Here is a 512,633-nt window from a genome sequence, read left to right as displayed (position 1 = left end):
CACATTCGCGAACCGTAAGAACACGACGTTGATTTGGATGGATAACAGTCTGCCAATCATTCATCAGTTAGTTACAGCACAAGCAATATTAAATGTAGTTGGAGACTCACCCCCTGTTTGCCCATTGGCGACATTTCCGTCAACGTCGTTTGGAATTGTCCATTGAAATCCAGTCTACCATACAAGCCCTTCCAACCATTATGACGTGCTGCTGCTGAATCGTTATGTGAAAGACACCATGGCTTGAGCTTTTCAGGTAATGCTAGAGATAAGCGCAAAAACTGTTACGAAAGAATGAGCAGCAGCATAAAACTACCATTACTTACAAGAATGATCAGCCCCGGCTTCCATTCTAATGTTGTAGATACGTTCGACATTGATAGCATTGAAGGCTCTTGTAAAATGATTGTGTAGTTGATCAGAATTCTTTCGAACCCAGTTTTGGAAATCGGTCAAGGGAGGTCGATTGTACATCTGAACAATAGGGCCCACGATGCCTTGATTGCAAGCTTTCAGCTGTTTCACGGTGGACGGTGGTTCTGAGTCATCCTTGGGGTAAACGGAATTTGTATTCTCGTATTCGAACGCTGGTAGTTCAGAAATGCAATCGCCCACAGTAACTGTGGGCAGCGGTGCCTGACCATTGGTTCTACGGATGTAGTTGAAACTGGTACCGTCAGGCAAGCTGACTGCCAGAGTCGAGTTTTTCGGGAAGCAGGTAATGGGTTTAGGGAAATCAGGCAAAGTATGGCCAATCTTCGCACCCCAGATAAACAATCGACGACGACTTTGAGCCACACCATAATGACCTGCTTGCTGAATACTGAATCGTGTTTGATAACCCATACTTGTCAAGGTTCGCAAGATGTATTTTACTACACCCATTTGGATACCTCCTTGAATTTTGTTTTCGCCAATTTGTTCACCGCCAAGTTTGAAGTTGATCAAGCCGCGCACATTTTCCAAGAGGAAATAGGTCGGCTTATAAAAATCAACATAACTAAGGGCTGTGCATACCAGGGTATTTTTGATATCATCGGCCTTCTTAAATCGGTTGATACCACTGAAACCTTGGCATGGCGGTCCGCAATAGATGAAATCAATCTCGCCCGGAGCAGGCATATCTTTCAAAGGACGTCCCAAGTGATCCAACATGGGTTCCAACGTTTCATTTTGTGCGTGGAGGGCAATGGCTCGTTGTAATAGAATATTGGCACATTGGTTATATGCAACGGCACCGGGGAAGTTCTTCTCGAAACTCAACGAAGCGCTCGGCGAAAATTCAATCGCATACTTGGTTTCCACTACGCCCGTCATGTCCATACCACAAGTTAAACCGCCACAGCCGGAAAAGATATCGAGACTAATGAGGCGACGCTTCGTATTGTCGAAAGATGCTTCCTTCTCTAGTCTTGCCTTGCGGCCAGCCTTGCATACCTCACAACAGGTGACGCTATTGGCGTCAAGCGTCGTGACTCCATCGTCAGTCATTTTTGAGCGTATGTAGAACGAATCCGCGCCATCCTTGTAAGCTTGCAAATCGTCTATACGATCGATATGTTGCACCCAGCATGTACCTTCGAAGCATAGTACATCCACCGTCTGCAATTCGTTCGTAGCCAATAGCTCATGAGCATCCTTGGTCGGTACATCAGGATTACTCGATACGTCATAATGATTCAGAGTTGAGATAAGGGCCTGTCGTTGGAAAAGTCGAACTTTTGCCTGAATCGGTGAAATTGATTCTTTCACAACGTTGTTATTTTTGCGGCCACGTCTATTTCGAGGCACAGGACTAGATGCGGGAGACTGCTTTGCCGACTGTTTTTGTAGACCGACGATCTGACCAATTTGGTACGGTTCGTTAGGCTTGCCCGTGGTCATATAAACGAAATCATGCAAATGATATTCTTGCTTCATATATGCAAAACCACGGTCAATATTTTTCTCGTCGATCAGTTGAACGGTTTCGGATTCGGATTTTCGGCATCGTCGTTCACACGAAAGACATGGGATTCGGTGATGGTTGGCATTCTGGGTTTCCTCGTGGCGTCTCGCATCTTCGAATACAGCGCGGTTTGTATCGTACCAATATCTAAAGAATAAAAGGCATGAATACTTGCTGTGCTATTGAGTGTTTGAACCGTTGCTGCCATATAAAGACCTGTAAAACCACCAGTTCTTCTTTGCGACGTCCATGGGTTCTTTCTCATCCGTATTCAGATGAACAAGGTTGCATTTTCCCATGATACAATTGAGGTTGTTATTACTGCAATCGTCCAAAAGGAACAACTCTTTTTTCCCGGCAAATTCCTGAAGCACCGTTTCTTTACCATGGGAAAAATAACGGGCGTGGAACATGAGTTCCCGGGTTTTCTTGTCTTCGTACATGTACATAATTTGTGCAAACCACGGTTCGTCCGAATCGTTTCGCATGTACACATGATCGCCGACTTTGATTTTCTCGCCGTCAATGACCGCCTCTTCATAATAGGCACGATCGTCTTCCTTGACCACGATTTTACCGGACCACTTCACCTCTGATGTGTACGACTTGTAGAATAACTTTTCTTGCTCATGTTCGTCTATATCTCGAGACGAGGACGTCACCGCTTCAGTTACCGCTTCGGTGGCCGCTTCGCTAATAGAAACGAGACGTCGTGCAAACATATCTTTTGCGATCGTCGCAATATGTGTAGTCACACAGGTAGGGTTGGGATTTTGCAGCACCGAGAGGTTGATATTACGTACAGTGCGACGATTGTCAGTATCCTCGGCAAGCTCATCCGAGACTGCTCTCTTTCGTTTGGATTTTTGCCGTTGCTTTTGGAGCTCCACCAGCTTTTTCATGAGCGGACTAAAGTGAATCGCTGGTTCATCGTTTTCGTCTGCCCAGATAGTCAACTCTTCCACGATGAAACGCAAATGTTGGTGCACTCCTTCCTCCGTCAAAGGTATATAGTATCTTCGTTCGTTGGACGACGAGGAGCTGCCATCGCTTTCTCTAAGCTTTTTAATGAAACCACTATATGTAGCTTTCTTGTTCGCATGGAGCACCGTTTCGGCAATGTTGGCGATCGAGACTCGAGTGAAAATTGGATCATAGTAGGATGCATATTCAGGAGCCGGACACAACAATTTATACCAGCCATACTGTGTTTGCAACCAGATTTCGCCGCAACCGTCAGCATTCATATACACTTGCCAAAAGAAAATACACGTCAAATGAACTGGGGTGGTGACTGGACTGCTACCAAGAGGTTCGCCATCATCGTCTTCGTCGTCTATCTCTTCATCATCGGCTTCTTCATAAATGGCGGCGACGTCTCCAAAGGCACGGATGTCCATATTATGACGTCCAATATCGTCCAGGGTTCTCAAACGCTGACCATCGTTAACGTCGTAAAGAACAAAGTTATCAAGAGTGCGCATTGGCAGCGTATGATCGTCGGCTGATTCCTCTTCGGTCTGTTCGCCCATCACTTCGAGATTTTCACTTTCGACGACTGTATCCGGAGGTGACTCAAAATATTGCGCTTCTTTTTTATGAACGGGTTCATCATCAGATACGACGGATCTTGTATTTGGACTATAGAATTTTTATTTTTACCTGCTTTTAGTTTCTTTGCTGCGGTCGATGGACTGGCAGCCGTCGAATTTCTTTTTCCCCGTTTCGGACGTTGCTTCTCTTCGTTTGTATCCATCACCACATCACGGTCGGAACCCACTTGATTGCTTTGATCTTGCAAGACTATTTTTGCTACTGCTATTATTTAGCTATTCCGCTAATCTCTGCTTTTTGGGATTCACTTACTACGGTCCACTGTACCTTGTTCCATCTCCTCATCTTGGTTGACGGGAGTTGACCGAGTGGATCTTCGCGTTTGCTCCTTATATTTGCCTTTTCTTCTCGCATTCAGTTCAGTTTTCTTCAGTTCCGAAGTTGCATTTTTAATATCAAAGTTGTTTTGTTCCAAGACATGATAGACGCTGCTTGGAGATAAATCTACAGAAACACGCGACAGTAATAGTTACTAAACTGGTTTCAAATACACGAATTCAACAGACATACAAGAATCTTTGGACAGGAATCGATTGTATATAGTTGGATATTCTTTTCTCACAAGCTCATTGTAATCTGGGTTTGTCATGCGGCCGAATAACGCGACAAAGTACCACGCGACAAGAATAAGCGATGTGCGCGTTTCGCTCTCTGCTGCACCATCATGCGGAGGACATTGATTTTTTGGGTGGCTTGCGCACCTTCATCGGACATCTGCGTTTCAATCTACCGCCTGTTGTTCCAGGACAATATAAAACCGACATCCAGGGCAGGAACATTGTGTCATGTTCCAATGAGGACACTGCAGTCCACTCATATTTGGGGAAGTCAATAAATTGAAATTTCAATGGCATAAAGCCCATTTTGTTGCGCTATTTTCGATCGTCTAAAACACAGTCTACGATGGCGTGGATGGATGAAAGAGAATTCTACGACTGTGCATGCCTTGCTGATAAATGAAAATCTTCCAAAGTAATCAGCTCAAAACAAAATCTTTAAAAGTGTGTGCATAATGCAAGAGGCGTTAATGAATGGTGCTAACGCTCTCATGATAAAGACGAAGCAATCCTTTATACATGATTAACCATTGCTTCCTTTCGAACGTGCTGTCGTGACTGTCTGACCTTTTTTTTTTTCAGTCATGGAACCAGATTCCAACTTGCAAGTTATGATTGGCTGTTCGAAACAACTGGATTTGTAGTTGAGTTTTAACTGCATATTACAGAGACACCAATCGATGATTAGAAGAAGTGTCCAATTTGAAGTTCCGCATGTTTTTGATGATTTTTTTTTTCTGCATCGATCGTAAACTTCTTTACCTTTCTTTGCCCCTTTTATCCTTTCATTGATCCGCTCCTTCTTTTCCAGCTCAATGACGAAGTACGAATTGCCATATCAAATGCTCGATGGGATTCAGCTACATGCTACAGAAGCTGTGATCCTAAAGAAGACGGGCCGGGACGATGCGGGACGACACTTGGATATGGTCCTGAATCTAATGGAACAATTAGTTCAGTGGTCATATGATCGATATACCAACATTGAATTGGTCGACGGGGAAGAGGAGGAAAAGGAAGAAGACACATATCGAGTGCATCCTCATGATATTATGCGAGCCAATCAATTAGCTGGTCCTTTATTGCTGAAAATTGTCTCTGGCGAGATGCTACTGGAGGACGATCTGGACGATGAAAGGAGTAACAGAGCCGCTAGGTTGTTAGCGCATTTATCTGGTCGAGGAGGTAACTAGGGACTATTGCCAAGCCTGTTATTGTCTGGCCGGGAAAAAGACTGACACAAGGCTCTTAACAGCTGCTGGCGCCATCACTCGCACGTGGCATATCCCATATTTGAACGCTGATGGCAACCGTGATGAATTCAAGTTGAAGCTTCACGAACCAAGCTATATTGGAAACGATATAGGTTTTAAGACGTGGGGTGCGGCACCCTTATTAGCCAAGTAAGCACCTACCTATTTTTTCCTATCGATCAGTTGAACTGTGATGCTGACACAATCTTCAAGAAAATTATTACAACAGAATATCATTCCTGATATTGCGTCAAGAGATATTTTGGAGTTGGGAACTGGTACCGGCATGGTTGGCTTGGTATGCGACAAAATGGGAGCCCAAAGCGTTCAAGTGACGGATTACCATCCCAGTGTTCTCGAAAATGTTGCCGTGAACGTTGCTTTAAATGAAGCCAAAGCCACGGTATCCAAGCTTGATTTTGTGGAAGTAGCCAACAGTCAAGCCCCTGAATGGATTGCAAAGCGGTTCGATATTGTTATTGCAAGCGATTTGCTATACGAAATGGAGCATGCCGAGAATTTGCCAGTTGCCGTTGACATGCTGATGGAAAACGAATTTTATTTTATGATCCCTTTGCGAGATACCCATTGGCCAGAAGTTCATCGATTTGAAGAAAAAATGGAGCAGCTGGGTTTGCAGCAACGATTATGCATAGACTCAGAGAGACAGGAGGAGGAAGGCATTGTGCGTTATCGATATTACGAATATACACGGCTACCGTAAAGGAAACGATCGAACACTCATACCGAGCACTACTACATGTTATTACTTATAGATACACTACATTTTTTTTTGTCATCATTATGCACATAGAATTCATAAATATCCCACTAGCATTTTTTCTCGATAAGCTACCATTAATAAGCCTTTCGTCCTGTTTGTCCCCATTAAAAATAGAGATGACCGATACCTGGAAAAATATAAAGCACACTCCCATAGAATCAACAGTGCCATGTAGTGGGTCACTCTAAATTTGTGACACAGCACGCATCTTAAAGACAAGATAGACAAAGGTGCCATGCCGTCGTGGATACAGCATGCATACAGTAATCTGCTGCAGTTTGGCGATCGCAACATCGACATCTTGACCAATGCTTATGATATACTCTGAAACATATATTTACTCAATCGTTGCATTGATGAAGCCGGTTTGTTCGACAAGACTGGAACTTACTTGCGGGCGATATCCCGGAAAGCAAAAAACTACGGCCCATTACGGACGAGAATTGGTCAGCTAAAATACACCGTGTAACCATCAAGTTACTGGCAAGATGTCTTTGTCAGTATGATTTAGCTCGAAGATCACGCCATCACAAGAAGCATTATATGGACGACAAGTGCTGACTAATTTTAAAAACTATCTTAGGAACCTGTAGGTGCTGCCGTTTCAAGCCCTGTCTCTTCATTATATCACCTTGATTTTGAATTTCTCATTTTTGGCTAGAGTAACCGACTATTGTTAATAGTCAAAAAGCAAAGTTTGTCCATTCGTGATATGAAGAAAGCCCCGAAACTAATAATATGTGGGTTATCACTTATGAAAAAAGCGATCAATCTCTTTGACATCCTACATTTGAGTGGATGTGAGTTTCCCGATTCGATTGGTGCGTTTCACATGAAGTAGTCACATCTCCGACTTTTCCCCACATGTTCTTGACAAAGGCAAAAATTACAACTTTTACCTACATTACCCAGTTTCTTCCCTCATGTCGTTTCTGAACCAAGCAGGAGCAGCGGAATGCGGCCCTGTTAACCCAATGTCCGGGTTACTCAAACAGTTTCAGCGGGACAGGTCATTGCAACAGGTAACCACCTTCTTCGACCAAATCAACACCATGAGTATCACGAATACGAATAAAACCTAACATTTTGGGCTTCATAATCAACTAGGACCGTTTTATGGGTGCACAACAAGGCGAGAGTTCAAAGGTAAAAAAAAGTCTTCAAAGAAGTAGAAGGCAACGGTTGTGGAAAACACTGTCAGAATATTAAACATTCCCATTATAGGCAGGATTTCGGTCCCGGCCCATGCAAACTTCGTTTAACGATAGACAGGTATGGAAGGTATAGAACCTGTGTAAAAAAAAAAAAAAACAAAGTATCTCATACGCTCTTTATAGTTGAGCGAAGAATTTCTGCAAGAGAATGTGGCTATGGAGCGGCCTGCTGGCGTTTTTGATTTCCATGGCCTGAGCGGAGAACTGAAAAGGATTGAAGGCGATCCGCAGCTACAACACGGTGGAATGACAGGAGGTGACTGGGCAGCGGATTTCATGCAACAACAACCGATGCTTCAAGGTCCCCCACCCGAGCAATTTGAAGAATTCGAGAAAATATATCAGCAAAATCATCATGCTCAAGGTACCGTGAATTTTTCGGAATGAAACGAAAAGATCAAAGGAGGAGGAGGTGGCTAATGGATATTTATTTTGCGTCTATAGCACATAATTGGCATGAAGATTTCGCGGCATTTCAAGCCAATCACCCGGAGCAGATCGCAATGTCTGATAATGAAAAGGCTGCATTTGAACGAGCATTTGACGAAGCAAAGCAAGGCGCACAGGTTGATTGGGAATCCGAATTTGCCGCACAGGAAATGTCGTGGGCCGACGAGTTTGCGCAACAAGAAGGTATTACTGACAACGACGCCAATCAGGATGCGTTAGCCCGAACCGCCGCTATGCTCTTGGAATCGGTGGATGTGGAATCCAATCCAAAGTTCAAGAATTCTCAGTTCATGAACCTTATGAGGAAGTTGCGAGATAGCGAAGTGTCTATCCAAGGGGACAAAATGGTGGAAACCAAAGGAAAACAATCGGGCTGGGCAACGGAATTTGAACAACAGCAAGGGAACAAAACCGATTCGCAATCATGGACCAATGACTTCTTACAACATGCTGGCAATGTAACGAGTGGAAATATGTGGTCGAATGAATTCGCGCAAAAGGCAGAGCGTGGCTGGGCGGATGAATTCCAAACCACAGCTGGTCCTTCTTCAGCCGTGCAGAACGATTGGGCCGCCGAATTTAGTAAGCAAAGCAATATGAGTCAAACCGAGATGCATAAGCTATACGGTCGAGGCACCGACACCGACGACTGGGTTCAGCAATACCAACGCAACATTGCTCATCTTAAAACAGCTCAAGATGCAGAATGGGATTCCATGCAAAAAGATTGGGATCGTTATCGGCCAGAACAAGGACTCGGATACCGAGCCGATAAACCCCAATATCACAACTATACCTTTGTCACCAACAACCCCTACCTAATGAATCCCGCTGCCATCGACAACGTTGAGCATGCCAGTTTAGCCGACTCCATTTTGGCACTGGAAGCAAAGGCGCAGCTCCAGGTGTCAAATGCCGACGCATGGAAAGAACTCGGTCTGAAGCAGCAAGAGAACGAACGTGACGTTGCCGCCATTGCCGCTTTGCGAAGAGCCGTTAGCATGAGCCCCTCTTCCCTCGACGCTTGGCTCGCCCTTGCTGTCAGTTTCACCAACGAAAACTGTAGAGCTGACGCGTATGATGCCTTGGAACAATGGATGGTCAACAATGAAAAATACCAGCACTTGGTGCGACAAGATGCCAAACGATTGGATCCCGCCGTTAGACACAGCTACATAACCAACATGTTCCTAGAAGCAGCGAGAACAGCGCCCGGGGAAGAAATGGACGCCAACGTACAAGTTGGTTTGGGCATCCTCTTTAATGTATCTGAGGAATATGATAAGGCCATTGATTGCTTCAAAGCTGCGCTCGCAAGTCGACCTCAGGTACGGATACTGCTGCTTTGTCTCCTGATACACTGCCCTTACGCCGATCATTTAGGATTATGTGTTATGGAACAAACTGGGTGCCACATTAGCCAACTCCCGGGATACCGCTGGTGCTATTGACGCCTATTTCCACGCACTCGAAATTAGTCCTTCATACGTCCGTGCGCGATATAATCTCGCCATCAGTTGTATCAATCTTGGGCAACGACGTGAAGCAGCTGAGCATTTGCTTACTGCTCTTGCGCTTCAGCAGGCTGGAGACGCTGCTTCCGGTATGTCCGCCATGGTCGATGAACACGGTCAAACTGTCCAAGTTCCAGGAGGCATGAGCGACAATGTTTGGGATAGTCTGCGAATGTTGATGTTCATGTAAGTTTTCCCACTGTTGTCTTCCTATCTTATCTTTTCTTGCCGTTTTTGAGGATACAGACTAATCGATATGTTATTTAGGATGAACCGTGAGGACTTGGTGACAGCCTGTGACCGACGAAATATTGATGCATTTCGCCACGAATTCGATTTTTAGATATCATGTTCTTGATTGCACAAGCGATAAGAGTAATCCTCATTCCCAATTTTCTTGTCGAAGATCATCAACAGCACCTTGGTGCGTTTTTCCCCGCAACGAATTGATTTAATATACAAATTGTCATGATAAAGAGAAAATTATGCAATACTGGGATTCCTATGCAATGACTCTGTTGGGGTCATCGGATGTAAAAATATCGTAAATCTTCTTGGACATGGCCTTATTCACTTTATGATGACGCTGTGATAGTGAGTTTCGTTCGACCTACAGCCACCAAGAAGAAGAATGAGAAAAATGACATTGCGCATGAACCATCTGAAGATGACTTACCGAAAGATCTGCCAGCAGATCTTCTCTTTGTGCTACGTTTTCCAAGTTCTCATAATGGTGGAACAAGTGATAAACAGAAGGATACCGTTCGATGATGGCTTTCGCAACCGCTGGTGTGCAAAGCTGGACTTCCTGCAACATCTTGAACCAAACATCTTCTGGATCTGTACCCGATTGCATGCTATTGAAATGCTTGTATTTACGATTCATGGACTTCTTCCTGTAAAGGTAGTTAGCATGGTACAAAAAATGCAGAACAAGTAATAATATCTACCAATACAATGCATTGCCGATATCGGTTGAGATGCAGAGGATCCAATCCACAGAGTCCTGTGCATCTGATGTCGGTACAAGCATCACATTTTGCATGATCTGCAGTGTGGTCAGTGACCCTTCGATCTCGTCCTTGTCGGGTCCAGACAAAATATCGGCGGCCGTGCGCGATCGCCTGTTGTTTGCCCTGCTTGAGCCTTCCGAAGCCAATCTTAGACTCTCTTGACTAGATACAGGCTCCTCCTGTTGAATACTTTCCAAAACTGCGTTCTCGAACTGTCTGCGTTTCATCAAATTATGCTTCTTGTAATAAGAGTCCAGTCCTTCAATCATGAGTAAAATTTGCTTTTGTCCAACCGCGAGTTGCACTTCTTCCATTCGGGATTCCAGTTGCTGGCGTTTCACCAAGTGACAGATCTTATCCGCATCCAAGAGCACTAATACGAACGGTTCTTCTTCAATGGTCATTTCTTCGCGTGGGGTGAACTGTTGTGAATCGGTATCCCAATCTGCGACACACTTGCGACTCCATGTGATATCATAGGAATTATTTGGCTCTGTGAGCTCTACTTGCACTTCCTTTGCTGCCAAGACCGCCATTAACAAATGCCCTCGTTTTGTTTCCGCGAAATTGCGGTCAATATGCAGAATGATTTCTTTCAACGATTCATTACGATTCGAACGCAATCGGTTGACTTGCTGGAGCGTTTTCCGACGTAATTTTTCAGCTTCCTTTTGCTCCTATACAGCACGATTTTAAAATGCTGCATGTATGTATTGCTGAAAACCTTATTTTCAACGTACCTTGAGACGTTGTCTTTCTCTGCGTTTTTCCTCAGCTTGCAATTTTCGTTGCTGCGCGCGTCGCTCCTTACTTGGGAGATCGCTTGATCCTTTCGTGGTATCTTCCTTTTAGTATGCAAAGTGAGTGAAATGTTTCTTTTCGTAGAGTCTGATCCTGCTCATAAAATTTACCACGGCTGAAAGCTGGGAACCTGTTTCGGGTATAGAGGACTGCGAGCTGGCCAAATCGTCTTCCCACTCCTTTAGGAAATCCCAAGTATTGGAAGGCATAGCAAACTCAAAATTATCCAAATCAGTCAGGTCAGTCACTGGATTCTTATCGGAAGACAACGATCGAGATTTGTGAGAGAGGTCGGTTGCTTGACTGTCAACGAAGGCCACCGCATTGTTTGGTCCTTCACTTCTTTTCCGTTTACGACGATCTATAGTGATGCTACTGAAAAGCTCATCGGCAGAAGGTAGTGCATCGCCGTCCAGATCAAAGCTGGAAGTGAATCGATTCGCTGGGGACAATATGGGTGATGTGGCATTATTGCTATCCACTTCCGCAGTACGCGTGTCGGCATAAGCGGTTCGAACATGCACATCTTCATGTAGAGTAAGAATCTCAGTATCAGGCACTTGGTCTTCATCGTCCGACACAACGACAATAGGTATCTGAGAATCGGTCTTTCGGGTTGGTTTTTCTAGAAGCTGCACAATATTGTTAAGCCGAGGATCGCCGGCAAGTACATGTAGTCTTTGTGCCTGTTACCTGTCCGTCCCATATTCGATTGAGCGTAACTTCTACGCTTTTTGTCTTTTGCAGGTCCAACCGAATATCGTCATCTGTACATGAATCACACAGTTGACGCACTTGTTGCACCATGGCCGTCAGATCGACATCGTCACCGTTCATGAAATCTTGATCAAACGGACAAAAAGAGGGAAAAGAAACCAGCTTTGCGGAGTTTCTCGTACCCTCTCTTTTATTTTCAAAGCGCCAAACCTCAATTCAGTGGATCCGTAACTGTCCATCGTATCAGAAAACTATAAAGAATTATCTTTAACCATGTATCAAATCGGATGCAAGCCAGTTTATGTTGTTGAATGATGTTTATCTACATTTAAAAATTATAACTCTAATCTCTTTCCAGCAGTTCTAGTGAATGATGACAGTTGCCACTCAACATCAGCATCTGTCAGATCAACCGTGCCCAATCGAATTTCGTAAGCTGTAAAAAAAAGTAGCAATTTGTCAGTATATCATGCAATAAAGGGATATCTTCCCCATAACACGCCCACTGAACTTACGTCGCATTTCGAATCTCGGTCCCACTTCTGCTAATTCTACCTCTTTGCCCGTCTTTACAAAAACATGATGTCTATGGTACAAAGAATATGTAAGAAAAGAACTCCATGGAAAAAAAAGCACTGGTTGATCATATTTTTTCGTACCTGAATGAAATATAATCGTTTTCGTTGGAAAACGTCATGACACGTTTGCTGTCTTCTTTGGGAACAGGGAATAAGTACTTCAGAATGTTAGTTATCTACAAAAAAAACGGATGAGAACCGAAATGAGAATCAATCGACATACAGGACTTATGTGATACGTACCCTATGACTTAATTTTGTATTGAAGTTATGGAATATTAAATGTGGGAATGCTTCGGAAACCGTGCCTTGGTCTTTAATATCGTGTCGAAGAACAACGTTGTGAAGGGAGAAATAGGCGGTTGGACCATAAGGAAAGTGACATACGACCATACCATCTAAAGTATCATTGTTAATTATGTGCCTCTCTTTGAGCTCTTTATGTTATTCTCTGAAAAACATACCAGGCTGACCACGATGTTCATGCAAAATGATAAGATCTGTGACTTCGTTGCTTCTGCAAGCCTCCACAATCTCTTTCATAACATGGTTACCACGATTAATACGTTGAGAATTAGGGAAAACAAGTCGCATTTCCTAAATATGTGCATTAGCATAGCCCTTTTTTTTGCCTCCACTCACGGTTTATAATAGTACCTTTGAAAACTGCTGTAATCGACTGCTAGGATCTCGGGAAGTGGTAATCAGAATTTTGGGATCAAAGACACCAGCCCTCGCATATTCGTCATCTTCGTGTGTAGTGAGATCTATAAAGACGCACAGAGTGAGTAAGTCGATGCGAGGCATTACAGCTTGAGCAGTTGACATGTTTACCTTCTTGTGCTTGATCAAAGGGAAGATCAGCTCTCAAATCTTCTCCCACATTGCGCAATTCAGTGGGAATAGGCTTGCCCTCTATACATATGATATGAGACCAAAGCAATCGGGTATGAATAGCGACAGTTGTCCTTACGTTCAATGGCCTTTTTGATCGCTTGCTTGCGTTCAAAAATGGTGCGTTCTTTCGCTTCGAGCGATTTTCTGTAGAGATATTCTCGGCGCAATCGAGTATTTCTTCGAATCTACCACACATAATTTTAGGAACGGTACAAAAAAGCCAAACGTGCATCCGCGGTAATTACCATGGTGTTCTGAAGCTGACTGAATAACAAGTGTTCAATCGATCGGGGAAAAGCCCGCAGTAAAAGGAAAAAGAAGTCCTCCAAAAAAATTCTGTGACTGTTGATATTCTTATCGACTCTTGGGGCCTCTTTTTTTTTCTTTCCCAAAAATTGCCGAATGTCCCACATTGTGTTTCGCAGTCTTTGCTGGAGGCAGCACAGGGCACAATGCCTTGCAGTTGGAAGTAAATTTTTGCGACCTTATAATGTATTCATGGATTGTACATTGCACACGTTTAGCGGAAGACTCCCTTTCTGTAGCGTAAGCTGGAGTTGTATTCACGTTTTTGGATGAAAATCTGAGACTCGCAGGAATTGGGGCTTTTAACTGTCATCCAAAGTAAGGAAATATCACCAGGAAACAAAAAAAGATGTAGCTGTTGGCTTCAATAGCAGTTAATGATCATGAAAAATCTGAGAAGGTGAACTCTTTGCGACCGCAGACTGGCGAGTATAGTATGAGACCACACCAACTAACGCAATAAGCTTATTTTAGAGACGAGCCGCAGTGATAAAAAAAAAAAAAAAACTGGCAGAATCCCAACCATTGCAGAGAAAGTGGCACATGATGTCCAGTTTGCGCCGCAGTAGCTTTGCAGACGCTTTGTCTCTTTTTATCAATGATGCGGCGTTTTGGATTTGAAACTCAGTAGCGTGGTTTTTGTGGGCTCCATGTTACGAAAAGCGCACTAAGCCACTATCTGACGGGCACTGCTACAGTGCAAAAAATTTAAAGCGGGCCCAGTGGAGCGAATACTTTTGCTCGTTTCTTTTTTTCGCTACATTGCATCAGCGTCATGCCCAAGAATAAGGGAAAAGTAAGTCGTCAAGTTATTCCTCTCTCTTCTTTATGCCAGGGTAAGCTCATCATAATCTGTATGATTTTAGGGAGGTAAAAACAGAAGAAGAGGAAAGAACGAGAACGAAGGCGACAAACGCGAACTCGTCTTCAAAGATGAAGGACAAGGTAAGATTAGGATTCTGGGTAGTTGGAATGACTGAAAAAAATTTACATTTTGTTTTTTTTTGTTGCTTTGAAGAGTATGCGCAGGTGTTGAAGATGCTTGGCAACGGACGTTTGGAAGCGCAATGTTTTGATGGCACCAAGCGACTGGGGCTCATTCGTGGCAAAATGCGCAAGAAAGTGTGGATCAACCAGGGTGATATCATCTTGTTGTCGTTGCGTGAATACCAAGACGATAAGGCTGACGTGATTGGAAAATACTCTCCTGAAGAAGCACGACAGTTGAAGAACTACGGTGAATTGCCAGATACTACCAAAATCAACGAGGCCGAAACCTTCGGTGGAACAGAAGAGGACGAAATTGAGTTTGATTTCGATATTGATGAGATCTAAAGGGTATCTCTTTGGATTTTTGTCTTTTTCTCAGTTCTTGTTCATCTTGTCCTTTTTTCTTGAAACTCCTGATTCCATGTTTCTGACTCACCTGTATACACAAATTGCAGCCAACTATTTAGTTTAATGCGGACTTCCCTTTGTACATGTTCTTCGTATGTTTTTGTTTTTCTTTTTTTGGGGATTTCTCCTTTTTGTTTTTATTCTTATGCCCATACATCCTGGACGTGTGAAAAAAAAAAAAACAAAAAAACCAAAAGAAAAGAATAAAGACACACCAATAGAAGCATCACATTTATGTGTCTCTACTAATTTACTTTTTTAGACGTTTCGTTCAATGACTGTGAGATTCTCTTGATACTTTGACTAAGCAGCACGATAGGAATCTACCAGCACGTTTAAATAATGGATGCCCGACAGTTGTCAATTCAATTCCAAAAACGTACCACTAGCCATGGAGCATTGAAGGCTACGAAATAAATCCAGAAATAAACAGGGTGAGGATCACAGTTCTTGAATCCTTCAGGTATATCCATCACAAAATACAATGACGTGCTAAATAAATGGGCGATTGATGCGATCAGTTGGTACAGGTATTGCAGAGGTAGACTCTGCCATATACAGTATGCTGTTATGATGCATAATGGTCCCCAGATAAACTGTTGGGGGGAAGGTTTAGCACGATACACGTAAAGGATAACACGCTGATATGCCTTACCACGGTGAGGGTTTCTATAGCAATCAAAAGAGGATCAGCTGTCACGTATCGGGAATCACCGTGGGCATATTCTTTCCAAACTTCTGCTAGAAAATCCGAACGAGCAGGCACACGGTGACGATGGGTTATCCAGTAAGCTTCCAGGCCACAGTGCAAACAAGCGCACAGAACGAACCAAGTGAAGCGTAACGCTTCAGATGAGCTGAGGATGCGTTTATTCTTCTTGGCAAGAGAAAAGGCAGATGCCACAATGGAGCCGATTACTAGCAGAACAGAGGCTACTAACTGAAATCGAGGTGTCTCATTAGCCACGTAGTGGGGTATGTCAAGTGTGAGGGGGTAATAAGGGTGGTGCATCTAAGTGATGGTGTAAGAAAACTTGCTGGCGGCCAAAAAAAAATCACATTTTTTTTTTATTTTATATTTCCAAAACAGATTTGCCTGGCTTCAATACGATGTTTTTTGTACTGCTTAACACGCCAATGGCCTTTTCCAACACGGTGTCCTTGATAAACACATAGTCTGTATCGTAAGTGCTAACAACGAAAACTGGGATTTGGTTATCTCGTAGCGGGTCAATGATGCTGGCCAGAATGCCGACCAAACCGAATTCCATTTGGGCGTCCACTTGTAATCCGCGCCAGCCTCCTTCAGACTTGGCTGACTGAAGCGCGTTATGGGTATCAACGCCGGAAGGGAGCACCAGCGAGATCTCAGAGGCCGTTTTAGAAATAGTGTACCATGGCAAATCCAAAAGTTGGTGCGGGAGTTTACTATCCTTTGGTAGCTGGTAGAGAGAAAACTCGTCAGGTAAAATACGCAAAGCGATGTGCATGGTCAGAAATAAGAGCCAGGTCAAGGGGAAAGCAGTATGGGATCGAAAGATTAATCTTACCAACTACCATATTTGTGCATATGACACAGTTCAGGATGCTCCGACACGCTGTCAGGTGGGAAAAGCGATGCATTGGCTTCCCATTGTATTTTTAAGGCTGAGTTTGCAAATAAAAAAAAGAAGTTGCTTGATTGATCCAAAATTTTTTCAGTATGTGGTATGCAAAAACGTACTCGCCTGTGCAAGTCGGTTCCATCGATGGAACCGACACGGTACCTCACGATCATGCCGTTGAGAGAGCTTTGACTGCACACTGTAAGGAAGTTACAACACGTTGAAACCGCGTCATTATTCAACTTCTCCATCGCCAATGTCAGATACTGCTCCAAAGCATTTAACCACTGATCCAAGAAAGACTTTATTTGTTGCTCGCCTCAACCTCTCTACCACTGAAGGTATGACGTGGTTGTCACTATGTATCAGATGAACGGTGCCAAGTGTTACAACTATATTTTTTTATATTGTAACAGAATCCTTGCAAAAGCTCTTTGGTCGCTTTGGTGAACTCGATCAGGTTATACTCATTCGTAATCAAGGTAAAACGACGGTGTCCTAATCTTGACTCACCGAAGCGTTTAAATATAGTCATTGTAGTGACGGGAACGTCCCAAGGTTATGGCTTTGTCACCTTTCGTCGATCTGCTGCAGCCTCAGAAGCTTATAAACGCGCTCATCACGCTGTACTTGACGAACACGTAATCTTGGTAGACTATGAACGAAGTCGTATCATGAAAGGATGGGTTCCACGTCGCTTAGGAGGTGGTTTTGGTGGCCAAAAAGAAAGTGGCCAGCTGAGATTCGGTGCCAGGGAACGGGGCTTCCGCGAACCAATGTAAGAATGCATATTTGTAATTTGGTGCGCAATATCTGACGAAAAGCCCTTATATCTAGTAATCTGCGAAGGAGTGACAGACGAGAACCAATTACTATTTTGCCAGATCAACGGTACGACGATAACTGGCGAGACAGTGACGGATATTCGACCTCCAAATCAGCATCTCGTTACGCATCGTCTTCCCACAGGCATCGATCTTCCGCACCGGATAGGCACCATCATACGGAACGCTCCCACAAAAGACAGCGAAGTCGATCACCAGATGATTCGTACAAAAGACGATCAGCGCACAGATCTCGTTCATCTCACAGCAATCGACATCGGTCCCGTGATAGTCATCGTCGATGAAATATTGCAAACATTTTCTCAACGTTTTCAGTTGCCACCGTCCCTGCCTTTCTAGACTGATACGTGCACGACCGTTGCATTCTTTAGCTATTGCGCAGTCGACAAAGCTGCCATGCTTTGAATAATTCAATTGATTTGAGCCCGAGATATTCTTGGACGAGCTGGGCTTTTTCCGCCCTGAGTGAGCCGAATTTGGGGGCTGGAAAGACAAATGGGGCGCTCAGTGCCATGTTGGCAAGTAAATCGTTGGATAGAATCACCGATTGATGTATGTAACTATCTTGACGTTAAATGATTATCTTTCAAAAGACCATTAAAAACCAACCAAGGTCTCCCTTTCTCACGCGTGATTGAAAAATTTTGCTTCTCCCTTTACCTTTTTCTTCCCCCTTTTTTTTGCCTTGGTGGCCAATTATAATTGAATTATTCTTCACGGACAAAGTGGTCGATTATCGACGACCCGTTGCTTATTAATGTCCGGTGAAACTCACGAAGCATTTCGTTTGTTACCGATGCACCGTTGAAATATAGGCAGTAACACAAGAAGCATCCAAAGGCACCAGCTAAGGAAAACAAGATGGTAGAGAAAAGAAACTCCGTTTTAGGTGGAGATGATTGCACAGTCCTGCAAATCAAATCCATGCGAAAATACAACACCACTCACCACAGGAAACCAACTCAAACTTCACCCGGAGGTGTTGATAAGCCTTTTTCTAGTTATTGTTATTGATATGTCTACGGGAGCACTGGTGGCGCAGCCGAGAAAAACCTTCTTGAGTATGTTCTAGAGAGGTAACGCATAATTCGAATTCTTGATATGCTGCTCTCGAATATCTTTGGCCCAATAGCTGTAAGATGTCTTCGGTGCAGGCACTTGGGCGGTAAAGTTCTTGAACTATTTTTAATCGGTTTTAACTCTGTGAAGAATCCAATCCAAAGGGAATCAGATATCAAAACCGGTATGAATGATCTCTGAGGAAATAAATCCCGGTTTTTCCTGAATGGCCAAGGACCAAGCGGTACATAACTTCTCCCCATGATCAATAGGGCCAATATATTTACTGTATAAATTACTTGTCCCTAAAGACATCTGGACTGATCTAAACACATTCTTGACGTTACGATTATCTGGACTCCTTTCTCCACTTTATTACCTCATTGAACAGTTCCCTGAGAGCATGCTCGGTTTCTGCAAGGCAAATAGTAATTTAATGGTGAAGGGGCCGAGTTAAAGAAACTGCAAAGCACGAGGTTACTAAATAATATTGAGACAAGCATTTCCAATCTTCGTTTCCACGAACTGAATTCGCTTGGTATCCGATCAAGTTTTGTTTAGCAATCCAATTGAAGAACGATCGCAATAATTTCGAGATACGATATTTGGGAAAAATTCCTGCAATAAGGCTTGGAATAATCAAGACCTTCATACTTAATTTAATATTGACTTGCTCTGTGGTTGATCGATAACAATAGCCGATGTAAAATAAAAACTGGCAATTCAGCTGGTTGAATGATTTCACAAATATCTAACGACGGTGAAGCGTCTTTACAATTGCAGTTAGAGATCCAGTTCCTAAGCAACACAGGGTCGGCTTGCCCATGAGCAAATGTGATTGCCAGAAAATGCAGCGCTATAAAAGCCAGAGGTCATATCGGAAAAACAACACTTATCTCAAGCAGTTGCTTAATGTCTAAACAACCAAAACGTCCTTACTGAGGAAAGAACAATTGAAAATCAGAAAAACGTATGTTTGCGCCTAACGAACCGTCATACATGGTTTTAGATCCAAGCATCAGAGAACAAGAGGCTGATTGCTAATAGCCACTAGCTTAATATGAAGATAAAGGTATGATATGAGATCACGAATCTATCAATCGTTTGCTCCAAAAAATAGACCTACATATTTCAATAGATCGATTCCACATCCTTTCGATAATTTAAGACCTACTTGATGCGTGTCCATACAGAGATACAATATAGTATCATTGGTATTTTAGACCGGAAGACAGCATGTAAAAGTTCTACCGTAGGGCAGAAAGCCCTCGAATTTCATGAAGAGAACCCAAGTAGTAAAGGCGATTCAGATGATTGGTGGCGTCGTTTTGCCAAGCCGCAACAAGCAGGCGAGACTTTTTGCATAGTTCATTAGTTGCAATGGTGACAAAATGCCAGGTTTTTTTTTTCTTTTTTCGTCTTTGAACTGTATGAGGATCAGTTGCTGCAACTTGCAGGATCGTGTTCTTTGGTCTTTTTGCTCAGTAACCTAGGGTGACTGACTGCGAGAATGCATAAAAATAAAAGATATCGATTATTGCTTGATTTTATATCATAAGTAGCGTGGAAGCAAAAACCTATTCCCTTTTCGAATATATAGATACATTGAAGAAATGACAATGTTTGTACATAAAAGCAGGGAAAGTTCCCGAGAATGAAATGGCGCCCTGGAGGTGAAATAATGTGTCGCCGTTGTGTGACGACGGGAAATGAACAAGACACGCGGACCAAGCTCTGACATACTGCGACGATGACTGAACCACGGCGGTTCAGGAACCAAAGTATATGTCCATGATATGGTACTGGAGAGGGGATAGGCCATGAAAGGTATGTATCAAGGGTAAAGGGGAAAAGGAGAGCTTGCAAAGACAACGGATGACAGAAGAGTGGACATCGTTGGTGATAGCCAAAAGAAGAAAAAGCTGCGTGCAACATTCAATTTAGACTTTCCACCGACAAAAAAAGCAAAATGACTTTTTCTCTGTTTATTCTTGGGAAAGATATACTTTGTCCTTCTACTCATCCATGGCCACCAAATCGGGCAATGAGGACACTGGTACGCCATCCGTGAATCCTAAACGGAAATCTATTTTATCCGACCTCGGCATCAAACCCGGAGCCGCGCCGCGATCCTCTTCGGCTGCAGGGACGACCAAGCCCGCAACAACGACGGTCAAGCGCGCTAATACAGTCACTGGTGCAGGGCGAGCGTCGGTCACACCCAAAACAACTGCTCGACCGAGGCCTAGTTCCATCGTCGGCGATGCGAAACTGTCAGGGAAAGAAAGTCCGGAATTCAAAACTGTACCTTCATCACCGGCGGTGCAGCGATCGACCAGTGTCCGAAGTCGAACAAGCAACTCGTCATCCGGAAGTTCGGCTGGACGCAAGACACCTTCTTCCATTACTGTGGATCGCTCTCATCGTAGCTCCGCCCCACTCGGTTCTCCTACGACCCCGACACCTACAGCTAACAAACGCCGGTCCATCGTTCCCACCACGTCCTCTCAGCGACCGCCTCCTCCGCGTTCCCCTTTGACGCGAAGAGCATCAACCGTTAGCACTGCCACCACACCAAGCAACAGTACCAAACGGTTATCCTCTACTGCGGGATTGGACCTCACTCCGGAACTGAAAACGCTCAAGGAAAAGGTGTGTGATCATGCGATCCCAGAATCAAATAACCATCGGCAGCTAAAGCATAGTTTCACTTCATTTCATAGCTGGCAGAAAAAGAGGAGTTACTGGCTCAAAAGGAATCACTGTTGCAAAAGTTGCAAGAGCGTGTTGATCACCTTGAAAAAGAACGCGGTGAAGTTTTGGAATCAGAAATGCCGATGCTTTCCTCTTCGTCTGTATTGATTCCATGTGATCGTCCCGTGGAGTTACCTGCTTCTAATAATGGTCAGCTGACTGACAGCAAGGTACCAAATCACCAAGCAGTTACGGAGATTAATTCTGGCAGCGACACTTCAAAGACGAAAAGCGGATCAGACGGCGTTGCTGCAGAGCACATTAAGGTAAGTGAAAAGGCAACGGATGGATTGATGACAGAGGAAAGAATGATGTCAAATTGACTGGATGGATTGGGAACTGAGCAGGCTGCCATTCGACGTGAAGTAAAACAAGAACTGGAGAATGCTCATAAAGCAGCTATGGATAAGCTCCTAGAAGAGCAAGAAGCAAGATTACGTACCGAACTGGGTATACAGCGGGCTGAGCATGAAGAGGCGTTGAAACAGATGCTCGCCGACCATCAGCGGCGTATTTCAGAACTTCAACGGGAATACGAGGTATATACAATGGAGCGTACAATGTGGGAAGCAAAAAACTGACAAAGGCGGGTGGGAATTCTTGGTTCAGGCAAAAGCGGAAGCTGCGTCGCAGATCAAGCGTGAAGAACTCGAAAATGCCTTGGCTCAAGCACAACAAGGCCATGACAACGAGACCTCCAAATTGCAGGAAAAAATCCGCGCTATGGAAACCCAGTTGGATGAATCGCGAAGTGTGGCGCATTTACGAAAGGTAGAACAACAACTCGCGGATACCCAAGCTACCTTCGAACAACACAAGCGTCAATCCCAGCAAACAATAGAGAACTTGGAAAAGCGGTTCCGTGACCAAATGCAGCAGGTGCAGAACGGTAGCGACGATGCGGCACAAGCATGGTTGGAGAAACATCGTGGAGCTCAGCAGGAAGTGAATCGGCTTCACGATGCGTTGCAACGGCTGGAGCAAGACCATCTTTTGGATCTTGAACAATTGAAAGAAACGCATCAACAGGAACTGGAATCATGGCAAGAGAAATGTGAAGCAAAGGAACAATTGATGAATGGACTTTCTGAACAAATCGAATTGTTGCAGTCCAAGGTCGAAACCTTGCAAACATCGTTGGAAGAAGCCACCATTCGTCTAGAACAGCATACGTCGTCCTCCACACGGACCAGTCGTGAAGGTTCACCGAAAGGATCCGTCGCGACCGCGAATGACGATGCTAAGCTGCATCAACAGTGCGAAGCACGCTTGCGAGCACGACAGCAAGAAATAGATGAACTGCAAGCTAGAATTGTAGTGTTGAAAGAATCCCATGAGCAGCAACTCAATCGGTTGGTCCAGGAAAAAGCTCGCGAACTGCAAGAATTACAAAAAGAATTTAGTGTGTTGACAGAAACACAACAAAAAGATACCACACAATACGAGGTAAAAAAAAAAAAAAAAAAAAAGGGTCCGAAATTTATTGCGAGAGAATGAAGAAAGCATGTGTAGTGACTCGGTTGATAGGAAAGATTGCTTTCTATTGTGCAACAACACAGCAAAGAGATCACCGTGCTGCATGAACAATACCAAATATTGATCGATAAGAAAGACCGTGAATTGGAAGACTACGCATACCGAGTCAAGGCACTTGCAGCGCAACGACAAAAGGAGATGGATAAATTGCGTACAGAGACAACAGAGAAAGTTGTTTCTTTAGAACGCCAGATTGAAGGCTATGAGGTGAGTTGGTTGTTTTATTTCTTTTCTCTTTCTCTGTTTATGGCTTTTTTTGCCTTTCTATTTCATGGAAACCTGGTTTTTAAGTCTTTCGATCTTGATGTCTTTTATGCGAGAGGAGGGGGTGGGGGGGGGAGGAGGGAAGGGATCGTTGTTACATACGAATGGTCAATATATCCTTGGATGCATACACCGATGTGTAGATTATTGAGGTTATTGTGATACCTTGTGGGGGATGAATTTATATTTTAATGCTCATTGGCACCGTTTTTTTGATATGCTCTCTTAATCTTTGTCTCTTATTCTTGGGTTGGGCTTGGGGATGTATAGTATTATACCTTGATGATTTAAACATTCTGTTGCTTTCTTGCCTCTTCACCTTTTTTCTTTGTACATTTACTTTTTTTTCATTTTGTTTACACTTGTTCTTATTTCTTTGTGTCTATCGACTGTATCCAACTTTTTGCTCTGTTTATCCCTTTTTTCCCTTTCCTATATTACTGCTATTCATATGGTTATTCATGTGGTTTTTCATTTCGTTTATTTATTGTTACCTTATATCCTGTATCCACTGCCATTTTCCCATATTATAGGATAAATTGCGCGTTCTGGAAAATCACACCGGTGAACTGCAATCTTTGGTGCAACAACTACAAGCACAAGCCAACACAGACAAAGCAACTATCGACCATCTCGAGCGCGAAACTGCCAAGCATCAAGATGGAAATAACCAGTTGGTCCGGTAAGTTGTAGAATATGTACTACTTTTTTTATGGTTGTTCTAACTCTTTTTCGTCCTTGGGAATTTGCAGTTTGGTGGAGCAGCTGCAAGGCGAGGTGCAGCGAGGACGGTCCATTTAATACAGCTATGGATACGTGATAGCATAAAAACAAATAGTAATAAAAAAATACACCCGTTCCCTTCTGTCTCTTGAAAAATTACGTTGGAGATAGAACTTTACAAAGAATCAGCAGAATGCCGAACAGAGAGAGATATCCAGATCTCTATGATACCATTAGTAAGTGTATGATGCACGGTCCGTGTGGAACAATGCATCCGAGGGCTCCATGTATGGAAAACGGTTCCTGTAAGAAGCGTTATCCGCGTTCCTTCAACGAAGCGATTATCGAAGATCACAGGGGTTACCCTTTTTACCGTCGCCGCGACAATGGTGATTTCGTGGTCAAGAACCATGTCGAACTGGATAATAGATGGATTGTTCCCCACAATCGATACCTCTGTGCAAGGTATAACGCTCACATCAACGTCGAAATCTGCACTTCTCTGGAAAGCGGCAAATACCTGTACAAGTACGTGTACAAGGGTCACGATCGTGCAGCAGCAGCAATGCATCGTGCTGATAACGACTGAAATGCTCAAGAGAAAGTGGACGACATCACACGTTTTATCGATGCACGTTATGTTTCAGCTGCCGAGGCCGTCCATAGATTGCTTTCATTTTCGATGCACCGTGAATACCAAGCCACGCAACGCCTAGCCGTTCATTTTGAAAACGAGCAGACTGTGCAGTTCCGAGAGGATGAAAACCCTCAAGTCGTTGCCGATCGTCAGCGCGAAACAACGTGACTGCATGGTTTGCATGAAATCGAATGGATCCTCAGGCACGACTTCTCCTGTATCCCGACTTTCCCGCTCAGTACGTTTACCATCGAGATCCCGTAGGTGGGAACCCCGACAGCGTGGATTTGGTGATACGATCCGGCGCGTGTATGCGGTTTCACCTCGCCAAGTAGAGAAATACTATCTTCGGATGTTGCTCTATAGTGTCTCGGGAGCTCAAAGCTTCGGACACCTCCGAACAGTGAATGGTGTCGTTATGGCAACTTATCAATCAGCTGCACGACGGTTAGGACTTCTCGGAGGGAATGAATAGTGGCACAACTGTCTTCAGAAAACGGTCGCCTACCAGATGCCGTACGCTCTTCGGTTTTTGTTTGCCGTTGTTGTCAGTGAATGTCAGGCACCCAATCCTTTTGAGCTATGGATGCAGTTCCGTCAGCAATTGGCAGAGGACTACATTCATTTCTGGAGAACCCAAAATCCGGGCGACGTCGATCAAGTGGAGGCATCCAAACCGTGTACGATCGCGCGTTGCTTGACATTGAAGATCATCTCAATCGTCAGTCAAGTTCTTTGCTCAATGATGGTTTTGTTCTCCCTGCTCGCCAAGAAATTGACAGAATGGGACACCATTCTCAGCTTCGACTCATAAGAGAACAATACGATCTTATCGCAGATGCCGCCAACGCACCTGGAAGTCATGAACGCTTGAACGAAAACCAACGTGCCGTATACGATGCAATCATCCACAGTGTCTCACATGGAAGCAATGCATCAGCCCGATTGTTCTTCGTTGACGATCCTGGTTGCACAGGCAAGAGCTTCCTCTTCGACAGTATCCTTACTTCAGTACGTCAACAAGGCAGAATAGCTCTTGCTGTGGCTTCAAGTGGCACTGCTGCATTATTGTTGCGTGGCGGATGAACGGCTCACTCACAGTTCGGCATTTCGTTGAAAGTAGACCAGCATTCAATGTGCCATATCCCGCAACAATCCTAAGAAGCAGAGTTGATTATCTGGGATGAAGCTATAATGATGAGCCGATACGTTTTCGAAGCCGTCAGCCGTACATTGCAAGACTTGATGGCAACCAGAGATCCCGCTCTGCAGCATGTTCCATTCGGAGGAAAGACTGTCGTTTTTGGTGGTGGTTTTCGTCAGGTTCTTCCGGTCATTCCAAGGGCAACGCGTCCACAAACTGTCGAGCAGTGCTTGAACAAAGCTTCTTTTTGGTCTTCGGTCGAAATCCTACGCTGAAACGTCAACATGCGCGTTCAACAGGCACGCTTGGTCAATAACGAGGACAGAGATTCTAGAGAATTTTGTCACATACCTTCTACGCATTGGCAACGGACTGGAATCGAGCCATGGAAACAGGGGCATCCAAATCTAACAGAATGCTATTGCCATCCTCCGATTCGAGCGACCTCATCAGTCAGTATACGGGGCCAGCATTCCAAAGGCTCCGGCAGCCGAATTCTTAATTGAACGAGCTATCTTGACACCAAAGCATTCAGACGCAGCTTTTCTGAGCGAAAAAGTTATCGAGAGGTTTCCAGGAGAACTGTGTATCTATCGAAGTGCTGATGGCATGGACTCTGAAGAAGAGCGATTATTCCACCAAGTGGAAAATCTGAACTCCATGAGTCCGGCGAGCCTACCACCCCATCGATTGATCCTCAAAGTCAGTTGTCCTATCATGTTGCTACGCAATATCAATGCCACAAAAGGACTCTGTCGTTCATTCCAATCCCATCTCATCGAAGCAGAAATCGCAACTGGCGTGAATGTTGGAAAGCGCGTGTTCATCCTTCGAGTCACTTTGACCAACGAAGCAGACGAAAATGGCATTCATTTCAAGCGGCGCCAATTTCCCATCCGCGTCGCATTTGCAATGACAATAATAAGGCGCAAGGACAAATGTTCGAGGCGATCGGACCATTCCTACCGGTTCTGGTGTTACCCATGGGCAGCTATATGTTGCTATGTCGCGCGTGCGTAGACCATCAGCGATAAAAGCCTTGATCGTTCGGGATGCAAATGATCGATCGACAGAAGTATGCACCAGGAACATTGTCTACCGCGAAGTGTTTAAGAGCCAGCAGCTGGATCGTTAAGTCCATGAATCATGCACTGCGCTATGGTCCTATTTTGTATCCTCATTTATGTATTTTATGTTTTTTTATGCCTTTACTCTTATGTTGTGTTTTTCATTATTTCATTATGTTTTATTGCATACTTTTTTTGCCTCATGTTCCTTTACTTCTATCCTTATGTCTATGTCTTTTCAAGTTACCATTTACCCTTATGTTGTGTTTCTATCGTTCTTTTATGTTTTACTGTATGCTTTTTGTCCTTATGTTCTTTTTGATTTTATCCTTATGCTATGTTTTTCCCAAGTAATGATTTTCTCTGTTATCTATTTTTGTCTCTTCCATGTAATATAATACGATGTCTGACTATTTCCGTCCCTAACTTTGTATTCATATTGTTGTCCCTCTGTCGCGGATGAAGAAAATGATCGTTATGTGGCTGTAGCAAGATGCGTTTGCGCCAGTTGTGGTTAAACAGAGTATCGTCGTCTTTCGAATAAAAATGTGAGTAGAGCTCTTTTTGAAGAAAAGTGGTTGATGATACGACTGGCGTTCTTCTGTAGCATCATTCAATTTGTTTCTTTTGTCAGTTATACGTATATGTCCTTTCATTCTCTTTCAACTTTCAATGAATCGAATAATACATAAGCAGACGTGCTTCGATCTATGAATTCATGCATCAGTGGGGTGACTATTGTTTCATCCATGGAGAATCATATATTGTCTTCAATCTTATCTTTTTTCTTTTGGTTTTCTCTCTCTCTTTCTGTTTGCTTGATAAACCCTCACTATCATTGTATCAAGATCCCATCCGCATCCATCATCCAGACCATTCTTATCCCGTGTATCTAACCTGGTTAAATCGACTACCATCTTCAAAAAGGTAAGCGTCGAGTGGTCTACCATCGATTTTGCTCCGGCAAAACAGAGTTACCTCTCTTTTTTTTCCATCCTTCTTCCAGCTTCCGGTTTTCTCCGTTTTCTTTTCGCCTGACAAGTGCTGGATACTACAAGTTGACTTTCTCTCGCTATCCATCCATCCATCCATTTGGCGAAACCAGATGACGTCAAAGGCCATCGTCGGTGGTACTGTCTCTTTTTCGGAAAACGCTTACGCGTCCTCTTCATGTTCCTCTCCTTTGGATTGCTTCTCATGATATCGTATTCGAAATGTCTTCCCAATTATTGTAGTTTCTAGTTTATAGTTTGTATCTTATATTTCATGTACATACCCTTTTCGCAGTCTTTTCCTTTCTTTTCCCACAGGGCTTTTTAGGAGGTTTTTACTGACGCGACCATTGTTTTTTTTTATCATCATGTACTTTTTTTTGTTTTTCTTCTTTTTATTCGGGAAACTCTCGATATCTGGAATCCAGCTTAAATTACCGTCACTTCTGGCCACGTCAATATTTTTTGCCTGCTCAAGCTGACACCACCGATCTATCGCTTAACCGTCCCTGGAAGCAATTCTATTGTCCGCATCGAAGAAGAAGCTTATCTGTGATCCGTATTCATTTTTTTTTCCGGTACACCATTTGGTTCAAAGGCAAGTCCAATTTCTTTTCCTTTGCTATGATGTAATGAACATATACTAATTCAAAAATTTTCAATGTCATATAATCCAAGTCATGTCAAGCGATCAATGGCTATTGAAAACTCAAATAACAAAGGTAAAATATAACGAAAATTGTATCAATCAAAGAGCTTACTAACTCATTACTTTTTCAATACCCAACATACCCACACATCTTTCTAGATCTATCATAGCCTGGGCGGGATGGAACTGAGGGAGTCAATCAGTGCTGCCCTGCGCGTGTTCAGAAACAAATCACGTTGCAACGTATGCCATAAAACTGTCATTAATATACCAAAGTCCGTCAAAGTTCTCGCGCAGGTTATGCCGTGTATGCGTTAGGCTTTTTGTCTGTTGCTCAATGTAAGGGGCGACCTCCGGTGGCAGGCGGCATTCATTTCACAGCGGGTGTACGGCTTGTTATCTTTGCTCCAAGGCGCGATTGCGTTCCTGTTGCCGACTCGAGATTTTTCCCGCCAATGAAATTGAAAGACAGCACTTTAGACTTTTATTTCCTTTTTTCGTGCAAGAACAGCGGCTGAAAATTTTGCCCACGGTTTATCATGAAGTTTACTCGTGTGAATATTGAAGATTTTGACGATCAAGTCAAGCAGGCCTTGGACAACTATAAAAAGGTGTTCGTGTTGTTCTTTGGTAGCGAGGAACCTGACACTCACGAATCATGGTGTCCCGATTGTGTTATTGCTGATCCTCTTATTCGTAAATCTGCTTTGCCCGTTGCTGATGCTATTCTTCTCGAGGCTCCTGTCGGCCATCGCGGCGACTGGAAAGGTAATGCTTCGCATCCTTACCGTGTTCGCTTCCAAGTTCCTGCTATTCCCACTTTGTACAAGTGGTCTACTGTAAGTAAATCATAATATCGACCTAATGAATGGGACCAAATATCAACTGACACTGCGGTCACTTTATCTCGACTATTGTTCTTTTTTTTTTTTTAGAACGGTCCCGGAGAAAGCCTTGTTGAAGAAGCCTGTGCTGATCCTGCCAAACTCGAAAGCTTTTTCAATAACTAAAAATAAAGTGCATTGCGTTTTTCAACCCTAATTGGCATGTATTTGCAGTTCGGGATCATGGGTATGTCTCAGCCAATATAAAATAACCTGACCCCGTCGGGTTTCGGCACCCCGACGCGCTGGCACCCTAATTGCCTTTTTCGACCACCTGGTCATGGCGGTCTTTTTTTCGTTGTCATCTCTTTCTCACATTTGGACGATGATCTCGTTGACTTTGGGTAGTATACCGTCATCTATGGTTTTTGGCTTGAGTAGAACTTGGCATTGACGTGTCTGCACGGTATTGTTACAGTCTTTTTCTGGATTGGTTTCCTTTCCGTGGTGCCCTACCTTGCTCTTTGCTTTTATGGCGCGTTTGTTTGCAAGGAACAGAACCTGAAAAAGAAGTATAACGCGCAATGGTAAACGATAAAAAGGCATCTGACTTTCAAGCACCGAGTATTGACCTGATTATTTTTACTACTCGATAAAGGGCTCTTGTCACAGGTGGTTCTTCGGGTATTGGAGCAGCCATTGTACGCAAATTGGCTTCCCAAGGATTGAATGTGGTGGTGGTGGCACTGGATGATGCTTTGATGGCGAAATTTAAGGACACCATTGCTGAAGAATTCCCTAATAACCAATTCCGTTTTGTTGGCTGTGATCTTTCCGATGCTGAAGGCCAATCTTACTTGGACGCCGTGAAGCAGCAAACTGACGATATTGACATTCAAATTCTGTGCAACAATGCTGGCTTTATTTCTACGGGTGCCTTTGCCGACATTACCTTTAAGCGCAACATGGCCAATTATCACACCAATGTTACGGCTGGATTGACGCTCACACACTACTTTTTGAACAAGATGCTCGATAAAGGATTGAAAGGCTTGGTTACATTCACCTCTAGCAGTGCCGGATTTATTCCTAATCCCATGAGCGCCTTGTATTGTAAGTGCAGACATTTTTGGATTAACTAGGGAGTTGTAACCAAGCGCTAACGTGATCTAAAAAAGCTTCCACGAAAATCTTTTTAACCACGTTTGCTGCATCCTTGGCTGCAGAGTATACGGAAGATGGTATTGACGTGCTTGTCGTGGTAAGTGATTGCTCATATAAACCCTGCAAAGCGAACACTGTTTTCTTACATTATCATATATACAGCATCCTTCGCCTATCAATTCCAACTTTTACAGCAATGCTGGAAAGATGTCAGCACTGTTGTCCGCGCAAAAGTTATCGTCTCCTCCCAGTGTGATTGCCGATACCATTTGCCGCAATGCCGGTAAGGTGGTTGTCTCTGACCAGGGTCCAATTACCGTTGTTATGAAAGTGTTGCTTGTCAAATTACTGGACTGGAACGTATTTACTGAAATCATGAAGATTGCCTTGCCCTTCAACGGTGATTACAAGGCCATGAAATTGAGACGCCAAGCCAAACAGGATTAGATCGATAGCGGTTGTTTTCTTTTTTTTTATACAGCTGTTTTATTATTGATTTTTTGAAGCAAAGTCATCGACAGTTAATTCATCAAGAACTCTGTTCAACCATTTTCTTTTTTTGTTTATCCTATACTGAAAGATTGGTTTGTTTTTTCTTTGACAAATTTAGGAACAAGTATATCATAAAGTTTTCAAGGGAATAGTTTTTTTCTTTTTTTAAAAAAAAAAAAAAAAAAAAAAAACCGCAGAAATTGGTTGTGGCCAACATTAGCAAAGAATCCGTTGTCCCTTCTCTCATCCAAATCCATTTTCCTTCCCATCTTAGCGAGAATTCATAAAATACCATACTGCAACGGCGGTCAAGGCAATCAGCAAGACCACAATATGCGGAGGATATCCATTTGTCTTCTCAATGACTTGCGTTCGGATCATGGGCTCGCTTCCTTCTTCATATCTTGCTCTCTTGCTTTCATCTTCAACGGTGCGCTTGCGAAGAGCGGCTATTTCTTGCTGATATTCCGCTAGCTTCTTTTTCATTCTTGCTACTTCAGAGTCTTCTTGCGACGATGCTTCTTGACGAGCCTTGTTCTTGATTTCAGCTTGCTGACTTGCTACTGCCGTGCCCACTTGGGATGTCTATTCCATCAAAGTTACAAAAGAGAGTCACACATTATCACTGACCCCATATTGTAAGACCCTCTTTCCCATGACGCGCGTCGAGGTGTGGATGAAGCTCAGACAGAAAAGACCCACTTTCCAAAGGCATTTTCAAGTTACCTTGTTCACTAGGTGCGTGTTGCTCATATAGGCGCATTTGAGTTTGTTTTGTCGAATTTCATTCTTCAGGTTGGCTTCTACATGAGTCCACTGATTCGTTGATGAGTAACACACAAACCGTTTTGCCCATTTTACTCATGTCACTTACTAAATCAGACAAGTCCATCTTGGTTAAATTGCCAATCACTGGAATGCTTTGGACGAGGAATTTGTCTTTGCAGGTAGCGTTATCGGCTGGCTCCGTTTTCAAAGGTTGCAAAGTGACTTACACAGACGATATTAATGACAAGATTAATGAGACTACTGCGGCTCATGGATTACCTTCAATGCTTAAAGAGTCACCTGGACCAATAAGGCCAGCATTAGGACGAACGCAGTAATGTCGAGGAGCAGTAGTCTTGACTTTGAAGGCCAACAATTCGTCGCCGGTATTATGGACTTTCATGAGAACGCTGGGACCATCGGCTAAAGGACCTAAAGATGGCCAAAAAAAATTGTCGAGTCAATATGACCACACTTGGTACGTTAAGCAAGGAGAGGGAAACAATGAGATGAATACATACGAGGAAAAAGAAGCAAATCGGAAGGCTCAAGTTCAAGAGACATGTTGCAATGTGTTTATTGAGCTAAAGAAGAACCACAGCGGAAAAGAAAAAAAAATATAATCTTTTTTTTTAAACACGAAAGGGAAATTTGTGTCTTCCCGGCTTTTATTTCATTCTAGATTACGCGAAAGTTCAGTCACACTATTTCAGAGAGCCCATTCTTTGCCCATCAGACTACAGTCGGAACGATGGCCAAAAAAGTGCGAAATACGACAAAGCACAGCATTGGTTTCTCCTGGCATCATGGCATAGGCTAAAGTCCAATAAAGAGCACAGCGATAAGCGATTTTCGCTGTCACGCCAAGCATACGTTTTGGGCAAGCACACGCAAAAGGTAAGAGGAACAGAATAAGGCCTTGCAGGAAAAGGAAGCTAATCATACGGCTCTAGTGTTAGAAAATTCATCTCTCCACTTTCTTTTGCATCACACTACGTTACCCGTGACGATATGTGTCAAACTTGTTTGTATTAGCCCACATCAAAAGCGCCGATGTAACAAACGCTGCAGAGGCCAAGTTGTATTTGGTTAGTGTACCGAAGGCTGTCAGACAAAGTAGACCACATACCTGGGAACAGCTGACGAAGCTGCTGGTGAGCGCGCTCGAAACGAATGGTGTGCTTTGTAGCTTGAGTATGCTCGTCCACGTCGACTTCTACTTCGGCTGTTTTTGTTCGAGCGCCGGTCGATGAGCGACGCGTCACGGGAGTGGTGGAAGTCGTGGTTGTCTTCTTGACTGTGCAGTAGGCAATGTTGGGTTTGGTGTGGAAAAATTCGACAAGGATACCCATGATGAAATACGTGTAGAGCGTCATGAATCCGATACACACGATGAGTTCGTCACGACCTACGAGATCAAGACGAACAAAGTGACTAAGGCGCGGTAAGAACTGGTTCCGGAAACAAGGACATTGAGCGATCACAGGAATAGCCACCAGCAAGATGGCATATGTAATGAAGAGACAATACGTTGGCATCATTTTGGAGGACAAAAAATAGGCTTTAGATTGTTTTAAACGATGGGAAAAAAGAAAAAGAAGAAGATGAGATGACTGAAAGGAGAATTTTTATGAAGCGGATGCATGCCAAATTATTTGCCTCGGTCAATTAGGGTTATGTGAGATTTCGTTGTTTCGGTGCATTTACAGAGTGAATATGATTCATTGTGATCTGCAAGGGAATGACCAGAATAAATTGTGGGTTGGGATAGCCTTTAGTAATATAGACGTTAATTTCACTTACTGTCGCGTTGTTGACATTCTCTCGTAAGCTGGCCAAAGCAGCCTCTCGGAATAAATTATCGATTTCTGCTCCTGCATATTAGGGAAGAAAAAAAGAAAGAGTGAGACGATGTATTTCACCCTGGTAAACTGGTTTTTGTTGCTACCTGACCAATGATATGTCTCATGCACTAATTGTGCTATATCCTCATCATTCATCACAACCGGCATCTTTGCACATAAACCACGAATGATGGCGGCACGGGTCTATGGAGTAGCAAACCCATTTTTTTTTGTTGATGAGGAGAAAAATCGCACATTTAATCAACTTGGAGCGTACTAACCTCAGCATTTGGTATAGGGACATGGATATGTTCATCAAAGCGTCCGTGTCGCAGAACAGCTGGATCCATCACTTCGATACGGTTGGTTGCTGTAACAAATCAGCAGAAATTAATTGTTTGTTTTAACGTGCAAGACACATCGCACCGCCATTACCTGCAATAACGAGAACGTCAATATGCACTTGATCATCGCGATTTGATTTTGTCAATAACCCATCCATTTCTTTGTCAAAAAGAACAGCAAGGTGAGACAAAGAACAGGGTTGTGGCGATATTCAATCTCATACACAAATGGATTGCTTACCTGTAAGGAAACTGGTGACGATGCGGTCACTTGTATTTTCCGAAGTGCGGCTTGATCCACGCTTAGGTAACAGCATGTCAATCTACAGCATGCATGAGATGACGGGTTCTGGGAACAATCTCCAAGAGCTGGTCACTTACCTGATCAATGAATAATATGCATGGCGCATTGGCTCGTGCACTGGCAAATAATTTGGCAATATTTTTCTCCGACTCACCCACCACTTTCGAACGAATGTGGGAACTCTACGTGATTGCTCCTCAGTATCCCGATCATGCTGAAAAATATGAGTGTTTTACCTCGACAAACATAAAGTTGATGCCGGCTTCAGAGGCTAACGCAGAGCAAAGCATTGTCTTTCCCACCCCTGGTGGACCATACAGGATGATGCCACGAGGTGGATGAATACCCATCAATTGATATTCCTCGGGATGATGGAAAGGATAGATAACGGAAGCCTATAAAGAATAATTAGCACCGATTAGTTTACATGTCTCTTTCTTTTGCTGGGAGGAGGGGTATTATTATTATTATAATTCGTACCTGGATGGTTTCCACAATGTCATCAATTCCGTAGATGTCTGAGAATCTTACATCTGGCACCTAAATGGGGAGGGTATCGCTTTTGTTTAGCAGGACAGTCTCGCGCTTATCCACATCAACTTGTATCATACCTTGGATGCATATTCATTTAAATTGGAAGGACGCACAATACCGAGAACTGCTTCCACATGGTGCCAATGGATGTGATGGGTTTCAATAGAATCGTTTTGATGCTGCTCTTTAACAAGAATCAAGATCATCTGTGCACACAGGCTCTGCAGATCACTGGGCACAAATCCGTGAGTGACACTGGCCATGCGATCCAGCACTTGATTACGTTCCACAGTTGAAACAAAGGGTAACCCTGTGATTGGTATACATAACTGTTAGGATGGCGTTGCCCGTCAGTTATGGCTGTCTTACGTACGCCGAGTAAGAATGGTCAATATATCTCGTCGTTGGCTTGGAGAAGTGATTTTGATTTCTTCAAGATTATCCAAACGACCGGAGCGTAAAAAGCAAGGATCAACGGCGTGAAGTCGATTGGTAAGGCCTACACATCAACAGCGATTACGGTGAACGTGTGTTTTGTAGAGAGGATACTCCAACGACTGTATGCGTACCCATAATAAAGACAAAGTGGTCATCTTCTGTCTGATTGACACGATCAATCATTGACAATAAAGTGGAGGCTATTCGCATATCTAAGGCTCCTTTTTGAGCTTTCAGATTCCCTGCAATCATATCCAGTTCATCGATAATAATAATGGAGAACTTGTGCTCCAAAGCTTTCATAAACACTTTTTTGACTTGAATTTCGCTGGCACCTTCCTCTACACATTGAACACTTGATCAGAAAACCAACAACTTTACTGTCGTGCCTGCCGAGAGCCGACCAAGCGAAGCGTAGCAAAGGTACCTGTTTGAAACACATCTGGACCATTAATCAAATAATAAGGTAATTGCGAGTGCTCTTTGGAAGTTTTCAGAGATGATCGAAAGAGACAGCAGTGGCAGATGGGAGGGGAAAAAAAGAGGGTCTCATTAATTTCATGATCCATTGCAGTAGGCAGTCCCCGCCCTGAATTCCTGTATCCATGCAGATCCATTCCGGTATACAAACAACATTGGATATCAAATACATACTCGCGATAGCTACTGAAAGCGCGGTTTTGCCGGTGCCTGGCTTTCCGTACAGCACCGTTCCTTTGCAACGAGGTAACGGTGACAGAGCTTGACGATGCATAGCATAAGATCTGATACCGTGTATCTTGTTCACTAGTCGTGTCACCAGTGTACGACAGCCGCCAATGTCGTTGTTCACATTGTCAATCCATGCTTCGATCGACGTCATTTCAATACATTCACGCAAGACAATGGACGGATCGATCAAGACAATTTTTTTTTTCAAGCGGATATTCAGACATTGTAACAGGGTCTGGCTGCAGTCACGCGGCTTTTTTTTTTTTAATGCACAGCGTACAAAAACAGAAAGATTTCTTGTCGTGTTTCCCTTTTAAGTTGGTTTAGGTTGCTCTAAGCCTACTCTCTCTCTGACTCTCATTTTTTCATCGCCACCACGCCTAGAACCCATTGTTTTATCACCATGGGAGCTACTCACGATGATACAAAGAATGAGAGCTCGTCAGACACCGTGAACGACCAACGCGAATGCGCAGTGCCGTATCGGAAGAAAGTGGAGTCTACCCAAGAAAGCAAGCCAGCCCCCGTCTTGTCTAATAGAAACGCCACGGTCAGCAACATTGGAAGCGCTTCCTCCAAGAATGATGCCAAATCTGGTAAAGGGGTGCAAGGCCGTTTGACTCCATCGTTAGGCTATTGCAAGCCAACGTCAAGCACCACCGTCACCAAAAAAGTGGAAGCTTCTGTCCGTCGTCAGTCGTTGAAACGTTCTTATTCGGCACAATGCACTTTGGATCCGTTCGCAAAGAACTGGCTTACCAACGCAAAGAAACGCCCCAAGACGGCAGCCACGGTACTGTTTATTCGTTTCTCCGCAAACCCCTTTTCTTTATTTATTTATTTCTTTCTTTCTCTCTTTCTTTCTTCCGTCATTATAGTTTACCCATCCTATTGTTCCTTCAACATGCATGTTATACTCATATGACTCGTTCTTTTTTCTTTTTCTTTTTTGGGCTGGTCACTATGCCTTTAGAATGATCGATTTATTCCTGCGCGAGATCAAAAAACCATCGAATCGGCGCAATATCGTTTCATGGAAAAAAAGCAAACATTGTCCCTGGACGAAAGTGATCAAACATATAGGCAAATTGTCGCGAATGCGTGTGGCGTGCAGACCGGTCGACTCCTTTCCTCCAAGCAAGAAAAGGCTGAACCTGAAGTCCCCGATATGACCAAGAACAGTGCTGATTACACCTTACGTACCACGGCTCCTGCAACTGTACGTCGTATCCTCACGGCACCCGTAAAAATCCTGGATGCACCATACCTTGCCGACGATTATTACTTGAATTTGCTCGATTGGTCCAAACTCAATGTTGTCGCTGTTGCCTTGGATCGCTCCGTGTATCTGTGGAACGCGGACAATGGCTCCATTCGTCCCTTAAATTACCAAGGACAAGATGCCATTACTTCCGTTCGATGGTCAACCGATGGCGCCTATCTTGCAGTCGGTACAGCCAACGGCGACACCCAAGTCTGGGATGCCGAAGCCAATACCAAACTACGTTCTATGGTTGGACAACAACACCGTATTGGCGTCCTGTCCTGGGATAAACATCTGGTCTCTTCTGGCGCTCAAGATGGAAGTATCTGGCACCATGACGTGCGTATTTCGCAACACAAGGTGATGGAACTCAACGGCCATAGCGATGAAGTGTGTGGTCTTCAATGGCGATGGGATGGTACCATGTTAGCCAGTGGTGGCAACGACAATGTCGTCCAAGTATGGGACGTCCGATCCAATAAACCACGTCTCACAAAACGACATGAAGGTGCTGTCAAGGTAAATATTCATTTTTCTTCTTCATTTTTTACTTTTTCTTTCACCTGTCAATGGATTAATTTGATGTTCGTTTCCAGGCATTAGCATGGTGTCCTTGGAACCGTCACACTCTGGCGACGGGTGGCGGCCGAAACGATCGCAGTATTCAGGTGTGGAATACATCAACAAGTTTGCGAATCCACAAAATCGATACCGAATCTCAAATTACCTCCCTGCATTGGTCGAAACATTACAAAGAAATTGTGTCCTCGCATGGATACCCCAATAATCAACTTACGGTTTGGGAATACCCTTCCTTCAATCGAATTATCGATATTCCCGGTCATGATTCCAGAATCCTGCATACCGCCATGAGCCCCGATGGTCAAATGGTCGCCACAGCCGCAGCTGACGAGAACTTGAAATTCTGGCGTATCTTCGAACACGACGGCCGAAGTAAATATGATACAAAATCCATACTCAACAATCGTCCCGCATTGGTTCGTAGTAAGAGCATCCGTTAGCGCTCTTAAAAAAAAACAAAAAGCTTCCTTTTAAACTCGACGTCATTAAAAAAGCCAAACTCCCATATTTGGGATCTATGTCGCTAAAACATTGTATTTTTTCATTGGATTCCGCCATCGTATTGATCACTCTTTTCTTAAAAGAATCTATGTTCTTATATAAGCGGCGCTTCCATTTCTGAATAAAGCGACCGTAATGCGTTGGTCGGATCCATGTCTGCATCTTGAATTTATCTCGACTCGTTCTTTGAAAGACCACATTAGACATCGTGTTCTTAAAACTTTGTCACATTCGCCGTTGGGTAGGACATTCTCGCGATGGTTCCACTGACCAGGTGTCCTGTTATTAGGCCAAGTCGCCATCGGTCAGCACCACAGTACCAAGTGTTGTTTATCTTTTTCTCTATCTATAATTGTTGTTGTTTAAGCTTCTTAAACACCAGGCGTCCATCACACAATGTTTGTTGCTTAAGCTGCGCATCCATTTGGCTCATCGTAGCTATCCCATGACACAAAATACTTCATGTTGTGAATTCCATTGCAACAGATGTTGCTCAGGCAACAACAACAACAACAAGAAGCACATCCTCTTCCAGTTGCAATCAGTAGGATATGGCTGTAAAATACACGCTGATTGCCCTTGAAACATCAATCAGCTGCCCAACTCGCGATAGCACAACACAAACAGCCGATAAAAAAGAAGCATGTCCGTTGGGTCAAGTTTGTTGGTGGCTAGAAGAAAGACCCGTCTGATGGCATCACAAACGACTATGAAACATTTCTTCCGCTTGGAATGTAACCTCTTCGAGCCATGGTTACATCCATCTGACTTTATTTCATTCTTCCCATCAAAACGACCGCAATGAAAACGATAATTTAATTTGAACAATGGTAGACTGCCTGACTTTCACAGCCCTGGATATCCTTCACTCAAAAGATGTCGCCTCTCACTGGCAGATGAAGGCACACAATTGCATTGGCAAGCACGCTTTTTCCTACTATTTATGACTCAGTTGCATTACATAATTAAATACAGGAGCAATTCTATTTCACTGTTCATGTTATTAGCGCAGGGTGACTACTTCTCCATAGAAGCCGACGTTGGAAGACGGCTGCGCTGATCCCCGATGTCGAATACATTTAAACCCAGACGATCGATGAACAAATTTTTTTGGTTTAACAATTGCAGGAATGCTTCATCATGACGTGCATTTTTGATTTTATTCCATTCAAGACATCATGTCTATCCGCTCCAGTTTCTCAGTATGACGTGGCTTCTGAGGGATTGCATCGTACTCTGTGAAAGTGGAAATAGGCCATCAAAGTATCGAATGCCGCCTTCCGAATACAGAAAGTAGATGGCAACTGCTCCTCTACTATTAAACTACGTTACATAGTTGCATACAGAAGGGAGCAAGGATGGGAAGGTCGGAGTTCGAAGGTATGAGAGAACATATTCAAATGATATCAGTGAATGCAAGAATGGGAAGAAGACGAATCAGGATGCGTAGCGGGCTTCGAGGGGTATGGAGGGGAAGGTGGAAAGAAGGTGTGTGGATAATTTTTGGTAGAAGATAACACCTGGTGGGTAGCGAAGGAGGACGGATCGGTGGAGAAGGATGAGAGTGAAGGCAGTCTCGGAGGTATGGTTGGCTGCCTTGGCATAGGTGGAGATGCTGCGGCATACCTGTAATAAGCGGAACCATGTGAACCTGCAATGGACGGGGAGGACACTTGTGATGTTGCTTCTAAAGATAACGCATTGAACTGGTGGCAAGGCACTTGCTGCCGGTGCCTGACCAACGTCGTTCGACGAGTGAACGATTTACCGCATTCACAAGTGTACGGGCGGTGGCCGGTATGCGTGCGTCGATGGCGTGCTAGGGAGGAAGAATCGCCAAATGACTTGCCGCAGTTTGGATATTCACAAAGATGAGGTCGTTCACCCGTGTGCGTGCGCATGTGAACTGTCAAAGCCGAGCGTTGAATAAAGTGCTTACTGCAATCGGGCCATGAACATTTGTAAGGCTTCTCTCCTGTATGGATGCACAAGTGACGCACGAGATCGGACCGACGAGTGAATGGTTTGTGACACCCATCCCAAGTGCAGTAAAACGGAGATGATCTTGCCGAAGAGGGTCGCTGGTCGTTGTGGTGATTCAACAAATTACAAATATCCATCACTGTAAAGAAGGAAACAGGACGATTGTGATAAAGGATGGGACGCCGCAAAGGAAGAAAATGAAATTGAGCGCTCCAATAAAAGAAAAATGAAAGGAAAGGAAAGGAAAAGAAAAAAGAGTAAAATGATGGCAAAATTAAAAAAAAGTATGCTTTTTTATGAAGCACTGCTTTGATCTGAGATGATAACTTTTTGACAGTGGATTGACGTTGTGTGATTCCCAAAGAATCGGGTCGAGCGGACATTTCCTCCTCTGAAAAGCATCGAATGGCCATCCACACCATTCAGCCGATCCTTTTTTGGTCCTTTACCATTTCCCCACCGCACTGAAACTTCACCAATGGCATACATTCATCCGTCCCTTCCACAACAGGTTTCGCTTCCATCCCATCCCCGTCGTTCTGTATCGTGATGATTCTATCCAGAGGCAATCCAATCGCCTACTTTTTTCACCTTGTTTTCCCAGACTTGAAAATTTTACCAGACTTTGTAATGTACGTAAATGATAGAAGAATTGATTTTCCATCTTCTTTCTTTTTTTTCGATGTGTTTTTTCTTTGGACTGATGCGAGGAGACAAAGAGATATGGTTATTTACTTCTGGAGCTCTTGAATACTATACAATCTTGCAAGACTCGGTCCTGCGAATTGGTTGAGTTGTTTCGTGAAGTTGTGCATCTGTGCACTGAGGATCATGGAGTCCAAACGGCTAGGTTCAGCAGGGAGCTTGAACAAAGTATTGACTTCGTTAAGAGGCAACGGAGGCTTTCCTTGAGTGGCACGTTGCGCGTTCTCTTGTCGCTAATCAAACCCATCCATTTCCATGTCAATAACCCCAATTTCAACAGTCAACCTCCAATGTTCATGTTCACTTACTCTCTTGGTGAGCCATGCTTGCATCTTGGCTTGTTCACGGGCCACGCTTCGTTGCCAATATTGATAGTTATTCTGTTCCTGTTGCTGAACGTCAGAACACTCCAAAAGGTATTCCAGATTCTTTTGCATGAAAGGATCTAATTCCAAATCCAACACGTCAAAGTTGGGCGAAAGTGGTTTTGCGTCTTCCAATTCGAACTGTGTCTTTTGCATCGAAGCAAAGGTGGAGAGTGAGCGAAGACGATCAGCCTCCAATCGGGGCATTTCGATATTGTGAAGCATCAAGGTCACCAAGTGAGAGTTGTGCACCTGGACAGGTAATTCCTCGAAAATGTTGGAGAACGACAACTTGGCCTGAGCGAGACTTTTTTTTTTGAAGAAACGGATAAAGTTAGCAATTTGATCCGTTTTCGCTGATCCCAGCAGTGCACTATTGCACCGACGACTCGAATGGGTTTCATACCTTTCGGTTGTAAACTTCTTGGTTTCGTACACCTTCATGAAAGCTTCTTGCAAGCGGAAAGCTCTCAAGTTCAGGTTACCCTGAGCGGCACTCTTAGAGACGTCGTGAATGATCACCACCGATTGAGCGCTCAATGTGCGTTGGTAATTGTACTGAGTATCGATCAAGCTGAGATCAACAAAGTTACCCAAGTGGGTCGACCGGTACCAGCCCACAGTGTTATTGTCGACATTGACCGCACGAAGGCAACGCATCATGTCCAACTGGTATTGTGCTAAGAAAGACATGCAAAAGTTCACGCGTGAATAACCCATTCATAATACGATCACCAAAGAATGTTCACTCACCGTTAGCGTCATCGTCATCTTCCGAAGGGAAAGGGAAGCAATTGGTCACTTCAAGAACACCTTGCTCGTCCAGACCAAGCAATTGGCCTGTCACATCGCTGGGATACGATTCACGGCAATGTTTAATGATTTTAAGGACCACCTATCAGAATGAAAAAATCGTATCAGAAGATCATGGTCAAATCAAAGACGCTTCATAAGAGTCAATTACCAATCCATCAAGCTGGACGGCTTTAAGGGGTTCACTAGAAGGAAGATGAACGGCCATGACTTGTCGTTTGGAGACGGAAAGGGAAAAGAAAAAATCACTGCAAACACGTAAACAGAAATTTTCTTCGATGTGACTATGTGCGGAGTCTTAAATCACCCGCAAAAGCCCAAGTGAGCCTCCCTTATGAAAGTGTCTGGCGCCGCCTCTTTTACAAAAGCGCCCTGCTTCACGGAAGCACTAAAGGCCCAAAACGCCACTACTGTCTGAATAAATCTTGGCTACAGTCATGATTTGTCAAACACCGTCATTCCAGCCAGAAGTCTTAGTCACAAAGCTTTAGCGGAGACTGTCACCCAAATAGCATTTTACCAAATATGTACCTGCTGAACCCATCTCATTGGCTGTAGCTTACAAATGCATCGGGAAACAAGGCGCTTGATGGGAGTTTTCAGCTGCTCTCTGGTCTATAAAAGGGCCATTCTTTAAGACCAACGGATTCTTTTTTCTTTTCTCGCACTACGTCGTTTTATACTTCTGTGAATACTGCCCATTGTCCCCATTTTATTTTATCAATCTATCTTTTTCTGATCACGGATATCACTATGGCATCTCAAAAACTCGCTCAGTTTGGCAAGAAGCATATCGCCAAGGGCATTGGCCGTAGTACTGATTTGGTGATCGAGAGAGGCCAGGGCACATTTGTTTACACTGTCGAAGGAAAGAAGTACCTTGATCTTACCACAGGCATTGGTGTCACCAACACAGGTATGTAGTCAAAAACCCGGCCACCGTCATTGGTAACGCGGATCCATGGAAAGCTAAAACGTGGGAAAAAATTTTGAAAGGTCACTGTCATCCCAAGGTTGTGAAGGCAGTGCAAGAGCAAGCCGCTACCTTGTCACATGGTCAAGTCAATATCTTTTTCCAAAAGCCTATGTTGGATTTGATCGAAGCCTTGAAGCCTCGCATGCCAGCTCCAGAACTTGATACCTTTTTCTTCTGGAATTCAGGCTCGGAAGCCGTCGAAGCCGCTATTAAGGTGGCCCGCCACGCTACCAAGCGACAGAACATCATCGTGTTTCAAGGCTCGTATCACGGTCGCACCTTTGGTACCATGGCATTGACCACGTCCAAGACCATCTACAGTGCTGGTTACGCCCCCCTCATGCCTGGTGTCCATGTGGCTCCTTTCCCCTACTATCAGCAGTGGGCTGCCCATAAAGCTGATCCTAACCGCTTCACAGCTGAATGGTGTGGTGAGGAAGCACTCCACCAGGTCGAACTTTTGCTCAAGCAACGCACCGCTCCTCAGGATACCGCCGCTATTCTCGTTGAACCCGTGCAAGGTGAAGGCGGTTACGTCGTCCCTCCTCAGAGTAAGTTTGACCACTGGGAATGGATCATTTTTGGATAAAGTGCTGATGGGTGTCGGTTAGACTTTATGGACGGTTTGCGTCGTATTTGCGATCAACACGGCATTCTCCTTATCTGTGATGAAGTCCAGTCCGGTTTTGGACGCACAGGAAAGATGTTTGCTGTGGAACATTTCGGTGTGACACCTGATATCTTGGTCATGGCCAAAGGCATTGCTTCCGGTTATCCCTTATCAGCTATTGTTTCGCGTCAGGACATCATGGATAAGCAACCTCCAGGATCCATGGGTGGTACCTATGCCGGTAATGCCATTGCCTGTGCTGCCGCCAAAGCCACACTTCAAATCTTTGAGGAAGAAAAGATTTTGGAATCATGCAACGAAAGGTAACCGACGGACAAACACACACAAAAAAAGAGCAATCCCTGATCCCACTGATTTTTTTGCTCGTTACAGATCGAAACAATTCTTTGACGGATTGCGATCACGCATTCCTACCGTGGTCCCCGAAAATGTAAAAGTGGATATCCGTGGTTTAGGTTTGATGATTGGTATCGAGTTCATGGGTGTGCCCACCGGTTTTGCAGGCTCGGTGGCTCAAGAGGCACTTAAGCGGGATACCCTCGTCCTTACCACTTCCATCTACGAAACACTGCGTTTGATTCCTCCGTTGAATATTTCCAAGGAAGAGACCGACTTGGCACTGAATAATGTGATTGCCAGCATTGAAGCCGCCGCCAAGCAACTTGCCTAATCTGGCCATATAATATAAATATAGCATTCACTTTTTTTTTCTGTACATCTGCCAAGCGAAATTCATTGCAATAAAAAACTCAATCCAATCATTATGTGCTTATGCAATGTACCCAATACGAACCTAGCGACATGCTCGACCCTCACTTACACGATAATACTTGAAAAGTTCCAAATCCACCAAGGTTAACCCTAAACCCCAGGTTGTGTATACTGCAAGTCATCCAACAGCAGATTAAACTTTGGACTCCGCGGAGTAAAATGGTTGAAAGAGGACAAGCGACGATCATCGAATACTGGAAAATAAAATAAAATAAAAAAATCGAAAGAAAAAGCGAAAAAAGCTCTGCATTGGATTTGAGTCCCCGCGCCAACGATGAAGCAAGGTGGGGAAGGGAAAATTTTTCGGCACACTTCACCGAGGGCTTATTAATCAATCGCAGAAAAAAAAATCACCCCCTATTCTCACCTATCTCTGGCAACAAATGACGCAAATAGTTTTTGAGGCGCAGAACTTCTTGTGAAAGTTTCCCAAACAAGAAGCCGAATCTTTATATGAAATAGCTGAAAAAGGCAATTGGCCAACCGGTACACCAAGCACCGTGGGCTTGGCTGAGGAGGTCATCTCCTGGGAAAAGGGCCTTCGTTGCCATGGAAACCTTTCTGCTGTGTGACTCACTTTGCGGAGAATGAACTGAAAGTTGCTGCGGCGTCTGAGAAAGAAAAACAGCAACTTTGTATAAATGATCGAATTTCGGGTTCAGGCCACCTACTTCTTTCTGTCTACTTCTTTCTCCTCTTTTTTTGCCTCTTCTTTTATTTAATTTTTTTTTCTTTTTTTTTCCTCGTTTATTCCTTTTGGACACTATATACCCCTCTCATCTTTTGCATTTGGCTTCATCCACTTTAACTTATTGCATGCCCACTTCATCCAATCAAGCTATTTTGAATATCAACGACTTGAACAAACTCCTTCTTGAACCTACTTCATCATCTACTCCCGCACGTCACATTATGAACTCTCAGTTTGGTTACGATAATCTCTCTTTCTGGGACTTTGATGGTGAGTATGCCGAAAGCGATTTCGTAGCGGCTTGTGATCTCATTGTTGTTTTACATTGTGCCGCACTAGCTGCTGCCCTTTCCCTTGGTGAAACAGGCAAACAACAACCATTGCCCAATGACGACTCCCTATTCGCCGCATTAATGGGTGATATCACACCCGCTGCTGCTTCGGCTGTTGTCGGTGAATCGCCCATGATGAATACCCCTGCTCTTGATTCCAGTTACAATACTCCTTTTACTCCATTCACACCCGCCACTAACTTTGGTGATTACCAAAACTCGCCTTTCTATTCACCTTTCATTGACGTTGTGAATGATGCTGGAGTCAACGATAATGACTTATTTGGCGAACCCAATTTTTTGATGCCTTCAGCCGAGCAGTTGGTACAGAGCAGCCCTATACCTCAGTTCACCGGGGATCCTTCGCAACTTGTTCTTCAGAACAATGGCGCAACGATCTCCAATGTGAACGAGGATGCTTCACTTCCCTTTTTCGAATCTTTTGACGACATTGCACAAGATAAAGCTATCGTCGATGTATTGCCCACCATGGAAAACGAAGACTCTGCAGCCACCGATGTAGCCGATCTTTTTGGCCACTGTTTCCCTGAATCCTTTGACGATATCGATTCCGCCTTGCAACCATCGCAGCAGCAACAACAACAACAGCAGCAGCAGCAATCATGGGAACCTTCCACATTGCAGGCTGAAACCCTGTTACCCATTGCCGGCGTCAAGCGCAGTGCGACTGACGATTCCCAGGTTGTGGAAACCATTGGTACCAAACGAATTAAGCGTTCCAACAAGGCCCTTGTTGACAACGAAAACAAACGATTTCAATGCCCTGTCTGTCTGAACCGATTCAGCCGTCGATATAACCTCGGCACGCACATCAAAACACACGACAGAAATCGAATGAAGCAATACGCTTGTCATATTTGCAGCAAGTCCTTTGACCGCAAACATGATTGCGAACGACATATTTCCACCGTGCACCATGGCGAGCGATTGTTTGCTTGTGAAGAATGTACCTCGAGCTTCAGCCGCAAAGACGCTCTTACCCGCCACATGATCCAACGGCACCATTACACGGAAGATAATGTATGACAGTTTATGCCCACGTGCAAGTGATTCATCGACGACGAACTTTTATCATCTTCAAACCCAAAAAAAAGGTTTTCATACCTCCTTTACTGGCTGCCGGCACCTTTTCCGTAACTTTTCTCTGACGGGGTCCTCCCGTGTCAGAACCTGAATAGGTTTTGTTTTTCTTGTCTTTTTGTTTTCCTTTTGCTTTTCGAAAAAGATTAATTTTTTTTTGTTATTTTCACACCTGTTGTGTTATCCTTCCCCTTTCCTTTAATCATCCACAAGATAATCATCTTATTGACGCAAAAAAAAACCAAAAAAGAAAGCACCTGTTTCCCCCCACCCCTTTTCTTTTTTTCTTCACATATTGATTCCTATGCTTATTAAATCTTTAAATAAATTTTTTCATCTATGCTCGTTTTATGAACGCAAAAAAAAACCGGCCTATCTGATCGTGAGTCACACTCTTACTTGTAACATGTGAATACTTGATGTGCAACATGGCTATTCCATCGCCGATAATGTTTCTAGTCACGTTGAAGGTGACTGGCGATCCTACAGTACTGCTCCACAATCTCAAGGAAAAATTTGAGCTTAATCTAAAATTTTTGTAGTTTTTTTTATCGAGTTTGTCTTCAATAAAGTTACTCAACAAGATAATGAACTCGAGAGATGTTCCGGGCGGATAGACGTAAATCTTGCTGTACCGGTAGAGGTCCACTAAGATGGCCATCATATTCTCCAAGAAAGGCAGGCGTACCGAACTGGATTCGGTGGCCTGAGTTTTCTTCGTCCTCAACGGCTTCATCGTCGGCATCACTATTGCGGCTTCTACATTCTCCGTTACGCTTGCTTCCGAACCAGATTAGTTCACATCAAAACAGGAGAACGCATGGGAGATAGCAGCTTGAGAAGTCCTGCTTGCGGTGGACATGGGTGAAGACAGAGAGTGCGCCAATTCTTCCTACGATTTGTTCAGAGCTTCGTTACCCATAATGGCCACTCGAGTGATAGAAGGAAGGACAAAGATCCAGTATGTCGGCTAAGACCGTTTTCGTGTTACCAGTTGAGCTCTGGTATACTTTGTGTATCAGAGACTTGTCCAGTGTAGCTTTATCACCATTTTCAATACACTTTCAGCAATGACGATGAATGTTTTCCCTTGAGGAGTCCTTCCCTGGTCAACGTCCGCAAGGTGAAAACCGTGTAAGGGTGCCATTTGTGGGCTGGGGTGAATGGGCCAGAGGAACGGCAAAGAAAGTATCATAGGTGGAGGGCAGATGATACTTCGATTGAAGTTGACGAGCTTGGATGATCCGGTTTGAAGCGACACCGAGGTTCCGCCATGGCGTTTGATCATATCCGTCGTCCCTATGCCAATGCTAGCGCCTTGTTGACACATTCTTGTTCCACGTAGACGCACGTGGCAAGGGAATCTTCCAGCGTTGATGATTTGAAATTCGTAGTTATCGCACCGACACTTGGTTTGACACTATTGATCGAGACGAATTGATGAGGTCACTAACGCATTGAAAGAAAGAGTTCCGACCACTAACTACGGCCCATCGTTGCTATCCAGAGTCATTGGCCATACGTTTTCATGCCTAGTTGCGACAGGCGGAGGAAACGATGTTGGAATGGCGTTTAGTTCTTCATACCGAGTGGTTCTCGATGTGTATCGACGCTTTTTTTTTTTGGCCATAAATTTCCACAGTATTAAGCTTGACAGCATGCCCGTTGAGGTTATTTCTGATGATCGATCCAGCAAGTAATTGGGCTGCGGCCTGTTTTACATGAGGAATGATGGTGAAATCGTGGTTTAATAGTTGGCAGAGCTCATCATTTGACAAGGGAATAGGATGGTGGGTCTGCAAAAGCTCGGTATACGACGACAAACATGGTCATGGGAAGGGACCTATAAAAAAATACAGAAAAAAGAAACATGAGGATAATGCATTCCATCTTGATAACCCATGACTTACGACATAAAATTCAGAAAGGGCTTGCGCGACATCAGCGCAAGCCCAGTATAGTCGACCACGACCAGCCGAATAGGCCGCACGGCTGTCTTCGCATAGGACATTAGGCCTTGTCCTCAACAGCTTCATCGTCGGCATCACCTTACGGGTCCTCCATTCTCCGTAACGCTTGCGTGCGAACCAGGGTACGCAGTCGTGAACTTTGGAGTGCAACCCCACTGCCATGAAACTCACAGGGAACATTTGTGTGTGGGGCTTTGAATGGTGATGGCAATGAGGTCGGTAGAATCCAGGCGTTTTTTTTGTCGAATACTTCGCGATGAACATCGACTGTTTTGGTCTATCCATACAGTTCAACTGTGTTGGCCATCACCGCATGTCCATTCCGAGTGTTTCCAATAAACGCATTTTCTTCTTCATTGGGTTAAACTCCGGTGTTGACACTAGATCTAGTGTGTACTTTGGACTATTATATCTTCTCATTTAGATAGTAAATCTCGAAAACAAAAATCGTAAATGGATACTAGAAACATCTAAAAAATTACATTCCAACTTTCTTGCATGTACCTTTGGAACTTGTTGTTCGATACGTCTTTTTGTAAAAGTTACTTTTCTTTTTTTAAAGAATCCACGACCCTAGATCTAGTGTCTATTGAATGCTTTCTTTCGGCAAAATAAAGAATTCAGCCTTCTTAAACCAAAGGTTGCATTCACGTCTCATAAAGCTATGAAAGTGACATTGGTTGTTGGAAGCACTGTAATCCCCAAACTGAAAAACACGCACAAAAAATTCCCTCACTCCATTTGAAAATGTCGTTTTTTTCATGCTGTAGTTGGAAAATGTCCCCAGCGGGGGGACATGAAAATTACCTCGTCACAAATTTTTCGACTTTTTTCTTTTTTCCTCTCTGGTCTTGTCCATTCTCGAATCCTGATCAAGTCTATCCATTCGACGATCGCGCCATCATGAAGTGTTTTACTGGCGATGAAAGCGGTTTGGTGAAATGTAGGTTTGCACTATAGCAACGGTATAGTTCCTCGCACAACTAATGCAACGGTACCTTTAGCCATTATTATTCTTCCCAAAGTTGAAAAGCCAAAGAAGCGAGCAAAGCGTCAAGATCAGGAACAGGTCGATAAAGAGAAAAAGGAAGTAGCACCGGAATTCATTGTAAATGTATTTGGCAAAGTCAACAAGGAAGAAGCGGTTCAAAAATTGGCATGGGCAGTCATTGATGGCCAGAAACAAGTAAGTACCGGCGCGCAACATGCTGATCTCGTTCGCATGGCTGATATTCACTCACTCTCAATCCTTTTTTATTTCTCAGTTGGTGGTAGCGAGAAAAAGCGGCAAAGTACAATTTATGTGTCCCGACACTGGCAAGATCTTGAAGGAATTTCACGACCCTCGTGTGGGCACCGGTGACGAGAAACAGCAGAGCAACTTTGTCGGTGTTCACGTCGCTGACAAGTAAGTGGACCACATAAGCTCAACTTCAAATGTGTATATGGAAAAAAGAAGCTAAACATGGTTGTTCACATAGCCATCTTGCTACATGCTCCTCCACCGGCGATTTCTCTTACACCCCTCTTTCCTCCTCCTCGACTACAACGACCCACGTTGCCAAGCTAGGCTCCAATCTCAGCATCATGCGATTCCACCCCACCAAACCATATTTATTTGCTGTGGGGGGCAAGGATCACGACCTGTGCGTGTACGATGTCCTAGTGTTGACCGGCAAAAAAGCCCCTGAACCTGATGCGGCTACTGAGAAGACAATCAATACGGCGAAATATAAACGTGAAAAGCCCAAAGCAAAAGGACTCGTATTCCAAGCTAAAAACGTAAGTTACCTTGTTACCACCTGAAAAAGGACTCGATGCTTATCTTGCAACTTAGGTTAAAAATGACCACCTTGATCTTCAAGTGCCAGTGTGGATCCGTGATCTGCAGTTTGTAAATGAAGAAGGAACCGAAGTAGCTGTTGCCACTCAGTATCATCAGGTAAAATACTCAAAAGACAGATACAATCGAGGCCGATCTTAGTTTCTCATGTAAACCGATGCAAAATCCAGATTCGATTATATCACAGCGAGAAAGGCCGAAGACCGGTACTAAATAAGGAAATCGGCAAAGTTCCGATCATCTCTCTCAACATTGGCAAAGACTATCGTCATGTTATTTTTACCGATACAACAAGTACAATGGGTGCTTTAGATCTTGACAAAGGCGAGGTCGTTGGACGCTTCAAAGGTAAAAAAAAAAAAAAAAAAAAAAAAAAAAAAAAAAAAAAAGTTCATGGGCAATTTTTTATTTTTGGACCTTTGTTTCTCTTTTTGTTTCGTTCTCCATGACTTCGGTCCCAAATCTTTGTTTCTGATCAAAATGTATTCATATGTTTCATTCAGGTCTTAGTGGTGCCGTTACCGATACGCAAGTTACCCCGCATCCTTCGCTGGATCGTCCCTCCTCTGCTACTACTACTACTGCGCCCTTGCTCGCTAGTGTTTCTTTGGATCGTTTCCTCCGCGTTCACGAAATGACCACTGTCCATCGACAGTTGCAACATAAAGTGTACTTGAAACAAAGACTCACCGCCGTCATCATCGATGATGATTATCAACTCCCGGTTCCAGAAGCGCAGGCCGAAGAAGACAAGGAAGACGACTCAATGTGGGAAGCCATGGAGAAAGTCGACGATAAAGGCGCCAAGAGAAAGCGAGCATAAAAGGTGGATGGTAGAAACAGAAAGATCCAAAAAAAAAGACCCATTTCATTCATTGTGCAACAAATTCATCCAAATATTTCGACAAGCATTTCAAGAACGACAACAACAACGACAATAATAATAAAAAAAATGTCAAAAATCATGCCACTTTTTTTGGGGGGAATAAAAAAAAAGAGGCCACATGGAGGGGCCCTGCTACAATGTGCACCCGAAAAACCCAGTCACAATAGCGGTTGACAAAAAACGTTTATCCCTCTCATCGAAAAATTGCATTATGAGATTCAAAAAACGAAACTCAGCGCCTTTTTTCCTTTATTTATCTTTTTCAATCTTTCTTCCGCACGCAAGAATAACTCTTTCATTTATTTATTTCCAACACAAACCAATACAATGCCTACCAAGCACCTTACACCACAACAAGCTGAAGAAAGTGAACGTCTCGGTATGATAGCCGGCCTCAAAGGTGCCGCCGTGGGTCTTGGTTTGGGTGCCGCTGCCACTCTCTTTGCGTTTCGTCGTTCGCCCGATTTCCGTGCATTGAGCCGGCCTATCCAATCCTTACTGACTGTATCTGGTAAAGTATCACTGCAAGAGACATCCATGAACGAAATCAACGGGTGAGTGAAATTTTTTGCTTATTGATCAATGATTTTTTGTCGTATTTCAGGTGGTACGGCTGGTTATTTGTTTGCGGCTGATCGCGCTACGACCGAATTTGAGAACAGAGAACTTGGGTATGCCGATGAAGAAATGCTGAGTGCTATTGAACGAAGCCGATCCATTCCGGACGAGAACCTTTCCAAGACGGATAAGGCACTGCGATATCTCAATGACAACCGATGGAGTGTTATTGGTGGGTAGAAAGGAGCGAGAGAGATATAATCATGAGTGATTTCAACGTCATACTGATCAATGGATGATGTGGTCAAATTTGCAGGTGGTTCTTGGGCGTTGTCGATGGTGGGCGCATTGGGATACAGTTTCTCCAACAAGTATCTGAGCAAGCAGCAAAAGCTCGTCCAAGCTCGTATGTATGCTCAAGCTGTCACCATTGCTGTGTTGATGGCTTCGGCTGGTTTATCCATGTACGTCGGAGACGACGAGAAGAAGACCCGAGAATTGCCAGATGCCCAATTGCGTGCGGTCTTGGAAATGCCGGACACCCCGCAAAATCATTTACACCAGCAAGAACCCAAAAAGGTGCATCAATAGATCATAGATACTTGTCACAATCCTTTGCAATCAGTTTAATTCACTCCCTCCTGTTTAAACCTATTCTTTTTCTTCTCGTTCGTATAAAAAAAACCCCTGTTAGTTCGGACCGACAGTTCTGACTGACACCCTTTGCTGTTTGGGACTTCGGAGTGCCAAATAACAGAATCGCTGTCACGTTGTGACGTATCCGAGTCGATTTTGTTTTGTGACCTTTCGCGTCTTTGCACTATCTGCTGTGTAGTTTCTGCTTTTCATCTGTTTGCAAGTTCATCATGTTCTGTGCAAGTAAAGTATCTTTTGCTCTGTTCTTTGTTTTGAAAATAGAACGTTGCAGTTGGTTGTTTGTACTGAATGCATGCTTTCCATTTTAGTCTCTGGAGAGGCACCTGAAGAGCCTGTTGTCTCGCTCAAGTCTGGCAATGTTTTTGAAAAGAGACTAATCCACAAGTACATTGCCGATCATGGCAAAGATCCTATTACAAACGAGGAAATGACAACCGAAGATTTGATTGAAGTCAAAACCAGTATGTTCTCAATTTTCTTTTTTTTGTCATAGTCTTGATTGAAACGGGAAAAGGGAAAAAAAGGTCAACTAACTATCATGTTTTTTCTTAGGCCCTGCCACCGTTAAACCTCGTCCACCCAAATTATCGTCGGTTCCATCGCTTTTGTCGACTTTGCAAAATGAATGGGATAGTGTGATGCTCGAATCGTTCACCTTGAAGCAGGAATATCAACAAGTCCGACAAGAACTTTCGCATGCCCTTTACCAAAACGATGCCGCCGCTCGAGTTATTGCGCGTCTCAAGAAGGAGCGTGACACGGCACGAGAGTATGTTTTTCTATTTTTTCTTGGCATGTCTCCACTTTGTTCGATCTCGATAATGGCGTCATTGCATGCTCACTTGTTGACGTTTTTATAGTGCTCTCGCTAATGTTCAAGCTCATTTGGGCACAGCGGCACCTGCTGCTGCCGCACCTGCTGAAACTGAACAAACCATGGAAGTCGACGCCGGTGGCTTACCTGAAGAGGTACTTGCCAAAATTACAGAAACAGGCGAAGCGTAAGTGATCAGACTTTTTTGGGGGGAGTGCGCATGGAACATGCAGAGGAGTTAATACATATGTCAAACAGACTTTCGCAAGGTCGTCGCAAGAGAAAACCACCGGCGGAGCACACATCGGCCGATACTGTCAAGACATTTGTTCAGACAAGCACCATTCCTTCCATGCATTCATCTCGTACACCTGGTATCACGGCCGTCGATGTTGACAAGACAGGCAAGCTGATCTTGACGGGTGGTAACGATAAGCATGTGCAAGTGTATGACAAGGAAGAAGACAAGGTGGTGGCCAACCTGACGGGACATACCAAGAAGATTACCTCTGTTAAATTCAGAGGCCAGGACACAGAAAACGACATCATTCTCAGTGCCAGTGCTGATAAGCATGTCCGTGTCTGGGCGGCGGGCGGTGCCAAGGGTTACCATATGGCCCACAATATCACATCACACAAGGGTGAAGTCACCGGTCTTGCCGTTCATCCTAGCAAGGATTACTTTGTCAGTGCTAGTTTGGAAACCAAATGGGCTTTGCATGACTTTGAAACTGGCAAATCCATTGTTGAAGCTTACGACCCCGACTCACAAAGCGGTATGTATTATCATCTTATCACTGTTGGATTCGGCAATGTCAGCAAATGAGGCTGACCCTGTTGCTAGGTTATACTACGGTTGAATTCCATCCTGACGGTAATATTTTGGGTACCGGTACGGGTGATTCCGTGATTCGTATTTGGGATGTCAAATCGCAGCGTGTGGCTGCCAGCTTTGGTGATCATACCGGCAAAATCAATGCACTGACTTTCTCCGAGAATGGGTGAGTTTCATCATAAGATTGCACTGTTTCCTTTTCTGTTTCAAGTTTGACTAACGTCCACTTTTTTTTTTAGTTACATTCTTGCTACGGCTTCGGAAGACAACTTGATCAAGATTTGGGATCTTCGTAAACTCAGCAACACAAAGACATTCACTCTTGATGAAGGTTATAAGGTCCATTCGCTCGCATTTGATGAGTACGGACAGTACCTTGCCATTGGTGGTACCGATGTTACAATCTTGAAAGCCAAGGATGGTTCCCCCTTGGCTTCGTTCTCGGATAATGCCGCTGAAATCACCGGATTGAAATGGGGTCCTCTCGCAAACAATCTGTTGGCCGCTGGTATGGACCGAACAGTACGATACTACGGAGCACCGTAAACACGGAAAAAGAAAAAGAAAATCCAAGGCACAAGTGTCGCGCCCATTTTGAAATATGTATCCTCATAAACTAGCTGTCAGAGATGGGTTGTCTCTCATCCGGGGTGAAAAAAAAAAAAAATTCGATTAAATGATCGCAAAAAAGAAAGAGATCAATTTGGCATTCTGTAATAAATCACAAAAAAAAAAAAAACCAATCCTCAAATGTAATCCTGTTGGCACGCGAATGTCGTGCCGCTTTTACACACTTGTCGACTAGTTGTCTACGTTACTTCATTTGTTAAACCAGGATCTTTCTCTGTTTTTGGATTTATTTTTCTTGACATTGCTGTCAAATTAGAATATTTTTTTTGTCGCATGGAAATTATTACACTAGCTAGCTTAAGTTATATCCATGATAGTGTTTTTCTTTTTTTTTCTCCCTTGAATTTTTAATTTCTTTGGATGGAAAACGGAAAGCATACGATGCAAAAGGAGGAGAAAAGAAAAACAAAGGGGTAGAACACAGGATAATGTTAAGCTTTTTTGAGAGAAGAAAAGAAAAGCAAAACATACGGTAGGCCACAAAGAGTGTTTAGGAAGATCGTTCACTGCTAGTCGACGCTTGAGCTTCCCGTGCAACAGAAGGACCACCACCACGACCACGAGAGGACCAATAACCGCGACCGGATCCACGATGATAACCGTTGCCTCGAGGACGATATTGACCATTCATAACGTGACCCCGGGGTGGGTTGGAATAGGCGGCAGGATGTGCGTGCCAAACCGGTCTTGGCATGGATTCAAAAGAGGGAGGAGAATGGGATGTACCCGGTGTATATTTGGTATCCGTGTTGGATGGCGTATATTGCCAAGGCCGCGGTGCATGGTAAGGACGTCTAGACTGAGGTCGCGGAGGGACCATGGTGGGAGACACGGCGTGAGGTCGCTGCGGGCCAGGCGCGGCATTCCATTGGAATCGCGGAACATACACCGGTTGGAATCGCATATTACCAGTGCCAGTTTGTGGGAAAGTGGGTAAATATTGACCGTTGGACATGTACTGTTGAGGCGGTGGCATGAGATAGATATCCAATGGAGGTTGCGATGCCCCCTGCTGCTTGTTCACAGGCGACATGAACGGATCTGCTATTGACAATGGTTTTTAATCACACGTTTTAAGCGGATCCATCATTATTTAAACTACACGTGTATTTAATGCTTACCTTGTTGTTCGGATCGTCCAGTAAAAGCTTGCATTCTCGAAGGACTGCCTGCGCCCTCACTGGCGGGGAACTGGTATACCAAGAATGGGTAATTTGGATTACTGGCCATCATATTAGGATCCGCATAACCGGGTGCCATTCCTTCCATCTTTCGACCACGTCCACGAGCTGACTGCTGTGCTACCGATGGGGCAGTAGCAGGATTCGAGACATTCAAAGAGCTAGCACCAAAAGAGGAGACCGTGGATGGGGTTGTCGAATTATTGGTGGGATCACTGACGATGGCTTCCGTCAAAGAAGTCGATTCCGTGCCAAGTTCGGCCGACGCCACTTTCTCCTGCTCCTGCTGCAGCGGAATACTGACAGCTACCACTTCCTCTTCGACTACCGTATCGGCTGCGACTGTGTGACTTTGAGGTTCTAGAAGTGCCTAGAGTTAACATTAGGAAAGAAAATACAGAAAAAAAATGTATAAGAAAAGACAATATAAGAAAATTATAATTCGATCTGTTAAAAGTCATCACAAAGGCCTGTACTCTTTGGTCAATTGCCAATTTGCCATGACTTTTTTGGATCTAAATCATGAACAAATGCTTACTGAAGCTTCTTCTTCGGTCTCAGAATCTGTGTCCACTGTGAATTTCAACAAAGCCGGTCTGTTGGCGGCAATACGTTCGACGGCTTCGGGAAAAATGGGAGCGGAGGCACGGTGCAACAAGCTTTTCTCCTTGGACCACATGGAGCGTTTGACACGACGCGACGGTCCCGATTTTGTAGTAGTCGTTGAGGGTTTGGATTGAATGGCGGATGGATGCTTCTCTGCTGGTGCTGTGGTGGATGCTGTCACCATGGGTTCCTCTGTTTCCGTGATTACATCACTCGACGGTTTTTTAAGGGTATCTGAAGAGGGTTGAACGGAGGAAGATGGCTGGGTCAATTCCGGTGACACGGCAGTTTCGTCTGATGGACTAGAAATCCCAACACCCTGGAGCGATGGTTCTTCTTTCTTTGGAGCTGATGCACGACGCCAGGTATCGCTGGTTTCGCCACGTCCTTTGGAAACGCGCGGTGAAGGTGTCGTAGCACCGAGATCCGTACTGTCACGCGAACGTCCGTTGCCGCTACGACGATTATCCCATGTTTTTCCTCTACCACGATCCTGATCCTGAGAAACACTTTGTTCACGATCTTCTCCATGAGCACCGCGACCGCGACCTCGTGGTGCCGGTGTGGTTCGCTGTTGCACTGGGGTCTCATTCGACTCTTTGCTTTCTTCAGCCACGGAAGCGCCTGTCACCTGTTGTCGACGTTGTCTGGTGGATTGCTGTAAACGCGAGGCAAAAGAGTTCCATTCACTGACTCCGGTCTTGATGGGAGCATTGGCATCGTTGCTGGATGATTTCACCGTCTTTACGTAATTTTCCCAAGCAATATCATCCTCGGTCCAATCCTTTGGCATGGGTTTGGGCGGTTCCGAAGCAGTATCGACGGTTGAAGGTTTGTCTTGTTCCTTTTCCGTGGCCGCCGGTGATTTGGTAAACGATGGCGATTCTCTCTTTTTGGGGTCCACGATCTGAACCCATGACAATTCGCGTTTGACAGCGTCTTTATCGGATGGAGAAGACTTGGTCGTCGCATTGGCCGGCGAGGGTGTGCGTTCAGAGGACATCGATGGCTTGGCTTTCTCGCTTGCGGGTGACGTAGAAGATGGATTCGACGATGCCTGTTTTGGCTTGGCATCCTTCGATTCGTCTTTTGCCTCTTTCGCCTCTTTAGTCTCCTTGGGCTCCTTCGTCGCACTGTCACGGGCTAAAGCCAAGGCTTTCTGACGCGCTCGTTCACGTGCTGCTTCAAATTCGGCTTCTTCCTCATCACGTCGTTTCTTGGCTCGTTCCGCCGCGGTCAGCATGACTTCTCTCTGAGCAGCTGCCACTTCCGGTGGCCGATCGGCAAACGGTTCCTTGGGCGGTGACGTACGAAGAGCCTCGGATCCAGCAGGTGAATTGGCATCGGGGGCATGGAACGATCCACGTTCATCATGCGAATGCTCGGAACGCGCGCTATGCTCGGATGGACGTCGCGGACGTTGTAAAAGGGTAGGATGGAAGCCGGATTTATGTTCCTGGCTCGGTCTTCGATCAGGTCGTCCACGTCCCCACGGATTGCGTTCCGAATCGATGGATTGTGCACTGTCGCGTCGATGGCCATCGCCGCTGATGGGAGGACGACCCCACGGGCCACGTTCGCCCGTTGACATGTTAGAGGATCGTCGCTCTGCACCATAGGGATGCAATCGCGCTTCGGGTTTGTCGGTGGGAGTCCATCGATGATAAGGAGATCCATGCTTGTCGTTCTGATCGTGACGGTAAGATCGGAAATGACCTTGGCCTCCTTGACGATGACTTTCATCCGATAAAGGATGCATCTGTTCGTCACGGATTGAACGTAACTGAGGAGGGTAGCTTCGATCGTAATCTTCGGTAAAGCGTTCCGCTGGCGAAACAAATTCCGCGGTGCCTGAAATGTCTTCGGGTTCCTCTTCGGTGGGATCCAACGCTACTTTGGTGCCATCATCGAATTCGACCACGGAAACGGAGTAGTCCAAATCTTCGCTCACCATCTAAACCGCCATCGGTGAGATCACCAGTATTACCTTTATTTTACCATTGCCTTTGCTTGTTCCCCCAAGACTTACCTCGTCCCACATGGCATGCTTTGTTCCCGGCGATGGATCTGAGCTAGGCAGTTTAGCTTCTTCTGGTTTCTTTTCATGGGTAACAGGCTTTGAACACAAACCAAACCAATTAATTATCACGTGTCTCGTCGTTCAATCAGCATGAAAATATCCGTCGAAAAAAATGAGCTTACCTGGTTTTCCTTGTGTTCTTTGTCGGTGACAATGAAAAAAATATCAAACAATGAAATGGATCCCAGATCAGCATGCATGAACAACAACATCTCTCATCACGAAAAAAAAAATTTCATGAACCAACTTACTGTGACCTGCCGCTGCTTCGGCCGCAGTTGGGAAATCAGAAGTATCCGAAGAACTGAAAGAAGGCTTTTTGGGAACCGTCGAAGGAACGGCCCATGCTCTGGTGGCGACGGGTGGCGAGGTAGCTGAAATGGATGGTGTGGATTGCTTTGGGGAAGACGATAGAGCGGTCGCAGTGGAGAGACTTGGGGAACTGGAAGTGATGGGGGCTTTACTGAGGGTGGGAGACACGCTGAATGGTTCGGAAGGAGAGAGTTGAGTTGACGATTTAACGTCAGCCTGTTTACTTTGCGGTGATGCGAAAGGGGATCCGGAAGGTGAACCCCAGCCAGTGTTGATGGACGATTGCGAAGCGGGTGTTTCTGATCCGGCGTTTTCTCGCCGTAAGCTAGGCAGGTTAATGGGACGAGGAGCTGTGATTTTGCTGGTCAATAGACGTGCACGCGCATTAGCATTGCGATTGCCTAATGATTTCCACCATCAGAGAAAATCAAACACAAGTCAAGGAGTTAGAGAAAAACTTGTACGCATCAGTGAATATTCCCCATAATGACCGTGCGTTTTCCTGAACAAGGTTTCGTTTGGTCGCAAATCTCGGGAGTTCAAGTTTAACTCACCTGCCATGTTACTGTTCGCTGCTGAACTTTTGGGTGACCCAGGATATTTCTTATTAATGGGTGTGAAGCGGCCACCCGTTAATGAAGGTGAGTCTCCTGACATAATAGATATAGAGAAATTATATCTATACTGTATGTACAATTATATGAACAGAAAGTGTCGCCTGGTAACTAGAAAGTGCAATGTAGTTAGTGACGCGTTGAAAACGAGTAAGCAGTGGTTCATCAGTTCAAGGCCCATTTGAAAGATTTATGCCAATCGATGAATTTGGGGCTCATTGAGAGAACGGTACCTATGAAAATAGCAGAAGGAGGATAACAAAGAATTAACATTAAGAAGCAAAGAATGAACCGAGGATGGTACGTACCTTTTATAAAAGAAAACACAGACAGGAGCTGTAAAGAGGAAAATAGAATAAAGGGCCACTTGTAGCGGTTTGACCTGGAAAAAGCAACCTCTTTTTTTTGGCTGACCCTGAACAGAGCGAACGGCGGCAAACTTTTTTTTTTTTTGTTCAATCGGACTTTTTTTTTCTGGAGAACACTTCCACCTTGCCCACCCACCCAAAAATTACGTCATCAGCGAATCAAATGAAAGGTGAGCTTTTTTGATCTGATCACTATTCTGCATTATGCGGCAAGTTTTAGTTCACAACATAACATAAAAGAACTTCTTTGCCGTTTTTCTCAAAGATGAAGAAAGCGTTCAAACGTTGATAGAGTGGTTGTTATATAAACATCTCCTCTGCATCCTATTTATCATCTTTTTACCGTGGGTGTACACAGCCAATATTTGGCGTCCGATCCGTGCGTACTACACGGTTATATGATGGAAACTGACCCAAATGTTTTATACGGTACGCTATTTACGAAACCCATCTACTATTATTATGTTAAAGCCAGAAATTGATCCTATGTGTGTCACCACCTTATTATGTGTAAACCAAAAGCAACAATCATGTTCTTTTTAGCAGACTAAAAGTCAAGATTTCTTGGGCAGAAATTGAGTAGAACAGCTTATAATTGATATCATTCATGCCTAAGACTTTGTCATATTCGGTTCGGCAAATGCTGGCTTTCATGGCATCAACACTGAATCAAACTGCCTTTTCTAGAAACCCAAGAATTTCCCTTTTAATGATGAGATACCACTGTGCATCATCTCTTCATTAGATGGTCCCATAATTTATGTTCCAGTATTCAATATATTATTTTGTCACCATTAACGTTTGATTTTTACGTGATTTGTGCTAGGTAAATCATTTGCATGACGGTGCTTCTCTGTAGGCTTGGTGTATTGGTGTCATCCATTGGGAAATATGAGATCGACCTTGGTAGACTTTGGTAAGGGTAAGCCAAGTATGATAACCAAATGCACATGCTTTGCTGGCATTTAAGGCAGTTTTCTCCGTAATACAGTAGTATGTTTTATCTGTGAGTTGAAGGTTTCCCTTGTCGACGCAATACTCTTCTTTAATAATCGTTGTATGATAGGACGATCTTCGCCATTCGCCTTGTTTAATTAACTGTTTACAAATCTTATTTTTCAAGAGCTGATGACCGGCGCACCGATTCTACAGATAACAAGTCCTGAACGCTTGAAAGACTTCAGGCTCGCGTTGTAGATTACTAGACTTAAACATCAACCAGTCCATCCATTACTTTCCACACTTGAATTCATGTAGAAGTAACAACAGCCGCTTTTTCAATAGACACCATCATTGGGCTATTGGCAAACTTCTCTGATCGCAGTTGCGTTGAAAGCCCTTCATGTCATAGTTTTAACTTCAAAAGTGCCCACGATTGAAATCAACCAAGGTATAATACCCTACGAGACGATCGTATAATAGACTAACTTTGATCGAGTCATTGATGATTCGTAAACATTTTGGTCGGTGGAAAGTCTAAAAATAATCTTGAATTTTTATATGAATGTAATTTGACAATGTATTGATATATAAGGATAAACAAGACTAGTAAAATATATAAAATCGAATATTCTAATGCTGTTTTCGGCCTCCCAAGGCCACGAAGCTTGGGATTCGATAACTCTGGAAGTAGCCGACCAAAGAGAGAATGGCCATCATGTAGTACACCAAGTGACGATCAATGGGAAACGGATTGCCAGTACGCAGAGAGAATGACCACAACGTACCACCCACCGTAGGCGCTAGATTACAAACCATTGTTAGTGTGAGTAAGCAATGCCTTTAGATGTCATCATGCACATTCAAACTTACCAAACGCACGGACAAGGGAAAGACAAGATTGGCAGAGACTAGACGCACAGCAGTGAAGGATGGTCAGACGATCGATAATAAAAAAAAAACAATCATCCCCCCGATAATGACCCCATCCTGTGGTACTTACCCATTCACGGTACCCAAGACTTCCGGGGCGGCCGACTCACTGACCATGATGATCAGACTGGTTAGTGCCATACAGTTGAGTGAGTAACGAATGAACAGCAATGTCATGTAAGCAAATCGGAAAGTCCACTGTCGCGCAAACGCGTCCGTCATATGGGCGAACAACCATTCTTGCAGAGTGGACAATTCAGGCATCAAAGCATACACAGGGACGAGAGTGATCAAGGAAAAGCGACTGAGAATCAACGTATTCCACACTCGATTGAGAGGAGGAAATAGTACGAATTGGAAAAACAACTGTTGAAGTCCCGTGATAGACAATGCTTTCGCCAGTTCGCGTGAGTTGGACCCTAATCCACCTGCATAGCGAGGTGCAGAGAAGTACAGTGGCAGAATCTCATCAAACACCATACAATGAAATGCGTAGGCTCTACGTCATACAGAAGACCATCAATTACTTTTGCACTGTCCTTGAAAAAAGTCGGCTGTGTGCCACCAAACTGTACAACAACAACAGTCACTCCCCCCAAAATCACCACTTACGAGTAAGCAACAATACACGCCATGGAAGCGGGTGTGATTTTTCGCAGTGATGTAAAAATGCCATCAGTCTGTTCTTCCTGTTCTTCAGCTTGCTTTTGAGGGCAAGGATGGGAGTGACAATGATTGTGACCTTCCAACAAGGCCGTGTGTTCTTCGGCTGAACCACCATACTTTTTCGTCTTGTGAGCTCGTTGGCGGGCAAGAACCGCAGGATTCGATTCCTTGAGATAAAAGTATCCAACAAAAAATCCGAAAAGCGAACCGAGAGACGATACAAGGCAGGGTAAGAAGTAGGGATATTCAATGAAAAATTGCCAGTCGCCAAATACGTTGGGAAATTGTTGCGCAGGTTGACACAGGTAACCACCTAGGATCCACAAAAGGAAAAAAAAAAAACGAAACCCCACAATGAATTGAAGGAACGACGGCATTTTTTCAAGCATGTCTGTTTAATAGTTGCCTAATCTTACTTACCAATGGCAGGGCCTAGATTCAGGCATGAGGAAGAAAATGATGAATGTAGCATTAGTAAAACCGACTTCCCTTGCAGTTGGATGAAAATGGGACATGGAAAATAATTTTACCAGCTGCATACAAGGGCCCAAAAAAAAAGGGAAAAAATGTTAAAATGAAATTTGGTTGAAAGACCAATCGCAGAGAGATTCGGGTACATTACCAATCATGCCAATACCCCAACAAAAACCGAACATGGAAAAAGCTTTGGCTCGGTTAGATGTATCTGTAATCTCGCTCACCATACTGCGAGCCACGCCATTATTGCCTAGAAAATAAATATATGCAGGGATTGCCCAATGAATGAACCTTGTCGGAATAAATATATATCCGTCTCTCCACGACTTACCGTTCACAATACCGCAAAAGGCACGGGTGCAAACCGCCCACCAAAGACTTTTGCTTACGCCAAACAAACACGATGAAACGGAATTGCCAATTAGACCGATGAGTAACACAGGGCGTCGACCATAACGGTCAGATATTTTGCCCCAACCAATCGCCGTACAGAATTGAGCCACAAAAAAAATCGACGCTAAATACAAAAAATTCATTGACAATGAATGACACAGTCGAGGGAAATCAGTAAAATAAAATTCAAATCATCAGACTCAGATCTGATAGGGTCGCTACTTACTGATCCATCCAGCATAAGCGCCAATTTCTTTTTCATCATCCGATAAATGGAAATCCTTCAACTGTTTTTAAAAGTCATGGCAGCCAAAAGGTTAGCTAAATTCAGTAAATGAGCATGCGTTACGTTACCATGAAATAGATGAATGGGAACAAGACCGTCGATGTTAACGGTTCACTAAATAGTAGAGTGCAGATAACGAACATTTGTAATTTTGGTAACGGGGTGGGTTTGGACGAATGCGGGATGGAAGAAGAGGATGGATCAGGATCCTGGCTAGCTTTCTTTGATGGTGGAGACGGAGGACTGGATGCCGAGGCTTGCGAATCATTTTTGGCCGTTATCTCTCGATTAGCTCCTGGGTCGTACCGTTCTCCCATAGCTAATCGAGAGGGTTGCTCGGCATGGGTCATGGTAGCATAATAGTTGGGAGGGACTTGTTCGGAGCGAGTATTCTGTGAGTAGACAGAGGCATTGGTAAACGAGTTGCGACGTCCTTCATTAAGACTTTCTTCGTCCAATGCAGCATTCAGCAAACTGTGAATGCTATCGGTGTAGCTTGTGGACAACACTTCTTGGTTGTTCATCAAAGCAAAAATGACAAGATAAAAAGGTAAAGAATAATGTGAAAAAGAGTTTGAAAGAAAAGGAAAAGCGAAAAGAGAGCGAAAAAAAAATTGATACTTTTAGGGGATGTCAAGCAAGTTTTATCCCTTTTTTTTTATTCCAGTGTTTCCTTCTAAGGAGCGTCACGCGGACCTAGTTGTATTAAACAAAAAGAGGAACGCCATTCATCTTTTTTGGAAAAAGCATAAAAAGGAAATACATCATGTATTGAATGAAAATGTTCATCCAATGGGAAGGCGACTCTGCATCTGTTGTATGATGAATAGAGTCTCCTGCAGTATAACGTAGCATGAGAACTTGTGGAAGTGAGAATAGTGGGCATTGCGTAATTGGCAAATAGAAACGTAATCATTTAATCTATTATCGTCCTAGTTTCGGTAGTCCTATCACAAGTGCCAGTCGCTTTTTTCGGCAAACCGTCCGCCCTAATCACAGGATTTTCCACTCATGGATGAGACAAGCAAACAGTGGACGAGTGATGCCGCGGGATGTAGCTTCAATTAAGAAAAAAAAAAAGGAAATACAGTACCGAATTTCGCTCGTAAACAACTTGGTAGAAAAAAGCATAAGCGCGGTATACTTGGAACCTTTTTATCTTTTTTTTTTAGTTTTTTATAAACATTGATGATTCGATCAAACATCTCATGTGGGTCCTTGTTACCAAATACCTGGTGTTTTGCCTCATCTTAAAAAGATTTCACTGAAGTGGAAGATGGCGAATATCCAAACTTGTTAGTAACCTAACAAATGAAAATGAAGATTCAAAAGATTTCTTTCAATAGACAAAAGAAGGTTTCCAATGGCCAGCGCGCCTAAACTGCCAAGGTTAACGACTGGACTCCGACACGGAAAGTTGCGTCTTTTTGAACCCAATTGCTTTTGCAAGGCAGAAATGGTCCTAATTCAAGGGGAAGCAAAATGTTACACATGGCGTAAACCAATGTTTGTTTAAAGCTTAAAAAAGGCGGTTGACGAACAGTACTTTCTAAAATTCTCGCAAGGAAGAAAATGCAGCAGGTGCTCGTTATCGAACCATCGATCCCAGACGGATCAAGTTATCTCACCAGGAAAACATAAAAAGGCGTCATAACAGTTGCTCTACCGGAAATGTCGAGGTAGTACTGTGAAACTTGGCCATCATCTGTCAAATTCAGTACGCATGTGGCAGGCGGATATACCCGGGCATCATGTAGCAAGATGGAGATTTATGAGAAAAAGGCATGCCCGACACAAATTGGAGTGTTTGAGCGGTTTTTTCTTTTTTACACAGCCAAGAAAGTGCACACTACAATTTCTGTGGTGCAGTGCATTATCAATGATTCTGGAAATATAGAGTGCGGTATTGTGCTTTGTCAGTGAACTCTATCAAGGTATTTCCAATGATAATACAGCTTGTTTATTCTTGTACTGATTGTTATCTGTCAGTACATTGAATGACGCGCCGGTGGCGAACTGTAGAGCCCATTTAAACTTTTGTACTCGGGCGGGAAACAAACAGAAAATAAACAAAGGTTGTCGAATAACCAAATTGATGCTTATCACCGAACGCCCAAAATTAAAATTTGGAGGCGCGCACTCCCACAACGGGAAATGAATTTGTTTCCTTTTTACTCTTTGAGTAACATCCTTTTGTGTTACTTTCTCAGATCGAAAGGGAGGGTCGGATCTGAGATATAGTATACAAAATGATCATAGGATGGGAATCGTAGAACAGAAATGCATCAGTGCGCTAGCATTTGTAATTATCTTCATCATGCCAGCGTCATTGTCCTTTTCGATTCATGCAGATGCATGCGCGATAGTCGAACTCAAGATATACCTCCCCCCCCCCCTTTTATCGATCGATGCAACACATCTTTGATCTTTGTCATCGTGATTGGTCATTGCATAATTCATAAGCTTGGATTATACCCAGTGCTTCATTCAATTTCTCTTCTTTGCCATGTTCAAGCCTACTGAAATTCGTGTAACCTCGGACTGCAGATGAGGAAAAGAAAGGTTCCAGTGGCACAGATCATCCCATATGGTCTCCGGTTTTTTATGAAATACGTTTCAGATACGATTATCTGAATCGTTGAGCGCATCAAGTGGGCCGGCGTAATTTTTTCCCCTTTAATTTCCCCAAAAAAATGGCAGACAATTCATTACGCTACGCTGAATAGTAAGCCGTGCCAAGTCGCACATAATATATCTATCATAGCATTTCTGTTTTTGAGTTTCCCAATGAGATGAATCACTTAGTTAATCAATTTGAATTGCACAAGATATTGTCAACCGATCGTTGCCATGTGGATACAAAAACTTTCTTTCCATCACAGCTTTGGATGGATTCAACGGATCTTTGCTATCCTATAAAAATATAGCAACAAATTTTTTGCCCATGGCAGAATCAGCTGGTGCTGTTAGATAATGGTTCAACAGATGAGGATTTTGTAAAAGATGTGAGCCATTCTCCCTTTCCCTTGTCATTGTAAAATCAAGTCAAATCTCTTTAATGGAGATAAGAGAACATCAACAGCATTTTTAACAGGCTAGAGGCTTTTTTGTTTAGTTTGATTATTGTATTTAAAGAGTAAATTTTATATATTCAGTGTCTAGAACTATTTACTTTCTTCTGTTCACCATGGAATGAATATACGTGAAATTATCCTTTACGAAGAAAAAAGGAGTTGAAAAAATAGGCTTGAGGTGATGAAAATTATTATTCCGTTGGATACGTCTTCCCATTACACATACAATCATGGTCCAACGAAGAGAATTTTTCTTTTTAAAACTGGATGGCAAGCACCATGGCCATCACCACTACCGCGACTCCTTGAGCCGCGATGGAGCGAGAAGCCGCCGAGTGTTGATTGCCATCGCCGTTACCGTTGCGGGAGCTAGTGGTACCAGCTGCACCACCGCTGATGGTCTGAGGAGCGCCAGCGTTTTGACCAATGGTAGGACTCATTTGATTTTCTTGGAGACTGGAAGCGCAACTCCAGGTGTTGCCCTTGACAACGTTGTCATTCTTGAGTTTCTTCTCGAGGTCGGAGCAGCCAAACTGGGAGCTGGTGGTCTGAAGACGCATGCCACCACGAATATCGGCCAAGACGGGTAACTTGTAGTTATCAAAGGAACCGGCCATATCTACGGTACCGTCCACTTCTTGTAACTTGGGGAACCCGTCAATGTTGTGCAGCTGAGTGTTGTTACCAATGGACAAGGCACCGCCTACTTTGCTCAGGGCCTTGAAAGAGGTTTCGGCAAGTCGGTCATTGTTGGCAATGGTCAGTGTACCGCCAATCAATTCAATGTTGTCCATGTTCAAAGCATTAAACTGGTTTTCGTGGAACGACATGTCTCCCGTGACGCTGGTCAAGGCTGGCAGGTCCAGTTGACCGAGGTTTCGGAAAGTCGCCATCTTTAATCGAGCCAAGTTGGGTGCCTATGAATTATTCGTTCATAATAGTCATTTTACAGTGAGTCACGAGTAAAATGCAACAACGTAGGATGATGGGTCAAGGCGTCCCTGGGGTTGATTTGCTTACCTTGAAGTTCATCGAGTTACCGTTGGCAAGGACAACAATGTTGGTCTTGATTTCTTTGGTGGATGCAAGGTCAAATTCTTTCATGTATTTGTTATTGGTGAGTTGGAATGTATTGTAAGTTTCAGCATTGAGACCGCTGATACTGGGGGATCGGGTGTCTTCAATACGTAAATCGTCGACCTTGGAAAGACCAGCAGGGAAGCGGATTTGTTCCAGAGCAGGCAACACGGCCAAGGTCAATCCTTTGGCTTCTGTCAAAGACGTCAAGTCCACTTTATCGAGAATGGTATGATTGATGATGCGAACTTCGCCCTTGACCTTCTTGAGTTGGGGGGCAGAGAAGGATTGGAGATCCGAGTTGCCTTGCAAAATCAGGTCACCGTTCATCTCCTCCACACCCTTCAGTTCCAACTTGGACAGCTTGGTGCTGTCGACCGTAATGGTGCCCGTGAACGTTTTGCAGTTGCTAATACCATCCAAATCACGTTGTTCATTCACTTTGATATCTTTGGAACATTCAGGTGAAGCTGGAAAAAGAAAAATCAAAGAAGCAAAAATGCCCGTGTGAATATGCTGTTCAGTCCCAGTTGACCCGTCGTTCATGGCGTGTCACTTTACCCTTTTGAGCGAATACGGCGGCGGTGGAAACCACCAACAAGATTGCAGTCAACGAGAACCGTGTCATGGAAAATCCAAGGCAAGAAATAGATGCTTCACCTTTCCTAAAATTGCAACCATCGGATATTTTATATATTCTCGGTTAGTATAACGATCTCATCAAGCAAGCTGCTGTTGATTAATTAAAAAAAAAGAGGATTGAAAACGCGTCCATCGTGCGTCTAAAGAATGATATGCTGTGGAATTGGATTCAAAGCCGATGGGGCCCTAATTCTCACGCTTGACTTTTTTGGTACTGTACCTTTTTTTGTTTTGTTTTGTTTTGTTTACTTTATGCATGTGATCCTGGCTCTCTCTTTTTTCCACTTTTTTTTTTTTTTTTTTTTTTAACATCGGATCCGTGATTCTAAAGGATGCGACGGACCGGCTTTCTCTTTTGATTCCTTCTTTTCTTTTTTCTTCTTTTTTATTTTCACAATCCGTTGTCATGACGGTTTCAACATCTGGTATCCCTTTTCTAACTTTGACGTGTCCCTTTGGCGGGAACGAGCAAGTCTTTCAACCGGTTGCATCAACGCATGATGCGGGAGAACAATTCTTGTACGGTTCAGCAGAAACCGGGGCCCCGAGAGGTTATATGATGCATTCATTTTTGGCCCTTACGCCACCTGGGCTTGATCATGACACGGACTATCCTGTCCACGATGCTACGAATGTATCCACCCATGAACCCTATCAACCCCTGTAAAAAAAATATCAAAAGAATTTTGTGTGGTATTCTCCTTTCCGTCACGGCTTTATCCCTACATGATTTCTACGCTAACAAAATGTACAAGCGGACCAATATGTGATTTTGTTCTTGATACCAAAAAAACCAATCCATGATTACAAAGAAAAAAGAAAACATTTACCAGCATCCCCTTTTTGGCTGTAAAATCAATATTGAATTTTCAAATAATGTTATTTAACGCCGTGATCAAAAATGGCACCATGGAGGGAAAAAAATAAGGTGATTTACAACGCACTGTCATCCACACGTGCCGTTCTCACCCTCTCTTACGGTATGCTTGTCCAGTGTCGTGCGGTTGTATGACCCATGCCCTAGATTATAATAGTTCAAACATATCGTTCATACATCAGGATCTTGCATTGTCACGCATTTTGCAAGATTTATCTTGGCTGCATATTAGCTTGGTCATCGTCATGCTAGAAAGCAGTAGAGATACGCTGCAGGCACTTTGTTATTTTGTCTGACTGTACCGCATTAGAAATAACGTCATGAACGTCCGACTAACAGAGACACGCAATTTCTAATTAAGAACAACCTGTTCTGAATGGTTGACATGCCCCCACGTCGTTAACACGCCTCATTTCGTTGACACGAAATTGGTGTACCTTCCAGCCCATCCAACGCGTCTCATCATGTATCGCAGAAAGTGGGTGAGCAGTGGGGTCGCGTCAGCCAATGAAATTCGCTGTGGATTTGGGTGTGACGGTGAATTTCCGCGATCGGATTTCCAGTTTTTGGGTGCCTTGAAATCCCTTCCTATTTGCAAAAAAAAAGAGGAAAGAAGAAAAGCAGGGCAAGAAAAGAGTAAGCAAGCAAGACATTGGAATCAAGCTTGGATAGAAAAACATTATACTCTTTGCGGTTCGCGTCATGACTTGCTACAAATATGTGGTAACAGCACAAAAGCCTACATCTACCGAGTTTTGCGTCAAGGGACCATTCACGTCTCCCCATGAAACGAACCTGGTGTTAGGGTATAACAGACCGTCCCCCATACTCGCTTTCGAACCTACGCATCCATTGCTAACCATACGTACAGCAAAGGTACACGCATCGAAATTTACACAGTGACCCCCGAAGGTCTTAAACCCACCCTTGAATTCAATATCCATGGCGTCATTGCTCACTTGTCACTCTACGCACCACCGGTACGTTCAATGATCCTCTCTTCCCATCCCCCCCAAACTACTCAATCGACTCCGCTCAACTAATTATGCACGCGATTGGCGGTTTATTAGACCCGTGACAAAGCGTCATTATTTATTTTGACGGCTCGTCACAGGTACTGTATCCTCACGTATTCTGAAAAGACTCAGCAAATTATTACGGAAATGAGCGGGGAAGTGGGCATGCCCGTTCAACCGCGAGCTCAGCGAGACACATGTCTTGGCGTGATAGATCCATCCCATCGATATTACGCTACGGCATTGTATGAATCCATGGTAACATTGATTATTCCTGAACTCGGTCAAAAATCCAAAGAAGGGGCTTCTTATACTCGAAGAACATCTCTTCGAAACCGCGAAGGTCGCAGGCGACAGCAAACCCCTCCTGACTATATGAATTTGAGGTAAATTCGTCTCATTTTCCCGCGAGCTTTTCCAACTGCTCTTCCATGTCCCATGCTCGGTTGACAATGATGCTTATTCTGGAAGAATGGTTTTCATCATAGTCTTATGGATAAAACCATCGTATCAATGGCATTTTTGCAGGATACAACCGAGCCCACCTTGCTTATTTTGTACGATGATTCAATGTTTCGCCGGTACCTTCAGACGTTCACTATAGACCTGCGCAATCGAGAACTGAAACCGGGCGATATTGTCATGGATCATTTCGAGCCGGATGCCAATCTTTTAATCGCGCTTCCTGCTCCCGTAGGTGGTGTGATCCTTGTAGCCGGGAAATTCATTCGCTATCTCAAACCCAACCAAGCGCCAAAAGCCATTGGCATCAAACCATGTACCATCAATAGGTTAGGAAGACAAAACAAAGAAGAGAAGAGGATGGAGCGTGACAGTGGGGCTGCTGATGTTTAACCGATCCGTGATCCTAGCTATACCATCATGAATGCAAGCGGATCGCGAATTCTTCTTGGCGATGCCAATGGATCCCTTTACCTTCTCAATCTCACGCTGAATAACAATGTCGTAGAGGCGCTGTGCTTTATCAGCCTCGGCACGGTATGTCCTATATTTTTCTCATATGTGCGATTCACCGATATAATGGTCAACTGATGAAGTGACAACGGGCGACAGATTTCATCACCTTCCTGTCTGGCCTACCTAGGCAACGATGTTGTTTTTGTGGGTTCAACCGAGGGCGATTCCCAGGTGGTGCACGTGCAAAGAAAGAGCAGCATTGCCGATGAGGATGATGACATTTTGGAGATCATTGAAGAATTTCCCAATCTCGGTCCCATCACGGATTTTTGCGTGGTAGATTTGGATAAACAGGTACAATGGTTAGAACCACGCGACATGGGCAGATCAACTTTGGGCTGAACGCGCACCTCTATTTTTTTGTTTGATTCTGCTAGGGTCAAGTGCAACTGATTACATGTTCCGGTGCCGCCAAAGATAGTTCGCTGCGCATTATCCGTAACGGTGTGGGATTGAACGAATTGGCAGCCATCGAGATCAGTGGCGTCAAGGGGGTGTGGGCCCTTCGTCCTACCTTTGATGATAAGTAAGTTCTATCACGGGGATAGGTAGATGGATTAGATGAAAAAATTAGGCTCACAAGGCGCATGCTGGTTTTTTCTCCGTTAGGCATGATAATATGCTGTTGGTGTCATTTGTGAATCAAACACGGTTATTACAGTTGCGCGACAACGAAATGAAGCAGCTTTTATCGCATTCAGGCTTGGCTCTTGATCAAAGAACGTTGGCTGCGAGGAATATCCTTGGAGACCTGATCATTCAAGTTACCGAACACAGCGTACGACTCTTGGAATCTGCCTCGCATGGTTCTTTGGTGGACGAATGGTTTCCATCGAATGAAGCTTGCATTACGGTGGCGAGTTTGAATCCAACCCAATGTGTCTTGTCGGTGGGTTACGGACGGTTGGTAGTATTGCAAATTGATGGACGGCGTTTGGTGGAAACTGGGTAAGCGGGATAGGGTCACGACATCTTTTGCGAACGAAAAACTCGGTCGCAGTTCTATTCTGATGCGATTCTCACAGTTGTGTTTTTATGCCGAACCTACAGAGCTACGCAACTACAGCAAGAAATTTCATGTCTTGATATTACCCCAACGGATGATGCGACACCTTATGCGTCATCGGTCGTCGCTGTGGGTGTATGGCAGCAAGTGGGAGTCAAGATCCTCTCTATCCCGGATCTACAAGTGATTGCGGAAGAATCCATGGCTGGCTCAGTGATGCCGCGATCCATCCTCATGGCCACCTTTGAAAACATATGCTACCTTCTTGTCGCATTTGGTAATTAGACTCGTTCGTCGCCTCGAAACAAAAAAAATCTGGAATACTCAGTTCATTTATTCCTTTCTTTTTAGGTGATGGCCAATTTTATAATTTCAAATTGGATAGCCGTCAAGGCACGTTATCGGATAAGAAGCGATCATTTCTCGGAAAACTGCCCATTGCGTTGGGCACGTTTACCTCCAATGGCACCATCCACGTATTTGCTGCTTCTGATAAACCCAGTGTTATCCACAGTCGAAATCAGAAACTGGTGTACTCCAATGTGAACCTCAAAGTAAGAGGCTGTTGATTCAATTACTTTTTGCTGGGTGATATTCAAGTATGTACGCACCATCTTTTTTGTAGGATGTTCGGGGTGTGACATCGTTCAACAGTGTTGGGTTTCCAGACGCCGTTGCACTGACGACCAAGGATGCCCTAGTGATTGGTCAAATGGAGGAAATCCAGAAACTTCACATCACCAAGATATCGACCATTGATACACCACGGCGAATCACCTATCAAGAGTCGTCAAAATCGTTTGGTGTGGTCACGGAACGGATCAGTAATACACCTTACACAGCCGCGTCGGTAACCGGTGGTTTCGAGATTCTGGATGATCAAAGCTTCACAGGTAAACTTTGGATGCACTTGGAAAACAAGACCGTGGGCAGAGGAAAATTGATTGCGTTTCCTTTTTCGGTTGGCAGTGCTGGATCGAATTTATTTCAAGCAGTTTGAGCGACCTTTATCGGCCGTGTCCATGGCGTTTGAAAATGGTCCTGGCGATTGCTACATTCTCGGCACAGGCAAAGATACTGATGAGTTTGAGACTGGCAGTTCAGGACGCATTCTAGTATTGCAAATTTCAGCCTCACGTGGTCTACGAGTGGTCTCGCAAAAAATCATGAATGGCATGGTTGAATGCCTGCGTCCTTTTAACGGGAAGTTGCTGGCCAGTGTACGAGGAGAGGTAAATGTTCTAGGCTCGATGGATGAATGCATTTTATTGGGGAGCGATAGTCCTGACACTTCTACTGTGGATAGCTTCATTTATTGCAATTGCATCCGGATATGCGTGGTGGAGGAGAACTGGAATCGGTGTGTCACTACAAGTTACCCTCGATTACAGAATCGCTCATTACATACAACAACCTGATCGTGGCGGGTGATATGGCGGTTTCGGTGGTCGTTTTAAGTTACGATGAACGAGGGCGTACGTTCCGAGAGCTCGCGGCGGAGGAACAACCCAAGGAAATTACAGCGTTGGAAGTCCTGGACGAGCATTCATCCATTGCAGCCGAAAAAGAGGGTCATTTATTCATTATGCAGCGGCGCGATCCGGAAAAATTGGAAGACGAACATGACGAACCATTGTTACACACAGCGAGTCAGTGGCATTTGGGCGATCTGGTACATCGTTTTCGTTTTGGTATGTTGTTTCCTTTTTATGTTCACGGGGATTGCTTCTGGTATGTTAAGAGATGGTCGGTTGCTAGGCTCACTGAGGATGAATGTATCGGATCCTGACAGTTCGCCCATCACGCCATCTCTGATTTTTGCTACGGCCAGTGGCGCGATTGGGGTGATTGCCGACCTATCGGAAGAGCGGTTCAAATTGCTTTGGCAAATGCAGAATAACATGAACAAAATTGTGCGCAGTATTGGTGATCTGAGTCACTCAGAGTAAGTCCAAACAAGCGGTATATCTGAAATTGCAGAGAATTGACTGACGGGAAAATGTTATTTCTTTTTTTTTTTTAGTTGGCGAAGTATATCGATGATGGACCGTAAAGAGAAATGCAGCAACTTTATTGATGGTGATCTGATTGAGAGTTTTCTGGATCTGACTCCCCAACAGATGCAAGGAGTGGTTGATGGACATAACGGCGGTCGAAAACTGGATCTCACCGTGGAAGATCTTTGCAAAGTTGTCGAAGAACTCATGAGCGTTCATTCTTAAACTTTCAAAGAAGAAGAAACGAAACATCAATTCTTTCAACGAGCCAGGTTTAGCAATTTAAAAACTTTCTGTAAATATTTTTCATCCCTCTATCTGATACTTCATGTCGTATACACACGTTTTATTGCTCTATAAACTACAGTAATGTCAGCAATTCCATTATTTTTCTCATTTGTTGGTGTTTTCTTTTTTTTCAAAGTAAATCGCATTATCAAGACTGCAAATTGACGGCCCCGGTTGGCTGGTATTCACTGGAATGGGGCCATCTGTTTTCTACAGCATTGCCATCTTGCGGATCATCTCGGATGACCTAGCTCCGCTCACAGCAGTGCCTTTGTATCAAATGTGAAATACAGTCTCTGTGTCGCGTGAATTTATTACAATAAATCACGCTTAAGGCGACCCTGCTATGGAAAAAGGGCGTTGGCCAACATGGCAAGGGAATTTCAGAATGACGTATGTTACCATGGTGATCAAGGGGAAATTTTGTATAGGAGAAACTTTGAGGCTCTAAGACGGGGAAATGAAAAAAAAAAAGAGGCGAGGGGAAGCAGTCCGAACCCCGCCTTCTTCATGTCTTCCTGGTCCTCTCTACCTCGAGAATCGTCAGGAGTGGCCGATTCTCCCATTTCACCCTTGTCGTCACCTTCATCGCCCAGTTTTACGGATGCTCTGTTTGAACAGCACAGCTCAGTGTACGATATTATCCATTCAACCGACAATCCAGCCGAGTTTTACGGCGGTAAACATGCTTTGCAAACGGCCGGATGCAGCCATCTAGCCAGATTCAAACAACAAACCAAGAACGATGGCATGAACATCGTGGAAAACTACCGACTCTTAGTACGATACTCTTTAGCATGGCATCATCGCCAAAAGTCCAATATCCCTGACAAAAAACGCAAACGCCACCCTAAAGACGTAAGTGATACGACCCAAAAAAAAAATCGACCCTGTAAATCATCCAATGATCCATGAAATTAAAAAAGCAAAATGCAATGCAATTATTTCTTTTATATTGGAAAAGAAGCTTCCTTTCCCACAATGTTCAGTATGTCACGATTCGTTATCACGGCTGCACGTCTGCCTTCACTGCGTGTTCATGGGTTGTTGGCGAAAAGGACATATACGCGAACACATGAAAGCGCACAATCACACCTTTGCCATGGACTTTACTCACCGAACGGTTTACTGCAAAGAATGCAACGATTACGTCTACGATACCGAATTAGAAGATCGAATTCTACGATACGAAGTTTTGCGCAGCGAATCAAGTAAACATCGTTTCTTTTTGTTGCTCACGACAACGCGACGTTGTTAAAACCCGCATTGATCTGTTGCCGGTTTTTTTGTCTTAGATTCCCCCAGGAAACGAGCACGATTGGCGAGTGTGGCATGGGAACCTTCCAGTCAAGAAAGTGCATTGATAGTTCACAATTCCTCTTTGGCTTCTTGCCAGGGTATACGAGGGTTGTGTAATATGGGCAACACATGTTTTATGAACGTCATCCTTCAAAGCTTCATCCACAATCCCTTGCTGAAAGCCTACTTTTTGAGCGATATGCATAATCCCAATCTCTGTGAAAATAAGTTTTGCCTGTGTTGCGAAATGGATAATTTATTCGCCCAGGTAAGCCTTGTATTCGTGATCTGCAAGGGTTGTCGTTGGTCTTCGGGCCTTTTGGAAGATTAACAAGTGAATGCATTATTAGATCTATTCGGGACAGAAAGAACCTTATGGACCTTGCAGTTTCCTGCAATCCATGTGGATGAGCCTGAAGGAATTGGCTGGGTATGCTCAACAAGACGCGCATGAATTCTTTATCAGTGCGTTGAACCACATCCACGCTGGTTGCGAAGGACAATCGATGGTGGACTGCACATGCATCGTGCACAAGACGTTTGCCGGATTACTGCAATCCAATGTCACCTGTTTGCGATGCGGCAATGTGACCACCACTTATGATCCCATGCTCGATATTAGTCTGGGATTGCGACCGGTGGAAAAGAAAAAGAAAAATGGAGTCAGCGGCACCTCTTCCGGTTCGTCCAAACCCAGCGCGACGACCGAGGTCGACAAAGAAAGCCAAGCTTCCACTGTCAATGGTGACACATCGCCCGCGTCACCAGCGTCACCACGACGGTCAAGGCAAGGCAACACCCTTGTAGATTGTTTAGAAAGGTAACACATGTCATTTTTTCTATGGTGAAGACGACAGTATTCGCTTTAACTGAAAAATAATTTTGTGCTTAGATATACGCATCCCGAAAAATTGGGACCTAATGAATACAGCTGTAGTAAATGTGATAATACGTTTCAGGTAAAAATGGATCGTTCAATTAACTGGATGGAATAATATGATTTATTGACCCATTCAAAAGGAAGCGACCAAGCAATTATCCGTCAAGCGATTACCACCCGTGCTGAGCTTCCAGCTCAAAGTAAGTCAGCCTTGTGCAACATGAATAGAATAATGCATTGATTAAAAATGTTGATGCAACCTTTTTTTCTAGCGATTTGAGCATGGAGGCTCAGCGAGTAAAATAGAAACCAAAATCAAATTTCCTGTAGAACTGGACATGACACCTTACACAACGCACGGACGGAAAAAGGCTAGAACTAGGTAAACATCAATTGCAATCATTTTTTTTTAAAATAATAGAGTCCTAATGGGATCGGTTGACAGTACTCCATCGAAAGAAAATGTATATACGCTTTTTGCAGTTGTAAATCATCAAGGTCGAATGGACACTGGGCATTACACCATGTTTGCCAAACATCGCGGCGAGGTAAGCATATGAACCCCTTATTAAAAAACGCGGTCCTTTCGGAGGATGAATTTATCGCTTACAGAAACAAAAAAATTTGTGCAGTGGTTTAAATTCGATGATCACAGTGTAACCATGGCATATCAAAAAGACGTCCTTGACAGCAAAGCGTAAGTGCATTCGCATGAATTCATTCCTTTGCCCGCTCTTTTTTTTAACGAAACGAACCAATAATCTCTATTTTGTCCCTTTAGATACATGTGTTTTTATATAAAAAAAATACTCGATTATTCCAACTAATACTGCTTGCACTAAAAATAAACAACGAAACAAAAAAAATTAAAAAATTTAGCGGATCCCAGGTCACAAGAGAAAAATCGAACCATTCCAAGGAAAAAAAAAAAAAAAAACCAGTTTTGTCTGCCAGCTTCACCGGTAGTGACACATAATCAAGATTCGAAAACATATATGGCGTGACTTAAAAGTTTCGGGGATCTGGGACTCGATCTCCTTTATTCAGTGCATTGATACGCTGAGGTTGGATTTATTGCTGCTTTTCTTCTGCTTATTGATCGAAAACCATGGCTATCGTCTCTCTCGGTCTACAGCAGCTGTCCATGGCGACGGTCGTGTGGAAAATTTTCCTAGCAATTGCCTTATTTATTGTTGTCCACATTTTATCCCAATTGGTAAGTTCAGTGAGTGGGTGCATTTCCGTCTTTCCGATTTTTCCTTGTTTTTTTTTTGCTTATCAAGTACAACGTGGGTAGCTTTTGCCGCGAGACAGAAAACGACCTCCCGTAGTATTTTCATGGATTCCTGTCCTTGGTAATGCCATTGAATTCGGCACGTAAGTCAACTATCGGTTTCTCGACGATAAACATATGTTACACACAAAAGATTGACAATGGACTTTTGCCAGCAACCCTATCAAGTTTTTGCAAGAATGTCAGAAAAAGTACGGTGATGTGTTCACCTTCTATCTTGTGGGAAAACGAGTGACGGTTTGCCTTGGTCCAGACGGAAATCAATTCGTTTTTAATGCCAAGCAAAACCTGGCTTCGGCGGCCGCGGCTTACAATGACATGACAAAGCATGTCTTTGGTAGAGATATTGTATTTGATGCGCCTCACAGTGTGTTCATGGAGCAAAAGAGGTAAAGCTAAAGTTTAACCCCTGGCTCTGAAATGAGATGAGAATGGGTGCTGACTGAGCGAGTCAATACTAGATTCATCAAAGCTGGTTTGAACATTGAGACGTTCCGTCGCCATGTGCCTAAAATCGTGGACGAGACCAACCGATTCTTTGACCAATACGAGAAACCGACGGGCATCATGGATACCTATACTGCGTTTGGCAAATTGATCATCTACACCGCTTCAGCCACCCTTCTTGGCCGCGAAATTCGAGAGAACCTCGATGACAGTGTGGCTCAACTGTACTATGACCTTGACCAAGGATTCCAGCCCATGAATTTCATGTTTCCGAATCTGCCTTTGCCCTCCTACAAGCGCCGTGATGTCGCCCGTGAAAAGATTAGTGAAATCTACTCCAAAATTATTGCCCGTCGTAGAGAGGAAAATGATACGGTAGGTCAACCTCTTCATAACGGTCTTGGGCGTATCGAGATTGCTAACGTATGGTTTGTTCTTGCAGAGCAATGTGGATATTTTGCAAGTGTTGATGGACTCTACGTACAAGGATGGAAACGATGTCCCCGATCATCATATTGCCGGTATTTTAACCGCAGCCCTGTTTGGTGGACAGCATACATCAGCCACCACTTCATCGTGGGCAGTGCTGGAACTGGCGGCCCGTCCCGATGTGGTGAAAGCCATTCGCGAGGAACAGATTGAAAAGCTGGGCTCGTTGAAAGTTGAGTTGACGTATGATAACTTGGAACAGTTGACGTTTTTAGAAGACGTGATTCGTGAAACGCTGCGACTTCACCCGCCCATTTTCCAGATGATGCGTAAAGTGGTGGCGGATAAAATGGTGTTTGAAAAGTATGGCCTGGAAATCCCAAAGAACGATTATCTGTGTGCGGTGCCGGGTGTGACTCAAATCGATCCCGCCTGTTTCCACAACCCGCTGAAATGGGATCCCTTCCGATGGAGCAAGAAAACTGACCCGGTCCACTCGATGGAACAAGGCGACGATGCGAATATGGATTACGGTTTTGGTGCTGTGGGTATTTCGTCGCGCAACCCCTTCTTACCATTTGGTGCGGGTCGTCATCGTTGCATTGGTGAACGCTTTGGTTACCTGCAACTCAAAGCGGTGGTGGCCACGTTTGTTCGCAAGTTTGATTTCGAACTTGTCGACTCTTCCGTACCGAAACCCGATTACACTTCCATGGTGGTGGTTCCCCAATCAAGCAAAATTCGCTACACGTGGCGAGAGTAACGTCATCTATCCATTTCATTATTTTGTTTCCTACATGATATATTTATATTACAATCAACTAATAAACATAACCCCATGTATCTGCTCCATAACATGCCATAATGATAAATTTTATGCATGGTCAATTTTCAAGCTACTTTCAATTAACACTGCCAGGTGTGTGGATTTGACGTGTTTGACCGGCAAGTGTCATCCATCAATGCAATTTTTGGCAAAACGAACGAGAATGTCATAGACGCCATAATCAAGGTATCGGTATTCAAGAGGGCGAAAAAAGGATCACTTTATTTGTTATTGATGATAACTATATAGAAACAATGATAGACTTAGTGGGATGAGGGTTGTAGTGTCCAGTAGGACGGAGGAAAAGGTTGGCTTTGTTCTTTTTAGACTTTTCTTTTCTTAATATTGCTGTAGAAACTTGGCTCTTGATCGGAATTGGGGAGAAGGTATATTTGGGCGAGATAGACGACAGTTGCTAGGGCACCGACAATGAAGCTGAATCGAAGAAATCCCAGGAAAAAGCGGTACATACTTCGAAACATGGAAAGGAGAACACAGTATATCACATAGGTGACGAACAGCATAACGAGCATGCCAATAAAGTTGGCTTGAATGGGAATGGCCGCCGCGGCCGCGTACACTTGACGTAAGACGGCCGGGGAATGGTTCAATATGTACTGGGCAGTTTGCGAGACCACAGCAAACACACGCTCGGGAGGAGGAAGCACAATGTTCGATCGACGCAAGTGATCGTAGCAGTAAATGTACGCATTGGACACAGTTTGAAGAGCATACATTGTCACATTGAATGTACTGGGACCCTCCATGTTGATCGAACAAAAGTGAGAGAGAGCGAAAAAGTGAGTAAGACAGAAAGCCGACCGTGAATCAAAAAAAAAGTGCTAAATACCGAACAGGGAAAAACCCAGTTCATCATTCTGTCGTCTCGGCGTCTTCCACGATAGCACTTGTTTGAAATTCCGCTTGACTGCGGCGCAGCGAACCCCACTCATTTTATCAAGCCATGGTGTACCGATATCACGTCCGAGTTGACGGTCATAATTGTGATGTGAAGAAAAACGATTCACACAGAGCCGTTGGTATTTCTCTGAAACGCTACTGAAGACAATTGCCCAAAATCGGCAATTCTGATAATTCAAACCATCATTTGTAGTCAATTGCATTATATTCGGATCTAGTAAAAACGTAGCATATGATAGAAAAAGTGTTTATTCCTACAAGAACTCTCAGACAGACTGTATTCTGTCATCCAAAGTAGATGTGCGATTGTGTCAATTTGAAGAGTTTTGGAGCCAATGAGAACTGGTTGAGAGACCATCTTGGTCAAAGCTGAGTCCAATTGACTCTCTATTGCCAGCTATCAACTCAGTCCCTTCAATAAAGCCTACAGCCACTTGATGGAATAGTGCCCAGAACGTTATATACGGTAGCCTTCGATTCAATGCCATGGGTCACTGACTTGCGATATCACCATATTGTTAATGTGAAAGAATCCAGACAATAGACTCAATGACAGTTTTTCAAAATATTCAGTAAGGGAAACCTAGGTTCATTGGTGCTACCATAGTATGATCCCCCCAAAAAAAACCAATCTGTACTGTGCATGTGATATATCTACATTTTATTTAGACCTTTCCTTGCTGTTGTTGTTGTTCATAGATCTTTTGTTCGCATTGTTCGATGGTCGCCAAATTGGATCCCATCTTATTCATGGTTTCTTGATATTCATCTTCTTCCACCGAATCAAATACGATACCACCTCCAGCTGAAAAGAAAAAAAAAGACATTCATCAGTATCGTTGCCCACTTGTTCATATCGAATTCTGTTTTCCTTACCTTGCAAATATGCAACACCTTCCTTAAATAGCATAGTACGGATAGCGATGCAGGTATCCAAATCACCGGAATAGTCGAAATGACCGACCGAACTAGACAAAAAGAAAATGGGCATCAGAGACAATGGATCATCAAAGGCCTAATCATTAGCTTCCACCTACCCAGCGTAGACACCACGTTTCTCCTTTTCGAGGCCTCGAATAAGTTCAATGGCTTTAATCTTTGGTGCACCAGACACCGTACCGGCCGGGAAGATCGCACGGAAGGCGTCAAATGGGGTCTTATCGTCCCGTAATTCACCCGACACATTGGAAACAATGTGCATGACATGGGAATAGTACTCGATCTGCATCAGTTTGTCGACCTTGACGGTCTCGGGTTTGCATACTCGGTTGACATCGTTACGACCCAGATCCACCAACATCACGTGTTCAGCGCGTTCCTTTGGATCGCTTAGTAAATCATCGGCCAAAGCTTGATCTTCCTGCGGTGTCTTTCCGCGCTTACGCGTACCGGCAATGGGATGCGTGTATGCGATACGGTCCTGAATTTTCGTCAGCATTTCAGGTGAAGCACCCACGATCTGGAAATCTTTGAGGTTGACGTAAAACATGTAAGGAGAAGGATTCAAGGATCGGAGGTGACGGTAGACGTTGAATGGATGAAGAGAGGTAGGTCGTGCCAGACGTTGGGATGGTACTGCCTGGAAAATATCGCCTTCCTTGATGTGATGTTTGAGCGTCTTGACAAAGTTCATGTAACCCTCCTTGCCGACGTTGGATTTCGCTTCATGGCCAAGTTGAATTGGACCTTGAGGCACTTTGGGAATATGTTCTTCGTTCAACAAGGTCAATGTAGTTTCGATTTCTTCGGCGGCTTTCATGTATTCTCGTTTCACGGCTTCCGGATCTTTGACGTCACTGCGATAGTGCGATACCACATTCACAATGTGACGTACACGATCAAACACCACCAATGTGTCGCACAGCATAAAGATGGCATCGGGAATACCAATAGGATCAGCTAATTCGCCCTTGATGCTCGGTTCGAAATATTGAAAGCAATCGAATCCAATATATCCCACCGCACCACCTGTCAAAAAAAAAAAAAGTCATGATGAATGATGATGTTCCTGTGAACACTGAACACTGACTCGACTCCAACCGGGGTTTTTACCTGTAAAGCTTGGGAGACCAGGCACTTTGACGTATCGAACAGGAGCCAATTCCTTTTCAATGGCTGTTAAGGGATCACCTTCCACATCCAATCCTTTGCCGACCTGAATTAATTTGTAAGGTTCTAGCGACAAAAAAGGAATAAAAAACGACCACAAGTTAGTGTACCAAGTGATTAAAACAGCTACCATGTTGACAAGGCGACTGCCATGAGGTGTCGTCAAGTCGCGAATGGTGGTTGCTTACCTGCACCAATGAAGGAGTAACGGCCAATGGTTTCACCGCCGGCAACCGATTCCAACAAGAATGAATAATCGCAGCGATCCGCCACTTTGAGATAAGCCGAAACCGGTGTCAAAAAGTCGGCTTCGAGTTCAGCGTAAATGGGAATGGTGTTGCCTTGGTCGGCGGCGACCATAGCTTGGACTTCTTCCAGAGACGGCTTCAGGTTAAATACCATGCTATACGTTTTTTTCAATAGTAAAACAGAAATAAAAAAGAAATAAAAGATAAGAAAGCGGGAGAGGGCGAAAAAAAAAAGGACAGTAGACTTTTTTGGATTCGGCATTCTACTGCTTAAGGCATCGTGAGTCATTCCACGTGACCCATCGACAAAGACCAAATTGGATCTCTTTTCCATTCCACCCTCACATTTTGCATGAGAAAAAGAAACCCAGATGCCCGACTGCAACATTGCACAAAGTTTAGTTCAATTAAGACAGGTACACGTTGACTATTCGCTACAGCAAAGGACGTGCCATGATCAAATGTCAAAAAAAAGGCGATCGGCTTTCAGGAGTTAAGAACATCCACATCTGAGTTTTTCTTGGATTGAAAAAAATCGTTCCAGCATGTATAAAAAGCGATCGGAGCAAAAAAGAATCCCTCTTTTTTCTAAAATATTATCCAACACCATCTGCCACCCTATGCGCGGAAGGGGTCTGGGGTTTTCTGGGTGCGCCAACAAATAAAGTTTGCACTACCATGCAGCTCTCACCCACTCATCATGATGGTGTGCCGATATGCGCGCGACAGATTATGATTTAAAACAATGTGACTGCCACATTAATCATTCAAACGGTGTCATCTCACCGATCTTTATGTTACATTTTCACCGTCGCCTTGAACCACTTTCCAGTCTCTGTGATAGTTTTTCACTTGGTCGAATGCCGGAAACAAAAGAAGTCGGAGTAAACCAGTAATTCTTTTCAACAGAAAAAAATCGGCAAACCTAAAGACTGACCCGATCAGAGGGTGCCTTCGTAAGTAAAATTCGAGCTATATTGCATTAAAATAAAATGATATGCAAGGGCTGCTTCAATGATATAGAAGCGAGAAAAAATCACATAAAGCGGCAGCAGCAAAAAGATAAATAAAACCAGTAGATCTGAAGATAACACTTTGTAGAAAAATAGTCAAGCCGTTAAATTAATCGACGTTGATGGGCGTTTTTACTGATGATGATGTACATTTGATAAGAAAAAAAAAGACCAGGGCGAATGAAAAAGAAGCATGATGAGAGAATCATTGGAATGGTTTGATTTCGATTGTTACTATTCCTAGTAGATGAAGATGATTTACGCTGTAACAGAAGGGGGACGAGGGGATTCGGGCGGCGGATGGGAGGGTTGTTGCTTGATTTGGAATAATTTGACATGGGTGCCCTTCCAGGGACTGTAATTGGAAATGGAGACAACGTAGGCTTGGCCCCATAGCATGGATCGGAACCAGATGACCAGCGCTTCACCCCATTGGAATTTGCGGATCACGATCGGTTGAGGCGGAGGTAAAACGCCGACCAATGTCACCCCGCGCAAGAATTCGAGTACTTGCGGTTCCGAAGCAGCACTGTCCTCGGCACACAAGGCTTCAACTTGAGGGCGCAGATAGTCAAGCAAAGCAAGAATCGTCTCCAAAGGAAGCTGGGAATGCCAGCCTTCCATCTACAGATCATATGTTCAATACGGAGCGTTCCTCCAACAACATCGAAAATTCAACATACCCATTCTTCAGTCGGTGTGAAGCCGTGTTTGGCCCCCGGTAACAAGCTACCTGCAGATAAGGTGGAAGAAACGCTTGATTGTCGGGGCGGCATACCAGTGTGACTCCGTACACTGGCCGTACTTGATGTCCGCGATAAGGGAGGCGACACGCCTTCCGGTAACTTGCCGCGCGCTTTTTCTGACAGACCTTCTGCTTCACCCGGTTCACTGTATATCCTGGCCTCCGCACCAGGCGTAGTAGGAGCGTCCTGATCCTCGGTTGCAGGCCCCTTTCCATGCTTGACCGCCGCCGCTGCCTGTTGCTGCTGTTGCAGAGCTAGCAATTTTTCTTGCTTCAACTGGCGTACACGTTCAATTTCATCCACTGCATCCTTCAAAGTTAAACTGGCCAATTTTTCAAATTTGCTGTGGTTGCGAACAATAGCATAGATTAGATTCACATTATCTAGCAAAAGAAAGAATAAGAACTTCGCCGTCGGTTGTCTGCTCATGCTTTTTTTTCTTACCTGAGGACTGATATTGGATAATACAATTCAAGGCTTCTAATAAATATTTCACTAATCGATGATTGACTTCATCGGCCAATAAAAACCCAGGAGCCGAAATGGATCCAAACAAAGACATCAGCTTTGTAGCCGTGGTGACCGAAAGACCCTTGAGATAGGGCGATACATTCGACACTGTTAATACAAGGGCTGGATACAAGGTGGATAATGAACCACGGGAGCTCGCTATCAGAGTGAATATAGACTATCATAAAGGGAAAAAGGAATAAGTGCCTTCACCGGTAGGTCACACGAGGTGTTGCTGCACTTACGATGATAAAAAAATCTGCATATGTCCCCCTAAAATTGGGAATGCGAATACTAGCAGGTAAAGACGAATGGTTCTCAAAGGGGCGGTTTAGTTTGACGGCAAAGGTTCGGTCAGCGGACAAGCTCTGCAAAAGAAAGGCGCACATGCGTACCAAGCCTACTTGTGCTAAAAATGGATTCCGGATGAGTCCAGCGTATTCATATGCGGCATGCTCCAGAATCACAGCACATACCGGCATTCATTTTGCTTTCCATTGCGTGGAATATTAGCACTACCATCAAATCCAACACACGCTCAGTTTCCACTAGGTAAGTTCGAAATCGCTATAAAAATGAAAATCGCAATGTAAGCATCCTCGCAAAAACATCATTCGCTCGACAGCAATTTTTTTCATACGTTGTTTGTTTCCAACAATTTCCAAAATAACATCATCATTTCTACGTGGCAGCGAACACGTTTGGTGGATCCCGGTAGATAACTGGCATTGGCCTGCGAGAAAATCCCCCAAAAAAACACACAATAAGTAGGGCGGCAAATATGGACAATCAGTCAAATCACTTACCTGCATTGGGTTGCTGAGAATGCGATAGATGCCGTCGCTCAAAAATTGAAAGTCTTGAGCGCGATGCAGTTTTGAAAGATAGTGCTTAAAGATGTTATCGTTGGGATTGTTGATATCGCGTGATAGCTCTTCGGCGGATGGACTGTGTGTACTTGAATTGGCGACCGAGGAGGCGGAAGATGAGTGCAGTTCGCTGACCTGCTGTGACTCGTCAAGCGATAAGACTTCGATTCCGGAAACGATTTCCAGGCAGGAGGTATCACCTTGTCTTTGATCCAAGGCTCGCATGGAAATGGCCGCACGAGACGAGTGGTAGTCCAGAATGACCAGTAATACACGCAAAGACACGGCCACCAGCTGTTCTCGCGTATCGGTGAACATGACATGATTATAAGGCACTCCCCAACCGAGAGGATTGTATTTACAAGCGGTATTCAACAGACTGCATAACAAGGCAAGCACGATCTTTCGTTCGGTTTTGGTCACGATAAAATGCAACCATCGATCCTCGGTTGACAGTATGTGGGTGGGTGAAATATACATAGATCTCGATAGTAGCACGACCAGCAAACGCAGTACTTCGGTGCGATGTATGTCGTTATCTCTAAAGGACCCAATCGGGGTAGAAGAGCCGACACCAGTTTCCCAAATCACATAATTGACGTGAGAATCGGCGGTGCCCATATTGTGTGGCAAAGTGAATCCTGCCAAGAAGAGACATCGCAACGTCACTATGGGATGGTGTATTGCTCAGCAACCCGTGTAACACAATCCAACTCTGTCTCTGTCGATCCATATTTTCCCCAACTTACACGCTATCAAAATCTCAGCTCGTGGTGGCAAAATATCATATTGCTCCTTTTGATCATTCGCTGTTCCTTCCTAAAAAAAAACCAATCATTCACTCCATCAACAAAAAGGTATTCAATTGGCCCGCTTAAGTGGGGACTGAAAAAAGGCTCAGCATGAAAGAAAAGAAAACGATGTACCCGTACCTGGGATTCTCCTGTTACCGTCGACGGTGCCCGTTTTACCGATCGCGGTACCCAAAAGAACTTTTCCTCCCACTCGGTGCATTCGGTCGATTCAAAAATGTAAGGCACGATACGTGTGAGAACACGACAACAATTCAAAAGCGAGGTGACGGAGTGTTGGGCGGATGGGAAATCGGGAGCATGAACTAATGTGTCCATGTGTTCCATTATCTGGGTGTTTGCAACAGAGCCAACAGAATAACGTCAAAGGTCATTTTGGAAAAGAAAAACGAGGCGGCTGTTGTCGTCAATTTACCTTGTCAATAAGGGTTTCTAGATTTTCTCTTGCTGAATCTCGTGCACGACGAATATCGTTGGCACCTATTAAAGAGAATACATCGTCGGCTGTTTCGGGTAATGTCCAGAACTAGTCATGATGAGCGCTATGGCGAGAGGGAAAGAAGAAGATAAAAGCTAATAATATGTAGAAAAAGAGATACTCACGAGGGACCAGTACTCGAGCGCATTGACGGGAACGTTCTGTATGCGTTATCAGCAAAACAAGAAAGGGGAAACCAGATTGTTTATTTCGATGGATTTCACAACAGTTTGATTTTGGCTCTTTTTTTTTTACAACGAGTGCTCGATACATACTCTTTCTTCGAAAAGTCGAAAGACACCTTTTCGAAAGGCCAGCTTACTGTCCGTGGCACCCATAATGTCAAAGTTCCGAAAGAAGGAGGTCATCGGGGAATCCCAAGCTGCTTTTTTATTCAAACGCGAATCACGTCACGTGATACGCGAACCTTACCAAATAAAGTCAAGGCTCTCCCAAACCGTCAATCCTTGTCCCACCTAATGAGATCAGTGCAAATGATATCATATTTTGTTTTTTATTGTTGGAAAAAAAGAACACGAAAGAAGGAAGTGCTGAAAAAGGCATCATTCGATTGCGGGGAAATAAGCTGACATAAATGGTCCTTGGTTTTAGCTTTGTTAGGTGCCGTGCACTCTTGCCTGTCCAACTGGTCGCTCTGTGAATGCCGCGTTTACCAATGTACGTGTATCATAAATAACAACTTATTATCTTTCAATCGCTAAGATCCTGCCAGGGAGTAATCTATCATTTGTCAACATGTCTCTTGCAAAGTTCAGAGACCTGTTCTTTTTACCTGGTTATCGACGGTACAAGATTAAATCCCATTCAACACTAGTAGGACTTTTAAATTTACTTGCCTTGCGTCACGGACAACTGAGAAATCACATTGTGCCTGAAAGTCGCCCGTCGGCGACTTGATCATGGTCGCCAATACGATAACAACTGCCAAGTGGGATGTGCAATTCGTTGTTCGATTGGCTGCAAGTTCGTATTTGCTCGCTAATGCAAGTAACCGCTGGTATTTCCGAATGGCGTGGCTCGGATATCCGATATTATTCCCGTACTTTCTAAGTTGGTCACCTACAAAAGAGTACCACTGATCCATGAAAATTGACTTTGAGAGGGGAAATGGTGACGGATGTTACCTACCCTTGAAACCACTTGGTCATTTAGTCGCAAACAACGATGAATGGATTATCCAAACGACAGTCAAGACAACAACACGTACAGACTGTGTATTTTGACAATTCTATACTATCCGGGCTGAGCTGAATGGTCTAGGGCTTGAAGGATTGGCGCCAAAAGCAAAGCAAGCTTTGACGCCATATTGTACGGCTACGGAACGCCAACCGGTCACTAATGTCATGCAATAAAGTTTATTCGACGATGATCCAATAATTAAGAGTTCGCGCTTGTACAAATATATCTACTTTGCCTTACACATCCTTCACCGACAACGAGACATATGGTGTGAAATTGTCATTTCAATGGCATTACTCCGGCCGCTTTCAGGACCAAGTTTTTTTTTTTTTCGGACGACATGAATCATCATAAAAGGGCATTGACGCAGCTGATAATCTATCGCTACCGGGACAAAATGAGAGGAAATAATAAACAGGGGAGACAGAGAGAACAGAGAGAGTGAGTTGATGACAAAAACAGATGTCGAGAAGGAGTCAGGTTATAAATTTTTGTGGAGGCGTACTGTATGTTGTTTGTTTATCGTGTGGCAGAGAGAAGAATGGCCATATTTGGGAGCTTCCTGCATTGAAAATGACAGGCAGCGAGATGAGTGGGATGGAACACATGACCCACAATTTACAGCCAATGGACATGAAGTTGACGTAGATGGAAACGGGGATTCAAAAAACGGCACTCATTTTAAGAGCATTTTATTGTAGATGCAGTGGGATTATTTAGTACACTTGTATCTCTACAGCATGTTCGAGAAGGACTGGTGCCTCCTTCATTTATTGATGGCTTGGATAGAAATCATTTATTTCTGTTCAGGTCTTGGTTGGAGCATGGACATCTCTATTTTTTGAATGCAAATGAAAAATTACTTATTCCGACTCTTCCGTATATTCCGTTTATGGAACAATGAAGAATAAAAGGAGAAGCGACAAAAAGAGAAACCAAAAGATATGGTTGAAATAAAAAACCTGTGTCAGTCAAGCATAATGCGATTTTTATCGATGTGATTTTTTGGTTCCTTTATTTTTTTTTTGATTTGCAGTGGTATAAAAAGATAAAGGGCGATGAATCCAAGTAAATTTGTCTTCCTTTTCCTGCTTTGATCTCATCCAGCGAATGCGTCGTCAAGAAACCCCACTTGAAAATTCCCCTCATAAACGAATAAAGACGAATTCTTCAGCCCACGACTCAATGCTCTATCATGCCACACAAAGACATCCAGCCGAACAGGATCCATTGATGCAAACCGATCCTTTCCGTAAAGAAGACCCCCAGTCCATGCATCCTCCTTATCGTCCCTTGACCGTAGCATCTCAACCGTCTTCTGTCACTTTACCGGCGTCCTTTTCTACTGCATCCGCTTCTTCCTCGGCTCAAATACCCACCTTTCATGCTCATGCTACTGCTCAGCGCCTTCCGCCCCTTTCCAGCATACTGCCACCCCCTTCCTCATCCACTCTGACTGCGGCGCCTTCCTCCCGTCTCAGACCCACCTATCATTCGCTCCCTTCCGTCGGTGTGGTCAGACGCCCTTCCACCGCTTACATTCCTCTGATCCCCTTCTTTTACCATCATCCGCAATTCGGAATCGAATCATGTATGTTGCAATGGACTCAACAACGCGAGTTTTAAAAAAGAAAAAAAAAATTGTCAAGCAACATTGGTGTATCACCAGGAAATAATCCCGAAAAGAAAATCCCACCGTCTCCCTCCCCCATCGGTTATGCATCCATCATCTCCATTTCCTCCATCCCCATAGGCAAACACTAGGCAAACCATATTATTTCACTTGGCATATCATTCTCCCAATCATATGATGGATATTTAATGTAAAAAATAAAAATAAAGCGCATTTTCAAAAGGAAAAAAAAAAAAAGGCGCGCTGCGGCAACTCGTTCCCGGTTCACCCATTCCAATCACTTGTTTCCCCTCGGATCAAGGCTTTGACCGAAAAAAGAATGGATCCATCATATGATGGTCTTCCTTGTCATATCGACCCTTCTTGGGTTCGATAGATTCTACGCGATGGCGATTTCCTATTGCAATAAACTATGTGGATAGACTTGATGTATTCACCTTGCCTAAACCGGTCCATATAAAACCATGGAGCAATAGATCTCATTTACGTCATTTTCTTACTTTATGAAGAGGTTTTATTTTGATGGCTGCTTTGTTGGTTATCATACAAACAATCGTCACACTAAATAGGAAATCCACCATTGACAACATTTCCCGGTTTCTGAGAAAAACACGATAAGGGTCTCTCTTCATGGGAATCATGAAACGTGAATAAGATGAATGTATCCAATCCATTGATGCGTTTTCGTTCGATCCAAATCCCTTCCCCTTTCAAATGAATGATTCTTAATTGGTGACAACAGTACTCTACTACCTTGGTGATCCGTACAGTAACGAATGCCTCTCCAAGGCTTCTACAGTCTGTCACTTCCAGGCCCGTTTTTTGTATCGCAACAGAAGGTCTATAAATTTCTTACAGTAAAGACCTATTTTTTCTCGATTCACAAACTTGTTTCTGGCGGATCATCTTTCGTACAACTCTTCTTCCCTCCCAGTTCGCCCATCATATCATAAGATGATACTCTCAATGTCCGATCCCTATGGACAGCCAGCCTCTTTATACATTCAACTGGTATCTATACTATCCATGGCCAATATCGGGGGCAGCGCCCTCTTTTTTCTTTAGCTGTGCTTACAATTCATTGTGTTATTATCAAGCCCAGGTGGCGGGCCATTTCAGTGAGACGAAATCCAAATAAGAACGATACAACAGGCAAAAGTTTTGCCTCATCAGAAACGTCACGTTAAAATTCATGACTGATTTCACATTATTTATGTTTCGGTGCTCAAGATGAACCCCGTTTCAGGTCTTATTACGCGTCTGTGAATCTGTTATCATATATGGGACGATTCATGGCTTGGCCATCCTGCTGTGTCTTCCAAAAAAAAAGAAAACCACAAGTTGATGCCGTGACTGAACATGATTGGCGCATGGGGGTTCACGGTGACTATGGAAACATGTGTGACCATTTTTATTGGGGGAGAGCGGAAAGTTAAAAAAAAAAAGAAAAAAATTTTCGTCTCGAAAAAGGTATAAAAGAGTGAATTCATTGGGGAATCGTGCAAACTTTTGAAGAAATTTAACGATTGACTTAAAAAGCGTTCGTGTGAGATGGTTACTTCGGTGGCTATCGAAGAAACATTGAAATCGTCTATCAATTGAAGAATATTCCACTGACAGATTGGGTGCAGTGTCTGTTTAGGCTCGAGCTTCGTCTCGACCGATGACAGAGGGTGCAATTCTGTCCGTGACATGACCTTAAATATCTACCGTAAAGAAAGTAAAAATGAAAAAAATAAATAATCAAGGAAACCGCTTAGGTTGGTCTTGTCCGATGATAGCAAAGTGTAATTCTGTTCGTCACCATGCCTTCGGTATCAATGAAAAGGAAATAATAGAAAAAAGTTCAATGAGGAAACCGCCTGTTCCTCGTAGCAAACAAGAAACTCGTAGGGGTAGTTACAGATGCAGTGCGATGAAACGAATAAAAAAAAAAACGAACTGTATGTACAAAATAGATGAAGGAGGAAAGAGAGGAAAGAGAGGAAAAAGAGGTAAAAGCCACCCGACATTACTGCAAGTCATCGAGAATATGGTCATTAGTCTCAACATCAGCAACTGTCTCCTTCTCGTTTCGGACTGATGAAGTTGTTTGCGTTTTCTTGGTTAATTCCACTCGTTGAAACTTGATAACTTTGTTCACGGCATGCTGCAAGGTGGTTGTGAAGCGTGTGGTTTTCGTCGTCTCGGTATTCTCCGACCGCATGGAACTAAGCAAAGGCAAAAAACCTACCACAGTGACAGTTGGTTATTAGCCATAATTGGACTTGGTTTTGTTTTTTCTTCAACAAAAACAAGCTCATTAAACGCGTACCTGTCGCATCCCGTTGCTTTTCTGTTATTTCGAACAGGAGGTGGGTCCCGACCGTCTCGTCAAAGTCGCCCGCGAATATATACGGTCCAAGCTGAAAATATGGAGTGTCGCTATCAATGCCCTATATTGACGCGTAAGAACAATGGCTGTCACCCGTTTTCTCAACATGCCCACCCTCAACTACAACATACAATGAGTGCACATGGCTCGCCACTTTGTACCGCGGCTTCAACGGTTTCAGCGCTGATACTGCTGCCTAGATCGAGTTCTAAATAAACAGTCTAATCCAACCATCGGTAAGTATTTGGTTTTCACGATCATAAAATATAGGTGAGTGAATACAAACTTCTTCTTCATACTCATCTTCGGTGATCATATTTTTTGCGCAGTTGGGTTAGATCGTTCAAGGGGGGATCACCACTTTGCAAAGCAGGACAGACAGTTGCCGGAAAACTCGCCGTCACAGCGACAAAAATCAGTGGCCAGATGAACGAACACGCAGCTAATGCAAGCCAATAGAATTCGAGGTACAAGAATCTCCGACTGTAAGTGAGACCATGTGAAGGCAGAGTCTGATCGCTCGCTCTGAAATCGCCCCACAAACTGGGCTCAAGGACAGCTGTCGTCCTTCTGATTTCCCCATCACAAAATAGCCCACCGAAAAAATCGGTGCTTTCTTCCTTGTTTTAACTTGATATTTACTTGAAATCGATTTTCCTTCCTTTTGATTTTTTTTATGAGGCGATGGCGAATGGAAAGAATCGATTCTACTTTTGTGTTTCCTTTTGCGTCTCTTCCATACCAGCTGTGTTTGCCGTTTATGCTGTCGGAAGAGAACACATCCTTTTGAGCACTCTCCTTTTTGCCCTGTCCCTCATATTTATGGGCCTTTCCACCTTTCTCTTTGTCAGTTACAAAACCCTAAAGCACGGCGCCCCGTTTATCCTTCGATGTCTGGGACGTATCAGTCGTATCCTGAGCCCTATCGCTACGTACCTGTCAAAGACCCGAATCATCGGTCCTTTACTCTCGGCTGTCATCCGATGCGGTTTCTTTCTCGGATTCGTTGTCCTGCTCATGAGCGATCACCTGGTGAGGGCCGTGCTACGACGCTTTGCAGGACAGCATCCCACCAAGCGAGATTACTGTAAGTAACCAATGACGTCGTGATTCGCTCGGACCGACTCTTCGTTGCTAACGCAAAAAAAACACAGCCATCATAGGTGCCATGGATCCCGTCATTAACATGTTTGACGATAGCATTCCGCCTACCAAGAGTTTGGAGAGCGGTGATCAGTTCAAGATGCGAAAACGCTTGTGCGAGCAACAAGGCGATGACGTTAACGCCGTGATGGATCTCATTAAGCGACCTCGATATTCTCTGTCCTTGGCCTATACCGTGGCTGTAGCCAGTAAACTGGTTTATGAAGACATTGCTGTCATCAAATATGAGCTAGAAAAAGCTGGATTCGATGTGGAGAATACGTTCAAACCCATTGCTTACAAGGTATGAATTTTTCCCCTTTTACCCCCTCTTTCCCACCCCGCCCCCCTTACTTCCCTACCCAGAAGAAAGATGATCGTGTGGACTGAATTTTTGGCAACGTAGAATATCTGCGCATTTATTGTGGAAAAGAACGACGATATTCTATTGGTGTTCCGAGGGTAAGATCCGGGATCAGATTGGATTCACGTGTTTATTTGTTGCTATGTAAACCCTGCTTATTTTGGACCCTGTGATATACAGCACCAACCCATTGAACATGCAAAATTATGTCACGAATATCAATGCACGCATGGGAGAAATCAAAGCGCCTTGGGGTCCCATGGGGAAGGTTCATAAGGGTTTCTGGGATGCCATGGGCGACCCGATTCCTCGGCGAAAAGAGTCCAGGTCCCATCCCGAACCCGAGGAACCACCGTCTACTTTACGCATTGAATTAAACAGTGCCTCTCTTTATCGCACCATCGCTTCCACTGTTCAGGCCGCCATCAAAATCATCAAATTCCTTACCCTGAACCTCTTCCACCATGTAGCCGAGCCCGTCGACAGTAGCTGGATTGGACCGGATATTGATATTCGGACACGCAGCATGTACGCCATGGCGGAAAAATATATTCTGGAACTGATTGCCAAAGATGGAGGTCACATGGCCGACGCGGAGGTACCCACCACCAAGGAAATGCGTCGACGATCCGATCAGAGTAACAGCAGTGGAGAACAAAAAATCCGGAAAAAACGGTTATTTATTACCGGCCATTCCCTGGGAGGCGCTTTAGGCACAAGTAAGTCACCATCGCCATGAAACGCTGGAATTATAACTCATTTTCTTTCAAGTTTTCTTGGCCAAGATGCTTCAATCCAAAAGCCCTCTGCTGGAACACTTTGCTGGACTCTACACGTTTGGTCAACCAAAGATCGGTGATGCTGGTTTTTCAAAGATCTTCGATCCCAAATTATCAAGCAAGATTTTCCATCACGCTTACAATAACGGTAAGTGGTTTTATCTGTTACTTCAGGACATTATCATGGCGCGGGTGGCTCATGAAATTGATTATTTCTCTGTAGATATCGTACCACGAGTACCGACATGGTCTAAATACGAGTAAGTAGATGAGAAGAAAATTAGAGTAAAGGCAAAGAAGCTCATTTTGAATGAATGAATCTTGTGTAGAACGCCTCCTGGTACACTTGTGTTTATCGATTCTGCTTACAACATTACCATTTATCCGCCGAATCCGTATACCAACGAACCAGTTCCTGTTCGTCCGATTTCTTTTCTTCATCTTTCCGGTTTACTGAATCGTTATGTGATCCGCCGACTTCCACGAGAAACGTTTGTGCGTCTCATCTTTCGCGTGCTTTGCCCCTTTTTCATGAATGATCATTTTCCTTCGGATTACTGTGCCAGTTTGAGACAAGGCACGGTTAAATGGGTCATCATGGGCACAGGCGGATTCCACGGTGGCGAAGATAAGGAACGATCCGCCGAAGCCAGAGCGCATCGACGATTCAGTATCGTCAATGTAGAAAATCATTCACCCAAGCACTAAACCGCATTGGTCTATCTTTTTCCTCTCTCTCTCCCTCTCCCCATCACACTTCATTTCATATTGTATACATCTAAACTTATTTCATATATTCTTGAATAGATATTTTCATTATACCGCCTTCTTGACAACCCCATCGTACTTGAATAAATCATTTTTGATCCTTTTCCGAATGGCCATGACAGCGATTTCTCGATGCATTATACATTATTGCACAAAGGGTATATTTTCTTTGCAGGACACCAGTTTGTGACAAAACATTCGTCTTGTTGAGATGGAAAATAGGAGAGAAAAGGTTTATTGTTTAGCAGGCTTCGCAGGTAGGCTATTGAGAATGTTGGTGGCAATTTGTCGGTAGTGGGCGGCAAAAGGACTATCAGGTTGGGAGATAACGATCGGTTGACCAGCATCCGACAGTTTGCAAATATCAGCATGCAATGGCACTTCGCCGAGAAAAGGGATATCCATTTTTTCTGCCATTCGGTGGGCGCCATCATGTCCGAAAATATGACTCTCATGATGACAGTTGGGACAGATATACAAGGACATATTTTGTACCAATCCAAGAATCTAGTCATCCTGAATCAGTTTGTGTGATCCTTCTTTATTCTTTATTCTTTTTTCTTTTATCGCCATACTTACCGGTACATTGACCTTTTTGAACATGTTGGTACCCTTGACAGCATCGATCAGGGCTATATCTTGTGGTGTGGAGATGATCACCGATCCTAACATCCATCCTGTAAGTCAACTGGGTCCGTCACAACCTGACTTCTGCATCTGCGTGCGCTTACCATCCAGTTCTACTTGTTGACTGATGGTCAGTTGAACATCGCCGGTGCCTGGCGGCATATCGATGACAAGTAAATCCAAATGACCCCAATCCACTTGATGTAGTAGTTGTTGCAACGCCTTCATTACCATCAGCCCTCTCCATACAATAGGCGCCTCCTTATCCACCATAAAACCCATCGACATGCATTTTACGCCATAGTTGGTGAGTGGAATCAGCTGGTCACCTAATACGGGACGATCAATATTTGAATTTCGGCTGTCAAATGGAATCGATCAGCAAGTGTGTGTTACCTTTATCCGATAACTCGGGCTCGCCTTCAAGGTTCATTAATGACGGAATCGAAGGTCCAAAGATATCGGCGTCAAGGATTCCCACCTTTTTTTTCAAGCTTGCTGCAGCGAGCGCAATGTTGACTAGACATGGTCTACTGTCAGTTTTTTTGTTTTTTTGTTTTTTTTTTCGTTGTTTTGCTTTGGACTCAAAGGGCGCTACAAAAACGTTACCTGCAGTAGTGGATTTTCCAACCCCTCCTTTTCCCGAGGCGACAGCAATTACGTTATCGACGCCTCGAATGGGCATCTTTTTCGGCAAACCACGCTGAGCACGGGGAATCGTGGGTGGTGGTGCTCGTCGGTTAGGAAGACCCTAAATGAAAAAGAGATAATGAGGATGTCTTGTTCAATACTAGTATCATGAGCTATTAGGATTAGCCCGGCTAGGATAATGTACCAAAGGATTCTCATGTGCCAAAGCACGGAAGGTGGAAAACAGTCGACGAGCCATGATGCAAAGAAAAAACAAGTCAACTGGCTCGTGGCTCGCTTTTGGTAATGCCAGGGAAAAAAAAGCCAGCTTAAAGCCGGTCACATATTGAAGCATAAATTATACGCTTTCACAAAACGATATCCACCTTTTGCTTTTCGTATTTTTACCAAGGCCAAAAGAAACTTTTCCTAGTATAGTTTTATGTGTACTTTAACAAGCCGTACACCCGCTGTGCAATGGATGCCGCCTGCCACCGGAGGCCGCCCTCTTACATTGAGCGACTTTCGTCAGACAAAAAGCCTAACGCATACACGGCATAACCTGGGCGAGAACTCTTGACGAAACTTCGGTATATTAATGACAACCTTATGGCATACGTTGCAACGTGATTTGTTTCTGAACACGCGCAGGGCAGCACTGATTGACCCCCTCACTTCCATCCCGCCCAGGCTATGATAGATCTAGAAAGATGTGTGGGTATGTTGAGTATTTAAAAAAATGAGTTAGTAAGCTCTTTGATTGATTTAAATTTTCGTCAAGATATTTTACCTTTGTTATTGAGTTTGCAAGAGCCATTGATCGCTTGACATGACTTGGATTATATGACATTGAAAAAATTTGAATTAGTATACGTTCACTACATCATAGCAAAGGAAAAGAAATTGGACTTGCCTTTGAACCAAATGGTGTACCGGAAAAAAAAAAGATGCTACGGACCGCCAGGTAAGCTTCTTCTTCGATGCGATAAATAAAATTGCTTCCAGGGACAGTTAAGCGATGGATCGGTGGTGTCAGCTTGAGCAGGCAAAAAATATTGACGTGGCCAGAAGTGACGGTAATTTCGAGTTGGATTCCAGATATCGAGAGTCCCCCGAATAAAAAGAAAGAAAAACAAATAAAGTACATGATGATAAAAAACAACAATGGTCGCGTCAGTAAAAAACCTCCTAAAAAACCCTGTGGGAAAAAAAAAGAGGAAAAGGCTGCGAAAAGAATATGTACATAAAATATAAAATATAAAATACAAAATATGAACTACAAAATACAATAATCGGGAAGACATCTCGAATACCATATCATGAGAAGCAATCCTAAGGAGAGGATCATGAAGAGGACGCGTAGCGTTTTCCGATGAAAAAGAGAGTTACACCACCGTCGATGGCCTTTGACGTCATCCTGTTTCGCCAGATGGATGGATGGATGGCTAGAGAAAGTCAAGTTGTAGTATCCAGAGCTTGACATGCGAAAAGAAAATGGAAACCGGAAGCTGGAAGAAGGATGGAAGTAAAGGAGAGATAAGTCTGTTTTGCCGGAGCAAAATCGATGGTAGTCGATTTAACCAGGTTAGATACACGGGATAAGAATGGTCTGGATGATGGATGCGGATGGGATCTTGATACAATGATACCGAGAGTTTTTCAGGTAAACAGAAAGAGAGAGAAAAAATCAAGATAAAATTGAAGACCAAAGTGTATGATTTTCCATGGATGAAACAATAGTCACCCCACTGATGCATGAATTCATAGATCGAAGCACGTCTGCTTATGTATTATTCGATTCATTGAATTGAAAGAGAATGAAAGGACATACAGTATAACTGACAAAAAAAAAACCAAATTGAATGATGCTACAGAAGAACGCCAGTCGTATCATCAACCACTTTTCTTCAAAAAGAGCTCTACTCACATTTTTATTCGAAAGACGACGATACTCTGTTTAACCACAACTGGCGCAAACGGCATCTTGCTGCTGATTGTTTCGCCTATTATCGTGAAAGTGGGCAGCGAGGCATGGTTGAAAGATAAAAAAAAAGGTTTAACAGGCCCTGATAACTTGGTGTAGATCATGTGATTATTGTAGTGCTCTCAGTTTTACTTCTCTTGGTGTAAATTTAGACAAAAGTGTAATGAATGGCAGACGGGGCGCTTACTGCTTCCGTATTCATGGAAGTGTTTACCACTTGATGGGATCGCTACTTCCTGCTAATGGCCAACGACCTGCATTTGCACAAATATACGTCCATGATACTGATATAGACTAGTAGCGCCTGTGATCTTAAAGATCACAAAGTTATGCTCTTTCGGTCTGTAGTTTGTTGTTAATCTGAGGCTAGTGGGAATAGTAGCTGATTAAAGATGCGTTTGGAATGGGATGCTCCATCTCCATTTGCAATATTCAGAACTCCGCACTCGAATTTGTGTATCCAAAAGGTCTCGCTTGATGGTGTTCTCTTAACTCTAATCTTCTGTCAATAAGCGGTTGATTTTTCGGTAAGATTTAGTTGATGTGCGCATAAATCTTTGCGTATTCAATGGACAACAGAGTAGTACAGTCTCTTTTTCTTTTTTCCCGGGGGTCTTCCCCCCCCCCTGACCTACCGCCACATAGCGATCATTTTCTTCATCCACGACAGAACAATATGTACACAAAGTTAGGAACGGAAATAGTCAGACATCGTATAATATTAAATGGAGAGACAAAAATAGATAACAGAAAAAATCGTACTTGGGGAAACATAGCATAAGGATAAAATCAAAAGGAATATAAGGACACAAAACATACAGTAAAACATAAAGGTGAAGAATAACTTGAAAAATCATAGCAAAGGATGAAATCAAAGGAGCATAAGACAAAATACATACAGTAAAATATAAAGGAATAATAAAACAACAACATAAGGGTAAAGACGCCACCAGGACCATCAACAAAGAACAATCGGGCTGATTCGTTGCTTCCATGCGTGACACTCTGGAGAATTGCGTGGTATACGGCATGTTGATAACGGTTTAGGTACTCGTGTGTTTGGGGAACATTGGCAGCGTCTGCGATGAGATCGAATTGTTCTCTTACCAGTCTGGGCTGACGGCGAAGTGTGCTTCTGCCAATTTCTTGGCGATCAGGAAGAACAAAGCGATCGTAACTCAGCAGTGAACTCGATTGGCGGTTCAGATGCTCTTCAATGTCCAGCAAAGCGCGATCGTACACGATTTGGGGCGGCTCAATTTGATGATCATTGTCTTGATTTTGATTGCTCCAAAAATGGAAATAGTCTTCTGCCAAATGCTGGCGGAACTGCATCCAAAGCGCAAACGGGTCAGGAGCCTGACATTTTCTGTCATTGCCGGGATGATAAATTGCTGCTGCAGCACGATCGTGGTCCTTGTAAACATACTTGTACATGTATTTGACGCTTTCCAGAGAAGTACAGATTTCGACGTTAAGGTGAGCGTTATATCTTCCACAGAGGTATCGATTGTGGGGAACAACCCATCTATGTCCAACTGGACATGGTTCTTGACCACAAAATCACCATTGTTGCGACGACCACGGGTAACCACTGAGTTCTTCGATAGTAGCTTCATTGAAGGAGCGCGGGTAACGCTTTTTACATGAGCCGTTTTCCATGCAGGGAGACCTCGGATGCTTTGTTCCACACGGACGGTGCATCATACATCTGCTGACGGTGTCGTAGAGATCAGGAAATCTCTCTCTGTCCGGAAGTTCGGCACACACGATACGATCATAGTCATCAAGTGCTCTCGGCTTATCGTCTGGATGTAGCACAAAAAGTAAATGAAGATGCAGTAAGCCTCGCTTCTAAAACTCCGCCGTGTGTACATGGGTAACGACTCTTCCCAAACATGGTTCTTCTTTAGATCTTCCATCAGAGCTTTACGCTTCATGTTAAAAATTCGAGCGCAAAGGTCGGGCCGATCAACAGCTGTCTGGTTTCGTTTCAACCAATCATATATATTTTTTTTCAAAAATTACCCAATCAAAGCCGACAAATGTAGCAAAAACCCAATGTGACTGCCTTGTGACTGAAAATTAGCGCCAATTAATAAGGATTTAATTGTTTAGATATATTGAGAGAAAAAAAACAAGTATTTTGATTTACGAAAGAGGATAAGGAAAAAAAGAAAAGAAAAGAACAAGTAGTTAAAAAAAAAGATGGAGAGGTCATCATTATTAAGCCGCCCATTCCGCCACATAGGAGAAGGCCTGGAATTCAGTTTGTTCCACGCGGTTCAAGTTGGAGTCAATGGGAGTCAATGCAGGTCGTTCTCGGGTAAATTCTTCGTCAAAGTTGGACGTATCAAGACGGTCGGTAATCGTAGGATAGAAAGGAGGTGGGACTCGTTTGGCCAGCATGTCTTCCCAATTCACACCACGGAAGAAGGGATGTTCCTTGATATCCAGTGCATCATTCGGTCCCGCACCCAGACGTTTCTCAGGGTCGCGCGTCAAAAGCTAAAGTTGACAATTAGCAAATGCTTCAACCTTTCTTATCTCACATTATAGAGCTTAAAATGACTTACGCGTTGACAGATGGATACAGAGTCTTTGGACATATTGATGGGATAAAGAATTTCGTCTTCGAGAATAGCATCAAAGATTTCATCTTCATCCTCACCACGGAAGGGCGACTAGAGAAAAACCCGTCATCAGCACCATGGTTATTTGTATAGTTGGATATAATAGTTGGATGAGCTTACTTGTCCAAGAAGCATTTCGTAAATGAGCACACCGTAAGCCCACCAATCCACGGCACGACCGTACTTGTGCTCCAGCAGAATTTCCGGCGCCATGAATTCAGGTGTACCACAGAAAGTGCCGGTGGTTTGACCATAGCCCATGTTTTCTTTACAAAGACCATAATCGGCAATCTTGATGTGACCATCCAAACTCAACATGATATTATCGAGTTTCAAATCACGGTAAATGATGTTCTGACTGTGGAAGTATTCCAACGCCAACAGTACTTCGCAAGCGTAGAACTTGGCACGGCGCTCAGAGAAAGGTTCACGCTGAATATGCCACATCAAATCACCACCACTGACATACTCCATCACAAAGTAAACGCGAGACTCTGTCTGGAAAGCCGAATGCAGACCAATCAGGAAAGGATGACGTTCCCGATTCGCCGCTTGGAACACTCGCTTTTCTGAACGTACACTACACGAAAATGTGAGGATCAGACCCAAGCCAATTGGTATTTATCACTGAAACCTGCAGAAAAGAGTTTTTTTTTTACCTTTCAATTTCATCGTTATCAATGATGAATCGTTTCTTCAAGACCTTGATAGCATACAAGTTCTTGTCATGCTTTTCTTCGGCAAGCATGACTTTACCGAAATTGCCCTTGCCCAACACAGCCAAAAAGTTGAAATCATCCAGACCGACACGACGACTCGGCATTTGCACAGCATGTTTTGGAGGTGGCTAAAGAAAAATAAGGAGATCAGTATGCAACAAAAAAAAAAAGATGTCAGAAAAACGCTTACTCTAGGAGCAACTTCCATCGATGGATAAGGTTGATTGTAAGGAGGACGACCCATCATGGCGGGATTAGGTATAGGTTGGGTGTAAGGTGGCTGATGCTGCTGCTGCTGCTGTTGCTGCATGTGTCCCGAGGGCCAGCCGGATGGCTGAGGCTGATAATGAGGTTGATATCTTGGGTCCATGGATGGAGGAGGAGGTCGCTGATACATGTACTGCTGCTGTCCATGTTGAGGTAATGGAGGAGGACCCTGAGGCATTTGCATGCGTGGTGGCTGTTGACCCGGCAAAGGCATGGATGGCTGCTGAGGCTGTTGTGGTTGCGGTCGGAGCATGGCCGGTGGGGTTTGTGCTAAAGAGGGCTGAATCGACATTTGAGACAGTTGCGACGAAAGCGTATCCGAGTGGGCCGAATGAGCCGATTGCGCCGACGAAGGCGTCGAAGGAACCGATGTATCCTGGGCCATGCCTTCTTCGTGCTTGGTTGGACGACTGGGTTTGGTCGAAGTCGAAGGCGCAGGTCCCGTCTCGAGCGTACGTCGTTTGGCCGCCTTGATCTCGGCCAACATCTGGTTCGCCATCGCCATCGATAAACCACAGAAATCAGGTACCAAATGAGCACACTTGGTATGGCAAGTAATGTCACACTCTTTGGAAAAAAAAATCAATAAATGTCAGCAGGACGCTTACAATGAGGATCTATGTCGATTCGTTACTAGGGGTTCTTACCTGAACATTTTTTGGCACCACGCGAACCCAACGGAAGCATGTAACCACAGTGACAACACCAATTGGCACCAATATTGGTAATGGGCACAAAGCGATGAGGAATACGATGATTGAGCTTATCTTCATCGGCATCCTACAAACCATTCGAACCAACAAAACAAAAACAAGCCAATCCATCCCGTAAGTACCAAAAAAAAAATAGCGAAGATGCGGTGGACAACCACTTCTTACCGTTTCGGATGAAGATTTCGATATACATTTCGTGACCACCTTTTGGTAACATTCTTTATGACATGTGTATTCACAATCTAACCCAGAAATCAAGCCATCAGTATTTCCGTCAAAATCGCAGACACAGTGTTGACTGCAGAGTAGAGCCGCTGCCTTGGTTTCTCTTTTTTTTCGATATCCTACCTTCACACTGATAACCGCTGTTGACCAGGAAAGAATCGCAAAGAGCACATTTCATGATGTTGTAGAATTTCTTTTCGACAAACTGATGACCATTCATCTCGTGAACTTCTTCGCGACGTTGGCGCACGGCACCGGCACGACCCAGTTTATCCAAGGGACGACGATGAGCCGCCTCACGCACTAATGAACCGGAATAAAGTCAAAAACATTGATCCCTGATCGCTATCCGCCTTCCAACTTACCAAAGTTCAAACGCAGTGCCATTTTACCCACAGGTTCGATATCAAACCAGGCTTCAATGTCGCCACTGGAGGCATCGTTGCCGCCCTGAGTTTGAGGGAAATCTGATGAAGGGAGTTGGTGGATACTGCTTTGCGATCCTTGGGTGGTGGGATGCTGCTGAGCGACTTCGGCGGTGGCCCAACCAGGACCACTTTCTTGCTGGATCTTGCGCTTGCGGAGTCCATCGGCGATGTCGGTGATCTTGAGCCAAAAGATACCGATGGGCAAACTGCCTTCAAGGGATTGATCGTACACAGAGATTTCCACTTCCGAAGCCTTGTTCACGTGGATTTCACACTCTTCAAACCATTTATCGGTACGTGAAGGTCGGGTACGGAACACCACCGTGTTATCGATTTTTACAAACACAGCCGTATCGGGCGATTTCATACGAATCGTAGGTGCATGGGCAAGATCGCGCGCTTCAATGATCTGAAGTTGTAATTTGCCTGTCACAGGACGACGGAAACCAGGTGGCATACGAGCCGAAGGCGGCGTTTCCAATTCTGTCATTTGGGTGTTGGTTTTTTTTTTTTTTTTTTAGTGAATGACTTGCGCCTTATCACACCAAAATAACAATCACGAGTGGTGGAGACTTACCATAATCATCTTCATCGCCTTCTCCGATGTAAAGGCTTTTATATTTTCGTAATGATCGTTTCAGTAAAGCCAGCTTTTCCATACTTTCGTACAATTGTCCTTGAACTTCGGTTTTTCGTTTGCGATCACTGGAAGAAGGGTCGCGATCCAGCAAATCAGCCAATGATTTGAAACCTGTCAACAGGTTCTTTTCAACATCGAGTTTATACTCCAACTCGTGAAGTTTCAACGAGACTTTGGGCTTGTTGTATGGTGTCGCGGTCATTAAGAGATCTGATCAAAAAAAATTTACAGAAAAGTTGGGTGTGCTGTGTGTGAGTCGCCATGGTGAGGAGAAACACGTTGAAATTTACCTAAATTTGAATATTTCTTTTTGCGTGCATCCTCTTTTGGCACCATACTGCTTGTTCGCGGTGGCAAGCCTTGATGATCCTGTGGTTGAACGGGACTGGAAGTAGGATCGTGGGTATCGCTGTCCGCAGCTGACCTGGGAGTTGCGGTGGATTCGCCATCGGAGCTGTGACGATGCAAAGAACGTGCCTGAAGCTTATTTAATTCTTCCGTAAAGTAATCAATGTATCTCTGTGATTCTCTGATTTCGGTTTCACATTGCGATATGGCATTACGGTCCTTGAGCAGTGATCGCATGTGAATGGCCGTATCGCGCACTTTTCTATTCTTCTCGATATTGCTTTGCAAAAACTGGATCTGTGATTCTTGGTCCTAAAAAAGAAAGAAAAGAAAAAATGGAATGGAAAAAACAACCAAACCCCCGAATAAGTATAACCCATGCTTTCAACCACGACCCGCAAAACCGGCTTCTCCATCAAATCATCTAAAAGCCGACAGAACCCACACATGGATATAAAAACAAAAACATTCATATCCAAAGTAACAGGGTGATCATTTCCCCATGGACACGAATCCTTGGCAACTTGATAGCCGCTTGATACAAAGACAGTCGCTCTTTTTTTTTTTCCTGGTGCTTTTTGTTTTTTCCTTCTAGTTCGGTGATTTGTCCCCGTTCTGCCGGCCTTTTTCCTCTTTGATGGCATGAGAAGGATGGCTGTATTATACGTACCGCCATGATGTATATTGACGAGAAATGACGTCAAGGAGAGATGAGATGAATATGCAAAGTCTATAGTAGAAAAAGATGAAGAATAAGTAAGTTTAAAATGTTACCCGGGGTGAACGAACGGTTTTTTAAAAACGTAAGAGCGTAACGAATGACAATGAAATTGCAGATGTTCACCTAATGGATAAATAGAGCTGAAGTCGACAAGATGTTCAGGTAATCAAGAGAAACAAAGGAAGAGGAGCAAGGAGAATAGAAGAAATTGTCCACGAGTGACAAGCAAAATTTGAAACGTTGGATGGGTTGCTCTCTTTTTCCGTGAACAACGAGCCGTTGTAATGCGGGCCTTGAATATGATAATGTCGGGGTTTAAAGTTAGGGCGCACAATCGCTTTTCGACTCTTTTTTGCGGGTTTCCACATGTTGGCGGGACAACACTGATTGGACCCAGCCCAATTGCTCCTCTTTTCCTGCATTTTATTAACCATTTTTTTTGCCTGCTTGTTCACTCTCCACGATGCAATGAAAATGATTTTTACATGAATAACAAATCGATGTTGTAAAAGGATCAAATCTATTGCGCCAAGACCGCTGCGCAAAACATGGTTCGTGCTTGGGAACGCGATTAAACAACAGCAGTACTCTTATTGCGTCCTTTTTTTTTCTTGGCAGTGTTCTTTTATGGCATCTTGTGAAATAAGATCGAAATTTTACTCTTGGTATTCTAGTCATTGGAGAACTGCATAACAGAGAGTTGCTTACAGGGAAAGGCAGTCGCAGATGGTTTTTTATTCATTGCAAATTACATCAAAAGCCCTTGGGAATTACGTTTTTGTTTTCTTATAAAAAAGTACTACAATAAGCAATGGCAAACCAAAGGCCAAGAGATGAAAGATAAAATTGAAAAACTTTTTGGTACAAATGCAGAAAAATCTAGAAAAACGAGAGCGATAGGGATCGGATGCAGGAAGTCTCTAATGAATAGTCGTCCACCGGTGGTGATAATATATGTATAAAGAGGCGAGGGAAAGAGGCAAGGTTTTCTTTTTTAACCTTCATCTTCCTTCCACCACAACAAGATTTTCTTTGATTCTTCGAATACCAAGAATGTGACTGCATTGGCGGGAGCCACCTTGATCAGGGAGGGCATCAGACCTTTGTATAGGCTTCGCGCACCTTCCTGTTGCACGATGTTCTTGAAGCAAGACCACAATGTCATTTGACCTGAAGTTTGAATTTTCGGGGCTGGAACAATGTAATCTGACAAGTACGGTCCTTGCACCTGCATTCGTTTGCGTACCACGTCGAATGGATAGATGGCCGTTTTGCTGAGGATACCCGACAAGGCTCCACTGATCATATCGTGCGTCGGTTTATAACTGGCCGGCAGAATTTGTTCATCCTACAACACATCGGAAAATGAACCGGTTCTACGTAAGTTGTCGGCTTCTCTCTAAATGAGCACGTACCAAATTGACACTTACTCTCAGCACTTTAAAGGCCCCGGCAATGGCATCGTAGCCTGTAAATAAGAGCCCCATGTAAGGCATGATTTGGACCACCGTCGGCCAGAGACCTTGATATAATCCACGCAATCCTTCCTGTCGATAGATATGTCGGATGGCTTGCGCCATGCCTGTGTAATGCTGTTGATCCGGTTAGCCAGCCGATTCCTTTTTTTTTTCATGCATGAACCGACTTCTGTCTCATTGCCAGAACACCCACCTTGTGCTCGCCTTGAATCGCGAATCGGGTACGTAAGAGATCAAAAGGGTATGTTGCCGAAGTTGCTGCCGTTCCTGCCATCATTCCGGCCAAAAATGTTTTGGACGTACGCGGTAAAATCTGATTGCTATCCTGTGTCCATCATTGCATTAGCAACTGGGAGTGAAATCCGTATGTTGTCATGGCTAATTGAGAAAAACTCACTAATTTTTCCAACAATGTCTCCAACTCCTTGTAGGCCCAAAATTCGACAGCACTGTAGGACAGATACAGGTATTCGGCCGGCAAATTGCCTTTGTATAAACCCTAATTTTCTATATGAGTTTCGTTGACACGCTGATTCGCTGCGAGCGGTGGGTCTCACTCGAATGCCTTCTTCTCTCAAGATGGTTTTGAGGGCGGGCATAACGCGGGAATATTTGACATGGGGAGGGGTTTCGCCTTTAAACTTGAAGTGGGTTCGATGGGTCTGCAATTGCATTCGAATCTTGACAACGTCGAGTGGTGAGATGACAAATCTAATGGATTAGGATTTAAGTCTTATGCTCGAGGTGGCCGACCATAGGTAGGAAGCCAATGTCTGTGTTTACCTCGAAACGACCCCGGCAACTCCACCACAGAACGCCAGTTGATAGCTGTTCAGGTTAGCATCGGTAACATAAGAGGGCATTCGGAATGGGAAAAGTGGGGAATCAACTGGAGCCGCGGAGAAACTTTTTGGAAAAGAATATAAGAACAGCCCAAGAAAAAGAAAGAAATGGCAGGAACCTTTGGAGAACAAGTCACAAAAGTTGGGGGTGGCCGGCGGGAGAAAAAAAGTGGGGGAGCCACGGATACTAACCGAAACAGAGCCACGTATTGAAGCTTTTGTTCTTTTGCAAATTGACAGGAGGTGCTCTCAGCTATTTAGCTCACCACATCTCCGTTTTGCCTATTGGCACGGTGACGAATTGGCAAGTACAAAAGACGTTTTATAACTTTACATGGGCATCATCCGCTGGGGTTATGCAGTTACAGATCAACACTATTGTCCCTTCTTATTGAGGATGCCGCCTTATTTTTTCACTAAGCAGCGTTCGTGGTGATATCGGCGCGCTTAAAAAGCGTGCCATGGACAGAAAAAACAGACCTAATGGTCTTTGCCATAACATCTCTGTTCCACATCATAATGCAGATTCCGCACCAGAGTGCAGTTGGAATGTTGCTTCTCCTCCATTGCTCGCTGAATGTTCCTTATTGCTCTTCCAACTTTTTGTTTGCACTTGAGAACTTGCCTCAGTTAGTTGGCCTGCATGCCATACGCTTCGCTTTGGATTATTTAATGATCCACTGTTCGACAGAAGCGAATAAACTTGACCTACGTCTCATTGGATTTTTCCTCCTACGGATTGCGCATGTTCTTTCTAAGTTGCCAGCTGAATCCAGTCAGACATTCTCCTGGCAAAGTTCCACAAAGCAAAGACATCAGAAATGTTGCGATCATTGGTGATATATCGGCTACTAATACCTCAAAATCCCAGAAGCATGCTTTGTTTAGCAGTACTTTCAATTTCGGTGATATCCTAGAGCTTATTGTAAAACGCATATAGAGAAAATCCACAAGAGCAGAAAAAACAAATCATAGCTTATCCTGATAGCGTTGAAGCAAAACAAGAAGTAACTCCACTAAGATTTTCGCGAGTTGACTACAATGCAACAAAGTTTTTATTGCCACGGCATTAAAATACTCAAGTAGAATTTCAAGCTGATGGAAGTGGTTCCAGGTATGTCTTCCAAATGGTCACATAGACGCATTTGATCGTATGTGGCCCAAGGAAACTGGACAAGCAGCATGTAATGCTCACGGCACATCGTTATAGACATGGCTCTTGTTGATATAGCATTGCTGAAGTGGTTCATTCCCTTTCTGTGTTAGATTTGCTCCGAGGTTTGTTTGAACTCTTCAGCGATGCTAAAAGCATCTGAAAGCGAAAGTCTGTTCGTTGTGGTCGAGTTGCCAGGATTTTGTACAAGAGACATAAGGAGATCGGATTCACATAATCATAAAAGTGCATATTCACAGTGTTAGCAACACGAAGATACAGTCTTTCATTACCCTGACAGAATTCAATAAAATGATGATGTGTTACTCTATATATTTTAGCTGGAATGAGCGATGGTATACAAAGCAAACGACCTGCATTTACAGAATCCATCCAGTTAGTGAGTGGTAGGCAGAGAGCACATCATATAGAAGAAACGGAAGTATTACAGGCACCCGCTCCTCACTCGGCTGACTTCAACTGTGAGAGCCCACTGACGATCTTCCTGTTGATCGAATCATATGAATGAAAAGCATTGCTTTCAGAATGATACTTTTATAGCATGATGCTCAGTTCCTGATCATGCACTGTCTCTCATTAACTGTGAACGAAAGCCTTGTTTATTTTTCAATTAACACTTCATTCCTACGAAAATTAACACAGCTTTATAATGAACAATATGGTGATAAAAGTGCAATTGCATAGTCCTTGGGGTATCACATTTCAAAGCATACTTGACTACTTGCCTCTGAATATGCTGATAACGACCGGTAGCAGGGAGCTTTATTTATTTATTTGATCAATAAACGAACCAAGTGGCAGCTTACAGAACGGTTGTGATATAGATGGATAGAGACGTTGAGTACGGTGAGACTGTTGTTTATTCTCAAAAGAGATGATCTCTTTAGTATCTGGTATTCAAAGATAATAATTGGTATTGGGATTTGAATGTACAAATAGTGTGTAACTACTTTAGTGTCTCTTATCTGCTTAAACCGAGGTAATTCTTATGTAGTGGTATATGAACCCTATCTATACGACAACGGTATTTGAAAGAAAAGAATAATGCAAAGGATCAAGCCTCCTCAAAAGGATGTCGTCCCATTTTGATGCCTGTAAAAGTATGGTAGAAGCTGCCATCGGCCAAAGTTGCCCACCCAAAGTCGTCTGGTTCAGAGTGATCATGGTCGTTATTTCAAAGAGAGGAAGGTAAAGGTGATAGTGAAGGGGCGTGGCTGGATCCAAACAAGTTGTGTGGGAGATTGGCCGTACTTAGATCATACTGTATTTCGGTGGATCATAGAATGTTGGTCGCACCATCAACAGCTGAGAATTGACATTCAATGGCTTGTTGTCGCAGTCAAATTGACTATTTAACGTTGTCTCTCGATATCGTCGATCATATCTATTGACTTGCAGATCATCAACGCAGTTCGTTCCAAATCAAATACTAGTGATGCTAATAATATCACACTGTTTTTGAAATCCAACAAGGATGACAGCGTCCTTGGAAAGCAGAGTTTGCCTCGACGCAGGGCCAAGTAGAGTCCAGATTTTGCTAGGTGGATGAAACCAAGATGAGCATGCAATTCGTTGGCTTGTATGTACAGTACCATGTAGAGGAAAGAGATGTGATTTTGTTTTTCAAGAGATGCCTGAAGCGTATCATCCAGGTTGTCCTTTGCTTCCCGCATAAGTTTGCATACATCTCTACACAGCTTGGAAGTGGAACCATCCTTGGCAACCTCCATAGAAAGTAGATCGTGCTCGTTTTGGCGTGAATCGTATAATAGTCGAAGATCCACTTTGAAACCGACACAAGCTTCGCTGTATGTGCGCTTTCTGCCAATGACACCATATGCTGGACTTGATTCTCCAATTTTCATACATAAAATTCCATAACATCAACCAGGCTTTTCAACAATGGCGCCCATACTTGAGTAATGAAATCATACTCCGTAATGCGATTGATATTGGAGCTTTTGAGCAAGAAAGCATTGGATTCAATGGTGCGGATAATAACAGGGATGACTTATAGTAGCTTTTGCATTTCAGCCCATCTTGTTTTAACATTTTGGACGTATTCAATCGCCTTTCGAGGGTCATTCTCCTTATCAATGATTGATGCAACAATATCAAAGGTTTGATTGAATATCGCCGGAGGCTGGTATTGTGTGGATTTGTATTTCATGATGAATGGCTGCGCGATTCATTCGAAGTCCTCCTTGCTGCATTCTAAAAATTCTCAGGCCAATTCACCATTGCTGAGATCCCATATGGATGATAGACTGCATGACATCCAGTGTAATTCCTGATCTGTGATAAACTCGCCATTCTTCCATTGGCAAAAGATTTTTAATGCCTTGTGTTTGATCTCCATGCCAACTGTTGAATTATTGATCTGAACTTCATCCGCCTCCTTCATTGTCATGAATTTGGATATTGAGTCAACATATTCAGCACTGGGTGAAGAAGCTGTAGGGAGGATATCCTTTTGGCCTGTCTGCCCATTTATCTCTTCATTAATGAGATTTATAATCTCTTTTTCAAATCTAATTGCACCGAGAGTGGAGAGTATGACGCCATTGACAAGGCCTTGGTTGATGGCATTCTCCTTCTCACACTTGATTTGCCACACATCTGTGAATACACTAGTCGTTTTCTTGCACTTGTAATATTTCTTTAGTTGTTCACAGAAGATGTATAGTGGGTAAAAATCTTTTCTTCTGTGTGTCAGTGTGGTGAAAGTTTGAATAAGGCTCCTTTGATGTTCTTTACGCTTTTACTTTTATTGTCTGCTTCTTGCTATAGTTTATCAACAACTTTTTCGACATTAGTCCAGTCTGCAACATCTAAAGTACTGAAAAAACAGAGAATCTTGTATAATAAGCAATCACTTTCAGAGATGCGGAAAGAAGCTGGCAGGCCGTGTGGAATCAGCATCATGTTACAATGTTAGGAGGAAGTGGAAAATGAAAAGGCTAGAACTTATTTTGCTGGGCACATAATAAAAAAGTCAGATTTTGAAATAATGTCGTCATTTACCAAAAAAAAATTGTCCAGTGTCAGTACCTTAATAAACCTTGATTGTCTGGCACAAAATGTTCAGATTCACTGCATGGTAATGATATACAATCAAACCGACCAACCAGTCTAATATATATAACAAAAAATGTATATTATATCAATTTGAAAATTAACATCTTAATTTAGTTCTTAACTAAAATGTACCTAAATATGCTGGAATAGTTTTCTTCTTTACCACAGTAAAGTCTTTGATGATATTAACTTTTCAATTGATAATTGAAGCCACCAAGAAAATTAAGTATATGATACTTAAGAGTGCACAGACAATTATTAACACATAGATTTTATAATTTAAACTCTGATATAACTTTCAATTATTTAAAAATTTAAAAAAAGCTAAAAATTACTGCAAATATATTTACAGAACCTTATATAAATTTAAAAGATATTTTTAATAATGAAGACAAAGCTTTATATTATTTAATTAATAATAACTATATTAATAAAATAGAAAAATGTAAAGTTTATAATAAAGATATAAAATTATATATACTAAAAAATTATATATTTATAAAAATTATAAATATAGAAAATCATTTTCACCTTTAACAGATATAATATTTTCTAAAATAAAATTACCATTAAATATTCATTTACATATATTAAATTATTATCTTTTAAAAATACCAGCAACTAGTATTGCTGCTACTTTATAAATAAATCTAAATATTGTAAGTTTATATTATAAAATTTTTAAAATATATTTAAAAAATAAAATTAATTTTAATAAAAATATAAAATTGAAGAAAAAAATAAAATAATAGAAATTAATAAAACTAAAATTGGAAAAAATAAATATAATAGAAATCATAAAATTGAAGATGTATAAGTTATTAGTAGTATTGAAAGAAGTATATTAAAAAATAAAATTAAAGAGGAATTATCACTATCATTATAATATTATAAAGTGTCAGAAGAATTAAATATTATATCTAAAAACACAAAAGTTTAATATTTTTTAAAATAAAATATAAAAATTTAAAATAATATATTATTGTATTATTAAATTGTTAATTGTATTATAATTAAAAAAGAAGTTAGTAGAGTTATTTGATGTGGGTAGCATAAACGTAGTATTGCTACTTGTCTATGGGTGTGGTATCATGATGTTGTGAGGTCGTCAACATTCATTATACGTTCTGAAGGTAGTGGCTGTTCCTCAAAAATCAAAATCAAAAAATATTTTTATTACTAATTCAAAAAAAATATAAATAATATTGATAAAATTATAAAGAAATATATTAAAAAAGGTAGTACTATTTGTCATATAGATAGAGTTTATATACCACTATATAAGAATTACCTCGGTTTAAGCAGATAAAAGATACTAAAGTAGTTACTGTGATATAGATAGATAAAGACGTTGAGTACGGTGAGACTGTTGTTTATTCTCGAAAGAGATAATCTCTTTAATATCTGATATTCAAAGATAATAACTAGTATCGAGATTTGAATGTATAAATAGTGTGTAACTACTCTAGTGTCTCTTATCTGCTTAAACCGAGGTAATTCTTATGTAGTGGTATATGAACTCTATCTACAGTATACAGTATAACAGTTACATACTACAGTGACTCAAATTATTTTTTCAATGTTGTGCGGATGGTCGGTTTTTCGCGATTTGTGACTCGATTTTCCAAATAAAGTATAACATATTTTATATCATCTGAAAGCTGAAGTTTCAAGCTTTCTAACGAGCTAAGCCACATATTTTTAGCATGAATATGGGCGGAGATATAAGCCAAAACGTAAATTCCGCCATTGAAAAAATTATTTGGCTTTGTGAATTTTTTTATTTACCACTTGGTTTCACCACCTTTGGCACGAATAACTGCCTGTAAACGCTTAGGCATACTTTCTATATGCTTCAAGCACATTTCCTTGGTAACTTTCTTATACCAGACCACACGGATTCTCTCCCAAAGATCATTGATACCAGCAGGGGGTTCATTATACTTGGCAAGCTGACACTTTAAGTAAAACCATAGGTTTTCAATTGGGTTCAAGTCTGGAGAATATGCAGGCCAATCCAAAACATTCACCTCATGATCCTTTAACCACTGGCGAGTCATTTTTGAGGTGTGCTTAGGATCATTATCATGTTGAAAGATAATATCCTGTAAAGACAGATGATAATCATCTAAGGTCTTTTGCAAGTCATCCTCTAGGATTTTACAATAAAGTGTAGAATCCATAGTCCCTTGAATCCAAGTAATATAGCCAGGGCCTTCAGCTGTGATACAGCTCCAAAGAACCAAAGATCCGCCACCATGTTTGTATGTATGATTGACATTGTGATCTTGAAGAGGCATATCACTGTTTCTCCATGACCAAAGCAATCCATCTGAACCCAATCTATTTACCTTTGTTTCATCACTGAAGATAACCCTTTTCCAGTCAGCAACTGTCCAGTCCTTATACTTTTTGGCAAAGGCCAAACGAGCTTTCTTGCGGGCAGAAGTCAATGGCAATGCAGGCTTCTTGATTATAGCCTTGAAATTGGCTGCATGCAAAAGATTTCGGATCGTTTGAGGGTGAACAACTGTACCCTCAGCAGCCAACTGCTCAGCAGCCTCCACAGCAGTAGCGTATGCTCCAGTCAAAAATCTCCTAAGGATAAGACGTGCATGGTGGTCACTAATCTTGGGTTTGCGGCCACGTTTCTGATGCGATTCCACATTCCGATTCTTGGCAATTCGTGAAATCGTTGCAATTGAGACACCAGTTGTACGTGAAACTGCTTGGTAAGTGTCGCCAGCAATAAGACGTGCTTCAATAGTGTTGCAGATATTATTGGAAATGGCTTTCATGTTGCAGAATCTACAGATTGTTGATGGTGATCAGTAATTAGGATGCTAATTACAGGATGGGTGAAATTACAGGATCAATCGTCAGATTTCAGGATGAGAGGAAGAGGAAAAATAAAAAGAGCGAAGCTTTTGGCTGTTTACGGCAAAACAAATAGTATATGACTGCTAATTGGTGAAAAATTCCATCTTTGACAGCAAGCCAAATAATTTTTTCAATGGCGGAATTTACTTTTTGGCTTATATCTCCGCACATATTCATGCTAAAAATATGTGGCTTAGCTCGTTAGAAAGCTTGAAACTTCAGCTTTCAGATGATATAAAATATGTTATACTTTATTTGGAAAATCGAGTCACAAATCGCGAAAAACCGACCATCCGCACAACATTGAAAAAATAATTTGAGTCACTGTATTTGTATATTCAAATCCCGATACCAGTTATTATCTTTGAATATATTGTATAGATAGGGCTCATATACTACTACATAAGAATTACCTTGGTTTAAGCAGATAAGAGACACTAGAGTAGTTACACACTATTTGTGTCATATAGGTAGGGTCCATATACCACTACATAAGAATTACCTCAGTTTAAGCAGATAAGAGACACTAGAGTAGTTACACACTATTTGTACATTCAAATCCCGATACCAGTTATTATTTTTGAATACCAGATACTAAAGAGATCATCTCTTTTGAGAATAAACAACAGTCTCACCGTACTCAATGTCTCTATCCATCTATATCACATTTTTTATGGTGAATACTACCAACATGAGCCCCATCAACGAGAATTCAACCGAGATGCATGCATCCAAGGACGTGCCAATGACGGATGCATCAGATGCATCTACCGATTAGGGTTCCCCCATGGTCCAGTCAACTTGGGCATCCAAGCATGTTTCTCTGACTGCCGCGCTCAAACGCCGTCTGGAGGATTGCTAAAAGGAACTGGAGGAGTTACTTATTCAGTTGGGTACTCAGCAACATCCTGCAGACAAAGCAGGCGCTGTTAGAGACAAGGCCCACAAACTCTTGGCAGAGAGAGACTCTCTCCGTCAACTCCTGGCCGGTTATGACGTTCCGGATATAAGGAATCCGCTCCAGTCCTCTGCTTGGGAGAGTAAGATTGGGGATTCTTATCCTATGAAGGGTATCAAGGGCCCTAAAATTACTGCTAGGGACATTCCTTTGTTCCAATGGCGTGGTTGTCCCTGGACCTTGAATAAGAACAGAGATGTTTTCACTTCGATGGAGCACTTCTGTGCCAATTTCCGTCGCCTGTTGGTTCAAGCCAATTATGAGCTTGACCAGCATTGGGAAGAATGGTTTATGTTTGCGCTTCCGGACCAAGCAGATGATTGGTTCAATGCAAATGTGGCGAACCGTGGTTTGGGATGGGAACAGGCATGCGTTCTCTTTAAAGAACGTTATGAAAATCCCGACCATTATAACAAAGCGGTGAAGAACATTGCCATTATGAAAATGAATGGGAGCGAATCCCTTACTCGTTTTGGTGAGCGCTTTTTGCGTGCTTTGAAAGAGTGCAAACTCATTGACGGTCCTCTGGCTGCTGGTGTTTTCCAGATAAACATGACCGCATATATGGAGAATCAAGTGCTCAACACTTGGACCCAATGTAACGGCTCCAAGCCTATCTCTTCTGTGGAGGCCTTGCTCCAAATTGCTCCGTTCATTGTCGACAAGAGAGTAACGGAGGGTGATAGTCACCATGGTGACTACAAACACAAGGCGGGTAAGCATTACCACCGATCTGTGTCTCCCATTTTACGCAAGCGGCCCTTTAAGGGTGAGAACGTGAAGAAGGAGAAGGTCGAAAACAGCCGACCGAATTTGCCACAGACTTGCCTGTATTGCAAGAAAGCCTGGTTCCAAGGCCACCGTTGCGAGGCTTACCAGGAGGCGCACAAGATTAAGCACCAAGAAAAACGTCTCTGTCGTTTGCGCCTGGATGAAAAATCCGGCAAAGCCAAAGTTGGTGCTAAGCAAGCACTACGTAAGCAGATGCAGGACGACCACCCTGCCAAGGAGGTTATTGATACCATCCTGACCGAGCTTGAAGAAGAAGAGCTCAGCCGAACTGCACAACGTAAGTCTCTTAAGCTATACAGTATCCGCAACAAACAAAATTCAAGTATGCTAAAGACACCTATCATGATTCAGAATGAACGAATCTTGGGTCTCGTGGACACCGGTGCAGAAATGTCCATCGTCAGCAAAAACTTGTGTTCGTTAAATAAATGGCCAATTTTTAATGCCAAAGGATCTATCTTGTATGCTAGTAGAGGAGACACAGTGAAGCGCATTGGAACTACTGCTCCACTGGATATTATTTACAATGGTCGTAACATCCGTCATAGCTTTGAAGTTATGGAGTTAGCAGATGAATGTGAATTAATTCTGGGTATTGATTTATTACCGCAACTTGGAATTGCTCTCACTGGCGTCGCGACTGATTGGGATACATCAGAAACCCATCAGGCCAAAGAGGAGATGGCAATCGTGCCAAAAGCCGAAACATATCAACCCAATGAATCACCAGCAGGTACAGAAACAGAACATGTTCACTTCATGCGATCTGTTCAGCCGTTTATTAAGGCCAATGCTGCTATACCTAAGGGAAGTTTTTGTACTTTACCTGAATCTATTATTCATCTACTGTATCAACGCCCGAAGGAGTTACTGCATACCAAAGACAGTACCCTTTGCCGTTCACCATGAGACCAGTCATTGATAAGGCTGTTCAAGGTTGGTTGGATGAGGGAATTATTGTCCGTGCTGCTGTGAATTCATCCTGGAACAGTCCATTGACTTTGGCTGACAAGAAGGATGCATATGGCAATAAGACTGGCAAACGACCTTGCCTGGATCCCCGTCATATCAACAAACATTTACCTGATGATCGTTGCCCTTTACCATTGATCAAGGAAATTTTTCAATCCTTAGGAGGAAACACTGTGTTCACTACATTGGATCTAAAAAGCGCATTTCATCGTTTCAAGATCCACGAAGCGGACCAGCATAAAACCACGTTCACTCACGATGGTATTCAATATATGTTCCAAGGATGTCCCTTTGGTTTGAAGCCGATTTCATCCAAGTTTCAGAGAGTGATGTCTTTGATTTATCAACATCTGCCATTCGTGCGGACATTTGTGGATGATATCGTTATCTTCTCTCCATCGATTTCTGAGCATATCACACATGTTCAAACAGCCATTCAGGCTCTGACCGACGTGAATTTACTGCTCAATCCTGCAAAATGCCATTTTGCGCAATCTTGCATCTTCCTACTTGGTTTTTGCATTTCAGCTGAAGGCGTCGTACCTGATAGCCGCAAACTTACCAATGTGATGTCATGGCCAATTCCACGTACTGGTAAGGAGGTCCAGAAATTTATGGGTGTTATCAATTATTTCCGCGATCATATTCCTACCGTTGCTACCATCAGTGCTTCTATCGATGCACTTCGTTCGGCTGGTAGTTTAACGAACCTATGGACCGATGTGCACACTAAGCATTTCCAGATGCTTAAAGATATACTGGCTCAACAGCTTTTGCTGGAATATCCTGATCTCAACAAGCCATTCCTTGTCGCAACTGACGCATCCAACTATGGTATTGGTGCTGTATTATTTCAGATGCAAGGTAAAAGGAAACAATACATTTCCTTCATGGCTCGAGCTCTCAGTAAATCCGAACGCAACTACTCAACTACGAAGAGAGAGTTATTGGCCATTGTTTATGCTCTCCAGAAGTTTCACCAGTATTTTTGGGGTAATCCGTTCACACTTTATACGGACCATAAGGCGCTTGTTTATCTTCACACTCAGAAGATTGCAAACCCCATGATGCTTACCTGGTTGGACACTATCCTCGATTACACCTTTACGGTTGTCCATTTACCTGGTGTTCAGAATGTTCTCCCTGACTCTCTTTCTCGCTTGTTTATCCCTGATGACAAGCTGGAGGGGGGTATTGTCGTCAATGGACCGAAGCCAGTTGTATCAAAGAAGTCTATTGATGGACACAAAATATTCAGGATTAAATCCGTTGCTTCAACTGATGATACGATGTGTCCACCAGAGAATGAAAGACACGGTATCTTGGAAAAAGCACATTTACTTGGAGGTCATGAAGGAGCTGAACATATCGTACGACATATCCGTGCAGATGGTATCCACTGGAATAATATATTCCAAGATGCTGTGACATTGGTCAACTCATGTATTGAATGTCAACGCTACAACATAGGGCAAAGGTTATAATCCCTTGAGACCAATCTATGCATACCTTCCTGGAGATTACTGGGCTGCTGATCTTATCAATTTTCACAAGACATCTAATGCCAGTAACAACTACATTCTGATACCTGTGGATATTTGCACTCGTTTCTGCATTTTACGTGCTTTACCGAACAAAGAATCAGATACACTCGTCAAAGCATTTGTCGAAGTATTCTGCGATTTTGGCATACCCAAGGTTATACAATCTGACAATGGTTCTGAATTCAAGAATCAGTTCATGAAGAAGTTTGTTGAACACCTGGGAATTGACCATCGGCTGACCACACCCTACCATCCAAGAGCGAATGGTGTGGCTGAACGACATGTACAGGAAACGATACATATCTTGCGGAAAAAGATAGAAGGTGCTGGCAAAGACTGGGACTACTATGTTCCCAGCACACAATTACACATCAATAGTCGCATATCAAAACGACTCCAATCCTCGCCTTTCTCTCTTATGTTTGCAAGACGATTAAATGACTTTGTGGACTACCGCTCAAGAAATGCTGTACCGAAAGATCCAATGACACATGAAGACTTGATGAAGCGTGTGGAACACATGACGGATATTGTGTTTCCGGCACTCCAAGAGAAAGTGAAGCATCATGGTTCCAACATGAAGGACAAATTTGATACCAAGCACAGACTCATGGATTTCCCAGAGCGAAGTCACGTTATGGTCAAGGTACAAAATAGAGCTGGTAAATTAGCTCCTATTTATGAAGGCCCATACACCGTTCTGCGCAAGACGCAAGGTGGATCATATGTTCTTCAAGACGAAACTGGTGCACTTATGCCCAGAGACTTTTCGCCCTCTGAAATGAAACTGATCAACGTAGATGATGTGGTTCCCGAAGATGAACTGTACGAAATTCAAGCCATTTTTGATCATAAAGATCCTAGAGGCAAACGCGAATACCTTGTAAGATGGAAAGGTTATGGTGCCGAGGATGATCAATGGCTCACCGCTGATAAATTTACCGACCCTGCATTCATTATGGAATATTGGAACAGACGTGGATCAAACGAGACAGAAATGAATCTGCCTGAAGATAAGTCTGTGAAACAAAAGGGTAAAACACAAAACGTCAACCCCAGACGTAGTAAGCGCAATAGACAATAAGTGGTGGTTCTCAAAAGATAATTCCATACTAAGCGCATAAGTCTCTGTAATTCATGAGCTAGTCTTTTCCTCATGTATTTTTTCCCACAGGGTTTTTTAGAGGTTTTTATCGACATGACCATGTAACAGAGCCTGCTTCAACCTGGAGGGGGGTAATGTTGTATAGATAGGGTTCATATACCACTACATAAGAATTACCTCGGTTTAAGCAGATAAGAGACACTAGAGTAGTTACACGCTATTTGTACATTCAAATCCCGATACCAGTTATTATCTTTGAATACCAGATACTAAAGAGATCATCTTTTTCGAGAATAAACAACAATCTCACCGTACTCAACGTCTCTATCCATCTATATCACAAACGGGAAGTATCACTGACCCTGGGGTTGCATGCAAGTCTTTCTCGTCGCCCATTCCTGAAGTTCACAGTTGTATTTGTTGCAAACTTGACCATGCTGTATGCCCCAATGTAAACCTTTAGAATTGTTCCGTGTGAAAGCCTACGGAAGCGTCACTCACGTAATCAGTAACCAATATGACTGTATCAGTTAGACACAGAAAGCTGCCTTCATTGGAACTGGAGGCCTGTTCAGAGACGACGAAGAAAACCCGAGGTTGAAAAAAAACAGGGTGGAAAAACAAGAGAACAGTAACCACTTTATTAATCATTCTCGCCTTAAAGAAAGGAAAATAAGACAAAAAAGTAAGCACATTGAACGGTAATTGTGAGTCCTTTGTCACTTACGCTTGTAATAAATAAGACAAGGCCGCTGTCCTTGGAGCAATGTGGTGTTGTGCACGTAGTGGAAGGACTACATAACAGGTGGCCACGAAGGATTCGCTGAATGACACAAAGCACACACGTCTTCTCTTTTTTTCCGCTGACAATGCGACACCTGTCCTGCCTGTACGTCAGTGAGACTCGAGAGAAGAACATTGCTCCAAGAACACCGCTGTGTGGTCGGCGATCGAGTGAGTGGTCTACATACCAAACACGGCGAACAGAGGTGAGCTTCGCGAAAGGCCAACACTGCGCCCAACACTGCGTGCATACGGAAGTGCTCGCAAAAAATCAACTGAGATGACGTCAGGGGTAAATTTTTCGCCTATTTGGCCAGCTCAAGGTGAATCATTCCAAGTTCGCGGACTTCCAACCATGTAAAAATAATTAGGACTCTACGGCATGCTTGTTCATATGTAGATGAGAGTGACGATCCTGCTAACTTGGGAATTTCTTCCCGAAAGCATTTGAGATACCAGTGATGCGTCTCTGTTTGTTCCATATACTGCATAATGAGCCGGTATTCATTTAGGGAGAAGAGCGGATGGGAAGAAAATGAATGTTTCCAGCTGTTTCAGAGTAAAACAGCTACCGCTCGATTAAAAGCATCCGGGACTATTTTACGGGCGATTTATGGGCGTCGAACCAGCGATTGGAGGGCAGCTTGTCATCAAAAAATATTCTGTGGGTTGAATCTCTTCAGGCTTTAGGTTGCCTAACTTACAGCGATCAGTTTCTGCAGCTGATTCAAAACTATTCGCAGCTAGTTAAACCCTGATAAATGATGTGTTTAGTCTTGTTATTGCTATTTCCTCATCTCGTCCATCCGCAGATCTTGGTCGTCATAGATAGCTTGCACAAATACCTCGATGCCACAGTCACCATGGTCTTCAGGGTCCCAATATCTTGAATATTGAGATAATTTGATTGGCTTAAATGAACAATTTCATAGTAACCAAATCCCTGTCATATCTTTTAATGATTAGATGACGACGAATGATTGTGATAAATGTCATAGAAAGTATTACTTGGTTTTTGTTTCCTCTTTCTCTTCCTCTTCTTCTCGACCTTTGCTTTCCTCGCCTCCTTTTCCGCTATGACCTCATACATTTATGTCGTCGTTGGTGCCTTTACATCGGCCTTTAATTGTTAGTGGTTAATCCTATATCAAGACGGGGTTCTTAGCGACGCTTTGGTGTACTGCTCTTCGTGTTGTGGCTGATTCCGCTGTTGTTGCCAATTGATGACGGCAGCATGTGTCCCCAAGTTCTTAGCTGTTTTGTGCTATCCACTTCGTGATCGCGTCAATGAGATCCGTTTTACCTTGGATTGACTCGGAAGAATTAAAAACTCGCCTTGCAAATTCTAGCGGAGGCCACGCTGAGGCAATATCCGTTCTTCAAAGACCAGATTGGGTGGACCTATCAAAAAGCTTCGACCCGATATACCATTAGAACAAAACCACTTACTGACTCATAGCTATATCTTCAGCTGTATCACGTGCACCCAATTCTTTGAAGCCTTTTTTGATTTGTGTTATATATATTGTTTCTTTATTTTTGGAATTTTGGAAAGCTTGTGTGGTATCATTATCTCGCGGCTTTTGTTCGTGTTCTTCTTCAGTTTCTTCATTAGCTCTTTGGTATCTATGATATGATGTGATTTGTTCCTGATGATTGAGGAATATGATATTATAGTGACACATACGTTTGAAGAATACGAAGTCGAATGGAAGCAGCTGAACGAGATAAACATGCTAGAGGAACATAGCTTCTAGACGTTCCACACATCACCATTGCAGCCTGGTTCCTGGAAAAATCGAATGCGGGGTGTCAATCGCAAGCGTAGCTTCTGTTTCGCCTACTTCTCTTCGCCCAGCTGCGCAATATCTCCAGAAACCTTCCAGCGTATTGCGAGCACCAAAATACAATCTTGCATCGTCTTCCTCACCTTCTGTATCAGCTTATTCCGTTCTACGCGACCTCTTGGTTCATCTGCTTGCTTTACATCTGTGCGTTCTTTCGCAATCTTAAACATGTTTAAGGTTACTACGGCAGCGTTAATATCGTTTTTGAAAAGGCATAATGAGAACTCTTCTCTGATATATTTGGAACATTATGATTGGAAATTGAATATCCTTTGCTGGATTGTAGGTGACTATATGCACAAATAACGAATGGTGCTTGCGCCCAGGGATCTAAAGAAATCCGGATTTGGGAAGGAATGGGTACGATGACAAGGAACAAGTATTTGTTGCCAATAAGGCCGAAGTGGTATACGACTTTCTGAAATTAACATAGATGCGCCGAAGCTTCTAAATCTCACACCTGCACATAAACCACGAAGCCAGCAAGAGTACCTGATACAATCACCTCTACAACGTCGTACTAGTAGGGAGGATTTTTGAACGGCAGGATCGATCAGACGAAGAAAAGTCACGGCAAAAAAAAGAAGGCTAAAGATCAACAAAAAAAGCAAATCCAAAATATGCAGTAATGCGAGCAGAAAGAGACAACTATACCAGCGTCATCATCTACATCGAAGCCAGATCCACACATCCTACTAAAAGAGGTATACAGCCTCTAATCAACCACGGACATTATCTCAACCTTATTAAAATGTTTGAATTTTAGTTCGCAGTCACTTTTATTGTCCGCTAATTTGGCGTTGTTGATTGGATAATAAATGTTCTTAAGGCTGCTGATTGGCTAAAACAAAATAGATCACATGATTTACGTTTTGTAAAAACCGGTCACTTGGAGTTGCTCATGATCTGCACTTCCTTTTATGCATGAGCGGACCGTGTTATTATATGATTTGTTTAGTTAAACCACGCTGTATTGTTTTATTATCTAGGTCCAATTCCTTTCTTTATTCCATTTCCTCAAGCTCAATCGCTTTTTCCCCAATGTCGTCTTCAATCATTTTCTGTGCTTCGTGTGGCCTGCCAGGTCATGCTCGATCAACGAATCGCAGCGGTCCCAACAATACGAGACGTGCTGAGGAAAGCGCTATTGTCTCATCACCCATCTCCTGTGTTTCTTGCGGTCTCCCAGGACACGCTCGATCCACCTCTAGAAACTGTCCCAATAACCCCAGACGCACCGAACAACCCAACGTTGCTACGATCCAAGGATCGGTAGAAGTCCGTTGCTCTTCGTGCCAGCAACTGGGACACCAGCGCAGCAGCCATCTGGCTTGCCCATTGAATCCAGCGAGGCTGGCTATGAGAGAAGCAAACGAAAATGACGCTGGAGAACACAGCCGTAGATTACCTGCACCTGTTGGTAACGCAGAGTCTGATGAATCAGAACTCCCCAGTAGACATACCTTGGGTCGCATGAATGTTGTCTGCAATTTCTGTCAGGCACACATGTGGGCCAAAGAAAGCTCATCTGAATCGAACTCCAATCCGCAGTTCCGACTCTGCTGTGGCCAAGGTTCCGCTGTGCTTCCACCTTTGGAGCCTACACCTCCAATCATCGCCCGTCTCCTTCGTAGCGACAATGAAGAAGGGCGAGATTTCCGTGAGCAGATCCGCGCCTATAATATGAATTTGAGCTTTACTTCGGTAGGCGCCCAAATAGATGAATCCGTGGCCAACAATCGCAACGGAGCCTACTGCTACCGTATCCAAGGTGGCATTTACCACCAGATCGGTGGTCTACTACCACCAACCGAGAGTCATACCCCTGCGTTTGCCCAAATGTACATTTATGATTCCAACACACAACTTAGACACCGGCATGCTGTGGCACCCTATCTGCAGAATGCCACCCTTCTCATTCTACAAGATCTGCTTACCGAAGTCAACCCGTTCGTGCCGTTGCTGCAGTCGATGGCCCAGGTCTTGCGTGAATCTGAGGAAGCCGTAGATGTGAGGCTACTCATAAGTGCGGAAAACACGCCTGATGTTCGTCGTTACAATGCACCCACGGCTAGCGAAGTCAGAGTGATCCTGGTAGACAGTACGATCACACCAAACAGTAGCCGCGATATTGTGCTCCGATCGAGAAGCTATGGGCTTCAACGCATCAGTGAAATGCACCAGTACTACGACGCGCTCCACTATGTCCTCATGTTCCCGCATGGTGATCTCGGGTGGAACATCCACTCACGCTCGCCAAGCGGTCGGGGCATTACCGTTATGCAATGGTATAGCTACCGTCTGATGATGCGCGATAACAGCCACGATTTGCACCTGTACGGCCGATTGTTCCAGCAATATATAGTTGATATGTATGCAAAAATGGAACAGAACCGACTCACGTATTTGCGGCTAAACCAGGCAAATCTGCGCACGGAACTGTACCGAGGTATCGTAGATGCGGTAGAACTCGGCGACAATGACCTCCAAAACGTCGGGCAAAGGGTCATTCTCTCATCCACCTTCATTGGCAGCCCGAGACACATGCGCCAACTTTACCATGATGCGATGAATATCGTACGTCGATGCGGGCAGCCGGATCTCTTTATTACTTTCACTTGCAATCCTCAGTGGGTGGAAATTCAGGACGAGTTGGCTCCACTCCAGACAGCTGTTGATCGGCCCGACCTTTGCGCTCGAGTTTTTAACATGAAGCGTAAAGCTCTCATGGAAGATTTGACCAAGAAGCATGTTTTGGGTAGGGTAGTTGCCCATGTCCATACTGTGGAATTTCAAAAACGAGGATTACCGCACCTCCATCTGCTTTTGGTGTTACATCTGGACGACAAGCTGAGAACACTGGACGATTATGATCGCATTGTGTCAGCTGAACTTCCGGACAGACAGAGATTTCCTGATCTCTACGACACCGTCAGCAGATGTATGATGCACGGTCCTTGTGGAACCATGCATCCGAGGTTTCCCTGCATGGAAAACGGCTCATGTAAAAAGCGTTACCCGCGCTCCTTCAACGAAGCTACCGTCGAAGATCACAGGGGTTACCCTTTGTACCGTCGTCGCAACCAAGGTTCATCTTTCAACCATGCCTCGGTCCCCATCTTGCAACGACAACGATTATCAGCGCTCTACAAGTCATGGTTGCCCAAATTTCTCTCCACGAAACACTTTCACGATAATAGGCGAAACAATCAGCAGCAAATGCCGTTTGCGCCAGTTGTGGTTAAACAGAGCATCGTCGCCGTTCACATAAAATGTGAGTGGAGCTCTTTTTTGAAGAAAGGTGATTGACGATACGACGATCTGGTGTTTTGTAGCATCATTTAATTTGGGTTATCTGTCAGTTATACTGTATATGCCCTTTCATTCTCTTCAGTAATCGAATGATACATGGAGCAGATATGCTTCGATCTGTGTAGCCCATCATTCATGCATCAGTGAGGTGACTATTGTTTCATCCATGGAAAATCACATATTTTTGTCCGAATTTTTTCTTCTTCTTTAGTTTTGCATCTCTTCTGTTTGCCTGGAAATCCCTCACTATCATTGCATCCATCATCCATCACCAGACTATGGCGTGTATCTGATCCGGTCGATTCGATTATTATGAAAAAAGGTACCTTTTGTGTGATACGACTATCCGTTTTTCGACAAGAAAAAATTTACCTGTCCTTTTTCTCTATTCTGTCTTTAGCTTTTGGTTTTCTCTCCGGTTTTCTTTTGCCTGGCAAGCCATTCAAGCCATCCATCCCTCCAAAACCTTTCTACTTTGTTCGGGCACCAGATTGTGGCCAATCCGGTTTTTGTCGTCAAAGGACATCTTCGGTCGTGTGGCTCTCTTTCTCATCGGGAAACGCTGACGCGTCCTCCCCAGGTTCCTCTCATATGGATTGCTGCCCGTGGTATCGCCTTCGATATTTCTTCCCGACCATTTTATTTTGTAGTTGTAGTATGTATTTTGTATTTTAGTGAATAGTCTTCTTGCAGTCTTTTCCTCCTTTTTTTTCCCACAGGGTTTTTAGGGGGTTTTTACAGACGCACCTATTGTATTTACTTTTTTTTTATATATTTGTATCCTTTCTTTATTTCGGTCGGGAAGCCCTCGGTATCTGCTGCATCAAACATCAAAGGTAAAATATCTCAACGAAATTTGAATCAACCAAAGAGCTTACTAACTCATTTTTTTTAAATACCCAACATTCCCACACATCTTTGTAGATCTATCATAACCTTGGGCGGGACAGAACGGAGGGGGTCAATAAGTGCTGCTTTGTTCATTAAAAGTGTTTCATGGTATGCCAGAGTATTGACATTAATATACCAAAGTTCCATCAAGAGTCTCGCCCAGGTTATGCCGTATTGCGTTAGGCTTTTTGTCTGACGAATGTCGCTCAATGTAAGAGTGCGGCATCCAGTAGCAGGTGGCATCCATTGCACAGCGGGTGTACGGCTTGTTATATATTAACGAGTCTCCACTGGAGTGGCTATTTAGGTTGCTTGACTGAAAATTTACTGTAATCGTATTAATAGATCCCCGAGCGGTTGGCGTCGTAGATAATAAAATCTTCATGTTGACCAACAGCATAATGCAAAAGGTACAAAAAACAGCGCTAAACGTGGCTTTTTTTAATCAGATGGCATTCAAAACTAGACAACGCCACACGTTGCTTCACCGGTAGGTTTGATGCAAACCTCATTTTCATCCATATTTTACAAGAGTATTCACTTTGTTCAAAGAGGTGAAGAGTACGAATCTCAGACAGATGTTGATGAAAAAAGGCTACATAACTCAACGGAAGAACGATGGGAGTTGCTTCACAATATCTATTTGAGGAAACATGCGGTGCTTTGTTTTGGGAAGGAAATTTATCTTCGGAGGTCGGCAGGTTGACTGAGTCGGAGCACACCAGGAAAGGAAAGCGTGGTCGGGGATAAAGTGGGAAGGGAGAATCAACGCGTCCATACGTTGCACACATACGACAGAATGCTTTTCCTTTATATGACCTTAACAAGCCGTACACCCGCTGTGCAATGGATGATATGTCGTAAAATATTAATGAGGAAGAAAGAAACTGATCATGATAATAAGCCACTGTCTGCTGATGAAGAACAAATTATTGGCTTTGAAGATTTTAAACAAATAGATACAGTAGCTGGGTATGTACAGAAAGTGAAGTCGTTCATTTTGGGATGGTATTGGTTTCCAGTAAACGTAAACCGTAGTAAAGCAAGATGGGAGAGTACAGCAAGAGACCGGCGGCTGGAAACATGATGATCGCCAGTGACCAACCCAACTTGAATGGTATTGAACGCGTGGATTGAAATGTATCGTAAATCACTGCCAAGTCTAGTAACAGTATGAGAACGCCGATAACCGTGGGGGTGGTTCGATGATTGACCATGGATAAGAACGGGGTTTCCAAGTAAGAAAAGTCCACGCCAGGCGCGCCAAGAAAAAAAAGAAGAAAAGTTTAAAAAAGGTTCTTGGATAGCAAGAAGTGCAAGACGAGGAGAAGCAAGGAAGAAAGAAAATGAGCGTTGAGAAATAAAATAGCTGGATTAAAAAAGGATAAACCAAAGCAAGGGCACATGGGGGTGGGGAAACCCTAAAATAAGACTGATTTCTCAAAAAACTGACTGTAGAAAAGAGGGGTGTGCCCCATTGATCATAATTTTTTTCAAGCTAGTTTTTTCTCTTTTTTTTTTAGGCATGACGCTATGTGGTACGGAAATGCGCGCTTGTTTGCTGTATAAACAAACCGGAATCGAAAAACAAGAAGAAATATAAAACAAAACACCAACACAACAAGAGAAGTATATCAAAGAACTTTTATGACGAAACCAATATCCCGTCTTAAGAACGCTTTAATGTAGTTGCCATGGTCAAGCTCGGGTGAGTATCAGTCAGTAGTAACCGCAATCCCTGTTGTGGCAGTGGGTGCGAAAGCAGAGAAGATTTAAGTTGATCACTCGTCGTCGATATCCCAGGAAGCGACGATCGTTTTCTAATAATTCGATGGCGATAAATCTCCAGTGTTTCATACGGTACCGCGGACCGGTCATTCCGTTTGGGTTCTTCTTCATCATCTTCCGTCACGGTAGATGAAGTTTCGCTGATATAGTCGGGCATCGTGCCATGGCGAACCTGTAACGACAGTAGCACGTCGTCCACGTTGCCGGGTTTTGACTCTTGCAGCATTTGAATCGTACCGTGCGCTTGTTCCAGCATCTGCACGTATTCACGCATCCTTTCCACCACATCCGAAACACTACCTGCGTGTTCCCGTTGATAATTCGCAATCGTCTTTAATCGATCTTGAAGTTGCGTGGTATCATAAACAACCTAAGGAAATCGGATCATAGCCATGTTGAGTCGTACAACGTAAAAACGGACACACCCACGGTCCCGTCATCATCTTTGTTCATGTTCTCCACATGACCTACACTCGCTAAATCCGCATGAATGTGTCGCATCGCCCGCGTAGCGACCACATCGCATTCCTTCTGCTGATGAACGGCTCTTTCTAGAATAACTTGCAAATTTACATTCACTTCTTGTGTGGCCGTCAAGTCTTCTTCAATCTCGTCTGCACACATCCAATGAGTCATTCCGTGTTTTCTTTTTTTCTCAAATATGGAATGTCTTTCTTTTTTTTTTGCTTTTTTTACTTACTGACTCTGTCCTTTGAATCACGCTATAAAAAATATATGTTTGGTAAGAAAATAGGGGATCTGCTGCATTTTTTTTTTCGGTTATTCTATACGTACAAGATCGGTTTCGATGCCATTGATTTGTTGGGCCAGCCCATGCATTTCATTTCGAAATCTTACAAGCTCAGCTCTAGCTTGTCCGATTTCTTTTAAAAAAAGCAAGCGTTCCTCTCGGTTGGCTTGGGTGCTGGGCATGGATTCAAGCGAATGGGACATCTGAGTAGGTGTTGAATGGGACATATTCAGCTGAGGGTGACCACGATTGTTATCATCATTTTTGGTATTTCCCAGTATACACCTCGTCCCTCTTACCCTGACAGCCGTATAGTAATTGTTATTTGTCGTGTTATCGTCATCACCAGAGCCATAATCCACACAACAGTTGCCCTTTCCTCTGCCGGTGGAGCCAATGGTTTTCGAATAACCAAAATTGGATGACTGAAATCCTATAGAATCCGAATAAAAACAGCGTCAAAATCATATATCGTTTTTTCTTTGAGAAATCCAATGGGAGGGAAGACTACCTTTGCATAATGGCTCTGATCCAGAAGAGGAAAAGTAAACCTCGGAATCACCCAGTGAAAGCTGTCTCACAGATGCCACGGTTACCATGGTCCCAGCATCGTGGGAATGCAAAACGTCCTGTTGTTGTACCTGGGCAATCTCGTTGTGAATCATTTACTGCTTCATCTATCTCCACAGAAGAAACGGCCGATGCTGCTTGTTCCACCCACTCAAGGTGTCACTTTATCAAGCGAATAAGCAAAGTGTAAGAAGAAGAAAAAAGAAAAGAAAAAAAATACAAGACAAAAAGGAAGGTGCTGGGTGTATCAATTAGTGGATTTATGTAATAAAGAAGTTGCGACGAGTCTGGGGAAGGGGAGAGGGGAAAAGAAAAAGAAAAAAGAAAGAAAAAAAGAGGGGAGTGGAAAGAAGAAAGGGAGGTGAGGAACTTGGCATCGGACTCGTAGTGGGCATCAAAATTAAAGATACAGCAAAGTTGAAGGAATTTGACGTCATTTGGGTATTGCATATGTGGTGGACGAAAGGACAATTGCTCTTTAGAGAAGGTCCCCCTCTCACTTTCTAAAATAGCACCTGTTTCCATCTCTCATCGTTGTCCCTCCAACCATAGCGTCCCTTTAAATTAGATCTCACCCATTGGCTAATTGAACCCCGCCCATATGCACTCGTACTCATTTTAATGGAAGAGGGGCATGTCATCTAAATTTTTATGGACCTTCCACTCTCTTTGCTCAAAAATAAAAACCCTTCATCGTGGTTTTCAAAAAATGCATGCTCAATAGTTGCTTTTTCCACCACCGGGGACGGTCAATTTGCAAAGCATCATTTCAAACATCTATTGAATGATAACTCATCCCGAAAAATAATGACTGCAAGTCAGCTGTATGAATCAGGGATCCGTCGCTTGTTATGGAAGTCCATCTCAGTGATGGAGAATAGGTCCTTTCTAATTCGGTAGCATCATCACGTGTTAGACATCAATCTACATCAAGCACCACTTTCTTTTTTTACTTTGTAATACGAATTATTCGTTAGGATTTGCAATTAGTCTGGTGCAAAAGCACAAATCGTGCCCTCAACGACGGCCATCATGGGTAATGCAACCCGCAAGAGGAATGGGAAAAGGAACGTTAGTGCAATCCTTGTATTTTGCGTCGATGGCATTATTTCCCATGAAAAGAAACTTTGTCAAGCTTTTTAACCATTTAATGTACCGGCCCATCCAAAAAGTGACAAGAGCGTTCAAGTCATCTTAAAAAGTGAAAGAATAAGAAACCAGAGACATGAAGGCTTCACTGACCAACTGTCTGGTTGTATCTGGATCCGTGTGCACGGACCTACTGTATCAGAGGAACGGATGTATCGTTTTAGTGCATATCTATCACTTAAAAATGAGTTTATGGCTCGTATCAAATCAACAAGAAGTGAACTTTTTTGGCACTGACAGCATGGCCCGCATTCATTGTTGCAGCTTGTCGGAGGGTCCGTCATAGAATGAGTGAAAGACTACGAAAGACGGAGTAATAATAGTGCGGACTGTTTTTGCCTTTTTTGCTGCAGGGACCTCCCGATTCGAAATTTGTCAGTTGGAAACTCTCTGCTCATTTGTTCATGTCAGCTCGACGATCGATCTACCGGTATCTTACCCGCAGTTCACGTACCATTCGGACCAATGACTGCATCTTACGACCGGTCGTCCGTGTGGGGCAGCGATACTACGTGAGCAGCCAGTCTCGCCAATCCCGACTGGAAAAAGGCATGGGAGGTATCTTTGAACCGTTTCTTGATCACCATGCCAAAGAGTAAGTCACTGAGGTGAATTCAAAAACTCGAGGGCAAAGAGCGTCCATTTATACAGGCCCATAGAAGTCAGCCACCGAGTGTTGTTTTGCCTTCGGAATTCCTGGCCGGTCGAACGGAGCAAGGTACTCGTATAAATTTACCGTTTGTTGCGTGAGGAAGACTGATCGTTGAACCCACGATGCCAGAATTGTTACCGTCTGACGAACAACTTCAAATGATGATCGATCATAAACAGACCACATTGACTGTGAAACAGCAGAGATCACTAACAAGTTATGTGCTGGAACAAATTCAACAGAACAAGACAGTCGATGGACAAGAGTTATTGCGATGTGAGTTCTCCGTAAAATTTCTACCAAAAAAAGAAGCACAATAATTTATGGTTACTTTCTTGCAGTGGCGGATCAGAAGACAGCCGAACTCGCAGCGCTCGCCAATATAATTTTACGCAGCTCCAAAAGTAGGATGATATGTCGTGGATGACCCTCGTCTATTTCGGTTGCTAAAATATCGCACCCGCTTTATATTAGTTGGCGCTCCCATTGCATTAGAACTCTATCGAGGCGCCATGGACGCTGGTGACGATCGTGGGGCTTTTAGTTATGCCAATATGATTTACAGAGGTATGTGGGTGGGTTTGTAACAAACCTATGTGCATGTACTTATTGACGATTGATCAGGTTACCGAGGAACGCCGAAAAATGAGGAATTGGGAATCAAGCTCATGTCACAACTGGCACAAAAGGGTCATCCTTATGCGCAAATGAACCTCGCTGCCATCCTCATGCGAACACGATCCGATCAAGTGGAAGCTGCCCTCAAATTATACCAATTAGCGGCCAAGGCCGGTTTGCACAATGCGTATGCTGAGCTGGGCCGCATGTACCGTCTGGGATACGGAGTTCATCAGGACCATGCCAAAGCCATTCACTATTTTGAGCAGGGCTCTCGTGCAGGTTAGACGAACACAGTCAACAAATTTAATGGGCCCAAGCTAAACCCCTTGTTTTTCTAGGCAATGCGCAATGCAACTTCATGTTGGGTGTATATTACTCCTCAGGATTGGGCACCCAAGAAAAGGAACCCGATCAAACCAAAGCATTCAAGTATTTCCAAAAAGCAGCCATGAAAGGTAATATATGCCCCTCAGTACTCAGTGTGTCTTGGTGACGATGTCTTATAAATCAACGATCTGTTACAGGCATGCCGGAAGCGCAGTATAATGTGGGACTTCGATTTTTGAAAGGCCATGGCGTGGAACCCAACAGTTTCAATGCGGCCGAATTCTTTCGGATGGCGGCTCTTCAGGGTTTTCAGCTGGCGCAGGCCAATTTGGCAGGAATGTATGCTGAGGGACGCGGAGTGAAGAAGGATCTCGACGAAGCTCGACAGTGGCTGTCCAAAGCTGCAGCGAGCGGTGGAGCCATTGGGAAGGATGCCGAGAAACGGTTGGCCGAATTGAATAAAGACAACAGCGCCAGCAAATCGCCGTGCGTGATCATGTAAAAGTTTTCACAGATTTTACTTCTTTTTTTCTCTAATTCAACATTTATTTTGGACGGGGTTTTTGGTGTCTATTCGGTCAAAGCGATGCATTCCACTTCTACAAGGACATCCTTGGGCAACCGGGCGACCTCGACGGCGCTGCGTGCAGGTTGGTGGGTAGAAAAGAACTGTCCAAAATTTCACCCCCGAACATCATGCCGTTAGAACATCTAAACCACCAAAAAGCGCTTTTCCAAATACACGCAATTCACTTACCGTGGCATAAACTTCGTTCACGGCAACAAAGTCGTTCATGTCCTTCAAAAAGACGGTGGTTTTGATCACCTTTTCCAAGCTGGAACCCGAAGCCTTGAGTACTTCGGAAATGTTGGTCAAACTCTGGCGAGTCTGTTCAACAATGCCGCCTTCAACAATTTGACCTGAGAAACCATGCCCAAAATGTCACTTGAGTCATGACCAGTGTCTTTTTGGTGCTCGCTTTTCTATTTGTCATGGACTTACCGGTAGCGGGCACGATAGGAATCTGGCCCGAGGTAAACACCATACCGTTCACCTTGATGGCTTGAGCTGTGAAAACGCTGTGTTAGCGTTAACCATTTCCAACTCGACATGTACGCGACATGAAGGCAAAATCACGGCAATTTTTACCATAAGGACCGATGGCAGCAGGAGCGTTGGAAGTTTCTGTATCAAAAGAAAAATCTCATATGAGCAAGATGAAACGCAGCGTTGTTCAGACAAGCAGAGCAAACTTACGGACGGGTGTCAAAGACATGGCAAAAAGAATGATAGATGAAAGGGACCTACCGAAATTTTCAAGCCAATTTAAGGATTTCGATCGAATGAGTCATTTTCCCGACCAATGATGTCCACTCATCATGCTCACTTAATTCGTTTTGTCAGTTTTGCACCGTCTTTCACGTTTGTTGAAGGATATCACTCTTAAAATCCCTCTGTCAAGTATCAAAAAAACACGTTCACTAGTAACCCTGTGCAAGTAAACGAAGAAAAAAAAATGCTGCAGGAAAAAGTTGAGACCAGCAGAGTAACTGGAGATCAAAATTTGAGTGACTAAAATGCGCGCTCGCTAGATAGCGGTCGCAGTGGCGGGACGAGCTGAGTGGTGATGCGGTGGGCGTTCTTTGCAGCAGGCAATCGTTATAGCAAAATGTAGACTTCGTAGCACGCGTCAATGAATGTTTCAGGACGTGTTTCTGCACATGCAAACAATAATGAACGACGACCGCACCTATTTGTATCCATTATTAACTAGCCACCAATTAGTTACACGATACAACATTTTTTCTTATGTTGTCTTGTCTATCTTTACTGCAAAACGGAAATACGGGTCCTTTTTTTTGCGTTACTGCTTGTATGTTCTCAGTGTGTGTGCAAAAAGACCCCCCAAAGGTGCAGTAAGAATAACCCCACCCATTACAGTAAAGACAATCTCATTACTGCTGGCCAAAAGATCCCAGCTGATTCAGCATCGCACGCACTACTTCACCAGCGGTACACGGTTGGTGAACCTGAACCTGACCCTGACATGACATGGCGGCGCAGTCACAATTGTAGGATCAGCGATGGGCAAATTAATAGGCCAACAAATGCATCCCTTTGAGTGATGACATCCGTCGCTTTCACAGCACCGCAGTGGTGACAATACGCTATAGTAGTGTGCTTGAAGGGCGGTAGAAATCAAAGCTTTTTATTTATATTAATGTTTTTACTCTGCTCTATTTCTACTCTATTCTACTCTAACTAGTTATGACCCGACCGACACAGCCAAAGCTAGTGCGGATAAGGTGTGAAGAGACGAGGTTTTTTACCATCTCTTGTCTCTCTTTTTTTCATTTACTTAAGAAAGTTACTTTTTGATTCCTGCCGAAGCAGGCCAAAAAGAAAAACCATGCGTGCCCGGAACGCCCACATGGGAAACGAAAAAGAACTCCCTCGGGGTGAGCCCACCTTGCAGTACATTACTCCCGCAAGGGTCAACGCCCGACCAGCTGATGAACGGATAAGCAAACCGGTGCGGGAAGACAAAAGTCTACGAGTAAGCTAGCCCCAGTTACGAATCAGCCCCGCCGCCGTACAACATACCGTTTCATGAATTCGCAAAATCGTCGCTTTTATATACCCCCTTCATTTTCGTCTCCGCCCACAGTCTTCGTCCAATAAGAAACGTTGAAAATGATGAGTCAGCACGGCTTGACTGCGGCACTCTACGCCTGCAATGCAGAGCAAAGGTGTTATTTCCTGTTTTTTTTAGACTAACGAGTAGGTACCTGTGGCGGATATGGCTCCAAACACTCACCTTCCCAAAAGAATGGACAATTATGAAGGCAATAAAAGAACTTGAACAAAAAGGAATTGACACTTTGGAGCCAGCATCGATGGGATATTCTTCTCCCTTATTGGCTGGTTGAACGGTATCCGTCAATGCAGCCTTTATTTTAGTATTCTGAAGGTTGATTAGATCTCTGCCCTTTGTACACACCGCCCGTCGCTATTACCGATTGAATGGCCATAGTGAATATATGAAACTGACGATCGTGGCCATAGCAACTTGGGCATCATTCCAGAGCGAATGCGGATTTCCGTCCGTACGCCTGCGCATGATACAGCCCCAGGCAATCACAACTGAGCAAAGAGTTGCAAATACGTCAGGGGAAATCAATGACACCCATCCACAGCTATAGAACAAAAGAAAACAACGCAACACCAACGGGTTCATGGTTGCTGATCGATCATTATATGCAATTAACTCGTCAATATGACTTTTTTTTTATGCGTACTCTGATTAGCAGATTAAGGTAAAAGATGAAAATACCAAAGATTAATAATAAATGACCAACGGCACGGTATCAGCAGCATAGCTATTTAGTAATTTGTCCAGCGGACGGTCTGCGTAGCATTCATGGGCCTTCAGTTTGGTTCGTCGAGATCCAATGTTCCACAGACATGATCCAATACGCCAGATAGATAGAGAGATGGGGGGTGGTTAATAGGTCGACATTTCATGCTTTTCCCCAGTGACAAGGTAGCTGGGGAGTGGGTAGGGTTCTTGATCCGGTGATGGTTTGGAGAGACGGTTCACAGTGGACATGCGCCAAGTATTTTTGAAGTCAAGCGAGGCGGGAAGCGGCCGTTTGGCGATGCGCCAGTAGAGAATGGTCTGGGCTATCCAACCAACCGCCACGAGCCAGCAAAAAGCCACGGAAGCTCGAAAACAGGTACAGGCCTTGCCCATATCCAGCACCCACGGAAATACATCGGGGTTGTTGTAAATGGTTTCCCACACCATATAATCCCGCCAACTGCACTCGACGCTGGAATACGGCTGGGTGATGATGTCGGCTCCCGGAATTAACGGAAACACTGCTGCCAGCAGCACCGCTCCAGCAAAACAAGCAATACTGCTCACCATGGTTCTCGATGGACGCCATGCTTCATAACCGGATGACCTGTCGCACATGAGAATGAAGCTGTAGACAGTGGCTGTTACGGCCGGAATCAGCATGTAGACAAATGTGGCCGGATAAGCAAACACATTATAGTTGCCTGGGTTATTTCAATAAGAGTGAGCGACGGCTGTTACGGTGAAAAGTGTTGTTTATGCCTACCAAAACCGGCGATGGCTGAGCCTTCGGACACAAACGACTGGATATTGGTGGCGGTGCCAATCAAACACCCACAGAGCACAATACCCAAGACCGCATTCAAGCCATGAACACTCTGGATGACACTCGGTCGTCCCAATTTCATCAAGGGAATTAAAAAAAGATATCACGTAATAAAAGGGAAAATGGGACACTTTTTTTTTTGTGCGATAACAGGCGTTTCAATGGATAGAGTTACAGTTTCACCATGCATTCTGATTGGCTGCTTGCAAATTCGATCTTGAATTTCCCTCCTTTAGGGAAAGGTTTTTTCAGGAACATCGAGTAGCTCTCATTCGACATTTGAAGCATCAAGGAAAATAAAGGAGACCTACTGACTTTTGGTGACTTTCGTCGAGTCCTGCGAAAAAATGATTTTTCATGGCAAAAAAGAAAAACCATATCAACTCTGTTGCCGGTTCCTATGTGTACGGAAGGTTCATCTTTAGATATCCTTCTGTATAGGCCCATAAAAATAAAAGGCAGCGCTGCCCATCTTTACAACCGGTTGCTTTCTTTTTCGAAATAACGACTGGGAGATACTGTAATGTGCTTGTTTTCCTTTCTTTATGGTTTACCACATTTGCTCTTTTCCAGGATTTCATGAGAGAGAGGGGGGAAAAAAAAGAATGAATGAATGGATGATTAATTTAATCGCTTTTTTTGAGATCGCCATGCCACACTTTGGCATTGTATTTGGCGACATCGTTCATGAGACCGACTTGATCGGCAACGGATTTCAGCGCGCCCAGAACGACACCGTTGCCCGTGGAGAAATTGTACATATAGTAGCGCAGGCCGGTTTCTTTACAAAATTGACGAACCAATGGCACACATTGGCGGAGATTATGTCTTGGCAAACGAGGGAATAAATGATGCACGGCCTGGTATTGCAAACCGCCGTGCACCCAGTCCAGCCATTCCGGGCAATCCACATCCATGGTCGTTCGCAACATTTTGGCGGGGAAACTGTCATCTTTCCCAAAGTCTTCGGTGGACATGCCAAAGTGAGACAGGGTAATTTGCACGTGAAGAGGGAACGTGAGCATGTAAGAAATGAAGAGGTACGCGACGCGCAAGGGCCACGAAGGAATGTACGACAAGAAATAGCTGTACCAGATGAAAAAGACCATAATTCCGATCAATTCCAATCGTCGGGTGCGAACGTGTCTGGCGAACAAGACATGGTTAAAGGAAAGGCGGTGAAGGTTGAATCGACCAAAGGAAAGAATAAGGTAGTAGAGATGATGTTGGTATCGGACAAAGAAGCGAGCAAAAGCGTCAAACTTGAGCACCTTTTTGTAATAAGTGGAATAAATGTTGCTAAAGAATTTGGTGGTGATGGCGAGGAAAGGTAAATGTTGGATATCAGGGTCGTGTTCGGGGTCGTTGGTGACGATGTGGTGGACGTTATGGTTATCTTTCCACCAGCCTATACTCATGCCACCGATAAAGTTGGCAATAATCACGCCAATGATGTGATCAATTTCGACTTTGCCCGTAATTTCGTTGTGTCCCGCATCATGGGCCGTGAACATGAGTTGATGCCAAAATGCTGCCATGAACACCGCGCTCGCCAAGTAATGCCAGGTCGCGGTGCCCCTGAAAGCCAGCCACAACGAAAGGTAGATAAACAGCACATAACGACAGCATTCTTTTCCGTATCGATAATAATTACATTGAAATAGACCGCGATCTTTGATGCTTTGTTCCAGTCGCCTGAAAGCGTCTCGAATCAGGACAGCATCCAGTCCTTCCTGGTCCTTGGCATCTTGAGCTAAATCGCGTGCATGGTGGTCATGCAGTTGACCAATGGCATCATCGAACGCTTGTACACTAAAGTTGGTTCCCCATTCAGCTTCCAATCGTTGTCTTTCGCTCCACAGCGGTCGATCTTTGGACTTCGCTAGTCTCACATGGGTGAGATTGGGCACATAGTCGCCCACGTAGAATCGGTGAATTAACTTTTCGTAGACCCGTGGCGGATGCATGGACCGAATTTCGTCCGTGACATCTCTTCCCAGGACGTGTCGGATGGCCAAGTCGCCTCCCGGATGTTTGTCCAGAAAATGATTGACCTTGTAAACTTTGTTTTCAAACACGAACACGGCTTGCCCTTGCTTTAATCGCGCTTGAAGGTCCTCCTCCGTCACGATTTTACGCGGAATAGTTGGCTCGGATTCGGTATTGGGTGGCATAAATCACAACAAAAAAAAAAAAAAAGGTTGAATCGAAAAAAAAAAATCTAGACAAACTAAACACCAAGGAGACTAAGGAGAGTCAAAAAAAGAAAAAAGAGAAAGAGAGAAACGAAAAAAAATCGAACGTCGGTTGAACCAGGTAGGATTCATGAGATGGAACGATAAAAATTTAGCAAGGTAAAAATAAACTCCAGCAACGGAGCGCGAAATGGCACACGAATGCCAAGTGGTCCTTTGTGTGTGTGTCGTTTATTCGTTCGCACGAAAAATGTGAGTCCTCTTAATCGATCAGTCTTGACATGCGATGGGCCGATAAAAATATCACTGCCAATCAACAATCGGCAAAAACCAGTCAAACTAAGCAACATCCGATCCCTTTATTTTTTCCTTTTTTTTTTATCTTTGGCGAAAGGAGGAGCATTGATATCCTTAATAGACTTTGGCCAGACAACGTGGGGTACATCGTCGGATTGGCGTTATTGGATTGGTTGTCATGGATCGTTGTCGCCCTGACTTATTATTTCTTTTTTATGTTCTTGGTTGTACCTTGTATTTATTTGCTCTGCGTTGACCTCCGTTCAATCGAATTCCAGGGTGCTTCCAAATACAGCAGTTCCACCGTTCCACAAAATGGAATCGCATTGACTTTTTATTTCCTTTTTCAAAAAATAAAAAAGAAAGAAAATCGACAAGTCAAAGAGTTCCAAGAAACCCACTGTTGTGTCACTTGTTCCATCACCATTTTACATGGCCTCTGTAGTATAAAGCAACCGTCGCATCACTTTGGTGCTCCTCTTTTCTTGCGCCCTTTAACCTTTCTGTCCTCGGTAACGGGTCCAGTCTTGGCTCTATTTGACCGGAATGATGATTTGTAGCTTATATAAGCTTGAATTGGCACTTGCCGGGTTCCCAAGCACAGCCTTCCCCAGAAAACCTTAACTCAGGTTCTAAAATGAAATGACCTTTGGCCCAAAAGAAAAATATGCATGTTCAACGGTTACGTCGCTTACTCCGATAATACCAACAAAAGTCGGCATGGATGCCAAATCCCCTATTTTGCGTATCGACTGTGATTGGTTTACGGTCCTAATGAACCATCTTCATCTTTCCAAGTCATCTGATATTAACATTGCAAAAATGACGTCCAGTTACCAAAATATAAAGAAGCTAGGCACACCTTTTTCCGAACTCGTCACTGATACCTTGTTCTTTGTCTACTGCCGAACTCACAAACGAGTTTTTGAGAGGGCAACGATGTTTATGTTCAGGTCAGGCACAAAAACGGGACTCAAATGCGGCATTACCAGGAAAGGAATGTTGATTGATTATACAGTATCTGCGTCTCGAGATCGGTTGGCATGTTTAACTTTATCGTACCTTTCGCGCTTACTGCCAAATCCATCTAGTGATTGATTGCTTTAAAGTCAGCTTCCGTTTAAGCACCTACTTTTCAGACAACAAGGTCACTCACACCAAATCTCAACACCATCAACAATCAAGGAATGACTGCTATCAGGTGTTGCCTCCTTTTTGCCACGATGAAGGCTTGGATCCTCTTTGGTATGGATTATCCAAACCTGATACGATGCCCGCTGGCAGATGACTTCATTCTGATATTATGGTTGTACTGAACTGATCCATTTTCATTGCAACTATGAACTGCGGCACTCACACGGGGCTTCATCACTCGCCATGGATGTTGGTAGAGTTCAAAGTCTCGTAAATGTGCTGACTAGTCAAGCTTCTTGATTTCCACGCTCCTCGAACCGCGCTTCAACATGCTGCTGTTCTGAATCGGTGCGCCACCTTGCATAGCAATAAGTAATCCTCTTTTCTGTTGGCTACGGGCTTTTCTTGGAGTCGACTCGACTTGCTTCAGATACGTCTTTCGTTAGGATCGTACTTGATTTCAAATGTGCCTTGTTCATCTTGTTGCCGTACCGTCTAGGTGGATCGCCCGCTTTCTAAGGTGACGGACCAAGCAGTAGAAGTTATCAACCTCATGCTCCCTCCACGCGAGTTCGAAGGTCCATTGGGCGGACTGCAAACGTTTCAACTTATGAAGTTGTGATCTGGGCATCTTGGAGCCAATTTGGCGAATTCATCCCACATCAGATAGCGCATCGCGTTCAGTACTCTCATGAGCATGATTTTGGACCTTGCTAGATCTCAGCAAGGGAATCTTAAGTGGTCGTTTGTCCTCGTTCCGCCCAAAGGTCGAAACACGTTGATCGATTTTCTTTACGATCTGGAAGATGTGAGCTTTTGACGCAAAAGGTGGTAAGCCGTCTGGAATTTCACAAGTCATTTGAACTAGAACAGTATGAAGAGGTACGAACTTCGCGATGGTTAGATGAGCTGGAGACATGAGAATCAAAAATTTTGCCCTGGGGCCCCGCGTCGCTGGCAACGAAATTTGGATTCCTTGGAGCTTATGCCCTTTCACGTAGCTGCGTTTTCACATAACTGAAATCCGCTTGTATCCTTGGAGCTTATGGATTTCGCGTAACTTCAATCTACCTTGTATCATTGGAGCTTATGGATTTCACGTAACTTCAATCTACCTTGTATCCTTGGAGCTTATACATTTTTCACGTAATTGAAATCCATCTTGGATCCTTGGAGTTATGGCTTTTCACGTAGCTGAGATAAAGTGAAATCCCCATAAGTATCCTTGGAGCTTAACATTTTCACGTAAATGAAACCCACCTTGTATCCTTGGAGCTCATACATATTCACGTAGCTGCGTTTTCACATAACTGAATTCCGCTTGTATCCTTGGAGCTTATACATTTTCACGTAATTGAAATCCACCTTGTGTCCTTGGAGCTAATGGCTTATCACGTAGTTGTGTCCTTGGGCAGCTTATGGCTTTTCACGTAGCTTCACATCTCGTAACAGGAAGGATGTGAAGCTCCGTGAAAAGCCATAAGCTCCAAGAACACAAATGGGATTTCACTTTATCTCAGCTACGTGAAAAGCCATAAGCTCCAAGGACACAGTGGAGATTCACTTTTTATCTCAGCTGCGTGAAAAGCCATAAGCTGCCCAAGGACACAAACGGATTTTCACTTCAATCTCAGCTACGTGAAAAGCCGTAAGCTTCAAGGACACATTCCCACATGGAACATGGAACATTTCACTGAATTGATCGTTTTTGAGAGCCAGAAGCCATATGGACTCTTACGATATCAGGCCACGCGATGCATGCATGCGGTTTTTTCGCTGCTACTGAAATCCAGAAACATATCAAATAATAGAAGGTCTCATATGCCATTGCTTCCACAGTCTTTATAAAGCAGATGCCAAGATACTCTAGCTGCAGGTAAACAGTATGATATCTTACCTTGTAACCCGTTTGTTGCAACAGTAACGTACTGAGTGAATTCCTTCGCAACTCGGATAGAACTCTTTAAATCCAAGGTGTCTGTACTCTTTTCTCGCAATTTTTACTGGGGCTGCGCAGTGTGTACCCCAGCTTCGCGATTCTTTACATTGTACTGTCTTCTATAAATATCAAAAGGCAAACAATATCGGTGACCCTTTTCGATCTAATTATGAATGCCTGGCCCCGTGGCTGATAAGAATCATATGGAATTCACGGGAGAACAAAACACAAATGATTTTTATTTTTAAAATAACAAGCTTTGCCAGTAATTTAATTTTAGTAATCGAGGCAACGCCCGCGTTTATTTTGAAATCGTCGCTTATGGGTTCAACCGCGAATCTGGACGCAGAATCCATGCGCTGAACGCGAATTGCGCGAAAAGGGTAGGTTATTAAGGTCTTTGGGATCTGGATGAGGGTAAAAAAAGTCCACCTTGTGCTTTGATCGTCTGCGCCAAAAAGCGCCACGGCCCGTGTCCGTGATGCGGAGTTTCATTCGCGGAAAAGGATTGCCCCGAAACGACGCTGGAACTAATATGCCCGCAAAAAAAAATAAAGGACGCAATCGTCCCTGTTCCATCCATTGCACCATTGGAACAAAGTCGTGAATGGATCATACCATACCATTTCGCGTTTCGAGGTTGATGAATGATAAGAAACTTCATCTATTTCTAGTGTATCCATTGCATTCAACCTGCGATCAAGAAAAAAACGATCGTCATCCAAACAAGATGATCGCGAAAAAGTTTTTATTTTTTTTTCTGTGTTAATTTTTTTTGGCTAAATTTAGGCTTATTATTCAAAAATAGAAAATCACTCCATGTCCGAAACACAGACAACCATTTGCCAAGAAGTTCGAGTCTATACGCACTAGCGAATATTACCAATGTATATCGCTCAATTATGACGTTTTGAACTCCAAGTCTATAAAAATGATAAGGTACCCAGCAACTGGAAATTCTGCGGATTTACGAAAATTTTTAGTTATTCCTTTGTCCCTTTTTTTTCAGTCTCTTCTTTCTCGTTCGTTTTTTCCGTCCCTTTTTGATTTTCTGAATGCAATTCAAATCAATTGCCTTGTCCATTGCCGTGGCGCAAGCCATCAACTTGGTGACCGCTGACGGAGGTCAGGAATACTGGAAATCGTTCAATTCCAGTGTGGATCCCCTGAACATCAACGTGCCCGAGATCTCGCAAACTTCGTCCAACGATCCTACTCAGGAATGTGTTCACTACAACCCGGATCCTTCTCTGTTCCAGGTGAATCAAGCAGAATGGCCCACAGTGTGGAAAACCGCCACTTCCAACAACATGAACACCAGCACTGAATTCCAGAATTTGTATAATTCCATCGACTGGAACAGCGCTCCCAAGATCGAGGTCCGTAAATTGAAGCCCGATGGTTCGGTGGACATGACCGGTTACGATGAAGCCAACGATCCCGACTGCTGGTGGTCCTCTTCAGGTTGTACCGTGCCCAAAATGAAGGATGTCAATCCCGATATCTACGAATGTCCTGAACCGGAAACATGGGGCTTGACCTATGATGATGGTCCCAACTGTTCGCACAATGCCTTTTACGACTACCTCGAACAGCAGAAATTGCATGCTACCATGTTCTACATTGGTTCCAACGTCATTGATTGGCCTTACGGTGCTATGCGCGGTATCAAGGATGGTCATCACATCGCCGCTCATACCTGGTCCCATCAATTGATGACCACCCTCACCAACCAGGAATTACTCGCCGAATTTTATTACACGCAAAAAGCCATCAAACTAGCTACCGGTGTCACCCCTCGTTACTGGCGTCCGGTAAGAAAAAAAAAAGATTCATCAGTGATTTGGATTGAGAGTCGCGGATTTTCTAATTACTATATTTTTTGTTACGGTATAGCCATTTGGTGATGTGGATGATCGTGTGCGATGGATTGCGACTCAGTTGAACCTTACGACGGTGTTGTGGAACCTTGATACCAATGATTGGTCAGCCGGTGTGGATGAACCTGTGCAAGAAGTGCAGCAAGCTTATGAAGATTATATTCAGATGGGTAGCAATGGTACGTTTGCCAACTCGGGCAACATCGTTTTGACCCACGAAATCAACAACGAAACCATGTCGTTGGCCCTCAAGAATTTGCCCGCTATCCAGAAAGCGTACAAGAATGTGATCAACGTCGCCACTTGCCAAAATATCACCTATCCTTACATGGAAAGAACCATCGCTTTCCGTCCTTTCGCTGACGCCATTGCTCAAAAGAATGATTCCGGTATTGCAGCCTCGGATCTCGTCGGTTCCTCCACCAGTGGTCCCGTCACCGCCACCGCTTCTTCGTTGAGTTCTGCCGGTGCCAGTGGTTCTTCCTCCGACTCGAGCTCCTCCGATGCCATTAGTATGACCAGCAACTCCATCGTGGCTGCCGCTCTTATGCTCGTCGCCGCCATCTTTTCTTCGTAAGAAAAAATAATCCTGAATAGAAAATAAAAAAAAAATGGTCTTATGAAAGACCAACCATTATCAAAAGTTCCCCCTCTCCTTCCCCCTTTTTTTTTTCTGGAACAGAAAATTTTGTAGTTATCCTTTATATCAGTGTTCAATAAATCGTATCAATCTGTCATTTTTTTATTGCATTCATCTATTGTGTAACGAGTGGGTTGAAATTGGATGAACGGTTTTGTCGCGTGGCAATAGGTCAAGCTAGCTGCCAAGGGCAGCTGCCAATATGAAAAATAAAAAGGGTCATACGTTACAAAACGGAAAATGCACATCGGTGTGCAACATCAAGTGCCACAGGATGAAATCACATGTGTAACAAATGACTTTCAATGATCGATAGGTTGGTATCATGGTTTGTTTCTTTCTCTGGTACTAGTGTGCGATCACTGTGACTCTCCCAATCAAGGGATTCTGGGGTCGGAGACGCAGCCGAGCTTGGACGACGTACATTGACGGGTTGGGCCCATAATACGGAAAAGAGGCCGACCAGAGCAAAGGGGATCATAAGAATACATGCCTGACGAACTGATCGTGCGTAGATGGATTGAATATCCGATTTCAAAGGTTCCGTCAGCCCTGCAATGAGTAGCAAATCATGTTTGACCCGTTCGGCCTCATCGCTCGATAATTGACTGGACATTAATCCTGTATTGAGGGTATGAAGAAACACGGTGGAATAAATAGCAATGCTAAACGATCCACCCAATGATCTGTATAAAGTAGTAAAGTCTTTCAAATTAGGATGACTGCCGGGTCGGAACTTGCATCGCTTCACTTACCGGAAAAAGTTGCACAACGACGTGGCCACGGCTACACTGTAATTATTCAGAAAAGATTGGATTGAGAAAACCTTTGGATGCATATCTAACTTGGGTCGGAAAGACTTACTTTTCTTCCATGACGAAATGTTGAGTAATGATTACAGAAGGTTCAACGATCAGTCCCGTGGAGATCCCGGTTAGTAACAACGTGGCAAGTTGCTGAAGCAAGGAAGTGTGAATGTCAAAGCATGTGATCAGAGCTGCCCCGATGGTCAGCAGACCAAATCCAATCCACACAAAGATACGAATGGTGCCTGTTCTTGCAATGATCACACTGACAAGGCCGTAGCAAATGGGTCCACTCAGTTGATCGGGCAGCATTTCCAGGCCGGAAATGGCCGCGGAATCTCCATTGATGACTTGAAAATACGTGGGCATATAAAAATGCATGCCATACGTGGCAAGACCGAATAAAAAGTGGCCTAAAAACATGGTCCTCACCGTCCGTTGCTGGAACATCCGAAACGAGATCATGGGTTCTGCAGCTCGGTATACCTCATGGCAGATGAATAAAACGAGTAAAACGATACCGATAGCAATCATAGTGAGAATGAGAGGCGACGCCCATGGATAAACGTAGCCACCCCACTGTAAAGCTAGCAAAAGTACAATGGTCGATGACAGCATGAGTAGCATGCCAGTGTAATCCATTCTTCCCATTTGTATCCACACAGAACATGGACGATTCGGCCACGGAAAAAAGAAAGCTAACAGCAGTAGAGCGATCATCGCTTACACCAATGTAATGTGGTTTTTTTTAGTCTCAAGGTTAGATCCATGCCAAGAATAGAAACAAAGCTTGTTACCTAAAATAACATTGATGTAAAATGTGTATCTAAAAAAAGCACCATAAGCTTACAGGTACGAATGGGATTCAAGAGTGTTTGGAAACATTTTTCTTACTGCCATATACCATCATCGACCAAGGTACCACACATGAGTGGACCGAGAATAGCCGCGCTACCTAGCATGACCTATCAGCTTCGATAGGGAAAACACGTCGGAAACGAGCCAAGGTGCACATGTAGTTTTATACTTACCCCATGATATGCTTAGAACAAATTGATATTTTCCTCGTTTTTCCGGTGGCACCAGATCGGCTACCATGACATAAGTCAACGACAAGATGCCCCCACTCCCCACCGCTTGCCAAGCTGCACCATGGACATACTGGTTAAAAAATATGCTCACGCTCTTTTGTTTTCTCGATCCACTTACCGCGAGACACAATAAACATCCACATATTGACGGACACACTGCAACAAACTCCCCCGAGGATAAAGGTAGTAAGGGCAACCATAATGACAATTTTCCTGCCACTATTATAACACGATGATGTGAGAGAGATGACAATATGGCAGACAAAAAACAAAAAGATAGAGCCATTGAGTACAAGTGTGCTTACAGACGTTCGGCCAGGCTTCCAAATAATGGCTGAAAGGAAGTCATGAGAAGTAAATAGAGCGTGCCTGCCTACAGTCTATTGTTAGCATGATAAACATCCAATGTCAAATTGTTCGAAAACCGTTACTTGCCCAACCGGCCATGGAAGCATCGTTGAAATAGGAAGCAATATGCAACATGGACAAGGCCGTGGTGGACAGATCCAAGGCTACTGCTAAAAGGGCAGAGAAAATACTAAAGTACGAAAACCAAAAATAATGGTGTTAGTGGTTCTTTATCATCCATGCTTGGAAGCATCACAATAAATGGACTATGCACGGTTGTAAGCTCAGGATGAGCTTACCCTAGTAGAACGCCAATGGTAGCAAGGCGCGAAAGCTTCATCTCTTTCTGATCAGTTTCTGGCACATCAACTTCACCCGGTATCGCAGCCGTCGATGTACATGCACTGGATTCCATCATACATGAAGAACAAAGGTAAGATCAACAGGGACCCATGTCCGTTCAATTAACTTTTTTATTCAAGTTTAACCAGTGTGCGTCATAGACACCCGGCAGCAAGTATCGTTACTCACTTATCACGAACCCGCCCGATAACAATCTGGTGTATTAATTAAATATGGTCCGGCCGTATGTCGAATATCGGCATAATGAGCATTTGCATCATTCAACAAAGATAACAGCATGATTTACATGTACATGAGCCATCCACAACCCCTTGAACAATTTTCCTATTCAGGAAAACACCAATGTATCGATCGGTGCTGATGAGTGATTTTTTTTTAGAGTTTAGCTACATATGCTTTCATTGTGATTTTGGCCGAAACAGTGACATGAGCCAACCTTTTGAGACTCGTTGGGAAAGATTTATGTACACTTTTTTTTTCTTGGATTGGCTTTGCCAAGTAAAACATGGTAATGAAATTGCACTACACAGGTAGACAAAGGGAACGAATAAAGAGAAAAACTCAAGAGAACGGAGAATCTAGTGTGATTCACAAAATGCTGTCTTTCATTCAACAATCTATCTCCCCATACAATACTGTGAATAGTGTAAAAGGTGTCGAGAAACTGTATTATGTCCTTCACACACAAATTTACGTTGTTTTCATTTGATTTTATTATGCAGCACAAGGGTCATCCAACTGCTGCTAAACATGGTCCTTCATACAGTATGCTGAGAAAGATCGCGGAAAGCCGACCCCCTGTTTCTGTGGATTGTGAAGCCTTGCTAATGTCACGTTCATGTGTAGTCTTGAGATTTTTTTACAGCGTTTTTGGTATTCGTTGGTGGCTGTACTGTTGACTTGGTAGAGCTCCCGTCGCCTGGGGGATGGGGGATGGCAAGCAATTTGACAAGGACCTCTGGAAGCAACGCAAAATGATTGGCTCGGAAATGCATGAGCTCAGGTTTTGCTGCAATTTGATTGGAAAACAGTCCTTTTTCAGCCCATCCTTGGCTCCTGTTCCCTTGTGTGAATACAGTTTTTTGGTTTTTTCTGAAATACTCGCTCCAAGCCTTTTTTTGCCATGCCACGTTGGCGAACTGTCATCGCTAGTGTAGCATCACTGTGGTTCTTTCTTGTCCAATGTTGGGCGGAGGAAGTTTATATGGTAAGCCCGAAAATACCTTTTCCTACGGCATCGTTTGTTTTTGCTCAATGCCAAGTTTTATGCGTGTCACCCGCTTAGGCCGCGGATAGTTACTTGTCCACATCATGTTCCGGTGTATGGAGTCAAAGCGCCATTCCTGGTGGTGTCACTCCGTTTATCAAAAGTAAGATTTCGACACCCATGGCAGCTACTTTTTTTCGTATCGTTTTAACGCGCTACATTTATCTAGTCAGCATTCACCCTACCGTAGCCGGGAAAGCGTCTCTATTGATTTATGAATGGCGCGACTTTGAAAAGATTGGATACTACAACAATGTGACGCGCGAGGTATAGTTCTTTTTCTCGTACCAGTGCTCCTTGTTTTCAAACTGATACCAGTGTAGACTGATTACCTATGCAACGATCACGCCATAGCGAACCATGTTTGTTCGCGTGAAGATGCTGGCAAATTTATTACGCATATTCCTCCTGAAGAGGCCAACACGACTTCAATTTTTTCCACAATGTTTGATCTTGGAAACAGAACGGAAATGGCTTTATATAAAGTACATTCGACCGGTTATTATTGTGTTGCCGTGGCTCCCGTCACCAAGACCGATGACAACAAAGCCATGCTGGAAGCATGGGTTGAATGGAGATATCCTTATGGTAAATCTTCACTTTCATGTACAATGATCAGATCATTCATGCAGGATTAATTTTTCACAAAAAATCAACAGGTTTATTACCATCGGCAGATTATCCCAAATTAGTGGCAAGTAAAAAAGCACTGGAAAATCAAGAGGAGAGGAGGCTGTTTGAATGCTAAGAATAGGCTCAATAGCTGTACGGAGTCTCAGCTTTGGTTTATCTGTCGGTCGGCCTATTTTGGGGTGTACAAACCTTTCGATACTGGAGAGATATTTTACCGGTCCAAGTAAGCTGTGAGGTTTAAAGTGATAAAGGGGTGCAGGTGAGCTCACAGGCCATTGAAAAATGTAGCACTTTTTATCGGGGGCCATCTTGTTTCTTACCATTGAAATGGCTTTCAACTGGGGATTCTGGGAAGCTTACAATCAAAGCGGATCTCCTTGTAAGTATCAAAAAGTGAACCAAATACTAAGGGCTTGTAGAAGACATTACCAGGCACAAATGGAAACTCAAACAGATATTTGTTAGCGTGGGCGTTATTGATTGTGGTTGCCTTATTGAATGCGGGACGAACAAGGTAAATCATAGGAGAGGAGGAGGATCACATCATGCTTATGGCGTTAACCCGTGCTTTATTTGTTGCTAGTCTTTCGTTCTTTATGCTGTTGATCGTGTGTATGGGCTACAGTGTCGTCAGGTAACTTTTTTGTTTTCTGAAAACAATGGATAGTTGGACTTTTTGTTTACTGAAATGCTTTTATTTGTGGCATGTATACAGACCATCACTAGGCGATGCAATGAAGAAATGTGTTATTCTTGCATGTACGCACTTTTTCTTTGGGGTGGTGTATTCGCTCGGCACCATGGTACTATCTCCCGAGACCGCCGGCTTTTTAATTTTGTTGGTCATTTTCCCCCTATCCATGACCATGACGGCATTCTATGTATGGACCCTCAATTCAATAACATCCACCTTGGCAGTTCTAGGTAAGTCATGGGCCATGCTAGACTAGAATGGCACCCAATAGAGAAAGAAAGAAAGAGACTCAAGCTTTGCTTAGAAATCCGAAAACAGCACGTCAAAATTGTGATGTACAAACGATTGTATCGGTTATTGGTGTTTTCCGTCATTATGGTGGTATTAATTTTCTTTCTCAACATGTGGAATTTCTCGGACCGGGATGCGGTGGATTGGGCGGCTCGCAACTGGAAATCACGATGGTTCATGTTGGATGGCATGTTAAATATTCTGTATTTCGTGGTGTTCATTGTGATTGTGATTCTGTGGCGACCGACAAGCAACAATGCTCGATACGGTCTGGAGCAGATCAGTCAAGACGAGGATGAAGCGATGGATTTGGAAAACCGGTTACGACAAGCGGAAGGACTGGGAAATGGTCATGTCAAACCAGGCGACGAGTTTGGTCGAGGAAGGCGCATGGACGATGAAGCCGGCATTTTTGAGCTAGGGGATGATTTTAGCGACGACGAAGATGAACATGGTGGACCGGTGCGATTGGTCAGTGTCAACCACGGTCCAGAACCAAGCAGTTCGTCCACGAACCCAATCTATTCCGGGCCATCACGCACCAATGGATCTTCAAGTCAACCACGTTCGGGAGATCAAACAGCGTTACTGAATGTTACGCAAGATGAAGACGAAGAAGACGATGATTAGTAAGTCTTGGCAAAGATACCGGTTTTTGTGAGTCATCAGAATCGACTGACACACAAATTGTCATTCATTTTTTTTTTTAGTCTCAATGACGATGAACATGCCAGGCTTACGGATAACGCCCGCAAACCATCTTAGAACAAGTAATGGAACCAAGAAAGAAGAAAAAAAAAGTAGCATTTTGAAATTAACAAGAATACGATATAAAAAAAAAAACTTCATCACGAATCCTACTGATGCAACCTTTGCCCCAATATGACCTTGCCACCTCATCTCTCCCATTCACCCACCCATTGTATCAATTGGAAAAAGCAACAGACTCAGTAGCTTGTACACAAAAGAAAAAGCCACAAAATGACAGATGAAAGTATTTATGTCTGCAACATGCACGCAAACTACGGTATCATCTTTATCATCACCTATAAGACCGTTCTTGGGACATAATATGTGCAAAAAAAGAAAAAGACTGCATCGACTGTATCCATTTGACCGGGATGCATGATCTGGATTTCGGTTCTATTTTCCCTTTCAATTTCGATTCGCCATCATTGCGTGATGATCGACCGCAGTATCAATTACAGTGGAGAGCAGTAACAAAAACAATATTACCATTTTTGAATCATGCAGATGCGATCGAACAAGAAACCAAATCATCACGAGATCCATGCTCATGTTTATATTTTGATCTGCGAGCATTAGAGCGAAAAAAAAACAATGATTCAAACTCTATTTGGTCTTGCAAACATAATCATTCAACCCATATTCGACTGAAAAAAAAGAGAAACGAGAGCACGATGGTGTCTGCTTGCTATTTAGTAACACAAAAAGTTGAAAAATTAACAAAACAAAATGCACAAATATAAACGGTCAATCATAAAGTGAGAGGATTGGGGATAAGGTGCAATAGGATGTGTGAAAGCGAAAAGAAAAAAACTAGAGAAGAAACCAGAAATAGGAGAAACGAATCATAAATAACGATCGAGAGACATTGGGAAACTGGATGATAGATACTACAATATTATATAACATGAAGAGAATTGAACCTCTTAGGCATGAGTAGATGAGTAAATGCATAGCATGGCTTAGGCACAGGTCACAGTGAAGGAGCTGAAATGGGTACGGAATACAAAGGATCATTGTCCGTTAATCTGCTGTTGTTGTAGAGTGGCCAGATACCAGAGGTAGGCATAGCGGAGGAGGAAGTGGTGGGTCCAAAGGTATTTGAAAATGTAGAAGATGAAGAAGGCAGAGGCGACGAGGATGAAGAAGACGATGACGACGAAATCGTGGAATATGACGAAGCGGACGATGTGGGCGAAGCGATCAGGGATGGATTGTCATACCAATCCAAATCGTATCGCCTGGTGGTGGACATGGTGTATGGGTGACAAGGTGCGATCTCTTGATTTCGCATGGTTGGATAGACCATGGACGAATTGAAAGTTCCGGGACAAGGAAGCAGAGGTTGTACCCAGGGAGATGTATACCTCCACTTTGGTGGTAACCCCGGTGGTTTCTCCACGTCACCGGTGGTGTAGGTGGTATGGAAGGGGGTAGGTGGCATTGGAGCCACGGTTTGTGCCATTAATCGTTGTACATGTTTCATGCGTTCTTCGGCCGTCAATCGATTCGTTACCGGTGTCTTCTTGTGGACCTTAAAATGGCGACGCAGGTTACTAATCACAGCAAATCGACGACCGCACCCAGGGCTAAGGCAGAGACACAGACATTTCGGGTTTCAATAAAAAAAAACCAAGAACATAGAGTGGTTTCTAATAGTTAATTACCTGGTGCATTGGAATGGCTTCTCACCGGTATGGGTATACGAGTGAGTGCGTAGAGCACTGGGACGACTGAAGCATTTTTGACATACGGTGCATGGGTATTGCTTTTTCTTGGTGGCAAGATCGGCCGAGATCGACGGGGAAAACGATGGCTCCGAAAAAACATCATAGTTGATATTAGTATCTTCATTCGTTGGGTGGTTATTGTCGTCGGAATCAAAGGGAAGCGAATTCATATGACATGAAGATAACAACGATGGAAAACAGTCAATCATTAAAAATAAAAAGCACAAAATCAAGCAAGCAATGAGATTATTTAAAAGAGATGAATGGCTTTTTTTTTCTCTTTTCGTTTATGATGAAGCACGAAGGAAGGAAAAGTAGAAAGAAGCGTTATAAAATTAAAAGAAAAACCGAAGATGATCTTGTTTATAAATAAATAATACCGCTTGGTCTTAAAGTAGGATGGGATCACAAGGAAGAGCCAGTTAAAAGAAAATAACAAACAGTGCCCTGGATGCATTATGCCACATTGGATGTCGAGGAAGTGCACAGAGATTTCAAGGGATGAATCAACAATAAGGGAGGGGGGAAACATTTAACTAGATGCGTTTTAAGTACCTGAGGAAACATTCGTCATTACCCACAGAGTAGGGGTGCACTGGTTTTTTTTTTCTTGGTTGGGGGGAACGGGAGACGAAGGAGGAGCAAATCCGGGCACAAAGAAATTGCCTTTTGCAGTTTGTTTACGCAAACTCTAACGCGTCCATACTTTCAACAGCTGAACTATGCCAACTCGTAACGGTTTTCATGATCCTTTTCGATACCAGTATTTAGATGATCCCGGTAATCTCATTCATTCAATTTGATAGCGCGATGACGGTTCAGTGAATGATTGCCAAGAACAATTGGCCCACAAAGTGCAAATGTTGCAGTTTCAAGCATCTTTTTTTGACGACAATGAATTTAGGAGCAAGACCAATAAAATACGCAATGTCGAGACATGGTTTTCCAGATCCATCACAAGTCCGGACAAGCAACGGAACTCCTGGTAACTGTCGCGTTTGGAATCACATTATCTCCCGTATGATTTTATTCTGCAATACAATCAATAGACTTTTTGCCGTCATCACTCAAAAGGAGAATTTCTTCTTTTTTTTTCTCACTCTTTTTGCAGATGACAACTATTTAAGAGAATAAACCTAGCATAGTATGATGCAGTCCATTGGCATCGGAGGATACGTGACAAACAGAAAAAATAAGCAACAAGTTTCCGAATGTCTCGCTTTAGTAAATTGCCATAATTCAGATCAAATTTATGAAAAGGATGGTGTCTCTCGTGGCTGGAAGCTCAGACAAAAATTCTTTTGGCGCTTTTTTTTTTGCGACATTAGTAAGCCAGGGGAAAATGAATCGAATATTCGCGAGGAACAAAGAAGTTTTAAGATTGAAGGAGTGGTGACAAGAAAAGCATTGGCGCATGAACTATTAAGGAGACACATATTGAATTGAAGGAGCTTTTTTTTTTCAATGGATAATTAGTGTTATGCCGTGCATGCAGTGTTATTTTTATTATTAGATACATTTAAACTTGTATATATTTCATGAGCGTGACCATCGACCCAGCAAAAAGACGCCAAGGCTGAGAAGCGCAATGGCAGCTGACACTTCAAAAAGCATATTAGCACCGTACTGCCCGTAAACAAAACCGCCAAAGATGCACCCAAGACCAAACCCGAGACCGGAGAACAACGCAGCCAGAATCCCCTGTGCCATTGAACGCTGATCCTCAGCAAAGAAGGAGTCCACCTGATTGACGCTGAGCGCCCACATCAGAGCGTACGACATACCTAGAACCCACACCCCACCCACGCATGAGTTCAGTGCCGTCATCAATCAATCACCTTATCGGTCCTTTCAACTTACCATTCACCAGTTGCATGCCTAAAGCGACCGCCGTGGAAACCAATTGAGACGGTTGTAATAATGTATACACCATATTGCGAGCCACGAGAATAACGTGAGCAAACGTAATCAACGCCGTGATACTGTAATTATCAGCAAGCTAATGATAGACCATTGGGGTTTCCCGGAAAAGATAAAAGAAAACCAGTTTAGAACGTCAGTGGATGGAATCAATGGGGGTCTCGCAGATAGATACGAATTTTTTGGTTGCGCATCTTTTTTTTTTTTACCTGTTTGGAAACGTAGAATGTAGAAACTTCAGCCACGCCACCGATAGGTCCTGTCCAGCCAATCAGAGCCGATTCCATGCCAAGATCGTTGCGTAGGAACAGAAATAGAAACTGGGCAATCATGGAGTACGAAATACCGAACAACAATGTCGTGACAAGGAACGTCCAGACTTTGGGCGATCGCAATTGTGACTTTTCAATCGGCTGCGTGTCGGGATCCCCCACAGCGGCAAAACCGGCCAAGGAAACATCGATGGAAGGAATATGTGACAGAGCCAAACCCAGTGGAGGAAATTGATCCATGTTGGACATGAGTTCGTTGGCCTCGTTTTGAAGATCACGTGCTGCAATGGAAGTAGTGGTGGTTCGTAAGAGATGCAAATGGTTATTATCATCTTCCAAGAACACAGTGTTAGCGTGACTCGCGCAACTGTTGCGACGCGCCATGGCTTCTTCGGGTTCATAGGCGTAATTGGATACTCGCGGAGGTCGCTGGTCGACACTGTGACCCGATAAGACATTGGTAAGCGCTGAAAAGAAGGAAGTGGAACGGACGGACGTTGAGAGTGGCAGTTCCGGTTCATGCGGATTCACATAGTTGCTACGGATAGGATGATTGGGTGATTTCAAAAGTGGTTGTCTTTGGTCTTGGACCATGTCATCCTGGGGAGGCACGAAAAACGCGGTTTCTTCCTTGCTATCGGTCACTTTGGTGAAGAGTGCAAGAACGACAAACGAAGTGACCCCGGCGGCAAACACGTAAAAAGCCACGTTGATACCCACCTTGCTGATCAAAAGACCGACAATCAAAATATTGACCCCATTGGAAATGGAACCCCACAATCGCTGGTTGCCTATATAACAATACCCAGGTGAGTGACCAAGCTCCGCTTAACAAAAAAAAAAAAAGGGGCTCGAGCGTGTTTTTTACCATATAAAATCTTTTGATCCCCGAGCATTTTGAGCACCGCACTGTCGACCAAAGCGGTGACGGGTTGACCGAAAAACGCGAAAACAAGAGCGAGCGCCGCTGTCACCATAAGCGTCAACGACTCGGTATCAGGCGATTCCAGGAAAGAAGAGGTGCTGTCGTTCTTCACCAGCCATCCCGGGAGAAACATGAGACTCATGACACTCACACCACCAATGGCAGCAAGAATAGCCATGAGCGGGCCATGCCATTGTGGTCGTCGATCGGCTACGACCGTCCAAATGGGACACGCCACTGACTGGACAAAGGGGGCAATGGCTAACACCATACCTATTTGTTTGGAAGGTAAATGCAGTGCTTCATCGTAAAAAAGAGACAGGTAGGGTATCGCGGATCCGAGCAAAGCATACAAGCATATGTATAACAGTTTTGGAAGCACAAAAGAGGAGGCCATGATCTATGTATGGATACGCAACGGGTGTATGACAAAGAGCAGAGATGGAGGTGACAAAAAAACTGTAGTGTATCAGGAAGTAAGCAAGAGGCCAGGACTAGTGATATAATGGGTAAAATAAAAGCAGGGCGCTCTATTGTGAGATAAATGGGTGGGAAGGGGAAAAAAAGACCCTTTGGGTATTTTGATTTGACTTGCTATTTATTGATAATCCTTGTTTTTTTCCAGTTGTTGTTGTTGTACAATTGACGCCAGCAAATCGTCCTTCGTTGAATAATAACGAAAGAGAAAACAAGGGAAATAGGGAATATGGTTTCCTCTTTCTCTCCTCTTTACACAAACGGAAACGTTTCCTTTCCCTTTTGTGTTACCTCGGCAGCTGATATGCAACAACCGATGAAACAATGATGATGATAATAATGTCCTTTTCGGCAAATCAAAAACCGTCGCTCTTTTTTTGGTCAGTTTTTTTCATCCACCTCTTCTTTTGTGGCTGATCCAGAATAAACTTCTCTTGTGTCTGTGCGAGCGTAAATGCACCTTATAATTTCCGCAAAAAGTGAAGCATTGAGGAAAAGAATGTCTGACTTGGGTTACAGGTGGTACGGAATGAATCAATAAAAAAAAGGGGAGGTCATCTTTGCGGCCTCCTATTGAACAATCATCCAACTTTCCCAGTTGCCAACCCGAAACGTAAATTTTTCTTTTGGCGTTTGCGATTAATCTCTTACGAATAACACAGTGGTTACGTGAAATCGATCGAACGATGCAAAGCGTAGTTGAGTATTTTCGCTGTACTATGATGTAACGAAAAAAATTGTCAACAGGGGATGGGCATGTAAAACACGGAGACAAAAAGTGAAAAAACCTGATCGATTGTTTATCGCTGTTCCGATTGCACGGTCGACGAAAGGCTATATTAAAACGGTGCGTAGCATAGGCAACCGTGAATGCTTCTGTGCAACGCAAGACGAAAGTGTTACTGTATTCTATAGGACTTGAAAAGTATAAAGCCAAATAACTAATGAATGATTTCTGCTTTGGTTGACTCTCAAGACATCCAGCGATGATGACGATGTGCATTTTCGGTGCGAGAAGACCCTGAAAGCATTATAGAAACAAGTATACAAAACATGAGACAAAGAGGGGATTTTTCGATCGAGTCATTTTGCTGCTATGTTGTTCAGGTTCCCGTGGCCGCTGTCGGGTCCAGTTTTTATGTGCCTGTGTCACGGCTGTGGCCTCGTCGTACCCGAATCTCTACTGTAATGCAAGGAACGGATCAAGCAAATAGAGTAAGCCGCACCATGGGAACGAGTGTGTTTCATCAATTTTTTTAGTTGATAGCAAAAAGGCCAACGTGGGACAAGAAATGGAGTCAAATCAGGTCAGAAGCTATTTTTTAGGCATTACACCGGTTCATTTATGGCCATGGTAGGCAACGGCTTATCTGTGGGGAGTAAAAAAAAAAAGGAACGTCAATGTTGAAATGTTCGTGGATAAAATGAAATAAGGAATCCGCTGGAATTCTTTTTTTTTAACCGTGATGTTGCAATGATTCGCTGAAAAACAGAAAAGAAAATACTGGCATTATCATTGGACCCACCTCTATGTTTCCCTGCCATTTCTTTTTTTCATTTATTCAACCTCGTTGAATTGATCAGCCATTCGTCATTTTCTGCACGAGCGCTTTGCTTCCATCATAGATAATGGCAAAAGGTGTTGACATGGGTTATGGAATTTTTAATTCTACGATCCGAATACTGCGGGTGTTTCTCTATCGCCAAAGTTCCATGGTTTCACTTGGCATGCCATCAGCCGTTTCTAATTACCCGTGCAACATGTGCTTCCAAATAAATGAAAAAAGATCCACGCAGGCTTTTTTTTTTTTTTTTTTTTTTTTTTTGGAAAACATTGAGAAATCGTCAAATTAAAGCAGTCTTCTGCAGTATTTACCCGATCAATAATCCAGCCATTATCCCTAACAACTGACACAAAGCTTATAGATGTCATAGTAAAAATTACAGAATGAATATGTCGCAAGTACAAAGAGTATCGCGGTGAATCCACAGGGGAGCAGGTGTTATGGTGACAAGCACTGTGCATCCAAAGTGACGCTAATTCATAATTTTAACCCCGACCCATGTATAGCCAATCATGATTATGACTTCACCGCCTCAATGAGAAAAAAAAAAGTTTTACTCTCAATTCAACCTCAATGCTGAAGTGAAATGGAAATATTTTTTTTTTATATTGCAAAACTCTCAGCCGGAATTGTTGTCTTTTTTTTTTTCTTTACAATAACATATTCCCGGCGGAGACCTTGTGCTTGGTACTGCTGGTGCAATTTTTGTTTATACACATCATCCCGTCCGTTCAAGCGCAACACACCGTAGGCCGTTTCGTCCCTCCTCTTGTCCGTGCTTCTGCTTTGGAAAACAGTCTTCGTTTTCGTCCACCGTAGAACAGCAAAAGCACTCGCTTTCATTGAACACATTTGCCGTTTATACACGCACCCTCTCTATACTTATTCCCCCTCCCACCCTGCTATGCATCCTAGCGTTTCCATTCCTGCCGCACCACCTTACTAACGTTTCTGTAATATCGAATACTACATCCTCTCTGTTCAATTAGACTTGTTTTTTCTTGTTTCTTGTTATTATTCTTATTCTTTTTTTCTTGCTTGCTTTTTTTTCGCATTTCTACTTGCAACCCTATCCAACTACATATTTTTTTCCCGTCTTCTTTTGCCCCTAGACAACTGTATATTGTAAACGGGCCGACGTTTCCATCTCGCAAATCAAATTATATATCATGGTCGAACTCAGCGTATGCGCTCCTGGCGACAACTATTCAGCACAACAAGGTTCCTTTGAAGGGCCCGAAAAACTCTTGGAAATCTGGTTCTCTCCTTCGCCGAACCGATTGCACGATCATCAAAACCTTTCTTCGTCGGAATCCTCGGAAGCCGAAGATGATCACAGCACCAGCAGCTCCATGGACGACAAAGAACTTGTAGAACGTTTCAGTCCGCCTCGGTCACATCGCCATGGCAGTACGACGATTCGCCACTCGGGTTTACGGGTGGTACCCCGTCCTGTGTGGGACGATGTTCTTTCCATTGTCAAGTGCACCGTTCTCAATGTCATTCATAATGAAGACGTCGATGCCTATCTCTTGAGGTAAGAAGAATTCAAAATTGCCGCCTTCCCTTGTCTAACTCTTCCCTACGCCATGCTCATTGATTTTTTTTCTGTTTCTGTATTGTTTTGACAGTGAGTCATCGATGTTTGTTTATCCCCACAAGCTGATCCTCAAAACGTGTGGCACTACGACCCTTCTTCTGGCATTGCCACGTCTACTGGAAATTGCCAAGCAATACTGTGATTTCGAAAAAGTTTGGCGTGTCTTTTATTCTCGTAAAGCATTCATGTTCCCCGAACGTCAAACGGGTCCTCATCGTTCATGGCAAAACGAAGTGGATTTCTTGGATAAATATTTCGGTATGTTATTTTATTACTGCTTATCTTGTCAATTTCATTTCATTTCATGCCTGTGCAAATCTTTTTGATCGTGCCTGGGCGGTGGCTTGGCTGCTTGTGTGGAAAATTTTGACTTGTAAGAAAAAAAAAATTGACTTTTTTTTTTTGTTTGTAGATAATGGTTCTGCTTACCAAATTGGTAAAGTAGCAGCCGATCATTGGTATTTGTATTTGACCAAACCTGCCGACGATGTGCTTCATCATCCCAAGCCACGTTCGCATCCTTATCACTTGCAAGGCGCGATGCGTGAGCGCGAAATTATGAGCGGCTGTTCTACGCCCATCACCTCCGATACGGAAGATCCTTCTCCATTTGGTAATGCTGGACATTCGTACCCCGATCAAACCGTCGAGATCTTGATGACCCGCTTGAACCCTGAAAAAATGAAAAAGTTCTATCATGATGCTACACAGATCGAATCGGGCACGGTGGGCGGACAATGGGTCGATAAGGAAACCGGTATCGGCCGTCTTTATCCAGAGGCTCACATCGACTCGTTCTTATTCGAACCTTGCGGTTACTCGAGCAACGGATTGAGCCATGATCGTTATTTTACCATCCATGTGACTCCGGAGCCTGATTGCTCTTATGCGTCTTTCGAAACAAATATACCTGTGGAGGATTCGCATGCGGGTGATGGCGAGATCTCTCCTATTGAAGCGTTGGTGCATCAAGTTGTTGACATTTTCGGCCCCGAAACCTTCACTGTCACCTTCTTTACATCCCACCATAAAGAATATCACAGTCACAGCCATATGGTGCGTTCCATGTCTTCAATGCAGGGTTATCAACGTACGGACCGTATCCTCTACGAATTCGATGGCTACGACTTGGTCTATGGACATTACACAAAGGACGACTCGGCCTAAAACGAAGAAAAATTCAACACGCGCCTGGATCGCCCTGGTTTTTTTTTTTATTTCCTTTTTTTTTTCTTTCCTAGCTCATCATAGGAAAACATCCTATCGTATTGAAAACTAATAAAAAAAATAACGACCGACCATACGGCGGATGTTGCCAGGGTCATTTTTACAACGTCATATTTTATTTGTTCCTTTTCTTATTGCTGGCTTTCATTGTTATATGGAAATGTAGTCGAGAAGCAATGTGTTAGTGGAGAAAGACTAGTTTCTTTTGTTTCTTTTCTTTCTGCCAACTGGATTAATTACAGTGGCACCATGTAGTATTTGGTAATCGAGCATCGGTTCTGTACGACCTCCGACAAATTAAACTCTTTTTTATTCTTTCATAAATACAGAAATACCGTATCTATTGTCAAGCTTGTTCTCTGTCTCTTACTTTTTACATCGTGGGTCGACCGAAACTCAGTTCTCTCCTTTTACCCGCCCTTCTAGCACTCGTTTAATTTATTAGCACCTGGTGGACGGCCGTTTTTTTTCGTTAACTTTTTATTTCGTTTTCCTGCATTCCTTGATTTCGCGCTGGTTCGCTGTAGCATTCAATATCGATGAAATTAGAACCGACTCAAACACAGTGGAAATGGCTTAGATACCTTTTCTTCAGCTATGCCGTTATTTCGCTACTCTTTATCAGCAATCATTTATACACTGGCTATTCTTCCCCTACTCACAACGGTGCTATCCGCCCTCGAGCAGACGGCGACCTTCAAACCAATTTATCACTAAAAAAGCAAAATGACCTGCCTGTTGACAACAAACCGGTTTCAAACGAGGAAAACAACGTGGTCCAATGGTCCACCATTCGTGGTAAGCATCTTGACCCCAACGCCCCACGCGTCCATGGCAGGAGCTTCAGTCTTTTTTAAATCAGAAACCAAGTAGATGAGTCACTGCCTGTATCCCAATCGCTGGTCTTGTCCAAAATATTCAACTCGGCCATGGGTCCTTCCAATGTCACTTCCTATTTTTACAAGGCGCGAAACCGCATGGATCCAGAAGATATTACCATGGCTACGCTCGTCACTCGCGATCGTTTCCCGGTGCTCAGCCGTCTAGCCACCCATTATAAAGGTAAACTTATTATATCGACACTTTTTTTTTTGTTATTAACGCGAAATCTCTAGGACCTATTTCGGCGGCCATTCACGTCAATGACGATGAGAGCAAAGACGAAACGTTGACGGCGCTTCAGGAGATGTATGAAAGCAACGCAGATGTACAGAAATATGTAGATATCCATTTAATTTTGGATACCTATGACCGACAATTCAACATGTGGCGCAACGTTGCCAAATTATTTGCGCGGACCAATTATATTATGATGCTCGATGTGGATTTCCATCTGTGCACCGATTTACAAAAGTCGATTCGCGGGAACGCCGACATCATGGCTCGCCTTCGTCAAGGCCGTACAGCGTTTGTGGTGCCCGCCTTTGAATACATTCTGCAAGCCGACGGAGTGGATGCGGCCACTTTTCCCAAAACCAAGTCCGAGCTATTGCAGCAGGTCGGCGACGGGAAAATTGACATGTTCCACAAAGGGTGGCTCAAAGGTCATGGTTCGACGGATTATTCCCGCTGGTATAACGCTACGGACTTGTATCAAGTTGACGAATACGATTTTTCCTACGAGCCCTACATCATTTACAAGAAAGAAGACAGTCCATGGTGCGATGAACGGTTTATCGGTTACGGAGCCAACAAAGCCGCATGCCTTTACGAGATTTATCTGTCTGGTATTGACTATGTTGTTGTACCCAACGATTTTCTCATTCATCAGACGCATGATTACCCCGAAAAAACACGACGAAAAGAGGTACCACATTGAAAAGAGAAAAAAGGAGAAATATAATACGATGAATATAACGGTTTCTTAACTTTCCTGCATTTTACCAGCGCCAGTACAACCGAACGTTGTACAGTCATTTTAGAGAAGAGATATGTATCCGATACGCGCGCATGTTTCTCGCTTCCAGCCAATGGGATACGCCTCGAGCCCAAAATCTTCGAAGAGAATGTCAGAAAATCCGTAATTTTAGATCCACCCTACGATCCACGTCATAGATATATACTATTCATAGCATCTGCATCATATAATAAAACACACATACAGTACATCACAATATTCCCGCTGATTTTGGACAACATTGCCAACGGTGGATGGTAATGAGAGTATCTTCAATACTTTGCACCGAGAAATGGTGGCAGATGATGAACAACATGCGCCCCACCCAGAAGCGATGATTCCCGCCTTTTTGTATATGGGTTGCAGCATCGACAGACTGAATGCTCAGACTGGGTCATAGACTCAAAGCTCTCCCAGCACTATTGCATGTCAGTAAAAAGTGGCTCTGGAATGAATAGTTTTTTCCATATGCTGGAGAAAACGGGTAACCATGTACTGGTTAGCATAACATGTTTGGATAGGGCATCTTGAATATACAGTAGATAACCAGGACAACATCATAATGAAATTGTGCCACAATTGTAAACCTTTTGGAAGTAAAATAGTGAAATAGTGCTTCGCTTTCACGAGGTACGACAGTGGGATTAATCGTAGCACAATCGAGCAACACCAAGTACCATCTCATCCTACCCAGCTCGATGACGTTGTTTAGTCTTGACTGTCATCAATGACAATGGGGTGTACCCACTGCGCATAACTTGACTTCTTTTTTTCTTTCCATTAGACGAAATGATGAGAATGCAGGTTCGTCTGTGTATCACATCAACACGAGGATAAAAAAAAACCAATGTCATGCATCACATCATGTAAACATCAGCCGGAGTTGAAAAAAACGGACGATGCAAGGCTTGATTTTTGCATGAGATCAGCGTCATGCTTGTGCTGGACCTGACTGACACGTGAAAAAAGGGTTGCGTTTTTTTATTATTATTATGTGAACCATTATTATGCGTAGGTAATTCAGTATCTTTCTTATTATTTATCTTTGATATTAACGATATACAAAAATGGAAGAGAAGCCATCAGTTACGGACGACTTGACCACAGTTTCATTAGCCCAGTTGACCATGTCCACCGCACAGCCTTATGCTTCGTCATTAGCCAGCAATGTCAAGTCCATCTCCTGGGATGTGGCCACGTTTTGGTCTACTGTAAGAAATAGACTACGTACCATCATGTTGCAGCAAAAAATCTGAACCCCCTTTTTAGAAGCTGTACCGACATCTCGCCAATGCTTCGAATCCCAAAGCCTACTACAATCACCTGCTAACGGTGGCCACCAATTACGAGCAGTGGGCTGAGGCTGCATCTATATTGGACGATATCGACGGTATAGTGTATGCTATTCCGATACGATAGAGAACAAACTGAGTGACACTTCATTTACAGGTCTTAATGCCTGGAAACAAGATCCACGGTCGTCCGACTATGACTGGGAACTGATTCAGACACGACTTGATCAACTTCGAACCGTGCGTTTGCAGCAGAGTCAATCGGCCATGATCTTTGCCCTTCGTACAAGTTTAGCCAGGAATTTGGGTGATATGGGCAATCCCAAGGTAACAATGATGATGCATTTCATGAACTGCTGGAAAAGGATCCCACGCTGGGGCCAGCTGTTTAATATTGCGATGAGAAAAAAAAAGCTGACATAATATCCACAGCTGTATTGCCATTCACGAGTGGGTACAAAAGATCTCATTTCATCGTACATTGACCAAGTGATCCGACAATTGAACTGGATTTGCGACGAACCAGCCGATGAAAAAGAAGAACCTGATCTTGATCTGAAGTTTAAACATGACTTTTTTATGAATATCCGCCAAAGTTTTGGACGAACCGCATTGCTGTTGAGCGGAGGCGGCACTTTAGGTACAGCTCACGGAAACTCCACCTAACCATGAAAACTGTATTGACCAGCCATATATTTTCAGGGCTGAACCATATTGGTGTAATCAAGTGCCTTCATCGTGCAAGGCTTTTACCACGAATTATCTCGGGCGCTTCCAGTGGCAGCATCATTGCAGCGCTTGTGTGTACAAAGACGGATGAGGAAATTCCACACATGTTTGATCCTCTGTCGGTCAAACTGGATGTATTCGAGCGTGAAGGACATCCAGATACACCTATGATGCGACTTCAGCGTTTATTAACGCACGGTCAGCTGTACGATGTCAACATCTTGACTGAAGCCATGCGGGCCAATATAGGCGATCTCACCTTTCAGGCAAGTGGGACCGCAGTCTGTTATTTTTTACGCAAAAATATCAACGAGACTCACAAGCATATCATCATGCACAGGAGGCTTTCAATCGCACTCGGTGGATTCTGAATATTACTGTGAGTTCTTCCACTCTGTATGACATGCCTCGGCTGTTGAATTATTTGACAGCCCCCGATGTGGTAAGTACTCTTTTTTTTTTTTTGCTGAAATCTACTCTGCAATCTTTTTGACAGCTAGTACAAAACGGATACTGACGTTGTTGGTAAATCACCAGTTGATTTGGTCAGCAGTGTATGTAGAATCGTGAGCTGAATTGAACAATATACATTCCCACTTAATGATGCCAAACCTATAGAGCCGTATCTTGCGCAGTACCGGTATTCTACGGCTCCTCTCGTTTGTATGCAAAGGACAAAAATGGCAACATTGTGCCTTGGAATCCGAGTGGTAAGCTTTTTCTTTCTTCTTCTTCTTCTTCTTCGTTTTATGAATGAATGAATGGATAGGATAGCAAACATGAGTAATGCTAACTATGATTCATCAATAGATCAACTTTACATTGACGGCTCGGTAGAAAAGTAAACATCATACAACCCGTGTTCTTGTTACGTGAAATTAATGGATGACCCTTTTACCCTAGTGATTTGCCGATGAACAAATTATCTGAATTATTCAATGTCAACCACTTTATTGTCTGTCAAGGTAAGCCACACGAATCAATTAAGTACATGTATAACAGAGATCTGATTGAGCATGGGTCGCCGACCAGTGAATCCGCATGTGATTCCATTCTTGCAGAAAACCACCATGCCGTCCTTAGCAAGACAGGCCATGAATTTCTGTATGCACATGGCGAAAACGGAAGTTCAACACCGTTGCACACAGGTAAGTCCACGCCATACTGAATTAAGCATGTACAACCTTTTTTTAGTAATCGTTTCTAACCATTCCATGGCCAGTTGACCGAGCTCGGGGTGATGCCTTCCTTTTTCTACAAGATTCAGGCCATCATGTCCCAAAAATACTCGGGCGATATTACCATCATCCCCGATGTGGGTTATGCGAATTTTCTCAAAGTACTTTCCAATCCCACTCCCGAAACCGTCGCCGAAGCAATCGTATGTGGTGAACGAGCTACATGGCCAAGTAAGACCACTTGATCAAGAGAAAAAGAGGGAGATGGAAAAAAAGTACTGATATAATCCGTTTATCCATTGGTGATGTGCATAACATAGAAATGTCGATTATCAAGAACCATCTACAAATTGAGTTAACAATTGACGCTATTCTATACCGACTACGTTTACGCCGGTTGAATGAATTATCGCAACGAAAGGGCAATGGACAGCGCCCGCTTTTGGAAAACCGCGCCGTATCACAGCTGTATCTTCCCACGACGTTAAGTAGCACAATCCGATTAGATGCAGTTCAGGAATCAGATCCGCCTCCTGCGTTGTCGGTCGTTGTGCGTTCCACCAAAAGTACACCAATGGTTGTCGCACCGGTGCCTGCAATTTCAAAAGATAAACGCGACCGTGTCAATACAAAGAAAAACCTACTGATGACTGCTACACGAATGACCAAAACATAGCTGTCTATGCCCATATAACTTAATTACCCGTCACGCCATTTATGACTCATTGATCCATCCCGCAGCCAGGAACATGGGGTTTATAACGATCACTATGATAGCCAAATATTTTATGATATTTCACCTGTTTTCCTATAGTTTATTGTATTTGTTTCTCAAGAATGACATTATATACATGAATGATTAGATTAGAAGAAAAACGTCAAATAAAGAAGAGAAAAAGAAGAAGAAAATAAAAAAGACCAACAATGTGGGGTAATATATAAAAAAAAAAAGATGGAGGGGGACCATAGAGCATGAGAGAAAGTTTTCGAGAAAAAACTAATAACGACACACGCCACCATACATCTTTTCATAACCACTCATACGTAAAGAAGGCAATGGAGGTGGTGGATGAGCTGATCCTGAGGAAACCGAAGGAGGGCATGGTTTGGTTGCCGGTAAAAGAGGACGTAAATTTGTCGCCGTAGGATATGACAGATGATGTTTTGGGGATGCAGAGAGGGGAGAGTGGGGCAAACAAGTGTCCGCAGTTGAGGAAGGAGATGAATGTTGCGTTGGTGGTGGTTGATGTTGTGGCTGCTGCTGCTGCTGAGGTTGATGAGATTGTGGCGGGTAATAAGAGGGAGGTAAACCATTGTTGGTGGATGGGGAGGATGGCGAAGGAGCCTGGTAGGGATAAAGCGAAGGATGCACAATAACAGGGTGATGATGGTGGTGATGATGATGGTGGACCGGTTGTTGTGGGGAATAACTGGAGGTCATGATCATGGACGTCGCAGCCGGCAAGGCGGACGTGGAAGGTGAGGCGGAAGGTGAGGAGGAGGCCGAAGACGAGGAAGACGACGAGGAATAAGCCGTCGATGGGGTGACTGTACCAGCGACTGGATTGGACCGACAAGGCGGTAAAGCAAATGCAGAAGGACGCATGTAAGAAGGATCGTCCGGTTGTCCCAACTGCATGGGCGACGACGGCAAGGACATGGTCTGTTTAATACTCGAGGAGGTGGATTTGGTCAGGACCATTCGTGAGAGTTTTGGAGAACAGGTCGACCCGGACGTTGAAGGACCCTCTGCCGAAGATCCACAGGAACCCATCGAGTATGTTTGTTCTTCCATCGGCGTTCTTACCGCTCCTGCTGCACCTTCACCTCCGGGCAATTCATCCGGTTCGCCCAGTTGATTTTTGAGTAACGTATTTTCCGCTTGCAAAGCCTAAAAAAGGCAATTAATACCATATCCGACAGTCACCTACTCAGAATCCACTTTTTTTTTCCCTCCTCCACAGAATTTGGCCTTCACTGAAGAAAAAAAAAAACCGACGGTTCGGAAAAAAAGACCCGACTCTATGTACCTTTATATAATCCAAAGCCAACTTTAGAATGTTGCCTTTGTTCGGTTTTTGTCCAGGATGAATCGCGTTGGGTACCACTTGAGACAACTCCAGTATAGCGTTATTGATATTATCTCGCCGACGTCGTTCCACGTGATTATGATTTTCACGTCGTCTTTGAATCCGCTCAATCGCCGTCTTGCTGTCCAAATTATTTCTGTAACAAGACAATGATTTGTTTAGAATGTGAAAAAAAATTGGACATGAGCCAAACTATCCTTTACGATACAGCCCCTGATGGATGCCGTCACGAATTCATCAGGTCCATCGACAGGTGTACGTGCAGAAAGAAATAGAGAGAGAATGGCTAAAATTACCTATTCAGGATATTGACACCATTGACTCGATAAGCAGTTTGACGTTTCGCGGCTTTGGATTTCTTTTTTCCAATCTTTTGAGGCGACAAATCCGAGGTAAAGTTCAGGAAGAGTGGTTGAGGTTGAGGCTTCGTCATGGTAGTGGTGGTAGTGGTGGGTGGACTGGACTCCTCGGTAGAAGAATCTGTATCATTGTCTTCCGCGCTATCGTCTTCATCATCGACCATCATTGCTGCGAGCTTTTCTTCAGGAGAAATCGATGATGGCAATGGCTCGTTCAAAAAAGGTTGTTCTTGCGTCATCATTGCAGAGCAGATCATCGTATGCACATACAGAAATCGACCAATGAAGGAAAGGATATCCTCAAAAAAATGACGAAAAAGGTTTGATCAACAGGAGACAAAAAAAAAACAAAGGATGAGAACAGACAAGCAGTGGACTCAAAGAAAAAAACCCAAAGTACGAGGAAGAAGAAGGAAGAGAGAAAGAATAGCAAAAAGGAAAAAGGGGGAAAAAGCGATATACTGCGAAACCACATGATGCCAAAGAGAAAAAAAAAAATTTAATCACCAACAGATTTTGGCTGGGCCCGGTGGTGATAGCCTTTTTTGGCAATCAACCAAAGAAAAATCTCATTTTTTTTTGCACCGCAAGTCCAGCCAGCGTCTCAGATTTCCCACGATCCCATCCAATCATTGGCATTCTTTTACCCACTCTATTCGGGATTCGAATCTCCGCCAACATTTGACAGCAACAAAGTTTGCATGGATTGGGGATCCGTCGATTCTTGCGTCTGATGATTGGATATTATTTTAATTTTTGTGACTTGTTATTGGTTCCGCTTCTCAGCAACGGTTCATCGTTTACGCTGGTTTCCTGGCGGACGCTTTCCCGACAAGGAACCAATGCAAGTCGCCAGATGCACACCACTTTACTCGCGTAACATCAAATAAAAAAAAACGGGCTATGCCTCTCTCTTTCGGAATTTCTTTCATTTACAAAAGTGGAATTTTAGCGTCATGCCCTTCTTTTCGAGCTAAAAGTGAAAAGAAAATTTTTCTTCCCCCGGGACCATCGTTTTCTTGTTGTGAATGATTTCAAATGGGGTTTCTATTTGCGTTTTTTTTTTCTTGTGAAACATGATGGGATTCTCTTTGCCGTGGTGGAAGCATGTAGAATTATCGCAACCATGCCCTCAGTTCGTTGAACAAGAAAACACCCCACTTGACCCCCTTGACAGTATGTATTTCATATCTTGTGCAACGATTGTTGAAACCCATAATTGGAAGTGGTCTCAAGGACTGGGACGGAAAAAGGGCGGCCCTTGCACGATGTCCGCAAGTTCGGCCCATGGGACGATGACCCAAAAGGCGGTGTAATAACGATAGGCGGTTCCTGACTACCTGTATTGGACAAATGTCCAACTGTATCATATACTTTCGATTTATTGTGTTCCAGATTTTGACGCGACGGATCTTCAATGATATCATGTTGTCCAATTTTGGGATATAAAAGTATACATTTTTGCTCACATGTCATGAAAAATAAGCAATGGAAATATATATATAAAGAAAATTTCGAGCCAGTGAAAGCATGAGATGAAGTGATTGAATACATTTGTTGTTTATTTTATATGTATCATGATCTCTTTGCTGGCCTTTTGATAGCATCGATACCGTATATTTCTGCTGAACATTCCGTCTCAAGAAACCTATTAATGGTCAAATCCTTCCCCAATGAGTAAAGATCATAGGAATCCTTCATGATTGATCCACCAAAAAAGTTGACAAACAAATAAACAAAGATTACTTGCAACCGAAACGTTTGCGAAAAAGGGAATGTATGATGGGGGGGATTACTTTATTTGGTCATCATTGCCTCTTGTGGGATAAAGTGGCTTATCACACCCAGTCCCCTTTTTCCTCATTTCTTCGGGCTCATAATGCAACACGGGGTTTTCGAAAGGGAAATTTTTGACAAAACAGAAATAATACCAAACCCACCAACCACTCCAACTCGCGATGTTCACCGAAGTCGCTGTTACAGCATCCAACACGGATTCCACCATCTATGTGTGGGATATCCGTTCTGGATCCACCTTATTTTCGTTCAAACAAAGTCATTCACCCAAGGGAGGATTCGCGTTGGTTCCCAAACGCGGCCAAGCATTGGAAACAGGTGCCATCATTACCACTCAAACCGATCGTGCCGTTCTCAACGTCTACGGATGGCAACGCGATCAAGTGCTGCACAAAATGCCCACCACCGAAAAAATGGTCAGCGTAGCTGCCTCCAATCAAGGAACTTATGCTGCTGCCGCCACCGCCAGCGGTCGGGTTTACTTGTGGCACCTCGCCACCGGTAACTTGGTTCGCATATTCGAAGCTCACTATCGACGTATTACGCGATTGGCATTCACTTCCGATGATCAAGCCTTAATCACCGCCAGTGAAGACGCTACCGTCAATGTTTGGTTAATGGCCCAGCTGTTAATGGTCGACGACGAATTTAACGACAACTCATCACGTCCTGCTCCTCTCTATTCCTGGTCTGATCATACCCTTCCTGTCACCGACATCCATCTCGGTCACGGTGGTCTCAATACAACTCGTGTCTACACATCAGCTATGGATCATACCGTTAAATTATGGGATCTCGCTACCGGCCAACTTCTCACTACCTTCCTCTTCCCCAAAGCCGTCACCACGGTTTGCGTTCATCCTGCCGAAACCATGTTATTTGCCGCTTGCGAGGATAAGATTTACTCTGTGGAACTTTATCGTCGACGTGAACAGCAAACGTATGATGCCGTTGAAAGTGTAGGTGGCATGGGCAAAGTCGAATCCGTGGGTGTCAAAGCCGTCAATGGTGCCCTTGAATCTTCTTCCGGTAGCAGCAGCCTCGGTGCCGTATTTGTAGGTCACACGTAAGTCCCCTCAAACCATTCCGCACGGTTATATTCCCTCCATACTCATTTTTTTTGTTTCGGGGAATTTCTTTTTTCTTTAGTGGTGTCATTCACTCGTTGAGTCTTTCTTTCGACGGCAGTTTATTAATCAGTGGATCAGAGGATGGCAATTGTATTGTATGGGATGTATCGAGTCGTCAACCGATCCGTAAATTTGAATCACACAAGGGTCCTGTCACCCATGTGGCGTGCATTTTGAAACCGATGGAACTGCTTGCGGGCGCAGGGAAGCAAATGGTCTCGCCATTGGTATGGAAACCATTCAAGCGTGCGGTGGTATCCGAGGACGAAGAGCGCAGAACAGGATCTGAGCAATACATTCGTGATACGTCCATGGACCTCCGCCATCATCAACAACTCAGCGAGGCTGGCCCTCTGTACACGTCCTTACCATCGGAAACAGAAAAGATCCATCAGGTCGAGAACGTGTTACGCCAATTAGAGGTAAAAGCGAAGAAAAAGAAGTGTGTGTGTGTATACATATAGGTTACTTATAGTGTGTTATTCAATTTGGTAGACTCAAGACTCCAGCACAGCTTTGCGGTCACAAATTACGGGTTTGCAAGCGGAATTGGTGCGCTTGCATGAACATCACAACAAGTACAAAGCATTGCATAATGAAACATATAATCTCATGGTCGATGCTTTCATGAAAGATCGCCGTCAGCAACACCCATCATCATCGCATGAATAAGAACTACACTCATCCTGTTCCTCAAATCATTTGTTCAATTTTCTTTTTCTTTTTCTGTGTAGACTTTCACATTCCTCTATCCTCCTCTCCCCTTTTAGACAATCTGCATTTTATTTCGCCTAGTAAAAATTGGGTGTAATGAATTTCATTTTCATCACAAAATTCTCGATCCATCAGTCTTTATGCGCCCCCCCCCATTGACCTTGTTGTGAAGCATGAAGAAGGGAAAATAACAACCAGCACAATAACGGACAAATCTGTAAATACATATCATATCTCAGTTGGACCTAATGGGTCCAGTGTATGATACTATACTTGTGCAACGATTCGAGGGCAAAGGCAAGCAAAATGCATGCTTTGAACGTCAAACCTTTAATACCACATGTATATGATATATCCGTATGGATGGTACTTATTGTATATGATATTGAGATCTTGAGAAAAAAATAAATGCAAAACGAAAAAATATGGGAAACAAAGTGTACATAAAGGGTTGAAAAAGGAGAGGAGATTACAGTTTAAGTTCAGCGAGAATTCTACTGCACATATTTTTGTACTGCCAAATATCGCCACTGATCCGGCGAAATTGTAAACCGTGCATCCCGAGAAGCCAGGGCACTTTGACAATGTAAATTTCAAAACGAACAACGAGATCGGGAACTGTGATAGGTTGCCCTTGGCTGCCGCTACTTCCGTTACTACCACTGCTTCCTTGACTGGTCCCTGGACCTACCGCGGCCATAGTATCATGCCCATTCACACCACGTTCATTGTCCCCTTGACCCGAACTGGCTCTACTGATGACACGGTTCATATCAATGCTAGGCACATGAACGCATTCAAATCGGCCCTTGCTTTCGCGCCACTTGACGCCGATGCGTTCCAGTACTCGGATCAAGTCGGCGCGAATCACCGAAGGATGCTTGGTGGATGTGGTCGACACGGAAAAGAGACCTTTCAAAAACACCGGTTTAATCACTTGATCCGCGGTTCCCGTTTGAATCGCGCCCCGCGCAGTGGGTGGAAAGTTCTGTTGATGATTGTGGGCCATTTCTGAGGACCGTCGGGAAGAGTCCACGAGCGGTAATTCCTGAGCCGGTGCTTTGCCAAGGGCAATGCGGCCTTCTTTCACAGGGTTGGAGTTCACCGCCGTCGAGGCGTCTGGTAGTCGGTTGCGTGCGTGTGGTTGATGGGAGAGGGAGTGCGGATGGAAGGGACGATGAGGGTGACTGCTGTGGGGCGGGGCCGATTCGGCGACATCACCTGTGGTGGTTCGCCTTGAAAGCATTTTACTGAATCGTTGACCAAATCCACTGGATGGCGCGCCCGTCGTGGGATGACTTGTAGTGGGACTCGGCAAAGCCGCACCTTGATGCGTCGCCGACGCTGTGCTGTAGGAACGGTCGCCCACCGGTGGCTTTTCCCCTCGCGTTTCGGATTTGGACGGTATCGGAACAGGTGAAGTGACAGCGGAGGAACTAACGGTAACGCTTTTATTTCGTGTATGGTTACGCGTGCGGCCATTGTCAATCGAGTTACGGCCCATGGCATGACTGAGTCGTCGTAATACCCCGGATTCGCGCGACGAGCGGCGCCCCGATGGCGGATCTTCTTCATCCGAAGGATCCGAGTGACGGGACGTCCGACTAAATAACCGGGTTAGTCCGTGTTCAAATCGATGATATCGATCCACATCAATAATATGGCCTTCATCGTCGACACGAATGTTGGTTTTCCCTTTCTTTCCGTACGCTACGCCGGAAGCAAAGGCACGACCAAACATGCCTTGGTGTCCATGCATCCCATCTTCTTCCTTTGCAAATAACGAGTGATCAAAGATGGCGTTGCTCGGGTGGGCCACTTCGGGCATGGCAATGGTCGGCATACGTAGACCCGATGAGGAAGAAGACGAGGAAGGTGCATCGAGGGGATGATGTGAATCACTGGCAATCGATTCGGATCCCTCTCGTCGTTCACGATCCATGCGTTCTTTGACGAGGTAGTAAATAGACACAAGGGGATGGTATGCGGCGGGAATCGATTGAGGGTCGTCATTAGGGAGAAGAAACGTCTTTCGACCGGAAATATGGCTGTGAGAAGCACCGAAGCGTTGAACGCCTTGGTGATGATGATGATGGTGATGATGGCTATGCTGCTGTTGCTGATGGTGGACTTGCGCACTTCGTTCGGCCAATGTTTTGGCGGCGTTTTGGTATTGTTCTGACATGATGATCTCTTCAAGTTGTTGCTTGATCTCTTCCTCCGTACCAAACTCGAACCCAGTCATCCCTTGCACGACTTCCATATCGATGGGTAACGATAAAGGCGCACGTTCAGGCAGATGATTATCCACGGGACCGCTGTAGCCTCGATTCATCCAAGGATGAATGATGACTTCGGATATCGTAGCTCGATGAGACGGTTGCGTCACCAGCATCCGTGACAATAAGTTTTTGCAATCTAAACAAAAAATTTACCATCATGTTTCCCTAATTGCACGCATCGCAAAAAGATCTGTACTCGTGGTAAAAATGAAGAAACAAGTGTTACCTGAACTGAGATAGGAAGGATAGTCAACGACGCCTCGTTTGATTTTTTCATGGAGTGCCGGCATGCTTTGATCATCAAAAGGGACTTTACCACATACAAGCACGTAAAGCACGACGCCAAAACTCCACACGTCGACTTCTGGTCCAGTGTACTCTTTGGCATTCAAAAGTTCTGGCGCGGCAAAATAGAGCGATCCACAAAACGTTCTCAATTGAGATCGAGGTGAAAACAGATTCGATAATCCAAAATCGATGATTTTGATGTGTCCCGATTGCGAAATGAGGATATTCTCGATCTTGAGATCTAAAAAAGGCATCGTACCGAGTTTTTAAAAAAAATTGCATGGTTTGTATTACCTTCTATATTTGATCCTTTTTTTTTTCTTTACCTCTATGCACAATCGAATTACGATGACAATAATCTAAAGGCGTGATCCATATTAATATTTCGCACGTACGCAAGGAAAATAAAAAGGTAACTGCTCTCAAGCAGTGTGTAGTGAGAAACTTACCTAGTGCACTCACGATCTGTCGAGCAAACCGTCGCGCATGTTTTTCTTTGAGCTTGCCATGGGCGATGATGTAATCCAACAATTGCCCGCCGTTGACGTATTCCATAAATAAGTAGTAGTAAGGATCAAGCATCACCATTTCCTTTAAGCTGACAATATAAGGATGGTGTAAAAGCAACATGATACTGGATTCGCGGATAGTACGGATTTGACGATTGTCGTTTTTATCTTTTTTCTTTCCTCGTGTAGCGTGTTCTTTTGGAACGATTTTCACCGCCAACTAGATAAAGCCAAAACAAATACAATGGTCAGTCAATGTTAGCACGTGGTACACGCACTATGAGAATGTGTACAGCTATTACGACATCCCTCCTCTTTTTTCTGCTCTTTTCTTTTTTGGTCATGGCTCAAGACTCTTGACTTGCCTTTTCTTGGGTGATATTATGCACCGCTAAACGGACTTTTCCCATGGATCCCGATCCAAGGGTACTGACGAGGGTGTAATTGCCTATTCGTTTTCTGGGTTTGGCACGTTCGGTATGGGAGTGGCGTGAGTGGGAGCGTCGTGGAGGCGAAGCAGACAGGTGAGTGGAGGCTGGATCTTGAGGTTGGTCATCGGGTGCGGAATACTTTGGTAATTCCGAAGGTTCAGGCGAGTCACATAAGATCTCATTGCCATCAGGACCTTCAACGTAACGGGGTGTGCAATCTTCGCTGGAGTAAGTAATGGTTTCCAGCATGTCGCTGCTTACACTGCTGCCGCCTGGTCGATGAACATCAACGTGGGGATTCATTCATTGAACGAAGGAGTTTGAAACAGAAAAACTCGACCGAAAAAAAATGGGCAAGATATGCCTTTTTGCCCAAAGTCATGTCGCAAGAAAAAAGTCAAACCTGTCGCACTTTAATTTTTTTTAAAACCGGGCAATGAAATATCACATCATTCTTGAAACGGATGTCGTTTTGTTTACAGGAATTAATGTCGTACTTTGTCACATCACCTAACCACTTCGAAAAAGATTAACACTAGGTGGTATCTATTGTTTGTTTTGAATCACTGAATAATAAGAGACCAAAGATTTTTTAGAACGTATAGAAAATGAAGCAAAATTAGTATCTTTTGTCTTGTCCTTCAGATAAGTTTTGGCAAATGGTTTTTGCTTCCGATTCCCATGCTGGTTATTTTGGAAAGGGGCGCGGATGGGCGACAAGTTTGAACATGACACAATCAAGGATTACTTTTGGCTGAGTGTATCACACTTGTCTTTTAACTCGGTTTTTGAAGGCTCGGATTTTCCACGCAAGTGTGCAAAAAAAAAAAGGAACAACAGTCGCATATCGAAACTAGAATGACACGAACGTGGCATGTCATGTTAATCGCTTTGTATCTTTTCCAGCATTGTCGCTATGTAGTTCACATATGCAATCCTTTTTTTTTTTTTAATAAAGTCTGGTGGTGATTTTTACTTGTTGCATCTCCGTCATTTCCTTCCATGATTTACCCTTCCAGAGGTTTCTTTGTATGATGAGACTATTGTGGACGGCGCCCGACGGCGTGCAATTTCCTGCTGCCCGTTTTGCTGTGCCATTATTGTGGACGCTTGTCTTTGCCAAATTCCAAGGACTGCTAGCCCAAGCCTTACTGAATGCCTGGAACCGCTTCTTAACTATCGCACAGAGCAAATTAAAGCAACACACGTTAACAGCAGAAAGAGCCCGATTTAATTTCATTTCAAGACACGCCACGTTTCAAATGCACATTGTCCGATTTCCAGAGGTTTATGTCCATTCCTGCGGAGGATATCTATTGAGGCATGGTTTAGAAAATTTCCCTTGATATACTTGCCTTCCCCAGCGAGCTTTGGCTCTCGCGTCTAGCGTGAGAACGACAACTTACGGCGCGTCCATATATTGACTCTTCAAATTCGATGTTGACTGTATAAGACAAAGTCTGGAGTATGTACCGCGCCTAGCTAACTGTGTTTGATTCCGTCTTCGAGTGGCACCATACGGCCGTCAGAAGCTCTAGCTGAGCATTCGTAGGTTGGTGATGTTTATATCTTATCCCCATAAAGCATTCTAAAAACATGACAGTCACCGTGAGGACAACTACCAGAGAATACTTTCATAACATCGATAAATGTCGTCAACACAGTAAAATTCATGTTCTTGGCGTTTCCCGGTTCACCGTTTCTGGCCGCAACAACGTTACGTACGGACACCGTAAAAACACGAACGGCCAGCGAAATGTACTTTGACTTCAAACGGGGACGAGTGGCTGTGGGTGCCATAGCTGAAAGTGAGCTGCGGCAGGCAAACCAAATGAATAAAGAGGACGGTTTTTGGCCAAGAGGAGTTAATTGGACGTCCTTATTGAATAGAGGAATCATGGTACAAATAAAAAAAAAAGAGGTCTACCCTGTTGTATCTCTTATAAGCAAAGCTTTTTCATTTATTTTTCTTTTTATATAAAGTGGCGTCCACAGGACGTTAAGCCCACTTTTTATTTTATTATTCAACCCACAAAGGGTTGGGAAAAGAATAATAATAAAGGCAAAAAGCCTTTTTTATTTTTCATTTACCTTTGTTGCGATTAAAAAGCAAACCCACCGACATACCTTCCACAATGACCGCGCTGATGACTAGTCAGGCGCCCAAAGGGAAGAGCCGACGGGAACGAAAACAATCTCTTCAAAGGATGGCCAATCCTATCATTAGAAGATGGTTTTCGGATTTTTCGCCATACCCCGAATGCTTTACCAAAAACCGGAGCGTTCATCATTACCAGTAACCACCAGCCTAGCAGCCCCTGATTCCGAACTGGCGCACAAAAGAAAAAAAAGAGATCAGAAAAGACGCCCTCTTTTTATATCTTTTGCGGACCTTCGATTTGTGACGCTGTGTTATGACCGCAAATGCACCTCATTGGCTCGATTCTCGCAACAAAACTAGCGAACTTCAGCGCCTCACACTTCTTTCGCGTAAGCGATGCAAAGAGGAACTGCGCCATGTCACTCATGCTGCCATCAGCAACCAATGTATACTACAGTTACTCTACAACGTGCAGTATAGCCTATGGTTGAACGCTGATGCGACATGCTTCAGACTTTTACGCGCTATTTTTGATCTTGTTGTATATTAGAAAGCTTCCCCATTTGCCCTGCCCCTGTGTGTCAGTTTTGTTTTTGAAACAGTGAATTCAATATTTGCTGTGACAATAAGCGCTCACGTATGATCTCTTGAAACCAGGGCGTCAGTCTCAAAGCGCCATGTTGCAATGGCGACAAGAAGCAGAGTCAGCAATGACAAAGGCATGTGAGCATGTCCGCAAAAAGTAATATTCGTGGGCTCTACGTCAAAGATGTCCTTGTACATTTCTAAGTAATTGACAGGCATATCCATGCAGTAACGCACCTGTAGTTGGTTTCTCCATTTACGGTGTGCCATATTTTCACATAAATCTGATTTGACCTGCAGGACCGGTGTCATCTCCACTTGAATATTGAGTTCCTCATCTCCGCTTCCCGGCACGATCACGTTTTGGACCATTTGTGATCAATAAAAATGCTGCCGTTTTTGTGCGTTTTATTCAATGACTCGTAGCATAGAATAAAGTCACCGCCCATTTCGAAAATATATTGATTTTGGAATCGCTTATTATAATTTTCAATCACTCACTTTGAGGTGCGTGGCATAATGACCGACTGTTTTGCATAGAGGAACAAGTGTCTGTTCGCGCATAATTATATCAAACTGCAACAACAACAAACAGGAGGCCAGCCAATACCACCGAATCCGACGAAGCCGATGTGTGCTATTGTGTCATGGCTCACAGCAGTTCTGTTGAAAGGTAAATAATGTAAGTTGTTTATTACGATGAAAAAAAAATGGATCATAATCTCTCACGACCTTCTCCCTTCCTGCTATTTATTGAGGGGGATAGGGTTGAGAGTATGTGGGATAATAGGACTGAGAAGGTGGGTAGCCAGGCTGCTGGTGATGGTACATTCCCGGTTGTTGAGGAGGTGGATAATATTCATGAGCTGCTGGTGTGGACGACACTAGCGAGGATTGAGAGGGGTAACCCATTGTGGCAGCGGGTCTGTAAGAGGATGGCGGTGGAGGTTGGCTCATGCTGTTGCTCATCATGGAAGGAGGATAGCCGCCCATGTAAGGTGGTTGGGAGGCGGGAACAGCAGGCTGGTTCAAAGAAACAGAAGACATCATGGAGGGAGTGCCGTGGCCGTAGCTGGAAGCTGGATAAGGAGCATTGTGTGGTTGCGGTGGTTGTTGTAATGAGATTTGACTGAGGTTGCTGGTCAAATTGTGCATATCGTAAGGTTCGGCGCCGGGAGGCGCGATCGACGGTGGATACGATGGCTGATTGGCTTCCATATTCACATACGAATCCGACGCGTCAAAAGCCGAGGTAAAGACAAACACTTTATCGCGAATAGTACATTCAATCTTGATTTCCGTCAAGCCAAAGTACATCTTGATCGTCATGTTCACCTTGTCACCCGGTCGCACACCTTCCAATACCGGCATGCGAATCGGGAAATTGCCCACCTTTTTGATCAAGGGATGTGTGGTCAGACGGGGAGGGACACCGTCACCGTCAAAAGCAAACAAGTCTAAAAAGAAAACAATCACCCTCCATCGTCAGTCTTTCGTTTTTCCCCTTTTCCTTTTGGTTTCCCATAGACCGATCATAAACGTACCAGAATCTGTATCGTTGGGATAGCTGATGACAAAGTTCTTGGAAATGCACTCATCCACTTTAACACTTTGCCCTTTATGAACGTAGACGCTGAACCGCTGACGACAGTAGGTCTTTTGGTCGACGCCCACCACCGAGTATTCAATAGGGTCGACATCTTTCTGGAACAGCATACGAGTTTCAACACCGTAGGTTCGTCGAGAAACACGTTCCGTAACGATTTGAGGATTCAAGCCAAAATAGACAGCACCACGCACCACGGCCAGTTCGCCTCGTGGAGGCACACCAATCATACCGACGCGATTGGCAAACACTTCCTCGACACGATGGAATAAATAATTGGACTGACCAAAACCACCGACCAAAAAGATGGCTTCTAGATTAGGCGATTGACTCAATTGACCTTCGATCAGTTCCAAAACTTGAACAATAACAGGTTCAAACACTTGATCACGTAATTCGTGGGCTGGAAGGCATAAAGAACCGTTTTCAAGACCGATGCTTTCATCCGTCAAATCACCCAAGCCCATGGATGCAGGTAAATCCAAGAAATGATCTTCATATCCATCGAATTCAGGCTACACAGATTTCCCCCCGTTAGCTTTTGTTGTCTCTTTGCACCCTTTCTCGAAAGTGATGGATTTTTACCTTGATGATGTTCACAAAATTATCCATGATGTGTTCAAGTGCGGAATCGTTGATGCTGCCCAGATGAGCGAATTTTCGTTTGATGTAATCACGCATACGCATATCCAGAAATCCGGAACCACACGAACCGCCATGACCATTGGTGACTTCTTTCAAAGTTCGCCTAAAAAGAAAAAAAGAAGCTTGAATACACTTGTTTAATCCACCTTTCTATTCTGCAACACTTACTTTCCGCCCAGCGGTTGATCAATCTCGAATACAATCAAATCCACCGTACCACCACCCGCATCGCAGATCATGAATCGTTGACCGTGTACGAGATTAAACTGCTCCGATTTTTTCTCACAGTATAATGCCGCAGCTTCGGGTTCAGAGATCAGCGTTAATCGTTCCGGATGATCGGATCGTTGAATCAAGTTGGCACGAATAGCTGCTTCACGCATCGCCGCTTTAGCACGATCACTCCACATTGCTGGTACAGTCAAACACTACAAAAATGATACCAAAAACAAAACGAGTGAGTCAAAACTTGGTATCAAATCGAACAAGAAGAGAAGTCTCGTTGCGAAGCGACGGTTTGCAGCCACATATCAACAAGAGAATCAAGTAGGTCACCTACGTAACGAAATTTGCTTTGATCGTAATTGCCAGCAAAGCCTTTTAGTAATTCGGTGCAGACATGGTTATGAAAGACTCGCAAGTAATCGGCAATGACATCAATGACGTTCAGACCATTGGGAAGCGATTCATGTTGCAAATGTTCATCCAGGTACAATTTGAATTTCGAAAGCAGTAACAGATCGACACTGTTGGGTTTCATGGCTTGCCGCCGTGCGCCATGACCCCAATCGATCAGTTGTGTCGACCCTTTACGATATAAGGAAAGCGTAGGTGTCTGTGATAGAATAGTGAGTACGGAGTGCCTTTTTTTTTCTGGTAACACAATGGATGAAATATCGTCATGGCATATATCAAACCTTTGGATAAACGTGATTATTCTGTCTGGGCCTGGCAAATTATTAACCAAAACGAGAACAAGAAAAAACAACACAATAAGAACAACATACAATCATCGTGCTATATTTTCATTGGTATTTACCATTTCACGATATCGATAACTTCTTCGTTTTGGCTTTGTGCAAAGGCGTAACAGCAACCCGAGAAAGTCGTACCTAAAAAAGAAGAAGAAAAAAAAACCAGCCCATTCCCATGGCGTTAATCAACAGGATACAGAACGAGTAACAAAATACGGGGTGGAGTGATGTGTACCAAAATCGATGCCGACAATGACAGGATAATCAGCGTAATTAAATCCAGACGAGTAGGGTTCCATAAGAGAAGGGAAAGAGAGATGACGGTAAAAGCGGGGAAAACAAAAAAAACTTACTGAGGAAAAAAGAGAAAATCGAACAACCCACTACAGTAACTGGATCGGTGTTGCAATCCTCAATACGCTACTGGAATTTTTTTCATTCCCAAAATAGACTTGGGTTACTATTTTTTGCTCCTTGAAGTAGGCTTGGCAACAGGCCCAAGAGAGGTTGGACAATGCGAGAATACTGATTCCCTTCTCACACTTTTTTTGGACCTTACTACATTCAAAAATTTGGGACGAACCGCTTGGAAATGTGAAAATCAATATGGGCATTGGTATTCGATATACATATATTGGGCTGTTTATCGGATCGTGCTTTCGTCAATTAGTATGGCTTCGTTTATCAATCAATTCTCATTTAATCCTGATTGCTTTTCCTTTTTCATATAGAAACTTATAGAAATCACCAACACCCTTTTAATAAAAAAATAAAAAGACGCCAACCATTTTAACACCAACATCTATGAAACCAAACGTGAGATTTGTGTCATTTCGGGATGCGAGCAGAGCATCTCGTTACATCTAAGCGGATCGACAACAAAAATTGGCTGCACATAACAAACAAAGGAGTTTAGAAACCAATATTGAAAGAAGAAAAGCGATAATAAATAAACATAAGAGTTGACGGACAGCTCTGATAAGCTTGATTACCGATCAATTAAAAAATTTAGTGCGGGACCCAGAAGCACCCCATCCGCCACATTCGGTGATCCAGCCTCTTCGGAAAATAAAGGCGCCGTATAGTTTGAAATCAATGTCGCCGCACTGAAAATCAGCAATTCTATTCCAAGTCATGATCATGTTCACCCCGTCCCACTGGGTCGCCACTGGCGGGATTCGATGACACACAACTCTTGGCATTGTACCAGAATACCCAATACAAAGCACCCTAGATATTTTGCTAAAGTGGATCATTCCTGTGGAAAGGGCTCATTTGTACAGTCCAGGACTGTCAGGACTCATATTTTGGTGAAAGAGGACCAGCTTTTTTTTTTTTTTTTTTTTTTTTTTTTTTTTGCATGACAGCATTTATTCAGTGTATCAAATTCCTGCAAAGGAAGACCGAATTTATATCATGTCGCTGCAAGTTATTCGTAGATGATACACACTGCCTCCAGCTTTTGTCTTACACTTAATTTTTGCCTTCCAAGAAGCATACAGATGATATTGCCATGTGCCATTGTACTGTCATGAAATAGAAACACCTCGGTCGATCACGTCATTCACTTGTAGGCGCTTTTTCAAGTTCTGTGATGTTCTGCTCGTTGAGATCTTTGGCAAGGGTCATGCAAATCGCTCTTTCTAGTGACATTTTCATTGATGTTGTACAGAAAAATTGGTTTGAATGCATTGGATTCGAAAAACGACTTTAGCGCTTTTCTGGCTTTATTTCTTTCAGCGCCATCAGTCATGCAAAGAATGAATGTGATGCATTTTAAAACCTTGAATCTCGTCTATTCGTTGTCATTTTTTTAAAATAATGGATTGATCCCCATCACTGCAACTTGTAACTGTTTTGGCTTGCTTGATATGGCCCTCATTTGGAAGAAACGTATTACCAGTCCTTCTTCCTGTCTTTGAGAGGCTTTCTCTGCTTTTTCGTTGGTCACAGTCGTACCGTACGAATGTGACGATCCGTTTGTTATTTCACAGTGATGGAAGCGCTTTGATTTTCCCTGATCGTGTATACCGTATGAATTTTTCCGTTACTTGGTTTTCTCCATGTATCGCTAGTTTCAATATTGACACCGTGTTTTTCATGTGTGGTTTCTGTTAGTTGTAAACGCTTTAATCCATTATTACACAATGTTCAGAGCTCCAGACTGCACTGCTTTTGTAAGCCATACAAGTCGCAGTATCGCGCACGACGATAGTTCCCTTTTTCCTACAAAGTTGAATGTCCTCGACAAAAAGCTACTAAATTTGCTGTCACTGTGATGGAAGAATCCAATAACTCAACATATTGGTGCGTTACGATTTCGCAGAGTAAGGCCAAGGGCCACTGCGACAGCGCGTTTTGGAAGAGCGTCTGTAATTTGTAAATATGGCAGAGCTGTTGCTTTGCGCGGCGATGCTGCTTTCATCGAGCGCAACGGATCTTATCAATAGGAAGCAGAACGCGTGCCTAGTTCATAGCCCAAGAACAAAATCTGGTGCGCTCCATCTTTCCAATCTCTTTTTCGACTTTTTGCAGCATCCTCATTATATATTTCATCAAACATCATACTAAAGAGCTAACTGTCCTATTACTTCCATGATTAGTTTATGGAACAAATGGGATGTATAGTTGAATCAAAAGACCGAGTGGCTCTCGGCTACTTGTGTTCACCTGGCGGAAAATTTATGCTTTCTTTTTATTTCAGTGAACTCGGATCTAGTCGAATTTTTTCTTTATAGATATTTTAAGCTTTTGCTTCAAGGTATTCCATTGCCTATTTCAAAACAATGAACCGGTCGTTGCTAGTGGAATCTAGAAGCTTCTTTCTTATGCTCCTCATTTTAAATAGAGGCATGAGCCACCAGTCTCCCTTCTTAATAGATTTACTTTTGGCCGTTGAATGCGGATTTTTTTTTGAGAGAAGCCCACTTTTGCAGACCCTTATAATGTATCACACCGCTTGATGGATAATCTGTCATGGTACCGCTGGTTTCAATCATTTGACACCGTTTTCTATGTGCATGAATTGCGTATCATCGTGCCCCTTTTGAGACTCTGTACACATGTTGCTTGATTAGATCTAAATGTCTCAAGACAGTATTGTTTTCCATTGATCACACAAGTCATATGCTCAGGCAACGACAATGGGTTCCTTTCCACCCTCTCACAAAAGCTGAATGCGCCTTGAAATAAAAGCTACTGCTATACTACTATCATTATCATATGAGAGAAAAAATCCAAAGCGAGATGATATGACAGGGTAAGGCAAAACCACTGCGATAGGAGGTTTCTGGAAGAGCGACATATGTTTTTGTTAGCGTGTCAGCATTAGAGTTTCGTGGGATGTTGTTCTGTGTGTGTGTGACAATGGCCACTTTTTTTTTCTTTCCGGAAAATCGTATATTTCCCAATTATTGGCTTTTGATTTTTTTGTTGTTTTGGTAGATCGGAGCGAAAAGCGGAAACATTAGGATCGCAAGCTTTTTGATAAACATTTACGATTTCGGTTCTTTTGGCAGAATGTTAAAAAATAGAGGAACAAATAAAAAAAGATGGAATAACCTTCAGTGACCAGGATGAAACAAATCATGTCATCGATTAGAACGCGTAGATACAGAATAAGCTACTTTCAAAAGGAATCTCTTCCGTTTGGTCAAAGAAAAGTCCGACTAGAGTTTCCAAAACCAATGATATTAGGTTGCCTTTTAAAGAAACTTATCATATCGTCTCGGAGTTGTAACCAATTCAAGAGCAGTAGAGGATCTGGTCGCTTGGGATTGGGTCTCGATGCAAGTTGCATAACCGCGGAGTCAAAAATGATGTCAACCCGGCCCGTTCCTGATGATGCTTCTCTCAAAATAAAAGACTATCATTTCTCTCTTTTTGATATTTTGCAAAGAGAAGATACAAGACAGAAAAACAAAAGGGCCGAGTCACGTAGTTGTTAAAATTTGGCCTGTAAAAAAGAAAGTATACAGCGGCCCCAGGACCTTTGTTGTTCATGGTTTCTCGAAGATCCAACTTCAGATTCCAACGGAGACTTTGTTTCGATGGATGCCATCCAATAGCCATTTGAATAAAACATATACTCGGTTTCACTTGTCAACCTAATCATATATTTCACAACCAGTTTCCCCAAGCCAGTAAGAAAAAAGAGATCACAATATCAATGAATTGGTAATCAATGAACCCAATGTATTGTAAGAATGATCCATCTCCATATATGGACAAAAGATACAGAGCCTTACAAAGTATAGCTTTATTTTACTCGCCATTCCAGCGAACTGACAAAACCAGACGATCGGGTGCACAAAAAAAAAAAGGCGGGTTTTCAATATCAGCAAATTGCCAAATTTATTACGTTTAGTTCGAAAAACTTGCCGGGCATGGTATATATTACGCGGACCTGCAGCCGTTTCCCTTTTTTTTTCGCTCTCGTCCATATTGAGCTTCATTCACACTTCTTTTTATCATTACAATCGCCATCTTCCGTGACGAACCAGTTGCATTGTTTATTGTTATTTAATCAATTTTTCCTCATTCAAATTTTTTGTACCCATCGTCTTCTTTTCAGTTACGTCTTTTTCCTCTTTTTGGTTTCCATTTCAAAATATCTGTCACTATGGGTAATCAACAATCCCAACAACAAAAAGACCCTTTTCCAAAAGTTGCCATGTTTACACTGTCCTCCAAGGCCAAGCGACGATTATCGCATTCACCTGGGTTTCAGTCGTATCTTGAACAACCTACAAAAAAGACCAACTATGCTCCTTCTTTCATGTCAATCGCACGTCATCACAACCTCCTTTCGTCGTCGTCCCGAAAAAATTCAGACGCTTCCGGTGGCAGCACTGTCAGTTCGCGACCATCCGCTAAAACGCATAAAACGGACGATTCTTCTGATACCGTGTCTGGTGTACTGACGTCTCATACGGTAGCGACGACCACACTCCAAAACCATGATTATGTGATGATTGGAGGACGACGATACATTGCGCCTCACGTTTCGCATTATTTTCTGCCTTGTGATGATGACGAAGCTGATCGACAAATTGTACTGGTAAATAAAACGATTGGAGAATGGGAAGAGAAGCGGCCTTTGAACCGGCTATTAAAAAAATTATACATGTTCTTCTTGTTTCAGCATTTTCTATTGAAATATACCTTCCATGGGAACTTTACAGCTCCAGTGACTGGGCTATTCTCCAACACGGCGGATAACCATCGTCCACAAGTCCTTGATATCGGTTGCGGTCCAGGCACCTGGTAAGTGAATTGTTACTGCTACCTTTTTTTTTTCTTGTAGAGTAGGAACTAAAAATATTTGGTTTTTGTTTTCTTTCCTTTAGGATTCTGGAAATGGCGTCAGAATTTTCGGGAGTTGATTTCCACGGAGTGGACATTACGCGTATGTTTCCCGTGGACATTAAGCCTTCGAATGCCTTTTTCAAGCAGGCCGACATCCTTGAGGGACTGCCTTATGAGGACAACACGTTTGAGTTTGTCAATATGCGATTGATGCTGGCCTGTCTTACGAAAGAACACCTCATCTTTCTGTTGGCTGAAGTGTCGCGGGTTCTCAAACCAGGCGGTTACTTTGAAATCGTCGATGTTGAATACAATATTCAACGACCCGGTCCACTTGCTGATAAAGTGGTGAACCAGAAATGTAAGCCCTCTTCTTTCATCACCTCGTACAGGAAGGAAGCGATTGTTCTAACGGTGTTTATGTGTAGTACAAAAGATTATGGCGTCTCATAAAATTGATCTCCGTCTGAGTCACCAGTTGTCGACGCTCATGATGTCGCAGGGAGCAGGCTTGGTGGATATTCGTCACAGTCGTCACAGTCTGCCACTGGGTTGGGGAGGCCAAACCGGGGATCTTCACGCCCAAAACATGGAGCAGTTTTTGCGGTCGCTGAACCCTATTGTGCGTCGACATTCGGACGGAACGGTCATTACGGATGACGATATCAAGCAAGTGATGGCGGAATGCACAAAGTACCAGTCGCACCTGAACTGGTATGTTTGTTACGCACGCAAACCGTGTTCATCGACAGTGGCTCCGTTGACCCCACCTCCATGCATTGAGGATCTGCCCGGAAAAGCTCACAACGGCGTGGAAAAACCCAACAGCACGCCCCATCTGGCGGGAGAAACGTGGGAATCAATTCAAGACTTTATCGATGGCTATGTCGATTAGATCACCGCCGCGAACTTTCCCCTGCATCCGTATACATATACCTTTCATGTTTATTACCACTACTTGTAAATAATTTAATCTGCATCATATCAACCAAAAAAAACTGCTTTGCACTATAAAATTTTTTACACATTTCCACATCAAGCCAATAAAAGAAAAAAGGATCGTCTGTTATCGTATCATAAAGTAGCACGAGAGATAACAAGAAAAAAAAGCGCTGCAGATTATTAAATTTTTTCAGACGATTTATTCATTTGTGAAAAAGAAAAGAAAGAGAAGAAGTATACAAGATCAATCTGTTGCGTAAAATAATGTGTGAAAAATAACTAATAGAATCGAAAGTAAAAGAAATGAAAAAAAAGGAGATCAATCAGAGAAAAATAAAAAAAAAGAAAGAGTGCAAACTAGATAACTAAAGTGATAAGCAGAAAAGAAGATACAAAGAAAAAAAAAAATAGAAATATGAGATAGAGAAAAGAATGAATTTAGCAATTATTGCTTGGTCAGAGCTTTGTGGGCTTCTGCCAATTGCTTTTCGAGAACACGAATGCGCTCTTCGAGTCCACGATCTTTGGCTTCGAGACCGGCCTTTTCGGATTCGAGCACGGCGATACGTGTGACTAGACCGGACTTTTCGCCCTCCAACTCGGATACACGTTCTTCAAGGGCTTCCATCTTCTTGACTTTCTTAAGACGAGATCGGCGTGCCGCATCGGTATTCTTTTGACGTTTCAGAGCAATGTCATCCTGGTTGTCCTCCAAACAACGCTTCACCGGTTCCACATAAGAGCTAGGACGCGGAGCAATCTTGGCACACGACCAAGCACCGGTCTTTGGCATGATGGGCTGGATGGGACGTGGGGCCACTGGTGCATACCGAGGTCGGGTAATTTGGACCGGTTTGGGCGGTGAATGAGCTTGAATTTCCGGGAAAAGTGGTACAAAGGTATCACCAGTCTGCTTGGAATTATTGCCGTCGCCATTTGTGTTGCGTTCAGGAGAAAGTCCGCTCGCCCCATGGTTGGGAGTCATCGACTGGGCACCATTCTGGTTGCCCGGATACAATTCGGTCGAAGGACTTTGACCATACGGGCTTGAGGAAGGACTGGCCGTCAGGGGTGGAGAATGAGGAAACAAATGAAGCACGTTAGCTACGTCTTGAGGCTGCTTGCTGTTGCTGTTCTGATGTTGTTGATGTTGGTGGTGGTGAGGGTTGCCCAGTGAGTTGTTGGTAGGCAAAAGACCGGTCTGTTGCAGTTCACCGACCAACCAATCATCCACAAGAGATGGAGTGAAGCTGTCTTGAGCGAGGTTCAACGCATTCACCAGGTCTTGGTTGATATCAGTCGAACCTGCCAAGAGCGCTTGCATAGCAGCTTGGAGGTGGTTGCTAGGAGCTTGTTCAAGTGGGGTGGTGGAAGCACCCATGTCAAAAGTATACGATGGGAACATGGTTTTTCCGAGTTGGAGAGCGTGGCTGTTTTCTGGTTGGTGAGTATTGGTCGTAATGGTGGTGGTTATTTTGTTGTTTGGCTGAATTTTTTCTGTTTACTTCGGGATTGGTTCACTAATTTCCTGGTGTGTTGGATTGGCTAGTTTTCTTGCGGGTGCAGGTTGAAGGTTCGTCAGTGCAGTAGGAGAAGAATGGACTGCTGGGGATGTGATTCGACAGGAAGAGATGTTGACGAGAGATAAAGTACATATTACTTGACTTGAGAGAGACTTTTACAAGATAATTAATTAACACAAGACGCTTTAACACGAGAGATGATGAGAAAAAAGCTGAGAAAGGGGAAACCGTTTAGAATACGAGAGCCAACATTTTGGAAAAAATATAAAAAGATAATAAAAATATGTCAGCAATCAAGAAAGAAAAAAAAGAATAATAAAAATAATTAGAATAAAGAGCAGGAAAATAAAAGAAGAACAGAAAAACGGTGAGGAACGTACTCAGGGAGACCGGGGTGCCTCATTTAAAGGGAAAAAAGAAAATTTTTTTTGTTCGATAGATGACGTTTTGATGTGACTTTTTAGTGACATCCAATAGAATTACGTCTTTGCGATTGCGGGGCACCAAGCTTAGCTGATATGCGGGACGGAGTCTCAATACGGTGGGAATATACTGCACGTTATTGATAACAAAGATACATCTTGAGCAACCTTATTCTGTCCAAAAAAGTAACAGACCATATAAGGATGTAGAAAAGATAAGGAACAAGGGATAAAATTTTGAGGGTGCATTTTCTGGCAAACCCAAAAACATTCAGATGCAAGACTTGCACTAAAAAAAAGAGGTCAATACATTTCTGGACATGCGTCGAGTCATTTTATAAAAAAGTAATCATGATACCGGCAGAATCTCGGTTTCAAGCACAACCAGGACGATTCTGCGCCTCCTTTTGTTTTGCCTTTTTTTTAATATTTGTAAGCATGCCACAGTCTAGACACATGCACGATGCAAAGGACCTGAATTATTATTACCTTCAGTGCAGCCAAAAAAAATTCAAAATGCCATGTCCCAAATTTGGATGTATGATCTTTTTTTTTTTTGGTAAAATAGCGGTTTGTGAGTCGACAGTCGGGCTTTTTTTTAATAAGTCATATGAAAATCATGTCTAGTTTCTAATGGAAATGGACTTGTCTTTTTTTTTTTCCCTTGATGCTTTTTGCTGTGGATATGCCAAATGTGTCAGATGCTGATGTGTCTCTGAATGTCAATTTTCACCTCACACATCAATTCGATGCTATTGGGTGCGATTTAGTGTGTCTACTCGCCATGACGATGAAATAATGGGTTTGCGTCGAACCACCGTGCGCTTAAGTTTACGTCGTAACTGTCGTATACGCCAACGTCCAATGTCGGTTTTACGTGCATCTTGATCTTTCCCGTTCGTGATGAAATCCAAGGCATGTGCTTCTTTCAATATCCGTAAACGAGCTTTTCCCTCTTGCTGTTTTCGTTTATGATGTGATACAATATGCTGGATGTGTTCCGGATCTTGCATGATAACATCTGGTATAGACTTTGTCGGTGACTATGGAAAAATGGATGGTCAGATTGAGATCTTATGCATGACTGCCAGAAAATTATAGATTTTATCCACACTTACCATTTCTCGAGATGACATTGTTGAAGGTTCTTGCATGACGATATCTGGTATAGGCTCTTTCGGTGGCTATGGGGAAGTTAAAAGTCATTATTACGGCTGCAGGTAGATTGTCTATTAATATACTTTACTTTTTCTGGAGACGATGTAGTTGTTGAAGGCTTGATATCAAAAGCAAATGGATCTTCATTGTCAGTGGAGGGGACCAAAGATGGTTGAACTCCGTCTTCCTTGGCTGTCGTGCGCAGCACTGCTTCCAAACTGCGAGGCAGGAAACTGTGGCCACTGAGATCCAGAACGGAATCGGTCTTTTGCTGGGCCCGCCCCAGCAGTTCCCGACAGCGTTGGAACGATCTTGGTGTGAGAGGTATTCGTAAACGCGATTCACGAGTGGTCGGTGTGCCCACTGTCACCGGTGAAGGCTTTTTTTCAAGATGCGTATTTTCATCGAGATTGGACGACCACAGTGACTCGATCACCGCTGCATCTTCCAAGCTCGCAGGTAATTCATTGGCCAATGCAGCCGAAGGAGGCGCTACACATTCAGCCCCAATCACGGCTCGAGGTGGTAATCGACGTCGTCGTGAACGCGTCGTATTGGGAGAAGCAGGTATGATCGTTTCAGCGGAATGATTGTGATTCGATAAGACCGAGGACTTTACGGCCGAAAATGATGGCTTGTCTTTCATATCGCATGTATCTTCGGGACTACAAGGAGTACTAATCACCACAGCCACCATGATAATCTCAATCCTCTTTGTCTCGCAAGATCTCACGATAAGTAAATAAAATGTAAAAAAAAAATGACAGACCAAGACGAAGACTCAGTTTCTCCGGCAGAATAAGCCATTACCAAATTAGGGTATCTACGAAACAAAACATCCAATTAAGCGCCAAAAGTGGGCGTTGTATAGGGCTTTGTTTTTACTGCTAACAAGCCGTACACCCGCTGTGCAATGGATGCCGCCTGCCACTGGAGGCCGCCCTTTTACACTGAGCGACTTTCGTCAGACAAAAAGCCTAACGCATACACGGCATAGCCTGGGCGAGAACTCCTGACGGACTATGGTATCTTAATGGCAACCTTATGGCAATACCATGCAACGTGAGTTGTTTCTGAACACGCGCAAAGCAGCACTGGTTCCCCCCACCTCAGTTCCATCCCGCATAGGCTATGATAGATCTAGAAAGATGTGTGAATATGTTGGGTATTTAAAAATGAGTTAGTAGGCTATTTGATTGATTCAAATTTCGTCAAGCCATTGATCGCTTGATATGACTTGGATTATACGACATTAAATTTTTTTTGAATTAGTATATGTTCATTACAACATAACAAAGGAAAAGATATTGGACTTGCCTTTGAACCAAATGGTGTACCGGAAAAAAAAAGATGATACGGACCGCCAGGTATGCTTCTTCTTCGATGCGGTAAATAAAGTTGCTTTCAGGGACAGTTAAGCGATGGATCGGTGGTGTCAGCTGAGCAGGCAAAAAATATTGACGTGGCCAGAAGTGACGGTAATTTCGAGTTGGATTCCAGATATCGAGAGTTTCCCGAATAACAAGAAAGGAAAACAAATAAAGTACATGATGATAAAAAGAACAATCGTCGCGCCAGTAAAAACCTCCTAAAAAACCCTGTGGGAAAAAAGAGGAAAAGACTGCGAAAAGAATATGTACATGAAATCTTAAATACAAAATACAAACTATGAACTAACAAATACAATAATCGGGGAGACATCTCGAATACGATATTATGAGAAGCAATCCAAAGGAGAGGAACATGAAGAGGACACGTAAGCGTTTTCCGATGAAAAAGAGAGTGTATTACCGACGATGGCCTTTGACGTCATCTGGTTTCGCCAGATGGATGGATGAATGGCGAGAGAAAGGCAACTTGTGGTGTCCAGAACTTGCCAGGCGAAAAGAAAACGGAGAAAACAGGTAAAAGAAGAGATGGAAAATAAAGAGAGGTAAGTCTGTTTTGCCGGAGCAAAATCGATGTTAGACCACTCCAAGCCTACCTTTTTGAGGTTGGTAGTCGATTTAACCAAGTTAGATACACGGAATAAGAATGTTCTGGATGATGGATGCGGATGGGATCTTGATACAATGATACCGAGAGTTTTCCAGGTAAACAGAAAGAGAGAGAGAAAATCAAGATAAAATTGAAGACCAAAATATATGATTTTCCATGGATGAAACAATAGTCATCCCACTAATGCATGGATTCATAGATCGAAGCACGCCTGCTTATGTATTATTCGATTCATTGAAAATTGAAAGAGAATGAAAGGTATAAATGACAGTATAACTGACAGAAAACCCAAATTAAAGGATGCTACAAAGACGCCAGTCGTATCATCAACCACTTTTCTTCAAAAAGAGCTCTACTCACATTTTTATTCGAAAGACGACGATGCTCTGTTTGACCACAACTGGCGCAAACGGCATCTGCTGCGGATTGTTTCGCCTAGTATTGTGAAAGTGGGCAGCGAGGCATGGTTGAAAGATAAAAAAAAAGGCTTAACAGGTCCTGATAACTTAAGTGTAGATCATGTGTTTTACAAATCGCTAACTGTTAATTGGTTATTTTTGGCATATCATATTTATGAAAAAGGACTGGGTTGATGATAACTTTCTTTTCTTTATTGAATTACAAACATAGTGATATGTACAGGACAAACAGTTTTTTTTTTTTTGGACATCCATTTAATCAAAGGTTGGCTTTTCAGCAAGGTACTTTGGATCGGTACCGTGCGCTTCAATGTACTTTTGGTGTTCACGAATGGCGTGGCGGTAGTTGGCAATGTGAGTACGAGCGTCCATATCGACAGCTCCGTTGGGCAGCACGTGTTCCAAGGCGTCAATGGCAATATCGTAACGGGAGCAACCGTTGGCAGTGAGCATGTGGAACGGCGTGGTGGTAGTACCTTCTTCGTTGTAACCGTGAACGGCCATACGACGGCCACTCACGCGATCGTAGGCCAAACTCTTGATGGCCGAGGGATAACCGTGGAAATTGAAAATGATGGGCTTATCCTTGGTGAAGATGGCATCAAATTCAGCCGTGGTCAAACGGTGCGAATGCGTGAAACCAAGCACCATCAAATCCGTCACATTGACAACGCGGACACGTAACTTGGGACAGTCTTTGCGAAGAAGGGCGGCCGCAGCAATCACTTCAAAGGTTGTTTCGACACCGCAACCGACAAGCACCACATCGGGATCGCGACCTCCATCAGTACTGAATTCGCTCCACACCGAGACACCGGCACGGCAATGTTCTTCCACTCTCTTGGCCGAGGACAACCACACCGGCATAGGGTTCTTGGCACTGATGATCAAGTTGACATAGTTCTTGGACTTGAGACAGTGATCCAAAGTAGAAAGCATACAGTTGGCATCGGGAGGCAAGTAGATGCGGACCATGTTGGACTTTAGGTTCATCAAATTGTTGAGGAAAGCTGGGTTCTGATGACTGAAACCGTTGTGCTCTTGACGCCAAAGAGTGCTGCTTTCAATGTAATTGATGGAAGGCACTGGGTGTTGCCAGAGGGTTTCCTTACCCAATTTGAGGAATTTGGCATACTGAATGATCATGGTGGTGATGATGCCGAGGAACGCTTCATAACTGGGGAACAAACCCGTACGGCCTGTCAAGGTGTAACCTTGCAACATGCCTTGGCAAGAATGTTCAGACAAGACTTCGGTGACACGACCGCCCTTGGTAAACAGATCGGGATCCCATTCCATGGTACGGTTGGTGACTTCCAAGACCTTGGTCAACTTGTTCGAGGTCAGTTCATCAGGAGAAAAGATGCGGAAACGATCATCGTTGTTCTTGCACACTTCCGCGAGATAGTCGCCAGCCGAGATCATGGCGCTCACGTCGGGATCCGCCGACACGTAATCTTGCCATGCAGGTAACTTGAGCTGCTTGTACACACCGTGGGTTTCCTTGCGCTGACCCATACGCAAGCGCTCGTCTTGAGGGAAACAGTCCAAGATTTCCTTGATAGGACGGCCATTGTCGTCGAAAAGTTCGTGGGGTTTGTAACTCTCCAACCATTGTTTCAATAACTGGAATTCTTCGTCATCCGTCTTGGCTTTAGGTAAAGGTACTTGATGAGCGTGCCATGTGCCTTCGATCTGGACACCGTGGGCTTTCTTGGGACCGGTCCATCCTTTAGGCGAACGCAAGACGATCACGGGCCAGCGGGGCTTATACACGGCTTGACCACTGCGGGCCGCCTTCTGAATAGCGTGGATCTCGCCAATAGCCCATTCAAACGACATGGCCATATCCTCTTGAATCTTGTCGAGATCCGTGCCTACAATACGCACCTGGTAACCGTAACCGGTAAACAAGGCAGTAACTTCATCATCGCTACGGTCACAGGGGAAAAATGAAAGGCTTGTTAGAGGGATATCCCTACCCAGTGAACAAAGATTTTGTTTGTCATTGTTTACCTCATGGTTCCGGAAATGGTGCGTTCGGCAATCTTGAAGCCGTTCAAGTGGAGAATGGGCAAGACAGCACCACACTTGGCAGGGTCCAAGTATTTGATCAAATGCCATGCCGTAGCCGTCGGACCGGTTTCGGCTTCACCATCTGTAAAAAACACCGCAGACGCATGATGAGCGACAGAAATTCGCATATTACTATACTACCTCGGGCAACTTACCGCCGACAATGCATGGCACAATGAGGTCAGGGTTATCCAAAGCCGCACCGAAACTCACCGCCAAAGCGTAACCGAGTTCACCACCTAACATGCCAATGATCGGTTCAATTATCAATGGGTTTAGATCGTTTCTTTGATTTTACCAACCTTCGTGAATTTGGCCAGGTGTTTCGGAATTAATGTGACTAGGGAAACCGCCAGGCCAGGAAAAGCCGCGTACCAACTTTTCCAAACCTTCTTCACCAATGGAGTACTTGGGGTAGTATTTGGTGATGGATTGTTCGAGGTATTGGCTGCCAAGAATGGCGGGTGCACCGTGGCCAGGACCGGTCACCAACATCATGTTGAGGTTTTGCTTCTTAATCAAACGAGTCAAGTGAGCATAAACCAGATTAATGCCTGGACAAGTACCCCAGTGACCCAACAAGCGTGGTTTGACATCGTCCTTTGTCAGTTCGCGTCGAAGGAGAGCATTTGACTGCAAGAAAATCATGGCAGCCGCAAGGTAATTGGCAGCATGCTGTAATTCAATATAAGGTTTCAATTCGTCGGCGGAAGGAGCTTTGCTTAAATCCAGTGACACCGACAAATCATTGGTCTTCAAATCTTTGCTTGTAGGTACAGCGGACATGATGTAAAGAAGAAAGGAAAATGGGATAAGAGGTAAAGGTAAAAAAAAAAAAGGAAAAAAGCTAGAGAATTCCCTTTGGTTAAGGGGCAATGGTGACAAGGGTTTTGCTTTTATAGCAAAAGGAATAAATTTTCCAGATTTCTGGCAATGAAGTGATTTTGACGTCAGTTTCCGCCTTTGGCCCGCAGCATCATCAAAGCAGATGCGTCATGATTCCAAAGCCGATATTTTTAACTCCATTCATACCATGTCAAGAGGGGAGAAAAGTAGACAGATTAACACAATGATTAACTGGTATCAAGATACCCATGCATGGCTGGATGATTAAGTTGTATTCCATAAAGCATTGGTATTGCAATGGTGGAAAATCTGTGTGTCGGGCCATGTCAATGCCACCTTCCTTTTTTGGTTAACGCAACCACACACTGGATAAAACAATGACCCTCACCAGTGGTGATCTATTATCCATTGCATTGTACGGCAATCCAACGGTGGGATATGTATCGACTGCCACACAATGCCTCAGTCGCTGGGCACTTTATTATGATAGATGTATAATCATTTCTTGCTTTCGTATATCAAAGCTTTGCGAGTATTTCCGAGAAAGACGGTGTAAAGTGTATTTCAAACCAAACTCCTGAAAGGATAACGGATCAGATAAGCTCGCAGTCCAAGCTTTTGCAATATTTGGGCGAATTTTCCATTCTTTATGGTATGAAAAGAGGATGTAGAAAAAAGATCTCTTTGTATCTTCGACGTTTTTCCCCTAAATTGTTGCAAGAGCCAGAAGCTTTCTTTGTGAGTATCGTTATGCTCACAATGTGGCGGCGGGTAAACTTTATGCAAACTTCATAAAAATTGACCCGTCGGTGAACTCCCCTCTGTAAAAGACTCCATGGTAGATGTAAAAAGTTTTTCCTCAGAACAAGTGTCTCACAGTCAAAGTTCTGAAATGATGCGTTGGGTGCCTACTGCTATGGACAGTAGGTTTTCTAGTCAGCCCTATCATGGTTTATAGATAAAAATATATATTTGTATGCAGATACTTGGCTGGTCAAGTTTGGCAATTGCATATTCTCATACCGCCAGTTGGATCTTTTTTTTTTGTGATCATTGTCTTACAGATGCTTCAGTGACAATTTTTTTCGAAACAGCGGGGGCGCTGCTGATACTTTTTCACGAGCCGTTGATAGATTCATCAATTTTACCTGCTCCGTATGTGGGCTGATACAGTAGTTTATGAATCGTACAAGAGCCCTTCTCATGTTCAGCAAAGCAGATACGAGCGACCATTCATTAATATAATAGCAATGAGTGAAAGCGTGACTTTTTGGCTGCAATGCTCTTGTTCAACTTGCCCCTGTATGCAAGTTATTGCGCATAAACGGGTTGGCTTTTCTTGGCTCATTTTTATTCGAAATTTTGGACACCCGGCTGATAGTTAATTTTAGGAAATCCAGAATTCACATGAAGCATCCACACCGAGCAAGGTACGGCCATAATGGTAAAGATATACTCTAGAATACGTCGTTCATAAATAATCAAAAGGGGTTCCGCAAAATCCTTGCTCGAAAAGCATTGGTAACTCAGTTGAGGAGGATAAGACGAACAAAAGGCTTGCAGCTGTCGCGACTCCGAGACCTTGTAGTCGCGTATGCAACCCCAAGTGAATTCTAGCGGGTTACAATATGTATCGTCTCACAATGTCATAATAATAGAAAGCAGTATTATCGACGGAAAAATACCGAGAAAAAAAAGGCGATGATGATGGAATATTATTTGTTATCCAACAGAATGCCTTTGAAGAGGAGCACAGATAAGTCAAGTCGCATATTGGAGTCACATAAATGCCGCTGAATAAGTAGGTCCATCTTGGTAGAGCGTTTAGACTATTGCCGCCTAGTGCAAGTCGGCCAACAGTGACCTCAGAGCACGAGTAAGTCAAACCAAGCGATGCGGGGATGAGTTAATAGTTGTTTATTGTATTAGATTTGGGATTAGAACATTATTGCTGTCGTGAATATGAAATGTGCTGTCTTGGCGTACATCAACAGAGACGCTTCAATGTCGTTCAAGCAGCACCGAAAAATGTACTAGACGACTCAAAATGCCGCCAATTAGCTCATGCTTGGAAGCGGTACTTGAAACAAAGTGCCCGAAAACCAAGTTTGATTGGCCGACTGTTTTTTGGATGACGTGTTCGAGATTTGCGCAGGCTGGTACCGAGATTATTTGAACCAATCGAGAGGTGAGCTCGTTCGAACATAAAAGAAAAAGTGCATTTTTTTGTTCGGTTCTTCGTACCGTCAGGAATTCTCTTTTACTCTACTCTCGATTGACCATTTTTTTTAAATAATGAATCCTGCTCAGAAGCCTGACGTTGACGTGAGTGTAAGTAATGGAGATATTCCGCCCGTAAAAAAAAAGAACAAGAAGAAGAGACAACTGACATGAGGTTTGCAATTGTTCACGTAGCAATTAAGTGAAGACGAAAAGAGAATCTTTCAAAAGTACGGCAAGTTACCCAGCAGCAAGAATTTCCTTGCACATAAACTAAAGGTAAGCGAAACTTGTTATCTTTTTATTTCGTATCAGCCCATGTGAGGAATGGAAGGGTTGAATTCCTTTGTATGAACTATGGGGTTTTATGCCTTTGTGATTGAAGATTTAGGTGGACTCAAAATAAAAACGTGTTTTAGGAACGTAAATACTTTGACTCGGGCGACTATGCCCTGTCAAAGGCCGGTAAAGAACCTTTAGCGATTGGCTCTGAACATCCTTCGCCCGATACCATTCCTCATTCCAATCCCAACAGCTCGACTCCTGGCGGTTCCAGCCCGGTAAAGGAAAGTCCGTTGGTTCCCGAGGAAGCAAGCAAGGAAGCTTAAGAAAAAGAAAACCTGGCAATCGTCCAACTGTATGTGCTTCTCTGACGTGAAAGCGACTTGGTTTTAAATCCACTCCCTCCTCATCCAAATCTATTTTTTCTTTATCCTCGAAAAGTGTCTCCTACCTTTTGTTTTCCCCTATTTGCTTCTTTTTCTTTTCTTATTCAAAACTTTTCCATTCTATTTTGTGCCGCTTTTTTCATTTTTTCTTCTTTATTCTCTTTTTTTTTTTTTGGTATATGTGCTTTAGTGATTGGTGTTCTGGCCTTTTTTTCCGGTTTTTTTTTTATTAAATACGGGGTTGAATGATGTCTCCCGCCCAATCTTGGAGTTGGAAAAGGAAGGGACGTTGGCCGAAATTGATACTGACTTGTGCAAACCCATCGGCGCCAAAGCTGGCAAAATAATGGTGTCGTTCGAGTCCTACAAAAGCTTGATCGATCATCCGACCGTTGAGAGTGAAGAAAATGTTGCCCGTTTCAGGTTGATAACCGCAGCCGACGATGTCACCGACGCCCCAACTTGGACCGTACTCTTGCCCACCCGTGGGGTCATCACAAAATTTGCGTCCATCGTCGCTGTGATAGGCTACGGAGAACTTGTTCCATCCTGGCATACGGAATAAAGGGTAAGGTCGGGTGGTTAATCCAATCGCAAGGACCACTTCCTGAGCCATGGCATGAACCTTGACTTCAAAATAATGTTGCGTACACTCCCGCTTCGCATTGACATCGTATTCTCTGAACGTGAGATAAGGATGGGTGGCCTGAATGGTTACATCACCATCTTCTACAGCGGGAAGGGCGCGGTAACTGGGCCAAAATTCGATCATGCCATCCTGTCGTTGCCAGACCGCGGGAGCGTTCGGGATAGCACGGGGATGGCGAAACAGGTCATTCTGATGCGTTGCCAAGTCGATGCGTAAGACGTTGGCCAAACCATACTGAGCCACCTCTTGTGCCAATGCCGGGGCAAAAGTGTCGAGTTGAGATCGAAATGCCTGAATGAACATTTCGCCTCGTTCATAGGAATCGTAAGAGGCATCGTTGAACCGACCGAGGGTGTGAACGACATTGTGCGGTTCTAGACTTGTCTGCACGGCATGGTCATAGCTCGGTGGTTCTTGGTCGTCGTTTTGTTGATAGCTCATCTGGATTTTTGTGTTAAGAGTGAGGAAGCAAGCGAGCTAAACCGAGAGAGAAAAAGGAAAAAGGAAATCATCGAAGGCCAGGTTAATGCTCAGCTCCAGTCAAAGAGGCTGATCAGCCGCATACTCAGCACCGCTGCGCCCTTGTTCGTAGTCACTGCCCAAAAGTCACTCTTTACTTTTTTGGTTACAGTTAAACAACCTAAATGTCATTTTAGCTGATCAATGCAAAAGTTTCGAAGCACTTAATGAATTGTCAGGTGTTTATTTTGCTTTTGCTTGTGCGAATCTGAAGGTCACACAGACCGCATTCATCTAAAAGAATCATTGCAGAAACTTCCGCAGGTCGAATGTCAGGTGAAGCTATTTTCGCCATTTCCCACACCATGCCACAAGAACACATGGAATAAAAAGCCGCTTTAAAATTCATGCTTTTTTCACAGGCGTATGGTAGTTGGTTTTGAACAAGGTGAAGGTGTTAAAAAAAAGAGGGCTTTACTTTACATGGGATGGATAGAGATATCTATCTTTTTTCTGTTTTTTGGGTGTGTTTGTGTGTATGTGTAGGAATGGATTCGGGCTACTTGGATTGTATGACAAGGCTCTATCGATGGGGATCGTGTATATCACAAAAGAAGAAATAATGGATAAAAATAACTCCTCGTAATCCAAGACAAATGATAAGCGGCAGTAGATGAGGGAATGAAAGAAAGAAGGGTAGACTGGCCGCGAAAAAAAAAGAAGTAATGTCGCAATGACAAAAAGGGAAGAAGAAGAAAGGTGAATATACAGTAGTAGAATAGAGCAGTTGAGAAGAGGGGTTTTACAGACTGGATGCAGAAGAGGCGTGTTCGAGTATCACTGGTCGTGCTTCAGGTTGCACTTCTGCGATGACCGGCCGTTTTTCTGCATGTTTGACCGACGTGCCTTCCTCGGCGAGTTGTTGTTGCAATAAAACTTGTCCTAACCGCCGTCTTCGGTCTTCTTCTTCGTCGTCGTCGCGTTGGTTGGTTGAAGGAAGCATACTGCGGAAGGCGTTGGCTGGAGGAGAACTCGGTTCATGGGCCAGGTGCGACGACATGGGATGAGTGACACTGGCTAATGTCGGAGATGAAGGCGACAATTCGGCACGTCGCCAGGTATTGGCGGACCGAATGGTGGAAGCATTTTCTGTACCTGAATGTCGTAGACTCCCGGACGATCGACCCAACATCATGGGTGTGTTGGAATAAATCGAGACACTGTCGACCAGTCCTACCGTGGATCGACTCTTTTCAGGATCGGTCATGGCCGCCGCTGGATGCGAATCCGGAGCGCCCGACGAATCGGTCGGTGAAAGCTTGTTTTTCCGTTTGTTGCGACGTGATACCAGGAACGCCCAGACCGAAGCTGTGACAGCGGCAAGAAACGCGACAATGGCGATCACAATAACAGCGATCATCCACGGTTGAAGATGATGATCATCTGAACTTTCTGCCGAGTTGATCATGTTGTTATTCGAACCGTTCAATCCGTTGCTCGAGGGCGGCGTACCTGCTTGAAGTGGGTTGGGTAAGGGCGCCACCTCTATTTTTGGACATCCAATGATCGATTGGTAAATAAAAACGAAAGAAAAAAAATTAAGAATATCAAAAAGACTTTCAGAAGGAGTTTGATGCAACTTACGAATGGCCGAGAAATTGAAAGGACGGGGGTAAAAGCTGGTTGTGTCAGGTAATTCGTGGTAAGGATCCATGCCAGATGGAAGATAATATCCGTAGAGTGTCCACGTCTTGTTGTTATCGCCTGGTTGCAATTGCGTTGGAAACCATGAATCGTCTACTTGCACCGGGAGTGACCCGTCGCGTGTATGTAACTGGGTCCAATTTCGGATACTGTGATAAGTAAAGTGTTCGATGTGGTAAAGAAAAAGATCGAGATAATCCTAAAAACATGACGACGTATTGGTTGCTTGGTATCGAACTTTTTTATGAAAGAAAGAAGGATAGAACGTTCTCTTCTCTCATTTTTTTTGGAGCATGATGCTTACATGAGCTGCGTAATATGCGGAACTAGTGATAAGATAAAGTGGATCAGACAAAACATGTCATAATAATTAAATGCAGCTAGTGAGCCAAATAAAAAAAATTTTACTTTACTTGTAATTCCAGATAAACTCGTGATGCGATCCATTGACCCAGGTATCCGTGGGCAACGGCGAGCAAAATGGAAATCCTTCTCCTCTATCAAAGCAAGGACGAGCTATTCATATGGTTCGAGATTATGGTTTCCTTTTGAATGAGTGTTCTAATCCCTCAAATCATCGTCCATTGCTCGTCATGTTCCAAATGTACCTTCAGGAGCCATGAGTGAAGAAGCACGAAAGCAGTATATCAAGCCAAAAAAAAAAAAAAAAGGGAACCAAATAAAGGAAAAAAGTGGTCAAGAAACAACTAGGAAATCAAGCAAGAAGGACAAGAAAAGAATACAATGGAAATAAAAAACCAAGACTTATTAAACCATGCAAAGAGGGAAAAGAGAAAATGATAAAAACGAGAGAATATTGGAAATATAAAAATATAAAAAAAAGACAGAATTTCAAACCTATCACGGTCTAGCAACCGCAACAAGGGGAGTGGAAAGGAAAAGAGAGAAGGGAACGAAAATACGACGAATCGATTTAGGGGACAATTGAATTCAACGACGAGGATTGGATGAGTCGAAAATAGCTACGACAAAACGTTGCACAAAAGAAACGATATTCGTCGCACCTTCACTTTGCCTTTTCCAGACAATCGTAACCCCAAATTTCTTCCTTAAAGCGGCCCCCCTTGACCTTTTATTTTTCATTCCCGATCCCTGAACCGCTTGCCTTCAATTGACACTGGAACCCCTTGTTGCAGCTAAACCAGCCAAACTCGCCATCCCATCCATCCCATCGCATGGTAGGTAGGACTGCTAATTTTTTTCATTGGCATCATGGATTCTGTGGTATGCTTCATTTCCTCCTTTGATTGTCATCGCCTATGGCTACATCATTACCACCCGCTCTGTTCTCTTTGACGCCAATGTCAGTAAATAAGGAAACCCAGTAGCCTCTCTTGTATTCTTAACAACAAGGACAACATTGCCAGTGTTTAGGATTTACTGTTGTCATTCCAATCCTCTGTCAGCGATGGTAATCGCACCTGTTGCTTCGTTCTGTTGCTTAATTAACAACCATCCTTCTTTCCCACTATTCCATCTTTGTTTGTTGCACAAATTTCGTATTGCATTATGCTTCTTGTCACTGGCTGGCCTTTTTTTTGAGTTCATCTTCAGATTCATCGTGCATGACACGTCGAATATATCTTGATGGTTTATCGCAATTTGTGGCAATGATCAATCGATCGATATTTATCTGAAACTCGCATTGTTCGTTTTCGTGTTGTTTGTACCTTGTTGCAAAACTCTTTTTTGAGAATATGAACACTGATCTTTCGCGTTGTCATTTTTATTTTCAATACTGCATTTTTTTTTTTCAACAAGCGACCTGTTATATCAAGACTGCTTTTTATCCCACATGCAATTGTTTTCTCGCTGCCTGTCTTCATTTTTTTTGGGATGCTCATGTTGTGCGCATAGACCGAAACATGAAGACACGCGCTTCAGTTAATTTGATCAACATGTTTTTATTAATTGGGTCATTGCCGATCTTTGACGTGTCGATAGAAGCAGGCTGTCATTTTTTTAGAGGCAACACATGGTAGAATGCATCCCACAGTGATCTTCCTTCCCTCAACTCATTAGTCAAAATGGTTCAACAAGGCGAAAAAAAAGGAGATGATACAACTATTCATGCACATTTGCTTCCATGACGATTCTATCGGAGTGCATGCTTGCAACAAGGTAAAGTTTGTCCTGGATGAACGCCACCACTCCCAACATCAACCTACATGACATTGGCTGGATTATTAAACCCAAACGGTGGGTCACCGCATGCTTATTGACGTCTTGTTTATATCGCTCAAAGCAGTAATCAGAATTTGGGGAAGAAAATAAAAACAAAAGTCCCGTGCCCAACCTTGGTACCGCTCATTGAATGGCTTCCGTCCTATCCATATGTGTTTCTAACCCAATCATCGTCTTGGGTACTTTTTAAACAACAGACTCAGCTGTTGTTTATTCTTGGGAATCAATTGACCCAAAAAAAAGGAGAATTGCAAGCCGCAACCGAAAGGAAAACTGAAAATTTCCCATTTTCCACATGAAAATGAGACTGCTATTCGGACCGGCGCTATCCCCACATTGTGTAACCATCGCAAAGCGTCTTTGTCAACTTTTGCCTTTTTTTCTTTTTTTCATGCCACTCGAGGTGTCAGTTGTTTTCTTTGCTCGATCTTTTTCTTTCAAATTGTACATGATACATGGATATGGCAAGGGATTCTTCACCCTAGTATGTATCTGTGAGCTCGAATGAACAAAGGAGAAAGAAAGACAAGTAAAAGGCTGTACCATAGTGAACCATTTGTCATCGTATCACTGCTTGAAAATTTAGCCTTGATCAAGAACAGCCAAGGGTGAGAATCCACGTACCTTGACGAAATGGGCTGTCGTGAGAAAACTTTGACAAGACGCGCCAATTTTTTTTTTTTTTTTTTTTTTTTTTTTTTTTTTTCGTCAGCTGATTTAAAAGTATGAAGGTTTTGCTGGAGAACCATGTGATTTGACCGTATAAATAACGGTTGGATTTTTCATCTTCACGCCCGACACGTCTCTCCTTTTCTTTTAATTTTTTTTCTAGTCCTTATTTGATTTCACAAGTCTCATATGATTTCCCGGTTCTCAAGCATCGCTACGTTAAAGGTAAATCATCCGTTCTTATTTTACACAGAGGATCATGCAATGGTAATCAGTGGGATAGACTACGTTATTACCTGCCATTGTACGATCACAAAGTCGAGGCTATGCAGGCGTTGTCATGTCCAATTTTGACTCACAGCAACATACCATCAACTATCAACGATTGCAAGACAATCTGGCCATCGTCTCACAAAGGTAAGCGGTTAAATCAAGGATTTTTACAAAAGGACGAGTGGAACAAGAAAGTCTGATAATCATCCTGTTCTCGGTGCCAGGTTAAATCGCCCATTGACATTATCGGAAAAGATTTTATATGGTCATTTGGATGATGCGGAAAACCAGGAGATCGAACGTGGAACGTCTTATTTGAAGTTACGGCCGGATCGAGTAGCACTGCAAGATGCGACTGCCCAAATGGCTCTCTTGCAGTTCATGTCGGCTGGATTAGACAAGGTAGCTCGACCCACCACAGTTCATTGTGATCATCTCATTCAGGCCCAAGCGGGACATCATCGTGATCTGGCTCGAGCCGAAGACATGAATAAGGAAGTATATGACTTTTTGTCATCGGCATGCGCAAAGTACGGGATTGGATTCTGGAAACCTGGGTCAGGTATCATTCATCAAATTCTGCTCGAGAATTACGCTTTCCCTGGTGGTCTCATGATCGGAACCGATTCTCACACTCCGAACGCGGGAGGACTCGGCATGGCCGCCATCGGTGTAGGCGGGGCCGACGCAGTTGATGTGATGGCGGGAATGCCCTGGGAACTCAAATGCCCCAGAGTCATCGGTGTCAAACTAACAGGCCAATTGTCCGGTTGGACATCCCCAAAAGGTATGGTACTGGCGAACTGGAGTGATAAACAAAAAGGGCAAAAGTGAACGCTCCGCTGCGGGGAAAACGCCGCGGCTAGGCACAACAACCCCACATGTTTATGCCTTTCAAACCAACGGCAAACTCCGGAGACTAAAAAGAAAAACGGAGCGTTCCAAAGCGGGACAAATGGATGCATGGGAGCCGGGGAAGGGGAAAAAAGTAAAACTTGCAACGAAACAAAAACGATACTCATGAAGAAGATTTTTTCAGATGTGATTCTCAAGGTGGCTGACATGTTGACGATCAAAGGAGGTACAAATGCTGTAATTGAATACCACGGTCCTGGCGTCGACGCTATTTCGTGTACAGGCATGGCCACGATCTGCAATATGGGTGCCGAGGTAACGAGATCGTTTACAAGGACAGAAAAAGAGAAAAGATCGAACCATGACCCAAAAAAGGAAATGGAACCGTCATGCCATTGTTAGAAATTAATTTTTTTTTTTTTTGAATTAGATTGGTGCAACCACGTCGATTTTCCCATACAATCATCGTATGCGAGATTTCTTGCGTGCAACCCGTCGTGAAAAGATAGCCGAAGCCGCTCAATCGTTTAGCCATCATCTGAAACCCGATGCGGGAGCTGAATATGACGAGCTCATTGAAATTAACCTGGATACCCTGGAACCCCACATTAACGGACCTTTTACGCCCGATCTTGGCCATCCCATCTCCGAGTTCAAACGACGCGTCAAACGCCAAGGTTGGCCCATCAACTTGAGTGCCGCTTTGATTGGCTCGTGTACCAATTCGTCTTATGAAGACATCACTCGATCGGCCTCCATTGTTCGTCAAGCTACCGAAAAAGGTCTCAAAGTGAAAACACCCTTCCTTGTCACTCCCGGATCAGAACAACTTCGTGCGACCTTGGAAAGAGATGGTCATTTAGAAGTCTTGGATGAAACTGGGGCCATGACCCTCGCCAATGCATGTGGACCTTGTATTGGACAGTGGGATCGTCGCGATGTTCCCAAAAACGGCCCCAACTCTATTCTCACTTCTTACAATCGAAACTTTGCCGGACGCAACGATGCCAATCCCAACACACACGCTTTTGTCGCATCGCCCGAGGTAAAAAGAGGACGGATGAATTAAGGGAGCTCGAAAGGCTGATGTCACTTTTTTTTTTTAGATTGTTACGGCAATGGCGTTTGCTGGCAAATTGACATTTAACCCCGTGACTGATTGTTTGGTGGGCGCGGATGGGATTCCGTTCAAGTTCCAGCCTCCTCAAGGCGACGAATTGCCATTGAAAGGATACGATACCGGGGCCGATACTTATCAGGCGCCACCCAAGAATGGTCAAGATGTGGCGGTAAACATCGATCCTCATTCCAACCGATTGCAGCGATTAGCCCCTTTTCCGAAGTGGGATGGGGAGGATATCAAAGAAGTGCCAATTCTGATTAAGGTCAAGGGCAAATGCACGACCGATCATATTTCCATGGCTGGACCATGGTTAAAGTACCGCGGCCATTTGGATAATATTTCCAACAACATGCTGATTGGAGCGGTGAATGCGGAAAACGAGACGACCAACAGTGTACGCAACATCTTTTCCAACGCCATGGGAACCGTACCCGAAACCGCGCGCGATTACAAGGCACGAGGAGTACGCTGGGTCATTGTGGGCGAAGAAAACTACGGTGAAGGCTCATCGCGTGAACATGCCGCTCTTGAACCGCGTTTCCTGAACGGAGCGGCCGTCATTGTTAAAGTAAGTGCGCAGGTTATTAACACCCATGAAAGAGATGAGGTGTTGACACTGGTAAATGGATAGTCGTTTGCGCGTATCCATGAAACGAATTTGAAGAAGCAAGGTATGCTGCCATTGACATTTGTGGACCCAAAGGACTACGACCTTGTCAACCCCACGGATAAAGTCAGCATCCTTGGTGTGAGCACCATGACCCCCGGTTCCCAATTGACCCTTTGCTTGCACAAGCAAGATGGCCAAACCCGTCATATACCCCTTCGTCACACATTTAATCAAGGTAAGATAACTTTTTCTCTTTGGGCTTTTGCACAGGCATCCAATCAAAACACTGACTGGTTATTTTTTAGACCAATTGAAATGGTTCCGAGCAGGTTCAGCATTGAATGCCATGAAACTGTCGTTGTAAATTCTGTTGTAACAAAAAGATCAAGCCAAAAAGTTGGATACATTGTATATTTGTCATATCTTTGAATAGATGGGAGACGTGGGATCCGTGGGAACAAAATGGCCCAATGCGTGGGTTTGCTCTTTCTTTTTTCTCGAAATTTTTGGATGTGCATGGGGTTTGGTGATTGGATGGAATGCGACAGTCAAATAAGATTCGTCCAAGTTTTTTTTGCGCGTGAATTTGTCGACCAAATTATATAAGTTTTTTTTTTTTTTTTTGGTGCGGCGAGCTTTTTCTTATTGCTACTTCTTTTTGGTTGTCACGTTTGCGAATATGTAAGCATTGCCAAGTTACCATGATGGGGACAACAAGAGGAAATAAAACCCGTCCATTGGCTGTATTCATTAACTCGTTGTTTTTTCAGGCCGCAAACTTTAGTACATTCCAAAACGATTGCAGCATCGTCGCTGCTGACTCCGCTACCACGGCAGTGGCACTTGTACATTTGGCCGTTTGCTCTGTTGTACCCTGTGTGGTCTTACTTTTACTTGTTCAAATATGACGAATACCTGGGTTCCCAGGAATGGACCTTTGTCACATTAGGTTCCATCATTACCCTTCACGCACTCGCCTTCCTTGTCTGTCAATGGAGTGTTGCCATCAAGGCCAAATTCACTTGTCTCAAGGTAAGAACTCAAACAGACTCAAAATGGGGACTTTAAAAAAAAGGGGAAGGATTATTACTTGGACTTGCAACACACGATGCTGATGACTTCCATCATGACAGGAACCGAATATCAATAAAGCCCAGATGATCATGGTCATCCCGTTCCGTCACAGTGGTACCGGCGCGATATGTCCTTTGCACCGTGGCAAAGTATGTAACAGACGAGAAAGAGTCGTTGATTTAAAGGACGAAAAAGGGTTAACAAAGTGCTTGTTACAGATTTCCTCGGCTACCGAAAAGCCGGAGCTTTCTTTCCATTTCCAGCAAAAAAAGTTTATTTACAATGAAGATAAGAAGCAGTTTGAGGAATTGACGTATCCTTCGGATGTCAACCCGCCCGTCGGCATTTTCCAGTCGGTGAAAGGATTGCAAACGGAAAAGGAGATTGATGAGGTTCACGAAACTTATGGTCCCAATCGATTTGAAATCCCCATGCCGACCTTTATCGAACTTTTCAAAGAACACGCTGTTGCCCCGTTTTTCGTCTTTCAGATCTTCTGTGTCGGTTTATGGTGTCTTGATGAATATTGGTACTATTCCTTGTTTACCCTGGTCATGCTTGTCGTTTTCGAAGGCACTGTCGTCTTCCAACGTCTTAAAACCATTGGTGAATTCCGAGCCATGAATCAAAAACCCTTCCAAGTCTACGTTAAGCGCCAGAAAAAATGGATTCAAATGCAAAGCGACGAACTTTTACCCGGTGACGTTGTCTCTATCGGTATGCATCCCCTCATTTTTATTGCGATTGTTTTGGTATTGGGAAAAAAAACCGATGGACATTTCATTTAACTGTTGATTTGTTATGCAATTCACAGTGCGAACCAAGGAAGAACAGGTCGTCCCTTGTGATATGGTCATCGCGGACGGTTCTTGTATTGTCAACGAAGCCATGTTGTCGGGTGAATCGACTCCCTTGCTCAAGGTAGATTTTGACTGCCTCCACTGTTGATCTGTTCCCTGGTGTATGCTGACATTAAGGAATTTTGGGGTAGGAATCGGTGGCTTTGAGAGATCCGGAAGATAGTTTTGATTTGGTCAATGCGGATCGATTGAATGTCTTGTATGGTGGCACCAAGGTGCTCCAAGTCACGGCGCCCGTGCATGATGCTGCTCCCGATGGTGGTTGTATTTGTGTGGTGGCTCGTACCGGTTTTGGCACCTCTCAGGGCAAATTGGTGCAAACGATGATTTGCTCGACGGAACGTGTGTCGGCCAATAACTTCGAAGCACTCTTGTTCATTCTCTTCCTGCTGATCTTTGCCATTGCCGCCTCGGCTTACGTGTGGATCAAGGGTGTGGAAAGTGGTCGTAAAAAGTCAAAGTTGTTACTGGATTGTATTCTGATCATTACCTCTGTTGTGCCGCCGGAACTTCCCATGGAATTGAGCTTGGCCGTCAACAGCAGTCTCGTCGCGTTGTCCAAGTTTGCCATTTTCTGTACGGAACCTTTCCGTATCCCATTTGCCGGCAAGGTCGATGTTTGTTGTTTTGATAAAACCGGTACCTTGACCGGCGAAAATCTGGTGCTGGAAGGTGTTGCTTCCGCCGATCCCAAGGTGGCCAGCACCGAACTGGTGGCCGCCACGACGGTGCCTGAAACCACGACGTGGGTCCTCGCTTCAGCACATGCTTTGGTTCAATTGGAAGATGGTTTGGTGGGTGATCCCATGGAAAAGGAAACCCTGAAAGCCGTCCAGTGGCAGCTCGGTCATCATGATATCGTGACCCCCATGGATCGAAAGGAAAAAGGAAAAGAAAACATGCAAATTCGTCGCCGATTCCAATTTTCGTCCGCTTTAAAACGTCAATCGTCTATTGCCATTCTTGTCCATCCTTCCTTCTCTCGCCACAAGACCTTTGTCGCCGTCAAGGGGGCTCCCGAAACGCTGAAAACCATGTACTCCTCCATTCCTGATGATTACGAAGCTACCTACACCCACTTTACTCGCAAAGGCAGTCGCGTGCTTGCCTTGGGTTACAAATATCTTCGCGATGGCATGAACTCGGAAGAGGTAATTTCTTCACTTTATACGATACGACGTCACTCATTTGCTGATCCGTACTCTTGTATCTTTTTTCTTTTTTATTATTACAGATCAACGGTCTTGCGCGTGAGTCGGTGGAATCCGATTTGACGTTTGCTGGTTTCTTGGTGTTTACATGTCCTTTAAAGGAGGATGCTGTGGAAGCGTTGAAAGAATTGAATGAATCGTCGCATCGTTGTATTATGATTACGGGTGACAATCCATTGACGGCCTCATCGGTGGCTCGTGAAGTCGGTATCGTGGATCGGGATGTGCTTATTGTGGATAAAGAGGAGGGAAGCCAAGAAGATGACCTCGTCTTGTTCCATTCCATCGATAACTCTTTCCGTCTTGAAGTGAACCCCAATGAACCCTTGGATCAGAAATTGTTGGATAAATATGACGTATGCTTGACCGGCACCGCCATGAGTCAATTCATGGACAAGCCCAACATGAAGCTCTTGCTTGAACATACCTGGGTCTATGCGCGCGTGTCGCCATCTCAAAAGGTACGAGAACCAAAGAGTCTGGCAAAGGTTGTAACAACTGCACATGTTCGTCTAACACGGAATGCTTATCTATAGGAATACTTGTTGGTTGGTTTGAAGGATCTTGGTTACACTACCTTGATGGCCGGTGATGGTACGAACGATGTGGGAGCATTGAAGCAAGCTCACATTGGTGTGGCTTTGCTGGATGGTACTCCTGATGACTTGAAGAAAATTGCCGAACGTCAACGCATCGATCGATTAAAGGACATGTATGAGAAGCAGAAGCAAATTTCGGCTCGATTCAATGCGCCTGTGCCTCCGCCGCCTCCGGCCATTGCTCATCTGTACCCTGAATTTGCCCAACGCCAGAACCAAGTCGAAGAAAACTTGACGCCTGCTCAACGACGTGCCAAAGAACAAAAGAAAAAGGTAGGGGGATTGAAAATCTATCGTCAACGCCGGGCGGAAAATCTGATGGTTGGGTTGACTTCGATAGATGGAAGAAATGACGAACAAACTCATGGAAGACATGGATATGGAAGAACCTCCTACCATCAAATTTGGTGACGCTTCTGTGGCTGCTCCTTTCACTTCGAAACTTCGTAACGTGGTTGCAAGTAAGTAAGCCCATACCAACCTTATTTCTCATAATTTGATTGATGCTGAATGGAAACTATTTCTAGTCAACAATATCATTCGCCAAGGACGATGTACTCTTGTGGCGACCATTCAGATGTACAAGATCCTTGCTTTGAACTGCTTGATTTCCGCCTATTGTTTGTCGGTGCTTTATCTGGATGGTATCAAATTCGGTGATCTTCAAGTCACCATTTCAGGCATGTTGATGGCCGTCTGTTTCTTGTGTATTTCAAGAGCCAAGGTATGATATCCATTTTCTTTCTATAAATACGGTACGGATGGAGGGAATACGTGTGAATTTGTGACACTGACGATTGGCGTTCTGTTAGCCCTTGGAAAGACTATCAAAGGAAAGACCTCAGCCCAATATTTTCAATGGTTATATTATTCTATCGGTACTTGGCCAGTTTGCCGTTCACATTGCGGCCTTGGTATATATCAATGCACTGGCTAAATTCTATGAGCCGTAAGTGACAATGGCATGGAAACAAGAAAATGGGAAAAAAGAGACTAAAAACATTGGCCATAGTCCGAAAGAAGTCGATTTGGAAGGCGAATTTGAACCCAGTCTGCTCAACAGTGGTGTTTACCTGATTCAACTGTCTATGCAGGTGTCGACGTTTGCCATTAATTATCAGGTAAATTTTTGCAAGAGACCATGGATAAACAAAAGACCGAGTACGACTCTGTGTGCTGATCCCATTGTTACCAAAATTTTTTAGGGTTATCCTTTCCGAGAACGTATTCAGGACAACAAGACACTCTATTATGGATTGATGACTGTGGGAGGTATCGCACTCGCTGGTGCCACCGAATTTTTCCCCGAACTGAATGAACAGCTTAAACTGGTGCCGTTCCCTAGTGCGGTTAGTATCAAAATTGGAAATTCGGTCCAAAGCGATCGGTAACAACAGTACCTCATCACCGCATCATACTAATGCATTGCTTTTTTTTTTAATTACGATTATTAGTTCCGCAACAAGTTGACGGTGTGTATGTTATTAGATTTCGGTGTTTCTTACGGCATTGAAATTGTGACCAAACATTTCTTTGCTGATAACCGGGCCAAACCCATTGCACAACGAGGAAGAAAATAGATAGCAACAGAGACGCTTTATGTTGTCTGGGGAACTGTTGAAAAATAATGATTAAACCTTATACATAACATATAAAGTGTACAAACATGATATTATTCTATGGATAAACCCCATTCTCTTTCTTGTGTTTTTCTTTTTGGACTTTTTCTATTTGCTGTGTAATTGTTTTTACCACTGAATGAGTAGAACCAAAAAAATAGGACGCAAACTCCAAATGATTACATAGAAAATGGGAGGTTTAAGGTTTATTTTGGGTATCATGGGGTCAGAGAAAAAAAAAACGAGATTCGGAATTTGTTGAGTGACAGTCTTGGCTTATGGTATGGGAAAAAAAATACAAGACAGGATGAAGAAATAATCGAGGCTAGCCGAGGCTGTCAGATTGAGCGCGATGTCTTCCACCGTATGAAAGATGGCCGGTCGCTTTGCCTTTGTTGGGTCAAGTTTTTTTTTTTTTTTGTCACTCCACTAAGATACTCTTTTTAGTGGTTTGATACGACGGTGGAATTCGGGTTCAAACGGAGAAATGGGAGACAGGAGATTTTTAAGGTGTCTCAACGTCATGGGACAATTACATGGTGCAACTTTGCAAGCGCCATTGCACAAGAGCACACACATAACACACGCAATCATCATAAGATAAGCGAAAAGAAAGAACAAAAAAGAACCTGATGGATGAATTTTCTAAACTCGCTGTTGCTCGTTAACCTGACAGCATTTTTGGCCCTTCCAATGGCCTATAACGACAATAAGTCATCACAAACTAACCACTGCCGCGGAGGTTCACAGCAGCGCACCGACTCCTTTTTTTTTCTATAAAGTGCCACCAAAAAATTGAAAATGAAAATGAAGGATGATGTGAGCGATTTTGAATATTTTTGGGTAGCATGAACGGACGGATTAGGTAACAGATGGTTCAACATGTATCATGGTTTAGCTAACACCAACTTTTTTGTTCAACTTTTCCATCCCTCTAGCCAATCGTCCATTCCTGTGACGAGGTTGTGTGTGTGTGTATGTGTATGTGCGGGTGTGTTTTTGTTTGTTATCATATGCAGCATTGGCAAACAATGCTAGTCTCCAAGAATGTCAGTGCACGGCAGACTAGAAAATAAAAAAAAAATAAAAAAACCAAAAGTCGCGGCAATCGGATAGCTTGAAAAACGTTACGCGAAGGGTTACTATTTATCGTATAGATTCTACCATGTAACCTGGCAAAAAAAAAAGAAATGGTGACCAAAAAAAAAAAAAAAAAGAAACAGATAGGAACGATGATCATGGGGCCATGTTCATTTTAGGATGTAGAGGATGGGGTAACTGAATAACATAATGCGGGTTCCTTCCTTAAATCTTTTAACCACCGTACCTCTGTGTTTTTCTCGTACTTCTTTGTTCAATCCCCAAAATTGAATCATTCCTCTTATTATGAACTATTTTTTTTTTCTGATCGATTGATAAAGCGTCATTTTTAACTAGTCATTTCACCACCACGTTTCTATATCTGATCTCTGACTTTTTAGTGAAGATCACTTTTTTTCTTTGTCTATTTTTACCCTTTCAGTGAACTGGCATGGGAAAAAATATATACGGCGACATTATTATTATTATTGTTACTGTTGTCATGATCCCTTTTTTGGGAGATTCCATGACTGAATTTGTTGATTTATTTAGGTAATTTGAAAATAATGCAAGAGAGAGAAAAAAGCAGACGATGAACCATCATCAATAGCGAATAAGATGTAGAAAAAAAACCAACAATAGGATAATGTGATGATTATACTGAACTCTCTTTTCCCGTGTGCAGCTGATTTCTATGATGGGAAGCACAGTCCAACATCGATTTTTTTGTGGATCGTTCTCATGCAAAAAGAGGCATGGAGCTAAAACAGTGATTCGTATCACCATGGAGTATGGTAACCCCAAGCCACTTTATGAGCGAATGATATAAATAAGCATATTCCCATAAAAAAAATTCAATACCAACCATACCCTTTATTGATCTTCCTCTTTCATAAGCTTATCTTTTTTTTCTTTTTTAATTTTCTCTCTGTAATGTGTGCTTTCAATCGATCCGCATCAGCCTGTCAGTCCAATCACTCGAGCGACTCTGAAGTTCCCAAAGTCTTGAGCGGGCGTGGTAAAAGCTATTGCCTAATTCATCGCCGTTATTTTGAGACAAGTTGGTGTCCCGAATGTGGTCGAAGTAAGTACTCTCTTTACCTTGCACCATTTATCGTCCTTCTGCTTTGCTAAATTGATATCGTCATTAGTGGGTCGTTAAAAATTATACACAACCGCGCATTTCCTTTTTTTTTCATGGCAATTGCTCCTTTCGATTCAACGACTCAACCAAAAAAATCCAATCCGTCCAACCCCATTCAAGTCAAAAAATTGCTCATCTATCATCCATGTCATATTACCTCATGCATCCCTCCCCCCAAAAAAATCATGTTTCTTTACGAACAGTATGTTATCATTTTATTCTTATCTAAAAGGAAAAAAAGAGATACAAAACCCTCCAAAAACAAAAAAAAAGCAGGACTTAAGAAGAACCACCCATATCGTAATTGTAATTTATCAGATCGTTAGACTTTTTGTACCTCCTTTATGGATTTTATAAAAAACTACAGAAAAAAAAAACGAACACACTTGTGTATCATGTTGTCTCCAAATGTTACCGAAAAAAATTTATCACGGAAAGCCATCGACTTTCCCAGTCATTGAAGCGAAGTTGTCATTGTCACCGTTTAAGAGTGCGCAAAAAAAAAGCGATCGCCCAACACGGAAAGACGGAAATTCTGTAATGAGTAACTTTTGTTACTCAAAAAACATTCGTGAATGTGATGCTGTCCAATATCGATGTCCGCATAAAAAAACAACACCACCAGGAATGGCCTAGAACCACCCAATCCATGTTCCGTCCACCATCAATGCATGTTCGCGATGGAGTGTCAAACAAACACTCATCTTTCGCCGTTGGTTGATAATTTTATCCCAGCCAATATAATTGCACGGTGATACAGTATTCCGCGAATTAATATTTTTCAATGTCATCCTCATGCCGCTTTCCAGGACCAGCCGAAAGTAAAAATTGCAACGGATTCTCTTTTTTATCATTATCATTGCATGTCTTTTTTTTTCTGGGGGGAGGGGCGGGCGGCGGAACGCGCAGGAAGAAGAGAGAGAGATCTTTTGGATGGAAAACTGGTTCTCTTTTGGGAATGCGTGACCTTATCATGGCTATCAAAAAGGGACAGAAAAAATACAGGTGAAAATCCCATGTTGAACATTGGAAAGATAGGATGTCCAAAATACGTATCCTGGATTAGCAGAAACGACAGAATACTTATTATCATCCTTCATCTCATGTTCATCGTTTTCTCGTACTCGTTTCGTTGTCACCTTCTAGTGGGTCTGTGCTATTTTTGCCTGGGGGAGTTCTGTTTCGGCAATTGCTTTTTTATTTATTCATCTCAGTCGCCTATTGGGGCAGGCTGCAACGGCATAAACTCAGTTTCCCAACGCTTATTGGCTGACGATAGTTTTGTAACAGTTTGGAAAGTTTGTATACATGGATAAACGCCGTTTATTCGTTTTTTTATTATTACTATTATTCTTTTTCATACAAAAAGACAAAACGGAACCAAAGAAACGGTGGAAGCACCGTAAAAAACTATTTTTTTCTTTTCCTTGTAAAGTACACTTTTTTTCCTGTGGTTTCTTTTTTGCTTTTTCCTCTTTTTCAAATCAGGCAGAGTGAGAGAGACAGAGAGTGGATGGTATCATGAGGGGTGTTGAGAGGGAGTGAAGGAAATTACTCGGGTTGCCAGAGGGAGTGGGCGGCACCGGGTTGCCAGGTAGGGTTGGAGGTGTGGCCCTGGAGACAAACATAGGTGTGACCGTGGTATCTGACTCGGTCGCCGGCAGCGTAAGTACCAATAGGATCCCATTCACGAGCGCCACGTTCACCTTCATCCTCGCAGTGTTCATGACGACGGTGATGATGGCTATGTTCATGACCGTGCTCATGTTCACCGCTATTGTCATGTCCTCCTTCCTGACGTTCACGTTCGTAACGTTCCTTTTCATCGTTGAATTCTTGACGTTCACGTTCGAATCGTTCTTGTTCTTCCTGACGACGTGCTTCCTCGGCGGCGCGTTCCTCTTCGGCGCTCTGATGGTCCTTGTAAATCTTGTGACCCAATAGGGCGCCACCAATAGCGAAACCGGCACCAAGAATACCCGCAGCGGCATCAGCGGCTCTGCCCTTGTTGCGGAGCGACTTGGCGCGTTCCTTATGACCTTCGTGGATGTAAGATTGACCACGGGGAGGTTCGCCAATGTACTGGATAGTGGTCTCACCCTGAGGAGAGTTGGGGAAACCTTGAGCGATCAAGGTCAAGATCACCTTACCGGCGTTCTCACCCTTGAGAGTGAAGATATCAAAGGAACCAAAGAAAGTGGCGTTCTGAGAGTGAACGACCTGGCGGATGGGAATAGCGGCAAAACCGATGAGTTCAGGGATGGTAGACTCTTCGTCCATGACTTCAAGGAAAAGATCGGCTTCATTGTTCAAAGGGAGGGTGAACGACTGGTTCCAGGTGGCCTCTTCACCGGAGTTCTTCTGGGTAAAGGTCTTTTGGTACGAGTTCTTGTCTTCGTAGTTCAACGAGAACTGCACATAGGGATCGTTCTTGCCCATGGTTTCAACCTTGGCCAAGTTGGAAGCCGAGTTCACCACAACGGTAAGAGAGGTAGATCCACACTGAAGCATGACGGATTAGATTAGACAAGAAAGAAAGAAAGAGAACGAGGATGCAAAAGAAAAAAAGCTCGTACGCTTTTATAAGCTTGTCAAAATAGAAGCTTATTTATGAGATGATGCGTTTCGTCGGAAACCAATCCGCAAATGGCAACCGCCTTTTTACCACTCGGCGCATCGATTATTTCGGGAGGTGTCCACGTGAGCCTGTGATTCGCAAATCCCGACTTCGTATAAAAGACTCACAGAACCTTGCTTACTGCACATCGGGTAAATCATCGAGAAGCTTTGTTTATTTCTGGGTTGATGCTCGGTGCTTGGTGATATTGAACATCACGTTGCTTGTTAACAAAGACAACGATGCTTCGACGTCGACGAGACTCGAGAAGGGATGGCGCAATCTTGTTGGCGCGGCGGGCCTCATTTGGCTTTTTGCCCGTCACAGCTGGGCTGAAGCGACGATCAGCGAATCGGACACTTGCTCGATGCCTCATTAATTTTTTTGAAACAAATCTTTGGTTTCCCATGCCACCAAAAAACCGTTCCTGGCTACATGAAAAAAAAAGCTTATTTTTTTTCCTTGTGTGTCCTATGCAGGCGGTTGCCTTGGTCGGTTCACAGTGAAACTGAAACATATGGATCTTTCTCAGGCTGATAGATTTATCTTTATTCGGGCGAGATTCAGACAGAAGCATCCCATACATGAACCTCGTTGGTAGAGCCCGCTTTTTCTTCCTTTTTCCTTTGCCAAGAGAAAAAGGTTGTTCAGCATTGACACGGTTTGGCTGACCTAGAACCGGGTCGACGTTTGAAAAATTGGGGTTGTTTATTTTTACCACCATGAACGCGCCCCTTTGGTGAGAATCTCCGATCCAATCAGCTCATAAAAAATCGAACAAGGGAACTACAAACACTGCAACGGGGGAAATAGAAAAGGTGAGAAAATACTCATCAGCATTGACACAGCAAAGGCATCTAGTGCTCTACTCTCCGATGTTTACATCTAACAAACGAGCTTTGGTCAAAAAGTAAAATTAGCTGACTAAACGCTGCTTTAAGCTGATGGTTGGCCCACGGATGTGAATCGGTTGGAAAGGATTGTAAGATTTGGATTAAACGTTCAGTCTCGTCTCTTTATAAGTATGCCATAAAGTATGGATTTTTAGGCATGTATTCATTTAGCAACAGTTAGTTAAGTGAATCACTCTTCAGTAATATTTCATAATAGGATTATCGAAGATCCTACCTTTTCTTGGAATGTGCACGCCGATTACTACCCTCTAAATGCTCAAGATATAAAAAATGGCAAGTGATTTTCGCTTTTTTGCCTAAACGCAAGTCCAAATGAGCAGTATTTTACATTGCTTAATTATACTAGAACAAAAAAAAAGTCATTTCTTCCATTACCCAGAACGTGAACATTTTTCACTAAGGCTGGAAAATGAGAGTCAGAGACCGGAAATCATCATTTAGTGCTGCAGTTCCCATTATTATATATTGGATCGAAACAAGCTCCTAATCTTTTTTTTATTGGTTAAAACCTGAAAACTAGTCAGTATTATTTTCCATTCATCTTCCTAAATGATACCCGTGGTGGAGGGTGGAGGCTTTATCCGGAACTGGATTCCCATTCAGCTCGACATACGAACTACTTCCCAAGAATAAACGTGGTCACAAAAGCTCAATTTTGCAAGTCACAGGTCGGATTGGGTTTTGGTAAGTTGCGTTCTTTTCCCTTCAGAGCGGGTCGTTGGAACCAAACCCATATCCGTGTCATACAGTCATCCCCAATGAGTGCCGCCGATACCAGCCAAACACTGTACCTTACCAATCTCACCAACCGTATTACGGCATTAGGTAAAAAAATGGCCGAGAATCCTTGGCATTGATGAGGCGTCCAATTCCAGGGACTTGTTTTTTTTTTCTTTGTTACCATGGCGTATATTGACTTGCTTTTTTTAGAGTTGAAATCGTCGTTATACTGCTTGTTTTCAACATATGGCGAGATCCTGGATGTGACGGCAAAAAAGACGGAAAAGATGCGAGAGCAAGCGTTTGTGGTGTATGCGGATCCCGCCGCGGCCACCACGGCCATGCGCAGTTTGAACGGATTCACGTTTTATGACAGACCCATGGTAGGTTTTTGACAAGGAGGGAAAAGAGAAAGATCAAATGGGGAAATTGACACCGCACGGATGGTTGTGTAGAAAATTCAATATGCCAAGACGAAATCGGACGCAGTGGCTTTATTGGACGGGACGTTTCGATTGAGATCGGTGGAAGAAAAGAAAAAGGCCAACGCCAACATGACGGTGCTCGGTAAACGCAACGCCACGGACGAAAGCGGTCAGGTGGCGAAAAAGAGAGATGATAGTGAAGACAGTGACGAAGACGAAGATTAGAAACGCTCAACGTTTCTACCCAACGGTTTCTTTACATGATTCATCACTCTCTCTCTTTCTCTCTCCCTCTTGTTTAATGTGTTCTACACAATGCCTTTCTCGTTTCTTTATTTTTTTTGGATCTGGTTTTCTTTATTGTCATTCCATCATTTTGCGTTCTCCATTTGTCGTGCCTTTATTCCTTCTGTTCTGTCATTATTAAAAGAAAAAGAAAAGATCACATAGATCGAATCTTGAAAACGCATGTACATCACAAAACGGAGAAAAATCAGGCATTCTATACACAATTACTTTGTCAGTATTAACCTTCCGGCCTACGATGACGCTTGATAACTGTAATCGGATCCGAAGCGTTACTTGGAGAAAGTTTGGGTACAAGTTGGAAAGTATGTTTTTGTTTTGAACGCCGGTGTTCAGGCATTGGCTGTTCATCAATGGAGACTGCAGATGAGAGGCGTCGTTGAAGAATATTGGTATCACCGCTTGCAACAGGGCCTTGTGTCATGTAATTTAATGTTCGTGGCGGGGCAATTTTCGGCGATAACGATGGCACTCAAATATGATGCAATAAGCACGGACAGATTTTTGTCGTATCGACGGTCTTGAACTGACCGTCTTCTGGAGCACTCATCGCTTGGTCGAGCTTGGCATTAAACCCGCCGCATACATGTTCTCTGTCGCGACGGTTCCTGCTGCGGTACGATCCGATACAATACAGGATATACCTTTCACCCTCGATTATTCATTTAGTCTTTGGGCAAGAAGCAGTAATTTATAGTATCGTTTACAATGTTCGAGTACTCTGAGAAATAGACAGAAAGGAAACTACAACTTGTTTGATTGAAACAATGGCGGGTTCATGTAGAAAGACTGGGTGACAAAAGTGTTGTTGTATCAACATGCGGTAACCGAGCCCTGGAATCAGTTATTTCATGATGTAGCGTTTGCGACTTTGAGGATCCCCAAGTGCTTGTAACCTGCTTACTGTTATTGATTTGATTTGTTCTATGCTTTTAATCGATGGTCTCAAAGAAAAAAGATAAAGCATCGTTTTCTTAGTGGTATATGTCATTGCTACGGGCTCATAAGCCGTAGCCTAATGGCTGGGTTACCTAAAGAAAAAATCGTAACTCGGATCGGTGCGCCTCTACAGAGATGCTTCAAATTTGTATGGATCCGGCATGAAAAGGCGGTTTCGGATGGATCAAAGTCTGAGCAACAGTAATGAATGCCGGTGCCTTGGGACAGGATAACCTCAAGTGGGAGCCATCGATCGATTCATCATGTTCAATGCCTTTCGGACTTGAAATCATCACAAAAGTCCGCTTGGACTTCTTTTAATGCATGGTCCTTTTGTCTTTTTTTTTTTTTTTCGAAGACGTGAGTGAACTTTTCATAGTGAGAAACCTTTTTGTTTCTTCCCCATTGTTGCCGGGATACCCATAAATTAATTTTTCGCATCGATACAAATGCGGCACGTCTCTCTACACCCAAATCTCGCAAAGTTTGTCTTTTTCGACTTTTCATGCGATGGCTGCCTTTCAACCATTGAATGCATTGACTAAAAAAAAAAAGAGAAGAGAACGGCAAAGAATTTTTTTTATTTTTCCTCCTCTTCCCCGTTTCCTTTTCTTTTTTCCTTTTTCTCTCCCCAAACGCACCCTTTGACCATCACTGCCGACCGACCTCCCGACAGTACTAACCTTCTATAGGGCAGCTGGAAGATACTAACATTTTGTAGGCTTCAAGCCGCTCTGCTCTGTTCTGCTCTGCCTTCCCGCGACGACTTGGTGCCGGCTGATTGGCAATTCAGCAAGTTTTGGCTGTACTAACATTTTGTAGGGCAGTTTTGGTGGTACAAACATTTTGTAGGGGAGTTTTGATGATACTAATTTTGTAGGGCAGTGGTACTGACATTTGTAGGCTTCCGACCAGACGAGCCGGCTCCCGAGCCCATGGCACAGCTACAAGTTGGACAGGGTGGGATAGCGGAACAAGTAGCCAAGTTGTTGGTTGGGGGTCACCCGTCACAACTCATAGCTGAGCGCCAATAATACAATAGCTTTTCTCTTCATCTTCAATTTTCTTTCCTAGTTTACTTTTTCTTATTCAAATTATCTTCTTGAAATAAAAACAATGCCATCTTATGGATAGCAACTTTAATACCGTAAATGGATCAAAATGATTCCCGTTTTCTTCAAAGTCTTTGATTTTATCAATGCATGAGACAAATGTGATCGCCTTGTCAGTCACAGCAACAATAGACACTAAGTAACGCAATATTTAAACGGCGTGCAGAACATGTAGAGAAGATTGGATTGTATCGATAACCGTTTGTGCAAGCAACATCAGTGAGCAATTCCTTGGTTCTTCCTGGTCTTGGTCAATGCTAAAGAGAAACGATAATGTGTACTGTATGTATTTCCTGGTTCCTGTTTTACTTTTCACGTAGTTATTAAAACGTATTTTACAGAAACCCATATATTATTCAAAAGAAGATGCCGTTTGCTTGCCTGGCATAACTGCTTCACGGTATAGCCCCACCCTGAGCTTCGAATCAACATGGACTTCTACCACTCGCGATAAATTTTTGACGGGATTCAAATTGGAAAGATTATGGCTGACTGAACTTCATACTCCCAAGTGTCCCTTTTTTTCCGTGTGTAAACATAAGATTTACCCAAGGGAACTCAAAGGTATGTTGTTATGCAAAAATGATGTTTTGAATTATTATCAAGAAGCAGCAGGAGAATGAGTTTTTCTTTAGGTAGGTGTTCAAGAATTATGACAGAAATCTTAAATAAGTACGGTCTAACTTTTCTGTCCAGGATGCCGTGCTGTATAAGTAAACAGTTCATAGTATCCACCTGTGACGACTTTCGAATATCAAAAACCGTTGGTTCTATTTGAGTACTAAATAGTAACATCAAAAGATGGGTATATGTTTTTGTTTCATGATGCTGAATGAGGGATTGCGATGAAAAAAATCACGAGCTCACAGACAATTTGCCTTTTTAGGCAATCGTACAAGTCCAACAACGTCAGCACAAGTGAGGGGCGGAATTAGGTTTTTTTTTTCTCTTTCCTTTGGTCCTTTGTGGGTTCTCCTCATTCTTTATTAAACGCATAACGATGGATAAAGTGGCACGAAAGAAACTCAATTTGGCGGTTTTACAACGGCACGATCCTGCCATAGTGGATATTCTCGATCAGTCTGCCCATGCCGTCGTCTACAAATTCTCTCCAGACAAACAAAGCTGGGTACGCGGCGAGTCCTCCAAATGCCCTCGCTCCCATTGCTCGCTTTGACTGACGTGCCATATTGTTAGGAGAGACTAGGTTACGAAGGCGTCGTGTTTGTCACCCAAAGGTAACCAAAATGAACATAACCTACATCATGGGTCGTCTACCGCTCGACCATTGGTGGCTGTTGCTAATCTCTGTCATGGTTTGTTTCCCAGGCGACGAGCACCTTATTTTGGATTGTATATATTAAATCGGCAAACCATCGAAAATTACTCTTTATTATTAAGCGACTTTGAAGAAATCAAGTTAACAGACGATTTCATTATCTATCAGACCAACGAAGGTAAAGTGTTTTATCGTTGTCGCTGAACAAAGCTTCGCCCTTTCTGTCTTATCTTTTCACCAGCTAATATTTGCTACTCAAAAAGGACAAGCGTGTGCTCTGTGGTTATTCGAAGAAAAAGATCGGGAACGAATGTTGAAAGTGATGACAAAGTAAGTAGAAGCCTGGTCGAAAACCGGTGCATACGACTGGAATCACTGATTAGGTGAATAGATTGCACGATGGAATAAAAAATATGCCATTAGAACGAGAACAGACACAAACAATACATGCAACCACAGTGGAACCATCTTCTTCTTCTACTACTGCTACTACTACTACAACTACCGCAAGTGCTCCTTCAGTTTCTGCGCCTCTAGGAAAATTGAATCTCCTGCAAATGTTGCAGCAAGCAACGGTTCAACCGTCGCCGAAGGGACCGGAAAATGCGCCTTCACAGCCGGTGCCTGCGCTATCGGCGCCGTCGCCTCCGCATAATCAAGGTGATTTGTTAAAGATTTTGCAACAAGGGATGGCGGGATCGTCTATGCCACCGATGCCACCGCCGCCGCCACCACCACCTGCCGCGATGGCGGAGCAGAATGGACATAAATTACTGGAATTACTGAAACGAACGACGATTCAACCTACGCCACCGACCGAGCCTCCATTACAATACCCTTCCTCCCCTGCCGCCCCCATGTATGGCGCACGACCTTTGGGTACCGAACTTACCAAACCCTTCCAACCGCCTTACCCTGCCCCGATGCGTGCTGGCTCGCCACGGAATCCCGCCGCACTTTTGCAGACATTGCAAGGAGGAAGTACGCCCAGTCGGTCGCCTAAACTCGATCCTGGCGCAGCCTTGATCTCGATGTTATCGCGATCCACGCCGCCCGATCACGCTCCCGCGCTCACCAGTCAAGAAGCCGTTCACTGCAGCGCCAGAGAAATGGAAACTCGGTTAGGGAAGCAACCCGCAGTGGTGTCAAAGGCCGAATTTATTCACCAATTTTTGAACATGGTCCAGGTATGGCAATCGATATCAGGAAAAAGCATGTATTCACAATCAGGCTAACATTGATTTCCGCTTCTCAGCATGATGCCTCATTTTTGGACAATCTGTATGAACACTACAAATCGTCTCAATCTTTGCCTTGCGCTCCTGATAGGTCGATGCCTGTCAATGGATACAGACATGGACCTGCTCAACCATATCCTCGGTAGATACACCGTAATGTGAACCAAAGAAAATGGATATTCTCGTTCAAAGTTTTGACAATCATTTTGTGAAGATTGCCGTGCTAATAATGAGGATAACTCCATCGACATAATAAAGCTTTAATGTTGTAGGTCCTTCTCATAATGTATGATCAAGGATAAAAAGGAAAAACGGATACAATATGGGATCGGCCCAACATAAGCATTTTTAAAAATGGTGATGGGACCGTTGGTCAAAACAATGCATGGATAAAATGAAATTTAGCGGTGTGACTGCGCTTTCCAAAAAGTGGTGGTGAAAGCTCTTGGTCAACGTACGAGGCCACAAAAAAAAAAGGCCTTAGTCTCTCTGCTCGCTTCATTACAAATCATGGATATTAGCACTTCTTACGGCACTCTCGGAGGGCCCAATATTACCATTCGAGAATTATCGAAAAAGCACATTCGATTCATTTTAAGTGATACGGATCTAAGGCAAGTGGTCCCCCGCCCCACTCCCCCTTCACAGTTCGGCAACCTTCTAAATAAACTTGTCAACCGCCTCCCTCTGTCGACGTGCCATTGACAGTGATTAACAAGTTCGTTAACATAGTGTTGCCAATTCGTTGCGAAGAGTCATGATTGCCGAAGTGCCCACAGTCGGTAAGTAGCGTAAAAACGACGATGACTTTTTTAGATCCAAAAGAAGCTTTAAAAAAGAAAAAGATGGCTCACACCCCGATTAGCTATTGACATGGTAGAAATCGAAACGAATACCACTGTGCTGGCGGATGAATTTCTGGCTCATCGTCTGGGTATGGTGCCCATCGACAGTCGCGATGTCGAGAAACTGCGTTACACTAGAGTAAGCTTGGACAGTGTGGGCCAGTAAAAGGAAACAACAGTGATTAACGGATGGAATGGAATCTTTTAGGATTGTACATGCTCACAATATTGTCCGGAATGTTCGGTGGAATTGACATTACACGTTAAATGCACCGAAGATCGTACCAAAGAAGTGACAAGCAGAGACTTGGTCTCGTCGAATCCATCGTTTGTGCCTGTTTTACAAGGTAAGAAATTTACTCGCAGCAAATGAAAAGTGGAGGGCTAAGCCGAGACGGATACATAGACAAGCATGATTCCGGTATTCTTTTGGTGAAATTACGCAAAGGACACGAATTAAAACTGAAATGTATCGCGAAAAAGGTAACTGAAATGGGCCAAACCATGTTATGTGGAAGAAGAAAAGAGTCTGATGTAAGTGGGGATGTCAGGGTGTGGCTAAGGAACATGCCAAATGGAGCCCTGTGAGCGGTGTCTCGTTCGAGTACGATCCATATAACAAATTACGGCATACCCAATACTGGTTTGAAGAAACCGAGGAGGAATGGTACGTGCTTATTTTATGTTCATTTCAAGCGGTCAATGGATTTCCTAAACCTTGGTTATGATATATAGGCCGTTGAGTAAAAATGCCAGCGAGGAAGAAGCGCCAGATCCAAATGCACGTAAGTATTGAATATCTTGTTGATGGGGATATCGGGACAATTGAATTTACGGATGATGGTTTTTATTTCCAGCATTCGATTACAACGCCAAGCCTGATCGTTTTTATTTTGAAGCCGAGGTAAAAGAGATCCATGCGAAAGTATGTAGAATGCTTTACTGATGTATTTTTGATTTCAATGTAGACGGTGGGTTCATTAGCTCCGGAAGAAGTGGTGACAATGGCGCTGAAAACCTTGGTGGATAAGTTGGCATATGTGCAAATGCAGATTCAAGAAGAAGTCGATACAAAGGAAATGGACACGGGAAGTGGTTGGAACAATTACTAAATGTGAATATACTTCTCCCTTAACCTCCACCGCCCCAAAAATAAGAAAAAGAAGAAAAGGACGTACCGATGATCATCCCAACTAAACTAAAAACCCTACTACTCAATTTTACGTTTACATTTACCACCAAAAGGAAAAAAAGATAAAGAACAAGTTTTGATTCCATTCTTGTTGAACCATTGAGCCCATCGCTCTTTGGTCTTGATTGTGCAAAATCGGGAACAAAGGGTTTATTAAATTACTACGTAAGCGATTTTAGGAGACCTGGGTTGAACGGTATGGAGCTGGGATTTTTTTTTTTCTACTTTATGGATAACTGTAAGAGGAGAGCTTTTTCCGCTATTTGGCGGCATGTTGAGCTTTGTAATACTGAAGAAAGGAGCAATTGATTAGATCTATAATGGTGCAAGCCAACGGATGAAATCGTCAGTCACTTACCTCGATGCTAAGTTTAATGCCTTCTTCAAGACCGACTTGGGGTTCATAGCCGAGCAATTGTTTGGCCTTGCTAATGTTAAAGTAGCGGGAGCTCATGGCTTGCTTGATGCGGGCGCGGGTCAAACCTTCTTTGAGTTGGCTTCGATCCCAGAATAGTTCCTTGATGCTAAAGATGGTTTCGCCGATTAAAGCAATGATCATGCTTGCATTGTAGGACAAGACGATCTTTTTCGAATTCGGCATATGGCACCCATACTCGGCCCACACCTTGGAAGCAAAGTCCCAGAACGGCACAGGGGTTCCGTTGGTCAAATTAAACGCTTGACCGGCCACAGGCGATTCCGTATCCACCAATTTCTCGGCCGCCAACACGTGAGCGTACGCGACATTGCCCACATATGTGAAATCCATCAACGACGTATTATCGCCAATCTGGAATCGATGCTGACCTCGTTGACACACTTCAATCATGCCCGGAATCAACTGACGATCGCCAGGACCGAAAATAGCCGAAGGCCGGATAGTGCACGTTCTCAATGTCATCTTGTCATTGGCAGCCAACACGATCTTCTCGCATTCCATCTACAGAAAAAACCCCCAAAAACGTACCATAAGTTCCTCATTCCTTACTTTGACGCTTCATCATCCTGCAAGCTTGTATGTCTGGATGCTTGTCATTACGGAGCTTCATCAGATGAAACTTACTTTGGACTCGGTGTACACGTCAATGGGAACGGGTGGGTAAGGTGTGTGTTCGTCAACATTGACCATGGGTTCCCCGGTAGAGATAACACTCCCTGAACTGGTAACGACAAGAATTTGAACGCCCATCTTCTTGCAAGCATTCATAATGTTTTGTGTGCCGTCGACATTGATGGAAAAGTACAAGTCCCGAGGAGGATTGCTCGAATTGACGTGCGGTGGCGACGCGGTGTGAATGACAGCAGTGATGCCTTGAAGCGCGGTACATACATCATCCATATTACGCAAGTCACCCGCAAAGTATTTTACATCCGGTTCAGGTTCAGTAGGAATCACCATGTCAAACACAGCAATACTCGACCCATCGTTGCGAAGACGAATCTGTTCCTGAACGTGACGACCCAAGAACCCGTTGCCACCAATAACTAGGTACGAATGTGGCATCCTGTCTCTCTGTGTGTATATGAAAAGAGTATGTGCACGTGTGCAAAAGGGGGTGTGTGTGTGTGTGTGACTAAGACTAAGTCAAGCAGGAATACAAGGGTGCCAAAAGTCTTATCGGGCAGCTTCTCCGGCGGGCGAGTCCCAATTTCCTCACTTTGGTTCTCGTCACTGCTTCTCTTCCGAATTCATGGTCCGCTATTTCCCTTTTTAGGCGTTCTTAGCACCTCTGTCTGTATGTAACGCCTTTCATCGTAACGCTAAAAAAAACATCAAAAGAGAAAAAGGTTGAACTCTATCATCCTGAGAATAGTCATACTAAAGATACCAGACGTTGTTTTGTGTAATGAAAGGTTGGAATTAATGCCATCAACCTTGTGGACTCACTTGTCAGCACCGTATATGTCAGTGTTTATTTGAATTATCAGGATCATCATCTATTATATCTCTCTCTATATTACCATATATCCGCCTAGATGGAAATAAAACACACTTTTTGACATATAATCCCCATAAGAAGAAGCAACCGAAAGACAGTGAATGAAACAAAAGACGGCAAGCAAGGCCCGGGAAGGGAAACTTTCAATATCGTAACCGTAGCCTCAAAAAACGCGGAGCTGTGCATGAGGAAATTCTATCAGATACCAATGGACATTTTCTTCTTGGATTTATCATCATTGACCTTTTTTGGGAGGTTGAGATCTCCAAGTCAGGTAAAGAAGTGGGCCATTAAAGAAACCAGGGCGTCAAACCGTACATCTGGGACAGAAGTAGAAACTTTGGCGTTTGGATTGTGGCTGGTGACAATATCGGGAATAAAAGTCAAAGATCGACCATTCATGCACACAAGTTTGATGTCTCCATATCTTGACAAAGAGCTTTCGGAAAAAAAGAAGAACGGTGCTCAACGTGAATCGGAATCGGGATAAGTAAGAATAAACTTCGAAAGGTAGTGAGAGATGACTGGAAAGCTTTGACATATTCATCTTGGAATCAGGGCAGCTATCGACGCCCAGGATTTTTTTTATCGAAAGCATTGGGGATTTGAGGATGCGTGTCACTTTTTCTTGCAAGGCCGGCCCCTAACGCACTGTAGGCAGTCAGGGCGACGAAACAAGCGGGTGATCCATGACTGCTGGAATGTTTGATGCAAATGCAACCGTGACGGTATGAAACGAGCATGGTGCAGGAGAAATGGGTATTCCGAAGAACCTTACGGAATTGTGTCCGTTGTCGCTCTGGCTGGAAGGCAATCACATTTGTTTCATGTACTGACAATTATACGACTTTAAAGAAAATGGAAATCATTTGATCATTTTATGGTATCAAAATTGCTATCCAAAAGATGGCATTTTTTATTAGAGAAGAATTTCAATGTGAAAAAAGTAACTACGGAAGAAATTGAAAATGAAGAAAAAAAAAAGCTATTGTATTATTGGCATTCAGCTATTAGTTGTGACGGGTGACCTCCAACCAACAACTTGGCTGGGCAAGTTGTTGTAAACTTGTTCCCCTACCCCACCCCCGGTCCAACTTATAGCTATGCTATGGGCTCGGGAGCCGGCTCGTCCGGTCGGAAGTCTACAAAATGTCAGCACCACTGCCCTACAAAATGTTAGTGTAACCAAAACTGCCCTACAAAACGGTTAGGACAACCAAAACTTGCTGAAACGCTAATCAGCCGGCAGCAAGTCGTCGCGGGAAGGCAGAGCAGAGCAGCTTGAAGCCTACAAAATGTTAGTACTCTCGGGAGGTCTGTCGGCAGTGATGGTCATCAAAGGGTGCGTTTGGGGAGAGAAAAGGAAAAAAAAAGGGAAACGAAAAGAGGAGGAAGAAGAAAAATTCTATGCCGCAGCCCTCTTTTATGCCTTTTTTTTGTCAATGCATTGAATGGTTGAAAGGCAGCCATCGAATGAAAAGTCGAAAAAGACTAACTTTGCGAGATTTAGATGTAGAGAGACGTGCCGAATTTGTATCGATCCGTAAAATTAATTCATTGGGTATCCCGGCAACAATGGGGAAGAAACAGAAAGGTTTCTCACTATGAAAAGTTTCACACACGTCTTCAAGAAAAAGACAAGAGGACCATGCATTAAAAGAAGTCCAAGCGGAATTTTTTGACGATTTCAAGTCCGAAAGGCATCGAACAAGATGGAAGTGGTGCACGGATCCGGTTTACATGATCCTGTCCCAAGGTACGGCATTCGTTACTTTTGTTCAGAATTTGATCCATCCAAAACCGCCTTTTCAAGACGAATCCGTACAATTTTGAAGCATCTCTGTAGAGGCGCACCGAGCCGAGTTACGGTTTTCCCCTGGTTTTTTTTTATGCCAAGCATTAGATTACGGCTAATACGCTAATAGTGATAAATATATTTATGAAGAAAACAATGATTGATAATTTTTGACGCAATGATAGGAACTAGGGATTTCAAATGAGCATGGTTCAGGAATCATCAAGTTCCAACAGATTATTGAAAACAGCTGCCAGTATCCATAGTCCGCTGTCCATGAACAAAGCCGGAAACCGCTGTATCAAGGTCTGAAATCCGATAATGTGGATTTCGTCCCGAACTTGACAATCTATAAAAGCTATGTTTTGATCTATTTTAATCGACACATTTTCTTGCGTTTGCTAGAGTAACAAAGAGGATCATTGGTTGTTCTGCTGGTAGCCGTTGCAGTTTTTTTTTATTCTTATAAATGTGTAGACGAATTCTATGATACATGAATCTGGATTTCTCCGGAAGGACGCTGCGTCGGAGGCGAGCTGTCGGAGGAGGGGGACGTAGCTTTGAGTTGCTGTAATGCATAGTGCATACTTTCTAGTTGGAGCTTGATACACTGTTTCAAGTCCCACCTTTTGAGGGTGGGATCGCGAGGTAGATACAAAGTATTGTCCAGTTCGCGCACCAGAGCTGGATGGTCATAAGTGTCAATGGCCGATTTCGCATCGTTTGGTAATACGGTCAAGTCGTGTTCGTCCACTTCTTTCAATAACTGCTCGTCCGTACACAAGGTACTGGTGGGGCTTGCACGCACGCTTTTGTTTGTACTGCTGCTTCCGCTCATTTCTCGCAGACGCGAGGCCGCAGTCACCTCTTCAGGTTCCACCACCACCGGTTTTCGACTGCTTGGATCGTCGGCCACACTGGACTGGGCAAAAATTTGCGACGCGTACCGTCCGTGAGCCCACCAAGCCTTTAAATAGGTGAACTTCCATATCTCGTCAATTGACGCGAGCCATCGTGAACGAGGAATAGGTCGATGGAATTTTTTGGTCGCGGACGCTCCATCCGCCATCGCAGGATCATTGCTCGTTGCCGTGGTGAATTTGCCTACGTATGGATGTTTAGCCCGGCGGGCAAACAGGCGAACAAATTTCACTTTGGTCCAAATGGTAAAGATTATCAAAGGCAGAATCGCCGTTGCCGCTGACAGCACCCCTTTGAGGTAGAACAAGCCCACCATTGTCAATTGAAATATAAGCAGTCCATCCGACGTGTACCGTGCCATGCGTTGATAGTGCCGTGACCCGCCGGATTCGTACCGACGCACGTAGCAATAGGCAAACTGATGTCGGTAACAAGCCAAAGCTAGTGTGTAATAGAATAAGGCGAAAATAAGGATAAGAGGTTGAATGACCGAGTACGTAACAGTGATGACCAGCACGAGGATGTGATTAGGGTAATAGTAATAGTAAGGAAACGACCACGGCGATGTGAATCGCTTGAGAATGCGCGGGGTTCGTGAAATCCACGGTACGGTAAGGATAAGATGACCAAAAATTTGAGATCCAAGTTGAATCAGTTCCATGGCGTGGGTGGCGGAATTGAACAGGATGTAGTTAAGGAAGAAATTGGCTCCCTGCGGCAGCGAATTAGCGAGCAACTGAATCAGCTTGCCTGGCTCATATAATACATCCAACATCGTTGACAGAAATGTCGTGCCCAAAAGGAATACAATCAACACATTGAAAATAGCGAAATGATAATATCTTCCAAGCACGCAATCTTCCAATTCCGAGTAGGACACGAAATCTTGCTGCTTTGATATTTCTGTTAAACATTCATACCCACAACGACGAAATCAGTTTGCCACGGTATTTTCACAATTTAAATGCGGGTTCCAACGACATTTACCGAGCAAGATCCATGGCAATAAACTCATAAACAAGGTGACGAGCAAGGCGGGAAGGATATTCTGAATAAAGCTGCGCACGACAATGGATGTATCGAGGAAATATCGAAGAAATCCGAAATGTTGCGACAGAGAATCAATCGACGTTAAACCGAGAATGAACGAAATCGGGAACAGCCAGAAAATGGTGAGCGTCCTAAAGAAGTAAAAAGAATTAGAGATTTTGCATTGGCGAATCCAACTTTGCATTGCGTGAAGAAAAACAGGACTCCTATTTTTTTGAGCTGAGGACTTACCAGACGGCAATGAATACAACGCATTGGCGCAATTTGCCCATCATCTTGTCCCGACGTCCTCTTCGTAACAGACTTGGCCATAAAAGATCCCTGGGTTCCGGCGCCATACGGGTCTCCATGACACCAGGTTTCCAGGACGTGACAATCTGGGCACAAATTTGCGCCGAATGTGGTGATCTGGAGAAATTAAAAAAAAAATGAATGAGCCTCTCCTATTTTGCGGCCCATTTGGGGTCAAAATACTTGCGCAAAGGTTGCGAATGCAGTGCCGGTGGGCATGTAATATTCGGGTGACTCATTCACATTGCGAAGGCGTTTAATCTCACTATCAAGTTCTTCCAATTGGTCCATCAACTCCTGCATGGCTTCCAAAGAGATGCCTCGTTTCTGCGCTTTTAGCGGTAATTCCGTCCATTGGTCCTCATCGAAAAGAACCGATGCTGGTTTATCTTCTTGAATGATGATGCGAGCCAGGGCAATAAGCTGGAATTCTAATTGATCGAGCCATTTTTCTCGCCGCACAAAAGCTCGTTCCAATGCTTTGCATGCGGTACGACTGACCAGTGTAATGGATTCAATGGACCCGATTTGCGCACTGGAGAAATGGTAGCGTAGTGAAGCTTCGTTCCGAAGGTGATTGGGTACATTGGATATCAGGATGGACCGCGCATGAATCAAGTGACTAGGACCTGTGACCTGCAGTAACTGCAAGTGATGCCAGTGGTTCACAAACAGCAGCCACAGCCAGGTGAGACTGACGGAGAAAATGAAAAGTACATGGACCCACAGGATGGGATTATGATCGGGTATGTTGGCAATGGACAGCGAGTACAAGGTCGAGTTACTTCGAAATTGGTCGACGTGGTGATCGTCGAGGGTGGCATTCGGCAGGGCGGTATGAGTCATATCCCATTCGCTTCGTTGATCCCAGGGTGACGCCGTCCAGTGAATGGAAAGCAACACAGGACAGACGATCAAGGCTTGCAATACGAGAAAATGGACGGCCATGCGTAGAAAACGAAGGTACATGGTAGCGTCCAGTCCGACTCGTTGGATGTAGTACGGTTCGTCCAACCAAAACGTTGCTTTCAACCATGCAAAAGGTGTTTTCGATAATGGAGGAGGGGCTGTATTGCTAGACAACAAACAATGAATTCTTATCAACAACGCATGATACCATGATGCACAACTAGTAGGATGCGGAAGATGGCTTACGTGAGCAATCGAGTACGAGGCGAGAAAAGGCATTGCATGGAGTCTAGCCTTCGACAGCCTTCGAATGCAATGACGCATACAGCGCTGATGGTGCAAGATATGCCAAAGGTGGTGGAAAGACCGAGAAGTGTAGGAACGTAATAAGCCGTTTCTATCGTAGCCATACTAAATCATTGGAATTCGTTAGACAACAGGTAAGAAAAAACAATGCCAAGTGTCAGTGGAAACAAGGCTAAAAAGGAGGAGGATAGAAAAAAACCAATAAAAAAAGACCAAGGCCAACCTTGAATTATTGTCTCTTTTTTTTTTCTCCATGTCCAAAAGGAATTGTTCATCGGTCGAAAAAAAACAAGGAGGTGATCTAGGGGATCGGGTCAACTCACAGGGAGGAGCGAAGCAGAGATAAATAGTGGTGTTGCCTCTCTCTCTCTCTCTCATACCTTGTGAGTCTTTCTAGTTTTATGCCTCAGCGTGTCACTTCAGCGTACTACTTGAATACTAAAAAAGGCCCTCTTTCATGAGGATGCATTGACGTTTGGATTACAAAAAAAAACCATATTAATTCCTGGTTTTCCTAATTTGGCAATTTGAATCCCAAAAAGTTCGTTTTCAAAGCGGTGGTTTCTAGTTGAGCAGGAGGGGGGAGTTTTATCTTTTTTTATTTTTCATGATCTTGATGTTATCAAAACAGTATGTACAGAACAACAATGGAAGCTTGCTAATTTTTTGGGGGAATTCATTTTGCGTGGCTTTCTTTCAATTTTTTTTCCACTGAATGTGCAGCGACGTTTTCCTTTTTCATGCTATTTTTTCTCCTGTTTTCTTACTTTTTTGACCATGTGGTTGGTTTTTCTATTTTTTTCTTGGAAAAGCCCAAATATGTAAAAAAAAAAAAAATCCCAAAGGAATGATAAGTTACATCACGAAGGAAATATATGCTGTTGTTTTCTAAATGAAGATGGGTTTCGCACCGGCATTTGCGTTGGAAGAAGAAAAAGGTGGAGGATGAGCAGCAGCAGCCGCGGCCGGTGGTGGCGGAGGTAGTGGAGGTGGAGAAGGAGCCCTTTGAGCATGTTGACGTTTTTTACTTGCTTTTTCTGCGACGACACCTGGGGGTTCAGGTGTCATGAGGACCAAATTACCACGTTGATGGATGGGTGTTTCAGATACGTGATGGACGTGCTGAGTCCCGGCTTCATTCAGATCACACACATCAATGTGTCGCACAAAGTCATCGGTCATGATTTGTTTGAGTGTGTAACGACGACTAGGCTCGAGTTCCAAAATACCGGTCATGACAGATCGAGCTTCACGAGGAAGTAATTTCAGGAGACGGAATTTTTGCTGGTTATGATTGGTGGCAAACGCACGAAACGACGGATCTGAATGACGTGGTAACCGCCATGGAAACCGTCGAATGGTCATGCAAATGAAAATAATCCCGCATGACCATACATCCGACAATCGAGGGTCGTATTTGGCTTGGGTATACTGTTCAGGTGCAATGTAAGGGTCGGAACCATAAATACCTGAGATAAGGAAAGAAAGCGTGATCAATACAATGACAGTTGGAACTACACGGAAATGTCATAAATTACCTTTGGTGAGCGTGATGGTGTTTTCGTAAGGATATTTGAAAACGGAGGAACAACCAAAATCGATAATTTTAAGAATGCCCATATGATCGAGGACCAAGTTATCGAGCTTGAGGTCGCGGTGGGCAATACCGATACCGTGGAGATAATCGACGCCGTTGAGGAGTTGACGCCAACAGCAAGCGATTTCTTCGCGCGACATCATGCCGCTCATAACAATATTGAATAAATCGTTGGGGGCATACTCCATGATTTCGTAGAAATTGGCTCCATCCTGGATAAGATCCAAGGTTTCGATCACATTGATATGATGCAATGTCGATCCGATGCAGAATTCCGCCGTCACCTTTTTGATGTAATCTTTCTCACTCTCGCACGCCAGCCTCTTTCGAAATTGTTTGACTGCGAATGTCTTTTGATCCGCGGTGCGGCGAATCAGCCTCACCGAACCCCCGGCACCTTTGCCAATATAACGACCTACATTAATGCAGAGCAAAAAAGACGCAGCCAAAAAAGAAAAACAATATAAGATTTCATGCATTCTTCCTTTCCTGGCAAATATGCCTCAAAAAGCCTCAAAAAAAAGAGTCATCCCAAAAAAAAGCCCTCTCCTTACCCCATTTGCCATACCGCCCCTCGATATCTTGGCGAAACTGGTTGGCAAACGTATCGGACTTGGAATCGGCGAGCATGGCCATGTACGATTCTGCGCGAAAGAAGCGACGAAGATCAGACCAGCCTGGCCATGCATCTTTGTGCGGACGGGAATGATGAGGATGGTCTTGTGGATGATGAAAATGGGTCTGATGGAATAATTGGTTGTATTGGGGTTTCTTAAAAACGAATTGCGGTGGGGTGTATGGGTGGATGATGGATGTTCGAGGACTGGGAAGCACAAACGACGAAGGTGGGGTATCGTTACACGGTAAGGAGGAAGAAGAAGACGAAGCCGAAGAGGAAGACACCGGTGTGAGAGGTTTCGACCGCCGTACGGATCTCGAAGCGGCTTTCTGAAGTCGTTTTGTCAGTTCATGAATATCTACGGCGGGAATATCATGCGAGTGCAAATGACGATGACTCGCTGTGGCATGGCTCACAATGGCCGGGGTGATGGTCGGACTGGAAGGCATCGATCGTTCAGGTGTAATCAAGCCGTGGGGTATAATAATTTGAGGCATCAAAGGAAAAAAGAAGACGCTTCTTACAGAAAAAAAAATGAATAAAAAGTAGAATACAAGTGCAAGAAAATGAAAAAGAATAGAAAAAAAAAAGAAAGCGATAATCCGCCGATATTATTTATAAGGAAAACAAGCCAAAAAAAAAAATGTAGAAAAAAAGGATGATGAGCGAATAAATATCAAAGAGAAAAGGAGAAAAGAAATAGGGTTGCGATATTTTATATATACTTAAAGATGAAACAATGGAATCAGTTGAAACTTATTTTTTTTTCTTGTAATGCGACTCTTTCACGCTGCGCAAAAAAAAAGTGTAAAAAAATGGAACTTTATGTCACCGGAACTGAGGCGACGCAAGTAACCAGCATGAATTCATTCAGTTTTGTTGGGTGTACAAAGTGAGAAGAAAAGGAAACAAGTCAAGTCAATCTTTAATCGATGAGTGTGTGTGTGTATGTGTGTGTGTGTGTGTGTGTAATGTGAAAAAAAACACACACACGCACAAAAGAGACAGTATCTATAGGCGGAAAAGTGAACGTTTCCATTGCGCTCAACTGCGTCACACACTGCTTCTTTTTCTGGTTTAATTAAAACAAATGGGAAAGGAAGACACTTACGGCTTAAACGGGTTATTGACAAGCACAGCTTTTTTTCTTTGTTTCACCTACCTTTTCTGGTTGTCGATGGAATTTGTTGCCATGTCGATGGAAATGACGAGAGAACAGCGTAACGGGGTTGGGGGGTTGGGTGGAAACGAGAAGAAAAAAAAAGTTACGACTTTCAAGGGGGCCACCTGAACCAAGCCAAAGGGGGACCTGGGATAAAAAAGAGATCACTCAAATGCCGCGATAGGAAGAACAAGGGGGTGCCAATGGCAAAAAAATAGAGGACCAAAAAAAAAGGCCAAAAGAAAGTAAACTTTTACTTTACTTCTTCTTTTTGCTTCTTCTCTCCCTTTAGTGGTTCCCAAAACTTTGTTATACCTTTATTTTTTCAGGGCATCGCCTTTTTTCTCACTGTATTCTATTTTTTCTTTATTGTGATTATTGTTTTTATTATTCTTGTCCTGATGTTCCACAAGACGGTTTCAATTGAACTACTTGAACCGGTGGTATATTTGCGTGACGCCAAGGACCGAAGAAGTGTAAATTTGTTGCACGGTCACATCAAGTTATACTTACGACACCCTCTCACTGTCCAAGCCATCACTCTCCGATTCGTTGGTTCTTCTAAAACCATCTGGCCAGAAGGTAAATCCGTCATAAGAGAGAAAAAAAAAACACACCATCCTCAAAAAAAAGAGAGAAATCTCAAAACAAAACGAAAACATACATGATGGATGAATGAATCAATGAAAGGAATTTACGTTCCAGTTCTACTACTTACTAAGACGATGAACAATACGACAAGCATACGTTGGTGGACTCGGTGATTCCCATTTACTGCGCACCGACGGTACTGCAGAAAGGCAAGACGGTATTCCCTTTTGAGATCCTGCTCTCCAACACGCTGTCGGAAACGATTGAGTGTGAACTCGGCCGCGTTCACTATAAACTGCAATGTCAGGTGCATGTGAAACGGTGGTTCAACAAAATTTTAAAGACGCAGCATCCCGTCATATTAGTGAGGGCGCCTAATGCTGATGCACCTCGTTCGTTTATGCATACGACATTCATTCAGGGCTCGCCATTCTTGACGACTATTGAAACACTCCATCTGACCCCTGGATTGTCTCTAGCCCTGTCGTTTTCATTCGCCCGTTCCGCTGTCATCCACAGTATTGTAGTGAAACTCATCGAACGGCAAAAATTCCGCGCGCCATCCAAACATACCACCCGTCTGCTACATCATGAAATTACATTAGCGCCAAACCATAACCTTGCCGCCGAACCCTGTTCAGGCTCGGAAAACACATTTCGATACAGCTACAAAGTACCCAATTTGGTCCATCCGTCCGCCATGCACCCACTCATTCGTATACGTCATTGGGTCCAGGTCACACTTATTTTAAATCTGAAGGATCCCCATGGCCAAGCTTTTCAGGAAGAATTAATGATTGAAACCCCCGTGTCGGTTCTATTGCGTTCCATCGACGATTACATCACTCTTCCCGAATACAAACAAACATCAACATCCGTATTACCCGTCTTGTCCAAACGATCGCCACCCCCATCTTATGAAGGCCTTCTCTCCTCCATCTGAACACCCTAAACTGGCTCGCTCTCAACCTGATTATATTTGATGATAAAATCTGATCGTCCTCTGTAAGATATAATAATAAAAAAAGAAAAAACATGTCAAAAAAAGCTGGATTGTGATGGGTATATGTGGACATGCCAAATAGTGCAGCTCACAGGGCGTTGTTGCCTGTCATCATGCAGTGTTGCCGAACCCGCCTGTTGCCGAAACTCCATTCTTCAGGGCACCTTGCCGATCTGATACAGTACCTTTCAGAATTTTTTTTTCACGGATCATCTCCCATTTTCCTTTCAGTGATGGATGGTAGCTTATGAGGTAAATAATGTGATTTTTTCTTGCCAAATGCAAAAACACCTCAACCTGTTTGCAAGGAGATAGGGATGTACCTGCGGAAAGAATTTCAAAGAAAAAATAGGAGTCCACGAATCGCTGTTGGTCAATAACAAGCGGTAGTTTGATCATCCAACTACTTCTCTCTATCTATCAGAATGTATATTTGATTGGAAGAGCTTTACGACGCAGAAACATGAATAACACATTGGTTACTGCAATGACTAATAACTAATATGATATCGTCAATCACGCAAGTAGAATCGCATCTAGCGACTTTTAAAAAGGAACATATGATTCAATGTTGAGCTGGACGTCACTCTTTTCAAGCACCTTGTCAGCCGTTTGCCAGTGATTTAACTAATCTCATGCGTTCTAAGGAAAGTAAGTACCGTATCACCATTAATTAAACAAACAACCTTCCAGCAAGAACGAATCATGGCATGAAATAAGATGAAAATGGCTATCTAATGATACATCCAAAAATTTCAATAGAATCTCTCTGTGCTAAATAAGTTTAACCACCTGTCATTTTTTGGTGATATTTTTCCAGAGAGAAATTGGGGAAAAAAAAAGTGAAAGTGACAGGGTGCCTGAACTAGCAATTTACCGCAGGAATGGTGGCTGAGAATTTTATTTCGTAATTTCCGTCTTGTTTCTATAAATTCAACTTTCTTTTTTATTGAAGATTCCGAGAAATTGGGGGCTCCAAACCATCTGTAGTTGACCATGGTATTTCTACGTTACTTGCAAACAGCGGTACGACGATATCATACAGGATTGCGACCAAAGCCGAATGATAAGGTGGTGCTTGCCATGTCTGGTGGCGTCGATTCGAGTGTTTCCGCAGCATTACTTAAGCAACAGGGATTTCGGGTGCAAGGCATCTACATGCGCAATTGGGATACAGCCGATGAACGAGGCGTTTGTACCAGTGCAGAGGATTGGGAGGACGTTCAAAGAGTGTGTTTCAAATTGGATATTCCTTGCGAGCAAGTGGATTTCGTCAAGGAATATTGGACCGATGTGTTCCAGCAAACCCTGGATGACTACGCAGCGGGTCTAACGCCCAATCCGGATGTCATGTGCAATCAATACATTAAATTTGGTTCGTTGATTTCAAAGGTACCAGTGGACGCTTGGTTCGCTACGGGACATTACTGTCGTACCTACGATGGACGTCTCTTGCGAGGAAAGGACCGAAATAAAGATCAGTCGTACTATTTATCTACCGTTCCTGAAGACGCTCTTAGACGCACCATGTTCCCGCTCGGCGAATTCGAATCCAAAACTCAGGTGAAAAATCTCGCTGAACAATTGGGACTTCACGTTGCGGCCAAACGAGAGAGTATGGGGATCTGCTTCGTGGGCCAACGACGCCGGTTTGCCGATTTCCTTGCAGAATACATTGACCAGCCCCCGGGTCCTGCCGTAGATCTGCAAGGCAATGTCATTGGCCAACATCGTGGATTATTCGGATATACCATTGGTCAAGCCTCCCACATCTGTCACGGACCTCACAAATGGTGCGTCGCCGAAAAGGATGTACCGAATAATACCCTCATCTGCGTTCCCGGTTCCAATCATCCTGCTCTCTTCCATTCTGCTTGCACTGCCCGCAACTGGGTTTGGATCCATCCCAGCACCGCTTTAGAAGGAGAAAAACTTGTCGATGCTCAAGTCCGTTATCGCCAATCACCGCAGAAAGCCATCTTATCAAAGCAAGGCGATCGATACACTGTACGGTTCCTTGAACCCGTACGAGCCATGGCGCGTGGACAACAAGTGGTAGTGTGGGACGGGGACTGGTGTTTGGGAGGCGGCGTCATTGATACCATTGAATCCGCTTTTCCATCACCGTAAAAATCCCTTGGAGATTTCGCTCAAGGAGCGACAAGATTATTTTTTTTTCCCTTTCTTGTTTATATTTTGATTGTAGATATTGGCAATTGTATTTTTGTATAGAGTGGGTGATCTATCTGGTATAGACTTCCCAATACCACCCAATCCTAATGTTGTCACATTTCTCCATAATATGCGAAGCATACTACACTGTGTACAGTATGTGGATTGAGGTCGTTCATGCCGCTGGTTCCTTTTTTTTCAAAATGTCTTTATAAAGATCAAGGTGCGATTCCATAGATGATGAATACGTGAGTAGTGGGGAAAGGGGGCCGGGGAATTTGCGAGTAGATCGAGAAGGGAAGTGGTAGTAGTTTGGATGGATTGATGACCACAAGGAAAAAAAAGTAGATGGCAGGATTAGAAGAAGATGTAGGTGAATACAAAGACAATAACGGCAATGGCGATCACGACCTGCACTGGATATCCTTCGGTAGGGCGCGGTCTTTCCAATTGAGCCAAATGTTGATGAACTGCGTCCAAAGGCTGGACGGTGGGAGCTAATTTTCGGCCTGAGGCACTGTATTGCAAGCGGGGACGAACACTGGTAGGCGGTTCCTGACGTACCGCATCCAATTGTTTCCTCAATTGTTCAATGGTTTGACGAGCTTCGGTAAGTTGTTCCTGTTGTTCGTCATGCTGATTGCGACGGGATGGATCGGAGGCCGTGCTCGCAGGTTTTTGGCTTTCGACGCTGAACGGAGTGTCGTTGGACCGATAGGAGGACGAGGAGATACTCGGGGCAGCTCTGGACTGGGGTGCAACCGCTGCTGTGGACTGCGAGTTTTTCAGATGACAAAGAGAACATCCTTTTTTAGACAATGGTCATGACGTTGAATAGAAAGCCCGCCGGTCTTTACCTTGTCAGTCTCACCATTGACCAAGGACTCTGGTTGCGTATGACTTTCCTCAAGAGGCATGAAAGCGCATTTAATTTTATGCTGATGAATACCGGAACCTGGTTGACCTTCCAATGCTGCCCACTAATGGATCCATGATGGTGTAAGATTCCCCATCCCAAACTCAAATTTCATCCGCGTGATAAAAGACACATACCAAGCTTCCCATGTCCATTGTTTCCTTATCACCGGGTAGAATAGCGGTCTGGATCAAAAATTTATCCTTGCAAATAATATCATTGGCAGAATCCTGCTTATGCGGTTGATACAACACTGGCTCACGGTGAGTAAGCACATACACACAGGGACACAAATTCGTTGTTGACTGGAGAGCGAGTATTACCTTGAATCTCCATCACCTGTTGCGGGTCAATGCGACTGGCATTGGGACGAACAGAGTATTGCTTAGGTGCAGTTGTTTTCACTTTAAAGACAATAGGAACCGACTCGAGATTACGAATGACCACTCGTACCTTACTCGTTCCCGTCAATGGTCCTAACCACAATATGCACAGAAAGTAGCCATTCTCAGTCAGTCTACTTTGATACGTCGACCCCTACAGAATGCCCATGTATTTACTTTGGAAATATAGAGTATCGGCAGGTTCCAGATGGACAGACATTTTACAACAATACAAAGAAAAAAAAAGACTGAACAAAGAAAAAAGCACTCAAGACATTGGAAAAAAAAAAAAAGGTGTACGAAATTTGACGTCATCCCAGAAAAATTAAAAATTTGACAATGATTCCCCACTCAAAAAGGCCGATGTGAAGAACAGACCACCCCATCTTTCCATCATGCACCATAGTCCATGTACATTTGTTGCAAGTCTTGCGACTTGCATTGGAGGCAGGAAGCAGCGAAATAATATAATTAGAGAAGAAATGTCGTGAACCAGGCTTGTAACCCAATGTATGTGACGTAAAAAAAAAAAAAAAAAAGCGAAACAACAATTGTTAGACTACATAAGAAACCTTGGCTGCATGCCGCTCTGCTACTGCTTTATCTGCAAGACATCGTTCCAAGTGATTCTAGAATTCGCTTGAAAGTTGCAATCAAAGAATTGTCTCTGATGGTATTGAAGAGGTCATCCATTAGTGGAGCGTAGCAACAATCATCCCTCCACGCTCAGAAGTGTTGCTTGACAATGAATGTTCCATGCTACGTTACTGAGTTCAAGCATAACCATCCCAACATCTCATACTTGATTAGTATGTATACCCGCTTTGATAAATAGAATAGTCGAATATTGCATGAATCTGTGCGCAAAAAGAATGTGAGCAGAACCCAGAAATAAAAAAGGATAGTCTTTTCTGAGTCCGTCTTTGCTTTGATGATGAATTGAGTATAGTGGACTTCAGGGTTGTCAACTGAAAAGGAGGATCAAGCCATGGAAAAAGCGCCCGATTCGGAAGGTGGATTTTGAGTTTTGCGTTCTGGCCCAGAATCCCCGCTTGTTGATGGTGACACCAAATCAAAAAGATGGAAAAAACGAGAGAGAAGATAATATTTCGTGATGTTGATTTGCCATATGCACGATATCTTTGGGCAGCGGAGATTCAAGGGCGGAGATGCAAGTGCATTTGTCACAAGGTCATGTGAACTATATCGGGCTGCTCATCAATCAAAATAGGTTATCCAACCCTATAAAACACTGGGCGGCCTGTGTTTCCATCATGTCAGTTTCTTCTTCTTTTTACCGTTTTCTTTCCATCCTACTGCGATTGTAACCATGGTTTTCTAAATCTATTGTCTGTTTTTTTCTTATTCCATCGTCCTCGTTCGCTTAGTTACCAGTTGTCTATCGCGTATAATTTTTTTTTTCAATTCTCGGTAGTCGAAACTGATCGTTATCGTTAAATAACTCTTAAATCTTTCAATGCCCTCCTCATTTGGATTTGTCTCTCGTAAGCACCTCTGCTTTACCTTTACACCATCTCAGCCTTTCTTCTCTTACTGCACTGACGCTCCATCCACCTGCACCCGCAAGAAATCACTTCAATTCGACGTTTCCGCCCATTAATCCATTTTGTTTTTCACTCCTCTATCTTTTCAAACTGCAAAAAAGAAATTTTTTATATATTATTATCAAGCCGAAAAAAGAAATTACCCACGCAACCTATTTAGAAATTATCGGCAAGCTATCGCGACCCGATTCCAACCCAAACATGACCACCACCACCAATCCAGACACAATGACAATTCAAAACACACTAGCTGCGCTGCTCGGGAATCCTCATCTTGGGCTGCAAGGTTCGGTACTCGATGATTGGCTCGCGGACGAGCTATCCAAATCTGGCATTTTACAAAACTTTCACCTACCACAATCGCCTCCTCTTACGATTTCCTCGCCATTGGAAGAGAAACCAAACCCTGTCTCGACGCCGTCCACGGCCAGCCGGTCTTCCCCCTCCGCCGAAGCTTTGCCCTTTTTACTATTCCCTGAAATTCAAGACACCAAGCCTTTGTCTCGGCGGTATCCCACCCTTGCTGCCCGGCCAGTGCCCATCATGCCCAAAACCACGGCGGACGAAACTAAGGTCGCCATCCCTATTGCCCCTAAACCGGCATGTGCAGTCGGCAAGCGGAAACCCGAGGATAAAGAAGAAAATGATATTGCACTGAAACGAAAAAAGAATACTGACGCCGCGCGTCGATCAAGACTGAAAAAGCTGATCAAAATGCAATCGCTGGAACAACGGGTGGCGGAACTGGAAGGGGAAAACTCCCAACTGACAACGCGGGTCGCTGTTCTAGAATCCGAGAAATCGGGCCTTGAATCCAAAGATAACGGCTTGACCGAACGCATTCGCAATCTCGAAACCCAGTTAGCCGAAGCCCACAAAGCCTTGACATCAAGACAAACATAGAATTCTCCCTCCCCCCCTTCCGCCTTGTATTTTTTTCTTCCTATAAGCAAGCCTTTTGTATCCATTCAATTCTTTCTTCTATTTTTTTTCTTCCATTTCCAAAAAAAAATTCTTATACAATATTATTTCATGTCAGCAGCATATAAAGTCAATAAATAAAAATGCAGGCTAAAGATGTAGACATCCAATCAATTAATGATCATTATTCACGTTTTTTACTTTGTAATTTTCTTGTATTTACTTGCAATTTTTGGCACCATTATATACATAATTATTTTTAAAAGAGGAAGATCATAAAATGAACAGGAAGGGAAAAAGGGAAAACAAAAAAGAGTTGCGTTGGTGGTCGTGGGATGATGAACGGTAAGGGGTATGGAGAAAGCAAAATGAAAGGCAAGATGGTGTGGAGGGTAACGTGAGACGACGAGGAAAGCAACAAAGAATTAATCGACATAACCGTCAACAAAGTCATTGATGGTTTCCCATGTAGTCGCTTCCATCACGGCAGAAGAAGGAGTGGTGAGGGGAGAAGGAGAAATGGAAGAAGGCGGTGTATCGATAGCGACTCGCCAATGCGTCATTGGAGCCGCATTCGCCGCTGGCTTGCGGCCGTGACAAGTATACCAATGAAGATGGGATTGATATTGCTTGCATTCCTCCATCATTTCCTGAATATCGCTGCTGGTCATACGGCCTTGACGCAGTTTGGGGTTCAATGATCGTACATACGCTTCAAAATTTTGGGCATGGATCTCGCTTGTCTGGCTACCCCAACCCAGCGGAATCGCCACACGTTCCTGATGCACGTCCACAAACCCTCGATCAGAAGGTTGCGTCATTAATAATGTCGATAAATGCTGGCTCAAAAACATATCCACATTAAGCGACCGCAACAGGTCCCGCACTAAAGATCATCATGGAAAGAATAAACGTTCAGATCATCCTTGATCGTTATTTGCATGAATCGATTAACGTGATGCTTACGGTATTGATTGAAAACGGTTTCGCTCAAGGGACCTGGTCGTTGTATCGCATAATCGACATCGAGAATTTCAATGTGACCCATTGGTTTGAGCACGCGCTCCATCTCCTCCAGAAGCTTAAGCAACTGCGTGTGCGATAAATGACACAGCATTAGCCGCATATGGATGTAATCGAATGTTTCATCGGCATAGGGTAATCCGTCGGTGATGAAGTTGTGGTGATGGAAATAAGCGTTGGAAGGTTTGATGGTGGTAGGGAACATGGTACACAGATCGACCCCGTAAAAGTCTAATGCGTGAGATCATCAGCCAAACTGAGCAACTGGTCTGGGAAACAAAAATAAAATAAAAATAAGCATAGAACAAACAAACGAAGCTTACCTGCATTTCCATAATCGGTCGACATTTCGAGAACCCTGTGCAACCGATGGTGAGGATAATGGTGAACATAAAAGGGGCGATACCAGCAAAAATAAAGTCACACAAAAAAAGCTGGCCATGAAAAAGAGAACCAAGATTTGATATCCTTACCATGTACCGGGGCCACATCCTACGTCCAACACTTGGGCTCGGGATTCAGAATCTTGCAAGATGGACCTCACAGGGGCAACAAAGTTGCCATTAAGGGCATACTTTAACAAAAAATGCTAAAATAAAGATCACCCGACGTCAGTCGAGTCCCATTCTTTTTTTTTTTTTTGCTCGTGAACATCCATTGTCTTGATGGCTTATATAACTTACAAGAATCACTAAACGATCCGACTCGTCATCATCGCACGGTAGCAGGTACTGGATATCGGGAGAATCGATGTAACGACGACCTTCCTGCATGGTAAATTCTACTGGCGCAACATGATCGGACGCTGACAATGTGCCGACAGCCGTTGCATCGACGACCGTGGTAGTGGTGCTGCTGGGCGTCATCGTGCCAGTTTCGGAAACAGTCGACAGGGAACGGTTGGAAGAACGTGGTAGGATGGCATTATCTTCTGTGCGAGTCGACGAAAGACTGCTGAGGTTACTGCCGATCGATGAACTCGTACTGGAAAACTTGCGTCGATTCATCCCAGCACCGGCCCCTGCCGCGGCTTCAAAAAAGTGTTGGACATATGGGCTCTGCGATAGTCGACGTTGCGCTTTAGGTGACAGGTTTTTCGATACAACGTCCGGTACAGGAGATTGTTGTGATGCGGTGTTGCCCATGAATGAGTGATGATACAGATATAAAAGTTGACAGGCAAAAAGTTGAAAATGAAAGGGATGGGGAATCAAAAGGAAAGGAAAGAGGGGGAACAATGAAGAAAAATATAACAAGACAGAAAAAGGATCAAAGAATAGGTCCACTGAAAAAAAAAAATCGAAAGGGAACAAAAAAAGGGACAATGGACCAAGAAAGGATAAAAGTTGTATCCATGGAACCAGCGACCTTTTTAGAGTTTATTTCAAGACATATCCAATCAAACTGCATTCGCAGATCTCCACTATATTTTATAGTGTCCAAATTTTTTTTTTTATCCTAAAAGTGCCAGTGAAACGTTTGCTCCTCTTTGTAGTGGAGTTAGTCATACGAATTTAAAAATGACGGACATCCAACCTACTTTAACGTTGCCATCCAGTGAGGTCCGCCATGGCTTGATAAGCATAGTCAAAATACCCAACTGGAGGGAAAAAAAAAAGGAACCATTCCAACGGAGTCGAATCGCAAGTGAAACAAACGCAAAGTGAAGAATATGAAATAACGAACGAGCAGAAAAACTGAGTTAATTTTTTTCTTTTTCCCGGATTTTTTTTTTTTTTTTTTTTTTTTTTCATTTGTTTCCTTGACCCGAACCATCCACTTACCGTTATTGTGGTCGGCATGATCCAGGCAGACGAGTTGTATTTGGGGACGATGGGTGGCGCTTTTAAAGACCGTGGCTTCATTGGGGACAATGGTACGTTGAATCTGTTGGTCATGCTCAAGCCACTGTAACGTGAAAAGAGGCGGAGATGCTTTTGATCCATAAATGGCGCGATGGAACAGCTGTTGCGAGTTGTGTCCGGGAATCTCCAAATCTTTCGCCCCGTATGTAATGAGAATAGGACATCCCACAAACTAGATCTCCCGGATGTCGTTAGCATCAGCACACTTTTTTTTGTATTCTCAATTGGTTTCCGCGGAACTTCCGAGAAAATCAGGTGTCTCCATACCTCGATACGCGACAAGGAATCGAATTTATGAAGCAACTTTGACAACAACCAATCTATGAGTGACAGTGGCATTCGCAGTGTTAGTCGTATCAGCATCTGAATCCACAGCCGTATAAGCACATGAAGACGTACTCTGCACCGGAGGCATTGTCCGAAGAGGCGCCAAAATCGGCAGGTATTGCAAAAGACGGTATTCAAAGATCAAATTAGGCAACGAACTGTAAGCTGCCTTCAAAATCAATGCATTGGGCGGCATGCCTAAATGGGCACGCATTGGATGAGTTGACCAAGCTGACAGCGATTTTTACAAAGTTGCTACCTACCTTCTTTGGTCATATCGTAAGCGAGGGCCGTCGCTACTCCGGTGCCTGCATTCAATATATGTCAATAAACAGAGAGCCCACAGTCAAAATAAGGATGAATTGAATGTTACCCAGTGAATGGCCAATGAGAGATATGTGCTCATGTGTCACTAAGTTACAAAAGTTTAGAAAAATTGGATGCCTGGGGGTATATGTGTTATCCTTTTTTCCTAGTTGATTTAAGATGATCATTTACCGTTTCTTGCGTACAACCATTCCAAGGTTGCTTTGGCATCGAGATGTAACCCTTGTTCGTCAGGCACGCCATCTAAAGAAACCGGATGAATGGGGCTTATTTTCAATGCGAGGAACAAGACAAAATATCATCGTGGTTGTCGCCCACTCACCTGAATCTCCAAAACCGCGATAGTCAATGGTAATGATATTAAGACGGCGGAATTTTTCGCTGAGAGCCTATGGGAAATCGGTTAAGAAAATTCGGATACTGTACGCTCGAGATCCAAGCTCCAATTTCACTTCACTTTGTAAAGATCGACACGCCAGGGAGCGGCTCGGTTCATGGCGTTGCCGTGAAAATAAATGACAGTGTCATATTGAGCATCAGCAAGAGCAGCATCAAATACACTGTCCTGGACATGTTCTTTTTCACGAAGCTGATGTTTCATATGATATTCCAAGGGAACAAAGTGCCATGCACCTAAATAACAACTGAGATAAAACTATCAAACAATGCACAAGTCAATCCATCATACCGAGTGTCACATTATCCGACGTAGTGATCTTGATATTTCTAGCATGATTGTCTATCGGTTTGGAAAAGGAAAAAAAAAAGACATTGATTAATCTCACTATGCAGATAAAACCCCACCCCTTTCCACTTTCTTACGTGCATAACCGTACGATTCCGGTACATCAAATTTGCTCGGCAACTGAAGCCAGTTGCAATAAACCAAACTAAAGTTTTTTTACAAGGTCAACTTGGTCATTAACGTGCTAGGCTGATTGACACGATGGGGCATGACCGGATTATACTTACGCGCGTTGAGCGGCGGGAAAACTGAACAAGAAGACAATGACCTGTGGTCGACGTTTTGAGTGACAGTCTATTGTTTTAGTCCTCTTCACCCAGCTACTCACTGCATACAAGGACACGACCAATGTCGTGGCCAGTACAATCTTGCTCATGAAACTCATAGTGTATCTGAGAACGGAAGGACTCGGCCCGCCAAGCGCTTCGTGATTTTTTTTTTTTTTTTTTTTTTTTTGTCACGGGCGGGCGGCGCACAAATTAAAACTTTTGATTGCCTAGTAAACGAATGCAGCTCTGGTATCGAATTGAAACGAGGACGGGCTCGAAACCTCCAGTCCATATCCAATACAAGGAAAACATCAATCCATGATTTTTAAAAGTTGCTGTATGCACCGTAACTGTAAAGTAAAAATATTCAAAGCAAAAATGGTGTCTTTCGGATATCAAGATAGGATCAAAATGTATCATAAAGCGATTCAAAGATGCTATGATGATGAAATATCTGCGTCTGCAGAGGGTTTCATGTGTGCGTGAACATTTGCCTGAACAACGTGTTTATATTGATAACGAGTAGGGATTGCATGAAATTTGCTGGTGCTGTTGCCTCATCGCTTGAGCCACTTGAAACAACGATGGGCGGTTTTCGGGACTGTTTTCATGGGAATTTTTTTTGTAGAAGTTTCAGGGCGCCAATGGTGCAGAAAGCTTGTCGGTCATGGACGTGGTGACAAGTCAATACCTTTGCCAAATCTACATTTACTGCTATGAGCAACTGTTGCAGTGGCACATCCCGCTTCCTGAGCCGGAAACGGTGTTTGATACCGTGCGATGGTTAGCCCAATTAGCGTGGGAACACTCACCAGACATTATTCAACGATACTACATGTGGCTGATCGCGTTGCCATTACAACCTAATGTTCTGCCGGTCTTCCTGATCTTGGTGATTTTGTACACTTTGTTTTCCCTGGTGATGTTCGCGATACGGGGTCTATTCCGAGTGGCTTATGGTTTTTTGCGTTTCACTTTACTTGTTACTCTTTTGGTCACCTTATTCCTCTTCACTCAACAATACCTGTCCCCGACGGACACAACAGCATGATCCCATTCTATCCCTCCTCTCTTTTTTTTTTTTGTATTAAACAGAAATTTATTTCATCTTGCTAAAAAGAAGAAAGATAAACAGTATACGTGAGATAATTAAAAGAAAAGAAATACGTTATTTAGCAATAAATAAGGCACCATGACGGAGGCCGTTCTCTACTCTCTCCAAGTGTAGTGAAGCTTGGCAGGATGTTCCGGCACCACGACCATGGAGGTATAATCGGGTTTGGGTACCGATTGACCGGCTTCCAATTCAATATCAAACATACGGATAAAAGTGGCAATAATCGTCTTGATCTGGAGGTAGCCGAATTGTTCGCCAATGCATCGGTGACGACCGGCGCCAAAAGGCAAGAAAGGACTCTTGGAAGAGATACCGACCGCACCAAAACCGTAATCAATATTGGCATCATCGCCTTGTTCAATTGAATGGATAGGATCCGTCTTTTCCAACCAACGGTAGGGATTGTACGACTTGGGTTCGTTGAAGAATCGACCATCGATCTGAGTGACACCGGGAGCAGCACAGATGTAGTTACCCTTTGGGATTTCATGACCCGTCTTTTCATAGAGGATTTTATCGGCGACAACTTTACGCATCATCTGGAAAATCGGAGGATGAAGACGCAGGGTTTCACGAACCACGCTTTCCAACAAGGGAAGGTCTTTCAAGTTTTCAAACGTCAATTCAGTCTTCAACGAGCCGAGCTTTTCAATTTGTTCTTCACGAAGTGCTTTGATAAGATCTGGACGAGCTGCCAATTCCAACATGGTCCATGCCGAAGTAGTAGCGGATGTGTGCTGACCACCAAACAAAACAGCAATCATCATACCAGCAATGTGATGATCAGGAATTGAGGTACCATCCTTGTAAGTGGCATCCATCAGGGCTTGAAGGAGATCCGCATTGGACTGTGGATACAACCAAGGGAATAAGTTCATGATCATCTCGAACTTCCGGGGAGGGGGGGGAGGCTGTAAAACTTACATTGTCACCTTCGTTCTTTCGGCGTTGAATAATGCTAGAGTACAAAGCGGCCATTTTCTTGCAAGCGATATCACGGCGTTTGTAGGAAGGCAAAGGTAAGTTGGGAAACATAAAGTTGATGGGTTGAAATCCTTGATCGAGATCATAATACAACTTGGCAACGTCACCGTCCAAGTTGGCGCGGATTTCCTTGCCCATCAGACAACGGGAAGCAGTGCAAATGATCAGCTTGCCAAAGGTCTCATACGCTTCCATGAAACCCGAAGGCTTATCAAACTTTTTAAAGAAATCCTGAACTTCCTGTACAATCATAGGTACATGCTGGCGGAAACAATCCGAATTCAAACCGGCCTTGATAAATCTACATGTCCAGCCCGGTGAATCACTTCCACAGACGCGTACCCATGTTTCTCAAAGAGGGCAATGTCTTACCTTTTCTGTTCCATAAAGACGCTGTGGGGTGCGTCGTACACGACTTCGGGACCAAACACGTATTTCGTCATATCGTTGTAAGCTTCGGCAGCCGAGGACAGGTTTTGTTTGCTGTTAAAGACGAACTGGTTGCCATCGGGACCCAAGCAAACCGTGACACGTCGACCGACCATGTAAAAAGTGAATACTTCGCCATATTTTTCCTGACACTTTTCAAGAAAAGCAATAGGATTGCTATTTCACGGTTTGGGGAGGTGGGGTGGTTTAAAAATTAGCGCCCAATGATGCAACCTAAGATTTTCCGTGGAAAGGATGATCTTGTCGGAAACTTACATGCCAAATTCGATGGCATTTCCCATGAAAGGAATCCATGAAAACACAGTGGGAGGTTGTTTGGGATTACTGGGGACAATCTAGGTAATAAGATGATAGTGTGGGGATGAATAAGTTCCTGAAGCATCTGATATCAAAACTATTGGCAAATATTTTTGTTTTTTCAATACCAGCTGAGACAAGATATGGATGGCAAATGCGACGGCAATGACCAATGCTCCGTAAAGGAGCAAGGTGGATGCGGAAGGCAATGAAGCAACCAGATAGGATATTAGTGACATGGCCTAGCTAGATGATGGGGGAGGGAAAAGCGGAGGGAAGACACTCGGTGACAGCTTTATAGGGAATAAAGGCCGGGCCGAACCATTCCCCAGTCACAAGTGGCTGTTCAAGAAAAACTCGGAGTTGAGCACCGATGCATTATTGGCCCGTGATCCACCCTCGCATCATCTGAAAATTACACACGCGAGTGGGAATCCCCGGAAATCAAATAAAAATGCGATGTATGCCCATCCAACATAGCAAAAAAAAAAACATTGTCCTTCTCAAAAGACCGTGACATCACGAACTCGTGTGGCATGCTCGGGTGGTATGCAGGGCACGAATGATTACATATTTTAACCATTTCGGCCTTCAATGCTTTTTTTTTTTCGTAACCGTCGTTGATGGGCCATGCGCGTGCCAAGGCTTCAACATAGACATCAAAAGGAAGAAAGGCAAACATAGCGTCTTGACACTCACTACGATATCACGACAGCCACTAAACATTTGGATGTCATCCGTTTGCAAGCCTCCGTCTAAAGCATCTATTCAGTGGTGGATCTATTTCAGACAACGCAGTCAGCCGTCGATCCGTGCTTTATGGTTGGCTGCTGTAACTGGGCCACTACCTTTAGACGGACACGTCGTGGTCAGGGCGGGCACCATGTGCTTTATGTCCCTATTGTGTTGCAAAAGAGCTGCCACATGTTGTGCTGTTTACCTCGGGACAGGCTATCGGTCGTTTTCATTTTAAAAACTACGATGATTGGTCTACTTCAAGGCGTCATGAAAAGAAAAAGTGGTGTGGCCATTCTGTACAGTTTAATTGAAAAAATCGGGGTAAAATTTTTTACAAGTCAAAAATTTTAAAAGAGGCAAGGTAATGTTGTTTTAAGTAATTAAATAAGAGAGACAACCAAAGGACAAGGGCATACAAAAAAAAAAGATGGATGCATAGACAAGCCACACTTACTCTTCTTTTGTTTTTACTTACAAAAAAACTGTTTTCACCGCATTGCGGGAGCCGCCACCGCACACCGCCAAGGCATGGGCTTTGTTCTTCAGTATTTGAAACTACTACACAGTAGAAGTATACACAACAAGTGAGTGATTCGGCATAGCATTCAAAATGTAAGGAAGGCACTTGAGCACAAATACATTCCCTTCCAAAAAAAGTTTCCTTGTTGACCACAAAAAAAAAAAAAAAAAAAAAAAAAAAGAAGGATTTTCGGCGCGCAAGCTATTTGTGAAGGTTCAATCGTTTTGATATCACAGTTGTGGTCATCATGGGTATACGTACAAGGTAGGTGATATGAGCAAACTTTGATAGAAATAAGCAATAAAGGATATATGGCTCGATGGATGGATTTGCGAAGAAAAAAAAAGAAATAGATGTGCGATGAAGGGAAGAAAAAAATGGAAGGAAGATGCGTGGTATTTTATAGACATGGAAAAAAAAAGGCGATCCCTCGTGCTGTAGCTAAAACCTTTATTGTCTAATAATGAAGCAGGAAAAAGACGCGCGCATCGCTTCACTTCATAGTTATCCGTTGATAAAAGAGGGTGGACTCATCGCATGAAATAGCTGCATGAAGTAGGTCTCAGATAATGTTAGAGAGAGATCTTTATTCTCAAGTGTTCATATATCGGCTGATGGGATACACAGGTGCACATAACTTTGGTACAGACGTAATGCATGGCTAGTTAAACTATATTTCAACTCTATTATACACTTTATTGAAAATAGAAGTCATCGTCATGAAGATGGCCTCTTCTTTTTGATGAACAAAGTCGTCAGTTTCAGCGCATTTTCCCTCCAGGATTACGCAGGCATTCTATAAGGCCAAAGTAATATGAGAAGATCCACCCACTCCTACCAATAAAGGACCAAGTCATGATTTTTGCTTCCTTGCAACTTATTTCATTATTATTTCTTCAGTTCCCGAGAAAAATGAACTGAAAGATGAAAAAGACTTTAGGGAAGTCAACAAATTTATCGGGATTTTGCCATTCTGTACCGGATTATTGCCATCCACACGAGATGTCATGACTGAGCGCGTGAAGTGCTCTCCTGCCTACTCCTTAGGTGTTCCTTTTTGACGGCTAAGGAGACATAATCAAACGGCCAAGTTGAAGTAAACCGAGTCACTGGTATAATACCCAAAACGTCGTTTTCTTTTGTGTTCTTACATCGTGACGGCGCCAATGCATGGATAGCTGATGGAGATCGGACTTTGAAGGTGCCATGGGTGGGCGCGCCGAATGGGAAAGATTGAAACAAACTTGGACGGCACAATTGATCAAAACGTGATCTCATCCTTCTGTTCTTCTCAGGAGGATGCATGTCTCAATGTGGCTAAAAATAGTGATGAAAAAAAAAAGATCTCGTTATGCGATTCTTTGAACCCAAAGAAACCGTGTGGCCTGTCAAGAAACCCTAGAAAATGTTTATGGTCTCCATTTTTCGTCCTCACCTGCAAAAAAAACATTAGACCATTTCCAAGGAAAGAGGCAATGACAAGGCCCGCCCACAAAAAAGCGTGATCAAACATTCACGGCTTCTCTAGCTTGACGGATTTCAGCGGGAGTCAATCTGAATTTCAAGTTGGACCAATGGATATGAACCCCGACGCCGTGATGGTAGGGCCTGTTTGCTCTCTCTGGTGAGAGCGGACCTTTTTGACGTTGCTGAAAAAGAGCCTCACAAGTGACATGCGAGGAAACAAAGAAAAAAAAAGGATACCAACAAGGAAGGTGGAAGAGAAAGTCTGTGAGCGCCTTTTGAGGCACTAGCGATTCAATGGTTGGGTTAGCCTCATCCCCCTCCCCACCCCCAAAAAAACATCAAAGCGATCGAAACAAAATAAAGTCACGGATTTCAATTTTTACAATACTTGTTCTACAGGTGATCTTTTTGGTTTTGGTGCCATCTTTTCTGCTTGTTTCTTCACCTTTTTCCCCCTTTAGTGAAGTTGTCTTTTTTTTTCTTTTGCACCTTTTTTTTTACTTTCATTATTTTTCTATTATTCCTGGGCCAGCTCATTTGTTGATTATCATATCCGTCCGCACCTCTTCCTCGTTCATGACGGCAACACTCTGAACTCTACGTTATATGCACTTTGGTAAAGTAAATACATCACAGAAAGAATCAGTTCTGGTTTTTTTTCTTTTATTTGCCTACTTTTCTCTCTCTTTTTTTTTTATTTCTTTTTTACACTTGATTTTCTTGTATTGTGTTTAAAATGATGGAGATCATGAAAAGCTGAAAAAAAAGGATAGGCGAGGCGACGGGGTTAGAGAAAAATAGAAAAAAAAGAAGGGAAAAAGGCTTGTCCACTAAAGAAAGATCGTTGCAACATAGAAGGTTCAGATTTATAAAGCATCTTCACCCCACGAAAAAATCATGTCAGCGGAATCCAATATCCTGCAATCTTTTCTAGAAGATGATCTTTTGGCTGTGCCGCAAGGTGATCAGCAGAACAGAGACTCTGGAATAGGGACAAGCTCATCGGACATCACCGGCTTTTTGGACGGCGCTTTGCTGGATTTCAATTCATACCAATTTGACTTGCCGTTACCTCAAGATTCACAACAACAACAACAACAACATCAGCAGCAGCAGCAATCACAACAGACCCAGCCATCATCACAACACCAACAACAACAAACACAACAACAGTCTCTCCATTCACATCGATATCCATCAGCCACTTCACCCCTTTCACAACCATCACAAGACGGAGATCCACATCAACACCAGCAACACTACCCACACTCGCACCAACACCAACACCAACACCAACATCAAGAGCAACAGCACCAGCAACAGCAACAGCAGCAGTGGCAGATTTTTTCTACGGAAACTTCTCCTGCGGCTCCTCCGCCTCCTCATTCAGTGCAACCACAACAACATCATCCTCATCGTCCGATACAGAATGTGCAGACGTCTCCCAATTATACCCATTACCTTTACCAGCAGGCCCCCACCAGGCCTACCACAATCTATCACAATCGTCCTCAATCTTCTTCCACGTATCCACCTTACTATTCCCCTGTTTCTACCATGCTTTCCACTCCGTCCAATCTCGCTCTTCCTTCATCGATGCAAAATGGATTTTACCCACCGCCACAGCGCAATTACTATACTTATGCACCGGCCAAACCTGATCATCGACAAAAGCGGAAGAACGTAGAGTTAGAGAACGGGTCGCCCATCGACCTTTTGCCCCCAAAGAAGAAATCCAAAGCTAAAAAGAAAAAAATCAAAGAACCGGAAGATCCCAACGCCCCTCCCAAACCGAAAAGAAAAACAGGTCTGAATAAACCACTCATACTGAGTACAGCATTATCGGCGGTCATGGACGGTGATACAGAGGTGAGCCTTTTTTTTTTTTCAGAAGGAAGCATGCTCCACTTTTTTGAGTTGCTTTTTTTTGGCCGTTGTGCTTAATCGTTTTCTTTTCTTTCTTCACTAGTTATCGCGTCCGGAACTAGTAAAAAAACTGTGGAAGTATATCAAGGAGCACGAACTGCAAGATCCTGTGGACCGAAGATACATTTTATGCGATGAGAAACTCAAGCTAGTGTTCGGAGGACAAGACCGAGTGAATAGTTTTACCATGAACAGAGATTTGTCTGCACACCTTACCAAGAAAACAGAAGGGCAAAAAGATACATCTGTGTCTCCTGCATTGACCGCCGATACACCCGACGATATCGTCGTCACCCCAAAGGAAGGGGAAGTCATTCAGTCTTCAATGAGCTCATCCTGAACAAGCCCGTTGCTATTCGTTAACTGAATCTGCTCTTTTTCTTTCATCTGCTCGCTGGGTCTCTTGCTTTTCAGCTCTCGTAATTGTATATGTAACGTCTTTATATTGACTCTCTTAATCGATGAAATTTGTTGCTTTTTTTTTATGTGTAAATAAAAGTTTGAGGGAAGAATACCATCGATAACTTGTTTATCTTGTCGTTAATAGCCACAGAATGATAGATGAACCCGACCCTTTTTTTTTTTATATCAACAACCGGTTCATGTTGGATTGAGATAGTTCATGCACCCTTATACATAAACATTGAGAAGGTTTTTGTCTTCTGTGATGATGATGCCTACGTTACCGACGTTACTGAAAAAGCAAATGTGGCCATTAGTACATCCTGCAGATGGGCAACCTTTTTTTACCCACAAAAAGTCGACGCCATTTTGAATGGCGTATTTTGGTTACTTCACTGCAGTAGCAAGGGCAAGCGAGTCAATCAACGTGGTGGAACGCGAATACAGAACCTGCAGCACCTCATTTTAAGATTAAGATCAAAATCAACAGGCCCAACGATGCATAATACAAACATGGTAATTTTCCTTCCCTTTCGCCCTCAGCGATGGTTGAGCAGCGCCATCAAATAGGTTATCCAGTCAAGCGGAGAAAAGCCGCAGACAAGGCAAGAAAATGAATGGTGCCAGTATGATTTGCTGATATCAAGGATAGGGGTGAGTGATGATAAGCATTGATGAGATTAGCTCCTGCATGTGATGCTAAGGTCTCCACATAGTCTTTCCAGATTCAAACCATATTTTGATGTTCATCTATCCAAAGCAATTAGAGTTCATTATTTGGTTGACAAATCGGCCTCCATTACGAGCCATACAAGCAAACCTCCCACTCCCCAGCAGGGGATGGCACAGCGCGTTTAAAAAACATACCAGTCGATCGTGTAAATTCAAGTTGGGTATACAATATGTGTCACAGACACCAGGTCCCTCGAAAGAGAGAGCTTTTCACCGCACATGCTTTGTTATGTGAGGAACTAATTATGATAAATGAAGCGGGGGCGAAGCCTCTTTAACATGGATGCAGTCTGAATATACAAGGATGGATGGCAGTGCCTCGAGTAGGCTATCCATTAGGAGGTAAGTATCGTTCTAAAGGATCATGGCGAAATGAACCAAATACCATAGGAGACTTACCCACAGCTTTACTGTAGGTTCAGCATCTTTGTTTATGCAAGGATAAGGAAGAAAAAATAGTTTTCACCGCCTTGCGTTACATGGATTCAGTGACTAGTTACACGGAAAGTCCTGACAAGGGCATATGAAAAAGCCAAGCGATGAAAGCCAAAAAAAAGGGAAGGAACAGTGCAAAAGCGCTATACCACCTTATTGATAGCGAGGAGATGCAGTAGATGAATATAAACAGATCCCGAAGGAGAGGCCAAGTCAATGGAAGGAGTTTATATTACCTGCATATCCTAGTTTAGGATATTCAACATGTGCCAGTGCAAGATGGCCAAGGCACTCCAGATGGAATGGATCACCAAACCCCCCCCCCCCAAAAAAAAAGCTCGTGCTCAAGTTAAAAAAGAAAGCAAGCAAAAAAAAAAAAAAAAAAAAAAAATAGAAAGATGCCCAGGATGGTTGCATAAGTGAAATGCCAACCGATCGCGATCGCATTATCTACCACGCGTTTTGTTATGTATTCATTCTAAAACTTGCGCCCTCTTCCATAGACAGACAAGGGAATACAATGTGTTTTTAAACATAAAACGTTTTAATCTAAACCGCAATGGCGGGAATACACAATTAGGGAAGGTATACTGTATGTTATTTCTCTGTTTAGCAAACAAAACGAGGCCTTGTATTCCCCAGTTTCTCTCAGCAGCCATAACAAGCGCCACCACAGTAAAGGATGAACGCCGAAATAAAACTACTTCCAAAGACCTCAACCGAGAAATCCATAACTGTCGACAGACTATCAACAGGTTGTCATCAGCATGATGTTTGGTTATGAAAAATACAAAAGGATTCGCATAAACGGTGTCATTGGGGATTTGAAGAGACATATCACGTATGATGTAGTCGCATGCAATGTTTGTCATTTTGGTTCTTTTATCGTTTCTAGAAAGTCCATATTGTGATGCGACAATTGCAACCAGAACATACTGTAGAGAACAATCGATGGATGGTACAATACACATGTGAATTTGGGGGTGGGGGCCCTATACCAAGCCACGATTTTGTGATGTGTAAAATGGATATATGAGCATCGTTGAGAAGCGCGGTTCCTGGAAATAAAAGCACGAATAGCCGTATCTCAGCTTGATTGTCCGTTTCTAGTGTTTTACACTAAAAGACACATGATACCACTTCGTCATCGATTACATCCTTTAAGGCCATGGTTTAGCCAATCCAAGTAATTGCCGATTCATGTATTGTCCGTTGACCCATTGTGTTACGATCAAACTAACGACGACTTTTTTAAAGTTTTTTTTTGTCCCTCCACAGACTGGTTTTTTTTCTTTTTAGTTTTCCCTCCATTTTGTCAGTTTTCATACAAAGAAAGCAACCCCTCTTCCCGGAATACCCCATCTTCCGATCAGTAGGCAACATCATCGTGTATCGTAGTATTTTATTTTCTATAGATACGTGGCATGGATACCAAATTTAGAGAATGTTGCAACAAAGAAAAAAAAACCAGCCGCTACGCCATCCTGAAGGCGGAAACTGCCCAAAATGGAAGGTGCGAAAACGAGTTTGACAGTATCACCATGTCCATTTGTTTGATAATCGGGTTGCAAGGCCTGCGGCTTAAAAGGAATGATTGAAAAGCGTGACCCATTACGATCGTTTGTGGCAAAGACTTGTTGACTCGCAATAAAACGAAAACAAGCCTAGTGTGGAGGGTTAAAATAATTCATTTTTCGCTGTGGAGTCTCTCTGAAAACAGAAGCTTCTGTAAGCCGACAGTGTCACACACATACTACTGTCCCTTTTTCCGGCTGCTGGGCTGTACGCGTCCCCCCAAAACTGTATTTTTTAAAAAAAGTTTCAGAATCATATAGAGTTCATCTAAACATACTCATACTAGCAACATGGTATTTCAGAATTTTGAATGCTGCTGAGTTTTCGCATGTGAAAATGTAAAAATGTATATCCAACAACGGAAGTGTTGACTCGGTTCCCATGATCTGTAAACCCCTCTCACCAGGCACTTCTTCCCTATCATTCTATACATGTGTGCCAAGCAAAGGATGCATGGCTTTGATCGCTGGCATCTTAGTTCGGTAGTCACCGCGTCCCTTCCATTGTACGTCTTGTTCTGACAAAGTGACGGAGGCGTGGAATTGTGAGGTTGGATATCGTAATGCGGAAAAGATATTCAGTGTACTACTCGAAGTCAGCCCGTTGTAAATCCGTCTTTTAGCCAGGGTTGAACAAGTAGGGTATGGGAGGAGAACATGTACGATACAAATGGATGTAGAGGGAACGACAAACAGACATTAAGTTTGGGACAATGTGCACCCTGGATTCGGCGGACTCAAAGTAACAACATGGCGGGTTTATCCCACAGACCATGTCACACTAACCTTTCTTTCTACTCATAACATCATCTCCAAAGACTCATGACAAAAAAAAAAAAAAAACATGGTGACAAGCGTTGAATAAATAATCAGACTTTTCATCCATATTCACTGATTTATAACACCATCTGCTACATTTTTTTTTCCGCAGCAACTTTCTCGACACTATGATATCATTGAAATTATTGCTGTGTATTTCTGTTGGAATGATGACTTGAGAGAAAATAATAATGAAATAGGTCATTTCGACTGGTGATTTTTACAAAAAAAAAAGTTGATTTGGAAGAGGTGATATGATTTTGTAGCCTATTTAGGCATGGCGTAGGACATGATCGATCCGATAAGCAATACCATTGGCTGCTCGGATAGGCTGGTCGGTGTCAACGACGGCTTCCCCGTTAAGGACGGTCTTTCGGGATAGAAAGTGATGCTTGACGGCAATGGTTTCATCCTTCAACATTGTGTTTAACTCATCGGCTTTGCGCAATGCTTCCGGATCAAGTACTCCCGACGGCACAATGTGGCTGCGCAAGAATCGTTCCAAGTCATGCTTGGCTTCAGCGTCCATGCCACGACGGAATGCGGCATTGGTGGGAGCAAACACGGTGAACGGTTGATCAATTTGGGAATTGTTGAAGAGGGCAAAGATGGAGTCGACTTGGGTGAGGACATCCATAAAGGTCGACAAGGAAGTGTCGGGCGCTAGTTTATCAAACAAGGATTGAGGCTGGGCTGAAGACCGGTAATCGGGAGCGCTGGGTTCATACAAAAGCTTGGGCTCCGTTTCCTTGGTCGGCGGCATATTGGGCCAAGAGAAAACTAGATGAACCAAAGGAAAGAGACACACAAAAATAATCCAAGGCGTCATCGTCTATTTTTTTTTCTCCTCTCTCTTTTCTTTCTTTGTTCTTTTTTTTAACTTTGACAAGATCGTTATTCTCGGCAGAAAAAGGAAAAAGCAATAAAAAAGAACAAAGAAAAAATGGCTTCACTTGCCTTTTTTTCTTTTCTTTTTTTTTTTTGCCAAGGGAATTCCTCTCTGGTCAGAAGGGAAAAAAAATTGGGAATTTCCATATTTGGGTTGACGTCATATCTGAAGGTGAGACACTTGGGCGCAAAACCGGGTTGCACGAAAGGAGGAAAGTGTTTGATGGGGGAATCCAAGGAAAAAAGAAAAAGACGCAGAATAGGCTACGAAAAAAGAATAACCCAATACGACCCGATGACTGCGGGTACAATAAAGTTTTTTTTTTTTTATTGTTTATGGGATCACAAAAATATAAAGTAAAAAAAAAAAAAGGCTCTTCTCTCCTCGTCCTCGTCTTCGTCCCCCCCAAAAACAACTGCATCTAACATTTTGTGATCGACTTGCCTTGTCAAAAAAGGCAAGGCGAACTCACGCCCAGAAGATCAAACGTGCGGGAACCTCAGGCAAGTAATGAAACTCTTTACTGATGAGATGCAGACGGTTTGTTTGCTTTCCATCATGAACTTTATTCGTCGTTCTTTTTTATTTTATTTTTTTCTGTCTATCTTGCTCGAGATGCGAATATAAAAGAAATCCATATTAATTCACACTTTCCCCTTCTTTATTATTTAACCTCTTCTCTTTTTTTTATTTCCTTTTTCTCGACTTCCGCTCTGCTTCCGTTCTGCTTCCGTTCTACTTCCGCTTCGCTTTCCATATCCATCATCTATTGTTTTTCTTCTTCCCGTCTTATCTGTATCTTTATCTCTCACCAAGGTTACTTTTTTTTATTTTATTTTTATTGTCATGACAAGCCCTGTAAAAGAAACCGTGCTACCCCTACCTCCTCCTACACAGGAAAATATCAGTTCTCGTTTGCAATTGTTGAACGGGCTTAAACAGTTCTTGGCCACTGCACCCGCCAATTGGGATATTCCAGTGGACGAGATCCCGATCAAGCGACATGCTATTCCTACGGGTGAAAGTGTGTCTTGTGTGAAATGGAGCCATGATTACTTTATCTCCGGCACCGACATTGTTCGCTGCCTTACACTGCGTTTTCATCTTTTTGGTCGGCCTGTCAAGAATTTGAAAAAGTTTGAAGAAGGCGTATTTTCTGATCTCCGCAACTTGAAGCCGGGCGCTGATGCCACATTGGAAGAACCCAAATCGCCGTTCCTCGATCTGCTCTACAAGCATGGCTGTATTCGAACCCAAAAGAAGCAAAAAGTGTTCCGCTGGTATTCGGTGCCTCACGATCGCCTTTTCCTTGATGCTCTCGAGCGTGATTTGAAGCGAGAAAAACTGGGTCAAGATCCTACCTCGTACGCCATTGCTGAACCTTCGCTTTCCATCTCGTTGGATGCCACCCAATCCATCTTTGACGACTTTCGAAAAAATCTATTGAGTGATCTCGAACTCAATGCGTGTCTCAGCGGTGTTTCCATTTGTTCTCAAGCTTCGTCACCTTCATCCCCGACGCCTACCGCCACTTCGTCTTACCATTCCGCTTCATCGACCCTGTCCGATACCTCCCGTCGGCCCTGTGACAGTCGAACCACATCGGTGTTTGGTGAATACGCTCTCTTTGAAGGCTCCCCCATGTACAAACAACGTCGTCGACGGACCATGCACGGGGTCAATCGAACCAGTACGGAATCCGTTCCCGATCGAGAAAACCTTCACCCGTCGACTGTATGGTGGCCTTATGATCGTCCTTTCAGCTCACGCAACGACACACGCGATGACACCCGATACTACACATGTCCACTCAATTCATGCGCCAAAGTCTTCAAACGCCTTGAACACTTGAAACGCCACGTACGTACCCATACCATGGAACGTCCTTATTTGTGCGATCTTTGCGGCAAACGATTCTCACGATCGGATAACCTCGCACAACACAAAAAGACACACAAACGACGCCACGTCCATGGATTGAATGACGGACACAGTGATCACAGTGACGATAACGATGGCAACGATCACGACGATTCCAATTACAGCAGTTCCGAAGCAAGCGATAACGATGACAACGACGTTCAAGGAACCGGCAGCCATGGCTTTCAGTATGGATCCAATCAAGGTCACTCCACCTCCAGCTTTCCTTCCGGCACTCATTACACGGGCTACTGGACCCATCCCAACGTGAACGACTGTGGTCTTGACGATCCAACCTACACCGAGCCTTATGTGGATGTGTTCTCGGACATGTCTGCTTCCACTCCCGCTTCCACCGTCGCTTATTCCTTGTCCTCTTCTTGCAATGCTTCGCCTACGTTTCTCGCCAAACATGCCTCCAATGCTCATCCCGAATCGGAGACAGTCTTCCTTCACACGTTTCAGATGCCGATTGATGAATTCATGGAAGGATTAATGCCCGCGCACAAACCTCCCATCGACACTCCGACTGCCAGCACCAGCACCAGCAGCACCAGCACCACTTTCTGGAACCAATCGACCCCATCCAATGAATGGCAAAACAATATCGATTGGAAAGAATACGTTCAAGCTCAATCCATGTCCATGGCTTCGGTTCCCAGTCATCCTCCACTGCATTACGAATGTGCCCAAGATGCGAAAATGGCCTATCTGGTGGAACAACAATTGCGATCCCATATATCGATGCCTTGCGATTCGTTCAGCAATATTTACGATGTGTTGTCAGTCAATACACCATGTACAATTGAATTCAATCCAGTGTTTCCCGCCAGCCCCATCATTCCACCTTTCGTTCCTTCCATGTGCCCTCAAGATGCACTGTTAAAGCCTCGCACCACTTCAGCTTGAGGCTGAGGTCCATGGTCATCTTTCCTTTTTTATTTCTTTTTAGCATATCCTTCCTCTCGCTCTGTGTGTGTATGTGTATGTGTCTCTGTCTGACTGTGTGTTACAGCAAGTGCATTTTTATCATCTTATGTATATTCCATATTCGTTCAGTTTTTTTCCCCTTCATTCATCGAATGATAAGAGCTTTCAGGTTCTTGTTGTTGTTCTAGTTGGTTTTTTTCCAGAGCATATGTATATCGCCATATTTTACATATGTATATAGCTCACCCCACGCTTGCTGTACATTTTATTTGCATATTAAAGGCTAGCCTGTACTATGTTCTATCATTCTATTAAGAAAATTAGAAAAAGATCATCTTGGATATCTCGAGCCATGTGGCAAGAAGGTTAAACTTTTTTTCCTTTTAGGCCGATCAATTGATGTTTGATGGTACAGAATCTTGTGCACCCACTTCTTTTTTTCGACGCTTGTTTTGATGTTGATTCTTTTTTTTTTTGCCCCAGGTTGGGCCATTTGATTTTTCCTCTTCTTACTTTCCAAATGTATGAATACTGCGAGGGAAAATAAACAATGGGTTAAAAGAAGATCCATGCATCCCGGGACACAGATCAAAAGATACAGCTCAGACTAGCCAATTCTGGAGAAGGAGGTAGACCTCCATTGTCTAAGCGTTCCTGTTATTGTTTATTATCCTAGCTGTAAAACAGATCCAATTCATCAGCCTGCTTTGGGCTCCCAGCGCTTGCAGCGGGGCGGGGTGGGGGCGTTCAAAAAGAGGAAGGTGCAAGCGACCAATGGCGTCGATCGGTTGACGATGCTTAGGCCTTTTTTTTTGTTTTTGTTTTTGTGCGTGTTTTCGTGTGCTTATGCAGGCAAGCTTTGATATTATTCAGGTTTATTGTTTATCTTTTTTTATTATCAACTGAAACGGTCTATTTCGTTTTTGCACGTTGAATGATCTAATAAAAAAAGATACTTAATTCATCGTGCATGTCACCCTTTCACGTAAACCGAGGCCTGCAGCCAAGCTACGCATCTTTTGATTCCCTCTATCACTGTACCCAAATAAATATGTATTGCTCAATTACACTGCCAAGATCTAGAAAATGAGGTCATCGTCCCTCGTTATCCAACCAAGCCAAGGTATCTCATTGGTGCGACCTGAACAAGGTAAACATACCCTTATCCATTCATTGGAATCGTTCTGTCCAGCGTCATCTTGATCCATTTTTGAAATCATTCTTTTATTTTTATTTTTCTACATACCATTTTTAGTATGATCATACCACCGCATCAACGTGGGCATCGGATGCTCAAGCCTTTTTTTCTCTGTGGGGGTGGTGTTCTTTTTTTTTGGCGGTTGTTATGGTTGCGTCATGATGAACCGTGTTCTACTGGTTATTTCCTTTTCATGTCTTTGCTTAATATCAATCCTTTTAGGTAAAAGATCACAACTAGACACACACCACTTTCTTTTTTTTTCTTTTTTGATGGACCTCGTGTTGATCCATTAGTAGTTGGTTGCGATCGACAAACGAGCCAAGAAGTTTCCTTAATTTCTTATCTTTGTCTCCAACTTTCTCTGAGGGATCCAGACCGGTCCTATGTTACAGAAAATGCAAAAATACAAAAAAGGCTTTTTTTTTTTTTTTGGGATAATCCATCTGCGAGTGCCAGCGATCTTGAGTAACACGTGGTAGAGAAGATTCCACAAAAAAAAAGAGGCAAAAAAATTCCCGGAAATGGCGACTTGTGTTTTTGCATTCACTGATCTCGGCACTGTGCATGAATGATGACTTCTGGTTATGTATCATCATTACGATTTTTCATCTAGCCGTACAAACAACTGGGATAGACCTCTTTTATCCAATCGGTTGGCACCATGCAAGATCACGAGCCAATAAAAAAACATGGTATATGCAAGAAGCCTTTTACGGAGCCCCATCCCCATCGCAGTACGATATTGACAAGGAGCATCACTACATTAAGGTATCTCACTCCATGTCTCCTAAACCAGCTGCTACGCTGCGTTGCACAAAATCTACAGTCCCATTGGATCCGTTCGCCTCCGTTGTGGCATGGTCTTATTGGATAAAGTTGGCAGAAAGTCCTGGAAAAAAAAGCCAATGACTGCAGAATTATTGTATGGTAACATACGAATAATATACCAACAAGCCGTACACCCGCTGTGCAATGGATGCCGCCTGCCACCGGAGGCCGCCCTCTCACATTGAGCGACTTTCGCCAGACAAAAGCCTAACGCATACACGGCATAACCTGGGCGAGAACTCTTGACGGACTGTGGTATATTAATGACAACCTTATGGCAATACCATGCAACGTGAGTTGTAACACGCGCACAGCAGCACTGATTGACGCCCTCAGTTCCATCCCGCCCAGGCTATGGTAGATCTAGAAAGATGTGTGGGTATATTGGGTATTTAAAAAAAATGAGTTAGTAAGCTCTTTGATTTGATTTAAATTTCGTCAAGATATTTTACCTTTGTTATTCGAGTTTTCAATAGCCATTGATCGCTTGGCATGACTTGGATTATATGACATTGAAAAACGTTGAACTAGTATATGACGCAAAGGAAAAGAAATTGGACTTGCCTTTAAATGGTGTACCGAAAAAAAAAAGCGATGAATACGGACCGCCAGGTAAGCTTCTTCTTCGATGCGGTAAATAAAATTGCTCCAGGGACAGTTAAGCGATGGATCGGTGGTGTCAGCTTGAGCAAGCAAAAAATATTGACGTGGCCAGAAGTGACGGTAATTTCGAGTTGGATTCCATATCGCGAGTCTCCCGAATAAAAAGAAAGAAAAACAAATAAAGGACCTGATGATAAAAAAACAATGGTCGCGTCATGAAACCTCCTAAAAAACCCTGTGCGAAAAAAAGAGGAAAAGACTGAGAAAAGAATATGTACAAAATACAATAATCGGGAAGACATCTCGAATATCATATCATGAGAAGCAATCCAAAGGAGAGGAACATGAAGAGGACACGTAAGCGTTGTCCGATATAAAAGAGAGAGTACCACCGACGATGGCCTTTGACGTCATCTGGTTTCGCCAGATGGATGGATGAATGGCGAGAGAAAGTCAACTTGTGGTGTCCAGAACTTGCCAGGCGGAAAGAAAACGAAGAAAACCGGAAGGTAAAAGAAGAGATGGAAAGTAAGAGAGGTAAGTCTGTTTTGCCGGAGCAAAATCGATAGTAGACCACTCGACGCCTACCTTTTTGAGGATGGTAGTCGATTTAACCAAGTTAGATAAACAGGATAAGAGTGGTCTGGATGATGGATGCGGATGGGATCTTGATACAATGATAGTGATGGTTTATCAAGAGAGAGAAAAGAAAAAAGATAAAATTGAAGACCAAAATATGTGATTTCCTATGGATGAAACAATAGTCACCCTACTGATGCATGAATTCATAGATCGAAGAACGTCTGCTTATGTATTATTCGATTCATTGAAAATTGAAAGAGAATGAAAGGACATATATAGTATAACTGACAAAAAAAAAAAAAACAGATTGAATGATGCTACAGAAGAACGCCAGTCGTATCATCAACCACTTTTCTTCAAAAAGAGCTCTACTCACATTTTTATTTGAAAGACGACGATGCTCTGTTTGACCACAACCGGCGCAAACGGCATCTTGCTGCTGATTGTTTCGCCTATTTGTGAAAGTGGGCAGCGAGGCATGGTTGAAAGATAAAAAAAAGGTTTAACAGGTCCTGATAACTTAGTGTAGATCATGTGATCTACAAATCGCATAGCCAAGTGTCACCACCGGACAGGCACACAAAAAGCATGTCACAGAAACTGTCACGTGATAAAGGAAATCGCCGCCGGAATGGCTGCCGGATCGCTGCAACTTTTTTGGGATTCCACCTTTCCATTTGGTCAATACTCAGGTTCAGTATGAGCGACAAAAAGCAAGAGGGAAAAAAGCCGGAAGTGACGGAAAAGGAGCTGGAAAACATGGCTCTTCGAGTCGAGAAGCTGGCTGCGAAAGCGCAAAAGAGCGAAGTGAAGGATATGATGAAGGGCGAGAGTTCTTCCAGCAGCAAAGGGTCGGCCAAGAATGAAGCGGAAATGCGAGCCAAGCTCATGAGCATGATGCAAAAGTTGGCCTTGATGGAACAGACCGGTGCTTTGAAAGCTCCCGGAAAGAAGGATATGGGCGATCACAAATTCTGGAATACTCAGCCTGTGCCGAAGCATGGTAAATACCCACCTAGGAATTTTTGGAACTAAGATATTGTCTGCCAGGGACCACTCGCATGCTAATCAAAGCCACGAACATTGTAGACGAACAGGTTACAGAGGTAGGCCCTATCGAACCTTCGGTGCCTGTGGATCAAGTGAGCCGCGATCCACCTGCATTGCCCAAAGAATTCGAATGGTGTTCGGTTGATGTCACCAACGAAAAAGAGGTACGTTCCGGTTGTTCCCTTCATTCAACCAAAATATCTGCGTTAACCATGATTTTCTTTTTCGGGGCCACAGCTCAAAGAGTTGTATGAACTCTTGACCTATAATTATGTGGAAGACGATGATGCGCAATTCCGTTTTGACTATTCCGCTCGATTCTTAAAATGGTAAATAACGGGGAAACCGTAGGAAAAGGAAGATTCGATGAATATTTAAAGGTCAAACCTGTGTAGGGCATTGCAACCTCCCAAATGGAAGAAAGCTTGGCATGTTGGTGTTCGCGTGTCGTCCAATAAGAAACTTGTAGGTTTTATCAGTGGTATTCCTGCCGATCTTAGAACATACGATGTGTAAGTGGATATCAGTGTTTCTGCGCCGATGCCTGAATGGGAAGGATTACCGACGGGGTTGTGAAGAAAAAATGGCTTCTGATGATGTTTTTATGTTAGTACGCAGCCTTTGGTCGAGATCAATTTCTTGTGCGTTCATAAGAAGCTTCGTTCCAAACGTCTTGCCCCTGTCTTGATTCGAGAAGTAACACGTCGTAGCCACTTGGAAGGCATCTTCCAAGCCGCCTACACGGCCGGTATTGTCATTCCCAAACCTGTTTCCACATGCCGGTAAGTTACTTTTTTTTTTATCTTGTCTCCATGGATAAATTTCAAACTGTTTCCAACCACGGCGCAAATTTTTATTTACAACTGATTTAGTTACTACCATCGTTCCTTGAATCCAAAGAAGCTCGTTGAATGCAATTTCTCCCGGGTGCCTCCCAAGTGGACGTTGGCACGCATGATTAAGCACTACAAGTTACCGGCCGAAATATCGACTCCTGGTTTGAGAGTAATGAAGGAAGCGGATGTACCTCAAGTGCGTGCATTGCTGAATAGCTACATGTCACGGTTCGATGTCGCACCTGTGTTTGAGACAGATGACGACGTGAAGCACTGGATTCTGCCTCACGAGGAAGTTGTGTGGAGTTATGTTGTCGAAGTAAGTAGCGCATTCCCATGGTCAAGCGGATAATGGAAACCGCTTGCTTACGGAACGAGTCTGTTCTTTTAGGATGCTGAGACCCACAAAATTACCGATGTCTTCTCCTTTTACACTTTACCGAGCTCGGTCATTGGTAATCCCAAACACTCTACTCTCAATGCAGCTTACATGTTCTATTATGCTATGGAGATTCCATCGGATATCAAGAAAAACAAGGTCGAATCGATGAAGTACATCAAGAAACGCTTGAACGAGCTCATGAAGGATGCATTGATTCTCGCCAAACAGGTAAAGTATCACCGACTTGATGGCATTTGTATAGAGCGATGGTTTACTCATATCTTGCTTTTTACAGTTGGACTTTGATGTGTTCAATGCACTAGATCTGATGGATAATTCATTGTTCGTCGAAGAGCAAAAGTTCGGTCCCGGTGACGGGCATCTGAACTATTATCTCTACAACTGGAAATGTCCCGATGTGAAGCGACACAAAATGGGTTTAGTGATGCTTTAAGAGCAGTTGATACAGTGTCACTGCCGCTATGATCTAATGTAGCTGTTCACATCCCAAGCTATATTTATCCTTGATACTTCCGAGTTTTAACGTAGATGAAATTCACGCTGTGTGTTCTGTATGCAGCAATAACCAATAAAAAGCTAACAGACTCCAAGTCTCTCGCTGAGTCCCAAATGAGCATTGAGCGCTGACGTCAAAAACATTGGAAAAGCTAAAGCCTTTTTGCAGGACCGTGCTTGCCCTTTTTCTTTTTTTCGTCTGTACAATTTTGAAAGAGAGTCATGGATCATCACGAAAAAGTTGATCAGTTTGTTGCAATGACGGGCGCTTCTGCCACACAAGCTCAATTCTTTCTCGAATCCAGCAATTGGGACTTGGAGGTGCGTGTCAGATCTGTTTTTCTCAGCTACGTCACCTACATCACCTGAACCTCACGTTAACAAATCCATCCTTCTATTAAAAAAAGATGGCAGCTAGTCAGTTTTATGATTCAGCCGAAAGCGGATCGCAAGGTTCTCCTATAGCATCGCAAGAAAGCTCTTCAGCAACCGTCGATCGTGCTTCTCCTCAGCCATTCACTGCTTCTTCACCCACCGCTGCTGCGACACGTCAGTCACCCAGCAAGAAGCCTTCGTAAGTCATGGTCACGATCCAATGTCCAATGCAATCGTACTCAAGCTTTAATTCAATTCGCAACTAGATCAAAAATTCGTACATTGAACGATTTGTCTTCCAGCGAAGGTCTTCATGACGGATCCGACGACGATGAACATGAAAACTTGTATGCAGGAGGCGAGAAATCGTAAGTGTGCGCGCGTCACATAAACTGGCACGGTTAATCGATAAAACTTATTCGCATCATTAGGGGCATGGTTGTGCAAGGCCCCAATAAAAAGGGTAACAGTAGCAGTATCATTGACGAGATCCTAAAGAAAGCGGCAGCGTAAGTGAGATACAACAATGAAATAGTCACCCCCCATCCATCATCCTTGCTATGGGTTTAGCTTACGAAAGAATATTATTAGTGGTGGCGCACCCCCCGAGGAAGAGTCTTCCAGTGCTGCCAAGAAGCCCACTTATTTTACGGGCTCCGGTTACAAGCTGGGAAGTGAAGAGGAACCTTCCAGTGTGATCAGTGCGGGCATTCCCAGTCAGTTTGCCGAAGAGGAACCAGAACCTGTAAGTCATTTTTTTGGATGCACTTTGTTTTGCTGAGCCTCTTTGATATGGTTGATTCATCTTCGTTTCGTAAAAGGTGACTCGATATCTCACATTCTGGCGAAATGGATTCAGCGTGGACGATGGTCCTTTGTTACGTTATGATGATCCAGCCAACAAGTCCATGTTGGCCGCCATCAACAGCGGGTAAGTACAGCGATTTTCGATCTGAACAGGGGAACCACCTGAGACTGAAAATTTGGTTCTTGCAGTCGTGCGCCGCTTTCTTTGTTAAATGTTCGTCATGGTCAGCCTGTGGATGTTCGTGTGGCTCGACGACAAGATGAAGATTATATTCCTCCTCCCAAGGCACCTCCAAAACCTTTCGAAGGCGCAGGTCATCGCTTAGGTAGTCCGGCTGCTTATACACCTCCTCCATCAGCACCGGGCGCTTATCCTCACGAAGAAGCCTCCTCCTCTTCTTCCTCGTCTCAGGTCTTACCTGAAGCCGATCCGTCGCAGCCCACTACCTCGGTTCAAATTCGTCTTGGCGATGGTTCAAGGTAAATCTTGGCCGCTGAAAATAAGTGAAAGAACTAAACTGACACGGAATTCTCCGGAAAACAATAGATTGATTGCAAAACTAAACCATACGCATACAGTGGGTGATCTTCGGCGGTATATCGAAGCGTAAGTACATTTTGACAGTCTTTGTATTCGAGTCTGTAATAGTAACGGAAAAAACTTGTTGTATTAGATCGCGTCCGGGACAAAGAGCCTATATTCTTCAAACCACGTTCCCTGTCAAGGAATTAAAAGACAACAACCAGACTTTGAAGGATGCGGGATTATTAAACAGTGTCGTCGTTCAACGTTATCAATAAATAGCACATGACTGATCAAGGCTAACTGTTTTTATGGATATTTTTTTCTTTCTTTCGGCGGATGATGGCAGACAATAATGCTGTGTTCGTGGCTGGACGCGGGCTGACGCTTTCATGCGATTCAAACAGACAAGGAAACTGAAATATCAAATATTCTGAAAAAGGCACTGGTCGAAAGGTACAGGGGCAGGAGAAAATTTTTTAGAAACTTTTCTCGTTCTTGAACTCATCAAATAAACAACTCTTTTCTCTCAACTTCTCATAGACATTTCCCAATTTATTTCGCGATATATCATGGCGCTTACCGTTGAACAAAAAATCGAAATCATGGCTTACAAGAATGCTGGATGGAGTGCAGCCAAAATTGCGAAGCATTTCAAGGTGGCACGAGGCACCGTCTACAATGTCATCAAGAACCATGAGCAGAGAGGAACTCATGAGCGCAAGAAGGGATCCGGACCACGCAAGAAGTTAACGGAAAGAGACGTTCGAACGTTGGTGCGGGAACTCCACAAGGATCCGCATATATTGTTGTCTGACCTTACTCAAAAGCTAGTGACGAAGGTTTCTGAGCAAACAGTTCGAAGGGAACTACATCGCCTAGGCTACTAGCGGACGGCCAATCAAAAAGTCTCATCTCAATAAGAGACACATCGCGTACGTCGTGTGGAATTTACAAGACAGCGTAGAAACTGGACAGCCGATCAATGACGAAAGGTGTTATGGAATGACGATACGTCGTTTGAAGCGTTTCTGGAACCTTGATGATAACCTGGTTCTTATGGAAGAGGGAGCAATAATGGCATAGATTAGCCAGCTCAATCTCCAGATCTGAATCCAAAGGAAAATGTTTGGTATTCAATGAAGTGGAGCGTACAGAAAATGTGCTACGTGGGTATGTGTGACGAGCACATACCCAAGCAATCCGAGATGCTTGGGATTCCATCGATACCAACCTCATCAACAAACTTGTGGATTCCATGCCGGAGAGGATAAAGGCCAGTGCTGGAAGCGAACTGGAAGCGAAGGGTCACTCAATTCGATGGTAACCAAAGGTATGGGGATTGTGAAGGCAGAAACATGTAATATATAAATTTTACTTAAAGCTTTCTATTAAAAAAATTTCCAAGATAGTAGACAACATTGTTTTGGTGTAAGAATTGAGTTTCGCCTTAAAATGAAAGATTTAGAATACCAATTTAGTGAGTTGCAGTCAGCTATCAGGTATGTCTGTATGAATGAAAAAAAGAAACCAATTATCGACTTTATTTTTTTTTAGAATTCATTGTCCTGGTTACATCCACTGGATTCCCTCTGCTGTCCTCTCTGATTTTGGTGTATTCGTTTGAAAGCTTTATGTACATTAACCAACAATGTGCATAATCAGCTGGTGGTGCATAGGCACACCAGCACTAATGTTTTAGTGGTGGTGGCAGCCTTAGCTTCTGCATTGACTCCAGACCTGAGGACCATACTTTGTGGAGATCAGTTACCCAGGTGTTATCTGCAAGGAAATGTCCTGTTTCTGATCTTGGTTTATTTCCTCGTATTTTTGAACTTGACTTGACAACTGGTGCCATTACAATTAGGAAGCAAAGTTATACTCACATATAAGCAATAACGTTCTTTTGTGCTATTCAATCTAATCTATTGATCGAGTTTATCATTCCACATCTCCAAAAGTGCGGATTTTAAAGCTGTTCAAAATTTCTTGGAAAGGGGACTGTAACACGATCATGGTTTGCATGTCGGATATTCAGACCATCCTGGATCGTCAAGTCAAAACATTAACGCGAGCCATAAAAGCTGACGGAGACACAAGTCAATTTGTTGCGGTACATTGCACGTCGGTGTTGACGCTTGATCTACGGTATTATTTGCACCTATTGTTACACCTTAAAACTAAGTCGCAAACAAACAAGGAAATACGGCTTCAATGGATCAAGAGCTCGCTAATCGGCTGGAATGGTCAGTAAACAAAAATCATGATAAAAGTCAATATTCACAACGGAAGACAATTTAAATTTTATATACAAAGTGTCATTGCGATTGAGCATGTTTGACGTGAGTCTTTGAATTTTATTGTGAAATCCAAGTATGAGATGGTGTTGAAAGGGGAATAACCTCGAGTGAAATGGTTGATGCATAAAACTATTTATAAATGGGGGGAAGAATGGGAATGATAAGATGGTAGTAAAATACAAAGAATGGTTTGCAGTTTGGCTTATGTAAGCCAAGGCATATCATCGGTGAAAACGAATAGGCATAACAGGTCACTCAATGACCGATCCACTGGAAAACCGGAGAGAAAAGAGGATGAAAGGGATACAGATTAAATACAGAGGAGAAGGGGGGAAACACAGGATGATGAATCATATTTGAGAAGAGGCTTACGCAATATCTTCATGACGTTGTTCGTTGTGTCGGACCAGCGCATCTCGGCGGGTGAAAGAGGCGTGGCATCGATCGCAATAAAAGGGTCGAACACCTTGATGAACCGAACCCATGTGTCGTTCCATATCGTGCTTGCGGTCGAATTTTCGTTCACAGAGATCGCATCCAAACTTCTTTTGGCGGTGCGGATCGTGTGTGCGAACATGCGTGCGGAGATTGTATGCTCGGGTGAATGAACGATTGCAAATCGGGCAAACATGCTGCTTTGATTCACGCATATTTTGACGCTTGCGTGGAGGTTGACGTGCTGCTCGTCGTTCGACATATAAATCTTTATCATCCTCGTCCTCCTCTTCTTCTTCGTCATCAGCTTCATCGAGTTCGTCTTCTTGATCACTTTCTCCTGATGGATGGACTCGTTTGCGGCTTGCAGGAAGCGGGGCCAAGCTCTCGGATTCAGGTTCGGTTTGCAAGTCGGCTTCAGATGCTTGGGTATTTTGTTGTTCTTGGCTGGCCTTTTCATATACTTGATCGTCCAAGATCTGCGATGATCGCTCTTGGGATTGACTGTCGGCTTCATCCATGAGTTCTTGGGTGAATTGGCTGGATGGACTGGACAAAGTGGACAGGCTTGACAGGCTTGATAGGCTTGACTGTTCATCATCTTCAATCACATCGTCGAGCAGTGGTACCATGCGGTCAAAGTCTTCTTCGAGAGGAAAGACATCGAACGGATTGACAGTTTCTACGTCTACGTCGCTGTAGCATTTGGCATGGAGATCGGGGATAGCGTCGAATAATTGAATGGGCGACTTGGAGGCCACGGTTGCGTTGGCAGTGGGTTGCTCCTCATCCTTGCTTAGCAGCAGATCCGACAGCGGACCGTTAAAATTGAGCACCGGAGCGGCCGTCAATTGTTGTGCGAGATCATCCATGTAGACTGGATAAGTGTCCAAATCGAATAATGTGTTGTGTTCGTTTTGAAGCGAATTGGGAGTGAACGAAGCCGATTTGACCGAACTGGCACTCATGGGAGGTGTTTCAAGCCATGGTGAGTTGGGCGATCCCAAAGACGACAGATAAAAAGGCGGCAAGCCCAATGAGGCATGGTAAGGCAATTTGCACGGCATGACGGAATGAGTCGCCAGTTTGGACCATTGATCTACACTGATCGAGATTTCTTGAGGCGTGATCGGCAACCAGGACTCGTTGAACATTTCTTGACTACTGAAAATGGGTTCCTGTAATAAACCGTTCATCTCCTGAGCTGTGGATGTCATCATTTTCTCGTTTAGTGAATCGTAATCTTCAATCAATGTATTAAGAGTAGTAGGAAGAAGAAGGAGAATTGGAGCAACTATTAGTGTTTTTCTTTTTTTAAAAAAAAAAAAGAAAGAAAAAAAAAAATGCAAATCGAGATTTAATTTATAAGCAGCGGCCATTTTGCACTGACACGGATGCCGCGCAGCAGGATTTTCCGTGTGACACAAGCGGAAAATGAGTCACAAACAATTCCGGTTCGCCCTCCAGCTTCCTCCCCCTCAGTCGTTGCCATGACAACGGCGGGGCACTTCGGACACCGCCCGTTGCCTCCATAACCTTCCCAACAGGGGATGAAACATTCCTTTTGTTTATTCTTGTCTTCTCACTTTTCCGTTATGTCATTTTTTTTTTCATTGTATACATGAAAGCTTAGATGATCCATTCGTAAAATTTGATCAGGAACAAACAAGTCTGTCAGGTTTCGGCGCGGCCTCCTATCCAATAGGAATCCAGGTACATCAAACTTGAATGGATTGGATCAGATAATGGGAAATTATGGCTCATGTTTCAAAAAGTAAGCTGGGCAAAAGAAAGTTCGAGCAAATGCAGACAAGCCAATCGTTACGGTCGATCCATCCACTCAACGATTGGCGGGGTTTGTAAGCCGGCTTCTCTGGTTTTCCATTCGCCATCATATTTCGGCTAGTTGAAAGCATTTGTCAGCCTGACGAGCGGGGAATAAAATGACAACGTGGTTGAACCGGTAACCAAGCGGATTTCATCTGGATGTCCCTTTTTGTTGCCAGTGCGTGCTTTTCCGGTCGCCGATGACTCAAATTCTAATGGTTTATTGTTTTCTTCCGCACACCCTATTGGTCGCCACATATTTCCTACCTTCATTGCGTCTCCCTCCTATTCGGCTTCATCACCGATTTCTCCCTTTCACATCTCTAATCGCGTAAACGTTGTACCTCTGCCTCTACGCATTCGTGGGTAATCAATAGTCCCCTTTTTATCTTGTTCACGTCCCATTCTTAGGAAATCGCAATAAAACAATGCTTTGATTATAATTTAGCTCCTGACATTGGCAAGAGTTACACTCTTAAGGTGTCGATTTTTGTTAGCCCAGCAAAAAATGCCAGCCAATCATCTAGGCTGTGGTTGGCTGGAAATAAAGATTGCCATAAACATCTTTTGTACCATTCAGTGGTAATCTGACGTATCACGATGATGATGGACATTTGCAGCAACATAATATACTGCACTTCACGGGCTATACATGGTCAAATATTTCATATATGATGATCCGTCATTGTGAAAATTTTGTCCAGTCAGTGCTTGTTGATGTATCCCATTCGTCAGATTACGTCTATCATTTTGTGTTTTCGCAAAGGAATGGCAGCACAAATTACCATAAATGGAAAATTAAGCAGGCCCTTCCACCGACAAAGTCAGTTGCTGATTTTGAGTTTGCGTATATAGACTGTTAAGCAATAATCCCATCTGTTTTTCAGTCAGCTCTATTGTTCTGGACTTTTCATGCAAATGTATGCAACATTTGCAGCTACAATAAATATCAACGCGTTGGCAAGATCGAAAACGCAAGTTGTCCGTTACCAAGACAAAATCAGATGATTGACTTCATTCTTTTTGCAGTTTCATGATTTGGCCTGCGTTTTCTTTGATTGTTTTACGTAACACGACAAGGTCCATAAGAAAGCCAGAGGGGAGAAATTGGTTCATGCAAGAAGACAATGTGACTTTTTAGTTTGAATAAATTCGGACTTTTTTTTTGTCGCCCCGCATTGGTTGTCAACCCACGAGGACCAGATTTTTTCTTTTTTGAGCATCCTTTTTTTTCCGTTATGCATGCATTCGTTAAAACATAACTTCATAATGGGCTCAAACTTCTCGGTTGGTGGGTCATTGAGACAGAAAATATATTCTATAGAGGGGACGGACATCTCATATTGCATGTATAGCGAGATCACTCCATCGAGCTCAGCAGACGGAAAAGATTCTGGCCGCCATGGCAAGTCGTAATCTGGGAGCATTACGTCAAATAGCACGAGAACCGGAAGGATACGTTCACGATACCTTGCGTCGTTTTGTATGGTAGATGAAGGATTCATGGCAATGAGGAGAATAAAAACATACTGACCACGTCTGAATGGGAACCATGCGGTTGTCGTTTTCTATTGTTTCCAGGCCGATATTACTACATACGCACCAAGGCTGTTATATCGACGAGAAAGGCAGTGGTAACGTTGTCAAAGTGGCTCCTTAACCTAAAAAACCTCAACTGATTGGTGACGCCCCTTCTAGATAAGGATTTACCGGATCCTAGCCAAATCTCCAAGGATGTCGAAAGATCACTTTATTACTATCCTCAAGGTGCATCTTTTTTATTATTATTTTTTCATCGAATGATGATGTTCCAAGGAATACCAAAATGTAGAGAACTCATCCGTCATTTGTTCCTCATCTAGATATATCACCGATGTTAAAGGCACACAAACAACAGGAATTGCATCAAATGATCGTCGAAATACTCTGGAGGAACCCAAGGCTGAAATATTACCAGGTACGAAAGAAACCTGCAGTTCGATAGGGGTTAATTTACTCAATGAAATGGTGACATGTAGGGTTTCCATGATATTTGTACTTGTTTTCTTTTGGTGCTAGGAAAAAAAGCTGGAATTCCAGCCGCTGAAAATGTCGCATTATTCTTCCTAAGATATCCTTTTTCTTGCGAATTTGCCATATGTGATGTCCGGGATCAAGTTCATTTCCTTAACCAGAGCCAACACGGATGCCATGTTAGATTCTTTCGATCCCATTTCCAAGCAGTTGCGGTTGATGAGTTCCATTATCGAATATGAGGATCCAAAACTGACGAGTCATTTGGAACAGTAAATTATCATTTGGGCAGGAACGATACCATGATAACCATATTAACGCCACTTTTTTTTTCTCCTATTTGCAGCTGCAACATTATGCCGTACTACGCGCTGAGTTGGATTTTGACGTGGTTTAGTCATGATTTCGAGGATCTTGACAAAGTGGTTCGGTTATTCGATGTATTTATCGCCAGTTCAGCCATGATGCCTATTTACGTTGCCAGTGCGGTAAGACGGGTTTTCATTTTTTTCCCAACATGACCACACGTGCATCGAACTGATTCCCCGTTTGCCGATATCAGATCACGTTACTTCGGCGTACCGAACTGCTTCAAGCCAACGCGGAAATCCTGCATTCCCTGATCACCCACGTCCCACAAGATATCGACCTTGAAATGGTCATCCAAACCGCTACCCTGTTAGAAACAAAGTATCCCTTGGTGCAACTGCAAAAGCAAAGTGGTATTTGGCTGCATGATGAGTACGTGAAACCCCCTTGGGAAAGAAAATGCTTCATTATCAGTCAACTGATATTTCTGTTTACACAGATCGGCTTTGAACACCTGGGATAAAGATTACAGCTTTTTAGGCTGGGACGATGTACCGAATCGTTTGCAAGCCGATAAGTATCTAAGTCACAGCATACCCAAGGAGGAATGGGAAGATGAAATGTTGACAGAATGGATGGAACGACGGAGGCGACATTTTACCCATGATGGTGGTGGACCCGCCATCAATTTTTGACCTTTTCTTTATTTAGTTATTTATTGATCCCACCCGTAATATTGGTCCTTTTTTTTGACCTGGTAGTATAATATCTTTATATTTTTATATTTTTGATTGATCATAATCGTATGGCCGCAGTGAACGCATTTTTTTTTTAAATGGAGTCATGTGGGCTTGAGGTATGCAAAAGGAACTTCGGAGCTAGTGACTGGAAGTGAGGGCGGCTTCAATGCTGGAAACAATGCGTTCCACGGCGAGATCCGTTTCTTCATCGGTGATGTTCAGCGGTGGAATGATGCGGAGGGTTTCGAAAATCGAAGCGGTCAGAATCAGCGTGTCGCGATGAAAGGCTTCTTGAGCGACTTGCGCTGCGAATCCTTTTTGAACCCCCAGAAACTCCACGCCAATCATCAAGCCTAAACCGCGAACATCTGCGCGCACGCCCTTTGGCAAAAGCGCAGGAATACGAGATCGCAGTGCAGAGAAGAATTGTTCAGATCTACAGCATTCACATGAATACATACAGACACGGTGGCGTGGGGATTGTTTTGGGGTTGCTGCTTACCTTGCGTGGCAGTTCTTTAGCAAGTTCTCTTCTTTGAACACTTTCAACGTGGCTGTAGCGGCTGCGCATGCAACAGCGTTGCCAGCGTATGTGCCACCCATACTTCCTGGAGGTTGTGTATCCATGAGTTCTTTTCGCGAGACGATACCCGACAGAGGGTAACCGGATGCAATGCCTTTGGCCATCACCATGATGTCCGGTGTCACGCCAAAATGTTCAATGGCAAACATTTTGCCCGTTCGTCCAAAGCCCGACTGAACTTCATCCGCAATGAATAAAATGTTGTTCTCATCACAAATTTGTCTCAAACCCTTCATGAAATCTAGTCAAAAAAAGTGAGTATGGCGAAACAGGGAAACACAGCAACAGTAATAGCAGGAAGCGGCTTACTTTTGGGTGGCACCACATAACCGCCTTCGCCCAAGACGGGTTCAATGATAATGGCGGCTGTATCTTCGGGAGCGCATCTTTGTTTGAGTAGGATTTCCAACTGGTTTAAGCAATCTTCGGCGCACTGTTCGGGGGTAAATTTGGAAGGATCATGGACGTGAGCGGCTGTATGCTGGACATAAGGGTAAGGTGCACAATGCACGCCAGGCATCAAGGGACCAAATCCGGCCGAATAAACGGACTTTGAGGTGGTGAGAGCCATGGCACCAAATGTGCGGCCATGGTAGGAGCCTTGAAAACAAATAATGTTTTGCTTTTTCGTAGCGTGTCTTGCCAATTTGACAGCGGCTTCGACGGCTTCCGAGCCTGAATTCCAAAAGAAGAATGTATCCAGATGTTTCGATGGCATGTGAGGCTTCAATGTTTCAATCAAGTCCAACATTGGCTTGTGGAAGAAAATGTTGACTTGACCGTGTGGTATCCGCGCCGCTTGGTCTTGCACGGCTTTCACCACCGTAGGATGACAATGTCCTAACGGGCAAGGTATTTGTTATTGAAATGATACACACTATTGTATCCCTGTTCGCTACGTACCTGTGCTGGTCACACCAATACCGGTGGTCAAATCCAGATACTTTTTACCCTCCACCGTCCACACATAAGGACCTTTGGCTTTTTCAATCACCAAGTCGGTACCACGGCTAATCCCTTTGGCGATGTGTCGTTTTCCAAGTTCAACGAGCTTCGACATTTTTATTATTATTCGCAGTTGAAATGAAAAAGCAGAAAAACTATGCAAAAGGAAATGGAAGCATTACAAGGGAAAGAAGGAAAAAAAGAAGAAACCAAACAGTCATCAAGACATCATTTTTAAATTGCCAGCCAATTTTTTTCCAAGCCCAGCGCATGAAAGAGAGTCCAGCTCCAAAATTCATCCGAGCCCTATTTTTGCAATTTTATGAGCACTGACATTCCCTAATTTGGTATCTGCCACTTCATAGCCCTTGTTTTAAACAAGCTTTGATACGCTAGTTGTTAAAATAGCTATTTGTTCAGCAGTGTCTCCCTTTCACCAAAGAAAATAGCCTTGAGGATGTTACCCTACTGAAGGTAGTATGCGAAGAGAAAAAGAAACAAAAGCAGAGTCTCATTTTTCATGATTGGGTGAAGGTTCCCTCTATTGAAGAATTGCGTTTAAAACTTCCTTGACAATACTTAAATATACCCTGAATGATACGGAAGGAAAGAAGCAGTTTGACCTGGTTTGGTTGACGGGCTAAACGGGTTAGTCCATACCATTATTTTGCAAACGAGTAGAATACCGTTCATTGATAACTTATTTGGCACAAAGGATGATTCTTGACTTTTTTCCATTTTCATGCATCACTTTTGGTGTGGTGGCTTATGTAAGGCAAGATGAATCTGGCTGGACATGATCAGCGTTTCGATCTGTGACTGGGGCTCTGGTTTAATCTCTTACTTGATTTTTCTGCAAAAAATAAAAAATAGGTTGACAGCACCTTTTTTCTGCTCTTGCGAATAAAACCATGACCACCTCTTTGACCATTCCCTCTGCATGCGATTTCCATTTGCATCTTCGTCAAGGCGACATGATGCGTATGGTCACTCCCAAAGTCGCTGAAGGCGGTGTTTCTTTGGCTTACATTATGGTAGGGAGTCTATTCAAAAAGCCCACAGTTACCATGTGAACCTGTCAGACCAACTTACGTTTTCTTTTTTTTGTTCCAGCCCAACTTGCAACCTCCTATCAAAACCACCGACGAAGCACTTGCCTACAAGAAGGAATTGCAAGCATTGGCCCCCAATGTCACTTTCCTCATGACTCTGTACTTGTCACCCGAGTTGACCGTCGAGGAAGTTCGCAAGGCCAGCAAGGCCGGTATCCGAGGTACGCTAGCTTGTTCATATAGGGAAAAAATGGAGAAGAACATCCCAATAAGTGTGGGTTCGTAGGTGTCAAGTCTTACCCTCGAGGTGTGACCACCAACAGCGAGAGTGGTATCGAATCCTACGAAGTGTATTACCCTGTGTTCAAAGCCATGGAAGAAGAAGGTCTGGTGCTCAACTTGCACGGTGAAATTCCCAGTGATCACAACAACAATGTTTGCGTGATGAACGCAGAGGAGAAGTTTTTGCCCGAGCTTGAGAAATTGCACAAGGCTTTCCCCAACCTTAAGATCGTGCTCGAACACGCCACCTCTCAGGCCGCCGTCGAGATGGTCAAGCGTCTGGGTGACACCGTCGCTTGCAGTATCACTGTCCATCATTTACAACTGATCGTGGACGATTGGGCTGGTCAGGCTCATCATTTCTGTAAACCCGTCGCCAAGTACCCCAATGATCGTAACGCTTTGAGAGAAGTGGTCGCCAGCGGTAAGTGTGTGCTTGGATCGGAGTGGTTGGGCAGGCCATGGATCTGATAAACGTCGTTTTTAGGTCATCCTCGTTTCTTCTTGGGTACCGATTCCGCTCCTCACCCTAGCCACGCCAAGGAATCCGCTCACGCTCATGCGGGTGTCTTCACCACTCCTCTTGTCTTGCCCTACCTTGCCAAGATCTTTGAAGAAATTGGATGTCTCGACAAGTTGGAGAATTTTGCATGCCATTTCGGAAAACAATTCTATCAGGTGACCCAAAAGGACGGATTTGAGACCGCCACAGTGACGCTTGTCAAGGAAGACAATGTGGTTGTCCCTCAGCAATATGCTATTGCCACCGATCCTTCCACTCAAGGTGACCTCGGTGCCGTGGTACCTTTTTTGGCCTCCAAGAACATTGGCTGGAAGATTGCCAAGAACTTTTGTTAAATCATACGGAATGTTACTAAAAATTAACGATGTCAACTCTTTTTGTGATGCCGAATGGAAATGAGTGCATCATCATTAGACTGAAAAGAAAAAAGCATATTAACCAATTAAAAAACATGCATATACCGCTGAGGATCGCCTAATCATCGGTGTGGTCCTTTTAGAAAACTGACTTTGCAAGACATTGATCGTCCATTATATTCTCTCCTCTCCCCACAATCCCAAAATATGTGCACCAAAAGTGTGATCGTGTAATCTTCACATAGTTTATGCTCCTCAAGATATACTCCACTGGCAATTTTAAAAATGAAATGATAGCCGAGTCAACCAGTGTCAGCTATGCAATGATAATAAAAAAAAATCCTATTTTAACAGTCTATGTGTTGAACGAGCTTCAACTATAACAAAAGTGTGCGTTTCTTTTTCAACGGTACGCCCAGTGATTCGGCATCGATCTCATCACTGTGCTCTTCATCCTTTTTGGCATCCTTGTCCTGCTCGTAGTGTTTCAGGAAAGCTTCTACATCTTGATCGAATCGATTGCCTTCGATACTACGGCGAATGGAAGCCATGAATTCGTGAAGCTGATGCAAATTATGACTATTGCAGAGGATGAGTTTGCAATGCTTTTCGTCTCGGTCATGGTCCACCCAACTTTACCTCATTAGCAGCAGCGGTCCCAACATTTCGTGCGCATTGAGTAAATGATGGATATAAGCTTTGGTGTGGGGGGCAGTACAACTGTAGCATCCACAGGATGCATCCAGAGGCTCAAAGGATCGGTTGAGCTCGGTTCTCCATAAGCTGAGGGTCTTGGCTTGCTTGTCTTTGCTGGACTCTGTTAACTGATCGCCAAACTTGAAAGTGATCGCGTGGCCTCTCTGGGTCACCTTGTATGCGTAACTGCCATCAAAAAGATCAATTCCATTGGCAACTCCTCGCAGGATGTTTTCTACGCAAAAAATGTCAGTTATCTTGTTCTGATTCGTCTTTTTTTTATGTACATGGTATATATGGTATACCTGGTGTGGCCAATCCGTACGCCAATCGAGGCTTGGAGGCAGGCAGCTGATCGACCGAGGCTCGGATCAGTGACTCCAAATCTTCGTTTTTTAAACCAAACACGTTCAGAATGAAACCTAGTAACAATACCAGTTGACGATGAGAACTGCCATGGCAAAAATACTAACCATTTCACATGAATTACCTTGCACATCACGTTGTGCGGTTTCAATAGCCGATCGTTTGCGTTCTTCGGCGCTGTCGCTGCCCACAACTGGAGCGAACAGTGGGATTTCCAGGCTCTTTTTTTTTGGTTGTGGAGAATAGAGGTAAGTTGGCTGATGACAGTCAGGATGGATATAGGATCCGAGAAACTTACGTCGGCTTTTGATTTACATGTGTCTAACCAACGCAAAGTGCGATCGACTGAACGTTTGATTCGTTTTAATTTAGCGTCTTCGTCGGTGACGAAATCGCACATGCTGGCACAAAGATCAGGCTGGTAGGCTTCCATGGCTTGAGCCCAGACATCTGGCGTCACTTGACGAACACCGCCGTGCGTATCGACCGAAAGATATTTATCGGTATTGAATGAAATCGGCACCGATTTCAACGGATCACGCATATCACAAAACAATAAATAATCCTAGCAACCACAAACGGGGGATCAGAAAACACTGGCTCTGTCTAATCCGTCTAGTGTTCACGAATTTTAATAAGGCTTACTTCAAGATGCAAGTATTTGTGTAATCCGTGCGGGTACTTGAATGAGGATGGCTCTTTTTCTTCCACACTATAGAAAAAGAAACACCAGTCAATGACAATGCGCTTATACGTACAATAATAGCAACACAAATATATCAACGTACAAGTGCTCCAGTGACACTTGGGCAAGTTCGACGGGTGTTAATTTCAGGTTATCGGTGACCAAGTGAGGTACGGATCCGCGAATGGTGTAGGCTATGCATGCTGGAGTTTGAATCGTTTTATTCTTCTTTGCGAAGTGGAGCGATCCACGACGAAGAAGTTGATTGGGTTGCTCCAAGTGAACTTTAAAATTAACCGCGCTGGCCATCCTCTGCATGAGCTTGTTGTTCCCTGAACCACGAAAAAAGACAAAGAGGCTGGATGGGGCAACCAATTTTTTTGACAGCTTCGCCCTCGGCCTGTTTTCGACTGTGTGACTTTCTTTTGCCCATTCCCGAAAAAAAAAAAGGATTCGTAGGCAAATTTGCATGAATTGGCTTGAAGCGTTTCCCGATACTTATCTAAAAGCAAGAGGAATAAAAGCATTACAACCGGTTGTTTCTGAACATTTATTGCCATGATTATAATTAAAAGAAACTTGTTTCTTGATGACCATCCACATGATCAAATAAATTATCGCATCCATAATCAAAAAAAGTGGCTAAAAGGAGGACATCTCATCGAATGGACCGCTGTATTATCCGCTGCCAAGGCCAAAATGCGCAAGATGCGCCACTTATAACATACCCTATCACCTGGCAAACATGTGAAGTTTCTTGATTTATGTATTGTTTATGGAACTTACAACGGTTGAAAGATGTGATGAAGCCCGGGATTTATGGTGTTGATTATCCATTCGCACATATTCAAAGTGATAGAGGATGCAACGATCACGTATTGTTTATATTACAACTTTTTTTTATTCTTTGTACAATAAAATATTACATTAAATAGAACGTTTAAAAAATGGATAATGTGTGCTTAGTCCTTGCGATGAAGACCTTTTTTAGCACGACGTTTACGCAAGGTGCCATTGGCGACTTTTTCTTGTCGAGTGACCCGGCGCGATCGCATCTCTGAGTGCCGATTCCGGTAAGAGTCTACCGCACGCTGTATCAAACCACGACGACCAAATAACTGCTCCTTGTTAAGCCAACATAAGATCCAGCCTAGCTTGTTGCACGTGGTTTCATAATCCCAACGATTGCCGTCGTAATCTTCTCGGTCCACATTGGCTCGAGGATAAATCTGGAAAAATCCAAAAAAATGTAGAATGACGGATGTTAAGTATCTTTGAAAAATAATACAACGATGGTTTATGGTAGTTTTCATATTTACCGCATTTTGCAGACGGAATTCCATAGGAATATCCTCCAAAGCAACACTGTCAATGTCCGTCCGTACAGTGTATTCCTTAGCAATACGATCGTGCGAGTAAAGGAATGTGATGTATTCGATTCCATCAATCACGCGAGCCACCGGTTCGTGAGCTGAAAGCGAGACAATGGAGGCTACGGAGGGATGCGACGAAGTACGACGTCGATACGTGTGGGGTCGGGACCGGTAATGCTCCGCTGAAGATCGTTGCTGTTTGTTTAGACGTGCCGGTCCTTGCGTCTGTTTCGCATTTTGTGAAAAGTAGCATGGTGAGGTAACGTTGCTGCTATTGCTGGAGGACGGCGGAGGCGATGCTTCCGTGGGAGGACGAAAATCCATGGGGAAGGTTCCCATGGCTTGCAATTCTGCCAACGATCTTCCCGGCGAGGAGACGGGAGGCGTAGGAGGCAACTGGCCAGCCATGGATGACAACGTGTAATTGGACGGCATGTTGGACAAGAAATCCTGGGGCTGGGTCATCATCGACAATAGGGTAGATGCTTGCGGGGTGGTATCCGCTGACAGATTCGTGGGGCTCCATTGATTAAAATCCAAAGGCTGCATTAATTGCGACGCCGAAGGTTGACCGAGGGCATTGTTGGCGTCGAGAGGCCACAGCGACGGATTCATCATGGCCGAAACGTCAAGATCGCCCATGGGGAGCTCAAAGGCTGCTGCCAAATTGAGATCGACCGCATTGGTCTGAGTGGCATTCTCCGTTTCTGGCCACGCTGCCGATCCAAAATTGAGCTGATCATCGGCAGCATGGCTTGCTTGGCCTGTCAATGCATCTGGATTTGTCAACAATGCTTTCATGTGTTCGTTTGTAGAATCCTCCAAAAAAAAAGCGATATTTGTTTACTGTTCGAAACAAAAGAAACCAAACAAAAAATAAACACCAAAAAAAAAGATCGCCCCAACAATTATGCGATTGTATAAACCGAATATAAGACCCAATGCACATGAAACAGAGAAACATGAAAAAAAAAATTACCTGAATCTCGGATGTTTGTTTCGTAACTCAAACACAAATTCGCCGCAGATCGTCACCATCCATTCCACCGTGCACCGACGAATTTTATGGATTTCAGCACTGAAGTATGATCGTCAGATCCGATGCCATTGTTTGTTTACTGCCGATCGTATTCATCTTGTCGGAGATCGGCACAGGCGCAATTCATTGTTGTCAATTAATGCAATGCAGTTTTTTAAGCTCGGTAAATATCCCTTTGCGTACATTAAAAAGCCGGTCCGCCACTACGTACTTTTGCTCTCATCGCACTTGACACAAACATTTACTGAACATCACCATCGTATTTGTATGAATAAACTTGTGAATACAATTGCTTTTTACGCAAAGAAAAGTTTCCAAGATAAAATACTTTATTGTAACGTTGCTCTGTTGGCTTTGCGTGTTTATTTTACTCCCGGTCAAGTATCATGAATTCTTGGCTGTTCAGATGATACCAATAAAAGAAGTCGGATCCTTTTTAGGAGAAATTCATGCAGGCACCGTCCAACGAGCGTTGTGTATGGTGGATGTTCTAGCCAGTGATTTGTTTTTTATGACGTAAGAAGATCCAATGGACACGATGATTTTCACCATGTTTCAGTGCAATTATTCGCCTATTTATGCAATCATTCTCATTTGCAGCCAATCTGTCAATTAGTCTTTGAATCCTCCGAGCTGATTTTTTCTCTCATGAAGTCTTTACGATGTCATTGTTTTTCCATACATTTTGTGGCCAAAAAAAAAGTCAAAAAAGCAACGTGACACAGCACGTATCAAGAATGGATCGACCGCACACCATGAAACAAAGCAGTTCAGCAGACCGTCCATGTCACAGCACGTGAGATAATTCATTGTCTACATCGCCCAGAATAGAAACGCTTCATGGTTGACGAGCGACAACATTTTGGGAAATATCAGATGGTGTCGACAGTAATTTAGTGAGTTGATCCCCTTCAGCTCTTGCAGGACCCGTTATCACGTGCAACGCGTCGTTGATCAACGATGTTTTAACTTGACATGATCACACCAATGATGGCTTGCTCGAAGATAAGCGATTTCATATGTTTTGAGATTTCAATACGTGGTAGACAGAAAGTGGCAATACTGAAAAATTGGGTACATGGCACTGCATATCAAAGCAACCACGCGGACAGTGATATAGCACGATAACTCTACATATCCATTTTCCCCAGGCGTATGAGATTCGATGAGATCTTTGATTGTGCAGTCTTTGACTTAAAGTATTGTGGATGCTATAAAAAATTACCATAGCTAGTCTATACATTGTAGGGTCGTCGGTTCTTAGCATAGCATTTTAGGCAGCATGACAGAACTTACAAGAATCCGCTAAATTGAAGTTGCCTCTTTTGGTTGAAATATCATGTTACGGCCTTTATGGAAGGCTTACATATTATAACGTCTATACAGGAGGGCATTCTATTTGTATAGATACTGTTCGCATCTTGAGTTGGATATTGGTATTTTGGCAATCGACACACCATGTGCCCTGATCTTTTATAAAAACGGTCACAATTTTACTGTACTCGAATATCGTTTCGATGTCCGATTCTTTGCTGCATATCAAGTTGGGAACCTGAAATGCCAACGTTCTATGCCTGTTTCAACCCACAAGTCAGGAAGGAAACTCACGTCGACGATCGTCTGAAGTGCTGTGAGCATGCTCGCAAAGTCTGTGTAGGTCAATGGGTGAAAAAAACAAGTGGATACTTTATTACAAACGACATGTAAAAAAAGGGTAAAAATAAAGCTGACCCCCCCCCAAAAAAAGAGAACTGATTTGAGTGAAGTCTTTGCAAGATCTTAAATCGAAAAGACGTATTTTTGCTTATTAGTATACGCAAGCAATATCCTTTGTTTGCCCTTGCTAGCCCTGCTCTCCCTTGCTATGTTGGCCGCTGCCTCTTCACTTATGTTAGGCGGTAAATTGATATTTGTGGACTGCCGTGAGCCATCGCTGTAATCTATGACTGAGATCGGTTCTTCGTTATAATGGCTCACTTCGTCCACCAAGCGATGTCTGCGGTGATAGAAGATCATGTCGTCAGGGCGCCAAACGAGGTCCAAGAACTCTCAACGGAATAGCCACCTGCCAATCCACTGTACACTCTCGCATCATCGGGTGCTCGCGTTTGGGTCAACACATCCGCAATTTATTAGTGCATCCGTTCGAACGTTGGCTTGAAATTTCTGCAACATAGTTTTCATGTGTCTGTGAAGGCTGGCCAACTCTTTTGCCCAATAAGCGACACGTTCAAGAATCGCCTTGGTGGACAATAAACATCGTGAAACTCAGTTACCACAAAAGCCAATGAGAACTTGAGTGTCCCACCGTGTCCCAAATGTTAATAACTCGAGTTATCCATGAAAAAGGAAACCATGGTTTTTTTTTCTGGCTTTCTATTCGTTTTCGATCTTTAAAAGTGCTGTTGTGAAGCTACTCCACATGGATAATGCTTTGGTATTCAAAAAAGTTGGATGAGGGACGGGTAAACGTTTAATGTGGGCAGAGCTCTTTTTGAAGAAAGGTGGTTGATGAGACGACAATTTGGCGTTTTTGTAGCATCATTTAGTTTAGTTTTGTTCTCAGTTATACTGTATATGTCCTTTCATTCTCTTTCAATTTTCAATGAATCGAACAATACATAAGCAGACGTGCCTCGATCTATGAATTCATGCATCAGTGGGGTGACTATCGTTTCATCCATGGAAATCCACATATATTTTGTCTTCTTTCTTTTCTTTTTCTTTGGTTTTCTCCTCTATCTTCTGTTTACTGGGATAAAGTCTCACTATCATTGCATCCCCTCGCATTCATCATCCATCATCCAGACTATGGTTTACCCGCGTGTATCTGTAACCAGTCAAGTCAATTGAAATATCAAAAAGGTATGTTTTGTGTGATGTGACTATCCATTCTTACAAGAAAAACTTATCTGTCCTTTTTCTCTATCCTTTCTTTAGCTTTTGGTTTTCTCTCCGGTTTTCTTTTCGTTCTGGCAAGCCGTCCATCCCTCCAAATCTTTCTACTTAGTTCGCGCACCCGATCCTGTCAGACCGATTGGTCGTCGACAGGCACCGTCGGTGGCGTGACTCCATATTTTCATCGGAAAACATTTACTGCCCTCGGACCGGTCTAGCCATCATAGCCTGGGGCGCGAAGAACGGAGGAGGTCGATAAGTGCTGCTTTCTGCATCTACCAATGTCACATTGTACCCAAAATATTGACATTATATGCCAAAAGTTCTGCCAAGAGTCCCGTCCAGGCTATACCCCTTAGTGCTTTAGACTTTGTCTGGCGAAAGTCATTCAGCGAAGCAATATACCCTCCAGTAGTGGGCGGCATGAGAAGTGTACAACTTGTTATAGCTACCCTACACATTGTAATAAGCATGCTGGACATCAAGATCCGATTGACTTGAATGCTACCAATAATAAGCGTGAAGTTGGTCATATATAGAACGAAAAACGAAGAACTTTGTATTTACAAATTTATTCGAAGGAAACAAATTTAAGCACTTGATCTTTCGCCACAGAAAGGCAGCATTTAGTCTTCTCCTGCATGAAGAAGACTGATGAAGCCGAAAGCAAGACAAGAGTTTGGAACGGAATCCATCGGCAGCGTCTACGTTGGTTTGTGCAAGAGCACGCACCAACACGACAATAGTTCCCCGGGAAACGTTCAGATATTTCTAGTTTTGTTTTTGAGCAATCACCTGTTCGGATGTCTGTGCCTGCAGAACCTCCGAAGCCTGGGGGACGAACATATTCCCAAGTAACAGGACAGTGTCCGCCTGGCAGAACCGAAGTGGACAACCGCCACCTAATAAAAAGAAAAGAATTAATAACACTCTAATGCTAGTGGATAGTCAATGAGTACTTACGGGCAATTTAGCTTGTAATGAAGCCTCAGTGGCAAAATCACTAAACAGCAGCGAGCGAAGAGCGTTACTGCTCTCTACAGATAGCCAAGACCGAGCTTGACCGACTAGGACCTGGGCAACCTCCTGCACAAATATTTTTGCAGTTTCCTTCGCAAACGCCAGCACGGAACAGTAATTTCACTGAGGGCTCTACGATACAGTATCAGTCCACAAATGACCTTTGTTTAATGGTTTCAAATCAAATAGCGTGTCATCGCAGGCAGGGATCGCGTTTATGGACGCTATCACTATGGTACTCGGTGTTCTTTGTTGCACCGTCCTTTACTTCTTCGAAAACGTCGATCGGTTGATCTATCAATTATGAGCTCTTGACGCATCTTTCTTTTAAAGGGGCCAACAATGCGCCAAATATTCAGAAGATCGGACCGTCCGAGTTTTTTTTTGTTCGCAGCTTGATTTTGGCATGGTGAGCGAACCTCCAGTCACGTAGCTGTTAATTGCTCCTCTTTCATTCATTCATGGAGCCGACGCGTCGCATACATATACCAACACCCAACGCCACCAACTTCCCCACTCTGTATACCATCTGCTTGGCCATTGCAACTTCCGATGAGGATGTTCGAGGCCAAGATTCATTATTTCGTTTATCATTCGATCCCTTTGTCCTGGACCTCATCAATCGAACATGTAGCCGAAAAATATGGAACAAAAATCTTCTGAAAGCTATAGGCAACAGCCATGGTGACCATCTGCGGTACCACATGCTGGAATGGTCCGTCTTGGACATTCGTCCTGATCGTCCGTTTTACAAGTCAAATTTGTCACAAATCCAGTCGCTCAGCTCGTTTATCACGCACTTGAATCTCCGTAGTTCTCGAGTCCAAGACGACCAGTTGCACCATTTATCAACTCTTATCAATTTGGTCGGGTTAACCTTGGATCAGACGGGCGTAACTGATGTCGGTGTTGCTCATCTTCGAAGGATGACGTACGAAGGACAACAGACACTGCAACATTTGGAATTGCTGAATCTGGCGGGTAACAGTGGGATCAGTGATGTTTCGTTGGTGTATATCAAAGGGTTTCCTTCCTTATTGGCGGTGGATCTATCCTGCACAGATGTTACCGAGACCGCGCGTATCGTTCTAGAAGGTTGTGGATTCGTTCGAGTATTTTCGTCTGAAGCAATTAATAGTCACCGACGGAACGCCGCTGCCTATCATCTTCATACAAGGCTCGATTTATTGCAAAGATCTGCGTTGCCAGATCGAAGTACGCCAAATGTATCATCCAAAAGATATCTTGATAGTCTGCGGACTACCGGCAAATCGCCCCCCTCTTGCGCTTGTCCCGCAGCTGAATGCTTCAGACGATCCACAGTTCCTCCTACTTTGCATATCAAGTCACCCACACCATCAAGCAAACACACTTTACCCCTCCGTGCACAGCCACGCCAACCAACGTTGACATTTGTTTCACTCTGTGAAGCTTTTGATTTTTAGCATGTTTAATTTCTACTTCCATACATACAGACAACACAAGCATATGCATATGTATATACCGTCCTCGCATCTTGTTTCTATTTATCCGATTGTTATACTGTATCATACTGTAATATTTTGCACCGAAAGTCAAAAAAAGTTCACGCTTTATGCATACTCTATAAATGAGGATCTATGGTCTAAAAATGTGGAACGTGACATGCCTGCATTGTCATATTTACAATGGCAAATGTGCCTTCCCCCAATACAAATCCACTGGCAATGATGATGATTAATATTTTTCCCACTTTGTTGCGATAGCGATCAAAAAATGACCCGATGGAAGACATCGATTCCTCATGGTGATTGTGTGCGCCATTGTTACAGTATTTATCCCACAAATGAGCCATGACTCCGCCCACAACTCGAGCTAGCGTGAAATTAGGCGGATTATACATGCCAATCGCAAACGCAATGCCTTGCGGCAAGTACCGATGCCAGCGGGCATCCGAATGTCGTTCCTTCAGCCACGTTAAGCAGGCAAACAGAACGCCAAATGCAATGACAAATTCCATGACGTGCGGAGGAAGAGGTCGTCCGTTCATCAAACGTGCCATATCCAACCACACTTGCGCTGTGGGTACCGGAAATTCAGGACCCGGGATCGTGTAGACCAAAGTGTACAGGTAGTAAGCCCCTGTTTGCGGTTTCTACATGTCAGCAAAATAACCAAAAAGCATCCGTGGATGGGACACTCACCGGTTGCAGTGAAAGCACTGACAAATGAACCGAGCAATTGGCCATAAAATTGGGCCTTGGGTGACGCGCGTAGGAGGTGACCTGTTTTCAAATCTTTGGATACCAAAAATTGCAGAGATTAGAACATATCTTTAGCATCGTTCTTTGCCCAAAAACTCTGCTGAATCTTGATAATGTACCTTGCATGAGATCACCCGCTTGTTGAGATCCTGGGTTAAAAAAAAAGTCATAAGCCTTGAGACATGATTTTAACTGTGTTGAAGCATAGAGTAACTTACCAGCTTCGGCGATTGCTCCAGCTATAAGATTCGCTACAATGTTGCCCGGCATAAAAACCGAAAACAGCACCTGGCTAATCTTACCGATACCGCTCACCTAGTTCAAGAAAAAAGTCAATGTCAGTACAACCGAGAAAGCCAGTATCGCTTTTTCTCCCACTCACAGGGTTCAAATCCGTCTGACCGAGAGCGCGTACACCCAAAACACTCAATAGCATGGCCAGTAGTATAGCAACCACGATCATAATAATGGGCAATGTTTCGGTCCCGAATAAGCGTGCCACGACATAGACACACAATCCAGTTGAAGCAATCAATCCTCCTATAGTGACTGGAAGCGGTACAAGTTGATGAGACGGGGCGTCATCCTCTACGTTTGATATTTGACCATCGGATACATCCACAGGTCTTGTTTCGATCACTTCCTCAGGAGTATCATCACTCTCATCATCGCTATATCTTTCTGCGATTCGCGTAGCTTGTGCCTCAATGTGCTCCACGTCCGTGCTATCCGTCGTCACTCGGATATACTCGGTATTGGCCGGCCGGTGATGGCGTCTTGCTTGGATTGATTGTACAATAATGTCACCCAAAGAAACGAGCGACTCAGCAATCATCACGCTTAATGATATCCAAAGGATCCAACCTTTGGAACCTGTTTTCCAGTCCCCGACAGGCCCTGGTGCCCATCCAGCATAATAAGCAATCGGTGACAAGACACCCCATCCAACGCAACATCCGAGCAACATGGACAAGGTTGTCGGCAATCCCTACAGAAAGGCCGGTACTGTCATCAATACAAAATCACAACCCATGCTACGCTTTTGTCCTGTCGCTCACAACATACCATGATAATGCCTTGGCCCATATAGCTCAGACTGGGTGTAAAATACCATTCCCATGAACGAAAGTCGATGGTATCAAAAACAATCCAGTTAAAAATAGGCAATGCGGAAATTACCGGGAAAAAATAGGAAAGTAATGTATACAGGGAGGAAAGAGAAAAAGATGCCGCCAGTGCATGCAATTTGAGCGTCCAGCGCTCTTCAAGGATGGCAGCAACTTCACTAGCGGTTTCGCTTGAGGTGGTAGTGGGGGCAGATTCGGGGATTGAAGGGCTCGGCATGGGTAAGAGAGCCACAGACCATGGTTGATCGTGGAAATATATGTCAGACGAGGAAGATCGACGAGGAGGTCGATTCGATTGAGGTGAACAGGGCAATGATGCGGCTTGCTCTTGGTCAGAAAATGCGGAAGAAAATTGACGCTGTCGAATGGAGGAAGAAGATGATGATGAGGGTGAGTGACGTGGTCGAATAGTGGAAGAAGGTTGTTGGTGCAATAGCTGAATCATCTGAGCTGTGGCGGTGCCTGAAGGAAAACGCAGTTTTTCACGTATAATGGTCTCCTTGCGCAATGGGATGGCAAAGAACACACCAAAAAAAGCTACACCCAAGGACCATAAGAGCAGCTGGCTAAAGGAAAGCACAATCGGGCCGCCTGGATGATCCTCTTCAGTCAACAGACCCAAAGCGGGAATGACACCCACAAATCCTGCAAAAACACCGCTTAGTGTCACCTTGGATGCGTCGTTTATTTCCGACTGGAAAAAGTCGTTACCTGCTGCCAAAGGCATGGTTGCCGTGGCTACGGCAACGGTTTGCAACACCACATTTTCCACAGGACTAAAACGAACTTGAAGTCGAGACTGAAGAGGTCTGAATATAGCATAACCCAGCAAAGACGCTTGAAGTGACATCATTGATATCCAGCCGGTTTGCAGTCCAAAGTACATATTGGAGAAACATATCACAGTGCCTATCAATAGCCCAACCGCCACTGCACGTAGCTGCGTGAAACAAAAGAGGAAAAGCGTAAGGATTGACCCAGTTGAACAGCAATCGTGGAGCTCTTAAAGTTCGTCTTTTACCGTAAAGTGATGTTCGTGGCAGCCATCGTAAGAAAGTCCAGCGTCAGACGACACCATGAGCACACTTGCAAGTGGGCTTACAAAAGGTAGCAATAGAAATAGGAATAATCTTCTTTAAAAAGAGAAAACTGCTCGCTCTATTGTGCTCTAACGCTCGTTGAAAAGGTAAGTGAAAGACACGCTGTGCAAAAAGGGCAGCGACAAAGTGGCATCAAGTTATTTCAATCTCCGCGTTCCGAAGAGGGTGGCTTTTTCCTTTTCCAAATTCGCTGTAGCAAGGGGCCCTTTTTTTTCTCAGCACAATTTTTGTATAGGCTCTCTTCACCTGTCATGTCCTTGTTAACATCGGTACATGGTCTACTCAAAAGTCAATATCATGTGCGTCATACTGATAATGTCGTTAATGTTTAGGTCCGAGTATTGTCCACAGTTCCTCGTGCAGTTCATCAGAATGCTGTGCGTTCTTTTGCGTAAGTGATCTTCCACTGCGATGCGAATGTTGTTAGCTTGTGGCAGCAATATAACCTGACCATTCATTTCCCCTTTATCCTACAAAGATCGCATGCTCAGAATGGAGAATCAGCAACTTCAAAGAAAGTAGTGTTGGACTTGCCGACTCCTGAAGCGGAAAAAGCCGAATTAAACGAGATTTATCAAGGTACCTTTCGACATGAGGTGATGCACAGCCTATCTTTTTTATAAACTCATATGTTATGTTTTTTTTAGCGCCTGAACGTGTTGAACCAACACACAACATCCCCGTCTGCAACTTACAAATGAGAGGTTATTTACCTCAACAGCTCGATTTTTATTGTGATTTTGCTCGTCGTGCTGCATTCCATCTCGGTATGCCCTGCAGTGGCACCATTCCTCTGCCAACTCAAACCTCGCGCTGGACCGTCATCAAGTCTCCCTTTGTTCACAAGAAATCGCAAGAAAATTTTGAACGAAAAACCCACAAACGCTTGCTTCAGATCAAAGACACACATCCTGAAGTCGTCGATCGATGGCTCCGATACCTGACCATGAATGCTCCGGCCGGTATTGGATTGCGTGCCACCAAATTCGAATTCGAAAAGCTTAATACTACCAAGGCGACGGTTTCCAAGGCCGACCAACAGTAATAAAAGCATGAATAAAAAAGAAAGGAAAAGCATATTTTGCATGTACACATACGAATAAACAGAAACCTGTATAATTTGATAGAATATAATGCCCCGCCGCTGTTGCGGTTTTTACGGTTGATGCGATTTGTCCATCGCATATTACAAAGTGAAGCGAAAACCCCAAAGCAGGTTGCTCGTTGAATAACAATGCAATGGTCACGTTAATTGAATTTGCTCCAGACCAAAACGTGAATGTCATGTTGAATACGGTTGTCTATGCAAAAGAAACACATCGACTTGCCAAGAACAGCAACAAACAAGGGATCACAGGCGATGATGATACGACAGAAACAAAAACTTGTCTTTTTTGATTTTTCATGATACAAAAGCATAGACAAAGAATACAAATGAAATTGAAAATAAAGAGAATATAATAAAACAGGGAAAAGAAGGAATCAATGCAGAAGAGAGAAAAAAAAAGTGAGATATGACGAACATGCAATTATTGAAGATGATGTTGTTTTCTATAGGCCTGACACTTTCTCTTGAGTTGACCCACGGATTGCTGGTATACATTCAGTTCTTTATCCCAAAACATTGCCTCGTAATCTTCACCGTGTTTCTCAATCAGCTTGGCAACCCAATCTTGTTCAAAATGCGTTTGACGTCTCTCCTGGACAACGCCGTTAGCGGCTTGTGCCTCCAAAGCTAAACCAAAAACACATCAGTTTCTCCTGAATGCAACTGAGATACCGCATGCCGCTCCTAGACGATCACTTACCGCGAACAACATCAGTCTTTGCCTCGACAGGCGGAACCTCTTCATCAAGAATTTCGTCGTGGGTCTTTTCAGCTTCGCCGACAATGATGCGGACAATGTTGCCTTCATCGTCACGCTGAATTAAACCTTCGCCAGGTTTCAATGTCTTGCGCACCTTTTCAACATCTTCTTCTGTTAATTCCTTAAGATCCTCCTCGTCAGTCGTCTCTGGTTTTTTGTCGGGAAACAATTTTTCACGACCACCGGCTGTGCCATTCAAGGAGGTAAGCAATCCCAGTTTTTCGTAGCTAATTTAGAGGATCGGTCGTATTAGTAAATACATTACTTTGGTGATCTATCAGAATAGTGCTTACTTTTGTCGTAACGTTAATTTCTTGTCCCAGTTGGCCTTGATAATGGCATTGCCCTGCAATAGAACAAAGAAAAGCGTTTAATCGAAACAAGAACTATCAAGCGTATCGGTCCAGCCATCGTTGTACCTTGATGGTCACTTTCTTCAAGTATTTATTTGCAGTGCGTCGTGTGTTTTTCGAACCGCTTCGTTGCTTTCTTCTCTGCTGTGGAGTCGCCATGAGTTATTCGATGAGGGATGCTGTTCTGATCAGCTTTGGGAAATGAAAAAAAAAAAGTAAATGGCTCGAAAAACGTGACGGTTTATTTGCACGATCACAAGTTTTTGGTTCAGCGCTGTGCGGAGACAACCGATCCAAATCCGTCCAAGACGTTGAACTTGGCACGTTATGGCTTTGACAAGCAGCGATCACAAAACGCTCTTTATTGGCGTGCTGTCGGGTTCAGTAGCCACTCTCGCAATTACTACTGCCACTTATTATTATCTATGTACCAAAAATACAGACACTCAGCCCGGCATTCTGCAGACATCGTTACCTACACCGGACATTGTCGAAGGTGTGGATGGTCTCATTGGTAACACACCGCTAATGAAAATACGCAGTTTGTCCGAGGCCACAGGTTGCACCATTCTGGTAGGTTGCTGCACATGCATACATATTCTAAATTTTCGTTGACCGATACTCACTCTCGTGGGGCATTATAGGGAAAAGCAGAGGTAAAATTCTGTGACAAGAACGTCGTCACGGTTGCTTTTTTTGCATAGATAACCTAACCACGACGCGATAGTTCCTGAATCCTGGTGGTAGTGCTAAAGATCGCGTGGCGTTGAATATTATACGTTCGGCTGAAGAAGCTGGGATTCTGAAGCCGCATACGGGAAGTACGATTTTTGAGGGCACGGTGGGATCAACCGGAATTTCAATTGCAATGATTGCTCGGGCCAAGGGTTACAAGGCGTGGATTGTCATGCCCGATGACCAAGCCAAGGAAAAGTATCAGCTCTTGGAAAAACTGGGAGCCACGGTAGAAAAGGTGCGGCCCGTGAGTATCATTGACAAGAAGCAATTTGTCAACCTTGCTCGAGAACGCGCCCACACTTTCGGTGAAGGCGAGACCAAGGGTTATTTTGCAGATCAGTTTGAAAATCAGGCCAATTTCCAGATCCATTACAACACGACCGGACCTGAATTGTATCGACAGTCCGGAGGCAAGATTGATGCACTTGTTCTGGGAGCAGGCACCGGCGGCACTTTGTCTGGTTTAGCGTGTTACTTGAAACCTTTGATCCACAATCTCAAGGTTTTCTTGGCCGATCCTTCAGGCTCTGGTTTATATAACAAAATCAAATTCAACGTCATGTACTCTCCGTACGAGCGAGAAGGCACACGCCGACGTCATCAAGTTGATACTGTGGTGGAAGGTATTGGTATCAACCGATTGACCCGGAACTTTGATGTGGGGCGACATTTGGTCGATGATGCTTTCCGTGTCACAGACGAAGAAGCAGTGAAAATGGCACGTTACCTCGTACGCGAAGATGGTAAGCAAAAATTCTTGGTGTCTAAAATAAAGATACTGCTTCTTCAGAATGACTGATGTTAGTCTTAGGCCTGTTTATTGGAAGTAGCTCGGCTGTCAACTGTGTCGCTGCGGTTCGAGCTGCCAAGCAGTTGGGTCCTGGCCACGTTATTGTAACACTTCTCAATGATTCTGGACAGCGGCATTTGACCAAATTCTGGTAAGTAGGACGTTTATTGGCGAGGGTGTGGGCGTGGGCAAGGGGGAGGAGGAGGTTGCATGAATTGCATTTCGATGCGAATGATCCCATATAAATAGGAGTGATGAATATTTGGCGTCGCAAGGTATCAATTACGAATTGAAGCCCGACGAAACCGTGATGGATTTTGTTTGAAATGTCAATATGCCAGTTAGAAAACCTTTCATACATGTATATTTTGTTTGCAACTTGGAACCGACTCCTTTTTGTACTTTTTTTTTTTTACTCAATGCAAAGACAACATCAATCATTGTGGCACAAATTACCAATAACATAAAGTGTTATATGATGGCTTCCATCATAGCCATCTGTTTTTATTTTGTTTTAAACGCAAGAAGCAAGCTTAGAATATTCATATGAGATCGCCATCGTTAAATTGTAATAAATAGGAGATACCGAGTTTGCTGATGCTGGGCATCACAAAGAACTTGGATGCTCCAGATCCATTATCCCAAGGCAGGACAACTTCTTGAATGTCAACCGCAGGGTTGCAACAGACGACTTTTGGGCGCAATCACTTGATTTTGTTGGTGGTGTGGCGGACACCACCTGGTTCAGGTTGCTTGTCGGGACAAGAACCCCACGTTGTATCGGTCAAAGACCGTCTTTTCGGATGTGGCACCATCAGTTTCTCTAAGCATGCCTTTTGGACAGTTTACGTACCGATCTCACTCGACTTTCCTTTTTGATTTATGTAAAAATCTGCCTGATTTTGAAAAGCACGCCCAGAAGCAATTGACGCGGCAGCCCCAGAAAAGTGATTCTTGGTTCAGATGGGTCTCTTTTCGCGTGGATTGATGCCGACAAAAAAAAACAGGGCAATCGTAACAGATCAGCTCAGGGATCAGATAATTGACCATGGGATTCAATGTAAAAAAGATGTAGTAAATAAGAGACAACAGAGGAAAGAGAAGACGTCAACCGAAACCAAAAGCTTGCTTTCTTTTTGGCTAATATCTTGCAGAGTTGAAACAATGGAGAAAAAAAGGAGACTTTTTTATCATTTCCCTTATAAGTGCCAAGATTGGATGATCCTGAACAAGGCTTTCGAATCTGTCATTTTTTAGTCAATGCATGGAACTGTTTTCTTTCACGTTTATTTCATTTCTTTGACGCCGTCAAAAGTAAAAGCTTAGGTGTATTTTATCAATACATTGTTCATTGACAGCTCAGTGTGTCGGTGTAACCGCACCCGGTTTTCGTTCATAAGATGACAAGAGATTTACATCAGGTAGCAAGTTCCATTCGTTCTTTACATTAACGCGGGTACATTCAATTCTTCAGGAGAAAAATTGCGCCATACAAGGCAACCGGAATGGAGACATGAAAAATCACATACGTCTTTGTCTTTTGTGCCCTATAGAGGAAGATACAAGTGATTAGTTTTGGCCCTTGTAATTTAAAAAGGATTGCACTATGGTATCTACTTACATGGTGGCCGATTTTCGGAAGGTTCACCTGGAGGTTCTTCCACATAATCCATTTCATAGTCATTGTATGCCTGTGCATCTGACCATTCTGTATCCCAGTTCTCGTCAGACTCGGTTTCTCGTTTTCTTTTGCCGGTAGTTCGATTGGACGCATCACCCAATACAGTATCGCTCGACGATCGTCGTGTTGTTTGGCTGGTTCCACCAGTCTTCATAGGGGCGTCGCTTCCGTAAATATGCTTTTTCATCCAGTTAATCTTGTCCACAAGATCAGGGTTCTTCTTGTTTACTAATTCCGCCAAGTCGCTGTATAATCTGATAGAAAGATCTTTTTGCATTATATTATTTGACACTTCGGCCATTTGGGCACCAGTCATTCGTAGGTTCTCGGTATGATAGCTCGCGCAAAAGCGGGCGTATGTGGCATCGCTGGTATGCGGAAATCTTCCCAAGTATCTTTGTTGTGTAGCAGCGATGATATTCAGCATTTCAATTTCAGCGGCTTGCATACGCATCTGTTCTTCCTGGTTCGTTCTCTGTTCCTGGAGGCGTTCCATATAAGCTTCGTAATGATTTTGGGCTCTTTCAGCTAAGCACTTCTGGTAGTCTACTTCATTATTCTTCTGGTCGTATTCTTTTTGTAGAGCCGCGATCCGACCATCCTTTTCTCTGATGATATTTTCCCGTGCGACAATCCTTTCTCCGAAATACGAGTCTTGCTCGTCGAAAAGCTGACGTTGACATTGAGCCAATCGTGTCAATCGGTCCACTCTGGCTTTAGTGCGATGCATTTTCCTAGTAGAATTCGCCAACTGGCCTCGGAGAGAAGCCATTTCCTTTATCGGTCGGGTTGCGGCTATTTTAGCTCGCAATTCTTGTATGTCTTTGTGGACTTGTTGCCTGGTTTTATGCAAATTGTTATCGGTGCGTCGGAGTGTGTCGTTGAGCTGATTTGTTTGGTGGTTCCAACCATGGAAGAATTCTTGCGACATCTGAACTCCGTTCTGTTTTTGATAATCCTGAATTGGCAATGATTAATCGTGATTGTCTGTACAGCGCGCTGAAATAGAATGAACAAATTACCTTGAGTTTTGCTTTCAGGTTTTCGACGGTATTTTGCACGCCATTGATGTAGTTATCGCGATCAATGGGCGCATTCTGGCGCACGGAATTAGTAATGAATCTGGCGATAGTGCTATGCTGAAGAGTAATCAGAGTGTCTTCCTGATGAGCAAAGGCGGTTGAAGCGGTAGCCAGAATGCATGTTTGGGTGTGACCACCCAATTCGTTTTTGAGTAACCATGTTAGGTTGTTATGTCTACAAGGCAAAAACAAACAAAGCAAATATTAGTCTCACGATGTTGGACAACTAACAAACCAGAATAAAGTATTGCGGTACAGTACCTGTATTTATCGGTAGAACCAGAGGCGGCGAGTTCTTGGATTAGATTTAAAAGGGTCAATAAGCCCTCGTTAGCAGAATCGGTTTCGGGTTCAAGAGTATAACCGGGATACTCTGAGCGGAGAATTTCGGCACCCGCAAGATCCACAAAGGTCAATTTGCCGCTTCGAACAACCGTCTTGTCGTCGACGGTGTCTTGAATAAACAGTTTGATAGTAAAAAAGCAGTGACCACGGCTAGGGAAAAAAAAAAAGAAAAAAAATTAGGTTTCGATTCATTTGATAATGGGTGCGCACTAAAAGGACGGCAATGAAGCTACGCTTGCTTACTTTGAAAATTCATGCCAGCGTGTGCCCGCAACAGTGCGTTGAGCCATGCCGTGACGAAGAATTCGGAGACCTTCCTCGGCAGAGCGAATTAAGGGTTCGTGGCATCCCAGGACTGTCACATCGGAAGTGGTTGGATCTTCATGAATCTCTAAATTGGAGTTATGAGCGGTGAGCAAATCGTAGAGACCATTGTTGCACAGCTCAACAAGGGAAATTTTGACATCGGCATCACGATGGAAGATGCGCAAATATTCAAAGAGCCAGTACAGGGCTCGAGGGATCATGCCCGCTTCGGCAGGACAGGTGGAAAGTTCTTGCATATTTCCCTGAAGGGAATAGCTAACGTGACGAAAACGTGGGAGTTAAAAATAACGCGAATATAAGGTTATCTGATGTGTTACTTAGGCCAATCATAAACTGTCACTTACGATTTTCCAGTACCGGGTTGTCCGCAGGCGATCACGGAACAGTTGTAACTAAATTAAAATAAGAAAAATTAGTCACCAGTGAAAACGCATACAATGGAGTGATTGGCCGTTGAGTTACCCCTTCACGATTTGTTCAATCATGGGTTCGGCTACGTGACGGAAAACGGACTCTTGAGAAGACGTGGGATCGAAAACACGATCAAAGCCAAAACGTTCTTCATCGGCGCCGAACAGGACTTCCTGTTCAGGGTAGTAGGGGTTGGCCTTCAAAGCAGCACGAGCATCGGGATTGTCTCCATGGGGATTACTAGAAACCAAAAGTCAATGAAACCAGAACAGTGAAGCCATGCGCGGCATTAGTGGAAGGGCAATTACCAATAACGGAGGACGACTTGAATATTCTTGGCTTGTTCGACCACCTGATGAGGCAAAGGCACAGACGCAGAGAGCCATGAAGGCAAAGTCAAATTTTGGAAAGTGTTGAAAACACGACTGGTGAAGGAGTTGTTGTTGGAGCTTTCGCTGTTAGAGGTGGAGGAACGCTTAAAAAACCACATGATAACGGTAAAAAATACGAAAAAGAATAAAGAAGTGGGCGATTTTCGCGTTTCTTGGCTGTTATTTACTCAGCAAGAGGGTGACCTCAGAAAAGTGTCGTCATTGACTGCTCACTGATTTTTTTCCTTTAACCATTTCATGTCAAAAAAAAAAAAAAAAAAAAAAAAACCTGGGCAAGGGCGGAGAACCACAGAATCACAGAATCACAGTTGCATTTTGTCGGCCTTGGAAAACTCTCAATGCTGCAGTGAGCAGATAATGCCCGACAAAAAATTTCGTCAAATCAAGCTTACTATGTCACTCGCAGATAAACTTATCTTCAGATGCCATCAGCCATCATATCGTCCGACTGAAAAGGTAAACTGCTCTCGGCCATAGATTCTGAACTGGTTGGCCAATTTGAATGTAAAGACAAATACATTGAATTGTCAGACGATACTGATGTCTCAAGGGCGCTATATATGTGGGGAGATGTGCCTGGATCAAAGAATAGACCATAAAAGCATCACAAAATGACAAGCGGTCTCGTTGTTACCACCCCAGGGAAGAAAAGGCCGAAGTGTTTGTATTTCCCGCCTCGCATCTTTCTCTGATCCCCTTTGTATCTGTATCGGGACATGCTTCATAACTTGAAATCTAATACTAAAATCAAAAAAAAAAAAAAAAAAAAAAATTTGTCCAGAGATTTTGCACTCGGACTTGGCCATTTGCCAGATATAATGTTGGTGGAGATTGTTTAGGTGGATGCCGTTTATCAAAAATCAATGACTCAAAATTTACCAAAGTCGAGTAACTACGGCTTAGCACGAACTTATCAGACTACACCAGCTGCCTGTGACGAATTGAACATAAATCAATCATCAAGGTGTTACTTCTGAACATCAGGCAGTGCAAAGAATGAGTGTATAAACGATTTACAATTCCTAAATTATGCCTATGCATCATAATAAGAAGAAGGCAAATGCAATATCGTGGATAATTACTGTATCATAAGTTTCGCCAATGGTTTGCAAGATTTTACCAAGTTTACATCATTTTCGAGGAAACAAACTTAGACAGGGATTGAATGGTAAGTTGAATTCATATCTTGCCTCCCCGAGCATTTATAAAAGAATAGTGGATAAGCAAAATATATGCAGAGAGACAAAGACATAAATAGAAATTAAGTACCGTATATCGACCAGTGTAGTACGTACCTTAGTTGTGATGGTAAAGGGAATGGCATACCAGGAATTTCGTAGGGATACCCGTGATGGCGTCGGAGCGGGAATTGAACTTACCGTCTTATTCGTTGGCTGGGCGACCTCTGGCATCTGGACCGCGGAGTTGAGCCCGGAAAAGCACACTCAAGGTCGGCACACTGTAACACCTTCCTTTTCTCCAGAGCACCAAAGGTAATGTGGATGGGTGTAAAGGATGGCGCAAGAAAGATGTGAAATGGATGTGGAGATGATGAAAATCAATGGATGGAAATGGTGGATGGATGGATGAACTAATTTTGACTATGGATAATTAGTCCATCATGGAAGCTGTTCAAACTTTTGGCCGCAAGGTGCGTATTTCACTAAAAAAGAAAATGAGAGTTTTTCATTGTCTTTAGCATGAGGGATTTTCGTACGATATTTCGAAGCAACTGCTGGCAACGGATACTTTTACGTTTTCGCCATTTACGAGTACCACATGATCGCATCACGACGATTTCATGAGGTTCATTTCGAGCCCAGTTGCTTTGAACATCGTCGTCATCATCATCGATGCGCTTGCTTTTTTGCATTGAAAGACAAAATGAAATGAAAACCATGGCATTGAAAGTGTTGGATCCAGGTATTGACGATTGCTCTAAACCCTATAGAAAACCGCCACTGCTGTTGCCCACTGCAAGAAGGGTCGTGGCCTTATCCGTGTCAACGGTTCTCCTCTTGAACTCCTCGAACCCGAGATTTTGAAGTTCAAGGTCTACGAAGTTGTCCTTCTCCTTGGTGAAGAACGTTTCGCTAACATCGACATTCGTCTCCGTGTCCAAGGTGGTGGTCACACTTCCCAAGTCTACGCCATTCGTCAGGCTCTTGCCAAGGCCGTCGTCGCTTTCTACCAAAAGTTCGTTGACGAAGCCGCCAAGAAGGAGATCAAGGAGATCCTTGTCCAGTACGATCGTACTCTCCTTGTTGCCGATCCCCGTCGTTGCGAGCCCAAGAAGTTTGCTGGTCCTGGTGCCCGTGCTCGTTACCAGAAGTCTTACCGTTAAACCTATTCTTGGCAACCACACACTTTTGGAAGCATTTTCTTTCTTCCTGTTGTCGTGGATACGTTTTTCCTTTAGAAGTGATATTCTTCATTCATAAAGAATCAAAACATGAGTCTTTTTTCATGTCACATAATCTTGTGTTGTTGCTATCTTGTTGCACGGCTGCTTATTGGAAACTGGAACGACTGGCGCTTCAATGTAAATTGCAAAAAAAGTGGTAGTTGTAAAAGTACGGCGCGGAAGATATACGGATTATGAGATGCGGGACAGATATATATAGCGTGTCGTTCCACAGGGAACCCGACAAACTTGGACACCAAAATTTTCATATCTTGACAGGCATTACTGTTACAAGGGCGCGTTTGGTTACGTAAACGTCAAGGCGGTTTTGTTGGATTGCTTGTTACAGACTAAATCATTGTAAAAGCTGTGAATGGCAAAAGGAAATCTGTTTGATAAGAATGACTTGCACCTTTTTTCATCTGATAAGAGTTGCGCGGATAATTGTCCAAGGATTGCTATTGGTTTTTGACGTGAATGACAGCTGCCGATCCGCATTTGAAAGGATGAATGGAGGATTTGAAAGTCAGTATAGTTCTCCTTGTCCGTCAATTTAAAAAAAAAAAGAAAAAGTGGTTGTCGCTAGGCTGAACTTAATTCTTTTCAACATGGATGAGAAACGTGTGGTTCGGATTGTCTTCAAATCACTTCTCCTTGATCTGATTTCCTTCACGATCATTCTTCCGTTGTTCCCACGGTTACTGAATTACTATCAGATTCAAGAAGGTGGCAATAAAGTGAGACGATCCTTTCTCATTTTGCGCTTGTTTGGTGTTCTTTAACGTTTTCTTGCTCGGGATAGGCTACGCTACTGGGCCACGCGTTGCAAGTACTTGAACAATACAAATCATGGATCAGCGTCGCGCAAGTCAAAGGGTCCAGCAAGTGGGACACGGTGTTACTCGGAGGTCTGTTGGGATCGCTGTTCTCTTTGCTGCAGTTTCTTGTTTCGCCTCTCATTGGACGCGCAAGCGACCGTTTTGGGCGACGCAAGGTTTTGTTATGGACCATGGTAAGTAGGAAGGAGTCTCCTGTACGTTTTCTAAAGCTTTTGATGACACGATTCTACGTTCAGATTGGCAATATCATGTCCACGGCTATCTGGCTATTCGCGCGTTCTTTTGTCGCGTTTCTCTTTGCTCGGGTGATTGCAGGTCTCAGTGAAGGAAATGTCCAACTGAGTATTGCCATTATTTCGGATATCACCACCCCGGAGCGTCGATCACGCAATCTTGTAAGTCATAGGATATAGCTTGTCTTACTCCGTGAGCTGACGAATCAAACTGTGTGTGGGAAAATGGTAGGCGTTTATCGGTATAGCATTTGCTATTGCGTTCACCTTTGGGCCTGCTCTCGGTGCGTGGTTTGCTTCATTTGACCTTACGACAGTGTATCCGTTTGTGGAAGAATGGGGGGTCTACCCTTATTCAACCCCGGCTCTGGTGGGGCTCGTTTTACTGCTAGTGGAGACCGGCTATTTGTACGCATACTTGCCGGAAACCTTCCGCCATCGACATATGAATAGCAGTGCATCGCGTTCATCTGCAAAAGAGTCGACGGAACACGACAATACGGCCACCCGGCTTTCAAATCTTTGTTATCTAAACGCAGTGCAGTGCATTTATTCGTTCCTATTCTCTGGCATGGAGTTCACGCTTGTATTCCTGACCTTCGATGTGCTTGACTACACTCACATGCAACAAGGAAAGCTACTGGGATTCATGGGCATTCTGTCGGCTTTAATTCAAGGCGGTTATGTACGACGCCGAGTTCAACGTCTAGGTGAAAAATCACTGGTCATCCAGGGCATGGTGGCCTGCGCTATGGGTTTAGCCGGTTTATCCGTGATGGCGATGGTTCCAACTCACGCATCGCTTTATCTGTACGGCAGCGTGAGCTGTCTCGCCTTTGCTAGTGGCACTGTAGCGAATTGTCTGACCAGTCTTGCGAGTCTTCAATGCCACGAAGGCGAGGAAAACGAACCTAGGCTTGCCAAAGGTCGGGCGTTGGGCGAATTCCGAAGCTACGGTCAGCTGGGTCGTGCCTTTGGCCCCATTTCAGCGTGTGGTTTGTACTGGATGATGGGGCCCACGTACTGTTACTGCACCGGTGCAATCGCTATGCTGCTCACTACCGTTGCTACCACGGCTGCTGTTCCCGTGCACAAGCAGAAAAAAGCGTAAACTGTCTTTCTTGTCAATGACAGATTTTCAGACATAATCAGCATATATCACTGTATCTATGGTTATTCTTCAAATTTCACTGTATCATTCCATTCCCGTTATTCCCTGGTCGTCCCCCCCTTCTTCCTCCTCCTTTTCTATTCTCACCAATGAACTCCTTTACAGTTGCTTCTAGAAGATTACGCAAAATAGCTAGTTTAAATAGCTAATGACATTACACCAATTGTCAGCGTAAAAAAGCGCTGAACATGGATGCTTTGCTTTAATATCTACGATTACTTTCTGATTCTAGAATAATCGATTTTGTATGGAAATTCCAATAACCATCGATTCATATGATTGAGGTATTCCTTCTTTGTGGACCGCGGGTTGACTCCAAAATCAAGTGGACTATGTCTGTTTCTCTGCGTGAGATTAGATAGCAGGAAACGGAACGGAACTGTAACAAAATCAATGGAATCTGTCTGCTTCAGCGTATATTAATATGTTTGGAGATTTTACGGACGGATTATTGAACGAGCTATTGTCGTGATAAAATATGAAATTTTACTCTCCTGCCAGATGCACCAGCAAATTATAAAACCTTGAGTGAATGGTAATGTTTCAGGCAGGAGGCAATGATGTGAAAGAAAATTTTTTTTTTCTAACTCGCCTTGGGCACAACGGTGGTCCGTGTGAAAATAAACCAAAAAGAAACTTGAAAAAAAAAGTAAAAAGTTCACAGTTGATGACACTTCAGGTACTACAGCAAGTAGAAGTCTCTAAATAGTGCAAAAGTGAAGTGCAATATGTTTATGGTTTCCGTTCATTTAGGTGGATAAAAGGGCTTTTTTTGCTTCCTGATAACTCATTATCATGCATAAGGAACATGGCATAATAACCCGCTATGCATTCAGGGTTTACATTGAACCCTTGTCTTTTTTCATCAAAAAGAGCACTGTGATTCGGTGGGAGCAGGAGATTTCCATGGATTCACCAATGGGCGAATTTTCAATGTCAGCAAGCGATACGTCATCCCCAAGCTGTTGTTTTTTAGTGCCAGCTCGCTATTTTTTTTTCTTTTGCTTGTTTGACAACCAGAACACCAATCCATCACCTGTGATTTTTGCTTTACCATGGCTACTGTAAGTGTCTTTTAATGGACGTGTTCATTTCGGCAGAGTGAGGAGTCTTTATGCAGAAAAAGCGACATGAGGACGGTAAAACGCGGCCAGTTTTTTTTTTCCTTGGTTCTTTTTTTTATTCGTGTGAGCGGACTTGGTCGCGCTCAGTTCAAGCTCGTCATGACGAGGTGGCTCCGTTCATCATCCAGCTTTTATACATTAACAGTCTCCTTCTGCATCTCACTCTGCTACGTTTATTGTACGAATGTAAGGCTAATGGGCCATTTTTGTCAATATAGGAGCGCGATAACAATGTCTACATGGCCAAGCTCGCTGAGCAGGCCGAGCGTTATGACGGTAAGTACTGTCGTTGATGTCCTCCCTTCGAGTCCCTTCCCAAACAAGGAAACGTTGAAGAAGAGCGGTTTTATTCATATATATATATATATATATATATATATTTGTGCCTATTTTGAACAGAAATGGTTGACTACACCAAGGAAGTAGCCAAGGTAAAGTGCATGCTCACTTTTGATGTTCGTCCTCCAACCATTTCCTAATTACTAATATCATTTATCTACAGATGGGTGTTGAATTGACTGTTGAAGAACGCAACTTGCTCTCTGTGGCCTACAAGAATGTGATCGGTGCTCGCCGTGCCTCTTGGAGAATTGTTTCTTCCATTGAACAAAAGGAAGAGACCAAAGGCAACGCTTCTCAGGTGGAGAAGATCAAGACTTACCGTCAAAAGATTGAAACCGAACTTCAGGATGTCTGCAAGGATATCTTGAACGTCTTGAACGAGAACCTCATTCCTAACGCTGAAGGTGGTGAGTCCAGAGTCTTTTACTACAAGATGTAAGTTTCTGAAACATGGAAAAAGAATTACAAAGAAAAAAATTTGCTCATCACGCCATGATTTTTTTTATCTCAACTTTTATAGGAAGGGTGATTATCACCGTTATCTTGCTGAATTCCTTACTGGCGATGAACGTAAGAATTCTGCCACTCAGGCCCATGAAGCTTACAAGCATGCCACGGATATTGCCCAAACCGAATTGGCTCCCACTCACCCCATCCGTTTGGGTCTTGCCTTGAACTTCTCCGTGTTCTACTATGAGATTCTTAACTCTCCCGACCGTGCTTGCCATTTGGCCAAGCAAGCCTTTGACGATGCTATTGCAGAACTCGATACCCTTTCTGAGGAATCTTACAAGGACTCCACTCTCATCATGCAATTGCTGAGAGACAACTTGACCTTGTGGACTTCGGATCTGCAAGAAGGTAAGCCCTTGAATACTTTAATTCAAAACGGGTTGACTGACGATGGATTCTTTTTGTCTTTTAGATGCTGACAAGGGCGAGGAAGCCAAGGCTGACGAGGCTGATGAGTCCAAGTAGAGAGAGCGTTTTTTTTAATGAATGAATAAATTTGGAGTCGATTACGTTCTTTCTTTTCTTTTTTCTTGGGATTGGGAAGTCAGTATTATCTTTTTGTATCGATCTTTTGGAATACAAACATTTGGCAGATCTTGGTATAACTTTTCAAACATGTTTTTACTGATGTAATTCAACGATTCCCATTAGATAGCCGTCTTTTGGTTAGTTCCAAGATGGGTGAAATATGTTGATAAGTATCTTCTGTGACTTACCGGAGCATCTGTTATTGCTTTAGAAACGCCGAAAGGTGTATGTGCTCTATGCAGCCATCGCCAAGAGGGTTTATTTACGGCCCTTTTTTTTTTCCCTGGTGATGCGGGGCCGCAAAAGTACAGTAGGACATTCAGAATTGAAAAATTTCAATTGCCGTGCTTGCAGGTCTTCTTTCTCGCGCATAAATATGAATTGCGAGGCTCAAGTCTTTGATGAATCACTCCCAGGACAATACCATACTTCCACAGTACCGCTATCGCCAACCAATGCAAAACCCACTACGGCCAAACCTCCTCCCGAAGAACCCGTCTTGCCCAAATTAGCCAGCGATAAAGACACCATGCACTTTTCCAATTATCGTTTCGTCATGAGCAGCTTCGAGCTTTATGAAACGAAAACAGTAAGTCTGAACTTGGATAGTTTAAGGCGCGCAGGGTGCCTGTCTGACCAAACCAAATGTGTGTGGTGCGGTGGTGCGGTGGTGAATAGAGATACTACCTTGTTGGAAGCAACCGATCGAGGCAACGTTTCCGAGTATTGCAGATTCATCGAACCAATCCCCAAGATCTCGTGGTTATTGAAGACGATGTCGTGTATACGGAACATGAAAAGAACAAGCTGCTGAAGATGATTGAGGACGGCAACTTGTCGGTGGGCGGATTGAACCTGGTGCCTATGCAGATATACGGGATTGTGGGTTTCATTCGGTTTACCGAAGGGTGGTATATGATCTTTATCACCAAACGGAAACAGGTGGCCTTGCTGGGCGGTCACTATATTTATCATATTGATGAGACGCGTCTTGTCCCCGTTGGAAATCATGTCAAGATCGATCGAAACTCGGACGAAGCTAGGTACTCTGCTGCTGGTAATCTCTCTCCATGCCGTTTTGTGGTTGTGCTCATCATAGTTTTATAGATACATCACCACGTTTCAAAACATTGATTTGACAAAGAACTTTTACTTTTCTTACACATATGATATCACAAACACACTGCAGGTTAATATGACCCAGCCTCCGTTGGAACGCAAAGGAGCCGAAAATGATCCGTCCATCGGAGATTATCACCCGGCGGAACATAACGATATGTTCGTTTGGAACCATTATTTATTGAAATCCGGGTTCAAAGATCTCACCAGCCGGAGCGGCTGGATTTTGCCCTTGATTTATGGGTTTGTTGATCAGGCGAGTACGTAAGAAAGCAACAGAATGATCCTCTGCTTTGCATTGACCGTCTTTTTTTTTTTTTTTTTATTCATGTAGAGATTTCGGTGTTTGGACGAAACATTATCATTACTTTAATTGCGCGTCGCTCCCGGCACTTTGCAGGTGCCCGCTTTCTGAAGCGAGGTGTGAATGACAAGGTGCGATTTTTCTTACAAGACTGCCTGGTCGTGTCGGATCTGGGAAACCCAAATACTGATCTTTTTTTGGCTTAGGGTTTTGTCGCCAACGATGTGGAGACCGAGCAAATCGTAGCCGAGATGACCACTACTTCGTTCCATTCTACGGATCAACTGTTCGGAAACCCTCGTTATACCTCGTATGTCCAACACCGTGGGTCGATTCCCCTAATATGGTCGCAGGATACAACCAATATGTCTCCCAAACCGCCGATTGAACGTAAAGTGATATATTTGTGGGAGGGGAAAAAAACTATTGACTGATCCATTATATTCACCCTTTCCTTCATTGCAGTTAATGTCGTGGATCCCTTTTTTTCCGCAGCCGCCTTGCATTTTGAAAATTTATTTGAACGGTACGGGACACCATGCATTGTGTTAAATCTGATCAAAGTAAGTGTTACGACAGGAACAAGCGATAGTACCCTATCTGTTGACAAAGTGTACAATCCCTGCTTTTGGTAGCAAAAAGAGAAAACCGAACGAGAGTCCATCTTGGGTAAAGAGTTTGCCGAAGCAATTGATTACCTGAATCAATTTCTTCCCCAAGCCAAACGTATCAAATACATCGCATGGGATATGTCGAGAGCTTCGAAAAGGTAAAACTTACATACTACGTTACCTGTCTTCTTTTTTTCTTGCTGATAAGTTTGGTTACGATCCACAATTCAGTCATGATCAAGATGTTATCGGGTATCTTGAAAAGGTGGCGCGAGAAATCATGGAAGAAACTGGCCTTTTCCACAGCGGTCCCGAGCCTTATCTCAATGCCATGAAAAGAGACCCAAAGTAAGTGCTTGACTTCAAAAGATAATTACAGCGTCATTGTCTCGTTTGCTCAGACCACTGTCGAAACAGACATCCATCTGATCGACGCATGTATTTGCGGCAAAAAGGTGTGCTTCGTACGAATTGCATCGATTGTCTTGATCGTACCAATGCGGCTCAATTCCTTATGGGAAAATGTGCTCTGGGAAATCAGTTGTACGCCCTTGGTGTGATTGCTTCGCCCAACGTGGACTTTGATTCGGATGTGGTAAACATTTTCACGGAAATGTATCATGACCACGGTGATACTATTGCCTTGCAATACGGCGGTTCCCATCTTGTAAACACCATGGAGACCTACCGCAAAATTAACCAATGGACGAGTCATCCCCGTGATATGATTGAGTCCATCCGTCGTTTTTATGCCAATGCATTCTCGGGTAAATTTTCGTGCGTCTCGCCTGTAGAAAGCTATCATTTTATTCATAACTTATTTTTTTCAACAGATGCTGATAAGCAAGATGCAATCAACTTGTTTCTCGGCAACTTTGTCACCAAGGATGGCCAGCCATTATTATGGGAACTAAATTCGGATTACCATTTACACAACCAAGATCCACGCGTCAAACCAGTCCGTCGAGAGTGAGTTCATGTATAAGTGATACTTTGCTATATGTATTGAGCAAAAACGGTCTAGCTATCGAAACTGGTGTTCCAAAAATGTGCTGAATGCTAAAAAGGAAGAAATGGATCCCAAGTTATTCGACATCCCTCTTGCGTGCCGTGTTCCTGCACTGGATCCCGATGAAAGCGATCCTTTTCAAGGTTACTGGGTGGAATATTACACCCATCATCAACTCACTTCGCTCGATCAGTTGTTTGCCTTTAATATGAATGGCACGCTCAAGTATCGCCCACCTAAACTGGCATCGCATACTCGGGATGGCAAAACAGAGTAGGTTGCATGAAATAAGGCAGGCATATTCTCACATTAGACTTATCTTGCACCAACTTATTGTCACAGATTGACTAAAGCAGAGGCGCTGGAGATCAGTCCTTTCACTGTTCGTTGTTCACCCAGTAGCAGTCGAAACCTTGCTGCAGCACGCGCCCATCCAACCATGACCACTGAGACGTCAAAAGAAGAGCAAGTGATGCGAAGCAAAGACAAGGCGTCCGCTTGGACCATTGAAGGCATGGTCAAGCGCAGTCTGGATCCTACCATCACCCACTCTGAACATAAAGAATATCGAAGGTACTAATTGACTTTTTTTTTGTCGGGTGGTGCATTAAGGAGGGATCATTTATTTGATGTTATCTAACAAATGCCGTCCGAATAGATATACCCAGCAATTTCGCAGTGTCGAGAAATTAACGATATCCCATGGTGATCAAAGAAGCTATGCCAACATTGAGAGCTTTCCTGAATATCAGCAATACCTGAATTACATTCACCGTAACGCGCCTGATGAGCATCCGTCGGCTCTCAAAACGCAAAGTATCGATGAGCAGGTTTATAACACCTATGTTGATATTCCTCGTCGGGCCGCCGCGGCTCAATTTAGCCGAGAATGGAGCTCAACTGCTCGCAAACGGTACGAAGGCTATCTCATGTATTTGCGCACAGGACGATACATGCAACAACCTTCTTCCGTGCATCCTTCAACTCCTTCCCGACAGCCTACCACTTCACTGCAAGACAATACTATAGTCGCCAATTCAACTGCCGCCGCATTACTTGCTTCCCGAAAACCATTGGTTTAATTCACCCATTCTTTCTCCTTACTCCCTCTCTCTCTCTCACTACACACACACCTCACACATATTTTTCAATCCATATTTCCTACAGTCGACTCCATCTTTCTCAATTATATTTACTGTTACTCATGCATTAAACAGTAAACCTGCCTTTTAAAACTGGCGATCTTTTCAAGTCGGGCATTGTGTCCAATAGAACTAGTCCAGCAACTGGTCTTGAACCACTTGATCATTGCTCAAAACCAACTGACACTGGATGAAACTTTCCAGCAGTAGTAAGGAGCGATAGATTGATAATGATCTAGCTTAACCATTCCAGGCATTCAAAAACGGTGCCTTGGCTTGGCTCGGCTTGACTTGGTTTGGGATGGTGGGACAAGGCTGAAACCTGCTGGATTCCCCAGAAACGGGGAAATAATATTTAGCGAGTCACCCTTTGGTTGTCACCTTCTATTGCAGCATTCCTTTTCACTTTTTTCCCTTTTCAATTGGTGCATTGCATTCCAACACTGTTCTGCGCTTGTTTCTGTTTAGTGTGGCCCGTCATTGAATAATGTTTGAACAATTGCGACTGTAAGAAGCAAGTCTTGCTCACGAAAAGCTTTATCAGTTACTGAATAACTGTCGGGCGTCTTTCCAACGTATTTAGACACATCACAAACGACGCCTATGTGTTCACCCCAATGTACGAACCCGCCCAACTGGCGGTGGCCTCTAACAAGTCTTTAGATACGCTTACCATTCATCGGGATTCGGGGGTCATGGAGTTAAATGGTGAGTAAGCATGCACTGTTTTCGTTTAGGCTGCCATAATATATTAAACCCGTTCGGTAAAGCTCCGCCGCTGCATAGTACAGTGCCACACGACCTTGTTGTGTATGGCATCATGGGCTTTATAAATCTTCACGCTGGTAAGATGGAGATACCCTTGGAAGTAACGTTCAGTGTCGCTCACAAATGGATAGGTGAATACATGATCGTGGTAACGGAACGGCAGCGAATAGGTTCGTTGCAAGGACATGATATTTTCCAAGCGACATCATTCAAGATGCTTCGAGTCCCACGGAGCACGACCGGTCTTTCCGAACAAATGTTGCAAGATGAGGAAAGATACATACACATGGTAGAAACTCATCTGCAGCAAAATGCATTTTATTACTCTTATACCTATCCCATCACATTGTCTGTGCAACGTCAGACAAATGCAGATCGCACTGCCCCATTATGGAAACAGGTAATCATTGACGAGCATGGGATCTTACACCACTTATGTACGTCTATTTCTGACATGATTCCCTAGACGGATGACCGGTTTTTCTGGAACCGATACCTATCAAACAAAATGATCGAAGCTACCATGGATTTATCCGATAAAGCAAACGTAGGTTCTACAATTGGGATCATGTGACGGTTCTTTCGTTCTGTTGGATACACTGGCACTCATTTTGCTCCTTCAGTATGACAGTTTCATTCTGCCAATGATTCAAGGATGTATGTGCGCTTGCCATTAGGAAATTGATGAAACTTGGGCAATAACATGGACGTTTTGTCATTTAGTTGTATCTATTGTAACGACCATGATCCATCAGCAGGCTGTGACGTTTGGTCTCATTAGTCGTCGATCACATCAACGTGCGGGAACGCGATACTTTTCACGTGGGTTAGATTCATCAGGGCATGCCAGCAATTTTGTCGAAACCGAGCAAATCCTTTTGTGCGATCAAAAGCATCCCGTGGGACCTTACAAGACACAGATGGCTTACGTGCAAACTCGCGGATCCATGCCGGCATTGTGGGGTCAGACTCCAAATATTCGCTACACACCGCGACTTTGGCTCAATACAGAATTATCCGACAACCATGTATGGATTAAAAACAAAATTGGGTTTCGTATCGCTATGCCCATCGGTCACCTTAACCGTATGTGTTGATATATAGGTCCTGGAGGCATCTCGAAATCATTTAGCGGAGCAGATTCGTTTATACGGACCTCAAATTCTGGTCAACTTGGTGAATAAGAAAGGATACGAGCTTTCGGTGGGACAATTATTCGAACAACTGGTACAGGCACTCAATGATCTCGACTTGTTCTATGTTCATTTCGATTTCCATCACGAGTGCTGCAACATGCGATGGAACAGAGTTCAACTTTTGATTGATCAATTAGAACCTGAATTACGAAAGCAAGGGTAAGGGCTACGTCCTTCGTGATGATATGATGCACTTGACCATGTGTCTGATGTGAAAAGCGTATAGTTACTGCCATTTGGATATGTCGCTGCCTGAGGATCCCGTGATTCGTCAAATACAGTCGTCCGTTGTCCGTAGCAACTGTATGGATTGTTTGGATCGCACGAATGTGGTTCAAAGCACCCTGGCAAGATGGGTCTTGAACCAGCAGTTACGGGAAGCTGGCATTTTGCAGTCGACCGATGTTATTGAAAACGATATTCGCTTCATGACTATATTCAGAGAAGGTACGTCGGAAAAAAGAAAACAAAAAATGAGTGATATACACGATCCAATTAACTGTTGAACGGTGTTTTAGTGTGGGCGAACAACGCGGATGCCTTGAGTGTCGCTTACTCTGGTACAGGCGCTCTGAAGACCGACTATACAAGGTATAAATCGAAAATATGGCATACTACTACCTGCGAGCTCGAAAGTTCCTCATGTGCTCCTTCTTTTTTCCAACTCTTACAGAACGGGCGTCCGAACCAGAGCCGGTGCCTTGCGCGATTTACAGAACTCTATTATTCGTTATGTAAAGAACAATTATCTAGATGGCTCGAGACAGGACGGCTTCGATCTTGTTCTCGGAAAATACAAAGTGCCCTTGGCCTCATCCGTTGGTGGACATCGTGAAAGTCCGTTTGCGAAACAAAAGCCCGTCTCTGTGCGTGTCGTCCCGGCTCTACTCCTGCTCTCGTTTGGCGTGTTTCTATTTGCCCTCTTTTTCCCAAGCGGTATCAATATCGCATCCACCACGTTCTACGTCATGTTTTTGGCGCTGTGCTTTGCCACTATTCTATCCACATGCCACTTTATGCTGGAACATGGCACACAGTACGTTGATTGGCCGAAACTGATCAATATTGCCCCTGTGGCCGATATCGCCACCGCGGCTGAACCGAGCATCACCGTAGTCACCAAACGACACCCCTTTTCACTGTCCTGGCGACATAAGCGAGACAGCACAGGAATGCTGGACGAAATTGAACAAGGTCACGAACTGCCAACCTTGAAAAAAACCACCTAAGACTCGTTTGTATTGTTATTACTTATACACATGTTTCTCTAGTTCCCTCTGTATATATTTTTCTTTCCTTTATGGTTAGCCAACCTTTCCTATAGAAGGTTAGATCTCACATGATAGATGTTTATGCTTTTTGTCCCAAAAAAAACACAATTTTTTCCTTCTTTTGAAGATAATCTTGTAGACAACCTTATCTTGTAAGCAATTTGCGAATCGCTTGGACTTGACTTTTTTTTACTGGTTATTGAATAGCTGATGACTCTGCGTAATGGCATTACAGCTCATCCCAAGGGCAATGTGTGGTTTCTTGTCACGGAGCACAGCAGTTATGTGATTGGCGCCACAAGCGAGGGACTTTTACTGAACCTTCATTGGGGAGGAAAGCTCACGACGATGGAGGGACCTTGGACGGCAGCGGTTCCCCCCGAACGCAGTTCACAAGATCCAGGGTTAACAGCCGCCACGGAGGAATTTCCTGTTTTTGGCGGTCTTCGCTACGGACTCCACGCGCTCAAAGCCGAGTTTACAGAGACGCACACACGAGAACTTGATTTGATGTGGACAGGAGAAGCGGTTCAACAAGGCACGAGTTTACAGTTACAGTTATGCGACCGTGTATACAAGGGATTCTGTGTTTATCTGCATTATGAAGTGGATATTCAGCATGATATCATCCGACGATGGACGAGTGTCAAAAATGGAACCAAAAACAACATTGAACTGGAAAAAATCATGTCCGCCGGATGGCATCTTCCGCCTACGTACATGAAGCGTGAATTGGTCACGTTGGCGGGCGAGTGGTCTGCAGAAACGCAGGTGCAAGTGCATTCACTTCAACCGGGTCTCACGCAGACCATAGAAAGCCTGCGGGGGATCCCATCCGCTCAAGCCTATCCGTTTTATGCAGTCAAACAAGCCAATCCCGAGTCGCAGGAGGCCGCTGTGTACTTTGGCACCCTGGCTTGGAGTGGCAATTGGGAGATCCATTTGAAAACCGACATTCAGGGAGCCACGGTCATCACAGGAGGTATCCATCACAACGATTTTAGTTGGACGTTGAAGCCTGGTGAAACGTTTGACACACCTTATTTTGCTTGCGGCTATTCCATCGATGGACTTTCGGGAGCACGCCGTCGAATGACTTCGTTTACGAAAACCCGTCAACATGCTGGCCATTTGACGAATCCAGTGCTTTACAACTCTTGGGAAGCCACCGGGTTTCACGTCACGTATGATAATCAAAAAAGGCTGGCCGAGTTGGCAGCCACCGTTGGTGCAGAACTATTCGTAGTGGACGATGGATGGTTTTCGGGACGTCGCGACGATCATGCTGGGTTAGGCGACTGGTATCCTGACGACATCAAATTTCCTCACGGACTACGGCCGTTGTCTGATTATGTCCATCAACTGGGCATGGACTTTGGACTTTGGTTTGAACCAGAAATGGTAAGTGGCTACCGAATGGAGTATAGCAATACAAAAAGAAACTGATCAATCCCATCGGCGTGCCTAGGTGAACCCAGATTCGGACTTTTACCGGAACAATCCAGATTGTGTATATCATTATCCTGATCGTCCGCGCAGTCTTGAGCGGAATCAACTGGTATTGGATTTGACGCGAACCGATGTACAGGAGTATCTGTTTGACCGCTTGAGCAAGCTTATTGATGAAGTCAACATCGATTATATTAAATGGGATATGAATCGACCCATCTCTGAAGCGAGCGGATTCTTTACAGCGCAAGCGTTGAAACGCAATCCTCGGGAAATCTGGGTGCGTCACGTTCGAGCTTTTTACGGTCTGATTGAGCGGTTGAAGAAAACCTTCCCTTTGCTTCGGATCGAATCCTGTTCCAGCGGAGGCGGACGAGCGGATGTTCAGATCATTGAGTATACAGACCAATGTTGGACAAGTGACAATACGCGACCCGATGCACGTCTACGGATTCAATACGGGGCATCGTTTATATTGCCTCCAAAATGCATGTCGTGTTGGGTCACTGATATGCCGACGGACGAGTCGCTGATGCCTTTGAGTTTCCGATTCCACGTTTCTTTTATGGGTACGCTGGGTGTAGGCGCGAATCTGACCCGCTACACTGCAGACGAGCTTCAGCTGGCTTGTGATTGGATCTCGGTTTACAAATCTTTGAGGTTCATTTTGCAACATGGTGTTATTGATTGGCTTATTGCTCCTCAAGCATCGCAATGGCAAATGATGGCTAGTCAAACCTATTTAAACGATGACGAAAGTGTGGTTCTCGTGTTTCGAGAACAGAGTCCATTTTGGCAACCCATACCTCCTTTACGTGTACGGCATCTGGAAGCGTCAGTTATGTATACCGTTCAAATATGGCATCAAGATCCTGCGGCCGCTGACATATTCAGTTTTTCCGGTGCCTTTTTGATGCAAAAGGGGTTAGACCTGCCTTATTTGACACGCCATGCCTACAGCAGCGTGGTCATCCACATCAATAAAAGTGGCCAAGGGGGTTCCCGGCGGGAGGGACTGAACGGTTAGGAGCTTGGCGTTTATTCTTCCATCTTTTCGCTTCTATTTTATTTTTTTTTTAAAAAAAAAAGGGATCCTGCCTTTGGTTTTTCTTTTGCTGCAATGTATCCCTGACAACCCATCGTCCATATCATCGTGCAAACGAATCGTCACGTGGGAATGTTGGTTACCGTTACTAGGTGGAATGACAATAAGTTGTCTTTCATAGTTTGGACACTTCCCCCCCCCCAAACCGTATAACATGTTGAAATCTTTATAATTGGCCTTTAGCTGGTCTCGGTTTTTTACAATAATTGATGAATGCTTTTTCTATTTCAAAAATAAAATAAACGAAAGCAGGGCATAGTTTCAAAGGTCAAGCATGAGTGATAGTTATACTATAACAAACTTTTGTCAAGCAGTCATATAACTGGTAGGTTTGCTAGGCCGTAGTCATTCGATGCATAGGAAAACGGCGCCAAGATAAAATATTTCAAGATTGAAAATAACTGTATGCCAAGTGGGGCATGATTCGAAAACGTGGTATCCAGGATGGACAAAACAAAGTTCAAGGAAAGAGAAATAAAGGAGAGAAAAAGATATATAATCACAAAATGATAAACATCAGTAGCTAATTACTACTAGACGAGAGAAAAAAAAGCATGGCAAATTAACAAAAAAAAAGGAATTGATGTTACATAGAATGAAGCAAAAAATAATAATAATTAGACTTGTTAATAATATTGGAGTTCACTGTTCGCGGCGGTTGGACATATGACCTTTTCTGCAAGAGACGGGTGTGCCGGATCGGACGATAGTGTTGAAGACAATGAATCCATGGAATGAATATTGGCATAGCAGTGAGTGGAGGTATGCAAAGTAGAGGTGGTGGATAGCATGCTTGGAATATTAGGAAACGACGTTGGCGAAGCGAAAGGAGAAATGATGCCCGAAGATAGCTGAAACGGTAGTTGGTTGGCCGGCAAGGCGGCTGAACCTGGATGTTTATACCCATTATTTGCCGGAATCATGGCGTACGTGGGTTGGGAGGTAGGGGGTGTTTTGGGAAATGGCTGATTCCATACGTGGTAGGAGGGTGAAGGCAAAGGTGTGGTCTCTACGGAAGCTTTGTGTAACGGATGCGGAGGGTAGATGGATGGCATTGATCCTGGCGAGGATCTGGCTCCAACATGAGGCAATGAATACCTAGCTTCATGTAATTCCGACAAATACTCTCTGTCAAGAAGCGACAACGTCGGAGCCGAAGAAGCATGTGGTAAAGCTGGCATACTGACAGGAAATCGCATATGCGATATGCTGGATTGCGATTGAAGTGTTGCGCAGTCGTCAGTATTAGGAGGCGTTGGCATAGAATCGGCTCGAACATTGTATCGCATGTTGTAACCTTCCGACACATAATCGGACGTCCCCGTTGTCAACGAAAGAACAGCAGTTGAAGGATATCCTCCATTCATCGTTTCCAATGGCGATCTCGATACCGAAACATGATGGAAAGTCATATCATGTGTAGATGCAGACGATCGTCGACGCGTGTCTGGTCTTTGATCTGTGAACAAACAGTTAGAAACGATGAGAGGGAAATGGGTTTTATCAAAATAAAACATCGTCCACTTACAGAATGGTAGGATATCATGCGGAGAGTTCAGTGACGATGAGAATACGGGCGTTGCTGAATCGGGCGAAGACGACATGGAGCTCCTTTTGCTGTCGTCAAAGGATGCATTGGATTCGATATTAAGGGGAATACGGAAGGTCTGTCGCATCAGTAATTCGGAGCTTATTTCTAGGCACGCCAATTCAGGAATAGAGCAAGGTGTTCGTAAACGGTGGTTGAGCACATCCTCTTTGGTGTAATAACTGATTAAATGTTGAGCGGAACCGTTCACGACGATACTCATTGTCTTTTTAATGAGTCCGCCTTTCTTGAATTTGTACGAGTTGGTGAGGGAGCCTACCAACGCGCGCTCGCGGTTGCGATCAATGACCGTATTCTCACTGTGTCGGCTATGCCCAGTGGAGTGACGACGATCCACCGATGCGCGTTTGCCGTGACCTGTATCGCGTGCATCCAATTCACGGTAAATCAAAAAGTTGCCAAGAATTCGAGAAGGACTCCACACAAGACCATCGGTCCAGCGCTTAATGCCTGTCTCAAGATCTTATGGTGAGTTGTTTTGGTTGCTATATAAGCGATCTTCATCATCTCGCTTTCATGCGTAACCGCGCGAGCCAACGCACCTGATTCTTTCTCATCAAACACAAATACGGTGCCCGATTGTACCGTGCCACGTTCCCTTTCTTGCAATCGACGATTGATTTTATGAAAGATCCCGCGACGACATGCTTCAAAGATTAGCAAAGTGTCCGTTGTGGTCTCGATAAATCCGTGAAATGTCTCCATAGTTTGCATGAACAGAAAAAGAAGAAGGAAGAGAACAGAATAGACGAGGGCAGAATGCGCTGTGGCTGGACAGGAGTGGCGGAGAGAGATCAAAGGACGAAAGGGAAAAACGAAAGGAAGAAAGACGAGAAAGGAGGTTTATAAGTGGAACGAAAAAGAAAATGACTTTCGCTGGTGGGTTTTTTCCGGGGGAGGGGGAAAAACGATCCTTCGAAAAGCGCAAACCTGAATAATGTGGCATTTTTTTTTATCTCAGCACGGGCATTTGCGATTCAGTCGTTGAGCGGCTGTACGATCGAGCGATGATGACCCTATCTTGTGGGATAAAACAGTTGGAAGGAGTTGGGCATTAGCGATGCACACCCCATATAGAAAACTTCTTCGTGGCAAAACAGTCGAAAACTTCAACGGGATTTTCACTAATATGTTTAGCTCATGGAGAACAGCATGGCCGAAATTTTTTTTATTCTTTTTCATCTGCAGGGGCTCACAAAGACCTTGGTCCTTTTTCTTGAATCAATATGTTTTCTTGCCTTTTTTCTTGGGGGGTTTTTTAACAGTGACAGGAAGAAAAAAAATGCGGAAATTTGGCGTCATTTTGCAGAACCTTTGGATTGATAAAACAAAAGGAAGAAGAAAAATACCAAAAAGATCCCTGAAAAAAAGAACTGATAAGGATTCAAAGGGTTTTTTGCCATCAATGCCGGTTTATGCATTGATTGCTTGATGCATCCACGCGCAGCATCTGTGCGCATACATGGTGCTGTACCTGAATGCAATAAAAAAAAAATAAAGTAAAACACATCCTCTGATGCCCTTACGTTTTCCCATGTTGTTGGTTTTTTTTCTTTTTTTTTGAGAAAACATGGAGCTCCTTTGGCCCACTTCCTATCCTATCAATCTAGGGACAAACACGCTGTGAGCCGATAGCCATAGCAACATATTACTATCTTATTTTTCCGTCTCCTTGGCAGCATTTTTTTTAATAAAGAAAAGTATGGGATGGCGTTTTACCGAAAAGGAATGACCCTCCTTATCAACCAACTGCACCGTTTCAATTGTATTCTTGAAGATGGATCGTCCATAACCAGGTGATGCCTTGAAGAATGAAATTCTAAAAGAATTAAACACGGTTTTATCTCCAGGATAACGCATTTGGTCTTGAGAAAAAAAAAGTATTGAGATACAATCAGTGCCGGTTTTGACAGACAAAGCACACATCAATGCATTAGCGATGGTCATGTGAAAAAAAAAAAAAGGTGACAACACAGAAGCCGAGGTGGTTTTATTTATTGCCTTTCTCAACCGATAACCAAAAGTTGCCATGCCCGAATTTGCATCTACTGTCAACTATTGAAAGTAACAAACATAATCTTGCTTGTGTTTGACGTCTATTGCATTATCGATGGTGACTTGGGAAACAAAAAAAAAAGCCAGATGGCGTCGGATATTTCCTTTTTCAGTTTATGGAGGTAACAGCGAGCATAACCGGATACTCATTGCACCCTTGTTCCACTGAAACCAATGATACTGTATATTATTGCAATTCTCACAGTTTCATCCCTGTTTGTTGAATTAAGAAGTGCCGATCACCATTCAAAAGAAAGTGGCTTCTTTTGCGAGAATTGCAAACAATCACCGGCATTTGCCCATGTGTCAAAAATGACGAGCCTATATAAAGAGATTGCAGTTTTCACCAATGCCAGTATGCTGTTGCTGTACTGTACTTGCTATGCATGCACAATAACTGGCTATTCTGCATGGCATACAAAAACAGTCTAAATAAGTTGTACACTGTTATTCTTGGTAAATAGTAATTGAGATTGCCGGATAAGCTGACACCCCTCTCGTCATTGCTAAGCTGGGGACTCTTGTGTCACTTTCGGCACCCAACATAACATCAGTAACACGGACATATTGTTATAATGGGTTTCCATAACATTCATATCCTTGCATCTCTACATTGCAATCAAACTAACCATTCTCATTTTTATCAATGTTTTTAGCTTCAACTGTTTACCCTCGATTTATTCTCCACAAATCTCAGGAGCCAGAAAAAAAAAGACCTCTGCCACGCTTCATTATGTCGTCCCTTACTGAAAGTCAGTGTCACGACCCCTTCGATCTGTTTTTATTCTCGATGTTCCTTTGGTTCTTATTCCCCCTTTCTGCCAATGACAATGATGGATGAATTATTATAATGCAACAGCTACAACGAATGAAACGACGATAATATTTGCGGAACCGACGCAGTTCACAGGCAGCCATATTGTGGTACAAGAGCCATTGTGGATTTTCATGGACGATATCCCTAGATCGTTCGTAAATGCAACGGGGCTCCCTAGGGGCGGATGGATAAATCTATACCTATTGGAGTTATCACAGCAAAGGGTTCAAGCTAAAGCCTTGCTTCTCCTTTCACGGTCAAAGCAGCCATGCCAAAAGTTATCAAATGCATTAGAAGTATGCAGCACTATAGGTTCCATTTCCCAATCACCAAAATAACCCGATAGCCGATGGATTGAGTTTGACCGATTAAGCCCGTGCATGTCACTCTTTTGATTTTCACCGTGTCCACCTAGCGGGTACTGAACCATTTGCTCAATTGATAAGGAACTACTGACAAGCTTTAATGTATCGATTATAAAATACAGCAGTATAGTTTTATTGGGAGCAGTGGTTTGTGAAGGATCCTCCACAAATCCGGATGAGGGGTCTAATATGTGAAATGGATGATCTAACAGCTGCATCCCGCACTTCCTGATGATGCATTGGCCTGATTGTCTCCAGATACTTTGACCGTCGAAGTGGGCGCAATTCCCTTTTGCCACAAACTGGGTGTTTCAATGATCTAAGAGAATGGTAAAGTCGTCAAGTTAGTCTGCTTGTTTTTTCGGTCAACCATATGAACGTTACCTTTCTTACTAATTCCTCGAACGCTTCTGACACACCGACACGAGTCTTTGCACTGCATTCGATGAATAATGTCTGCAGTTTACGAGCCATCGCTGCACCTTCTTCATAGCTCACGACTCTGGAAGATTCCTACATAATCACGCAACCCCCGACTTCGTCATCAGATCATTTGGTCTCGTTTCACGTGCATCGTTTTGTCATAAGAGACAGCTCATTGTTACCTTGTCGACTTTATTGCCAATGATCATCGTCACTACATCCGCACTCGAACAATAGGTCTTCACCTCTTCCCACCAGTTCTGAAGAGCATCAAAGGTATCCCGATTACTCACGTCGTACACTACGTGGTATCCATCAGTCAACTACCTGAAAAGAATTGTTTGCATGGTTGTCGGTGTTACACTTACCGAGAATCACGCCTTGAGCGCCTCTGTAATAAGATGAAGTCAAGGTTCGGAATCGTTCTTGTCCTGCTGTGTCCTATTCAAGTGTTATCGCTGTGGGCGAAGTAAACAATAAATAGTTGCTTCATGTCGTACCCATATGGTGAGCTTATACGTTCGTCCGTCTAATTGCATCATGCTCACTTTAAAGTCGACACCTAATATCAATGCATACAATATTGAGTAAGAACATGGTGACAAGACAATGTTTTCAGACTTACCAATAGTGGCGGACACTTCATCCTGTGGTAGAAAAGTGTCGTCGGTAAACCGTAGTAATAAAGAACTTTTGCCTACGCTTGAGTTGCCAATGAGTAATAACTTGAGGGTGGGGACGTCTTGTGACATGTTATTGTGTTTGTAATGGGAGGAAGAACAAGAAGAACAAAAAGATGCGCAGCTTCGGAGTTCTGAAAACTCACACTTTGATGTCATGTTATTCCACCCCACCGCAGAAAAATTTCACGTTTTCGCGCCACATGCGTATTTTGGCAACACCAAAGCCAAGAGAATGATCATTAACCCACTTTCACCATCTACAGTTCTTATTTAGCTGGATACAGTACGCCAATATATCCTATTACTACCATGACTGTATCATATTGAGAACGACTCACAGCGGGGAATGACAGGTTTTAGCTATTCATGCAGCCTGCGAGAAAGAACAAACGAGTCACACATTCCCCTCCCCCCAAACTGGGGCCTTTTTGCCTGATCTGCCTTTTTGGAGGGGTCCCGGTGGCTTGTAACGATATGAACCCTTTCAAGCCTTCAGCTCAACATCGTGCCTACATTTTACTTGTTTACAAACATATTCTATCCGAGTCATGCCATTTTTTTGACGATCGCGCAAGGTAGTTGTGCAAGCTTTTGTCTTGCGTTTTGTTAGTCAGATGACTCCAATGACTCAAAAAGACGAACTATACGAATCGGTGCAGGACTTTTTTGGTGAATCGCGCCAGAAAAATATTCAAGGAATACCGATCATGCACTGACGAAGCACGCATCAAGAGTAAAATTCTGGATGCACGAAAGGTAACATTTTTGGTCTCTGTTTTTTCTTGGACATGCGTATTTTATGTGTTTTAACTTACCATTTTTCACAGCATCTCCACAGTCTTCAACGAGCCAACGACGGAAATATCAAAAGCGCTCTTCGACTTCTCGAATCCGCTTACGGTCGAAAAGGAAAAGTCCGGCATTGCTTATTACATGTAAACTAAACTCTGTTTTTCTGCGATAATTCTATGGTCATCTCACGTTGGGAACTTATTCTGTAGCCTTACATTCATAACCTACCCGCTGATTTTCAATATCCAGCTCCTTTTGTACCTCATGTTCCACACACCGCGCCTCCTCCACCACTTTGCGGGCCTTTGTGCGCTCTCGTCAAGAAAGGGCTGGAGAAACCCCTGGAACCGCAATTACCGGTGCCTCTGTTTAAACCACTGCATCCAGGTCGCAAAGCGAATTTACTATGGCGTTGGCGGTCCAATCTGTTGAGTCGTGTTGCGCTGCCTTTGCCGTTCGAAATAGTCGCTGAACTTGAAAGAAAGGCAGGGGCTGACCCGACCCATCCATTACATGTTATTCATACAATGGAAGGAGGGCCCAAGTGGGAAGACATGTATAGCGGCAAGGAAACCGATCCGGACCTAATGCATCTGTATCCGTCAGCTCGACTTGTACCTCTGTCGCAAGTGAACCGCAGTCGATACCTTCCTCCGTCTCCATACCAGGCCCCTCCGTCGCCGTACGCCACGCTCACGATGATCCGACTTTTAGACCCCTCTTTCGAACATGAGCACATCAAATCGTCCGTACGGAAAATCTTGGGGCGAAAACAACGACGCTGTTATCGAAAACTACTCGTGCATGTACCGCTTATCAGACCGTTTCCCTCTGCCACCAGTCTGTGGGACGACCAAATCGAATACAAAATTAGCAAATCACGGTGGATTCCTGCGTCCACTTTAACCCTGCTAAGTGAAGATCTATTACCCGACGAAAAGGTCATGGAAGATACTTTGTCGTTACAAAAACCTAAAAAGAAGCGAGGAAGATACTAAAAAAATCACATTATCACACTCGTGGGCTGTAAAGTTAGCTTTATTTTTTCTTTAAATTCGGTTCACCAGCTTGAGAAGCGGTGCAACTGTTCTTATCACTCATGGGGTATGGAAAATCTGCTCAACGGTTCAAGCCAACTTTGACTTTGAACATTCAGATAATCAAGGGTGCTCCAACTGTCTCCATAGCTCAAATGCTTGATTACCGTTTACTCATGGTGCATAGAAGAAACTTGTCCTGACTGTTAATGGTACACAAGGACAAAAGAGAACTAGGGCCAATTGTGCATAGAGAAGCATGGCATTACGACACTGGTACCTAAAGTAGAAATGGCTTTTGTCAAAAAAGCAAGAGTGCTAAAGAGAGCGCAACTTCTTTTGCACGATACAAGTGAGAATTATCATCAAGCTGATATGCAGCATGTTTTTATGCCAGAATCACAATCGGCACCCAAGTCGCCACAAGCATATGAACATTCCCTACTGGCCTCCAATGCCGTTTGAGCAAAGCATGTCGGCTGCAACCCAGGGGGGCAAGTAACCGACTCGGCAGGACAGTCCGCTGCGTTACCAATCCATGCAGCCGAGGTGTCGCTGAAAATGGCGAGGAAAGCGAACAAGAGAGTCAACGCGAATTTTGCCATAGTAGGAAAGAAGCGTGGGTTGAGCGAAAAGTTGGGTGTGGTTGAACTTTTTTTGTCTTGTAAAGTTTTGCTCTTTATATAGCTTCAAGAATATTACCGAGAAAGCTCCTGCAAGCATCTTTCTGAGAAGCCCCTTTTGATCGGCTCATTGCAGATTTGTTTAACATCTACTGTACAGTGAGCGCCCGTCTTTTTCCACCCGATTTTTTTCCAAGTCCCCTTTACGAGAACAGTCCGCTTCTATGCACTACAAAATCTGAAAATTGACGAAGTAACTCGCGCGGAGATACCCTTGGAGGTTGTACAATTTTAGTTTCAGGCCGAGGTTCTTCCTCCTGGGCTGTCTATATGAAAGGCGCAGATCTTACTTCCTCAAAAGTTGCTAGTGAGAGGAAGAGTTGTCCTCATGGTTGAGCATACTTGACCATTGTTGACAGTGTTGTCTTGTAATTGTGTACCTTTCAAAAAAAATCATTTATGCCCACTACATTGTAGAGTTGAGTGTCCGGCAATTGAAAAGGGGTTGGAAGTATTTGGTCCAGTCATCCAGTATATGTCCATTTATTATTTATCCGACAAACATCGATGCGGATTACTTATACAAGCGAGAATTATTATCAAAATGATATTAGTCAGTGCAGCATGTTTTAAAACCAACATCACCGCAGTCGGTACCAAAGTCGCCACAAGTGTCTGGGCATGCAATACTAGCATCCTCTGCCGAACGAGCAAGACAGGTAGGCTTCAAGCCGTCGGGACAAATCTCGGTATCGATAGGACAGCTCGGTGCGTCACCAATCCATACAGCCGAGATGACGCTGAACATGGCAAGGAAAGCGAACAAGAGGGTCAATGTGAATTTTGCCATAATGTAAAAAAGAAGTAAGCGTTGATTGAAAATGGATGCGGTTGTGCTTTTTTGCCACGTAAAGTTTTGTCCCCTTTATATGTTTTTAAGGACATTGCTATTTACCGACGAAGCTCCGGGAGACACCTTCTGAGAAACCGTTTGATCGCCTCATTGCAGTTTTGTTTAACATGGACGAAATTTAATTCAAATAAAGCAAAAAACCAAGAGTCGACCCTTGGTTTCTATTGAAAGTGTCGGGCGCTACCGAGTCACATTGCATCCAATTGAGAAAGCATTGTATTTCAACCGATCTTCCTCAAACTTTGATTTATTCATAGTCAAGCATTCATTTTTGGCGCAAGAAATGTTCAAGTTATAAGTGTTTAACTATTTTCGAATAAAAGCCGATGGCCAACCCTAAAATTTTATGGACATCCGAGTCGAAGATCAGGTGTTCGGTTTATCCCCCTGAAAATTTCGATATACACAGCTGTGGATCGTATGGGCTAACGCTTTACATAATTTACCTTCTTGCCTCAGCATCGCCGTCCGTGTAAACTCTTTCCATGCGATGCAGCGTAACTTTAGTCTTGGTATCCCTTTTTGATATCTTGTCACCGTCAGTATCAGTCGACAGAGTATACATACATAGATGCCTTGTCTATTGAAAATAATCGTGCATCTCTTTAGTGATTATTGTTTGAGCACCGTTTTAGGCAAAGTAGTTGCCATAACAACAATGTTTTGTACAATTCAGGACAGGCTTCAACTTAATGCACATCACAATGGATTCCCCCTTCCACTTTAACCCTGCTAGGGGAAGAACTATACCCGACGAAAAGGTTAGGGAAGATACTTTTTCATTCAAAGACTTGATAAGAAGCGAGGACGAAACTAAAGAATATATTACATTTTGGATTTTGATATTTCCTTTTTCTTACGCCATTCGACCCACCCAGATTGAGAAGCGGCGTAACCTTTCTTATTACGCGTGGAAAGTAAAATAACTGTTCAACGGTTCAAGCCAATTTACCTTTGAACATTCGTATAAACAAGGTGTATTCTAAATGTCTCAATAGCTCAATTGCTTGATTACTATATTCTCAACATAATGTAAGTGGCATGTTCTGGTTGTTAATGCTATGCAAGAAGGAAAGGAATGGCAACTAGTACCATAGTACTGGAAAGAAGCATGGCGTCACGACATTGTTACCTAGTAGTGTATCCATGGTGGCTTTATTTGTCAAAAACAATAGTAGAAAAGAGAGTGCAGCTTGTTTTACACAGTACAAGCGAGAGTTCCCATCTAGGTGATATCAAGTGCAGCATGTTTTGAAGCCCTCATCACAGACGCTACCAAAGTCGCCACAAGTGCTTGGGCATTCCACACTGGCGCGCGCTGCGTCAAAAGCAACGCATGTAGGCATCGTTCCAACGGGGCAAAGATCAGAATTGGCAGAACAGTCCGGTCCGTCACCAATCCATAGAGCCGAGATGACGGTGAACGTGGCGAGGAAAGCCAACAAGAGAATCAAAGCAAATTTTGCCATAATGTAAAAAGGAAGCGCGGGTTGGTCGAAAGGTCGATGTGGTTGTACTTTTTGTCAGGTAAAGTTTGCCCTTTATATGGTTTCAAGAACATTGCTCTCTTTGCCGGGGCAGATCCGCGAGACATATTCTGAGAAACATGTTTGACCGCCTCGCTGCAGTTTTGTTTAACTTCTACAAATTAAACAAAGCAGTACCTTTGCCAAAAAACCAAGTTCTATTGACAGCATCAGACGCTACCGAGCCATCTTGCATACAATTGAGAAAGCATTGCAGCCCAACCGATCTTCATAGATGCTAATATTTATTCATGGTCAAGCATTCGTTTTTGGCGCATGAAAATGTTCAAGCTGTAAGCGCTCAACTCTGAGAGGATTAAAGCTGATGGCGAACCGCAGATACCATGGACACCTGAGATGGGAGATCAGATGGTTTGGTGTATCTTTCTGAAATTCCCGTTGCAGACATATGTGGATAGGTAGACTAACGTCTAAAATAATTACCAACTTGCGCCAGGATCGCTGCGGGAGAAATCCCTTCCGTGTAATGCAGCTTAATTCGAGCCTTGGCATGTATTTTGATTTCTTGCCACCCTCAGTAGCAGTCGATAAACCGTTACAGTATTTCTCAACCATACCGTTGACTTGATTTGAAGTCATCTGATATAGTTACTGGTTAATAAACGGTCTTTTTTAGAACAGTGTAGAATGCGAAAGGCAATTATTTGCCTAGTCATGATTGAGTATTTTATGCTTCGCTATATTACAGTTTTTATATGTCTAAATGGGAACCAAATCTACAAAGGTTGAACGGGGATCTAAACTTTTAATGCGAACTTTGAGAATATCACCCACTTGGAATTTTCGGTTGGACTGCTGGATACGGCCACGGACTCCCAGCTCACAGATTGTACCGACCGCGACTTGTTCAAACATTCCCAATCCAGTGGATACCGGTACGTCAGGGAAATTGACCAGGTAGGTCCATTCCATATCCTCTCCGTGGCTCTCAGCTTGCAGACGACGCAGTAATTCAATCACCCAGTACTGCGTGCTACGTTGCTGCAAAATCGCTAATTGTTTTTGTCGTGCTTCGACCCTCGGACCCAGTACTTCCAGCTCTTCCGCCGTAAATGGAGTTTTCTGCTTGGTAAGATGCGCTTTCAACTGCCAATGAACGACGATATCCAGGTAACGTCGTAGTGGTGAAGTGGCCTTGGTGTATCCATCAGGAATTCCCATGACTGCATGAGGCGACCTGGGAGTCATCGTGATGCCTGCCGGTGGTAAGTTTTCAACATATTTTGACATTTGCTGAAATTTGATGACGCCCGTAGCCGGATCCCGATAATCCAGCATTTCTTGGCGAATGGCTGCGGCTTCCGGGTTGGTTTCGTAATCCCAGACTTGTGCACGATATGGAATAGGAACGCCATTTTCCGCCGCATATTGACTGGCCGCTCGTCCGCCCATGATCATCATTTCCGCCACCATCTGGCGTGCCGGTGAAAAGGCACTTTTGTCCAGCGACACTTTAATCGTTGGTAAACTTGTTGCAAAATGGGGCGATGAAAAACGGATATTGGGTAAATCCAGTGGACTGGGATGAATACTGATGACAGGGCTAGGTTTACTGAACATGATGGCTCCATTACTTCGACGGACACGCGCGTGTTGATTGCTGAGGTTGAACAGGTCCAGCAGATCCTTCTCGTATTCCTTCTTCAAGGTCGACGACGACGATTCGTCTTCTGAGGGATCAAATACAATAGAGGTGGGGTGACAAAATGATTTCGACAAATCAACGAGGGGATCTTTGTACGAGTGAGCGTGCGGGAGAAGTAGCTTATCGACGTCGTCATAGTACAACTTGATGACGTTCTTCACAATACTTGGGGTGATTCTCCACTCGGATAGATGACCTTCCTTGTCCAATTTCGCACTGAATGTCATGGCATACTGAGAATCTTTTCGGTTACGAGCTGTTTGCGCAGCTAACCCCAAGCTGAATTTTTGCGAAGACAATGTATCTGGAAGAATAGGCAAATGTCGTTCGGGCAGGTAGAGAGTCTGTACACGCTTCTGCATCAGATCCGCAAGTTCGTGGGTAGGTGGTATATACGCAGATGGATCAGCAATATGGATGTGTAGCCAGGCACTATCTTCCCCCGGGATTCTCTCAATGGAAATACCGTCGTCAATTTCTTTGGCTGATGGATCATCGATCGTATATACAGGCATGTCTCCGAAATCCTTGCGAATGCTCTCACACGGGTCGTCGGCATAGAAACCAGCCGCTGACAGTTCCTCATTTCCTCTCTTCAAGAAAATATCCGTGTACATCTCCATCTTTTGTTCGTTCTGCTTCGATCGTTTTGTATACAAAAACTCGCCTGCAACGGCTGCATTCTCGACCAGGCTCACGTTGTCCCAAGGCTTAAACATGCCAATGTCCCGAAGAAACTGGACAGCCACGGTTCGGTCCACAAAGGTGTCATCGTAAGCCTTTAACGATTTGAGAATTGTTGGCACGAAAATATCGTGAGGTGTAGCAATGGCGATTTGCGGTGATTTGACCCAATCCACGACGAAATCGACAAATTTTCTATCCGTCTCCGTAAGATTGTCCGCCTGAACATAGGCCAAGTCTCGAGCCGCGGATGAAAAGGTACCGAGCTTGGGATCAGCATGCGCGTGAGTATACTCGACAATCTTTTTTATCCGATCGAGGAAATCATTGTAGGACGTATCGCGGCGACGGATCCACTCGATGATCTGCCGAAGATTCTGAGCCTCATTTTTCGGTCGCAGTAACCATCGTCCAGTTCCCCGTACATTCAGCGACGCCATAAAATGTACATTGTCCGTGACCAAATTTGAAAACATGGCGTGAATCTGTAAAGAGGACGGCGTGTCTTGGAGGTTGAAAGCAAATTTCGTCAAGTCTTCAATGGACACGTCGATTTGTTCACTGTCAGCGGGAGCTTTTTCGATGAAATGCGAATACAAGGCCGGCATTCGCCCCAAGATGCTTGCCGACTGGTAACGCACCGATTGTTGATATTCTTTAATAGCACGTATATATTGTGGAGGTATCGTGGTCATTTTTGCTGCTGTGGGATCAAACTCGTGAGGCTCTTTCAGGTATCGTGTGGCGAACGACGACTGGGCAAAGCCTGGAACAGCAAAAGCAACGATGTCGCTGTGGAATTGACCGATTTTTCCGTTGCGCAGAAGAACTTGGACTTGCTGTGACTGTCCGCTAATCGTCTTTTGTTCTACGACAATACCGCTGTAAGATCGAGAATGTCTGTACACGATGCATGAGTAAGAGAGTGAACTCTCGACGTGTACACATGGAGGGCTAACCTGAAAGCTTCAACATAATCGCCCAACATCAGCCGAGGCAGTTTTACAAAACCAATAGCTTTTGCTTCCTTGGCGTCGAACTTCATATCGGGTTCGTCTAACGGGTCATTTTCGCCTTTGAGAGGATCGACGGTTTCTAGGCTTTTAGCGGAACGCGACGGTCCGCTCGAAGCATATCTGGACAGTGCCAACCAACGCGGTTGCTGTGTAGCACACTGAAGTACTGGGCGAGAATGACCCAAGCTCAACTGCTTTATCAACTTTCTGTCCAGTCGTCGCGATAATCGTGACACGTTCGACAGCATGAGGGCGTGATGTATAAAAGTTCGCAGTCGCTCGAGCCAAAAGCGAAAAAGACTACAACACAAAAAAAAAAAAAATGCGGCAATGCCCAATTTTGGGATCTGTGACGGTTTAATTTGACTAGCCCTCAATGAAGCGACGAGTTTCGGGGGACCAATTTTTACCACGGCTTCCCGGTTATCTTAGCAATTTGTTATTGTCGGCCATTGTTGGCAGATTAAGGAAAATCGCATGATGCGAAGCTGGCGGACGCGGAAATTTGAGATATAACATGCTTGATGCAACGAGTAGTGTGACCAAACTGGCATTTATCGCCTACAGGGCGGTTCTGAAAATAGCAATGAGCGATTTGGGGTTGGGAGATCATCATCGTCAAAAATTGAATATTAACGGAATGCAAAACGATGTAACTCCCACCTTATTAAAACGAGCAGGTGGATCGTTGAGACGGATGTCCTTGAATCATTCGCGCACTATGCTATGTTATATATTTAATACTCTTATGTTGTTTTTATTATTCCTTTATAGTTTACTGTATATATTTTGTCTTATGCTCCTTTGCTTTCATCCTTTGCTATGATTTTTCAAGTTATTCTTCACCGTTATGTTCCTTTGGATCTTATACTTATGCTATGTTTTTCCCAAGTAATGATTTTTTTCTGTTATCTATTTTTGTCTCTCCATTTAATATTGTACGATGTCTGACTATTTCCGTTCCTAACTTCGTGTACATATTGTTGTTGCTCTGTCGTGGATGAAGAAAATGATCGTTATGTGGCGGTAAGTCAGGGGGGCAAGACCCCCGGGAAAAAAAGGAAAAGAGACTGTGCTACTCTGTTGTCCATTGAATTCGCAAAAATTTATGCGCACATCAACTAAATCTTGCCGAAAGTTGACAAAAGATTAGAGTTAAGAGAACACCATCAGCGAGACCTTTGGATACACAAATTCGAGTGCGGAGTTCTGAATATTGCAAATGGAGCATCCCATTCCAAACACATCTTTAACCAGCTACTAAACCCATTTCCCTCCCTCAAAGTAACAACAAACTACAGACCGAAAGAGCATAACTTTGTGACCTTTATTATCAACAGGCGCTACTAGCCTACATAATTAAAATCTTGGTAAATTAGCGATTTGTAAATCACATTACTTACACTAAGTTATCAGGACCTGTTAAACCTTTTTTTTTATCTTTCAACCATGCCTTGCTGCCCACTTTCACAATAATAGGCGAAACAATCAGCAGCAAGATGCCGTTTGCGCCAGTTATGGTCAACAGAGCATCGTCGTCGTTCAAATAAAAATGTGAGTAGAGCTCTTTTTGAAGAAAGATGGTGGATGATGTCGATCTGGGTGTTCTGTAGCATCATTTAATTTGGGTTTTCTGTCAGTTATACTGTATAGTCCTTTCATTATAGTCCTTTCATTCTCTTTCAATTTTCAATGAATCGAATAATACATAAGCAGACGTTCTTCGATCTATGAATTCATGCATCAGAAGGGTGACTATTGTTTCATCCATGGGAAATCATATATTTTGGTCTTCTCTCTCTTTCTGTTTACCTGGAAAACTCTAGGTATCATTGTATCAAGATCCCATCCGCATCCATCATCCAGACCATTCTTATCCCGTTTATCTAACTTGGTTAAATTGACTACCATCCTCAAAAAGGTAGGCGTGGAGTGGTCTACCATCGATTTTGCTCCGGCAAAACAGACTTACCTCTCTTATTTTCCATCTCTTCTTTCACCTTCAGGTTTTCTCCGTTTTCTTTTCGCCTACCAAGTTCTGTATGCTACAACTTGACTTTCTCTCGCCATCCATCCATCCGTCTGGCGAAACCGGATGACGTCAAAGGCCATCGTCGGTGGTGTGACGCTCTTTTTCATCGGAAAACGCTCACGTGTCCTCTTCATGTTCCTCTCCTTTGGATTGCTTCTCATGATATGGTATTCGAGATGTCTTCCCGATTATTGTATTTTGTATTTTATATTTCATGTACATATTCTTTTCTCAGTCTTTTCCTCTTTTTTCGCACAGGGTTTTTTAGGAGGTTTCTATGACGCGACCATTGTTTTTTTATCATCAGGTACTTTATTTGTTTTTCTTTCTTTTGATTCGGGGGACTCTCGATATCGAATCCAACTCGAAATTACCGTCACTTCTGGCCACGTCAATATTTTTTGTCTGCTCAAGCTGACACCACCGATCCATCGCTTAACTGTCCCTGGAAGCAATTTTATTTACCGCATCGAAGAAGAAGCTTACCTGGCGGTCCGTATTCATCGTTTTTTTTTTTTTTTTTTTTTTTTTTTTTTTTTTTTGGTACACCATTTAAAGGCAAGTCCAATTTCTTTTCCTTTGCTATGATGTAATGAACGTATACTAATTCCAAAAATTTTCAATGTCATATAATCCAAGTCATGTCAAGCGATCAATTATTATCGAAAACTCAAATAACAAAGGTAAAATATCTTGACGAAGTTTGAAACAATCAAAGAGCTTACTAACTCATTTTTTTTTAAATACCCAACATACTCACACCTCTTTCTAGATTATCATAGCCTGGGCGGGATGGAACTGAGGGGGTCAATCAGTGCTGCTTTGCGCGTGTTTAGAAACAAATCACGACGTAAGGGATGCCATAAGGTTGTCATTAATATACCAAAGTCCGTCAAGAGTTCTCGCCCAGGTTATGCCGTGTATGCGTTAGGCTTTTTGTCTGACGAAAGTCGCTCAATGTAAGAGGGCGGCCTCCGGTGGCAGGCGGCATCCATTACACAGCGGGTGTACGGCTTGTTAGATTATATGTGTAAGATTGGTATTTTAAAAATCGTCATCCATGGCAATGGTATCGTACGCATAGCTGCTGAGAGGAAATTGGCAACCATTTCCTTGTCTGATAAGATTGGTTAGAAGTTTGACCTGTTCTCTTCATGACAATGCGTAACTTACGGCCTTCCAACCGGCAAAAACCATGTAGTAGAATTGCTTCCCATGACTTGGGTAAAATTACTCCTAAAGAGCAAAGTAACATTAGCATGAAATACTACAAAGGAAGTGAATCGTATACTCACTTGTATCCGACATCCCACGGATTAAAGTATTTGGTGCGCATAACATCTACGCGACCACGTTCATTTTGACCGAGTCGATAGTTGGATTTTTCGTAAAACTCGATGGTTGTCCGATTAATGAGCAGCTGTCGGCTGTGAAAAATGGTGAATGGGATCAAGAATAAACCAAACACACCAGAAAAGAACACTAGCAGCGCCCAATTGATGTCTAATCCAAGAATGCCCTATCGTCTCTCCGTCAGTCTCGACTGTTAAGATTCGACAACATGTTTCCCAAGTTACCATCGGTTGGTTCAGTGTATATATAGTGGGCGGCAAGGTTGTAAGAAAAATATCAAGACATAACAGCGCTGCGTACAGCAGAAAAAGGTAAAAGAACTTGTAATTATAGAATCCGACACAATTGTTCACCCTGTGAAAACCAGTGTCAGATCATCTCATTTTGTTGACAATGAAACGCAATGGACTTACCAAGGACAATGGCTATGCATGGTCAGGAAATGGCGATTAGTCACGTATTATCCAATGTACTCCCGCTTTTCTTTACTTACTGATCCATTTTCAGGATGCATCTAATTCGACTTTTTTTAGAAACCACCGACTATTTATCAAAGAAGGAAAATGGGCTTACCGTTTGCAGGTCCTACAGTGATGTGTGCGATCATACTTCTCCAAGCGGCATTTCTGGCAAAATCGCTGTGCACCGCACCGTTTGACAGTAATGGATCGTACTGCCGGATAATTCGGAGCACTCGATAATGGTCTCTCCCTCGGAGTGGATCCGTCCACAAGCAGAACCGCAGCATCGCTCATGCTCTTTCGTTCGTCGTCATGGCTTTCGCAAGGTGTCTCCTGATTCAGTAAACGCACATTTTCGCTATCGTCCAACAACTGGGCTTCTTCATCCCGATCCCAATCCTCCTTACTAATCTGAGAGTAAGCCATGCTTAGAGAGCAATGAAACTCTTAATCATGGTAGTAACGCTTACATCTTTTGTATATCCCGGTGATGTATTGGTGACTTTCCAATAACACCATATGCAGATGGAAAATATAGGTTGAAAGAGTACGATATATATACAACCTAGTGTGTATAACTTGAGTAATCATGCAAGATCAAGACGATCAAACTTTTGAAATTAAAAAAAAAACAAAAAAAGGTACCCTGAAGTATGTGACCATCACTCAGCAGACTCCAGCACAAACGAAAATTGTAGGCCCAATAAGCCCAGCCCAAGATAAGCGATAGTAATATTACAGGAGACGCATTGACGATCCGGAGACATGAGGATCGGAAAGCTTCGAAGCTTGAACAACAACATGGTCTGAAAAATCGCATTATTCCGGGATGACGGCTAACTTTGATAAAAGTTATACTACAGTAATACAAGCGCATCACTAAGAAAGGTAAGCATTTTGCCCAGGAGCTGGACGGTTTTGAAACACCGATGTCCGTTTTCAAAGTCACTTGAAAGAGTCCTCATTGTGTTCGCGTGCCAAAATTCAAAAATAACGCGTTTGGCGTGATCCCTTTTTTCACGCTTGAAATTTCAAAATGACCACTCAAAACATGTAATGACCGAAATCGACCCGACTATTGGCGATTTTTTTTTTGCTGACTGGTACTTCGTAGAAGCGAACTGTGCTCGTCCCCCAGTGATCATCCTCTTTTGGAACGCAAAGTGTCGACTTTTGATGAAATGCCGGAATTAAAAGATCGCATGCTGATCAAAGATCGATCATTCCGTCAACAGTATGCCAGCTTATATTTCGTTCGCTTATTGAAACTACGTCCGTTCATTTTACAAGCAGCAGAAGAACGATGGGCACATTTACCAGGTTGGGCTTTTATCGTTAGGCTAGATTTTTGTCCCAAATAGTTGACAGCTTCCTTTTTCGAACGTGATTAGAAAAGCCACGCTATGTGCCGAAAGTATTGGATGTCCAGGCCGGCGAGATTTGCTATATTGTCGGCACCGTGTATATGGAAATGATGATGAAGCCAAACGTGATGAAAGATTTAGGCACAGAGGTAAATGCAATCCCAAACTGTTTCTCAGAGCAGGCGTTTTGACCATGTCACAGCATTCTATTGTTGCACCGCCGACACCAGCTAAATACCGAACAGACAATGACAGAATTTCGGTCGAAGATGAATCGGGCCGTGTGGAATTGTCGGGTCTTCGAATTTCAAAAGAATTGCTGGTGACAGGTACGTCCGATCTGATTTGCAGCACAGTAGCCACAGCAAAGTATTCACGGCCCTTGTAGGAATGGTCATTGGTGTGTTGGGAAAGGAAAATTCAACAGGTGCATTCGAAGTTGTGGATGTATGTCTTCCTGGCGTGCCTGATCAGGTCCCCTTTGTCGAGAAACAAACAAGTATGAGATGGTTCATTGATGAACGTGACAGTTTCTCTAATGGATCTTTTGATTGCTGCTAGATCCCAATGACACCAAATATGTAGCCCTCATCTCTGGGCTTAACATTGGATCAGATGCAGCAACGGATCTCAAGACACAGTTGTTAACCGAATTTCTTTGTGGTGAACTTGGCAATACTCGGGTAAAAATACCGCGTCGAAAAAGTTCGTCATCAGGTTATTGATAGCTTTGGTGATATACAGGATCAATTATCAAGTTCTGCAATTTCCAGAATCATCATTGCCGGCAATTCTCTGGACAAACCCAAACGGATCGTAGACAAGCAGAAACCCGTAAGCTGTGAAGACGGGCTCGGATCGATAACATTAAATATTAACCTTGTCTTTAGAAAAAATACGGTTATGATTCTGCTTCCTATGACGCTACACCGCTGGTACAGCTAGACGACCTGTTGGACGAATTATGCGCTACAGTCGACGTGGATCTTATGCCTGGAGCACAAGATCCCATTAATCATCACCTTCCTCAACAACCGATGCGCTCGGCTCTGTTCACAAAGACACATCAATCCAATACATTCCACACCGTTACCAATCCATACTGGTTCACAGTGGACGGTGTTACGTAAGCAGATAATTAAGTACCAAGGTGGGGCTGATTAATTAACGGGCTGGTTGTAGATTTCTAGGCACTTCAGGTCAAAACATCGATGACATTTTCAAATATGTGGATACTCCGGATCGATTAAGTATGGCAGAGCAGACGTTATTCTGGAGACACATTGCACCGTCAGCTCCAGATACCCTGTGTAAGTATTTTTTTTTTCACGTACGCAAAAATGGCTTCACGGACAGCAGCTGAGCAAAAAAATATACACAATAGGGTGCTATCCATTCCAAGACCATGATCCTTTCCTATTGGATCAAGCGCCGCACGTTTATTTCTGCGGTAATCAGCCAAAATTTGAAAATAACTTACTGGAAGGTAATGTGTACTTTGTATATTGGCTTGGAGTAGGGGGTCTTATTGACGGTTGATTGATAGGTTCGGACGGGCAGCGTATCCGCGTGGTGATGGTTCCTTCTTTCGCCGAGACCGGCACGGTGGTACTTGTTAATTTAAGCACTCTCGAATGTAGCTCCATAGAAATTAAATCACCGGATGTACCATCTGTGGATGCTATGGATGAGTCATAAATGAAAAAAAAAAGAAATTGTGTACACTCCTGTTCAAAAGTCACATATCACTTCATTTTCGATTTTTTTGGAAATTAGAAATTTTGAAATTCCTACGGTGATGGACAGTGTCCATAATAAAAGGCCATCCGAACAACTCCAAAATTTATAGATGAGATATTCGATAACCTGTAAATGAATAAATGTATAACAAATAGTATTTAATACGACGTTTGACCGCCTTCTTTATCTATTACAATGCGGCACCTATTGGGCACCTAATCATTACGGGGCTTGCAGGCACCCTTCCTTTCTTTCTGGTCCCGTCCTGGTGAAGATATCTTTTTGCTGGTGGCCGCCGTCACGAAGGTTTTTCGTTTTTTTTTTTTTTTTTGTTGTCCGCGTTGCTTGCCTATCCCTAGATATAAGTTTACTGACGACGCTTGTTTTCTTTGTTTTCTTTATGTCTTCTTCTCTCCCTAATCTGGTCATTTTCCAACTCGCGAATTAATTGTATCAACCATTTCTTTTACTTGTCTTTTCTCGTATTGCCATTTCTCTTTTTTTTTTTTTTGTCTGTGTCATAATTTGCATTTTTCTTTTGTGATTTTCAAATCCCTACGGTGACTTTTGAAATAAACAGTATATTGGATTCACTGATCCGATTTTCTGCTACCTCACAATTGATCCATGTAAGAAGCCTGTGACCGCGTTTGGAAATGGGAGCAATTTTCATGTCCGGTATTTTTTTTCGGTCGGATGGAAAGTAAGTGGCCTGTGCCAGAAATAATAAATTTCGCTGCTGTATTTATTTTTTCCTTTCGAGTTACGGAACCGTCATGTCAGTGCTTCTTTTCCGCAGCTCAGAAATGGCTGCTTTGCGCTTGAATCGTGTTCGTCATGGCCAAAGTATTCTCGCGGCCATTGGAAGAAAGCAGCCTGCATGTTCGTTTGCACGATCGTTCCATGCTTGTCGACCAAGATTTAATAGTCAACAGTCGAAACAAAGCCAAAAATCTTATTGGGGTACAACATCGTTTCCGCTGTATGAAAGGATTCGCGAGGATGTCTGTGTACTTACTTGCAGTCTGTAGGACGATTGAGTGATACGTGGAATAACACCGAGGTGAAATGGTACCCTATCCCTGTGGGCTTAGGTTTAGCCGTCATTGGCTTTATCCAGTATCGACGTGTACGCGAGCGGGAATCCCGGAAAATCGATGAACAAGAAACGAAGCCGAAATATGTAGCAACCGGTCCTTGGCAGGTAAACTTGATATATTAACACAAAAAAATGGCGTTATTTACGTCCCAGTCTAGGTTCATGTGGCGGCTGCTTTGCCTTTGCGTACCATCTCACGGTTATGGGGTGCCTTCAACTCCTTGACCATCCCTACTTCCCTTCGCTCGGCCGGATTTCGATTATACAGTTTTATTTTCGGCTGCAATCTTGACGAAATCAAGAACACCGATTTAACCAGCTATCCCAATTTGGCCACGTTCTTCTATCGAGAGTTAAAGGAAGGAGTACGACCCATTGCCGATGCACCGATCGTGTCACCTGCAGATGGCAAAGTCCTGCATTTTGGCATGGTAGGAGAAGAACGTGAAGTGGAGCAGATTAAAGGCGTCAAGTACTCGTTGGATGCCCTTTTGGGTGAAGCCAATCAGTCGGTGACTCCGCCCGGGGAAGCAATCCATAATGGTGCCTCCAGTGTTGTGGACGAAGAACAATTTGCCAACGTAAATGGCATTGAATATTCATTGGACCATTTATTGGGTGACGACGGTTACGTGCAGACGGAATCTACCGTGGGTCCCGACGGTTTGGATCAAGCAGCGAAATCTACGGAAAAGGAAGCTAGCGAGTTGGCGGATATCGCCAAGGTCGAAGACAATCACCACAAGGTGCGTCCCGGCCATGCTCTGTATTTCGCCGTTGTCTATTTAGCACCTGGGGATTACCATCGGTTTCATTCACCTACAAGTTGGGTGGTTCAAACACGAAGACATTTCGCAGGTGAGTCAAAATCAAGAAAAAAGAGACCATTGTGTTACGGCGGTAGATGGCAAAGTATGATTGATACTGATCCAACACTTTTCCCTTCTGTTTAGGCGAACTTTTCTCGGTATCTCCTTATTTCGTAAAGTTGCTTCAGAACTTGTTTGTTCTTAATGAGCGAGTGGTGCTGCTTGGAAAGTGGAAATATGGCTTTTTCTCCATGATTCCTGTTGGCGCCACCAATGTGGGATCGATCAAGATCAACTTTGACGAAGCGCTGAAAACCAACCGCAAGGAAGATATCCCGATGGGCACTTACACTGAAGTGACGTATAAATCCGCAAGTAAGCGATTGGGCGGAAAAGCGTTGATGCATGGTGATGAAATGGGCGGATTTTTCCTGGGATCGACCGTGGTGTTAGTCTTTGAGGCACCTACATCCTTCAAGTTTGCCCTGAGCGCAGGTCAGAAAATTAAAATGGGCGAGCCCATGGGTTACATTCCCGAGGAAAATCAATAAAAACTGTATTATACTTTTGGCCTTCGGCTGCATCTTCCACGCGTCGGATCACAGTGATGCAAAGTGACGTGTGCATGGTCGTTCCTTTTTTCTTTTTCCACGTTCTTTTTTTTTGCGATGAGCGAAAAGGAGACGATTTTGAGGAGAGAGGATAAGGGACTATCTTTTTGAATAAATTGACATCAAGTATAATAAGCGACATCAGGTAAAAGATATGGTGGTGACTGCAATTGCATTATGTCGTGATCTTTTGCATCTAATTTTATAGCAAAACCTGGGCGAATTTATGGAAATTTGTTTTCTTGTGTGCGTTTCTAAATATGAACTGCATTTCGCCTGCCGTCTGTGTCTGGGCGCTTGCCGTTTTCAGCGGTACGTATCGAAAAAAGAAATAAATAGAAAGAGGAGGCTCCTGTTTGATTCGATTGTGGGGTCTTTTTTTTCAGCGTTGTGGCGATTTCGATGGAGTGAAATGCGTCCATTTTAGTGAAAGAATAAGGTCTTCCCCTTGAAAAGGAATAATTGCCCTGAGGATAAACTTCGAAGTAGCCAAAAGCTAACCGACGTGGGATCGAAGCGGAGAAAGACGAGGTCTGAGTGTATTTTTGAAGACTAAACTGACTTTCACTGCAGGACCTACAAAGTGTCAAGAAGAAAAGACGTGGTACGTAGTCCAAACATAGCTGGTTGACGCATAACGACATGATTAAACAATGAAAGTCACATGGCGTGTAAAACGAAACAACAATAAAAAAAGATGCTTTAAGGTTCAACTCCTTTGCGGCCACATGTTTGTAGAGGAAAAAAACACAGTGATCGACCAAAAAGATGTGCGATAAGTGTCTGTTTTTTTTTCTATATCTTTATCTTAATCTCATTGAGAATAATGTAAACTCTTTTTTATAACTTTTGATTTTCGTCTAGAGGTTTTTTGCATCTCTTTCTTTTTTACTTCTTTATTTTTTCTCCCTCTCGCCTCATTTTGTCGGTCCGTGTCTTGCAATTTTTCTTCTTCTTCTTCTTCTTCTCTTCCTCCTCTTCCCCTTCGAAAAAAAATCCCCTTCCTCCATTCAAAACTCCTTGAAAAAAGAAAGAGCAAGGTTTTACCAAGCAGGAAAAGATAAACCCTTTTTCTTTTATTTTTATATCCTCCTTTTTCCTCTGCTCTCTTCAAGAAAATGTCCTACTGGTATTCAACCGACGGTATGGATAAACGGCGCTTATCCACTCGTCATTTGCCAGCGCTCGATCAAGCATTTGAACGACGGACACGAGTGGAAATTTACGACGACGAAGCATTTGGAAACCACGTCGCCATTGCCAACCCATACCAGGGCACCATGACAGCTGGTGACATTCACTATGGACTGTATAGACATCCGACCCTTTGGCGCATTAGTGATGCTAGCCTTGATACCTCCATGCTCATTGACAGTTCCACGGCCATCATGTCGGCCGATACACACCCTTCTGATTCTTCGCCAAGAAGCAGATTCACAGCAATTGAAACACCGTCCACCGCCTCCTCCTCCTTAACCGCCGCCGATAAAACGATGCGCAAGTCATCCATACAAGATACTCGCGAAGCATTGTATCGTCAACGAAGGCGAGCGTCGGTAGCACCCAATGATGATCACTGCAATTGCTGCATTATTAGCTGAACCTCTTTTTTTTTATTCCCCTTGTGATTTCGGTGGTTATTCTTTTTCGTTCTGTCTTTTATCTTTCATACATTTTTGTAATCTTCATGTCACCATGACAACCTTTTAATCATTTTTTCCCTACATATCGCATTCCTTTCTCTTCTTTGTTATTTCTCTTCGTTTTTTGGTGGAGAAGGATAATTCCTCGGTTCCTTGTTTTTTTTTTTCTTACGTCCGTCTCCTCGATTTTATTATTCCCATGAACAGTTTCCCACTTCACGGTGCTGCAAGTCCAGCAATCACTGTAATATAGACCTCAACCTTACTATTTATAATAGATTGAATGAAAAGAGCTTGATCTTCCATTGCAATTGGATTTCACAGATTAAAAAAGAAGATTAATTTTATATCATCAAAGGCGACAGTGTCAAGATGAGCACTGATATACAGTAAATGTAATACGCTCTTAATTTGCTGCTGTCTGATGTATCCGGTGGTGGGCTGTTATAGACCGGGATTTGATCAGGCCGACTTGTCTGCAGATAACTCGGTGTACTTCCTGGTTGGTTGCATTTGAAATAGCGGTGGCAACCTTTGATGCATAAATCTTTGGTCACTCCATAATTGCATCCTTGTTGGCAAGCTTCGTCACGTCCATTACATTCCGCTACGGTGACGGGCCATTGGTATGGAGGACAATCAGGAACTTTGTTTTGGCAACTACAACCCCAAGCCATTGTTGTTGTGTTGCAGAAGCTACAGTAAATTGACGATTGTTAGAATAAAACGTCTCCAAATTTTGTACACGACAGATCATGAGACGTAGAACCTAAACAGGGAATCCATACTTTGAAGTAGTCGAATTCGGGCCTCCACATTCTTCCTACAATGTCAAAAGATCATAATCTTGAGTGGAAATGGTAAATATCCATGAGATAATATAGTCGTCTTACTGTGCAAAACGCTATCTGCTGATTGCAGATTTTGGATCGACGGGTCTCGTCCAATTCTAATATGGACCAAAATCTGACGGGTAAACCGACTAATAGAGTTCATTTTTTAATTAGGTCAATTATCTTGATCCCAAGTCATGAAACTAAGTATCATGCACTACACTTACTATTAGGACGGTTGGACACCGTCACAGACGATGACATGCCTTCATCATTAAGCTCTTCTGTGACGGAACCATCTGTGTGTGGCGATTGCGCCGTAGCTAAAGTGGTCGCCCAGCATAACAATAATGATAATTGCAACAAACAGAGCATAGAAAATAAAATTTATGAAAGTAAAAATGGAAAAGGTAAAATAGATAAAATAACAAAACTGAGAAACAAGGGAAAAAAAATCTAGGATGAGTGGTTGAATACGTGAGTCTAAGGAAAACAAGAAAGCGTTCTTTCAGTGAAGCACATGTGTATATTCATATGCTTACTGCTGAAAACTTCTTTTACGCTCGTGTAGACAGAGTAGCCAAGGAGTAGGAAGAGGGGGATGATTAACCCTATCTTTATTTTCCCTTTGCAGTATTAGCCATTGCTGCCACCCAAACCAGGATAATCACCCCTTTTTCCTGCCATCTATTCTGCGCCGTGCCCACAGTCGTTTCTTTGTAAAGTATAAAAAACTCAAGATACACTCCAGTTGTTGCAACGACAACAGAACAAAAGACAATCCATCCGCTCCTTTGGAAAAAGTCTGAATCAACCCTTTTGTTTCTGTCTTCAAACCACAGTGGCAGATCACAGTTGTCACTGTTTCTCATTATATCTTTGTCACGGCAAATGATTCGATGCTGGTCAAATGCCTCGACTGACGCATTATCAGCATCGACTTACTCAATGGAGTGCATTGGCAGTGTTGCTCTGTGCCATGTCCTTCAATATGCCAAAAATAGAAAAAAGAAATGACAAGAGAAATAAAAACCGTGATAATAAGGCAAATGAAAAAATAAAATAAGCTGGAAACTATTTTTCTCTGTCACACAAATACCAAAAGAGCGGCATTGTCAAAAAATGTCTATTTTTAGCTCTTGACTTATAAGGAAATGACATGGAACTGTGGCATTGCCAAATTACATGGCGGCATTTCCAATGCGGATAAAATACTGCAGCAACAGCTGCATGCTTTGATTTCATAACTGCCAAAGGATAATATTACCGTATGCATCGATCACCGAAGCAAAAATAGAGAAATAAGTCAAAATCACCCCTTCGACCACCATATCAATGATATTTTTCATTGCTAACCCCCAATATCACTCGATCACAGAAAGAAAGGAGACCAAAATACCACAGTCACTTTCCCCTCTTTCGCATATTAAAAAGCTGGCACTTTGTAGTAATTGCCGTGACTCATTACTTCTCTCAAGTTCCCATGGCGAACAAGCTTGTTCTCCTCTTTCTACTGGGAAACCTATGCATCGCCACTCTTATCATCAAAAGAGCCACGGCCCCGTCACTGGGTGTTTTTCGTCATACTTCGGTAATGCCCCCATTCCTGCGAATTGCACCTCAATACACTTCTGACCTCATTACAGCAATGCGTCGACATTAATCAGCAAGAAGATCGATGCACGTTTGTGTTGGAAAATTGTAACGATTTTAGTCGCCTTTACCTTCGATTCTATTATTGCACGACGTTATGGAAGCCGGTGGCCGCTGCCGTATTGGTAACACAGCGTTATGCAGAAACCGCATCCGTGACACCCACAGAGATTAAGTTTTTTTTTTGGGGGGCACTTCTTCGCTGTTAGAGTAGTGGGCTTTTGCTTTTATTCGGTGCTGTCAGCGTTGTTGCCTCGGATTTTTTTTGTAGGTTGAAAACCATGACAAAGGTTGCTTTTATTTACTGTTATTGAACATTCTTTCCGTGGTTAGGCCCTAATCTGCAAACCATTTCGTCAAAACTCAGTCTTTCCGAAAGCATGGTAAGCAGATTTATTGAAACCATTAAACCATTTGAACGCGGCAGTGATTGATGGATGATCTGTTCAATTTTAGGCTGGCGTCACTTTACTAGCATTTGGTAATGGAAGTCCTGATCTTTTCAGCACTTTTAGGTGAGTGTCGTCTCTGTAGGGAAAGGGGGAGGAGGGGGGGACCAAAAGGAAATCAATCGTAAGACAAGGGGGAGAGATCTGGACATATTTCTGCTTTTGTTTTTTGTTGAAAATGGATAATATATGTCTAAACCAAGCTATATTTGCAAAAAAAAAAAGTGCCATGAACACGGGCGCAGGTTCGCTGGCGATTGGTGAATTAATCGGGGCCGCATTTTTCATTGTGGCCATTGTTTCCGGGTGTATGGGAATTATCCGTCCCTTCAAGTCCAAGCGCATTACGTTTATGCGGGATGCATCTTTCCTTACAGGAGCTATTGTCATCATGACTTGGATTGTCTACCAACAGCGCATCCATTGGTATAATGGCGTCACATTGATTGTTTATTATTTGGCCTATGTGTCCGTAGTTGTCTTCAGTACATACCCCTTTTCTAAGCCAAATATGGAAGATATTGAGCAAAAATTGCCTACTGAAGTTGTCCCCAATGAGACATCGCAATTGCTAGGTAGAGAAAACCAGCATGATTCGAGGCTTATTCGCAAGCTTATAACAGACGTACAGGAAAGCACACGACACGACCGCCTCGGTTATCTATTCCCAACGATGGCTTCTCTTATACCAATACCGAATACAGCCGCCACTTGGGTCACATTATCTTGCCGGTGTCTCCCAAATCCACGTCGCCCCGGCCATCCCTTCATATTGACACCATCAATGTTCCCCGGAGCACAAGCACTCACGGCTCCTTATCTGCACGACCGCAGCGCCATCCAATGACGCCCCGCATAGGCATTCGAACTTCCTTATTTAGTGCGATTGAGGTAATTAAAAAAACTTTAGCATGAACCTACAGCACTACCATGCGTCGTCCACTAATTCGAGCATGGACATATTATCCCACCGCGTAGTTCCAAGAACAGATTAGCAGTATCCGACGTGCATCGAGCAGTAACCACTACATGCATCGTGATGCATGTCAACAACAACAATATCGACGACAACGGCAGCGATCCATGCCACAGCAAATGTGGAAGCGGTCCTCGCAACTTGTGGCACCAGGCGTGCAGCGACGTCGGCCACGCGCTTTCACCACGATCGATCAATTAATTGCTGTCACACCGGAACACTGTCAATCCGACAATGCTCACGGCACCACAGGCGTAGCAGAAGATTATTTTACTTACCTTTCCTCGCATCAACTGCCGGCGCGTAAAGGCCAATTGGCGTTGCCCGGTATCGATGTGACCATTCCTGAAATTATTCTAGCCCCACCGACGGCCAATGAAAACGAAGTGCAACGAGTGTATCAGCGGCAAGAACCCCAGCCGTCATTTCTGCATGAATCACACCCTCTGCCGTCGCCTCAGTATCTGGGTCAAACCTATGCATCCTCAAATTCAGCTGCAAGTCAGTCACTGAGCAAGCCATTTTACAGCGCCTCTTCCCTTATTCCTCCCAGCACAAGCTTTGCCACCTCTGATTATGATATCTATGTGTCAGCTCGACAGAGTCCGGAACACAGCCCATCACCATCCTTTCAGGACTGTCGCTACCTTTCACCGTTGACGCTAAAATCCATCTCTGCCGAATGTTCGTCACTGTCGCAGCTTTCCGGTTCGGGCCATTTTCTCAAAGAAGCGTACCAGATCCTGTTTCCGACGTTAAGGCATTGGAAAGAGAAAACTTTATTTTCTCAGCTAAGCTCGTTGATCGCCATGCCGCTCGTGTTGCTGTTTACGTTGACACTTCCTGTGGCTGAAGCGGACGATGTGAAAATCGATGGTGTGGAAGTGCTAGACGATGACAGCTTAACACCCGTTCCCACTGCTGACATGCCAGTGATGAAAGGGTACTTGACGGTATCGCCACCTCAGGAAGAATACACAGAGTTGCCTGACACCGCTTTGGATATGGAGGATGAAAATGCGCAGCAAGGCTGGTGCCGGTGGTTACTGGCAACGCAGGCTATAATTAGCATGACCTTTATTTTTGTTGTCATGGCCAGTAAGTTAAATGAGATGGAACGCCCACTGCGTTGATGAGCAAACTAAAATATTCTTCCATTTTTGCAGTTCACGAATTTATTGATGTGAATCATATTGGTATCGGCTTGGGATTGGGCACGATCCTGGCTGGCTTGGTGCTGGTTTTCACTAAAGCGGAAGAATCTCCTTCCTGGTTTTGGATGGTGTCCTTTGGTGGTTTCTTTGTTGCGCTGCACTGGATCTTCCTGCTGGCGAATGAAATGGTGGGATTACTGCAGGCGCTTGGTATCATTCTTGAAATCAGCGACGCTATCATGGGCTTAACCGTCTTTGCTTTGGTGAATGAATGTGTATTAGAATCACCATGTCACGTCCTCACTAACCAAAATGTGTATTGCGCAGGGTAACAGTATTGGTGATCTGGTAGCAAATACCGCCATCGCAAAGGTAAGACAAGATATTGCGACAGCTGTTGTCCATGGATGCGAAACTAAACGATCTTTCTTATTTATAGATGGGATTTCCAACAATGGCAATTTCTGCCTGCTATGCCGGCCCGCTTCTCAGTAAGTTGCTTGCATCTTTTTTGTAAATCCAGTCATGACTCATATTGTTGGTAGATATGGTTTTGGGTGTGGGCATCTCTTCGACCTACCAAACATGGACCACTGGACAAAGCTATACGTTGGATATCGCACCGACCATTCTCGTGTCCTGCAGTGGGCTGATTGTAGTTCTGATTAGCACGCTGGTTGTAGTCAGTTCCAACAACTATCACATCAATGGATCTCTCGGATGGTGGATGATATTTGTCTATTTCGTGTGTTGCACGATCAACTTTGCCCTAGAATTCAATTTGTTTCAATGTTGCACTTGAAAAAATTCAAAGCCTTCTGGCTGTTTCTATACCACCCTCTCTTTATTTTTCCTTCCTCAAAGTCGTATTCTCATTGTCCTTTCTTTGTAAATACATTATGAATCATCCATATAATCAAATCATATTGTTTGGGGTACAGTCATTTGAAGAATGAACCGGGCTTAATGATTCATTCAGTGTTAACATGGCGTCAATAGGATTCCATCACTCAGGTACCTTCCCCCATTAGAAGGAGTTCTCATTAGAAGGTCCTTCTGCCACATGCTGTGCGTGCTGAACCTTTTCAATAGATGAGTTTTGATCCTAACTTGCACGGTTTCGGTGCGGCGCTCGCCAGCGTATGTTCATATCACGTAATGTTGCAGCATTTGGTTTACTCACGTAATTCCAGGCCTACCAACGAAAAGTAGACGTGCTGAACCGTGGCTTTTCTGGTACGTATCTAATGGTGTTGCTCGAATGGCCGTGGGATGTTTAGTTGATATACGTTTTAGGATATAACACGGACTGGGCTATGCCCGTACTGCGTCAACTCTTGCCCACGGTGGAAGACCAAAAGAAACTGGCCACCAGCGCGTACCTCATGACCATCTTCTTTGGTGCCAACGATGCCTCGTTACCGTTCTCTTTCCAACATGTACCTCTCGAGCGTTTCCAAGCCAACTTGGAAAAAATGATTTCGCTCATCAAAGATCCTGCCTCGCCCTATTATAATCCCGGCTTGCGTATCCTCCTGGTCACACCTCCCCCATTGAATGAATCTCAGTGGGAAAAGTGTTGCATCGAGAAAGGAGAACCAATGAATCGTAGCGCAGAGGTCACCCGTACGTACGCAGATATGGTTCGCCACGTAGGCCAACAAGCCAATGTGGCTGTAGCCGATATATGGACACGGTTGACCGATCGTGCAAGGGAGGAACAGCAAGACCTATCCCATTATTCTTTCGACGGCCTTCATCTTAATCCTAATGGCAACAAGGTAATAAAAAGATCGTATCGGAAGAAAACGTAAGAAACATCCATGGCCCGTACTTACCGTCTGTTCAGGTGGCGGCAGAACTGTTTCTCGAGGTGATTCAACGTCAATTTCCAGAGATTTATCCCGATGCCTTGGAGATGGAACTTCCATCTTTCCGAGATCTGCCAGCTACCAATTACGAAAAGGCTTTGTTATTTCCGTTGCTGCAAAAGAAAAATGACTTATAATGTGGACCGGACGTGATTGTTTGTCAACGGTTGCCATTTTGCGACTTTCCAACTCTAAAACGCTAGATATCGTGAGTTGGACCAGTTTAACTTTAAATAAATGCCCTCCAAGCAAACAAAACAAGGTCATTTTTCATATGGCATTGCTACTGCATTGTATTTTCTGTAGCTTTATCTCTACTTCTTCACTTTGGACTCGGTGTGATGGTCCCTCAACCTCACCTTGTTGTGACGCATCGGGAATGGGTGAAACCCACGGTAGAAACTCCCGACCATTTACGGCGCACCCCGCTTTCGGATTGGGACATTGTCATGTTCAAATCGTACACTCCACTTTTAATATTTTATGCAAATAATGATCACACCCCGAACTTTATGAATACACGTACGCTCACGGAATCACTTTCACAAGTATTGGAAGATTTTTATCCTCTGGCGGGACGATTGGTTGATATCGGCAATGGACGCGACGAAATTGATTGCTGTGACGCTGGCGTTCTATTCCAGGTACGTAAGCCAACATGCTTCATGGTGTATTTCAGACAACTTTAATTTTCTTGAGCCTTTTAGGAAGCAGAGTACAACGAGTCGCTCGAAACATTTAGAGAAGCGGGATATTTACCGAATCAAATGGATTATCATCACATGTTTCCCATCCATTTCTACCGATCCGCTCGTGACCCTCTGCTAGCTATTCAAGTAAACAGATTCAAAGATGGTGGCGTTGCCTTGGCAGTGATGATCTTGCATAAAGTAGCTGACAACTACTCGGCCTGCTTCTTCCTTGACGCGTGGGCAAAACGTGCGCGCGGCGTCAAGTATGTTCAAGGCAATTTTCAGCGTGATTTGGTCGCTGTGCCACCCAGTACCGTGATCACCGACGAAGCGATTGCCCATTATCGCGAAGAACACCGTGTGTACAAAGAAGACGCAACGTCCCACATTGTACGTGTGGATCCCAATCAATCTCGCTTTTCCCGCACGTCACCCATTGGACCCAAGCCCTTGAAATCAGTAATTCTCGAGTTCTACTCTGACGGGCTCCAACTTTGCAAGAAAGACGCACATACAACGGAAATGATCCTCAGTCGCAACTGGCTGTCTACAAAAGACGCTTTGTTTGCTATGCTTTTGAGAGCCATTGTCCGATGTCGCGAAATTCCGGAAGACCAACCAGTCAAGATGGTCTTATCTGTGAATGGACGTTCAAAGATGAAAAATCAAAAGGAAATGGATTATTATTTCGGCAACTGGATGATGTAAGTTGACGTGCCATAGGAAATTGATGTTGTTTATATTTTTGACTCGACTTTGGTCCTTATTTCAACATAGATCGCGCTCCGTTGCCACCACAAAGCGTGAAGTGGAACAAACTTGCTTGGCGTATACAGCTGCAACCTTTCGACAAAAGCTTGCCAGCTTGAAAGCTTCTTTGTTCCACAGTATCAGTAAACTTTATACTATGCACGAAGATATGACGGTCCATTATCTCTCCTATCAGTCTAATTCTAACGCTCGTTTGACAGCCAGTGATGTATCAATGCTGCCATTTTGGCGACTGGATTTTGGATTCGGTAGACCGGACCGAACACGCGGCTACATCACTTTTGGTGGCAATGGCTGCCTGATCGTCTTTGGTCGTAGCGACGGCAACAAAGGCGCCATGTACGATGTACAACTACAAATGGACGCGGATTCCATTGGTCGTTTCATCAAAGATCCAGAGGTCAGAAAATACTCAAGGCGTATCCTATATTGATTGTCATTTTGCTTTGATAAACTTTTTTCTCCATGTCAACAAAGACGCCATGAAGCCAATATATCAATATTTTAACCACCGCGTGTCATTTTTGCTTTCACTGGCCCTTTTCACTTAAGCCCCGATAACAATGTGATTGTGTTCTGCCCATTGCTTTGGTATATAATTTGTCATGTGTGCACCGCTAATTAGAAGACCACCGAACATTGCGAGCTCGGGGTAAGTGAATAATATGTAAGACATCCTTGAGATATGCCAGCACAGCAATACACCTTGTATTGACATATTTACTCTTGCGAAAGATTATTTGTTACTGTATGATGCAGGACATACAACGTTCTGCATGCCTTGCAGTAAAAGAAAGTTTACAATAACCCGACTTGATAAAGCATGCAACATGTGCTACTGAAATCCCTTTTCCTTTTTTGCCGTGTTGCTTAGGAGCAAGTATTCAGACATCATTTTCATATTGCGTAGGCATCGTTATTATGAGGTGGCCAAAATTTGTTAGTATTGATATGGCCTGGTACAAGGAGGAGAGCGTTCTTCTTAAAACCCGGGAATATCGTCCAGTTATTACAGTACGTATACTGTTTATTGCCACTCAATCGATCATCAGATAGATGCTGTATTACGAAAGTGATACGCAGATCTGGCAACTAAATCGGAAGCGACCAAACATGTGTAAAAAAAAAAAATATAGCTCAAATCTATCGGAAATACCCAGTTTGATAAAGTATCGAACCATACCATCTCGGTATCAATATCTAACTTACTCATACATCTTTTGGTTATTCTCTCTTCTATTGGTATTGTTATCACGGAATTTTTTTAATGCTTTGTGTAAGGGACTTTATTTGTGTAAGAAATGTAGAGAAAAAAGGAGCAGTGAAGTCACGTGGACTATTAACAGTTGACGTCACAATACCGGCGGCGGACCGGGGACACGCATCTTCCGGTGGGGTCCAACATTTTTGAGAGAAACTTTAGAAAAAAAAAAAGGCATGATACCCCGCTTGGTGTAATTTTTTAACAGTTTATGACGTAAAAGTGTGTTCATTGTTAAAAGGTTTATTTTCTTTTTTCTGCACGCAACGAGGGTATGAGAAACAGCCGATTGAGTAACAGAGAAGAAGGGTCAGAAGTATGCAAATACGTAGCGGCACACTGAGACGATATGGGAATGACCTGAACCAAGGAAGCACCGGTAATTCTTGTGAAGCTTATGTCCAAAAGAGGAAAGTTACGCATGGGGACCAGAAAGCAAGGGAATCGGGGAGGTGGAAAAGCTATCATGAGACTTTGTGAATCCTGATTCAATTCAAAGCCACAGAAGGAAGGGGTGATTATGACCGAAATATAAATACTTATGCGTTTCTCCCAAAAAGAGATGGCCTAATCCTTGACCCTTCTCTTTTTCCTTCACTCATCCCGCATAGAGGGTTTCCCATACTAAGCAAGTCAATCTTAAAGTTTTCGGTTATTCCCGCCCCCCCCCCTTTTGTGTGCATTCATTTCCCAATTATCATTGATTTTATATTATGAAGCCTGCTTACACTATCAATACATCATCGCTTCACTCCAACGACAAGATGGATCCTCATGCTCCTTTGACTCCGCCTGCAGAAAAACGACAATTTAGTCCTACCGAGCGTAAACCGTCCGTGACCTTTGACTTTTCCAACTTGTCTGATGAAACAGCGGCTGAAAATTACGGAACGGAAAACGCTAATATGGAAACCCCTGCTTTGTTATCCCCTCTATCGCCTTTGCAACCCGCCGTGAGCGTGGATATCAATGCACAGGCGGTACCGGACACGATTCTTGTTGCACTTTTAGATCGTGAAAAAGAAATGCGCGATTTGGTGCGACATAACCATCAATTTTTCCAATCACTGGAAACTCATTTACAATCCATGTGGCCACGGTTTGAGAATACACTGTATGTTCCCCGTTTGCAAATGCCAGACAGTGACTGGATAAAGCGATTATCCAAAGCACTCGAAGGCGCTCCATCGTTACTGGGAACGTTCAAAGAGCTGGTGGGTTATCTCGGAGAGGACGAGCATGCTGCATCCATGAACGATGATGAATGCCATGCAACGGCTTATGAAGAACCCGCCTTTGCCAACGTTGATATTACGCACATTCGAAAATATCCTCAACGACTGGCCAAATTTCCTGATGCCTACCCTCAGTTTTTCATTAATTGTGAAGAAGCCATGAAGTCGACTCCACTTTCACCTTCTCGAACCCAGCGACACAAATCACTGCATTCGTCACCACCGCAGCATGATGAGGATGCTTACACCCTGTTCCGACAAACATTATTCACTTCACGCGATACATTACCGGATGATGTATGGGAAACCAAGATTTACGATCAGCTTGATCAATGGCCCAACTTGATCGATCAGTTAAAAGAAATTGTCGCTTACGAGGTCGAAGACGAAGAGGATGACGAGCAATAGAAAATCCATTGGTATCGTATGCGATATAGTGTAAATGAAATGAACCTGCGGTTCATTAAACTTGCTATTCAAGACTGCGTGTAGTAACTCACTTCCCCTTCTCCTTTAACTATTTTACCGCTACTCTTTTTTGTTTAGTTGACCTTTTTTCCATCTTTGTTTTTTCTCATGCATTGTACAATGTTTTATTTTATTTTTATTTTTCGCCATGTTTTTCCTTCGTAATATTGTTTTTTTTTTCTCTTTATTTTTCAAAACATGATCATCATCTCGTGAGATTCGGGTCATTCATCAACTCAAAAAAAAAAAGTGAGGGCACATATAAACAAATGCATATGCACTCAAAAATCGATCTATGAATCGAATACACTATCAAGACCTAACACCATGGTCTAGTTGAACGTGGATTTCTCTCTTGAATAGCGTACTCAAGGGCACCAAAGTAGGGTTGGGAACACGCATCCTGCCGGTCTCTATTACTATGTCATGAGAATGTTGAATGGATAATAATAAAAAGGGGAGTTTATCTATCTCTCTCCTGCCAAAATAAGGTATCCTTATGTAACTTAACTTTATGCATATATCTCTTATCATGCAGTTAGATCCTGGCCTACTGCTTCAAAAGTGTTAATGTTTCCATTGGAACCATGATGTTCAGGTAGAAGATAATTGGATGGGGCTCTATATTGGCGTTGTTGTTTTCACTACAAAATGAATTTCCCGCGCTCATTCTTCTTTTGGGAATGTTGTACAACCCCTATTTATTTAACTTGCTCCATACTGGCACCCTCCTGATCACGGTATCTGAAAACCGATCTCAAAAGAAAATACCTACTTGTTTCTGTAAGAAGAATATGGCAAAACCCACTCTAATCAATTTCTGCAATGCTGCCTCAATTGGGAAAAAATGGTCGTTTTAACACCCTCGACGAATGTTTATGCTCACGATGGGTAAAATACCTATATGGACATATACGGATTACGCGTCGCATCAATTCTCATGAGCAAGAAATATGTCGGCATCACTTGACCAATAATTGCGTCAACATAACCTGTTGGGACTAATATGATATTGTAGTTTTCCAGTAATAAAAAGTGAAACCTCACTGCAAGTAAAGCAATCATCCGTGGCACGACATAATTGCAGCGCCTTTGACCATTGCTTTATTTTCAAGTTGTATTTTCGGTAAATTGTTCGATTCTCCCGAATCAATCCATGAAATAGCAATAAATACAAAAAAGTGTGTGATATTACTGATGATCTTCCACTTTCCACGGGGCCGAAAGCTACTTGAGTGAGAAACACTGAACATGTATCCATCATTGCCCATGATACAAAACATATGCAGTCTGATTTGCATTAGAAAGGGGTTTTGTCATCTGTTGACTCAAGTTTGGCGTATGTGGTAGTACCCTGCTCGTGGGTGCACAGGAGTATGCTACCGCCATCGTCAACAGTAAAATAGAGGCCGTAGCAGCCACATCAATCAATGTCAACGCTTTGCATCACAAAGGGTCTATCATCCCTAGAGATACGATTAAGGGGATGGCTGAGCGTCCTTACTAACTGACAAATTCTGCACCTGACCTAGACAGCACTTTTATAAGTACATTCAAGTCTTCCTCTGAGTGAAACGACTAGAATCGTCTATGATCGGTGAGAAAGAAGCAGAATAACCATACATAGCTTAGGATCGTTTCGCATCCAGACGCTAAACTGCTTTCCGGTGGGTTTGTGCTCGTCGCTAGAAACTCAGGAAAGCGGAACGATCATTTCCCACACATGATGCATCCATTGACCTCTTAGCCCGCTCATCACTTCAAAAATCCATGCGTTTTCCATATGTAGGCAAAATGGTCCAGTGGAATGATGAATATATTTACAAAGACATTGAAATAAAACGTGATCTCATTCAGTTTAAAAGATACCAGCTTGATGGAAGATGCGAATAACAGTCGTGATGTGATGGCGTCTCTCGTGTGACACAGGAAACTCCTAATAACAATCCATGAGTAACACAGTTTACCGTTGCAATTACACAGCATTCGACATACTACCTTCAAAAGGATGCTCTGAAGCTCTTCATATGATGCGCTACTGCTGCTTGCTCCAGGGGCGCTTTTGTGAGTCAACAGGATTTCAAGTAACCGTCCCGCTGTCTTGCCAACGTCATTTTCAGGAAATATGACTTTGCATAGTGACTTGAGTTGACCCAGCTTCTCCATGTCGTCTTTATTCTCACTCAAATCTGATTCCTCTTTAGGCGGTGTATCTAACAATTCAGAGATGGCTTCAGCAATGCATTCATCATACAGATAATCTCTATTGACAGTTACCTATAGAAATGGAAGGTTCCGCTACAGTGTCTGAACCGTCGACGGTCTCGTTGGTTAAAACCATTTCAAGATGTTTTTCTTGATATTCACGTCTCTTATCATCCACTTTCCGTTTGAGATCCGTCAGCTCATCCAGTAGTTGCTGTCGTCTTGATTCTTGTTCTTTTGTTGGTATATTTGCGTTGTAAGCATTCTAATAATGTTGATTTTAGAATATGTCATGAATGGAGGTCAGTACTATTTCCATTATACCTCCACCATCTTTAGTTGAGGCTCCAAATCGAGAGTTTGTTTTTCAAGCCGTGTTAATGCATCATCCTTGTTTATGAACACTTGTTAGTTCGTCACTGATATCAGATCACATTTAAATAAACCATCGTACCTTTGCTTTTACTTCATGTTGACTTTGCTGGATCGCCCTTGACAAACTGGCTTTTTTCTGTCTCAACCGTTTCAACTGTTTCATGTGTTCGTCTGTCCTTCGTTTACGTTGATTGATATCAGTTCGTGAAGGTAACGAGGCTGATTCGGTGCGTAAGCGATTGACTTGCTGTTCTTGTTCTTCCAGCTTTCGCATATCATACCAAGCTTTAGAAAAAAAAATTCCCTCTTTCGACACCGAATTATAGATGTATACCTTTGTTTCGAGAGCTGCTTCTTCAGCAGCCAACTTATTCAGGAGGATCTCGGCTTCTTGGATCAACGACTGTATTTGAGGAGCTAATTCTACAGCGATGGCCGATTGCGCCACGCCAATGTCGGATTGCGTTACTAACTCGTATTTCTAAAAAGAAGAGAACGGTTAATGATCGCCATCACAAGGAGAACCAGTGTGCTTGATGAATTTAATACCCGTTCAAATTGCGTGACCTTTCTGATGCGGCCAAAATCCTCTGTAACATCCCGTAACGTGTGAACCGAACTTGATAACTATGTTGTAGATTAATACCACGTTACTTTGATTTGCGCATTACCGTCCCATTCTACTTACTGCCTTCAAAGTGGATTCCAGCTTGCTTGTCGATCCTTCCAAGCTAGCAATGACGTTGGCAGATCCATCAAAAACATCATTGTCCCGTTTTCGTTTACGAGCGGCTGTACGGTCAGGTGGCGGATCAATCGCACGGAGCATGACAAGAAATGAAAGTGAGCATTCCAAAATAGTGATAGCGTCCAGAATAGGTCAGCGAAAACGCGTGGCGGACTTTAAATATTATCGCAACTTGAGACGGACCAAGGGAGTCTTTTTGAGGGCACTCCTTTTTCTTCTCAAGTTATGCCAGTTTCTAGACGACTATTTTTATTTCACAAAAGAAAGACCTATGATAACGAGCTTACCGCTTACTCCAGCAAAATGATCGCGTGGAAGCTCTCGAGACCTGTTAAAGACAATCACGAAAGACAGAATGTGCGCGTCGAGGGTGGCGATTCGTGGTGCAGTCAAAGTATTTTCGGCACTCAAACTTCGAACCTGTCTGGAAGCCCTACAGCATTGCAAGATTGCCAGTGCAATAACCGACGAAAAGGAACTTACTCCGAAGCGTGACGTGGAAGCGACTGGAAGAACGAAGGCCAGTCAGAAAATTGGCTGCGGCTCTTACATCAAAGCGAAGAGTGAGAAGTTGGATGGCTCGATAAAACGAATGTCTCCAGCAAGTTCTATGAATTTCAAACCCATGCGCAAAATTTGCCAATGGAAGATAGTGGCAACATCCTTTGGTGAGCTTTAGCAAAAAAAAAAAAAAAAAAAAAAAAAAAAAAAACCAACGGAAGAATTCTCATTGACTTACTTTATTAGGATTTGCTGCTGCAACAAATTGACAAAGATGAAACAACGGTTCGACATTTTTCTCCTAAAAAAATGACCTATCGCCAACGGAGTATCGTATCGCCAAATCAGTGGCATTGTTAGTACAAAAGCTGCCATTGGACAATATCGAGAGCACGATCATGGAGCAGCAGTTGACTACTCGATTTTTGGGATTTCACGATGGCGCCACCCTTTGAAACACAGCAACAGACACATTTTGCCGCTGGGCGGCTACTGCGAATGATGAGTGTCGGGCTCCGCCTAACATTAATCATTAATCAAGATCGCCCTGATGCCTACGTCACTGCATTCAACGGTGCGGTTTGGGGCCTTAGCCATGGATTTGGTGAAGTCAAATGCGTCAGACAAGCCGAAAACAAATTTGCGGTGGCAAAAGACCTTGTCCGTCTGCGGTAGTTCTCAAAAATGCATAATATAAATAGCGTTTTGGTCTTTCAGGTTGTGGGCCGTCATGTCTTTTTTTTATTTGGCAAAGTTGATGCATGACGGGTGTATATCATGCTGGAAATTGACAAGATCGAATTGCCTGCATCGGTATACGCTTTAGCGACCTACGTTGCACAGGCCCATCGACTGTTGAATGTGATCAGCGTATATCAGCAGTGCTTGTACTGACGATGCGTGATATTCTGTGCAATCGAAAACGGAAAAACAATGACCTTGTAAACAGCGTTGATGTAAAAACTCGAGATCGGAAACGTCCTTCTATCACCACCTACCGACACCAATAAAAATCCCTATCATTGATATGTGCATCCAGTAATCTGTATCCCAGCTCCTTAGTCTTTTTTTTATATTCTTTTCAAGTAGTAAATGATTTATGAATTAACAGCGCTCTCAATGTATTATAGGAGGAAGAGCAGATATGGGCAGGTTAAATATTGACACATTTTCATTCCACCGTGATCTTTAGTTCTGTCAGAAACACCATAAAAAAAACCAATCACCCAACGAGCTACAATACTTTCGCTAATGTTGTTGTCATTTCTCTTTCGTCTTCACCTCAGCAATGATGATCCGATCGGCCTGTAGTCATTAGATGACAGCCTTTGATACCAACCAACCGGCTTTTAGCCCATTACAGTATGTTTGTTTCGTGGTTCCTGATTGTGCAAGAATGCATACGGCCTGTATCCTTTGGATGACCGTCCCGGAATACCACCCAACTGCAGCATAGACTTCTTATCCCTTTATGTTCGCAATTCCTTGTTTGGATCCTCTTGAGGAGGGTTTTCTATTTACGTTCGCCTTCGCTCACGATTCTTTTTCCTACGATCTTCTGCCACCTTTGTCCTTTCTTTTTTCCTAGATAGCATTGTCTCCACAATTTTCCAATCACTATCCTTCAGTGACTGATGCGTCGTGGCTTGCCTGTGAGTTGCGCATTCGGATATTCTACGCTGCTCTACATCACCTATCGATACGTCTCAATCTCATCCCTACATCGAGGCTCGTCTCTGCACAACTAAACCTATACCCTTCTTTACATCAAGATTATACCGTCATTGGCGTCCTACCTCGCTTCTGTACTCTTTTCTTTCAACCTTCCAGGCCAACCTAACTTCACGGCAGTGGAATCGATTATAGTCTCGTCACTTTTTTTTCCGTGGTTCGCAACCTTTGGTATCGCCGCTCTTCTCCAGTGCCTTCCGTCGTCATTTCTACTGGCCTTCTATATGGCCTATAGTTACCAGACTGAGAGTTTATTTTGAATAATTGCCCCTGAAATGGTTTTGATTTCTGACACTCGAGATTTATTTCGCTCTTTTGATTTGAACTCCGCTTATTTCGATTAAAGTGGGCGGAGCCGCTCTCCAGGACGCGCGTTCAAATAAAATTTTGGATCACTGGTTCCCCGCTAAAAAAAAAAAAAAGGAGAATCGTACGATTCTGCATATCAGCTTTTCCACTCATAGTGTATTCATTTGTTTGTTTTCAAAAATAGTTATCATTACAGATTTGGAATTGTGTCCACGTCCATCGTTCCAAAGCCGGCGTTAGCTTCTCTTGTTCGTGAAGGATGCTCAAGCTTTGTACAACATTGCAAGATGATTCATCATTTTGTTTCAGATTTGCCTTTTGTTCCTGAAAAAGAACACAGCTGTCGACCGTCTCTTTATTGCAGGAATCTTTAGTCCTAGAAGCATATAATATATGGTAGGACTAACGAAAGAATATAGATACAGATCAATACAAAAAAAAGAAAACCAATAAGCCGAAATAAAAAAGTAATACGGTAGATGAAAACACAAAAATGGCCCAGGAAGAATACGCTGATTGACTCATTATAGCCTACTGCACAAATTGATGTTTTTGACGCATGGCACATGGAGGAAGCAGTCTTTCCATATCCCCTTTGACATCTTCCTTCACTTGTAAATGTCGGTTTAGAGCATCTTGCCTCGCGAACCGCTTGGGACAATAACGACACGCATAGGGTTTGATGCCAAGGTGAAGTTTGCAGTGTCTATTTCGATCATGCTGCCGTGCGAATCGCTTGGGACATTGCCCACACTCAAACGGTCGCTCGGCCGTATGCGTTCGTCGATGCGACTTTAAGTTGTACGTTCGCGTAAATGTTTTTTGACATCCTGGGAAATCGCACTGATACATACTGTTGCCGGCTCGTCGACGTTGGGTGGAAGCCGCAGGCCGAACTGGCGGAACCGTTGCGTTGGGTGAAGTACTGCTGGTGTCGCGTACACTTTGGCCGCTGCTGCTGCTGCTGCTGCTGCATCCGGTATTGTTAGATAGACTGAGATTTACCAAATTATGAGCGTATGGAAGCACTTTCTTTTGCTTTCTTCTCTTTTTGTTGCCTTTATACGGTTGGTTCATTTTTTCCATGCTGGGGTCTGGATACGAGATTTCGGTATCTTTGGGAGTGGGAAGTGATATCTCTTGAACGGAAGTGGGAGAGGAAGTAGATGGATATTCGGCCAGTAACAACGAATGGTCGATGTGCGATGAACTACCGTGATAGTCAAATATGCCGGCTATTTGCTGATGCTGATTTGGTTGGAATGACCACATCGTTGGCTGCGGCGCGGAAGTAAGAGAGGATGGTTTGGAGGAGAAATACGCAGATGGGTTTTCGACCAGCGAATAAACAGCTTCAAATAAAGCTGCAGGTATCTGCTGGCGTGGAGATTGATGATGATGTTGTGGCGGGTGGGAAGATGGTGAGGATTGTGATGGTGATAGAGGTAAGGTGAATTTATTTTCTGTCAAGCTGGGTGGAGAATTCATAGGTGAATGCGCTGGTGAAGGGTAGCATATCGGAGATTGGAGGGTATAGGGTAGATCAAACGGTTTAACGTCTTCAATATAAAACGACATGGGATACATATTATTCATTATTGGCGGCGGGTCTTGTGGAATATGGAAATAAGAGGAAGAAAAGTTCAGGATGGATAAAAGAATTACAGTTGGAGAAAAGAAAACAGAGAAGAACACTTCAGAGGGAAAATAACAGGATCAGTCGCCGAAAAATTAAAACTGAGCAAAATATATACAAAAAAAAAGGAGCTTTTGATTTATAAACAGTGGGCTACCATTTCGGCACCTGTGTAACCTCATACCACAATGCGATCGCTTTTTTCTCTATCTCCTCTTCATATGACTTGCAGTTATCGCGCGAAACGGAGACGAGGTCGGTCACACAAGTTGTCTCTGGCGAACTCAAAAACGGTAAAAATCCAAAAATCCTCTACCGCCCATCGGCCGCCGATTCTTCTTTTGGAATCCAACCATCGCTCGTTCTTTTTTTTTTTTATCCCCATTGCGAATAAACTCGTTTTCCCCCATTAATTAACTTCTTGACTTTTATGATCTATGCTTAGTGTCAATAAACTGCACTGGTGAACGTTCCATCAGTGCCCATGGATCGATTGAATTTTCATAACTGGGTTATGTGGCGATAATCTCCACAAAAATGTCCGCATCCGGTAGAAACATAATATCCATGCTATAACCATGTCTCACCTCGACTTGCTAACCATGACAATTACTTTGAATGTTGCTGTGTCACTAAGCGTTTTTTCATACTGTTACCATAGCAACGGCGCACCGTTACCAAACGGGAGCGCGGAGATTGCTCTTCAAATTGAATAAACTGTAAAACCCAAAACACAATATGGGCAGTAAATGGAAAGTTTGGAACTCACCCCACATCCCAAATGATGAATGAAATATCTCTAGCGGATATCAAAAGAGTTTGGACTCGCCTTTTCAAAATTGTCATTGCTGGTTGATCGAATTTTTTTTTTTATGATCGACCGGAAATAGCTTAATTCGTTTCATCTTTTTCGCTCAGCAAAAAGCGTAGTATCCATATGCGCCCGTGATGGCGATTGTGCCTGTTACGGCATCAAATAACGATTAGATCGTGCTGCCGCTCAGTCATGACTTTATTGACATCATACAAGTGGTACGACAGCTTATGCAGGGCTCACAAAACTATCCATTTGGTAAATTCATACTTGAGTTGACGAGAATCTTTTGGTGACGACTCTATCGACAGTCTCAGTCAACCCTCACCTTGAACATGAAGCGCTTGATAGCTGTATCTCAATTTTTGGACTGGTTCCTTCCCGTTCCAATGTGGGACAACATGCATCAGATTTGATAAGATTAGATCATGTCATACAGCGAGCATTATCTGCAAGAAACTGACAGCCGACGGAGTCGTTCTTCCAGGCATACTCGACTCTGTCAATAGCTACTCAAAATACAGTTGGCGTGTAGGCACCCGTATGCTGATATGGTCACTGCTTCACCGATTCGCGTCATGGTGGGCGGATCAACTTACCAAAAAACTGTGTGTGAAAGAGTGATAAACAATGTGAACTCCGCCTACAGAATGATCCGCTCATTCCCACTCAACGGGACATTTCGGTTTTAGGATTTTTAGTTGGGCCAATCGTTGGCAACCTTGCAAACTATGCCATTTGCCGATCTCCCGGTGAACCGCAGCAGGATTGATCCAAAAAAGGCTCCTTGCCAGTGAACGCGTTTCCCAAAACGTCAACTACATTGATTACGTCGCACCAAGACAATTTCACCTTGCATCGCGTGGAAGGTGGTGAGAAGCCTTCCCAGATCAAGGTGGGCAATTGAAGCTATAAAGTATATGTAATGCATTGGAACTATACTCGAGCTGTGTTTTTGGTTATTCCATGTGCGTTTCCTTTTTTTGCATCTCCAGATCTCAAATCGCTTTTTTTTCTTTATTCAGCTATCTTTCAGATTTAGTGCGGAAAAGATATGTTATTCTCGCTGTGTTAGTTATTAAAAGTTTGTGCAGATCAGTAAAGGCTAATTTCCTTCTGTACTTCTTCACAAGGTGTTTTCCTTTTCAGGGTATCATTTTGCTGACACCGTATGTTCTCGTCAAGGAGCCAATTCCAGTATTCGCTTTCCAGCGCTCTTCTTTCCATGCCATTGAGCATACGGAAAGCCGCCAAGAGCTCGTATCGTAAGGCACCCAGCCGCTCTCGTGTGTACCTTAGTTCAGCTGCCATCAACCGATGTTGCCCACTGTACCAGCTGTAATTGGATTCTGCCAACGTACTGACGCGCGAAACCTGAAATGCTTCATAATTCCTATGTTCACGGTGAATACGTCTCGTAGGTCATTCGTCTTTCTTTTAAGTTTGCGCCTTACTTTGCGTTGGCATGATCTAACCCAATGGATTTGCCGGTCAGTTCATCATCGATATCCCGTAAATACACAGCTCTCCAGACAATCTTGATATTATTGTCTTGTCGCATTGTCGGCAGATTACTGGAGCTCTTCCAAGAAAACGCAATGTAAAGTGCTGCCATGAGCAATAATAAGGTCATCCCCCAATGAGGGATGGATGATAGGTGGGACAATGCCTGCTGTAATTTCCCCGTATCATGGTCGCTTTTCAAGACTGGTGGTGGCTGATCGGATATCTCGTTGGCGTTTGCTTTTTCATTGAGAGCGTCCTTTGGCAGACTCTTTGCTAAACCCGACGCTTGGGCTGCTTCTTGCTTGATAATTGGTACCAACGCGTTCACGGTTTCGCTCAGCCCTTTATTGGCGGCTTTACTGATCATACCTGTGATGAAGAATTACTTGCATCAGTTTGCCTCGTCCAGTGTCTTTGTCAGTTCCCATTTTACCTTTCATAACCACCGATTTCAGCCATTTGATTCCGATACTGCAGCGCAAGCGGCAGCTCGATGGCGTGACGTATGTAACGCAGTATTTTACAGAGGGTACAAAGGCATCTGCATACGGCAAATGCGGCGTTTTTGTGGTAACCAGAGCCACATAGCAGCTAACGAAACTCCCATTAGCAAATTTGTTCCGTGGATGCTGGTAGAACCACCACTTACAGGTACTCTTCCTGCTTTAGTATCTGATGTGTTTCAATCACTTCGGTTTCTTTGGCTTTCACTGTAATTACATTTGTAGATTAGGGATCAACGGGTTTGGGAATTCCAAATGCAAAAAAAAAAAAAAAAAAAAAAACCTTACCCATAGGATTGCTGACAGGCATAATATATTTCAATATCCGTTCTGGACAGCCATCCTTATTAGCGCTCCATGCCGTTATGCTTGGCTCCCCATTGCCTTTTGCTTGATTGAGCTTGCTCCATACGGTGGTTTGGCCGTCTTTCTCCTCAGAGGGTTCAAACATCAGCGTAAACAACCTCTTCGCGCTGATCGGTAGGGTCAGTTCTGCCTCTTTCTTATCCAAATGATCGGCGCATTGACATTCGATAGGCGTTTTCGGCTTGGTTCTACCCGCTGGCCAGTCATCCTCGCTTTGGGTAGCCAGAGTCTCCGCTTGTTTTTTCGCTTCGATATTTTTCGAGGCTGTATCCGTGGTAGAAGTAGCTAATTTTCCAGAGACAGCGCTCATAGCAGCAGCCAAAGCGCCGGTTGCAGGAGATGATCGATTGGTCGAATGGCTACTATCTGACCCGTCTGTCGCATTTCCCGACGCAGCAGGATCGCTACCGACTGCTGGTTGCGTCGGCAAATTGGAAAGCTGAGGATGCGCCTGCACTGTCAAGGGTGTTACCGCTGCATTCAAAGCGCTCATCGGTGTGACATGGCTAAGAGGTCTTTTGGATTTGGTTCGACCCGCGTTGGCGTTGCGAATCGACTCAAAGAGGACCTGAAGATCTTCCCTCTACACACGAGATAAACGGTGAATAATTCTGTTGTTTGAATGCCTAACGGTAATGCGTCACCTCTGAATTTTTAGCCGCTTCCACAGCTATCTTTAGTCGTTCGCTGACTAATTCAGCGGCTTCCAACCACAATCCGAAACTGAACGTCTGCACAGGGTCGGTTTTTAGATCGATAGACATCAACATTCCGTTCGACGGTGATGATAGCGCTCGTTCAAGACGAATAGCCTTGATTTGTTCTAAGGGTACCACCAGCTAACGAAGGAATGGATCATCAGTAACCCTTACACCAACGTCATATGGTGTGAGCCTGAATTACCGTGTTCAAACATGTCATCAACGTATTACTGTAGAACCATAAATGCGATTGAGTAAGATAACCATCACCGGCATAGCCATATTTTGCCAAGGGAGGAGTGGAGGTCCATGTTGCAGTATCATCGGGATCCACTCCTGGTTCTGCCATTGGTTGGTGATACATTGTAGCTACGAACACTGTACCGACGATTGTGAGAAAAACGGTGTAACTCAAACCACAGCTTCCATAACCTATGTTCCGCGTGCAAATGATTACCATCCATGACGACTTCAGTAGACGGTACGTGGGAAAACAGTTGCCGAAGTTCCTGATGGCGATTCAGCAATTCTGGCGGATAGTTCGATAGATGAACATTGGAAGCCTCGATTTCTCGTTTGTTCGGCCAAATGATCAATGCTCCTCCTTCGGTGGCATACGGCGGATTCGCGGACTGGTCATGTCCATTGGATGTGGGATCAACGGTATTTGAAAGGGCGCTGATACCAGATATCAGCCACGGCATGGACCAGGACGAAGATGGTTGCGGTTGCTGTGCCGCTTCCAATCCACCGTTGGTCGTATCGGATTCGGTTTCCGTAGGTTCCGTTGGATTGGATTTTTTCCCGTCCTCGGCGGCTTCAGGTATGACGGCCGTTTCCTGGAGCATCAATGCCGTCAGAGCAAAGGCCACGGATTGTTGATAAGATAAATTCTCCTCATTGTTTAATTCATCGGTATCTTCTGCCGTCCCCAAAGATTCGAAAAATGGAGGCGTGAGTTCCTTGGAGCTTCCATTGCCTGTATGGTGCGATAAAGAGAACGGTTGAGGATACAGTAGCGAACGAGGCACAGACGAAACGGAGGCGGGATGTTCTTTAGTTGTTGAAACCGAGGATTCAGAGCGTTGACGCGAAAGACGTTTTTCTTTGTGAAGCATATCTTTACATTTCTCCAGCGCCCACACCCACTGCTGCATATCTTCATCTGTTTCTGCTTGCACAAGAAATGTGCTAAAAAATAATTCATCAAATGGTCAAGCTCAGCAGAGATTTTGCTGCAATGAAAAGCATGGAACATACCTTTGAGGTGAGATAATCTCGAAAGAGTAACGGCGATCCATATCGGTCACGATCTTGCCTTCGCATTCCTCTATAGAAGCACGTTCGCCAATAACAACGCAGCCTTTCACTTTGTTGACAGTGGATACATGACAATATCCAAACCAACCATCTTGTAGGAAGAACCATCGTCTTACCCAGGAATACCGCGCCGGTTTTCCCACAATAATCCGAGCATAGAGGTATCCTTGCTTCGATGGGTGTTCCTTGGGATGGTCGGTTTCTGAATACTCGGAAGGTGATTCATAGCCAGAGTATTTGTCGTCGCGATCGCCCTGCGCCATTGATACCGACACCGCCGACATTTGGTCATTGTTAGAAGTTGAGTACCGTTTTAGGGAACGGTGTGGGCGCGATCGTTGGATAAACTGGTCCTCAAGCGTGTGGCAACGCTTTTTCATGAATTCGATTTGTGAAGTATACGTTGCCTTCCACTGGATCAAATCCACTATTAGACAAGCACACAAACTTTTTTTTTCTCCTCACCGTGCCTCCATTCCTCATGATATGCCGGTTCCCTGATAGGCCAGTGAAAGCCATACTTACTTCTTCGAGACATTGTCGCCAACCGGGTAAGAGCGTCCGAGACTGGGTATGTGCAATGGCTAAATCGTCATTTTCTTCGATCTGTGCCGCGATGGCTCCGGAGAACGATCCCACGAGTAATTCTTCCAGGCATGCTTTGAAGGAGATCAGCTGGGTGAAGTATTCTCCACTGGTGCGTATATAAGTCTTTCGGATATCGTACATCTGAAACGCATCTTCGCGTAAAGCGCTGGCTTCTTTTTGTTTACTCAGCACACTGTATCGGCTCAGCTGATTTTCGTATTTATCAAGGATCCTTTCAAAGGATTTCCGCGCATCCTGAGAGGGGGTTCACCACAATGAGCAACAACGCCTCATCGGTAAAATTGGCGGTGGTACATATCCACGCAGGCTTCCTACCTTTAATTCTTTCCAATCTTGTTTCATATATCGTTGCAGAGGATGTAAAATGGTTTCCTCCAAGTCCGAAACCTATGATAAATTGAAAACCCGCGGATATATCGGGTCTGATTAAAGATGCATTTCAACAATTATGATGGAAAAAGCATACCAATTTTGTTTTAACGGCAAGCTCGCTTTGAAGAGAATTGGCAAATGCCTGTATCACCGTGCCGGTTATCTCGGGATCTAATCACGACCAGAAAATATATTTAGAGGTTACTTTTTCCCCCAATTCGGGTGTCAATGAAGAGGGGAAAAAATAACTTGCCGATTAAGGAGCCGCTGGTATTGGCAGGAAGTGTTCGTTTGCACAGGTTGCTGGTCTGTGCATTGTATTCTACAATACGGAATGCTTAATACGCTGCGTTTTCTTCCATTCCTATTATAAAGTAGGTCTCGGAAACGGTAGATGGTGGCAATGCATACTTATCACAGCATCGATATATTGTTTCAGAGCGCGAATGAAGGCTTCCAACCACTTTTCACAGTGGTCTATCTGTTCCTCCAAGTGTTGAATGTTGGATCGCCACACTGGCGAATCGAGAACAACGTCATGAAGGGTAAGCAGATGCGTGGGAGTAGCCACAAGGGAAGGAAGATCGTGCATGACTTGAGTCCCCATGATAAGTATTCGTCAGCTGCGGATTTTGAAAGAAAACGGGAGACGAGACGAGTGCTCCACCCTGCATTGTCTCTCGTTTGAACCTGCGACTGTGAACCCCCTCTCCCCCCAAAAAACAGTCTCGTCATCTAATGTATCGGTTCCCAGCAAGCATGGGTTTGGACCCTTTTGTCCAAGATGATCAATCTGGGTTACACTGTAAACAAAAATATATATTTATATATTGAAAACAAACATTATACGCATTTCATATCTAGTTATTCAGCAACTTGACTAATTTGCCACTGGATTTAATGGCTAAAAGGGAATCGCAGCCGCCAATGTGTTCTCCGTTGATAAAGATGTTAGGCACCGTACGCTGACCTGTGAGCTGCGCTAAATATTGCTGAATGGCAGAACCTTTGTCTATGACACCAATGCAATGTTAATATCATGTATCATATTTCCCTTCCAGTTATCGCAGCCTTAGGTTATATCCTTACCGTCCTGATCCAACTCAATGACGTAGAATTCTTGTCCGAGTTCTTTGAAAACATTCTTGGCCTTGCTGCAGTAAGCTACAGAATGGTCCATCAGAATGTATGGCCAAGTTATTACAGCGAGTTAAATACTACACTTACGGCAATAGCTCTTGGAGAAAACAGCAACTTTGTTGTTGTTAATCGCTTCCTTAACGAGTTGTTCAATGGCCACCATGTCTTGCGGTTGAGAATAATAGGAACCCATGATGGGGTCAGTCAAACAAGCTCAGATGAATTGAACGGACGCCCAAATTTTTGAGCAGTCACTGCACGTGCCTGTTTTACTTTAACACCATTGGACACAGTTGGATCATGGATCATTCTGTTTTCTGTGGCAAGGGCAACCATGATACCACGTAGTGTTGCTGCAAAAACGTCTTCAATTTTCGCTTCTAAGCATTACTATCCTTCGTTTTTGCTTAACAAGGCACGCTGATGAGGCAGGGGGCTGCAATGAGCAGTGTGGTAGCAAAGGTCGGATTCCCAAAAAATAAATCATCATTACGCATCAATTTTCATATTTATGTAAGCATGTCGTATCAGAATTAAAGGTACATACATTTATATCCTTTTTCGATGATCCAATGAATCTGTTATATAGGGTCAAGAGAAACCAAATACGCTCAAGTTATAACTAGGATAGGTTTGGCAAACCATCAGCCCGTGGAGTGTCAAAATCGAATTATCAATCACAGTTTTGTTCCAATACAAGTTTGACTAAAGAATGATCGTATGGTGAAACTTCGCCATATGATAAATGGTATAAACAACTTGGACTTCCAAATGGCAGCAAGGAACAGATGTCCTAATGAGGCAACACCCGACAAGCCGACAGACGAATTCGACTTGCAGAAGGCAGAATGGCACCGACTCCCAGTCACCCGCATTTTCATGCACGAATCCAAGTCACAAGACATATCGATATGAGAATATCAACTTTGATTAGAAGAAAAGAAAAGAAACGAAAAGGAAGAACTCGAGTTTATTTTTATGTTTAGCGTGATAAAGTATATAAAACGTCTTTTAAAGAAGAAATAAATGATGGTAAATTACAATTGCAAGTTTTGGGATTTGGCGATCATAGAGATATGCTAATAATCTCATGTCGTGTATTTGTAGACTATATTTTTAATAAGCGTATTCTATTATTAGTTCGCACTCCTCAAATTCATCACCACTTCCTGGACATCCCAGTGCTTCGTTTCGAGAAGTTGACGTGCTTCTTGCAAGTTGCACAGTTCGTAATCAGCCACATATTGTGCTTTCTTATCCCTCACTAGTCGCTCCAGACTGTCTTGCCACACCATTTCAATCTTGTCCATTAACTGGTCTCGCTTCTCGCCATCAATGATCTTTGTTTGAATCACAAATCCCGCGCTGATAGGTCGATGATCCGAGGCGCGCACTTCGTGTCGTTGATAGTACAAGTTTTGCGCATGCCGGCTGCGATAGAGAACACGGTCGCACCATGCAGGAATGCGTTTCTTCTCTGATCGGTCGTAAAAGTCGGTGCCTGGATCATACTTGTAAGTTGGATCGAATTGAATCGGGGCTTCCTGGAAAGTGAGTAACTTGAACAATGGATTGGTGATCCTTTGCATAAGCAATTGATCTTTTTGCTGCAGTGTCCGCCAGGCCTTTTCCTTGTCATGGCTTGCCAGAAGCTGAAGCACCTTTTCGCGTGTCATGTTGATACGATAATTCAGATCACCGCTCAAGAAACAGTGCTCGTGATCCAATACCAGTGTGCCGTCCCCTCCGTGTGCAAACACATCACAATAGTCGCGAAGCTCCGGAAACGTGGCGGTTTGTAAAATGCCTTCGGCATCAGCGTTTCGCTGCTGACTGTGAGACTGACCGGCAGCTAAATGGCAATTGATAAAGCACAAGGATGAATGGTCGAATAGGAATCGGATCGCAATTCCGCCTTTGTTGCCGTGGAGACTTTTGTTCATTAGTTTCATGCCCGTCTTGACCAGAGTAGAGTCGCAGTTGATGACTCGATTCACTTCACTCGTTTTCACAAACACGCAACTGAATAATCCCACAAGCTGATCCGTCTTGATCACCGTGTAAGCATTCGCGCCATAATTATCACCAATGACCCGTACGAGATGATCATGCCACAGTCGATACCGATGCGTCAAAAGTTCTTCCGCTTCCTGCAACGTTTCAATCTTTTTGCGCGAAGCAAAAAGTGACCCTAAAAAAATCGAAATTCGTAAGTACCCAAACCCAACGAAAAAGCGCATCCACCCACGGCGCCAAAACAAAAAACAAGAAAAATATTGAGACTCACTCGCAGTTTGTTTCTTGGATTCCAAATCAACGATTTCTTGAATGCCGACAACGATAATATCCGGGTCATCCATTTGACCGAGCCATTCATAAATTTTGTCGTTGTCATTTCCGACGAGTTTCTCCGGTTTATTCGCATCAATATTCCAAGAACAAATGGCAACACGAACATTCCTGTAACTGCAGTAATCGCGTACGTGTTTCTCCAGTTGCGCATCTACCATCCAAAAAGAAAAGAGAGAGCCAACGAATGTCAATACAATCAATGATCCATGTCGTATGTTTTCGGAAGGTTCCCGATTTACACAAAGCTTACCTTGCCAGGTCTCGGTCAACAGACCATCCCATGTAGCTACACATCCGTTTGAATCGGCACTGATGACTTGCATGGATTTTTCGTCGCGCGAAAATCCCGACTCGTCCACCATCAATGTAGTGACGGCGGTATTGTGGGCTTTCCAGATTTTCACCGCCACCCATTTTTCGGGTCGCGTATCGTAAACGTAAATCATGCCGGTATTGTACCCGGTCCATAAATAGAATTCGCCCGCGGCGGCCATGGAACAGATGCCATACATGGAAATTGTGATCACTTGTACTTTTTCCACGGTCTCGGTGTCCCAAACTGTAATCTTCCCATCATCATGCGACGCAAACACCAGCTTCTTGTGGTAAGGGACGGTAACCAGTTGAGTAATGTTCCCGACATCGTTGGGAATACGAATATGAGGTGAATCGCTGCCATGATGCGCAAAGTGAAATACATCCAACGTGCGCCCTGAAGAAGTCCACAAACTCGTACCCACAATCAATGCCGCAACCGTGCGCGCCGCTACCATATGTTTTTGCGGTGTCATTTCCAAGGGATGATTTCGTTCGCAATCGACCGTCAACACTGGCCACATATTCAGGATCCCGCTTTCGTCCAATGTCCACATCTCCGTGTTGCGATATCGCAAGATGAAACAAATAGCGTGACTGTGGCTTGTCGTTCGTTTACCGAGGATTGCGCCCGTGATGGAATCCAAAACCATAATCACGCCGTCCTGCATACCTACCCAAAGATGGCGTCCATCATCCGCTACGTTGGGGGCTGGTGCAAACATCAATGCGCGTACTTTATCGCCAGCATCATTGGGGGCACTGGGATCGATGGAATAAATACATTGGCACGAATTCATATCCCATATCCGCGTCGTATGGGAGCCAGTGGCAAGGTATGATCCTGAAGCAGCCACGGCATGAACTGTGCCTCGATGACCAGACACGATTCGACGATCATACTCAAGATACGGCGGTTTGCGACTCGCTTGCGATAAATCCGGATATGTACAACTGGTCATCAACACTTCAGGTCTCGCGGTAACTCGTTTGATGTTGGTGGTTTGTGAACGTTTCAGAGCGGATAAAGGCTGCTGTTTCTCATCCAGAGCTGAACTGGAAAGAGGCACACCTGGCAGCAACGAGGAGTTCCTTTCGTGGTTACCACTGAGGGTGGAGTGACTACTGCTGGCCATCACTGTGTGGGATCGTCCAAGCGAGACGGACGGTCTCGGTGGCAATTGCGGTACGGTGGCGGGTTCGACCGGTTGAACAGAGTAAGCGGTTGGACGAGGTGGAAGAATGGGAGGTGAGATCCAAGGTGACTGAGACGAAGTTTTCATCGATTGCTCTGGGATGGACTGCATCGGACTGGGTATATTCATCGAAGAGTTGGGAGGTGTAAGAACAGATGCAGAGGATGGTGACGCCTGTAAACACGTTGATGTGGCCGAGACAGGCATTGCACGTGCTGAGCTGTGATATTTTTTACTTGGAGGCGGTGGTGGGGGCGGTAATTTCGGCTTGTGTAAGCTTTTCGGAGGCGGCGGCGGCGGCGGTGTACGAGTAGTCTTGGTCATGGCAGGTGTCAATTTCGATGGGGCGACGCCCGGTCGATTGGTACTGAACAACTGTTCCGTTTCGGAGGTGGTGTATCGAATATGCGTCTCCTGGACTTTGCGGATCAATTGTTCATCGTTGATATTATCTTCGCTGCTCGTGCTATTTGTGTCACTTTCTTCCTCACTGTCACTGTCACTCGACATGGCTTCCTCGTCGGAAAAAGGATCTTGCGACATGCCTTCAACCACGGCAACGGATGCCGGTCTAGTTGATTCGGCCGAATTAGACTCTCGTCCGATCGTTGGTACATCCGACGCCGACATGGACTTTTCAGGCATGTTGCCCGTCCCCAGCTTAGGCGTACTGCTCGGTTCCGTTGCAGGATTTTGTTGATCGAATTGCTTGGCTAAAAGTGAGACTCGCTTTGGGTTTACATCCTTTTGCTGTAATTTCTCCGTGACCGATCGTGGTTCTGGGACAATCGGTGAAGGCGACGACGAGTTGGTCGTTACACTGGAGGGTTTGGGTGGCACGGGAGGTCTTGTCGATTGCGTCGTTGCTATTTGCGAAGGCTTTACAAGGGATGGCTCGGCGTCCAAAGAATTAATACTGTGCGAAGATTGCGATTGAGGTGAAGAGGTGCGAATGGAAGGAGTTTTGGCCGGCAGACCCGAAACAGACGGTTCCTGCTGACGAGAACCGGCTTCCTGTTGAGCCCATCGTTTTTTTAATTCTTGAAAAGATACGGGAGGTTCATCTTGCGGTGGCTTTTCCATACTATGTCACTGAATGGACTCGGGAAATGGTAAGCTCGGATGCAATTGAAAGAAACTGCAATAGAAAAAAAGAAGCCGTTTTCGGGAAACAAGCTTTCCATCCAAAAAAGGATCATCAATTTCCCAAAATTACGTCACAGACCACTATCACACACTGCTTATTTTCCTGCAGCTCCCCATCCATAACTGAACGGTTGCAAATCGCATACAAGCATTTTCTCTTTCCAAGAGGCCACAAAATGAGGGAGAAACACTGAAAAAGTACTCGGGGTTCATTTTTAAAAGTGACCATCCTGCAGGGTAATATAAAAATAATGTTGCAGTGTTCCTAAATTTTTTTTAATTTGTCGACATGGGCGCTTGCAGATGACTGAAGCGGAATGATAGAACAATGAAAGAATGAACCAAAACATATGACCGTGTTACTCGGTAAAATACAAGTCAGTTGCCAAAAGATCATTAGGTATCCTGAAAGTATCCTGTAAAGTGTTCCTTGTAGCCGTGGTTAAACCAAACTGTTTACCATTATGATATGGATTTTGTTCAAGGAACTGTTGCTTAAGGTTACACTGATTGACAGGTACAAACTTTACATGGATAAATATAGCCACATGCAACAGTGAGATTACAATAATGAACTCTGGTCATTCATATAATATTTTACCCGATAGAGTTTTACCTGTTGCCACTGCCATTATTCTTTCTACTGCGTTGGGCAATAGACGCAAATCTCACGAAAAGGAATTCACGCAGTGATGTATTGGATGCGCAAGGTCAATCACCCTACTTTTTAATTGAAGCCTTGGATTTGGGACACAAGGACTGTGATGAGTATTCTACAGGGTTACTCGTAGTATGAGCTTAGCAACTTTTTCATCGGCATTCTATCAGATAGTGAAACCGATTCCAGAAAACTCTGGAACTGTAGATAAAGGTTGCTAGGTACAGTAAATATTTATCTATGTTGATAGCTTGTGTATCCGTAATCAATAAAATTTATTATATTGGGTCGAAGCTACGTAAACAAACGCCAAGTGATGATATTTATTTACATGGGGATAAGCGGTCTGGGAATGTAAGCTTCTTCAAGCTTGTGCACTTCCTCCTCTGTCAATTCGAGTTCAAGTGATCCCAGTAAATCAGCCAAGTGTTCTTCTTTACCCACACCAATAATCGGCGCAGTAATATATGGTTTGGAAAGAACCCAAGCAAGAGCAACCTATAATCACACCCGATTAAAATTCTCGTTCGCAAGCTCTTTTGTGCCTGTGCATCAACTTACTCGAGCCGGCGAGATGCCCCTCTTATTGGCGACTTCAACGACACGATCCACCACATCTTCGTTATTCTTGGAAAAGAAAGCATGTACAAAGAAATCGGTGTCGTAACGAACCGACTTCCGGTTCTTTCCGGCCAAAATGCCTTGAGCCAGGGGTGACCATGGAATTTGCGCGATTCCCTGGTCCACACAATACGGCACCATTTCACGTTCATCCTCACGGTAAACCAGATTGTACAGATTTTGCATGCTTACGAACTTGGTCCACCCATGCTTCTCAGCAATATTGTTGGCTTTCTGGAATTGCCAAGCATGCATGGAACTAGCACCAATATAGCGCACCTTGCCCAGGCGCACCAAATCATGAAGTGCTTCCATCGTTTCCTCCAGCGGTGTATCCTATATCGTAAACACTGTTTAACCCCGGGGCTTATCTATAGCTAGATCATAATGCATACTTACATAATCAAATCGATGGATTTGATAAAGATCAACATAATCTAAACCCAGGCGCTCCAAGGAACCCTCGATGGCGTCAAAGATGTGTTTTCGGGACAAACCAAAACCGTTGACCATGTCCGGATCATCCAACGGTTTTGTACCGCACAAATTAACGTCGGGTTCAGACGAAATACCGAAGAACACCTTGGTCGCCACCACAATACGGCTGCGCGGCATGTTAAATTTCTTGATGGCCTTGCCAAGTAAACGTTCACTATCGCCATTCGAGTAAGCCTCGGCGGTATCGAAGAAGTTGATACCCGCTTTATACGCCTTGCCGATGAGTTCCAACGACTCTTCTTCCTCCTTGACCCATTTTTCCCACTTGGAATTGCCATAGGTCATGCAACCAAGACAAAAGCGTGATACCTACACTCCATCAGATCGCGGAACAGGAACAATCAAAAGAGCCAAAACCGAGCCTTACCCGCATGCCCGTGTTGCCAAAACGCGTATATTTCATTTTGCCTTCTGCCACCATTTTTTGTTTTTTCAATCTGAGAGAGAAACGAGTTCGTTACAAGCGTGAGTGCTGATTTTGTCTACTGCTTTTAAAGTCTATTGGATGTGTTACAACTATGCTGTCACATGTGTCACCAAGGTGCAGAACTTCACAGCCATCTTTAATCAACTTTTTTCAGACAATTCTATAACTGCATGTCACCTCCTATCTGGGTATTCAACGTAGAGCTGTTTGTTATTTTGCATCTCTTCTTCTTTTTCATCCAAGGATCAACCACCAGTATGCTATCATCATACGAAGCCAATTTAACCTTGGATGATTTTGACCAAAACCCGTTTATGCAAGCGAGATGATGACAACGTATATCACAGCAAACGCGCGCGAAGACCATATGTGTGGTTTCATCATCGTCAGCTGATACTGTGTTACTACAAACCACATAGACTTTCCCAACGCAGAACCGATAATGGCGTCAACGTCGGTTCCTTTCTACGCAGGCAAAAAGAGTCTCGTCAAAACAAACCCTGGGATTTATGATGCAGTGCAGATGATGAAAAAGTTCGACAATGCATTATTATGTAGTGTGATGGCGTACACTATAAGTTAGTCGTATGGATGTCTTTCGTAGTTTGAAAGCCAGGCTATCCCAAAAGTTGGTACGGATTTTACCATTCCGTGTCGCAAGGCCGAGGATAGACGTGGCACGAACACAAAGAATGATCCTTTACGCCTTGTGGCACAATGAACCTAAATTTGGTGACCACTGATCGAGAATCTGCGGGAGTCATTTTAATAGTTTTCGCGTCTCAAATAAAGGAGCGGCTCAAGTATTCCCAGATTCCTTTTCGTGATGAAAACCTGGGCTCTAGTGATTGCCCGATTCTTTCGATTTTTCGGTTCATCTGCAAATGAGCAAATCATTATCGGACAATATAAAATATGAGCAAATGCATACAGTATATATTGCTCAAACATTTTCAATATTTGCCCTATTGAGTGTGCTGCAATCCAGTTTATTCTTTTATTCTGATACTTCATTCAAAGGGATCAGGCTTGTTCGAACGACAATTTTGCTCGTGAATGTCTTCGCCATTTGGGCAGCTGTAATAGCTAGTACGGCGGAACACATGGACTGGCTTCGCAACCGGCTGCAGCCACCTGTCAGAAAACGCTCCAAGTACGATGGATAAACTCGCTACAGTTCGTCTTTTGGGAAATTTCTGTTCTTGGATGTGATGTCTCCCGCGAGCAACAGTTGAAAGACGCTGTAGAAGAAGGTCTGCTCGAAGATGATTGCTGGCAGTGCGTTGATCGTGGCGACTTTGTGTTGGAGATAATAGATGACGTACAGCGTGGATTTGATCATGACGACATGGTTGAAATCCACAACGTTTTCGGTAGCAGCTAGCAACCGCTGCTTCTGCTCACCATCAAATATGATCAACGTCGAAAACCGTACCTCCGAATAAACTCATCGGGTTTGCCGCCGTAAGGCTCGATATTGCGTTGCTTTTTGCTTGGGACACGGTCAGCGCAAAATCGGGCTCAACGATCCACGGGGGATTCTCTCACAGGAACTCCGATCTTCGCTGCGAACATAGCTGATACCTTCGGCCCCCAGGATCTTGATTGTTGATCATGGTGAAACTCTATATGACACAAAGAGTTGATAAGTGTATATTGATTGTCATATGATTGAATACCATACCAAAGTAAAACTTGCAACAACCTTGTCTCGGTTTGCTTTTTTTCATTTCGTATACAGCAGTGGACGGAGATTATGCGGCGAACTTACGATATTTATGGGCGCAACCATTGTCAATATAACCATACGATGTTAGGGCGAGTATGAATATTATCGGAAAGGCAAATAGAAGATTTTAATTATGATTCGGAGTGAAGCTTTTTTTTTTTTTGATGGAAGGGAAAATAGGATGCATAAATATGTTATCATCGCATAAGAAACACGAGTTGGTTTTATTTGATTTCATGCCTTTTAGTCGGCAGGGGGCCGTATTGAATAGCGACATGCAAATAAACGCAAAAAAAAAACCTGTACTTTACTTGATCGATTAAAGATTGGCAAAGTCTACACTATTGTTTTATGAATTCTGCAGTAGCTGTTGCAAAATACACAATGCTGTCATAAGTGGAGCGGCAAAAGCGATATTCCAAACTGATCAGGAAGATGAAATTCGATAGGTTTCCGATTTATCAGAGAAGGTCCAAGCAAAGCCAACGGATGTCGCATATGATACGCCATTGAAGTTCAACCCCAAATCATGAATCCCTTCGACATCTACTGTAAAATTATTGCGTTGAAGAACAAATAAATTTTGAAGGATAGTGGTCGACATATCACTTTGTTGCCAGAAATCAAGTCTACGTAATAGAAAATACCAGACGCATGTGAACTCAATCAACGTAAAACTTTTAATGGCCTAGACTCATCCAACATGATCAGCAATGCTCCTAAAAAAAGGTCTCGACAGTTTCCAAACCATGTCTAAATTGATCAACTTGGAGTCAACTCAAGGGCATGCAAACAAATCGATTTTACCACATTCAAACAAGTTGACAAAAGAGGTCCATAATGAAATTCAATTTTCCATCCAGACCATAACAAGTGGAAAACAGGACCATCCAAAGGATGAGTGAATTTGCCTAAACAAACCCGATTTGAAAATACATATAGGACCGCTACCCAAACTGATACTAAAGTTTATGCAGCTTATCTGTTTGACATTGACAAAATATGTATACTGTAATTGGTAGCGATATTTCCATGGACCGTGAAGTTACAGACAATGACGATACGGAATAGGATGCATCAGTATGATATTGAAGATTACGGACTTTTGGAATTTCCCTGATGAGTGAGAAACTCATAGATAAACCTGGCTTGTAGACTGCGACGTATAAGCTTTCGATTCAATCCGTGTAGGAAGATGTCACATTTCTTACCCCATCATTACGATAAATGTACACGAAACGGCGTACCGCTTAAGAGAGCCTTCCCTTGATCTGAGGATCCAGTGAAAGACGGAAGGTTCCACATTGACATGAAGACATTTCATATGCAAAAGAACAGTCCAAATACGGAAGAAGATATGGACCAAGCTCGATCCAGCAAACTTCCACTACCGATAAATGGACAAGTTGTCGTTCGACGAGCAGATTTAATCTGCAAAATCGATCGCATACACTATCATACAGATTTTTGCAGCCGTTTAAATTCAATGAAAATAATAGGGTGGATTCATTTACACTTTTTCTTCTTTCCTGCATCTTTAGATCTCGCGTCAATCAAAGACAGGTCTGTTTTTGTTTAGGAACATCCCGGTTTCTTTACACTCATCATGTGCTCTGTTTGTCTTGCCCACTTTTTGACATCAATATAAAAACTACTCCATCTTTCAATAAAGATCGACCATAAAAAAATGAGTTACAACATTCAATACGCACAAATTTTTTACCCGGGTGGTCCTAGACCCCCTCCACTCCCTCCGCCGCAGCAGGAGCAACAACAGCAACTATGGCCGGTAGATACCGTATGGCTGCAAGAGATATCAATGAATTTGACTATTGACTGTTGACTATTTCTTTCCAGACCGGCCATCGTCGGCGACGAAGAGGAGGGCGACGACAAAGAAGACGACAGCGTACATCTTGGTTCACCTTTGGTTCACGGCCGTCCTCCAATGTGTCGGTGATTCCCGTGCGTTCTTCAGTTCCTACGGCCTCTTCGGTTCCTGCGGCCGTTTCCCTTCCAGACCCCACGCGGCCTGTTCGCTTTTCGGTACCTTCAATTGCCGGCCTGCAGATCGACTCTGTGCCTGTTAGTGAACAGAGCTCTGCAAATCCACCGCTCCTCGGTCGTCCTCCCCCATGGAGGAGTGGTAGTAATTTTTATCAAATAAAAAAACCTGCTTTGCAAGAAAAAATATAGTGCAGTTGGAAAATAAGCATGTTGGCAGCTTCCACACCAACGAGATTGTACGCTGTAGACACAAAAGCTCATCGAAATTTCTCGGGACGGGCAGGCTGGTGTTTGCCACACAGAAACTTGGAAGGAAAAAAAAAAAAAAAAAAAAAAAAAAAAAAAAAAAAAAAAAAAAAAAAAAAAAAAAACAAAGAGAACCATACAAAAAGCGACAGAGGAAACCTGCCTCCTCCATTTGCAAAAAGGACACTTCTGATTGGCCTTTCATGAGAGATTTTTCCAAAGGTGGTTCTTTTTGGCCAACACTTGGTGCACTCCAAAAATCAATCACTCCAGTTCACACCAAAATCAATTAGCGTGACGTCACGCTAATTAATTTGGAGTGCTGACGCGTAGACTGAGATCATTCTTTTCTTTTCTTTTGACCACCATCCACTTGACCAATGTCTCTTACATCACTGCTGCGGTTGAAGCATTTTCAACAGTCTTGTGCAAGTGACTAAAAACGAATTATTTGTTCTACACGAATATCATTCAACCGCCGACGCTCCCGACGCTGTTGTCGAATACAAACGGAGGTTATCGTATTCAGTGTCAAACGATCCAAGCGAGCGTGTAATCTGGCTCAGATACAAGCATACGGAGGCTGTGGAACCCGTAAGGGTATTGCCGACGATGAAGCTGTCGAGGACGAAGAAGCTTCCGGTCAGCCTTTTATTAAGGGCAATTCAACCCAGAAGATTGGCTGCAATGCTTCAGATGAGGTGCTCGAAGTTGACTGAATTGGAGTGAAATTTGGAGTGGACCGAGTGTTGGCCTTCAAAATTGATATGCGGTTTCTGGTGGGACGAACAGAAGGATTAACACGATATTTGTTCCGTGGAAGTATGCTGCAATAATCTCGATGATGCCAAGATGATTGCCGATGAAGGAATTTTGACCGCGAAATGAAAGATTTGGACGCCATGATTCATCTGGCCAAGGAGACCAAGAACAGCTGCTCATGGGGGCTACAGATTTCAGGATCATCTTGCCTTTTCTTACTACGCACCTCATCGATGAAAGCTTGTATATGGTGAATCCACGATTCGAGATCTCGTTCTCAGGCACAGTAGCCTATCTGGATGGGGTCATGGATACGATGCGGTCGCTTATGACTTTTCGACATCATTTGCTGCAGGCGGCCGATTTTGTCCACAAGCATGCCAAGCAAGAAACACTTTTCACGCTCTGGGTGGACTCATCCGAGAACCCTACCACTCAAGCCAACGACAAAATTGGTACACTCCTCCGGAAAATACCTCACCTCGGAAACCCATCCACTTGACTGGTCATCCACTCCCCATCCGTCACGATCAGGCTACTTTCGGAGGCTATTAAATCTCCCACATCTGCTTCGAATAGCTCCGAAACTGCCAATGACGATAAGCTGTACAATGAGTTTGGTTGGTGTCGAAAAGGACATTTGTGGTACAACAAATGTTCCAAGGAAACCTGCTCCTCTGATCGCTACAAGGCTGATCCCCAATCAACCTCCACCACTGATCCCCACAAGCCTGATCCCTCTGAATGAGTTATCAGAATAAAAGAATAAACTGGATTGCAGCACATTCATAGGGCAAACAATGAAAAAGTTTTTCCTCTCTTTTACATAAATTTTTGTCATATTTGATAACCCACTGGAGGATACCTGAGACGATGATGTAGTCAAGCAATGGGGTCCGCGAATGGTACGTTGCAATTATGCACAAAGGAATAATTCATCATGACCGATGAATGGCCCAATACAAATGTGAAATGCTTGCAACGACAATATTGTTGAGGACCTGTATTACAACGCTGTTGCACATTTGTCTCTCTGCAAGTAACAGCAGGTTGCTTTATCGCTGATACATTATGTCTCTTACCACTTGTTCAATATTCAAACATCATTTGCGACCATTTTCATTCCCTATTGCGCTGCAAGAATACGGGGGTTTTAATTGTCTCGCAGTGGCAGAAGCATATTACATATGCAGAAAAGTGGTTGATGAGGAAGGAACAGCATTGTGTTGTGGATCTCATTAAAATATGTTGCTACTATAAATCAGTCATATTGTAAGCTACTATATCTGTTTGGCTTGCTCAACAAACCTTGCTATGTCTGCGTTCTATCCAATGATAATGAATTATGCAGTTTATCGATAAAGTCACTGATGAAAGCTCGATCGCGATCGCAGCATAGCTGTAAAGATGGCCATATCGGCTGTATAAAATCCTTGGAAACCGTGATAACAGATGGGTTATTATTCGCAAAGAAAATATATCGCGGGCTACATGGTCATCGCCCATTCTACTTTCTGCGCGTACTGTAGTAGCAGTTATTGTCACATAATAAAATTCACTGTATCCCAAGGCAGAGGGAAAAACAGCAGGAATAAGGAATGCATTTGACGCGGCGATGGTAGACTTACCGTCTAGACGCGTCCAATATCAATATACTCCTAGCTTTAGGATGATGCATAATACTCCGAGAATCCACGCGTTCAGGATGTTGTTGAACCGTAATTACGTAGCAGAGTAAACTTTGTCAATATGCAGTGTTTTTTCTTTTGTAGTCAAACTTGGAAAATACGATATCTAACCATAAACCCAACAATGTACGGAATATATGCAGCTTAGGTTGAATATACAGGCAACGAACTGGTGATGCTGGATATCACATATGGACATGTGTTGTCCTTGAATTTCTGGTGGACCCTAGTGATGTAAGGGGTCTCATTTGTTGATGCGTCTTCCAGTAGCTATGGAAGCAACCGAATTGGAGGACATAACAGCATGCAGTCATCTATCTTTCACATCCCGCATTCATATAGCGACCAAGCGTTCTCGAACGATTCTCCTCTATCGGATCTTCTCTTGAGGGACCAACCTGTCCATTTGGATTTATTTGCTCCTTTTGCTCTTTATTCCTTGCTGACATGACTCTACTGGATTCTGTCAATATTACACATATCACTCCATCCAACTTGTCTCATAACGAGCTGTGGGAAATCATTCAGAAACAATGCCAACTCATCCAAGAACTCCAACAAGACACGTCCCAGCTCACAATCCAACGCGACAGTTTGCATGTCCAGGTGGAAAGCTTGGAACAACGGTTGAGATACGTTCGAAAAAGGGACACGATGGTCGCGGCAATACAACGGATCGATGGCTCAGTACAGACGGATTCAGTACCAGTAACACCGTGCTGTCAATGCCAAAGTGTCAAGTGGGATCGTGACGAACTTCCGGGTAACACCATCATGCCGAATAGGCCCGTCCGATCGTCATCGCCACCACTACTGCAACTGCTTTGCACCGACAATTCTGAGATTACGTGTGAATCCCTATTAAACGAGCTCGCCAGAAATTCGCAAGAAAATGCCGAAAACCCTACGACGCCAACATCCGATGAACCGGAAAACATGTTCCCCCTCAATGATGCCAATTTACTTGCACCGATGATCCCAGCCTCATTGACAAATTTGGCAAATATTGCCGTGAATGTCGTAGGATGCCACTTGAAACGCAATGCAAAAGGAAAAGAAGTGATCTCTTTCACCATTAGCGTCGCGACCAAAAATCCATCTAGAGAACTCTGGAAAATTGAAAAACTGTACTCTGACTTTTTGAATTTGCAAGCCAAGGTAAAAAAAAAAAAAAAAAAAAAAAAAATAGAGAATGGCTAGTTGTTACTGTGTACTTATCGCTACAGTATAGATAAAATCACGAGGTGCTCAAACATCATCCCACGGCTCATCACGCTTACCTGAGAAAAATTTGTTTTCGACCAAGTCGTCCACAAAGATCGGTCAAAGAAAGGTAACGTCTATTACGAAGAGGAAATAATAATTTGATGCAGTCTAATGAAATTGATGCGTTTTAAAAACAACAGACGGCTTTGGAACGACATTTGCAACAGCTGGTCGCTGTGGCGTTCAGTGATGTAACGGAACTGTGTGAGTTTCTCAGTACAGACATCGTCGAAAACAAAGCCCATGCTGTAGGTTGATGCCATTTAGTGATACGTTCATTCACTTACCATGTTTTTTTTTCTCTCGCCCATAAAGCCGGCATCCTTGCATAAAGAAGGAGAACTCACCAAACGTGGCAAAAATTTCGGTGCCTGGAAAACCCGTTATTTTGTCTTGAACGGACCTGTATTAGATTACTATGACTCGGTAACAGATGGATACGTAAAATCAGGTAAAAGAAACTCATTTGGACTTTTCTTTGATTAGAAACATGGTAACAAGATTGGATCGATTCGTCTCACCAATGCAAAAATTGGACGACAAGCTTCTTCCCGTACCAACGAAGGGGAGGATTATTCGTCCGTCTACCGTCATGCTTTCTTGATTTTGGAACAAAAACGACCAGCATCCAGTACCATGACTCGCCACATCTTGTGTGCCAATTCGGATGACGAACGGGACGCGTGGGTTGAAATTTTGTGTCAACAATTGTGTTTGCTACAACCCGATTTGCATGAGGAAAATCCGGAAAATACCAAAAAGGCACTGCGCTCAACCAAGACATCCAGCTACTGGCCATTTAGCAATGTCGATGATATCGCCTTGACAGTGCCTGCGCCTACCATGCATCATTCGCCCACCGAAGCGACAATACAGGATATTATTTCTGAATCCAGTTCCGAGTGTCAGTTGTCCATTGATAGTCAAAGCGCCCACACGCGATATTCCAGTGCGGAACAGAACTCAGTAGATCAAAACACAGAAGGGCAGCCAAAGGTCATGGCGGCCCCTCCTCCAGATATCCATGTTTCTGGTGCTGATGAGCTCTTTGAATCGGCCAGTGAACCCAATATGGATAGCTCTATTCGCTTGAAACTGAGGGGCAGTCGGCGATTGTTTTGGAGCAAAAAGGTTGGAATAACAAGTCCTCGAGCATAGTATGGCTCCCTTTAACCATTGTATTTAGTCGCATAGTATGACGGCGGCAGATGATCTTCAAACCCAGGCACCGCCACTTTCAACCTTCCGTTATCTAGTAGGCCGCGCATCCAACGAATCCTCCAACCTACTCCCTGAAAAAAATGTCGAGGTGGTTATCACAAATCCGGTTTTTGGTGTAGAATTGGAGCAAGCCGTACGGGTGTGCTGTATATCAAAAACGAATCCCTTGCCAGCCGTCGTGTACCGCTGTATTGAATATCTCAATGCCAAAAATGCCATGATGGAAGAGGGACTGTATCGCCTCAGCGGAAGTGCAGCATGGATTCACAACATGCGGTTGAAATTTGACGAAGGTATGTCGTCATACAAAGCTTTCACTTGACTGGGTGCCTTTAGTAATAACAATAATTAGTGGGGGATGTGGATTTATTATCCACCAACGAAGATCATGATATCCATGCCGTTGCTGGATTGCTCAAGCTATGGTTGCGTGAATTGCCGGACAGCGTGTTTACTGCGGAACTTCGTCAAGAATTTCTTCTGGTAGTGGGTGAGTTTCTTGTGGCTAATAATCTCTTTGTTTAATTTGAATTGACCTTTTGTTAACATTTGCCTTTCTTTTAGACCTGATCAATCGTAACGAACGAATTCAAGAGCTACAAAGACTGATGTCATGCCTTCCTTTGCCCAACTATACCCTACTACGGTCCTTGGCGGCGCATTTGATTCAAGTCGTGCATCATTCGGAAGTCAACAAAATGACAATGCGGAATATTAGTATCATTTTCGCTCCCACCCTAGGGATCCCATTGATTATTTTCCACCTGTTTATGAATCATTTTGAGCACATATTCTTCACTGAAAGCGATTCACGTCCATCCTCTGTCGTGTCTGAAGTAGTGTCCTCAACATCCACCGACCCCGTTCATGCAAGTGACCTGCAATGCATTAAAAGTGTGTCCGATGATTGTTCGACCCATCATCGACAAAGTTTGGCCAGCAGCGAACCTGAGCCAACAACGATCATGGATTTAGAGAGAAATCTCGATGGTAGGGCAAATTGTCAGAAAAAGAAAAGAGAAATTGCGTTTGATGGCTAAAATATTAACAGATTCACTGGGTTTAATGTTTGAAGCCCTACCTTTTTCGGACGTCGATGAAGATGAGGTCGATGAATTAGCGTTGGCGGCGGGACCACAAGAAGAATAAGCGCCGATTAACAGAGAATGAATATTATTTTTAGGCGACTCATTTGTATTCTATAGAAAGAAATAAAATGTCGGCACTTGCCCCCCATATGAATCATGAAATTGTGACTTTTTGGGAGTCAGACTTACTTTCAAACCATGTTTTTCTACCGTAACGCTGGTTGGCCATTTTGTCAAGTAATGAAAAAGACGGGATCAACACTGTGACAGAATAATATTCTTTTGGGAAGATGCCATGGAATTCCTTTTTCGAACTTTTAGTGTCACCTATGCGTTCGGTGACACGGCAAGGGACATCCGTCGGAGCTGTATATTATAAGCGAACCCGAACAAGAATTTTTATTTGTTTATTTTTTTTTTTGTCTCTCCCATTCATTGTTTCAAAAATGTCACTTGTTAAACAGAACTTTGCGAGCTCTTGTGAAGAAGCCATCAATCAACAAATCAATACCGAGTTGCAGGCATCGCAAGTCTATCTGTCCATGGCGGCATGGGCCGGCAGCAGCAACGTAGCGTTACCTGGTACATATTAAAAATGACACCTCATTTTGGACTGAAAAAAAAAAAAACCATCAAAACAAAACGAAGCATATCATGTTACTCATGGATGATTTTCATTGTCACGCAGGATTTCAAAAGATGTGGTTAGAATCAGCAACAGAAGAACGCACTCACGCTCAATGGCTCATTGATTATCAAAATATGCGCGGTGGACGCGTGGTTTTACAAACGTTGTATGCTCCCGAAAGCGACTGGAAGTCGGCCAAGAATGCAGTTGAAGCAGCCCTACAGTTGGAAAAAGGTAAACATTGGATCATCGCACGACCCCCTCAAATCGGTCTAATTCATATTGACTTGACAAATTCTTTTACTCCACACTTAGACGTGAACAAATCGTTATTGAATATGTTCAAGATCGCAGAAGAGAATAACGATCCTCAGTTGGCCGATTTCATCTCCAGTAAATTCTTGACCGAACAAGTGCAAGCCATCAAGACATTGGGTGACATGGTTACGCAAATCAGCCGGGTCGGATCTGATGGATTGGGTCTCCATTTGTATGATCAGTCATTACTGGCGGGGGGTTCCGGCGCCGGCAATAGAAATATTTAGAACAAAAAATGCAAATGCAAAGTAGATAACGCTCATTCACACATCAAATCAAGGAGAAAAAAAAAAGAAAGAAATAATAGACCATTTTTGCCCGTGGCTAAAAGATGAATGATCAGGACGGCAACTTATTCTTTATGATGAATATCATAAAATGGTATGTCGCCCAAGTACTCCTCTCTACTTTTGTATTCTAAACCACCAAAAAAAAGTTTCGTTAGTCACGGATGTACGCTCAGTGATGTTGCATCGACGATACTCACCTAACATACTGAAGATGCGATCGAAATGTGGCATGAACTCACGTCGTGGAACGTACAGATTGAATTCAAGGTCAGCAAAGACAGCAAATTCATGTTCTCGAATGGCTTCCGAATCCACATCCAATTCATCATCCATTGTCTATCAAAACCCCCAATGTCAGTGGGCTGTTGCGAGATATTTTGAGATTTATTGATGACCATACCTCTAGAAGCGTACCAAAGGACGATCCTTTTGGTTCGTTGACTTTGGTTGCAAGGAATAAGCAACAGGCTGCAATAAGTTTTCTATTTTTCTTGGTAACGATATTCTACATACAAAAGATCATCGTTAGAAGGAATGAAAATTCTGTGAGCATCTGATTTCCTGCTTACTTTAAGGACCAGCTTCTCAAAGTACACGTAAGCATGGGCCACACTGGAAATTTCGAGATCGGCTTCTTTTGCAACTTCCAGCAGATGGGTTTTGATAGCGCGAATTTTACTGAGCGTGATCTCTGGCAGAATTTCAGGATGCGCTTGCCGAAATTGATCATTCATTTCTCGCTTGATATCAGATGCTCGTAAATTATGACCTGGTAAAGTGCCCTATACAAATAAAGAAATAACAAAATCAGGTAAGCAACAGAATACTTCATCACAAAGAAATGGCTAGCAATACCAAAAAAAAAAAAAAAAAAAACATACTTGAGAACCTGACAGAATCCCGAATCTACCAAATTGATCATTGTCAAGACCGCAAGCATCATAGGCACCTGCAGGCAATGCTTCTTCCATTAGGGTATCATCCCTACAAAGAAAAAATAATCATGATACACATAAATTATTTGTTTGTATTACAGCCACCATTTCTCACACTTACTCCAAAGAATCACACGGAGAAAGGAAATGTGCGTATGAAAGCGCTTTTCGGTGTTTGTGAGGCTCGTTATTCGTAAGTTGTTGATGGCTACAAAAAATAGGATGAGCGTCCAATCGTAACATGGTGACCCTCTTGATCAGAAGCATTTGCATACACATAACCACGATTGAGGCTGCTTTCTTTGACTTTTCTTTTTCCTGCAGATTGACGTAGTTTTTCGCTGTAGTGGCGAAAGACAGACATGATACTGAGACCCGTGTGCTCATTCTAATACATTGCATTCATATTCTTTAGTACGTGCAGCGTAAGAGATCATGCTATTCCCAAAAAAGGCGAGCTTACATCTTTCTTGTAACTTCTCTTTTTAATTTTTTCAGAAGCGATCGGACGTTCACTGTCTTCCCTGGTTAATTTATGATGGTGAACGTCGCCGTCATCGCTGTCAACAGATGTGCGGTGCGTCCATTTTTTTCTAGGTTGATCCGACTGCGTATTCTCCATAACGTGAACCACAGCATTAGCCGGCGTTATAATGGGTGTAGCAATGGATGTAGCACGGCAGTGTCCGGGTGCCAGTACGTCGCGCCCACTTTCTTCAAAGGTGGAGCTGCTATCGGAGGAATGGAGCGAAATAGCTAAACACAAAAAAGATCATTACGAAAATTGAAATCACCTATCGATGATAAAAACAAAGAGGAAGAGAGAGAGAGAGAGGGAGAGGGAGAAAGGTAGCGATGCACGTTACGTTTAATGATTCCTTCGTTTTTCCCTTGAACACAATCTTTGGGATCGGCGGCAATGGATGGCAAACACGGCGATTCGGCTGCGAAGCCGGAATAGTTGTAGGAGGGACCTGTTTGGATGGGTTCATTCGTGTAAGAGGTGTCCTTGATTTCGTTGCCAAGACTGATGGACGATAAAAATATAAAGGCAGTTTGTCTGGAGGTATTACGCCTGGATTTACGACTCTTGGCCGTGCCCATTGGCGTATTCTCAGCGAGTGAATAGTTAAATTAGGCGGTGGAGAAGAAATTCTTCTAGCGATCGAATTCAACGCTGCGTTCGTAATTTTGCCAGTTAATTAAACAAGCGATGCACACAAAAAATGAGTGCACCAAAAGCGAAAAAGACGAAAGGAAGAAAGAGAGAGAGAAAAAAAGCACAACAATGAGAGCAAAAAAAGAAACAGACAATGGAAAGAAAAGAAAACAGGAACCGCAGTGCCGTCCATTCGTTAATCGCTGAGATTGAAAATAGGCTTCAACGTCATCACTTTGTGACGACGCAAATCGTTTGCCTTTTTAGGCGACCGTCACCCTATTTTTTTTTTGTTCAACCCGTCTGAAAACTCCGCGGGTTTTCATCTTCACATGTTGAAAAATCGCAACCCATCTTTTGGCTTTTCTTCCCGCTGACAATTTTTTTTTCTATACCCAACAAGACTGCTTCAAAAAAACATGCCTGAAATAGGTACAGTAGAAACCCCTCTCTTTTTTCCATCTTTAATCCATTTTCTATGCAACTTATTGATTCATTTGCTTCAGGAACAACTCTTTCCAAAGTCCACTGGACAGTATGGGCCGCGGTTCCCGTGGTCTTCTCCGTTCTTTGCAGAAAGCATGGAGGATTTTACTATCGCAGTACCGTCGCTCTTATCTGTTTGGCTCTGGCAGCGTTCTATGGCGTCATTGCATCCTTAACCCTTCCTTTGATCGGCCAAGCGCATTTGATCAACTGGACTGTAGCTCGCTTTTATTATCGCCTGGCAGGTTTCCTTCTCAACATTTCGGTAAACATTGAAGGAAAGGAACATTTATCCAGCAAAGGCCCCGTGGTGTACGTCTGCAACCATCAATCCAGCATGGATGTTCTCTTGATGGGTAGCGTTTTCCCCAAGGCAACCTCGGTGGTGGCCAAGAAATCGATCAAGTATTATCCTATCCTTGGATGGTATAGTATGTATTATTATTTTTTATTTTTCCCTTTTTCTGTAATGAAATTCAAAAAGCAATTGCGGGTGTGTCTTAATTTTTTGTCCTACCTTAGTGACACTGAGCAAGGCCATCTTTTTGGACCGAAAAAATCGGGACAGTGCCATCAAAGAAGCCCGCCAAGCAGCCAACGATATTCATAACAAGAAGGTGAGTGGTCGTAGGTCATGACGCAATATTCGATTATTAGGGTGATGAGGAACTCAAATGTCGTATGATCAGATCAATGTATGGTTGTTCCCTGAGGGTACCCGTGGTCATCCTTCAGAAATCAATCTTTTACCGTTCAAAAAGGGTGCATTTTATATGGCAGCTCAAGCCAAGGTCCCTATCGTTCCTATTGTCATTGCCAATTACCATAATCTCTACAGCTCCAAGTTAAAACAGTTCAACTCTGGTGTTGTACGCATTAAAGGTTGGTATTGAAAAAATCCGAGTGGAGGAGGAAAATGTCTTATTTTTCTGTGCTTCTTTTCGTTATACTAAACCGTCATGCTTTTTTAGTGCTGCCACCCGTGTCGACTGAAGCCGTGAAACAGGATTCCGCTGACATTGAAAAATTAAGCGTCAGTGTTCGTGAACAAATGCTCGAAGCACTCAAGGAGATCTCTGATCCCATTGAAAACAAAAAGTCAAACTAAAAAGTGTTTTTATCTTCCGTTTCTCTGCCTCTTTCTATGCCATCCTTTAGTATATTTAATGAGCATGTCATTAAGTTTGTATTATTTTAGAGAATATTTTTCTATCCAGCTTTCATTAAAAGTCGTTTGTCTCCTTTTTTTGCTTTGCACTTCCAAAATTTGACAATGTCGTTCATATCGGATTAAACATCGTTCATTTTATTATTCCTTTGAGCAAAGGAATGGATATCAAGAAGGTAGAACCATGGTAACCACCATGACCGCAATCCATCAGTCGTTTTACAGTTGGATTTGATTGCGAGAGTTGTATCGATGGACAAGAGACTAACCATGGTCAAACGTTAGTCTAACATTCTTGAAACTCTATTTTCCTGACCAGCCTTCTTTTTTTTTTCTCGCCCATTTTTTTCTTTTTACCTGGCAACCGCAGAAACCGAGGAAACAAGCATAGACAATAGCAGCTGTAAAGCAAGCTTGGGCTGTAGCATGAGGATCGTCGGGATCTGTTACGAATTCAGTCAAAACTTCGACTTTGGCATCGAATGCCAGTCCAAGAACCACCTATTTTTTTGCGTGAATGTGGGTCAGATAAAACGCATTCATTCATTCACGGTCAAGACGGTGTCGAGCTTAAGAGAAAAAGGAGTGAAGAATAGTACTCACCAAAAAAATGATACCGCAAATAGACAACAAGCTACAGCATATAGCATTGGCAGGGCTCACGAACGTCTTCATCACGGGCAGCTGATACGAAGAAGGACAAGAAAACCGTTTCGGGATCTTAATCCACTTAGCAAGACACTTTCGTGCCTCTGAGAAGCGGCCGGCTCGCGCTTGAGCAAAAGATGCCTGTGACGTCATTTCCTGACTCCGCTCGGGCATTCCATTTTCTGCGGTTTCCTCAGAGAACAGCCCGTTATCTTTTTGCTCCAAGCTATTCTATCGTGCAGGAATCTGCGTTGAAGAACGAAAATTATAAACGACCATGCTTTTGCTGGACTATCACAATGTCATCCTAAAGAATATTTTAGAAGAGCGGCTCAAAGGGTAAGCAGATGAAGCGAAAAGAATCGCCATGCCGTGTATGCTCGCCTTTTGTTCGTGTCTTCTAACGAGCCGGCCAAATGTCTTTCTGCCACAGCGACAAGCGAGATGCTCTTGACATGACGGTTGTAGACTTTGATGGTGTCACCTACTACGTTACGACGCCCGAGACGAAAACTGTATTGCATATCTCGTTACAATGGGCTTGCTTCAAAGAATTGGTCGGTTACGGTGCTCAGGAAGTCTTACAACGGGAATACGGCGAATACTTGGCCAGTAGCCCGGAACAAGGCTACGATGTGACGCTTGTTATTGACTTGGAAAAAGTGCCTCAAGACGAAGGTACGTAGAGTTCAATCTTGGCAATAGCCCGATGGTGGTGTAAGTATCAGGTATACGTTTTTGCTGACAAGCATAAACTTTTGTAGAAACACGCGACGCACTTATCCGTAAAGTCTCGCTTTTGAAACGCAATTTACTGGCTGCACCTTTCGAGCGAGCTTTTGCCGAGCAAGGCGACTACAACGATGATGCTAAACCCAACCCCACGTCGGAGTTAATGACGGTTCATTATCGAGAAGAAGAGGCCATCCACATCAAATCCAGCACCGACCGAGTGACGGTCATTTTCAGCACAAAATTCAAGGACGAGACGGATAAAATCTTTGGCAAAGTGTTCTTACAGGTAATGAACGGCTCTTCCGTCGAGCTTGTGGGCAGAGTGACAGGAAAAGAGCAAACAACAGGTGGATCTGATCTCTGATCATGTCATGACCCGTAGGAATTCGTGGACGCACGTCGTCGCCCAGCTTTACAGAATGCTCCTCAAGTCCTTTACTCTATTCGTGAGCCACCGATGGAACTGCGCCATCTCAATCTGAATGATAGTGACGATACCAGCTATATCACATTTGGTAAGCAGAACAGGACAGGATGGTGCAATCTGATGTGATGCGCAAAGGCTGACCGAATATTGTGAAATCAGTCTTGTTCCCTCAACATTTCACCAATGGAGATGTCCGTGAAGAAACGATTTCTCGTATCCAAGTATTCCGTGATTATCTCCATTACCATATCAAATGTTCCAAGGCATACATGCACACCCGTATGAGAGCACGTGTTAGAGACTTTTTGAGAGTCCTGAATCGTGCCAAGCCAGAAAACACCAATGTCGAAAAGAAAACGGCAAGGTACAGTATTTGGTCAAGACACAAACGTTTACAAGATCATGCATTTAATACTCACTATGCCATCTTTTATAGTGGAAGAACCTTCCGTAGAAGTTAAAGAACCCAATAAAGCAGATTTGTGCGACGAATGTATAAAAAAAAATGCATACGGATAAAAAATGAAAAGAAAAAAGCGCCATTCTCTGGAATAAAACAAAACTCTGGACGGCACAAAAAGTCCATGTCGGTCCCTGTCACAGGGCATGCAGTAGCAACGCATTTAACGGAAGGTAACGCAATGGACAGAAGCGATGGGCTTCTATTTGTTCAGTATCTACGCCACTTGGATGAACCTATTTTGCCAAACTGCATGTTGCGGATGCTCAAGTAAAATTCGAATAAGATGTCGTCGATGCAATAAACAGCGGTCTGTAAGTTTATGTAAGATTCAGGTGGTGGAAAACAAGGTTTTTTTTTTTTTTTTTTTTTTTACCGCGGAATCAGACACACAGCGACAGCGAACGGGATTTCCAAGTAGCTGGGACTGTGCAAATGAGATCTGCTTCATGAGCTACGCTGACGAGTTGGCCGTCGACAGATACACTTTCTTCGACCAGAAGACACCACGGGTGTCACGTGTGGTTTTATCGCCCTTTGTAAAAGGAGAATGGATGAGCCACCAGAATAGGCATGGATCGAACCGCATTGCTGGGAAGAAGCGAGAGTGAATTTTATTGGAAATTACTGGTTGCTGATTGGATTGGGTCGTGTAACTGTTCGATCAATAAGAGAGGTTACACCCAATTGTCTTTAGTGGAGCGAAATGTGATTGAGTTTTTTCAAAGATCCTTTTAACGTCGTCGGATATGAATTCAGCTTATCTTTTTTCATTTCATTCCAGTTCATTTCCCGTTCTTCCGCTTTCTTTATGGGCGCTACATGCTGCAAACAGGAGGAAGTTGACTTTACAGGTGAAGGTAGGTGGATACACTGCATTGACATATCAATCCGCCCTTTTATCCTGATATTTTGATGGGTCTTGTTGTCAGTGGAATTGAGCCATTTCTATCTTTTGCGTGTCATTGGCAAAGGCGCCTTTGGCAAAGTACGGATCGTTCAGCATAAACAAACACTGTGTGAATATGCTTTGAAGTATATCAGCAAGGAACGCGCGATTGAACTTCAGGCTACCAACAACATCATTGCCGAACGACGATTGTTGCAACGGATCGAATATCCTCTCATTGTCAATTTACGCTATGCATTTCACGATGAAGCCAATCTGTTCATGGTGCTTGATTTGATGCTCGGAGGCGATCTACGTTTTCATTTGGACCGACAAGGTGCGCTTAGTGAACTTCAGGTCCGATTTTATGTCGCCGACATTGCGCTGGCGCTTTATTATTTACATCAACGCCGCATTGCTCACAGGTAATCATCGCCCTTTTAATATCACTTTATCATTTGCATCCAAGTAAGCCAACGACTGTATATGTTTCTTTTTTCTTTCAAGGGATATCAAGCCGGACAATATCTTGCTCGACAGCAAAGGCCATGCGCATCTAAGTGATTTTAACGTCGCAACCCAGTTTGACGATGCACGTCCTTTGCGATGGTCTTGTGCGGGCTCTCTGGCCTACATGGCTCCGGAAATTCTAGCTGAAAAAGGATACAACACGACAGTTGATTGGTGGAGCTTGGGCATTTTGGCTTATGAATTATTATTTGACAAGGTGACGCTTCACAAGTCCGCCAGCTTCCTCGGGGCATCTGACTAATTAAGACTTTCTTTCTTCGAACCAGCGTCCCTTTACTGGCACGACAAGCGATGAATTAAAACAGGCTATCTTGCAGAATTCCTTTATGTTTCCGGAAAATGTAGAGGATCAAGTATCACAAGCTTGCATCGATTTCATATCTGGGGTAATCTATCAGTTCATGAACGTGAAAGACCAATGTATCCTAGACTTATAACCTCGCGTAGTTACTGGTCAAATCGCCGTTTCATCGACTAGGATGTGGAGAGAACGGTTTCGAGGATTTAAAGAATCATCCATGGTTCGACGGCCTTGATTGGCGGGCCATGGAAACCAAGGAAGCTATCCCACCTTTTATGCCAAATGTAAGTATTGAAATATCAACCGATGATCGATAAACCGTAATAAACAGATTGCCAATTTTTGAAGCCGGAAGAAATGAATTTTGATGCCGTCCATGAACTGGAGGAACTACTACTGGAGGAGGCGCCGCTAAGACCGCGAAAACGAAGCGTGAAACCAGTGATCGAATTAAGCAGTCCTCTAACGCGAGATCAGAAAGAGCGACAGTTGATGGACGATAAGTTTCTTCCCTTCGATTATACCAAGGACACATTGTCGCCTTATACCCACACGAAGATAGAAGCACCACGGTTATTCCGAAGAGTAGGAGATGTCATTACTAATCATTACGACCAATCCAGATATCGGGCCCAGGGTTATGAAAGGACCGACAACCAAGAACAAGTAGAACTCATACCCTGCGATATGCACGATAAGCAAGCATGAGACTTTCCTTTCGGATGGCACATAATGCTGTGTTTCGATTTATATATGTATTTTATTCCTTATTTATGATGTAACCAAGTTAATAGTTACTATGTAGTAAACGGCTACACCTTCAGGACACTGTCGAAGTGAAAGTATTATATGGATGATAACATGTATCTGAAGTAGCCGAGAGATTTTTTTTTGCACTTTTTGAACTTTGCAACGGTATCGTTGGGCTGATAACCAAAATAAAAAGATTCTAGATACATAAAGAGCAATAAGGGGAAAATATTACTGTAACAAAAGAAAAAGCTCAGTAAGCATCACAACAAAAGTGCGCCTCATTGCATATTTTTTCTTGCTTCTGTGCACTTTTTGTTTACAAGAGATGTCCATTTTATTTTCATCTACAGAAAGCCATCTTCCGCCCACAGAAGATCTTTCTTTGATTGGCAAATATTGAAACCTTATTGTGCTCCATCTCTTCTATTTGAGATAAAGAATTAATTAGAGAGTGGCTCCCTTTTGTTACTTTTACAGTATTTGATTCCGTAGATAAAGGGTCCATGGTTTGTGGGTGATCAATCTTCTCGTGATCAACCCATGCCATGCTCAATTCTTTATACCTTTTGTCCCTTTTTTCAATTTGATTTTCCCATGCCTCTACAGTACTCCACAGTTCCCTGCTGGAAAGAAAAACAAAAAAGAAAAACGCGGAACCGTTTACGCTCAAAAAGTGAATGGAGCCAGGAGTTTTGTAAACAAAAGAGTGCACTCCTTGAACGATCCGCATACTGTGACGCGTCTCTTTATCGCTTCCACTATATAAAAGCATGCTTTCACTCGACGGTTTACCACATCCCCAACAAATTCCTACATAAGAAGCAACCATTTATTCAGAATGATACGTTCGCTAAACACGTTGCTGTTGATGCTTGGTGTCTTTGTCGCTCTTTCACATGCTCAAGCAGCTACCATCGGTTGCGCCGCTGAAGCCAAGTAAGTCGATACCTGATTTTATTCATTTTATTCTGTATTTTCCTTTTCTTGTGGTTGTTTACCTTCCTTTTCACGATTTCACAGTTTCCAAGCGTGCAAATCCATCCAAGAAAGTCAACTTCGAAGCTGCGGCACAGCCGATTACACATGTCAATGTGCGGCTCAGGTAAAAATCTGCCATCATTTTTAAGTGCTTGATCATGACTGAACTGACGCTCTTTCTGTCTCTCTCTCTCTCTCTCTCTCTCTGCGCGTCTACAGAAACTGATCCAGCAGTGCTATAATTTATGCCCCGCTTACAGTAACGACGCGAATATGCAGGCCGGCACCGTGAATAGCATTTGCTCAGCTATTCCTACCACTTCCATTGCTCTTCCCAGCGTGTCGCCAGTATCCATTATTCCTCAACCTTCTTCTGCCGCACCTCAACCTTCCCCTTCCGTCTCGGTGGCTCCAGCATCCAATCAATCCTCTGCGGCTACAACCATTTCCCCAATGGCGAGCATCAAGCAAATTGTAGCTCTGGGAACGCTCCTCTTGGCAGTCCTTTACAGCACGTTTTAGATGCTTTTTTTTATTTCTTCTACATACAAGATTTAATAATTTTATGTACACCAGTTTCATACCGCAGAGTAACCCGATTTCTTTTGCTTTTCCGTTATGAGATGTACATTCCTCAGTAATAAACACATTCTACATATTGTTGCAGTATCAAAATAGTCCATGGCTTCTCTAATGTCCTTTGACTTTCCGAATCCGCTTTGCTTTCTCTCTTCGAGCGGCTACATCATTCTTTGATACCATGACATTTTCGCTTCCCTCCTCTTCAAAGGCCGTCGGTCCATCCTCTGTGTCTGCCTCGCCTTCCGAATCCGATGACTCATTGACAGTCCTTGCAAAGACGGAATAGACGGTATCATTATCCTGTGGAGAATTGAAAAAGAAAAAAAAGTCAACAATATGAACGCACATCTCTTCAGCAACCTTTTCTTACATGGAAATGCCTTACGAGGCCTTGCCCCAACCAGTGTCTAAATGCACGAAGTTCCAAAATGTTGGCTGCCAGGAAAGAGAGCAAACGTCAGTATAATCTACACCATCACTTTCCAGGTTTTCAAAAAACCCTCACCCCAGCCTCTGAACACCAAGCGAAACCTTCCAAACCGCAGAGTTTCTTTGGGTCGTTCATTGGATTCCACTGTTCGAATAATGTCTCTAAAGGCACCCCGTTGTTCCTTGCGATCTTGTTTGTTGACCTTTTTACTACTGTCGGTAGCGAGTCGTTGTAAGGCGTCAATTAACTCGTCCATCTCTTCATAATCCGGTATCTGATCTTCATCTTCCTGTTCATCTTCTTCCACCACTTGCTATGAAAAAGCCGAGAATGAGTATGAGCATATCTTATCGTTTCCGTAGCATCATTCAGGGTTACCTGCTTCTTCAACGTATCAGTGCATTCAAACATCAATGCAATATTTTCACCTGCAGCTACGCGCACATCTTTGGAAGAGTGCTCTAACAAATCCAGATGCGCAGGCATTACACTGATTTGATCGGGAATTAGATTCGACATTTGACGTTTCTCTTTTTTTTTTTTTTTTTTTTTTTTCTGGTCCAAATACTTACGCTTGCCACTCATCCCAAGCGTCCTCATATGTGCCGCGGCCATCGCCAAATGCAGAAGCGTATAATAATCCATAAGCGCGTGTGCTTGCATCCATTAAGGTATGCATTTCTTTATTTGACAATTTGGTATCCTCGTCTTCCGATCGGAGATTGTCACCTTGCGATATGAGAATCTTGTAAAAAAAATCCAATCCGCCCATGGTATCGGCATGGGAAGCCGCAAGAAAAGTCACCATTGCCAATGTTTCAATGGCCTAAACCAGCACCCGTGTCAATAACAGCTTTCATTCTTCAAGTTTTGAAAATGGAGAGCTCAACTTGCCTGATATTTGACATCGCATTCTACGGCCGTCAAGACCAGGTTCTTCAACAAGGGTAAAACTAGGCCATAATAATCATCCTGCTCGCCACCTGCACCTGCTTCTTGACTCAGAAATGCCAAACCAATACCCTTTAAAGCGAGAATGGTTTCTTGGGTGGATCCCGGTTTCCGTACGGAGCGAATTAATAACTGTAACAACGCTGACAAATTTGATTGGTTGGATCCAAGGAACGGTCCGCAGTAATGGTGCGCCAACATCTGATTTAGGGTCCCTAATGCAGTTTCACGCGTACTACCTCACTTGGATTCAGCTTATTTGAACAACCCATGTCAACATCCGTGTGTCCCATCAGACTTACGCTGTTCTCTTTTCACCCAAATCGTCGATTTGTCTTCGGAGGGTATCCTCTAGCCTGGTTTCATCTATTTCACCCGTAGAATCGGCCGTTGCGAAGGACGCTTCTGATAATGTGTCGAGTTCATCTTCCAATTCTGATCCAGCACGACTGGATGCGGGCGTTCCCAAAGTATTCAATGCAGCAATTCTACTTTGCTGCTTTCTCGCTTGTTTACTCAAGTTTTTCGGCATGTCGAAAACCAAACCAAGGAAAAAAAGGTATGAAAAAAACCCTTCCCGCTTTTTCTTGATTTAAAAATGGGGTTGTGCAAATGACGTAAAGCTTGTTTCATTCAATTTTGGAAGCCATGGCAAAAGCAATGAACAAACAAGCGAAAAAAAATATTCATACCGGCGATCCTAACTGAGATACGTCCGACATCTAAGCTTAAGCTCTTTCATGCCGTGGCCGGCCACGGCAATGTTGTCGTACCGATGTCTTGACAGTGCACTACAAAACCATGGTTTACAACAAGTTGAATATCAGCTGCTGACCTCTTTTTTTTTTTTTTTTTTTTTTTCGTTAGAACAGGTGCTCAATGCCATCCGCAGTATTGACCATATTGTTTTGTTGAGCCAACTGTATCAAGTCACGTTTTCTTTCCAAAGTCAAAAAAAAATTGCATGGTTATAAGTACTATCATGATTGGAGCCACTTCAACCTAATAGGAGTACCGAGTTCGATTGGTTTATCTTGACGTTTATGGTGTTGATTATTTATGAATAATCTGTTTTCCAATGGTTTCTGGGTGTGCTACATCGAAATCGCGCCGTAATGCAGCGTATACAAGATCAATAATAAACAGTACTTGACCGAGATTATAAACAAGTGTGATTGCATAAAAGAAATTGGCATTGCCACTGCCGGCGTAAATCCACAAGTGCCAAAAGATGGGCGACAGGACAGACGAGTACAAGAATAGATTGGTGATCAGAAAGCCATATCGACAATCTGCGTTTCGCAAAAATGTTAATACCGATCCCATTAATAAACCCGGTTTTACTTACATTTCAGTAACTCATCGTGCAAGGGGATCAGTGCCAAATACATCGAGGCATCACCAGCAGAAGGGTAGCTCTTAAAGATACCCATCACACCGCACAAAACGGTTAACACAAACAAAGGATTATGCCTGCTTTTCCCGTGTAAGCATTAGGTAAAATGTTCATCGTCATTGTTCAACTAACTTGCCTTAATTTAATGCAGAGTGGTGCGACAAAGATGAATGCATGGAATTGGAAGGTAATCATGAAAAAGGATCGGAACTGCTCAAACATCTCAATGAAAAAGTACCAGAACATCCCCACATTCGGCGTCAAGTCTCTCAAAAAGATACTACCCATCATTGGCCATTAGATCATCCACGTCTCCGCAGCAAACCATTTCAAAATCACCAACTTACATAACACCGTATGTGGCATTGATAAAATCCCATGATCCCACCAAGCACCATGATAATCCAAGCAGCGCAAGCAGCCAGCCGATATAGGTGCTCACAGTAATCCACATTGACTAATAATTTATAAATCAGCATCCCAATACGTAACAATAGTGTCCATTAACTTACAGTGGAAGGATGTCGCAACATAATGATCAACGGTGGTAAAAGCATTAATGGGTAAAAACTGAGATAGGAGGCCAATGCTGCCCAGAACATGGCCATCTTTGGTCGATCTTAAAAAAACCAGAGGATCAGATATTGCCTTCAAAGTGATCATTGTTACACTTACACATCATGGCCCAGAAAATCGCCATGACAATGCTTAGATTGGTGAACAGAATGGTTGATTTGGATACGCAGGATAAGATTGTCAGCGGATTGAAGAGATACAGGTATACAACAGTTGAAGGTTGAAGACCTGACAGTTTCTCCTCTACTTTCAACTTTGGTTGTTCAGCGTATCGCCCTTGTTTCATTATGGCAATTTTTCCCAGACAGTGAGCGATGATCATATCCACCATGCTGTACAATGCTGGTATCACAAACGAGGGCAAAGTGCGTAATATCGAAAACAAGCCTAGCAGGAGCGGCATCTACCGTCAAACCCAGTGAGCTTTACGGCCGATAACCATCGATTCCGAGACTGGTCGTTACGCTCACCTGATGGAATAAATCGGCATCGTAAGGTGGAACATTACTTTCATAGAGAAAGACGCCTTCTGCCACTACCGGGAGCATCCGTCAATAGGGTGATGCGCGTTATTTCAAAGGTTCAAGACATACATCGTTTGTAACTCGTCACGGGCGTTGTAAGTTCAACTCGGTCGGCCAGTGTGGTCGCTATGCTAGGTATACTGAACATCGCCAGGCGAATGGCGAGCGCCACGACGTACGCAAAGGCATCGTTTCGAAACCATGCACTCCTCTGCACCATGACAAAGAAACAGAGTCTTGCCGCTGCGAAATGAGACGGAGATAACAAGAAAAGGCACGAGCGCCGCTCCTGCCAATCTTTTGACTGGACAATTTCCGGTTCTCCGGATTTCTGCCACTCCTCCACCGGACAAAAATGCGGTACTTCCACCGAATCTCACAAAACTACCATACTGATCGACAATAATTGACATTGAAAGACCTTTTGTATAAAGTCTTGATTCATCTTGAAGATTATTCTTTTACTTTGAGTATTCAAGTTGATGATAAACTATAGGAATGGTTGCCGTTGATTGTAGCTTTGCAAGATACATTGCTCTCTTTTGGTGGTTTACCAAGTCATGTTTCTTTTCCTACATGTCATTGTGAGTTACATAACACTAACCAGAGAATCCGAAGCAACATTTACACGTACTAGCATCGATATCCAAAGTCCAAAGCGTAAAGCCAGCTCCGTGTCGGTATTCATGGCAGCTTTTTCCAACGTCGCGTCGTCGGCTGCACCTATCCGATCTTCAACAAACTGATGCTGTTCTTTATAATACTGAGCCAAATTTAATGATAATGTTTCGGCAAAGTGTACACAGAACCGTCGATGGCACCATAATGCTTCGTGTCCGGGGAATCTTTTGATAAGGTCGTTCAACCAGACAATGTGGTCTTGAAAATCAAAGGGGAGCGGCGATAATGCTTGTAGAACCCGTTCCAAATGCTGCACGCCTGAATGATCGCTGACGTTCAGTTCGACCCATCTCCGTGCTTGACTAAACTCTGTCTCAAGTAAATGACGATGATGGATTATCGTGGTATCCAGTAACCAATGGCGAAATGTCCATGCATAATAGTTTCGAGGATAAAGCGTTGCGGCCCGCGTGCATAATCCCAACTCTTTACCTACTTCATCCGCATCCATGTATGAATCGGATGCTGTTTCTGTGGCACGAACTGTGTACAGCCATTGCCTGTGATGCAAAAATTAGAATGAAAAGATAAGAAGAACGTGAGGACAGATTGTACCGATGATGCCAGGCAACGGAACTTTTGGAATGCTTGGGAATGGTAAAAACGAGATTCAGGAACACGAGTTCATCCTTTACCGCAACAAGTTTGGAAACTATCAACTGCTTTCTGCCATACAATTTGTTAGCAGTGACATTATAATAACATGAATGGTAGCCCAAGGAAGCTGTTTGTACCTCGTATTCATGGCGGTATAGTTGTCAGGTTTCACCACCGTCATCACTCGCGTGACGATATCGAGCTCCTTCCATTGTGCTGAATGAATAGCATCGGCAATACGTAGTTTTACAAAGCATTTCTGGGCTTCGGCAAGAATAGCTGGAACAGAGAAAATGGGGATCCCGAGTTTAGTATCTACCACCACTAGAGGATAATATTCTGCGCTGGTCTCTGGTAATTCATCGACAGGAGGAACAATGTGTAATAAGCCTAATTCATCGCTGCTCATTCGTCAGGTGTCAGTACACAAAGCATACGCGTGCCAAAGCTTACATATCGTGCGTAGTAAGAACCGTAGCCAACTTGGTATAGATGCTGCTGTCCATGATTTTCAACAAGACGTTTCACTTATTCGACAGACATCAATTTAGTGTTTCGTCAAGTTGGACTATCTTTGATAAAAAATTTCGATGACAGGAAACTCAAGTCTTAATTGTCACGTAGCATGAACCAAGGCGCACAGTCCATCGTTTTATGCAGCACTTGTTGTCGATCATGAGACAGTTCCTTTTCTTCTTGTAAATATACTATATTACGGTAATAAATTAAATTTCAGCAAACTATAATACAATGCTACAGTAATAAAAAATCGACAGTGGCAAAAATATTGGCAATGCCGAGGGTATTTTGTACAGAATGCTTTCCAATTATTTTGTTACTTGATCCTTGATAAAGTGCATGAATCGTTCGCCGTACTGAACAGGATGAACAGCTGATATACCGTCCTATCATCTGGTTGAGTACTTTATCGCTCTCTTCAACCGTGATCTGATATCACTGTTTCTTACCTTGTCTTGGGTCATACTCTTCCAGACATGTTCTAATTTCTTTACGTAGTTGTACGGTGTCAGAATGTCAATCACCCCCATAAAATAGATCGTATCCGTCTCTTCGTTGGCTTCATTTGTTGAATGAAAACCGCCATCTTCAGAGTAAAAGATGCAGTAACGGCGTCTGTACAAATCGGCACAAAATGATTCAGTTTATATCAATTCATAGCGCGACAGCTTGCTTTTTACTTACTCTTCGGAAGGACTGTTGGGAAGGTCGGAGGCGGTCATGGATACCGGACTGGCATATTTGAGCGCTTTACGTACCATCTCGGCTTTGCTCTCATGTCTACTGTGACGCGATAATTGACGATGTAACTCGGGACTATTGTTAGGCTGCTCATCCTTTGTGTTAATAGTGCCATGTTGCATCACCATGATTTATTTTCTTGTCCTACCTTGACCATTTGCAGGTTGTGGTCTCGGAGATGATCCCGATTCCCGCGCTCAGTATCATGCATCCCAATCAATAAGCTGTAATCCATGATATTCAAACGCTTCAAAAGCTATGAAACGCAGGGTGAATATGGTACACATGATGTTAGTAACAATCTAATGACACTCTACCTCTACGTCTCGTTCCAACTGCATGACCAGCAGTGACCGTTTCCTTGATCCGAGTTCCAGTTTGGCTTTGTCTTGAACCCAGTTCTTTTCCTTCCTTACGGTGCCCGGATTTTTCTCGATTTCTTCATCAGGAGTCCATCGACCCACGGTGGAACCTTTCAGATCAAACACTCTGTGAATATCCATGTTCCCTGGAAACACATTGCTCATGACGATGAAATGAATTTTTCGTCCGTGAGGCAACTTGATGCGGTGAAGACCGTAGAATCGACAGAGGAGGGTATTCGGATTTTGACACACATGCTGCATGATAATACCGTTTAGACATGTAACGACAGCCAACTGGATGAACCATGCTTACCTCATAATAATCCTTCAGTACTTTGCGCATGAATTTATGCTCTGTATGACGGATGGTTTTGATGATGAAGCGGTAATCACGGGAATAGTAAAAGAAGCTTCCACTTTTACCCGACGAATTGCATTCTGACAGGATGTACTTGTGGGTCAAGGACATCTTGAGAGCAGACGGGATGAGTCTTCGTCGCGTGATAAGGACGATGATGATGCAGGTTTTCTTACCATGTAATCTGCTGGGTCGATATGGAACTTTTCACGTAGGTAACGAAACACCCATGGCGCATAATCCTTAAACTTGAAATCGTACTTGACGCCCGGTGTCAGCTCGTTGCCAGTGCTACCCATCCCTCCCGTTTAGTTACTCCATCATTACAAATCCACAATCTGTTGAAAAAACCTACACGTCGAATACAAGTTTATGTGCTGCCTTGAAATCTTCCTCTGTCAAGTCACGCTTGATTTTGGCAGATACACGACCCACCTAGAGATCCACAGATCAGCTTTTCGATCCTCTAATGTGAAAAACATGTAGATCACTTACTGCTATCCGAATACCGGTCAACATATCGTACCTATGTAATCGGTATTCAGTATGCCATTATATCATTTTGGATGCCAAGAAAATCCTTTTCGGGACTAAAACTCACATTAATTGATAATTCCGATGGCCCTCGGCGACGCGGGTACCATAAACCACACGTTCATCATCGTCGTCATCGGTATCGCAGGTCATTTTACGTCGAGAAGCCCTTCGTGCTGCGCGACGCGACGTTATTTCTGCCTCCAGAGCGGCTTGTTCTTCTAAATTGAGGTCACCCAAGTCGATGGCCGTCTTTTGCTGAGAATGTCTGGATGATATACTGGAAGGCGAAGGTCTGTGCACTGAATGCGAAGCTCTATTGGAGTAGGGGATATCAATCGGAGGCACCGAGCGCTTCCTTGACAACTTGCTATCCTTGAATGAAGAGTTGGGGTAAGATCTGCCACTGGTGTTGGCGTTTTCTTCGTCTGGTTGATCGGCAAGTGACAATGGATGCGCAGCCGAGGGCCTTGCCATATTTCTCGGTTTGTTGTTAGTATCACTGACAATTTGTCGATGGGATGTAGCGGAATGGTGTGATTCAACACTTGGACGAGGACGTTTCGAGTGGACAGTGTCTATTGTGTAAGCGTCTGAAGCTTCGGTTGGAGAACTAAAACGAGATGAGACACTGTGCGGTCGTCCTGTAGCTGTGTATGAATCATATGTATCCGGTGATTTGGATAGCTTGGTAACGTTCATATCTGTTCGAGGGGAATGACAAGGTGAAATGGCAGACATGGCGTGACAAGGATCATTGAAAAGGAAACGCAAACGAACCCTAAAACTGACAGGCCCGAAAATCTTTTGTCGGCGAATCAAAAAAATTCATTACAATGATGCTCAGTGCGTCGGTTTGACGTCGGTGCGATCCAACTACGTGTCACAAACTCTCACATTGTATTTCCAATGAAGAATCTGCTGCCTTAATCCAGTTGTCTCTGTATCTAATACCCATGATCAATTTGCTTTCTACTGTATTAAATAAAGTATTCGTATTTTTTCTTTTTTCTTTCGTCATGGCTGTCGGAACATTTGGACGAATTTAAGCACAGTGACAAAGGCGGGGGATCAGCACCATCTCTCTCCATCGGCTGAGTTATTCACCGCACTGGCGTCAATTGGTTGGCATATCTTTGGAAACTATCGAAAATAGTAGCAGCTGAACAGCCGTGGACTTGTTAATCACTTTCTAATCATGTCGTTCTAAGCAAAAAAGCTTATGTACATCTGCAAGACCGATTTTATTCGGCGTAAAATGTGAGCGGCTTATTTTTTTTTACCAAATTGCCCGTGATAGGGAACCGTATACGATGCCTAGACCGATACAGATACTCCTGTTCCCGCATGTACGGATGTTGGTCATGCTTAGGTCACTCAATAACGGTAGTAAATGGTGCAAAACCTATCGTAAGTCAGTAGATGATGATCCCATTGATGGTAGAATTTTTGATGATAGAATATATATCATGAAGAGCACTTGTGAGACACCATTTGTGGCTTCACAGGGTCATGCATTGATGGGCTGCAATATGTCACGTGGGTGATAACGACAGGTTGGGAAACCATGGCGAAGTGCACCAGCACACTCATTGGCTGCTCGAGGAACACTCCCCAAAAAGTGCAATATGATAGAAACAAGTGTCAAGTGAAAAGGGAAAATAACCCCGTGATATGTCACGATGGTTACTATGAGTTGCTCCTTATAACAACGTTTCTGAGTTTTTTTTTTCTTTCTTCTTTCCCTTCTTTATTATCATTGTTCAAGTGCAACAAATATTTGTACGGCTGTTTCTGAGTTTGTTTATTGTTCTTTTTGTTTCTGATATTTTTTTCGAGTCAAAGATGATGGAAAGAGACAGTGCCGGGTTTTTCTTTGTCGACGCACTCTCGCTGTGTCAAACTTCTGGCAGACCATACCATTTGGAGAAACGATTTTTGCACAACGTGAATTATCAAACTACCACCACCACTTTGCAAGCGGCGGAGATCAAAAGACAAGCGTTTCTGGAAGCTCGACGTCAAAAACTCAATCAAAAGTTTCTTCAAGTGACACGAGTCGTCAAGGAAAATCAAGCCCGCAAAGAGAATCGTCATTTACTGTTTCTTCGATCGCTGGAGCTGGCCGAATCAAAACGCAACCATCACCTCGAACAAAGAAGATCAGCCAGTAAAAAATCAGTTGAGCGAGCCAAAATCATTGCTCTTCAGCACCACCGAAAATATCAAGCTGAACGAGGTAATTAGATTTTACGTTAACCCCATCACTTTATTTAATACCTCTTCTAAATAGAGCAACTACGAAGACATCTAGAAGAACGTTTGGAAAAGACCAATACTCGTCGTCTTCACTTATTGAAGCTTCCCAAATCAAGCTTACTAAAGACACACAAAATGCGGGAGAAGGAGGAGACCAAGACCATGTCGAAAACCTCCACAACCACCGTTCCGTCACCTGAGAAGCAGAGAAAGCAATCATGGTTGACCTTACTCCAAGCGTTTCGTGACCTTGGACTACCCAATCCACTGCACCGAGATACTTGGCAAGAATTTGGTCCACTGGGAGATTTGCTGAGAAAGCCCCAAGTGATTATTATCACCTCCAAGATTTTGAACGTCGCTTTACGCAAAACAGATAAAGAATGCAGCAGAAAGCGTGCACGTGTCCTTCTGACCGCCTATATGATCCTCATGTGCCCTGCTGAAGTACTGCAGGACGCAGAGGGTGCACAAGAACAGGTGAGTGGGTCGAATCCGCAAATGGAAATTTTGAAAAAAAAAAATTCATGCAAGCTTACGTCTTAAAACGCTTTGTTTCTATTTTTGGTGACAGCAACTGCGAACGGTTGCTAAGGAAACGCTGGAAAATTTTGAATCTTGGCTTCAACTTCACGATGATTCCGCTGGCTTGACTGCCAAACGATCTTTTCAGGACAGTTGGAGAAATTTTTACCAACAGTTTGAAGCCTGGCGAACCAAAGATCACGATGCCCTGGTCAACAATGTGTTTGATTATTGCATTGAACTGTTGCAACTGAAAACCCTTTTAGCAGAGAACGATGATCCATCTCCGATGATGCAGGTGGAGCAGCAATTGAGCGAAGTGAAATCACGTTTGCGACAGATTGGTGGCCAAAGCGCACTGGACCGATTAGCAGTTGCTGAACAGAATCTTGATCAGGGATCGGTATCGGAAGATGGGCCATCATCAACACCGCGTTCCCCGGATAAAATTGATAAAACCGTCAACCCTGAGGAGTTCACCAAATTACTGTCAAGCTATGCACCGTACATGTCCTCTGCCATTACCAATGAGCAACTGGTCCACGAGCTGATACTGGATCCTGAATTCAAACTGCAAAAGTATCGGCCACGCTCCGATCTGGAGGATCGCGTGAAAACAATGGCAACAAAAGCGTTTTTCGATAAAATAGCTGAAGAATACGACCGGGGTGATTGGCAAACGAGTATAGCACCATTATTGCAAGATGTCCGAGAGGTAAAAAGTCTGGGAGCATCGGAGCCCGATCGTATCACGATAGAGAAAAAAGTAAGCTAACAGAATGTACAGCAACTTGTAGCGCTCGTGCGCCCAGGAACAGCCGTTCACTCCAGTATTTGCGAAACATTAGACATCAATTTACTGGAGCAGCAGTCGAGCAAGAATATTTTTGACATTGACAAGACATTGACCTATATTGGCACCATCATGAGCCACATCTGTGCTCCTGTGCGCGATGAGGTGATTCATGAACTGCCTCATTTAGAAACCATGGATCGTTTGCACCGGATCTTGGAGATCCTGGAAGACATGACTCTCGACCTGGCCAACTACCGGTTGCGTGCCCTCCGTCCTCACTTGATGCCCATTGCCGTCGAGTATGAACAGTCAAAGTTTGCCGAAAAAATGGGCAAGGGAGATTTACCAAACACAACTCAATGGATCGCAGAAAGTTTCAAGCGTTTGTACGATGCTGCAGCTGGAAGAGACCCGGAAGGCATTTTGCCGCCAAAACAATGCAATCCATCTTTGGACGATACATTTGAAGAAGCTATGATATCATTGATCATGTCACCAGACCTGATCACCGTGGATACTTGCCCCGAAACACTCGTCATGGATAGGCAGCGATTATTGGATTATCAGAACCAGGCCCAAGCGGTCACCATGGTAGCTGCGCTGTTGATGCTCGCCAAAAACGTCAATACATCCAAATCCGCCGAATTGCACTCTCTTTCGGACAAGCTCTTTTTGCTTTTGGAAGATCATAGTACGACCGTCGACCATCTTGCGGCAGAAATTGACGCCGCCGTTGCTGTACGAGATGAATCCCGGCTTATGATGCGATCGATGGTGGACAAGACATTGTCGCACAGTGACAGCTTATATTCGCTCCTGTCACGTCGTGTTGGATCCGTACTCAAATCCTATATTCATTCTTCCGGAGAATTCGTCACACCGGCTATCCTGACCAGCTATGGTTTAGAATATGTAGACAAACCATTGAAAAGCCTATGTCGCAGTGTACTGGCACTCGTCCTTCATCATCGTCAGGTGTACAACACTTATTATAGACAAATCATACGTAATATCTCTGTAGGTTCATAAATAGCTCCAACATTCACGAAATAAAGTAATCAACAAGAGAAAAAAAGTAGCTGAGCGAGTATTATATAATGCTATACACGCTTGGCATATTAAAAGTTCGCGTGTTTGATTCTCCTAACAGAAAAAGAAAAAAAGGAGGGAACCACAGAAAAAAGGCACCCATTGGAAGGCATTGAAAGAATCGTGTAGACCGTTGTTCAAAAAGCGCAGAGTTACATGGTGCAGCTGCGTGTTACCGTCAGTTTCATCCAACACACCTACCGTCGCTGCGAATTCTGGTACGAAAAGCATGGTAATTCCTTCCCGATATTTACCCATATCTAAATTCTGATACAGAGCACATGTTCAAAAGTGTATCATGAGGAGGACTTGAACAAAAATGCGATGGAACGATAGAAGTGAAACATTGCTTGAGAAATCCAAAGTCTGAGGAAAATTCTGAAGCGCCAGTAAAAAAGTTTGGTGGACGGAAATGGAGGACGGTGTTTTTGCTTAGAAACAAACATCTGGTATTCCGAAAAAGAGAATAAACTCGCGCCTCATGAAACACGATTTGTTCTTTTATTACGGGTTTCTTTTATCTTTTCTTGCTGTGCACGATGGCTCTCCCAAACCAAATCATTGTGGTGGGAGGTGGACTTTCAGGCTTGGCCGCAGCTCATACCGTTGTAGAACAGGGTGGCAATGTCTTGTTGCTGGATAAAAACCCATTTTTCGGGTAGGTCTGATATAATATGTAACTATGTGTTCGGCTGATAACTCATAATGGGGAAACAACAGAGGCAATTCAACAAAAGCAACATCAGGTATCAACGGCGCCTTGACGCGTACTCAAATAGCTGCTGGTATCAAAGATTCAGTGGAGCAATTTTATGAAGACACCATCAAATCGGCGCGTGACCTTGCACGGCCTGATCTCATCTCGGTACTGACTGGACACTCGGCTTCAGCGGTCCATTGGCTTCAAGAGCAATTCAAACTGGACCTCTCACTTGTGTCCCGCTTAGGTGGCCACTCCATGCCGCGCACCCACCGTGGCAAAGAGCAATTCCCCGGTATGACAATTACATATGCGTTGATGGAAGAACTGGAGGATTTAGCAAAAAAGCAGCCTTCGCGCGTAAGAATCATCAAGAAAGCACGCGTTGAACACTTGATCCAAGGCGGCAAGGGTGACATTGTAGGCGTCGAATATCGTTTGGTAGGCAAGGGTAAAAAGCTGGAGGATAAAGTACACAAGGAATACGGTCCGGTGATCCTTGCTACAGGAGGTTACGCTGCTGACTTCGGATCCAATTCCTTGCTCCAAAAGTATCGACCGGAATTTTTTGATCTGTAAGGGAACCGATGTTTGTACCGTGGCTGAAGCCGGCCAATGACTCAACTTTATGCACTGAGTTAGGTCCACAACCAACGGCGATCACTGCACGGGGGACGGTATCAAAATGGCGGATGCTATAGGTGCCAATACCATCGACCTCGAAAAGGTTCAGGTGCATCCCACAGGCTTGGTTGATCCGGAAGATCCGGACAGCAAGGTCAAGTTCCTAGCGGCCGAAGCACTACGTGGCTGCGGCGGCCTACTTTTGAATGCAGACGGTGAGCGATTTTGCGATGAACTAGGGCATCGCGATTATGTTACAGGTGAGATGTGGAAGACCAAATTTCCAATCCGTCTGGTCCTTGGTACAGCCGCATCAAAAGAAATCGAATGGCATTGTCGCCATTATGCTGGCCGTGGTCTCATGAAAAAATTCGAAAATGGTGAAGCTCTGGCCAAAGAAATGGGTATTCCTGCAGCCAAGTTGAAAGAGACATTCGAGACACACAAACGCATTGCCGAAGGCAAGATGAAAGATCCTTGGGGTAAGCGCTTCTTTTCCAACGTGCCAACGATGAGCGATCAATTCTACGTGGCATTGATGCAACCTGTTTTGCACTACACAATGGTAAGCTTACTCGTACCAAACACTGTAAATGCTTTTCCCACTAACGAAAGCACTCTTAGGGCGGTGTTGAAATCAACACCGAGGCTGAGATCAAGGGAAGAGACGGCAAGCCAATTCGTGGATTATTTGCAGCAGGGGAAATGTGTGGTGGTGTTCATGGCGCCAACCGTCTTGGTGGTTCCTCGCTACTTGGGTGTGTCGTCTTTGGTCGCGTCGCTGGTCGCTCAGCTTCGCGTTACCAATTTCAGCACCTCTTGGCCGGTCAGTCGAATGGTGCCACTGTAGGAGAACAGCGTTTATCCGCCATCACCCGTCACCTTACCGGTGGAAACAACTTTGGATTGAATTTGACAGTAACGCAAAAAGATCCCAATCGAGTATCACTGGAAATTGCATGGCCTGGTGCCAATGCGCGTTCGGATCAACAAGAACCCACTGCTGCCTCCACTGCTGCCTCCACTCATCCTGCTGGCAACGGACAAACGAGCGCGAATACAGAAGCCCCGAAAGAAAAAGAAGGAGAAAGAAAGCCGCAAACCTACGGAAAGGACGAAGTGGCCAAACATAACAAAGCGGATGACTGCTGGGTCGTGGTGAACGGAAAAGTTTTGGACGTGACGAATTTTTTGGATGAACATCCTGGTGGGAAAAAAGCCATTCTTCTCTACGCGGGTCGGGATGCTTCAGAGGAATTCAACATGTTGCATAAACCAGATGTCGTGGAGAAATATGCGCCAGAATCTATTATTGGCACTTATAAAAAAGAATAATGAAAATGCGATTTTTTTTTCTTGGTTGTGAAAATAAATAATGCTTTGTTTCTACAACTTCAAAAAGGGAATATAAAATGCTGACATATATAATACACGGTAAACCAAACGAATCCTAAATGACAACAAAAAAAGTGAAATAATAAGAAACAGAAAAAAAAGCTGAGCAAAGCCAATGCGACCCAAGTGACAAGCTTATTCAACAATGGTTAATGACGGAGGGTTCAAAAGAGTGACCCCTTTCTTGTTGTCACAATCGAAATTCCACTCCTTCCAATGATTGCCCTTGTTGTGGCACGGGTAGCACAATCCGCATACGTGAGTTTGAAATCCATGGCACATGCGTCGACCTTTTTGTAAATTTTCAATCATGTCGTACATGGTGCCACCAATGGCGTTGGGATCACCAAAATCACCAAAATGCTTCGCAATCATATCCTCTTCACACGCGTTGATCTGTTGTATCCGGCGATCATGAATAGGTAAGATATTATACGCGAATAACCAAATCCCCAAATTTTGATCTTCGTTTCGAACAAACATGCGCGGTCCACCGGCGCCGGCAATGAGATGGATCACATCGCGGGAAAGGATGTAAAGAGCACCAGCCGTGTAAGGAGGGAAAATGGGAAGAGGATATTCGAGTTCCGCATTTTTGTTGTCCTCACTACGAATAGGTGGAATATTCCTAAAATGAACGATAATAAAAGAAATTCGTGGTGAGTTTCTCCAAATGTCACCTCATGGTAGGGCCATTCTTCCTTACCAATACGCCAATCCACGCCAGTACCGTGTCTTGCGTCCCAGTTGTTGCAGTTCCTTGCTGATCGTGTCCCAGCGTACAAAGATATCATCGTCCGTCTTGATAAAATAATCAAAGTCGTACTGGTCGGCCCACACCATGGTGCGGTACACCTTTTTGCTCAGGTCATTGTATAAATCGGACGAATCCAGGATCAAGATATCACCATATTTTTCTCGTTCTTTGGCAATCTTTGGTCCCATAGCGGCTTTCACGGCCTCGGATGGTGGTTCACCGAGAATAAAGCGGTAAAAGAAGGACATCTTGGCATTATCGGCTGGCTGAAGTTTCAATGTCGTATCACGGAACGTTTTACGCTTCTCCAAACTCTTGGGAGTCCAAGCCGATAAAACAAACACCATCACGCGAACGTCGGCCTCTGCCAAATCGGGGTGTTTGGGAGCCGCAGGAAGTTGTGATCGCATTTCCAGCAAATCGATGGATCGAGATCGAAGGGTGCTGACCTGATACAGACTGGCGAACATGGTGCAAAATATGACAATCGACAAAGGAAGGACAAGAATTCGAACCACGGTGGATTTATGATTGATGCGCGGCATTTCGTGGGACGATTCTCGGTGATATTTAGGCGAAGAGGCTAACAAGATCTTCAAAACATTGGAGACCAAAAGGACGAAACAAATCGTCATCCATTTCCAGATGGGTTGATCCGCACCATAGTACGAGCTGATGAAAGCGGAAATCGACCAGTTAATAACGATCAGTGTCACCAGACGAACGATGGCATTATTAAGCTCATAGTGATACAGCCACCGACGAAGCATACTGGTTGTAAGGATCCAACTCCAGTAGCCAGCTAATAAGCACTGAGGGGGAAAAGCAGCTCGAAATTAGACAAGGTGCGGCATGGCGGGAAAAGGGCTCACGATACATACCCACAGCGCTGCTACACAACAGATGAGAGGTGTGCTTTTCGTTTCAAAAATGCCCGTGTCATCGTAAGGTGGCTGAGTGTATGCGCGCGATATGTTACGAAAGAAGCCTAATCCCGCTGGAATTAAACTCAATAACCGTAAAATGATGATGGGCAAATGAAAACGTCGGGGAACATTGAGAGAAGAGAGCGACAAAGTTCCCTGTCGGAAGGATGGGAGACCGTGTGACTACAATATGGGTATATCAATGCTAAATGTCCATTGTTAAAAGCATGAGTGAAGCTTCCTTACCATGGACATGGCATGCAGCTGTCAGTTGGAAAGTCACCAATCTCAGTGAAGATGAAAATGAAAGGATTTGAAAGGGTTGGTCAAAAAAACAAGGAAAAAGGGAAGAAAAAAAAAATACAGCCATTGAGTGGTCCAAAAGAGGCGGAATTTGAACCACTCATTGTCCGCGCTCAGCGATTAACAAAAAACATCCACGCTTCACTGATTTTCCATGCTTCCTGTTATATCACTGCAAACATCAAAATTGTATGATATGAAATGAAATGGATGTGTCATATATGTATGTGCATGTTGTATGGAAAGAAAAAATGAAAGAGAAATAGGTTTTAGAACTAACAAATGCCGATTGCATCCTGCCTACATTGGACGATTTTTCGCTGCTTGCGCACGCACTCGTCGTTCATACTCCTTTTTATCCTTTCTGTAATGTAGAGAAAAGAGTTAGTATGAGCAGCCCAATTACACAACCGGATCCCACCAATCAACCCACCTAAATAACATGTACGCGTCTTGCTGAGCGGGAGATTCGGGATTGGGATCGTTCAAAAGATCCTGAATGCCGAGCAAGATCTGACCGCATCGTATTTGTTAGTTAGCGCCGCCAAATGGGATAATATTAGAAGTATTAACGTCTTACCTGCTTTACCGTAATAGCTGGTTTCCAACCTTCATCTTCGTTCAAAATGGATAAGCACACAGTACCCGAAGGATACACATTAGGATGGAATAACGGAGGATCAAATTTGCCTACAATATGGTTAAGACACGGATAAATCATCATGGGGTTGTTTGAGTTTACAGGACATACATTTGGGTGGTTTGCTGGGATAATCTACTCATGTTGATTAGCATGCGTATTGGAACAGTAATTCATGTCGTTCCTTACCTTCAGGAAATAGCAGAATGACTTTGTATACAGCGTTTTCCCACGGCGTCTATTTGCAACAGGTGAATCAACTATCTCGCACCCTCTGTAATATAACACATACGCTATCTTTGCCTGGAATACCGCAGGTCCATGTCATTAGATCCAATGAATTGTCTTCATTCTTGCCCGGACGTGCCCAGAAACCCTATTGCAACCATCGTTAATGGAATGTAAAAAAGAAAGCAGTGGGAAAAGAAAAAAGGAAATATTTGCGTACGTGAGGATGGTCTTTCCTCCATTGCTTTCTTTCTTCCATCAATCGTCCACGTGCGATGCCCGAACTCATGATCAATTATTTTATAAAGGAACAAAAAATTCTGGATAGTTAACGGCAGCCTTTATTTTTTATTGCTTTGATGACAGTGACGGCACTGTAGGCAAAAACCATTTTTTATTGGTCGATCTTCACCTTCTGGAAATTTTCCAAGCAAGCAGTCAATCCACATCGCCCTTTGAGCCTATTTGAATTCAATTGACCAAGACCACAGAAACAAAAACTTCAAGGGCATTATAAATAGCATTCAGACATTCCTCTTTTAAATACAGTTACGCTCCTCAAGTATTTGCGTAAACGAGACCATGAACATACAAAGGTGAAAGATCTTTTTTCCCAACGCATGGATGACAGATTCAAAAAAGGTGTTGTAAATAAGAGAAATCGATCCGCTCATGATTGCCAAGACTATCAGACTACCTAGTGGAACGTTGCTGCTACGCAAAATCACCAAAGTTTAGTCGGAAGTTGCGCTCGGATATTCTCAGTGCCGCAAGATGAGATGGATGGTTCAACAAACCACCGACGTGTGAGCACGGGGATACAGGGATTGAGATCCGATAACTTGTGAAAATTAAAATTCTAAATCGATGAGATTATGTTACTATTTACCTGTAACAATCCACGATAATACGTTGATATTCAGCTTCTATGAGCTATTGATAGAATACAGGACGACTTGAACAAAGTATATGTATATTACTTGTTTACATTGTCATTGCTAAAGGAAAACAAAGAGTTCATTCAAATTGATTGGGCATGAAAAAAAGAAATGCTGTGCGCCAAAAAAAAAAAAATTCATGACGTCAAAAAAGCATGTGATTATTATAATCGTTGTCATTGTCTCGGTTTTTGTTGTTCTCGTACTCGTCGTTCTTTTTCCATATCTTTACTATATCTTAATCTCTGCTCACTCCCAATACCTCCAACGGGACAATGGATTACGTGGGGAAGCTGAGTACTCTCTTTACCTCGGTACAGAGTTTCTACAACGAAATCAACCCGGCCACGCTGTCCGGCGCCATCGATATTGTCGTTGTCGAACAACCGGATGGCGATCTCGCTTGTTCACCATTCCATGTGCGATTCGGGAAATTGTCCCTTTTAATGCCGCAGGAAAAGAAGGTGAGCGAGCTACCGTGATAAAACTACCGCGAACCACGAAAATAGACAATATTATATTTTGCGTTCATGGCAATGTGGCAGCAAGGACTCCAGTGATGGCTATTATGCACAACGAATCTATATTACTGAATCTGACCTGGAGGTGTTTCGCTTTTTATTATTTAGGTCCAAATCAAGGTCAATGGTGAACTTGTCCCCTACTTGATGAAAGTGGGTGAAGCAGGTGAATCCTTCTTCGTATTTGAAACGGAACATGAAGTACCCGAAGAGTTTCAAACTTCGCCCATCGTGGGTGCCATGTCTGAAAATAAAGCCGATGAGGTATAGCCTAAACTAACTAGCGACGACTTCTTTGGTCTAATATGATGAATCGTTTTGCAATTGCACAGGAACCTCCTTACCTCGATATTGGCGAATCGAAAGAACACCCGAAAGGTAGTACGACAAAGGAGACGCTGGTGACCATTGCTTTTTGACTGATATTCTTGGAATAACATTCTCAGATACGGCTCGGCAGAATGCAGATGCGCCAGCGGACAATTTCGATGACGAAGAACCTACGAACAAAGTCGACAAGTTATGTTTACCTGCGGAATTGCAATCGCCGAAAATGATCATTGAGGAACAGATGGACAAGGTGGTGACGAAAATTGATCCTTACAATAAGGATGCTGATTCGGTCCACACGTCCGTGATGAATACAGAAGATACATCGGATGCCATGGAGAAGCTGAAAGATGCTACCGAGTCCTTGTCCTTGCAAGATACGGATTCAGCCATGTCACCGAAAAACGATATATATCCTATGGACGACGGATCTTCCATTTTGGAACGTGTGATTCCCGAAGCGATTACCACCACCACCATTGCCAAAGAGACATTCATTGTCCGACCTGCCAATGGCGATCTTTACAGCACATTGATGGACGTCACCCATACATCCGTGCATCAACGTGGGGATGCGGACAAAAAAGAGAACGAACGATCATCACGGCCCTCGGATTCCACGCACGGTCGCGGTGAGGAATCCATCGTGCTGGATATTGCGGGTTACAAAACGGGAGAAGATCGCTGGGGAAAGAAGCAAGAACCGAAACGCGAGAATAAAGAGCGAGGATTGCAGACCGACATTGAAGCACCGACGATTTTGGGATCGGATACGAGGCATGTGGCATCACCGACAGCGTTGGACGAGGATCCTGTAAAGGACGCGGGGGGTCGCGATGGAAAAGAAGAAGAAGAAGGAGCAGCAACAGACAAGATGGATGACACGGATATTGCGAAAAGCTCGTGGGGTTGGGAAAATGTGCGTCGAAGACTGACGAATGAGTCGTTGGAATTATTGGACGAAGAAGGCAGACATGAGGACAATGCGGATACGGTAGCAGACAGAGAAATCCCAAATTCCGCAGACGAAGAAGGAGCAACCAATACGGTTGATCAAGCACTGTCAGTCTCGGTGGGGGACAAAGAAAATAAGGTTCAAATGAAACAAGGAGCAACGTATCGGATCGAGATGAGTCTCTGCGGTCTTTCTTCGTTTGGCGCAGACGAGAACGAGAACGCCACAAAGTTCACCGAACATCAAATGACTTACGACAAGTTCATGCATAACCCGAATCTTTTGAACGACCCTCGACTTGTGTTTCGGTACGAAAACCGGTATTATGCGGCAGGGCGTACCGGTCCGTTGTTTACGTCGCTCTTGTTGTTCCGCAAGCCATTGGAAGATGTGAGTCGCCCGATGGAAGGCACCGATGCGTCGTCCAAGGTATCCGACAGTCGCGAATCGTACTTTTTCGGTAAAGGCTGGCGTCAGTGGTTAAGTCGATCCAGTGTGGCTGCACCCAGTCAATCCTCCTCGGACGAGAATGATTCCACCGCCACCTCAGATACACCTGCCACCGCCAAGGAGGAAAGTGCCAAGGGCGAGACAACGACCTTTACCACCACGACGATGACTACTTCTGTCGGCTGGTCCGCAGAACATAAACACCCTGGAGAGGAAGAAGCTCAACCACTGCAAAATGTACGCAGAAACTTTGCGAAAACGTTGCGTCTCACCTCTGAACAACTGAAAAGCTTAAATCTGAACAAAGGAGTCAACACCATTTCCTTTTCTGTCACATCTGCGTATCAGGGCACCGCCACCTGTTCGGCCAAGATTTTTTATTGGAACTACGATATCCAGATCGTCATTTCAGATATCGATGGAACTATCACCAAATCAGATACCCTGGGGCATGTGTTTACCATGATTGGTAAAGACTGGACTCATCCTGGTGTAGCCAAACTGTATACGGATATTCACAACAACGGATATCAGATTCTGTACCTGACGAGTCGCGCTATCGGACAAGCCGATTACACTCGCGATTATCTGAAGAAAGTGGAACAGAACAAATACCAGCTACCGGACGGACCGGTCATCATGTCGCCCGATCGACTGTTCACATCGCTTCATCGTGAGGTGATTATGCGAAAACCAGAGTTGTTCAAAATGGCCTGTCTTCGTGACGTACAACGATTGTTCGGTGGCCGAGATCCATTTTATGCGGGATTCGGTAACCGTATCACGGATGCTATGTCTTATCGCAGTGTGTCTGTCCCAGCGTCTCGTATATTCACGATCGATTCCAATGGCGATGTCAAACTGGAACTCTTGACGGGCTTCAAGTCATCTTATATCCATCTCAACGATCTCGTTGACCAAATTTTCCCTCCCATCAACAAGGCCATCGATGAGCAATACAATGACTGGAATTATTGGAAAGCGCCCATTGCCACGGTTGATTTACCTGAATTAGAATCTGAGCCTACCCCCACCTCTCCGAAACCCAAACCTATCATACCTGATCCATCGGCGCTTCCTGCCGAATCGGTGGCCGCTGCCGCTGATCGACCGCATCGCAGCATTTTGCGTAGTTTCACAAGGTCCTCAACAACAGATACTGGCGCCAAAAAACCAGTGGCCAAGATCCAATCCTCTTCAAGCTCAAGCACCATTCACAGCTTCAGCAGCGGACGTGACAGCCCTAAAAGTGAACATTCGTTTGAACGGTCAGATACAAAGGAGTCAAGTGGCGATTCGAAATCCACAGCTGCGCATGAGAAAACAGAAGAGACTGAAACTTATTCCGCGCCTCCTTCAGCCCCTACTTCACGATCTTCCTCATCCAGTATTATGAATAAGGTGATTTCAGGCAGTTTTGGCGGTGTGCGTAGTATGCTTTCTCGCTCTTCCGTCTCATCAGCCGATGCTTATCCCATTGCTCCCTCGACCGCCGAGTCATCTACCGAATCAAAGGAGAGTCAAACTACTGAGGACGATGATCTGCTAGGTCTAGATGATGATATAGACGATGAGATTGACATGGACAATATTCCATTCATTTAATGCATAGTTTCTCGCCGGCTTTTTTTTTATTTCGTTGTTCCTTTTTAGCATTTTTTGATCCTTGGTTTTTAAACTGTTTCTATACTACTACTTTACTGTAACGTACGATTGCACTTTTTTTATGCGAATTTGTAATTTTATCCATCTGTTTTCAAATAATGACATCCCAAGTTCAGCAAGTTGTTCACAAGTGTTCACAATAGTTGAAAGAGATGCCAAGTCAGATGAACTGGTGAATGGTTTTCGGCACGATGACCCACGCGTGAACGTGATTGGTGGGATTTTAACTTCCACATGCATTACGTGCCGTCCTTTTCCCTAATTCTTTTTTTTCTTCCCCCAACATTTGAGAATGCATATCAAAAAATGGCAGAACGCCAAGACTTTGTATTTTTTGCATTGTTCAGTTGAACTCGATGCACTCAACAATTCAGAAATAAGAAAATAGACAAAACTTCTTGGCAGTTGTTTAGAGACAGATGTTTAATAACAATAAAAAAAATGATTTCGCGTATATACAAAGAATGCGGTAATCTGAGCATTATTTACTCGTCGAAAACCGTGTTAAATGTAGGGCTAAAAGAGTCTACAGTGTGAATGGAATCGTGGTCAGACAGCGAGCGGTGACTACCATCATGGTGTGATTGATGCAAGAGCGATTGGTTTTCATTGTTATAAAGAGCATGCATGGCATGGTGATGGTCATGGTCTTCCGTTGCTTGACTTAAGGAAATATTGGCCCCAGGAGTGGAAGGAATAGCAGAGTACGACCGGCTTAAGCCACGACAAGCAATAGCCATCGAAGGGACACGACGCGAAATACAAGAAGCGATGAATACCATGGTAACGAAATAACGATGTGAAAAAGAAAATATATATAACACTTTTGAGAAGAGGATGATCTGATCTCAATTTATACTCTGTTGGCGTCTGGATTTTTTTTGAGAATATCAAACTTGCTCGTTCATCCCCATCCCTATTCCCTCCCCCCCATTAGTTCCTACATCCTCGGATAAACAACCAAATAAAAAATAAAAATCGCCCAAAATATTGGAACAAAGCAGAGAATTGAAACCAAACTCCTTATCGGGAGTTTTTGTATCGCAAATATTCCATTGAATGAACAGGACCACGTACAGGCGTCACATTCACAGGTGGAGCTGCAAACCTAAAAAAGGGAACAAGGAGATCAGTCACCTTTCCTCTTACAACAAACAAAGCGCAAAAAGCTTAGATGATTTCCATGAACAGTTGATGATACCATAAAATCGGCCCATCCGACTGGCGTTTATAGGCAGCCACTAGAAAAAGTCGATGTGGAAGAGAAAACAAAAAAAGTTCAATATCCGTCCTATTTTCTGTTATTGCGAAATCATTATGCAATACCTTCACTGGGCGGTATTTTATCGCTTGAGAAACCTGGCGAAAAGGCGTTGTGTGGTTGACCGTCCATTGGACTCGCGCTATAGTAGAGTGGGGCAGACGGTACCAAGCCTGGAGAATAAGTCGGCTTTATTCCAAATTGATGAATGTTGTTCATTTGGGCATCACGAATTGGCAACAGGAGAAACGGCGGAAAATTCACCGTTTAGAAATGGGAAAAAGATTAAGACGTCAGAAACACGTCAGTAACAGTCACAATACAGAGAAAATAAAAAGAACAATCGAAACGATCATCATGCAGCTCGCTTACTGTTCAAAATTATTCTATTGCTTCCCATCATGCCTGAATCTGGCGTCAGACAAAAAAGTAAGTCCTGATATGATATCATTCAATTTACCGAGTCCACAGATTGACCGAAATATGTTCTAGGCTCCAAACTGCTTCAGGAAGCCTTGACTGGTGGATCTGACATATCTGGAGGTAAGTCGACATGACTTTTTTGTTAGTTGTTATGACTGATCAACTGATTAACGACTAACTGCTGTCAGAATCCATTCACAAGCTTGCCGAAGATATCGAACAATTTATTTTCGAAGAACATTCTGATAACGATGAACACTATAAGGAATCCATCCGATCCCACGTATTTAACCTCAAAGACGATAAGAATCCGCTCCGCGAACGTGTCCTGAGTGGCGAATTGGACCCTCGCGAATTTGCTCACATGGTACGTATCGTCAAAGACGAATCTGCTTGCTCAGCTATGGGTCAAGCATTGCTCTTTTTTTTCTTTCTTCCTGATGAGTGATGTAACGTGAAATTTTTAGACTTAATGATTAATACATTGTATTTATACCACAGGATACGGCGGCAATGGCTACGAACGAGCGCCGGCGCTCTGATGAACAAATGCGTCGTAGCTCCATCATCGATTCAATGGGAATTGACGACTTGCAACCCCGCCATCGTGATCTCGACAGTGCGGAACCGAGGCACGAATCCTAAAAACGAATTGGCGGAGCCAATAAGGGAACAGGTGGCTTTGTCACCAAGCATTGAACTCTGTTAAAAATCAATCTGCTCTTGTAACATAACCACGATATTGCAATAAAAAAAAGAATAAGACGCTGGAAATATGGGTAAAAAGCAAACAGCTCAGACCTTACTAGAGGCAGATACGTTTTACATTGAGGAAGGATCACAACAACAATATGCTCGAGTCCTAGGACCTCGTGGCAATCATCAGCATGAAGTGCAGTTTGTCAATGGCGAACAGACACTGGTCACGCTTCCACCACGATTCCGCAATTTGGTGTGGGTGAAAAGAGGTAGCTTGATTTACAAACCTATTAAAAAGCTATAATGCAAACTGATCGATCGTTCATATTAGGACATTACGTGGTGGTCGATCCATCGTCTGGCACAACTTCGGAAAAAGTCGGCGGAGAGATCGTTCATGTCCTTTTCCCCAAACACATTAAACAACTCGAGCAAGACGGGAAATGGTATAGTTTTCGAACCAAATGGAGCTTAGGATGTCACATATCTCTAACTGTCACTGTTCTTTTATTTTCGCTGTTTTTTCGTAGGCCCAGCGAGTTCTCCAAAGATAAAACGGCATCGTCTCCTGCCAAACCAGAACGCACTAATGATGAAGACGAAGAAGAGGAGGAAGACGATCTGTTATTTGTGAACAACAATCGACCTATCATTTACGAAACAGAAAGTGAAGACGAAACCAGCGATGAAGAATAACTCAATGTTCAAACAGATCCTTCCGTCATAAATACTGCCGCATTTCTTTTTTCTTCCAATTCATCCCGGAAATCATACTCCACAAAAAAAGTCATCATTATATCTTCCCATTTTCATCATCAAGTCCCTCCAGCTGCTTTTTGTACACCCGAATAAAAAGAAATCCATGCTGCTGATATTTTATTCATTATTATTATTTATGGTCTCTTCCATCATTCAACGGAGAAGGTGGAGGTCCAATATTGCATACCAAAACTCCAGTCGTCCACTGCAACGGCAATCATCGAATACACAATTGTCGATACAATCAGCATCATCACCATAATAAAGTTAAGTTTTCCCCACCACGCTTCGTAACGATTACGGCTTCCTGCACAACAACATGCACCAAAAATCCACAAAATGGGTAAAAACCTGACAAACAGTTAGTATCAAGCATTTACTAGCCGTGCCAAATATGACCTACCAGCCAAATAGAAAGAAAAGAGCAGCTAGTGGAAATCGTCGTTCATTTTCACTGGGACGGCGAACAAGTAAAGGGCGTGCTTCGTGACGGCCATACGGGGTACTTGGCATGGGGATGGTTTGGTAATTTTGTGGAGGATATGGTTGCGGAGGAACAGACGAATAACGGACATTAGGACTAGATTGATACTGATGGCTCGGTGTATTATACGGTTGAGGTTGGAATGGTTGCGGAGAGGGTGATTGAGGAATCTCTGGATATAACAATGGCTGAGCGTGAGGTGATAAGGGAGCTGAGGGTGGCGGTAAATATTGTTGCTGCGGTGACGACGGAGGATGGGATGGGGTATTTTGAGGATACGAGCTCGATGATACAAAGTTCGGATTATAGGCACTAATATTCTCTGACTCTGTGTATGAAGGAGGAGGATCTCTTTCATCAGCATCGGGAGGATTACGTCCTTTCTTGCTCATTATTATTGTTTGTATCGCTGCACGAAAAAGAAAAAAAAAACTTCAAAGAAATAAAGAGAATAGGAAATTGCCCTAATGAGACAGCCAAGGGAAATCGCCCACAGGTGACTGCTGATCATCACCTGCAAAGCCCAGCCTTTTGCACATGACTGACCTCTTCTCCGTTCAAGGACAATTATAGATTTGACTCTATAACGTGTTCTCAGAATGAAAGTTGTTCCATACTGATTGCTTATGATATTAGTTGTTTTCTGCGATAAACTGCTCTTTTTTCTTTTTTCTTTTTTTGTGCGAGACGGTGTCACACTGTGGGCCCATCATCAGCAACTCCGTCATGGGCCTGCTTTAAAAACGTAATAACACTAGATTTCCTAATAGAGCGTTTTTACAGAATGACACAATACAACATTTCGTTGCCTATATACACATCCGAAATTTGCGTACGCTGTATTGATCGTTTGGTCAGTAAGAAGGTTCAAGCTGGGTTGCGAGCACTTATAAAATTGAACCAATCAGCGAATAAGGGATAAGCTTATGGAAGCGATAATTTGGTGACCACGGTCTTGAAGTGCAAAGTCTCCAGCGAAAATTTCCAACAACTTATGAGATCGTCAGTAAGCCATTTTTGGCAAGCTGTTGGACCTTAATCATGATTATCACGCATATCATGCACAAGAGGATTATGATACGACAGTTAAATCTAGGATCATTTTTATATAGTTACAACATATAGAAGAATAGTAGCCAAAAAGAGATTCACAAAAAAGCATGAGAGGAATGAATGAATGAGAACTACTATGTCAAAATTGGGTATGAAAGAAAGGAGGACAAAAGGGTGCAATGTACAATGATGAGGTGAGGTGAGGTGAGAAGTTCAAATGAAGGGTAAGGGTATCATTACATATAGTATATAAATACAGCGAGAAAGCATACAGTACTATTTACGAGAAATGGCATAATAAGAAAAAGGCGAGAATAAGGAAATCAAATGAGGGACGAGAGAGGAAGAGGGTTGAACAATAGCGGCATAACTGTTATACCTCATTCTTCAGTTTTTCAAGTGGAAATAGTTGATCAATTTTCATAATCCAGTCAATCATTTCGTTTCTGGAGGTAGCTTGTAGCGTATATGCATTATTGTTGGTATAAAGAGCAAATACATTTGTTCGCTAGAATTTAACCGACACGTTAGACCCTTAACAAGCAATGGATGCCTTATCACTATATCCTTACATGAATCATCTGCTCAAGTGCACGGTTGTAATCGATGCGCACAGAGGAAACATTAATAATTCCTTGCTCATCCGTTTCGGATTGATTTGTATACACATAGATATAGGGTCTAGTTTCATCATCCTTTTGAGTCTTCCCATTTTCGTAAATGCTCCATCTTCGCTTTTTTTTCTTTTACCTTCGCATGACAAACCATCGTTTCACCCACTTATCGTCTAAAGCATTCTCTTGATAGGTAAGGTAACCTTTTTTGGACACATTGTCTCTGTGAAGGGTTTAGTTCATTGTGCTTTATGCAATGCAATGGATCACATGTTTTGGTAGCAAAATAACTTACGTCTGCGTTATTTGTTTCACTTCAGCTAATAATTTGGAGCTTGACCATAGCTCTTGGCGGATCTCCAAATCATGGAGACCGGGTATAGGTGGATCTTGGCTGATGGCAATCTAAAGTGTGGGATGCGATGAATTAGCACTCTTAGCACTAGGCAAATCCGCCTTTATATCATTACACTTACATCCTTATCAACTCCTAATTTTTGCGACCATAGATCGAGCACCTTGTGAACCAGATCGACCTGTTCGCTCGTAAATATGTCACATGTATCCACAGCGCTCGATTTGCTCGCCAGTTCATGGGCCTGTTCGATTTTGGCCATGGAATTGTTGCTCGTTTGTGAACGGGCATTACGAAGGGTGAGAATCTGCGATGTATAGGCGACGTCTTCTTTGCGGCGAATGCGTTCTTTGATGTGTTTGTAATCGTTGACTAGCGATACCCCCCGTGGACGCCATGAACCCAAGAATTCCTCGCCGCGCACATACTTGGCCGCCGTATTCAGACGCCACAGTTGGCTGACGCGACGCGTCATGGGTGGACGCAGGTTCACAAGGAAAATACCGCTGCACTTGGAGAGATGTTTCTGCGAGCCTAGTAGTTTGCGAATTCGAGAAGTGCCCGAGGCATCGCGACCTTGAATACGCACCGCAATATCCATGCTAAACTGGATGGGTTTCGAGCATTTCTCCGCTTCCACTTCCCACTTCAAATTGAGCAGAATGCGGCTGTTGGATCCAGTAAGACGATTGAGGAACAAACATTCATGTTGCGAGCTGTCCCATGCACCCTGACATTGAAGCTGGCTCGTGCCATCGTTCTTGTAGCTTACAGTCTGTTGCGCTAACAGCTTGATAGGAATGTCTTCGTGCGTAGGCGAATCGATGATACGACCTTTGGCATCTAGCAATCGTACGTGACCAATGGAAGCTCGCGAAATGCGGTTCCAGGCAAACTGCCGTCCGGATGTGTGCGACAGAGTGATGCACAGACGCCGTTGCAAACCTTGGCGCAAAGAGAATACACCGCGATCAAGTGAATTCTGAGCTGTGACTTGTACAGGCATGTACTCTCCGTTTGGCATGAGTTCGCACACTTGGATCCACGCTACCACGTCGTGACGTTCGGCCGCCAACATTTCCTCTTCTGGCCGTCGTTCCACCGTGGAACTGCAAATACTGGCCTGATCCGATCCTTTCAGCTGGGCACTGGCCGCCAACATGTCGGCGAGACGCGGTTTCTCTCGTTGATCGTCCCAGCGTTCGTACTGAGAAAGAATTCGAGGCTGAGCTACGCCGTAGACTTCGAAAGAAACCATTTCGTGCATAATCACATTCAGCATATTGCGTGTAACGACGACCGAGATGGTTTGGCTGTAATCGAGGGGGATCGAAGCCGTCTCAAAGCCGCTCATAGGATCCGTGGCAAATAGTTTTTCAGCCGTGGAATGGGCAGGAATGCCGCCAAACGATGAAAGTCGGAACTGCACGTGGACTTGAGTGAATTCGGTTTCGTTCAGTCCCATCAGTTCCAGCAATCGTACTTCGAATAGCAACTGCTGTCCCACACGCAGTGTTTGGCTGTCCGCCTTGTCGGAATCGCACGCTTGCGCCAGCTGGAGGGCGCCTTTACTGAGTGACATGGATCGGGCAATAGGAGAAATCAATAGTCTCAATTTGCCTCTCACTTGTCCTGTTGATCGGCATATGACTTCGATACAGCTTTCATAGGGTTGTTGAATTGCCAGATTACGAACGGAGGTGGCCGCGCTGCCGATAAATGAGTATTTTGGACTGGGATTTTCGTAAAAGGGATCTTCCCAGTTGAAATGTTTGCGGTACATGGGGCGATCGATAAAGTTGTATAGATTGCGCATCTTGTGTAATCGCATCTTGAGTTTTTCCAAGGACCAGACATACACGACTTGGTGTTTACGATCAATCACACGCACGCCAATGCAGGGCTTGACTGACGAAATCAATGTGGTATCTTCGTCCGTATTGAATTGATGCAAAGCGGAAGTCGTTTCCCAGTACGACAGGGGGTTGGAGAACTGGCCATCTTCAATGATAGTGAACTGATACAAAGCTTCCTTGTCAAGTTCTTTGGAAATAACGTTGGCTTCTTTCAAAATGACGGCATTAGTCAGTACCACCTCGGCCATACTAACGTAGCGTAACCCTTTCCATCTTCGAAGCACTTGACGAAGCATTTGCAGCTGATCGTCGGTATACAAGGACAATCCAAATTGCTGTGGCAGTTGCATCGACATACGGTTGATCTGATTCTCATAGTATTGTTTCTGAAAATCGAGTTCTTTCTGCAATTTTTCTTTTTCAGTCTTGTACTTTTCCTCCAGCTCGGTGGGTACAAAGGTTGTTTCGGTGCATACACTTTCCGAACCATCATACACGGTGGTAGTGGCCATCGAGTTACGGTAAGATCCGCGTGTGGTTGAATCGTCTTCGTCCATTTCCGCTCGACTTTCGGAACGGCATCGTCGCATATTTCGGACCCGCGTGATTTCGTCAAATAATTTTTGAAGCTCCTCATCGTTCATGCCACTAATGTTGGCTTCGTTTGAGTAATAATTACGCATCGCTTCCAATCGCGCAAACTTCCAGTCCATGACTTCGGAGCCTAATAAACTGGTATTTTCCGTCGGTGAATCGGGCCGTTCGTCTTCGTCAAAACTTGGCGATGCGTTGCCCATGGTTCGTTCAACCGCCACCTTTTGAAGGTCGCGTTCGCGTCTCACTTCTTCGGGATGGTTAAATCGGAAAATATGATGATCGCCCATGATAATACGGAAACCACTCTTCAAGCGCCGCGGTTCACTGATACGGATACCGTTCACCATGGTAAGTGAATCTTGACCCGGATGAAGCGTCACAGCGCCATTTACATGCTCAAACCAGCAGTGCTCTTCCTGGATATTCGATCCACTTAGACGAATATCCGCTTGGACTCCGCTTTCTTGACGACCGACGCGTGTAATGCCTGCTTTGATTTGATACATCAGGCATTCGGACATGAGCGGATCTTCATTGAGATTCACCAAATGGGGAACCTTCTTGGGTGCATAGACGCCTACGTTGTTCTTGTGGACCGCAATACCAAGTTCTTCGAGCGTGCGTTCACGTTCAATTTGAATTTCTTCGGTACGTTTCAGTTTTTCTTCCCAGGTCTCGTTCAGGTTCGCCAACAGTTTTTCGGAACTCTGTAACTGTTCGACGATTTCTTGCTTTGACATCTTCTTTTTGCGACCCTGAGTGTCGACGAATTCGATTTCTTGAGGTATGCCGTTCATGGAACGGGTAGCCGCAGGTGATATATTGCCGTTGGTGTGAGCGTCTTTGTGGGCGCTGGTAGCTGCCAGTTGTTCAACGACATCGGGAGCATATACTTTGAGTCGATCACGCAATACTTCCAGTTCCTCTTTGAGTTCTCGAATCATCTTGGCATTAGGATCTTCATTAACGACGGCCTTGTTCTTGATCTTCTTTGCTTGATCCGCGTAACGTAAAGTACTGAGGGTTTCATCGTAATCAGCGGGGGAAATGGCGGCAATCATGGCCGTCTTGGAGTTGCCACCGAGGGAGTCTTTCAACAGCCAGGTCAGCACGGAATCACGGTATGGAATAAAGACTTCTTTTTTGTTTTTTCCTTTTTTGCCTTCCTGCAATGACTGCTCGGCCAAACCGGCAATGACTTTGCCCAGCGTGGTGAGGGAGCGATTGATATTGGCACCTTCTTTCAGTCGCGCACCCGTAGCACCGGTACTGTTAGCACGTTCACTGCCTGCCAAGTCTACCAAACTAGATGCCATTGTGGAGATCATGCAATGAATTTTCAAGGAAACCGGGTCCGCTTGATTGTTTTGAGATGAAAACGTTTAATCTTACCTGATACGAGCCACTTTTTCGCTTTCCATTTTGGTCGTTTGATCGAGTCGCTTTTGAGTGAGAAACACTGTGAATACGGCGTGCGATCGAGACGAGGTTTCGTTCATGTTAGTGGCCGCCACGGTTCGTGCCTAAAAACGGAATATGCATGTCAAAAAAGAAATCACTTCTCAGATCAGATGATCTTCTCATAACATTTTTGATTTCAGATCTTTTGTGATACCTTGTTGCCTTCATCCATGAGGTCGTTGATATTGTCAAAGGAAGTAACGACAAGCCGCGATAAGTCTTCGACGTAAGGTCCGGTACTTGGGTGTTCGCGCACTTTGAGGTTGCCTTTGTTTTTGGGATTCAGAAGATCGCGCACTTTTTCGTTGTAAATTTCAATGTACGACACTTCGGCACGATAAGTAACATTTGGATCGGTGTTCTTCGCAATACGATTGAACAGTTCGCAGCACGTTCGTGGAATGATACCAATATCTTCGCCGTAACCCATCTATACAGAAATCGTGTGTTAAAATATATTGAAAAAAGGCCATTTTCTCAGTCAGCATAGATTCGAACCATAGAATAGGATTTGCCAGAGCCCGTTTGCCCATCTAACAAAGACATTTGTTATTTGGTGTCTTCATTTTTCTCGTGTAAAAAAAACATATCATCATTGGAAAGAAAGAAAGAAAGAAAGAAAGAAAAGGAAAATAGTATATAGAGAATGTTTATTGAGAACAGACGATAGAGAAAGTAACTTACATGCAAAAATACAACAATTATAACCGTCAAAAGCGTGGTTTAACAGTTCTTCGCCGAGATCGTTATATACGGTTTGTTGATCAGCGTATCTAGGGTCCGCCTTGTCAGCCGACCAATATGACTTGTCAAATGTGAAAGCTTTGTGGTCTTCGGAGTCTTTGCCGGTCCTTAGTTCGGGAGGTTTACTCAAAATAGTTTGATCACCCTCCATACGAATCAGACCCACGGCTCCACGCGCAAGTTCTATATAAATTTCAAGCGAATGTAAGATCTTTTTTTTCTTGTCCTGCTCTAAATTATATTTTCTCTCTCTCAACTGGTTTTATATGGGTCACACAGTCTCTTTAGGTTCAAGAAAGTCGAAAGACAAGTATACCTCTGCTGTTCAGAGGACGACATCGTACAACAACTTTGATATTGCCGCCTCCACTCATATGGGTATATGGTCTGCTTTTTGGATGGATAATGTATAGGATACGTGGTATGATAATAGAGTCACAGGGTAGTAAGAAACGAATCAGCAATGAGAATCCAAAAACATGTCACGGTAGATGATGAACTTCTCACCGTCAAGAACAGAAGCAATGGGGTATGCGTAACGATGGACAGTGCTGTGCCTGATATTTGAATCAGAGAAAGTTTCAGATGAGCTGCTGTTTCCAAGCAAACAGTGATTCCGACAGTCGTTGCTCGCAATCACGGCTGAGTGAAAAAGAAAAAGAAAAAGAAAAAGAAAATTATAAAGAGAAAGGGAGATAAAGAAAAATGGAAGTAAATGGTATGATATAGGTTGCAGCACGAATAAAACGAAATAACCTTCCCCGTCCCACTTGTTCAAAAAAGAATAGAAAGGACGCAGATGGTAGAGGGAAAAAGCACCTAAAAGAAGAAGGAAAATCCGTTTCTGAAGCTAAAATACACAAACTGAAACTGAGTTGAAAATTTACTCTCAAAGTTTGAATGTCTGCCAGTTTCTGTAACAGTGTCGATTATATTGAACTTCAAAGTTGATATTTAAATAGTGGATATGCACTTTGTTTATCCATGAATCAATAGACCGGTTACACCATTGTGTCCAGAACAGCTTCTGTACTCAGATGCAATCCCCCTTTTTCTCAAGGGGTAAGCGACGCAAAAGCAAAAAGAGCCCATGAGCCCATGCTTCTTATCTGTGATCAGTTAGAGGCTTTCTTCTTCCGCAGATTCGTCCGATTGTCCGCCAAAATCAAGTCGGTCTTCCCATAATGCCCGCAGTTTCGCCGGTGACAGATCGTCCAGACTCCATAAACCGGCCAACGCGGATTTTTGTTTCTCTCTTGGCTCCAGTTCATCAAACCTGTGGGGATCGAAATCTTGGAGAGCCACCGAGCCGTTGGTATTGACAAAGGTGGTGATGTCGTTTGACAGTTGTTCTCTCATGCTTCGAAGTCCGGCAGCATTGTCACGATTGAACACAGCAATGACCAATGGGGTTAACGATCTATAGAAATATCCGTGTGACTCTTCCCGCCGCAATGATGTACCTCTGCTTTATTATGCGTACCTGTAAATCTCCGCGCCGTTTTCCAGGAGTCGCATCCCCACGTATTGAAGGAAAGGTTGTGCAACCCATAGTGCGAAGGCTAGACCACCACATGTCGAAAGGTCCATTTGCGAATGGTAAAGACGAAGATAAACGAAAAATAAAACCGAATAAAATGCATACAATGCAGGTGCAAACACAAGCGCCACAAGCAATTTCCATGTGGCCACCACATCACGGGCTGCAATCTTTACACTGGAACCCGCCAACGCCTCTGCAATAAATTAAAGCATGATCAGTAAAATTATACAACGACATATTTGTACCCACTTCTTATTGATGGCTTTCCACTCATGCGTACCTTTTTGCTTCTTTTGACTGATCAATAAGGCCAAAATGACAATCGGAGAATTGGCCAATAGGCTGGATAGACATGACGTATTAAACGACGAAAAGCCAAATGTGTGATCAAAAATGATTTACTCACGAGGGGAACCCGACAAAGGCGAGGAATAAAAGCTTGAGCAAGCGCGAGATAAGGACCGGCAAAGCTGAGAATACATTGGTGGCGGTTCGCTCCACTTGGTGATCGCGTAATCCGAAATATTTCAAGGTTTCATTGTACGCTTGCACTTTGCGAGCCAGTTCCACCAGCCTTGGATCTTTTTCAAAGTATTTGTAACCAACCAGGAAGCGACGATTCAATTCGACCACTTGGTCAATGGATAATTTATGTTCGGCCGCAGGTCTGTAAAGTCGACGCGCTGCGGCGATGATCTACCATAACAGGTTCAGTACCAGTGACTTTTTTGTCGTAGCAAGTTTTTGTGTATGGTAAATAAACATACCAAGAGGACATCAAAGCTCGGCGCATTCACTGTAACACTTCGTAGTCCTTCATAACCCGCATTCATCAATGCGGCAATGGCCTCACGTTTCGCGCTTCCGCCTTGCTTGTAGCTTTCCACCCATTCTGGTTCTACACTAATAGGAGCACCGTATGAGATTACAGCACGAGATCGGAAGCGATTCGGATGGAAATAATTTAAGCCTAGAGATATGCCGTCAGGAGAATTCTTGTGCCAATAGAAAACAGGTATCTTACTTACCGACTGGCACAATCTTCACATCCACATTGGGTTTCTCCACCATTGTTCCGAGCGCCATGATAGCAAAACCAGCTGCATATCGTAATAAATCCCTATTAGTTGAGTCTTTACCCACAAAATGCCAACGTTTTAACTCACCTTTAAGAGGGAGCATCTCTGTCCGATCATGACTGCCACCTTCCGGAAATATCAGAACACAGTCATTGGCTTCTAATCGTTCATGCACCTTTGTATATAACACGCTTTGATCCACGTGAGGAATAACTTTAAAGGGAATACAGTTTGATAGAAGGGTGGCTGCATCTTCATTCAACTGGCTTTTAACCGTCAGTTCTGTATCTGAGAGGACTTCCAGTACCTCTACTTTCACGGTTTTACTCAGTTGCAGTAGATCACGTGGGCGAATTTCCTGTTGAAAACGAGTTCCTTGGCCAATCAACCTCTCGTTGTCTTTACATTGGATGGTGCCAGTACCCTTGGTAGCCAAGTCTTGTGGCCTAATGACGGGAACTATTGGACAAGATCGAGAATTAGAATTTCCGATAGCAGATCGCTTTCACTTGCACACGAAAGAAGTGACGAAGGCAAGATGTCTTACTGGCTTTTAGTAAACGAGCAACGAAGCCAATGACTTTGCGTTTGAAGGACGACTCGGCCATTAGCGGAGCAAATCGGCGAGGGTTGGAAATGAGGACCATGCCAGGATCGACAAACTGGTTGGCGTGTGGAGCGACGAGGAAGATGCAAGGGCCATCCTTGGGAACTTGATGAACCCCGCTGGTGCGAATCTCTCGGAAAAAGATGCTTGTGACTAGTTCAAACCATAGTTTGACTACTTCATACGCGTCGAACATCACTGTATTCTTTGTTATAGACTTTCAACAGAGGAAATCAAAAGAAAAAGGCGTCCAAATCAAATTTTCAACAAGCAACATTTCGTCATGGTGTCGCTGCTGCATTTAAAATTATAAATCATCTTTTGGATCTCTACTTTTTTTTTCCCCACCACGCAGAAACGCCTTTTCGCGTCTTCTGATATCATGTTTACTCCTATACTAGAATGGATCACGGGTTGTTCACGTATTATAAGTGGAATCCCTCAGCAATATAATGATGTGTCCTTCAGCGATATACTGTTACGTAAAGCCAAATGCTTTGATAGCACATGTGTAACATTTTGTTTTTTGGCGAACAATCTCCTCGTTGCAGGATAAATGGACCTTCCCTCCTTGTCTACCACTGGAATCAGCGCTGTTTTTCTTTTCCTGACTTCTTGTTTGACACTTGGAGCAAACTTGCGATATCAAACATTTGTATGGACCTTTGGTACACTGACATTGGCGCGGGGCAGGCTTTTCGGATATAGAGGCTTGCTGTAAGGCTTGGGCTTACAACCTCGGGAACCCAGCCAATTTTACTCGTTTTTTTGGTTCCTTTTATTATTAATTGCTTTGAGCCGATTCATTTAGAGCACTGATCTTTCCTTTTGTTACTACAGAAAAGACCCCAATAAGTTAGTACATATTTTTCATGTCATTGGATTTACCAAAATACACAGCGCTCTGTTTCTGGATTTTCAAATATACAAACAATTTTGCTCAGCTTGAAAAGCGAAAGCATTCCTCTCTGCGGTCGATTTGCTGAGAAAATTTATCTTGCAAAGACACTTACAGCATAAAAGCTTCGACGTTCCCGAAAAGGATAGATCTTTTGGCTACCATAGGATCAACATATTGTATTTTAGTGATTTAAAACAGATTCTACAAAGCTCCATGGGGGTCATGCGGCTATTATGTGCTTGATAGCATGAGATCGAACGTGTAGTTAGAGGTCCCTATATGCATGCATTTCAATAAGCTACAAGCCATGTTATACCTATAGTATTGCTTATTAACTTTCTTTTCGTTTTGGTGACATTCGGTGGTGGATCAAATGGTTTATTTCCATTTGCATACAGTTGCGTCCTCGATGTTAATGGTACTATTATAACTCAGAAACACCATGTCATTTATGAGCTAGCAAACTGATTAGCATCGTAACGTTAACGTCATACGTTCAAGAAGTGGATACGCCGGATACATTTATAACATAGGCAACAAGGATACGTGGCTATATAACACTTTTCACTTTGAAATGTGGATAACGGGAGCGATGCCTGATGCATTTTTCAGTGGTCACACCTAGGATTGCTTGGCGATGGAATGGAAAAAGGCCCAGTACGTGCATCATTTATTGCTTTTTCAATGATTTACCACACTGTTGGTGAGGATATCATTGACAGGGTAGACTATTGCCACATGAAAACAGTTCATTTGCTGCGTTTTCCAAATTTTTATGACGAAAAGGGAATGTATAAACAATAACACATATATGGCGACTTGCACCTGATGATTTCCGCGACAAATAGAACGTTTGTTTTCTACAGCATGCATGATCAACTATCTCTATTTGTCATTTTTTCAACGAATTGTTTATGGATGAACACTCTGTTTTCTCGATTGGCCGTCGACCCATGTCTTGCTATAATACTTATTGGATCGATGCGGCTCGTCAACCTTCCACTCAACGTGCCATAAGATCGCAACCACCGATCCCGTCTCCATCGGTCTCGTCGCCACTTTCACTTTATAACAGAAAACCCACATATCGAAGATCGAGACAGCCTGTGAACTTGTCGGCAGATGACTATGACGATTTCTACAAATCGGTGCGATGGAAAGAGAACATTTACTCATCGGATATGGCTCAATCCCTCGTGCCAAGGCAGCGTGTCGCTAGACGACGGCAAGTCTCTCTAGTTGATTCCCCCCACCAATCTTCCCGTCCACCGAGTGCTCATCATCGCCGTAGCATCAGTGGTCCCATGACCAGCATTGACAAGGATGCAGAGCAAAACCAGAAATGGGTGGATAACTTAACAGCAGAAGTCCGCGATATATCGTCTGTCAAGTTACAAAAATACGAGCCTCGCAATCGCATTCAACGTAAACCCGTTTCCCAGGTAGCCGATCGTGTATTCCATGCGCCTGCCATGACTTTGGCTGTTAAACCTTCAAGGGAGCCCGTGGTAACTGAATCTGGGTGGAAAATATCGGACCGCAAGGGACAGTACGACCATTTGATTTTCCGATCCCCTCTTTCCGTTCGATCCACGGCGGCATTCGATTGCTCTACCATCCCCACTACTGTAACAGACACCATTCTTGATAACGTCACATCATCCCCGTTATCGCCATTATCGGTTACCACTTCCTTTTCTACGTCGTCGGATTCGTCCCGAGCTTCCGGTAAACAAATCGTGGCAGACACAAGCCGGTCTGTTCGTCATACGAGTGACAATGATACTCCTGAATTGGTCAACGCTTCGGAAAACAGTAACTCAATTTCCGTCGGCGGTTTGTCAGACGGCGATGAAAAAAATCAAGTTTCTCCACGATCCTCTCTCAATGAGGTTAGTTTGGATTCCAGTGCCAATATTGGTACTGCTGCACAGCTGAAAAGACAATTGTCCAAACCCAAGCTGAGGCGTGTTCTTTCTGCTCGACCAATCGTTCCTCGACAGTCGCTGGATGAGCAGAAGGATAATGAAACAGAGGAACCATCCGTTGTCATGGAAGAAAAACCACCCACGTTTTGGAATCCACGTATCAACAGCGACATTGCTCCTATGCAGAGGAACCTGAGCCGAAAACTTAAAAGATTACTGCAGCCGCATCGTACGCGCGTCGAAGGCGCTTCCAAAGTGCAGCATGCGAGTGAACGTACCTGGAGCGTGGGACGCCCTGTCACACCTAGCGAAGCATTGGAAGGTGATACAAACGACGACAATACGATGAAGGTCAATCCTTTTGCAATTTTAAGGCAAGTCTTGTACCACTTAATTCCAAACTGAAGTGTCTGGGATATTAACGCCGAGATACGTACAAATAGCCAATGTCATGCCGTCGGTGACAGTACAGGATTGCATTTCAGCGAACATGACTTTACTCAGATTGACACCTATGCTGCCAATGTGCAGCAGCGCGGACCTTTGCTCACACCGACCATTCTCACTCAACGGTTCCTGGTACGCCCTTACCGACGAGAATTATTCAAATTGCGATGCATTTTTGTCTGGCTCTTGCAAAACATCAGCATCGCCTCAGCCGGTACGAGCAAGTCTGATCTGCAAAGGTCACCTTCCGATGTCATGCAAGCTTATTTGCTGGAAGAAGCAATGGAGAACTTGAACGATGACGCCATTGACTGCCTATTAGAATCAGCTGACGAGGTATTGGCACGACGTTCCTGTCGCTCGTCTGTCGGTATGGCCAACCTCTTTTGTGACATGGCTGTAGCCGCCGGATTCACAGACACACGAGTCATTTTTGGCTGTCTGAAAGGTAAAATGTTTACTCCGGTCATTGTACAGCATCTTTACTGATGTGGCTTTCTGCAACCCAAAAAAAGGACCTCCTGGATTATCAGATCTTTCAAAAGATAAAATGACGCAGAACCATGCATGGTGTGTGGTCAATGTTGAGGGCGAGTATCGCTTCATTGATTGCTGGCTAGCCTCTCCGTATCAACCCCGCAATAATAATGCGACCGAATTTCACTGGTTCCTCACCAAACCGAAAGAATTCATTTATACTCATTTCCCGGAAAATGGGGCAGATCAATTCCTACAGCCGACCATCACCGCATCATTATTTTTGGCTCTCCCTCTTGTATGGGCACCCTTCTTCAGTCATCGTATGCGCGTGATCAAATATGCCATAACATCCTTGCATCTCCAAGACGATCAGGTCTGCCATCTCTGGATTCGTGTCGAAGATGGTGTATCCTGCTTCGCAGAGGTGGAAGCACCATCAACTCATGACGACGACGCTGCTTTCTGCAGCAAACGTGCTCTGGCACAATGCCGGACCATGGAAATAAAAGGGAAATCCGTACGGGTATGCAGAGTCAAGGCAATTTTACCAGCAGGTCACGATCATGGCTGGCTGAAAGTCTATGCTGGATCGCGGGCAACACCTCCGCATCCTTCCACATCGGGCGCAGTACATTACCAGGAAAAAGTCGGGGCCCACCTCTATGACCTTGCTCTGTGTTTCAGATTGACGCAAACCGGCTGTTCGCGACCTTTTGATTTCGTCCAATTGCATGTCAGCCAGCATGAATTCTACGTTCAAGAACCACAATGTTACCAGCTATACCCATTGCAAACCTACAATTTCTGTGTTCTCGGTGAAGATGCGGGTCATCACAAGTTGGCGATCCGAAGTCCAAGCGGAAAATTGTACAAGTTGATGTACTATCCGCACGATCATTCGTATGATGGAAGCATCACCGTGTCTGAAGTCGGAAAATGGACCTTGATTTGCTTGCTACATCATGCTGGAGGGTGGTATGTGGTGGCGACTTGGGAATGTCTCGGCTAAACATGGTATTGTTCATATTGTACAGACTTTTTTTTTGCATTACACTTTATAAACTATGTAATAAACATCTAATCCTTTCTTTTTTTCGTTGGTATCCGTTTGTCATTTTGTTGGATTTCCAAGTAACAAGCTAAGCAAATGAGGCTGTGACCATTACTGCATTGAAACAATTTAGCAGAGATTGTCACAATAGTGGCAAAGACGATGAATGCCGTGAGGTTACAAGAAATGCTGGGCCACGTCTACTCAAAAGACGATCCGTAGACCAAACCATTGATTCGATCTGACAGCATAACGATGTCCAGATAAAAAGCATTCTCAATTTCACAATTATCATTTAATCTCATACAGTGTTTATTTTTTCTCGCGTCACATTTAAAGGAAGCAATGCTTATATAACCGTGAAACTAGCTATTTTCTATATCGGCAATATGTGGTGATAAAGAACTAGTAATTGGGGAACTTCTACGCGGTTCGGTAGTGTGCTTGGATTTTTTGGCATTTTGCTATTTAAAACACATCAATGTCGTGATTGTACTTCTACTCAGCGTATTAAACAACACCAACCTTTCTTTCCTTAGCTTCCAGTTTTGCCAATCTCTCTTGCTCCTTTATTTCTTCTCGTATCCGTCGCTTCTCTTCCTTTTCTGCCAGTCTCTGTGCTCTTTCCTCCAACTTTTGCCGGCGTTTCTCGGCTCTTTCGGCCTTTTCGGCTTGAATTTCTTCGATTCCTCGTCTTCTCTTTCCTTTCTTGTCTCCTTGACTACCACCATCTCCGACGGCATCTTTCGAGCTACCTTTCTTGTTGCTGAAGTTTTTCTTGATAGGAGGATATCGCGGACGATTACGGTGACGATTTGGTATTTGTTCGTCCTCTATTAACGCTCCCGACGACGTTGCAAGTTTTTCCATGAAAAAAGGCTTCAAAAGACCAATCAACTGGTTTTCAGAAGTAACGGATGTGAAGGAACCAGGATACGGATATTTAGCTGCTGATTGTGCTAAATTGGATGCTGTTAGTGCATTGAATAGCTGCGATTAGTAAAATTGGCGCGCTTTACCTTCTTCAGGCCTATTGACAAAGATAAATCAGTACTTTAATTCTGACGATGATATGTCTTGCGCTACTTACTCTTTTTTTGTCTCCTTTTTATCACTGCGACGACCAACCCATAGATGCAAAGGGATCTATACATACGATGAGCGATAGCCCCTGGTGGAAATTGTTTCAGCTTACCGAGAATGAATTGATGTTCAACTCTTTATCTAATCCAAGTTCTTTAAAGCCGAAATAGTCGTCACCAAGTTCTTCGCCAAAAGCGCCTCTACAATGCTGATTAGATAATTAAAAAACCCACTGGCAAGTAATACGATAGTATACGTCAGAAAATTAGATTCATCATCCAACAGTGCTTCGGCATTGCTAGTTTTTTCAGTATCTGGTGCCTGCAATTCAACATGATTATCAGGAGAAATAGGCTGTCTTTACAGAAGTCGGTGATGACTTACGGATACCAGGTCATTATAAGATTGTTGTAGTCGCCTATAAATATCATCCAAGCGACCCCCGTATCTCTCTATATCGTCCACAATGTAAGATTCAAGGTCTTTGAGAGACATTACACCATTCTCGTATAATGTATGTGCCATAAGTTCCTATAGATCGATCAGTTCCCCGTAGCCTAACGTGTGACGGTTCCCACTGCGGTCAAAGTGAAACTCGTCACTGACCTCAGGTTGCATGGTTTGCCCATAGTTATCCCAATACCATCGTAATGTTCTACCGATATTGCTGAGATAATCAACTGCTAAATCAGTCAATACGTTTAGACTCGTAGTTTGAGCGCCTTCGAACCCGGCATGAGTGAGTAGTTTGGTGATGGTTTGTTGTGTTATCTGTCTTCCGATACGATCATTCAATAAAAGTGGCGGGTTACTCGAGCTCGCATGTGGTATATAGTTTGTATGATCATATTCTGCAGAGCCATCCTCATTGGCGAAATGCATATCATCGAACGAAGTGTTTGAATTGATAGGCGAAGAGGTGGAATTGCGCAGTAAATCTTCAGATAAAAATGGTGTGGAAGAAGACACCTGTAATGTGGTACAGATATAAGCATTCTGCCCTTTTTGTGAAAGTCGGAAAATGGAAGACTTACAGGTAAATTGTTTTTTATATCGTGACATTTGGAATATATCACGCGAATTTTTTCCAACGTGCTGATGTTGCGGTCGATCATAGGGTTCAAGCCGTAATCCATAAATCGGACGGATGAATACACATCGAACGGAACATCTGTTTCGCTAAAATGTGGAACATGCTCAATGCTAACGCCATCCAATTTTTTTGGCAGAGTTCCTTCATTGTTGTACCTTTTCGACTGCATCATCGATGCTACAATGCTATCAATGCAAGAAGCTGTTCGTGACGATTGACTATTCATCAAATTGCTGCAACAACTCTGTTCCCATATTCCCTCCATCACTTCAGGTATGCCGCAGCTCATCTTATATTCTGGCAGAAATAAATCCGATCGTACGGCACTGTCTTCCTCGAGTTTGCTAGATTTCTTCGTTTTTCGAGAAAACGAATTGAAATTTTCGTCATCGCTGGAGTCGGCGTCAAATCGGTCATCAAAAGCGCCTGTATCATCTCGCCTGTCGGTCCAACGCGCGAAACTATCATCAGAAACTTGTATCAATCGAAGAACCTTTTCCTCGTCTGAATGGACAAGTTGCATTATGTAGAGCCGCTCCATGTCAAGTGAGCTTCTGATCAAAGCTTCATGCTCCTCGAAAGGGAACTGGTACTGCCTTTCCACATCATCCTATTGACTATCTAGTAAGTATACCATGCAATCAATAGTAAAGCACCAGCTTACCGTAATCTTTGCTCTCGTTTTCTTTGTGACTTCTCTCCATGTTTGTTCCTGAAGATCATTCTCCATGTCCATGTCTTGGCTGACGATAATTTCTTGTTCGGTACCAAGATGGTTATGATCAAATTCCAAACCGATCCCATCATGCTGCTCATTGGACGGCGTGTGTGTCCTCGGACTGCTAAAATCACCGAATTCTGTCGTGAGAGGCGTCCCACCTCGACTCATGCTAGATGCACGGGTCATCGATCGTTCTCGAGAGCTCCGTAAACTTGGATCCGGGGAATCTGTTTCTGGACGACCGGTATTCGATTTTATGGGGTGCTTATGAGCTTTGGTGGTCTGTTCGTGTATTCTTAGTAGCACACTTTTGGTTATATTTATTCCACGCATACTGACCTTGCCTGACCGATATTCGTTGTCTTCATCGTGATCCGAGCCGTCGTCTGCTTCATCTTCGACGTCAGCTTCGCTTCTCTCTTTAATCTCCACATCAGGAATACGCGACAACAGCTGATCCGTTTTCCTACGCATGGCTTTCGCGTGCTTTCGATATTCGCTTGCCTAAAGTTGCTTCTATATAAATAATGAGCAGTTACAGCCTCTTACATAAACTTACGGGGTTGGTATTATAGGTCAGACAATTCTGATATATGAGATAGAGATCGTCGGCAAATTCCTTCTTTGACTTGTATTGATTGCTTTTCAACTTCTTTGTTACAGTGCCCAAATCCATAGGTCGTTTAATGACTACCGAATAGTTGTTGGTTATTTGTTCTCTTTATCGTGTATAATGTATCCTCTGTACCGTCATAATAATCCGGCGCATCCCGTCTTTGAACCTTGTTCAAAAATGGCGTTGAATGTTCCTTATGAAAGAAGACCAGTGAGCAAGTGAAGGCAAGTTCCACAGTTTACGTGCCGATTACTGACTGTGAAGTTTTTTAACTCGTTTAAAACCTTTTCATACATTTCTTCTTGGGTTGATTTTTCATCTTGAGACTACATGAAAGGAAAAATACTTGTTTCAATTTTGAAAAAAAAAAAAAAGGTTGTATCTAATGTGGTACCCATTTCGGACGCTGAGATTTGAAATCAGATAATAGATGTTCCAGTTCACGATCGGAAAGCGACATTTGGTGGCGATTCGCTGCTATGCCTTTGAGAAGATACTAAAAAGAAGAATACTCAGGTTCCTAACCACCAATTTCTCTGTGCTTTTGTATACCTTTAAATTGAGATTCCCGTTCGCATTCATTATCGATAACTAAATGAATAGAATTAACACCCAATCTGTTCAAAAGGGTAAACGGAGAATTTACCGACAACGCATCGCCCTTTTGTTTATCTGCTGCTTGAGTCAATGCTTGCTTGGCTTCAAACTCCTGTTACAATAGTTGTTAAGGCAGTAACATGGGTATGTTGGGATTTGCGGGAATACCTGTATTTTACGTTGCTCTATCATAGTTGCCAGATCTTCCTCAAGTGTATGGTAGACGCACTGCAAGGGGATGACTTCAGTATCCGACATTATCATGAGATCTGCATGAGGGGAAGCCTCTAGTTCAAGAAATGAGTATACAAAAATGATGATAAAAATGCACGCAAATCTAACCCGCCATGTTTTCATTCTGGTCATAATTCCTTGAAGTATCATGTGTCGGCATAGAATGCTCAGAAGCAGATAGGTCGTCAATCTGAGAGGTTATCAGCCTTGCTTTTTCAAAGATCATGTTAAAGTTTACATGTGTATCATGACAGCATAAACGAGTAGAACTGTATGTGTACGCGATAAACTGATCAGATAGCATAGCGCGCACTCGGAAGGCAGCTATTTGAGCTTCTGTCAAAAGCGTTCCTGTGGCTGAAGCTGAAGCTGGCTTTTCACGGCACGTAATAAATGTCACCCAGTCATGATAAGATCGAACGGCATCTTCAAAGTACTGTGCTTCACTTGAAGTTAGAAAAGTAACATGAAGACAATTATCATATAGGTGAGTTGCAAGAACGAATGACAAGGGTAGCCAAGGAGGAAGAGCGATTGACTGATCCTTGTTCATGAGGAACCAGTTGAATGGGAAATTGGTGACCAAGGAATTTTTTCAGTCATATATGGAAGAATTGATATAAAAAAAAGGGTTCTCCTTGGTGAAAGAATGCACCCTGGATCTGACCATGCCTGTTCAATGTGGCACAGGCAATGCCGATCAATTTGGTGACTCTACATGTGCCACATGAAATAAGATACCCCGCTTTCCTGTATCGGTGTTGGAACTTCTTTCATCCGATCTGCCGTTCGCTTCAACCGTTTTCTCTTTCGTATACATGACTTTCAAATTCTTTAGTTGCACTCATGTCATACATCGCATCGCTTAATTTACTCAACGCTGATTCACCATTACCTCTTTCGGACGAATCGCTTACGGAAGAATTGGCATTGTGGGCAAATGCTCAGTTTACCTTTGACATTGCACCCGGCTCTGCGCTCCTCGACGATCAACTCGATAAGAAGCCAAACAATGAAGAACAGCCAATTCAGAATTTGGATAATGTCGCCTATTTTGGTAAGGCTTCATGGACTTTTCAATCATATATTCAAGTATACGGTCATAACAGTAGTTCTTTTAGCTGATTCTGTTTCGAAGAAACCGTTGGCCAACACCATGGCAACAATGCTGGAAACGTTGGCATCACCGTATCTGTCGTCCGATTATCTTATAACGCAAATCCAATCCTCCAACGGACAATCAGCTATCAATTTACCGCGAATCGCTCCTGCTACTCAGAACATGGTTCTCAGCAGTTTTATGATTCCAAAGCCAACAACAACTTCTGCTAGTAGTAATATTGGCAAGAAACGAAAGTCGACCTCAAACGATACGGTTGATAGCAACGAAAAGTTGGCAGCAGAGGAAGACAAACGTCGTCGTAACACTGCTGCTTCAGCTCGTTTTCGAATGAAAAAGAAATTGCGAGAGCAAGCTTTGGAAAAAACGGCCAAAGACATGACGGACAAGGTCCAGAATTTGGAGAAACAAATCCAAGAATTGGAGATGGAAGCCAAATGGCTCAGAGCCTTGATTGTAGAAAAAGATCCAAAGTTGCTGGATAGTTTTGATAAACAATCTACTTGTTCCGAGATCAATCCAAAAGATAATTGATATTAGCTGTATGGTTTTCTTTTACCATAGTGTTCAATAAATGCTCTCCATAGTCAGGCTGTTTCGATGGTGTTTGCTGCGGGGTTTCGGACTTCCAAGAAGAATTCGATCTGGCATTGTCCTTCGCAAAAAGTCCGCCTGTCAATCTCATAAGACCAAGGCTATTTTCATGTCGAATTCTGCAGTGAATCGTACTTGATCAGATGTTTTCCCGGTGGTCATAGTACTTTTAAAATATATTTTATATAATTGTACTATATGGGGGTTGCAGCTGCTTGTAAATTTTGTTGGAAAATAAGCTGTCGTCATAGATGCCAAAGTTTGCGTGATCGCTTTCGAACCGTCTGATTGGCTATTGAAAAGATCTGGAAAAGCTTACTCAATTGATTTGATGCGCTGGCTTGGCTGGGATAATGTATGGACCAATCCGTTACGATGGCAAAAACTACTGTCATGGCTAATAATACTTGAAAGATCTTGAACCTAATTGTTGGTCGTCTAGGTGTGAGAGCCAATTGATACACTACATCAGCTAAAGTTCAAATGAAGTCATAAATAGGTCGAGGATAGGGTCGCAAAAGGTTTTAGTGGCTTGAATACAGAGGATAGCGATTCACGTATTGTATTTGGGAAACCTAGGTCGACAGTTGCGATGAAGCACTACAGGAAGTCTGCTGGCGTCCTATGCAACCCTTTCTCTGGCAATCTAAGTCGACGCAAAAAGACGGTATTGTCGGCCCATCGTGGCCCGATATTGTCCATTATGGTTATGAACATATATGAAGAAGTTTTTTCCTAAAGAGTATCATTCTAATAACAGACTGTGAACAACTTCTGCAATTAAAAATTTTATTCCTCTGATTTCATCGCAGATAGGTATCATAACTGGCATGGGATCGATTGCTTTACACATTAACTTTCCGTGCAAGTTCGCTCATCATCGCCAAAAGATCTTGTACTGTAAACTCCAAGTGGATACCAGCATCGGGGTAGCATCTCTGAATCAATTCCTCCATTTTTTCATGTTGACGAAGAAATTCCTCTTGGATGCCACGCCACACCACTTGTAATAAACCTTCTTCTTCTGAAAAGTGTTTATCGACGCGCTTGTAAAGTTGCTCCAACGATTTTTTAATCTACCAAAGCGTTAATATTCATCCGGTCTATCATAGATATCAAATATCTTTACCTCTTTCGCAGGATACATGGCAATTACTCTTCGCAGCTGAGCCTTGTTGTAGTTGATATGGAAAGATACTTCTTCTGGAGTACTTGTGCGCATCATAGCTTCCACGCCTTCGAAAAATTCCTTCAAGGGGGGTTTAGTTGCCATGGCTTTAGCTGTCGTTATGTTGCAAGACGCTTACCAGGAGTTTACCCAAAGGACGGCGGATGATGACTTTGATGTAAGCATTGAGACTGCTGTCGTATTGCGACTTTGCAATTTTGGTCCATTTATCCAAAACGTGGAGCTTATTTGCTCGTAATTCATGGTAAAAGTGATGCATATTTTCTAGGTGACATTTAGATTGTTTCTTTGGGGTTTTGAATATGGAGATCTTACCTATATACATTATATTGGCGTTCAGTTGCTCCTTATCATCACCAGTTTGATCGCTTTCTTTGGCGATGCTATCGAGGCTTGCCATCATGCCATTGATAATCTTCTCATACGCGTCATTCACCGTCTTTCTAGTCTCGGATTCGGGATCCACATTCGCAGCTGCGGCTTCCAATCTGAGAGCAAATATCTTTATACCGAATAAGAATGATATTAACAGCGTACACATAGCATACTCTTACAGGAAATGTACGGAAGAACGGAAGAATGCCTTTGCGTTTTTTCGAGCTGACCTTTGTTTCTTCAATTATTTTGAGTTGTTCGCTCTATGTCAGTCATAGGTTAGCTTAGCGTTAATTAATGGATCTGCGGTTTGATCCTTACAATGAATCGACCAAACGTGCGTGCCAATCGTTGCATAAGTGAGGTGCATAAACGGGAAACGAAGACTTGGTCTGAATCTTCCCATTTCTCATGCTGGAATTCTGCCGCTGCCAGCATACTGACGGATTGACTAACCGTTTCATGAATGTTATTTCATTGACCGTTGCGGGTTCTAATCATACATCCATTGCTGCTTACGTAGGGTCGCTTTTAACTCCATATTCCAACAAACTGACCAAGCTTGGTTCCAGCGTCTCGAATATTATCTCTATCCAATTTCTAAAAATTTAACCATCAGTAAGTCTTGTTTACCGCTTTCTGTCCCTCTGATGACTTTACTTACAAGATTTTTTTGGACACCTTTACGTCCCTGTTTTTATCTCTTCGAAGGTACAAATCGGATTTGTTCCAAATTTTCGGGATCACAGGTCCTCGTTCGAGGAAAGATGATGGTGCACCGAGCGAGAGTTGGAATAAATCGCTCATAAAATTTTGCTCACGAGTGACTAACATGATACTTTGTGACATTAATTGAGCAAACGCCTATACAAGGGATTACCAAGGCGTCATTAGCTCTGAATTACCAGTCTCTTCCTGTTCTTCATACCTCATCAGCTGCTTTTTCGTCTTCATCGATACTATTGCGGCTACTGTTTCCGCTTCCACCCATCACACCTTCCATGGAACCCCGCAGCATATGACGGTAACGATGCGTCCGATTATCGTCTCCACTTAATTTAGCGGCATATGGCGCCAGAGCACGTGCAGTTCTATAATCCTCTGATCTAAAGACTGCACAACCATCATCAGATACGCGCTCTTCATCTAATTTTATATACAAAAATCTCACTGTATTCCAGTTCTTCAAGGCCTCGATTTCGTAATGTCGTATAATATACTCGTGTCGCATCGATCAATTCTCTGATGTCCATTTCGTAGACAGGAGCCATGGACTGTGCATAGTGCTGTAGAATACAATTAATAAACTTATCCAACGTAACCCAAACTCTCCACGGCCATACTCTTTGCAGTTCATTGTACATTCGCGGTTCCATCTCTTTTTCCCAAAGGTTGAATCCTTGATATTTGATGAGGGCATCCACGACTGTATCATGTGGCTGAACCGTCAAATTTCCACCTTTGCGCGTTGAAGTTGGAGACGCGCGTGCTTTCATCTCTTTAGCAATATGAGCCTAGATATTTTATCAGCCTTCGTACAACAAAAACTGCTATCATATCTTTTTCATACCTGCTGATCAAACTGAGCTCTTAAGAAATCATAGATCCTTGAACTGAAATTGTTGCTGTGAACAATATACATCGCTAATCTCTCTTGTACGGCGGTCATATCTTGCATTCCAGCATCCAGTTTGATTTTTAACACTCTACGCAAACTTTCTGCGGACTGCTGTATCTTCTCCACGTCTTCTGCAGTATCCATAGAATCGTATTTCAAGCTCTCTAGACACGATTTTGGAATAGTAATGGCGCTCTAATAAATACTTCGTTTAGTTTCATTGCCGATAAAACAGTAAAGAAGTAACTGACCAAAAGCTTATCGAGTTCCTCAATGAGATCGTGCTGGTTTGCTGTCAGAATCTGTAAACCTCTATTCTGAGATTCAATTTTACGAATATCATCGCCCATGCTCTATTTCAATCCAGGAACCGTTGGGTCAGTAACATTAAGTAGTGACAATAACATTCGATGAGTTGTTGAAGCTTACATTGAGTTCTGTGCTATATAACAAAAGCCAGCGATCCATAGTATCTAGTTCTTCCAATGCAACGTCGATATGTTCTATTACAGAGCGCACTCTTTCGTCTGATTGGATGATAGCGTGAACATTGGCCTAGGCAAATTTGAGTAAATGTACGCATAGTTTATAAGCATTATTTCTCTTACTGCTTCCAATGCATGCAATTCGCCTAACAAGCGCTTTTCTAAAGCAGCTGCATTTCCGCTTGTTTTCCAGTTAAAGTCGGTCAACAACTCTTCAACGTTCATCAAGGAGGCTTGCTCAGCGAGTTTATCTTGCATCTCAATTGCTTTCTTTTGTTGCGCTACAGAGAATCCCGTGAGTTAAATAAGCGAATTGCAGGTAGATGGGTGTTTACCTTTCTCTTCTTGAACCTTTTTATCTCGCTTCTCTCGTTCTCGTTTGGCGTCTCTTAATCGCTCCTGCTCTTTTCTCTCTATTTCTTTGGTAGGAGTTGGGGTATCATGGTTGCTTGATAAATGGGATATGTCCGAGCGACTTCGTTCGCTAGGAGCTAGGAAGATGCGTAAGCTCAACAGCATAATATAAAAAGCACCCCAATTGCGTTAATTACATGGCTGGATATCAGAGGATACAGCAGGAGAATTTCTTGGTAACAAGTTATCTGCAAAGGATCCCGATCGAGGGATGTTGTTTTCATGCACCGATCCTTCTCGATTCACACTTTCCACTGGGGACTGTAGATGATTTTGCGAGCCGCTTGATGAGATTGCTGAATATGAACGAATATCTTCAGAGCGCGGTGCAGATGATGGAGAAGATGCGGTGGCCGGACTAGACGACCCAGCATTGGGACTGGTGTGAAGAACTAAAGCAAATTAGCCCCATAGTTGTGATAAACGAAACCTCAAATACGTACATCTCAAAAGATAATTTTCATCAATATTCACCAGCTTCGGTACCTTCGTAAGGACGCGTCGTGCTGTCTAAGGAACATCAAGACGAAGCGTAAATGGTGCAGTAAAGACATAGCAGATGTACTTGGTGTCATACCTGGATTAAATAAGCCAGGAATATGTTTTTGTCCTTGGGCTTTTCCACTGCCCAAAGATAATATTTATTCAGGGTCATCGCAAATTGATTTGCCTGCAGCCACGATTAATTCCATTAAGCAAAGCGTTTCGATGATACCCATGTCGCCTTACATCGATGATTTCAATTTGCTTGATATCATCCAATAACCAACTTTTTACAGCGCTAAAAGTTCCTGTTTGGTTACGCTTGACTTTGTACAGCCGAAATCTGTTCCGTTTTTCTATACGTGCATAGTCGCATGAATATTCGTTCTTTTCGAGTGGCTTCAATATTTCGTACGTGTTAAGCATAGATATCGAGGTTTTCCCATGATATTTGGAGCCTTGGCGTTGCCATCATCCTCTGCTTGAACCGTTTGCTTCACATCTTCAAATACTTTTAGATGGATAAGCAGATTCTCTGAGGAATGGAACTGTACATCAGTAAACAGAGCCACAATGCGCTACACAAGCAAGTGTTACCTCCGGCATCTGTTGGAAAGAGGCTAGAGATGATAGCTTGTCGTACGACATCTGTAGGCATAATTCAGGTACTCAGTGGAATAAAAGATAGGACTCATCTGCCTTAGATTTTGTCCACCTGCGTTGAAATTTAAGCGGTCTTTCAAAAGCACCGTGTTGCTCCAGTCGGCCCTTGCTGGCTGTTCTGGCCTCTTGAAGATATGTCTCCAGTGGAACTGACAGAACAGTATCCTCTTAAACCATACAATATCATGAAAACACGTCTAAACTTTCCGTAAAAATAAGTTCAAATTTACTGTCGTTATTGCTAATGCCGGTTATTGACATATTTTATTCTACAACTCCCGGACGCGCATGCAGTAAAATAAACTTGACCTGTTATCTATTGACGCTTTACTGCCAACCGCTTAGCACCTTTTTTTTTCGCTACTTTCCTCTCTTTTGGCTCTTAGACTTATTTCAGCACCTGGGAATTTGTGCAGTCCTTTGACTTTCATTTCCCCCAATCTGTTGGTTTGTTTCATAGGAAAGATTTATCCTCTATCCCTGGGCGAGCAATAACCCGGGATGAATGTGCGTTCACCCACCCTTTAAAAACGAAAACTTTTGCTTTACTTTATTTTACTTTGATCTGCAAATGCCTCAATAATTTATCTCGCCGCTGATAGTGATTTTTTCATTGTACTTGGCCCGTCGCTTCTGACAACAGAGCTGCGAAAAAGTTAAATGGAAAGCCTCTACGCCTAATTATCTTCTGATAGCCGTTGTTGCCATACGCCTTTCTGGTATTTTATAGACCGGTCAAGGCACCACTTTATATTTGGCAATAATACCATAGTATTTCATCAAGCACACGTTTCGTTATTGAACAGCTCAGCCTAAGCCGAGTCTTTAGCCCAGAAATACCCTACCAAGCCCTGCTTAGAAAAGGATCATAGAGCAGCCGAAAACACATGAACATTCCCTTGATTAATACGAATAAATACCATCAATTATCAACTTCCAATTCTCTTCGATACACTATCCCTATTTTCCGTGTCTGTCTCCAGCACCTCCGCGCCTTTTGTATATTCTTTAACCGTCGTTTTCTCCAGTAACTTTTTAGTCATTTACATTCTTTTTCCCAAGATCCGAAAGCCAGCAATGGTTCTTAATGGTCATTGTACTCATACATTCCTAATAAACAAGGACATTTAACTTTTCTTTGTATGCATACATTCGGTTAACGTTCTAAAAGAGGATAATAGCTGAGCGGATATAACTTGACGAAAGAAATATTGTATATAGCGAGATGCTAAGATGATTATTATTTTCGGATGTCATCCACTTCAACCACGACACCTTAAATACCCGGTGTCCTGTCTTACTTTTATGCTTCCTTCTTTGCTTTAAAAATTCAGAATATGAGCTATCTCAATGTCACAATAAAGTACATCATCTTTTCACTCATAACCTCCAGCCGAAACTCTTAATACTCTACGTTCCGCTTACGGCACTGTCGATAGAGCTGTCATTTGGCTTTTCCTAGAAACCACTACAGCTGCTCCTCTTCTCGGTCTTTTACAAAACCTTTTTGACAATGTCTGTGTTGAAGTTATCATAAGGTGGTACCTCTTCTTGTTCATTTGCACCCACCACTGACGTTCTATAAGGCTCGATCATTTCTCTCTCTCTCTCTCTCCTGTCCTAGCTCTATATTGTATATTAACGAACTTCTATTAATTCTACGCAGCTTGTCCTCAATAACCGAGGATGACTTCCAATCTGGCAGCCATACTCTTGCACCTCCCTTCCTTTGCGTTGACAATCAAGTGATTAATTTCCTACTGTATGCTGATGATGCAGTGCATATTAATAACCATTCCACGAAGGCAAGTTTTTATTAGACACCGCCAAACTATGCTCTTTTAAGCTCGGTTTTTGCTGGAACCCTCAATCGTGTCGTAGTCAATCCGGATCTCCCACCACTCACGTTGTATGGCCCTCCAATTCCGATTCAAAGCCTCTTTACCTGCCTCAGTATTCTATTCGATGTGTCTGGTGCTCTGACCCTCTTTTTGACGTAACACATCGTCCGCTCTATCAGCCATGCGCAATTGCAGATTTATAGGGCTTGGCATTGGCTGCGAATTGTATAGTCGGTTCATTCGCCCTATTTTTGAATAATTGCCTTTCTACTGATCCACTCTTTCAGCTCTATCTCTTGGTATTAGATTGTGCCCAAAACATCTGTCTCCGCAAGATTTTTGGGGGCCATAGAACCTCATCCGCACAATCCTTTCACCACGTAACCAATCCCCGACTTTTCAGCAATCGCTTCTACTACCTGATGCGGTGGATTACCTTATCAACACATTGTATCAAACCGCTCCATTTCCATGACCACCCGACCCAGTACTTTCCTGGCGGCACCACTGGTTCGTTCTTTCTCTCTTCTTGCTTGTGCTCGATTCAATTATTCACTCAGATGATGAACTGACCCACTCTGCTTCTCCTCTCCCCTGGCACTGACGTTATGTTGGCTCATCCCGTCAAACAGTACTGAGTAACCCAGCTCTTTTTTTCTTTAGCCGCCTTTTTCTCTTTTACTGCCTTCCCGCTACTCAAAGCTCCCTGTACGCCCTTTACTTTATTTTCCATGTGAGGTTTCTTTAGGACGTTTTTCCCATCGATCCAGGTCGTGCAATAGTCCGAACGGACGCGTACTCATACACCCTCAATAAAACAAAATCTCTTACTTTAGGCCACAAATAAAAGCAGAATACTGTCGGACCTGTTAGCGCGTCCTCTAAACGTTTTGTCTTGATGACTCACCGTTCGTAAATATCAATAACAAAGCTCAGTATGAGTAATAGTCGATATATCATGAATAGATAGCATTGTCATAATAGAATATAAAAAGAAACTCCAAACATTGAATAAACGGCATCATTTGTTTTATTGTCAATCCTCGTCTATTTACTTTGGTGATCGCGCAGTTTATCAGATCCAGTAAATGTCAGTTACGCCGGTTCCTCTTTTGCGCCGATTAGATTGCTGTACCAAAGTTTAGCAAATACGAAAGACAGCGCATTGGCTCGTCAGCAGATCGATGCCTGGAGGAACCTTCGAGAAGGTATGAAGGACCAATGGATGAACGAGGCATACCAAAGGTATTGCCTGGAAAACGGAAGAAATATAGACCGAATCCGTTCAGCATTAAAGTGGTCCGTAATACTTCTTGATTGGTTATGTTTCGGAATAGTAGAAAACTGTGCAGGAAGTTGGCGAGAACCTCCCTGAAGATTGTAGACATAAAAACGTATCTTGATAGAAAATATAAATATGACCATGTTATGGTAGAAATAAAATCAATCAACGAACTACAGATTTAAACTGAACTCTAAAGGAATACTCAAATTGACAATTTTGGTTCTGAATGCTCGGCCGAAAGGCTGAGCATTCAGAATCAAAATACCCTGCCAAGCCGACTACGAAATTATTATAGATTAACCCAAAAACATATAAATATCCCCTCGATCAAAACGAATAAAGATTATCAATTATCTATCCTCCAATTCTAGTTTATTTCTTCATCTATCGTCCGTGGAACCAGTATCCGGAATAGATTCAGCAAACCCCGTGTCGTACTTCACTCGGATCTGATATACCGGCAAGATCACCAGAGTGGGAAACAAGAGGATTAAGGATAGGAAAGGTAACGCTTTATTTTTGTCAATTATAAGGAGATATTTATATGTGCTTATTCGGTCTATGTTCTTAAAGAGGATAATGGCTGAGCGGCTAAAACTTTGATAAAAGGATGGTTGTACTTAGCAAGATGCTAAGCTGATTACCATTTTCGGACGTTATCCGCTTCAGCCACGACACCCGAAAACGACAAGGGGAACTGCAAAAAATAGGAAAAGAAAAAATTATGAGGAGTGAGCGACTCGAACGCCCAACCTTCAGATCTGGAATCTGACGCACTACCACTTGTGCTAACCCCCCTCTGATTTTTGATTGGGTCAAAAATCCATGACAATTACAAAGTGAAATTTTTTGCTTATGACTTTTCATATCGCATTGGTGGCCTTTTTTATGCTATAAATTTTTTTTTGACTTGGCGAACAATAATAAGTAAAATGGTTATATAAAATTGAGGAAGTGTTTGGAAGTATATTCATTGTTGAAATAAAATATTCTAGAGCACTTGCATCCACTGGTGTTGAAAAATTGACAGTCATATTGCCTTATATTATTTTTTTGACCTTCACACTGACTTACAATTCTATCATCTCACTATTCTCATATATACGTTCATACCAAACAGCGTTAAATATAAATACTGCCTCTCTGATATTGATAGTAATTGAAAAACTAGTCCAAACATATACTGAATTTTTTTATATTTTATTGATCGCGGTGTTATGAAAATTCACCTTTGTGACTTGTAATCGCCGATTTCTGCTGCCCTGATTTTTCCCCCAGCTCTCTTTTGATTTTCCTGCAGCTTCTGACGTACCGTTTTCCCTCAACCGACATACCGTTTTCCATCAACCAATGTACAGTATCGATTAGCCGATGTACCGTTCTCCATTAATCGTTTCATCATTTTCCATTAACCAATCAACCAAAAACCATAGCCAGAAAATAATGTAGCTTTATTGATATAAATACTCTCCTATTTCATCTCCAAATAAAGCAATGAATAATATATCAACACACCTCTTCTGATCTTTTCGACGCTCAAAGTAGGGCACTTAGTCTTTTTAATTTTTCTCTATTACTTTTCTTTCCCGTTTTCAACGATACGCACAACGATCTGATATACGTCGCTCTTAGTATATCTGGTGCTCACGAGAAAAATCCGAACTGAAAAATACAAATTGCCTACTTTATCAGCTAGCCGACTATACCTCTAACAGCGGCTGTATGTTCTAAAGAAAATTTTTTCTGATGTAAAATTATATTTGCTTATCACATTGCATCTTAAATGTTCGCTGGGTTGTGTTTTGGCTGATAATATCGTTATAGGTGGGGATTTGTTGTCTATTTGGTCATGAGAATATCCATCGGCCCCCATAAAGAGGCAGGGCTTGGATAGGATTCTCTGAAACTTCTGTAATCGTATCCTCTAGTTCCTCGATAGGAAAGTTAGATCCTCAGTTTTGTGTTTTGGAGTAATTTTTGTTCGAACTTTGACTTGATAAAGATGCGACGAACTCGTCGTCAAAAGCATTGACTTCGTTGTTAGATTTTATAGCACATTCGAGATGCCTGAGGCTTGGAAGTAGTCTTAATATTGGGGCATGATTTTTTAACGTTATGGGCTTGACCTTTTCCTGTAACTAGTCCAAAGACTGCGAGTGTTTTGCCTGTTCACTTTTTCTTGGCAGCAATGCATAGGCTTCTTCTGCGCTAAATACGTGATGACGAGGTGACTCGTTCATTCAGTTCGATTGCTGTGCAAGCTTGGAAATCCAATTTTCTGTGATCTTATAAATGGAGGTAGTAATTTGGCAGTTATCCACTTTTTAGCACTGGTAGGAGCTTGTTAAATGTTCTGTGGGATGAGACATTCGCCAAGTATTTATGTGCTTCGCGTTTGAATGTTTCCTGAGATTATCTCAATTCCTTCGTAAATATGTCTCCAACTCGGTAACTGTTGCCACTGTGAACTCCTTTTTGTTACTGGGCTTATCGTTTTCTTGTTATCTTCAATGGCCAGTCTTTGGCTGAACGCCCTGAGGATCTGGCGGACTTGATTTTTGCTGTATACTTGTTTAACATTTGTTGATTCATTGTTTGGATTATCGGTCATAGTAGCTCCACCATACCCACCAAAGAGAGATATGAAAGGTAGCTATATCCGGTAGCGAAAGCCATCTTTCTTTGAATGGCGGAAGAATAAAGTGCGGCTGGCAGAGTTAATAACCCCATTGCCACCAGGAGTTTTTGTTGAGCACGATATTTGGTTATTTTTTTCCATGATTATGATTTTGGAAGACTAAGAGAAATCAAGCTGTGGATTCGATATATACCATTTAAAAGACGTTTTGATGAAGTTTTCCATGAGCATAATTATTCTGTTGGTTGCCTCTGTTCATGCAAAATCGGTTCAATGATGTGACCGTGGTTTCTAAATAAGAAGGTCGGAATATCCGTTGTACTTTTGAATGTACGATTCAGCGAGGTTTCTTTAGCGATGGAGTTATCCGAAGCTCATCTCATAGATGAGAAGATTATCAGCTCGGAAAACGAGACCGAGTCTTCACGTATTTCTCAATTTGAAGGTCCCGATTGCTGGATTACCTCCGATTCTCGTCGACCAAATGTCATAACTCGATATTTGCATGGGCATTTCCAAGTAAGTTCGATATCAACTTTTCAGACCGGCTGTACTAAGGATACTTGAAGGATCAAGCACTAGATTGCCCTGTAGCACAAATAGAAATCTGTCCCAATTCAACGAGCTGTATAATGGTACGAACAACGGATGGATCAGTGTGGCGAATTGATTTCGACGAACAGCCAGGGACCACAGAGGCATTGGAGGAGTAAGTTATTGTCAATATAATGGCGTACTACAAAAGGGCATATTTTATTCTGACTTTCCGACATCAAGCCATAGGATAAAAAAACCTCGGCTTCATAGACAACCTCATGCTTCAGTTATATTTCATCATGTAAATTACACTACACGCAGTTGATCTACATGGCCCTCCTTTCTAATCCAACTTAGGAACGACTAAATTACATCATTGCAACATCCGCAAACGAATTCTATGGATTTATGGCGGATCGATCAATCATCAGATTTGCGGGTGCAACTATGAATTTTCCAGGCTTGGAAATACCATTAGGAGAAATAACATGCAGGATGGATGGTATGAACAAGAACCTGTATATTCTTTTCTCATTTTCGAAACTTAAAAATCGAGATCGACTAGTGACACGGTCCAAGATACATGTGCATACGCTTTTGCAGCAACATCTTTTCATGAATGAGTGAGTAATAATATACTGGATTGACTGCTTGATACTTATTCTATTTTAGAGTGAGCAATGGGGTTATTGTAGGATTAGCGGACGGTGCAGTGTATGCAATACCCTTTGATATTTCACTTCGCCCGAAGAAATTATTATCATTCACGGTATGAAACATGTGGCACTGATTTATGTAGTCCATATGTAGAACACTTACTCATGGCTGCGGTTTGTTTAGGACGAAGCTGTCGTGTCGATTCACTGCTTCCATTTGTACCCGCAATCTGGTCGAGGAATGCAAGCATCAGGATATAATGCAGTTCTCATATTAGGGTAATCATAAGCAAACAGAAGGTGTTCGAGAACGCTTACGGATTTTGGACAGATCTAAGGGGGCTGTGCATGTGTATACAGCCGGAAACGCGCAGACCAGTTCCAACGTTCGCTTAAAGGAGTTCGTTTTGCCGTTTTCAGCAAAGCAATCCATTTGCCTCGAGGTAGACATTTTATCATTTTATCCAATTGATTCTAGATGGACACAACTTGACATGGTGCGTAGCAAAACACGCTTTTGATAGCTTCAGAGGATGGTCGAGTATTTTGTGTGCAATTTTTGGGTCAATGTATTATCATCCAAACGTAAGCACGAAGATCGGGAGGCCAATTGAATGCTCACTGTTGTTGCGTTTTCATGTCCTTTAGCGGAAGAACTTGCAGAGGAAGGTTTCGTCATCGAAACGACATGCTTAGAATATCTGAAGAACGTAGATAACTTTGCGATTCAGCATGATCCTGTAAACGACCAGACAGTCTTTCATGTTATCACAATGGATAATCGGATCCAGCATTTCAAAGTGGGCTCGTCGTACGTGTACATATCATTGACTGGGTCTAGTATTTTAACCCTCATATAGTGGATCCCACGAAAACGTATTGGAAGGTACCAACAAACTGGAATCGTCTATTCAGCAAAAACTCGCTGAGCTGGCTCAGTGCGAAGCCGCCTTGGAGAGCTTGGATCTGCAGGGGAAGGTCGGTACCAAGAACGCTGCGTATCTTAATGTTTCAACAATCTAATACAGTGATATTGTGAAACAGGCTCTTGATAACCATCTCGAATCTCTCAATCGAACTGTACATACTTTCTTCAACATAAATCGGGAACCGCGGTCATCCTACAGAGACAGGACAGTTTCTTGTGACATATCGCCAACTATCATAAACAATTTACCAGCGTTGCAGATCGCAATTCATTCCACTTCGCATATCGCCACCTCAGGACGATGGAAATGTAACACAATCCCAGTTCCTAATTTTCAAAGCATCGTTTTCTGACGTTCTCTTCCGATACATAGGTCACGTCGAGATTTCACGGCAGCGAACATTGTCCCAAGAAGCAAGATCCGCAGATACTCAAAAACAAAATTCAGTCGATGGAATATCATTTGTATTCCCCTTTTCTCATATGGAAAGGCAGGCATCGGAATTACGTTGGTACGACTACCCGACTCACAACTGTATGATTAACGGGTGAATTGTTATTTTCGGTTTGGATTCACCTGTGTTTTTAGGTGCCAATATGTTCAAGTGGATAAAGCAATACCGGGGTTTCCTCTGAATATCAATGTCAGTTTTTCTGTACAGATCGAAGGCTCGCCTGACATGGTGGACGCTTATGGTTTGTATCACACACGTCAGATAAGAGCCACGGTATCTTATTGTTGCATTTTGTCTGTTGAATATAGATAAGCCTCTGTTATTTCCAATAATGAGCACTATAGTAGATCATCTACATTTCATAAATCCATGTGATGATGAAACACGAATGCTCATTTGGCAGAGAGGCTTGAAAGAAGCTACGATGGAGTTGGAGCAGAAGGAATGTAACCTAGTTACAACTGATAGCCAGCTCAAATCCTTTGCAAAACTTCGGCATAAGTTGTTATTAAGATCACCAAAAGTGGCAAGTTGCATACCCAAGAGACCGATGAGACGATCCTGATCTTAATAACCACATTTTCTTTCAGGTGCATACCATAAGGTCACGAAAGTTGCTTGAAATCACCGATAGCCTTCTTCATTTTCAAATCCATGTTCCATCCGATGAATCCCCTGATGATGTTTACAAACGGGCGTTACCAACACTGTTAACAGAGGGACTAACAAAGTATGTATGAAAGATATAGCATAGAACTTTTTCATCAAAAACAACAGCTAATCGACGGTATCTGGCATAGGGACAAGTTGGAGTCAATCTTCATCGACTGTGATAAGGCATGTTTCACGTTGACGAATTATTCGGCGTACCCAATAATGATGACGGCATCTCAAGGTAACTCACGAAAGGCCCTAGACTGGCTTTTCTGTAACTAATGTTTACAAGGAACAGAACATTCGAACGCAACAAACGCCATAACTTCAGTTGCTGTTGCCATCGATATCCAATGCTATAATTTGTGCGTTTTACTCCAAGTAGAGGCAAGCTTATTGTCAAGGTTGCAGTATAAAAAACTCGTGCTGAAGCATAACGAAAATTCTGATGGTAAGGAAATGCATCTATGTTTCGTTAATGTTATATCTAATTCATCTGCAATAGTTACCAATAAGTTCATCACGCAAGAGAAAGAGCTGGGCAGTTTATTGAGAGCCTTAGAAGACAGCTACATCCACGGAGATGTGAAGCAAGGCGAAGATATACTGGCGAAGGCCATCACTCTTTTACAAGACTTACGTCATTCCACATCAGTTGGCTGCATCAGCTTATGATCGCTGGATACATGTATAATAAAATATACTCTGAGATAATCACTCTGAGATAACAAACAATGTTTATTTCAGACTTGGCCGATCAAAGATGCGTTGAAGGCCATAATGGACGTGTCCCACCCTTACAGTATATTTCTAGCTGCTTCATACTGTAACTTGCCACACGAACAAAAGCTATTCAGTAGACTTTGTTTTAATTATGAGCTAAAGGCCGATATCTCATATTTTCGCTATTATTTTAATCATGGGCACCCAAGCAAGAAAGCGCCTATTACAGCGGAACTTGATATTGCTTCTTTCATTTCGATTTTTTTATTTTATTTATTTCCTTACAACGGATGGCCAGCCCACATAATTCATTCACCCATTCACAAGGCACTTGAACCCGATAGACGAAGAAAAAAGGGTACATATGGTAAAAGCATGAGTGTGAAAATTTAGTAGTCGTGTGCAGGTGCCGAATGCATGCATACGTTTTCATCCGAATCATATATTGGGGACGAGGACCCATGCTGCGCGTAATGATATCCGTTATGTGTCATATCATGACTCCAAGCAGCGGATGGTGTAGAGAATGACATAGATGACGGTGACGAAGAACGTTCTTCTGAGGAGACATTGAATGATCCATGGGGACGACGAGCCGCGCTTTGCGATTTCAAAGGTTTTGTCGGATGACGACCATTCACTCTCTTTCGCATACGTTTCGTCGCTTCCTGCAAGATTGTGTCGGTGTCCTCTCCACTATCCGTAGAATCACCAGATAAGCTAAGCTCGCTGTTATATTCCGTCCTCTGCTTTGGTCCCTTCAGTGTCAGCTTAATGCTTTTGCTCGTTGTTGATGGCGGACTTGCTACTTCTGCTTTGCGTTTCCTTGCTCCACCAGCTGCTCGGCGTTTCGGAGGAGGTCTTGGTCGTAGCACCAGCTCGCATAATGTATTGATGCGTCGAGCAATAACAAGGTCTTTCGGCCAGGCAAGCTTGTCCATAATAGTCGCTTCATTCTCCTCCGAGTCTTCAATACCTTCTTCGGAAAGTACCTTCTGTCTGATATGATAAAACGCCAACTCGGGATCGTTGATTAACAAATCGTTTCGTCCAATACCGTGCTTGCAAATGCCGGTTAACAAGGCCTTGTCATGCGTTGGTACTTCCCACCAGCTATAAAGGCCATTTAGCATTTTGCGATTACTATAATTTCTTCTGAAATACTTACGGAGGCAATCCGGAGGTTTTACGAGCATTCAAGATGTGGGCTTCAAGATCTGGATTTACGATGACTTCCTCGCGGATCTTTTTCATCTGAGCGATTCGCTTGAGAGCTCGTCTCGCTTTATCGTAAGGAACCAAATCGGCCAGTTCGCTGTTATCTTCCTTATCACCAGCTGCTGTAGGATCATCAGGGGCGACGGAAGAAGCTTGCGATGGACCCACGCTCGACTCACGACTCACCGTTCCATATTGCTGATCTGTTTGAGGTGTTTGTAAGGAGACTACTGCGGAACCATTTACGTTTGTCGAAGCGTCAATATTATTTTGAGCGGCTGCCTCCTCTTCCAGTTTATGGAGCCTCATCATTTCTTCGCAAGCTGGTACAAAGGTTTGGTAATAATAGGTATTCAAAGATTCGTCTGTTCGAGATTCAAGACCAGATATCTCTTTAAATCTCTCCCATCGTATTTCAGGATCATTGGGAACCGTTTCAACACCAAAGGATAACACGGTTCTCAGGAAATCAGCACGGCTTTTCTTCGTCCATCGGTCAGATGCATGTTGGCGTTTTGCTTTCTGTCTTTCTGCATGCCTTGACTCCTTCTCTTGTTGACGTGCACGTCGCACATCTTCCTTCCTCTGCTCTTTTTCTAGCAATTTACGTTTGCGGAGATCGTTTGCCTGTTCACGAAGGAAAGCAGCAATGATGCGACGGAGACGCATACCGATATCAGCCTTCGATGGCCATATATACACCTTGTCAATGTTAAAATTAGCTACACATGCAAACAACATCCAGAGTCATAACTAAACGGTACCTGTGCATCATTATCATTTGCTTGATCATCAACAAGCATTTTGTTGGATGCGTCTGCATTCTGCTCAGGATGAGTGGGAGCGGTGTCGTCATCTTCTAGCGCACCAGCTCGGCTATCATCGAATTTTTTCCCGTAGAAGCAGAACTCCGGATCGTTACGCATTGTAAGATACCTTTGATAAGAAAGTTATGATAAATAACCCCGATAGAAAGAAGAGACATTGATACTTACTGTTGGTAACCGTATTTACAAATACCCAAAAGTAAATCACGGTCTTCATTGTCACCCCACCAATCGCTGGGAGGTGACCCTATACAATTAATGTGAGACGATGAGCTAATTTAAAACGGACGTTGAATAGCCCATAAATTACCTGTTACTTTTGGAATTGGCAGTTGTTTAGCTTCTTCCCAATCCTTCGGGACAATTTTATCTCGAATCATGTACAGCATTTGAATACGCAGCAAAAAATTACGACCTACGAAGCATCCAAATATTTAGAAAAGAGTCTATGGCGTGGAGGTGAATAAGTACCTTTTCGTTCAATATGTTCAACATAATCTGCAGGAGCTTGCAATAAAAATGAGCGGAACTCTGTAATTTGCTTTTTCGTAGCTCCAGCATATGGCACCGTTTCATCTCCTTGTACTTCCTCAGCAGCATCATCTTCCAAGATGGTTTCAATATCTTCGACTAACTGACGATCTTCGGCGTTGTTTTTCTCGATAGTCGGCAGTGTTTTTCTCATTACTGCGCGAGTGACCGCCTTTAGATCTTTTTCTTGGCGACGTGGGAAATGAACCTTCATCTGATCCCAACGGCCATATCCATATATCATCAATTTACGTTCATACTTTGTCTTTTCGGATAATGTCCATGGTCGGGGTTGATCTCGCTTTCGTGATTTTTCAAGTTCATCTTCGTAGGCATCGGATTCATCTCCATTATCTTCGTTTGATAAGATGTCGTCTGTAAATCGTCCACCGAATCGCTGAACTTGTCGTCGCCGGCGTGGCTCATAAACAATAAGATCATTTTCATCTTGTGCTTCTGTGGCATCAATATTCGCCTTTGCCGCCCATTTCTCCCAAAAATCAGGGTCATCGATATCCACGCCCATATCCTCAGTAGCAGAAAACGTTGCTTTTGAGAACACCGATCCTTTCTCATTGCCCTCGTGGCGAATAACAGTCGTTCGTCGTTCGAGAATTTGATCAATATCTTCCTCGCAGAATTTAGTGCTGTAACAATTTGGGTGAGATGGATGCATTGCTTCTTGCGATAAGACATACAGACAATTACCTTGCTTCCTCATCGAGCATCGCTCCATAAGCGCCCTTTTTCAAGAGATCCTCGATTTCTTTTCGGTTCATTTCGTTTTTGCTCCCTCCTCCTTCGTCTTGCTCTAGCCCGGAGCGTTGCATGACGGCCTTATCGAGACCCAGTTTCATACCGGCACGATCAAACATGTCTTTTTCATAAGTATTGCGACATATTAAGCGGTAAATCTATAGTATAGATCGAGATAAGTAGTGGAGTCCATTCACTTAAGCATTGATTTCGGTCATGCAACGTACCTGTACTGGTTTAGTCTGACCGATACGGTGGCAACGTGCTTGTGCCTGAAGATCATTTTGTGGATTCCAATCACTGTCAAAAATAATGCAGGTGTCGGCAGCCTAATTCGGATCGTTTGTAAGCAGTAATTCAATGAAGAGATAATAGTCCAAAGGTTTACCGTCAAGTTGATACCAACGCCACCTGCTCTAGTACAGAGTAAGAACACAAACGATTGCTCGATAGGTAGAGTCGAAAAGCGGTCAATGGCAGCTTGACGTTGATCGCCAGGAATACTACCATCGATACGCTCATGGGCATAATTCCGGCCTTTCAAATAATCAGCCAAAATATCCAGGCAACTGTAAAAGAACCGAATCATTCAGACCACACATCATTATCATCACTAAGGAAAATTCTTAATCTTTACCTGGTAAATTGAGAGAAAATAAGGACTTTGTGATTTCCCTTGATTAGTTTCCTGAGCAATTTATCAATAAGCACCTAAAGAAAAATATTAGTGGCTATACGCAAATCATGAAGAGAAGTTACTATTACCAATTTTCCAGATGATTGAACGAGGCAATTAAACTGCTCCTGGTAAGTAACAGCATGGCTTTCCGATACGATAACTTCTTCAGCTCCCTCAAGAAGATATGGATGGATACAGCATTTACGGAGCTGCATCATGATATTGCGAAGATGAGGCATTTCCTTATTAGCTAGAAAAACTTTGGTTAGTGGAACAGGCAGAGTGATCTTCATCTGGAGTTATACTTACATTTGGCACCCTTTTTCAGAAAACTAAAGTTCTTTTCTAACACGGCTCTATACCACTTTTTCTGTGGATTCGTCAATTCTACTTCAATGACAGTTTCTTCTTTAACAGGAATACTCTTCTCCACGTCTTCCTTGAAACGGCGCAACATAATAGGCTTTAAAAGCGCTTGTAATTTCTCCACCTCGGCAGCTGACTGCAAGGAACCATATTCCGCGAAAAATACTCGCTCATCACTACAATGCAACTTAGTACTGCGTAACCAATCTAAGCCGACGCACTTACTGGAATATTTCGGGCTGCATAAAGTTCAGTAAACTATAAAGTTCGTCAAGATTGTTTTGTAACGGTGTTCCTAATATATGAAATAAGTACTGACGAAGTCTACAGCGAGTTACACCGGGCATCATGTACCTGTCAATAACAGTTTATGGTCCAAGTGAAACGTTTTCAAAATTTCAAGCACTTTGGATTGCTAGTGATGCAGATAATCAATGTCGTGCCAAAGATACAAACCAGAGGAAAAATCACCACACCTTATTTTTGAGACGATGCGCTTCATCGAATACTGCGCACTTCCATTTAATATCACGCAATTGGGCAGCTCCGGCGGACGCCTAACATCAATATTGTCAGCTCAATAAATATCTTTTCAATGTGTTGGAGGGTACGATTTAACTTACCATTTCGTAAGTCGTGATCAATACATCGAATTTGTATCGATTCTGGATGATGCTCCCTTGCATATCCTTATAGTAGAATTCTGTTTCGACGAGCAGGTTGCGGGATAATACGCTTCCACGGTAGTCGATCACATTCAGGTCGGTCCAGGCCTTGAATGCTCGCTCCCAATGAGGGATAGCTATTTACAGAAATACTTAGTGGCGAGCGCTGCATATGGTAGCCATTTATACTTACTTGATAGAGGAGCAACAATCAGGAAAGGTCCGCAGATACGAAGCGAGTGATATAGGTCATTAAGAAGTGCAACAGATTGCACGGTTTTGCCTATATCATCTCATTGAGTATACTACTGTTCGGTTCGTTATTGAACCATTGTTAACATCTTACCTAAACCCATTTCGTCGGCTAGAATGCACGAACGGTGGCTGTAATAACAAAATCGCAACCAATTCAGTCCTTCTAATTGATACGAACGAAGTTCGTTATCGAATCGGTATCTACAAAGTGAAACAGCGAAATATCATCATTTAGATGCGAGTCGACCTTTCCAGCTAGCTATATACATACTTGGGCGATGCATCATATTTGGCAAAGGTTGAAACGTTAGGCCGTGGTGGCGAATTGACTAGCTTATGGGAAGGGATTTGTCTTCGAATATGAAACTCCTCAATTTTAAGGGCATCAATCTGATCATCATCCAATTAAACCTTGCGTCAGATAAATAAATATACACAACTTACTTCCATTACATCGTCTTCACTCTCCCAAGTAGAAGCATCGTAGAAAAGCCCGTTCCATTTTACAAGAAAGAAAATTTTGGTTTGACCAGTTTCTGGATCAGTCAGTTCGCCTTCGTCAATTATACGGTCGATCTATGTTTGATGTCAATGTCTTTCATTTGCGCGAGTAACCGTGATATGGAGAACAGACCTTTAGATTTTCTCGAAAATCTTCCGGACCATCGCGATAGTACTTTTGAAGGAACTTTTTGACTCTATGTTTGCCTAAATGTTCACCTTCAACCTTGCTCAAAGGGATCCATTCAGCATGATGGAAGCTCGTATTCTATTGAATCGGTAAAACAGGTGTTAGCCTTAATCCGTTTATACTTGCGGTATGTTACATGGAATTGGTTACCTTGTATTTCACCAGTAATTCATCAACGCCAGTCTCTGCATTCTTCCTATAATCCAGGATTCGCTCGAAGACCTGTCAAAAATGAATAGATCAATCCATTTACTCCCATATCATGTAGATATCGCAAAAAGTCTGCTGGGCTTGCTGAATCCTTACCTTGGTTCCTAGGGGAATGAACACATGATTGGTTTGGTAGCTCGAACTACCGCTTGACTGAGTATGCTTTTTGGACGCTTTTTTGCTGCTATATCGTTGTTTGCCATCGCTATCCTCAAAGTCACTTTCTTCAGATGGTGCAGATAATACCGAAGCTGAATCCTGAGAATCGCATAATGAGAATCGGATCTGCACGAAACATTTACAAATCAACTTACTTCCTCCTCTTCTTCAATTTCATCATCATCATCATCTTCTTCGTCCTCCGATGATTCATCATAGACAATACGCTTTTTCGTCGAACGAGCGGCACGTTGAGATGGAAAAGACTGCTGTGACACTCTTTCGCTATAAATACGGGACGCGCGCTGCCCACTTATCGCAGGCAACTGATAATCCACATTTTCATAGCTCTGTTGGTGCGTCATATCGATTAATAAAGGCACCAAAGCAGGGTAGAGACTGGAGGATACTATAGGAAAGCCAGGTTAGCCGAATTGAACACCAAGTTACTACATTGCACGGATATCGACGCCCATCATGAAGGTTTCCATGCCACCCATCACTGTGCTCTTTGCCATCGTGGTCTTCATGTGCACATGCCCCGTCATTGTATATTCCCAACACATATCCACAGGGCCAGCGCGTCTCCGCCATGTGCACCTTTAGAGAGATGTTGACGTGCTTTTCAGAGCCTTTAAAGTACCAACGCAACAGAGGACCTGGCTTCATGATGTTCTTTGCTTACTCAACTTACCAAGAGCTTTCAGTCAGATGAATAAGGGAAGTGACGAAGATTGAGTGACAGCCTTTCGAATACTGAATGCAATGGAAACTACCTCAAAGTAAGTGATGATACCGTCTCCTTCAAGGATTGCGTTGGAAAGAGAACAGAAAGAAAAACGGTTTTGTTATTTCTATGGGCAAAATTTTTAGGTGCCCACGTTTTTCCAGATGTGATGTTGCAAAGTGGCGGGACGGCCGTGAGTGGATGATTTTTGTTTCGGTGGATGTTTTGACACCCCGAGCACATCAAGGGAGCAATGATAGTAAAACATCAAGTATGGAAAGGAATTGATAGTATGGAAAAGTGCAGGTAAAGCAACAAGCAAATAAATGGTTTATGTAAAAAGCCAGAAAAAAATTACACAAACTAAACTTCAAGATCGCGGAACTTGGCCTCAATCTCCTTCTGGAGAGCAGTATACTTTTCTACAAGTACGTCCTCACCGTCGGCGGGATCCTATGATAAACCGTCGTTTAATATTGTAAAATTCTAACCCATGAGGTGCCTATTGTATTACCTCAAACTTCATGGATGAAAGCTTGTAAATGATGTCCTTCATTGAGTCGCGGATCTTGGCCCAGGTAATCTGATTGTTGGACACTTCAACGGCATGGGTGGCATGAGTGTAAAAACCGATCATGTTGCGCAACATCCAAGTTGTCTTGTAGAAGGGGCAGTAACGGTCATAGTTACTGTAGCCGTTCTGTTGCAAGAAATCGTCCTTGATAATTTGAGCAACTTCAAGTGTGATCTTATCGCTTTCATTGAGACCAGACTATAGCAACGTACAACCGTTAGATGCATCGACTTAAATTTTCATAGTATGATGGTTCGTCATTGTTAATCAAATACCTTGCCAACAAGCTGAACGATTTCGGACAGATTCTCTTCCATCTGGAGAATTTCCTTGCATTTATCTCGAAGGGAGATGTATTCAGGATCAGCATTTTCATAGAAAGGTTCCAACACCTTCATATACTTGGAATAACTCAAGTTCCAGTTCACCGATGGGAAATGTTTACGCTGAGCAAGCTTTTTATCGAGACCCCAGAAGACCTGCACGATACCCAATGTCGAAGCTGTAACAGGATCAGAGAAGTCACCACCAGGAGGTGAAACACTAAAGGAACACGTGAGTCCTGAGAAACCACCAAAAAGCTGAATGAACAACAGGAAATATACTTACGCGCCAACGACGGTTACGCTACCCTCACGAGCAGGGTTACCAAGACAAGTGGTTTTGCCAGCACGTTCGTAGAAAGAAGCCAGTCGCGCACCAAGATAAGCGGGGTAACCAGAATCAGCAGGCATTTCAGCCAGACGACCAGAAATTTCACGCAAAGCTTCAGCCCAGCGAGAGGTGGAATCGGCCATCATAGCAACGTTCTTGCCTTGATCACGGAAGTATTCAGAAAGCGTAATACCCGTGTAGATGGAAGCTTCACGTGCTGCGACTGGCATGTTTGAGGTGTTTGCAACCAATGTAGTACGCTTCATGATGGCCTCCTTCCGACCATCAACATCAATAGTCAACTAAAGGTGCGATGTAAGATAATGTTGTTCGATATTGTGAAAAGAAGCATTTGATACTGTAAACTTACCTCGGGGAAATCCATCAGGACTTCAGCCATTTCATTACCACGTTCACCGCAACCAACGTAAATAATGATATCGGAATTGGAATATTTTGAAAGAGATTGAGAAATGACGGTCTTGCCACAGCCGAAGGCACCAGGAATAGCAGTGGTACCACCTTGGACACACCTATCGTCAACAATTTTGTCAATATTTTTTTCTCAGATTAATTTCTTGAGTATGCGCAATCCTTACGGGAAAAGTGAGTCCAAAACGCGCTGACCGGTCAACAAAGGATGGTTTGCGCTAAGTTTCTCAGCGACGGGGCGAGGAGAACGGACAGGCCACAGTTGTTTCATTGTGTACTTGGTAGTTTCACCTTCGAATTCAGCTTCAAGGACAGTATCATCAATGCTGTATTGGCCCTTGGGTGCCAGGTATGTGATGGTACCGCGTGCTTTAGGAGGTAGCATGATATTATGGGTGGAAACCAACGAGTTCTCCCAGACTTTGCCATAAATATCACCGCCTGTAATATGATCACCGACCTGGAAATAAAACGTATCAGTCAACGTTACGCAAGTGACCATTCTGTTGTGACAATGACCTTGAAGTTCAAAGGGTCAAAATCCCAGCCGATGCTCTTATCTAACGCAGGTGTAGCGATACCACGAGGAATGTAGATACTTTGTGAAGCTTCTTGAATAGCCTATCAATGCAAAACCGGTTATCTTTTGCACAGACCCAGGAAATGTAAGCCAGAAAGGCAACTAACCTTCAGTGGTCGCTGAATACCATCGTAGATATTTGACATCAAACCTACAATTTTTGTGAGAAAAGAAGGATGCTTACGCTGCCTAAAGTAAGCCGTTGTGTTTCAGTTGATATTTACCAGGACCAAGTTCAACAGACAATGGTTTGCCTGATCTTAACACAGGATCGCCTACTGTCAAACCACCTACAGAAACATGTATGTTATTGGATGTCTTGGAAAAGAAAGCACTACAGGGTGGATAAGGCTACTTGCCAGTTTCTTCGTACACTTGGATAGTACACTTGTCACCGTCGATACGGATAACTTCACCGACCAACTCGTCGTGGCCAACGCGTACCTACATATCTAACGCATCAGTATCATATGAATAAGAACCGTATTAATTTGACATACCAATTCATACATTGCTGAGCCGCGCATATTTTCGGCAACAACAACTAAAAGAAAAGCGAAAAAGAAAGGGAGCGCAATTAGGTACTTCCATCAACTTGTTACCGAGGGACGTTGTTCTTCGCATTCTTTTCCACATTCAAAGATGGGCGGTAAAGAATTATCAATATTCCATGACAAAGTTCTTTGTACCTGGGCCAGACACGGAGAAGATTGAGCCGAAGTCGGACTCGCGCTCATGGTCCCTAATTCTTGGAAGTTCTTTTTGTGCGTTCTCGAGAGCTCCAGCCTTCGCCGAGGAATCAGTCGCAGTAGTTTCAAGATGAGACGTTTACATAGAAACTTACCATTTTTCTTCAGGTCAACGTATAAATCAAAGAAGCAGTTTTCTCGGGATGGTATAAAGTTTGTGGAAAGGAGGTATCCGATCTTTGCGTTTCAAAAGCTGGTAGAGATGCAAGTCAGTTCCAAAAAAGTCCGCCCCGACGTCATCCCGTCCAGTGTTTTTTCGAACGCCATATGTGATTGGGTAGTTTGACATTGCTGATTATGGACTTGCCAGTTTTTCAGTGAACAGCTTCAATTCCCTTTTGCAAGAATACACAATAAGCATTGTGCCCGTCAATAAGCAATTCTTTCCTTTCTTCCTTCTTCATTTTGATGCTATATTGATACGTACAAAACCTTTCTTATTGCAACCAGAAAATTGTTTTCTATTTTGCACTTCATATCATGCTCCACCAAATGTATTCCTTATGCAATTAACTCTATCATCAGTGTGAAACTCAGGCCTTCGAATGTGATGCTTCGGAATATGTGGCGGTGTTTACGATGCCTCAGCGTCAGCTCGAGAATTCCGTCTAAGAGCATGGAATGCGGTACAATCATATCCTCTGCGACGGGACGTAGATGCCATGGAAATGCTTTGGTGTCCATCGCGAAGAAGCGACGTGTTACTGTTTGAACAACGCAGCACTTATTGACCCCCTCCATTCCGCCCCGCCCAGGCTTGATAGATTTAGAATGATGTGTGGGAAAGTTGAATATTTTAATGAGTTAGTAAGTTCTTTGATGATTCAACATATTTTACCTTTGTTATTTGATGTTGCAGCATTATCGAGAGCTTCCCGACCGAAGAAAAAGCTACAAATGAAAAAAAAGTAAAACAATGGGTGCCTCTGTAAAAAAATCCCCTAAAAAGCCCTCTGGGAAAAAAAGGAGGAAAAGACTGCAAGAAAGACTTTTAACAAATGCAAAATACAGTGGTCGGGAAGAAATATTGAAGACGATATTCACCGGTAATAATCCAGTAGAGGAGGACATATAAGCGTTTCTGATGAAAAAGAGAATCACACCATCGGCAGTGCCCTTTGACGACAAAAACCGGTTTGGCGATATCTAGTGCGCGAAGAAATATAGGGATTTGAATGATGGCTGGCTTGCCTGCAGAAAAGAAAACTGGAGAAAACCAAAAGATAAAGAAGGATAGAGAAAAGGACAGATAAGTTTTTTCTTACCGAAAAACGAATAGTCACACCACACAAAGGTACCTTTTTGATAATAATCGGCTCGATCGATTACAGATACATGCGGGATAACCATAATGTGAATAATGGATGTAGATGCAGATGTAATGATAGTGAGAGTTTTCCGGGCAATCAGAAGGGAGGAGCAAATCAAATAACCAAAGAAAAAATTGAAGACAAAACTTGTAATGTTCTATGGATGAAACAATAGTTATCCCAGCGATACATGAATAGTGAGATACACAGATCGAAGCATGGCAGTTCATGTATCATTCGATCATTGAAAACTGAGGAGAATGAAGGGCTTATACCAGTATAACTGGCAGAAAATCAAATTAAATGATGCTGCAAAATACCAGCTCGCCCTATCATCTACGACCTTTCTTCACAAGAGCTCTACCCAATTTTATTCAAACGACGGCGATGCCCTGTTTGATTACAACAGGCGCAAATGGCATCTGATCCTGCTGCTGATTGTTTTGCCTATTATCATGGAAGTGTTTCGTGGAGAGAAATTTGGGCAACGACAATATTGTAGAGCGCTGATAATCGTTACTGTGGCAAGATGGGTACCGAGCTTTGAAAGATAAAAAAACAGGTGCAAAAAGAATTAACAGGTTCTGATAAGACCACTGACGAAATTTTCATGTAAAGAGTTGGGAATCATGTGGGTACAGTTACAAAGTTCAGCTTTGGTATCCAGGTTGCACATCAACATCACAGGCTGTTGTACCACACCTGGGGACCTCGTAGCAACAATGGTTCTGACTCCAATCTGAACGAACTGCCGCTGCTAATCGCCTCCGTGAAAACACTCTTCGCAATAAAGCTTAGCGAGATGCTGTTATGAACCATCGCCTCTACAACATCGGCCAACATGTTCTCTTACATCACGAAAGCAAGCTCAGCCTTGAGTATAACAGGAAAGGCCCTTACAAGATCATCGCTGCCCACTATGACACTGACATTTACTAACTCCAAGACTTCAACAACAGAATATACAATTCATGGGTCTACACTGACCGCTTACGCCTGATACATATTGGTTCTCCTGTTAGCACTCCTTGGTATGATCCTACCGCTGCTCGTACCTTAGATCGTAATCGTTTCTTCTCATGTTGCTGTCCTTTGGTTGCTCGAGGACGATCAACATTCTGGAGAGGGAGTATTGTCGTAAACTTTTTTTGCTCAGCCAATCAGCCTCAAGATTCCTTTTCCAGCGATCATTACATCATGATCGGCTATTCATCCCAATTCAGCAACCTCATCAAGGAGTCCTGGCTGGCTCAGCACACTGTGTCATTGCTATAATCCTCCATTATATCCTGTCATCGATAATAGAACATCTAATATATAAATATCCTTCAAACCAAAATGAATAAACATCATTTTATCCTCATATATTTTATTGTTTATTACTGATCTAGTCTATTTCTCTGGCCATTGGAATTCCAGCCCAGATCCTGACTGTCAGTTATGCCGATTAGATTTGCTATATAAAAGTTTAGCAAATATGGAAGACAGCGCATTAGCTCGTCTGCAGATCGATGTCTGGAGGAACCTTCGAGAAGGTATGAAGGACCAATGGATGAACGAGACATACCAAAGGTATTGCCTGGAAAACAGAAGAAATATAGGCCGAATCTGTTCAGTATTAAAGTGGTCCATAATACTTCTTGATTGGTTATGTTTCGGAATAATAAAAAAATGTGCAGGAAGTTGGCGAGAACCTTCCTGAAGATTGTAGACATAAAAAATGTATCTTGGCAGAAATATAAATATGACCATGTTATGGTAGAAATAAAAACAATCAACAAACTACAGATTTAAACTGAACTCTAAAGGAGTACTCAAATCTGACAACAGTACGACACTAAAGATGATTGGTCGAGGATCAAAAAGGCTGTCGTAGCCTTTTTGATGCTCAATCAATCATTTTGGGGTTTCCCCTTTTGGCAACCATTACATCACGATCGGCTAACAATCCCTTTCTAGAAACCTCGTCAAGAAGTAGGGCTAAGCGTGATGCGTCATAAGCGTAACCTTCCCTTTCTGTACCCCATGCTGTCATCGATAGTTAGAAGACCCAAAGTATAAATATCCACATAGACCAAAAGAATAAAGATCATCTTATCCTCCCGTATTCTTACTGTCCTTGCCACCCTAATTGTAATATCTGGCCATTGGAATTCCAGCACAGAATATTGTCATGCCTCAGTTTTTCTGCGCTTCCTTTTTGGGAATTGCAAACAACGTTTACTGTTTTTAGAATTTAGGATATAAAATATCTCAGCGCCAACAAAATAAAGAACAACATCTGTTTCACTCGCAATCTCTAGTTGAGAGCCGAGTCTTAGTATTCTGCATTGTGTGCCTATTAGCTGTGGAAACCGTATCCAGATTAGGCAACAAACAATAACAAAATATGATAATATTGACGATGACAAGGCTACGACAGTTGCCAAAAGAAGAAACCTCAAATGATTGATTGAGTATCAAAAAAGGCTACTGTCGTCGTCAGGATCTGGGCTGGAATTCCAATGGCCAGAGAAGTAGACTAAATGTGTAGCGAACAATAAAATACAGGAGGATAAGATTGTCAGATTTGAGTACTCCTTTAGAGTTCAGTTTAAATCTGTAGTTTGTTGATTCCTTTTATTTCTACCATAACATGATTATATTTATATTTTCTATCAAGATACGTTTTTATGTCTATAATCTTCAGGAAGGTTCTCGCCAACTTCCTGCACAGTTTTCTACTCTTCCGAAATATAACCAATCAAGAAGTATTATGGACCACTTTAATGCTGAACAGATTCAGTCTATATTTCTTTCATTTTCCAGGCAATACCTTTGGTATGCCTCGTTCATCCATTGGTCCTCATACCTTCTTGAAGGTTCCTCCAGACATCGATCTGCAGACGAGCCAATACGCTGTCTTCCATATTTGCTAAACTTTGGTATAGCAAATCTAATTGGCGCAAAAGAAGAACCGGCATAACTGACAATAACCCCCCTCTTGCCTGAAGTCCGTTCTCGGGCTTCATTATTGAAAGAGACATCCGAGTCAGAAAGGTAATATTGGTCAGGAGGTGGCACAGTAGAAAGATCCATAGGGGTATCGATGGGTTCGTCCAGTGTAGGATCTTGATCCAACAGTTCATCTAATAAGGGTGCCATCTCAGTATTATAAGGAGTCATTTCTTTGATCGGTTCTGTCGTCTGCAGTGGAACTTCGTTAACTGCTATGGGTTCAACTGTGTCAACTTCGCACATAGCAGAGACATCTTCAAGTTCAGTTGAAACCACGTCGTCAGTGATATCGGGGTCATTCATGAAGTCCAAAGGGGGTTCATAATCCGAGCAGTCATATTCATTAGGGTCAATTGACTGAGACATTGGGGACATCAGGTCTGTCGATATACAGTATCAGTGTCATCGATATCTTCATCACAGATTGTATCCTCTTAATCGATTGTTGCATCGGGTGAATTGATAACTTTGTCGATCATAGAAATTTCAGAGTCATTTGGCAGGGCAGGTATTTCAACGGCATCTTCAACTATGGGGTTTTCGGGAGCAACGATTTCTTGCGCATCGTGAGTGTTGGGCTCGTTCACAATGGCATCAACCTTTCCGTGAAAGTCATTAGATGGCTGCAGATCGTGTAATGCACCAGCAGGCCATTAGGAACAGGATGTTCGCACATCGAACCAGGGTCTTGATACTGTTCGACTGTGTTTGCTTGCTTCAGGTGATTGACATGTATCCAATCAGATCGAACCACACCATTGAGACTTTCCAATAAATAAACATCATTGTCGTCGTTCTTGCGTCGTACATGATAAGGTCCTTCCCACGAAAACTCCAATCCAACTTTCTGTTCCACATGCAACAAGACTAAGGTCACCAATTTCGAATGTAATGGGCTTAACCGTAGCATCCCATCGAACTTTGTCACGTTCGGCTTGCAACTTCAGTTGTGTTTCAGCATCTTAACAGGCTGATTCTAGCTTGTCCAGCTCTTCAGAAGATCTGTTCGGGTCCACAGGAACATCAGATCCAGCTAGATAAGGTCGTAATGGGTCACCAGGGAGCACAAGTTCTTGACCGTATACCAAGTAGAATGGGCTATATCCAGTAGTAGCATGTTTACGAACATGTAAGGCCCATATGGCTGCATCCAAATGTTGATCCCATTCATGAATTCGTCCACACAAGTACTTGATGAGCATCGACTTCAGAGTTTCATTCAAGTGTTCAACTTTCCCATTCATTCGAGGATGATAAGCCGACATAAATTGATGCATTACCTTGATTCGTTTCGTATATCGCTGCAAAATCTGGGACATAAAGGCAGCACCACGATCCAAGAGAATCTCCTTGGAGCAACCAAAGTGCATGACGATTTCTTCGTATAAAAAGTCTGCTACCACTGCTGCAGATGCCATTGGGACAGCTCAAGCAATTGGCCGATTTGTCAAATAATCCACAGCAACAATGATCCAACGATTGCCTTGATGAGTTGTAGGTAATTGGCCAATGAAATCCAGATGCCATCATCCAAATGGTTCCGGAATGTTAAGAGGATGCATCAGCACTTTGCGAACAGATCTTTGAGATTTACTGGCTAGTTAACACTCTTGATATTGCTGTAACCATTCATCGATTTCCTTCTTCATCTGAGGCCACCATACATGGGGTTGTAATACGTGTAACATGGTTGACAATCCAGCATGTCCAACAGAATGGTGATAACGAGCAAGCAGGTCGGCACATTCAACATAAGGAACAAATCAAGTCCAGTGTTCACCATTTCGGTGGTAGATTACGTCGTCCTTGATCATAAACGTATTGCGATTTTCCTTCAGTTGTTCTCATATGGACTCAGGAATGGCTTCTTCAGTGTACATGTAATAAAGAGGCCAATCTGTATCATGCACCACAGGCATCACCGTGTCCATTAAGTATAAGTATTCGGGCACTACAGGCTTCTCATCATGGTCATCATCAGGGTCTTGAACGATCAGAGAGAGTGCATCTGGTACTACTTGTTGTTTGCCTGGTCGATACTGAATATCAGGGTCGTACAGTTCCAGCTCATTAATCCAGCGTACCAGCCTAAGGGTCGGAGTCTTCTGTGAATATAGGTACCAAAGTGGCAAATGATCCATGTATACCACATACTTGGTACCGTCCAAAAAACATCACCATATGTGCAAAGCATGAAGGATAGCAAATAATTCCCTTTCTTGAGCAGGATACCATCCTTAGTCACTCGAAATTCAACGAACACCAATCGTCGACACCAAATTCGCATTTGTCTGGGTTCAGAAACAGCTTGTGTTCACACAATTTTTCCAACACTATGTGCAAGTGCTTCTTGTGTTCTTTCTCATTATAGCTGTACACCAGAATATCATCGAGATAAACTAATATGAATCGATTGATATATTCTTCGAGAATTCAATTCATCATTGCTTGAAACATTGGTGGAGCGTTCATCAAACCAAAAGGTAACACCTTGAACTGATACTGTCCATATTGAGTGTTAAATGCAGTTTTCAGTTGATCCTTGTCACGTAATCATACTTGATGATATCCGCTCTTGAGATCTAAAGAAGACAAAATACGTGCGCCAGCCAAGCGATCCAAACATTCATCAATTTGTGGTAATAGAGAAGTGTTTCAAACTGTCAGTTTGTTCAAAGCTCGATAGCCAACACACATACTGTATGCATGCTACCATCCTTTTTTCGTACAAACAATACTGAAGCACCCCATGGTGACTTGCTGGGTTCGATCAAGCCTTTGTCCAATAACGCCTTGATCTGTCACTGAAGTTCATCCAGTTCACGCGGACTCATCTTGAAGGGGTTTTTTGATACGGATGTTGCGTCGCCAACGTTAATCACATGCTGTACGTCGCGTTCTGGAGGCAAACCAGGTAACTTGTCTGAGAATAGGTCTTTATATCCCTCGATCCACTTAGCAGCTTTCTTCAATATATCGGACACCACCTTGATGTCGTTCTCGCTGTTGACCAACAACAGGGCTACTTCTTTTCGCTGCTTGATCGACTTGATCACTTGCCTCAGGCAACACACAAAATTCAGTTCGTCATCGTCCGTTCATTCGTTAGAGGAGAGCACTATCTCGCCCTTTGCTGTCTGGATCTGCCATGTTTTCGTCTTCCAGTCTATGGACGGGTTAACCATTTCAAGCCAATCCATGCCCAAAATGAGATCGAATCGACTGGGAATCACCAATGCCTCGATGTGATCTTCTTTCTCGACTTGTCCAAAGGAGAAAGGTACCTTGACCATCGTATCCACCATGATCGTCTTGTTACTAGCAGACTTAACTGGCAGAGCGCATTTCAACTTGCGTTGCAGCAAACCTTTTGCCAGACATTTGAATACATAGTTCACTGAGGCTCCCGAGTCGATAATAACTTGCATAGATTCTCTGGCGATATAACCTTTATATGTGGGCAAACCAATTGCACCACGTCCTTTGTTGGCCAAATGCTGTAATTCTTCCAAATGGTCGCGTTCCTTTTGCCAACGGTTGTGAGTTTCCTTGTCCTGGTACCACTTGAAAGGGGAAGAAGCTTTCGATTTCTTGACATCACCGCCCTGATTCTTGCTTCCAGGACCTAGTTCCGGTAGAGGGGTGGTTATATCTTCTTTGTGCAATACGGCCCCCTCTTGACCTATTGCGTGTTGACTTTTAAAGCAGCTTTGGCCGCTTTAACCACTGGGCAATCCTTCACGAGGTGACCTTCCTGGTCACAGGCATAGCACTTTAGGGTCTTGACGTGCTTCTTACCGTTGGTGTCGTATAGGTAGGGTCTATATACCACTACATAAGAATTACCTCGGTTTAAGCAGATAAGAGACACTAGGGTAGTTACACACTATTTATACATTCAAATCCCGATACCAGTTATTATCTTTGAATACCAGATACTAAAGAGATCATCTCTTTCGAGAATAAACAACAGTCTCATCATACTCAACGTTTCTATCCATCTATATCACAGTTGGGATGTCATTGTCTCCTGGGACGAGCCAATTCATGCAAGTCCAGATCCATTGGTTCGGGTCCATTGAACCGACGTTGAGCTTGCTGGAGACGGAATACGGGATGGAAATTATCACGGCGAGCATCTTCGTAGTCTATAGCCAACTCGATGGCACAATCCAGAGTCTCCGGTCTATAAGTGTACACATATTCCTGGATCGGAATACATAAACCACAAGTGAAGCGGTCCAAAGCTTCCGCTTCCGAGACATCACCAGCGATCGCTCTCAAGTCCTGGAATTCTTCGGCATAACGTTGCACAGAACCAGTTTGTCGTAGGTTATGCAACTTTCTATGGACTTGTCAGTACACACCAGTTGGGACAAAGTAATGTCGAATGGCATTGCATAAGTCTCCCCAGTTATCGATCGTATCATTACCACTAGTCTGCTTGTGATGTCGCCACCACATCTTCGCCTTGTCTTTGAGGAGCATAACAGTAAAGTTGAACCGCTGTTCCTCCGGCATTTTTGTAAAGGTGAAGTATTGGTCTACATCATCGATCCAGTTTTCTATAATGACAGGGTCCTTGACACCTCGGAACTTCGCAGGCAGAGGAACCTTGACTTCTGCATCTTGGGTCTGCTTTTCGGCATTTTCTTCCTTCTTCTTCTCGCGTTCCAGAAGGTAAGCCAAAGCTTTGGTGAGAGTCTTCATTTGTGCGTCCATAGTTCCAGTCTCGTCATAATAGTAATTGGGCTCAGGTCAGGTTTCTTTTCAGCCGCTACCAGTTGTCAGATCTGAGTACTTCTTTAGAGTTCAGTTTAAATCTATAGTTGTGTTCATTCTTTATTTCTACCATAACATGGTCATATTTATATTTTCTATCAAGATCATTTTTATGTCTACAATCTTCAGGAAGGTTCTCATCAACTTCCTGCAAGGTTTTCTATTATTTCGAAACATAACTAATCAAGAAGTATTATGGACCACTTTAATACTGAACAGATTCGGTCTATATTTCTTCCATTTTCCAGGCAATACCTTTGGTATGCCTCGTTCATCCATTGGTCCTTCATACCTTCTCGAAGGTTCCTCCAGACATCGATCTGCAGACGAGCCAATGCGCTGTCTTCCATATTTGCTAAACTTTGGTATAGTAAATCTAATCAGCGCAAAAGAAGAACTGGCGTAACTGACAATAAAACGAATGATGATGTTTATTCAATGTTTTGGGGTTTCTTTTTATATTCTATTATAACAATGCTATCTATTCATGATATATCAACTATTACTCATACTGAGCTTTGTTGTTGATATTTACAAACCGTGAGTCATTAAGGCAAAACATTGTCGTGGCTGAAGCGGATAACATCCGAAAATGGTAATCAGCTTAGCATCTTGCTAAGTATAACCATCCTTTTATCAAAGTTTTAGCCGCTCAGCCATTATCCTCTTTAAGAACATAGACCGAATAAGCACATATAAATATCTCCTTATAATTGACAAAAATAAAGCATTATCTTTCCTATCCCTAATCCTCTTGTTTCCCACTCTGGTGATCTTGCCGGTATATCAGATCTGAGTGAAGTACGACAACGTTTAGAGGACCGCTAACAGGTCCGACACACAAAAAGATTCAACACACGACAAATAAGGAAAAATCGTCACCAACAGGATTTGAACCTGTGCGGGCAGAGCCCATGTGATTTCTAGTCACACTCCTTAACCACTCGGACATAGTGACACACGTTCTTCTGCTAAAGGACACTTTTCTCACGGAAAAACATTTACCCGATTTGGAAGTAGTAGCATTGACGACGAATACGCATACATCCAACAAAAAAACCATCCATCCATCCACCAGCACCCAGCAGGAGTCCCCCGAAGACTTGCATCCATCGAGAGCATCAAGTTCTGAACAGCCCCCAACTGATTCCAACATCGCGATTCCTGATCAGCAAGACCAGAACACCAAATTCGCATCGACTGCTTGTAGCGAAGATCTACCTGTAAACCGACGCAAACGCACACTCGGCGACCGCTCCCCAGTCATTTTCCCCCGCGACATACGTACCAGATCCGGGGTGAAACAACATCGAAACTCCCGTGAAATGACTTCTCCATCGCCAGATCGCGTCATGGAGGAAACTGATCCTCTCATGAGTTTTAACTTCAAACTGCCGGATGCCGCTTCATTGAACTTCACGAATCCGGAAATTCCCAGCTGGTTTGTGCCCTTCCAAATGCAAATGCAACGACAGGCACAGAGCCTTTCGAAACTGCAAGCATTAATTGCGGAAAACAAAACGCTTCGCACTGAACTTGCTAAAGCACAGAAAAAAATAGCTCAACTTGAAACTCAGCAAAGGAAATCTCTCCCCCTGCCGAAAATTTCAACTGCTCCGAAAACTTTGGGCTCAGATGCATCAATTCATGCTCACCCTCTCGCTCCCACACCTACGCCTGCCCCTACTTCTTTTGCTGCTGTAGCCGCAAAAAATGCTCGACGCCGCCCGCTTCCTCGCCGTAAGGTCGAGGCCATTGCCCGTACGTTTCTTACTGAATCTGACACCACCGGTTTTCGCTATGTGTACCTGCCTAATCGATACCGCGAACCCATCTCCAAGGTGCGCACAAAATTCCGTCAACTTAAATTGGATAACTCACGTATCCTGGACATCCACTACCCGGCCAACAAAGTCATCGCTCTTCTGCTCCATAACGACTATGTCTCCACTGCACTCTCTATCCTTGCAACGCACACAATCAAGCCACTCGAAAATTTTGATCCCTGTGCCGCCGTCCACCTCCGTGCCAAAGAATTTGTAGACCTCTCTGAAGATGCTCGTCAACAAAAAATGACCGAAATCCACAAAAACCGCCTGTTGAAAGTTTTAGCCTTCTTGCGCCCCACGATCCGCCCTGCAGTTGCCCGCCAATTTGTTACTAACCAATGGTTGACATATGAACAGATCCACGAGTCGCTTACTGCTACAACTTCTGAAAATACAGCCTCCTCTGAGGCCTCTGACATGGAAGATGTCACCCAGAACGACCAAACGCAAGCATCCACAACTCCTTCAGGTGACGGTCAACCTGCGACCCACCAATGAGTGACCCATCAACAAGACCGATCCCCCACGATACCATACTGAAAATGACACTCTGGAATGCTAATGGATGTGCCCGCCACACCATTCAAGCAATACTCGATTCTATTCCATCCACCCACCTCCTCTTTTTGACAGAAACATGGCTTCTATCCCCTCTGCGCTTCCTAACCAACTGGACACAATATCACACGTACGCAACGCCAGTAGCAAATACTTTCCGCGGTGAAATGGGAGTCAGCCTACTTGTCAATCCCAACTGTCCATATCCAGTTACACATTTCCCATCAGCCTCCAAATACGTACTATCCTGCCAAGTCAGGACCTATCTCATCCATTGCGTATATCTACCTCCAGCCTTGCCCGACCAAGAAGCCATCGAGATTCTGCACACTTTGCCAACCCAGACTCATGTTTCGCAAACTAACACCATCATTTGCGGCGATCTTAATGCTCGTCACCGATCACTACTTGGTGATACTCGCACTACCCCGAGAGGTTCTTTGATGCATGATTGGATTGTTGAGCATGGACTCACATGCTGGAACTCACTACTTGCCTATGGCATCCCAACCTATCACTCCCACACCTGCACCAACTCAACCACCGGCGAATATTTCCATAGTGTGATTGATCTCTTTATCAGCACCAACGTGCTCCATAACCCACGATTAGTGGTCCATGACGATCTTTCCCTCGGGTCCGACTATAGTCCCATTTCGCTTCATTGTCTCCTACCTAGACCGACTGAAAATGACCAGCATCCCCGGATTCTTTGGAATTTGAGTCGATTAGCTGAGCCTGATTGCACATACTCCTCCATCATCAAGCAAACACTGCGGCCACTCCGCACCGTTTTGAATAACCTGACCAATCTCACTGCCTCCCAACATCTCGATCGCCCAGATTTAGATGGCCTCGCACAACAATTGACTGCTACTATTCACCATGCCCTGGATGACTCTGTTGGACGCAAGAAACCCCGAGATCGTGCTCATGCCTGGTTCTGAACAGATGATTTACAGAAACATTTTGACAACCGCGAAAAATGCCGCCGAGCCTGGAAAAGGACATCTGGCCTGACTAAAGCTGCTCGATGGCTCCAATACCACCAAGCTTGTGCCAAATACCAATCTGAACTTCGCCGCCGCCGTCGTCTCACTTGGAAGCAATTTTGCCAGAAAATTTCCCACCAGCCACTGGCCGAGACCACCTCTCTGGTGCGACAAATCCGCCGTAACCGCGCAAATAACATACAATTTGCTCACCCTGAAGGCCCACCAATGGCTGCATCTACCATGGCCAATCATCTACAAACTGTTTTTTCTGGTGCTGTGCTTCCCACCACAAGTTATCCGTCCCCACCGATACCACCTGGTCCTCACCCACTCACTCATGGCGATTGCCCCATCTCAGAGACCACAGTGCAATATGCTCTTCTAAAACGCTTGGCCCGTCGCAAAGCCCCAGGATCGGACCACCTCCGCACAGAAATGTTTTTACCCATTATTGATACAGTTGTGCCAGTACTCACACTCTTATTCCGCCTCTGTTGGCAATGGTCTTACGTTCCGACACTCTGGTGCACTGCCCAGGTGATACCCATCTACAAGAAAGGGGACCCACTCGATCCAGGGAATTTCCGCCCAATTAGCCTGACGTCCATTCTACGCAAACTTCTTGAACTCTGCATCCAACAGCCCCTGGAGGACACAGCACCCGAACTGGATATTGCGCAGGGTGGTTTTCGTGCTAACCGCAGTGCTTTGGACCAGGCCTTGTGCCTCCATGAACTCTGTCGCCAACACACCCTTGACCACATGGGCGAAACTCCAGTACTGGCTTTTCTTGACATTAAATCGGCGTATGATACCGTCGATCGAGCAATCATATGGCGTGCTCTCGAACCGTCCATCTCTCCTGCTCTCCTCGGCCTCCTACAAAGCCTTTTTGACAATGTCTGCATTGAAGTCATCGTTAATGGAAGCACCTCACGTTCGTTTTGGCCGCGTACAGTACTGGAGTGCTACAAGGGTCGATCTTATCCCCGTTTCTCTACTCCATTTACATCAACAGCCTTCCAGCCCACCTCCGTGACATTCGCCTCCCACTCTCTGCACGCTATTACAGCACCACACCCCAACGCCAACACAACGGCAAATGGATCAATTGCCTATTGTATGCTGATGATGTTGTTATCGTAGCTGCCTCTGAACTCATGCCGCGACTACTTAAACGCGCCGAAGAACACTCGCATTCTCTCGGATATCGATGGAACCCAACCAAGTGTGTGATCTTAAACTGTCCAAGCGATTATGGTGCACCGCCCTTAAAACTCTACGGCTCGCCCCTGCCCAAAGCACAAAACTTCACATACCTGGGTATACCATTTACTGACAAAGGTGCTATCTCCACAGACCTCCTCATACAGCGCAACACATCCTTCGCAATTGGGGCCATGCGTGCAACAATTCTTCCACTCAGTGTTCGTTCCCCAGCTTTCTCTCGCCTGACTACTGCACGCTTATATGCAACATTTATCCGCCCCAAATTCGAGTATGGACTGTGCATCTGTACTTTCCTTGTCCGACATCTCAAACTGCTTGAAAAAGCCCAAGATCAATGCCTACGACTTGCTTTTGGTGGACATAGCCGCGCCTCAACGACAGTCTTCCGCCACTTGACCAATTTGCTGTCGATGCGAGAGCGCGCACATATTTTAGCCTTTAAGTTCATCGTCCGTGCGCACTGGCTCCCAGAGGCTACCCTCCTAGCCACACTTATCCCGTTCCTTACTTCTGCCCCCAAGAGCAATAGTTTCTGCTGGATTCGACTTTGTGAAGAAAATCCGATCTGGATTGACTCGGCTTTTTCCAATGACATGACCCCTACCCAAGATCGCATCGACCACTTTGCTACAGGCAATAATGTTCAGAAAGCATGCAAACAATATCGCCAGCAACAGCTTACTCTCCTCCGCTCTTCTCCCACGGCCCCAGTTCTACTCTATGCCTGTCGTCCAACCCTTGGTTGTGACCCGCTCTTGACCCTGCCTATGACAGTATACGAACGAAGCTGACTCCTGCGTTGGAAAATGGGCTGGCTACCAGGTCGTCCCATTGCTTGCCAATGCGGATATGGCCACGCCTCCCGAAACCATCTTCTACATTGCTTAGATGTTGCCGCGAGACTACGAGTGGCCGACAATGTGAGCCCAAACCCTTTGGACTTTGTTATCAATCAGTTACCACGAAACATCCCTCCCAGCCCTTCACCAACCCTTCTCTCTCACTGGTCTGATTGGTGGCCAATAGTCTGCTCAATCCTCTTTGCGATCGAACAAATCTGCCAGCCCGATGAGGAATTTTCGGACACTGCCTCAGACATATCTGGATCCACTTTTCTCTCTCAATTACAAAGTCTCCCCCCGGTACAAACCGCGTCTTCCAACACTGAACCTTGAGCTCGTCTTTTCATCTCTTCTTTTTTCGTTACTTTTATTTGTTCTACATTCATCCTTCTACTGCTCTTTTTTTCTTTTATTGTTCTGATCATTGATTAGTTTTTTTTTTTTTTTTTTTTTTTTTTTTTTCTTTTTGTTTCCAATATTCCTTCTGCACTCTTAAAGGCGAGGCCTATTGCTGCCACCGGTCTGGTCTCCATAGCCTTCAATAAAATAATCTTTCACCTCGGACATAGTGACGACGTTCTTCTGCTAAAGGACACTTTTCTCACGGAAAAACATTACTCGATTTGGAACACACTACACATAATTAGCTGTTTTTACCGTTTTACCGGTAAAATTTAACAAAAATTTACCGGCGTTTTTACCGGTAAAAACTGCTTTGCATTGCAATGTTCTGGAGCTGCGGTTGTGATTGGTCAATGTTTACCCCACCTATTCCCCCCCTTTTTTTTAGTATGCGTTTTTTTCTTCAGTATGGTGTCGTCGTCATGGATACTTGAGCTTATTTTTGGATATTGGCTTGCTTCCTAATTCAAATGCTTACTCAATGATGAATCAATCATATCATGCACTTGTCACTCATACCATCTTAATGGCTTATCAAAGACAGATCACCATCTCTTTTTTCGGTGTTTATTTTTGTTGTCCAAAAAATAAAAAAGCTTCTTTAACTTTTTCCCTCTATTTTGAAAGTCTTTACTTAATTATCGCTTCAATTAAGATGTCCGGCTCAATCTCTTACCAATATGGTCCTTGCCATTGCGCAAAGTGCACTAAGCTTGTCAAGGGCAAATTGTTTTTTGTGAAGCAGCAACCTCGCACTGTGCGTGAACATCTTGCTAACAGAGGCATTTCTCCTTTGCTCGCCAGTCAAGGTAAAAAAAATCATAGTGCTGCAAGAGACCTAGTAGTTTTATTTTATTTACCTCGTCGAAAACAGACAATGAACCTGAACCGGTGACAAACGATGACTTCAACATGGAGTACGAAATGGACGACGTCGTTATCACCAGTAACGTACCTTTTGACTCCGATGATGCTGTTTTCGGAGAGCTCGTTGTGGACGACGCAGGAGAGATCGTTGATTCCGAAAATCTGCCTACCGATGTCGACGGTTTCCTCGAATCTGGTGCCGATGATGACTATCTCCGGAATGAAGTCGTTTTGCAAGAGGAGGAAGAAGCAGTCGAATCCACAGTGAATCCCATGTACTTGCTCATTGCAGTATTTCTGGTGTTCTTTCAGCTGCGGTACACTTCTGAGTCGGCTATGGAACTGCTCATCCTTTTCCTGAACGCCTTGCTCGATTACTGTGGCGCTCCTTTTTGGCTTCCTGCAAAGGTGTCCACCCTTCGCAACCACATCCGCTCGTCAATGGAAGGTCAAGGAGTAATCAAGTTTGTCATTTGCCCGTCTTGCCACCATACTACTCGCATGAGTTAGTATCGGTTGGACGAATTTGCTGATCCTGTCAATAATCTTTTGTGCAAATATCGTGACTTTCCGCAACGTCCTCCTTGCAATAACTGATTATTCAAACTCACGTCCGGAAACAAGGCTGCTCCCATCAAAGAGTATGCTTACAACTCAGTCAAAACGACCCTGGCGATGATGTTTGCACGCGACGGCTTTCAACAAGCAATCAATGGGTGGAGGATCCGCAGAGGGGATACCAACGTGCTCTACGACGTCTATGACGGCCGGATGTGGCATGAAGTGAGAGACGTCGAGAATAACACCTTCGCGGATGATGAACGATCCGTCCTGCTGACGTTAAACGTAGATTGGTTCCAAGAATTCGACACAGGTAAGCCTACAAATTGGTGGACTAGATTTGGTTTATGTTCATAAACTTACAGGATTTGACACAGGTCGCATGCATTCTGTTGGTGCCATATATCTTGCAGTGAACAACCTCCCCCGGTCCCAACGATTCAAGCCAGAGAACGTGATCCTCGTTGGTGTGATCCCTGGGCCGCATGAGCCAAAGACGTATCAGATAAATCATTATCTGCGCCCACTCGTCGATGAATTGGAAGACCTGTATGTAGGTATTAGCATCAATCATGAGCGCATTCGTGTGGCGATCCTCATGGTTGCATGTGACATACCTGCAGCGCGAAAAGTTTCAGGCTTCACAGGTATGAGATCATTCAACATTCTTCCTAATGAAAAAAAAAATCTGAAGTTTAATATATAGGTATCGGGTCATTTCGGGCTTGCTACAAATGCAAACGCTCATTCCCAGGTGTACCCGGTAACCACCTTCAACGCGATTTCTCGGGTTTCCTTGATGTTGACAGTTGGGAGAGAGGCAGCGCTGCAGAAAACAGGCAAGAGGCAAAACAGTGGAAGGCAGCCACCACCTTGCAGCAGCGTGCTTCTCAAGAGAAGCTGAACGGTGTCCGGTTTTCAGAATTGCATCGTCTGAAGTATTTGGATCTTGTCCGTTGTACGGTAGTTGATCCAATGCACAATCTGTATTCGGGCACCGCAAAGCGGTGTATGGGGCTTTGGAAGACGTCGCTGCAACCCCATACTGACCAGCTCATGCTGAACGACCGGGATTTCCAGGCGATGGCAGATCAGTTGGGCAGAATGCTTCTCCCTTCCGGCTACGATCTGCCAAGTGGCAAAGTCAACTCTGGGTGTGCCAACCTGACGTCTGACCAATGGCGCACATGGGTGCTAGTTTCTCCTTTTCTCTTGAAAGAGAAGCTGATCGGAGCCGACTTCACGATCTGGATGAAGTTTGTGAACGCGAACAGACTCCTTTCAAGACCAGCCATCGAACGTAGCAAGCTAGATGAAGCGCACGAACTGCTGCGTGATTTCTGCCATTCTTACCAGCAGCGTTACGGTACCGAAGAAATCACTCCCAACATGCATTTGCATATGCATTTGCGGGAAAGCATCTTGGACTTTGGGCCGGTCTACGCATTTTGGTTGTTTAGTTTTGAGAGACTGAACGGGTGTCTGAAAAGCTTTGCAACAAATAGCAAAGATGGCTTTGAGGTCACCATAATGCGCAAATACCAAGAGCAATATTATGGTAATTCTCCCCTATCTGCATTCGGTATTTTGAAATTAATGTGAAATTATAATTAGGTGATCAATTGCTGCATTCGGTTCGCCATGCCCTGGAGATCCACCCAATGTTTGGTAGAGCATTGCACGCCGTTCTTCCAAACATTGGTGCGGCAACCGCAAGTACCGCTACGAACGATGTCGCTGATGCGTACGAGTTCATCCAGTTGGCCCACCCTGAAAATGCTAATAGTGTTGTGGGGTATGAAGCTTTGCCTCAGTCAGTCATACTCTTCAGCATCGGCCAGTATGTCAAAATGGATCCCATGCATTACAGGTGCCTCTACAGCCACTACGAGCGCCTGCAGCTACCATTCCGCCCGGTGACCGATTCGGTCAACATTCATTTGAGAATGGTGATGGACCGGATTCAGAAGTACGCACGATGCCAAATCTTTGGCCAAGAGTTCAGAAGCCGCGAAGCTGCGAGAACGGGTCGGGGTCGTCACATCCAGGCGTATTTTAGTTCTGCCAATAGTGGATACTATCTGCGACCTGGAGAGGTGCAATATTATTTCCAACATGTCCAGCGATTACCAACGCATGATAGCACCGAAGACATCGAATTCAAACATACATTTGCTTTCGTGCGTTGGTATCAACCATACAATCCCACCTCCTTTGACAACCTTGGGCTTTCTGTTTGGCGATGCGATTTTGACGAGATGGATAATACGTGCATCCTCCCTGTGCATCGTATATATCAACCTGTGGCAATCACTAGCTGGCTCGATAACAACGTCGTCATCATTCCTTTACTGCGAAAAGTCAACATGTAATATATTCCCTAAAGTAAGTGGTGTATGCCTTTGACTTTTCAGTGGATCGGTACTGAACACTTGCGTTGTTTTAGTTTCTTACAGTATAAAAAAAATGTATTTATTGTCTTTTCGCCTCATCGGGAAGCTCCTCCAAAAGTTCTGCATCAACGTGCTGATCCACCAGCACATATTCTTTCGGAATACGCACTACTTTGACGCGTTTCTTCTGCTGCGACAACTTGTCCTTTTCCGCGAGCTTTGAAAGCTCATCCAAAAAGGCATTTGCCTATAGAGATACATGTTATTCTTTGGGACGTTCATGCAAGTGGTTTAATCTGATTTGCTAACCTGAGGACTTCTCCAGTTGGGCCGAAGCATCTTTGTCTTCACGACGAAACCGTCTTCGTCCTTCACATCCTCCTTGTCAGACATCAATCGCTTGTCGAGGAGCTTTCCAGCCCCAGGGAAAGATGTAGTTAGGCCTTCATTTGCCCTGAAGGCATTGAGCCGGGCCTGGCATTTCTACACAGGTACTCAGGTTAGTCTTATTTTTTAATTCGATTGTATTGTTTCGAATACTAACGCGATCCCGTTTTTGCCGGGTAGCATTGGTGCGACTTTCGTTCTGGAGGTCTTCTGGGCTTTTTTTTGCCTTACTTCGCAGCCCATTCAGGTAACTGCGGCACTTTTGGTATACGAATTCGGGAGTCCAGTCAGGCTCCCTCTCGTCACTGGAAATGTTGGCGATGTAATCCTGCAAGGCCTTCACGACGTTCTTATTTGGCTTCTCAAAGACGAATTTATTCAAATCGAAGCAGAGATTTGGGTCATTTGCAAAATTTGCTTCGTAATGCTTACGAATAAGTCTCTGTTTGAAACGGTCAGTGATTCTTATCAGCAAATTGGATATATTATGTACACTGCTTACTCTCAGCTTATAATCAGCATGGTCGATGGTGACAGAGGAGCGTTTCTTTGGACGGTCTCCTTCAGCGACTAGTCGTTCAAGAACTGCCACACGCTGCTTCAATGCTGCTACGTCACTTGAATCCCGGGAGATTATCGGAAGAGCAGGCACTGAGTGCACATGCACTGGTCGGGAGGATTGCACTTGAGGGGGCCTTCGTTCGTTTGACATGATGTTTTTAAAAGTACAAGTGAGTGATAAAGAGGTATGATTGATTTGACATGTTATTTTCTTACCCAATTCGAGAACTAGCTCGTTTCCCATTGCCAAATCTAGCGAACACGTCATCAGATACATGGTAGAATGTTACACGGTGAGTCATCTATTAAACAGGAATTGGAAAATCAACAACAATATCTGTCTTTCTCTGCTATCCTATTATTTTTGATAAGTCGTTGTATTGTACTTCTTTACTATACTTTTCATAGCTAAAATTATTCCACTTTTCTTGCAGTTTAGACATGAAGATGAAGCAGTTCAGGTAAGTTTTTCTGCAGATGTGTAATAAGACGTATATGGTTTTGACGGAGACAATGCTCATGTATCTCTTGACACGTCTAGAGTTTAAAGAAGATGGTATCCATGCCAAAATCATTTATCAAAGCGGCGGTATGCTATTTACAAGCTATAGTACTAGGTATGTAACAGCCGATACCAAAGTAAATGTGTAAATTTCTATGTTACTGAACATGTTCTTATGACATGTAGAATGAGCTATTGCAACGATGGTTTATCGCTATAAGGAGTCGCACTGTAAGTATTGTTTATGGCATCTTCTAACATACATAGAGGCTAAAGAAGTTGTCTCTATAGTTCGCACCCTCAACTGCTGCCGAAATCAGCTATCATATTCATGGTCTCTTTCAAGCACTCTGCTGATATTTGCCTTTGTAAGTTTGTCTGTCTTTTTATTCTTTACTAAGCAGCATCGCTGTATGTCTAAGGTAAGTTTAGAACATGTTCATAGCATTTTATACATATCCAATGTAGTATAGACAACCATTGAAGAGTTTACTATCATTTTTCGATTTATTACCAATAAATAAATAAAGAAAACAATTTATAAGCATCCAATAAGCAAAAATCCCCCAGTAATTGTATGAAAGCGATAACCTAAAGAGGTTCCGTATTTAGTCAATCAAAAGAGATCTTGAAGAATAAAGACGCCAATCAAAAGGTTCTTCAGATGGACAAAAGACCAATCAGAAATGGTTTTCGTGGCTGTAAAGATGTCTTCAGAACCAATGAAGGGGGCACCCTGCTGTTCAAGATCTTGGAATTAGCCAATGAAAGAGAAGCGCATCTTGGTATATTCAATGTGTTTTTACCGGTAAAGAATCGGTAAAAACACGCTGACTTTATCGAGGATTTACCGGTAAAAATGGTGCGTCTTCAACGGTAAAAATTCGGTAAAAACGTGGTGACTTTACCGTTTACCGGTAAAAATTCCAAATTTTTAGCGGTAAAAAGCCGATAAAAACGGCTAATTATGTGTAGTGACACTACAGTTAAATAGCTATTCCGTACAACCCGGACGTCCAGTGATTTTTAATTCCTTACGCGGCCGGTATTTCTAACTTGCCATTTTGGGATTCTGTGTTATGCAGACTTCCCTTTCAGAATAAACATTCTTATTTTGGACGAATTCTCGTTTTGGATGGGGAAAAAAAACACTAAGCCGCAACCGTCGTTAAGAGAGACAGTTAGGCACTTCGTGTACAATAGCTCTTCTTTGAGTCTTTAATCAATTTTTGTAATTACTGCAATGTCTTATCAACGCGAATTCAATGCTCATGCCGCTAGCGCTTCTAGCGCTAATGGCGTTACTAACCCTATTTTTACTGACAATACTACACTTTCTGTTTCTAGCCGTTATATAGATTGTTACTGCGATAAATGTACTTCTCGACTCTCATCTGGAGAAATTTTTCATTCACAACAAACCAGCCGGCAAACTCGCCGACATATACAGCGTTGGGGTCTTTCTCACCATCTTTTTTCTCCTGCGCCTGTCTATGACGATGGTAAATTGACTTGTATATTTTATCTGATATATTTTCTCACGTCTTTTTTTTTTCCTCATAGACGACGATGTTGAGATGAATGAGCCGGACAATGCCAATGATACACCGCTTTCTTTTCCTGATACCGGTAATATACCATTCCGGCATTCATATAATCGGTAACTATGAAGTGAACTGTCAATGAATTTTTAGCCTTTATTTAACCTGACCTTTATATATATATTTATATATTTATATATGCAGCAATTCACCGTTATTTGACAATAATTATTTTGCAACAGTAGATGACGAACCTCTTGATCCGACTGACATCGTTCCTGGAATTGTACCAGGGGATTCGGATAATGCTGTTTTTGGACAGATACTGGTTGATGACAATGGTGCCGAAATCGATATTGAAGACCTTATCGATGAGGAAAATCCGCATCTATTAGATGGCCTATCAGATGATGATGATTATCTTCGTGAAGAGCAGGTGGAGGACGACTACGAAGAAGCGCTGCCACCAAGTTCGGCCAACTGGTTTACCTGGGTCATCATGACTTGGGTTTACAATTTTTGTATCAAGTATTTATCTAAGGAAAGGGCGAAACAATTGATGGTGGGCCTCAATTTTATTTTTCTTGTGTGCGGGATGGAGTTTCGATTCCCTGCTGAATTGTCGACCCTCGCAAAAATGGTCGGTACACCTGATAGTGTCAAGTCTATCATTCGTTTTGTGGTCTGCCCCATCTGTCACAAGACAGAAAGTATTGGCGATCTGCAGTTGGAACGGTACAATGATCCTGTGGAACAAGTTCGGTGCAAGCACGTAGAAATTCCGAGACATCCAACAGCTCCCTTCTCATCACCATGCGGTCACCGATTATTCAAACGTTCCGCTGGAAACCGTCCTGTGCCCATCAAGGAATATAGCTATCTTCCTCTTATTCCGACCCTGCAAATGATGTTCCGCCGCGGAAACTTTGTCAACAAAATCAATCTATGGAGACAACGCACTTCCTCTGTAACTGGCAATCCGTCAAATATTTTATACGATATCTATGACGGTCGCATGTGGAACGAACTCAAAGATCAATATGGAGAGCGTTTTGTTGATGATGGACGGTCACTTCTTTTAACCTTGAACGTGGACTGGTTCCAGCCTTTTGACACCGGGCGTCAGCATTCAGTCGGTGGAATTTACCTGACGATCAACAATCTCCCTAGGACGGAACGTTACAAGCCAGAAAATGTGATTTTAGCAGGCGTTATTCCTGGTAGCAAAGAACCTAGCAAACAACAGATCAACCATTATCTGCGACCTCTTGTTGATGAGCTAGAACAGTTGTATGTTGGCGTTGGCGAAGAAGACGAACGTATCCGCGCTGCTATTCTCTTGGTTGCTTGTGATATCCCCGCAGGTCGAAAAGTTTCAGGTTTTACAGGTACTTGACATAGGGTTTTTTTTTTTTTTTTTTTTTTTTTTTTAAAAAAAAGTCCATATTTAAGATTATTTTAGCTAATAATGTACTGTATTCCTGGTAGGCATTTCGTCTTTACGTGCATGCTACAAATGCAACCGAACTTTTTCAGCTTTACCAGGATGTAATCTCAGACGCGACTTTTCAGGTTTCTCAGACGTTGGTCGATGGGAAGGTCGCGATCTTAGAGCCAATTTAATGCAGGCGGGAAATTGGAGAAACGCATCTACCTTACAGGAACGAACTCAACTAGAGAGAGAGCACAGTGTCCGTTATTCGGAACTGCCCAGACTTCACTATCTTGATCTTGTACGGTGCACCATTATCGATCCTATGCACAATTTCTATTCTGGAACGGCGAAGTACTGTATGAAAGTATGGAAAACCACATTGAACACTGCTACTGGACAGCCACTTTTGTGCGATAATGACTTTGAGATAATGGCGCAACAAATGAACCGCATCATTCTACCTTTTGGCTACGATCTCCCGAAAGGCAAAATTAGCTCCGGTTGTGTTGGCTTGAAATCCGATGAATGGCGTACTTGGGTCCTTACGGTGTCGACATTTCTCCTAAAAGAAAAGCTCACCGGTCAACACTTTCGAATTTGGATAAAATTCGTGCAGGCGAATCAACTTTTCTCCAAGCCATCGATAAGTGTTTCGGAAGTTGATACTGCACATGAACTATTACGCCAGTTTTGTCAAATGTTTCAAGAGGAATACGGTTCAGAGAGCGTGATGCCTAATATGCATCTGCATATGCACCTCCAAGAAACGATCCTTGATTTTGGTCCAACGTACGCATTCTGGTTATTCGGTTTTGAATGATGTAATGGATGGCTAAAAAAGATCGACACAAACACCAAAGACGGATTCGAAATGACCTATATGAAGAAATTTGTGGAGCAAGCCTATGGTGCAGATCACGTATCGCATTCCCTTTCTAGTATTCCTCATCAATATTTCGATGCCGCAATGCAACTCTTGAAGACAGTTATTCCGTTGATGGCAGCTTTTTCTATGCTAGCTCAAGATACCAACAATGACTTTTTCGATGTGGACGATTTTGTGCGGTTGGCTGGACCGGGTAATGGTGCACTTGGCTTTGAAGAACTACCGCCATCAACTTGTTTGGAGGAATCGAACAAGTACATCACTATGAACCCTGTACATTATGATTGTCTTTTCCGGTATTATGACAACTGTTACCAGGAAACGCTTCGACCGGTGACCAATTACAGTACATTGACACTGATGTGACCATGGTGACCAATATTATATGAAAGGTTCCTCGTGTATCCATACTCGGTCAAGATTATAGAAGCAGGGAAACATCAAGAACAGATAGAGGTCGACATATCCAGGCATACTTCAAGGCGGCGAATAACGAATACTACTTGCGACCTGGCGAAGTGCTCTATTACTTTACCCATAAAGTGAAGCTGGCGACTGAACACGAGGGTGTCACCTCAGAGTTTAGGCATACATTTGCATTCGTACGATGGTACCAGCAGGCCCCCTATTCAGTTCCAAGCTTTGATGAGCTTGGAATGCGTGTTTGGAGGAATTCCTTCGACGAGTTGGACAGAACGTGCATTTTGCCGATTCAGTGCATCTATTCTCCTGTGGCAGTTTCTGCCTGGCTAGACAACAATATTGTTGTTATTCCATTGCCCCGTAAAACATGCTTTTAATGTTCTCGGTACGTCAATGAGGTCACTTGCTTTTTGTATTGAAATTTTAACTTATGTTTTTATAGGGCCAAGACTGTAGACATATTGAGCCATGTCCCTCATTGATGCACAGGTATACTAGTTATGAAAGTCAGATATACCGGAATATTATCCATCAACTTTTCATTATATGCTGTGATATATGAGAGAATTTAGAATGAAAGAGACAATGAGAATCCTTTGAGACTGTTGGATGCCCTTTATTTTGATTAATGTGATCTGCCTATTTATACTTTAGTCTTGAGTCGGAATTAATAATTATCAGTGAGCAGTCCTCGGTTATAAGGTGTATTAGGAAGGATCCACATGCTGTGGTGTGACAGCTTTACCTGTATGAATTGATCTCGGCGATAGGTCCAAGTTATGGATGAAGAGGCTCAATCGGTGTTATAGAGAAGCTCACTCAGAATGGAAACACGTCTAGATCCCAATCTTTCCTGTTTGGGAACACCAGTCTAGGATGGATAATACGACAAGTAGTGGATATACCACATTACCCCCTTCCAGGTTGTGTATAACCGTTCAGATAGTCACTTATCTTTTGGGGTTGTTATTTTCGCGCGTGTTTGGTTTGTCGTGTAAGTGTCTGGTTTTCATTCAGACGTTTTTTGGATCGAGTGTTTCGTATTGTGTGTGTCTGACTGACTGTCTTGTTATTTGGTGTAGAACCAAGTCTTTCCCAATAATCCATGATAGGTTGCGGACTACTGAATGAATCTGGCGTTTGCCATGTGTCATCCTTTTCATCATAACCTTGCCATCGTACTCTATATGCATAGTTACCCTTAGAGATTTCTTTGTGTCCGACGACGGCTTCTAGAATGTAGTATTCTTTGCCTCTTTCTTGGACTTCTTCTAGGGAGATGATCTCGTCTTGAGATATTAACTTGAGTGCCGAAGGTAGAAAATCTTTGGGGAGCAAAAGTCCTTGTTCATCCATAAGGACGTATGAACCTCCTCTGGTTTCTCTGACGATGGTATAAGGACCATGATAAGCAGGCTGCAACTTGCTGCGTTGTCGTTCTCGGATCATGACTTGACTTTCAGCGGGAAACTTGACCATTTTGAACTTATTGTTGAATTTGCCCTTTTGTGCATTTGTGATTGCTTGGGCTCTTTCCGCGATAGCGGGAAATACAATATCAGCCATGGTGTCAATGCGTTGCAAAAGTTCGCTGTTGCTCATTGGTTGCAATTGAGGATCATTTGTGTAGTTCTTGAAACCATTCATTGCTCTGGCAAACATGAGCGTATATGGCGATGATCCTGTTCTAGCAGTAACCTTTGCGTTCAACGCTAACTGGATGCTCGGTACATAAAGGTCCCAATCTCTGACTGCGCCTTTAATACATTTTCGTAATGCATTTACTGATGTCTGTACCCAGCGTTCGGCCACTCCGTTGGCTCTTGGGTGATAAGGAGACGCAAGTCGATGTTCAAATCCGGAGGATTCTGCGAGACGTTTCATGAGAGTGTTGACGAACTCTTTTCCGTTGTCAGATTGTAGATAACGAGGAAATCCGTAATCACAGAAGACATTGATGATAGTGGAAACGACTGTGTCCTGGGATTTGTCAGGTATAGCACGGATAACACAGAAACGTGTGCAAATGTCCAACATAATCAATAGGTAGTTGTTACCTTTATGAGATGTTGTAAAAGGACCGGCAAGATCAATTGCCCAGTGGTCGCCTGGCAGATAGGCATGTATAGGTCGTAACGGATGATATCCATTTTGTGAAATGTTATGCTTCTGGCATTCACTGCATTTTTGTACTGTTTTTACAGCGTCCTGATGCATGTTTGTCCATTTTAACCCGTCGTTGTGGAGTGCATTGACCATAGCAGTAGCTCCGAAGTGTCCAAAAGCATGTGCTTTGTCTAATAACTCTTGTCGTTGCTCTTCTGGTGGTGTGATCATGTCGTCTGATTCAGCTACCACAGCTCTGTTGTAGGGTTCTTTATTACCTTGTGTGTTAGTTGCGGAAGCGATACCCCCTTCCAGCATTTTTACTGGGGTGAAAAGGCGTGATAGATGATCGGGTAAGATATTGTCGAGACCGGGAAGGTGCACTACCTCGAAGTCGTACTGTAAGATAGTATCGAGCCAATTGACCATCATAGCGTTAGCCACTTTTTGTGTATGGAGATAGGTCAGTGCTTTGTGGTCTGTGTATAGTGTAAACTGGTTGCCCCACAAGTATTTATGAAATTTTGTAAGAGCGTAAACCACAGCGAGTAGTTCTCGCTTGGTGGTGGAATAGTTTCGTTCACTTTTAGAAAGTGCGCGGGCCATAAAACCAATGTGTCTTGTCTCGTTGTTGATGACTTGATATAGTACAGCGCCTATCCCTGTGTTGGATGCGTCGGTTGCGACGTGAAAGGGGTATTTAAGGTTTGGGTAGCACAAAATGGGAAGCCTGAGTAAAACTTTTTTCAAGTTGTTGAAAGTGGTGACGTGCTTTTCCGTCCATACACTTGAGAGTGTGTTTTCATTACGGAGTTTGTCCAATGGGGCTGTCAAAGTCGAGACGTTCGGGATATGCTCTTGGAAATAGTTGATGACGCCAAGGAAACGTTGTATGTCTTTACCTGTACGAGGTACTGGCCATTCCTGAACGTTGCTCACCTTGCGTGGGTCCAACGAGATACCTTTGTCGGAGACGCAAAAACCAAGGAGATAAACCGAGCGTTGTGCAAAGTAACACTTCTTTGGGTTGAGAATGAGATTCACGCAAGTTAACTTATCAATGACTGTACAGACATGTTCTGCGTGTTCTTTCAAGTTTTTAGAGTGTATGATGATATCGTCGACGAACGTGGTTACGAACGGTAGATCCTTAAAGACGATGTTCATGACTCGTTGAAACTTTGAGGAGATGGGTTTGAGACCAAATGGGCAACCTCTAAACATGTATTGAACCCTGTCGAAGGTGAAGGTTGTTTTTATTCGATGTGGTTCGAAAATCTCGAAGCGATGGAAAGCTGTTCTGAGATCCAGTGTGGTGAACACTTGCGATCCGCCTAGCTTATGGAAGATATCACCGATGAGAGGTAAAGGATAACGGTCTTCTTTGAGGAGCTTGTTAATATGGCGAGGGTCTAAGCAAGGACGACGATCTGTGTAATTACCGAACATATCCTTCTTAGGTGCGAGTGTAAGCAGACTATTCCAAGCTGTGTCAATGGGAGCCTGTTCAATAGTTCCGTTCTCGAGCCATGTGTTGACAGCTTCCTTTATTTTGGATTCATATGTAACTGGCAATGGGTATTGGCGATGATATGAAGTGACATCTTCAGGTGTATCAAGATAAATGACCGATTCTGGAACGGTGCAAAGGAGGTGTTGGGTACACTCTCATTGGCTGCCAGTGCAGGTTGAAGGGTTTGAAGGAATTTTTCTCTTTCAGCCTTTGTACCTGCGGGGGAATTGTTTGGTTCAGGTGTATCATTTGGTATATCACTCTTTGTATCAGGGTTTTGATCATCCCAGGAAGTAGCAATACCTGTAACAGCTATGCCTAGCTTAGGCATAAGATCTGTACCGATGCTGACGTGAGTGTTCAATGAAAGATCCATAACAATAAACTCATGAATGTGTGTTTTACCCATGTAGGAAAGTTGGAGATCAACTGTGCCATAACTTTGTACAGATTGTTTAGACGATGCGAGATGTATAGTAGTTTTATTTTTTGTATTTAAAAATACGTCTAACTGTTTTGCTAGATGAAAACTCACAAACGAACTATTCGCTCCAGTGTCCACCAGGGCTAACTGACGGTTATTCTGTATAAGAATAGGTACGAAGATTGAGTCAGTGTTTTTGTCTGTATGAGTGAGTTTTAGGTGTTTACCTTGTGTCTGAAGATCTAGTTTTTCCAGGTTGACTGGAAGCATCTCGGTGTCTGGGTCAACCAGACTCAAAGCCTTGGCTGCCCTGTTGGCTACGAACTTCTTACTCTTGGCATCCCGATATTCTTGGCACCTATGGTCCCGGGTGTACTCAGCCTTCTTGCAATACCGGCACAAGTTTCCACTCGTAGGTTGAACAACCTGTGAGCTTCTGGATAGTGCAGCTGCTTCTTGGATGATCTTCTTCCAAAGGTGACATTCTTCCTTGGCATGCGAGCCTTTGGGGTGCATGGGGCAATTGCCGTGGCGGTCGTAGCTTCGCTTTTGGCGCTTATATTCCACAGCGTCTTCATTGGTGTAACGGCGCTTGCCATTGTTCCAAGGTTCACCGATGTGATACGAGTCGGTATTTCCTTCTCTGCAGGCAGCCATGATCAACTGTGCCGCTTGGTGCAGGTCCGCAGTGAGAGTTAAACCATAATGGTTCGTCAGTGTCGACCAAGCCTTCTGCTTGATGTGCGGTTGCAAAGAGCACACGAAGTTGTATACCAGCTCGGAATTTTGTTGGAGGTTGGCCTCGAGAGAGACCTCTTGGTAGCGAGTAAGGAAAAGACGGATGGATTCATTGGGCTTTTGGGCCATGTGGCGGTGTTCATCTTTCTTGCGCCAGATGTAGAACGGATTGCCAAATTCACGTTCTAACCGAGCCATTGCTTGTTCCCAGGTATACCCTTTGTCAGCCAGGGTGCGTGAAAACCATTGTCTTTGCGAATCATCGCAGGTGAGTCCAAAGAGGCGTTCCCAGTGTTCATCCAGGGGTATCAAGTTGTATGCCCGAAGTTGGATCTCGAAAGCGCTTATAAAGGCCTTGACAGAATCATGGACCTTCTTGTTGGAGTCGCGGATGGGTCCCCCTTTGACCTGGAAGGAAGGCAGATCCTTGGGGACCAATGCAGAGATATTTCGTTTGACCTGTGTGGCAGGAATGACGTCCAGAGTGTACCATGTCGCTTGCTTCGCCCTGAGGAAGGCTTCCCATGCAGTGTTGGCTTTATCCATGTCATATTGGGCACTGATAAGTTCCTGCTCGCTGTGATTGGAATCTGCCAAGAGCTGAAAAACCCTGTGTGCAGCATTCTTCTTATGTTTCAAGAGAGACTCCTGGAGTTCGTCCTGAAGTTTGTCGTGGTCCACCTCAGTATCAACTGAATCCTCGATTGGATCCATGGCAATATCTTGATCGGTGGTAAAACCAGTGGTCTGAGCACTAAGCTCATGGGCTTCTTGTCCGACGGTGAGTTTGTTGGTAGACATGATAAATGAATAAAGAATAGGAGTATTCAAAGGAAAAAATGTGATATATGAGAGAATTTAGAATGAAAGAGACAATGAGAATCCTTTGAGACTGTTGGATGCCCTTTATTTCGATTAATGTGATCTGCCTATTTATACTTTAGTCTTGAGTCGGAATTAATAATTATCAGTGAGCAGTCCTTGGTTATAAGGTGTATTAGGAAGGATCCACATGCTGTGGTGTGACAGCTTTACCTGTATGAATTGATCTCGGCGATAGGTCCAAGTTATGGATGAAGAGACTCAATCAGTGTTATGGAGAAGCTCACTCAGAATGGAAACATGTCTAGATCCCGATCTTTCCTGTTTGGGAACACCAGTCTAGGATGGATAATACGACAAGTAGTGGATATACCACATATGCTTTAGCATCCACAGCCCTCATGATTACGGAGGAGAAGGCACGATATCGTAATTATAAAGCCATGATGAATTGGTAGGTCATATGCTATCAGACTGCTTGATAGTCATCAGAATCCTTATTTCTGAGCTTTCATTCGATACGCTGCCTTGTTCTTCCTATCAGCTATAGCTCATTTATCCCTACGCTGATTTCAACTGTAAGTTGTATATTCTTATCTGTCATAATGATGTTCATGTCTTCTATTAATACTCATTAGGAAAAATATGCCGAAATATTGAACATTGTCAGTCATCGACCCATGGAAGGTATAACCGGCATCCAAAGCTACAGTGACTCAAAAAAACGGCGCACAATATGCAATTTTTTGCCGTTTATATATTTTCCTCGAGATCTGTTGATGAGAAAAATCTGAAATTTAGCCTGAATAAACTTTGGATAGTTTTTTAAATACATGCCAAATTTCATGCAAATCCAACTATTGGTTCCTGAGTTACATGCGCTTGAAGTCAGCCGGTCGGTGCGCCGTTTTTTTGACTTTGCCAAAAAATCGCTGAAACAATTAGCGACCACAAAACGTATTAAATAGTAGCTCAACATCTGATGATGGGAACGATGTCAAACTTTAATAGAATATACTAGAGATAGTTGTGAATAACTACGAAAAAAAATGATGTTATTTCATTGGAAAATGACTGAGATATAGGCGAAACAAAACGATCGGTCAGTTTCTGAAAAAAATAAAAAATTGTGGCGACCTTAATTTTATATAAAAAATAAATCAGTATCTCTATAACAAATGATCAGATCATCTCCATATTCACCATACACATTGTCCACATATTTGTTATAATACATATAAAAAAACAGCTTGAAAGCATGCATAGATCTACAGATATTAAGATTCTTAACATGAATGCAATAAAATAAAGCTTAAAAAACTTACCTTTCATGATTTATTACCATTTTGTTTCACCTCCTTTGGCTTGAATAACCGCCTGCAGACGTCGTGGCATAGATTCAATGTGTTTTATACACATTTCCTTGGTTACTTTTGTATACCAAATGTGAGAGGTTCGACGCCATAGCTCATCAATGCTAGTAGGGGCTGTATCATATGTACAAAGCTGAGCTTTCAAATAATACCACAAGTTTTCAATAGGATTGAGGTCAGGTGAATAAGGAGGCCATTCTAGCACATCAACATCATGTTCCTGCAGCCACTGTCTGGTTAATTTTGAGGAGTGTTTAGGATCATTATCATGTTGGAATATAATGTCCTGAAGAGTCAAGCCATAATGTGATAATGTCTTGCCCAAATCTTCCTCTAGGATTCGACAATAAATTGTAGAATCCATGCCACCATCAATTTTTGTAATGTAGCCAGGGCCCTCAGCAGTGATACAGCTCCAAAGCATAATATTACCACCACCATGCTTGTATACATGATTGATATTATGATCGCGCAAAGGTTCTCCATCCTTATACCAGGTCCATTCCTTTCCATCAGATCCCAATCGGTTCACCTTGGTTTCGTCGCTGAAGATCACTCGTTTCCAATCATCTACCGTCCAGTGCTGATACTTTTTGGCGAAGGCAAGACGAGTTTTCTTACGATTAACTGTCAGAGGAAGTGTGTCAGGTTTTTTGGGGACTGATAACCAGAGTTTTTAAGATGGTTACGGATGGTTTCAGCAGATATATGATAACCATCCGCCTGTAGCTCCCTAGAAGCATGAGCAGCGGTACTGTATTCACCAGAACTGAACTTGCGCAGTATGATGCGGCCGAGATTAGTGGTAATTACCGATGGCCGCCCATGTGGAGCATCAGTGCTGATGCAAAATTGCTTAGCAATGCGACCAATTGAGCGTCGAGAGATCCCAAGTTGTCTTGAAATAGACCGAATAGACTCCCCAGAGTTCAAACGAGCCTGAATATTCTGGCGGGTGGTAGAAGAGATTGCTGTCATGTTGGTAATTCAATTCAAAATCGTGATGAGTGCTAATTAGAGCGCAGATGAGGGTAATTGCAAAATCAGGATGCAGTAGAAAGGATAAAAGGTCGCCTAACAACGCCCTTTTTTTGTACTAAAGTCGGAGTGCATGAATAAAGTGACACTGGTGGGAAAAAATAATCAGTACTCACCTTACAAAGGTGAAAAATTCATATGTAATTTTTCTCCTATGATTGCTTTCTAATGATCTACTGCACCTAAAAATCTGAAACTTTACATGAATGTTACCATCACAACTACAAGCATGCAAAAAAAATTTGGAGTAAATTGAATCAGCAGTTGTCGAGAAAACAATACAAGAGGTACAGCAAAACGGTATCTTTTTATCGTCCGGAAATTGACCGATCGTTTTGTTTTGCCTATATCTCAGTCATTTTCCAATGAAATAACATCATTTTTTTTCGTAGTTATTCACAACTACCTCTAGTATATTCTATTAAAGTTTGACATCGTTCCCATCATCAGATGTTGAGCTACTATTTAATACGTTTTGTGGTCGCTAATTGTTTCGGCGATTTTTTGGCAAAGTCAAAAAAACGGCGCACCGACCGGCTGACTTCAAGCGCATGTAACTCAGGAACCAATAGTTGGATTTGCATGAAATTTGGCATGTATTTAAAAAACTATCCAAAGTTTATTCAGGCTAAATTTCAGATTTTTCTCATCAACAGATCTCGAGAAAAATGTATAAACGGCAAAAAATTGCATATTGTGCGCCGTTTTTTTGAGTCGGACAATTATTAAGATAACACACAGATTCTATGATTTAAACTCCGATATAATTTTAAACTCAATTATTGAAAAAATTAAAAAAAACTAAAAATTGAATTTTTGCTAATAATAAAAATTACTGCAAATATGTTTACAGAACCTTATATAAATTTAAAAGATATTTTTAATAATGAAGACAAAGATTTATGTTATTTAATTAATAATAACTATATTAATAAAATAGAAAAATGTAAAGTTTGTGATAAAGATACAAAATTATATATAAATAAAAAATTATATATTTGTAAAAATTATAAATGTAGAAAATCATTTTCACCTTTAACAGGTACAATATTTTCTAAAATGAAATTACCATTAAATATTCAATTATATATATTAAATTATTATCTTTTAAAAATGCCAGCAACTACAGTGACTCAGGAAATTGATCCAATGTTCGCCGATTTTTTACTTTATTGCAATTATCTCCACAACTATCATACGTATTGTTTCCGTTAAAAAATATGTTGTAGCCCTAATTCATAGCTTTAAAACAAAAAAAAGATGAAGTCTCTAGCATAAGTAGATGATGAGTAATCGTTTTTTCCGCACAAGTACTCATTGGATCAATTTCCTGAGTTGCCTACTTTTCTTGCGGACAGTCACAATAAGTAAATAGAATCGCCGAATTTTTTCTCCTTCTCACTTCTTTCAGTTATTTATTCCGATTCAAGGTGAAATCCGCATCCATTTCGCTCAATTCCTTCATCCGATTCCTAATTGACCTAATTAACATGATCATCTGTAGATGCATCCGATTTCACAAGATAAAATCAACAACATTGAACAACAACTTCGCGAGAACGTTTCTCACAGAGTTATTGCTTCACGTTTCAACGTCAGTGTTTCTACAGTCAGACGAATTCGCAAGCAATTAGGCATTCCTGCCACTAATTCCGCTGGACGATCATCGCTGATTACCACACAATTGGGACGCCTGATCCTTCGACGCTTCAACACTGGGGAGTATAAAACGGCTGTGGACGCCAGCAGACAACTCTCCTCCACCACGCCTATTGCTCCCCAGACGATTCGGGACTTTTTGCAGGCCAACAACTATAAGTCCATGCATAAACCTGACGCCTTGCCCTTGACCCCCTCCAGGAAGAAAGCTCGCCTTGCCTTTGCAAAAAGATACCATTCTTGGACTGTTGAAGACTGGAACAGAGTGGTATTTTCTGATGAAACAAAAATCAATCGCTTGGGATCAGATGGTAAGCAGTGGACATGGACACAGAAGGGGCAACCACTTAGAGATCACAACGTCAATCATGTTACCAAGCATGGAGGCGGCAGTCTCTTTCTTTGGAGTTGCATTACTGCCAATGGCCCTGGTTTGATTACCAAAATTGAAGGAGGATTAGATGCAGCTTTATACTGTGATATTTTGGAGGATGATATGCTTGGTAGCCTTCGAGAATATGGTATGCAGATTGACGATATCATTTTTCAACAAGACAATGACCCTAAGCACACATCCAAAAAAGCAAAAGCATAGTTTGAATCCAAGGGTATTGAAGTACTCCAGTGGCCCCCTTACTCTCCTGATCTGAATCCAATTGAAAATATGTGGTATTATCTGAAGTGTCAGCTTGCTGATTATGATGAAGCACCCATATCAATGGAAGAGCTATGGAGGCGGGTCCATTATATCTGGTACAACAAGGTGACAAAGGAGGCATGCCAGAAGTATATTGCCACCATGCCTCGACGTTTGGAGGCGGTCATCAAGGCCAAAGGTGGACAGATTGATTATTGATTCAATAAGTAAGTGCAACTCAGAAAATTGATCCAATGAGCGGTCGTGTGGAAACCTTGATTACTCATCATCTACTTATGCTAGAATCCTCATCTTTTTTTTATTTTAAAGCTAGGAGTTATAGCTACAACATATTTTTTATTTGGGGTGGATAGATATGGTGGTTGTGAAGATAATTGCAATAAAGTAAAAAATCGGCAAACATTGGATCAATTTCCTGAGTCACTGTAGTATTGCGGCTACTTTACAAATAAATTCAAATACTGTAAGTTTATATCATAAAATTTTTAGAATATATTTAAAAAATAAAATTAATTTTAATAAAAATATAAAAATTGGAGGAAGAAATAAAATAATTGAAATTGATGAAACTAAAATTGGAAAAAATAAATATAATAGAGGTCATAAAGTTGAAGGTGCATGGGTTATTGGTGGTATTGAAAGAAGTATATTAAAAAATAAAATTAAACATCAAAATCAAAAAACATTTTTATTACCAATTCAAAAAAGAAATATAAATAATATTGATAAAATTATAAAGAAATATGTTAAAAAAGGTACTACTATTTATACTGATTGTTGGAAAGGATATAATAACTTAAATAATATAGGATATAAACATTTAACTGTAAATCATAAAAAAAATTTTAAAGATCCAATAACTGGAATATATACTAATTCAATTGAAAGTTTATGGAATCATTTAAAACAAAGTATTCCATTAAAAAATAGAAATAAAAAATATATATTATTACATTTAGGTGAATTTCAATGGAGAAAAAAAAATAAAGAATATAATATTTGGAAAAAATTTTTAAAAGATTAATTTATATAAAAAGATAAAAATTGAATTTTGATATTATTAAAAAGATGACACAATATATATTAAATAATACTATAAATATGAAATGTATTTTTAATATTCATTATCTTAAATAATAAGACCTAGTTATGTCAATAAACTAACTTATTTAATACATAATGATTATATAATATACCTAAGAAAGTTGGATATTATATTATGAATGTGATTAAATATAATTATTATAAAATTAAAAAAATAAAAAAAAATTGAAAAATCTAATAATTAAAAAAAAAGATGGATGATATATATGATATGATTATAGATGACAAATATAAATATAATATTAAAAGAAGTATATTTATTAAAGATATGAAAAAATATGATTTATATGAATATAAAATAAAATAAAAAGAGGGGTGTTATAAAATTTATATGAAAAAAAATGGTTCAAAAAAACAATTAAAAAAAGTTTATGAATTTAAAACATATAATAAAGATAAAAAGAAAGAAAAAAAAAGAAAAATAATAGATAAAACTTTTGAAAATGAAATAGTAATTGATGAAATAACACCCATTATTAAAAGATTAAAAATTAATTAAATATCTAAAATTTAATCTGAGTTTGAAAATAAATTACTATATATAGTATATGTGTCCTATAATAATATTTGTCCTTTGAGTCACTGTAGGATAACGTGGTATGCATTAAACTTTTTTTATTGTTTTTTTGCTTCTTGTGGAAGTCTTGCTCAAAGTGCAGGTTTTGGAGACACTTCGGCATCCACATACTCCTTTGGCAGGGGTGCTCGGCCGAGGCGCTTGCTTGTCTTGCTTTTTTGAGCAAGCGCTGACAGCTCGTCGAGGAACGCATTGGACTATAGGAACGACAAATGACCGTGTAAGTTTATCACTTTGAGTATGCTGATTCAAATCAAAGCACTTACTTTGTCGCTCCTCCAAGTAGGGCGGAGCACCTGTCTGGCAATGACGCAGTTGTCCTGGATAATGTCTTCCTCGTCAGACATCAACCCAGGCGCCAACAACATCTCTGCACCAGCGAAGTATGTGGACAACTCTGCACCAGCCACATAGAATGCTGCATGGCGCTCATGGAATTTCTAAAACGTTCATATAGGTTAGTGTCAGTTAAATAATAAATGTCAGTATAATTACTCACATTGTTGCGGCGGCTTTTCAGCTTCTGCATCAGCTTCCAGCCCGCTGCATCTTTCTTCTTTTCTTGATAATCGGTACGCAAATGATTGTGATGCTTGCGCACCTTGTGGCGTACCACGCGTGGCGTCCAGGAAGGCTTTCAGATCTCGTCCGGAAGCTGATTGATAAAGTCAATCAAGGCTTTAGCAACTTTCGGGTTTGTGCTTTCGTTGAATTCGGCATCTAAATTCCAAAAGAGCTGTTCCTGTTCGCCCAAGTATCTGTAATGTTGACGGATCTTCTCCTACAAAGCAAAGTAAGAAACCATATCATAAATCCTACATTTTGGATGCTACTGTAGATGAGTCGAGGTGTTGTTGTAAGAGGGAATGGAGGGGTCGGGTAGAAGCTTGGAAGTCAGTGGTATATTGTTCGCATACGGAGTCATTAGATAATTTACCAAGGCGCCACAGGATACGTGGATGGCCGGAAGGAGGAGGAGAGGGTTGGTTGGCATATTGAAAGGTGAGGTGGACAAGCTTATGATCGGAGCCTAGAGAGAGGTCATCGCGAATTTGCATAGAGGGATTAAGGAGAGGAGTAGTGCTGATAAACCAATCAATGATACTGGTTCCGTCAAGTCGGTAGTAAGTGGGTTGGCCGAAGGCAAGGGTAGTGTTCCATAGGGTAAGGCCATGTGGGATCAGCCATTCATTATTAAATAATGTGCCACGACTGGTAGTGCGATGATCACCTAGGAGAGGGCCAAGACGGGCGTTAAAGTCACCGCAGAATATGGTGGTGGTGGTAGTGTCGGATTCGGTAGTGAGGGATTGGAGTATTTCAAGAGCAAAAGGATCATCGATAGAGGGGGGGAGATATAGGCAATGGATAAGGATGGTACCGAGGCGGCAGGATAACACATAATTGTAATATGGTGAGGAAGGATCGTGGGGCATAAATTCGATAGAGTCTTTGAAAGGAGAGGAAGGGTTGATGAGAAGTGAGATACCCATGCTGCCAACATAGGTGCGTGGGTGGGCTTGACCATAGATGTGAAATTGTCGCCAGTTGGTAGGAAAGGATTGTGGGGTGAGTAGCCAGGTTTCGGTAATAAATAAAAGAGTGGAGTCGGGTGTATGATCTAAAATAGAGTTAATCAATTGTTTTTTAATGCCATTGGCATTCCATATTGTAATTGTAAGGTCGGTCATCATTGATTATCTGAGGTTGGGGTGCTGGAGGTAATGGGTTCGGCTGGGATGTCGTCAGTTTGCATGGCTTCTGCGGAACTGGGAGATGTTGTTGGATAGAAAAGGTCTGTCACTAAGAGAGCAGTGTGATTTGTAGAATGGCTGGGGCGCGAAGGAAGGATTTGGGCGAGTGTCTCTGGTGAGATCCATTGTTGGGAGGCGAAAAATCGGGCAATAGCATATTTCACAGGGAAGCGAATACCATTGACGGCTTTGATCATGTGAGCTGAAAAAAATTCTTGGGCTTTGGCGGTACGCTCGGTAATGGGGAGGTCCTTAAACTGTGGATCGCCAAGGTGTTTGGGATCAGCGGGATTAAAGTCGGCAATAGGGTGCACACCATGTTTGGTGAAAAGTGC

At 43.4% G+C, this 512,633-nt stretch overlaps 173 protein-coding genes and 2 non-coding genes across 175 annotated transcripts in view; 84 read left to right on the top strand and 91 right to left on the bottom strand.

Moving 5' to 3' along the window:
* The window catches only part of BYT42DRAFT_590468 (S-adenosyl-L-methionine-dependent methyltransferase), a 4,711-nt gene extending 515 nt beyond the window's left edge, over positions 1 to 4,196 (bottom strand). The window contains exons 1-6 of the mRNA XM_051570495.1: positions 4,073 to 4,196; positions 3,611 to 4,006; positions 2,165 to 3,539; positions 327 to 2,095; positions 111 to 262; positions 1 to 49 (exon numbers count right to left, since the gene is read on the bottom strand). The exon at positions 1 to 49 is cut by the window's left edge and continues 515 nt beyond it. Of these exons, the coding sequence (XP_051418263.1) occupies positions 1 to 49; positions 111 to 262; positions 327 to 2,095; positions 2,165 to 3,539; positions 3,611 to 3,704 (3,439 nt within the window). The 5' untranslated portion in view covers positions 3,705 to 4,006; positions 4,073 to 4,196. The remainder of the gene's footprint in view (positions 50 to 110; positions 263 to 326; positions 2,096 to 2,164; positions 3,540 to 3,610; positions 4,007 to 4,072) is intronic.
* An 864-nt stretch (positions 4,197 to 5,060) lies between these two features.
* On the top strand, positions 5,061 to 6,096 carry BYT42DRAFT_596206 (putative methyltransferase-domain-containing protein; the record flags this gene model as incomplete). Its single annotated transcript, XM_051570926.1, has 3 exons — positions 5,061 to 5,304; positions 5,486 to 5,522; positions 5,586 to 6,096. The coding sequence occupies 3 exons, from the start codon at positions 5,061 to 5,063 to the stop codon at positions 6,094 to 6,096; spliced, it is 792 nt and encodes a 263-aa protein (XP_051418262.1).
* Positions 6,097 to 7,042: 946 nt separating this feature from the next.
* Positions 7,043 to 9,818, top strand: BYT42DRAFT_590459 (uncharacterized protein). The gene is made up of 7 exons (XM_051570494.1): positions 7,043 to 7,178; positions 7,264 to 7,302; positions 7,381 to 7,437; positions 7,494 to 7,734; positions 7,815 to 9,148; positions 9,204 to 9,520; positions 9,602 to 9,818. The coding sequence occupies exons 1-7, from the start codon at positions 7,080 to 7,082 to the stop codon at positions 9,675 to 9,677; spliced, it is 2,163 nt and encodes a 720-aa protein (XP_051418261.1). The 5' UTR covers positions 7,043 to 7,079; the 3' UTR covers positions 9,678 to 9,818.
* Positions 9,819 to 10,280: 462 nt separating this feature from the next.
* On the bottom strand, positions 10,281 to 11,985 carry BYT42DRAFT_627848 (uncharacterized protein; the record flags this gene model as incomplete). Its single annotated transcript, XM_051572416.1, has 4 exons — positions 10,281 to 11,024; positions 11,088 to 11,192; positions 11,259 to 11,780; positions 11,842 to 11,985. The coding sequence occupies 4 exons, from the start codon at positions 11,983 to 11,985 to the stop codon at positions 10,281 to 10,283; spliced, it is 1,515 nt and encodes a 504-aa protein (XP_051418260.1).
* A 215-nt stretch (positions 11,986 to 12,200) lies between these two features.
* On the bottom strand, positions 12,201 to 13,588 carry BYT42DRAFT_596204 (anticodon-binding protein; the record flags this gene model as incomplete). The annotated part of the gene is made up of 9 exons (XM_051570925.1): positions 12,201 to 12,301; positions 12,381 to 12,451; positions 12,525 to 12,619; positions 12,687 to 12,841; positions 12,908 to 13,040; positions 13,101 to 13,210; positions 13,278 to 13,358; positions 13,417 to 13,525; positions 13,586 to 13,588. The coding sequence occupies 9 exons, from the start codon at positions 13,586 to 13,588 to the stop codon at positions 12,201 to 12,203; spliced, it is 858 nt and encodes a 285-aa protein (XP_051418259.1).
* A 639-nt stretch (positions 13,589 to 14,227) lies between these two features.
* BYT42DRAFT_169842 (uncharacterized protein) lies at positions 14,228 to 15,283 on the top strand. Its single transcript, XM_051562358.1, has 3 exons — positions 14,228 to 14,442; positions 14,513 to 14,591; positions 14,665 to 15,283. Exons 1-3 carry the CDS (start codon positions 14,422 to 14,424, stop codon positions 14,979 to 14,981), a joined length of 417 nt encoding a protein of 138 aa, XP_051418258.1. The 5' UTR covers positions 14,228 to 14,421; the 3' UTR covers positions 14,982 to 15,283.
* Positions 15,274 to 16,080, bottom strand: BYT42DRAFT_590449 (Emopamil-binding protein). The gene is made up of 3 exons (XM_051570493.1): positions 15,700 to 16,080; positions 15,428 to 15,640; positions 15,274 to 15,367 (listed from the first exon to the last, which is right to left on the bottom strand). The coding sequence occupies exons 1-3, from the start codon at positions 16,054 to 16,056 to the stop codon at positions 15,290 to 15,292; spliced, it is 648 nt and encodes a 215-aa protein (XP_051418257.1). The 5' UTR covers positions 16,057 to 16,080; the 3' UTR covers positions 15,274 to 15,289.
* Positions 16,081 to 16,615, bottom strand: BYT42DRAFT_590448 (ACT domain-containing protein). Its single transcript, XM_051570492.1, has one exon. It carries the CDS (start codon positions 16,532 to 16,534, stop codon positions 16,118 to 16,120), a length of 417 nt encoding a protein of 138 aa, XP_051418256.1. The 5' UTR covers positions 16,535 to 16,615; the 3' UTR covers positions 16,081 to 16,117.
* A 75-nt stretch (positions 16,616 to 16,690) lies between these two features.
* Positions 16,691 to 17,898, top strand: BYT42DRAFT_608998 (uncharacterized protein; the record flags this gene model as incomplete). The annotated part of the gene is made up of 5 exons (XM_051571211.1): positions 16,691 to 16,849; positions 16,912 to 16,989; positions 17,065 to 17,130; positions 17,180 to 17,426; positions 17,865 to 17,898. The coding sequence occupies exons 1-5, from the start codon at positions 16,747 to 16,749 to the stop codon at positions 17,896 to 17,898; spliced, it is 528 nt and encodes a 175-aa protein (XP_051418255.1). The 5' UTR covers positions 16,691 to 16,746.
* A 2,612-nt stretch (positions 17,899 to 20,510) lies between these two features.
* BYT42DRAFT_169778 (uncharacterized protein) lies at positions 20,511 to 21,748 on the top strand. The gene is made up of 4 exons (XM_051562356.1): positions 20,511 to 21,204; positions 21,283 to 21,403; positions 21,473 to 21,572; positions 21,654 to 21,748. The coding sequence occupies exons 1-4, from the start codon at positions 20,578 to 20,580 to the stop codon at positions 21,673 to 21,675; spliced, it is 870 nt and encodes a 289-aa protein (XP_051418254.1). The 5' UTR covers positions 20,511 to 20,577; the 3' UTR covers positions 21,676 to 21,748.
* A 317-nt stretch (positions 21,749 to 22,065) lies between these two features.
* BYT42DRAFT_478216 (uncharacterized protein) lies at positions 22,066 to 22,998 on the top strand (the record flags this gene model as incomplete). Its single annotated transcript, XM_051563653.1, has 2 exons — positions 22,066 to 22,752; positions 22,834 to 22,998. Coding segments are annotated over 2 exons (852 nt in total), but the record flags the coding sequence as incomplete, so codon positions are not given.
* A 201-nt stretch (positions 22,999 to 23,199) lies between these two features.
* Positions 23,200 to 23,866, top strand: BYT42DRAFT_169806 (uncharacterized protein). The gene is made up of 2 exons (XM_051562357.1): positions 23,200 to 23,788; positions 23,859 to 23,866. Exon 1 carries the CDS (start codon positions 23,298 to 23,300, stop codon positions 23,637 to 23,639), a length of 342 nt encoding a protein of 113 aa, XP_051418252.1. The 5' UTR covers positions 23,200 to 23,297; the 3' UTR covers positions 23,640 to 23,788; positions 23,859 to 23,866.
* Positions 23,867 to 28,816: 4,950 nt separating this feature from the next.
* On the top strand, positions 28,817 to 29,448 carry BYT42DRAFT_524067 (uncharacterized protein). The gene is made up of 2 exons (XM_051565312.1): positions 28,817 to 29,157; positions 29,254 to 29,448. Exons 1-2 carry the CDS (start codon positions 28,858 to 28,860, stop codon positions 29,326 to 29,328), a joined length of 375 nt encoding a protein of 124 aa, XP_051418251.1. The 5' UTR covers positions 28,817 to 28,857; the 3' UTR covers positions 29,329 to 29,448.
* Positions 29,449 to 30,989, top strand: BYT42DRAFT_590412 (uncharacterized protein). Its single transcript, XM_051570491.1, has 5 exons — positions 29,449 to 29,546; positions 29,621 to 29,729; positions 29,801 to 30,255; positions 30,321 to 30,403; positions 30,469 to 30,989. Exons 1-5 carry the CDS (start codon positions 29,483 to 29,485, stop codon positions 30,751 to 30,753), a joined length of 996 nt encoding a protein of 331 aa, XP_051418250.1. The 5' UTR covers positions 29,449 to 29,482; the 3' UTR covers positions 30,754 to 30,989.
* A 1-nt stretch (position 30,990) lies between these two features.
* Positions 30,991 to 32,196, bottom strand: BYT42DRAFT_590411 (PapD-like protein). The gene is made up of 5 exons (XM_051570490.1): positions 32,088 to 32,196; positions 31,846 to 31,998; positions 31,673 to 31,788; positions 31,525 to 31,614; positions 30,991 to 31,383 (listed from the first exon to the last, which is right to left on the bottom strand). Exons 1-5 carry the CDS (start codon positions 32,128 to 32,130, stop codon positions 31,069 to 31,071), a joined length of 717 nt encoding a protein of 238 aa, XP_051418249.1. The 5' UTR covers positions 32,131 to 32,196; the 3' UTR covers positions 30,991 to 31,068.
* Positions 32,197 to 32,275: 79 nt separating this feature from the next.
* BYT42DRAFT_550386 (uncharacterized protein) lies at positions 32,276 to 33,107 on the bottom strand (the record flags this gene model as incomplete). The annotated part of the gene is made up of 3 exons (XM_051566128.1): positions 32,276 to 32,501; positions 32,568 to 32,670; positions 32,696 to 33,107. The coding sequence occupies 3 exons, from the start codon at positions 33,105 to 33,107 to the stop codon at positions 32,276 to 32,278; spliced, it is 741 nt and encodes a 246-aa protein (XP_051418248.1).
* Positions 33,108 to 33,365: 258 nt separating this feature from the next.
* On the bottom strand, positions 33,366 to 34,798 carry BYT42DRAFT_506233 (P-loop containing nucleoside triphosphate hydrolase protein; the record flags this gene model as incomplete). The annotated part of the gene is made up of 7 exons (XM_051565079.1): positions 33,366 to 33,614; positions 33,692 to 33,780; positions 33,996 to 34,077; positions 34,136 to 34,240; positions 34,295 to 34,453; positions 34,539 to 34,598; positions 34,670 to 34,798. 7 exons carry the CDS (start codon positions 34,796 to 34,798, stop codon positions 33,366 to 33,368), a joined length of 873 nt encoding a protein of 290 aa, XP_051418247.1.
* A 1,910-nt stretch (positions 34,799 to 36,708) lies between these two features.
* On the top strand, positions 36,709 to 38,101 carry BYT42DRAFT_169574 (WD40-repeat-containing domain protein). Its single transcript, XM_051562355.1, has 2 exons — positions 36,709 to 37,524; positions 37,602 to 38,101. The coding sequence occupies exons 1-2, from the start codon at positions 36,775 to 36,777 to the stop codon at positions 38,025 to 38,027; spliced, it is 1,176 nt and encodes a 391-aa protein (XP_051418246.1). The 5' UTR covers positions 36,709 to 36,774; the 3' UTR covers positions 38,028 to 38,101.
* A 1,663-nt stretch (positions 38,102 to 39,764) lies between these two features.
* Positions 39,765 to 40,208, bottom strand: BYT42DRAFT_475609 (uncharacterized protein; the record flags this gene model as incomplete). Its single annotated transcript, XM_051563611.1, has 1 exon — positions 39,765 to 40,208. A coding segment is annotated over one exon (444 nt), but the record flags the coding sequence as incomplete, so codon positions are not given.
* Positions 40,209 to 40,698: 490 nt separating this feature from the next.
* Positions 40,699 to 42,201, bottom strand: BYT42DRAFT_541425 (uncharacterized protein). The gene is made up of 5 exons (XM_051565556.1): positions 42,106 to 42,201; positions 41,895 to 42,036; positions 41,548 to 41,821; positions 41,085 to 41,448; positions 40,699 to 41,009 (listed from the first exon to the last, which is right to left on the bottom strand). Exons 1-5 carry the CDS (start codon positions 42,160 to 42,162, stop codon positions 40,803 to 40,805), a joined length of 1,044 nt encoding a protein of 347 aa, XP_051418244.1. The 5' UTR covers positions 42,163 to 42,201; the 3' UTR covers positions 40,699 to 40,802.
* A 506-nt stretch (positions 42,202 to 42,707) lies between these two features.
* On the top strand, positions 42,708 to 44,231 carry BYT42DRAFT_596197 (pyridoxal phosphate-dependent transferase; the record flags this gene model as incomplete). Its single annotated transcript, XM_051570924.1, has 4 exons — positions 42,708 to 42,870; positions 42,951 to 43,481; positions 43,542 to 43,863; positions 43,934 to 44,231. 4 exons carry the CDS (start codon positions 42,708 to 42,710, stop codon positions 44,229 to 44,231), a joined length of 1,314 nt encoding a protein of 437 aa, XP_051418243.1.
* Positions 44,232 to 46,111: 1,880 nt separating this feature from the next.
* On the top strand, positions 46,112 to 46,291 carry BYT42DRAFT_472977 (uncharacterized protein; the record flags this gene model as incomplete). Its single annotated transcript, XM_051563581.1, has 1 exon — positions 46,112 to 46,291. A coding segment is annotated over one exon (180 nt), but the record flags the coding sequence as incomplete, so codon positions are not given.
* Positions 46,292 to 47,337: 1,046 nt separating this feature from the next.
* BYT42DRAFT_169396 (uncharacterized protein) lies at positions 47,338 to 48,432 on the bottom strand. The gene is made up of 3 exons (XM_051562354.1): positions 48,367 to 48,432; positions 47,979 to 48,299; positions 47,338 to 47,876 (listed from the first exon to the last, which is right to left on the bottom strand). Exons 2-3 carry the CDS (start codon positions 48,114 to 48,116, stop codon positions 47,475 to 47,477), a joined length of 540 nt encoding a protein of 179 aa, XP_051418241.1. The 5' UTR covers positions 48,117 to 48,299; positions 48,367 to 48,432; the 3' UTR covers positions 47,338 to 47,474.
* Positions 48,433 to 49,259: 827 nt separating this feature from the next.
* BYT42DRAFT_590392 (WD40-repeat-containing domain protein) lies at positions 49,260 to 51,259 on the top strand. Its single transcript, XM_051570489.1, has 7 exons — positions 49,260 to 49,369; positions 49,431 to 49,612; positions 49,692 to 49,834; positions 49,908 to 50,208; positions 50,264 to 50,368; positions 50,440 to 50,617; positions 50,773 to 51,259. The coding sequence occupies exons 1-7, from the start codon at positions 49,330 to 49,332 to the stop codon at positions 51,090 to 51,092; spliced, it is 1,269 nt and encodes a 422-aa protein (XP_051418240.1). The 5' UTR covers positions 49,260 to 49,329; the 3' UTR covers positions 51,093 to 51,259.
* Positions 51,260 to 51,737: 478 nt separating this feature from the next.
* BYT42DRAFT_506189 (uncharacterized protein) lies at positions 51,738 to 52,304 on the top strand (the record flags this gene model as incomplete). The annotated part of the gene is made up of 2 exons (XM_051565076.1): positions 51,738 to 51,945; positions 52,030 to 52,304. 2 exons carry the CDS (start codon positions 51,738 to 51,740, stop codon positions 52,302 to 52,304), a joined length of 483 nt encoding a protein of 160 aa, XP_051418239.1.
* A 265-nt stretch (positions 52,305 to 52,569) lies between these two features.
* On the top strand, positions 52,570 to 54,747 carry BYT42DRAFT_649419 (WD40-repeat-containing domain protein). The gene is made up of 6 exons (XM_051572770.1): positions 52,570 to 52,831; positions 52,923 to 53,139; positions 53,231 to 53,371; positions 53,443 to 53,960; positions 54,029 to 54,185; positions 54,259 to 54,747. Exons 1-6 carry the CDS (start codon positions 52,663 to 52,665, stop codon positions 54,563 to 54,565), a joined length of 1,509 nt encoding a protein of 502 aa, XP_051418238.1. The 5' UTR covers positions 52,570 to 52,662; the 3' UTR covers positions 54,566 to 54,747.
* A 102-nt stretch (positions 54,748 to 54,849) lies between these two features.
* Positions 54,850 to 59,868, bottom strand: BYT42DRAFT_590387 (uncharacterized protein). Its single transcript, XM_051570488.1, has 8 exons — positions 59,751 to 59,868; positions 59,383 to 59,553; positions 58,768 to 59,229; positions 58,639 to 58,655; positions 58,466 to 58,552; positions 56,369 to 58,390; positions 55,771 to 56,200; positions 54,850 to 55,693 (listed from the first exon to the last, which is right to left on the bottom strand). Exons 2-8 carry the CDS (start codon positions 59,483 to 59,485, stop codon positions 55,140 to 55,142), a joined length of 3,675 nt encoding a protein of 1,224 aa, XP_051418237.1. The 5' UTR covers positions 59,486 to 59,553; positions 59,751 to 59,868; the 3' UTR covers positions 54,850 to 55,139.
* Positions 59,869 to 61,748: 1,880 nt separating this feature from the next.
* Positions 61,749 to 63,821, bottom strand: BYT42DRAFT_506108 (major facilitator superfamily domain-containing protein; the record flags this gene model as incomplete). The annotated part of the gene is made up of 6 exons (XM_051565066.1): positions 61,749 to 62,181; positions 62,295 to 62,661; positions 62,971 to 63,075; positions 63,157 to 63,342; positions 63,445 to 63,505; positions 63,573 to 63,821. The coding sequence occupies 6 exons, from the start codon at positions 63,819 to 63,821 to the stop codon at positions 61,749 to 61,751; spliced, it is 1,401 nt and encodes a 466-aa protein (XP_051418236.1).
* A 3,014-nt stretch (positions 63,822 to 66,835) lies between these two features.
* Positions 66,836 to 68,283, bottom strand: BYT42DRAFT_550374 (uncharacterized protein; the record flags this gene model as incomplete). Its single annotated transcript, XM_051566127.1, has 3 exons — positions 66,836 to 67,495; positions 67,599 to 68,125; positions 68,217 to 68,283. The coding sequence occupies 3 exons, from the start codon at positions 68,281 to 68,283 to the stop codon at positions 66,836 to 66,838; spliced, it is 1,254 nt and encodes a 417-aa protein (XP_051418235.1).
* A 1,477-nt stretch (positions 68,284 to 69,760) lies between these two features.
* Positions 69,761 to 74,562, top strand: BYT42DRAFT_590379 (mono-functional DNA-alkylating methyl methanesulfonate N-term-domain-containing protein). Its single transcript, XM_051570487.1, has 15 exons — positions 69,761 to 69,980; positions 70,046 to 70,154; positions 70,245 to 70,576; positions 70,679 to 70,981; positions 71,063 to 71,189; positions 71,265 to 71,462; positions 71,546 to 71,694; positions 71,778 to 72,116; positions 72,219 to 72,451; positions 72,526 to 72,728; positions 72,800 to 73,067; positions 73,144 to 73,406; positions 73,481 to 73,865; positions 73,933 to 74,119; positions 74,198 to 74,562. Exons 1-15 carry the CDS (start codon positions 69,877 to 69,879, stop codon positions 74,394 to 74,396), a joined length of 3,399 nt encoding a protein of 1,132 aa, XP_051418234.1. The 5' UTR covers positions 69,761 to 69,876; the 3' UTR covers positions 74,397 to 74,562.
* Positions 74,563 to 74,962: 400 nt separating this feature from the next.
* Positions 74,963 to 77,575, top strand: BYT42DRAFT_590373 (uncharacterized protein). The gene is made up of 10 exons (XM_051570486.1): positions 74,963 to 75,317; positions 75,427 to 75,670; positions 75,755 to 76,026; positions 76,109 to 76,578; positions 76,651 to 76,717; positions 76,779 to 76,838; positions 76,911 to 77,020; positions 77,084 to 77,186; positions 77,271 to 77,335; positions 77,420 to 77,575. The coding sequence occupies exons 1-10, from the start codon at positions 74,970 to 74,972 to the stop codon at positions 77,463 to 77,465; spliced, it is 1,785 nt and encodes a 594-aa protein (XP_051418233.1). The 5' UTR covers positions 74,963 to 74,969; the 3' UTR covers positions 77,466 to 77,575.
* Positions 77,576 to 77,675: 100 nt separating this feature from the next.
* On the top strand, positions 77,676 to 79,664 carry BYT42DRAFT_590371 (cytochrome P450). The gene is made up of 5 exons (XM_051570485.1): positions 77,676 to 77,854; positions 77,936 to 78,015; positions 78,088 to 78,321; positions 78,394 to 78,754; positions 78,822 to 79,664. The coding sequence occupies exons 1-5, from the start codon at positions 77,747 to 77,749 to the stop codon at positions 79,569 to 79,571; spliced, it is 1,533 nt and encodes a 510-aa protein (XP_051418232.1). The 5' UTR covers positions 77,676 to 77,746; the 3' UTR covers positions 79,572 to 79,664.
* A 159-nt stretch (positions 79,665 to 79,823) lies between these two features.
* On the bottom strand, positions 79,824 to 80,493 carry BYT42DRAFT_590370 (uncharacterized protein). Its single transcript, XM_051570484.1, has one exon. It carries the CDS (start codon positions 80,399 to 80,401, stop codon positions 79,958 to 79,960), a length of 444 nt encoding a protein of 147 aa, XP_051418231.1. The 5' UTR covers positions 80,402 to 80,493; the 3' UTR covers positions 79,824 to 79,957.
* Positions 80,494 to 81,220: 727 nt separating this feature from the next.
* BYT42DRAFT_618912 (anthranilate synthase component I) lies at positions 81,221 to 83,066 on the bottom strand (the record flags this gene model as incomplete). Its single annotated transcript, XM_051572341.1, has 5 exons — positions 81,221 to 81,360; positions 81,432 to 81,523; positions 81,593 to 82,523; positions 82,608 to 82,730; positions 82,853 to 83,066. 5 exons carry the CDS (start codon positions 83,064 to 83,066, stop codon positions 81,221 to 81,223), a joined length of 1,500 nt encoding a protein of 499 aa, XP_051418230.1.
* Positions 83,067 to 84,183: 1,117 nt separating this feature from the next.
* On the bottom strand, positions 84,184 to 87,755 carry BYT42DRAFT_541396 (high-temperature-induced dauer-formation protein-domain-containing protein; the record flags this gene model as incomplete). Its single annotated transcript, XM_051565555.1, has 12 exons — positions 87,616 to 87,755; positions 87,466 to 87,501; positions 87,278 to 87,388; positions 86,983 to 87,192; positions 86,800 to 86,869; positions 85,988 to 86,718; positions 85,822 to 85,914; positions 85,658 to 85,748; positions 85,427 to 85,590; positions 85,116 to 85,359; positions 84,609 to 85,054; positions 84,184 to 84,549 (listed from the first exon to the last, which is right to left on the bottom strand). Exons 1-12 carry the CDS (start codon positions 87,706 to 87,708, stop codon positions 84,184 to 84,186), a joined length of 2,655 nt encoding a protein of 884 aa, XP_051418229.1. The 5' UTR covers positions 87,709 to 87,755.
* Positions 87,756 to 89,460: 1,705 nt separating this feature from the next.
* BYT42DRAFT_590361 (uncharacterized protein) lies at positions 89,461 to 90,385 on the top strand. Its single transcript, XM_051570483.1, has one exon. The coding sequence runs from the start codon at positions 89,651 to 89,653 to the stop codon at positions 90,164 to 90,166; it is 516 nt and encodes a 171-aa protein (XP_051418228.1). The 5' UTR covers positions 89,461 to 89,650; the 3' UTR covers positions 90,167 to 90,385.
* Positions 90,386 to 92,025: 1,640 nt separating this feature from the next.
* BYT42DRAFT_168700 (uncharacterized protein) lies at positions 92,026 to 93,047 on the bottom strand. The gene is made up of 4 exons (XM_051562353.1): positions 92,834 to 93,047; positions 92,679 to 92,768; positions 92,488 to 92,608; positions 92,026 to 92,402 (listed from the first exon to the last, which is right to left on the bottom strand). The coding sequence occupies exons 1-4, from the start codon at positions 92,861 to 92,863 to the stop codon at positions 92,185 to 92,187; spliced, it is 459 nt and encodes a 152-aa protein (XP_051418227.1). The 5' UTR covers positions 92,864 to 93,047; the 3' UTR covers positions 92,026 to 92,184.
* A 322-nt stretch (positions 93,048 to 93,369) lies between these two features.
* On the top strand, positions 93,370 to 95,541 carry BYT42DRAFT_618908 (Alpha/Beta hydrolase protein; the record flags this gene model as incomplete). Its single annotated transcript, XM_051572340.1, has 7 exons — positions 93,370 to 93,634; positions 93,711 to 93,994; positions 94,097 to 94,152; positions 94,235 to 94,773; positions 94,826 to 94,981; positions 95,057 to 95,093; positions 95,163 to 95,541. 7 exons carry the CDS (start codon positions 93,370 to 93,372, stop codon positions 95,539 to 95,541), a joined length of 1,716 nt encoding a protein of 571 aa, XP_051418226.1.
* Positions 95,542 to 95,704: 163 nt separating this feature from the next.
* Positions 95,705 to 97,205, bottom strand: BYT42DRAFT_590353 (P-loop containing nucleoside triphosphate hydrolase protein). The gene is made up of 6 exons (XM_051570482.1): positions 97,064 to 97,205; positions 96,838 to 96,979; positions 96,625 to 96,747; positions 96,333 to 96,557; positions 96,181 to 96,266; positions 95,705 to 96,108 (listed from the first exon to the last, which is right to left on the bottom strand). Exons 1-6 carry the CDS (start codon positions 97,115 to 97,117, stop codon positions 95,836 to 95,838), a joined length of 903 nt encoding a protein of 300 aa, XP_051418225.1. The 5' UTR covers positions 97,118 to 97,205; the 3' UTR covers positions 95,705 to 95,835.
* A 3,649-nt stretch (positions 97,206 to 100,854) lies between these two features.
* Positions 100,855 to 105,786, bottom strand: BYT42DRAFT_590338 (uncharacterized protein). Its single transcript, XM_051570481.1, has 13 exons — positions 105,660 to 105,786; positions 105,486 to 105,545; positions 104,758 to 105,127; positions 104,405 to 104,677; positions 103,765 to 104,310; positions 103,523 to 103,702; positions 103,340 to 103,416; positions 103,109 to 103,241; positions 102,385 to 103,028; positions 102,135 to 102,322; positions 101,596 to 102,055; positions 101,419 to 101,526; positions 100,855 to 101,350 (listed from the first exon to the last, which is right to left on the bottom strand). Exons 2-13 carry the CDS (start codon positions 105,489 to 105,491, stop codon positions 101,069 to 101,071), a joined length of 3,267 nt encoding a protein of 1,088 aa, XP_051418224.1. The 5' UTR covers positions 105,492 to 105,545; positions 105,660 to 105,786; the 3' UTR covers positions 100,855 to 101,068.
* Positions 105,787 to 106,202: 416 nt separating this feature from the next.
* Positions 106,203 to 107,941, bottom strand: BYT42DRAFT_590331 (mitochondrial carrier domain-containing protein). The gene is made up of 6 exons (XM_051570480.1): positions 107,798 to 107,941; positions 107,572 to 107,725; positions 107,412 to 107,513; positions 107,208 to 107,339; positions 106,967 to 107,128; positions 106,203 to 106,884 (listed from the first exon to the last, which is right to left on the bottom strand). The coding sequence occupies exons 1-6, from the start codon at positions 107,875 to 107,877 to the stop codon at positions 106,531 to 106,533; spliced, it is 984 nt and encodes a 327-aa protein (XP_051418223.1). The 5' UTR covers positions 107,878 to 107,941; the 3' UTR covers positions 106,203 to 106,530.
* Positions 107,942 to 110,382: 2,441 nt separating this feature from the next.
* On the bottom strand, positions 110,383 to 110,895 carry BYT42DRAFT_550362 (uncharacterized protein; the record flags this gene model as incomplete). The annotated part of the gene is made up of 1 exon (XM_051566126.1): positions 110,383 to 110,895. The coding sequence occupies one exon, from the start codon at positions 110,893 to 110,895 to the stop codon at positions 110,383 to 110,385; it is 513 nt and encodes a 170-aa protein (XP_051418222.1).
* Positions 110,896 to 128,861: 17,966 nt separating this feature from the next.
* BYT42DRAFT_618900 (uncharacterized protein) lies at positions 128,862 to 130,396 on the bottom strand (the record flags this gene model as incomplete). Its single annotated transcript, XM_051572339.1, has 6 exons — positions 128,862 to 129,350; positions 129,452 to 129,594; positions 129,681 to 129,702; positions 129,776 to 129,964; positions 130,031 to 130,164; positions 130,243 to 130,396. The coding sequence occupies 6 exons, from the start codon at positions 130,394 to 130,396 to the stop codon at positions 128,862 to 128,864; spliced, it is 1,131 nt and encodes a 376-aa protein (XP_051418221.1).
* A 1,605-nt stretch (positions 130,397 to 132,001) lies between these two features.
* BYT42DRAFT_596179 (uncharacterized protein) lies at positions 132,002 to 133,552 on the top strand (the record flags this gene model as incomplete). The annotated part of the gene is given in 8 exon segments (XM_051570923.1): positions 132,002 to 132,045; positions 132,110 to 132,187; positions 132,206 to 132,378; positions 132,444 to 132,506; positions 132,577 to 132,669; positions 132,727 to 133,002; positions 133,062 to 133,178; positions 133,248 to 133,552. The coding sequence occupies 8 exon segments, from the start codon at positions 132,002 to 132,004 to the stop codon at positions 133,550 to 133,552; spliced, it is 1,149 nt and encodes a 382-aa protein (XP_051418220.1).
* On the bottom strand, positions 133,157 to 134,344 carry BYT42DRAFT_590277 (endoribonuclease L-PSP). Its single transcript, XM_051570479.1, has 5 exons — positions 134,309 to 134,344; positions 134,201 to 134,236; positions 134,054 to 134,119; positions 133,808 to 133,971; positions 133,157 to 133,719 (listed from the first exon to the last, which is right to left on the bottom strand). The coding sequence occupies exons 1-5, from the start codon at positions 134,325 to 134,327 to the stop codon at positions 133,621 to 133,623; spliced, it is 384 nt and encodes a 127-aa protein (XP_051418219.1). The 5' UTR covers positions 134,328 to 134,344; the 3' UTR covers positions 133,157 to 133,620.
* A 2,212-nt stretch (positions 134,345 to 136,556) lies between these two features.
* On the bottom strand, positions 136,557 to 137,320 carry BYT42DRAFT_618897 (uncharacterized protein; the record flags this gene model as incomplete). The annotated part of the gene is made up of 2 exons (XM_051572338.1): positions 136,557 to 137,116; positions 137,179 to 137,320. 2 exons carry the CDS (start codon positions 137,318 to 137,320, stop codon positions 136,557 to 136,559), a joined length of 702 nt encoding a protein of 233 aa, XP_051418218.1.
* A 544-nt stretch (positions 137,321 to 137,864) lies between these two features.
* Positions 137,865 to 139,412, bottom strand: BYT42DRAFT_506124 (delta-6 fatty acid desaturase; the record flags this gene model as incomplete). The annotated part of the gene is made up of 1 exon (XM_051565069.1): positions 137,865 to 139,412. One exon carries the CDS (start codon positions 139,410 to 139,412, stop codon positions 137,865 to 137,867), a length of 1,548 nt encoding a protein of 515 aa, XP_051418217.1.
* A 4,334-nt stretch (positions 139,413 to 143,746) lies between these two features.
* BYT42DRAFT_590257 (chitin deacetylase) lies at positions 143,747 to 145,406 on the top strand. The gene is made up of 2 exons (XM_051570478.1): positions 143,747 to 144,617; positions 144,700 to 145,406. Exons 1-2 carry the CDS (start codon positions 143,859 to 143,861, stop codon positions 145,258 to 145,260), a joined length of 1,320 nt encoding a protein of 439 aa, XP_051418216.1. The 5' UTR covers positions 143,747 to 143,858; the 3' UTR covers positions 145,261 to 145,406.
* BYT42DRAFT_590247 (major facilitator superfamily-domain-containing protein) lies at positions 145,407 to 147,700 on the bottom strand. Its single transcript, XM_051570477.1, has 9 exons — positions 147,656 to 147,700; positions 147,526 to 147,593; positions 147,339 to 147,439; positions 147,161 to 147,274; positions 147,024 to 147,084; positions 146,927 to 146,955; positions 146,188 to 146,851; positions 146,079 to 146,114; positions 145,407 to 146,009 (listed from the first exon to the last, which is right to left on the bottom strand). The coding sequence occupies exons 1-9, from the start codon at positions 147,665 to 147,667 to the stop codon at positions 145,604 to 145,606; spliced, it is 1,491 nt and encodes a 496-aa protein (XP_051418215.1). The 5' UTR covers positions 147,668 to 147,700; the 3' UTR covers positions 145,407 to 145,603.
* Positions 147,701 to 148,896: 1,196 nt separating this feature from the next.
* BYT42DRAFT_167726 (lung seven transmembrane receptor-domain-containing protein) lies at positions 148,897 to 151,759 on the top strand. Its single transcript, XM_051562351.1, has 12 exons — positions 148,897 to 149,138; positions 149,217 to 149,301; positions 149,368 to 149,465; positions 149,522 to 149,786; positions 149,858 to 149,892; positions 149,962 to 150,054; positions 150,120 to 150,210; positions 150,297 to 150,345; positions 150,415 to 150,465; positions 150,547 to 150,755; positions 150,830 to 151,445; positions 151,527 to 151,759. The coding sequence occupies exons 1-12, from the start codon at positions 149,055 to 149,057 to the stop codon at positions 151,579 to 151,581; spliced, it is 1,731 nt and encodes a 576-aa protein (XP_051418214.1). The 5' UTR covers positions 148,897 to 149,054; the 3' UTR covers positions 151,582 to 151,759.
* Positions 151,760 to 152,162: 403 nt separating this feature from the next.
* BYT42DRAFT_590237 (uncharacterized protein) lies at positions 152,163 to 153,797 on the bottom strand. The gene is made up of 2 exons (XM_051570476.1): positions 153,231 to 153,797; positions 152,163 to 153,152 (listed from the first exon to the last, which is right to left on the bottom strand). Exons 1-2 carry the CDS (start codon positions 153,500 to 153,502, stop codon positions 152,537 to 152,539), a joined length of 888 nt encoding a protein of 295 aa, XP_051418213.1. The 5' UTR covers positions 153,503 to 153,797; the 3' UTR covers positions 152,163 to 152,536.
* Positions 153,798 to 154,759: 962 nt separating this feature from the next.
* Positions 154,760 to 157,096, bottom strand: BYT42DRAFT_590234 (major facilitator superfamily domain-containing protein). The gene is made up of 4 exons (XM_051570475.1): positions 156,354 to 157,096; positions 155,423 to 156,276; positions 155,154 to 155,292; positions 154,760 to 155,077 (listed from the first exon to the last, which is right to left on the bottom strand). The coding sequence occupies exons 1-4, from the start codon at positions 156,805 to 156,807 to the stop codon at positions 154,830 to 154,832; spliced, it is 1,695 nt and encodes a 564-aa protein (XP_051418212.1). The 5' UTR covers positions 156,808 to 157,096; the 3' UTR covers positions 154,760 to 154,829.
* A 2,367-nt stretch (positions 157,097 to 159,463) lies between these two features.
* Positions 159,464 to 161,243, top strand: BYT42DRAFT_167650 (adenosylmethionine decarboxylase). Its single transcript, XM_051562350.1, has 3 exons — positions 159,464 to 159,989; positions 160,084 to 160,310; positions 160,465 to 161,243. The coding sequence occupies exons 1-3, from the start codon at positions 159,622 to 159,624 to the stop codon at positions 161,217 to 161,219; spliced, it is 1,350 nt and encodes a 449-aa protein (XP_051418211.1). The 5' UTR covers positions 159,464 to 159,621; the 3' UTR covers positions 161,220 to 161,243.
* A 965-nt stretch (positions 161,244 to 162,208) lies between these two features.
* Positions 162,209 to 163,334, top strand: BYT42DRAFT_596174 (glycosyl-transferase for dystroglycan-domain-containing protein; the record flags this gene model as incomplete). The annotated part of the gene is made up of 3 exons (XM_051570922.1): positions 162,209 to 162,341; positions 162,395 to 163,086; positions 163,167 to 163,334. 3 exons carry the CDS (start codon positions 162,209 to 162,211, stop codon positions 163,332 to 163,334), a joined length of 993 nt encoding a protein of 330 aa, XP_051418210.1.
* An 869-nt stretch (positions 163,335 to 164,203) lies between these two features.
* On the top strand, positions 164,204 to 167,176 carry BYT42DRAFT_590222 (acyl transferase/acyl hydrolase/lysophospholipase). Its single transcript, XM_051570474.1, has 13 exons — positions 164,204 to 164,387; positions 164,446 to 164,566; positions 164,626 to 164,795; positions 164,901 to 165,108; positions 165,171 to 165,463; positions 165,538 to 165,639; positions 165,735 to 165,751; positions 165,816 to 165,907; positions 166,008 to 166,038; positions 166,101 to 166,162; positions 166,230 to 166,345; positions 166,420 to 166,606; positions 166,696 to 167,176. Exons 1-13 carry the CDS (start codon positions 164,244 to 164,246, stop codon positions 167,049 to 167,051), a joined length of 1,899 nt encoding a protein of 632 aa, XP_051418209.1. The 5' UTR covers positions 164,204 to 164,243; the 3' UTR covers positions 167,052 to 167,176.
* BYT42DRAFT_590221 (uncharacterized protein) lies at positions 167,177 to 169,287 on the bottom strand. Its single transcript, XM_051570473.1, has 3 exons — positions 168,762 to 169,287; positions 168,406 to 168,601; positions 167,177 to 168,266 (listed from the first exon to the last, which is right to left on the bottom strand). The coding sequence occupies exons 1-3, from the start codon at positions 169,079 to 169,081 to the stop codon at positions 167,373 to 167,375; spliced, it is 1,410 nt and encodes a 469-aa protein (XP_051418208.1). The 5' UTR covers positions 169,082 to 169,287; the 3' UTR covers positions 167,177 to 167,372.
* A 1,433-nt stretch (positions 169,288 to 170,720) lies between these two features.
* On the top strand, positions 170,721 to 172,676 carry BYT42DRAFT_649391 (quinon protein alcohol dehydrogenase-like superfamily). Its single transcript, XM_051572769.1, has 3 exons — positions 170,721 to 171,687; positions 171,771 to 172,173; positions 172,247 to 172,676. Exons 1-3 carry the CDS (start codon positions 170,783 to 170,785, stop codon positions 172,421 to 172,423), a joined length of 1,485 nt encoding a protein of 494 aa, XP_051418207.1. The 5' UTR covers positions 170,721 to 170,782; the 3' UTR covers positions 172,424 to 172,676.
* Positions 172,677 to 172,801: 125 nt separating this feature from the next.
* BYT42DRAFT_167466 (uncharacterized protein) lies at positions 172,802 to 176,590 on the bottom strand. Its single transcript, XM_051562348.1, has 5 exons — positions 175,910 to 176,590; positions 175,485 to 175,764; positions 175,362 to 175,394; positions 174,974 to 175,276; positions 172,802 to 174,883 (listed from the first exon to the last, which is right to left on the bottom strand). The coding sequence occupies exons 1-5, from the start codon at positions 176,276 to 176,278 to the stop codon at positions 172,935 to 172,937; spliced, it is 2,934 nt and encodes a 977-aa protein (XP_051418206.1). The 5' UTR covers positions 176,279 to 176,590; the 3' UTR covers positions 172,802 to 172,934.
* A 323-nt stretch (positions 176,591 to 176,913) lies between these two features.
* On the top strand, positions 176,914 to 177,667 carry BYT42DRAFT_590217 (uncharacterized protein). The gene is made up of 3 exons (XM_051570472.1): positions 176,914 to 177,288; positions 177,382 to 177,525; positions 177,577 to 177,667. The coding sequence occupies exons 1-2, from the start codon at positions 177,007 to 177,009 to the stop codon at positions 177,397 to 177,399; spliced, it is 300 nt and encodes a 99-aa protein (XP_051418205.1). The 5' UTR covers positions 176,914 to 177,006; the 3' UTR covers positions 177,400 to 177,525; positions 177,577 to 177,667.
* Positions 177,668 to 179,327: 1,660 nt separating this feature from the next.
* BYT42DRAFT_590213 (uncharacterized protein) lies at positions 179,328 to 182,265 on the bottom strand. The gene is made up of 8 exons (XM_051570471.1): positions 182,122 to 182,265; positions 181,952 to 182,024; positions 181,830 to 181,860; positions 181,472 to 181,747; positions 181,081 to 181,340; positions 180,853 to 181,015; positions 180,206 to 180,782; positions 179,328 to 180,118 (listed from the first exon to the last, which is right to left on the bottom strand). Exons 1-8 carry the CDS (start codon positions 182,183 to 182,185, stop codon positions 179,412 to 179,414), a joined length of 2,151 nt encoding a protein of 716 aa, XP_051418204.1. The 5' UTR covers positions 182,186 to 182,265; the 3' UTR covers positions 179,328 to 179,411.
* Positions 182,266 to 186,254: 3,989 nt separating this feature from the next.
* BYT42DRAFT_590206 (S-adenosyl-L-methionine-dependent methyltransferase) lies at positions 186,255 to 188,284 on the top strand. The gene is made up of 4 exons (XM_051570470.1): positions 186,255 to 186,945; positions 187,030 to 187,151; positions 187,235 to 187,554; positions 187,622 to 188,284. The coding sequence occupies exons 1-4, from the start codon at positions 186,508 to 186,510 to the stop codon at positions 188,086 to 188,088; spliced, it is 1,347 nt and encodes a 448-aa protein (XP_051418203.1). The 5' UTR covers positions 186,255 to 186,507; the 3' UTR covers positions 188,089 to 188,284.
* Positions 188,285 to 188,580: 296 nt separating this feature from the next.
* On the bottom strand, positions 188,581 to 189,120 carry BYT42DRAFT_506127 (uncharacterized protein; the record flags this gene model as incomplete). Its single annotated transcript, XM_051565070.1, has 1 exon — positions 188,581 to 189,120. One exon carries the CDS (start codon positions 189,118 to 189,120, stop codon positions 188,581 to 188,583), a length of 540 nt encoding a protein of 179 aa, XP_051418202.1.
* Positions 189,121 to 190,770: 1,650 nt separating this feature from the next.
* On the bottom strand, positions 190,771 to 191,184 carry BYT42DRAFT_167288 (uncharacterized protein). Its single transcript, XM_051562347.1, has one exon. The coding sequence runs from the start codon at positions 191,091 to 191,093 to the stop codon at positions 190,833 to 190,835; it is 261 nt and encodes an 86-aa protein (XP_051418201.1). The 5' UTR covers positions 191,094 to 191,184; the 3' UTR covers positions 190,771 to 190,832.
* Positions 191,185 to 193,795: 2,611 nt separating this feature from the next.
* On the bottom strand, positions 193,796 to 196,590 carry BYT42DRAFT_600919 (phosphoketolase). Its single transcript, XM_051571011.1, has 4 exons — positions 196,034 to 196,590; positions 195,887 to 195,970; positions 195,672 to 195,813; positions 193,796 to 195,588 (listed from the first exon to the last, which is right to left on the bottom strand). The coding sequence occupies exons 1-4, from the start codon at positions 196,515 to 196,517 to the stop codon at positions 193,911 to 193,913; spliced, it is 2,388 nt and encodes a 795-aa protein (XP_051418200.1). The 5' UTR covers positions 196,518 to 196,590; the 3' UTR covers positions 193,796 to 193,910.
* Positions 196,591 to 198,768: 2,178 nt separating this feature from the next.
* Positions 198,769 to 199,637, top strand: BYT42DRAFT_590193 (camp-regulated phosphoprotein/endosulfine conserved region-domain-containing protein). Its single transcript, XM_051570469.1, has 3 exons — positions 198,769 to 198,908; positions 198,993 to 199,076; positions 199,217 to 199,637. The coding sequence occupies exons 1-3, from the start codon at positions 198,873 to 198,875 to the stop codon at positions 199,403 to 199,405; spliced, it is 309 nt and encodes a 102-aa protein (XP_051418199.1). The 5' UTR covers positions 198,769 to 198,872; the 3' UTR covers positions 199,406 to 199,637.
* Positions 199,638 to 199,739: 102 nt separating this feature from the next.
* Positions 199,740 to 200,105, bottom strand: BYT42DRAFT_479854 (concanavalin A-like lectin/glucanase domain-containing protein; the record flags this gene model as incomplete). Its single annotated transcript, XM_051563673.1, has 1 exon — positions 199,740 to 200,105. A coding segment is annotated over one exon (366 nt), but the record flags the coding sequence as incomplete, so codon positions are not given.
* Positions 200,106 to 201,032: 927 nt separating this feature from the next.
* Positions 201,033 to 203,200, bottom strand: BYT42DRAFT_590179 (uncharacterized protein). Its single transcript, XM_051570468.1, has 6 exons — positions 202,886 to 203,200; positions 202,691 to 202,793; positions 202,582 to 202,603; positions 202,218 to 202,476; positions 202,086 to 202,118; positions 201,033 to 202,025 (listed from the first exon to the last, which is right to left on the bottom strand). Exons 1-6 carry the CDS (start codon positions 202,896 to 202,898, stop codon positions 201,376 to 201,378), a joined length of 1,080 nt encoding a protein of 359 aa, XP_051418197.1. The 5' UTR covers positions 202,899 to 203,200; the 3' UTR covers positions 201,033 to 201,375.
* Positions 203,201 to 205,282: 2,082 nt separating this feature from the next.
* On the top strand, positions 205,283 to 208,588 carry BYT42DRAFT_590177 (aconitate hydratase). The gene is made up of 8 exons (XM_051570467.1): positions 205,283 to 205,376; positions 205,435 to 205,568; positions 205,649 to 206,211; positions 206,464 to 206,594; positions 206,710 to 207,324; positions 207,386 to 207,970; positions 208,034 to 208,247; positions 208,318 to 208,588. The coding sequence occupies exons 1-8, from the start codon at positions 205,341 to 205,343 to the stop codon at positions 208,374 to 208,376; spliced, it is 2,337 nt and encodes a 778-aa protein (XP_051418196.1). The 5' UTR covers positions 205,283 to 205,340; the 3' UTR covers positions 208,377 to 208,588.
* A 34-nt stretch (positions 208,589 to 208,622) lies between these two features.
* On the top strand, positions 208,623 to 213,449 carry BYT42DRAFT_590175 (putative SPF1-P-type ATPase). The gene is made up of 14 exons (XM_051570466.1): positions 208,623 to 208,693; positions 208,783 to 209,044; positions 209,146 to 209,235; positions 209,305 to 209,803; positions 209,901 to 210,007; positions 210,078 to 211,097; positions 211,181 to 211,618; positions 211,694 to 212,029; positions 212,097 to 212,217; positions 212,284 to 212,480; positions 212,569 to 212,705; positions 212,769 to 212,877; positions 212,962 to 213,105; positions 213,211 to 213,449. Coding segments are annotated over exons 1-14 (3,588 nt in total). The 5' UTR covers positions 208,623 to 208,691; the 3' UTR covers positions 213,337 to 213,449.
* A 1,939-nt stretch (positions 213,450 to 215,388) lies between these two features.
* BYT42DRAFT_505992 (uncharacterized protein) lies at positions 215,389 to 215,589 on the top strand (the record flags this gene model as incomplete). Its single annotated transcript, XM_051565062.1, has 1 exon — positions 215,389 to 215,589. One exon carries the CDS (start codon positions 215,389 to 215,391, stop codon positions 215,587 to 215,589), a length of 201 nt encoding a protein of 66 aa, XP_051418194.1.
* A 421-nt stretch (positions 215,590 to 216,010) lies between these two features.
* BYT42DRAFT_590169 (uncharacterized protein) lies at positions 216,011 to 216,905 on the bottom strand. The gene has a single exon (XM_051570465.1). It carries the CDS (start codon positions 216,690 to 216,692, stop codon positions 216,456 to 216,458), a length of 237 nt encoding a protein of 78 aa, XP_051418193.1. The 5' UTR covers positions 216,693 to 216,905; the 3' UTR covers positions 216,011 to 216,455.
* Positions 216,906 to 218,220, bottom strand: BYT42DRAFT_590168 (C2 domain-containing protein). The gene has a single exon (XM_051570464.1). It carries the CDS (start codon positions 218,108 to 218,110, stop codon positions 217,151 to 217,153), a length of 960 nt encoding a protein of 319 aa, XP_051418192.1. The 5' UTR covers positions 218,111 to 218,220; the 3' UTR covers positions 216,906 to 217,150.
* A 1,668-nt stretch (positions 218,221 to 219,888) lies between these two features.
* On the top strand, positions 219,889 to 220,500 carry BYT42DRAFT_618874 (uncharacterized protein; the record flags this gene model as incomplete). Its single annotated transcript, XM_051572337.1, has 3 exons — positions 219,889 to 219,955; positions 220,061 to 220,233; positions 220,306 to 220,500. 3 exons carry the CDS (start codon positions 219,889 to 219,891, stop codon positions 220,498 to 220,500), a joined length of 435 nt encoding a protein of 144 aa, XP_051418191.1.
* Positions 220,501 to 223,548: 3,048 nt separating this feature from the next.
* BYT42DRAFT_590160 (uncharacterized protein) lies at positions 223,549 to 225,505 on the top strand. The gene is made up of 6 exons (XM_051570463.1): positions 223,549 to 223,761; positions 223,830 to 223,870; positions 223,962 to 224,089; positions 224,175 to 224,241; positions 224,303 to 225,098; positions 225,167 to 225,505. The coding sequence occupies exons 1-6, from the start codon at positions 223,633 to 223,635 to the stop codon at positions 225,293 to 225,295; spliced, it is 1,290 nt and encodes a 429-aa protein (XP_051418190.1). The 5' UTR covers positions 223,549 to 223,632; the 3' UTR covers positions 225,296 to 225,505.
* Positions 225,506 to 225,571: 66 nt separating this feature from the next.
* Positions 225,572 to 226,879, top strand: BYT42DRAFT_166641 (RNA polymerase Rpb3/Rpb11 dimerization domain-containing protein). Its single transcript, XM_051562346.1, has 7 exons — positions 225,572 to 225,763; positions 225,882 to 225,931; positions 226,015 to 226,133; positions 226,203 to 226,341; positions 226,401 to 226,477; positions 226,546 to 226,661; positions 226,730 to 226,879. Exons 1-7 carry the CDS (start codon positions 225,660 to 225,662, stop codon positions 226,788 to 226,790), a joined length of 666 nt encoding a protein of 221 aa, XP_051418189.1. The 5' UTR covers positions 225,572 to 225,659; the 3' UTR covers positions 226,791 to 226,879.
* Positions 226,880 to 227,274: 395 nt separating this feature from the next.
* On the bottom strand, positions 227,275 to 228,817 carry BYT42DRAFT_590156 (3-beta hydroxysteroid dehydrogenase/isomerase family-domain-containing protein). Its single transcript, XM_051570462.1, has 3 exons — positions 228,250 to 228,817; positions 227,545 to 228,126; positions 227,275 to 227,475 (listed from the first exon to the last, which is right to left on the bottom strand). The coding sequence occupies exons 1-3, from the start codon at positions 228,688 to 228,690 to the stop codon at positions 227,446 to 227,448; spliced, it is 1,053 nt and encodes a 350-aa protein (XP_051418188.1). The 5' UTR covers positions 228,691 to 228,817; the 3' UTR covers positions 227,275 to 227,445.
* Positions 228,818 to 231,353: 2,536 nt separating this feature from the next.
* Positions 231,354 to 234,642, bottom strand: BYT42DRAFT_590150 (uncharacterized protein). Its single transcript, XM_051570461.1, has 5 exons — positions 234,339 to 234,642; positions 233,371 to 234,258; positions 233,124 to 233,300; positions 232,830 to 233,023; positions 231,354 to 232,745 (listed from the first exon to the last, which is right to left on the bottom strand). The coding sequence occupies exons 1-5, from the start codon at positions 234,500 to 234,502 to the stop codon at positions 231,406 to 231,408; spliced, it is 2,763 nt and encodes a 920-aa protein (XP_051418187.1). The 5' UTR covers positions 234,503 to 234,642; the 3' UTR covers positions 231,354 to 231,405.
* A 317-nt stretch (positions 234,643 to 234,959) lies between these two features.
* On the bottom strand, positions 234,960 to 237,345 carry BYT42DRAFT_523952 (kinase-like domain-containing protein). The gene is made up of 3 exons (XM_051565311.1): positions 236,550 to 237,345; positions 235,937 to 236,410; positions 234,960 to 235,867 (listed from the first exon to the last, which is right to left on the bottom strand). The coding sequence occupies exons 1-3, from the start codon at positions 237,109 to 237,111 to the stop codon at positions 235,287 to 235,289; spliced, it is 1,617 nt and encodes a 538-aa protein (XP_051418186.1). The 5' UTR covers positions 237,112 to 237,345; the 3' UTR covers positions 234,960 to 235,286.
* A 695-nt stretch (positions 237,346 to 238,040) lies between these two features.
* On the top strand, positions 238,041 to 239,402 carry BYT42DRAFT_608940 (uncharacterized protein). The gene is made up of 2 exons (XM_051571210.1): positions 238,041 to 238,358; positions 238,499 to 239,402. Exons 1-2 carry the CDS (start codon positions 238,178 to 238,180, stop codon positions 239,308 to 239,310), a joined length of 993 nt encoding a protein of 330 aa, XP_051418185.1. The 5' UTR covers positions 238,041 to 238,177; the 3' UTR covers positions 239,311 to 239,402.
* Positions 239,403 to 240,453: 1,051 nt separating this feature from the next.
* BYT42DRAFT_596164 (tRNA methyl transferase) lies at positions 240,454 to 241,500 on the top strand (the record flags this gene model as incomplete). Its single annotated transcript, XM_051570921.1, has 1 exon — positions 240,454 to 241,500. The coding sequence occupies one exon, from the start codon at positions 240,454 to 240,456 to the stop codon at positions 241,498 to 241,500; it is 1,047 nt and encodes a 348-aa protein (XP_051418184.1).
* Positions 241,501 to 241,699: 199 nt separating this feature from the next.
* BYT42DRAFT_166491 (uncharacterized protein) lies at positions 241,700 to 242,508 on the bottom strand. The gene is made up of 2 exons (XM_051562345.1): positions 242,414 to 242,508; positions 241,700 to 242,316 (listed from the first exon to the last, which is right to left on the bottom strand). Exons 1-2 carry the CDS (start codon positions 242,414 to 242,416, stop codon positions 241,900 to 241,902), a joined length of 420 nt encoding a protein of 139 aa, XP_051418183.1. The 5' UTR covers positions 242,417 to 242,508; the 3' UTR covers positions 241,700 to 241,899.
* BYT42DRAFT_590137 (PapD-like protein) lies at positions 242,501 to 243,134 on the bottom strand. The gene is made up of 3 exons (XM_051570460.1): positions 243,019 to 243,134; positions 242,782 to 242,934; positions 242,501 to 242,711 (listed from the first exon to the last, which is right to left on the bottom strand). The coding sequence occupies exons 1-3, from the start codon at positions 243,059 to 243,061 to the stop codon at positions 242,563 to 242,565; spliced, it is 345 nt and encodes a 114-aa protein (XP_051418182.1). The 5' UTR covers positions 243,062 to 243,134; the 3' UTR covers positions 242,501 to 242,562.
* A 997-nt stretch (positions 243,135 to 244,131) lies between these two features.
* On the top strand, positions 244,132 to 245,501 carry BYT42DRAFT_590136 (uncharacterized protein). Its single transcript, XM_051570459.1, has one exon. The coding sequence runs from the start codon at positions 244,608 to 244,610 to the stop codon at positions 245,307 to 245,309; it is 702 nt and encodes a 233-aa protein (XP_051418181.1). The 5' UTR covers positions 244,132 to 244,607; the 3' UTR covers positions 245,310 to 245,501.
* Positions 245,478 to 247,677, bottom strand: BYT42DRAFT_590134 (S-adenosyl-L-methionine-dependent methyltransferase). The gene is made up of 5 exons (XM_051570458.1): positions 247,034 to 247,677; positions 246,824 to 246,939; positions 246,674 to 246,708; positions 246,294 to 246,581; positions 245,478 to 246,213 (listed from the first exon to the last, which is right to left on the bottom strand). Exons 1-5 carry the CDS (start codon positions 247,493 to 247,495, stop codon positions 245,753 to 245,755), a joined length of 1,362 nt encoding a protein of 453 aa, XP_051418180.1. The 5' UTR covers positions 247,496 to 247,677; the 3' UTR covers positions 245,478 to 245,752.
* BYT42DRAFT_590128 (Alpha/Beta hydrolase protein) lies at positions 247,678 to 250,030 on the bottom strand. Its single transcript, XM_051570457.1, has 13 exons — positions 249,943 to 250,030; positions 249,842 to 249,882; positions 249,692 to 249,759; positions 249,558 to 249,608; positions 249,327 to 249,502; positions 249,192 to 249,258; positions 249,041 to 249,112; positions 248,916 to 248,954; positions 248,806 to 248,850; positions 248,615 to 248,740; positions 248,483 to 248,535; positions 248,135 to 248,387; positions 247,678 to 247,950 (listed from the first exon to the last, which is right to left on the bottom strand). Exons 1-13 carry the CDS (start codon positions 249,997 to 249,999, stop codon positions 247,892 to 247,894), a joined length of 1,107 nt encoding a protein of 368 aa, XP_051418179.1. The 5' UTR covers positions 250,000 to 250,030; the 3' UTR covers positions 247,678 to 247,891.
* Positions 250,031 to 250,550: 520 nt separating this feature from the next.
* Positions 250,551 to 250,934, top strand: BYT42DRAFT_506219 (uncharacterized protein; the record flags this gene model as incomplete). Its single annotated transcript, XM_051565078.1, has 1 exon — positions 250,551 to 250,934. The coding sequence occupies one exon, from the start codon at positions 250,551 to 250,553 to the stop codon at positions 250,932 to 250,934; it is 384 nt and encodes a 127-aa protein (XP_051418178.1).
* Positions 250,935 to 251,092: 158 nt separating this feature from the next.
* Positions 251,093 to 252,970, bottom strand: BYT42DRAFT_506147 (lanosterol 14-alpha demethylase; the record flags this gene model as incomplete). The annotated part of the gene is made up of 5 exons (XM_051565072.1): positions 251,093 to 251,848; positions 251,925 to 252,285; positions 252,357 to 252,590; positions 252,690 to 252,769; positions 252,860 to 252,970. 5 exons carry the CDS (start codon positions 252,968 to 252,970, stop codon positions 251,093 to 251,095), a joined length of 1,542 nt encoding a protein of 513 aa, XP_051418177.1.
* Positions 252,971 to 252,993: 23 nt separating this feature from the next.
* Positions 252,994 to 253,881, top strand: BYT42DRAFT_590121 (uncharacterized protein). The gene has a single exon (XM_051570456.1). It carries the CDS (start codon positions 253,294 to 253,296, stop codon positions 253,702 to 253,704), a length of 411 nt encoding a protein of 136 aa, XP_051418176.1. The 5' UTR covers positions 252,994 to 253,293; the 3' UTR covers positions 253,705 to 253,881.
* A 3,171-nt stretch (positions 253,882 to 257,052) lies between these two features.
* On the top strand, positions 257,053 to 257,722 carry BYT42DRAFT_506176 (SWIB/MDM2 domain-containing protein; the record flags this gene model as incomplete). The annotated part of the gene is made up of 2 exons (XM_051565075.1): positions 257,053 to 257,325; positions 257,426 to 257,722. The coding sequence occupies 2 exons, from the start codon at positions 257,053 to 257,055 to the stop codon at positions 257,720 to 257,722; spliced, it is 570 nt and encodes a 189-aa protein (XP_051418175.1).
* Positions 257,723 to 261,379: 3,657 nt separating this feature from the next.
* BYT42DRAFT_590115 (uncharacterized protein) lies at positions 261,380 to 262,315 on the bottom strand. Its single transcript, XM_051570455.1, has one exon. It carries the CDS (start codon positions 262,171 to 262,173, stop codon positions 261,616 to 261,618), a length of 558 nt encoding a protein of 185 aa, XP_051418174.1. The 5' UTR covers positions 262,174 to 262,315; the 3' UTR covers positions 261,380 to 261,615.
* Positions 262,316 to 262,635: 320 nt separating this feature from the next.
* BYT42DRAFT_590114 (STE like transcription factor-domain-containing protein) lies at positions 262,636 to 265,383 on the top strand. Its single transcript, XM_051570454.1, has one exon. The coding sequence runs from the start codon at positions 263,080 to 263,082 to the stop codon at positions 265,060 to 265,062; it is 1,983 nt and encodes a 660-aa protein (XP_051418173.1). The 5' UTR covers positions 262,636 to 263,079; the 3' UTR covers positions 265,063 to 265,383.
* A 1,346-nt stretch (positions 265,384 to 266,729) lies between these two features.
* BYT42DRAFT_590112 (uncharacterized protein) lies at positions 266,730 to 267,340 on the top strand. Its single transcript, XM_051570453.1, has one exon. It carries the CDS (start codon positions 266,849 to 266,851, stop codon positions 267,191 to 267,193), a length of 345 nt encoding a protein of 114 aa, XP_051418172.1. The 5' UTR covers positions 266,730 to 266,848; the 3' UTR covers positions 267,194 to 267,340.
* A 1,656-nt stretch (positions 267,341 to 268,996) lies between these two features.
* BYT42DRAFT_550319 (acyl-CoA N-acyltransferase) lies at positions 268,997 to 271,019 on the top strand (the record flags this gene model as incomplete). Its single annotated transcript, XM_051566125.1, has 8 exons — positions 268,997 to 269,300; positions 269,387 to 269,511; positions 269,585 to 269,676; positions 269,743 to 269,859; positions 269,959 to 270,129; positions 270,220 to 270,502; positions 270,575 to 270,793; positions 270,861 to 271,019. 8 exons carry the CDS (start codon positions 268,997 to 268,999, stop codon positions 271,017 to 271,019), a joined length of 1,470 nt encoding a protein of 489 aa, XP_051418171.1.
* A 205-nt stretch (positions 271,020 to 271,224) lies between these two features.
* On the top strand, positions 271,225 to 273,075 carry BYT42DRAFT_165963 (uncharacterized protein). The gene is made up of 9 exons (XM_051562344.1): positions 271,225 to 271,402; positions 271,489 to 271,655; positions 271,723 to 271,824; positions 271,888 to 271,965; positions 272,048 to 272,201; positions 272,278 to 272,387; positions 272,453 to 272,743; positions 272,811 to 272,870; positions 272,938 to 273,075. Exons 1-9 carry the CDS (start codon positions 271,304 to 271,306, stop codon positions 273,062 to 273,064), a joined length of 1,188 nt encoding a protein of 395 aa, XP_051418170.1. The 5' UTR covers positions 271,225 to 271,303; the 3' UTR covers positions 273,065 to 273,075.
* A 283-nt stretch (positions 273,076 to 273,358) lies between these two features.
* BYT42DRAFT_505967 (Homeodomain-like protein) lies at positions 273,359 to 273,676 on the top strand (the record flags this gene model as incomplete). The annotated part of the gene is made up of 1 exon (XM_051565059.1): positions 273,359 to 273,676. One exon carries the CDS (start codon positions 273,359 to 273,361, stop codon positions 273,674 to 273,676), a length of 318 nt encoding a protein of 105 aa, XP_051418169.1.
* A 1,778-nt stretch (positions 273,677 to 275,454) lies between these two features.
* BYT42DRAFT_506321 (uncharacterized protein) lies at positions 275,455 to 275,736 on the bottom strand (the record flags this gene model as incomplete). The annotated part of the gene is made up of 1 exon (XM_051565082.1): positions 275,455 to 275,736. One exon carries the CDS (start codon positions 275,734 to 275,736, stop codon positions 275,455 to 275,457), a length of 282 nt encoding a protein of 93 aa, XP_051418168.1.
* Positions 275,737 to 278,531: 2,795 nt separating this feature from the next.
* BYT42DRAFT_165891 (rab-GTPase-TBC domain-containing protein) lies at positions 278,532 to 280,457 on the top strand. Its single transcript, XM_051562343.1, has 10 exons — positions 278,532 to 278,639; positions 278,704 to 278,836; positions 278,930 to 278,982; positions 279,047 to 279,115; positions 279,211 to 279,305; positions 279,367 to 279,458; positions 279,532 to 279,633; positions 279,708 to 279,849; positions 279,924 to 280,102; positions 280,170 to 280,457. The coding sequence occupies exons 1-10, from the start codon at positions 278,591 to 278,593 to the stop codon at positions 280,363 to 280,365; spliced, it is 1,110 nt and encodes a 369-aa protein (XP_051418167.1). The 5' UTR covers positions 278,532 to 278,590; the 3' UTR covers positions 280,366 to 280,457.
* Positions 280,458 to 280,548: 91 nt separating this feature from the next.
* Positions 280,549 to 282,053, bottom strand: BYT42DRAFT_506093 (pyridoxal phosphate-dependent transferase; the record flags this gene model as incomplete). The annotated part of the gene is made up of 4 exons (XM_051565065.1): positions 280,549 to 280,846; positions 280,913 to 281,234; positions 281,303 to 281,833; positions 281,897 to 282,053. 4 exons carry the CDS (start codon positions 282,051 to 282,053, stop codon positions 280,549 to 280,551), a joined length of 1,308 nt encoding a protein of 435 aa, XP_051418166.1.
* A 796-nt stretch (positions 282,054 to 282,849) lies between these two features.
* Positions 282,850 to 284,130, top strand: BYT42DRAFT_550315 (dihydroorotase, homodimeric type; the record flags this gene model as incomplete). The annotated part of the gene is made up of 4 exons (XM_051566124.1): positions 282,850 to 282,972; positions 283,052 to 283,211; positions 283,277 to 283,696; positions 283,760 to 284,130. 4 exons carry the CDS (start codon positions 282,850 to 282,852, stop codon positions 284,128 to 284,130), a joined length of 1,074 nt encoding a protein of 357 aa, XP_051418165.1.
* A 398-nt stretch (positions 284,131 to 284,528) lies between these two features.
* Positions 284,529 to 285,757, bottom strand: BYT42DRAFT_506190 (tRNA-guanine(15) transglycosylase-like protein; the record flags this gene model as incomplete). The annotated part of the gene is made up of 5 exons (XM_051565077.1): positions 284,529 to 284,730; positions 284,791 to 285,082; positions 285,153 to 285,269; positions 285,338 to 285,434; positions 285,512 to 285,757. 5 exons carry the CDS (start codon positions 285,755 to 285,757, stop codon positions 284,529 to 284,531), a joined length of 954 nt encoding a protein of 317 aa, XP_051418164.1.
* Positions 285,758 to 286,860: 1,103 nt separating this feature from the next.
* BYT42DRAFT_506008 (uncharacterized protein) lies at positions 286,861 to 287,913 on the bottom strand (the record flags this gene model as incomplete). The annotated part of the gene is made up of 2 exons (XM_051565063.1): positions 286,861 to 287,127; positions 287,218 to 287,913. 2 exons carry the CDS (start codon positions 287,911 to 287,913, stop codon positions 286,861 to 286,863), a joined length of 963 nt encoding a protein of 320 aa, XP_051418163.1.
* A 4,371-nt stretch (positions 287,914 to 292,284) lies between these two features.
* On the top strand, positions 292,285 to 293,795 carry BYT42DRAFT_590087 (uncharacterized protein). Its single transcript, XM_051570452.1, has one exon. The coding sequence runs from the start codon at positions 292,690 to 292,692 to the stop codon at positions 293,671 to 293,673; it is 984 nt and encodes a 327-aa protein (XP_051418162.1). The 5' UTR covers positions 292,285 to 292,689; the 3' UTR covers positions 293,674 to 293,795.
* Positions 293,796 to 296,851, bottom strand: BYT42DRAFT_590083 (OPT oligopeptide transporter protein-domain-containing protein). Its single transcript, XM_051570451.1, has 8 exons — positions 296,620 to 296,851; positions 296,310 to 296,538; positions 295,537 to 296,243; positions 294,854 to 295,459; positions 294,690 to 294,786; positions 294,591 to 294,620; positions 294,412 to 294,504; positions 293,796 to 294,349 (listed from the first exon to the last, which is right to left on the bottom strand). The coding sequence occupies exons 1-8, from the start codon at positions 296,674 to 296,676 to the stop codon at positions 293,853 to 293,855; spliced, it is 2,316 nt and encodes a 771-aa protein (XP_051418161.1). The 5' UTR covers positions 296,677 to 296,851; the 3' UTR covers positions 293,796 to 293,852.
* Positions 296,852 to 296,912: 61 nt separating this feature from the next.
* On the top strand, positions 296,913 to 297,837 carry BYT42DRAFT_590081 (ribosomal protein S10 domain-containing protein). Its single transcript, XM_051570450.1, has 4 exons — positions 296,913 to 296,967; positions 297,031 to 297,089; positions 297,177 to 297,277; positions 297,346 to 297,837. The coding sequence occupies exons 1-4, from the start codon at positions 296,950 to 296,952 to the stop codon at positions 297,741 to 297,743; spliced, it is 576 nt and encodes a 191-aa protein (XP_051418160.1). The 5' UTR covers positions 296,913 to 296,949; the 3' UTR covers positions 297,744 to 297,837.
* A 230-nt stretch (positions 297,838 to 298,067) lies between these two features.
* On the bottom strand, positions 298,068 to 299,134 carry BYT42DRAFT_590078 (ribosome biogenesis protein Nop16). The gene is made up of 4 exons (XM_051570449.1): positions 298,986 to 299,134; positions 298,860 to 298,912; positions 298,507 to 298,793; positions 298,068 to 298,433 (listed from the first exon to the last, which is right to left on the bottom strand). The coding sequence occupies exons 1-4, from the start codon at positions 299,076 to 299,078 to the stop codon at positions 298,228 to 298,230; spliced, it is 639 nt and encodes a 212-aa protein (XP_051418159.1). The 5' UTR covers positions 299,079 to 299,134; the 3' UTR covers positions 298,068 to 298,227.
* A 91-nt stretch (positions 299,135 to 299,225) lies between these two features.
* BYT42DRAFT_590076 (tryptophan synthase beta subunit-like PLP-dependent enzyme) lies at positions 299,226 to 300,967 on the top strand. Its single transcript, XM_051570448.1, has 5 exons — positions 299,226 to 299,492; positions 299,564 to 299,575; positions 299,647 to 300,400; positions 300,469 to 300,598; positions 300,697 to 300,967. Exons 1-5 carry the CDS (start codon positions 299,247 to 299,249, stop codon positions 300,770 to 300,772), a joined length of 1,218 nt encoding a protein of 405 aa, XP_051418158.1. The 5' UTR covers positions 299,226 to 299,246; the 3' UTR covers positions 300,773 to 300,967.
* Positions 300,968 to 301,717: 750 nt separating this feature from the next.
* BYT42DRAFT_590074 (P-loop containing nucleoside triphosphate hydrolase protein) lies at positions 301,718 to 304,864 on the bottom strand. The gene is made up of 8 exons (XM_051570447.1): positions 304,602 to 304,864; positions 304,345 to 304,533; positions 304,227 to 304,274; positions 303,799 to 304,137; positions 303,472 to 303,705; positions 303,151 to 303,385; positions 302,069 to 303,086; positions 301,718 to 301,994 (listed from the first exon to the last, which is right to left on the bottom strand). The coding sequence occupies exons 1-8, from the start codon at positions 304,781 to 304,783 to the stop codon at positions 301,969 to 301,971; spliced, it is 2,271 nt and encodes a 756-aa protein (XP_051418157.1). The 5' UTR covers positions 304,784 to 304,864; the 3' UTR covers positions 301,718 to 301,968.
* A 1,203-nt stretch (positions 304,865 to 306,067) lies between these two features.
* On the top strand, positions 306,068 to 307,162 carry BYT42DRAFT_590070 (40S ribosomal protein S16). Its single transcript, XM_051570446.1, has 3 exons — positions 306,068 to 306,178; positions 306,301 to 306,336; positions 306,637 to 307,162. Exons 2-3 carry the CDS (start codon positions 306,307 to 306,309, stop codon positions 307,027 to 307,029), a joined length of 423 nt encoding a protein of 140 aa, XP_051418156.1. The 5' UTR covers positions 306,068 to 306,178; positions 306,301 to 306,306; the 3' UTR covers positions 307,030 to 307,162.
* Positions 307,163 to 307,635: 473 nt separating this feature from the next.
* Positions 307,636 to 309,663, top strand: BYT42DRAFT_590068 (major facilitator superfamily domain-containing protein). The gene is made up of 3 exons (XM_051570445.1): positions 307,636 to 308,101; positions 308,165 to 308,323; positions 308,394 to 309,663. Exons 1-3 carry the CDS (start codon positions 308,099 to 308,101, stop codon positions 309,270 to 309,272), a joined length of 1,041 nt encoding a protein of 346 aa, XP_051418155.1. The 5' UTR covers positions 307,636 to 308,098; the 3' UTR covers positions 309,273 to 309,663.
* Positions 309,664 to 310,345: 682 nt separating this feature from the next.
* Positions 310,346 to 311,911, top strand: BYT42DRAFT_590065 (14-3-3 family protein epsilon). Its single transcript, XM_051570444.1, has 6 exons — positions 310,346 to 310,396; positions 310,675 to 310,732; positions 310,856 to 310,887; positions 310,959 to 311,233; positions 311,319 to 311,659; positions 311,724 to 311,911. The coding sequence occupies exons 1-6, from the start codon at positions 310,388 to 310,390 to the stop codon at positions 311,774 to 311,776; spliced, it is 768 nt and encodes a 255-aa protein (XP_051418154.1). The 5' UTR covers positions 310,346 to 310,387; the 3' UTR covers positions 311,777 to 311,911.
* A 484-nt stretch (positions 311,912 to 312,395) lies between these two features.
* Positions 312,396 to 315,159, top strand: BYT42DRAFT_506271 (SacI homology domain-containing protein; the record flags this gene model as incomplete). Its single annotated transcript, XM_051565080.1, has 11 exons — positions 312,396 to 312,428; positions 312,518 to 312,882; positions 312,947 to 313,218; positions 313,293 to 313,393; positions 313,469 to 313,652; positions 313,728 to 313,825; positions 313,898 to 314,031; positions 314,105 to 314,181; positions 314,275 to 314,640; positions 314,707 to 314,842; positions 314,898 to 315,159. 11 exons carry the CDS (start codon positions 312,396 to 312,398, stop codon positions 315,157 to 315,159), a joined length of 2,028 nt encoding a protein of 675 aa, XP_051418153.1.
* A 1-nt stretch (position 315,160) lies between these two features.
* Positions 315,161 to 316,139, top strand: BYT42DRAFT_165690 (uncharacterized protein). Its single transcript, XM_051562342.1, has 2 exons — positions 315,161 to 315,455; positions 315,541 to 316,139. The coding sequence occupies exons 1-2, from the start codon at positions 315,322 to 315,324 to the stop codon at positions 315,962 to 315,964; spliced, it is 558 nt and encodes a 185-aa protein (XP_051418152.1). The 5' UTR covers positions 315,161 to 315,321; the 3' UTR covers positions 315,965 to 316,139.
* Positions 316,140 to 316,309: 170 nt separating this feature from the next.
* On the top strand, positions 316,310 to 319,364 carry BYT42DRAFT_590054 (SacI homology domain-containing protein). The gene is made up of 11 exons (XM_051570443.1): positions 316,310 to 316,531; positions 316,608 to 316,732; positions 316,795 to 316,869; positions 316,924 to 317,192; positions 317,259 to 317,339; positions 317,416 to 317,449; positions 317,516 to 317,820; positions 317,897 to 318,147; positions 318,215 to 318,435; positions 318,507 to 318,579; positions 318,662 to 319,364. The coding sequence occupies exons 1-11, from the start codon at positions 316,512 to 316,514 to the stop codon at positions 319,215 to 319,217; spliced, it is 2,010 nt and encodes a 669-aa protein (XP_051418151.1). The 5' UTR covers positions 316,310 to 316,511; the 3' UTR covers positions 319,218 to 319,364.
* Positions 319,365 to 319,469: 105 nt separating this feature from the next.
* Positions 319,470 to 321,735, top strand: BYT42DRAFT_506153 (Melibiase-domain-containing protein; the record flags this gene model as incomplete). The annotated part of the gene is made up of 2 exons (XM_051565073.1): positions 319,470 to 320,660; positions 320,728 to 321,735. 2 exons carry the CDS (start codon positions 319,470 to 319,472, stop codon positions 321,733 to 321,735), a joined length of 2,199 nt encoding a protein of 732 aa, XP_051418150.1.
* Positions 321,736 to 322,067: 332 nt separating this feature from the next.
* On the bottom strand, positions 322,068 to 324,271 carry BYT42DRAFT_649347 (Gti1/Pac2 family-domain-containing protein). The gene is made up of 3 exons (XM_051572768.1): positions 323,965 to 324,271; positions 323,342 to 323,872; positions 322,068 to 323,272 (listed from the first exon to the last, which is right to left on the bottom strand). The coding sequence occupies exons 1-3, from the start codon at positions 324,134 to 324,136 to the stop codon at positions 322,440 to 322,442; spliced, it is 1,536 nt and encodes a 511-aa protein (XP_051418149.1). The 5' UTR covers positions 324,137 to 324,271; the 3' UTR covers positions 322,068 to 322,439.
* A 2,442-nt stretch (positions 324,272 to 326,713) lies between these two features.
* On the bottom strand, positions 326,714 to 327,943 carry BYT42DRAFT_590041 (ras family-domain-containing protein). Its single transcript, XM_051570442.1, has 6 exons — positions 327,708 to 327,943; positions 327,583 to 327,644; positions 327,451 to 327,523; positions 327,265 to 327,383; positions 327,044 to 327,172; positions 326,714 to 326,978 (listed from the first exon to the last, which is right to left on the bottom strand). The coding sequence occupies exons 1-6, from the start codon at positions 327,919 to 327,921 to the stop codon at positions 326,865 to 326,867; spliced, it is 711 nt and encodes a 236-aa protein (XP_051418148.1). The 5' UTR covers positions 327,922 to 327,943; the 3' UTR covers positions 326,714 to 326,864.
* Positions 327,944 to 328,239: 296 nt separating this feature from the next.
* BYT42DRAFT_618834 (uncharacterized protein) lies at positions 328,240 to 329,555 on the top strand (the record flags this gene model as incomplete). Its single annotated transcript, XM_051572336.1, has 4 exons — positions 328,240 to 328,340; positions 328,425 to 328,521; positions 328,593 to 328,700; positions 328,767 to 329,555. The coding sequence occupies 4 exons, from the start codon at positions 328,240 to 328,242 to the stop codon at positions 329,553 to 329,555; spliced, it is 1,095 nt and encodes a 364-aa protein (XP_051418147.1).
* A 202-nt stretch (positions 329,556 to 329,757) lies between these two features.
* BYT42DRAFT_165366 (uncharacterized protein) lies at positions 329,758 to 330,234 on the bottom strand. The gene has a single exon (XM_051562341.1). The coding sequence runs from the start codon at positions 330,197 to 330,199 to the stop codon at positions 329,960 to 329,962; it is 240 nt and encodes a 79-aa protein (XP_051418146.1). The 5' UTR covers positions 330,200 to 330,234; the 3' UTR covers positions 329,758 to 329,959.
* Positions 330,235 to 330,492: 258 nt separating this feature from the next.
* On the bottom strand, positions 330,493 to 331,102 carry BYT42DRAFT_649344 (uncharacterized protein). Its single transcript, XM_051572767.1, has 2 exons — positions 330,875 to 331,102; positions 330,493 to 330,543 (listed from the first exon to the last, which is right to left on the bottom strand). Exons 1-2 carry the CDS (start codon positions 331,065 to 331,067, stop codon positions 330,515 to 330,517), a joined length of 222 nt encoding a protein of 73 aa, XP_051418145.1. The 5' UTR covers positions 331,068 to 331,102; the 3' UTR covers positions 330,493 to 330,514.
* Positions 331,103 to 332,229: 1,127 nt separating this feature from the next.
* BYT42DRAFT_590037 (uncharacterized protein) lies at positions 332,230 to 332,635 on the bottom strand. Its single transcript, XM_051570441.1, has one exon. It carries the CDS (start codon positions 332,597 to 332,599, stop codon positions 332,366 to 332,368), a length of 234 nt encoding a protein of 77 aa, XP_051418144.1. The 5' UTR covers positions 332,600 to 332,635; the 3' UTR covers positions 332,230 to 332,365.
* Positions 332,636 to 333,376: 741 nt separating this feature from the next.
* Positions 333,377 to 336,051, bottom strand: BYT42DRAFT_506324 (uncharacterized protein; the record flags this gene model as incomplete). The annotated part of the gene is made up of 2 exons (XM_051565083.1): positions 333,377 to 335,906; positions 335,966 to 336,051. The coding sequence occupies 2 exons, from the start codon at positions 336,049 to 336,051 to the stop codon at positions 333,377 to 333,379; spliced, it is 2,616 nt and encodes an 871-aa protein (XP_051418143.1).
* Positions 336,052 to 339,223: 3,172 nt separating this feature from the next.
* On the bottom strand, positions 339,224 to 340,688 carry BYT42DRAFT_596144 (uncharacterized protein; the record flags this gene model as incomplete). The annotated part of the gene is made up of 6 exons (XM_051570920.1): positions 339,224 to 339,290; positions 339,350 to 339,481; positions 339,981 to 340,080; positions 340,216 to 340,279; positions 340,339 to 340,433; positions 340,529 to 340,688. The coding sequence occupies 6 exons, from the start codon at positions 340,686 to 340,688 to the stop codon at positions 339,224 to 339,226; spliced, it is 618 nt and encodes a 205-aa protein (XP_051418142.1).
* Positions 340,689 to 341,019: 331 nt separating this feature from the next.
* BYT42DRAFT_506068 (phosphatidylserine decarboxylase-domain-containing protein) lies at positions 341,020 to 345,431 on the top strand (the record flags this gene model as incomplete). The annotated part of the gene is made up of 12 exons (XM_051565064.1): positions 341,020 to 341,121; positions 341,265 to 341,381; positions 341,435 to 341,561; positions 341,621 to 341,741; positions 341,961 to 342,066; positions 342,174 to 342,358; positions 342,415 to 342,542; positions 342,617 to 342,718; positions 342,779 to 342,897; positions 344,093 to 344,176; positions 344,230 to 344,929; positions 345,025 to 345,431. Coding segments are annotated over 12 exons (2,298 nt in total), but the record flags the coding sequence as incomplete, so codon positions are not given.
* A 1,035-nt stretch (positions 345,432 to 346,466) lies between these two features.
* On the top strand, positions 346,467 to 347,285 carry BYT42DRAFT_165231 (uncharacterized protein). Its single transcript, XM_051562340.1, has one exon. The coding sequence runs from the start codon at positions 346,610 to 346,612 to the stop codon at positions 347,090 to 347,092; it is 483 nt and encodes a 160-aa protein (XP_051418140.1). The 5' UTR covers positions 346,467 to 346,609; the 3' UTR covers positions 347,093 to 347,285.
* Positions 347,286 to 348,463, bottom strand: BYT42DRAFT_165230 (uncharacterized protein). Its single transcript, XM_051562339.1, has 4 exons — positions 348,195 to 348,463; positions 348,028 to 348,116; positions 347,923 to 347,957; positions 347,286 to 347,830 (listed from the first exon to the last, which is right to left on the bottom strand). Exons 1-4 carry the CDS (start codon positions 348,340 to 348,342, stop codon positions 347,479 to 347,481), a joined length of 624 nt encoding a protein of 207 aa, XP_051418139.1. The 5' UTR covers positions 348,343 to 348,463; the 3' UTR covers positions 347,286 to 347,478.
* A 759-nt stretch (positions 348,464 to 349,222) lies between these two features.
* Positions 349,223 to 353,057, top strand: BYT42DRAFT_590012 (Sodium/calcium exchanger protein-domain-containing protein). The gene is made up of 12 exons (XM_051570440.1): positions 349,223 to 349,558; positions 349,614 to 349,745; positions 349,830 to 349,887; positions 349,954 to 350,003; positions 350,077 to 350,135; positions 350,295 to 350,644; positions 350,701 to 350,960; positions 351,048 to 352,143; positions 352,212 to 352,462; positions 352,527 to 352,571; positions 352,639 to 352,690; positions 352,745 to 353,057. Exons 1-12 carry the CDS (start codon positions 349,451 to 349,453, stop codon positions 352,999 to 353,001), a joined length of 2,718 nt encoding a protein of 905 aa, XP_051418138.1. The 5' UTR covers positions 349,223 to 349,450; the 3' UTR covers positions 353,002 to 353,057.
* BYT42DRAFT_589998 (SGNH hydrolase-type esterase domain-containing protein) lies at positions 353,058 to 354,364 on the top strand. Its single transcript, XM_051570439.1, has 4 exons — positions 353,058 to 353,134; positions 353,199 to 353,339; positions 353,393 to 353,435; positions 353,496 to 354,364. The coding sequence occupies exons 2-4, from the start codon at positions 353,292 to 353,294 to the stop codon at positions 354,011 to 354,013; spliced, it is 609 nt and encodes a 202-aa protein (XP_051418137.1). The 5' UTR covers positions 353,058 to 353,134; positions 353,199 to 353,291; the 3' UTR covers positions 354,014 to 354,364.
* A 47-nt stretch (positions 354,365 to 354,411) lies between these two features.
* BYT42DRAFT_523878 (transferase) lies at positions 354,412 to 356,039 on the top strand (the record flags this gene model as incomplete). The annotated part of the gene is made up of 3 exons (XM_051565309.1): positions 354,412 to 354,714; positions 354,778 to 355,466; positions 355,540 to 356,039. 3 exons carry the CDS (start codon positions 354,412 to 354,414, stop codon positions 355,964 to 355,966), a joined length of 1,419 nt encoding a protein of 472 aa, XP_051418136.1. The 3' UTR covers positions 355,967 to 356,039.
* A 1,327-nt stretch (positions 356,040 to 357,366) lies between these two features.
* Positions 357,367 to 358,785, top strand: BYT42DRAFT_589991 (uncharacterized protein). Its single transcript, XM_051570438.1, has one exon. The coding sequence runs from the start codon at positions 357,508 to 357,510 to the stop codon at positions 358,435 to 358,437; it is 930 nt and encodes a 309-aa protein (XP_051418135.1). The 5' UTR covers positions 357,367 to 357,507; the 3' UTR covers positions 358,438 to 358,785.
* Positions 358,786 to 360,591: 1,806 nt separating this feature from the next.
* On the bottom strand, positions 360,592 to 362,029 carry BYT42DRAFT_165022 (Spc19-domain-containing protein). The gene is made up of 7 exons (XM_051562338.1): positions 361,766 to 362,029; positions 361,627 to 361,704; positions 361,157 to 361,558; positions 361,027 to 361,092; positions 360,881 to 360,967; positions 360,775 to 360,804; positions 360,592 to 360,710 (listed from the first exon to the last, which is right to left on the bottom strand). Exons 1-6 carry the CDS (start codon positions 361,904 to 361,906, stop codon positions 360,796 to 360,798), a joined length of 783 nt encoding a protein of 260 aa, XP_051418134.1. The 5' UTR covers positions 361,907 to 362,029; the 3' UTR covers positions 360,592 to 360,710; positions 360,775 to 360,795.
* A 798-nt stretch (positions 362,030 to 362,827) lies between these two features.
* On the top strand, positions 362,828 to 363,001 carry BYT42DRAFT_506293 (uncharacterized protein; the record flags this gene model as incomplete). Its single annotated transcript, XM_051565081.1, has 1 exon — positions 362,828 to 363,001. The coding sequence occupies one exon, from the start codon at positions 362,828 to 362,830 to the stop codon at positions 362,999 to 363,001; it is 174 nt and encodes a 57-aa protein (XP_051418133.1).
* Positions 363,002 to 364,675: 1,674 nt separating this feature from the next.
* BYT42DRAFT_589987 (uncharacterized protein) lies at positions 364,676 to 366,096 on the bottom strand. Its single transcript, XM_051570437.1, has one exon. The coding sequence runs from the start codon at positions 365,960 to 365,962 to the stop codon at positions 364,898 to 364,900; it is 1,065 nt and encodes a 354-aa protein (XP_051418132.1). The 5' UTR covers positions 365,963 to 366,096; the 3' UTR covers positions 364,676 to 364,897.
* Positions 366,097 to 367,782: 1,686 nt separating this feature from the next.
* Positions 367,783 to 372,992, bottom strand: BYT42DRAFT_589984 (uncharacterized protein). The gene is made up of 14 exons (XM_051570436.1): positions 372,605 to 372,992; positions 372,447 to 372,515; positions 372,288 to 372,364; positions 372,137 to 372,208; positions 371,738 to 372,055; positions 371,153 to 371,625; positions 370,350 to 371,083; positions 370,095 to 370,270; positions 369,836 to 370,030; positions 369,114 to 369,774; positions 368,972 to 369,032; positions 368,756 to 368,913; positions 368,271 to 368,691; positions 367,783 to 368,209 (listed from the first exon to the last, which is right to left on the bottom strand). The coding sequence occupies exons 1-14, from the start codon at positions 372,798 to 372,800 to the stop codon at positions 367,912 to 367,914; spliced, it is 3,909 nt and encodes a 1,302-aa protein (XP_051418131.1). The 5' UTR covers positions 372,801 to 372,992; the 3' UTR covers positions 367,783 to 367,911.
* BYT42DRAFT_589978 (glutaredoxin-1) lies at positions 372,993 to 373,519 on the bottom strand. The gene is made up of 3 exons (XM_051570435.1): positions 373,421 to 373,519; positions 373,283 to 373,357; positions 372,993 to 373,205 (listed from the first exon to the last, which is right to left on the bottom strand). Exons 1-3 carry the CDS (start codon positions 373,494 to 373,496, stop codon positions 373,054 to 373,056), a joined length of 303 nt encoding a protein of 100 aa, XP_051418130.1. The 5' UTR covers positions 373,497 to 373,519; the 3' UTR covers positions 372,993 to 373,053.
* A 950-nt stretch (positions 373,520 to 374,469) lies between these two features.
* On the bottom strand, positions 374,470 to 376,800 carry BYT42DRAFT_506115 (Endonuclease/exonuclease/phosphatase; the record flags this gene model as incomplete). Its single annotated transcript, XM_051565067.1, has 3 exons — positions 374,470 to 375,524; positions 375,621 to 375,836; positions 375,936 to 376,800. 3 exons carry the CDS (start codon positions 376,798 to 376,800, stop codon positions 374,470 to 374,472), a joined length of 2,136 nt encoding a protein of 711 aa, XP_051418129.1.
* Positions 376,801 to 379,249: 2,449 nt separating this feature from the next.
* On the bottom strand, positions 379,250 to 380,569 carry BYT42DRAFT_589972 (NADP-dependent oxidoreductase domain-containing protein). The gene is made up of 4 exons (XM_051570434.1): positions 380,487 to 380,569; positions 380,021 to 380,428; positions 379,562 to 379,957; positions 379,250 to 379,498 (listed from the first exon to the last, which is right to left on the bottom strand). The coding sequence occupies exons 1-4, from the start codon at positions 380,538 to 380,540 to the stop codon at positions 379,328 to 379,330; spliced, it is 1,029 nt and encodes a 342-aa protein (XP_051418128.1). The 5' UTR covers positions 380,541 to 380,569; the 3' UTR covers positions 379,250 to 379,327.
* A 3,308-nt stretch (positions 380,570 to 383,877) lies between these two features.
* On the top strand, positions 383,878 to 386,079 carry BYT42DRAFT_649329 (uncharacterized protein). Its single transcript, XM_051572766.1, has 4 exons — positions 383,878 to 384,073; positions 384,133 to 384,360; positions 385,646 to 385,745; positions 385,926 to 386,079. The coding sequence occupies exons 1-4, from the start codon at positions 383,963 to 383,965 to the stop codon at positions 386,036 to 386,038; spliced, it is 552 nt and encodes a 183-aa protein (XP_051418127.1). The 5' UTR covers positions 383,878 to 383,962; the 3' UTR covers positions 386,039 to 386,079.
* A 1,292-nt stretch (positions 386,080 to 387,371) lies between these two features.
* BYT42DRAFT_649328 (uncharacterized protein) lies at positions 387,372 to 390,614 on the top strand (the record flags this gene model as incomplete). The annotated part of the gene is made up of 9 exons (XM_051572765.1): positions 387,372 to 388,136; positions 388,210 to 388,311; positions 388,385 to 388,492; positions 388,560 to 388,670; positions 388,731 to 389,375; positions 389,431 to 389,758; positions 389,818 to 389,955; positions 390,030 to 390,455; positions 390,517 to 390,614. Exons 1-9 carry the CDS (start codon positions 387,426 to 387,428, stop codon positions 390,612 to 390,614), a joined length of 2,667 nt encoding a protein of 888 aa, XP_051418126.1. The 5' UTR covers positions 387,372 to 387,425.
* A 385-nt stretch (positions 390,615 to 390,999) lies between these two features.
* On the top strand, positions 391,000 to 391,726 carry BYT42DRAFT_596138 (ferritin-like superfamily; the record flags this gene model as incomplete). Its single annotated transcript, XM_051570919.1, has 3 exons — positions 391,000 to 391,135; positions 391,242 to 391,415; positions 391,497 to 391,726. 3 exons carry the CDS (start codon positions 391,000 to 391,002, stop codon positions 391,724 to 391,726), a joined length of 540 nt encoding a protein of 179 aa, XP_051418125.1.
* A 125-nt stretch (positions 391,727 to 391,851) lies between these two features.
* BYT42DRAFT_506137 (uncharacterized protein) lies at positions 391,852 to 393,828 on the bottom strand (the record flags this gene model as incomplete). The annotated part of the gene is made up of 9 exons (XM_051565071.1): positions 391,852 to 391,916; positions 391,987 to 392,125; positions 392,190 to 392,294; positions 392,359 to 392,558; positions 392,679 to 392,773; positions 392,861 to 392,932; positions 393,000 to 393,106; positions 393,188 to 393,480; positions 393,699 to 393,828. 9 exons carry the CDS (start codon positions 393,826 to 393,828, stop codon positions 391,852 to 391,854), a joined length of 1,206 nt encoding a protein of 401 aa, XP_051418124.1.
* Positions 393,829 to 394,361: 533 nt separating this feature from the next.
* Positions 394,362 to 395,477, top strand: BYT42DRAFT_618813 (uncharacterized protein; the record flags this gene model as incomplete). Its single annotated transcript, XM_051572335.1, has 4 exons — positions 394,362 to 394,800; positions 394,892 to 394,986; positions 395,059 to 395,251; positions 395,341 to 395,477. The coding sequence occupies 4 exons, from the start codon at positions 394,362 to 394,364 to the stop codon at positions 395,475 to 395,477; spliced, it is 864 nt and encodes a 287-aa protein (XP_051418123.1).
* A 279-nt stretch (positions 395,478 to 395,756) lies between these two features.
* BYT42DRAFT_596136 (uncharacterized protein) lies at positions 395,757 to 396,212 on the bottom strand (the record flags this gene model as incomplete). Its single annotated transcript, XM_051570918.1, has 3 exons — positions 395,757 to 395,801; positions 395,895 to 396,038; positions 396,141 to 396,212. The coding sequence occupies 3 exons, from the start codon at positions 396,210 to 396,212 to the stop codon at positions 395,757 to 395,759; spliced, it is 261 nt and encodes an 86-aa protein (XP_051418122.1).
* Positions 396,213 to 396,462: 250 nt separating this feature from the next.
* BYT42DRAFT_506117 (Arp2/3 complex, 34 kd subunit p34-Arc-domain-containing protein) lies at positions 396,463 to 397,808 on the top strand (the record flags this gene model as incomplete). Its single annotated transcript, XM_051565068.1, has 6 exons — positions 396,463 to 396,524; positions 396,619 to 396,863; positions 396,950 to 397,206; positions 397,303 to 397,435; positions 397,507 to 397,711; positions 397,784 to 397,808. The coding sequence occupies 6 exons, from the start codon at positions 396,463 to 396,465 to the stop codon at positions 397,806 to 397,808; spliced, it is 927 nt and encodes a 308-aa protein (XP_051418121.1).
* A 684-nt stretch (positions 397,809 to 398,492) lies between these two features.
* BYT42DRAFT_523844 (kinase-like domain-containing protein) lies at positions 398,493 to 400,502 on the top strand. Its single transcript, XM_051565308.1, has 6 exons — positions 398,493 to 398,667; positions 398,740 to 399,121; positions 399,204 to 399,423; positions 399,494 to 399,613; positions 399,675 to 399,812; positions 399,877 to 400,502. The coding sequence occupies exons 1-6, from the start codon at positions 398,619 to 398,621 to the stop codon at positions 400,234 to 400,236; spliced, it is 1,269 nt and encodes a 422-aa protein (XP_051418120.1). The 5' UTR covers positions 398,493 to 398,618; the 3' UTR covers positions 400,237 to 400,502.
* A 617-nt stretch (positions 400,503 to 401,119) lies between these two features.
* Positions 401,120 to 401,781, top strand: BYT42DRAFT_618810 (uncharacterized protein; the record flags this gene model as incomplete). The annotated part of the gene is made up of 3 exons (XM_051572334.1): positions 401,120 to 401,217; positions 401,302 to 401,383; positions 401,479 to 401,781. 3 exons carry the CDS (start codon positions 401,120 to 401,122, stop codon positions 401,779 to 401,781), a joined length of 483 nt encoding a protein of 160 aa, XP_051418119.1.
* An 84-nt stretch (positions 401,782 to 401,865) lies between these two features.
* BYT42DRAFT_164440 (interferon-related developmental regulator-domain-containing protein) lies at positions 401,866 to 404,083 on the bottom strand. Its single transcript, XM_051562336.1, has 8 exons — positions 403,915 to 404,083; positions 403,525 to 403,802; positions 403,166 to 403,457; positions 402,844 to 403,097; positions 402,650 to 402,761; positions 402,347 to 402,584; positions 402,212 to 402,276; positions 401,866 to 402,141 (listed from the first exon to the last, which is right to left on the bottom strand). Exons 1-8 carry the CDS (start codon positions 403,942 to 403,944, stop codon positions 401,950 to 401,952), a joined length of 1,461 nt encoding a protein of 486 aa, XP_051418118.1. The 5' UTR covers positions 403,945 to 404,083; the 3' UTR covers positions 401,866 to 401,949.
* A 6-nt stretch (positions 404,084 to 404,089) lies between these two features.
* On the bottom strand, positions 404,090 to 405,987 carry BYT42DRAFT_164445 (GPI transamidase subunit PIG-U). Its single transcript, XM_051562337.1, has 8 exons — positions 405,788 to 405,987; positions 405,665 to 405,729; positions 405,294 to 405,597; positions 405,131 to 405,237; positions 404,966 to 405,075; positions 404,755 to 404,898; positions 404,571 to 404,698; positions 404,090 to 404,514 (listed from the first exon to the last, which is right to left on the bottom strand). The coding sequence occupies exons 1-8, from the start codon at positions 405,936 to 405,938 to the stop codon at positions 404,276 to 404,278; spliced, it is 1,248 nt and encodes a 415-aa protein (XP_051418117.1). The 5' UTR covers positions 405,939 to 405,987; the 3' UTR covers positions 404,090 to 404,275.
* Positions 405,988 to 406,163: 176 nt separating this feature from the next.
* Positions 406,164 to 407,674, bottom strand: BYT42DRAFT_589937 (uncharacterized protein). The gene is made up of 5 exons (XM_051570433.1): positions 407,450 to 407,674; positions 407,134 to 407,397; positions 406,955 to 407,065; positions 406,353 to 406,899; positions 406,164 to 406,290 (listed from the first exon to the last, which is right to left on the bottom strand). Exons 1-5 carry the CDS (start codon positions 407,500 to 407,502, stop codon positions 406,180 to 406,182), a joined length of 1,086 nt encoding a protein of 361 aa, XP_051418116.1. The 5' UTR covers positions 407,503 to 407,674; the 3' UTR covers positions 406,164 to 406,179.
* Positions 407,675 to 407,823: 149 nt separating this feature from the next.
* On the bottom strand, positions 407,824 to 409,666 carry BYT42DRAFT_506166 (uncharacterized protein; the record flags this gene model as incomplete). The annotated part of the gene is made up of 10 exons (XM_051565074.1): positions 407,824 to 407,901; positions 407,965 to 408,130; positions 408,200 to 408,342; positions 408,405 to 408,512; positions 408,574 to 408,876; positions 408,935 to 409,090; positions 409,156 to 409,270; positions 409,335 to 409,414; positions 409,475 to 409,505; positions 409,581 to 409,666. 10 exons carry the CDS (start codon positions 409,664 to 409,666, stop codon positions 407,824 to 407,826), a joined length of 1,266 nt encoding a protein of 421 aa, XP_051418115.1.
* Positions 409,667 to 411,261: 1,595 nt separating this feature from the next.
* On the top strand, positions 411,262 to 414,161 carry BYT42DRAFT_589934 (T-complex protein 11-domain-containing protein). The gene is made up of 4 exons (XM_051570432.1): positions 411,262 to 411,752; positions 411,807 to 412,252; positions 412,347 to 413,012; positions 413,085 to 414,161. Exons 1-4 carry the CDS (start codon positions 411,359 to 411,361, stop codon positions 414,120 to 414,122), a joined length of 2,544 nt encoding a protein of 847 aa, XP_051418114.1. The 5' UTR covers positions 411,262 to 411,358; the 3' UTR covers positions 414,123 to 414,161.
* Positions 414,162 to 414,721: 560 nt separating this feature from the next.
* Positions 414,722 to 416,954, top strand: BYT42DRAFT_627550 (FAD binding domain-containing protein; the record flags this gene model as incomplete). The annotated part of the gene is made up of 5 exons (XM_051572414.1): positions 414,722 to 414,840; positions 414,903 to 415,457; positions 415,525 to 416,071; positions 416,131 to 416,365; positions 416,426 to 416,954. The coding sequence occupies 5 exons, from the start codon at positions 414,722 to 414,724 to the stop codon at positions 416,839 to 416,841; spliced, it is 1,872 nt and encodes a 623-aa protein (XP_051418113.1). The 3' UTR covers positions 416,842 to 416,954.
* On the bottom strand, positions 416,873 to 418,643 carry BYT42DRAFT_164275 (galactosyltransferase-domain-containing protein). Its single transcript, XM_051562335.1, has 3 exons — positions 418,540 to 418,643; positions 417,608 to 418,460; positions 416,873 to 417,529 (listed from the first exon to the last, which is right to left on the bottom strand). Exons 2-3 carry the CDS (start codon positions 418,426 to 418,428, stop codon positions 417,037 to 417,039), a joined length of 1,314 nt encoding a protein of 437 aa, XP_051418112.1. The 5' UTR covers positions 418,429 to 418,460; positions 418,540 to 418,643; the 3' UTR covers positions 416,873 to 417,036.
* Positions 418,644 to 419,086: 443 nt separating this feature from the next.
* Positions 419,087 to 419,997, bottom strand: BYT42DRAFT_589927 (ubiquitin-conjugating enzyme/RWD-like protein). The gene is made up of 6 exons (XM_051570431.1): positions 419,820 to 419,997; positions 419,717 to 419,765; positions 419,639 to 419,662; positions 419,468 to 419,577; positions 419,321 to 419,400; positions 419,087 to 419,251 (listed from the first exon to the last, which is right to left on the bottom strand). Exons 1-6 carry the CDS (start codon positions 419,853 to 419,855, stop codon positions 419,188 to 419,190), a joined length of 363 nt encoding a protein of 120 aa, XP_051418111.1. The 5' UTR covers positions 419,856 to 419,997; the 3' UTR covers positions 419,087 to 419,187.
* A 1,525-nt stretch (positions 419,998 to 421,522) lies between these two features.
* BYT42DRAFT_505983 (Lipin/Ned1/Smp2-domain-containing protein) lies at positions 421,523 to 424,554 on the top strand (the record flags this gene model as incomplete). The annotated part of the gene is made up of 3 exons (XM_051565061.1): positions 421,523 to 421,592; positions 421,661 to 421,904; positions 422,475 to 424,554. The coding sequence occupies 3 exons, from the start codon at positions 421,523 to 421,525 to the stop codon at positions 424,552 to 424,554; spliced, it is 2,394 nt and encodes a 797-aa protein (XP_051418110.1).
* A 986-nt stretch (positions 424,555 to 425,540) lies between these two features.
* On the bottom strand, positions 425,541 to 426,246 carry BYT42DRAFT_589920 (uncharacterized protein). Its single transcript, XM_051570430.1, has 3 exons — positions 425,941 to 426,246; positions 425,816 to 425,855; positions 425,541 to 425,722 (listed from the first exon to the last, which is right to left on the bottom strand). Exons 1-3 carry the CDS (start codon positions 426,092 to 426,094, stop codon positions 425,638 to 425,640), a joined length of 279 nt encoding a protein of 92 aa, XP_051418109.1. The 5' UTR covers positions 426,095 to 426,246; the 3' UTR covers positions 425,541 to 425,637.
* BYT42DRAFT_589916 (transcription factor S-II, central domain-containing protein) lies at positions 426,247 to 427,032 on the top strand. Its single transcript, XM_051570429.1, has 4 exons — positions 426,247 to 426,304; positions 426,368 to 426,418; positions 426,487 to 426,665; positions 426,800 to 427,032. Exons 1-4 carry the CDS (start codon positions 426,277 to 426,279, stop codon positions 426,941 to 426,943), a joined length of 402 nt encoding a protein of 133 aa, XP_051418108.1. The 5' UTR covers positions 426,247 to 426,276; the 3' UTR covers positions 426,944 to 427,032.
* BYT42DRAFT_589914 (uncharacterized protein) lies at positions 427,033 to 427,860 on the top strand. The gene is made up of 3 exons (XM_051570428.1): positions 427,033 to 427,266; positions 427,329 to 427,443; positions 427,528 to 427,860. The coding sequence occupies exons 1-3, from the start codon at positions 427,074 to 427,076 to the stop codon at positions 427,691 to 427,693; spliced, it is 474 nt and encodes a 157-aa protein (XP_051418107.1). The 5' UTR covers positions 427,033 to 427,073; the 3' UTR covers positions 427,694 to 427,860.
* BYT42DRAFT_589912 (uncharacterized protein) lies at positions 427,861 to 428,689 on the bottom strand. The gene is made up of 2 exons (XM_051570427.1): positions 428,160 to 428,689; positions 427,861 to 428,107 (listed from the first exon to the last, which is right to left on the bottom strand). The coding sequence occupies exons 1-2, from the start codon at positions 428,630 to 428,632 to the stop codon at positions 427,906 to 427,908; spliced, it is 675 nt and encodes a 224-aa protein (XP_051418106.1). The 5' UTR covers positions 428,633 to 428,689; the 3' UTR covers positions 427,861 to 427,905.
* A 1,350-nt stretch (positions 428,690 to 430,039) lies between these two features.
* On the bottom strand, positions 430,040 to 435,071 carry BYT42DRAFT_505980 (uncharacterized protein; the record flags this gene model as incomplete). The annotated part of the gene is made up of 7 exons (XM_051565060.1): positions 430,040 to 430,130; positions 430,203 to 430,312; positions 430,384 to 434,020; positions 434,108 to 434,238; positions 434,331 to 434,606; positions 434,675 to 434,709; positions 434,861 to 435,071. The coding sequence occupies 7 exons, from the start codon at positions 435,069 to 435,071 to the stop codon at positions 430,040 to 430,042; spliced, it is 4,491 nt and encodes a 1,496-aa protein (XP_051418105.1).
* A 968-nt stretch (positions 435,072 to 436,039) lies between these two features.
* Positions 436,040 to 438,150, bottom strand: BYT42DRAFT_596125 (uncharacterized protein; the record flags this gene model as incomplete). Its single annotated transcript, XM_051570917.1, has 8 exons — positions 436,040 to 436,340; positions 436,404 to 436,656; positions 436,744 to 436,805; positions 436,870 to 437,159; positions 437,231 to 437,433; positions 437,492 to 437,563; positions 437,630 to 438,001; positions 438,090 to 438,150. 8 exons carry the CDS (start codon positions 438,148 to 438,150, stop codon positions 436,040 to 436,042), a joined length of 1,614 nt encoding a protein of 537 aa, XP_051418104.1.
* Positions 438,151 to 440,003: 1,853 nt separating this feature from the next.
* On the top strand, positions 440,004 to 442,914 carry BYT42DRAFT_618796 (uncharacterized protein; the record flags this gene model as incomplete). The annotated part of the gene is made up of 3 exons (XM_051572333.1): positions 440,004 to 441,361; positions 441,422 to 441,873; positions 441,941 to 442,914. The coding sequence occupies 3 exons, from the start codon at positions 440,004 to 440,006 to the stop codon at positions 442,912 to 442,914; spliced, it is 2,784 nt and encodes a 927-aa protein (XP_051418103.1).
* A 342-nt stretch (positions 442,915 to 443,256) lies between these two features.
* Positions 443,257 to 447,986, bottom strand: BYT42DRAFT_589889 (uncharacterized protein). Its single transcript, XM_051570426.1, has 20 exons — positions 447,409 to 447,986; positions 447,235 to 447,353; positions 447,116 to 447,178; positions 447,022 to 447,060; positions 446,864 to 446,965; positions 446,727 to 446,795; positions 446,602 to 446,662; positions 446,413 to 446,543; positions 446,193 to 446,357; positions 445,797 to 446,135; positions 445,288 to 445,742; positions 445,074 to 445,218; positions 444,646 to 445,008; positions 444,424 to 444,570; positions 444,296 to 444,360; positions 444,152 to 444,239; positions 444,047 to 444,102; positions 443,976 to 443,986; positions 443,482 to 443,915; positions 443,257 to 443,420 (listed from the first exon to the last, which is right to left on the bottom strand). Exons 1-20 carry the CDS (start codon positions 447,851 to 447,853, stop codon positions 443,322 to 443,324), a joined length of 3,396 nt encoding a protein of 1,131 aa, XP_051418102.1. The 5' UTR covers positions 447,854 to 447,986; the 3' UTR covers positions 443,257 to 443,321.
* Positions 447,987 to 448,146: 160 nt separating this feature from the next.
* BYT42DRAFT_618794 (uncharacterized protein) lies at positions 448,147 to 448,954 on the top strand (the record flags this gene model as incomplete). Its single annotated transcript, XM_051572332.1, has 2 exons — positions 448,147 to 448,357; positions 448,422 to 448,954. 2 exons carry the CDS (start codon positions 448,147 to 448,149, stop codon positions 448,952 to 448,954), a joined length of 744 nt encoding a protein of 247 aa, XP_051418101.1.
* Positions 448,955 to 449,788: 834 nt separating this feature from the next.
* Positions 449,789 to 454,312, bottom strand: BYT42DRAFT_589883 (exocyst complex component Sec3-domain-containing protein). The gene is made up of 21 exons (XM_051570425.1): positions 454,176 to 454,312; positions 453,994 to 454,113; positions 453,825 to 453,934; positions 453,673 to 453,765; positions 453,539 to 453,605; positions 453,233 to 453,487; positions 453,017 to 453,172; positions 452,805 to 452,962; positions 452,626 to 452,751; positions 452,448 to 452,549; positions 452,149 to 452,391; positions 451,750 to 452,092; positions 451,507 to 451,691; positions 451,243 to 451,442; positions 451,098 to 451,178; positions 450,900 to 451,029; positions 450,758 to 450,841; positions 450,519 to 450,705; positions 450,322 to 450,467; positions 450,144 to 450,263; positions 449,789 to 450,090 (listed from the first exon to the last, which is right to left on the bottom strand). The coding sequence occupies exons 1-21, from the start codon at positions 454,234 to 454,236 to the stop codon at positions 449,860 to 449,862; spliced, it is 3,198 nt and encodes a 1,065-aa protein (XP_051418100.1). The 5' UTR covers positions 454,237 to 454,312; the 3' UTR covers positions 449,789 to 449,859.
* A 3,780-nt stretch (positions 454,313 to 458,092) lies between these two features.
* BYT42DRAFT_t159 lies at positions 458,093 to 458,165 on the bottom strand. The gene has a single exon. It is a non-coding gene; the product is annotated as a tRNA-Trp (tRNA).
* A 2,409-nt stretch (positions 458,166 to 460,574) lies between these two features.
* On the top strand, positions 460,575 to 461,551 carry BYT42DRAFT_589875 (uncharacterized protein; the record flags this gene model as incomplete). Its single annotated transcript, XM_051570424.1, has 6 exons — positions 460,575 to 460,714; positions 460,783 to 460,843; positions 460,900 to 461,044; positions 461,108 to 461,165; positions 461,215 to 461,311; positions 461,383 to 461,551. Coding segments are annotated over exons 1-6 (532 nt in total), but the record flags the coding sequence as incomplete, so codon positions are not given.
* Positions 461,552 to 462,630: 1,079 nt separating this feature from the next.
* Positions 462,631 to 463,606, top strand: BYT42DRAFT_163556 (uncharacterized protein). The gene is made up of 3 exons (XM_051562334.1): positions 462,631 to 463,107; positions 463,172 to 463,311; positions 463,382 to 463,606. Exons 1-3 carry the CDS (start codon positions 462,913 to 462,915, stop codon positions 463,515 to 463,517), a joined length of 471 nt encoding a protein of 156 aa, XP_051418098.1. The 5' UTR covers positions 462,631 to 462,912; the 3' UTR covers positions 463,518 to 463,606.
* Positions 463,607 to 464,156: 550 nt separating this feature from the next.
* BYT42DRAFT_649306 (SNF2 family N-terminal domain-containing protein) lies at positions 464,157 to 470,833 on the bottom strand (the record flags this gene model as incomplete). The annotated part of the gene is made up of 25 exons (XM_051572764.1): positions 464,157 to 465,071; positions 465,127 to 465,878; positions 465,941 to 466,112; positions 466,172 to 466,250; positions 466,314 to 466,418; positions 466,475 to 467,181; positions 467,243 to 467,448; positions 467,518 to 467,619; positions 467,679 to 467,859; positions 467,928 to 468,001; positions 468,056 to 468,219; positions 468,279 to 468,511; positions 468,561 to 468,630; positions 468,690 to 468,750; positions 468,812 to 468,892; positions 468,959 to 469,137; positions 469,194 to 469,283; positions 469,347 to 469,456; positions 469,527 to 469,645; positions 469,700 to 469,831; positions 469,890 to 470,024; positions 470,097 to 470,168; positions 470,253 to 470,414; positions 470,471 to 470,724; positions 470,776 to 470,833. 25 exons carry the CDS (start codon positions 470,831 to 470,833, stop codon positions 464,348 to 464,350), a joined length of 5,022 nt encoding a protein of 1,673 aa, XP_051418097.1. The 3' UTR covers positions 464,157 to 464,347.
* Positions 470,834 to 471,253: 420 nt separating this feature from the next.
* On the bottom strand, positions 471,254 to 474,245 carry BYT42DRAFT_163109 (V-type proton ATPase catalytic subunit A). The gene is made up of 13 exons (XM_051562332.1): positions 474,127 to 474,245; positions 473,972 to 474,068; positions 473,783 to 473,826; positions 473,642 to 473,726; positions 473,507 to 473,572; positions 473,390 to 473,433; positions 473,222 to 473,323; positions 472,870 to 473,162; positions 472,641 to 472,803; positions 472,226 to 472,572; positions 471,892 to 472,159; positions 471,557 to 471,814; positions 471,254 to 471,495 (listed from the first exon to the last, which is right to left on the bottom strand). The coding sequence occupies exons 1-13, from the start codon at positions 474,127 to 474,129 to the stop codon at positions 471,406 to 471,408; spliced, it is 1,860 nt and encodes a 619-aa protein (XP_051418096.1). The 5' UTR covers positions 474,130 to 474,245; the 3' UTR covers positions 471,254 to 471,405.
* Positions 474,246 to 483,996: 9,751 nt separating this feature from the next.
* BYT42DRAFT_t158 lies at positions 483,997 to 484,078 on the bottom strand. Its single transcript has one exon. It is a non-coding gene; the product is annotated as a tRNA-Ser (tRNA).
* A 901-nt stretch (positions 484,079 to 484,979) lies between these two features.
* On the top strand, positions 484,980 to 486,316 carry BYT42DRAFT_481524 (Endonuclease/exonuclease/phosphatase; the record flags this gene model as incomplete). Its single annotated transcript, XM_051563688.1, has 2 exons — positions 484,980 to 485,314; positions 485,449 to 486,316. Coding segments are annotated over 2 exons (1,203 nt in total), but the record flags the coding sequence as incomplete, so codon positions are not given.
* A 6,560-nt stretch (positions 486,317 to 492,876) lies between these two features.
* Positions 492,877 to 493,896, bottom strand: BYT42DRAFT_618783 (uncharacterized protein; the record flags this gene model as incomplete). The annotated part of the gene is made up of 4 exons (XM_051572331.1): positions 492,877 to 493,044; positions 493,107 to 493,280; positions 493,342 to 493,626; positions 493,687 to 493,896. The coding sequence occupies 4 exons, from the start codon at positions 493,894 to 493,896 to the stop codon at positions 492,877 to 492,879; spliced, it is 837 nt and encodes a 278-aa protein (XP_051418094.1).
* An 8,797-nt stretch (positions 493,897 to 502,693) lies between these two features.
* BYT42DRAFT_550258 (uncharacterized protein) lies at positions 502,694 to 504,114 on the bottom strand (the record flags this gene model as incomplete). Its single annotated transcript, XM_051566123.1, has 2 exons — positions 502,694 to 502,722; positions 502,803 to 504,114. The coding sequence occupies 2 exons, from the start codon at positions 504,112 to 504,114 to the stop codon at positions 502,694 to 502,696; spliced, it is 1,341 nt and encodes a 446-aa protein (XP_051418093.1).
* Positions 504,115 to 510,615: 6,501 nt separating this feature from the next.
* On the bottom strand, positions 510,616 to 512,235 carry BYT42DRAFT_618778 (Endonuclease/exonuclease/phosphatase; the record flags this gene model as incomplete). The annotated part of the gene is made up of 5 exons (XM_051572330.1): positions 510,616 to 510,741; positions 510,811 to 510,984; positions 511,044 to 511,178; positions 511,233 to 511,325; positions 511,462 to 512,235. 5 exons carry the CDS (start codon positions 512,233 to 512,235, stop codon positions 510,616 to 510,618), a joined length of 1,302 nt encoding a protein of 433 aa, XP_051418092.1.
* A 140-nt stretch (positions 512,236 to 512,375) lies between these two features.
* Positions 512,376 to 512,570, bottom strand: BYT42DRAFT_476437 (uncharacterized protein; the record flags this gene model as incomplete). The annotated part of the gene is made up of 1 exon (XM_051563627.1): positions 512,376 to 512,570. A coding segment is annotated over one exon (195 nt), but the record flags the coding sequence as incomplete, so codon positions are not given.
* Positions 512,571 to 512,633: the final 63 nt, after the last annotated feature.

This window comes from Radiomyces spectabilis (genome assembly GCF_025331425.1).
Source record: "Radiomyces spectabilis strain NRRL 2753 chromosome Unknown BYT42scaffold_19, whole genome shotgun sequence".
Taxonomy (NCBI): domain Eukaryota; kingdom Fungi; phylum Mucoromycota; class Mucoromycetes; order Mucorales; family Radiomycetaceae; genus Radiomyces; species Radiomyces spectabilis.
Note: the sequence above shows the minus strand (reverse complement) of the source record. Positions and strands in the feature narration are given on the sequence as shown.

Coding starts and splice junctions, on each gene's coding strand:
- BYT42DRAFT_590459 (XM_051570494.1), top strand. CDS start 7,080: ATGTCGTTTCTGAACCAAGCAGGAGCAGCGGAATGCGGCCCTGTTAAC. Junction 7,735..7,814: donor GCAAAATCATCATGCTCAAG/GTACCGTGAATT, acceptor TTGCGTCTATAG/CACATAATTGGCATGAAGAT. Junction 9,149..9,203: donor CGCTCGCAAGTCGACCTCAG/GTACGGATACTG, acceptor CCGATCATTTAG/GATTATGTGTTATGGAACAA.
- BYT42DRAFT_169842 (XM_051562358.1), top strand. CDS start 14,422: ATGCCCAAGAATAAGGGAAAA. Junction 14,443..14,512: donor TGCCCAAGAATAAGGGAAAA/GTAAGTCGTCAA, acceptor GTATGATTTTAG/GGAGGTAAAAACAGAAGAAG. Junction 14,592..14,664: donor CTTCAAAGATGAAGGACAAG/GTAAGATTAGGA, acceptor GTTGCTTTGAAG/AGTATGCGCAGGTGTTGAAG.
- BYT42DRAFT_590449 (XM_051570493.1), bottom strand. CDS start 16,056: ATGCACCACCCTTATTACCCCCTCACACTTGACATACCCCACTACGTG. Junction 15,641..15,699: donor CTATAGAAACCCTCACCGTG/GTAAGGCATATC, acceptor TCCCCCCAACAG/TTTATCTGGGGACCATTATG. Junction 15,368..15,427: donor TCAATGCTCCATGGCTAGTG/GTACGTTTTTGG, acceptor ACGTGCTGGTAG/ATTCCTATCGTGCTGCTTAG.
- BYT42DRAFT_590448 (XM_051570492.1), bottom strand. CDS start 16,534: ATGCACATCGCTTTGCGTATTTTACCTGACGAGTTTTCTCTCTACCAG.
- BYT42DRAFT_169778 (XM_051562356.1), top strand. CDS start 20,578: ATGGCCACCAAATCGGGCAATGAGGACACTGGTACGCCATCCGTGAAT. Junction 21,404..21,472: donor ATGCCGATGCTTTCCTCTTC/GTCTGTATTGAT, acceptor GCTGACTGACAG/CAAGGTACCAAATCACCAAG. Junction 21,573..21,653: donor TTGCTGCAGAGCACATTAAG/GTAAGTGAAAAG, acceptor GGAACTGAGCAG/GCTGCCATTCGACGTGAAGT.
- BYT42DRAFT_169806 (XM_051562357.1), top strand. CDS start 23,298: ATGCTCATTGGCACCGTTTTTTTGATATGCTCTCTTAATCTTTGTCTC.
- BYT42DRAFT_524067 (XM_051565312.1), top strand. CDS start 28,858: ATGAAGTTTACTCGTGTGAATATTGAAGATTTTGACGATCAAGTCAAG. Junction 29,158..29,253: donor CTTTGTACAAGTGGTCTACT/GTAAGTAAATCA, acceptor TTTTTTTTTTAG/AACGGTCCCGGAGAAAGCCT.
- BYT42DRAFT_590412 (XM_051570491.1), top strand. CDS start 29,483: ATGGCGGTCTTTTTTTCGTTGTCATCTCTTTCTCACATTTGGACGATG. Junction 29,730..29,800: donor AAGAAGTATAACGCGCAATG/GTAAACGATAAA, acceptor TACTCGATAAAG/GGCTCTTGTCACAGGTGGTT. Junction 30,256..30,320: donor TCCCATGAGCGCCTTGTATT/GTAAGTGCAGAC, acceptor GATCTAAAAAAG/CTTCCACGAAAATCTTTTTA.
- BYT42DRAFT_590411 (XM_051570490.1), bottom strand. CDS start 32,130: ATGTCTCTTGAACTTGAGCCTTCCGATTTGCTTCTTTTTCCTC. Junction 31,999..32,087: donor CGATTTGCTTCTTTTTCCTC/GTATGTATTCAT, acceptor GGCCATCTTTAG/GTCCTTTAGCCGATGGTCCC. Junction 31,615..31,672: donor AGATGGACTTGTCTGATTTA/GTAAGTGACATG, acceptor TCAACGAATCAG/TGGACTCATGTAGAAGCCAA.
- BYT42DRAFT_169574 (XM_051562355.1), top strand. CDS start 36,775: ATGGAAAAAAAGCAAACATTGTCCCTGGACGAAAGTGATCAAACATAT. Junction 37,525..37,601: donor GACATGAAGGTGCTGTCAAG/GTAAATATTCAT, acceptor GTTCGTTTCCAG/GCATTAGCATGGTGTCCTTG.
- BYT42DRAFT_541425 (XM_051565556.1), bottom strand. CDS start 42,162: ATGGCCGTTCATCTTCCTTCTAGTGAACCCCTTAAAGCCGTCCAGCTT. Junction 42,037..42,105: donor CCGTCCAGCTTGATGGATTG/GTAATTGACTCT, acceptor TCATTCTGATAG/GTGGTCCTTAAAATCATTAA. Junction 41,449..41,547: donor AAGAAGTTTACAACCGAAAG/GTATGAAACCCA, acceptor CAAAAAAAAAAG/TCTCGCTCAGGCCAAGTTGT.
- BYT42DRAFT_169396 (XM_051562354.1), bottom strand. CDS start 48,116: ATGCTGTCAAGCTTAATACTGTGGAAATTTATGGCCAAAAAAAAAAAG. Junction 47,877..47,978: donor TCGCAACTAGGCATGAAAAC/GTATGGCCAATG, acceptor CTCGATCAATAG/TGTCAAACCAAGTGTCGGTG.
- BYT42DRAFT_590392 (XM_051570489.1), top strand. CDS start 49,330: ATGAAGTGTTTTACTGGCGATGAAAGCGGTTTGGTGAAAT. Junction 49,613..49,691: donor TCATTGATGGCCAGAAACAA/GTAAGTACCGGC, acceptor TTTATTTCTCAG/TTGGTGGTAGCGAGAAAAAG. Junction 50,209..50,263: donor TCGTATTCCAAGCTAAAAAC/GTAAGTTACCTT, acceptor CTTGCAACTTAG/GTTAAAAATGACCACCTTGA.
- BYT42DRAFT_649419 (XM_051572770.1), top strand. CDS start 52,663: ATGCTTTCCATTTTAGTCTCTGGAGAGGCACCTGAAGAGCCTGTTGTC. Junction 53,140..53,230: donor GAGCGTGACACGGCACGAGA/GTATGTTTTTCT, acceptor ACGTTTTTATAG/TGCTCTCGCTAATGTTCAAG. Junction 53,372..53,442: donor ATTACAGAAACAGGCGAAGC/GTAAGTGATCAG, acceptor TATGTCAAACAG/ACTTTCGCAAGGTCGTCGCA.
- BYT42DRAFT_590387 (XM_051570488.1), bottom strand. CDS start 59,485: ATGTCAGGAGACTCACCTTCATTAACGGGTGGCCGCTTCACACCCATT. Junction 58,391..58,465: donor AGCATGCCATGTGGGACGAG/GTAAGTCTTGGG, acceptor ATGGCGGTTTAG/ATGGTGAGCGAAGATTTGGA. Junction 55,694..55,770: donor TGGACGATCCGAACAACAAG/GTAAGCATTAAA, acceptor CATTGTCAATAG/CAGATCCGTTCATGTCGCCT.
- BYT42DRAFT_590379 (XM_051570487.1), top strand. CDS start 69,877: ATGACTTGCTACAAATATGTGGTAACAGCACAAAAGCCTACATCTACC. Junction 72,117..72,218: donor CGGCGTTTGGTGGAAACTGG/GTAAGCGGGATA, acceptor CCGAACCTACAG/AGCTACGCAACTACAGCAAG. Junction 74,120..74,197: donor GGTGATCTGAGTCACTCAGA/GTAAGTCCAAAC, acceptor TTTTTTTTTTAG/TTGGCGAAGTATATCGATGA.
- BYT42DRAFT_590373 (XM_051570486.1), top strand. CDS start 74,970: ATGTCTTCCTGGTCCTCTCTACCTCGAGAATCGTCAGGAGTGGCCGAT. Junction 75,318..75,426: donor GCAAACGCCACCCTAAAGAC/GTAAGTGATACG, acceptor TTGGAAAAGAAG/CTTCCTTTCCCACAATGTTC. Junction 75,671..75,754: donor AGTTTTGCGCAGCGAATCAA/GTAAACATCGTT, acceptor TTTTTGTCTTAG/ATTCCCCCAGGAAACGAGCA.
- BYT42DRAFT_590371 (XM_051570485.1), top strand. CDS start 77,747: ATGGCTATCGTCTCTCTCGGTCTACAGCAGCTGTCCATGGCGACGGTC. Junction 78,322..78,393: donor GTGTTCATGGAGCAAAAGAG/GTAAAGCTAAAG, acceptor AGTCAATACTAG/ATTCATCAAAGCTGGTTTGA. Junction 78,755..78,821: donor GTAGAGAGGAAAATGATACG/GTAGGTCAACCT, acceptor TTGTTCTTGCAG/AGCAATGTGGATATTTTGCA.
- BYT42DRAFT_590370 (XM_051570484.1), bottom strand. CDS start 80,401: ATGGAGGGTCCCAGTACATTCAATGTGACAATGTATGCTCTTCAAACT.
- BYT42DRAFT_590361 (XM_051570483.1), top strand. CDS start 89,651: ATGCGTCGTCAAGAAACCCCACTTGAAAATTCCCCTCATAAACGAATA.
- BYT42DRAFT_168700 (XM_051562353.1), bottom strand. CDS start 92,863: ATGATCACCGAAGATGAGTATGAAGAAGAA. Junction 92,769..92,833: donor AAGATGAGTATGAAGAAGAA/GTTTGTATTCAC, acceptor TGGTTGGATTAG/ACTGTTTATTTAGAACTCGA. Junction 92,609..92,678: donor GCGAGCCATGTGCACTCATT/GTATGTTGTAGT, acceptor GCGTCAATATAG/GGCATTGATAGCGACACTCC.
- BYT42DRAFT_590353 (XM_051570482.1), bottom strand. CDS start 97,117: ATGGCTCGTCGACTGTTTTCCACCTTCCGTGCTTTGGCACATGAGAAT. Junction 96,748..96,837: donor TGGAAAATCCACTACTGCAG/GTAACGTTTTTG, acceptor GACCATGTCTAG/TCAACATTGCGCTCGCTGCA. Junction 96,109..96,180: donor TCAAAAAGGTCAATGTACCG/GTAAGTATGGCG, acceptor CAGGATGACTAG/ATTCTTGGATTGGTACAAAA.
- BYT42DRAFT_590338 (XM_051570481.1), bottom strand. Junction 103,242..103,339: donor CGAAATCTTCATCCGAAACG/GTAAGAAGTGGT, acceptor AATGGTTTGTAG/GATGCCGATGAAGATAAGCT. Junction 101,351..101,418: donor CTGTATCCATCTGTCAACGC/GTAAGTCATTTT, acceptor TGTCAACTTTAG/CTTTTGACGCGCGACCCTGA.
- BYT42DRAFT_590331 (XM_051570480.1), bottom strand. CDS start 107,877: ATGCCCTCTTATGTTACCGATGCTAACCTGAACAGCTATCAACTGGCG. Junction 107,726..107,797: donor GTTGCCGGGGTCGTTTCGAG/GTAAACACAGAC, acceptor CTAATCCATTAG/ATTTGTCATCTCACCACTCG. Junction 106,885..106,966: donor GGGCCTTTAAAGTGCTGAGA/GTAAGTGTCAAT, acceptor GATGTGTTGTAG/GATGAACAAATTCTGCCGGC.
- BYT42DRAFT_590277 (XM_051570479.1), bottom strand. Junction 134,120..134,200: donor TGCTGCCATCGGTCCTTATG/GTAAAAATTGCC, acceptor GCGTTTTCACAG/CTCAAGCCATCAAGGTGAAC. Junction 133,720..133,807: donor TGAACGAAGTTTATGCCACG/GTAAGTGAATTG, acceptor AATTTTGGACAG/TTCTTTTCTACCCACCAACC.
- BYT42DRAFT_590257 (XM_051570478.1), top strand. CDS start 143,859: ATGCAATTCAAATCAATTGCCTTGTCCATTGCCGTGGCGCAAGCCATC. Junction 144,618..144,699: donor CCCCTCGTTACTGGCGTCCG/GTAAGAAAAAAA, acceptor GTTACGGTATAG/CCATTTGGTGATGTGGATGA.
- BYT42DRAFT_590247 (XM_051570477.1), bottom strand. Junction 147,440..147,525: donor GGAAGCCTGGCCGAACGTCT/GTAAGCACACTT, acceptor GTGTTATAATAG/TGGCAGGAAAATTGTCATTA. Junction 147,275..147,338: donor GATGTTTATTGTGTCTCGCG/GTAAGTGGATCG, acceptor TCCATGGTGCAG/CTTGGCAAGCGGTGGGGAGT.
- BYT42DRAFT_167726 (XM_051562351.1), top strand. CDS start 149,055: ATGCCACGTTGGCGAACTGTCATCGCTAGTGTAGCATCACTGTGGTTC. Junction 149,302..149,367: donor TGTCACTCCGTTTATCAAAA/GTAAGATTTCGA, acceptor ACATTTATCTAG/TCAGCATTCACCCTACCGTA. Junction 150,756..150,829: donor ATCCACCTTGGCAGTTCTAG/GTAAGTCATGGG, acceptor AGCTTTGCTTAG/AAATCCGAAAACAGCACGTC.
- BYT42DRAFT_590237 (XM_051570476.1), bottom strand. CDS start 153,502: ATGATTGACTGTTTTCCATCGTTGTTATCTTCATGTCATATGAATTCG. Junction 153,153..153,230: donor AAGCCATTCCAATGCACCAG/GTAATTAACTAT, acceptor TCTCTGCCTTAG/CCCTGGGTGCGGTCGTCGAT.
- BYT42DRAFT_590234 (XM_051570475.1), bottom strand. CDS start 156,807: ATGGCCTCCTCTTTTGTGCTTCCAAAACTGTTATACATATGCTTGTAT. Junction 156,277..156,353: donor GGATCAAAAGATTTTATATG/GTAAAAAACACG, acceptor ATTGTTATATAG/GCAACCAGCGATTGTGGGGT. Junction 155,293..155,422: donor CATTCTACGTTTCCAAACAG/GTAAAAAAAAAA, acceptor GTCTATCATTAG/CTTGCTGATAATTACAGTAT.
- BYT42DRAFT_167650 (XM_051562350.1), top strand. CDS start 159,622: ATGGTCGAACTCAGCGTATGCGCTCCTGGCGACAACTATTCAGCACAA. Junction 159,990..160,083: donor GTCGATGCCTATCTCTTGAG/GTAAGAAGAATT, acceptor TTGTTTTGACAG/TGAGTCATCGATGTTTGTTT. Junction 160,311..160,464: donor TTTCTTGGATAAATATTTCG/GTATGTTATTTT, acceptor TTTTGTTTGTAG/ATAATGGTTCTGCTTACCAA.
- BYT42DRAFT_590222 (XM_051570474.1), top strand. CDS start 164,244: ATGGAAGAGAAGCCATCAGTTACGGACGACTTGACCACAGTTTCATTA. Junction 164,388..164,445: donor TGGCCACGTTTTGGTCTACT/GTAAGAAATAGA, acceptor CCCCCTTTTTAG/AAGCTGTACCGACATCTCGC. Junction 166,163..166,229: donor CCACTTTATTGTCTGTCAAG/GTAAGCCACACG, acceptor GTCGCCGACCAG/TGAATCCGCATGTGATTCCA.
- BYT42DRAFT_590221 (XM_051570473.1), bottom strand. CDS start 169,081: ATGATCTGCTCTGCAATGATGACGCAAGAACAACCTTTTTTGAACGAG. Junction 168,602..168,761: donor GGTGTCAATATCCTGAATAG/GTAATTTTAGCC, acceptor GTCTTGTTACAG/AAATAATTTGGACAGCAAGA. Junction 168,267..168,405: donor TGGCTTTGGATTATATAAAG/GTACATAGAGTC, acceptor TGCCTTTTTTAG/GCTTTGCAAGCGGAAAATAC.
- BYT42DRAFT_649391 (XM_051572769.1), top strand. CDS start 170,783: ATGTTCACCGAAGTCGCTGTTACAGCATCCAACACGGATTCCACCATC. Junction 171,688..171,770: donor GCCGTATTTGTAGGTCACAC/GTAAGTCCCCTC, acceptor TTTTTTCTTTAG/TGGTGTCATTCACTCGTTGA. Junction 172,174..172,246: donor ACGTGTTACGCCAATTAGAG/GTAAAAGCGAAG, acceptor TCAATTTGGTAG/ACTCAAGACTCCAGCACAGC.
- BYT42DRAFT_167466 (XM_051562348.1), bottom strand. CDS start 176,278: ATGAATCCCCACGTTGATGTTCATCGACCAGGCGGCAGCAGTGTAAGC. Junction 175,765..175,909: donor ATAATATCACCCAAGAAAAG/GCAAGTCAAGAG, acceptor GGCTTTATCTAG/TTGGCGGTGAAAATCGTTCC. Junction 175,277..175,361: donor TAATTCGATTGTGCATAGAG/GTAAAGAAAAAA, acceptor TGCCTTTTTTAG/ATCTCAAGATCGAGAATATC.
- BYT42DRAFT_590217 (XM_051570472.1), top strand. CDS start 177,007: ATGATGAGACTATTGTGGACGGCGCCCGACGGCGTGCAATTTCCTGCT.
- BYT42DRAFT_590213 (XM_051570471.1), bottom strand. CDS start 182,185: ATGGAACCCTACTCGTCTGGATTTAATTACGCTGATTATCCTGTCATT. Junction 181,016..181,080: donor GATCAACCGCTGGGCGGAAA/GTAAGTGTTGCA, acceptor TTTTCTTTTTAG/GCGAACTTTGAAAGAAGTCA. Junction 180,119..180,205: donor TCCCAACGATACAGATTCTG/GTACGTTTATGA, acceptor TTTTCTTTTTAG/ACTTGTTTGCTTTTGACGGT.
- BYT42DRAFT_590206 (XM_051570470.1), top strand. CDS start 186,508: ATGGGTAATCAACAATCCCAACAACAAAAAGACCCTTTTCCAAAAGTT. Junction 186,946..187,029: donor CTGATCGACAAATTGTACTG/GTAAATAAAACG, acceptor TTCTTGTTTCAG/CATTTTCTATTGAAATATAC. Junction 187,555..187,621: donor TAAAGTGGTGAACCAGAAAT/GTAAGCCCTCTT, acceptor GTTTATGTGTAG/TACAAAAGATTATGGCGTCT.
- BYT42DRAFT_167288 (XM_051562347.1), bottom strand. CDS start 191,093: ATGCAAGATCCGGAACACATCCAGCATATTGTATCACATCATAAACGA.
- BYT42DRAFT_600919 (XM_051571011.1), bottom strand. CDS start 196,517: ATGTCCGCTGTACCTACAAGCAAAGATTTGAAGACCAATGATTTGTCG. Junction 195,814..195,886: donor TGTGCCATGCATTGTCGGCG/GTAAGTTGCCCG, acceptor TGTTTTTTACAG/ATGGTGAAGCCGAAACCGGT. Junction 195,589..195,671: donor ACCATTTCCGGAACCATGAG/GTAAACAATGAC, acceptor CTGTGACCGTAG/CGATGATGAAGTTACTGCCT.
- BYT42DRAFT_590193 (XM_051570469.1), top strand. CDS start 198,873: ATGAATCCTGCTCAGAAGCCTGACGTTGACGTGAGT. Junction 198,909..198,992: donor AGCCTGACGTTGACGTGAGT/GTAAGTAATGGA, acceptor TTGTTCACGTAG/CAATTAAGTGAAGACGAAAA. Junction 199,077..199,216: donor TCCTTGCACATAAACTAAAG/GTAAGCGAAACT, acceptor AACGTGTTTTAG/GAACGTAAATACTTTGACTC.
- BYT42DRAFT_590179 (XM_051570468.1), bottom strand. Junction 202,604..202,690: donor GAGTTTATCTGGAATTACAA/GTAAAGTAAAAT, acceptor TCTTATCACTAG/TTCCGCATATTACGCAGCTC. Junction 202,477..202,581: donor CCGCATATTACGCAGCTCAT/GTAAGCATCATG, acceptor TCATGTTTTTAG/GATTATCTCGATCTTTTTCT.
- BYT42DRAFT_590177 (XM_051570467.1), top strand. CDS start 205,341: ATGATTTCCCGGTTCTCAAGCATCGCTACGTTAAAG. Junction 205,377..205,434: donor CAAGCATCGCTACGTTAAAG/GTAAATCATCCG, acceptor TCAGTGGGATAG/ACTACGTTATTACCTGCCAT. Junction 208,248..208,317: donor TCGTCACACATTTAATCAAG/GTAAGATAACTT, acceptor GTTATTTTTTAG/ACCAATTGAAATGGTTCCGA.
- BYT42DRAFT_590175 (XM_051570466.1), top strand. Junction 212,878..212,961: donor CGTTTGCCATTAATTATCAG/GTAAATTTTTGC, acceptor AAAATTTTTTAG/GGTTATCCTTTCCGAGAACG. Junction 213,106..213,210: donor TGGTGCCGTTCCCTAGTGCG/GTTAGTATCAAA, acceptor TACGATTATTAG/TTCCGCAACAAGTTGACGGT.
- BYT42DRAFT_590169 (XM_051570465.1), bottom strand. CDS start 216,692: ATGATAATAAGTATTCTGTCGTTTCTGCTAATCCAGGATACGTATTTT.
- BYT42DRAFT_590168 (XM_051570464.1), bottom strand. CDS start 218,110: ATGCTTCAGTGTGGATCTACCTCTCTTACCGTTGTGGTGAACTCGGCT.
- BYT42DRAFT_590160 (XM_051570463.1), top strand. CDS start 223,633: ATGGATAAAGTGGCACGAAAGAAACTCAATTTGGCGGTTTTACAACGG. Junction 223,871..223,961: donor GTCGTGTTTGTCACCCAAAG/GTAACCAAAATG, acceptor TTTGTTTCCCAG/GCGACGAGCACCTTATTTTG. Junction 225,099..225,166: donor AATTTTTGAACATGGTCCAG/GTATGGCAATCG, acceptor TCCGCTTCTCAG/CATGATGCCTCATTTTTGGA.
- BYT42DRAFT_166641 (XM_051562346.1), top strand. CDS start 225,660: ATGGATATTAGCACTTCTTACGGCACTCTCGGAGGGCCCAATATTACC. Junction 225,764..225,881: donor TTAAGTGATACGGATCTAAG/GCAAGTGGTCCC, acceptor TCGTTAACATAG/TGTTGCCAATTCGTTGCGAA. Junction 226,662..226,729: donor GAAGAAACCGAGGAGGAATG/GTACGTGCTTAT, acceptor TATGATATATAG/GCCGTTGAGTAAAAATGCCA.
- BYT42DRAFT_590156 (XM_051570462.1), bottom strand. CDS start 228,690: ATGCCACATTCGTACCTAGTTATTGGTGGCAACGGGTTCTTGGGTCGT. Junction 228,127..228,249: donor ACGTGTACACCGAGTCCAAA/GTAAGTTTCATC, acceptor TTTTTTCTGTAG/ATGGAATGCGAGAAGATCGT. Junction 227,476..227,544: donor GCATTAAACTTAGCATCGAG/GTAAGTGACTGA, acceptor TCCTTTCTTCAG/TATTACAAAGCTCAACATGC.
- BYT42DRAFT_590150 (XM_051570461.1), bottom strand. CDS start 234,502: ATGGCTACGATAGAAACGGCTTATTACGTTCCTACACTTCTCGGTCTT. Junction 234,259..234,338: donor CCTCGTACTCGATTGCTCAC/GTAAGCCATCTT, acceptor TTTGTTGTCTAG/CAATACAGCCCCTCCTCCAT. Junction 233,024..233,123: donor GTTGTATTCATTGCCGTCTG/GTAAGTCCTCAG, acceptor TTACTTCTTTAG/GACGCTCACCATTTTCTGGC.
- BYT42DRAFT_523952 (XM_051565311.1), bottom strand. CDS start 237,111: ATGCCTCAAATTATTATACCCCACGGCTTGATTACACCTGAACGATCG. Junction 236,411..236,549: donor GGGGCGGTATGGCAAATGGG/GTAAGGAGAGGG, acceptor GCATTAATGTAG/GTCGTTATATTGGCAAAGGT. Junction 235,868..235,936: donor CACCATCACGCTCACCAAAG/GTAATTTATGAC, acceptor TCCTTATCTCAG/GTATTTATGGTTCCGACCCT.
- BYT42DRAFT_608940 (XM_051571210.1), top strand. CDS start 238,178: ATGTTCCACAAGACGGTTTCAATTGAACTACTTGAACCGGTGGTATAT. Junction 238,359..238,498: donor TAAAACCATCTGGCCAGAAG/GTAAATCCGTCA, acceptor CTACTTACTAAG/ACGATGAACAATACGACAAG.
- BYT42DRAFT_590137 (XM_051570460.1), bottom strand. CDS start 243,061: ATGTCTGTCCATCTGGAACCTGCCGATACTCTATATTTCCAAA. Junction 242,935..243,018: donor CGATACTCTATATTTCCAAA/GTAAATACATGG, acceptor TATTGTGGTTAG/GACCATTGACGGGAACGAGT. Junction 242,712..242,781: donor ACAGGTGATGGAGATTCAAG/GTAATACTCGCT, acceptor ACCGTGAGCCAG/TGTTGTATCAACCGCATAAG.
- BYT42DRAFT_590136 (XM_051570459.1), top strand. CDS start 244,608: ATGACCACCACCACCAATCCAGACACAATGACAATTCAAAACACACTA.
- BYT42DRAFT_590134 (XM_051570458.1), bottom strand. CDS start 247,495: ATGGGCAACACCGCATCACAACAATCTCCTGTACCGGACGTTGTATCG. Junction 246,940..247,033: donor CGGATCGTTTAGTGATTCTT/GTAAGTTATATA, acceptor TCTTTATTTTAG/CATTTTTTGTTAAAGTATGC. Junction 246,214..246,293: donor AACCGTTTTCAATCAATACC/GTAAGCATCACG, acceptor GATGATCTTTAG/TGCGGGACCTGTTGCGGTCG.
- BYT42DRAFT_590128 (XM_051570457.1), bottom strand. CDS start 249,999: ATGAGTTTCATGAGCAAGATTGTACTGGCCACGACATTGGTCGTGTCC. Junction 248,388..248,482: donor ATTCCTTGTCGCGTATCGAG/GTATGGAGACAC, acceptor CGGGAGATCTAG/TTTGTGGGATGTCCTATTCT. Junction 247,951..248,134: donor TCATGCCGACCACAATAACG/GTAAGTGGATGG, acceptor TTTTCCCTCCAG/TTGGGTATTTTGACTATGCT.
- BYT42DRAFT_590121 (XM_051570456.1), top strand. CDS start 253,294: ATGATTACATATTTTAACCATTTCGGCCTTCAATGCTTTTTTTTTTTC.
- BYT42DRAFT_590115 (XM_051570455.1), bottom strand. CDS start 262,173: ATGACGCCTTGGATTATTTTTGTGTGTCTCTTTCCTTTGGTTCATCTA.
- BYT42DRAFT_590114 (XM_051570454.1), top strand. CDS start 263,080: ATGACAAGCCCTGTAAAAGAAACCGTGCTACCCCTACCTCCTCCTACA.
- BYT42DRAFT_590112 (XM_051570453.1), top strand. CDS start 266,849: ATGAATGATGACTTCTGGTTATGTATCATCATTACGATTTTTCATCTA.
- BYT42DRAFT_165963 (XM_051562344.1), top strand. CDS start 271,304: ATGGATCATCACGAAAAAGTTGATCAGTTTGTTGCAATGACGGGCGCT. Junction 271,825..271,887: donor TATGCAGGAGGCGAGAAATC/GTAAGTGTGCGC, acceptor TCGCATCATTAG/GGGCATGGTTGTGCAAGGCC. Junction 272,744..272,810: donor CGTCTTGGCGATGGTTCAAG/GTAAATCTTGGC, acceptor GGAAAACAATAG/ATTGATTGCAAAACTAAACC.
- BYT42DRAFT_165891 (XM_051562343.1), top strand. CDS start 278,591: ATGCATTCGTTAAAACATAACTTCATAATGGGCTCAAACTTCTCGGTT. Junction 278,640..278,703: donor GGGCTCAAACTTCTCGGTTG/GTGGGTCATTGA, acceptor TTGCATGTATAG/CGAGATCACTCCATCGAGCT. Junction 279,459..279,531: donor GTCGCATTATTCTTCCTAAG/ATATCCTTTTTC, acceptor CAGAGCCAACAC/GGATGCCATGTTAGATTCTT.
- BYT42DRAFT_590087 (XM_051570452.1), top strand. CDS start 292,690: ATGGAGCCGACGCGTCGCATACATATACCAACACCCAACGCCACCAAC.
- BYT42DRAFT_590083 (XM_051570451.1), bottom strand. CDS start 296,676: ATGGTGTCGTCTGACGCTGGACTTTCTTACGATGGCTGCCACGAACAT. Junction 296,539..296,619: donor GCCACGAACATCACTTTACG/GTAAAAGACGAA, acceptor TGTTTCACGCAG/CTACGTGCAGTGGCGGTTGG. Junction 294,787..294,853: donor GTCAGACGGATTTGAACCCT/GTGAGTGGGAGA, acceptor TTCTTGAACTAG/GTGAGCGGTATCGGTAAGAT.
- BYT42DRAFT_590081 (XM_051570450.1), top strand. Junction 297,090..297,176: donor AATGCTGTGCGTTCTTTTGC/GTAAGTGATCTT, acceptor TATCCTACAAAG/ATCGCATGCTCAGAATGGAG. Junction 297,278..297,345: donor ATTAAACGAGATTTATCAAG/GTACCTTTCGAC, acceptor TGTTTTTTTTAG/CGCCTGAACGTGTTGAACCA.
- BYT42DRAFT_590078 (XM_051570449.1), bottom strand. CDS start 299,078: ATGGCGACTCCACAGCAGAGAAGAAAGCAACGAAGCGGTTCGAAAAAC. Junction 298,794..298,859: donor AAATTAACGTTACGACAAAA/GTAAGCACTATT, acceptor CCTCTAAATTAG/CTACGAAAAACTGGGATTGC. Junction 298,434..298,506: donor AAAGACTGATGTTGTTCGCG/GTAAGTGATCGT, acceptor TTTTTGGTTTAG/CTTTGGAGGCACAAGCCGCT.
- BYT42DRAFT_590076 (XM_051570448.1), top strand. CDS start 299,247: ATGGCTTTGACAAGCAGCGATCACAAAACGCTCTTTATTGGCGTGCTG. Junction 300,401..300,468: donor TTACCTCGTACGCGAAGATG/GTAAGCAAAAAT, acceptor TGTTAGTCTTAG/GCCTGTTTATTGGAAGTAGC. Junction 300,599..300,696: donor CGGCATTTGACCAAATTCTG/GTAAGTAGGACG, acceptor CCATATAAATAG/GAGTGATGAATATTTGGCGT.
- BYT42DRAFT_590074 (XM_051570447.1), bottom strand. CDS start 304,783: ATGTGGTTTTTTAAGCGTTCCTCCACCTCTAACAGCGAAAGCTCCAAC. Junction 303,706..303,798: donor CGCTGGCATGAATTTTCAAA/GTAAGCAAGCGT, acceptor TTTTTTCCCTAG/CCGTGGTCACTGCTTTTTTA. Junction 301,995..302,068: donor TTCCGAAAATCGGCCACCAT/GTAAGTAGATAC, acceptor CTTCCTCTATAG/GGCACAAAAGACAAAGACGT.
- BYT42DRAFT_590070 (XM_051570446.1), top strand. CDS start 306,307: ATGGAAGCTGTTCAAACTTTTGGCCGCAAG. Junction 306,337..306,636: donor TTCAAACTTTTGGCCGCAAG/GTGCGTATTTCA, acceptor TAAACCCTATAG/AAAACCGCCACTGCTGTTGC.
- BYT42DRAFT_590068 (XM_051570445.1), top strand. Junction 308,324..308,393: donor AGCGTCGATCACGCAATCTT/GTAAGTCATAGG, acceptor GGAAAATGGTAG/GCGTTTATCGGTATAGCATT.
- BYT42DRAFT_590065 (XM_051570444.1), top strand. Junction 310,888..310,958: donor ACACCAAGGAAGTAGCCAAG/GTAAAGTGCATG, acceptor ATTTATCTACAG/ATGGGTGTTGAATTGACTGT. Junction 311,660..311,723: donor GACTTCGGATCTGCAAGAAG/GTAAGCCCTTGA, acceptor TTTGTCTTTTAG/ATGCTGACAAGGGCGAGGAA.
- BYT42DRAFT_165690 (XM_051562342.1), top strand. CDS start 315,322: ATGACCACTGAGACGTCAAAAGAAGAGCAAGTGATGCGAAGCAAAGAC. Junction 315,456..315,540: donor GAACATAAAGAATATCGAAG/GTACTAATTGAC, acceptor CCGTCCGAATAG/ATATACCCAGCAATTTCGCA.
- BYT42DRAFT_590054 (XM_051570443.1), top strand. CDS start 316,512: ATGTTTGAACAATTGCGACT. Junction 316,532..316,607: donor ATGTTTGAACAATTGCGACT/GTAAGAAGCAAG, acceptor CAACGTATTTAG/ACACATCACAAACGACGCCT. Junction 318,436..318,506: donor CATGACTATATTCAGAGAAG/GTACGTCGGAAA, acceptor ACGGTGTTTTAG/TGTGGGCGAACAACGCGGAT.
- BYT42DRAFT_649347 (XM_051572768.1), bottom strand. CDS start 324,136: ATGCAAACTATGGAGACATTTCACGGATTTATCGAGACCACAACGGAC. Junction 323,873..323,964: donor GTTTGATGAGAAAGAATCAG/GTGCGTTGGCTC, acceptor ATCTTGAGACAG/GCATTAAGCGCTGGACCGAT. Junction 323,273..323,341: donor GCATGATATCCTACCATTCT/GTAAGTGGACGA, acceptor GTTTGTTCACAG/ATCAAAGACCAGACACGCGT.
- BYT42DRAFT_590041 (XM_051570442.1), bottom strand. CDS start 327,921: ATGACATCAAAGTGTGAGTTTTCAGAACTCCGAAGCTGCGCATCTTTT. Junction 327,645..327,707: donor TGAAGTGTCCGCCACTATTG/GTAAGTCTGAAA, acceptor CATTGATATTAG/GTGTCGACTTTAAAGTGAGC. Junction 327,384..327,450: donor CGCTCAAGGCGTGATTCTCG/GTAAGTGTAACA, acceptor GATACCACGTAG/TGTACGACGTGAGTAATCGG.
- BYT42DRAFT_165366 (XM_051562341.1), bottom strand. CDS start 330,199: ATGGCAAAATTCGCGTTGACTCTCTTGTTCGCTTTCCTCGCCATTTTC.
- BYT42DRAFT_649344 (XM_051572767.1), bottom strand. CDS start 331,067: ATGGCAAAATTCACATTGACCCTCTTGTTCGCTTTCCTTGCCATGTTC. Junction 330,544..330,874: donor AGACACTTGTGGCGACTTTG/GTACCGACTGCG, acceptor CCTTTCATATAG/ACAGCCCAGGAGGAAGAACC.
- BYT42DRAFT_590037 (XM_051570441.1), bottom strand. CDS start 332,599: ATGGCAAAATTTGCTTTGATTCTCTTGTTGGCTTTCCTCGCCACGTTC.
- BYT42DRAFT_165231 (XM_051562340.1), top strand. CDS start 346,610: ATGTCCTACTGGTATTCAACCGACGGTATGGATAAACGGCGCTTATCC.
- BYT42DRAFT_165230 (XM_051562339.1), bottom strand. CDS start 348,342: ATGCTCTGTTTGTTGCAATTATCATTATTGTTATGCTGGGCGACCACT. Junction 348,117..348,194: donor GGTGTCCAACCGTCCTAATA/GTAAGTGTAGTG, acceptor GAACTCTATTAG/TCGGTTTACCCGTCAGATTT. Junction 347,958..348,027: donor AGCAGATAGCGTTTTGCACA/GTAAGACGACTA, acceptor TTGACATTGTAG/GAAGAATGTGGAGGCCCGAA.
- BYT42DRAFT_590012 (XM_051570440.1), top strand. CDS start 349,451: ATGGCGAACAAGCTTGTTCTCCTCTTTCTACTGGGAAACCTATGCATC. Junction 349,746..349,829: donor CGGTGGCCGCTGCCGTATTG/GTAACACAGCGT, acceptor CTTCGCTGTTAG/AGTAGTGGGCTTTTGCTTTT. Junction 352,691..352,744: donor CTATGCCGGCCCGCTTCTCA/GTAAGTTGCTTG, acceptor TATTGTTGGTAG/ATATGGTTTTGGGTGTGGGC.
- BYT42DRAFT_589998 (XM_051570439.1), top strand. CDS start 353,292: ATGAGTTTTGATCCTAACTTGCACGGTTTCGGTGCGGCGCTCGCCAGC. Junction 353,340..353,392: donor TCGGTGCGGCGCTCGCCAGC/GTATGTTCATAT, acceptor ACGTAATTCCAG/GCCTACCAACGAAAAGTAGA. Junction 353,436..353,495: donor GCTGAACCGTGGCTTTTCTG/GTACGTATCTAA, acceptor TATACGTTTTAG/GATATAACACGGACTGGGCT.
- BYT42DRAFT_589991 (XM_051570438.1), top strand. CDS start 357,508: ATGAAGCCTGCTTACACTATCAATACATCATCGCTTCACTCCAACGAC.
- BYT42DRAFT_165022 (XM_051562338.1), bottom strand. CDS start 361,906: ATGCTCCGTGCGATTGATCCGCCACCTGACCGTACAGCCGCTCGTAAA. Junction 361,559..361,626: donor AGGTCACGCAATTTGAACGG/GTATTAAATTCA, acceptor TCTTCTTTTTAG/AAATACGAGTTAGTAACGCA. Junction 360,968..361,026: donor CTCAACTAAAGATGGTGGAG/GTATAATGGAAA, acceptor CAACATTATTAG/AATGCTTACAACGCAAATAT.
- BYT42DRAFT_589987 (XM_051570437.1), bottom strand. CDS start 365,962: ATGAATAATATGTATCCCATGTCGTTTTATATTGAAGACGTTAAACCG.
- BYT42DRAFT_589984 (XM_051570436.1), bottom strand. CDS start 372,800: ATGGGGACTCAAGTCATGCACGATCTTCCTTCCCTTGTGGCTACTCCC. Junction 372,056..372,136: donor AAGATTGGAAAGAATTAAAG/GTAGGAAGCCTG, acceptor ACCCCCTCTCAG/GATGCGCGGAAATCCTTTGA. Junction 370,031..370,094: donor TGATGACATGTTTGAACACG/GTAATTCAGGCT, acceptor TTCCTTCGTTAG/CTGGTGGTACCCTTAGAACA.
- BYT42DRAFT_589978 (XM_051570435.1), bottom strand. CDS start 373,496: ATGGTGGCCATTGAACAACTCGTTAAGGAAGCGATTAACAACAACAAA. Junction 373,358..373,420: donor TTTCTCCAAGAGCTATTGCC/GTAAGTGTAGTA, acceptor ACCATTCTGTAG/CTTACTGCAGCAAGGCCAAG. Junction 373,206..373,282: donor CATTGAGTTGGATCAGGACG/GTAAGGATATAA, acceptor TTGGTGTCATAG/ACAAAGGTTCTGCCATTCAG.
- BYT42DRAFT_589972 (XM_051570434.1), bottom strand. CDS start 380,540: ATGGTGGCAGAAGGCAAAATGAAATATACGCGTTTTGGCAACACGGGC. Junction 380,429..380,486: donor TTGGCAACACGGGCATGCGG/GTAAGGCTCGGT, acceptor GATGGAGTGTAG/GTATCACGCTTTTGTCTTGG. Junction 379,958..380,020: donor AAATCCATCGATTTGATTAT/GTAAGTATGCAT, acceptor TTTACGATATAG/GATACACCGCTGGAGGAAAC.
- BYT42DRAFT_649329 (XM_051572766.1), top strand. CDS start 383,963: ATGAGTTACAACATTCAATACGCACAAATTTTTTACCCGGGTGGTCCT. Junction 384,074..384,132: donor AACTATGGCCGGTAGATACC/GTATGGCTGCAA, acceptor ATTTCTTTCCAG/ACCGGCCATCGTCGGCGACG. Junction 385,746..385,925: donor TCAAGCCAACGACAAAATTG/GTACACTCCTCC, acceptor GGTGTCGAAAAG/GACATTTGTGGTACAACAAA.
- BYT42DRAFT_523844 (XM_051565308.1), top strand. CDS start 398,619: ATGGGCGCTACATGCTGCAAACAGGAGGAAGTTGACTTTACAGGTGAA. Junction 399,614..399,674: donor GCATCGATTTCATATCTGGG/GTAATCTATCAG, acceptor AACCTCGCGTAG/TTACTGGTCAAATCGCCGTT. Junction 399,813..399,876: donor TCCCACCTTTTATGCCAAAT/GTAAGTATTGAA, acceptor CAATTTTTGAAG/CCGGAAGAAATGAATTTTGA.
- BYT42DRAFT_164440 (XM_051562336.1), bottom strand. CDS start 403,944: ATGTCGGACGTATCTCAGTTAGGATCGCCG. Junction 403,098..403,165: donor AATGCGATGTCAAATATCAG/GCAAGTTGAGCT, acceptor GTGCTGGTTTAG/GCCATTGAAACATTGGCAAT. Junction 402,762..402,843: donor GCTTGGGATGAGTGGCAAGC/GTAAGTATTTGG, acceptor CGATCAAATCAG/TGTAATGCCTGCGCATCTGG.
- BYT42DRAFT_164445 (XM_051562337.1), bottom strand. CDS start 405,938: ATGGTGCAGAGGAGTGCATGGTTTCGAAACGATGCCTTTGCGTACGTC. Junction 405,730..405,787: donor CGTGACGAGTTACAAACGAT/GTATGTCTTGAA, acceptor TGCTCCCGGTAG/TGGCAGAAGGCGTCTTTCTC. Junction 405,598..405,664: donor ATGCCGATTTATTCCATCAG/GTGAGCGTAACG, acceptor GTTTGACGGTAG/ATGCCGCTCCTGCTAGGCTT.
- BYT42DRAFT_589937 (XM_051570433.1), bottom strand. CDS start 407,502: ATGGACAGCAGCATCTATACCAAGTTGGCTACGGTTCTTACTACGCAC. Junction 407,066..407,133: donor TATACCGCCATGAATACGAG/GTACAAACAGCT, acceptor ATTGTATGGCAG/AAAGCAGTTGATAGTTTCCA. Junction 406,291..406,352: donor GACTTTGGATATCGATGCTA/GTACGTGTAAAT, acceptor AATGACATGTAG/GAAAAGAAACATGACTTGGT.
- BYT42DRAFT_589934 (XM_051570432.1), top strand. CDS start 411,359: ATGATGGAAAGAGACAGTGCCGGGTTTTTCTTTGTCGACGCACTCTCG. Junction 411,753..411,806: donor AAAATATCAAGCTGAACGAG/GTAATTAGATTT, acceptor TCTTCTAAATAG/AGCAACTACGAAGACATCTA. Junction 413,013..413,084: donor TATTGCAAGATGTCCGAGAG/GTAAAAAGTCTG, acceptor CAGAATGTACAG/CAACTTGTAGCGCTCGTGCG.
- BYT42DRAFT_164275 (XM_051562335.1), bottom strand. CDS start 418,428: ATGCTTCGTCGGTGGCTGTATCACTATGAGCTTAATAATGCCATCGTT. Junction 417,530..417,607: donor TGGCGTGGATTGGCGTATTG/GTAAGGAAGAAT, acceptor CGTTCATTTTAG/GAATATTCCACCTATTCGTA.
- BYT42DRAFT_589927 (XM_051570431.1), bottom strand. CDS start 419,855: ATGACATGGACCTGCGGTATTCCAGGCAAAGATAGC. Junction 419,663..419,716: donor CATTCTGCTATTTCCTGAAG/GTAAGGAACGAC, acceptor CAACATGAGTAG/ATTATCCCAGCAAACCACCC. Junction 419,401..419,467: donor CAGCTATTACGGTAAAGCAG/GTAAGACGTTAA, acceptor CGATGCGGTCAG/ATCTTGCTCGGCATTCAGGA.
- BYT42DRAFT_589920 (XM_051570430.1), bottom strand. CDS start 426,094: ATGAACAACATTCATCAATTTGGAATAAAGCCGACTTATTCTCCAGGC. Junction 425,856..425,940: donor TAAAATACCGCCCAGTGAAG/GTATTGCATAAT, acceptor GACTTTTTCTAG/TGGCTGCCTATAAACGCCAG. Junction 425,723..425,815: donor TCGGATGGGCCGATTTTATG/GTATCATCAACT, acceptor TCCCTTTTTTAG/GTTTGCAGCTCCACCTGTGA.
- BYT42DRAFT_589916 (XM_051570429.1), top strand. CDS start 426,277: ATGCCTGAATCTGGCGTCAGACAAAAAA. Junction 426,305..426,367: donor ATCTGGCGTCAGACAAAAAA/GTAAGTCCTGAT, acceptor AATATGTTCTAG/GCTCCAAACTGCTTCAGGAA. Junction 426,419..426,486: donor TGGATCTGACATATCTGGAG/GTAAGTCGACAT, acceptor AACTGCTGTCAG/AATCCATTCACAAGCTTGCC.
- BYT42DRAFT_589914 (XM_051570428.1), top strand. CDS start 427,074: ATGGGTAAAAAGCAAACAGCTCAGACCTTACTAGAGGCAGATACGTTT. Junction 427,267..427,328: donor TTTGGTGTGGGTGAAAAGAG/GTAGCTTGATTT, acceptor CGTTCATATTAG/GACATTACGTGGTGGTCGAT. Junction 427,444..427,527: donor CTCGAGCAAGACGGGAAATG/GTATAGTTTTCG, acceptor GTTTTTTCGTAG/GCCCAGCGAGTTCTCCAAAG.
- BYT42DRAFT_589912 (XM_051570427.1), bottom strand. CDS start 428,632: ATGAGCAAGAAAGGACGTAATCCTCCCGATGCTGATGAAAGAGATCCT. Junction 428,108..428,159: donor CTTTTCTTTCTATTTGGCTG/GTAGGTCATATT, acceptor ACTGTTTGTCAG/GTTTTTACCCATTTTGTGGA.
- BYT42DRAFT_589889 (XM_051570426.1), bottom strand. CDS start 447,853: ATGAACAAGGATCAGTCAATCGCTCTTCCTCCTTGGCTACCCTTGTCA. Junction 447,179..447,234: donor TAGAGCAACGTAAAATACAG/GTATTCCCGCAA, acceptor CTATTGTAACAG/GAGTTTGAAGCCAAGCAAGC. Junction 446,966..447,021: donor ACGGGAATCTCAATTTAAAG/GTATACAAAAGC, acceptor TCTTCTTTTTAG/TATCTTCTCAAAGGCATAGC.
- BYT42DRAFT_589883 (XM_051570425.1), bottom strand. CDS start 454,236: ATGCCTACAGATGTCGTACGACAAGCTATCATCTCTAGCCTCTTTCCA. Junction 452,963..453,016: donor AAAGGTTCAAGAAGAGAAAG/GTAAACACCCAT, acceptor GATTCTCTGTAG/CGCAACAAAAGAAAGCAATT. Junction 450,842..450,899: donor GCACGTTTGGTCGATTCATT/GTAAGGATCAAA, acceptor TGACTGACATAG/AGCGAACAACTCAAAATAAT.
- BYT42DRAFT_163556 (XM_051562334.1), top strand. CDS start 462,913: ATGAGCACTATAGTAGATCATCTACATTTCATAAATCCATGTGATGAT. Junction 463,108..463,171: donor TATTAAGATCACCAAAAGTG/GCAAGTTGCATA, acceptor ATTTTCTTTCAG/GTGCATACCATAAGGTCACG. Junction 463,312..463,381: donor TTAACAGAGGGACTAACAAA/GTATGTATGAAA, acceptor TATCTGGCATAG/GGACAAGTTGGAGTCAATCT.
- BYT42DRAFT_163109 (XM_051562332.1), bottom strand. Junction 473,163..473,221: donor TTGACCCTTTGAACTTCAAG/GTCATTGTCACA, acceptor TTTTATTTCCAG/GTCGGTGATCATATTACAGG. Junction 471,815..471,891: donor TCGTTCAGCTTGTTGGCAAG/GTATTTGATTAA, acceptor ACGTTGCTATAG/TCTGGTCTCAATGAAAGCGA.